The sequence below is a fragment of the Stegodyphus dumicola genome, chromosome 1 (genome assembly GCF_044657685.1).
Source record: "Stegodyphus dumicola isolate Sdum_Otavi_A_Nest chromosome 1, ASM4465768v1".
Classification (NCBI taxonomy): Eukaryota; Metazoa; Arthropoda; class Arachnida; order Araneae; family Eresidae; genus Stegodyphus; species Stegodyphus dumicola.
The window spans coordinates 207,090,463-207,629,183 of NC_140768.1; the positions used below are offsets into that span (position 1 = coordinate 207,090,463).

Consider the following 538,721-nt stretch of genomic DNA (forward strand, 5'->3'; position numbering starts at 1 on the left):
AAGTAGATGTCCACTTCCTGTACTTATGTTTAAAGATTGCTAATAATATAAAGCTTTTATGTAAACTTTGTACTTCATACGTAACTAATGTATAATGCTTCTGTGAAGAGACAAATCTTTGAAAATACACCAGTGGCCATTAAAATTGCAACACCAGGAAGGATTGATCTGACGAACGTCAAAATCACATGAAAGAATAAGAGGTTGAGATGTGCAAATGATTAGTATTTCAGCTCATTTAGATGACACAAGAGACAAAAACGACATCTGAAGCACTGCATAAAAAATTGTATACTGGATTTCTCACTCAGAAAGCGCTTTGTAAGGTCGGGGTTTGCTCAGAATATCGTATTATGCCTCGAATAAGAGGATAAATGCTTACCAAGAAGTGTCGGAATATGATAGAGGCAGGATCGTTGTCTATCAAGAGTGTGAATTATCGTCCCATTATATCGCCCTATGCACTGGTCAACATCCAACCACTGTCATACGAATATGGAATCAATGTGTTTTTGAGGGTTATACTGAACGGCGAACGGCATGCAGGATCTCAAAGCTCTCCCATGAATATCTCCTGACAGACATATTGTGAGGTCAGCCCTGCAAAACCGTACAGCCACATCACGGACCATTAGTCAGGAAATGGGCATATTTGCAGCAGGCCCAGTATCCGCTCGTACGGTGCGTCGACGTTTGAAGTAGCGTGGACTATCAGCACGACGACCATTATTTCGGCTTCCCTTGACAATGCAGCATAGAGAGAGATGGCGAGTCTTGTGCGCCGAATGACAGAGTTGGATAAAGGAGTGGCACAATGTCGTCTTTTCAGACGAGTCCCGGTTCTGCGTACAGTATCCTGATGGACGTATACATATCTGGAAGCTCCAAGGAGACCGCACTTCTCCTCCTTTTAGTCGAAATCAGCATAGGGTCACTGCACCTAGTGTGATGGTTTGAGTAGCCATTCGGTACACGACACGCACATCTCTAGTTCGGACCGACGGTAATTTGAACACAGATCGCTACATTTCTGACATTTCTTTCAGTGGTTGTGCCCTATCTTCGAGGCCTACCAAATTCCATCTTCCAACAAGAAAATGCCAGACCACATTCTGTACATAGTGTTCTGAATTTCCTCGATGCGCAGGGTATTCGATTGCTGCGCTGGCCTGAACGGTCTCCAGATCTGTCACCCATTATAAACATCTGATCATGGGTTGCTGATAGACTAGTTCGCCATTCTTCTCCAGCTAATGCGGTTAATGAAGTGTGACATAGACATGAAGCAGCATGGAATGAATTGCCCGCTTCTGTCATGTTGTCAAGCCACGTTCGACACCATGCCTAATCGGGTAAGGGCCGTTCTAGCTGCCATGAGTAGAAGCTGTTTCTGGTAATTTCGCATCCCTGTAAACCCTCCCAAACTGCTTACAAAATTAATCATTTTGTCTTCATGCTACATTGTTTAAGTACAATAAATATCTTTTTTCCATTTGCTTTCCTTCGTGGTGCTGCAGCTTTAATGGCCAGCAGTGTATAGTAATCTCTACATATAATAAAAGAAAGAGTCTGTCTGTGTGTCTTTCGTTCGAGCTGCGCGTAAGCTAATAGACCCACGGCTACGAAATTTGGTACACAGGTGCATCTAGACAAGAACCAGTGCACCTCGAAGCGATTTTTTCAAAATTCGAATTCGAATTTATTTTATTTTATGTTTTGTGACGAAATCGCGTCATTTTGAGACATAATGGGCTATAGGAAAGCGAGATTTTACTCTGCACACTCCATTTTCAAATCGTCATGAAACATAGGCACTTAGCTATTTTACGAACTTAAAATAAATTTCGTGTTTCAATACGTTTCAATAAATCGATTAAATACGAATTTATTTAACAAAGTGAGCTTAACACCTTTTCAACGGGATTTTTTCTAAAAAAGGTTATTTTTAAAAATAGTTTATTTTTCTTTGATTTTTGGACACGTTAAACTTTCATCCTTGCGACTGCTTTTACAAAAAGAATTGTGGGAAAATGATAATATTTTGTATTTTTAAAAAATGTTTTAAATGAAGCTTCCGAATACACTTCTCCCATCTCACATCTTTAAAAATGTGATTTTGGCAACAATTTTCCTTTCTTATTGTTGTTGATAGATTTTTGATGAAATCGCATCATTTTGAATAGTTTCATTCTTTTAGAAATATGCGTTTGGCAACAATTTTTCATCGTATTTCTTATGTCACTGTTTTTAAGAGATTGGCATATTTCATTGTCATTTTTATATATAGTATATAATACATTTTTATTGATATTTTTTTAATAAAGTTGTTCTGCAAAGTAAAATTCTGCGCCAAATTTTTTTTTTTTTTTTTTTTTTTTAGTTTCTTTCATGTTATTTTTTGCTTATTTCACTGTTTGTAAGATATTGAAAAGTTTTGCATGATTTTTTTTTCTTCAACGGAAAGTTGGTTAATTTTTTAATTAGGATAATTAATATTTGTATTAAGGGATGTAGCTTATTTCATTGTAATTTTTTTTCTCTTGAAAATATAAAATAAAATATTATTAATTATACTTTGATTTTCAGAATTTTTTGTGTTTTGTATTCTTTTATGTTATTTATTGCTGATTTCACTGTTTTTTAGATATTGAAAAGTTTTGAGTGATTTTTTTTAGAAAACAAAGTTCTTAACCTCCTTTATACCATTTGAGTTCTTAAGATTTTGCAAAGGGAAGTTGGTTAATTTATTTGTTAGGATAATTAATATTTGTATTAAGGGATATTGCTTATTTCATTGTAATTTCGTTATACGTAATAACTTTTTTTTTATGAAGTTGTTCTGCAGAGTAAAATTCTACGCAGCTTTTAAATTTAACGTTTGGTTTTCCCTTCAGCCATTTTTCCGGTACATTTAAAAACCAGACGAAGGCTGGCAGCGAAGCTGCTAGTTTATAATAAAAGTTAGTAATTTTCCTAATTTTAAATATTTATGTTTTGAGTAAAATTTAAGATAATTCTTAGAGGTATTTCACATATGTAAACATTTCTTTTTTAATTATTCCTTAAAATTTCAAATCAACATGTTAATAATAATCTAATTGGTATTTTTTACGTAATATACTTGAGCACAAATTTTGTCAGTTTATAATAAGTAAGTAGTACGGTTTAAAATTAGTAATAAGGATACTGAAAACAACTAGATTGACATCTTAAAGGTAAAAAATTTACACTTCACTGTTATTAATCTTAAGTCTAAGAACAGAATTTTTCTCTAAAATACTACCAACTTAATCTTTATTTAAAGCGAAGAGGTTTATCTTCTTTTTCTCAAATAATATTCCACATTCCTCATAAAACTGCTTACAAACCAACAAAGATCTTTTGACAAGTTCGATAAGGGTAGCCAAACTGCTGTCTAAGTTAAGAGCAATAAAAATGGTACTTAAAAGTCAGTCGAGAAAAAGCTTTGCGTTTTTAATATTTTTCCAAAATAAAATCTATCATCAAATCATGTCGCTCCTTTATAGGTCTAAAACATTTCTGTTAATAAACATACTCTCAACATAAATGTATGTTCTAATAAACATAGTCATTCGTAAGGCAATTTATAAAAGCCTCATTTCTGCCACTTTAACATAAGAACTTAACATTTTGAATGTATGGCTGATTATCCTCCAAACGCAATCAACATCCTTATTTAACAGACGTTTGTTCTCTTCAACATTAAGTACACTCATTAAGAAAATTTCAGTTCTTTTGCAGAGTCATTAGGTTATTTTTGAAACAAGAAGAATTGAAAACTGAGCAACGCCTTCGCCGGGAAATGAACCACGGACCTCTGGAATACGCGCACAGCGGGCAAACCACCACGCCACGAAGGCATGCTAAGAAGGCGGTGGTAATACCTTATACTTTCTAATCTAATTTTCATCCATAAACTCTGCTCACTCCTTTCCAAAATACTAACATTCTCGAAATCCTTAACCAGTCAACTAGCTGTAAGATAACATATTGTTGCCTGCGCACGGGTTTGTAATGGATTGAGTTCACACATAACCTATGATAGCTTGATAAAACTTATTTTACAAAAAGAAACATGTCACAGTTCTAGAACTTTCCGCAAAAGTACTCGTACAGCTCTTTAGCTCTTCACAGCCTCACAGAGTACAATCAGTAGTCTCACTTCAAACTTCTAAGAACGTTAAACACAAAGCAATACAAAGCTCATCTAAAGGGCGAAGTTCACACGGAGATATCTCAATATTCCAAACTCACGCTGAATTAAACTACTACTTCTCAGAAACTGATGCTCTTCCTGGTCTTCTCCCGACGGGATTGCTAGTGCCTTCCACTTCTCGAAATTACTGGAAAGCATATGAGGCTGGATCCGATTTCAGCTACATATCTAGATTAATTACACTTATTAAATTCCAATAGCAGTTACAAATATGCATGGACAGAACCAAAATGTCGTCAAATTTGGCGATATATCGTCATTTCTGGCAAAAACAATTAGTCGCCAAAAACGTCTTCAGCTTAGCGATTTCTTGGCGATTTTTCGCCGATTTAGCGAGATAGTGATTTACTCAATGTTAAATAGAATTTCCCTTGTATTCTTACTTTTTCCGGGAAAACTTCGGAGCATTGGTATTAAATCTGTATTAATATCATAAACTGATATGTTATGATCTCAATTTAGGGCTTAATGTTACTGATCCTAATTCAGGATTAAATTTTTGAGAAGAAATGCATTTTATTAATGAAGTTTGCCGATACTGGAACACCGTGTTAAGTAAAAGAGTTTATAGTTTCATGAACTGCGTTTTTTCAAAAACGTATATAGTTTAACATAGAATGAAATAGAATTTACAAAAACTTCGCAATAAATATATTCCATAACGATAACTGTATGTTTGAGTTGTCATCAGCGAGATCTACTACATTGAGTAATTTATTTCAGTCAAATATAACTAATTAATTATCTATTAAACCAGTAAATAAGAAGTGAATTTGTAACATTGTTTTTCCTAATATTGTTTTCGTTTTTTCGCCAGAAATGATTATGTAATTTTTTTTTTACTTCCAGCGACAGAAAAATCTAAAGCAAGATGTGTTTACACATTTTAAATGTGTAGAACAGTTTTTATCAAACATTTTCAGTGTTTATTCTTGTGGTTCTCGTTTTCCAATCTTTCCGAAAATTTTTAACATTTCACACGTCTGTTCTCTTTACAGACAAATCCAGGTTCACATTGGAGAGTGATTTAGATTGTCAGCTGATCTGGTGGGAACAGTGAACCAGATACAACCATTCCCACATTGTGAAAAGACACAGTTCCAGAGGTGGTTGAATAACGGTTTGGACCAGGATCTTACTCGGTGGTCACACTGACCTACATGTGTTCCGTGGAGGAACTCTGACCGGTGTGAGATAACGAGACGAGAACCTTGATAATAACATCCGACCATTTGATGCTGCTATTTGTCCTGCATTTCTTCTGATGGACGACAATGCGCGACCGCACCGAGCTCGGATTGCTTAAGAATATCTTGATGGTCACGGTATGGAGCGGATGAAATGGCCAGCTCAATCCCCAGACCTGAATCTGATACCTATGGGAGATAGGTTACTGATTTAAGTACTCCTCCAAGGTGGTTAGATGAGCTTGATCACAGGGGGCGAGGCGTTGTCATATATGTTCATTGTAAATTATCGTTTTGCTTATTCGCAACAGATAGAGCTCACGGTTACGAAATTGTTGTGGTCTCAGTGCAGCTTCCCAATTATGACGTACAAACTTCGCTGCAGTCTACAATCCCCCAGATAATAAACTTACCCCTAATGCTCTTTCCAGCATCATCCCAGGTGATGCTTCTTTTATTGTAGGAGGGGACTTCAACAGTAAGCACTCTGACTGGGGTTGCAGAAAGACAAACTACAATGGACTAATTATGCGAGATTTCCTAGAAAATCATCCAGTTGCCATTTTTGTACCGAATTCTCCTACGTATAGGCCTCTTATTACTGGCCATACTCCCGACATCCTGGACTTTATTATTTCGAATGTGGGCATCAGCATGACTATGGAGGTGCATGAAGCGCTCACTTCTGATCATCTTCCTATTGTGGCCACCTTAGGAATTTTTAATGAACCCACTGATAAGTTCATCCCCCATACTGAGTGGAGACTTTTTCATAATATAGTCAAGAAAAGACTCCCGATATTCAATCCACTAAAAAGCATTGCAGACATTGATATGGAAATTGATATGTTCACTACTTGTCTGAACGATGCATACCAAGAAGCCACAAAAGTAATCCTGCAGACTAACAATATTACAAGGCTTCCCAGAAATATTTGAGAGCTAATTAAACAGAGGAACAGGGTCCGAAAGTGCTGGAAACTCTCCTGCGACCCTGCAGTTAAAAATGAACTGAATCGCATCAGCAAGAATATTAAAAAAGCAATCCATGATTTTAAAAGAGAAAAATGGGATGATAAGATTGAGAAATTAGAGTCGCACAGTGACTCCTTTTGGAGCTTTACGAAAAATCTCAAAAAGATCCATGAATGTGCTAAGCCAATTACCCACAATGGTCTTGTTGCCTACTCTGATCCTGAAAAATGCAAAATCTTTGCGAATCATCTAGAAATGCAATTTTCACCCAATTCAAGCCCTGTGGATGTCAACTTTGTCTCCGTAGTGAAAACTAAGCTTATAGAATGCCTTAATGAACCAACTGCAGTTAATATCTTTAGTCTCTCCTCCCCAAAAGAAATTGTAAGCATTATCAAGAAGCTCAGGCTGAGAAAAGCTCCCGGTATAGATGAAGTCAGTAATTACATGCTTCGTAACTTGCCTCAGAATGCAGTCTCTAAACTTGCAGGAGTATTCAACGCTTGCTTTACTCAGTGCTACTTCCCGCAGCATTGGAAGATAGCAATGATTTTACTGCTTCCAAAACCAAGAAAGGACAATACCAAAGCTGAAAATTTTCATCCTATCAGCCTACTACCCACGCTAGGTAACATTTTTGAAAGAATCATCCTCGGCCGTATGAACACTTATATGCACCTTCTACCTGATTTCCAGTACGGGTTCAGGAAGGATCTTTCAACAACCAAGCAACTTCTTCGACTTATAGAATTCGCAGGGTCTGCCCTGCATCATAAATGTTGCACTGCCATCCTCATGTTGGACGTGGCGAAAGCCTTTGACTGCGTCTGGCATGAGGGACTTATCTACAAATTGATTCAATTAGAGTTTCAGAGGGAACTCATTCTGCTATTGAAATCTTACTTTACTAATAGACTGTTTACTGTGAACTGTGGTGAGAGCTACTCCACATATACTAGGATTAAGGCCGGTGTCCCACAAGGCTTCTGTTTGGGACCGGTGCTCTATTTGTTCTACACAGCGGACTTAGTAACAGTTAAGGCAAATCTTAGTAACAATATGATTCTGGCGTGGTATGCAGATGATATTGCAGTAGCTGTCAGATCAATCCAACCCAACAGAGCCATTAGCGTTCTTCAGGACTTTACTATTCAAATTGAAAACTAGTGTGCTAATCGGAAGATCTCCATCAATGCTGCGAAATCTCAACTCCTACTTATAGGGCGTAGAAGATTCCATAATACCTCAGTGCTACCTCTGTATCTTTTTGGACAACGTGTGCCAAGAGTTAATAACGCGAATTATCTGGGGGTTATACTCAATCAGAGGCTCACCTGGCATACTCATATTAGACATGTTGCTGGCAAAGCCTTAGCGGCTGCTAATCAGCTATATGTCCTGTTTTGTTTTGTTTTATACGGGCGCAGCCCTTCCGCCTGGTTTGTTGAACCTTATGAAGAAAAGCAGGCGCAACCCTTCCAACAACAAACGACACGAGCCGGCCGTGTCCAAAAAAAAAAAAAAAAAAAAAAAAAAAAAAAATCAATTTAGCAGCTTAACAGAAAGAAAAGAAAATTAGGTTAGTATACTAAAAAGAATAACACGGCACATAAAAACACAAAAACATTTAAGCTGTCCCTGGACCTTTGCATATAAAGTCTTTCTCTCCCTTTAAGGGTAGTTTCCATAAATTGAACGCTTTCAGTATGTTAGCTCGATCAATCAGAGATACCGATGACATGTTTATGAGAATTGATGACTTTCATAATGTCTTGTGCAAATTTTACTCCTTTTTTATAATTTTGAATCATTTCTCTTACACTTCCGATTCCATGTAAGGCTCTTACCCCCCTCCCGGTGAGTGTACAACTTTCAATAAAATGAATGCAGTCACCAGCAGTATCACATTTAAGGCATAAATTTACCCCCTGGAGGTGGAATCTCTGTAAGTACATAGGAAAGCGTACATGCTCTGTTACTAATTGATTATAGTCTTTATCGCAAAATATAGGCATATTCTTCTTAATTATTATATTTGACAAAGCCTCTGATCTTCTAGGAGACACATTCCATTGATCAGACCAGGTTTTATACATATGATCTTTCATTTTGCTAATTGTAACTTTTTTAGAATGTTGTAGATCACCTTCAGAGATCCCATCCCCCAGGGCAGCCTCCTTTGCCAGGGAATCCACCCTCTCATTTCCAATGATACCAATATGGGCCGTTAACCAATGAATATTGATTGACATTTTATATTTTAAATTCATATAATCATTTTTAATTTTATTCATGATATCATTTTTATGGTCCGGCCGAGAGAGGGCGACGAGTGCTGAATAGGCATCCGAGTATATATGAACTGTACATTTATAGATCAAATTGGATTTAATCCATTCCAAGGCTTTATAAATGGCGTATAGCTCTGATTGATAAACTGAATTATGTTTATCCAGTATGTATTTTTGATAATGGATCTCCAAACCATAAAAATATACGACAAACGCACATCCCACACCTCCCTCGAAACCGGACCCATCTGTATAGATTTCATAGTCGCTGGTAGGCAATACATTGCAATCAAATAAAATACCATGTCTCTGTCTTGGATGAATCGAATTATTGTCAATTTGGGCAAATGCGTTGCTTTCAACCTGGATTCCATCCAGAATAAGAGAACTTTCTATTGAATACTGTAATAGGAATTTATTGTAGAAAAATTTATAATGAATGGAGAGAGGGGGAACCCCGGCCAAAATACATGCGACTTCAGATGAAACTGTTCTAAAGCATCTAGTGATAATCAGAAGCCATCCTCTTTGTATTGAATCAAGCTTAGTTCTCAACCTGACAAGCACGCCTGCCCGGCGGCCCCAAGCTCCTATACCGTACATAATCTTAGGTATAATAACATTGTCATACAGATTTTTCAGAATATCACTCTTGACCTGTAAAGTATTAACGTTAAATTGAGTCCTGTAGAAATTTAAGATCTTGTCGGTTGCTCTATGGATATTCTTAAAATATTCTATAAAAGTCAGTTTTTCATCCAGTGTAACACCCAGATATTTAATTGTACTATAAAATTTGATGTTTTTGCCAAGAAATTTAAGTCTTGGATTCCTTACTTTTTTCCCTTCTTTTGGGAAAAAAATTCCACAAGTTTTATCCATGTTAAATATTTTCTTCTTTAGTCCAACTAATTAGAACGCGACCCAATTTCCTGAAATGGGACTCAATTTTATCCAAAGAAACATCATAGATCAAAAATAATAAGTCGTCTGCGTAACAATAATTGGAAATATTAGGTATATTTACATCCTTGAGCAAATTATTTACAATAAGACCCCAGAACAGGGGAGCGCTACAGGAGCCCTGGGGACAGCATTTATTCATGGCATATTTAATGTTGAATTCTCTAAGTTCTCCCTTGTAGACCAAATACTTGTCTCTGAAGTAATCCTTGACTGTGTCAAACATTTGACTTGAAACATCAAGTTTCTTTAATGTGTACAAAACAGAAGACCATTTTACTGTGTTGAATGCACCCTGGACATCAAACGAGACCAGGGCCACATTATAAAGTATTCCTTTACATCTTATTTCTTCAACTACTTTATAAAGCTCCAGATCTGCACTTCTGCCCTTACGAAAGCCATATTGAGAGTCTGAGATATAATTTTTGCTATAAATAACAAATTGAAGTCTATTAGTTATCAGTTTTTCAAGTAACTTACCCATAATATTCAGTAAACATATCGGTCTAAATTTATCATTTGTTTTTGGTATAAGAATCAGCTCTCCAGTTTTCCAAGCCTTAGGAAATATATTCAGATTCAGACATTTATCGTAAAGAAATAGCAATAAGGAAGGGCAGGATGAATATAATGTCTTAACAATAGTAACCCCGATCCCGTCCGGCCCAGGGGCAATTTTTTCATGAAAAGAGGCAATAGCAATATCAATTTCAGTGTATGTAAAGTCCTTTTCTTTATTAACCTGGTATTCATGTAGAATACTTTCAAACTCAGTGTCACTAAAGTTTTCATCCAAATTCAATATGTCTTTTACAAGTCCTGTACATGGTCTTCCAATGTGATATCTTCCTGTCTTTTATAGAGGATATTCTTGGCTTCGCAAAAATAATCTCTGCCTAAATTCGTACTTTGTCCTTTTTATGGTCTTTTTGTATAATGCCAAGTATTTTTTATAATTGACTTTTCGTGTTAATCTCAAGAAGTCAGACAGACCCGGAACCTGACTGCTTTTCCTAAAGGCTCTAACCTGACGTTTCAATTTCTGAAGAGTCGGAGTCCACCATGTAACATCATTGTCTTTTCTCCTGGTTTTCACAACTAGTCTTCTTGCCATCTCCCTCTGAATACGCAATTCCATATCAAAAATGATTTTATTCAACTCCTCAGCATCTTGACAGTTGTTAATATTATCCTCCAAATCCTGAAAAAATGGAAGTAGAACCTTTATGAACCTCCCAACTCTTCCTTTATATCTAGAGTAGATAACACGACTTTCTGTCGATTCATAATTACTATCCAAATTGACTGAAACATAGCGATGGTCACTCAAAGATTCACAGTCTAGAATCTCCATATTAATGTTTTCCATGCTCAAGTCAAATGAGCCCAGAACCAGGTCTGTCCAGCCTGTTCCAACAGGAGAAACGAAAGTAGGCGGTGAATCACTTTCATTAAAAAGAATTAACTCCAACTGTAAAATAAATTCCGTAGTTAAAACACCCCGTTTATCAACAATAGAGGCCCCCCAATTAAAATGTTTTGAGTTAAAATCACCAAGAATTAAAAAACTATTGTTAAAATCTCTCAACAAGTTCTCCAATTGAATTAAGTGTTCACTGATATTTTCCGCAGGAGAAAAGTAGACCGAGATAATAGAGAACATTTCCCCTTGTTTGACACAGGTAATACAAGTAATAATGTCAGAAACATAATTGACATAGAAATTTATATTCGTATTGGTAATAATAATAGCAGACCTGCCGTTTTTGACGTTCGCTGATCTCCATTCATTTTTCTGATATGCCAGGTTGTCCCCAATATAATAAGGCTCCTGCAAAGTCAGGATATCAGGCATGTATTGCATAATCTTTTCTAAGCATGTAAGCTGGGCAGATGCAACAGCACAATGATTGAGGTTAATGTTTAAGATCTTCATAGTAAAATCAATATAATTTAAGTTGATATAGATCAAAATAAAACAGTATACAATAAAATTCATTAGCTAATATGCAAATCTCTATATACAGTTAAAACTCCAATTCAAAATTAAAATTTCTATATACAAAAAAAAAAAAAAAAAACAGCTATATACAAAATGTAGTTACTCGCAACCGGGAGGGAATCAGAGCATTCAATCTTTCTAGAAAAATCTTGAGCAGGAACAGTATTCAGACAAAATAAACAAAAATAAAAAATTACAATATTTAAGTCCCCATCGCAATGCAACTGTTCAATAAAACAGAGATCAAATGTCAAGGTGATCTTTTAAAAATCTAACTTCTTCTTTATAAACCGGACAAGAGCGTGAAAAGGAATCGTGAGCACAATCATAGTTAGTATCGTATCTCTCGTTATACTCTAAACAATTACTGCAACCAAGATTGTCATTTTTACAGTCTTTTTTCTCATGGTTAAGAGAGCAAGTTGAACAACGTAATTCAAATTTGCAATTTTTTATAGTATGCCCAAAACGTAGGCATTTAGAGCATCTCTTAGGGTTCAGGTAGAGACGCGCGGCGTAAGATTTCCAACCGAGTGCCAGTCTCTCTTCTTCGAGAACTGTGCTTTGGCAATCTCAGAAAATAACATAAATACGGTGAGTAACACCTTTCTCCTCTGCAGGAATTCAAAACAGCGCTCTGGCACATTCTCCAGAACAATGATATTCTTCTTTCAATTTCTTCATAATATCTCCATCCTCAACATGATCTCCCACATTATATAAAATGATCTTAGGTTTAATAAATTTGTATTTTCTGGGGATTACAATAGTTTTCAATTTCTCTTCTTTTAGAATAGCCTTCTCCAGAATAGCAACCTCGTACTTAGCCTTTAATTTTACGATTACATCTCCGTTCTTTCGAGTAAACGAATTGACCACTCCAATACCCAATCTACCAGGATCCAGCTGATGGGTTATTTCTTCGTAAATATCAATCTGTTTATCAATTGGTCTAAGTAAAATTTCGTTATCTTTTCTTCTATCCCTTTTAATCTTTTTTGCCATATCTTTATTCTCTTTTTCTGCAATTACTCTTACTTCCTCCTCCTCCATCTTACACTCACCAGCTGCTCCATCAGCATTTCTTATTGAAATCAGGTCCTTAATCTCTCTAATCTCCTCTAAGACCTGGCTCATTCCTTCATCTCTCCTTCTGGAATTCTCAAAGTCAATTTCATTTGTAGAACATCTCTCTATCTATTTACCAATAAATGTCAGGCCAGAAGATAAATCATGTATGATATTCTTGGCATTTCGTTTATCTCTCATAGTTTCAATAGTGTTGAAAAGACCCTGAATTACTCCTAAAATATCGGACTTTCGAACATCTTGTTCAGGTTCTCTATAACTTTGACTAAGACTATCTTTTTTCGTTAATAGAGACATATTTTACACTTCTTAAATCTTGGTAAAGCACTACGATAAGGGGACTATATTATAAAATCAAAATTTCATGAATTCAATATCTTAAAACTGAATAAAATCTTTCTATAATACAAAACACTCAAACAGACAGTAAAATCCTACAGCATAAATGATAATATAATTTTTAAAGCAAAAAGTAGAGTTCCAGCGCAAGAATTCAAAAAGTTACCCAACGGGCAGGAAGGTTTAGATTTGTGTGCACCAAAATTGGTTCACCTCTTCTTCAGCGGGCGAAAAGTCTTCAGTTGATGGAGCACAAAATTTTTCTTTTTTTTTTAAATATAATTCAAATAACTTGCAATGAGACTTCTTAAAACAATTCCTCAATACTTCGAAACATCAAATGTTGGGCAGTTACTTCTAATAATAAGATAATTCAAAAATTTTGAATCACCTGGCAAAAGGTCTAAAATTACAAGAGCAAAACAAAAGATCCAAAAATATAAACACTTGGCAGCCACGCTAAGCCTATCTTCGAAACATGTAACTAAGAGTATCCAAAAGTTTTAAAATAGCAGCCAGAATTTAACATAAACTTGTACAAGCATAAAATCAAGCATTTAGATCAAAAGCACGGTAAAAAAATACCATTTGCACGGACTTTTAATACTAAACTGACCGAAAACAGCACTACCGTATGCAAATGAGCTGCTACGTGGACTTTAAATTTTAAACTTCTTCAAACCTTGTAGAAATCCAACATCATGCACAAAGTAGCACTTTTCTATAAACCGGAACTCGTAAGCAATCATATAAGAGCACTTTCACCAAGTAAAAATCAAAACACACTGTAAAATAAGCAATTTAAGAATCACACTTCAAAACACCAAACAACATGGCAGGCAACCTGCGCAAACTCCTATATATACTGTTAGGCAAAAACTCTGGACTTAGTCTTATTAGGAAACGTCATATTTACATTGCAATTCTGCGTCTCATCATGAGTTATTCATCGCTGGCTTGGGCCGCCGCTTCTCCTGCTAACATCAAGAAGCTTCAGATAGTGCAGAGCAAAATTTTGAGAATTATTACAGGGGCACACTTTTATATCAGAAATGCTCTACTTCACAATGATCTCAAGCTAGAGCCAATGGACGTCTACTTGCATAGACTCAATGATAAATTTTTCAAAAAAGGACTCCTCACTGACGCAGGAAACTTTAGTGCCACACTGAATTACTGCATAGATCCGAAGGACTTTACTATCCGTCCATTTACTGCGCACAGATTGCGCAACCATAATTTCGTGACCTGAGCTGTTTCATCTCTCATGCATAATTGGCATGCGTTCTTGAATACATGAGCTTGTATTTGTTTATTTGTAGTATATATTGTCTGTAACATATTCCTGTATATACTTTTTATGTATCTGTTCATACGTTACTGAGTTTTCTGACCGTTCTAGTATTTCACATTACACGTTTCCATCTTGACTGCCTCCCTCTCTAATTTACCTATTCCCATATGTCAGGTCTATTTGTAACTCCTTCAGGGACCATGGTCCGCTTTCCCCTTCTTTTTCTCCTTCATTGCATCCACCCATTGTGGGAATTCATATAATTGCTTCCATGTGAAGTGCCCTCAGGGCGTTACATCAGCAGAGCTTTCGACAGCCAAGCTTTCTTGGCTAGTAAAGCATAAGCATTCAGCATTAAAGCATTAGATGAGCTTGAACAAGGTTTACTCGGTGTCTGGTCGTTGCTTCCCATTTCGCTGACCGACAACTTAACTGACAGCTTGGAATATCGCGTTAAATGTGCAGAAAAGACGCATAAAATTTCTTACATCCTGCCATCGAAACATCATTTCTGAGCATTGAATAAAAGAAAATCGCTATATCTGCAGGGATTCCGAAACTGAGGTCAATCTGAAACATGGAAGCGAAAAAAAGAACCGACATCAGTCAAAAATATCTCAAAGGATCTTATTAAAAAATCAAAATAATGCTACTTATTTAAAACAGATTGTAACTTTATGTTATATTGTTTTTAACTTTGATATTCTAAAAGGCATTCATATTGAAATGTAACTTAAGAGAATGTAAGTATTTAGGTTAATTAACAAGTTACTTTATGTTTTGAAATTTACTATCACTTCTACATTACGTTAGCTTTCATCAAGATGTAAATGAGATATGTGTATATAAGAACATTTTTTGTAAAGTTAGAAAGCTTTGGCAAGCGGTACTCTTTGTTGTGTTATTTCCTTGCTGTTTCGCCGATCGCGTTACTCAAGCAATACATTAGAACTGAGCTAACACTTGTTACGCTGTGCATTTGTAAACATCCCGAGTTAATTACAATTCAGTTTTAAATTACCTTTTATTGTTACTTCGAAAAATATTAAGGTTAGATTTTTTGAAGTCTACAACTGCCTTTATTGACTTCCTGGAAGAAGCTCCGATTTCCAACAGGGCAAGTGGAAGAGAGGAAAGCAGAGCCACTAGGTCTGAATTTACCCCTGGCGGGAAAACAAATGTAAGTTTAGTAAGCACGTTTTCAACCTTTTTAACGAGGTCCCAGGGTACGTATGTAGTTACACATGAAATAGATGTTGGAGATAATCCCCGTGTAGAGAAAGTTTCTTGGCTATCCCTGTAGTTTTGTTAAAAGGACAATTTACCTTCCGCAGATTTCAAAAGCCTGGCGTTGCTTTATCGATTATAGGATATTAAACAGTATTATAAAATATCCCTTTCCCTCCTACCAGTAAGTGGATAAATTATGAGGAAAATAAAATAGGCGAAATACATGACAATTTCCAGATAAACATAAAACCAGAGAACGAGCCGAAAACTACACATATCGGGTAGATGCGTTTTTGAGAATGTCATTTGGCTTATGCGGTCTTCCTACATTCGAGAGAGCCATATATAAAATTTTAAGGTCCGTACTAGGTTGATCAGCATTTATATACTTAGACGACATAATGTTCCATAGTAACACAAATGCTGAGCACATTAAGCGTTTATATAATATATATATATATATGAAGATTTTTTTATACATGATTATGTATATATGAAGATTTTTTGCCCTTTTAAAGGAAACGAGTTTAAAAAATGAATGCGGTAAAGCGCAGGTTTGCAGTTAGAGAGCTTCAGTACCTGGAATAAGTGTGTGTGTGATTATGGCAAATCCTCGAGGGCTCTCTGCCTAAGAGGAGGGATGCCTTCGTGGAGGACTTTCTAAGGGAGACTGGTTCGTACACACGTTATACATAGAGAAAACCACGAAAACGCCCATGCAGCCATCCCGTTCGCGGGATTCGAACCTCGGACCGACTTACCCGTGTTCAGCGACTTTACCGCTCGTCCGCTGATGGGCTCAGTTACCTGGAACAAAAAATATACCAATGAGAAATTGAGACGGGAAAATCAAAAACTGCGGCTATTAAAATGTACCAGCCGCCGAATACTTCAGAAAATCAGCATCGTTTTTGGGGTTGTGTTTGCATTAGATCATTCATAAAGGATTCTGTTCACGTTGCAGAGCTTTTGGTAAAGTTTAAAAGGAAAACGACGCGTTTTAGTTGATAGGCAGAGGCAAATATAGTTTTTGAAAATTTTTAAGCTGCGTTGATTCAAGCTTCGGTTCTGAAATTTGGTCACCAATATAGCAAGCTAGAAATAGAGGCCTAGTACTATTTTAACTAAGTATGATGATGTTGATTGTTTACAAGTTAATCATAAAGACCAAAAATTCCGATTTTAACGTTTACCGGAAAGTTAAAGAAATGACAAGAACAGATTAGTACTTTTAGCTCCGCTTTTTATTTTTCATTCAAGGGACTTTGTTTTAAGGCCTAGTAGGGGAATTAAGCCGCTACCGAGAGAAACTCTATGTGTCCTTCTAGCGCTTCAGAAAGTTTATTTTGGCAAGCAGCCCGTAACTATATACACGGACAGGCAACAATGAAAGATCTGTACTCAGAACTTATTGCCAAGACTAATAAGACAGTCTCTCGTATTATAAGAATATAACTTAAAAATTAAACATGTCGCGGGGAAAGTAAATATTGTTGCTAATACCCTTTCAAAATGTCGAAGATTTTGGACTCTCGGGAGACGAAAATAGACAATAATACCCGCAAAACTACAGCTCAAAAACGTTTGCACATATTTATAAATTATTTACCGTCAAAATATATATGAACGCGTATTTTTCATTGTTTCCACACATTATTAAATACGCTAAGTTATGAAATAATTTTGATAAAATTCATTTGTGAAGCTATTATATTATAATTTTTATCATAAAATGTAGAGACATTATGTTATTTTGAAGCAGGAGATGTGAAAAATGAGCAATGCCCTCGCCGGGACTCGAATCACGGACCCCTCGAATACGCGCCGAGCTTACTTACCACTACACCACGAAGGCATGCTAAGAAGGCGGGAGAAATGACTTATATTACCCCTTTTAAAGGGCAACTGGGGTTTTTTTAGGGGATCCAATCGCCAAATCCTGTTGGCGGAAAATCATCATCCACTACCACTTTTAATTCGGGCGCCACTGTAGAGACATTAGATTATTTCGAAGCAGGAGATGTAAAAAATGTGCAATGTCCTCACTGGGACTCGAACCACGGCCCTCTCGAATACGCGTCGAGCGTGCTGACCACTACACCACGAAGGCATGCTAAGAAGGCGGGAGAAATACCTTATAAGTTGAAAGATTTCAACTTTTATTTTCCTTTTTGGTAGTGTTTGCCTTTATTGGATTACCTGAGATAGTGCTTCGAAAAATATGTTATTTTTAATTAGCGATATGATTAATGTTTTCTCAATGCTGTAAATAGGAAATCTATCCACATAGTTTCTAAAATTGCGTGAACATGTATTTTAATGGATTTTGAAGAAAGGTAACTCAAATTGAGTTTTAAATGACTTTCCCAGTGTTCCCATTTTAAGGTGTGCTCAAAACATCTTTTTGGCACTAAATAATAATAGTTGGAAAATAATACTTTAAAAAACATTGGAATGATGAAAAAAAGTGGTTTGATTCTTTATTGATAATTTCTTCTGTTGCAGTTTCTGTCATTTAAAACAAAGTTCCTTGAGTGAAAAATAAAAAGGGGAGCTAAAAGTACTAATCTGTTATTGTCATTTCTTTTAACTTTCCGGTAAACTTGCAATTGTTGATCTTTATGATTAACTTTTAAACAATCATCATCATCATACTTAGATATAAAAGGTCAGATTAGGTTGTTTGAATATGGCAAAGAACACCAGAGCTATCTCTCTAGGGGTATGGATGGCTTCGTAGTATACTTCCTAAAGGAAACTGGCTCGTATTCATGTTACACATGGGGAAAACCACGAAACCCAGTCATGCAGCCAGCCCGTTCGCATGATATCGAACCCATGTTGAACTCACAGTATTCAGGGGTATTACTCAGCCGTTGGTTTAAGCTGTAGTTTAAGTGAGAAGAACATGGTATTTAATAAATAAAGGTAACACACAAAACGTTAAAAAAAAACCGCTTTGGGCGTAATATAAAATCTGAAAGATTTAATTTTATTTTATTATTTATTTATTTTGTTAGTTTGTTTGTTTGTTTCTGTTTATTTTTCCTAACGATCTTCCATGGGACCCCGGTACTTCTAATTTTAGAAACGAAATCATGCCTTCAATTGGAGAAACAAGGCTATAAGACTGATTTTACGGCATGGAATTTTAACATAAAAATGAGTCGCAATCAACTGACACATACACTCTTCAAATGAATCGTAAAAAACAAAGCTAACAATCCTTATAAATAGATAATAGTCATCAACCAGGAAACATTAAAATAGTTGTCTCGACTTATATCCCATTAGTTATTCGTAAAATTCCGAAGCCCGCCAGCTCGATTTCAGTCAAATGAAAAAACGTTAATATCGATTAATTTTCAAAAACTAGATAAGAGTATATCGGCGAATCAACAAAGCTGCACTTCCTTCTTTTCTGACCAGGCACATGCTGCGCGGTTTCACTTCATGAAATCAGCCAAGCGTTAGTGGAGCACGATCCCCTAGAATGCGACATCACTCCAATTCTAAGCATTTCGCGCGAAGTTAAGTTCTTAGTCGATGGCCTTGCGGCAATGCCTACATCAAAGTCACATTCTGCGGTTTCAAAACATTGTACCACCAGTCCCCTCACAAATCTAGAATTAATATATTACTTGGGCACAAGGCGGAAATTGTGAAATGAATTTCTTCCTGCGATCATCCACATCAATCCGATTTAACAGTAATTCAAAATAAATTATTCAAGCATTGAAAAAACATAGTTGTTATCAGTTTTCGTAGATTATCGGCATTTAGTGCATGTCCTAATGGAATCTTGTATACCAGTGTTACGCTAAATAGAGACGTATAAATAAGTGATCTATGTTAGCAAAAAGAGATGTAAATGTACGCTAAATGAAGATTTAACTTCAGCATGTTGATATTTTTGGTATAATATTTAATACGGGATGCCACCTTGATAAAATTACCATAGGTAAATCACAGCTTAAACCTTCCAAACTTATATACTAAAGCACATTCGTGTTTACAGATGTCCCAATAGGATATTTGTAAATTTTACTGCATATCATTAAACCACTATTTATGGAATCTCAAACTGATGCTATTGTCATTTGTTTTTCAATATTTTACGTGTAACTAAACATAATTGCAAACATCAATACAGTCCATTTTTATGATGAAAAGGTGATAGATCTTAAGTTATTCGTTGTCTTTTCTGAATCTATTCTTGATTCTTTTCTGAATCTATTCCTGATTTAAGCTATTCGTTGTCTTTTCTGGATCAATTCTTGATTCTTTTCAGTATCTAAATTGATTTCTTTACGTTCTCTGCAAAAAGACAGTATTCTACAAAATGCTAACGAACCTTTCCACATCCCTAATAGAGAATATTTTAATTTAATAATCAATGTTATATGCAAATTATTCTTCCTTTCGCATCTGTAATTAATAAAAGAAATAAATGAAACATTCGGACAAAAATAAGTCTTTTCATTTAACCTTGGAAATATTAATCCTTAAATTTATTTATAAAACAGTAAACCGTTTAGATATCTCTGTTTCAAGTATTCTTCAAGCTCACGAAAGTACATAGTATGTCTAAAAGGTTTTAGAATTAATATTTAGCAAATTCCAGCAAATCTACCTAAGGGAAACTATAACTGTGTTTATTACTATGACATCTCAACTTGCTTTTCTAAAATCTCGTCTGCTTACAAACAGAAATTTCCATGTAGTCAATCGTTTACTCTAATCCAGTGAACATCTTGAATTCAAATGTTGGGCAAAGATCACGAAAATAGCTTTGCTGTAAATCGAGATAACTTGCAACGAAGACCTCTGAAATGTTGCTTAAGGTATATAGGGATCAACATAAACACTATTCAACGTTTATCATTGGCACGCACAAATCCATAGTGGATGAGAAGATACTGGCATGTAATCCAGGAGCGGTTCCCTTCGTTGCCTCGAAATGATAGGAACATCGAAAAAGTTCTACGATTATTCCACTTTTATTAATGAATCGTCATCTGCCTCTTCAATTGACAGCTCATGAGATTAACATTAGTGAAGTATTTCTCACAAAATTTTTGCGGAAGATTTCGAAAAAAGAAAATTTGTTCTGATTTTGTCCTTCATGGACTAGAAAGAAGATAAAATTCCTGCATGCCATGATTATACCGATATGGTATACATTTGTACAGTTAATTTTCGCAAATGAACTTTGATTGAAAATGAAAGTCGATGCTTTTCTTATGACCTACAAAACGGCAGTTATCTGCTTAGGTTGGGAACGATTCGTCACTGCTGCAAAAAATTTAGATGTCACGTAATAATACACTGAGTTTATACGGCTGAGTTTCCTAGACACAACCTTAACTGTTTGCAGAAGTTGAGGGCCACTGCTGTGTATATTGATAAGGACTATTATTATGAATATTTCCACATATATTCGCCAGCTTGAAATTAGCTTTTGAATATTTTACGATTTACGAGTCCCGCAAAATTTGGACACTTAAAAAATCATATAAAATTATTAAAAAGGAATATGATTATACTCAGGTTTTTTTTTTATACCTAAAGATTTATCACATAGATGGAAATATTTTTGGCATAAGAATAACATTTAATTCAATTCTTCGTCGATAAATGGCACTGTTAGCAGCAAACCTTTAAGTAGAATACGAAAAAATAAGATTGTATAGCATTTAGTTCCTTTACTTTATAGAGACATTAGGTTAATTTGGAAATGCCAAAGAGATGAAAAATATGCAACGCCTTCGCCGGGAATCGAACCACGGACTTCTAAAATACCGCTCAATGTGCTGACCACTACACCACGCAGGCACGCTAGGAAAGCTGGAGACATATTTTATATACTCTCCTTTTTAAAGGGCGACTGGAGTTTTTAGGTGACCTAGTCGCCAAATCCTGTGGAGATTCTTCATTCACGACCCTTTTAGTTCGGGCGCCACTTGTGGAAACAGTAGGTTTTTTTTTTTTTTTTTTTTTGGAAGCAAACAAGATGAAAAATTAACAAACGCCTTCGCCGTAATAAAAATTAAGATATAGTAATAAAAATTTTTAAGCTCTTGCCGTCTAAAAGGTCAGATGATTTGTTTACGTTTGTTTATCAGTAAATTAAATTCCTCATACTCGTATTAAAATGTCTGACTTATACATGAAATGCTAATGTGTAAAATTTTGTACAAATAATATAACTACGCAGGATAGGAAAATTAATATATTAGCATATGTATATATAATAATTAAGATATAATAATTAAATAATTAAATCAAAATTGGTGATTAACAATCTAACAGAAAGAACATACATCAAAAAAGGAACAAAAAAAGTGACTCAATAAAGTAACACAGTATAAATAATATAATAAAATAATGTAATAAAACAAATAGTTGATATTTTTGGGTCGCAAGAAATTTAAAATTATAAAAAAGAATTTAAAAGTGTTAGAACTCAGAATCCATTCATATGATTTTCATGGAATTAAAAGCAATAAGTTAAACCGATGTTCTCCTAAGTATGTACTTAAGAAACTTAAGAACTGAAGAAATGGCAGAACTATTAAACCTACTACAAAACAAAAACAATTAAGTTTTTAAAATGAAAATCTAAAGATACGAAAACTTGTTGAGAATGAAAAGCTACAGCTTAAAATGAGAAATATATCCGAAGGCCAAAGGCATAAAATTTAAAAAAAAAGAATAAATATAATAATAAATTAAATTACTTATATAATAAATTAAAAGGTAAGGGAAAAAGAAAATCAAAAACCAAAATCCAAGTTGTTCCTTGGTTACATTATGCATTATTCCATGTGACTGGAAAAAAACAAAACAAAGGAGGTTAGAATAAATGGAATAAGCTAAGCCTAACTCGCATGTCCCGTGCAATGAAAATGAAGCCATGAAACGTCACAGTATGATGTCACGACTTATCATGGCCGCTGCCATAAGCGGACTTCTGTTTGGTTTTGTTTGCATTCTAATCGGTTCAGTATTGTCTATACGTTAGTTATTCATCATAGAACGTTAACTCTCCCGTTCTACTTTAAATTCTTGAAGATTTTTTAATTAATCACCAGGATTGCAAATAACTGCCTAACTCGCACTGCATAACTTCAAATTTAATAAAATTTAGGTACATGAAAATGTGCAAATTAAAAACGAATTTATACATGGTAAAACCTGGAAGATACGTTTCAACGGTACTTTATGCAAATGGCATTTTATGCAAACTAAAAACACTTTTCTGAGCCTATGGACGTTAATATTTCTTCTCAAAGTCAGCGTAATTTTATTTAACAATATGTTTCGTAGTCTTATCTGCACGCTGTATGGTGGCGATGATAAGTCATGATGTCACGATGCTGGCATCTCCTTGGCTTCACTTTTGTAACGTCAGACTTACTCCATCTGTTCTAACCTCCTAGTGGAAAGTGTAAACGTAGTGATAAAATTAGTAAATTGAAATGGAAATTGAAAATAGTAAAACGTGAAATGTTTTAACTTTGTGAAAAATAAAAAATTAAACAAAACTAAATTTTAAATTCTTTAATAAATTTTAATGTAAGTACTGTAATTCTGTGAAAAAATGAAACTGGTCTCGAACTTAATAACTTAAAACTAAAAGTAATTTGAATGAAATATGGAATACAAAGTTATAAAAAGGAAAAATAGGGGTAACGGTAAAAAGGCTTCATATATTTGGCATATAATATGACTAAGAATAGAAATGGTCATGTGTTAGTGACAGATGTAGAAGGATTATTTACATGGATATTTACAAATGTTACGTATCCAGCTAATACCTCAAATTTTGGTTTAAGTATTTTCTAGCATAAATAACAAGAAAAATTAAAGTGGCCTAATATGTAATTTATGGCGAGTTAAGTTAATAAATTTGACGGGAATTTGATTAATTAACTAAAACATAAAGTAAAAGAGCTAATATTATATGAAGGATATCAAAGTTGCTGTACGAAATTTCACGTTCATAAAGCATTTACTTTTAAATATACTGAAATTTAAAATGTGTTATATTTTTGTCACAATTTTAACAGTTTAAAGTCACCTGACCACTAAAGTTTGTGTATTTCAAGATAAAAGACAACTCTTTGCGACTTTAGAATAGGTAATCATAGTTTGATAGCTTAATTATTGGGTTAACGGATATTACGTATAGTGATTGTCTGATTCAGAAAATTCACACCTAAGTTTTTAGTGCGCTTAACCGTTTAGGTGCGACCCCACTTCCTTCAGACGACCACCTCTATAAATGCCTAGGGTTTTTTAGTATTTAACGTTACCTTTTTAAAACTACCGCTTCCACAAAGGATCAGAATCATCTGGAAATACGAGAGGTCTTAAAAAGGGCTCATTGTATTTATTGTTTTGGATCATGATCTTTTTTTAAAATAAACTAGCTTTTTCGCAGAGACAATGTTTGTTATAATCCAAATCGTATAGACACAGAGAAATTAATGCAGTCACTGGAATGATTTAATTCTTTAATTCTTGACACGTTTTAAATTAACAGACTTGTTTAAATGAACAGAACATTCAGTGAGTACTGGTGAACACAAAATTGTAACTTTATAGGTAATAATAGAAATGCTCTGCAGCATTTTTCAATACCTCATATTTCCATTCTACTAACAGAGTAGTTTTGATCAATTATTGACAGGCGTTTGATGAAATACGCAATCGGGATATCGTTTTCTCGTGTGAAAAACCTTCGTCTATTCCATTGCGATTCCTGGTAATGAATACGAAGTAATGATCAAATTAAGTACATGGGAAAATTTGCACTAATCTTAATCACCGAAATGAGGATAGAATCTACTGACAGAATATTCCCTTCTGATAATTTACAGAAACTTTTTTTTTTCCCCGTTAAGGTATAAAAAACTACGAAATCTTGAAAAAATATTTAACAAACTTCTAGCAATAAGTGAGAAAACGAAAACTGTACCTTAAATTTCAAATGTCTTGAAAATATTTCAAATATTTCTGCGAGTCTCTGAGTGCAACAGTGCGAAGTTGGCAGCTAATTTTAAATTCATTCAAGGATTTATATCAATTACTTTGTATACTAGATAATTATTACCTATATGGAAGAGAGAATGAGGAAATTGATTATAGAATAAAAAAAGTAGAATCTTACTAAAATTACCTGAAAGGAGTATTTCTTAACAAGAGTTCTAAAAGAGAATTCTGGAAATCCCTCTCCCGCTCAAAAAAAAAAAAAAAAAAAACTGACCTGCGATCTCCGATCTGATAATAAAGAAATCCGTACTTATGTTGCTATTTAGAATTAAAGGATTGAAGAAGAATTAGAATTTATTTTCGAGTATGGCCGAACATCTAAGGGGGCTGCACGTAAAACACTATAAAAATAAAAGCAAATAAATTTTTCAATTTAAAACTTCAAAAAATAAATGTTCTTCTAATTACAAAAGAATATAATTTATACACTTTTTGCCTCAATACAAAATTTGGCCTATCAGCGGTAGAGCGGTAAAGTCGCTGAATACTGGTAGCTTGGTTCAAAGTTCAAATCTCAGCGAATGGGCTGGCTGCATGGGCGTGTTTCGTGGATTTCCCCCATGTGTAACTTGTATACGAGCCAGTTTCCCTTCGAGAGTCCTCCAAAAGTCATCCCTCTCTTAGGGCATGTACCCTCGCGTGCTTGTCCATAAATAAATAAGACAGTAAAAAATTTACTGCACTTTTAAAAATGTATAAAAACATAGACTGCGCATTTAAACAGTAACAAAACTTATCTCCAGGACTACAGCCGATAAGTAACATTTAAAAAATATTTGCATAAGTATAAACAAAATTCCAAAGTTAGTTTTAATAGCTATTTATAGAAAAGGGTATCCAAGCAAAATTTGTGAGCATTACACTGCTCTCTTTTTTATGTGTAATGGATGCTGTTCTTTTGCTTTGATTAGGTAATATGTAGATTATTTTCTTCCTAGATTTATTTTATTGTAAAATTTGCTTTCAAATCTTGTATTCCTAAAATGATACTGATTTTTTAAAAAAAATTTGTATAAAAGACATGATATAAGGTATTTTATTAGGTTATGCAGTTTGATCGCAGACACAATCGCAGCATTAGAAAATTAAATTAATTAAAACTTACAAAAGGAACCTCAGAAGTTCAAAATGTATCTAAATCAGCTTGAATACAAAATAAAATTGTGGAGGAAAGGTAATCCAAAAATGTTAAGAGAAAATTAACATGAGTTAAGAATGAGAAAATTAACATGAGTTAAGAATGAGAACTATGTTGCTACACTTTCAGGAAACAGTGCCATAGAAAGTAAATTTTGCTGCTTAAAACACGGAAGTTCGAGATATGTGCAGATTTAAATAAGCAGATGTAATGAGATAATTTCTCAACTCAGGCCTTCCTGACTTTAAGAACACTTTGCAAGATACGACTATTCTTTTTCATATTCCACAAAGACGAAATATTAATTATTTGTACATAACAAATGGTCCTTTTGCACATAACATATTACTTATTCCTAGAAAGTGCTTTATTAGCCTAAAGGGGCAATTTGCACAGAAGGGATATTAATTTCGTTTTGATATTTTGCGTCTTCACTATAAAACGGCGTTTCACTTTTCAGATTGTTGCCACCAAAATTTAGAGCCCTTCATGATATTTAAAGAAATTAAATAATGAAAATTGCATGAATACATGTATGTTTCTCGCATTCTGAAAAAACAACGGTACCTAGAGACATATTTTGATTAGCATAATCCTCCGTCAAATATAGGCATCTGGAAGCCCATATTTGAAATTTGGAATTTGTTTTATTATCGATTTCCTATTTTGTAAATCTTTAACGAATTTTTGATTAACAAACTCAAGGATTTCAAAGCTAGCAAATGGCAACGTTGTACAGAAAAAAACATTTTTATCTCCAGCGCGCGAGTCTCTGTATCGGAAATTCTAAAGATATGCTCATTTTAAAACTATTTTGCAATATTGCAGCTGAATTGAATTTTATGGTTTAAGGGCGAAGAACGTGATATTTAATAAATAAAGGTAACACACAAAATTTTAATAAAACGCCCCTTTGGACGTAATTTAAAATCTGAAACCTTTCAGATTTTTTTTTCTATTTTTGCTTAATCTTTCCCAGATCCAATAAAATTTAAGTCACATTTAATATTCTTGAAAACTTTTATTATTTAATATGATTATTGTTAACATAGCGAAGGCTTTTAGGGGGATTTTTACACTATGTGTATACTGGTTCTTGTTATTCCTTCAGAAAAAGCATGATTGTTCGAATGTATAGATATTTATCATCTAAACGTGCAGTCAAAAATCCATTGACAATTGGAAGTTAAGAACTGCACTGTCAGAAAAAAATTCCCATGTATTTCTTTATTTTTAAATATCGCAAAGTGCTGTCCTAATTAATGTCCTGAAATTGTCATAAACAGGCTTGTAAGTGTTATCCTAATAAATAGCGTTATTAATCATGCAGTTTTTATTTTTTTATAAATTAAATATCAATATAAAAATACTGTTTCACAAACAATGTAATTGCGTTCTCTAATTATGAAATTTTTCTCTAATTAATGGCAACTTATGTCATTATCAACTTACTTTCAATAGTTTTTGTTTAGGAAATTCTTAACTTGTTCTTAGCTATTCATTAATCATTAATAAATTGAATGCATGCTTTGATTCTGATTCATTGTTGTGGTGTGCTAAATGTTCTTTGATCCTCGTCTTTGTTCAGGATTCTTTTTAATAGATTTCTTAAGCAAATTCTAAATAAAAGATAAATTTGTCTTCAATACGAGACAGAGAAAGCCTTCTTTTGACGAAAAGTTAGATTTTAAAATATTAGAGCGCTTCTCAGTCAGTTGCTGTCTGCCTTTGAGGCCAGGGCTTAGTTCTCTTTGATACGTATTGTAGTTTCCCGCATTCTGCTCACTACATAAGTAAAGTTTAAAAGGCCAGTCTGCGCGTTTCTAGTCTTTGTAAAGTATCTGAGTTTAGTTCTTATTTAATTTATTTAGTTTTAGTTCTTATTTTTACGTTTCAGACCATAAGTACTGGTCTCTGTATCCCGAAGTGCGGAAACAGCTGTAAACTGGAAGAAATAAAGGATAATTAAACCCTTCCCATTTGTGTCGTATCTTCTACACTTGCAAGAACACCTGGTAAAGTAATTTAAGATTGCAATGTTTAATACATGTAATATCGAAAACATTATAGTTATTACGCCGTTAGTTATTTGGCAGTAAAATTCGTTGATAAAACGATAGAAATTATGAAATTTGTTACAAAATTTTTTTGTTGCAAAACTCTTAATGATTACCGTACCGAAGGGCCCGGTTCAAATCCCGAAGAAGGCATGGATGTTGTAAATGTATAGTGTCTTTGCGGCATGAGAGCACTTTAAATATATTCGAAGCCAAAAATCCTCCCGTGTGGATTGGTGGTAGGGGAAGAGGGGTGGGAGACCCTTGGACCCACCCTTTGGGGTGCCTTTCCTCAACACTAGGGTGAAACTGAGCAAAATTGTACTATCATCTATTGCCAACGACATGCGTAATATTGTAATCTTTTCGGTGAAGAATTTCGTGGGCTTGCTCAATGTCAGACAACTGAGATTAGTCACAACAACAGCAACAATTGACTATATTCATTTTTTTTACTTAAGATGATACTTACTCGTACTTCTAAATATAAATTTCTTACATTTGGGATGCGCATTTGTTTCCAACGAATAAAATGCAAACCTATTTTGATTTTGTACAAACTATAGACTCTTTATATTTTATTGTTAGAAATTAGGAATTTAAAATTCTTACTTAAATGAAAGTTATGATATTTTAAAATCTTAGCAACAGTTTCTTCTGAGCAACAACTAGATCTTCCAAGCTAATTGATTTCTAGATCATCTTTTAAACTTGGATTAGAACTTTTAAGCTGAGATTAGACGTTTTAAGCTTAGATTAGATCCTTTAATATTAGATTATATTTTATGCTAGTTGATTTGTGTGCTCTTAAGATCATAATTCCGAAGTGCATAAACTGAAGCTCGATTTGAAGAATATATATATATATATACTTTTGTAGATGTAAGAATTTTAAAACGAAGTTATTCTTCCAGGTATGTTTTAAATGTTAAATTTTCCAAGTCAAGAATATTTTAAATAATTTTCGAATTTGCATTCTGAATGCAGTAAAATTTTTCCTTAATTATATTTTAGTGCATTTTGTAGCGCACTTTTTTCATTCATCACCAAATCAAATTTTTTTTAAATGTTCTTACATAAGGATATTAATGTAACGTTTCCGAATAGAACAAAAAGAAAAGAAAAATTGTCGATTTTGTAGAATAGAACAGAGAAAATTTGTTATATTGTTGAGCTACCATAGCTTTTATATTAAGAATATTAGAATACAAAATGCATCATAAGAAGTTAAAGTCTTCTTTATAAAACTTGACCATCGAACTGCATTCGTTCCTATAAATGGCGACATTTTTAGTAGGTATGCCCCCCCTTTTTCTTTTAGAATGTATTTTATATAACATATACATATATATGCGTGTGTGTGTAATGAATAAGAGCACAGACAAATATTGGGAGCTGAATGTTCGTAAATATGTTATGCAGAACAAAGGATGTAGAATGAAAAGATTTTTTCCATTAGTTTATGATACATGCTTGAAAAGGTTTCATGTTTCCACCATTGGTTTGAGAGCGCAGATGCAAATATTCAAAGTTGCAAGCATCATATTGTAGATAACATTAGGTGCATTATATTTTGGTAACTGCATCAAATTTTGATAGTAATTTTAACCAGATGTCCTATATTTCGAACTTTGTTAGATTAAAATTAAATAAAAAAGAACCAAGCAAATGTATTTTGTTACCTTAGTAAATAAAATTCTTCTGTAAACGCATGTAGAAATAAAATAAGTTTGCTATATTTAATTATTGCAAAGCTCGCTAAGGCTATCTGCCTAAGGGAGGAATTCCTTCTTAGGGAACTGGTTCGTATCCAAGAAATAAAGCAAGTCGTTTACGGAATCAGTTAACTTGTATAGTTGCGCGCCTCCAACCTGCACGCAACAAAGTGGTGACTGCTGAAACTGGAAATTAGACAGAGTCTTGCGAAGGGTTTAAGTCCCTTTTTATTCAACTTAAGAAATTACAATTGCGTGCTCTTGACGCTCACAAACTACGCCGACCAGGCGGTAAAATAAAAATAAGAACCTGAAAAGAAATAATAAAAAGAGACTAACTACGAGGCTCTCTAAACGTAACTAACCTCACCACGTTTTGCAATACCGCTGCTAATTCAGCAAACTTTGAATATCACGTTGAACGATTAACAATTGGCCGAGACAAGCACACAGGCCGAAACGCGTGGTTCTTCAATTTCTGGCTAACTACCTCCGCGCTCGTGAAGTAAGAACAGCACACTTCGAACTCGTTTCCTTTCTATTTAACTCAGAATTCTTCCGCTGATAATTTGAATTCTTGCGCGTTCTACTAAAATTTACATACTCTGGCATTGGCAGTTCCAGGGGAAAGTAAGGCTTGACAGGAAAGATAGTTTAAACTTAAAATAAATGTTAGTTAAAATAAATATAAACCCTACAAACTAAATAGAATAATTTTCTGTATGAGAATTAAGTATTCTCAAAAAACAAAGGTGGTTTAAAAAGTCTTTAAAAATCTGTAAGCGGACTTAATGAACATGACTGAAACACATTTTTAAATCCCTTAGAAATTTTCACCAAGTAGAGAATTTTAAAAAAACACTTCCAACTTTTCCCAGTAGCTTGGACTCACCATTGCACTAGCAGCTGCGTAATAAATAAGACTGCAGTTTGAGACAAATAATTAATAAAGTGGCTTTTTAAATTAGAACTTCAGGCACCTTTATGCCAGAGCTCTCTTGCGAAGGCTTCTGTCTTTCTGAACAATAACCGATTTACAAAAAGGTGCCAACACCTTTATGATGGCACACCGTTGTAGAGTCATTAGGTTAATTTGAAGCAGGAAGACGTGAAAAATGAGCAATGCCCTCGCCGGAACTCGAACCACGGACCTCTCGAATACGCGTTAACTAAATAGAATAATATTCTGTATGAGAATTAAGTATTGTACAAATAGTATACGCGTCTGTATAATACTTAATTCTTGACGCGTATAGTATACGCGTCGAGAATTACGAACACTACGAAGACATGCTAAGAAGATGAGAAAAATACCTTATACACTCCCTCGTTTAAAGGGCGACTGGGTTTTAGGGGACCCAATCGCCGGATCCTGGTGGTGAAGAATCATCATTCAATCACCTTTTAGTTCAGGCGCCATTGTAGAGACATTAGGTTATTTTGAAGCAGGAGAGAGGAAAAATGAGCAAAGTCTTCGCCGGGACTCGAACCACGGGCCTCTCGAATACGCGCTGAGCGTGTTGACCACGACACCACGAAGGCATGCTAAGGTGGTGGAAGAAATACCTTATATACTCCCCCTTTAAGGGCAACTGGGGGATTAGGGGACCCACTCACCAAATCCCGGTGGTGGAGAATCATCATCCACACCATTTTTTAGTTCGGGCGCCACTGTAGAGTCATTAGGTTAATATGAAGTTGGAAGACGTGAAAAATGCCCTCGCCGGGACTCAAACCACAGACTTCTCGAATAGCGTCGAGCGTGCTGACCACTACACTATGAAGGCATGCTAAGAAGGTGGGAGAAATACCTTATACCATTACGAAGGCATGCCTACTGTTTGATACTCATGGGTTCTTGAGTTTAGGTGTCGATGATATGTGGTAAATAACAGTAATCAGAAATTATTGTTTGTTCAAAAAAACTTTGTTTAAATTACTTCAATAAGAGTTAGTATTCCTTAAAGTATGAATTCAGTTTCTAGTTACTACTGGAAATAGATTTAGTCGAATCTATTGAGCAATAAGAACTGACAGGTAGCTAAGGAATTAATCGGAATTTTAAGCAAATATTAATGCTTTAAATTAGTGTGAGTTGAATAACATCAAAACTCAACAGAATATACTGAAAAAACACAGCAGACTGTTATTTATTGCATCAGAGAAATATAATTATTTCTAGGCTCAAGTTCAGAAAATTCTTAAAATTCTGAACAAATTTAAATGAAGTAAACAAAAAAAAAAAAAAAATAGATATAAAATAATTTAAAAATTTGGGAGATAAAATTAGTAATTATTAATGTTGATTTTATTTAAATACTATTATAAGTTTGAATTTTATTCCAGTTTGAAAGCGAGAAATATTTAATCATAAAAACAGTGTATCTGTATGTCAATGCATTTATTATTTAGAAAAAGGCGAAATTAAGTCAAACAGAAATTATTAATTCAAAATTGCCAGATGCCCCGTATTTTATGAAAACGTCGCTTCCTTTAGTGCCATAATTTCCTTTAGTGCCAGAAAAATGTTTCGCATTTTTCAAATTGTCCAGAATTTTGGTGTGACATGAATTCTGTTAGTGTAACTCCGTGTGGCTCTGAAGATGTTTTGTGGGATCAGAAATATATTCAACAATGAAATAATCGTGCTTCCTAGATGTGCATTTTAGAGACCTTGTGGGGTCCCCAAATAGATAGTGAAATACGGCGTGAAAAATGTGAAATACTTCTGGTTTTCTATTGCATTTTCGCTCAGGGAAAATGGACCGTAACACTAAACCATCTAAAAATTTTTAAAAGGATTATTTTTTTTTTTAATGTTGTAGGATGTAAACTCGCGGAGAAAAACTTGACTTCCAAACGTAAATGCACTGATTAAACCTAATTATCTGATTATAATTATTCGATATTATAAATTATTCGATATTATAAATTATATTATAAATTATTCGATAAAATATTATTATATTATAAATTATTCGATAAAATATTGTATTTAAAAAAAGAAAGAAAGAAAAAGAGAAAGAAAGAACAAAAGGAAAAAAAAAGACATAAAACTTTATGCAGTTTTCCGAGTACAAAACTGAAACTGAGTGTTTAGTCTGATTTATTTGATTATTATGGCAAATCACTCGAGGGTTATCTGCCTAAGGAGAGGGAAGCTTTCGTAGAAGACTTTCGAAGGGAGACTGACTCGTATGCACGTTACATACGGGGAAAGAAAGGCATTTATTGCTTTTAAATTTCTTAGCTTTTTATTCAATAGCATAGAGATTAAATTTATAAGGATATGATATCAATACCAGACAGATTAAATTTTTAAGTTTTAATTTTCATTATAGGAATGTACTATATTAAGATTATTACATTGTTAAACTCAATTTAATTGCCTAGAATGCCCTTTCATTTCAAAGGTATAAATTTGATTCCTACAAAATAAAATTCCATGAACGAAGAAGTGTCATTCGTCTCGAAAGGAAGGCATCCTTCTTCTCAAGAAACGCTAATTACTCATCTTTTTTTAACGATTCATAAACAATCCTCCTCTAAAATTATTTGCTGGGGTTTGAAAACCAAGTCTGAAATGAAGCAAAATAATTTATCTATGAGAAACTGAAAGTAAAGAATTAGAATAAAATATGCAAGATTATCCATCGTGAAAAGAGAGTATGATAAGATGATAAACAATTTTTTAATTTGTAGTTTTGAAATATTGATTAATTCTAAATAAATTTTTAGTGTTTTCTAATAAAACACAATTCTCCATCTACTGCTTGGAATTCATTTGCGACGAACACAACTTCTTGAATGGATACCAATAAATAAAGCAAAAAAATCTGGAAGTTTTCAGATTTTATACTATGCCCAAAGGGGCGTTTTTTTCATTTACACGCACACGTTTCGAGAACATTTGAGCTAATGTCCCTTCGGGGTAAAAATATTTAAAAACAGCACACCTTTAAAATTTCCAATAGACAGTATCGCGCGCTAGAGATTAAAATATTCTTTTTCCGCACACTGTTGACATTGCTCGCTTTGAAATCGTTCAGTTTGTTAATCAAAAATACGTTTGCGTTTTACAAAATAGGAAATAGACAATAAAACAAATTCCATATTCCAAAGTGCTCATAATCGGGCGGATGACTACGTTATTCAAAATAATTTGATGACTGTATGTACCATTGTTTATTCACAATGCGAGAAACATGCGTACATTCATGCAGATTCTTTCTTATTTAATTTCTTCAAATATAATACAGGGCGATAACATTTGGTGACAACAGTTTGAAAAGTGACACAACTCTTTTAGTGATTCAACGCAAAATGTCGTTTCGTGACTAACAGCCCTTCTGGGATAACGTCCCTTTGTGCTAATAAATAAATAAAAGATATTTTTTCAATCCACTTCTTATATACAGCGTTGAGACGAAATAGCTTTATAATCAACGGTCAAACCTTTTAATTTTTTAGAGCGAATATCGTTTAAATGTGTTGCTTTCATTGCTTCTTTTTTTTTCTTCTTTTTTTAATCATTTGTAAACAATTTAAATAACCATGTATTTAAAACACTAATCTTTAATATAAATAATATTATGACCCAAAAAAATTTGTCAATTTTAATAATTAACATTATTAAATAAAAACTATGTGACTTTGTTGGGCTACTAAGATATTTTGCTACAAGTATAGCTGTTTTAAAGTATCTAACACCTTCACTGAATAATGAAATTAAGCGGGGGAAATGCTAATAAAATTAGATGCTATTTATGTGTCATACCACTGTATAAAAATGGAAACTGAATCTCGATGTATTAGGATAATGTGCTATGAAATGTTACCTTAAGTTTACAGGCTATGAAATACAGCAGATATAATTTATTTTAAAAAGTTAACACGTCACACGTTAAATATGATAATGATAATGTTAAACTGTAATATAAATGAAATGCAAGTTACTAAAGTAAAAATTTAAAGGATTTCATAAATTATTATATATAAATTTATACGTAATATTATTATTATTATTTTACTTATTACGTGCTCTGCCCTTAGGCACTACACGGAAAGGGAGGGGTTCCCCGTGGAGGTCTTTTGAAGGGAAACCGGATCGTATTCACGTTACACATGGGAAAAACCACGAAAACGCTCATACACCCAGCCCGTTCGCCGGAACTCGAACTCCGAACCGAACTACCAGTGTTCAGCGGCTTTAACCGCTCGGCCGCTGGTGGGCCTATACGTAATATTAGACAATAAATGTAAGACATGTAATAGTAACAAAGTATAAGTAATATAATGTAACTCTAATTTTTACTTCATTTACTTACGATACCCCTTTTCAACGATTTAATTTGCTGTTCCATTTCTTTTAGAGGCATTTTTCGGTAAATTAAAAATTGTTTTAAATCTCATCTGTGATCATTTATTGATAATAAATATGCATGTTTAAAATGTTAAAATTATTGCCGTGACTAGGATTCGAACTCGGGTTATTGGGGCCACAACGCATTAAACACTATGTTGTATTAAACTCTATACGATCACGATAATGTCAAATTTTACTGTAAATAATATAAGATCCATAAATCAAACTTCAGTTTAATAAATAAACTGAAAAGGTAACGAAACTGGAATGTATGTGAATTCGCCAATAGATGGCAGCACCAAATTTATTGTAAATGAACTGGAGCAGTATAGAAAAAGTTCAACGCAATAGAAATATTTGAATTTAAAAAAATATTTCAGTGCAATAGAAATATTCGAATTTAAAAAAATATTTCAGTGCAATAGAAATATTCGAATTCAAAAAAACTTTTCAATGCAATAGAAATATTCGAATCGCTGAAAAAAAAATTTATAGGAAAAAAAAGCACTGCTTGTTATATAATTTACGTGAAATAATTGATTCTGTTTTAAAATTCAAAACCAAAATTTTGATTACATGCCAAGATCGAAAGAAGGATTACTATACTTATTACCAAGATGAAATCTATTACCAATAATGCAACAATATCGATGCTACACGTTTCATCTATTAAATTTTAATATAGATTTCAGCACCAAAACATACAAGTAAGCTAGAGTTGGTTACAGCCGAAAACATTGCGGCAAAAACATCGCAGACGATAACGTCGCGGAAAAAACAAAGCAAGGCGAAAACGTCGTGGTACAAAACATCGCGGGAGAAAAGAAAGCAAAGAGAAGAGTTCTAAAACATTGTGGTACAAAATATCGTGATCGGTAAAAAAGCAGTTTAAAATCTTTCGCAGTTTAAAAACATCGTCGTCAGAAATATCATGGTAAAAAAAAAAATCATTGCATGACGATACATGCGTTTTTCGTCACGCACACATGCGTTTTCCAGATTTTAAAAGTTGTAAATGCATTTTTGCATAATGTTTTGGTAGCGCAAGAAGGAACGATGGTGAAAATGTTAATGACACTTTAAGGATAAACGGAAAGAAAACAAGATATAATTTTCACTAAAACAATAGCAGATTAACAAACGTGAAAGAAAGCAATTTGATAATTAACTAAGTAGTTTGTTTAGAGGTAACTGGATGCAGTTATTTAGCTTCGTTTTTCTAAACATTTTTAGACTATTTACAAAAAGTAAGAAGTTAAAAGTAAGAAGGTAATATAAAGTGCTGTAAGTTGCATTAATTTTCTTTTCATTTTCATTTTTCAAATCCTTAAATTTCCTTCTTACTTTTACAGCAAAAAGTTATCAATTAATTCAAAAATATATAGAAGTAAAAATATCCCTCTTTCCTTCTTGCGCTCCCAAATCATTATGCGAAAATGCCCTTACTTTTAAAACCTGAAAAACGCATGTGTGCGATGATGTGTAGGTACTTTATTTTTTACCACGATATTTTCGACGACGAAGTTTTTAAATTGCTTTTTATTTTCGACCACCATGTTTTAGAACCGCGATGTTTTCTCTTTGCTTTATTTTCCCCCGCGACGTTTTCGGCTTGCGTGCTTTGTCCGCGATGTTTTTGCCACGATGTTTTCGGCGGACACCAAACTATATGCAGTATTATACGCACTGATGGGTAAAAAGCGAAATTATCTTACTTCTGTATTTCTTATTATTCTGTATCATAGTCACTGTACACATCCAAGTTGTCATCCTCTTCATCAAAAGAAATAATTAAAGACTCGCATAAATCTTCCATTAAACCATCTTTTTTCCAGTAGTCATTTTTTACCTTTTCTACATGAGTGCAGTACTTCTTCCATTTTCAGTTGTTTCACTTTCAAGAGCTTCTTTGTAATTTTTAATAACTTATCCATTACCACGTCTCCAGTTGTGTTGCAGTTCCGTACAAATTGCTTTATTTCACTCCATACCAATTCAACTGCATTAATGTCGTACTGTTGCAGACGTAGAACCGTAAAATCACGTTTTTCGAGCATTGTATCAAATGTATGACTTTTATTTAAGATCATTTTGTTTCATAATCTCCAATAACTCTTCTTTCCATAAAATTAGAGAGTACTGTACATTTTTGTTAAGTAACCACTGCACAATTTTTCCTTTCGGCTTTTGCCATAGTTGGATATTTATTTAATTAGGCAGTGTGGTAGGACGCATTGCCTAAAATCACTGGTGAAAGATTCGGAATGAGTTTTTCAGAAGTCCACTTTTCAAAAACCTTTCAAGTTTTTTTTCCATTTTTCAAGAATTCATTTGCCCGTGATAGTCCCCGATGTGGTATTTGCTTTGTGTACTAGAGATGTATGAGATAAAAATTCCATATCGCACCCAACACATAAAAAACAATAATTCTTTTAGACGCATTGCCGCTCTGCAGAACTCCAAAAACTACTTCGGATTACCAACATTTTGAAAATGTCATGTTTCTGTCCACCCAGGTTTCTTCCAAGTAAACGAGAGGTCTTCTTTCATAATTAAATTCTCACTTTTCTAAGATGCTGCGTTCTTCTTAATACGATGTCACTTCTTTCAATTAAAACTTTTCTCTTCTTTTGGCTTTGTCTCCATACAAATCTAATACTATGCAGTACATTTCTTAATGTTTCTCTTTTCCATTTAAAATCTATCTTTTCTTGCAACACAGGAAGTAATTTTGAAAGGGACGGATTTTTTTTTTTTTTTTTTTTTTTTTTTTTTTTTTTTTTTTTTTATCCTTAATATAAATTCATGAACAGTTCTTCGAATTACATAGCATTTAAAACCATCTAAACCAATTCTACTTAATACTTCCTTTCTGGGCTTTTTTACAGGGATTTGAAAACTACCTCCTCCTCCCTTTCTGCCTGTCGGCAAATTTTCTTTGTCGTCGTCAGCAATGCTTCTGCAGTCTTGCTGGTTCTTTTCGTGGGCTGTGAGATGGAAATGCTAAGTTCTTCATTCTCAGCTTCCATGTCACAAAATGTGATGACATTATGTAGCAGATTCTTAGCGTCACTGCGAAAAGCCTTGTTTTTAAAAACTGAACTCATTTTAACGAAAAAAACAAGCTATCCCTAATGCTTACACAAAAGACCGTAATATTGATAACTGTCACGTTAAAATCAACTACGATATAGGTATATCCCCCGTAAAAATCTATTCTATTGACCGGTTTTCTTCCTTTACGACAAAAAGAATACATTCGCTAAAGAAAAATATAGTTTCGTGATTTTTAGTCACCTTATCTTTAAAAATAAGCGATGAAATATGCATTTTTCATTTAAAATTCATAAATTATGAGAAAAATTTCAACATTCTTGCGTTCCGGTTGCACAACCAATGCGAATCTTAGCATTTATTTCTGCAAATATTAAAAAAAAAAAAAAAAGAAAGAAAAGAAATAAAAGCGCGAAACAACAGCATCGCCCGTTTACATTGGGAATTTCCCTCCTTCAGTCAAATAAATTTCCTCTTTCCGTTGAAAACAGAACTTTCATGTGACCTCTCATCTCGCGGCATTTACCTAACGCTTCTTTTGGGCGATTCTATGTGTTTTGGCAGAATGACTATCACGGTTGTATTAAAGACGATCAAAATATGCTTGTCATGTTATTCTGTGCTCTTTTGTTTTTATTTGTATATATTTCTTGTGTGTATTGTATGTATTTGTTCACCACTTAAGACATATAGATTCAAAATTATCTTGATAACATAGATTCAGTTAGACAGCTTTGAGGCTTAAATTTATAGTGCGTGAAACTTTCCAAAATTTTAATTTAAAGAAAAACTTACTATATCTAGAATAACTTAATTTTTAAAATATTTCGGTTAAATAGTTAACTATTTAATGTTCCGTTCAGAAAAGATATATAAATAAGAGAGATATATCCGACATTTTAATTTAGAATGACTTGCATGCATTACTTTGAACAGTTTTATCATTGTGCCCGTTGCTTTATACAATTTTATCATCCTATATTTAATTTCTTAAAATTTTATTCAATATTTTAGTCAAATATTTCATTTTTGAAACCGCAAGAATCAAATATCATACAATTTTAAAAAATTAAATTAAAAATACTAAATTTTAGCAAAAATTTATTTTTTCTTCCAAATGGCTTGCTCTTTTTTTTTTTTTTTTTTTTTTCTTTTCTTTTCAGGCATTCTGCAAGTATATTAAAAAGTATCCAACTTTTCGAAAGAGCTTGATATTTCTAATATTAATTTTAAGTAAATTTATCGCCTTCCATTTCAAATGGGCCCACAAACGGCCGAGCGGTAAAGTCGCTGAATACTGTTAGTTCGCTCCGGGCTTCGAATCTCGGCGAACGGGCTGATTGCATGGGCATTTTCGTGGTTTTTCTCATGTGCAACGTGTATATGAGCTGGTTTCGCTTACAATGTTCTTCACGAAGTCATCCTTCCTTTAAGGCAGATAGCCCGGCTTTGCCGTAACTTAATAATCCAAATCCATCCATTTTTCATCAGTATTTGGTCAGAGCCTTTATCAGTGTTTCAGGCTAAGCATTTTGAAGGCATGAGATGAAAGGAAAGACTGGTTTCATCAAAAGGGAAAACTTCTTTAGCTGATATCTATATACGCCACTGGATAAATTCCGGAATCTTTAAATAATTCGACTGAGAGATCATGGGATGCTCCGTTTATGATACGATGTTCTATGAAGTAATTTAAATTTATACAACCTTATAGTGGAAAACCAGTCTCTCTTCACTTTAATCTGCAATGATATCGTTTTTGTCTTTTCCGTTAGCACAAACTCAGTTGCTGCTATTTGCTGGTGTACACGTCCTTTGAACACCCAACTTCCTTGAAGTAGATTCCGCTTTAAACTTTTGTTTCCCCCCCCCCGCTAATTTCTTTCTTTCCTTCTACATTTGCTTTCAGTGCTAACACAAGAAAATTAAGATTTTTAGATTGTTACACTTTCATAAATTTTGCATTCTTGTCAATTTTTTTAAAATAACAGTTGCATTAAATGCGTTTCAGCTGACGACAACTTCTAGACATTTTAACTATAAATGAAGTTTAAAGCAAAGTCCAAATGATAAATATTCGAATTAAAAGACTTTTGTTAAATGAGAAAGAAATAAACCACTCCAGCAGCGCTTATCCTGTACCACCGAGTAACCTAATTCTTATATCGGGTGCAAAAAATCTTAATCATATTATTTAGAGTTTTTAAGCCTAAAAATTTCTATGTTAAAAAGATGGTTTTTATGTAATCTGCAACACGAGAGAAAATTACTACTTAAAACATTCTTTCTAAGAGAATTACTATAAAACTCTATGCTTATATGTATGTTTTTTAAAGCTGGAACATAACCCAAAGTATCAAGGTCTTGTTAGCTTAAAAACATTGTGAAAAGAAGCATCAAACGAACTTTTCTCAGTTTTAGACAATTAAATTTAAATGAAGTTAAAGTAAGACGATAACACGGCGAAGGTAAAGATTTACTCTTACAAATATATATATATATATATATATATATATATATATATTAAAAAGAGGAAAAAAAGAAAGAAATTTAAGAAAAAGTTAAAAATTTGAGTAATATCATATATAATTTTTTAAAAAAATGCTTTTCATATAGTATTAATAAATATTTATTACGCATCATTGAGGGAAAAAATTTCATATAATTAATTCTCCGTAAAAATTTATTTGAAATTTAAATTAAAAAATTGCTGTGGCAATTCACTGTAACAAAATCCATAAAACACATTTGGCGTTATTATCGCTCAAAAAAGATGCCAAATTTCAAACCGCGCAAATATGTAAATTCGTGTATATGTTAGAAAATTTTGAATAAAAAAGTCTAATTTTTTGCAGGTACGCTTAGAAATACACCTACTTTAAGGTGATGGCAAAAATTTTATAGGTTATAATTCAAAAGTTTTTTCGAAAAATTTATAAAAATTGCTTAAAATTACAAATTTTTTAAATAAATAATAAAAAATGGGCGAATTTTATTTGGAATGAACCTAAATTTCGAATAATAAAAGATGAGATATTAATAAATATATACCAAATTCATATAACATTCAGGAGCTAAAATTTTGAGAGCTGATTTTTTAAAAACTACTCGTACGATTTTTACAAAACTTGGCAGTCTGGAATAATTTGAGTCATAAAATCGAAATATGAAAAAAAAAAAAAAAAAAAAGACATGTCGTGTCAGCAAAAGTCCGATTTTGTGTCAAAATACCTATGTTAGAATGATGCTATATATAAATCTAATACATATTTTAAGTCGCGCTTTCGAGACATGAAAAATGCAATTTGAATTTCGTCAATCGGCCCAGTAGAACGCGAGAATTATAACTGTCCCCTTTTTTTTTTTTTTTTTTTTTTTTTTTTTTTTTTTCCCCGCAGTGTGCTATGGCCATAGTAAGGAGCTAACCTGTCGTAATGAATGACTTTAGGCTTAGAGTTTGATGACTTACGGATTCGAACAGCGAAGTCGTTCAGCCTGTTTAGGACTATGTACGGACCATCCAAGGTGACAGTAGTTTCGAACAGAGTCCTTTCCGTCGAGTCGGATTACACAACCCCACCTTGTCTCTTTCATTGAATCTACGGCCAGTACCTCTGGTATCGTATCGGGTCATCATCTTCTACGTCGTCAATTTGACTTGCTCTCGTGCAAAACGGTGCATCAATTCAAACCGGGCATGGAAATCTTGGATGTATTCCTCAGGTAATGAAGGCGCATCCGGACGGCGACCAAACAAGAGGTCACAAAGCAGACTAAGGTCACGACCGAAGTACATCTAAGGTAGAGAATAGCCGGTAGTCTGCTGTTCCTTTTCGAGTATAATTTCGGCAATTTTCTGAGCAGGGTCTTTTAGACAAGACGTCGGCGTTTCTAGGTGAGAATCCCTTCCGATGATGTCTTCTGATGCAAAAAGCAGGTTGTTGTTTTTGAAGTCCAAGGAAAAATTGTATTTCATTAAAAAGTCCAATCGGAGTATACAAGGATCTGTAATATCTGCCACGTATGCCGGGTGATAGTAGACGGCACTCCCGAATGTGATGTTCACGTTTAACTTCCATTCTATGCCGATTTTATCACTAGACGCAGTCAAAAGAGTAACACAGGATGGCGTCCAAATGAATTTATCTTTGAATTGTTTGAGCTAAATCTTTCCTAATTATGGCAACATTAGCTACTGTGTCAATGATCATATTGCAAGGAACTTCATCGATATGCCTATTATGAAGAGCCCATTACTGTTGCCGTTACTTCAGAAATCTTGAGCGTTTTAAAATGGGTTTTCCACTATCGTCCAAACTCCTCTCCGCGATATGGTCATTAATTTGTTTCCTGCGTCGTTGCTGGGAAATGTTCTTATTTTCTGTGCCCTCAAATGTTCTGCAGTTCCTTCGTACGTGGCCTTCAGCCACGCAATTCCAACACTTTGGCTTCTTGTCACACCCTTTCCGTCTCATGGCATTTAATTTTCTGTTTAAATAGTCTCTCTTATTTTCCGTGCCCTGAGGTTTTCTGCAGTTAATTCGTATGTGGCCTTCAGTACCTCAGTTCGAGTACTTTATGGTCAGTTTCTTGTCGCCAGTATTCCGTCTCGAGGCTTTGATTTACCTGGTAAAATATTCCGTCTCAAGGCACTGACTCGTCGGATAAAATCATCTGTTTTATTTTCTGAATTGCCCTGAGGTGTTCTGAAATTCCGTCGTATGTAGTCTTCAGTAACACATTTTCAACACTTTAGAGCCAGTTTGTTTTCATTCCTACACCATATCAAAGCAGTGACTTGTCTGAATAAATCATCTAAACGAGCCATCACTTGATCCACTGCCTCGTAGACTTGCACAGCTCTGACTGGTTGGCAGTCTCTGCAATCATGGCGTACACTAGAGGGCTTTTCAAATCTTTCACGTTCGCTATTCGTAGAGCTTTCTGTATTTCAGGATCCAGGCTACCGTCGATAAAGTATTGCAGGGACAGGATTTCCTTGTTTCTGTCGGGACTGACTTCGAAAAGGCGAGGTGGGACAGCCTTTCAACATCCGTGGCAAGCTCCTGGATTTTTTCCGTTGGCTTTTCTGTTCACGAGATTTTAATGGGAGTCTTTTGAACACTTCTTCCCAAAGCGCAGTTCCAACGAGCCGGACAGAGCTTCAAAATCCAACCTTTTGTTTTCAGGAAGAGTTTGAAAATTATCTGATGCGTCTGCTCTCACGAAGCAGCGAGATAATAGGCCTTAGCTTGGGGATCCCCTCCATTCGCATTCGCCATTATAGAAAATTGTGTCTTATATACTTGCCAGGAGGTCTTACCATCATAAGGTAATAGCTTCAAAGTGAGAGGAGGTGGTACTGGTAAAAATTTAAATCCATCATGTTAACTTCCTTTTGTAGTTAAATTAATCACTCGTAAAATGGTTGTAAAAGACAAACATTTATTTGAAGATAAATCTTAATAACCTATACGTAACGTATTCGTAAACATACATAACATAACAAACTTACTGCATCGTACCGTTAAACATTTGAAGCGTACATTATCTGAAAGTATATTTTTTTATTATAAACAGAACGACATCCAGAAATTAGCTGTTGCCATTTTCTCAATAGATATTTTGTCTAATAACAATTAAATAATTTACAATCGTTCTTACATTCGACCATCCTGACTTTTCAATTGTCCTCAATTGAACCAAATCTTATCATTCATTAAAATGACAAATAAACAACAACAAAAATATAATAATAGGTAGGAAAAAAATGAAATATAATTTCAAAAAAAATTCTATAAGTCCTATACGAAGTCTCTATAGCGCAATGGTTTGCGCACTGTTCGCTTGGGCCTTTAAGTTCATCATCGTCTCCGTCATTATCGTCATCGTCTGTATTTCTGGAAATGATGGCCTCCGAAGATCTGGTTTTAGGACGTGAATCAGCTTGGTGGGGCTTTCAACAACCCATTTTTGATCTGTAAAGTGGCCAAGATCTAGATCCTTGACCGCGTGGCTGCTGTTCTTCGTCATTTGCTTCAGTATCTTTACTAGTTGCTTCTCCTTCCATTCTATTTTGACTGCATTCAGTGTCATTCCTATGATAGTGGGTTTTGCTATTAAAGCACCTTTGATAAAATCGTCTAGGATTCCAGTGATCGTCTCTTCCACCTCCTGAAACTCTTTCTTCGTTTTTTCTTTCCTTTTGTTCATCTTCACTTCCATCACGTCCAACGTTTCGTGGAAGTCCTATAGATAGATAACCACAATATTGCCTGAAGTAAGGATAACATAATTGCCTTCGTACGGGCCTTTGAGGTTGTAGTTGCTGCTTATCATCTACATTCTCTTGGCTCTGACTAAAGACAGAATCACTTTCGTCATTCTGTCTTTGCCTTAGCATGAAGTGATGTTTAGAGAACAGTTGACCACAGTGTCGATTTCTATTTGCAACATAAGGACTACTTTTCTCTAATTCATTTTCCTCGAGAGCTTTAAGGCAGACTCGATTTATTTTTTCATCAATTTGGAGGTTACTAAATAGTTCATTTTCCCTATACCCGAAGTGAAATCGTTTTCCTATTCTGACATAAGCGATGTGAGGTAGATCAAGCCATGTCCGTCCGATGATTAGATCAACTGGCTGTGCATTATCAGGTACAATGTATTTATTTATGCTTTGGACTTTTACATTATCAACTTCAATATCGGCTTTAATCATTCCTATGGAGGTCAATATGTCAATAAAATGTTCTTTTACTTCTGGAGACACTTTACGTTTTATCTGATCCGCTACAATAAGGTCGCTAAGTTTCTCAAAAATATCTACTTTAATTCCGCTTATCCATTCATTAAAAAAATTTCTTAAATCATACGCAAAATTCTTCCATGTGTTTCCTACACTCTTATTGTGCGTAAAGCAGTTTTGGCGAAATTTTTCAGGTGGCATCTTGTACCGTTTTAATAAGATCCTTTTTTAACTTCTTTATAATTGTTTGCAATCTCATCGGTTTCTCTGACGATTAACTGAGCAATATCATTCGGCTATAAGCCAGACAAATGAGTAACCCATGTATTTTCTGGTATTTCAACTTGTTTAGACAAACGTTCAAACATGATTAAATATAAACTGATATCATTCTCGTCAGGTTTAAATTTTTGCATCAAACGATGAAGCTCTAACTTTGGATTCATGTGCGTACCACTAGCATTTTCATTGGTGCCAGAATTTGTAGATCTACTTTCTGCTTCAGTACGTAGTTTTTGCAGTTCAAATTCCATTTCATACTTTCGTTTTCGTTCCTCATATTCTTCTTTTCGTCTACGTTCTTCAATTTCTTCTTGACGTTTTCGTTCTCAATTTCTTCTTTTTTCTTTCTTTCATTTATTATAATGTTTAACCATTCTTTGGCGCATTCTTCATCGTACTCTTTGCTAGCCAAAATTATCTTTTTCAAATCGCTCATTTTATGACTCTCATTTACATCTTCTCCCAATTCTTCAGCTAATATTCTTAAATCGCATTTCTTTGCCTTACCGAAAATAGACATTTTCGTACTCATTAAAATGCAAATTATATATATATGCTATTATTATTAACTTCCAATTAGACAACTTAGTAGAACACAGTTATTGGTATTTTATAAGTTTGTTTGACGTTCTAAATATATTTAAAAATTTAAAGAAATGAAAATAATAAACTCTCTTTCCAAAATGATAAAAAAATAAAAAAATTAAATTCTATTATGATTATGTTACATCAATTAATGCACATACCTTGAAATTCAAATTCTCTTCAATTTATTTACGTAATAGCAAATTCTTGTAGCTTTAGGCTTAGGTTTCAGAATAATCCCACTTCTGATTTATGTTAACTTCCTTTTGTAGTTAAATTAATCACTCGTAAAATGGTTGTAAAAGACAAACATTTATTTGAAGATAAATCTTAATAACCTATACGTAATGTATTCGTAAACGTACATAACATAACAAACGTACTTACTGCATCGTACCGTTAAACATTTGAAGCGTACATCATCTGAAAGTATATATTTTTTTTTATTATAAATAGAACGACATCCAGAAATTAACTGTTGCCATTTTCTCAATAGATATTTTGTCTAATAACAATTAAATAATTTACAATCGTTCTTACAATCAACATTGCTTCCTGCTGTCGCTATGCATTTCTTTAATATGACAACTTCTTCTTTGGCGACGTCAGCAGAAATCCTGTCTTCTATGCGTTGTTAGATTTGTTCTTGGACGGTAGAAACACTTTCTTCAATTAGTTGTTTCACAGCTGAAACTCTTTCTTGAACTTCTCCAACTTTTTCTTCAACTGTGTCTATTCTTCCTTCCATAGCCTCAAAATTGTTTTCTATTATGCAGGTAATTTGTTTTTTAATTTCCTCTTGACCTGCTTCAATCAATTATTGTATGCTTTCATCTCTGCTTTAACCGATTCCTTAACAACAATCATCTCCGCTTTAAAAGTTACTTGACCAGCTTCCATTTTTTCTTGAACTCTTTACTGGCCAGCTTTCATCACTGCTTTAAGAGATACTTGTCCCGCTTTAATCTCTGCTTTAAAGGATGCTTGACCAGTTTGCTTTTTTTCTTGGAATGCACCAAATTCAGTTATAAAATGGCTTAATTGTTCTTCCATCGCTCAGTTATTGGCATTCAATCCCACTTATTAGCGTCGTTATTGGCGTGCGTCGTCAAGGGGTCGCACAAAGGAATGAGCTAGCCCTTTTGTTTAACCTTGGCGTTAACGCTCATTTACGGTCAGTAGCAGCTTTATCATCAAAACACAAAAGCAGCGCAAAATCGTTAACCAAGAACGCTTTTATTGTTTGTTTATATCCATCATCAACAAGCGGTATAAGTAATTATATACTTCTCTCCAGAAAACATTCACACCAATTTCAAAGGAATTTATGCATTATTGAAGAAACATTTTTTGTAATAAACACTCAAGAAAGACACAAACTCCACAACGTTTTGAAATATTTTGTGGGATTTGGAAGACAAGTGCTAGGTTATACCCTAGGAGTCAATAATACATCATTGTTTCCAGGTGGCGCTTTTTCAAAACATTGTTGTCACTAATAATGCCTAGTTGTTTGACCTCTTGTAAGTGTTAAAAAAGATGGCGGATGCCTATGGGATTTTTTTGTGGTATAAGTGCTTGAAAAGGACATTAATTGCTATTTGTGCTTTGCTCTTATCACCAATTGAAGGTCAGTGTGAAATTGTGATCCGTGCGAATTCATTTAAGTAATCGACATAACGCCAGTGCCATCAAGATGATGAATGGATTTAAATTATTTCGAGTTTTGCATTTAACCTGTATTGTGTATTATTGTATTTTGTTTCATGCTTTGTGTACGGTTTGGGCATATACACTTTTAAAAGTATAAAAATTTATCGTAAAAAATAAAAAAGGAGAGCTGTGTGTGTGCGAAAGGCTTTAAAGAGATGCACTTATATTCTTAGTGATGAGCTTATAGCATTTTCGCTGTTAAGAAATATATTTGCGCTTTATTTGAAAAACGACAGACATTATTCATTATGAAATTTTGAAACCTACCATTCATTCATAAAATATTTCACTGCAGAAATATTTCTTATATGTTTTAAAGGTCTTTGTTGACAGGTGGAATGGAGTTAAACTATCATACAGATACACAGCGCAGATTCAATATTAAATGGAAATTGTTGCGAGAATTAACGTGATTCATGAAATTTATCTCTTATTTGAATCAGTGTGAATTTTTTCCAGTGTATTCAAGTTGTGTAATTTATATTTAGTTTCCGAAAATTATATGAAAAATTTTAATTTCATTAAATCTATTCTATGAAGCGATTTTCTTGAAATCTATGAGAATTCTATCTATTGAGATGATTCTATGATCTATTCTATCTATTGATTCTGAGATCTATTCTATTCTATGAAACAATAAAATATGCATTTGCTCAATACCAAACACGCAGACGTTTTATAATTAATATTTTTCTCCAGGAATAATACATTGGGTTCAAAAATTAGTATACAATCTATTTTGAGTGGAAAAGTCAAACCTGTATTATCATGTCAGATAAAAATAGAAACTGTTTTTTTCAAAATTTTCCCAATACTTTGTCATGTTACTATTTTTTAAAAATGATTCAAGGATTTCACTAGATTTTTTTATTATTTGTAATGTAATTTTTCTCCCCTCTCCTTGTCTTACTAATACAGTTGTTGCTGATGTCTGAAACAATTTGTTTTCATGACAGTTTCTGCCAAATTGTATAGATAGAATTTAAATCTTGGCAGTGAATTGGCTCATTACATCATCAATAAACATGAGATTACCATTTCAGGAGATGACTGACAAACTCATTGCCTAATTATGCTATTATAGACTAAGTTCTGTTTTTAAAATTGAGTCTCCTATCCCTAACCAGAAATGCTGAAGTAGCTTTCAGACAAAACGAAGCTTAACCAGTATTTAAAATTTTGGGGAAAGTTCAGAATCGCCCACTGCTTGGCACAATTTTAAGAATTGCACAAACTCAGTATCCATGTACACATCGACCTAGTTTCACTTAAAAAAAATCAGAGAATTGTGTACTCCCTGGACTTTGTCCATGTACACATCGATGTATTTTCACTTAAAAAGTCAAATGAAATTTACAAAAATTCAATTCTTCTTACTCTTGTAAAAAGTGCCAAACATAATGCACCAAAAAAACGGGCGATTCTGCACTTTACCCAAATTTTTATCTGAAGTAGTTTTTTTTTTTTTTTTTTTTTTTTTTTTTTTGTTGTTGTTGTTTTTGTTTCCTAGCAATTTAGATTGCTGCTTGAATTATTTTTAAATTAGAAAATATCCTATGTAACTAAATGTCTATTGAGATGTGGGAACACTTGATAATCTCTTATAATGTTAATTTCTTTTAAATTCTTTCTTACTGTGAATAATGGCTTATTGTATCAAAATTTGCTAAAATTGATAATCTCTTATAATGTTAATTTCTTTTAAATTCTTTCTTACTGTGAATAATGGCTTATTGTATCAAAATTTGCTGAAATTGATTTGAATAAATATTCTAGCGTATATATCTGTTTTCAAGAGGCCTGGTGACGCAGCAGCACCACAGGTCCGGGGTTCGAAGCCAGGGCTGGGTAAGGTCGATTCAGCCTTTCATTCCTCGATTTCCATCTCTTGGGTCGATAAAATGAGTACCAAGTTTGCTTGGGGACTAAACACTGGGGGTCCTGCGACAAGCTGACCATTTGTTCAGGGCCTATGCTTGTGCAGCTCGGGGCCCACGGTCAAGAAAGCAGATTTCGGGGCACTGCAAGCCTTGACCCATTAGGGCTCTTTGCACCACTGAGTTTTTTTTTTTTTTTTAGTTTATATCTGTTTTCAATGTAGTAAATTAAGAATTTTATCAAATTTTAATCGCATGCAGTCATAAAACAGACATGATAACAAAATATGGAAATAACATCCATTTCTTTGAAACTTTTACAAAAGAATTCAAGGAGACAATGTTATGAATATTCATGTGCTTTTAAAGATTGAAAATATAAATTTATATTTGAAGGGAAAATTTTTAGGTATAGATAAAGAATAGGTATATAATTTTTTTTTTTTTTTTTTTTTTTTTTTTTTTTTTTAGTAACTTTTTCTTAGGGAAAACTCTTTTCTGTTGCTCACTTTTTCATACCAGCATTTCAAGTTTCACGACTCCATATCATTCTGAAGTTTTTGGGTTTGTGAAATGAAAATCATCATCCATCAGTCAAGTATTCCACTAAACATAGTTTCTTTTGATTCTGTCAGATTGTACAGTTTTTAATTTTTATATTATTCTAAATTCAGTAAGGTTGTGCAGTACTTTATTTATTTTATTAGTTTTTATTGAATGCATTTTATGAGTAGCTGATGGTAGTAAGTTAAGGGTTAGTATATGGTAAGTTATTTTGTTTTGTGAAGATTTTAGCTAATCTCGTTAAAAGTTAAGATATAATATTCAAATGAATGTTTTTGTTTTAATAAAAATGATACTGAATTTTATTTTCTGGAGGAATTCACTTTTGTTTCAGAGTTAAATGATAATACTTTATTTTAAAATTGCTTTTTAAATTAATTATAAATCTTATGTGAAACAATATTATGTAATTTTGCTGGGATCCTAGCAGAGCCCACACCCTTGGTGTGAATGATTTTGGGAGGAAAGTGCAGAATCAGCCACTGCTTGGTGCATTTTTAAGAATTGCACATACTCAGTATCCATGCACACATCGGCCTATTTTCACTTAAAAAATATCCCAAAATTGCACAAAAATGGCAGTGCGCACTCACTCAACTTTATCCATGTATACATTGACCTATTTTCACTTAAAAAGTCAATGGAAATTGACAAAAATCCAATTCTTCGTACTCTTGTAAAAAGCGACAAACAAATAAGTGGGCGATTCTGCACTTTACCCGATTTGGGTTATGGCGCGTATCGATGTGTACATGGATAAAGTCAAGGGAGTGTGTGATTCTCTGATGTTTTTTTAAGTGAAAATAGGTTGATGTGTACATGGATACCGAGTTTGTGCAATTCTTAAACTTGTTATTTTCAAGTTGCCGATTTTGAGAAACGTGCGAAGCAGTGCGCACTTTCCTAGTTTATCGCCAAGGGTGTGGGCTCTCCTAGGATTTTACCATAATTTTTGATATTTTGAAGGTTTTGTTAGTAGCATATATGTTAATTAAAAACATTACAACAAAATTTTTATACCTGTTTAAAAAATGTTTTATTATTTAAGAATGGTTGATGCTTAGCTCTTTAAGGCATCATTATGTTTTCTTGAATCTGCTTATAATATAATACAGTTTTTTTTAGAATGTTGAAATTAATTAACATAATTTTGGAACTTGTTTTATCCTCCCCCCTCGGAAGTGTTATCATTGAATTATATAAATTTAGTTTCCTTTTTATTTATACTAGCATATACATTACTTTAATACCATGACCATGCGCAATATAATGTGCCTAATGATAAAAACTCTTATAAGTGTAAACACTTATATTTTTTGAACACATACATACAATCTTCTCGTGCGCCACAAAAGTAAATTAACTAAAGTATTAAATATTACATGGATAAATAAATTTAACAAAAACAATGAACAGCACCCCAGATTTCACACAAAAACTGATAAGTTAACTGGTCAAGTTGCGGCAAACTTTTTCAAATTGTTCTTCAAGCATAATCTAGGATATCAAAAGTAGAGCAGGAAAAGATTAAATGTATCACATCTTGTACTTTTGTGAACACTTACATAAATTATATGATCGTAGATTGAAATGAAACAGGTAACTTACAGATTTGCCATTACCAGATAAAAACTGAGATACTTTAATAAAGAGGAAAGACTTAAAATGCAGTCTATGCTAAGTAAAAGGGGGAAAAAATTTTTGTCCTGAGCATTACAAGATGAAATATATTCCTCATTCCACTTAGCTAACGGCTTATAATAAGCGGACTTCCAATAACTCTCTGAAATGCTGATATCTATGGGTAAATTTTTCATGTTCTCCTTCTCTCATTCTGTTCTCAGTTTTGAATGTTATCTTTTATCTTACATTTTAGCAGACAAAGTTCAGCATGATGGGCCTTGGTGATGTTTTTTTCACCAAGCAAGAAAGCCGCTAAAGGGATTAAACAAAGGGTGCACCTTTTTTTTTTATATGAATTCCTTCTAATATTATACTATTTAGGCATATTTGTAGAACTGTTTTACTAATCCCCTTGACACAGAAAAGCCTACACCAGGTTCAGAAGACCTTGCTGCACAAGTGAATCGCTGACATCATCCTGCTCAGCCGATAGCTGTCTCAGGGAAATGCCAAAACAGTTTAGTAGGTGAGCGGGAGAGGCAAGGAGGGAAGGTATTTCCCCCTTCCCCCAGGAGAAATGTTCCACGCCATGTTCATTTTATTTTTGTATTGGGAATGTATTTCAGGTGGGCCTTAAATCAGTGCAAGTGGAGGTAGGAAGATCACAACCATTCCTTGCAAGATCGTAAGCTATTTCATTCACCCCAACATGGAACAATATCCACTCGAGATATATTGATTTATGCTGTTCAAGCTCAAAAAGTTTAGATATGATATTCTGACTGGTCTTATCCATGATCTTAGGCCAGTTTTCAATGTAATGAATGGAGCTTCTACTGTATGTCAGAATCCATATACAGTCAAAAGTCGTTAATCCGGACTCGTCGGGACTTCGGCGATTCCGGATTATAGATCATCAGTTTAAATCTGGTAAAATGGCATGCAGAAATTATAAAATTAAAAATATGAAACCGTAATTTACGAAATAAAGAACAATTATGATCTAAAGGGTATCAAAATTTACAAAAAAAAAAAAAAAGCTTAATATTTATTTGTTTACTTTATTAAACATTTCTTTCAATGTAAGTTGTTTAAGTTGCTTCGTTTTTTATGTTATAATACATTCTCTTTAATTCTATAAACAGACATAATTTCTTGTTCAGTTACAAAGTTCCGCTGTTCAAGTCCTATAATTGTCGTGTCGAGAATGAGAATACCGACTAATTTGTCAATCGAAATTTTTTCGTTTTCAATAACCTCTGTTACTTTCTTCGCTATCGGAAGCGAAGGCATTTGATTTAAATCATATCAAAGACCAGATGAAATACTACATTGAGTAAGCAATTATAAGCCAAATAAAATAAAAACATCTGCTCTTAAGATAAGGATAGTGCTGACAGATCAACTTCCAATTCAATGCACGCCGCTGCGTTAAAGATAAACAAACGTTAAAGTTTAGGTAAACTTCATCCATTTTTTGCAGCAATTCCACTTTTTGTTTAATGGACTCCGAGAGATACTTTCGCTTTGTATATCCTTTACATATTAGTAAATATATATCGGAAATTCTATTTGACATAATCGAAAGTTCAAGCTTACTTTTATAAAATTGCTCTAACAGTCTGCAAAAAATAATAATCCGGATCCAATTCGAAGATTAAGGAACAACGCAATCTGCAACATTAACTGAAATAGATAATTGGATAATTTTAGCTTAGCTTATCTCGTCCGTTATACATTAAACGCGTATTCGTAAACGTATTTTGTGCACGCGCACACGCAAATTAGCAGCGGTAAAGGTCTTACGCATGCGCAGAAAGTTTGTAGCTTTGAGGTCCGGATTATAGATCATTCCGGATTATGGGTGTCTGAATTAACGACTTTTGACTGTAATGTCATTAGTTGAACAGAGAGCATAATCAAGTGCTTTGCTGATGGCTATAAGTTCTGATCAATGATTAGAGTTTCTGATGCTGTATCTGCTATCTCCTTCAGGGGTGTTGCTATAAATACCACTCCCTGCTCCATCTGTATATATCACAAAGGCCTGGGCAGGAATATCGTTTATATTTCAAGAGCCATCTATCTGAGGAGTTCTGGGTGATGGTTGCCCTTGACAATATTAGTCAACGATTCCTTTGTAAAACTTCTATGTAATTACATAGGACCCATCTTGTATAAGGTTCTATAATTCTGTTGCTATGTTCTTCCGAACATCTGAAATGTTTTCAGAATGATATCTTTCTGAAGTAAAACTAAAACTTCTTTGATTAATCATAATGTCTTTTTGATGTAATTTTGGTAACTTAACATCATATGTATTTTTGCATTGCAACGTTATATTTCTCTAATAAATCCTTTCAATTTATTGTTACATAAATAAGCAGGAGTATTTTAATGATTTTTAACTGAACCTGTATAATTTTCAGAACCTTGTATGAGTGGTATCTGTAGGTTTTGCCAAAAATATATGTTGTGGTCAGAAGTACTCAGACGTTTGGAGAACAGAGTTGTATTTCAAATACATACATGCATGTATAATAGGATTTATTATGGAGTTGGATTCATTTTTATTGCAGTTGCTGTGGCCTCTTTGTTAGGAAAATTTGGATAAGCTGTTGCTGAAATAGTTCATCAAAAAAAGCAGTAGTCACTTCTGCCAGCAATATTGAATATCATGGCCTGGCTCACAATACACATTCCAGTTTATCCCTTAAATACTCACTAAGCAGGGGTGGGCTAACTTTAGGGTAGTAGGAACTGTATGTTATCAGGAAATTTTGAGGACCACAGCTAAATTTTCTAGGAGTCGCAACTCCTTATTTACATCTTTTGAAAGTAGTGAAACAGACTTTCCTAAAAAGAAATTAAGCAAATCAATGAGAATTTTATGTTTAAAGTAATGTGATTTCATATACAATAAACCTTCGTTAATTGGCGGCTCAATATTTTGAGTATTTTTTTTCTGCACATTAACTATTTACACTGTATATAGGTACATGTGTACTGCAGTATATAATATATGTCATCATTAGAAAACACTACAGTGCTGCATAAACTCTAGACTATAACTTACAGATCATTTTGTGATGAAACATTTCTAACTTGGTTCTGGGCTTCGAAACACTTTTGTCTTGATAAATTCTGTTTGAAGCATTTAACTGATGAGATCAATATTTATTTTTATTTTTTTACTGTTATGAAATTGTAAAGCTTTCCATATTTTAATTTTTTGTGTACTACCTTTGGGTACGACTTTCATCAAGGTAAAAACTGGTTAGGACTGGCATCCAATACGGATTGCAAACTTGAATTTTAGCTAAAACCATTTTCTCTTCTTTTTAAAAAATTGCATTTTTTTTTTTTTTTTTTTTTTTTTTTGAGACTGCAGCAGTTTGCACAGATCGTCTATTAGTTTTCAACTTTGATTTTGAAATCTTCTTAGGATGCTTTGACTTGCGACTTTTGAGTTTTCAAAGTATATATGTTACCGGCAAAATATGAAATACCGACGTTCTATAGAATGCCTAGGCATTGTATATAATGTCGGACGTTTTTAGGCAAAGTATGAAATATGAGAATTATTACATACTTTTCCTAGGCATTCTATAGAATGACAAATGCTCTTTAGGCAAAGTATGAAAAAAGATTATGATAAGGCTGTTATTTAAAAGACATTCGTTCCTCAAAAATACAAATGTTATTTTGAAAATTAATGAAAGAGTTCCATTAAAAACTGTTATTCAAAATATGTAAAAAAATAGTGAGATGATCTTGATAGATATCCTGGTAGGTATCCTCCAAGGTACATAATAAATTTGTATTTTTTATCTGGCTGAGACTGGGAATCGGTAAGATTTACCCAACAACAGAAATTAAATTCGGAAACAGTCATAAGTTTCACAACAATGCCCTTTTTAATACCTTTTTGTTTTTTTCTGGCAGGGTTCACAAAGGTGGTTGTACAGTTTGATATCTTTACGTGTAACATTTTTGTATTTTGTTGAAAGTTCTTTCAAGAAGTACTCTAATGAGTTTTCCTGAAGTATGGGAAATAACTCGCTGTCCGTGACTTAATACTGTATAGTATTAACGCTTTCTTTCACAGAATAAATAAATGTACTTTTGGTTCCCACAAACATCACAACCTAGCGATTCAGCAGCCAATAATCCCATGGTTCCTTCTTAGCAGTCATTTTTGCCTTTTTATACCATTTATTAACTTCTGGTAAGTAGTTTCGTTTCTTTGAAACGAATCAGAAATGTATCATACTTTGTCATTTGGCATTCTATAGGATTTTTAGGAAATGTGTGAAATATGAATCATTTCATACATTGCTGGCTAGTTTTAGGCATTATATACAATGCCTAGGTTTTCTATAGAATGCAGGATTTCATACTTTGCCGGTGTATATGTAATAGATTCTGTAGTAGAACACAGGCGGTTGAATCCATAATGAACAGCGAGAATTTTGATGTCGTAGAATGCTGAAAATAAAAAATTTGGCAGTCAACATATACTTAATTCAACTTTTATTTCAGCAAACATGTTGCACCCACAATCAAGTTGGCACATTGATTGTGCCTATTTTACAAGAGGTTTACATTTTTGATAACTTTGCAGCAAGAAGGAAGCAGCAGACCAGATAGCAGTCCAGATAGGCCAAAGCGTTAAAAACAAGTACTTTATGTTCAGGGTGAAATCTTAATTCAGACTGAGTTAGTTTTGGTTCTCAATGCATTTCATTTAGATACTTGATTATGGCCGTAAAATTACTACAGTCAAAAATCGTTAATTCGGACACCCATGATCCAGAATGATCTATAATCCGGACCTTAAAGCTACAAACTTTCTGCGCATGCGTCAACGCATAATACGTTCATGCGTGCATGTAATACTTTTATGCATATGCGTGTGCGCATGCACATAATACGTTTACGCGTGCGCATTTAATGTATAAGGGATGGTATAAGCTAAGCTAAAATTATCTATTTCAGCTAATGTTGCAGATTGCGTTGTTCTTTAATATTCAAATTGGATCCGTCTTATTATTTTTTACAGACTGTTAGAGCAATTTTATAAAAGTAAACTTGAACTTTCGATTATGTCAAATAGAATTTCCGATGCTTGAGCTGCCAAAGGATCTACAAATTTTGATGTCCATCAAATTGCTGCAAAAAATGGATAAAGGCATATCCTTTGTTTCTCTAACCATTCCGAAATCTGTTTATCAATTTCATGCTGCTCTGCGGGGGGGGGGGATGTCGCGGCTCGTAATGAATTGGAAGTTGATCTGTCAGCACTATCCTTATCTTCAGGGCAGATGTTTTTATTTTATTTGGCTTGTAATTCTTTACTAAATGTAGTATTTCATCTCGATGTGCTCCGTCTTTGATATCATTTAAATCAAATTCCTCATCATTATAATTCGCTTCCGATAGTGAAGAAAGTGACACAGAGGTTAATTGAAAACGAAAAAATTTCGATTGACAAATTTGTCGGTATTCTCGACACAGCAATTATAGGACTTCAACAGCGGAACTTTGTAACTGATGAAGAAATTATGTCTGTGTATAGAATTAAAGAGAAAGTATTATCACATAAAATGAAGCAACTCAAACAACTTACATTAAAAGAAATGTTTAATAAAATAAACAAATAAGTATTAAGCTTTTTTTTTTTTTTTTTTTTGTAAATTTTGATACCCTTTAGATCATAATTGTTCTTTGTTTCATAAATTACTGTTTCATATTTTTAATTTTGTAATTTCTGCATGCTATCTTACCAGATTTAAACTATAATCCGGAATCGCTGTAGTCCCGACGAGTCCGGATTAAAGTCTTTTGACTGTATTGGCTGCGTGAGTTTTAATTCTATTTACATAACCAGAATTATGTAAGAGTCGTATGACATGGATTAATCTAGAAATGACGCAGTGCAGAGAGAGGTTACTGTTTTTAGAATTGAGAAGGGAAATTTATGTTACTAATTTAATCTTTTACATATTCTGTATTTTTCTTACATATATATATAGGATTTATTTCAAGGTAAATGGGGCCTTCATTTTTCAGAACTAGGAACCCTCTCTCAGAGGTTTCAGAAATATGAAACGCTTCTCCCTATCTCAGAGTGCACTAGAATTACCCAATTTAATTTGGTAATAATTTGTCAGACTGCAAGAGTAGTTAGAGTATTGTTTTTAGTCCTGGTAACTTGTTTTTTAATCAATGCTAATTGATATTCTTTCTTTGGTCAAAGATTGTTTTAAAATGAATATTTTCATTGCATAAAAAATAGAAGCTTTAATACTAGTTATGTATAATTTATTGATGAGTTGCCATTGTGTATGTTATAATTTAAAGAATAGGGGAATATATTAACAGTGAAAAATTGGTACTTATTATCCATAAGCAAAAAATCATATTTCTTCCCCAGGGAAAAAGTATATGGAGCGGCTTGTGAAAAAGTAGCTTACCTCCAAGGTACAGGAATTAAAGGTGGGCTGCTTTTTCAGGGCCAACCCTGTAATTTATATTTTATTTCTTTTTCGTATTAAATTATTATTTTTTTTATTTGATACCTTTTAAAATTAGACAAAATAGCAGCCTTTTTTTTTTTTTTTTTTTTCTTACTTAGATTTTGATTAAACTTTACTAAAAATCTATGCTAAAATAAGGTTGCTATTTTGCCTAATTTTACATTGCAATGTTTCTCTTCTAATTTAATTCCATGTACCTTTCAAATTTGATTGAATGGTTAATTCCTCCCCCCCTGTCTTCAAGAAATTCTTAAAATTATTGGCCTTCACTTTGCTAAATAGATTTTCATCAGAAAATTTGAATTATTTCCAGTCTTTTGAATTATTTCCAGTCTTTTATATGATGGAATAATTTTAATCACTTTCTGAGATAATATTTTACAGTTGGTATATTTCATATGATTTGAGGTGTTAAACATGTGTATTTACACTTTATTTTTGAAAAAAAAATAAAAAAATAAAAGCACCATGAAGGAAGTGGCTGTTTTTGATGAAATTAAATATGTGTATAGCTCATAAATAGATAATAAAATGATTAAAAAACCAAAGTTATAGTACCTGTTCACGTCTCACAATCACCCATTGAGTGTTCAAATTAGTAAATGGTCGAACAGCCCCTGGCGGCAATCCATGCTTCAATTTGTCGAGGCAAGGAGTGGTAGAGTTTCCTAATGTCATCCTGCGACACGTTCTGCCAGGCATTCATCAGTTGTCGCTCCAGATCTGCGATATTTTGTGGTGCCCGAATCTGGCATCCTACAATGTCCCAGACATGTTCGATTGGTGAAAGGTCTGGTGACCTTGCTGGCCAAGGAAGTATCAACCGCACAAAGACAGTCCACAGATATGCGAATGGTGCCTGCGTTATCGTGTTGGAAAATGGCCCCAGGATGATGTGCCATGAAGGGTAATGAAACTGGACGCAGGATGGTATCAACATATCTTTGAGCTGTTAAAGATGTATAGAGGATGACTAAAGATGACCTGCTGTCATAAGAAATAGTGCCCCACACCATCACACCAGGGGTTATGGCTGTATACCTTTATAAAACAAAGGTTGATAGGGGCCGCTGGCCCCGTCCTCTCCAGACACGAACACGGTGGTAATCTGTTTCAAGAGTGAAGCGGGATTCATCTCTGAACACTGTACCATGCCAGTCTGATGGCAGCTATAAGGATCGACTGTGACATCACTCCAGATGACTTTGCCAATGCTGTGGGGTCAAAGGCAAACGTCTTAAAGGCCTCTATGAACGTAACCCCGCCTCAGACAAGCGGCATGAAATGGTGGACGGTACCACAGGAGGTATAGACGTGGCTGCAGTGCGTTAAATATTCGACAGTGATACCATTGGGGGCGGTTTGGGTCTGGCGAACAATCATCCTATCTTGCCTCGCATTTGTGCTCCTTGGCCTTCCAGCACCTTCATTTTGTCGTCAATTTTTTTGTAGCAACCATTGCTGCCAACATCTTTGCACGGCAGTGTCTGTACGCTGCATGTGGCGGCATATTGCTCAGTACGATCACCCAGCTTCACGCAAACCTACAATGTGACCACGTTCGAAGTCGTTTAGTTGTCTGTAAGGTCGTCGATATCATCGTAATGGCATCTTTAGTTGCTTCTTTACGGAATTACAATAGCAGCAACAAAAAAGATAAATTTTCCACCTCTGTTACTGGTTTTATACTCTGCGAATTGTGCACTAGAAATGCGTGCATTGATTCCAATTCCTCTTCATTAGGCTTGAAATTTTGATCATTTGCATGTTCGATCAATTTGTTTTTGCATACCAAATTTTGTCATGATCGCAAAAGTCCTTCTTGGTGCTTCGATTTTTTTGCAAAAGAGTGTAGTTGATCTTGAATTTTATATTATTCCTAATTATAAAGAGGAAATCATTTATAATTAATGGAAAAGTTATTGTTCTACTGCATAAACTAAGTTGATCAAATATTCCAGATTATGCAGGACAGGCCTGTATTTCATTTGAGAATCCCACTTTAGCAGAAAATATCTTATTCCTAGATTTTTGTTCATATTCTTGATATTAATTTTTGTGCTTTCTAGATATTCCTATATAGAGAATACAAATCTAGGAATGGTTGTGAAAGAATTTCAGGATTTTCAGGAACTTGTAGTTGACCAGTAATAGACTTACCAGTATTTTAATAAAATTTTTATTTATAGTCTGAAGCATCTTTTCTGAAAATTGAAGAAATTGTGTGTTTATGATTTCATTAGTTTAATCCGTTCATAAATTTAAAGTAGCAGTCTAATGAGCTGACATAAATTTTGTTTAATCATGCAACCGTCTCGAGACGGCTTATTTTGTAATTACATTAGTTCGACCTCTTAAAGCTGGCAAATATTAATTTTGTTTTCAAGTGGCTAGTTATGTAAAATCGGCAGAAATGTTGAACGCGTTATAGTTACGTGTTGAGCCATTTAAAATATAACATAAAAAATAAGGATATTAGCAATTTTGCAATGAACTTCATACTGTCCCCTTGTAATTGTGACCTTGATCATCGAATTATGCCTTATAAAACTAAGCGGGAAAAAAAAAAAAAAAAAAATCATGGAAATTACCTACTAACACGCGTTTATTTTTCTTCTGCAACCATTGGCGACTTTATGACGGCTGAGAAAGCGTAAACGAAGAAGAGAGGTCAAAAATTAGGTCTCTTAATAACAGCTTTGTGTTAGATTACAGTGGATACTTTGTCTTCGAATCATAAATCTGTTCCTCGCTTGTTGGCGTCGTAGAATATTGCACCGATAGTTTAAAAGTCAGTGCATTAAAATACATGAAAGATTCTAATTGCTACTTAAAGATTAAAAAGCAGTATAATTTTTAACTATCCGTAAACTTTGAAGGAAATTAAAATGAATAGAGGAAGTAATCATATCTGTATTTCGAAATGGCGGTCGCATTTGCGGCGCCAACGTAGAATTAAGGCCCTCCCCTTTCTCGCTTAACTTTGTTTTTTCTCTTTTTCGAGCATCTTACAAGCAGTGGTAAAATGCCTCAGTTACATCTGCAATATTTCCTGAAGATGATAAATGTTGTCCCTCTTAACATTTCAGCGAAATGTGTATTACGCAATATGTCCATTGGAGAAAGAATTGAATTGATTTTAAAAATTGCGTCGATTTTTATTTTCCGTTGTTTCCATAAATACGTCCAGTTTCTGGATGAAATATATTTGTTCCTATTCTACTTTAAAGTTTAAAATAATGAAGAATTTGAATTATGTTATTAGCTAGAATCTCTTAATTCAGTTTCCAAAAAGAAAAAATGGTTGACCAGCAAAAAAATTTTCGAATGTTATTAAATCTTTCAAGAGTAAAATCAAATTACAAATAACTATTGTTTGAGAGCACATTTTGTGTCATTTGAAAGGAAAGTCTAAAGAAATTTTACAGAAATAAAACTGTAGTAAATAAAAAATATTTAATTTTTGTAACTATTAAAATGAAGTTTCGATTGATTTTAAAAGCATTAATTAAATGTTCAACTTGCAAATAAATTCATTTGAGCAGTAGTACTCAACTTTTTATACTCCATTCATCTTTGCTAGATGAACATTCTCCCTCGCCTTTCTTTTCTGAAACTTGAAAAATATACATACATTTATTTAAACTTAGATTATTTTTAATATGTGTTATAAATTAAAAAGAAAAGTACATAAAATGTTTATAAATACCATAATGTTGGTAAAAGTAGTTTTTTTGTATTCAATTAAACAAACTAAATGCTATCTGCTAAATAAAAGGCTGACCCTTCTTGAAACTACGAAATTCCCTCTTGTCTACAGTTTGATGACTCCTGACTTGGAGAGATCTCTATATGAGATATAAAGCATGTATTCTCTAGAAATGAATAAATAAAATAATATTTTGGAAAAAATTAAGTTTCATTGCAGAAGTATTTTGTAATCTTCAAAAAGAAGAGAAAATGGAAATAAACTTCTGTTATAAGACTCTGACTGTAATTAATCTGATGTATGACTTAAATTTTATCTCTTCATCTTTGGAACAGACCTTTAAATCTTAATTTTAATTACATAAATCCTTCTTCAAGACTCCATACTTCACCATGTTACATCACGCTTTTTCTGAAGTAACGGCAGTGTGAAATCTTCTACTCGCACTGCTCAGGATTAAAACAAAGACATTCTGACTTTATAAATATTACTGCAGTTATTATACATCATTCTTTTGCTGCTTCTGCTGGAGGGGGGAAATGTTGCAGTTGAGGAAGAAAAAACAGATAAATATGGAAATAAATAGGTGAAGCAAAGTTTAAACGAACATATTGTTATCTATTAATTAATTAATTAAAAGAGGGGAACTGAGGTATTAGAATTTTGATGGCATTAAAATGGAACTAGGTTGAAATTATTGTCATTAACTGAAGAGATAAATTTTTGTAAGCATGAAAGACATCAAAGAAATATAATTTACAGTTGGAGAATTTTCAAGGATAATTTTAACAGAATTAAAGTCAAACTTGTTGTTATGGGATCAACTAAATAGCTGTTAAAGATTTATTTATTTCTTCTTTTCATTTCCTTAATACAAAATTTTTAGTACTCTTTTAGAAAAACAAAATTATGAGAAAATAACCTATATGTTGAACTGATGGAAATTCTATATAATTTTTTAAGTAATAGAAGGGAAGAGTAGAATGACAAGTTACTGTGGCTATTTGTAATGGGAAAAGGAGTATCTTTAATTTATCATTTTTTAAAGGCTTTATTAATAGTTGTGGAGAAAAGCATGTATCAGTGGCATCAGATTTCAGATTATTGAGTTTCCGAGCATCAAAACATTGTGAAGAACAAACTTTGAGGGTGCAGTAAACTTTAAAAATATATATACGTATGTGTGTTTATTTTAACTTCCTTGTACAAACTAAAGGAAGTATTGTAATCATGAAAAATTGGTATAATATTTCAATGAAAATATCCATTTTGACCAGTATCAAATGCAGTTGAACAGTGTTTTTGCATGACATCTGTACGTAAAGACAGAATAAAAGACCCTTTTTCCCCAAAAAAAAATTTTAAACTGATTTAAAATGAAATCTGAAGAGAATTTTTTGTGACATCTCTGCGTACATGCATGTAAGCACAGAATAAAGGACTCTTTGTCCCAAACGTAGTATAAAATTGATTTCATTTCTCTTTAGTTGAAATCGGCCACACCAAAAGTATATACAGTACAAAGTCCGTAATCCAGACTTGGGACGTCGGCGGTTCCGGATTATAGATCATCAATTTAAATCTGGTAAGATGGCATGCAGAAATTATGCAATTAAAAATATGAAATCGTAATTTATGAAATAAAGAACAATTATGATTTAAAGGGTATCAAAATTTACAAAAAAAAAAAAAAAAAAGCTTAATATATATTTGTTTACTTTGTTAAACATTTCTTTCAATGTAAGTTGTTTAAGTTGCTTCATTTTTTGTGCTAATACTTTCTTTTTAATTCTATAAACAGACGTAATTTCTTGGTCAGTTACATCTTTCTTTTTAATTCTATAAACAGACGTAATTTCTTGTTCAGTTCTACTTTTCAAGTCCTGTAATTGCTGTGTCGAGAATTCCGACTAACTTCTCAATCGATATTTTTTCGTTTTCAATAACCTCTGTGTCACTTTCTTCACTATAGGAAGTGCGCATGAGTAAACGCTTTACACGCATGCGTAGCGGATGCGCGCATTGAAAGCGCATGCGTAAATGCATTACGCGAATGCATAAGTTTGTGGCTTTGAGGTCCGGATTATGGATCATTCTGGATAATGGACGTCCAGATTACGGACTTTGTACTGTATATACAATTACAAAACACTGTTTTTAAAAGCAAAATATAAACATGCCTAGTATTTCATGCATTAAGCTGCTGAAAAATTATCAGTAAAGACATAAAGTAAGAAATTTAGAACTCTTTTTTCACACAGACCAAAAATTGAAATTCATAATTAATAAATTTAAAATAATCATATAAATGTAATAAAGAATTTTAAAATGTTAAAACCAAAACTTAAACAAGCAATACACCAATTAAAAAAAATTAATGAAACTTAAAGAAAAATGATATCTGTTTCTCGGCTCAGTTTTTTTTTATTCCTGTATATTGGTAGATTCTGCAATTTTTGCTTTAAAAATGGTTGAATTATGTTGTTCTTAACTTCAGTTAAGGTTTTTATGCCTTTAGTTAATCTGCATGCAATAGTTGTAGAATTATCAACAATTTAATAGTTGTTTAAGTGCGACTAAGCCTAATTTTTCTTTTTACCATAGCAGGCACATTTGTTTACATTTGAAACTTGGCCAGAATAGTGAATTCAGTTTTTGCATCTTCCTTGTCTTTTTGCCGAGTTGGACCAAAAGTAAACTTTCAGTTTTGTGAAAAATCTGCCTTCTTATCTGCTGACCAAATTGCTTGCTCTTGCATTGAAATTCTATTTAATTATAATTTTTTTAAAATTTGTTTTAACTGTATTTGTTGTTTTACGATTTTCTATATTTTTCAATTTCTAATGAAGATATTTTGAGGTTTTATGCATTTTTGCTTTGCTGCGAAGTAAGAACTAAATTAATTTAATGAGAAATATATCTGTAATGAATTTCGAGGACACAAGTTTAAATGAAATGCAGCAAAAAAATGTATATAATTTAATATTTCGTATGAGGAAATCATTCATGTCTGCATCAGATTTTTTAGTAAACAGGATGATATAATTTAGTATGAGAAGGCAAGCAAGAAAAAGAGTAATGTTGAAGTTGAATTTAATAATTAGAAATTTTAGGAAAAGAGTTGTCAAATTCAGTTTCAAAAGGAAACTGAATAGCACTGTCAGAATTAAGTAAACACACTTACTAATGAGTTAAAATATTTGTTCAGTCTGTATTACGGTCAAAATGTGTGGAAGAGTTGTTAACACATACATGGTATTTTCCACTTTTTATGATAGGAAAGTTGAAAGTGATATGATAAATAAACAATCCATAGAAATAATGTAAGAAAAGTGTACATTCACTTTTTGGAATTCTCAGTTAGATGGCAAGCACTTTGAAAGATTAAAAGCTGGCAGAGCCAACATTATACTTTTTGCTACCCAGTGCAAACTCTGCAACCTGATTTTTTTTTTACTAAATTCTTAAAGTTTTGCCTCTCAGTATGACTGGCTCTGGCACTGGTGCTAAAATGTTTTACAGTAATGTTGTTGCATTAAAATGAGTCAGAAATTTAGTAGTGGGAGATGCAAAACCTGCAGTGTAAGAAAAGGGTGGCCAGCAATCATCTATTTAGCAATTCTCATTATTTGTATCCATCAAGTTGTTATGTTTACAATTTCAGTGTTTGTTTGAACCAGTGATAGAAGCTTATCTTTATTATGTGGTGTGCCTACTGTAAAATATTTGATATAAACTAGTGGGTTTCATTATTTAGACAGAGTTTTCTTACCATGTAATCCTCACAAGTAAACCAGACAGTCTGCAAAACTAGCCTTAAAATCAATACATGAAAAAACAATCTTATTTTTAACATTTCACCTTTTTTTATAAAAGCAAAAATACTTTTAACAGAATTCACATCCCTATTAAAGCAAGTTAGTGTAAAGCAGGCATTTAATAAAGAATGGGATATCTATATGTAATTGCATATCTCTTGTATAGATGTATAAAATAGTTTATATATATATATATATATATGCATATTACATTATATTTTTATAAGTGTATATTGTGTTTTGATTTCTTAAATTCACTGCATTTTGCTTTAAAATTTCTTGTTTTTCTTTCTCAGTATCTGCTTTAATTTGTTACTGTGCTGGTGAATGCCCTCCAAACCAGCCAAATGGTTCCTGTTTTGCTCGTCCAGATAGTCAGTGTTTTAGTGCAATAGAGGAAGTTTATAATCCTGAAACTGGTCTTCTAGAAAATGAAATAACATATGGGTGCTTGCCACCAGATTCAAATGGCTTCATGCAGGTATGAAGAATAGTGGTTTTTTTTTTTTTTTTTTTTTTTTTTTTTTTTTAAATTAAATATAAGCATTTAAAATCTATGCAAGTATGGATTCAATGTTTTTTATTCTTATATTTACAGCATATATTATTGTGTATTCAATTAAGAATTTTTGAAGAGAAGTAGTAATTTAATGTATTTATTTTCTTATATTTTTATAAACCATATTATTTATACTGAAGAAAGTTTCTGAAAACTATTTAAGGACACTGTATTGGGTACTGATTGTGTTGCTTGTTTCTTGCAAAGATTGACAATAAATGGTAATTGGTGTACAAAAATTATTTAAATTTTAATTAGACATCTAAATTTTTGTTTATCATTCCATTTCATAAACAAAAAATGATAATTGCTGGAATCCTTAGAGTAAGACAATATGAATGCCTTTCTTATAGCATCTCGAATTGGGGCAAGCGAAAAGAACACTGTTTCAAGTATACTCATATCATTTATGGAAATGAGGCAATACTGATACAGCTTTGTTTCTGCTGGGACAATTTTAAGGCCTATTATTTTATATAAAAAGGAGCGTGACCATTAAAAAGCTTGATTTCATATTTCATTTAGGTTTTGTGTGTTGGATACTGCTTTCTTGAAAATTATGCCATTGTTAAGGGATTAATAAACAAAATTCACATGATAATTAAAAATGTATAAATCTTCATAAACTCTGCAGCAGTTTGTACGTCTGTATCCATTTTGCAAACAAAGGAAGGCAAGTTGTAGTCTGGTCTGATTGGTGTAAACAATCTATCAGAGTACAGGTCCCTTCAGTCATTGACTTTTCCTTTACGGGTTCTTCACTCTTTGAAGTTCGTAAAGAAAGTTCAAGTATCAAAGAAACACCTGCTTTTATTTTCTAGTTTTTAGTAAAAAATTTTGTGGATGATGACTGCCCCTATCTAAATTATTCTGATCTTTATTTTGGCATAAAATTAGACCTTGAGTTTTTACCTTTTTCTCAGTGTGAAGGCACTTATTATTAAAAGCTTTTTTCGACTTATCAAAATTTTTACCATATTAGAAAATCCCCTCTTTTGATGATGACATTTTATTCTTCAGATGATGTAGAGGTAAAGGCATTTATGCCTAAGAACTCCGTAACATAAACTTTCTTGATCTTTGATGGGTCCCTTCACTCAGTTTGAGACGCTTGGATGATGGAGAAGTTTAAACCAGCCTTTAGCATCAGTTACAGATAAGTGTGAAATTGTAACACGCTTTTAACACCTGGCTTTTATTTGATGTAACCAGAATTGATTTTAAATTACTTTTTAACATATTTTAATTTAGAAACAAGGATATAAAATAGCTGTTATTACTTTATTTTTTCTTGCATTTTGGAAAAACAAAAAGTGAGCTCTAAGACTCATTTATAGAAGAAGACTCATGTAGAATCACATTTGTTACTACCTGTGGTTCATTTACAGCTGGTTGAAAGAATTAAGATCTGTCTGTTAAATGCGAAAAAAAAAAAAACAGCTGTATGCAGCCAACATAGTAGTAATAAATTAAAGAATGACCTGCGGGGAAATTCAAACTTAAGCATTTTGGAAAGGGTGTGTTATTAAAATTGTCGTAACAAAATAGTAGAGATTACCAAAAGTTTTTTATGAAGTCCAAAAATAAAACAAGTCATATATTTCCGTAGCAGTGGCTATTTGATTGATTGTGCTGAAAGACTGATGAAAGTTTTATTGTAAGAGTTTTGGATATAAGTGCAACTAAGAATTCTATGGGAACAATTAGCACAACCTTTCAGCATCACCACTAACTTTCATGGTTCGGTGGTAACCAACTCTCACTATTGGTGAGATGCCAATAAGTCTAAGAATGATAGTAAAAACTGGAAGTGTGGGACATAGCACCAATGAAAATTTACTCCATAGAACCAAAAGCTCTTCAGATTTTTACATATTTTATGATGATGTAGTTAGATAGGATGATGATTAGAGAAGGCTTACATTTTTGCAAAATTCATGCTTAAAACAAAAAACAAAAAAAAAAAACAAAAAAAAAAAAACTCTCACCTGCTCAGTTAAGGTTTATTATTATTATTATATTTTGGACACTTTATTCCTTCATATGAATATCAATGACCTTGTGAGAATTTCTTCATTCTTAGAATAATTTATGATGATGCTATAAATGTAGTAGTGTTGAAAACTAATTCTTAAACTGAGCAGTCATATCAATAATAATTCCTCATATTAATTCTCACGTAGAACATATCAGAACTCTACGATACAAAAGGAAATTTTTATGTTTTAATGTTGGTCATGCTGCAAGACATTCTCAAAGAAACTTAAAATTATTGCCTCTTTGTATAAAATACATGAATATTTATTGGATTATTGGAAGCAAACTGTATAAAATACACTACATTTGTCACTGTAGTGTTCCAGATGTTATTGATAAGTGTTCGTGTGTGTATATGCAATATTATGAGTTGTTTTGGAATATGTTTTTTGCAGACTTTATGAAAGCATAGTTTGGCAAGATGATTTTATGTAAGGTAATAAATTTATAAAAAATTTGATTTGTTACTTCATCAATAATCATTCATATATTTGATAGAGCATTTTAGTATTGCTGTATTCATGGCTGTAATTGGGTACTTGGTTTCTTCTTTTGTGTAACTTCCATGTGACTGTTCTTTCAGTTCAGTCAAGCACTTTTACTACAAAACATTATTTCTGAATGTTGCTTAAAATTTTTGTTGGATTAAAGCACCTGATATGCCTTCCAGATCACAAGAAATGGATTACTGAACTTTGTATTTATCTTATTTAGTGCAAACAAAAAGCTGCCATGGTTTAATGGTAGTGTAGTATGCTAGAACTGAATTAGCAACATCAAACATACACAAAAGAAAGGTGTAGCATAAGAAATGCATTGAGGATAATCACTGACTTACCTTGCAATTATTAGAATATCATAAAGCAAGAAATTGTGTTAGCAGAAGGTAAAGACTTAAGGCGAATTCGCACTAATGTGGTCACGCATTAGTAAACTAGGTCATGTAAACTGACAACTAGTTAGAAACAAGTTCAGAAATCGTATTTTCTGGATTGCCAGGCAGTCAGATTGAATAATCCTAATCTCTGTATTTTCTCTCCCATCAAAGTTACATGTGGGATTTTGCCCTCTATTTCTCGTGCCCATGATATTTCTGAGCTGGAGTGCCCAAAAGATTAAAAACCATCCATTTCTTAAGCTTGATTGCTGATTTTCTTCTGAAAGCTAAATTTTCTTGATTTCAAGTTTTTAAAAAAAATTAAAATTAAAAATGAATACATATTTTGTTCATACACTTATTTTTAAACAATTTTCTTGAATAAAAAAAGTTTTTTATGCTTGTTTTTTGAAAATTATGTGATTGTTAAGGGATTAATAAAAAAGTTCACATGATAATTAAAAGTATTATAGATACAATAATTGAATAAATTATTGTAAAGAAAATTCTGAAATTTATTAAAAACAATTAATCATAATTATTAACCATAAGTGAGATATGGTTGGTAATTTTTACATAACAACTTAAAGCAGTGGATTGTTGTGAGAAAATTATGATAGATTTCGAAATCCTAGCTTTTCAATTTTACTTAAAATCTATGCCAATTTAAGGTTGCTTTTATGACCTCCTGTTGTCTAATAGATGAAACTTAGCCTCCAGAGCCGAAAATCCTGGATTCAAGTCCCACAAGGGGTGGTATTATACCAGAATTGGTATTTAAAAAAAATTACTAACACAAAAGTTTATCACTAGAATTAAAGCAGCATATACTTATTCAGTTTGCTGAAGACAAAGATTAAAAATCAGTTTTCTGCTAACAATATCTTTGTGCTGAGGTAATGCGCTGATAACAAAATGCAGTGGTTACTGTATATTGTAGGTTTGTGCTGTGCTTTTTTCATCTTTGATAACCATATGAATTAACCAAATTTTTATCTTCCATGACTTTTTCTTTCTCTTTTTTTTTTGGGGGGGGGGGGAGAAGAGAAGACAAAAATAATATGCATTTATTTTTCTGGCAAAAGCAATTCGGACTGCAAAGAACGTTTTTTGGTGGAAAAATTTTGTTATAACCAGATATTAAAGTACTACGTACATCATGAAACAATTAATTATTCAACAAAATTCATAAATAAAATAAATGAGCTATGTACAATGATTCTTTTCTGGGATAGTCTGTTGAAAATTAGTATTCAAATTGATGATGTTTCTTGCTAAAAGTAATTAAGTAAAACTGTGTATGTCATTAAATCATATTTCATTAAAATTATTTGAATATCTTTGCTTGTAGTCATGTGTCACATATCAGTACAACCCATCAACTTCTGTTTCTTTTGGCATGTAAAGTAAGAAGTAAAATAAGTTTTGATATAGGAGAAATTGGATCCATTTTAATTAAAAAATGTAATCATAGGAAATCACAGTACCGCACAAAATTATTGGTGTGAATTGATGTACTTTTTTTTCACATTTCCGCTTTTTATGCCAACGGACGAGTGTGAACACAACTTTAAAGAAAAAAAAGCAAGTGTCTTGTTGCATTAATTAAATAAGAAGGGTGATTTCAGTTTTGATTAAAAAAATTTTTGTTGTAATAGAAATCTGAATTACTTTATATAATCCAAGTCAGCAAGTAACAAAGCCGAAGGGGTATATAGAACTTGTATTAAAAAATTCACATCTATCTAAAAAAACATAAATGAGAAAAGCTGCAGCTTTTCTTCACTTGAAAAAATATTCTTTAAATTTTTATGTATACATAAGATACTTTTTGTTATGAAAGTGTTACCTTATCTCTATTCATTTAAAAAATCTGAAGATTTTAATTCTCTTCCAAAATAATTATTTGAATTGATTAATATTATAATTCTATTCAAAATTTGAATTCAGTTTTCATTGTTCATTGCTTTTTAAAATCTGAAGCATTTATTTTCAGTGCAAAGGCCATCTAGTACCTCATCAAGTACCCAAGACTATTGCTTGTTGCTCGAACAGCGATATGTGTAATAAATATCTAGTACCAAAATTTGTTGCCAGACCTGCTACTCCAAGTCCAAGTAATATTTTTTTCCCTCATATATATATATATATTTGTTATTTAAGCATAAATTAATCTAACTCTTTCAGTGCATTTTTAAGGGGAAGAGGGAAATAAAATAGGATGACAAAACATGGAGTGTTGTCTTATGTAGTTGGTGAAACTATTTTTATATTAGGATAACATTTTTCAGTCTGGTAAATCTACCAATAGGTTTTATTTAATATAGCATTAATAAGTGCTTTCCTGAAAGTATAAAATTATCTTTATCCAAAAAGAAATCATTTTTAAGTATTCCATATCAAAACCTTGAATCTGGTACGTGGAAAGTGAACCGAACACTAAATTTCATTGTATAATAACTTGATGAAAAATTATAAAAAATTCGAAGCTTTTATCTTCTTGATAAATAAAAAAATTAATTTGATGTGTTCAGGATTTGCGAAAAGTGTTTCACATTTAAATATATCTTGAAAAATAGTCATAGGTCCAGGCCTCCAATTTAAGAACTGCATAAAGTAAGGTAGACTGAGATATTTTGGCCATGGCACCTTTAATTACATCTGGTTTATCATTTAACTTTGGTTGCAAAACAGCTTTTTTTTTTAACATTTCATTCATTACATTATTATCTTCAACAAACAGCTCAAAATTCATCTAATCTTTTGCTCCACCAGTGATTCCCCCCCATAAATAAGGCTCTTACCCTTCATACTTTTTGTTCCAGTAGGATTTCATCACCCTCAAAACTGATAAGAGTTTTATTTAAAATCTACACCAATCTAAGTTCTTTTCATTTTAATTTTAATGTTGACTTCAGGTTTGAATTCCTTGGGACTTTATAGCATGGTGAGACAGCATTAAAATTTTGTGTTGAAGAAAAAGAATCCTATGTCGGGGGGGGAGAGGAAATAAAATCTTCTATATCTAATCACTTAAGGTGCGTTCAGACGTGGGCGTAAAGCACATAGAGGCATAGTCATAAGGGCATAAAATACGGGAGACCCGTTCACACCTGCGAAAACGAGGTGTAAGCCATGGCCAATGAGAGAAGCTAAATTTGCGCTTGCGTGGAATGTCTACAACTTTCCCGCGCTGTTCTCCCGCTTGATTGATTTCCCGCGTTCGTTCTGCTTGTTTTTTTAGTTGTGTCATGGCTTTTTCAGCTCGCCACAAAGTTTTACTGTCTCAACAGAATGATCTTTTATCTGCCCTTCTCATTAGCCAAGAGGATGAAGGTAAAAAAAGAAAAATAACAAAATGGTCTAGATATATTTTTTTGAAAGAACAATACTTGGTTGGCACATATCTTTCTGTACAAAGCAGTATGGAATATTTCTGCATTGTACTGTAGTACTCTCTATACTATAAACATGCACATGCATATTTATATACTACATAAAACCTTCTTCAATTTTTATATATAATTTCTCTTAGGAGAAATACGATATTCTAAATATGCCTAATTTTAAAAAAAATCTTGAGGATAACTAACAGATAGCCTGTATATAATATTTTTCTATTTTGCAGGTGTGAAAGCAGTTAAGCTAAAAACAGTACTTACCATACATTATTATTTTCAATCAAATGCTTAGCACTCCTTATTCACTGTCCCTGTTGATCACTATAGTAGTTTGCTGCACTACCAGTATCAATTATCACTAGTACTAGTATCCCACAACTGGTCACAATGACCAGCAAACACAACTAGTACAATACTAGGAAACGTTCACCCAACAATGTATTTTATGCTCAATCATTAAATACATTTTGCTGTCTTGCCAGCTGTTTGTATACATCTATTTTTAATAATTTGCATGTATAAGCCACACCACTGAATTTAATTTCAAGATATGCTGTCATTTCTATTTACGACTAAATCTCAAAAGTAATTTCACATTGACAAATTTTAGGTACCCAAGGTCTTCAAGTACATCAAAATTATAAACATTCATACCTTATCCAGGAATTTCTACCAGAGAAATAGCATGAATTTAATGATCAAAACTCCATTCAAATGATAGTAATAAAGAGTGCATAATAATAACAAATACTATTCATTAAATTATAGTCCATGTTATGAATTATGTGTGGCATTTAGTTTCATTAAAAGTAAATTCCTTTCATGGAGAACGTAATTAAAAAACAGAACAGACAAAACTGGACTTTAACAGGAGACAAAACTGTTGACTGCTGTTTTAAGGATATTTCACTACATTTTTTCTTTCTTGGAATTCATAAGAGCATTTTTCTCAAAAGATTAATCTTTTATTACTTATACAAAGCTTACACCATTGAATTGACTATTGTGACTATTCTTAAATAAGTGAAAATATTTTTTTTTTAAGTAATATTTTTACTGTTAAAAAAAACACAGCAAATTCTTGATATTGATTTGATGTTTTAGTAAAATTAATTCATGAAGTTTGTTTAAAAAGAAAATCAGCATTTGAAGCAAATACCAATACAATATTTCCAGCTTTTTTAATAAATTTATTCTTAAATACAAAAATAATTAAACAGGAAAAAAATTACAGAAATAATTTTAAAAAAAATTATAGACAGAAAGAAAGTAATAATAATTTACACAGAAAAAATAAAATTTTTGCAAGCATGCTTTTTTTAAAGAATTTTCATAATAAAATGAAAAATATTGGAAGGGATCAATCATCTACAGGATCATACACAGCGTGCATAATCCTGAGCTTAACTTTCGCTTTACGAGTTTCATCCATATTTTTCAATATAAATTGAAAAACTCATTAAAAAATGCATGTCATCATCGTAGATTTCTTGCGAGATCAACTCTTTATTTCGTTCGGATATGATTACAACTCATTATTTTGTTCGGATACAATTACAACTCATTCGGATACGATGTGTTCCATATTAAAAAAAAGTCACCTTCGATGTGACTGCGAAATCGTCTTAAGAAAGCCGCTTCGTTTTAGCTTCGCTCTGATTGGTCGACGCTTATCCCAAACTCGGCGTAAAGTTGAAACCTTGGAACCTTGTGCCACGAGCCCTAAACCAGATTCTGTGACGTAGCAGTGACTGGTTGCCTTGGCAACGGAGCTCGGCTTTAACCACTTATGTCCTTTACGCCCTCGTCTGAACGGGCCCTTATGGTCCTGAATCCATTTCTGCAAAACTCCAGTTGATAATTTTTTTTTTTTTTTTTTTTTTTTTTTTTTCAAATCTGCTTATTCATAAGAATTTGCTAATTGTATTAATGATATTAATTCCAGTTTTGGATGTTTTTTAAAGGGTGTTTTGTCCTATAGAATGTATAATTTTTATTCAATTTCATTTCATCTGTTTAAAAAATTTTGCACTTCACAGCAAGATCACTCCTTAAAGAAGATGACTTTTTATTTATGCTCTTAAAACCTAATTTTCTATACAATCTATCAGTGTATTATAGATTTTGGCCTAATTTTCCAATTTAGATTGAACTTCTGTTTGATAGATACCTGTAAAAAATATATTTATTTGCGTATTCCCCACCCCTTTTATAAACTATTTTGTATGGAAATCAAGAGGAGAAAAATATGTGAATAATTTAATTCTGAAGGACACAGTTACTGTAAGAGCATAACAAATGAAAAGTATAGATAAATAAATTTTCAGTAGTTATCACAACATTAATTTGAAAGAAACCTACATTCCAATAAAATCACAAACCAGTCATTCCAATAGCATAGTAATATTAACAACATCTAATTAGATATTTTCATTTCTTCTGCCCTGTATCTTGAATCTTTCCAGCCTTATTGTTGTCCACTTCTACTTTCTAGGCCTCAAATCATTTAATGTTGCTCTTTGTGCCATCTGTTGCAGTGTGCAAGTCATCACTACAGTCACTCTTGTCAACATTTTAGTCACCATTCACTTGATCTTTCCACATTCAGTCTTCAGAACCATCATTGTATTAGATATCCCCGTTTTCCTGAAGATCATCATTATTATTGCTTCATCAATCAGAGTCCATGCACCCAAAATCTACATGCAAATCAGTTAGTAAGATTAAAACAGTCACTATGTAGATGAATTCATTTTAAAATTTAAAGCAGCTCTATTAATGTGAATGTCTTGAAGAAGTGGAAAATGATGTGAATAAATTTGTTATATCATAGCTGTCTTACTTTTTTCTGTATTGAAGCTTGGCAAATTTTCTTTCTGAATAAAAATGCTGTTGCTGTAAAAATTACTGATTTCCCCCCCCCCCCCAAGTATGTAAAATAAATGGGATTTTGTTAGGAAATCCATTATAGAAGCATATCATAGAATGTTTTGCTGTAATTATAGTCAACTGTAAAAACAGCAGAATTCACACTTTGGATTTCTAAATACAAATTGGTGGGTCTTACATATTTGACCTCTTGATGGAGGATTAGGTCAAGCACGTTCACCTTCAGAATCACTGATGCAGTCTCAAATACATTTTAAAACAGATGTATAGATTTATTTTTTTCTGCTAACATTATTTATTCCAAGCATGTGTTATGGTATAAATTTTTTTCATTGCGAGCCTAGCATTCTAGAGTTTCATTAAAAAAACTATAACTTTTCTCCAGAAATTCCAGAATATGATCCAGTATTTATGACCCAATTTTCTTTCCATATGAAACATGGAAAAATAAAATAAGAATATTTTGCTTATGTTTTTGTCCTTATATTTTTCAAGCAGTGGAATGTGGCAATTTTGGCCAGTTAGAAGCTCCACTAAAGATCATCAGATGATGCTTAATGAGTATCAGAGCCTTAAAATATTTCCCCCTCTCTTATACCCTTTTAGCTACTCATAATATGCCTAATATTTTGTTTTTGTTTTTTAGTATGTTGATATTAAAAATAGTCTGAACTGTTAAAAAAATTATGAAATAAGTGTTTTGAAGCCCAAACAATGAATATATTTTCATATTATATGTGACTGTATATTTTGTTTGGTATTTTTGCAAACTTTTTGCCTTTCCTTCGATAACAGAAAACCTTTATTATTATTATTATTATTGTTTTGTTTTGACTTTTAAAAGGAAATATTTGTTTAAACCTCCCTTTTTTTAGTGTATAATGGAGAGCTGATGGCATATACAGGTCCGTATCATTTGATTACATTCCTGGCTGCTGTTTCTGTTTGCTTAGTTATCTTCACAGTAGTCATCATCTGCATTGTAATAAGGTATGATTTATTTGCCTTTAAAATCATTTTACTTCCCATAGAGCCTTCTAAATGTAAATACCATTGACTGTAATGCTATGTTAGAAACATTAACAACCATTCAGTGTGATACAGTAGCCATTTAACGTAATTTGTTACTTTTCATTGCATTCTTTGTTTTTTAGTATTTTCTACCACTGCTTTTTGCTTGAGACTGAACTGTTATTTTAATTTATAATAATGAATTTAGATTATTTATCAGTATTTATCAAATCATTAAGATAGTTATCAGAAATTCCTATGGCTGAAAGCAAATTACTCATGATTGAAGTGCATATTCATTCACAGTTATAAGCATTTCATGAACTTAACTGTAAATCACTGAATTAATTTTTGCAATCTGTTATATGTATACACTATTCATGGAATTAAATTTCTACACTCTGAATGTGAAAATTTTGATAGCAGGATAAAAAAAAAATAACATTCAGCTGATTGCTTGAATGTTAGTTTGCATGATAAATAGAACAGTTATTCATATGCTGAAATTCATAGTATTACCAAAGGCATGTTTCCTATAAATATCATTCACAGATTTATTTTAAAAAGTGGGCACTTTCTTATTTAAAAAAAAAAAAAAAGAAAGAAAGAAAAAGAAAATGGTATATGAGTAGCTTCTTGTACAAATGCACAAGCTTTGATTACCCAAGTTAAAAGATTTTTTCATTTTTTTAATATTGATTATTTTAATGGTCTTGCTTGAATTGAATGAAATTGATAAATTTGTAGTTGTTTAAATGCCTTTATTTTTTACAGTAGAATTTTTTCCCAACATAATATTATATGTATTGGTCTTTAAAGAAAGTAATGGTAAAATTCCTTAATGCTGTCTTCTGAGGAGCCTACAGTTTGTTAAATTCCTCAACAGTATTGTTTGAAACTTCAAAACATAATATTAAGTTGCCTTTGAAATAATATGAAATTTGAAAAATACTATTACAAAGTTTGAAAATGTTTGGTGAGCAGAAACTGAAGTAACAGCAAATTGTTCTCTGTGGAAATCTGCCTTTAATTAATGTTTATTTTCATGTATGATTGCTACTAGAAATTGTAAAATATGGCTAGTTAAATGTATTATTAAAGTTTTTATTTCTATTGCACTTTTTAAAAATAGTGTTAAATGTTTATTTTCCATACAGTCAAAAGTCTTTAATACAGACTCGTCAGGACTTCGACGATTCCGGATTATCAGTTTTTCTGGATTATAGATCATCAGTTTAAATCTGGTAAGATGGCATGCAGAAGTTATAAAATTAAAAATATGAAACTGTAATTTATGAAATAAAGAGCAATTATGTGATCTAAAGGGTATCAAAATTTACAAAAAAAAAAAAAGAAAAGAAAAGAAAAAAAAAGAAAGAAAGAAAGAAAAAAACTAAAAAAAAGAAGCTTAATATTTATTTGTTTACTTTATTAAACATTTCTTTCAACGTGCGCATGCGTAAAGCATAGTCAAAATTAGAAAATTGCAACCAGAAAACTATTTGATTTGTATTCGTGATATTTATAATGACGAGGAATTTGATTTAAATCATATCAAAGACGGAGTACATTGAGATGAAATACTACATTTAGTAAGGAATTATAAGCCGAATAAAATAAAAACATCTGCCCTGAAGATAAGGATAATGCTGACAGATCAACTTCCAGTTCATTGTGCGCCGCGTCCCCCCCCCCCAGAGCAGTGTGAAATTGATAAACATATTTCGGAATGGTTAGAGAATGAAAGGCTATGCCTTTATCCATTTTTTGCAGCAATTCCACCTTTTGTTTGATGGACATCGAAACATGCTTTCGGTTTGTAGATCCTTTGGTAGCTCCAGAATCGGAAATTCTTTTTGACATAATCGAAAATTTAAGTTTACTTTTATAAAATTGCTCTAACAGTCTGCAAAAAATAATAAGCCAAATTCAATTAGAAGATTAAGGAACAACGCAATCTGCAACATTAACTGAACTAGACAATTAGATTATTTTAGCTTAGCTTATACTGTCCGTTATACATTAAACGCGCGTGTGTAAACGTATTATGCGCATGCATTAACGCATTATGCGTTGACGCATGCGCAGAAAGTTTGTAGCTTTGAGGTCCGGATTAAAGACTTTTGACTGTACAGTACTTCTCAAACAATTTAGAGACAGTTATGCCCTCTTTTTTTTTTTTTTTTTGTAGAAATTCCACTTTTTGCTTGATTGACATCAAAACCAGGATTCGTACAGTCCTTAAAAGTCCTTAGATTTTTTGGAATCGGTTTTTGGTCGTTAAAAGTCCTTAATTTTGGCGAAAATCATCAGAAGGTCCTTAATTTTAATCATCTGAAATTTCTGTCTGTTTTTATGACTGCCATTTTGAGTGTGAATTAGCATTTTGAGGAATATTTTTGGTGATTCACTGCTCTATATATGGTAATCTTTTGTATGGGTTCATGAGTTATAATTTGTTTCTATTTCTAATATAAATGATGGGATACTCGAGTTTCTAAGCAAGAAGTGAAACATAAGCATTTCAAAATTCATTTTTTCTAGTAAAGAGCTTTTAAACAGGTGTTCTCCAACTGCGCTGATGAAAATCCCCCTCTCATCCTGCTATAGTCCAACTGCGGCGATCAAAATTTCTTTCCCCCGTTGCCTACAGGGTTACAATTTTATTTTACGAAGCCAACTGTAGCCAAGAGGAAAATAAAAATAAAGAAATATAGGATTTGTTGCCAATCTAGAGAAACTATGCTTTGGCAAGAACAAAGATAATGCCTTCTTTTATTATTATTGCGAGTTAAGTCATGCTTAATCCTTTCTGGAATTTATTCCAGGAAATAAGTGTTTAAAATTTACTTTGTAATTAATACAGATATTTTGAGTTTTTATGTATTTTTGCCTTGTCGTGAAGTAAAAACTGAATTAATTGATGAGAAACACTGAATTGTCTGTGAAAAATCATTTCTTTTTTGTTTGTTTAATTTCTTTTATACATCACTTTAGATTTCCTTTTGTTAATTGCTCTGTAACACAAAAGAAATTTTCAGAGGACTTTCGTAATACTCTTGCAGGCATTAAATTCATCTTTGTAACAACTTGTGGGCTACAAGGCATTCTTCATGAGCACAACTATTGGCTCTGACCTTTTTCACCCCTACAACCGGAAGTCAGTGTATATTACTTAAATAGCTAAATTTTCAATCAGTTCCGAACGATTCTTTGACTATCTTGGTGAAAAATATATTTGCTGAGAAAAATATTTAGAAACAGGTTAGCATGATAAAGGATAAACTTAAAGAAAATGCTAAAGTATGAATAAAATAAATAAATAAGTATAAAATATTAAATCATGAAAACGATTTCTAGAGTAAATTTCTTAGGGTTTGAAATTTAAAAAATACAGTAGAAATGAGAAGAGAATTTAGATATCTTTCATATCATAAGTTAATTAAGTATTATATACCCTACACGGAGAACTCATTCCTTGAAACTGAAATATGGATATAGTGGCACAGAAAAATATTTTTTGAAAAGAACTATGTAGTAATGCATAAATGAAAGAAATTAAATAAAAACTATCAAAGAAAATATATAAGAATTATTACATCAAATACTCTCTTGACCGCAAGTGATAGGATTTTGTTTTCTCGTTTATCTTTCAGCAAAGCTTATACAATTAAATAATCATTTTCATTCGCGTAAAATTATAAACAAATGTAAATTATTATACAAAATGCATAAAGTTAAACACTACAGTGTGAAAGGAAAATTCTGGAATAAAAATGTTAAGAAAATTAGATGAGAAATAATCCATAATTTATTGATATCCATATGCTAAACTCTATGCTTTTGGAAAAAGTTAAACATAATTTGCACTGAGGTATCAATCACCGAAACCAAGTTAATTTCTTTCCTTACTTTTTCTTATCAGAGGGATTTGTAAAAAGATACGCTAAGGTGAAAAATTTTGCAATATTTTTAAAGAATAAATTTTAAAAGTATTTTTACTTCATGAACTGAAATTTTTACTATACATTTTTACACAGTAAATAAGTACAAAAAAAGAAAGAGCTAGGGGATCACTGGGACTAGAAACTCGAGTCGAACTACCAATGTTTAGTGACTTTTCTGCTTGATCATAAGACCTTTTGAAATTAGGCTGAACAATATATTAACCCCTTCCAGGCTCATTTTATTTCGGGATTACGGATCAAAAAATGTCAATTTTTTTTATGCTTATTTTCATACATACATATCTTTTTAAACATAATAGCATCATTCGCATGCAACATTTCCTAAAAATAAATGTAAAAATATCTATTTAAATAAATGAGTAATAAATGAGTATTTACCTGTAAAGTTGGCTTTCTGTATGGCAGAAATCATTATACTTTGGAGTTAATTCACACTAACTATAAATATAAAGCTTAGAATACCTAGCTTTAATCTTGAATTACAAATTTTATTTATATCCTGTGCATTTACATAAATTATTATGAAATTATTAATCAAAATTTGATCGTGTATGGTACATTCGAAAGCACGGTACTGCACAGAGTCTAACATCGCAATCTGGACAGTAGAATCTTGTTTCTCTTCTTACCTTCTTCCCTCTACTGTCTCTCTTTGAGCAGCAAATAATACACTATCTTGTTGGATTACTTTTTTTCTCCGTTGGTGGAATGTAATCAACAAAATGTCTTTCAGACAGACGTGATGGGGGGTGATCAGCAGAAGGACGTCCTTTTTTGGCAGAAAATTCTACCGAGTGGTACTTTTCAATAATCTTTTCTATTATCTTCGTCCTGTACTGAAGATGACTTCTTTTTCCACCAGATTTTGTGTACAACACATATGAATTCCATAGTGTTATATCCAATAAATGGAGAAATATCTTTTTGTAATATTTTTTTCCTCTTCTTTTAGTGACATTGTAACTGCTTAGTCTTTGGTCTACACGGTCGACCCCTCCCATAGTTCCATTGTAATCTACTACCACTTTTGGTTTCATTTTATTTTCCTTCCTGCGGGTAACTGCAACCATCTCTGTGTTGTGCACAGTGGAAAGCAGTGCTACATCCTTTTTGTCCTTCCATTTCAGGACCATGATTTTTCCCTTTTGAAATGCAGCAATTTCTCCCTTTTTCAACTTCCTTTTTTTTTAGATCAATAGGCATACCTTTCCTGTTCAAGCGAACTGTGCCATATATATCGGTTTTATACGCTATTAGCAATTCTGCCAGTTCTGGGGACGTATAAAAATTATCCGTCGTTACACAGTGCCCTTTCTTCAAAAGGGGATACAATAGTGTCATCACGACTTGTGATGACACAGGCAAATTTTTGAATTGCTCATTCAAAATGGTTCCTTTACCCGTGTAGATTATGCATGACCACATGTAACCAGATTCGGATTCGCATAACATGTAAAATTTTATGCCAAACCTAGCTCTTTTGAGTGGCATATATTGCACCCAACCAAGGCGTCCCTTATACAACATCAAACTTTCATCAATAGAAACGTTTTTACTTAGAGAATATGCGTTCATAAATTTCCCATTCAAACGCTCGAACAAAGGCCATATTTTACACAATTTTGGATTAGGGTGCGATTCGGGATCATAAACCTCATTGTCCACAAAATGTAAAAATTGCACCAAGAGTTTGTATCTTCTCTTTGAAAGAAGTTTCCCAAATATAGGTGTATGAAATATTTCTTTTTTACACCAATATAAATCTTCTTCAGGCTTTTTCGCGATGCCCTGTAAAGTGAAAACCACTAATAATATCATAATTTCATTTTTTGTAGTTGGATACCATTTTTGTGCCCTTGATTCCTTCTTCAATTCATTCTTTTTCAAGTACTGAGAAGCATAACGATTTGTTTCATTACATATAATTTGTAGAGTTCCATCATCAAAAAAATATTCAAAAAACTGCAAAATGTCGTCACTGTCAGGAAAAAAATTTAGTCCTGGGTGTCCTTGAAATATAAATTCTGGGGGAGCAGGATTTGGTGTATCCCTATTGAGTTCACACCACTGACGAGCATCACTCAAGCTTTCTGAATCAGAATCACTTTCTGTTTCAGAAGTACCGAAATCTGAACAATCAGATTCTGAAACATCTAAACGGTATTCACTTCCAAAATCATCTTCGGAATCGGATTCACTGGAATCAGAATCAATATACCGCGCACAAGCCATTTTGAAAAAAAAAACAGAACGTTAGTTAAAAAAGCACGTGATGCTTTACGACAAAAACATCTGAACTTGCATCAGAAATTGGCGCCTACTCTTATCTTAAATCTACATCTCAAAACACTGTATAGTGCTGCCATCTAGTAGCAACAATAGTAAATAAAAGCATCCGAAACCATAAAAGGGACATGTGTAATAATTCGGGAAAGACTGGTTGTGCAGTGTTAATTTTCACAGTGCCCGAGCTACACTCGGGATGAGCCAGAATGGTACATTTCGCTTGCCCGAGTCCAGCTCGGGAAAAGCCGGGAAGGGGTTAAAGAAAAAGATATAGCACACGTAAGAACAAAAGTGGGCTGAATTAGAGATTTACATGTTTAATGAATAAGTTAAACTTACCTGTATGCCATTATGAAATATTAGGAAGTAGCATAAAAGCATGAGTGAAGAAGGCAATGGCAATCTAAATCATTGTAATCTACTAAATGTATAACATTATCAGTATCTGCTATTAATTTCAATACTGCTGAAAAAATTATAAATGAATTATATTATAAATGGTATGAACTCGTTGCATTATAAATTACAACAGTTAGAAATATTATTAGCGTGATTTAGCGACCATCTTTGTTAACAAATAATTTCAAGTGACTAATTTTAAAAATCATTCAGCATGAAACTAGATTAGAAAATAAGCTACATGCTGAAGATTAAGCTTTGCCAAGGTGTTAGAAACATCTTCTGTTAACTAGAGTTATGAAGCAAGAATTTGTAAAAATTATCATTTAATTATAAATTGGCATAAATACAATACAAATTATATAAATTTTACATACATGAAAACTTGAGTACAGTGCAACAATATGTGAAAAAGGAATGGATTAAAAGGGGGAGACTGAAAATCCCAGGATATGAATATAAGGGAGTTTGATTTTTTTTTTTTTTTTTTTTTTTTTTGTTAATTATAAAAATTCTGATGACGCTCATAATTATCAATTTATTAATTAAATGTGTATTAAATTAAATGCATGCCAAAGTACATCAGGTGGAAAACAGAATAAATATTTAAATGTTTCTAGTATTAAAATATGGAATTTGTAACAAAGTTAAATAACCTTAAAATAACTTCAATGATTAAAAATGGAAAGCTTAATACGGGAATATATTGCAATAATATTAGTGTGAATTTAGAACGACTTAAGAAGTCCAATTTTTAGATTTAATAAAGATAATTTTTATAATTAAATTAGAACTGTTTACCTAAAATGGTAAATTTGAAAGTTAAAACCATTCTGCTATCTAAGAAGATTTGTTAATATTTATCTAGACAAGAAACTTATATAAGATGAGCTACAAATCCAATATTTGATACGCTGATTATGTATCAGTTTTTGTGTATGTCATTAATCTATCAATTTTACTATTCAAAACTAATATGTATATCAGCGACTAAAATCTACAATTTGGAAAGTTTTTAATTCTTACAGAGAATAAAAAAGATCTGGCTTATCATTCTTTTAAGCATCATAAAACTTTAAAATGAGTGTAAAAAAAATTTATTTTTTAGCACACACCAGACTTTAAATTAATATTTGTTTTACATGCACAATTTTTACAATATTGATAAGCGAAAATAAAGGCTTGCAGTCTTAATAGAATGTCCCATTAATGGCGATAAACGACTTTTTGTAGCACCCAATCTTCTTGGAAAGAAATGGGGGACAGGAAACGTCGCGCAGTTCGTGGATTAAAAAAGAGGGGGGACGGGGATTTTCGATCAAATTTGGCGCAGTTCATACCCTACCTTTTAAACAACTTTTTGCTTTTGGGAATGTGAATTCTTTTATTACACGGCTCTAAATTTGGCGACTTTTCAACATTTTGGCGATTTTAAGATTAGTTTCTATAGAAACTTTTTAATTCCAAAATCTGAGAAATTTTCGACGATTTTTTTTAAAACATTGTAACATTGATAAATTCTATTATCATAATGGTAATATATTGAAATTATATTTAAAAAATAACATTAAAATAAAACATTTTTATTTTTCGCTGTCATATTATAAAGTTTCATTTTGGCAACTTATACAATATTTTAAATCTGAAAAATAAACAAGGTATAATGCTTTAAAGCACAATTTACTAAACAGCTCTTAGCAAAAGCAAAGTTAATTTTTTAATTTTTTCACAGTAAGAGTTTTTTCCATGTAATTGTCTCAGAATATTCAAAATTCTGAGAATGTGCATCAGTTTTCTCTATAAAATTATTTTTATACTTTTTCCCTCCTACTTTTTTCCAAAATATTTCTGGCTTTTTTCTGATACAGAAATGGTAGGGTTAATTTTTCTTTAGGATTTTAGACATTGCAGTTTAGAAGGATTTGAAGGCAAGATTTATAGACCCACATTTCTAGAAGATTCAAGAAATATGTGACAAAATGAAAAATGTCTCCATGGTATCAACACATAGTGGATATATTAAGTTTGCAATGAATTTCTTAATTTTGGGAGAACATCTGGAAGAACAATGAAAACATAATATTTGAATGTATTACTTCTGATACTAGAATCTTAACATGTTTATCATCTCTTTATTTTCTTTACTTTTCACTAGACAGAAGCATGGAAAATATCAAAAATGCTTCTGATCTTATCACATGGGCAGGCATTATAGAAAGGGATTTTTTATTAATAAAGAAATTGAAAACTTAAATTTAAAAGATTCATCTAATATTTCTTAATGCATCATACACATAGCTGGCACTAGGCATTTTCCAACCTGATGCAATCTCTGTGGATCCTAAATTCTGCTGCCTAGTGCCTTTCTAAATTCTGCTTCCAATGCTTGCACTAAATTCTAAAAGTTTTGCCATTTCTAGATTTTGTTGTTTGGTGTGTTACTAAATTCTAGGAATTCTGTCACATCAGCTCTGTAACCATCCTTTACTATATATATTTCATATTGCTTCTGAATGTTCATATTGCTAAATAAATAAAATTAGCCGCTTTTTCTGTACATTTTAAATGCATTTAGTGTTTTTTAGAATAACGGAAATCCTTAATTAAATCCAAAATTTCTAAAATGAAAAGGAAACGTGTTGAAGAAAGAAAGTGAGTACATAAAGGAAATTATTCTTCAAAGATATGTGCAGTTATTATTATGTAAATTACTCAGTTGTTTATGATTTCAACCTTTACTATAATTTCCAGTTTCTATTTCGTCATATGATAGAGTTATTGAGCCAGATTAAATTACAATTAAATTGTATAATCTTTGACCACTAGTCCACATTATTAGTTTGAATTTGACTGTTCTTGTTTAATTACGTCACCTTGAGCTGTAATTGATTTTGTTAGCATCAGAACATGCTTTATGTTCTAAGTTCTTTTTAAATAAGAGGCTCATTTAAACCTTTGTCTGATATTGTAGTTAATTTCAGACATAGCTATAATATGCTTCACATCTGTCAGATGTTTTGGCCTATTTAACTTTTACCAGATCAATTAAACCCTCATAGGTACATTATGGAAAGTTTGGCAAGTTAGGAGATGAAGCATGCAGAAACTAGTGAGAGCACTGCTTTGCATATTGAGCAAATCTCTAATTGTTAGAAAAGATGTTTAAAAGAGAAGGAAATCGATATGACCAATTATCATAAGTGTAAAATATTTAATGCTACTTGATAAATTGCATAGTTTATTTTATTCTCAAACTTATTAACAATTATGTTAATTAATTCATGTTTAGTAATAATGCATACTACTTAGGGATCTATTTTATTTTTAGGATGGTATTACAAAAGTGAAATTCAGGCATAGATAATATCTTTAATTGAATTTATTCAATTCCCGTTTGCTCATAGGTCCTTAATTTTTTTCATTAATTGTCCTTAAAAGTACTTAATTTCCGTGTGCAAAAAAGTGTACGAACCCTGAAAACTTCTTTGCAGATCCTGCTACAGCTCCAGAACAAAAACTCTTTCTTTACATAATCTTTTTGATCTGACTGAAAATTAAAATATTAATTTTGGTATCTGTATTAATAATAGCCTGCAAAAATAATAAACTTAATCAAATTAAAAAGTTACAGAAGAAGGCATATTTTTTTGAGGAATTAAAAGTATCTGGAAGAATTTTATTTTTTTAAAAATATTGTAAATCCTCTAATGAGACTACAGTCAAAATAATTTCTGTTCTCTTAAATGAGAAAAAATAAATGAATGCATTATTTACAAAACGGGCAACAGTTACAATTTCTTTAAAATGTATTATTAGGCGATTTCCGGCATTACATTTTGTAAATACCTGCTCGAATTAATAATGCTACAGGAAGTGCTAGAATTTAAATTGTTAAAAAGGAAATTTCTTTGTTCTTTAGCCCCCTTTTTTCATTGTGTTTTCCTTTTTTAATATCAACAAAATCTTTATATGTGTCCCCCCTCCCAAGAATAAATTTACCATCAGTGTTGTAATATAAATGAACCAGCTGCAAAGTGCATTTAAGTTTGAAGGTTATATCTGAAATGTTGTGGATAAATAAATCCATCATGCATGCTATATAATTTTTAAACTGTGCATATAAATTCAGTCTTAACATTAAGAGTCAGCAAAATATACACCCCAAGATAGATATTAATCTAAAGCTGAAAATTTGCCAGAGTTTACTATCTGCATTTATTATAAAAAGGGAATTTTGATGAAAGTGCAGAAAAAGTTAAAAACTTCATTAATGAAATAAATTCTCTTCTCTACAGTATATTTTCATTAAAAAGCTTATTTTCATGTATGTATAAAAAGAATTGCTGTTAAATTTGCCATGCTGAAATTTCTGAAAAATTGAAATTTTGGTTGGTACATCCAAAACTGAACACAGGTTAAAGTACAGGTAGTTACAAAATAATATGAGGTGTTCAGACCCCTCTAGCGAGTAAAGTTTTAGACAGAACATTAATCAAATTTGATAGGCGTACATGGTGGACCATGATATTTCGATTTCAAAAAGAAAAAAAAAAAAAAAGAAAAAAGTTGTCACTGTTTACCAAATAAAATGCACCGATTTGCATCATGTTCTGTGGAATGCTGTTTGAGTTAAAAAGGAAAGGCGGGGAGAATTCTCATCATTCTGAGGCCAACTGCCTTTTGATTGCTCTTACTTTACGGGACTGTGCTTTGTTAGTGAAGCTATATTATTAGCAGAACGAGCATGCCAGTGTTGCCTTTTGTGAATTTCAGCAGTTAAAGAAGCTACGAAAATTACCGATAAGCATAACAAATTTAACGAAGCATGATTCAATGATTTGAAACTACAGGAACTCTAGCACAGTAACCAGGCTGGGGATGCAAAGCAGTTAGTAACAAATTGAAGAAATTGCAACTGCTATTGCCAAACAAGAGATGGCAAATGTACCGGGTACCAACAGTGCTTGGGCAGTATCCCGGGACACGCATATCCCATACTCAAAGGTGCAGAAATTCAAGAACTGCTCCCTGGTGATGCGCCACCCAATTTCATTTTTCATCGAGATTCTTAGTACACATGCAACATGATGGTACATGGCCATGACAAATTTTAAAGAGTGATGAAGCACACTTTCATTTGAACGCTGGTATTAACATATGCAACTGCTACATTTGGGCTTTGACTAATCCGCAAACTTATGTGCAGGAGTCTCTCCACTTGCCAAAAGTCACAGTGTGTCGATTTACAGTATTTCTTTTTTTTATCAGCGGTCTGTACTTTTGCAAGGAAAATCATGAAAGTGAACGAGTGACATATACCCTTACTCCTGAAAGGTATGCCGATATGCTAGAGAACTTCATGTTTCGACAACTGCAGCAATGAGGATGTCTCAATTCGACAATATTCATGCAGGATGGTGCACACCCCATATTGGACTGTGTGTATGTTTCTGCAACATTTCTCTGAAAGCAGAATCGTTACTTATACCCTACGGTATAGCCACTGAGGTTGGCCAATCTCAATCCTTTTGACTTTTGATTGTGGGGATTTCTGAAAGGTATTTTATATCGAGGGCATGCCTCTGATATCGCAACTTTGAAAGATTGAATAATGTTACAGGTAAGACAAATCAATTCTGATATGTTACAAGCTGCCATGGAAATTGTCATTCAGTGTGTGTACTTCTTGGGACATCACAATAGTGGTCATATTGAATCTAATTTGTAAGTAACAATTATTTGTTGTTAATAAAATTTGTTATTTGCTGTGTCGTTTGGCATTTAATCATTCATTATTTACACTGATAAATTTTTGCAATGCCAGAATTTTCCCTGGTGGCGGCTTTTAGTACTTTTTTTATTAATAAATTCCCATGTTCCACATTATATACCCATCAAATTGGGTTATGTTTTACTTGCTAGAGGGCTTCTAAACACCTTACATTATTTTACAACTACCCTGTAGTCGTAGATTAGGCAGTCAAGAATTTTCAAAATTCTACTCTAATGTATCATGCAAGCTGCAGTAAAAGATAAAACATGGTCTGAGCAAATTTAGCACAGTGTTTAATCATAATTACTTAGGAATAATATGGAATTAGCCTGTATAAGATAATTCTGTTATTAATAGAATACTCCTTTCTATTTATCTATCATTTGGTTGATCATGTATAATTGAACACTTTTTGTAATTTTTTAATATTTGTTTATATGTTCATAATAGAACTTAGTTGTGAATATGAACTGTAATTGATGATTTTTTGGTTGATTTCATTGTGCGGCATGGTATTTAAACATAGAAATGTTGCTTTAAATATTCATGGTTTAAGTACTCCCACTAAACCTTAAATTGTCAGTGATTAGTGCATAATGCTGAAAGGTTGAAATTCATTTTGTGATCTTTTATCACTCGCTGAATATTTTTCTACAGAATAAGAGTATTACAAATTAGAAATTTATAAAACTTTTTACTATTCTTTATATTAATGGAATATTTTTTTTTTTTTTTTTTCATACTTGAATACCTCTTACAGACTGCGAAACCAGAAAGAGAGTCGTAGAAGTTATATTGATGTTGAGAATTGTAAGAGTTATATTTGTGGTGATTCAATGCGTGATTTGATTGACAAGTCTGGAAATTCATCTGGAAGTGGATCAGGAATGGCTCTGTTGGTAAGCTGTTTGCTCATAAAATTATTAAAAAATAGTTTTTATCTTAATCATTTCTTCCTTCCTTTTTTTATCTTAATCCCAGTTTTCAGTTTTTTTAATTGTTTTTGTTTAGCATTTTGTGAAATTGATCATTAATGATGCTGTTTTAGAATTTTTAAATTTAAATATGTAAATGCAAATTTTTATTGAATTGTGACAATCCGTTATTATGTCTGAGTACATGGATTACTATACTTATGTTCTATTGAAAAATATCATCAGTTACATTTCTGCTATGCCTTTTTATTTTCTAAAGACTGAAGTATATAATGTAACTGGTGTTCTGTAATTTATCGCGTAAGTGGCACTGTGGAAATGGTAGCGTATCAGATTATGAGCAAAATATTGGTAATTTAATATTTTTTAGAATTTCAGAGATTAATATTTTCTTATATTTTACTTTGTGTCATGCAAAATGGTAGAAAATTATAATAAAAATTGTTATAAAATTCTCATATGGAAAGTGGGTTCATCATATTGGGTCATATAAAAAGTCTCCATGCTTTTTTGGTACATTTTTTGAACAAAAATTTTCTTTATTGAAAATCAGTTTTAATCAAGTACATATTGACCATTATTATCTATGACCTTTTGCCATTCTTCGGATAGCTTCATAATTCCATCGATGTAGAATTTCTGTGATTTATTGTCGAAAAACTTGGCCAAGGGATTTTTCAGTGGCGTTTCGGTCAGCCAAATTTTTTCCATCGAGAGTTTTGCAGAGATTGAAACAATTGGTAGTCAGATGGTGCAAAGTCCAGGCTATACAATGGGTGCATCAAAAGTTCCCAACCAAGTTCCGAGTCATAAAATATTCAGTTCAATTTGTTCCGAGTCATAAAAAATGTGCGTAGTTGCTCATTGTCATGATGGAACACAACTCCCTTTCTGTTGGCCTATTCTGGTCGCCCTTTCTAGACTGCTTTGTTCAAACAGTCAAGTTTTGCACAGTACAGGGTCAAATTGCTATTGTACCAGGTTGCAGCAGCCCATAATGGACAATTCCCTTCCAATGTCGAGATCGAAATTTCTGGAACGAAATCAAGCAAATCACTCCTGGGTCTTTTTTTCACTCATTCTCACCATACACTTCACAATTTTTTTGGCATGTTTTTACAGCATTCTTTTACAGAATTTCAACCTTTGTTATAGTAAAAAAAAAATTGCATAGCATATTTCTTCAGATATTTGACTCTCTGAAGTTGTTCTCTTGCTTCAAATCAATGTAAATTTTTACACGAGCAACAAATTAGAAAACTATCTTCACAAGCAGTGGAAGCTGAATGTCACCTTTTAAGCACATGTTTGTTTGAGACAATTGGGTGAGTGTTGCTGGATATATAGGCATCAATACTATCTAGTGGCAAAAAAGCACAGAAACTTTTTATGTGACCCAATATTTAAATTGATATCAAGTTTCTTAACAATATTTAAGAAACTTGAAGTTTTCTAGTAAGTTTTCAATTAAATATGCATATGCAACTATCCTTAAATTAGTATATACTGACTGCAAGCACTTAACATTATAGAATAATTTATTTTGCATTAATGTGAATTTTCTTGGTATGTTATAAATTTTTTATATGGGTAAAATTATTTTGTCTAAAATTTTCATTATTGCTACTAATTGTGGGGCCTTTTCTCTTCAGGTTCAACGGACAATTGGGAAGCAAATAGATATGGTTGAAAGTATTGGAAAAGGACATTTTGGAGAAGTCTGGAAGGCACGTTTACGTGATGAGTGTGTTGCAGTTAAAGTTTTCTTTACATCTGAGGAAGCTAGCTGGTCTAGAGAAACAGATATATATAAAACTGTCCTTCTTAGACATGAAAACATTTTAGGTATGAAAATCATGTTTATTTTACTTAGTGCTGGAGATAATTATCAAAATGTCAAATTCAGTTTAATAGTAATCATTCAGTTTTTAAGTTTACAAGTCAAATTGCAGTTTTTACATTAAATATTGTATGTTGTTTTAAATCATTTTGTTTTTGTAACAGTACTTTAACTCTACTTCATAAATTCATAATGATTATTATTGCATTTTTATATTCATTAAAACCAAAAAATATAGCATAAAGTAGAAAGCATAAATTATCATAAATTTTAGAAGAGTAGGGTGCACTTTATACATTAGGTCTGTTTCTGTGTGATTTGCTTCATGGTCATTTATGAGATTATCTCCACCCTCCATCAAAAAATTTGATTATATTCCATTAAATCTTCAAATCATTCTCTAGTAATTTTCAAATCATTTCTCTAGTAATTTAAGCATACTTGTGTAGTAATTGCTGTTTTTGTATGTAAAGAAAGTGCATCTTGTAATATAAATAATTATGTGTTTTTTTCTTCTTTTAATGCAGAAAAATCAATTTTTTTCATATATCTGTTTTTTTTTTATCTATTAAGCTGTATAAAATAACATATATTTCAGGATTCATTGCTGCTGATATTAGAGGTACAGGTTCGTGGACTCAGATGTTACTGATTACTGATTATCATGAGCTTGGCTCTTTGCACGATTATTTAAAAGTGTGCAAGCTAGATATACGTGCTATGTTAAAACTAGCCCATTCAGCCTCATGTGGCTTATCACATTTACATGTTGAAGTTTTAGGAAAACAAGGTAAGAACTTTATAATCAATATAATATCCCCCTCGCTATCAGTTTTCAATTTTTTTTTTTTTTTAATCACTCACACCTTTTTATGAGTACTAACATAACAGTAAGTAACACTTTTTGATTTTTTTTGTAAAAGAGTATATTAGTCACTGAGACAGTGTAACTAGAGTAACACTGTCTCAGTGACTAATATACTCTTTTACAAAAAAATCAAAGCACCATGAAGGAAATAGTTGTTTTTGATGAAATTGAATATGTGTATAGCTCATACACAGATAATAAAATAATTAAAAAATCAAGGTCGTAGTACCTGCTCACAGCTCACACTCAATGGGTATTGAGTGTTCAAATTAGTAGTTGGTCGAATTGCTCCTGGCGGCAATGCATGCTTGAATTTGTCGAGGCAAGGAGTGGTAGAGGTTCCTAATGTCATCCTGTAACACATTCTGCCAGGCATTTATCAGTCGTCGCTCCAGATCTGCGATATTTTGTGGTGCGGCCGACCATGTCCCAGACATACTTGATTGGTGAAAGGTCTGGTGACCGTGCTGGCCAAGGAAGAGTATCAACCACACAGAGACAGTCCAGAGATATGAGGCCTGGCATTATCTTATTGGAAAATGGCCCCAGGATGACATGCCGTGAAAGGTAATGTAACCGGCCGCGGCATGGTAGCAACAGATCGTTCAACTGTTAAAGATGTATAGAAGGTAACTAAAGATGGCTTGCTATTATAAGAAATAACACCCACACCATCACACCAGGGGTTACGGCTATATGCCTTTGTAAAACAAAGGCTGATTGGGACCGCTGGCTCCGTCCTCTTCAGACACAAACATGGTGGTCATCTGCTTCAAGTGTGAAGTGGGATTAATCACTGAACACTATAAGATGTCAGTCTGATGGCAGCCATGATGATCAGCTGCGACATCACTCCAGACAACTCCACTTATGTTGTGGGGTCAAAGGCAAACATCTTAAAGGCCTCTGTGAGCGTAACCCCGCCTCAGACAAGCACTGTAAGATGATGGACGGTACCACACAAGGTATAGACGTGGCTGTAGTGCGTTTAATAGTGGACAATGATACTGTTGGGGCGGTTTGGGCCTGGCGAACAATCATCCTATCTTGCCTCGCATTTGTGATCCTCGGCCTTCCAGAGCCTTCATTTTGTCCGCAATTTCCTTGTAGCAACCATTGCTGCCAGCATCTTTGCATAGCAGTGTCTGTATGCTGCAGGTGGGGCCTATTGCTCAGTATGACCACCCAGCTTCTCACAACCCTATGATGCTGCCACATTCAAAGTCATTTAGTTGTCTGTAAGGTCTTCGATATCATTATAATGGCATCTTTAGTTGTGTTGCAAAAATGGCTTATTTTAACCTCTTTTGCATAATGTCTCCTCCTTGAAATAATTCAAACTTTTGCATGAAGTTTTAATTTAAATGCATTATGAAGTATAATTACTCAATACATGAAATTTAGTTTATTACTTTAAGGGATATAGCAATTTTTTTTTCCTCTTTGAATTCGCCGCCACTGTGTATGTTACAAACAGACTGTTCCAGTCTTATTAATATGCAAAACCGAAACTCTAGATTACGTCATCTGGAAAGCAGTGTTGTGCTGATAGTTGATTGGCTGCTGTACTGTGACGTCATATCTACTACAGTCTGTCTATCATAAGAAAAGCTCTTGCCAGTTAGTCTGCAGCTGTCTTTTGCCGTAGAAACAAGCCTTGACCCATTTTCCGTAGGGGTGTCTTGAAGACAAATGATAAACCTTTTCCCCTCAGCCAACAGTTGCCAAAAACAAAATAACAATAAAGCAACTCTTGCTTTGCCCCTCTCTGAAATATACTAGCCTTGTTGCTATAGCGACTGGCGGGAGCTGTTCTTCCCGTAGGCAGACAGTACGTGTGTAAATATCTCGCATCACTCTAACTTTGTGCTTTTTGTTCTTTTTTCCATTTTCTTTGGGTGTTGTTCAAGTTCGCATTCGGAAACATTCTTGTGATGCATGTCTTCCAAGTTGAGTGGCTCATCAGTGCCGTGACTTTGTGCCATGTTTGTTTTAAAGGATTCGGCAAAGCGGTGATGTTTTTCAAGTTGTTGTTTCTCGTGAGCAACTGTGGTGGGTGGCATTTTTAAACACAAGTGTTTTCAAGGTCTAATTTTTCAGGTGCCTTCTTAGCCTAAAAGCATGACTTATTTAATCAAGTAAAATTCAAGTTAATCATTTTTTTTTTTTTTTTTTTTTTTTTTTTTCTGTGATATGTTTGTCACGAGTTTTTGAATGCCAGTATTCATGGAATGGGTAATGTGTTAGTTGTACTATTAATAGTGTAATATTCTTAAAGAAAACCCTTGGGGATTAATGAATAAGTGAAATTTAAGTGAAATTTTTTTTTCAATGATTTTGTTACAATCTTAACTTCAAGTTTCTTGTATTTATGAAATTTATTTTTATATATATTTTTGATAAATTGGTTAAGTTTAAAACTTTTGTCATCCATGTCTGCATAATACATAAACTTAAGGGTGTTACTAGTGTGATAGTTATTTCTGCTATTTTTTTTTTTTTTTAATGCTTTTTATAGCTTAGTACTTAAACTTTGTTTTTCGCGTCAAGTTGCTTTATGGAATTACAATGGCAGCAACAAAAAAGATAAATTTTCTGCCTCTGATACTGGTTTTATACTTTGTGAATTGTGCATTAGGAGTGCGCGCTTTGATCACAATTCCTGTTCATTTGCCTTGAAACTTTAATCATATGCATGTTCGATCAAGATGTTTTTGCATGCCAAATTATGTCACAATTGCAAAAGTCCTTTTTTGATGCTTAAATTTTTTTGCAAAAAAGTGTATATTCCAGAACTAAGTATAACAGCAAATATTATGCAAAATGGGTTATTCCTGTAACAAGTGCAAATGTGGTCAATTTTAAATAAAATGTTTTTGGAAGAAGGGTATTTGTTGATTTTACCAGCAGCCAATGATTAATCTCAAAGTTTGGTAGCATTTATCAGTGAACGTTTCGTGTGGCTGGCGTCGGTCCCTGGGGACTGGCAGTGAACTTTCCGTGTAGGGACCGGCACCGGAATTTTCATTTGGCTGGCGGCATCCCACGGGACCGACAGTATTAAAGTTAAAAAATAAATATAGTCTCAATGAAATGTGATCAAATTTAGTTTTAATGAAATGTATTGAAATATTCTAAACAAAAACGAAACGAAAAGGACAGCAAATTCGGCGCCGCACTCAACGTGTTAATTCACTATTCTACTAAGAATTTTCAAATGTAAACAAATGGCAGTTTCATTAGGCTTAGTGGCACTTAAACAACTTTTAAATTGTTGATAATTCTACAACTATTGCATTCATATTAACTAAAGGCATAAAAACCTTAACCAGAACATAAGAACAACATAATTCAATCAATCAAAACAAAAAAATGCTCAATTTACCAATGTATAAGAATAAAAACACTGTGCTCGCCAAGGCGGGTAATAGAATGAGTATGTACATATACACTTCGCAGCGTGCGCAAGGAATTGGAAGTTGATCTGTTAGCACTATCCTCATCTTCAGGGCAGCTGTTTTTAGTTTGTTCAGCTGATAATTCCTTATTAAATGTAGTATTTCATCTCGATGTACTTCGTCTTTGATATGATTTAAATCAAATTCCTTATCATTATAAATATCATGAATACACATCAAATAGTTTTCTGGTTGCAATTTTCTAATTTCGACTATACGTAATGTATGCTTTACGCATGCGCGCGTTGAAAGAAATGTTTAATAAAGTAAACAAATAAATATTAAGTTTTTTTTTTTTTTTTTTTTTGTAAATTTTGGTACCCTTTCGATCATAATTGCTCTTTATTTCATAAATTACGGTTTCATATTTTTAATTGTATAATTTCTTGCATGCCATCTTACCAGACTTAAATTGATGATCTATAATCCAGAAAAACCCCTAATCCGGAATCGCCAAAGTCCCAACGAGTCCGGATTATAGACTTTGTACTGTATATAAAATATATATGTGTTTGAAAGGCATGTCTTTTCACTTAAAACTCGTTAAAACTACATTGATGTCTATGCTTGCTGTTAAGAATCAATGTGCAGTGACATTGTGTAGCTTCTTGTTCAGATGAAGAGAAGGGTCAAAGCAGCAGATATCTCCTCAGAGAGATGGACTGGTCTTATGTTTTATATTCTTGGGTAGGTGACACTATTAAATATCTTTGAGTGTGACAAATTGATTTGCCACAAACTTCTAAATAAGCCTTAATAGTTGGTGAAATGGGGATAGAAAACATTTCTGTCATAAAGTGGAGCCAGTTTCAGAGGCAAAAAGATTACTTTTGGAGGAAGAAACAAGAAAACAAATATTTGAGGAGTTTTTTATGACAGTGAAGTAATTAATGTTAGTCTGTTAAAAAAAGTGGAGTAATAAAGTGGAAATCCCCAATAAAATTCTGCATTACTAAGCAAGATGTTATTCTCTTTAATCTGTATAACTTTTTCACCATATAAATATTCTTGCTCTGTGAGATTAATTGAAAATTGTATAATATATTTTTCTGTTTGTTTTTAGGAAAGCCAGCTATAGCTCACAGAGATATAAAAAGTCGAAACATCCTGGTAAAAAAGGATAGAACATGCGCAATTGCAGATTTTGGCTTGGCTGTTAAATATAAAAGGTGAGTATTATGCATGAAACTTAATAACTGAAATTTATCACATTCACAATTTATTTGTCAACTTGCAAGAATCACTTTTATATATAAAAGGGATGTATACTTTCAAGAAGTAAATAATTTGTTTTTTAAATTCTTTTATCTTAAATATAATTTAAAGCAGAGCATCAGTTGACTTTGTTTTTTTAGTTTTTATGCAGTGCTGTGTTCTCTTTTTCTTTTAAGTTTTATACTTTTGAATTAGTGTTGTATTACATCATATTAAATGTATGAAGAAGCTTTTCCCCCACACAGCTTGTTATCATGCCTAATTAAAGTTAAGTAAGATGAGATTAATTTATCTAAGCTAGATGGCATTTCATATGTAAAGTTGTAATGAAGTCATGTGGTTTAATTCATTATTTAAAAATAATATACCTTATTTTTGCTAAGTGAATAAATGTATTCATAAGCAATTTGCTATTAATTGCTGTTGTAGTATTAATTGTATAGCCATAATTTTGCAATTCTTTACCTTAGCCAATATGTCAACTAAATTTTTCCATTTATAGGGAGTTGCTTTGTGAAATGAATAGTTTTTCAGTTTCAGATGATAGCTTTACGAAGTCATATTTCCTTTAATTTTTACTTTATATTCCTTCATTTCCGAGATGCTTTCCTTTATTTCAGAATTGATAGTAGGGGGGAATAAAGATTTTGATTTGAAGCAAAAGAAATGAGATGTTAAGTTATACCTGGAAAATGTTTTTAAAGTAATTTATTAACAACAATATTATGTCTCTTTAAATTAATATTATTTTTTTAATGTAGTGATACAAATGAATTGGATATAGCATCTAATACAAGAGTAGGGACTAGAAGGTATATGCCACCAGAAGTTTTGGATGAAACACAAGACATCTCTCAGTTTAAATCTTTCATCATGGCAGATATGTACTCATTTGCTCTAGTTTTGTGGGAAATTGCAAGGTGCTGCATAATTAATGGTAAATATAAATGTGTGTGCCATGTGTGTAGCTTTCCTTTTATACATATTAAGTTGATTTAGTATTTTACAAGTATAAAGAAGTCATGTTCTGTTAACTACTCATACTGCTAGTTGCAAGTATTTTAATGACTTACGTTCTTTGTAGTAAGTACGTGTATATATGAAAGTATAAAATGTGAAAACAAACTTCTAAATTCAGATTAGGAATAGCCCCATAAGTTCTTGTATATGAAATATATTCTTACATATGTGCACACATATAGATGAAAGATCAACTATGCCCTCACTGGGATTCAAACTACAGATCTTATACTTGCTATCTGGACATGCTAATTACTCTCATCATGATTGCATACCAGGGAATGTGATCATTCCCACTTAAATCTGGCTGAGGAGAAGCACAAAATTGAGACGCCACTGCAGAGATTGTTAGATTTTTTGAAAGCACAGAAATATGAAAAGATAAATTTGTCCTCATTTAAATTCAAACCTTGAATCTTCTTAACTGCTTAGTTGGACTTATTAACCACTTATGCCACAAGGTTATATATACTCTTTTAGAATGTGATTATTCCTAACAGTATTGGTTTGCTGACTTTATCCCATTATGGTAATATAAAAAGTATAGTTACTTGACTGCTAATCTGTATTTGTGAAATTCCTTGAAGGTATTTATGATTATTTTCCTTTTATTTATTTATATAATTATTGATGAAATACATAAACATTTCAATTTAAAAATATTTAAATGTATCAGAAGTCATATACTATTAATGAATAGTTTTAATTAATTGTCTCTTGTAGTGCTGCAGCTTGTAACTGTTGCTCATAATAAGTTACTGAATGAATGTTATTAGTCAAGGACATTCACATTTTTTGTCTTTTAAGCAGATTTTATTCATATCTTATTATTGTTTTTTCTGTAAGTAAAAAGTTATTAGAAAAGTGACTTAAAAAGCATAATTTTAAATTTCCCCTTTTTTAAAATGAGAGAATATTTTAATTAAGAAGAAAAATTCTCAGAAAACTTCCATAAAATTATTTAAAAAATGTAATATACTTCATAAAGTGCTTTTCTCAAACAATGCTATGCTGGAAGTAATTTCATCTACAGTTATAAGTGTTTAAATTCTTATAACTGAAATCTGAATCTTTTGATGATTTTTTCCCCCTCATTTGTTTCTGATAATCTGAATTAATATTATAAGTGGTTTTGAAATGGTTTAGTTAAGTCTTGTAGCTTTTCTTATAAAATGTTAAAATTTTGAAAAAGTCTCAAAATATACATACCAATGATGATGATGATGATGTCGTGTCTATGACAAAGTGCAATTATATAGCTTCGAAGCTGTCGAAGACAGCTTTTGCAACCTCGGCAGCTCTATCAGTATACAGTAGGTCCATTGGGTCTTCAATGCCGATATTAAAGTCTGGCTTGGATTGCTGGGCAGCTAAAGATGTGATGGCGAGACAGTGGGATGTCATCTGGGCAGTGAGGACAAATGTTGGTGTAACTACGCTGTCCGTCTGCAGAAATCTTCATCCCTTTTAAGTGATTTGTCCTAAGTCTGGTTATGATAGTCGATATGGCTCTGTCAAAGTTCAATTCCGGGATGGAGTTTCCTTTAACTTGACCGATTAGTTTTTGGCTGGCAACTGCATTGGCATCAAGAGGGTTAGGCAGTTAGATGGCTGAGGAGAATCACGGGATGCCTTTGCAAGCTCATTGGCCTTCTCATTACCAAAAATATTTACATGAGCCGGTATCCATTGTAATATGCAGGATCTTTGGGCGGCAATGATTTTGTTTGTGAGCTCAGTGATCTGATGACTGAGTTTGACATTTGCCCTTCTGGATCGTTTGCAATGCTCATCTGCAGTCAGAGAAGATGATGATGCCCTTGGAACTCTGGTCTTCTTTAGAGAGAGAAATTTCCAGAGCACTTTTGATGGCGACGAGCTCGCATGTATAGTTGGAGGCGATTTTCCCAACAGGAATAATGTGGCATTTCTGCACTCTGTCTGGTCCGATGAAAAAGACTCCCACTCCTCCTCTGTTCAGATTAGAGTCGGAAGAGCCGTCTGTGTAGGCGATCGTCAGATCTTGAGTTAAGGTTGCGAGTTCCTCAATGGTATGGTCAGCCTTTTCTTTGATTATTGCGGTGGGATCTTTCTTGGTACAAGGCTGTAAGAGATTTAAATAAATTTTTGTTTGGGGGAGAAGGCACAGAATATTGTAAGGCTCTCTTTGGAAATTTTGAGAGTCTCATATTTGAGGTTGATATCATTTCTAATATCTTGGTCATGTTGGAGGGTCGAGGATCTCTTAAGCCTGCAATTGTCACTCCATGCCCTGAAGTTTCTACTTGAGATATGATGTTCAGCAAGGGTTTGTATTTTGTTGGTAAATTTAATTGTTATTAATTTTCTTCTGCTCTCCAAGGGGGCGAGGCCGCATTCCTTTTCAATTCTGATGTTATTCGTTGATGAAACAGCTCCAGTGATGATTTTAGAGGCCCTATATTGAACAGCGTCGATCTTTCATTTAACAGTAGGCCTTGCTGATGCCCATATGGGTGCTGCGTATTCTAGAACAGGGCTGATGATGGAAGTGTAAGTATTCTTGAGGGTTTTTGGTTTGATCCCCCAAGAGGCACCACAATGTCTTTTAAGGATGTTTAGCTTTTTCAGTGCTTTTATTGAAACATGTTCAAGGTGTTTAGAGAATCTCAACTCTGCATCTAGAGTCAGTCCAAGATACTTGGGATTAGAAATTTGTTTGATTTCAGAACTTAATAGCTTTCTAATAGGATGAAACAAGCTTCTATTTTTTTCTATCTGTTGAGAAGACGCAAAAGTTTGTTTTTTTCTGGATTAATTTTAAGATCTTTTGACCAGATTTCAATGCCTTTCATACAGATATTTAGAGCCTTTTGTGAGACTTCAAGATTTGAGTGGGTGTGCCAGACTGTAACATCATCGGCATAACAGGCAACTTTGATTTCTGTACTGATGTGGGGGGTCAATTGTATTCATGTATAGAAGAAAAAGAAGAGGGCTAAGAACGGAGCCCTGAGGAACTCCCGCCCGGGTATGGTGAGTGGTGGAGAAACTGCCATTAACCCTAACTTTAAAGCTTCTTTTTCTTAGAAAATCATTAATCCAGATTAGAGCATTAGATGCAATGCCTGTATCGTGTAACAAGTTGATCAGTATCTGCCTCCAGACTCTGTCAAAAGCAGCAGAAAGATCAAGAAGAACCATGGTGGTTTTCTTATGGGGTTTGTTTTGAAAGCCGTCAATAATCGATTGGCAAAGGTAGAAAAGCTGATCGATGGTGCTGTGATTGGCTCTATATGCAGTCTGATATGAGTACAAAATGTTGTTTTCTGTGATCCAATTCATCAGCCTAGAGTGAATAATGCGCTCCATAAGTTTGCACGGAATGCAGGTGAACGAGATAAGTTTGTAATTAGCGCAGTTACATGCAGATTTTCCAGGTTTTAGGATGGGAATAACTAGAGTTCTTCCAGGATTTAGGTAACTTACCAGAGCGCCATGAGATATACCAATAAAGGCTGTCATTTAATTAAAAATCAGAACAGAAGTAAAGTGGGTAATTGTATAGTAGCATTTTTAAAAGATCCATCATTTTTAAGAATATCGATATTTAATAATAGAAAATATTTTCCATTATTAGTATTATATGTATGAAATAAAATTTTAAAACTCTTAATAAATGGAAAATGGTTTTATAATTTGTCAAATTTAATCTTATGTTTTTAATTTTAAATTACGGATTATCTTTTAGGGAAGATTAAAGTTATTTTATATTATAATTTCTTGTTGTCTTTAAGTTAAAATTTGTAATACAATTTTTTTAAATCTTTGTTTTTCTCTCTTTGTGGCATAATTCGAAATAAATTTTTATATTGTATTAAATTATTTTTATAGGAATAGTTGAAGACTATCAGCTTCCATATTATGAGTGTGTACCTTCAAATCCCAGTTTTGAAGACATGAAGAAAGTAGTATGCATCGATCAGAGAAGACCCTCCATACCAAAACACTGGAGTCATAATGAAGTAAGTGGAGTTTAGAAAAATTCTTATGTTCAAAATGCAGTGTGGTTTCATTCATGTGCAAATTCTGTTTCTACTTTCTGATAAATGTAATGGAAAAAGCTTATAAACAAATTACATAGTCTGCAAATGTCCAAAAAGTCTAAAAATATTAAGTATGTTATGTCCATATAAAATATAAATACATGTTAATATATTTTTTTATTGATTATCATAAAGTAAATGCAGATCTGTTTTTTTTTTGGAGGGGGGGTTAGTTCTTATCATTCTTATTACATTATTGCTAATCTTAAATAACACAGTTTGCATATAATTTTCATCTAGTTGTACTGCCATCATTTAGAAAGGCAGAGAAAAGTCATGTCATTTGAAGTAAAAGTTGAATTAATTGATATGTACTATAGACTTTTCAAGCATTTCATTTGAGATGAAACTTTTTTCATTTTATTTTCCATAACATTTATAATGCTTCATAACTTACAGCTTATTATTAATCTTGGTACTACCAGGCATCATTGTGTGAATGAATTATCTAAGTAAGCTGTGTGAGTAAAGTGCACTATTATAAATGTATCGGGTTTTAACAAAAGTTTCCCGCCACCCCAAATATCGTGTGCACAGTTTGCGTTAGCCTATTTAATCATATTTTGTCAAACAATTTTTGGCATTTGAAAGAAAGAGACTTGCTTTATCATTAAGTATAAGGTATCTTAATTAGAACTATCACACTACCAGATTAGATTAGAACCATCATTTACTTCCAGTTCTGTTGCAAAAAGTCAGCTACAGAATGTCACAAAATCATGTGTATAGCTTTAGGTACTAATGTATGACACTGTGAATGTTTGGTACCGAAAGTCCAAAAACAAGGAGTATGACATTCAAGAAGCAGAGTGCTCTGGCTGGCTTACTGATGTTGACGAGGCTCACATGTGAGAACTTCTGGAAGGTCAGTATGCAACCACTCTAGAGTTTGCTAAGGAGTTAGATGCTAGTGTCATATCCATTTGTCGTGCTATGCATTGCATAAACTTGACATACAAGTTCTATCATTGGATGCTGCATGAGCTCGAGCAGATAAAGACAGACATGTTCGGGCTTGTACTAATTTGCTTGAATATCAACGCAAGGACAAAATTCTGGACTTTAATGTAACTTGTGATGAAAACTGGATTTACTTCAACAACACAGACTGAAAAGGGGGTTGTTCTGCCCCTGGTGACCTTGTCGACAGCGTCATAGAGTGCAGTTTGAATAACAAAGAGATCATGCTTTGTATGTGGTGGGATTGCCGTGCTATTAACCACAAAGAATTTCTTCAAAAGGTAAAACCCTCAACAGGACGGCCAAAATGGGGTTGATCTGTTTTTGGACTCGCAGCCACCAAGTTTCTTTGCCAAAGGCTTGAAAATCTACCAAACCTTTGGCAGAAAATCATAGATTTGGGTAGTGATTTCTAATCGCTTTAAAGGTACCGCTTTCGTATTCCCCCCCCCCCCCCGGTTTTTGGCACAGCATTTTCATTACAACCAGATATATATACATGTGTGTGTTATATGTAAAATATGAGACAAAATTATTAAACTTAATTAGAATAAACTGGAAATAGGCCTTTAAATTCATAAAATTTAATTAATTACATCTCCACTTCAAATATTTGCTTTGCGCCATTCTGCCGCATGTTATGTCACTCTTTCCCTGCGGTTTCTGCATATTGCTGTAAACTTTTGTCCATGCTTCGGATTAACACAAACACTTTATGACTACAAATATGACCCAAGTTAGTGCGCATTGCTTTTTTCTAACCCTCTGTTGCTTGAATAGACCATATCTCTTGCTTCACCTTCTTTCATTATTATCTGAAATGTAAAATTCCCCTATAGAAGTTGTGAGGCATGTTTAGGACCCCTATTGTTGTACCAATTTTAAGAAAATGCATGTCTGAATAATTGTGGAATTAAAAATGTTTTAATGTTGTGATTTTCACACCAGTCATCATCTGAGCAGTGGCTTTCTCGGCCATAATTAAATAGTGTTGGTTTCATCTTCCATAAAAACTACATCATTGCACACATATATATATATGTAGCTGCAACAAATCAGTTATATGTTAAAGCTATTGAAAGACACTATAAAATAGCCCTGCTACAAGAACTGTATGTTGTGGATAATAAATAACGTTTGGGGAATCCTGATGAAACTATGGATTTTCAGTGATGATAAAAATTATCCTCAAGCAGCAATTGTTCTGTTTCACAGAACTCCAGCAATGCTTTTGTACGCCTCTTTGAATATTGTTGCAATTAAAATGATAATTAATAATAAAAACACCGTCCTTATCTCAGTATATTGTCCTCCAAGCGATGACTTGAACAATTATTTGCATGGCATCAATAGCATTCTTGACTTGAATGAAGACTGAAATATCTGTGGGTATTTTAAAGCCAAGAATTCATCAAACCCCAGACACAAGGCCATTATTAAATTTTGTTCGATAAATAACTTGAATGTACTTACTAATCTTAATAGCCCGGCTAAGTTTTCATGTGCCAGAACTGAAAATTGGATAAATCTGACCATTGTGAAATCTTTATTTGGATTCTGAATTGGTCTGTTTCCATTGATATTTCATGTAGTGATCATCGCTATAATGAGCTCGATCATTTACATAACTCTCCTAGAGAGGAGCCTTGTGAACGATTTTATAGTTTGAATTTGAATTGGTTAGATTTCCATTCAGAATTAGTTTTATTAGGCAAGTTTGTGAACAAAATATGGAAAATATATCTCATTTAAATCTTTATATTAAAGAGCTAATAAATTCAATAGTGAATATGAAAAGCTCTCGATTAAAAATTGTGATTGTTGTTTATGGTATAAGAAATGCTAATTTAGACACCTGTTATTTAAGTGTTCCACTATGAAAAGTATTGTACAAAGATTTATCCCTAATATTGTTAAATTTAACCTTAAGTGATTTATGTAAAAATGTAGTGTCTAAATTAAGATTGTCAAATTTCATAAAATATGTGTCTGTAAACGAAATGGAATTGTATATTGAATGAGTTCAGGATATTCTGTCTTTTATTTAAAACTAAAATGTTCATATTTATATTGTTAATATATTCTTTTGTACATGTAAATAACATGTATTTTATTTTTTATTACAAAGTTTGTAATTTGAGTGTTATTTGTCGGAGTTGCTAGTAGATTTCACCACTCTTTAGAGAAGAAGATCTGTAGTAGTTTTTTTTTAAAGTAATTTTAAAGCAGTGTGGTTGCTGTTTGTGGGCCTGGACGGTCCCGTTTTAGTATTTAATGTCTTGTTTATAGCTCTACTAAGCACTATTAAGCCCCTAATGGTGGTACAAATAATTTTGAACAGACATATATACACTGAAGTGACAAAAGTCATGCAATATACAATATGCAAATATACAGATGGCAGTAGTTTCGCATAGAAAATGTGTAAATGCAAAGTGCTTTGGCAGGGCTTTCATTTGTGTTCAAGTTATTCATGTGAAGAGGCTTTGACGTTATTATGGCCGCACGACGAGAATTAACAGACTTTGAACTCGGAATGGTAGTTGAAGCTAGACGCATGGGTCATTCCATTTCGAATATCATTAGTAAATTCAACATTCCGAGATCCACGGTGTCAAGAGTATCTAATTTCAGGCATAACATCCCACCATGGACAGGGCAGTGGCCGACCACCTGCACTTAACGACCGAGACCAGCGTCGTCTGCATAGAGTTGTCAATGTTCACAGACTAGCAACACTGCGTCAAATAACCGCAGAAATCAATGTGGGACGTGTCCAGTAGGACAGTGCGGCGAAATTTGTCTTCCTTGGGCTATGCCAGCAGAAGACCGACTCGAGTGCCTTTACTGACAGCACGACATCGGCTGCAGCGGCTCTCGTGCAATTCAAACAATGATGGGATTTTTATGGATGACAATGCGCCATGTCACCGGGCCACAATTGTTCGCGATTGGTTAGAAAAACATTCTGGACAATTCCAGCGAATGATCTGGCCACCTAGATCGCCCGACATGAATCCCATTGAACATTTATGGGACATCATCGAGAGGTCAGTTCGTTCCCAAAACCCTGCACTGTCAACACTTTCACAATTATGGACGTCTATAGAGGCAGCATGGCTCAATATTCCTGCAACTTGTTGAGTCCATGCCACGTCGAGTTGCTGCACTTCGCCGGGCAAAAGGAAGACCGACAAAATATTAGGAGGTATCCCATGACTTTTGTCACTTCAGTGTATATATGTATGCATGTATGTTACACATACGCATGTAAAGGTGGTGACCTAACATCTATAGCATCTCTTTATGCAAATATGTTATAAACACTTTTCATTCTTTAAACTTAAATTGAGATAATTGAATGCAATTGTTATAAATGCTGCTACATAAAGTATCTGGCAAGTATTCCATATATATATATATATATATATATATATATATATATATACTTTTTTGTTGTTATTTTAGACAATGGAAGTAATCAGCAAAGTCATGCAAGAAAGCTGGAAACAAAATCCAGGAGCACGACTCACAGCTCTCAGAGTGAAAAAGACTCTTTCAAAATTAGAAAGTCAACATAAAAATGGAGAGCTTGTCTGAATTGCAATGAAGTTATTGTTTTGGAAAGTTTATCCAAATGATGAAGGATTTCAAAACTGTGAGTCAGATTAATGGCTAAACCTCCTTGTAGATAATATTGGTGCCTTTACTTCGAGAAAGTGATGAGAACTTAACCGGGTATGTCCTCAACTCATCACAGTATAGTTCTGTAAGAAAAGTATATCTGGTCCAGGTACAAAATGAGTTGAGGGCTGCTGCTCAATTGTGTTCTGTGTTTTCTTAAGTCCATAAGGCATTTATAAGAATTTTATTGTCTGTTTATAATGACATTCCCTTTCATAGTCTGGGTTTCAAATTCATTGAAATACTGAATTAAATTCACTGCATGAGTGATGTTAAGGGAAAAAGCTGACAATCTTTTATTTTTTTCATGAGCAGCTAGGTATTGTTTTAAGAATGCAGTTTTAGTTCAATAAATTTAAAACTATTTGTTTATTACTTAAAATTTAAATGAGCTGAAAGCAGATACGTACTTCTTTTAATAAGTATATAGCTATTAGATTTCATTGTTATATTTTTATGTAATTTCAAACTGGTGAAATTTGCCATACAAATGATCAAAATATAGATCTGTGTTTTTGTTATTAAAAAAAAAGGTAGTCTTAATTTACTTGCATAGATGCCTGCATTTCATTTGTAAGCATTAATCTAGTGCTTTAAAAGGTCTTAAGAATCTCTTGAATTTTATATTTTCTGTTTAAACTTATTGGAAATTGGGATCTTTAATAGGGAATATTTTAATTGATCTGATATAAAAAAAATAAATAATAATAATAATAATAATAACTTTATATTCTCTGGCTTCTGTAAAGCCGATTTCAAATTTCTTCTTTTTAGCAGTTCATTGAACTCTCAGAATGCATTTAATGAATTATTTAAGTATATTTTCAGAGAAGGAATTTAATAATATGTTTAGAAATATGAGAAACTGTTGGTGTAAGTAATTTTTACTAAAATGATGATTTTTAAGTATGTTTATTCTCTCTGTGCGTAAGTATGCACACAGCTACCATCCATTTTGCTAAAATTGGGAAATTTGTTAAGTTTTCAAACATTCGAATAAAAAAAAATTTCTTCTGTGCTTGGATTTTCATCAGTGTAATATTTTAAAAGAATAGAAAAGAAAATTACGAAATCAAATTATTTTAGCCTCAAAGTATAGTTTAATATTTAATTTTTATTGTAAATTTAAATTTTATAATGTTTCATGTTAAAATCATATTATAACTAGTTTAATAACCCGAATTATGCCTTTAGTTTTAAATCATGTTTGCCAGTTTGGAGAGTTGTTCTGATGTCCAGTTTTTTCAAAAACATCCCTGTTTTGCATTCTTCAAAGTTGGCTTTTGTCTATGTGTATGTTAATCACTTTATATATTTTTTACTCTTTGAGATGTACTTAATTTCCAAAATTCATTAACAATAGCTGTTTCTGAACTGAAATACAAAATTTAATGTATCAGTGCTGGAAAATTTATCTAACTGCAAAATTTATTATTAGTACAATCATTAGCACAAAATTATTGGACAGGTTTATTTGTAATCTGAAAAGCATCTGCACTTCATTTGATCTGAACTTCTAAGGGCACTACATTTTTAATAATTTAAAGAACTAGCACTGCTTTTTGGATGCAGCCGATAATAATTTTATTGTATTCCTGAAGTGGAAACTTCTTAGCATTTCAGAGATGCTACTGCTATCATTATGCATATTTTATCTTCTGGAAGATAGAAAGTATTAACATTTAACCATTTCTCAGGAAATATTTGTTGCAATTCTCATATAGTAGAAAACCATCAAGAGAAAAATGTGTTGCTTTAAGTTTTATTATTATTATTAAATAAGAGCAAAAGTCTGACTAGAAATTGCTTTATGATGGAATAATGTTGCACTTATTATTTTATTTTTATTTTTATTATTATTAAACAGATCACTTCAAGTAGATTTTATTCTGTAAACTTTATTTCTAAGGATTAATTCTTAAACTAGTAAGTATGTGGTAACTGTTTAACTAAGTTGTTAAATTGGAATTAAATATGAAAATTAGATTTCAGTATTTTATTTGTTTTAAAGTTTCAGAAATTTTGATGTTTCTCTTCTTTCACACAATCAGAAATTTTCAGATTGCTATTCCCCCATCTCTCTCTCGTTTTTAAGAATTTTATTTTTTTGTAAGATATTTCTTTGCATCTATGTTAACGTATTTTAAATTATGTGTTTTAAAGAAATGAACTGCAGGATAATATGCAAGTGTAATGACCTTTTCCTTTTGTTTAACTTCTTTATTATTGTAAGCTTATTGTTATGTAGAAGTTTAGAAAATTTTGATTAGAGTTATCAGTTTCATTCATTATTACCAGTGAATTTAACATGAAATATGAAACTTCTCATTGCCGTGCAATGTTATCACGTGCCAATTACAGCCATCACTCATGCCCCCTTTTTTCTTAGTAATGTGTTAAGAAAAAGAATAGTGGTTGTTGTGCGGGTAAAGTGCAGCTGTGCTGTACTGGGCAAAAAATAGTACCTATTCTTTTAAAATGTGTAATGTAAAATTCACCTGAAGGAAGTAGTGTAATGGCCCTTAACCTTTTTACAAATTGACTTATTTATTATAATTTTTAATACAAAAAATCTTAACAATGTATAGATTAGTACCAGTTAAATTCACTATAAAATAAACATAAATGCTGTTCTGTATTTATGTTTGCTACTATATATGCTATTGTGTGCATTTAATAAAAAGCTTAATATGTGATTTTTTGTAAGTTATGGCAATGGTAATAAATTAAAGTTTATATCTGCTGATTTTTTTAAAAAATATGTATATACAGTGAAAACTCAATTTCATAGATATTTTAAAAACATCAAATTCAGAAAATGTTTTTTCAAAGCTATAAATAAAAAGAAAATTATTCTGATATTTACATATTGGATGAACTGAGAAAGCTGAAACAAATCATTCCCTTACCCCCCCCCTTTTTTTTTTTTTTTTTCAAATTTTTTCAGTGAAAAATCAATTTAATAGATATCTTCAGAACTGCATTTTAAAAACATCAAATTCGGAATTTGTTTTTTCAAAGAGGTAAAATGAAAAGTTGGAAAAGTATTCTGTTATTTACATATTAAATGAAACTGAGAATGAGAAGTTCAAACAGTTCATTTGAATTTTTTTTTCCCCCAATGTCCTTAAAATAAACATGGTAATTTTTTGATATTTTTTCCTTCTTATCTTGAATACCAAACCTTGGAAAATTTTTCTTTAGTATGCTTTATTTTACAGAATGTTACAAGTACCATTATTGGATTTGTCATCTTTATAAATGTTTGTCTTTCTTCAAAAACTTAACCTCCCCCCTTTTTTAAGTTAGATCATACAACTGATTCTTGCAGTGTTTCAAGGAATCGGTGCTTCCTGGAATTTTGCTTAAATATCCAGTGATCTTTTCTTCCTTCTTTCTGATTGATTGCCATACCTTCAGCTTAACTATGCATGCAAATATTTTCCCTGTCATCATAAAAGACTTTAAACTAAAACCCTGCCATTCAAACTCATTCTAGAAGAATGCATTTCTAGAGAAATTGCCTTTTTGTTTCCCTTTCATTGACATGATACTGATACTATTTTTCAAGCTGCTAATGAAAATAAAATTTTCAAATCTGGAGATAATGTAAAACAAATAGTAATGAGACTACTTTAGAGTAGTAGGAATGAGATAGTAGTAAGAACAAACATTCTTACAAATAGTAGGAATGAGAGAACATGTCAGGGAAATTACATTCAGATTTGTATCTGAAAGTAATATTACATATCGTACCATGTTTCATCAGTATAGAAATTTCCTTTGGAGATATAGATCAGGTTTTGTGGTCATCATTTGCTCTTTAAACCATGAAAATGCTGTAATTGATTTAGTTTGCACTGGGAAGTTTGAAATTTAGTAAAGTAAAATAGGAAAATAAAATGCATTGCAAGAAACTTTAACCCCTTCATATCGAGTGTATCATATATGCATTAGCAGTTAATCATCTTACTCAATGGCATGCCGCTTAGCGCAACTCACCTTGAAGATGTTGTGTTGTTTAGTACTATCTCACAAGATGGGGTATTTCACGTCACTAAGCCTAACTTTTAAACAAAATTTATTATAAGTTTTTTTATCAATCATTTTGATATTTTCTTTAATTTAAAAAAATATATTTGTCTCATCATGATGAAATGTAAAAAACTTACTTAAATGTATATCTAAACATATGTAAAACATATTAAAGTATATGATTAAATATTATAGCATAAATGATTCAGAAAGGAGGTAGTGTGTGATAATCTAGTCGCTATCATTTCATTAGTTATGAAACACATTTTCAGGTCAAACTTTTTTATTATTCCCAGCAGAATAATATCCTTATTTAGGCAAACATACAGAATATGTTGATTTTGAATGGAGTGGCATTTTCTCTCATCTTTTGTGTATAGAAATTATTAGTTTCTTCAACCATTATGTTCATTAGATCATAAAAAAATGGTGAAAAAATCAATTTCATTCACACAACTTTGAATTACTTCTGCAATTTCTTTAAATTCATAAAGCTTCAATTATTTAACAGATTGAGATCATGATGAGTTATCTACTGGTGGTGTACTTTCTGATTCATTTAGATGATGGTGTGCTGGATTGTGAGGTGAAAGCAAAACAAAATTCCAATTCAGTCTCTGAAAAAATTTCACTATCCTCATTTAAATCTAAAGTCTTTGGTGTCAGATTAGTCAGTCATGGGCTCGTTTACAATTCGAATGTACTCATCTTCTGTTAAAAAGTTCTTTCTCTTCGATTTACAAGTTCTCTTAGACTTCACTATTAGCTCTCTTTACCGGTACAAAAAACCTATGTTTGTTGTCTAAAGGAGATGCAGACTGAATACATATGGGATTCCTTAAAATCCACAGCTTCACTCCCAGTCTTCCCATAGAAAAAAAGAAATATATTGAAGCACTTGAAACTGTTCAGTGTTTATATCATGGGAAGCCTCAACACCTGTCAGGTGAGTTCTTTTACTTTGTATCATCTGCTCATACATCTAAACGAATCACCAGAATCAGAAAGTAATTTATAGATGCAAGGTCAACTACGTATATGTTCAAATAAGCTAACTGTAGTGGACACGAAGCACCATCTAGTGATTTTAAAAAATTCTAAAAGAACATGTATGTTTGAAAGTGCATGTATGATACACCCATGTGGAAGATCAATGCAAGCAGCAATGCACCATTCGTCACCTGGCTGCTAATGACATATGGGATTGATGTATATCTGACACACCCATCTCTAGACTGTTTTCAATTTAGCAACATGCTATCATAAAGGGTTAAAAATGAATATAAACGGAGAATTTGTTATGCCCTTTCATGCACAACTATAGTAACTTCATTATTATTACATGAAATGTGGGAATAAATGAGATTTTACTATATTTCATAATTATTCATTTCATTTTTTATTATTAATTTTTTTCATTTCTTATAATGCTTGATTTCTGCATATAAATACTGACATTAAACTTAGTTATTGTTGTTGTCAAATGCATTCATGTTAGCAATTTTCGCACCACTATTATATTGTTGGTTCACTGTTGCTGTCATCTTCAGTGATCAAGTTCCTTTTATTTAGCACAAGAAGATAGTAATATTGTTAGGTTTCACCATTTTATGCTTCACAGCTCCTTCCCCCCCTCCGAAAAAGTGCTTTATTTTATTATGTGTTTAAGAGCATATCGTGTAATTTATTATGTCTTATGTTCATTACAAATTTAATAAAATATACATGTATAAATTCATCTTACCATTCAAACTGTCATTTATTATTATTATTAATTTTTTATATGAAAAGAAACTTTTAAAAAAATGCAACATTAAAAAGAGTAACAAAATACGTAATTTTCAGTTTAGAATTTTTTTAATTCATTTTAATGGTTAGGAGTCTTTTAAGTATTACATAATTTCTTAAAAGGTGCATGCTTTGTATATAATTGTTTGACAAATAGTGCAGAAGGTGTAATTTGCAATATATTGCAAGAATTGTAATATTGAAAATTTGCTTACGTAATGTGTAACAAAAGGTTAAGGGCCTTTTATTGTCTGTAGATTCAAGAAGGATTACACACTGCCAAGAAATTTTTTTTGCTTTATTTTATGCTGTTCTTAATTTAATATATAAGTTAGGATAAAAATTATAAGTGATTTATGTTTGAAATTATCCAGTCTCAGTAAAGGAAACAACTAAGGTCAGTTAGATGCTTCTGAATACTTGTTTATATACTTCATCATTTTTTGCTTTAAATGAGTTCACATTTAAACAAGTTAACATATTTACAAGTTTAAACTTTTAAATATGCTTTATTGATTTAGCTTTTCAGTCCAGGATATTTGATTATGTTTTCTGTATATCTTCAATACATGAACATTACATATCAAAGCCAAAATTAACATTGATGTAATCTTTCATTGCTGACACATACATATATTCATGTTAATGTGTAAAGTTTTGCTGTTTGAGAACTGCAAACTGACAGCTTTGAATTTGAAAGCTATTTAGAAGGCTTGTTATTGAACATTTCCTTAAAATGAAGTGTTTATTTCTTTCTATATGTCTTTATGTTGTTAAGATAATGTTGAAGAACTGATGAATGATACTTAATTTTTATGTGTCCAGAGAAAGAATTTTTTGATAAGTTTTTTAAAAATGTTTTGAAAAATATTAGTAATTTATTTATAATAGGCTGATATTTCATTTAATGTATAATTTTCTTTTGTTGACATACTTTGTATATGTATACAGTTTCATGTATGGTATTTCCATTACTGTCCTTCAAATGGCAAGAAGGAAATAATCTTTGTCTTGAGCAATACTTTGTGCCAAAAGAGCATAGATCACTGTCTGATTTTATAAAGTATTTGTTTTCAGTTATTTATGTAAAAGTATATTCACTTTCCACGCTACTTTAGTTGCAAATCTTGATTTCTGTTTTATATTAAGGTGTCTAAAGCAGTCTAATATATGATGCATACATATCTTATGATATAAATGAATCCCCTGATTGTATTTTAAAACTCAGAATACTAAAAATGGTATTGGAATTTAATATTTAATGCTATTACTTTTTATGGATAAACATGGGAATTCCTGTTGTGAAATATAAATTCTTTATTAGTCTATCCAAAAACAATGGGAATTTTTGTTCTTTTTTCATTTTGGAAGTTGTAAGCATAATTTTTATTTTGCATTTTAGAATGTTATCCCTTTCCAATACTTTCATATCCTTATATTCATTTTTTAAGTTTATGTTATTAGAGCGAAAACTTAGTCTCTTAAGTTTTTCAAATCTCAAAATAAAAAATGTCAAAATGGAATTTAAAAAAAATATTTTTAGGCATGTATGTGTATGTAAAGTAAAGGTATAAATGAAATATATGAGAAAACACTTGTTTTGAAAAGTGTCTTCTCATTATTAACATTGTTAATGTAGTTCTGCTAATTAATACTCAAAATATATAGACTTTTTAATTCTTATATCTATCATCTGATGAAATACAAGTCATCATTACACCTAACGTAAGTTTTTTTGCTTTTGTTAATTAATATGCTCAGATTAATTCATTTTCATCAACTGAGTATGACTTTTACAATAAGAAAAGCAGAAATTGTGTAATAGATCTGTATTGTGAAATTAGCTTTACAGAAATCTAAGTTTTGTCATAGAAGTAATGTCTGGAAGGCCTTTTAGGAGGGAAACTTTCTTGTATTCACATTATATACAGGAAAAAATATGGAACCAGCTCATGCATTAACCCCTTAACTGCCGCGGGCGTATATATACGCCTTGCTCAGCCGATGTGTTAACTGCCCCAGGCGTATATATACGTCCTTCCAAACAGCTATCATTTGCTTTGCGCTGCTACACCTAAAATTATTCGCAAAGTTAACGCATCGGCTGCGCATCTGGGGCAGTTAACGCATCGGCTGAGCAAGGCGTATATATACGCCCGCGGCAGTTAAGGGGTTAAGAATCAAATTTGAATCAAACTATTAGTGTTTGGCACTCTTATACACTCGGCCACTGGTGAGCTAATCGGGAAAGACTTACTGAAAATATAAATAAATGGAGGTAATAATATGTACACAAGTTAACATCTATATAAATAGCGTTTTAGAAAGTATGGTATGATGTGATATTTAAAAACAAATAGTTTTAATTACAAAGCATGTATCTGATTTTAATTCATGTATATCATCTCTGTTGCTGAAATAGGTTGTAGGTTGGGGGGAGGGGATTTTTCAAGGTGGGAACTAAATATGTTTGCAAGGATTTAGGCCAAATGGATATTTTTTTAACACATGCTCATATTCACTCTCTAATCCTGTGCAGTATTTTTTGCAGATGTTATTTTCTTTTTGAATAATTTTTTTTAAAAGCTTTCAAGTATTTAAAGTAGATGAAATTTATATACCTATTTAAAGGTAAAATGTATAGAATGTAAATTTAAGGAAGTTATTTAGTAGGGGTTTTTTTATTATTATTATTAAATAGCTGTTCAAAAAGCAAGGAAATTTTTTTAACATTCTCCAATTTGTTTATTCAGAGAAATTCTCTGATGCTGATTTCATGTATTGCTTCAGCAACAATTATGTGAATGAAATATATTTCCATTAATAATAGTAACAATATTTGTAATATTTCATCATTGTGATAGGGTATAAAAAGTAGTTTTAAAATTAATAATTATTGGTTATAATTGTAAATATTAATTATATTATAAAGTGCCTTTCTAATCTTAATTACAAAATTATTCTTTTCATTAAAAAATAGTTTTGATACTTATTTAAAGTTAAATGTTTCAAATACTTAATTTCATTTTTTTAAGTAAGTCATTATGCTTATATCAAAACCTCTGCAATTTTTTAATATATTATCGAATTAAGATTTGATAATAGAAGATTTGTAATTAACCTTTCGTATGAGCTGCTGGTTACTTTATAGCATGAAAGTATGTTTCTGTGATATAGTTTCATTTTGAGGTAGGTATTATATAAAGCAATAAGAGCTGTCTGCTTAAACATTTTGCAAAATTTTAGAAAATTCTGGTCTTTATTTCCTTTATAAATGAAGAAAATTATAAAAATGCAAATGAAGCTTCTTCAGCTGAATTTAGAAATGGGATCCTAGGTGTAATTACTAGTGCATAGTATTTTTAACTATTTAATCACTTTTAGGCTTCATTTTTGAATAATTATGTAAAATATCCCATGTTTATCTTTTTCAAAAAGTAACTTCAAGTTAAAAACATTACCATTCTTTTTTCCTGTTGCACATGAAATTCCGAATTTAAAATCTGAACAATCTTTTTTATCTCATATGTAATATTTTTTCCCTTTCCAATAATGGAAAAAATCAAGGGGAAATATATTTTGCAAAATATTATTTAAAAAATTCTATAATTATCAAAAGTATTAAGTCTGAAATATATAGAGATATATATCATTCTTGTGGATCATATCAAAAAAATGCACTTAGCTATATTTCATCTAATGCATAAAAATTCTGAACGTTGCACAAGGTGTTGCATATCTAAATTTTTTATTTAATATTTTCAAAGCTCCATCATATACTGTTTGTAATTGCTAAAGGCTGCTTTTGTTATTGTTCCTGGAAAATTATTTATAGATAATTTTATGTGCCATATATTATTTAGTACCTTATATATTTTCACCCTTTAATTTTTCACTCATAAATGAAATTTATTTGAATGTGTATATTAGTGTAGAATTTTGCTACTGTCGTTCAAGTGGTTATGAAATTATGTACTTCAATTAATTCTCTGTATGTAAGTTACTGTGGTTAATCAAAATGAATTAGAACTAAACATGCACATTAATACTTTGCTAGGTTTTGCAATACTGAAATGTCAAGGCTTGCTGATGTATAATTTTCAGCCTGTTTTCAGATTATTGTGTGTATAATATTTTTGCTTTTTCAAAGAATCACATGTTTTTAAAATTTGTGATTATTTTAGCTTTTCTATCACATATATTCAATGTATAGTTCCCGAGAGCTTTTATTTCTTTTATTGTATATAGAATGAATAGTCTGTTTCATAATCACTTGGTTCAGTATGATTGTAAATACGTATACACTCAAAAATCAATTTTATAGTTGTGGGCTTCCTTTGTAAAAAAAAGATGAAAAAAATTAAGGTTTTTAATTCATGTTGATTGTTGAATCAACATGAGAACTAATGTATAGTAAATAAGAGCAAAAGTTATATTTCTATAAAAAATAAAACAGGTCTTAATGCATCATTTCAGATGAATAAAAAGTCTTGATTTTATTCTATAATTTGGTTTGTTTATGTTGCATATATGATTGGGATTTCAGTTAAGTTATAAGAACACTTACAGATAGACACAAGGAACATTCATATATAAACAGGAATTGATTATTATTGGAGGAATAAGAATCAGCATAATTTTTGTACATTTCCTGGAGTTCGTTAACTTTATTTATCAATACAATGATACAGCATACTTTTTTATGATAAAAATCTGCCGCTGCAATACAACTATTCCACCTCCCAGAAAGCTTTTTAATTTCATAAAAATAAAAGTCTTTTTGACTTGTATGTTAACCCAGTTTCGCACAACATCAATAACCTGCTCGTTACACTTGTGGTTCATTTTCATATTTCACTTGGCCTTCTCTAAAGGACTTGCACTAGTCTAGATTAAGTGACACACACTACCAAACAGATTTAAGTCTTGAATAAATATGTGATAAAATAACATTTTTATTAATAAAAAAATAAAATGATGATTCACTCTGCAACACGTGTGAATAATTTGCTTTGACATTTTGATTTATAACTAACAAGAAAGATGAAAGGAAAATTAACATTACTATTGACATGTTCAAAAACATATGAATCATGAAATCTGTCAAAAATGCCAATAACTGAACGACAATATATAATAATTGACACTTTGAGATTATATGTATCTGATGATACAGACAAATTAGGACACTATTAAGTATTCCTTCAGTTTGATTTGTCACAAAGAACTTTTCCAAAGTTAATTTTCTGTTATCAATAGAAAATTTTAAATGATATTGAATACTTAGTTCGACTTCCCAGAATCTTCCAAAATTAGGTTGATCACCTCAGACAGATGTCTAATTTTATCATTTATGCAATTTTTTATTATGGCCTATAATAAAGGTTTTTGCATTGCCACTGAATAATATGCTACTTTTCCTCTTTTAAAAAGTCGCAAAAAAGTAACATAGCAATAAGAGATTTAGACAAATGAACACTGAACAACTCTAGCATTGTTACAAAGCAAATGTAAAACAACATAAATTTAATAATAAACTGCCTTATTAAAATTTTTGTCGTGATAAGAAAACAACCACAGAAGTCAATGCCTAGACAAATAGAATGGGTAATTCTAATTTTATTTACTCTATGAGGCGAGTTAGTTTCAAATTGATTTGTGATAGTTAGCTTAGTCTTTAAACACGTAACATAAAAGGCAGTGTTCTCAAACTGGCAGCCAACAAATACATTTCAGTTATATATTTGTTGCAAAGATTTCAAAATTTTACTTATTTGAAGTCCAAGTTACATTATTTTCATTAAAAAGGAACATAAGTAACGCACCAAAAAAAAAATCGATAAATCGAGGTAATTAATTTACTGTGTGATATAAATTTTATTCAAAGATTTTGAAGATGCAGATTTTATTAACTTTTAATCGTGCTTGTCAAAGCTCGGTTACGAATCTTTGCACTAAAAATAATCATTTTGTTTGGGAGTACATTAATATGTGAAAAGCTCTTTTTCACAGGTGAAAATTATTAAAGAAAGAACTCGATTGACCAATGAGTGTCTACAATCTGTAATGAAAATAATTTCTAGTGATTTCTCTCCACGGCTATGGACTTCATCATAATCGAAATGCCATCATGTGTCAAACTGTGGTGAGAGAGAAAAAATGCGCGTTTTTATTTATGCATCGAAGAAATATTTAACAGATAAGAGAAATTAACTAAATTGTCATTATTTATACTCAAATTTTGTTCCACTTGAAAATTTGTCATAATCTGTTTTAGTTTAAAGTATGTTATTTAAGGATTAATTAAACATGTTAAAATTATTGTAAATGACCGTCCAGTCTGAAAATTTAATATTTGCATGTCAATACACTTGAATTAAAAGAGTAACCAACAAAAATGTCTTTTAGGTACAAACTTGAGATTTCAAAGAGAAAATAAATATAAATTTGAATTTTTTCCATTTTCAATGTAATTATTATTGTTTATGTATGATTTGATAAATAGTTACTTAATGAATTTTTTTTTTTTTTTTTTTTTTTAGTAAAAAGTGTTTATTTTGTTTAAAAAATTTTTTGATCCTTCGGCTGTTTTTACGAGGTAACCAAAAAAGTTCTTGTCATTTCTGATGTGACATTGGAAAAGTGAACCAACCCCAACATAAAAGTAGTCTCCAAACCTGGTGATGACGTGCTTAGGAAGAAAGTCCGGACATTGACCAAGAGTATAAAAGCGTGTTGCATCGGTACTTCAAACATACATCGAAAATATCTGTAAAAAGCCAACCAGGCAATAGGCAGTATCTACGCATTCACAGGGAGAAATTCTAAACTTAGTCTTACTACAAAAAGAGTTATATATCTACAAGCTATCTGCCCAATTTTACTATATACTTCCCCAGCGTGGGCAGGAACTGCAAGAACTCACCGCAAAAATATACAAAGAATTCAAAACAAGGCTTTCCAAATAATTACAAATGCACCTTGGTTTGTACGAAATTAGCACTCTTCATAATGACTTAAAAATTAAACCCATGGACTCTGAAATTCTAAATAGTCGGTGGTAATGTATATATTTCGTTCTCTTCTTATTTAGCCAAGATTTTACTTCATTTTATTTACTTATCTTCACAAAGCGCTATGGACTTTCGTTCCTGCCAAAGCAGGTAGACTTTGTGTGTAAATAGTTTTTCATTGTACTGCAAATTGTGTTTTTCATCATTTTACTTCATGCCAATAATTGTTTATCAGAAGAATAAATTTTATGAAATTTTAAAAAATGCCTTACAATGCATCCTGCAAGAGATGGTGCCTCATTTTTTCAAAGTTCACTTAATCTACAGATAGTGGCACACGAGCCTCTCTCGCTAGTAATCTCTGAGTTCTAGCACAGTATGTGCACTAGTACTTTCCATTTTATTGGATACAAGTTACTCGATTCTTCACACAACACATTTAAAAGTCAAGTATAATATATTGGTAAAGGCCATTAATGGCCTATTGCCTCTTACTGAGTGATAAGATATAGACTTCAAGCATACCAACTGAGACAAATTCCTAGCCCAAGCTTCACATTGGTGCCCGTAGCCACTTGGCTGTCCTGAAATTCATGTACTCATTATCACGCTCTAACCAATGAACCTCCCTCCCTGGATTGGACCCTAAAAATCATGTAACTACTATATTCTCTCAGGATATTCCTGCCACAAAGTGTACTGTTCACGGTAGCTCATGGTTACCCCCTTCTCCTTTGTCACCACTTTGTCTCATGGATCACCATCGCCATAGATAGGCCAAAATCAAGTGCCGTTTGTGGCAGTAATTTCAACTGAGCTGGTAACATCGTGCCTTGTGTGATAATTCAGCAATAATTTAAAATTGGTACTGGTATTTCAAACATAACTCACACAGCAACTGATTGAAATGGATCATCAAAGGTGCTCATCGGATTTGTTTGCTGTATGATTTTAAAGTGGGCCTGACAGCAGCAGAATCAAGTCGCTGAATTTGCCATGCCTTTAATGAACGATGGTTCCAGAAGTTCAGGTTCAGGGGATATGTCTCTTATTGATGCGCCACAAGCACTGGACGATGGGGCGTAGAGAGTGACAGTAGCCAAACTTAGGGTGAGCTTACTGCGCACTTCCAGGTACAAGCTGAGCAAGTGGGCACCCCACTCACTGTCCCATGCAAACAAGCAACAGCGTATTGTTGCCTGTCTGTCATTGCTTACTCAGCAGCACAATGCATTTATTTGATCGAGTACTCACCAGCGATGAAAAGTGGGTCCAGTATGGCACACTCAAGCGTTCCAAACATTGGTTGTCACCAAGGGTCCCTGTGCCTCACTCTGCGAGACTTTCTCTCCAACCATGCAAGATCATCTGGTAGACAAGTCGCCAAGTAGTGCACTATGTGCTCCTGTCAGTGGGCCAACCATTACAACAGACCTGTACTCGCAGCAGTTGGAATGTGTGCCAGGCACTTGTGCATTAAGAGCCAGCATTTGTCAATCGTAAGGGTGTACTCCTGCTTGACAATGTGAGGCCACATGTGGCTCAGAAAGCCAGGGACAACATCCAGTGACTGGGCTGGTAGACACTACCCCATCCACCATACTCGCTAGACCTCGCGCCAACAGACTACAGTACAAAGTCCGAAATCCGGACGTCCATTATCCGGAATGATCTAAAATCCGGACCTCAAAGCCACAAACTTTTTTTTTTTTTTGTCGTTTTGGTACGTTTTATGCATGGGCATTTGATTTTTCCTTCCATAATAAAACGTGGAGATTTTCACTTAAAAAAATTCCGATTTTTAATTTTACTTAGACACTAAATAAAATACATCGTTATGAAAAAACAATCATATAAGCATACATTTGTGAGATTAATAATTTGGCTCCGCTGCTGAGTGTGCTTGGCATTGCATTTCAAACCGAAACATTCATCTATTTTATATCCCTGGCCGATCTGGCGAGTCATTATATATTATATTTTGCTTTCAACACCGCATGTTTATCAATACATGGCAGCTTCAGTAATAACTCATGCAGTGATGTCTAATTTTTTTTTTTTTTTTTTTTTTTTTTTTTATATTAGTAATTGAATAACAAGAGTAAGGCAACCTTTTCTGCTAACATTACGCTTGGCGATGTTAATAGATTTTACAAATGCTCTAAGAAATGTAGACGAGAAAAAATTCAACAAAAATTCTTTTCATATGCTAAAGATAGATTTTGTTAATGAAACTCATAGGCCAAAAGATTACATTTAGTGCTATTTTAATTAAGAATAACTCATATGTTTGCTATTCCCAGAAGCAGCGGCAGAGTTTAGGGAAGAGACAATTTTTGGAATATGGGGAAGCACCGAGCGGCAAAATTAAGGGATGAGAAGTTTTTTATAATTTAGAGAGGAAAGTACTGGGATCCAAAGTTTAGGCGCGGTGAAAATTTAGAACTTAGGAAGGCGCTTTGTAGCAGAATTTTAAGACTGCACTAGGCGGTATCTAGCGCCGGCCCTAGATAAAGCCTTAAATATATGTGGAAGTTTATTTATTCAGGACTCAGATAGTTTTAAGCTTGTGCAAGAAATAAACGTAGGTATAGTAAATAATTAATACAATTCAGTATGCAATAGGAGCAAGACAAAATTTAGCGGAACAACTTGGCTTTCGTCGGCAATCTTGTGACACACAGCCAATAATGGATAACGGATGCTATTAAGCTAGACTAAAATTATCTTAACTGATTCTAAGGCATTTTAGTTAATATAGCAAACTGCACTGCTCTTTAATCTTCTAATTTGATTCAGCTTATTATTTTTTGCAGACTGTTATTATTAAAGCAATTTTATAAAAATTAAGCTTGAACTTTCGATTATATCGAAAAGAGCTTCCAGTTCTGGAGCTGCCAAAGGATCTACGAAGCGAAACCATGTTTCGATGTTCATTAAAGAAAAGGTGGAATTACTGCAAAAAGTGGATAACGGCATGTCGGTCTCAAAATTATGCGAGGAGTATGGCACTAGAAAGTCAACTGTATGTGAGATAAGTAAAAGGAACTTTTTGAATTTTTTATAGAAGCAACTAACTTTTATAATTTTTATAATTTTTATAGAATTTTTTATAGAAGCAACTTAACTAAAAAAATGTTTAATAAAGCAAACAAATAAAGCTTTTTTTTGTAAATTTTGATACCCTTTAGATCATAATTGTTCTTTATTTCATAAATTACGATTTCATATTTTTAATTGTATAATTTCTGCATGCCATCTTATCAGATTTAAATTGATGATCTATTATCCGGAAAAATCCCAAATCCGGAGTCCGACGAGTCCGGATTTCGGACTTTGTACTGTACCAACTTTTTTATTCCCTGGGCAACCATCTTCGTAGAAAATCCTTCAACAACCGGCCAAAGCTCTAAAAGGCCCTCACGGACTTCTTTGCAAACAAGACTCCTGAGTTTTATCGCGATGACATCGCACAGTTAGCCACTCCGTGGCAAAAGGCACTGGATGCCGATGGTGATTACTTTGAACATTAGTGGTGATTATTATTTGCTTTACGACTTTTTCTTTCTGACTGTCCAAAACGGAAAGATATTTTTTGGTTACCTTATAGATCGTGCATTCAGCCCACAGGCAGTTTGAGGCAAATGATATGAAGTATGACAATAATGTTCGGCTGAATGTGTTCATAATCACAGGATTCAGGGAAAACGTTTTATATTCCCTCGTCTATCGTTTACAATGCCTTTTTGACAATAACTGTACAGTTCCTGAAAACTGGGCGAAGTCCTCATTAGGAATTACATGAAGGACCCATGTCACATGACTTTAAATGTCTGAAACATCACAAAATCATTCTCTTAGTGCTCTTCTCAAGTACAGAAACAGAAAAAAATCTACCAGAGGAAGGACAGGTGAGTATGGTAGGTGATCGAGGGCTACAACTCCATAGGAAAACATAAACTGTTTCTCAACAAAGGCCGAATCTGGTCGGACCTTCCAAGCGGCTATAGCCCCAAATTACTCCTAAATTTCCCTAAAGGACGATGAGTAAGAGTTATTTTCTGGATTAAAATTCCAAAATGATCCTCCTAATATGAACCTTGAGTCTTTTTTTCTTTTAATATATATGGTACTTTAATTTTCTGAACACATTTCTAGATGTATGATTGTAATTAAAAATATCAAGACTATTATTTTTGGACATTTTAGTATTTTGTTTATAACTGTTTTTGTTTTTATGTTTGTTTATAAACATTTAAAAATTCTGCTTTAAATACATACATTAATAGGAGAAAATTTTTGATATTCGGAATGTAAACTGTTATTGTTTTATCATAAATCCTCAAGATCAAATTATTTGTTATTGAAAGCATAATACGTAGATGATAGAATAAATTGTCTTGATATTTTGATTTCTATTAGTTTAAATTTGTTGTGAAATTTTAAGAGTTAAATTTTGCTTCTCACTTTTTTTTTAAGTTGTTAGATTATAATTAAACGTAATTTACATATGATGACATTCTGACAAAAAATCGGAAAAGAGGATCTTGAAACCTCGGCTAGAAATTCAGGTGAAAAGGTCGGACCTGAGCTTAGGGTAATGGATCTAAGACAGCTGATTTCGGGTAACCTACGAACAGGAATTTGTATGTGACAGAGAGCGACATCTGTAGTATATTGTAATGTTTGAGCACTAAGCTAAATGTATTACAGTAGGCGCTCCTCTTTGTGCTTTATTTTGCATTTCTCAACCTATGCTAGGGTGAGAAACCCTACGCTCGGTGGTACTGTCATGCCCGCCGACGGATTATCTCAGTTTGAAGGTATGGTTCCGACAAGTTTATCATTTGCCCTATTTATTTGTTAAAAATTTTTAAATGTAAAATATATACGCATTAAAAATATTGCTGCTGGACCCAGGTATATTTCCTATATCCTTGAGGAAGTGGTTACGAACCTAACAAATGTCAGCCACAGTTTCTAGACAGCAGCCCCGAGGCCAGGTCGACAGATCAGGCGGCAGAGCCGTGTCTAGCAGGGATGCAGCGCGTAAAAATACGCGGGCAGCAAAAATAACGGGCGGCCCTTCTCTTGTGATACCACGACTAAATATTTTAAATTCATTGTAAATACTTGTCATATGTACAAAGTACTTTTTATACAATTTATCATATATAAGTACTTTATTAATCATTTGGGCGGCAATCTTAGAAAAGTATGTGGGCAGCCAATAGCCTAGGGGGCGGCAATTCTAGGAAAGTACTCGGGCAGCTAATGGCCTAAGAACGGCCCTGTCAGGCGGCATTTATTAAATCAAATAAAACACAGATTAAAAAATCTCTGTAAAATGTAAATGACACCAAGAAATGCATGAATACTATGTAAGATGCACATATGCAGAATATGCATAAGCGTCCATGTGATGGTAAAGAGACATGTATAAAATTCATACTATATACAAATACTATATACAAATGCAGAAAAATGAATATACAAATACAGAAACAAATGTGGTTTGGGCAACAGTTTTTCATTCAGTTGTATACTGGACTCCTGATTGTTGAAAATCAGCATTGTTGCCACTTGGAAAAATGAGAGCGATAATTCTGTGCAGTTTTTAAATCTAATGTTTCTCTTGGATACTGGGCGTTTGTTGAGAGAAGGCAACAGTTAATTTATTTATTAGGATAATTAATATTTTTATTAAGGGGCACTGTTTATTTCATTGTAATTTTGTTATATTTTGTTAAATTTGTGGGTGAGGTTTATTATTATTATTTTAATGAAGTTGTTCTGCAGAGTAAAATTTTGCGCAGTTTTTAAATTTAACGTTTGGTGTTCCATTCAGGCATTGTTCCGGTACATTCATTTAAAAGCCAGATAAAGGCTGGCGGCGTAGCTGCTAGTTGATAATAAAATAAATTCCAAATTAGGGCTTCCAGATGTCCATATTCGGGTGGAGGATTGCATTATTCAAAATTTGATGGCTCTAGAAACCGTCGTTTTATCACAATGCCAGAAACATCTATGCAAATTCTTCATTATTTAGTTTCTTTAAATATAATGCAGGGCTCTACCATTTGGTGGCAACAATTTGAAAAGTGGTATGCCGTTTAGTGATTCGATGAAAAATGCCAAAACGGAATTAATAGCCTTTCTGGGCCTTTTGGGCTTAAATAAATAAATGAATTTAAAAAAAAAAAATTTTTTTTTAATCTGAAAGGTTTCAGATTTTAAAATTACGTCCAAAGAGGCTTTTTTAACGTTTTGGTGTGTCACCTTTATTTATTAAATATCATGTTCTTCGCACTTAAACCGTAAAATTCAGTTCAACAGCAATAACGCAAAATAATTTTAAAATGAACATATCCTTAGAATTTCCGATACATAGTTCCACGAGCTGGAAATAGAAAAGTCCTCCCCCATAGAGTGTTGCCATTAATCGCTTTTAAATCGTTGAGTTTGTTAATCACAAATTCGTTAAAGTGGTACAAAATATGAAATAGGTAATAAAACAAATTCCAAATTTGGGCTTCCAGATGGCCATATTCCGGTGGAAACGTACGTTATTCAAAATTGAATGGCTCTATGTACCGTTGTTTTATCACAACATACATTTATGCAGATTCTTCTTTAATTTCTTTAAATATAATAGAGGTCGATAATATTTGGTGGCAACAATTTGAAAAGGGAATCGGACATTTATAATGAACCAATGCAAAATGCCAAAACGAAAGTAATAGTACTTCAGGGCATATTGCCTCTTCGGACTAAAAAATATCTGAAAGCATTCAGATTTTACATTACGCCAAGAGGGGCGTTTTTTTTTATCGTTTTGTGGGTTGCATTTATTTACTTAAACCACAAAATTCAGTTCAGCAGCAATATCGCAAAATAATTTTAAAATGAGCATCTCTTTAGAACTTCGGATACATAGCCTCGCGCGCTAGAGATAATTTCCGCCCCACCCCCTCGCACGTTGTTGCCAATGCTCACTTGAAATTGTTAAGTCTGTTAATAAAAAATTAATAAAAGTTTTACAAAATATAAAATATGTAATACAAAACAAGTTACAAACTCCAAATTTGGGCTTCCAGAAGCCCATGTTCGGATGGAAACATACGTTATTCAAAATTTGATGGCTCTACGTACCGTCGTTTTATCATAATGCGAGAAATACATTTATGCAGATTCTTCATTATTTAATTTCTTTAAATATAATAGAGGGCTGATGGCAACAATTTAAAAAGTGATTCGCCGTTTATAGTGAATAAACGCAAAATGCTCAAACTAAATTAATAGCCTTTCATGGCAAATTTCATCAAAACATACATGAGCAACAATAAGAATGACGCAAATTAAAGAATTTCAACTTATATTTATTTTCGTTCGGAAAATTAAAGGTTGGTATCTACAAGAAATTTCTATTCGGTCACTTTGTAATTCAAATGTCATGACAGCTAATTATTACATTTTCAGACAGACATTTATTCAATTTTATTATTTGATTATTTATAATAATTCTTAATATTTTGAATAAACCACTAAAGAACTTTCTTAAATTAAAATTAAACAAATTATGATAACTTATCTAGTGACACAAATAAGTAATGGCAAGTAAAGAGAATCTATAATGAAGATTTTAATTTCTTTCTTTTGCTTACTAAATTTTTCTCAGGCGCATGCAGAAAAATACGCATTATTTGTACATAAATAATTATAAACTTCTTTACTTCTGACTACAAGTTTCAACTACTACATTTCACGGTGTTTCTATTTTGATACAGTACATGACTTTTGAGAAAATTACTAGAAACTATCGTCATTACGAGTTGCGGATGGTCATCGGTTAGTCTGGTCACTCGGTCTCTTATTAGACTTATTAATTTTCAACAACACAACAAAACTATTCACATATAAATCTATTCCCAAAGAAAGCGATTATTCTTAGTGCAAAAATTCGTAATTGAGGGCATTTTTTTTTAACAAGTCCGAAAAAAGTTAACCAAGTCTGGATCTTCAGCTCTCTGAATAAGATTAATATCATAGTATAAGTTAATTAGCTCCATTTGCAGATTTCCTGGGCCATTACTCACGTTTATTTTTAATGGTAATGAAAATATTGTAGAATTGGATTCCAGATCATTAAAATATTAAATCTTTCTTCAAATTCTTGTCATAATAGTGTTAATTTATTTACGGGAAATGTATTCTCGGGCTGCATAAATCTGCTATGGTGCCGCCAGTTTGAGACAGTTTGAGAAGTGGTAGTTTTTTCTTCTTCCAAGAGCTGCTCTTTATTATGTTTTTATCCGTTATGAAATGGCATGATATAAGAACATCCAGGAATAGACTTTTGCATTATTCGGCTGAATCCCAAAACAATTTTTTTTGACTACATGTAGTAAAAACATTGCTGGAAACTTAAGTGTTACCTAGATGTGTATGTTTTGCATTTGTGATAAATCGAGTTAGTATTTTTTAGATATTAAATGTAGAAATTTGTAAGTTAAAAAAAAATGTTAAAATTTGATGCTTTTTAACGCAATCATTGCAACGAAAAGTCAGCATCTAGATTCTAAATCCAATCGGGATTTTGCCAAACTTACTGTACTTTCTTTATCAGGCTACTTTTGGTGCTAAAATTACAAATAGTTATTTATTTCATTCGAATGCTTGTTAATCGTTGTACTTCATCAATAAAAAAATTGGATTTTTTTTTTTTTTTTTTTTTTTTTTTGTTTTGTTTTTGTTTTATAAGTAGAACGAGTATAAAAATATTAACTCTAGAAAGATATATGCGTCAAAGTTACCTATTTGCCACCGTTAAATTAAATGCCTTGTTCTGATCTCTTTAACAGTGTTCTTATTTTCAAAGTAGCTATTCTCAATAAAAAGTATTCCAAAGAGTGTTCGTTCTTTGTTTATTGAAATAACTAACCCAGAGAACAGTTTTTTTTTATTATTGTTTTTTGTTTTATTTTATTTTATTTATTATGTTTTGCAAACACTTTTATAACAGTCAAAATGAGCGGATGGCCAAAGTTTGTTATCTCTCCAGAAGCATCAAATTGGCGCATATGTCTGTCTGAAAAGAACTGTTTAACTCTTGTCCTGTAATATAGAAAATCTGTATTGTTAAATGTTATTTACGAATCATTGTTGTTAAATTTCGCAGGTCTGCCAGTTAATATCATCTAGAAAGAATTAATTTTCTTCTTCATCCTGGAATTTCATAATATACACAGAAAGGCAGGAAAGTATTCTATGAAACGCAAATAAGGCGCTTCAAGCAGTTAAAAGATTGTCGCTCCAAAAATAGACCAACGGCAACGCGCTGCTACATCATTACCTGCCCAGGTTCAAAAGGACGATCATCTGCTAATACATCATCGTTTTAAACACCCTCCTAGCGTAAGCAAGGCATGGCAAACATCAATTTTCGGATTTTTGCCATTCTTTTATGTAAGATTCCACAGAGCTGTTGAAATGATGAATGAAAGAAGAAGCGCTAGCGCCGGAAATATGATTCTGTTTGTTTTGTTAGCTGGAATATGAAAAATGTTCTTAGTTCAATAAAGTTTCTTCGTTATTCATAGCTACGGTATCTGCGAGTTTTCGCTTCTATCTTTACTCATCAGCAAGCTTAAATAAAGAATTGCTTTCAAACTTATGCATTAAGATCTTTCTGCCCTACTTCCATACTGCATTTGCATACTTTTCTGTTTTGTATAATAGATTCGAAACCCTTTTTTAATCATAAAAGAATGTAATAATTTTTTACCAAAAATCACTCGAGGATTTAAATCTTAATTCCCAACGTGGTCTTTATCGACTGTACATGTTAAATCATCATCACGTAAAATCTGGCAACACCAATAGGATTAAGAACCACAAGGCTGCAGAATATTTCAGTTTTTTCTAAAGATCAATGGCAACATCTTTAAATCAGCATATTTTATTTCGAAATATATTCTCCGATCATGGCCCCTTCCCCACATATGCCCCTCATATGCCACATATCTACGGAAGTCGTTACTAGCCCGAGGGACATTGAGAAGGCATTCTGGGATTATTTAGATTATGGCAAAACACTGAAGGGATATCTGTTTTAGGAAAGGAATACTTTCTTGGAAGGTTTTTCTTTCAAGGGAAACTAGTTTATATTCACATTACGTAAGAGGAAATTCACCAAAACCTTCCATGCAGCCAGCTCGTTCGCTAGGATTTGAACCTGCGTTGAACTACGTATTAATTTTTAGATATTTCCACTTAAATAGAAATATTTAAGAGAATGAATGAAATAGGAGATAGCTATGAAAGTTAATGAAAATTATTATTTCTGAAATTTGAAAATAATAATTAGAACACATTCAAGGTTTAATTTAATTTAAATGTTTGTATGTAATATTAAAAATTTCATAAAACCAATGGCCAGCGGGTTTACTGTTAGGCCTCTCAGTTGGACTGTCAGTAAATAGGAACATTATTGAAAACTTTGGTTGTCTGATTACTTTCGAAATAAACTTTTAAACATTCACTTGGTCATACAAAAATTCCAGTTCTTCGCATGAATCGTAATAAATTTTATCAGTCGTTCTTTTCCATAGGTTGGTCCAAGTTGCATGTGGGTTTATTTCTTTTATTCGAAGGCAGTAGAGCCATAATAAACTATCACTCTAATATTCGAAAAATATACCATACAGTGAAGATGTGCATGTAACATTAAATTTCAAATGATACAGCAACTGAAAACTGGAGGTTCGACTCCAGACGAACGGGCTGGCTATATTTTTGCGGTATTCCACATGTGTACCGCGAAACAAGCCAGTTTCTCTTAGAAAGTCCTCCACGTCAGGTCAGGTACAAGTGTGCGGTGCTCGAAAACAGAATCATAAACAAAATTGGTACTGGTTCGGCACACTAACCATCTCGTCCCTTTAGGGTCCTCCACCTGGCAGTTCATTTATAGTTTTAAAAGGTTTATAAGGTGTTTGTTATGAAATCTCTGAAGACACATTAAGAGAGTAGAGTTTATGAGTACACAGGTTGAGGATTTGTTGGTGTAGCTAATCGATTTAAGTCTGTTAAAATCTTTCGATGAAAACCAAGAATATTTTAAATTTGAAAGCACAGTTAATTGGGGGTCTAATGTGAAATCTCTCAGTTAGAGGACATATAAGTGGGTAATAATAAGGATCTCCTCTTTTCGCACATATGCACAGATCAGTGACTGATAAATTTCTATCAGTGAAATATGTGGATAAGGGGCCATGATCGGAAAATATATTTCGAATGATATATTTCAAAATAAAATATGCTGATATAAAGATGTTATCATTGATCTTTAGAAAAACTGAAATATTCTGCAGCCGTGGTTCTTAATCCTATTGGTGTAGCCAGTTTTTACGTGATGATAATTTTAAGTTTTGTTTTAATGCAGATCTTGGCTATGGGGTTTTTAGTTTATCTTCTAATTATTCAAGCACAGCTTGTTTTGTGAGAATATCTGCTCTTTCATTGCCTTCACAATTATTTGATCCTTTAGTCAATGCTATTTTAAAGTTTTTATTACTAATCATTGTGGAATTTTGAATCTGTGCTGTTAGCATAGTGTTATGCTGTTGATTTGTAATCGCAAGCACTGAAGCATGCTATCTGTTATGGCATAGATGTTATTGGTTCAGACTCTGCTTGATTGCTCTTAGTTCTCCTTAATGTACATTATTGTTGTTACGGAGGTGGTCTTACCAGGTGAACTCGTATCTTGTTTGAGAGATACTGTATATGCTGCTACGAATTTTTCCTTCAACGCTGGTGGACAGTTGCTAAGGACGGATCCCAAACGGCTATATAGCGCGTAAAAAAGCAAGTGAAGTTGGATGCCAAGTGAAATAAAATAATACCAGAATACTAGGACTTAAAGATAATTTATTGTGCTTTGAAATCCAGAAGGGTTTGGAAGTGTTCAAGTGGCAAAATGGGCATTATGTGTTGAGTACGTAAAAGTGAAAAAATGCAGTTACGATCCGCAGGCATTCTGGAGTAAGATGTCAATACGGGATGTGGTCACCATGGAGGGCGATACAAGATTCCACACGTCGTGTCATGCTTTGCGCAACATTTTTCAGCATATGTTGGGATAATATACTCCATTCCTCTATCAGTACACGAATGAGGGTGTCCTTGTTTATCGTCGACTAGAAAGACTCCTCCCCAAACATTTTCAGTGGGATTCAGATCTGGGTAACGTGCTTGACATACAAGGCATTGAATATCCTCGTTCTCTAGACACTCCTGCATAGCGACTGTTCGATGACATATTGCGTTGTCGTCCATGAAAACAAATTTGTTACCGACAGCACCACGGAACATGCGAACATGACGCAGCAGAACATCATTAATCTAGCGTTGGTCAGTTAGTCCCAGTTAGAAACACAAAGAGCGACGTACGGCCATTGATCATGATCCCAGCCCATACGATGACACTACATGTAGGATATGGGTTCCTTTTTTATATCTTTGCTGGACTGTATGCAGTTCCATTCTCACGCGACATCATTTGTTGTCCATGGTCAGACAAGAGAATGAATCTACTTTCTTCAACACTAGTACAGGTACAGGTGATGGAGGACGGGGACGCCTGGTGCTTAACATAGGTAAACAGGCGTATGTCCCGCGCCCTCCACTATCTAGAAACAACAACTCCCTGGAGCTCCAGGAGGCTGCACCGGGAGTTCATTTGGATCTTAAATAAATTTGTTACATAGCCATACAGGGGCTATAACTCATGTAAGACATTGTGTGGCAACGTAGTACATATGTTATATATATAAATTACAAACAGCAGTTACATAAAACACATTAATACACACATTAAAATTAATTAAAAATATGACATGGAACACATAAAACACAAATTATACAAAAAAGCAAACAAACACAAAGAGAGAAAAAATAAAACATATTATCACATATAAACAGAGACCATTAAAAATTCAATATACATAATGTGCTGTGCATAATGCAATACGAGGATGCTTTTAAGTGATATCTAACACGAGTACACAAGCCCAGTCGTCTTCATTCCAGCTGCAATGTTAATGACACTATTACAAACGGGCAGAAAGGTGACTTCTAGGCAATAGAATGCCCTCAACAGGACGGCGGACGTATAGTCCTTTTTAATGCAAACGTCTGGCTACAGTTTTACGGCACGTTCTCATGCCGTAGCAACCAAATAACTGATTTGTTACCTTAGTAGCTGTGCTAACCCACCTTTTTTTTTTTTTGTTGAAAGCACTACGTACCAATCCTCTGCAGGCGTCGTACTGCGAATAAGGTCTCCCTCGTGACATTTGCTACGCATTCCATTTTTTTAAATGATTTCCAAAGCCTTGAGCCCAGCAGCGGCCGAGCAGTAAAGTCGCTGAACACTGGTAGTTCGGTCCGAGGTTCGAATCCCGCGAACGGGCTAGCTGCATGGGTGTTTTCGTGGTTTTCCCCATGTGTAACGTGTATACGAGCCAGTCCTCCACGAAGGCATCCCTTCCCTTAGGCAGATAGCCCTAGTGTGCTTTGCCGTAATTAAATACGCCACCACCACATACCACCAAAGCCTTGAAACAACATTGTCGAACTCTCTAGCAACCAATATCTGTTATTTTTCGCTCTTCTTCAATATTGCCAATAATGCGGTCTTGCGTAAAATCATCTACGTTGGAAGACATACCGAAAATTGCAAGGTCCTCAAATGATTCCTACCCTTTAAACTTTGCTTTTGAACAACAACGGTCAATACGCGTCAGATCCTTCATATCTCTTATCAGCACTATCGCGTAACGAACAACTTCGGCAATCCAAAATTTGCATGCTTACAATTCGTCTTACTGTATCCCGCAATTATGTTGATTTCCACATTTTCCTGCCTTCCATTTTGTGGTTGCTGTCGCTGCTACTGTAATCCGTCCTCAGCAGTTGTCCACCAGTATGTTTCTTGGAGCCATCTGTGAAGGCTGTGAACTCTTATTGATGGTTGTTGATCTATAAATGCATTTGAGATTCTTTGGTAATATTGCTGACCGTTTTATATATTTCAGAAATTTGTCTTTATAGTTATTAGGCAGATATATTATTCCAGGATACTTTGTCGTCTTCTTGAAATGAAGGATTCTGGCTGTAGTTGCATCGATTTCAGCTTGCATAGCTAGTGGAGTATAACGCAGGTTTGGAGTGTATTTCAACTGAAGGCTCTAGTTATATTGATTAGGAATGGTCTTTGTATGGAATTTATAGTTTGAATTTTTCTTGCTGTTATTTGAGTTGTCCAATACTGCACACCCGTTTAAGATTATTTAATAGATTACTGTTAAAGAAGGATTTTGACTAAATGATAGCTAAGGCCTCAACAGTGCCTTCTCATCATTTTGAGGAATTTTGATATTTTATGTCTTTTTAATCTTTTGTCTTGAAGGTGAGGAATCCATGTGAATTTATGATCTGTTATGAGACCTAGATATTTAATAGTCTCGATGCATTTGATTTTTTATTGCTGCAGATTTTGAGAACTGGTATTCAGGTGACTTCATGGCCTGCTTTGTGGATAATAAGTATTTCTAATTTACTGTAGGAACTTTGTAGTTTGATGTTTTTAAAAAGGTATTTAAAGATATTCAGTGTATTCTTGCAACTTTTCTAAAGTTCTTCTGTTGTGGATCCGCTTAATGCGAACACAACATCGTATTAAAATGCGAATATTGCTGCGTAGAATAACCTGTGGTGATCAATAATGTTATTAAATCTGATGTTCCACAGGTTCGCATTCATACAAGATCCTTATAGACAACATTTGCCTTGTTGTCTAATGATGACTTCGTTATTATAAAGAATAAGGCTTTGTCTGTTGAGGAAATCGTTGGTAAGATTTTAGCGATTTAGAAGGCACTACTTACTTTTTAGGGCCTCTTAGTGGCTGTCTTATGGCAGGTCACTAGATAGAGTCAAATGCGTTTTGTAGGTCAATACATAGAATAACGGAATTTAGTTGATTTTGATTTATTCTCATGATTTTTTTCCAGTGCAGCATTTATGGTGTGAATGGCTGAGCTACTGGGTGTGAGGCCATACTGCCAAGACTGTTGTTATAAACATGAAATTTAATTCCTGGTTATTAAAGTTTTTTTTTAAATAAGAAGTTTTCCCAGAGCTTGTAATAAGTTTGTAGAAACATTAGATATTTTTTGGACGCAAGAGAGATTGAAAAATTAGCAACCGCCTTCGCCGGGAATCGAACCACGGACCTCTGGAATACCGGCCCAGCTTGCAGAACCACTACACCACGACGGCACGCTAGGAAGGTGAGAGAAATACCTTATATACTCCTCCTTATAAAGGGCGACTGGGTTTTTTTTTACGGGACCCAATCGCCAAACCCTGGGTGAGGAGAATCATCATCCAACACCCTTTTAGTTCGGGCGCCCCTGTAGAGACATTATTATTTTTTTTTTTGGAAGCAAGAGAGATTGAAAAATTAGCAACCACCTTCACAGGGAATCGAACCACGGACCTTTGTAATACCGGCACAGCGTGCAGAACTAATACACCACGAAGGCACGCCCTCTGGAGAATTTTGTATTTTGTTCTTCTTTTTGAAGAACATCATCTGGGCTATTTTAAAACAACCTAGATTTGCTTAATATAGCTTTAGAAGAAAGCTTTAAAGACGTTTTATGTTAAGCTATAGTGCTTAATAGGACATTCTGTTTGGTCTTGGTACTTTATAACCGTTGAGATTCTTTTTTCTTTTTTTTTTTGGGGGGGGGGAGAAGGTCTTAATTCAGTTATGGTGAATAGAATATCATCTGGAGTGAATTGAAATTTCGAAGACTTGTAGATTGTTCAATATCTTTATCGTTTGGAAAGACCCATTACTTAGAATATTATAGAGAGCATCAGGCGTTATTGCATCATTATTTTAATTGTGGTTTTGCATGTTGTTCGGAATATGCATCTGTGCGAGTTGAATATTTTTGACGTTGCCATTTTATATGGTAACGTCAATAAATATGTCAAGTTAAATATGTCAAGTTAAATATTGATTTCTAGTGCAGTAATTATTCCAGGACTTTAATTTTTTTTTTCTTTCTGTATATTGCTCTTTGTTTATTTTATTCCAACGCGTTTTTTTTTTTTTTTTTTTTTTTTTTTCTTTTGTGTTCGTTGCTTTCGATTTCATTCTTTGGGTACGAGATTTTTGTCGTGTGGTTCACAGACATTTTGTCCACCAACTGACGTTGAACTGATTTTTTGATTGTTTTGATTTTAAAACTTTTACTACTTGATTTATGATTCTGGTAGCATGTAAGTTAATTTCTTCTTTTCTATTGCTCGTAGCTTAAATAAGAATACAAATAAGGATGGTATTGTTTTTATGGAATTGATGAATTTTCTTTTTGAGTTTGTACTGACATTAGTTTTTTTTTTTTTTTTTTTTTTTGGGGGGGGGGAAGCAGGCAAGATGAAAAATAAACAACGCCTTCGCCGGGAATCGAACCACGGACCTCTCAATTACGCGCTGAGCGTGCAGACCACCAAGAAAGCGGCAGAACTTTATATACTCTCCCTTTCAAGGGCGACCGCGGTTTTTAGGGGACCCAATCTCCAAATCCTGGGTGAGGAGAATCATCATCCAACACCCTTATAGTTCGGGCGCCACTGTAGAGACATTAAGTATTTTTTGGAAGCAGGCAAGATGAAAAATATGCAACGCCTTCGCCGGGAATCGTACCACGGACCTCTCAATTACGCGCTAAGCGTGCAGACCACCACACCACAAAGGCATGCCAAAAAAAGCGGGAGCTTATAAGCTTTTGTTTATTTTGAAGCGTTTGGTGTGAATTAGAAGGTCCTAAAAGAAGGTATCCCTTTGCTTAGACAGACAGGTGACATGAAACTTTGCAATATTATATTAAGCTAAGATTTTAAGTGATACTAGTGCGAGTACCGGTACTTATTTTGCCAGGTGATTATCATAAATGTTTTGAAAAGTCTTCAATCGTTACCATTTTGTTTCCGTTATGTGTGAGGAGTTTTAGTTAAAAACTTGGTGAATTACAAGCGTATTAAGTAGTACTTGAAACGTTTTCATTGAAGACCTGAAACATGCATTCAAAAGACAACTAACAGATAATTTGTTGAAATGGTATAGGAGATTCTGAGTATAAACAACCTTGAAATTAAGATAGCGAAAATCCTCATGTAGTCAAATCATTCCTGGCTGAGAAAATTCGTTTAAAGAAAACCACTAGTAATCCATAGTTTTATTCATTCATTAACATTAGAGGTCTTTTTATATGGAATTGGTTTATATTTACTTTTTATCACTGGAAAAACGATGGAAGCATTCACACAATTAGATCATTCCACCAGAATTAGAGGTTCAGAAAGAAACTATTAGTACTCTGTTCCACACGAGTCACTGAGAAGCCTCAAGGCTTATCTGCTGTTTCTCACTTCCTTTTCATCCCCCTTCTCAGTTTCGTTTAGATTGTAAAATTTTTTATGGTAATTATGCTTACTTTTTGGCCAGACGTTTTACTCAGAGACTGCATCATTTGCACGCGGCTTTAACACATAGCATCAGAACAGATATGTGTTTAGAACGGTGATAATGGAAAATACTGCAATACAGAACTGAAATACAGAAAATAAAATTTCTCTCTCGCTTGTACCTTCTGCTTTTTTTATGATTGGACTGTAAAGAATTACGCAGCACTTAAATTCAGCCAGGACCGACCGGTCTTGGGTCTTGGGTCTCCCTCGCCTTTTCAGTTTTGGTTTCATTTAATTATGGCAAAGGACTCAAGGGTATCTGTCTAAGGAGAAGGGATGCCCTCGTGGAGGACTTTCCAAGGAAAATCGGTTCGTATACACGTTATTGCGAAAACCACGAAAACGACCATGCAGCCAGTCCGCTCGCTAGGATTCGAATCCGGACCGAACTACGAATGTTCAGCAACTTTATCGTTCGGCTCCGCTGCTTTTAAAGATATGCCGTTTTTAAATATTTTCAGTCCAAAGTGGCGCTAGCCCAAATGCTCTCGAAACATTTATATGCCTGTAAATGGAAGAAAACGCCCTTTTGGGCATAATATAAAATCTGAAAGCTTTCAGTTCCACCCCCTCCCTTTCCTCGAATTTCTTCATGTGTAAAGCAAACACGAGCCAGTCTTAGAAAGCTCTTCATAAAGACACCCCTTCCATTAGGCAGATTGCTCTCATGTGTTTTGCCATATCCAAATAACCTAACAAAAATCAGCGGAAGGGGAGGAAACAAAGACAATCCGTTTGAAAATGGAAACGGATGTATTTTATTGCAACAAATATATGCTTTGCATTCGTAAGTGTTCAATTATATTACAAATAAGCATTCAGATATTTCATCTAATATTAACCCAAGTTATGTGCATAAATTAACATATTTAAAGTTCAAGAATATCTCCGACAAAGGTCATCAGTTGAATTTGCTTCGAATAAACTATCACTAGAATTAATTTTTTAAATCGTAAGGTTATGACAATGATCTCTTTTGATGCACTTTTAACTGAATCATAAAAGGGTGGATCAGGAAAAGAACCCTATAAATCCTTAAAAATATTACTTTTTCCCTCCCTCTTTTTTATGCATGCTTGTAGAACTTAACCGAAATGAAATTTAGAAATATTACGGTTGAACTTGTAGTCGGTAACATAAACAAAATAACTAGTTGTCGGTAACATAATAATAAAATGTCGATAATATGCTTATGAGGGAAAAGTTAATAAGGTTTATTGATTAGTGAGAATACTGAAGTTAATTAAAATAAATTTTATTAATAAAAGTTTTGATTTTTGCAGTCAGGTCGACAGCTTTCCTCAAACTCTCGCCAGGTTAATTGAAAGGATACATCTCCTAAGTAACATTTTGATTCTTTCAAAAACTATTCCTCTAAATTAAAAGAAATAAGAATATTTAAAATATTTCCCTTATTTACAAGAGAAGTTAACATAAAATATTTTTTTTTACAGTAGAGCAGCAGTTCACATCTCATTGATACAGCATCAACCACGAACACGCGAAGCTTCGATTAGTACAGGATTTAAAGTATTATATTCTTGCAAAGCTTACCGAAGTGAGTAAAGCGGCTGTTTTAATCTGACTGAATATCATTCCAAATGAATTAAATGCATTAACCATCTGTCGGCGAAAGCTTGTTGGAATAGCACACCAACTGTTTCTGACTTAAAGAGAAGAACTACTGAAGGTCAAACATTTTGTTTGTTTCTCTTCTTGGGAAATTTTCGCTTGAATTGCCGTTGCGAAACAGCTATTTACGACGCTGTTTCACGTGAATTACTCATGCTTTCTATGTAAGGATTTTAAAAACTCCGTTTCTGAGTACAAATCTGTTGAAAACAATTCAGAACCTGAACTTACGTGTCAGCTGCGCCAAATGTACGTATATGACATTATTACATTTGCCATTATATTTATTTTGATTAATTTTTCCGTCATTTACCATATTTTAGCTGTTGGGATTTTATTTGAACCTGAATTATGGAAAAGTAAGGAAGACTATTTGTCTAAGGAAGGGGATGCTTTTGTCGAAGTCTTTTTAAGGGAAAATGGCTCTTACGTATTCAAGACTACTTACTTATTCAAGACACACATAAAGGAAAATAACAAAATATCCATGCAGCCAAAAGCTTGTTGGAGCAACAGATCAACTACAATTTTGCTTTTGGTTTGTATCAAATTGTGAAGAGTAGCCCCCTTTCTCAGAAGAATGTACTTAAGACCTGAATTATCGGAATATGAAACGATGTCATCTCGGATAACCAAAACTCAGATAAAACAGAAGGTCATATAACCATTTGGAATAAAAAAAATTATGCAATTAAAAAGGTTTATTTGATTATGGCAAAGTATACTCTAGGCTGTCTGCCGTAGAGCATGTCGTCTTTCTTCATGGGGGCCCACCAGCGGCCCAGCGGTAAAGTCGCTGAACACTGGTAGTTCGGTCCGAGGTTCGAATCCCGCGAACGGGCTGGCTGCATGGGCGTTTTCGTGGTTTTCCCCATGTGTAACGTGTATACGAGCCAGTTTCCCTTAGAAAGTCCTCCACGAAGGCATCCCTCCTCTTAGGCAGATAGCCCTCGAGGCTTTGCGATAATCACACGCACACTTTCTTCATGGAGACATTCTAAGGGATGCCTTCATGAAGGCATTTCTAAGGGAAACTAGCTCATTTAGACGTTGTACTTGAGGAAAACCCTGAAAACGCCAATGGAATCGAACCCCGGACTGAACTACCAGTGTCCAACGACTTCACTGTTAGGTCCCTGGTGGGCACTATATAAAAGTGTTGATATCGTTTAAGCTTCTGTCAATTTAATGCTGCATGAAAACAAAGATCCGTATTCATATTTAACCTTTGTGGATATTTAAACTGCAACAAATGTGTGCAATAGTTTGAAGAATGAAATTTAAAAATAAAATGGAGTACTTACGTATTTTCCCATCGACAATGAAATTGGCAGAAATTTTGCTAAACTTGCGCCAATCCTTGTGAAGTTTCAAGGAGCAAATCAATGTTCAATTAGTTAGGTAATCAACAGATACAAATCACGGATTTAACATAAAAAAATTACATAATTGTGAGCTTACGCCAATCATTCCGACAAAATTTTGGGATTAACTGATCCTCTTTCTTCAGTTAAGCAATCGAAAGATAAAGTGGCTCATCACGGGTCATGCCCATTGCTGGCTTTAAATTACATTGTTTGGCGACAGTTTTTGTTTGTCGAAAATGATTGACAGGAAATTACCTAAGTACACCGTATTTTATATTTGTTTATTTAGCTGATTATGGAAAAGTACACAAGGACTGTATCCTTAAGGGAAGATATATATTGGTTAGAGAAATGTTTAAGTCGAACCAGCTCGTATTTGAGTTACGTATGAGTAAACCACGCAGCTAACATATGCGCCGTAATTACCAGTATTCAGAGGTTTTTCCATTTGGCCCACTGAAGCGTGTAGTGACATTTTAATATGTGTGATTTTTTCCCCTGCTGTTGAAAATAAAACTTATTATTAGGTGATGTGCAAATCATTTTTCTACACCAGGGGTTACCAAATTTCATGATGATAGAATCTGCATGAAAGTTCGAGAGCCGCAACTGAATTTTCCGCAAATCCACATTTATATCGTTTCAAAAATAATGAGGCCGGTTTTGAATAGAAAGAAACTTCTGAAATAAATTAATGAGAATTTCACACTTTTTATGCAATTAATATGATTACATATAAATACAGATAAATTTATTTCTTCCGCTCTGTGTTTGGAAAACTGCAACAGAGCGTTTTCTTTCAGTAGAAAACGCAAGCATTACATATAATAGTTGTCCGATTTTGTAGAAGTAAACTGAAATCGGAAGAACATGCATTTATCTTTATGAATACAATGATGTAAATATTTTTCATTTGAGTAAAGAATAAATCACTAATTTTAAATGCAGATCGAGTGTTTTTCTTTATTTTTAACTCATATTGTGTCTTATAGAAATGATAAAATAAGTGACGGGCAGCGCACTGCTGCTTATTGAATAAAAGAGACTTATTCAATAAGCAGAAATGTGTTTAAACTATCAACGTTTTAGGATTTTTCTTAAATATTAGTAATTTTGTTTTCCCAAACAATTAACATGAGGACGAACATACTGAGATCAAATATAATTTTAAATAGTTTATTAGATGCCAACTGGATTATAATTTGCATTTCCCCCTAAGATTAGGACATTGGAATCTTCAAAGAGATACTAAATCCTAAATTTTGAAACTTAAATCCTTTATTTACATTCGAAGTTTCAGAATTCTAACCTAAAACATCATTAAATATTTCACTTTCAAAACTTTGGAATAATTGGCTAAACACCAATTTAGCTTAATTGATGCCCAGTATAAAAGAAATCATCAAAAAAAAAAAAAAAAAAGAAAGAAAGAAAGAAAGAAAGAAAAAGAAATTGACTGCAGTTTAAGCGGTATCTGGATCATCAGTATTACTCATAACGATCCTGAGTGGTATATTATTTCAGTGTGGCATCCAACGTAATCTGTCAGAATTTTTAAGCAATCAGTACAATGCGCGTCGGTGTCATTTTTCTAAACTATCTCTCGAATCGTCTCGATAATTCTGGACATTGATAATCCACTACTAATAAACGCAGAAACTCATGCTGCAGTACTTAAACCCTAAGTCGCATACATGTTCCAATTGTCCATTAGCCAAATTTTTCAGCCGTGGCTGTTGAATTTCGAGATTTTTCTCCAATACAGAGGTTAATTCAGAATTAATAGTACAAACAGAAAACATGCCTGTGATTATTGCGATGAATTTGTTTCTCAAATACAAATATAATATGAAAGTTTTACTCTCCAAATATATATGGACATGCAAAGTTGTTAGATGTGGAGGTCCGATGATGTGGCAGACATCTAAGCAATTCTTGCCCTGAGTTCTTGCTACAATAGTGAGCGTTGCACCGTATATATAGAAAAGAATTCTCGTAATAATAATTCCAACAATTTTGGAATACATTGCGGGAAATCTGTAATGAGCAGGCAATGGGATAGTAGTAAAACATTTAGTTCGATTACAAAGTTTTCGTGAAGGGCATGTCAGACGTTACAGGATGATCGAAGACTGGGAAGATCAAAACATTAACATATTAAAGAATAATGTTGTCGGCTCTATAGCCGAGGCGCCATAGAGCTGGGGAAGAATTAAAGTATAAAAAATTTAGAGATACTCTGCGGGGGGAAAATCAGCACCGTTTAGTGCAATAGTTGTGGCGGGCTAAAAAGAAAGATGTTCATCAAGCAATATGCGAGAAAATATCACAAGCTGAAATAGTATCAGTATGCAGTATTCTGACAAAAGCTTTGAAGAATAGAGATGTTTGTGTCAGTTGGCCTCTCACTGCTTGATGCAACGCATTAGAATGAAGAGTTGATGAGGAAGATAAAATATTTCTATCAAGGCAGTTCGCAAAATGTGAACTAAAAAAAAATTGACTAGGATTGTAATCGTTGAAATCATTGTAAGTCCAGCAGATAAGGCCATTTTCCTTGTGACCACAAAAATTTTAACACGTTCAAGCCATTGATGAAATAAATGATAATCTCTGCCTAGGATTACTCAGAAATTATCCCCAAAAATAGACTTCCATGTGGAAAACTTTTAGCAACATGAGTGGTTGCAAAAATTGTGAAGGAAGTTGCATAAAAGTGACCTGACTTGCATAGAGACTTGGAATTAATTACGAAGGACACAAACACGTGAGAATGTTGTGACATATCTCTAACCAAATACGAGCTCTTAACAAAGATCTCCAAGCGTATGGGGAGAAAAATTTATCTCAACAACCATAAAATCTCCAGATATAAAACACATGACAGAAATGTGTCACAAATTACATAAATGGCAGATTCTGAAATTAAGCTTTGGTTTATTTAATAATAGCAAAGCATTCGAGGGCTATCTGCTTAAGGGAATGGATGCCTTAGTGGAGGACTTTCTAAGGGAAACTGGCTCGTATACACGTTACACATAAAAGAAAGCCACGAAAACGCCCATACAGCCAGCCCATTTTCCGGGATTCGAATACTGGACAGAACTACCAGCTTTCAGCCGCTTGTGGGCCTACTGAAATTCAAATACGTATGCAAATTATAAGAAGTAAGTATATTGCTTTTAAATCTCTCGGCTAATTAACTGTTCTAATCTGAGACATACGTTAATGCATTAAAGTATATAAATACGTATATATAGACCTGCATGCAAATTTAGGGAAAAATTTCTGAGAAATGGTTGTTTATTAGGGCAACAAAAAAAGGGGGAAATGCTTGCCTACACACTTTTCTAGAGTCAAAAGAATAAAAAATTAACGTAAAACTGAGAATGATAAAATGCATTTCCTAAAAACCATTTCGCAATACATTTTATCAATCGCAGTTTTCTTAAAATGATCCTTTTTGCGGAGTTTTTATTACTATACTATTAGCATAGGAAGCTCCTTGCTTCTTTGCCTCACTCTTCCCCATTCGTCTCAGCATCAAAATATGAGTAGGTATTATTCTGCCTGCTGGGTTATTAAGCAGTAGAGCCCTGTCACTAACATTTAAACCCTTTCTTTAAAAAATCGTGTCTGGGCTTTAGGGCTTTCTGAGCGCTCAGTCGGCAGTGCTATCAAAATTATATGAAAAATAGTGTATTATGCTAATAGAATTAACTAGCGTAATGCATAACTCAGTCAGGCGAACTAATTTATTATTCACAGAAATCCGTGCGCTGTTGCACATGCCTATAACTAAAAAAAGCATTTTTCATATGATGGCGTATCCACTGCATATCAGCTTTATTTGCTGCCCTTATGAAAGTAATGTAGAATTCTTTTTTATCTTTTCGGTGTGATTTCTAGCCTAATAGTAATCCCCAGAATTCTCGAATAAGTGAGCCATGACTACAGTTTATGAAGCTTGATTCAAACACAACAATAAAACCATTTATATAAAAGACGAGCAGCACGGTGTTCTTGCCATCACAGGCCAGAATTTATTTTCACCCTGAACCAAAACATTTAATCCAACATTCTCTGCGCATAGCGCCATTTATATATAAAAATTCTCTATAAGCAATATTAGTCTCTATCGGAAAAGAAGTTCAATTACTCCATTTAAAAGTTATAAAATTTAAAATAACACTGGCATCATGTTTCCCAGCGTAAGATAGCTACTTTGTATCTGCTCCACTGATTGCTGAGAATAAAAAGTAATCTTAAACATTCATCACAGATACCGCCTTTTAGCAGAATATTTTGTGTCTTCCCTTTGAGTTGAGGAACAGTAACTTTCCTCGCTTCACGCATCATATTTATCCTTTGTATCCATCTCCATGTTATTTTGAATCATTAAGTATAATAATTGCAAAAAGTCTCCAGATGCAGTATAGTTCAGCTACTACAGATTGTTCAAAATTTGCAAGTGAACTCCTAAAATAAATGATATCATATCAGATCTTCTAATCTGTTATATTCTTCCCATAAATAACTACCTATCGAATTCCACAGGGGTTCTGCTCTGTTAAGCGAATCATTTTGTGATTCCCCGTTTGCACAAAGCATGAATAAATCATAATTTTTTTACAGTAACATAATTTTGTTATCTAATGAGGTTTCTAATAGTATTCAATATAAGTAGGTGCATACCTTTCGGACACTGGCAGCATATTAAATATTGTTTGTTGGAAGAGATTGTCTGAATGATCGATCGACGAAAGACAGATATCCAAGTACAAGCGATAAGGATTTAGATATGCAAAATGATTAACTTATTAATATAGTCAAACATCGATGGTACATCTCTTGGAACTGATTCAAAAGTAGTGAGGTGAGTTCTAAAGTAGAGCTGTGAAAGAGATAAAATTCTTCTTTAGCATTTTTCTTTTTATGAAATCAACAATTTAATCTAGAAAGAAGAAATATTTTGTTTCAGCTCCCCATCCAGTTCAATCAGTTCCTTTATGTCTGAAACTATAATTACTAGTTGTTTTTTTTACAGGTGAAGGTAAATCGATATTTACGTTTCCTCGTGGTAAGACGTAAAACACTAGGAGGACTAAGCACATGCTATAACGCCCATTGAGTTACGAAGTTTGCTGGCTGAATTACAACTCAATCCTACTGTGCCGAAAAGTAATTTCATCTAGTTACCTCACATGGTTATTGTTGTTGTCGTATCTCATTTATCTGACATATTCAGAACAAACCCACGAATATTATCTTGGCAAGAAGTGCATTTTTGCACATGTCATTTGGCATGAGCGAGCCTTGAGCACCATGCAGGTGATAGCACTTCTGCTCAATTCCGCCTCAATTTGAAGCGCCCCGAGAAATGAGTTCAAGAATCTCCCACCTCTCTGTTCCTATTACCAAACCATGGAGGTAGGAAGTAGGCTTTAGCTCCATGTACCAAACCACACGAGACTTTCAGCTCACTATACATTTCAGTGTTTCCATGCCGAAAATACACTATACATCCATGCCTTCTCCGAGATTCGAATTCGGGCTACTCGATACGGCAGTCATAATCATGAATCACTATCGCGTCTGGGTGGCTCTTTACGTAGTCTTTCTGGTATATTTACATAATCTAAGATGCTTTGTAGTTGGCCGATAATACAAAATAATAGCTCGGAAATTTTGAAAAGGCATCAAGGTTTTTTGTAGTTCTAGAACAAATGTTCAAAATGAATATAGTTACTGACCAGTGATAAAATGTCACTGTTACAATTACATTAGCTCACATACAATACAGATTCAGAAAATAGTTGCCATGGCAAGGATATGTGAAACCACATGTTAACGGATACTGGCACAGGATTTCGACATGCACCTGATTTATCAATGCATTGTTGTACGCAGGTTATTTAATGCTTAGTCGGCTGTACGAAAGAATGCAATTAAGAAATCTTACAGCGGCTGTCATAAAGATCTCAATTATTTAGCAAAATCATAATGTGAAAGCGGGCACAGGCAAGAATCATGCGAAGATATTAAAGGTTAAAAGCAAAATCAGGCTACAGATACACTTTGACGGATATTTAATTCCCTCCCGAATCTCAACTTTGAAATGAAATGTCTAGATGATGTTACATGGCAACAATTCCGACCATAGGATGCTCGCTGAGATGTGTTTTAACAAGGTCTGAAAAAATGGAATATATTGAAACACAAAAGGGTCCAAAAGCCCCAGTTTATGATGGAAATTTTTTTAGATTTAAACTCTGATATCGAAGTGGAAATAGGTAATAGGTCTGCAGATTTAACATTTGCAATTGAAATTTTCTGAGTACAGACGAGAACATCATTGACCAGAAAAGTCATGCATATATAAGATAGGAAACAAAAATTGAAATCACAAATATAAAACGAGTATTTTTAGAAGATATTGGGAAGGAATTAACAGGTGTTCTGACTATTAAGAAATCTTTGGCCTTGCTTTAGATAAATTTTTAGATTTCGTTACATTAAAACTTCGAATCTACAAAACCAGTAATGTATAAAAACAGCCACAAGGCTCTTGAATATTCAGATAACGTAGAAGACATCATTATTTCCAAGCAGATGGTTAGCTTATGTAAGAAATATAATGCCAAATGTATATGCATTTCTCACAGATAAAAAGGGAGAAACAACTGAGAGATTATTTTCTTTTATTGAGTATAAAAAATGTCTCAAAAAATGTAAATGCAATATTTCATACTATATTAGAATTTTGTTTCGTTGGGAATATACAAATACAGATCGACAGTAAAGAAACCCACAAGGTATGAAGCAAAAAAAGAAATCTAATAAGTGAAAAAGGTGCAAAAATTAAAAAAGGTCAGTAAAATAATAACTGAAGACATCCGCAAATAACAGAAATTTTCTCTTACGCGCCGTTTAATTGGAGGAAGGGCAACGCATTATGTACAATCAACTGTTACTAGTCATATTTCTGAGTGTACAACTTTATGTAATTTGGTCAAATTAAGATAAAAAGAGCCACCAATTTACAAATATCGATATAAGGTTAAAATCTCTGTATCTTACCTTTGTGTGACTTGTCAAAGATGCTAAACTGTAGCAAGTTGAACAAATGGGGATGCAAGCAGCATTTAAAAAATTATATATGAAAATATAATTATGAATACTCATAAATAATTATTTGTTTACAAATTCCCCCCCCCCAAAAAAAAAGCCAAAAATGTGCAGTAAAATTGTAAAAGCATAGAAGTAAAGTATAATAGACTCTCGATTAAGCGAGATAATATCCTAAACGACGTACATGTTAACCTAAAATACCAGTTAATCCGACAGAAGTTAAAAAAACACACTAAATAGACACATATTAATAATTAACCAAAATAAATGCTATTAGCAATTTAGCAATATTTTCAAGCAATTTAATCAGGAGAATAAGTTCATTTCGTCATATAAATTAAATCAGCATTCATAACAAAAAGAATATTCTTCAAAACATAAAGAACAAGGTTTTCGTTTACATTAATCTTATATTTTGGAGTCGTTGGGAAACAGAAAATTGAAGACTGTGTACTTAATTTATTTTTATGGTTTGTAATTTACTTTAATGGATGATATAAACATGTTTATATATTTCAGATAATGTAGAATTATATTACGTTCTATTAGTATGACTAATAAAAATTCAATGTACTGTGACATCATCTGCTGTTACCTCACGAGTTTTCTTCTCCTTTTTCCATTTCTGGGCAGATAAACATGGCGTACTTTGTCATAATCTACTGAACCAAACCAACCATTTTGGCTTTCTCGCAGAACTTTTTCTTTATTCAGATGTTTTGTGATGATAATGTTTCCACTGTGTGATAATAAACAAATTTAATCTTTTTTCATGCAAGGCAGGGTTAATATGTAACCCGGTTACGCCAGCATGGTTATCGAGAGTTTTCCATAACTTTGCTTTAGCACAACGAGTAATATATCATTACCTGAATAATCTTGCAGAGTGTCAAATAATTCTTACAATTAAAGAGAGAGAGAGAGAAATGTTATTGAATACAAATTGGGAACCTTATTACCTGAAAATATACATATATATAAATATATAAAATCAATAATTAAAGCATCGTATATCATCATACAGAGCGTTTCATATAGAATGGAACGACATGAATAGCACAGAACAAAATATGTAATTGATTTATTGAGCCGAAACGAATTAATGTACAAGTTTTATGTGGCAAAGCAAAAAAATCTTAAGGTTAAGATATAGCAGCTAGAGGCACTGTTGCACCATCCACGCAGGAGAAAGCTTACTGTGTTTTGGAATACGGCAAAACATTCTCGTTTATTGTCATTCAAAGACATTTTCACATAAAATTCGGTAAAGAACCACTGCATCATCAAAACATTGAATGGTGGGTAAAGCAGTTTTAGGACACGGGCTGCTTGTGTAAGAAAATCAGCCCAAGACGAACAGCAGCCAAAATTGCAGTGGTTGAAAAAATTCGTGAAACATTTTTACCAAGTCTCACAAAATCAATGCGTCGTGCAAATTCTGAGCTTCAGTTTGCCTAATGTAACGGTGTGGCGTGTGTTACGGAAACGTCTACAATTCCAACCATATATCTTTCAGATGGTGCAGGCGTTTAAACCTTCCGACAAACCATTACATAAAGCCCTCTGTGAGAATTTGCAAGATAAGCTGGAGGTAGATGGTTTAACGAACAAACTTGCGTTTACGGATAAAACCACTTTTCACATTTCTGGCAAAGTTAATCTTCATGGCAAAGTTCATTTACGATTTTGAGGTGCAGAAAATCCACATGATGTGATGGAACATTAGCGTGACTCTACAAAGAGGAACGTTTTCTGCCCCCATTTCCAACAGCTGTGTTTTTACCCTTTTTTCTTCGTGGAAAAACCGATTAACGAGTGCATTTACCAAGATATGCTATCACAGTGGTTGTTCCCTCAGTCTGCGAAGCGGTCCCGGATTCATTCTGTAGTAAGACTGTGCTCCACCACATTGACATAAAAACGTACATCAGCATCTGCATGATACCTCATCGAAGGATTGGCCGTGCTGGATTAAACGGTATGCCAAGCGGTTAGATGTAGGGATCTAACCCCTTGCAAGTTTTTCCTATGGGGTTTTGTCAAAGACAAGGTATTGATGCTTCCATTTCCTCAGGGCTTACGCAACTGAAGTGCTCGGATCATTAACAAAGGATATTTTATCACGAGTGTGGCAGAAACTGGAATACCGCCTAGTTATTTGCCGTATCACTGAAGGGGAACACATAGAAAGCTATGGAAACTTGCATAACTTTCGTTTCACTGTAGGTTTAATTTATAAAAATAAAATAATTGCAGCGTTCACAGATATGCATTCTTTTTGTCGCATTTAATATGAAACACACTGTATGTAAATCATATCTTACATTATTATATAAAATCAATCATCAAAAATTAAATATTATTATGTAAAATTCATATTAAAAACAATTAAACATATCGGGGGATGGTGTCACGTTATTTCCAACATAAAAATGGGTATTAAAACCAGATAACTGCAAAATTAGTATCTTTTTGACTAGTTTAAAACTAAGCTTGACTTTTTAACCTATTAAAAGAAGGATTATTAAGCATAGCTATTTTAAATACTATTTTTAAAACAAAATGATGTTATGTTTTGAAAAACTTAGCGATTATTTATATTTTTTCCTCGTACCAGATTATGAAGCCTTTGGTGGAAGCTTTATACACTGCATTTGGAAAAGTGATTGTATTTGGAAAAGTGACTAAGTATATCTTAACAGTTGGTCACAGGTTTCTGATTTTATTTTAAGAAATGAATAATATAATGAAAATACTGTGACCAATTTGGTTATGAGATATTTTTAAAGAAAAATAAAAAAAAAAATTAGTTTTTTGTACGAGTTCTCTGAATAAAAAATTCCAATAAATAAAAAATTCTTTATCTTATAAAAGATCTTTTTAAAATTTTTTTTTCATGATAGAAAATATTCAGTTTTGACTACTGCAAAAATTCAAACGGCTACAAGTTTTTAGAACTTTTTTTTTTGTCATTAAGATGAAATTTGAAGTATTGGATAATGTTTTTATTTTATTTCTTGCAGATGCGAATTTATAGATCAGTCTATTTCACATGTAAGTTTACACATCCTTCATTATATAATTCATTATATAATTCATTGTATATTCATTACATAGCCGATAATATTTGTGACGTAATCTATTACTTTAAATTTATTGAGTTTTTATAATCAGCAAATTAAAATCAATATATTTTTTCACAGCTTTTTTAGCAACTACTTCCTTTTTTTAACAAATGCAGATAAATGTAATATTAAATTAAACTTTCAATTTCATCCATTTATTACTTTTTTTCATTCATTGTTCATACAATCTTGTTTTTTCTTACTCCAGTTTGTCAAATTATTTTGATGCTCATTTTAAGACTAGAACTGTCAAATGAAATAACATCTGGTTGATCACGTGCGTAGCTCGTGTTGCGATATATGTGTGATATGCTTCTTACTAATTCAGCAGTGTTAAAGCAGGAGTCGGCAACCTTGTAGCTGTAGTGTGACATAACAATCTACCAATATAAATTCAAGATGCTGTACAGTACGAAATATTTGAAAAAATTCGATTCCCGTAGCAATGCATGCAAAGTTAGGGAATACAGGACAAGAATACAGATTTAGAGTTTTGTTATATATTAATTATACATCATTTAAAGATATTCATTAACATAAAACGTAACTATTCCTTCAACATAAATAAAAAATTAAAATTGTATATATCTTCTCTACATATAATAAAAGAAAGAATCTGTGTGTGTGTGTGTGTTTCGTTTGCGCTGCGCGTAAGCTAATAGACCCACGGCTACGAAATTTGGTACATAGATGCATCTAGACAAGAACCAGTGCACATCGCAGCGATTTTTTTCGAAATTCGATTTTTTTTTATTTTATGTTTTGTGACGAAATCGCGTCATTTTGAGATATTGTCATATTCTTGCCACTAGATGGCGGGCATCTCTTCCTTTACTTTTGCTGTAATTAAGTTTCGAGAACCAGTCGAGATTGGAACCGCTCTGAGGAGCGTAAAGACTCAGAATTAAAAATGTACTGTCTTAAAATAATTATCACCTACCTTGTAAATAGTGTATATTAGAGTTTTCTTTGAATAAATAATTAAAAGACAAGATGGCCTGCTAATTGTAATAGAAACTCTTACTGGAAAACGGGATTATTAGAAGTCTGGCGTCGAGAACACTGAAGATGCAGCAGGTAAGGAATTTTACATTAATTTTATTGTAAATAGAAGAACCTGATGCAACATTTTTGTGGCGCCCGAACAGGGACGCCAGGTTTTTTGAAAAGTTCTAATAAAGTGAATTCAAAAGCTGAATATTAAAATTGAAGATTTTAATACTTGTTCTTGAAGTATTCAGCAAAAGAATAATTTTGTTTTCTAAGTAAGAGTTAAATATTTGTTTTTCATGAGACGTATATTTTTTGTGTAAGTGTTTGAATCTAAGAAAGATAATGGCAGAAGTAGATAAATTAAAAAAGAAAAGAAGTATCTTAAGAACTGCCGTTACAAAACTATTTAAGAAAATCGAAGGTGAATTAAATAAATCTGAAGGTAGTATTAATGAGCTCGAAGAATTGTTAGAACAGCTTAATGCTAAAGCCGAAACACTAGCTAATGCCGATGTAGAAGTTGAACCAATTCTGAGTGTAGATGAATTCGAAAATGAATTCGAAATTACAGAACAATATCGTGAGAAGATAACGTTATGGAAATTTAGGCTTAAGAAACGGATTAAGGAACTTAATCATGACTTAAATGCACCGAACACACAGCAAAATATAAAAGACACACCTAATGTTAAATTACCAAAACTTTCGATTCCCGTATTTTATGGGAACAGTAGTCAATGGCTTACTTTTTGGAATAGTTTTGAGTCCTCAATACATAATAACGAATCATTGAACAAAGTAGACAAATTTAATTACCTGAAAGCATATTTAGGAGGAACAGCTGCTACCTGCGTTCAAGGACTTCCGTTATCGCCAAAACATTATGATTCAGCAATTCAAATCTTACACGACCGTTTTGGAAGGAGAGACATTCTTATTACTGCGCACATGAATAATTTGCTGAATATTGAATCATTAAAAAATGCGAATGACATAAAAACATTTCGTAACTTATATGATAAAGTACAAACGCAGATTAGATGTCTCGAAGCGTTAGATGTTGTATCGGAATCTTACAGCGCTTTGCTGTGTCCGATGATTTTGAAGTTATCGCCTTCAGAATTAACGCTTGAATTTCATAGAACACAAAATGTTGGCACCGATTATAACATAAAAGATTTAATGTCATTTTTACACGCAGAACTTTCATCCCGTGAACGCACGAGGTCAACGGTTTCGCAACAGCAAAAAGTATCCGATCGGCGACAGTCTTCTTCCCCCCTGCAACGAAAAGCGCATATGGTCTCTCAAATAGACATAATAAACCAAAGATTCCGACCGCTACAGATTTGTTTACAAAATCCGAATGCAGAGAGGAAAATATGAATTGCGTCTTCTGTAATCAATTCTACAAGATTTATGACTGTAGTTTCGTTTCCAGCTTATCATTACAAGAAAAAAGGGACATTTTAAAAAGAAAATGTGCTTGCTATAAATGCCTAAAATTACACCATTTGGCTCAAAACTGCAGAACAAAAATAACTTGTTCTATTTGTAAAAAACAACATGCAACTATTATGTGTAATAAACAAAATCCTTCTGTCGAGGTTTCGGAAATTAAAAAAGACGAACAGATAGAAAATAAAGTACTTTCAAATCAAGCAGGATGTTCAGAAGTATATTTGCAAACTTTAGTTGTTCGCATATATGGAAGAGGGAATAACCAATTTGTTCGAGCGATAATTGACACCGGAAGTCAAAACTCATACATAAGCAGGTATGCAGCAGAAAGGTTACAATTAAGAAGCTTAGGTGAACAAAGTGTAACCCACGGACTTTTCGGTGGCATAGAAGTTTCGGAAAAACATAAACGTTATAGAATAAAATTGGGTAGCGTAGATAAACGGTATAATTGCGAAATCAATGTATTGGATGAAAGAACAATATGTTCTTCGGTCCCTAAAATCAAAAATATACACTGGATTAGGGAACTTAGAAGAAGAGGAATTTACGTCAGTGATGTTTTTGAAAATTGCAGATTATTTCAGGAGAACCCCCAAGAGATTCATTTGTTGTTAGGGGCAGATGTTGCTGCAAATTTATTTACAGGTAAAATCGAAGTTCTTCCTTGGGGAAGATTAGTTGCTGTAAGTACAAGACTTGGGTGGACAGTCATGGGGAAAGCGAACACTGACAATTATGAAATAGAAAATTCCTTTTCCACGCTTTCGTTATCTTTACATATTTCTGATGCCACGCTGTCAGAACTGTGGAGGCTTGATGTTATCGGAATAACAGAAGATCCAGTTACAAAAAAGGCTAGAGAGGAAAAGGATTTGCAAGCAAAATTGCAATTCGAAAATTCTGTATCTCTAAACGAAGAAGGGCGTTATGAAGTCGCACTTCCGTGGGCGGAGAATCATGTACCACTCTCCACCCACAAGGATTTAGCGTTGAAACGTCTACAATCTACCACCCAGAAACTTTTATCTCAAAATTTATTTTCTTCATACAATGCAGTTTTTAATGACTGGTGTAACTTAGGAGTGATCGAAGAAGTTAAAGAAAATATTGCGGTTGACTATGGACATTATTTGCCACATAGACCGGTGATCAAAGAAAATAGCTCAACACCAATTCGACCGGTGTTTGATGCGTCTGCGAGGAAACAATCGTCTCCTTCTCTAAATCAGTGTTTGGAGTGTGGACCAAATTTGATAGAACTAATTCCATCTCTTTTGTTGAGATTTCGGGAAGGCAAGTTTGCTGCTATAGCAGACATTGAAAAGGCTTTCTTACAGATCAGTGTAAGGCCTCAAGATAGAGACTGGCTTCGGTTTTTCTGGTGGAATGATGTGGAAAAACGGAAAACGAAAATATTTCGTCATACTAGGGTAGTATTTGGGGTTAAGAGTAGTCCTTTCCTTTTGGCAGCTGTTATAGAATTCCATCTACAAAAGTACATGAAAAATTCTTCATATGATACGGAGATAATAGCTAAACTCTTGCGTAGCTTCTACGTAGATAACGTTGTTGCCAGTTTTGACAAAAAATCCGAGATGATCCAGTTCATCGAAAAATCTCGAGAAATAATGTATGAAGGAAAGTTTAATCTTCGAGATTGGTTACATAACGGAGATAACTTGAAACATGAAACTATTTCACCCGTATTGGGTGTGTTATGGAACTCTCAGAAAGATAATTTAACTTTGAATCTGAATTGGCTAGAAGATTTTGAAATGGGTATAATAACGAAGAGAACAATTCTCGCTGTAACACACAAAATATTTGATCCTATTGGTATTGTGAGTCCTGTTCTCTTGTATCCTAAAGTATTGTTGCAGAACCTATGGAAAACAGGAATTTCTTGGGATACTGAAGTCGACGAGAGTACAAAACAAAATTTTGTGAATTGGTATAAAAGCCTTTTTCTCTTAAAAGAAATATCCCTCCTACGTTGGATACATTCCAGCAAGGACAATAGGAAGTTCTGCAGCATTCACACATTCTGTGATGCCAGTAGTAATGCGTATGCTGCTGCAGTTTTCTTGAGAACTTTGACGAATTCTGGAATTGAAGTTCATCTGTTGGCATCGAAGTCTAGGGTAGCTCCCGTGAAATCTATTACGATCCCTCGTCTGGAATTGATAGCTGCCACGATAGGTGCCAGACTATGCTCTTCTGTTTTAAATGGTTTGCAATGGCAAAATGTGGAAACGCATTTTTGGACGGATTCTACAACAGTTTTGACATGGATTCAAAGGGAAGAGATTGTCTGGGCTGTCTTTGTGGAAAACAGAGTCAGGGAGATTAGGAAACTGACGGATCCAAAAACGTGGAAACATATTGCTGGAACGAAAAATCCAGCTGACCTCCCATCAAGAGGTTGCACCGCCAAACAACTTTTAGCAGTTAGATGGTGGGAGGGCCCCGACTGGCTGAAGAAAAATCAGGAAGAATGGCCTAGACAAAGGGAAATACCGGACATGGAAATAGTGAATTCAGAAAAAAGGAAATCAGTCATTTCTGCACTAAATACGCAAAGGGTAGAACATTTTTTTGAGAAATATTCATCTTACCATAAAATGTTAAGAATAACTGCTTGGATATGCAGATTTATCAACAACTGCAGAAGACCAGATTCTAAACAATCAGGAGAACTCACGGTCCCGGAAATAGAAACTGTAGAAAAGAAAATATGCAAGATAATACAAATAGAAGCATTTGGCAAAGAACTTAAAGTTAGCAACCTTTGTACCTTTTTTGACTCAGATGGCCTTATTCGGTTAAAGACCAAGATTACTAGAAGAGAGGAAGAAGAAAATTTTCTCTGTCCAATTGTATTGCCCTCAAATCATGACTTAGTTCATAGGTTAATTTTAGATTACCCACGCTGGTGTGCAGTTCGTACTAGCCAATATTCGACAGAAATTCTGGGTCCTGAGAGGAAGAAAAACAGTACGTAAAGTTCTTATGAAGTGTGTTCGCTGTAGAAGATATAGCGCAAAGAATATAGAGACTGTTCCAGCACCTCTTCCTGAAGATCGAGTTCGAGATGCTCTGGTGTTTGAGGTGACCGGAGTCGATGTAGCCGGTCCTCTTTATTTAAGAAAAGGAAAAAAGGCATGGATCTTGCTCTTTACTTGCGCGGTCTATCGCGCGATACATCTTGAACTGATAGAAAGTTTATCAACAAATGCGTTCATCTTGGGATAAAGGAGATTTATTGCCAGAAGAGGTCGTCCAAGTATTATTTACAGCGACAATGGCACTAATTTCGTTGGAACTGAAAATCTGTTAAGATCGATAGATTGGAAAGAAATAGAATGTCATTCAACTAGTATGAGAATACAGTGGAAGTTTAATCCCCCAACTGCTTCATGGTGGGGCGGTTGGTGGGAGAGGTTGGTACAAACAGTCAAGAAGATGTTGAGAAATGTTCTCGGAAAGTCCTGTGTCTCTTACGAGGAAATGTTGACTATACTTTGTGATATCGAATCAGTGATTAACTCAAGACCCCTTACGTACCTTTCAGAAGATCCAAATGATCTTACGGCACTAACTCCTTCAATGTTTCTACAAGATGTGCACGACGTCGGAGTGCCTGACTTAGACTACCTGGATACCATTAATCTGACAAAAAGATACAAGTTCTTGCAGAACTTAAGAGAACATTTTCGCAAAAGATTTCGTGATGAATATTTAGCTATCCTAGTGCAAAAACCATCTAAACGATCTACTCGGACTATCAACAAAAACGACTTGGTGTTTGTCGGCAGCGACAACAAGAAGAGAATATATTGGCCAATAGGTCGTGTTGTAGAACTATATCCTGGGAAAGACAACGAAGTACGTGTTGTCAAAGTGAAAACTGCAACGGGTGAACTCCTAAGACCTGTGAAACGTATTTATCCTCTCGAACTTGATAGACCTAACTTGTTTAGTGACTTCACCATGAACAGAAAAAACTCTGCCGATAAGTGTGACAGTGATATGAACTATCAAACTAGATATGGACGTAAAACTGTAAAACCTGTTACATATTTTTAAATTGCTATACTAATTTTTGTTTCTTTTCAGTATTTTAGAAATTTAATTGTCCTAACAGTAGTCAATTGGAACATGTTATCTGGATATGGTATGAATGTAATGCAGAAAATGTTTAGATGTGTAATCCTTCTTTGTAAGTATTAATTTTAGAGCATTAGTTACTTTTCATATTTGTGAAAGTTGTACTTGAATTTTTGTTTGATTATTGATAAATTTTGTTTTGATTTTCCCATCTTATCGAGGTAAAATCAAAAGGTGGGAGGATGTCACATTCTTGCCACTAGATGGCGGGCATCTCTTCCTTTACTTTTGCTGTAATTAAGTTTCGAGAACCAGTCGAGATTGGAACCGCTCTGAGGAGCGTAAAGACTCAGAATTAAAAATGTACTGTCTTAAAATAATTATCACCTACCTTGTAAATAGTGTATATTAGCGTTTTCTTTGAATAAATAATTAAAAGACAAGATGGCCTGCTAATTGTAATAGAAACTCTTACTGGAAAACGTGATTATTAGAAGCCTGGCGTAGAGAACACTGAAGATGCAGCAGGTAAGGAATTTTACATTAATTTTATTGTAAATATAGAAGAACCTGATGCAACAGATATAATGGGCTATAGGAAAGCGAGATTTTACTCTACACACTCGACTTTCACATCGTCATGAAACGTAGGCACTTAGCTATTTTACGAACTTAAAATAAATTTCGTGTTTCAATAAATCGATTAAATACGAACTTATTTAACAAAATGAGCTAAACGCCTTTTCAACGGGATTTTTTCTAAAAAAGTTTATCTTTAAAAATGTACAGTTTATTTTTCTTTGATTTTTGGACACGTTAAACTTTCATCCTTGCGACTGCTTTTACAAAAAGAATTTTGGAAAAATGATAATATTTTGAATTTTTAAAAAAATTTTTAAGTGAAGCTTCCGAGTACACTTCTCACATCTCACATTTTTAAAAATGTGATTTTGGCAACAATTTTTCTTCCTTATTGTTGTTGATAGATTTTTGATGAAATCGCCTCATTTTGAATAGTTTCATTCTTTTAGAAATATGCGTTTGGCAACAATTTTTCATCGTATTTCTTATGTCACTGTTTTTAAGAGATTGGCATATTTCATTGTCATTTTTATATATAGTATATAATACATTTTTATTGATATTCTTTTAATAAAGTTGTCCTGCAGAGTAAAATTCTGCGCGGAATTTTTTGTTTTTTGAGTTTCTTCCATGTTATTTTTTTGCTTATTTCACTATTTGTAAGATTTTAAAAAGTTTTGCATGATTTTTTTTTTTTCAACGGAATGTTGGTTAATTTTTATTAGGATAATTAATATTTGTATTAAGGGATATAGCTTATTTCATTATAATTTTTTTCTCTTGAAAATATAAGATAAAATATCATTAATTATAGTTTCAGAATTTTTTGATTTTTTATATTCTTTTATGTTATTTATTGCTCATTTCACTGTTTTTAAGATACTGAAAAGTTTTGAGTGATTTTTTTTAGGAAACAAAGTTTTTAATCTCCTTTTTATACCATTTGAGTTCTTAAGATTTTGCAAAGGGAAGTTGGTTAATTAATTTATTAGGATAATTAATATTCGTATTAAGGGATACTGCTTAGTTCATTGTATTTTTTTATATATGTAATACATTTTTATTGCTTTTTTTCTAATAAAGTTTTTCTGCAGAGTGAAATTCTGCGATGTAAGGACTTCTGGAAATGAAATAAATGAAGTTCACCAATATGAAATGGAAAGATATATCAGTAGCAATGAGGCTGTGTGGAGAATTCTGAACTTTCCGATTCACGAGCGTTATCCGACTGTTATTTATTTAAGTGTCCACCTTGAGAATGGACAACGTGTATAATTCACTTCTGCTAATGCAATTGAATGGGCTCAAGCTCCTCAAGAAACAACTTTGACCTCTTTCTTCCGCCTTTGTATTGAAGATGAGTTTGCACGTACGTTACCGTATCATTAAGTGCCAAAGTACTATACATGGAACAATGCAAACAAAGAAAGGGAACAGGCGTAAAATTGGACACAATGTACCTGATCATCCTGGAATCAAGTCGAATAACGCTCTCGGTCGAGTGTATACCGTACATCCAAACAACTCGGAATGTTTTCACCCAAGATTGTTGTTGCATGAATTTCAATGCCCCAAGTCACTTCAAGAATTGCGAACAGTGGAAGGAAGAGTATGCAAAACGTATAAAGAAGCTTGCCAAGTTAGAGGACTTTTGGAAAATGATGAACACTGGAATGCAACATTGGAAGAAGCTACTGTGACTTGGTCCCCAAGAATGCTATGAAATCTGTTTGTTGTTATGTTACAGACGTGTGCCATTTCAAATCCTCATCAGTTTTGGTCATATCGTAAGAATATCCTGTCTGAAGACTTACTGCATCAATCAAGACTTCAGCAGAATAATATGAATCTCGCTTTTAATGAAAAAATTTACAACAGAACTCTTATCATGATTGAGGACGCTTCTTAGGTGGACAAAACTTGCACTCATTCGGATTACCTGAACCAAAGCGAAATGTTGGAATCGGCCATTCACAGTGAAATTTGTCATGAAATGAGTTACAATTTGCAAGAACTTACAAAATGCTTAGAACATGAAAAAAAAAACTGGTTTTAGTTCAAAAGAAAGCATTTGAAACAATTATGACCGCAGTTTCTAATCAAGGTGGTGATATTTTTTTTTATTGATGCACCAGGTGGTACTGGGAAAACATTCCTCATTAATCTTGTGCTGGCAAAAGTACGAGTTAAGAAACACATTAAGCTGGCTGTTGCATCATCCGGAATTGCTGCTACATTGCTAATGGGAGGAAGAACAGCTCATTCAGCATTTAAATTGCCATTAAATCTGGAAAATACCGAAACACCAACTTTTAATATTTCAAGAAGTTCTGCCAAAGCAAAAGTTCTACAAGAGTGCAAGTTAATTGTGTGGGATGAATGTACAATGTCTTATAAAGCTGCGTTCCAAGCCCTTGATGTTATTTTGCAAGACCTGAGACATAACAACAGAAGAATGGGAGGCATTACACTGTTACTTGCCGGAGATTTTCGACAGACACTACCCGTTGTTCCACGGGGGATACGAGCTGAACAAATGCATGCATGCTTAAAATCATCATATATTTGGAATGAAATTCCCAGACTTCATCTTAGAACTAATATGAGAGTTCAGATTAATGGAGATACTACGGATCAAGAATTTGCTGACAATTTGCTGAAACTAGGAAATGGATTCTTCACCCCAGATAAAAAAGATAAATGCATATCACTGGAATGTATTGGAAACATCGTGAAAAGCCACCAAGACCTTTTACTTGCAATATTTCCTTACTTAAGACAGCACTTCACCGATCACAGCTGGCTATGTGAAAGATTCACTCTTGTACCAAAAAAATGATACAGTGAGAGCCATTAATAAACAACTTTTAGGACAGCTGCCAGGCAGTGTTAAAATTTACAAGTCAGTTGATACTATGAGTTCTATAGATGAGGCTGTAAATTACCTAACTGAACTTTTGAATTCTTTGGAACTGCCTGGAGTACCTTCGCATATACTGGAGTTGAAAGTTGGTGCACCCATAATGCTGTTGAGAAATGTGGATCCCCCTTCACTTTGCAATGGTACAAGATTATCTGTCAAGAATCTCATGAAAAATGTTATTGAAGCAACTATTTTAACTGGTCATGCAAAAGGAAAAGACGTGTTCATCCCAAGAATTCCCATTATACCATCTGATGTACCATTTCATTTTAAACGGCTTCAGTTCCCAATATCTTTAAGTTTTGCAATAAGTATAAACAAGGCGTAAGGACAGTCTTTATAATTTGTTCGGCTAAACCAACAAAGTCCATGTTTTTCACACGGCCAGTTGGTTATTCTAGAGTGGGAAGAAAGGATAATCTTTACATCTTTGCTCCCAATGGGAAAACATTTAATAATGGGTATCCAGAAGCCCTTCAAGAATAGCAATAAATTAACTCACTATAACACTTTACAACGCAAAGTATCACAAGATTTCAAAATTTCAGAAAAAGATTCATTCAATCTATCGAGTAAGAAACACTTTATAAAATGCTTGCTTAAAAAATCATCCTATGCCTGAAACGAAGCTCAAAAACTTTGCTGTACAAGTTAAATGGCTGCGATGTGATTGCTGACACATTTGCTCAGAGGATTCCTAAAGTATCATAATATTTCAATGTTTCAGAAAAAGAATCATTCAAACTATCGAGTAAGAAACTGTTTAAAAAATTTTAATTTTATTGTAGAATTTTTATATAATTTTTATGTAGTTATGGTGGTGGTTAAGAAGGGGGATATAAATTATGCTTTAACAAATGTTTACTGCACATCTCATGCAATCAATTTGCTAAAAATTCAAGATATATATGTTTTTCTGGATATACAGGGTGATCTTTTTTAAAGTGACAGTGTTTGGAGCGCCCTGTATCGCGATCTAATAGCCGAAATGGCACCAAACTTGGTATTTAGGCTAATCAAGACATGGGAAAAAGGATTCCCTGACAAAACATTTTAGTTCCAAAAATCGCCGCTAGGGCATTTTGTGGCGTTGTAGCTTACAATAACCAGAATTAGCATAAAACGCGGGTATCAAAGAAAAATGCAAATGTTATGCGATGACAGCGCCAGTAATAGGGCTATAAAAGCAAGTAGTAGTTAACTCCTCGAAATTCACCGACGATCTCCCTAGAATTCAGACGAGAAGAGTCTTGGTGGAACGAACTAAGCGCTCCCACCATCCCAGCACCACGCAGCCGTAGGGGGGCTGAATTTCCATTTTATTGGAAAACACTCATTTTCTGTGATTTTTCTCCAATCCAGGCATCTCAGAGCATTGTCTGCTCCGGTAAAATTGGTTCCGTTATGTGAATACACTGTCGCAGGACGGTCTCGTCTGGCAATGAACCGTCTCAGAGCTTGTAGAAACGTTTCGGTACTCAGAGAGGTGATAGGCTCCAGATGAATTGCCCGGTATACGGCACAGGTGAACAAGACGATCCAAGCTTTACTCTTTGGTCTCAGAAGTAAAGGTCCATAAAGATCGACTCCAGTTGTTTCAAAGACTGCCGAATCTCTTATTCTGTCAAGGGGTAAGTGGATCGGAGGGTAGATAAAGCCTTAGCAGTAAATCTCCTACATACTACACATCGACTTACGCAAGGTCTTATATTATGTTTCGACGAAATGATCCAGTATCGCTCTCTTAACTTAGCAGCTAATATCTGCACTCTCGCATGACAGTTCTTTTCATGATATTCTCTTATGAGGCATTCAGTTAAATAATGCTTGGACGGAAGCAACAGGGAATAAAGGAAGCAGAATTCATCATCACGTTCAATTATTTTAGTTTTAACTCTGAGGACTCCGTTGTTCTCTCACTACCAACAATCCATGGACGGAATCTCCTTTCTCTTGAAAGTGCTTCGTTTGCTCTAAACTCCACAAAAATGTTTCAGCCTTAGTTTTTTCTTCTATTGTTAAGGTATCCGAAGAATACGAGGGCTTCTTTAGGAGTTTATTAGTAAAGCGTAGAACCCAGCAGAATACTCGAACTATTTTAGAAAAACTCGAAAAACGTTTGTACCACTCAGAATCTTCTAATTTTATACTCAAATTGACAATTACTCCCTTCTTAATTTCTGCTGCAACAGAATTTTCGTCTGGAGTAAACTCAGTCTGTCCATTCTTTCAGAGAGCTTTTTAGAAATTCGGGGCCCTCCCACCAATTGCATTGCCGCAAATGTTCAGGCGTACACTCACGAGATGCCACATCTGCCGGATTTAATTTTCCAGGGATATGTCTCCAACATTCCTGTTTCGAGAGTTTACGAATCTCCTTTACTCTATTATTCACAAATACTCCCCAGTTTTTCTCTCGTTGTATCCAGCTAAGAGCCACAGTAGCGTCTGTCCAGTAATACACTGGTGTGCAAAAATTAAGGACAAGACGGTTTTTTCAATATAACTTTGTACAAAAGCTTTCCAAATCAGCACATTTAATACCGTAAGCTCCCCAATACGTAAGCACATGAGTAATGTAAGCAACACTTACTAAAAGAGAAATCAGAGGGATAAAAAGAAGCTTTATTGAAAAAGTATCATGGAGCGTAATGCGACTGAAGGTCGAAACATCCCTGTGATGGGTGTCCAGCAAGAAACATCCGGTCTTTAATAGGGGATATGATCTCCCCTGACTGCTAGGCAGGTTTCACAGCGTCTGCCCATGCTGAGAATGAGGGTGTTAATGAGTTGTTGAGGCATTGCTACCCATTCGTCTTGCAGCGCCAATCGAAGCTCCGGAATCGTTACTGGTGGTAAGGTACGAGCTGCCAAGCGTCTGCCTAGAAAATCCCATACATGCTCGATGGGATTGAGATCCGGAGATCGTGCCGGCCAATCCATACGTTCAATATCCTCACTCTCTAAGAGCTGTTCGGCAGCTACTGTGCGATGACATGGTGCATTGTCGTCCATGAAAAGGAACTGCGGGCCCATAGCGCCTCTAAAAAGACGCACATATGGAAGAAGAATCTCGTTACAATAACGGGTCCCGCTGACTGAACCTGCGTCGAAGATGTGAAGGTCTGTACGACTACCAAGCATGATGCCTCCCCAAACGAGAACACCGCCACCACCATACCTGTCCCTTTCAATGATGTTCGAGGGATGATTGCGGCTTCCCCGCTCTCTCCAGATGAGTATGCGATGAGAATCGCTACTCAGATTGAATCTGCTCTCATCTGTAAAGAGTACTCGTCCCCGTTCATTGTCTCTCCAATTCTGATGTTCCCGGCACCACAGAGAACGCCTTCTCCGATGGGCAGGCGTTAGAGGTACACACCGTACAGAGCGTCGTGCAAACAGACCACCACCGTGCAGTATTCTGGCCACGGTAAAACGCGATATCGGTCGTCCAGTCGCCTGTGTCGTGTGTCTGTCGCCTGTGTCGTTCTCCCGCTGTCTGCCGCCTGTTTCTTCTGGCCTGTAAGGCAATATACCAGTCATCTGCGGGTGTGGTTTCTCGTGGACGACCACTACTAAACCCCCGGATAGCTGTTCCTGTAGTTTGAAATTGTCTCCAAAGTCGTGAAGCGATGCTGTGAGCAATTCCGAACTCTGCAGCCACACTTGTCAAACTGCGGCCTTCCTCCAACTTCCCAATGATTCGACCTCGGGTAAAAGCATCCAGATGTCGTCTAACAGATTGATTATTCGCCATTTCTCGCTGAGGCAGCAACTCGGTGTGATTTTAACTGTTATACGGCGTGCAATCTCTTTGCCAGAAATACTGATCTTACACCGATAACATGCTTTATACTACTCAGACACTCCCCTATTACGTCTACCTGCATATCTGCGCATGTGCTACCGTCCATCACCTTACTTAATGTCCTGATTGGTCTTTCTGTCTATTCTGCCTCTTCGTTCAGCTGATATGCTAATTTTTCGACTTCGTCCTTAAATTTTGCACACCAGTGTATATTGGGACATCGACTAAGCACAGGGTTTCAACAGTATACCTTGCCAAGCGTGCACCTAGAACGCAGGCTAGCAACTCCAAACGCGGAATAGTTATTTTCTTTAAGGGCGATACGCGTGATTTTGCTATGATGAATTTCACGAAAACTTTGTCTTCTTCCTTACTTCGTAAGTAAATGACAGTTGCATAAGCGGCTTGACTGGCATCACAAAAGACGTGTAGAGTTCATGAATCCTTAATACCATGACCCATGCGACGAGGTAATTTAAGGCTGGAAAGTCTAAACAACCTTTCGTACCATCTCTCAAATCTTGTTTGAAGTTCATCTGGTAATGGCTTATCCCAGGTCGATTTTGTTGCCAAGCCTCTTGAAGAATTAATTTCTCAGGTAATATGACGGGCACAAAGAAACCTAGCGGGTCAAAAACATCATGGATTAGACACAATAGTCTCCTTTTTGATAAGTCTCTTTTAACGATTTCTCTTTGGACGGATATTGTCAGGCTGTCATCTCGTCGGTCCCACTGCGAGCCTAGAACTGAGGAGACTGGATCACTCACTATCTTCAGCTGCTAGCTCTTGATCACCATATTGATTAAAAGTCCACATTCGAAGATCCATTTTGGCTTCTGCCATAATAGTAATTGACTGGCTCATAAAAACCTTTAGCTCTTCGTTATCATCGACTGACGTGACACAATTGTCAACATAAAATGATTTGGCAAGTTTATTCGCAACAGAATTCAGGTGAATCGTGGGACAAATGAAATGAAATCACAGCTGCCAATAAATAGGGGCTACTAGTTAACCCAAAAACAACCCTCTTGTGACGAAACACTTCAATTCTATTATTTACCCACCACAAAAACTTTAAGTAATTTTGATCCTAACGCTCTACCTCAATCTGTAAACAGGCCCGCCTAATATCGGATGTTACACCAATTGCCTTTTCCCTAAACCGCATTAGAATGGCTGAGATTTCTTCTACAAGGTTTGGACCTTTTATCAAGCAATCATTTAGCGAAAGCGAACCAACGACTTTGCTCGACGTATCGAATACTGGCCTAATCTTGGTAGTGAGGCTACCTAATTTTATTACTGGATGGTGTGTTAAATAATGCCCTCTGTCATTCTTTACTGATTTTGGGACAATTTCTATGACATCTTCCGCTAGCCATTCGTTAAATACTGTACTATACTCATCAAATTTATTTAATTTTCTCAATTTTCTCGTAGTAGCAAAGAGCCTCCTTTGCTTCCATGACTGAGAGGACTGAGGGATTAGCCATGGGAAGCCCCCTCAGTCCCATCCTGCCTGATATCTACATGCATTATTATGAATCAAAATTGTTTGAAACTTTAAACTTCCCGGCATGGTTCCGCTACGTAGACGATACTTTTACTCTGTTTGAAGGTAATAAAGATGATTTAAATAAAGTTCTTTCAACAATGAATTCTATTGATCCTGCTATTCAGTTCACTTTTGAACTTGAGACTTGCAATTCTCTTCCGTTTCTCGACATTCTGGTCACACGTAACACATCCAACTTCAGTACTACGGTTTACCGTAAACCTTCATCGGTTTGCCTTCCACCACACTTTAAATCATGTCATCCGACTAAACAAAAGTTAGCTTCATTTTATTCCTATGTTTTCCGTGCTCTTCAAGTTTGCTCCTCCAAACTAGCCCTTGATGAAGAACTAAATTATTTAAAAGCAATAGCTATTGACAGGGGCTTTCCACCCAACATTATTAATCAAGCAGTTAAAAAATTCTCATCTCAACACACTAAAAGGCACACTCTTGTTTTAGGAGATTATAAAAATTCTGTTGTCATTCCCTTCTTTCCATCAATTAGCTATAAAGTTGCACATATTTTGCAGAAGTTTAACTTTCGGGTTGTTTATTCTCCCATCAATAAAATTCCGAGTTCCATAATCAAGGACCCCATTCCGGATATGAATTCCTGGGGTATTTACAGGATTCCTTGCCAGTGTGGTTTAATTTACATTGGCCAAACTAAGAGAGCCTTAAAATTTCGCGTCAAGGAACATGAGGCATATGTTAGAAAAAAGGAAACACAGAAGTCTTCTGTTGCTCAACATTGTTGGTCCGAAAACCACACTTTCAGTTTTTCTGCTGCCAAAATTATTCAAAAAACATCTTCCATTGGAGAACTGGATTTTCTAGAGGCATTTCACATTCATAAAAATCTTTCTGTTCTAGTTAACGATCCTAATTCCAATCCAAATTTGCCTTCGGCCTTTAAAGAAATTATGTTTTAGTTCTGGTTTCACCAACAGATGGCGCCACTTGCTTATTCTTGTCCAGGCTTTCTTATCTTATCTAATCATTATTTCCTATCTGGTTCATTTGCGGTTTTGCAGCTGAAGATGGTGGTTCGGTAAAACCATCGAAACTAGTCCTGTGAAAATTTGGTAAATATAACGCTGATTTTTGTTGTTTGACTTCTGAATTAGTATTTATTCGGCGTGTTATTGTGTCTTAATTTCCAACTTTCAGTTATTAAACAACTTCTTTGTGGACTCAAAATATTTTCATATGAAAAAAGACTTGTTCACATAGATATGTGGACCAAAAGCGGAAAGTGGAGCTCATGCAATTTTCTTCAAGCGATTAAATTTCTCCGGCATTGACCTGCAGCAATTTAAAATAGCTGTGGAATTATCTTTAGCGTTATTTCCCAGATTTTTTCCTAATTCCATAAATTTGGATTTCCATAATTATAAAGATATTTGTTCAATAAATTCCATTTCAAAATGAGCAATTTCCATCTACTCAAAAATTGACAAATAGGATGGGAATATTAATAGGTCTATTAAATCTGGTTTGATTAAAAAGAATATAGACAATATAATCTTCAAAGTCTGCATTTTTCGGAAAATTCCTCTATAAGTGCTTAAACCTAGATTTGAAGTTCATATTTGTCTAAGGTCCTTGTATTTATTTAAAAGCGTCTTACATATGGGAAGTATTTATGCCAAGTATTAGTAATAATATTACGGGAAAATATATTTAGCGAAACCTTTTCAGTATTCAAAACGTTCAAACACTGTTGGCCCTTTCCTTGCAATCCTTAATTTAGTGAGGTGCTTAGTTATATCAGTCGAAAACGTCAATTTGCATCAACATTCTTTATCGTTCAATTCGGGCAAATGTTCATTCTTCTCATTAAGAAAAATTTTAATGTGTCCCATGCATGACACAAACTTATTCAAGATATTACCTGAAATAAGCCAATAGAGATGGTTGTATAAGTGGACATCCATACATTCGGTTTCCGTTTCTTCTAAAAGAGGTTTAAATTCCCTGTGTACCAATGAAGAGCGAGGCACTATGAAATTAACTATTTTAACAACAGTCTTCATTCCAAAAATTAAGCGCTGTGACGAAATTTTGGCAAACAAACGTTCCCGGTGTACCACGCGTGCCACAGGTTGCCGACACCTGGTGTAAAGAAACTGTTTTCATAAAATTACCGCCAAGGATGCTGTATCTAAAACTCTTAATTTAATTTATAATATGCTATTTCATTAGCTCTTATGATTAATTGAATTACCATTTTAATTTTGACAAAAACTCAATATATATATATATATATATATATATATCTGAAAGGTTTCAGATTTTAAATTACGTCCAATGGGACTTTTTTTAACGTTCTGTGTGTTACCTTTATTTATTAAATATCATAGTCATCGCGCTTAAAACCATAAAATTCAGTTCAATAGAAATGTCGCAAAGTAATTTTAAAATTGAGCATATCTTTAGAATTTCCGATACACAGTTCCGCCCCCGCTAGAGATAAAAAGGTTTCCCCCCCGTAGAGTGTTGCCATTGCTCGCTTTGAAATGCTTGAGTTTGTTAATCAAAAATTCGTTAAAGTTTTACAAAATCTGAAATCGATAGTAAAACAAATTCCAAATTTCAGATTTGGTCTTCCACATGCCCATATTCGTAGGAAGATTACGTCATACAAAATTCGATAGCTCTATGTACCGTTGTTTTATCACAGTGCGAGAAATAGCATACATTTATGCAGATTTTTCATTATTTAATTTCTTCATATATAATGTAGGACTCATAACATTGGGTGGCAACAGTTTGAAAAGTGAAACGGACATTTATAGTGATTCAATGCAAAATCGCAAAACTAAGTATAAAAGTCAGTAAAGACTTTTTTTGTTCCAGATTCATATGTTTAAGTCTTTTAGGTTTGATATTATAAATTATAAGCGAGGAAGCTCATGAGTCCACCCAATTTTCTTAGGAATAATTTATGCACTTGTGAACTTATTTAATGAATTAAAGACTTAATATTCAATTCGCAGCTGTGCATTTATTTCTCTGGTTCACTTGCATGGGTGGTTTGTAAAACGTTCTTGTTGTAAATGGATTTTAAGTGTATGTTTCCAAAATTTGTAAGAATCTGGAGATATAGTGAGACGTGATTTCTAAAAACTTTTTTTTTTAATAAATCATTATTACCTTAAAATTACTCATTTATAAAAATAATTTTCAATTCAGTTATGAAATCATTCTTGTCATTAGTATCAGAAATTTGAAACTAACGAAAGTTCAGATTATATTACATTTTTCTGAACCTTGCTCGCGTGTAATTTAAATACTTTAAAGAGGTTATTTCCAGAATACAGATTTTGCATCTCTTCAAAATAAAAATTATTGCTATTGGGGAAAAAAAAAACTTTTTACAGAGCTCGCATATAAGTGGACCAGAGAAAAAAATGCACAGCTACGAATTGAATAATTAAGTCTTTAAGTCACTAAATAAGTTCACAAGTCTGAACATGATGTTAATACAATGAAACAGCATCATATTCATTTTTTACCCATTGTCTGGCTTTGCTATTTTGAACATAATTATTTTCTTTTTGTCAGCTCATTTTAAATATAAGATTTCATGTTCTATATTCTATAAAATGTTCTATGAAAATGTATAGTCTATAAAAAATATCATTAATCTATAAATATGTACTATATTCTATAAAAGTATTAATATTCTATAAAATTTAGATTCTATGGATTTAATTTCATGGAATTCAATTTTTTTTAGAAGTTTTATAAACTTAAAAATCTAACAGTAAACTATTCAGACTATCAGATTGATTATATAAAGCTTTCAGACTTTTCTTTTGAAAGAAATTGTTTGTCTTCTATTCTTTTCTGCTGCTATTTCCAGGAATACATCAATTTATGCAGAACACAAGACAGACGCCTACAGTATATAAATGTAGATCATGAACTAAAAATAAGATAGGCTACTAAAATGCTGGAGGTGTATTTTGTTAGGGCACATATTAAGAATGATAGCGATAAAACAACCTAGATTTGAGAACACATTGGGAAAATCTAAGAGAATTTTGGAAGAGGATAGGAATAATACTAAAGTGATATGAGAAACTAGGGTAGTGGCATTAAACCGCAAGAGGTCGAAGGTAAAAAGTTAAGTTCTGAAGCTGCTATCAGATTAGGTGATCAGTTCCTACAACACCATGTCGTACGTTAACATTTCCCGAATCTTTGTTCTGGAATAAGGTTATTGTAATGAATCGGAACTTGAGTCGGACGCTACAGAGAAATTATTTGTTGCATGTATAGCAGAAGATATTCCTAGCGGCCTTTCTGTGCCTTATATCTGACTGTGTAAGGTTTTTTTTTTTCTTTTTTAGTCCAAAGAGGCTTTGTCTCTGAAGGACTTTTGTTTTCGTTTTGCGATTTTGCGTTGATTCACTATAAATGTCCGTTTCACTTTTCAAACTGCTGCCACCAAATGTTAGAGTCCAGCATTATATTTGAAGAAATTAAATAATGAAAAATCTGAATAAATGTATGCTTATTTCTCGCACTGTCATAAAACAACGGTACATAGAGCCATCGAATTTTGAATGACGTAATGTTCCTTCGAATATGGGCATGTGGAAGACAAATTTGAAATTTGGAATTTGTTTTATGATCGATTTCATACTTTGTAAAACTTTAATGAATTTTTGATTAAAAAACTCAACGAGTACAAAGCGAGCAATGGCAACGTTGTACAGAAAAAACATTTTTATCTCCAGCGCGCGAGACTCTGATTCTAAAGATAAGCTCAATTTAAAACTATTTTGCGATATTGCTGTTGAATTGAATTTTATGGTTTAAGTGCGAAGAACATATATTTAATAAATAAAGATAACAGACAAAATATTGTTAAAACGCCCCTTTGGACGTAATTTAAAATCTGAAACCTTTCATATTTTCTTTTCTTACAAAAAAAAAAAAAAAAAGAGCCAGCATTTTAGGTTTTGAAGTAAAATATTTCCGCCTCCACCTTTCAAATGCTTTTTGGAGAACACGTTTCCAGGTAACTTGCTTGTTGCGTCTCGGATGTTTCAATTTTATGGCTGCTTTGTGTACCAGTTTGAGGTAAAATATGAAAGAATTTAGGCATCAGTTTTATTTTCGTTTCATTTAGCAGCTTACACAGTTTTCAAAATAATTGCCAGAAGTATCATGAAGCCCACTAGCGGCCGAGCAGTAAAAGCCGCTGAGCACTGGTAGTTTGGTCCGGGGCTCAAGTCCGGGCGAACGGGCTGACTGCATGGGCATTTTTGTGGTTTTCCCCATGCGTAACGTGGATACGAGCCAAGTTTTTCTTTAAAAGACCTCCACGAGGCATCTTTCCCTTTCCATGTGGTGGTTAAGGGCGGAGCACGTAATAAGTATTAAAAAAAAAGTAGCAACGAATATGTTGAAAAGGGTTTAAATTTTTGAAAGCAAAATATAATTAACCGGATTTCGACATTCTTCTTTTGAAAATAAAGATCATTTTGAACTTCCCAAATAGCTTATCAATGAATTATCTTTTGAAAGTAATACTTTTCAGTACTCATGTGTGGTTAATGTATTCTCATTATAGTAAAAATCTAGATGACATTTATTTATTTTGAAGTACATTTCATTGAGATTTATGGAACTTACAAAATAGTGAATCACGTTGTAAATTTAATTTCGTAAAAATGGTTATTTTTAAAAGTTTCCGTAGGAAACTAACACAAAAGCGAAATTATCGTTTTAGTATTATCTGCAAAAAATATAGCATCTGGTGGAAATTTATGAAAGTAAACTTTGTTTGGTACTTTTCCGTTTTGCCGGCGCAAGCGATAAAGTCGCCAATAATGGTACAACCGATGCCAAACGGAATATTCTCGCTGGTAACCTTTTACGCCTCATTTTCAAAACAAGTCGCAGCTTTTTCTTATCAGATTGGTTGTTTCTTTCAATAGTGGCATATAATTACATAGAATTTTTATCAGATAGTTCAGTTTTATGTCTAAGGCCATTTTCGGTAATTAAGTCAATCAGGATGCAATCACAGCACTTACCCGAAGCCGAAAATATAGAAAATGTAAGTCAAGGGTTAAATTCATCAATTCTAATGAGAATGCATTAGCGAAGTAAAGCACTGCAGCTTTACATAATTTCTGAGTAAGCTATTCGTACGAATTGAAATATTTCTTGCATTTAAACTTGTGTTCCAAATTAAGATTTAACTTGAAATTAATGTAGATAATTACTAGCATTAGATTTTTGTAGAGTAGTTTACGTGAGATGAGATCGCTTGGGGTCACGTGAGATGAACCGGCGAATCAGGATGTTGAACCATGAAAGCATAGTAAATTCTTAAATTAATGTCTTTTTACAAATTTACTGTCTTTATTTATTGGCTTTTTATAAAATTTTAAGCGATATTAAAATGTTTATGCCTTCAAAAAAAGAATTCTTAGAACTAACATTTCTTTAAATATTTTTTATGTGTATACTGTATGTTGTAATAAAGTCTGTAATAAAGTCTGCTTGGCGAGATTTGCGCCGGCCAAACGGAAAAGTACCCTTTGTTTTTATTTTAGAATCGTAGTGTTGAGAGATAGGATACAGGTAGTGATTCGATTGTTTTGATTTATTTGATTCTGAAAAAGCACGCAAGGGAATTATAGCAAAGCACACAACCTAAGGGAAGATATGCTTTCGTGGAGACTTCTCAAAAGAAACTGACTCGTCTCTAAAATACACACAAGTTAAAACCAAGAAATATGACCATGCAGCAGTCCGTTTACCTTGATTCGAAGCCGGTCGAACTACCGGTATTCAGGGACTTTACCGCCAAGCAAGCAGATAATGGTATGAATAAGTCCCAAATATTTTCCCCTTCTTTCAATTTTTCGCACATTCATTTATTACTATTATATTTTTTTAATTTTGTCGAGAAGATCAGTGTTAACACATTTAGTCCGCATTATTTGCAATAATAAAACCAGGAATAATATTATTTGCTGGTATTTCAATTTCAGAATGAAGAAATTTTAAAAAGAATCTTAAAAATACTCTTAATAAATGAAAATATAAATTTAAAAAATTTAAAGTTATGATTATTTCTTTTTGTCTGTTATCTTTTTTTCAAAGTTAACTACAGCAAAAATATTCAAAAGTTACCTTATCTAGAACTTTGCATAGAAATTTTCTAAGGAAAATTCTAATTTGCGTTATACATGCGTCAAACTGCATCAGCTGAACCATATAAATTTTAAAATCCACATGGAGGCTTCCACAGTTTTAGCAACTCTGCCACTGATAAGTTACTGTGTTATGTCTACTAATTAATCCAAATTCATAATTGAATTACTGTATAATTGTTGGATATTTATGTATACTTGGACATGCGAATACAAAATGAATAACACAATTAACACAATTAACACTGGTAGTTTTCTCGGATTTCTTTCCTAAAGCGTTCGCCAGTGGCTGAATGGTATAACCGTTGAATACTGGTAGTTCGACCTACTTCAGCTCTTGGGGAACGGGCTGGCTACATTGAGTTTTCATGGTATTCCCTGTACGTAAATGAATACGAACCAGTTTTTCTTAAAAAGGTCTTCCATGAAGGACTTAAAAAGGTCTTCCATGTCATCCTTTGCCTTAAACAACTTTCGTGGACTTTGTCGTAATCTAAATCACCTAACCTTACCTTTCCCAAAGATTGAACGGAGGGGATGAGAATTTTGCGATGTTTTTCTTGTATTAATACGAGCCGTGAAAACGACATCTTTGAAAATCTTCTCGACCTCCTTCCAAGACAGATAGTTCTGCAGAGCTATGCTGTTTTAATAAAATATGACAAACTTATAAGGACATTGCCATTTTTCAGTCAATCTCAAAATAATAATTGCCTTTGTGGGGACGTCTTAGGAAAACTGGAGAACTGGAGGAACTGGAGAGGTATTTGTACTTTACGCAGATAAAAACACCAGAAACCCCATGCAGTCACTCCATTCGTTGGGATCTGAACTGAGCCCAACTTGACACTTTGCTGGTTATTCTGGCATGCAGAGGGAGATGTTTGGTGTATTTAATTATGGCAAAGCACACGAGGGCTGTCTGCCTAAGGGGAGGGATCCTTCGTGGAGGACTTTCTAAGGGAAACTGGCTCGTATACACGTTACACATGGGGAAAACCACGAAAACACCCATGCAGTCAGCCCGTTCGCGGGATTCGAAACTCGGACCGAACTACCAGTGTTCAGCGACTTTACCGCTCGGCCGCTGGGCAGCGGGAGATGCATCTAACTATGAGTGTTCAGCCGTTTAAACCACTTGATCACTGGTGGGCGGTAAGTTAGAGAGCTTTTCCCAATAAATAAAGTGATTAGTATTTGTACTGTATATATAATTATAAAATACTTCTATTTTCAGTTTAATATTTTAATATTTTTGTGAAATATCCTTTTAGCCCTCTTCCCCCAAAGAATGGGTTAAATTAAAAAAGAAGGAATAACAGAAAGCATTACATATTCTAAGCCTCATTTCATAACAAAAAAAAAAAAAAAAAAAAAAAAAAAAAAAGAAGAAGAAGAATTTCCGTAATAAAATTTGCATTCTTGATTTTCAAATGTTCCTGCATTACTAAATTTTTAAAAACTGTTAGTAGTTGGATTAATAATATTCATTTAATTAAAAAAAAGTTTTAATTATTGAGTTCAGCCACTGTACCTAAGTTCAGCTACCGTAGCCTTTACTCAGCACACTAATATCAGAAGTTCTACTGAAGAAATAAGACCCTACCCTCCGGTGAAATGCGTAATAAATATTGCGTATAACTGTGAAGTGAAACGACGGTTTTCCTAACATCAAACAAATATAGCAATTTCCTATTTTTCTGTATTTGCATTCGTGAAAAACCACCATCCTGAATCATCAGTTTACGCGTACCCCTTTGTCACTTTATCACTACTTGGCAGTCGCCAAATATGCGAGTTATGCAATAAATTGGCACGATTTCCTCAATTTTGGCGATATCGAAATACTTACTGAGCTTTTCCGAGCGTAAACTTATTAGCCAGATGTATTATGGGATATGAAACTGACAGAAAACGTTATTTGAGTCATCGAATTGTGAAGGCGCCGAATTCTAAATAAATTTACTATTTTGGTGCAGACTCATCTTGGTGGTTGAAAAATGGCGGTTTAGTTATTAAAAATAATAGTTTTTTTAAGATGTTTTCCTTAATGTGATTTAAGGTTTTCTAGTGGGAGCAATAAGTAATAGCTTGTGGAAAAGCATTTTGACTGAGCATTAAAAGCATTTTGTTCATCTGAACTGATAGAATATTTAATGAGACAAATGAATGATTATATATATTCATCTATGCTTAGAATCAGATGAATATTTTTCAGATAAGGCAAAGACTATTGTTACTAATTAGTCATAAAAAGATAAGGTATGTTTTTTTAATTATATCATATTATTTTGCACGTGAAATAAGAATTTGATAAACTTCATAATCAATGTTTTTCAAATTATTTTTATATGAGTTTATTTTTAGTTAGTTGATGGATAATTAATTAACAGAATGTGGTATATGAATACATATATTTAAGATTTTTCTCATTTATATGTCAAAGCCTGTTTTCTTTATATGATAAGAATAACGTAATCAAACAATATACATAAATATAATTATATATCAGTCACATATATGTCTTGATATTTATTTTTCTTTAATTGTGTACTGCAGATCATGTAGACAAAAAGGGTCATACAGAAAAAGTAAATACTTTATTTAACTGGAGCATCGTGTTCCCTATAACACGAAATATAGAGCAATAAGCATTACTAAGGTATATGCTGATTCGCTGAACGCAAAGGCAAGAGATAGTAACTGCAATTTAAATTTAAATTAAAATCTGACTAGTTTTGAGGTCTGCCCCCAAGGGTATTATTATCATATTTAGATTATTTACAAACTTTCTCCAGGATTCGAACTCGGACCGTTCGGTACGGAGGTCAGTCACAAGCCACTATCTCGGTTGGGCGATTTCCCAATCTGTTAATGTCTAAACAGAGAAAAGGAAAAGTTAGCTGCTATGTTGCCTTCTGAAAAACTGAATTTAGAAGATTGTAAGATTACTTATTCATGAGAACATTGAAAAGTTAGTTATTAAATTAGATATGGATTTAAAACAGATTTTTTTTCCTTCAAAGTTTACTAGTCAACTGATGTTTCAAATTAAAGTTGCACTTAATGCGTCTATAATTTTTTTTTTAAATTGACAGAATTTTACTCATTGTTGCCAGTTATTAAATATGAAGCCAGCTGCACCCTTCTTTCAATTTTGAAAATGTTTGAAACTTAAGAATTATTTTTGTAATTTTTACTTCTAATGTATTGTAATTTATGTACTTAGATACTCCAAAGTTTGGAAATGAAATGTCAGACTTACCTATTAATTAGAAAATTTATAATAAACTGAAATATATTAACGAATTTTAGGAATATTTTCCTATGCGTCGATCAGTTTTTGTTATTTATATGATATTATTAGATTTTCTGATGCAAAACTAGACTTTTTTGTGCGTGTGTCTTAAGTTTGTAAAAGTACAAAATAATAGCTTAAAACTTTCAGACCTTGTTAGATTTTTGGCACAGCTTTAGTATAGCCCACCCGGAATTTTAAACAAAAAAAAAATATCGCCAAGAGCGGCGATAAATGATATGATCTGGTAACCCATACTATTCGCCAAACGCAATGTAAACAAGAGGATGGAATTACGGTTACAGCTAATTTAGTAGTCAGTTACATTTATTCAATTTCAATACAAATTACCGACATATCCGTTTACTCAAAGTTTAATGCACGTGCCCTGTATTCTTACTTTTCCGGTATAGATTTCTCTTAAAATTTGTCTCCTGCGTTGTAGGAGGAAATACATTTTAAATTAGAACTCTACTAAAATTAATATCTAAATACACAATTCGTAACACTGTTATTGGCGATTGTTTAACGCTCAGATACCGTGAATACTATTTTGTATATATATTTTTGGCTACTTGAGGTGATATTTTTGCGTTTAGTTATTGCTTGCTCTAAAACTGCTGTTAGTGATGTTGTAATTAAATATCAGGAGATTATAAAGGAAAATTTAAGGTGGGAGTTTTTAAACAAGCGTAAAATTTTGGGAACAGATATTTTATGTATGAATTAACAATAGTATGAACTTTTTAGAGGATTTTTGATGGATTGTCGATTATTGAAGGGTCACGTTTTCTGTGAAAAATGTAAGATACCATGCTGGTTAGTTAGTCAGAAAAAGTCATCGAATGGTAGTATTTGCAAGAAATGTACGGCTGAGAAATCAATTAGGCTAGGATCTTGATTCGCCTGTAGTAAACTCAATTTTTCTAGAAACTTTTTTTTTTTAACGCGAATCAATGGAGTTGCTTATGCACTGTCTGCAATTCTCCGATTTCTTTAAAGTGAAAGCAGATTTCTTAGTATATGAGCAATGCAGAGTTTATTCAATTTCTGATTTTTAAGTAAAAAGAGATCGCCATATACATGGACAAAGCCAATGCAGTGCGCAATGCCGAGGTTGTGCGCGGTGCCTAGTTTGTGCAATTCTAGGATGTTTTTTTAAGTGAGAATAGATCGATGTGTACATGGGCACAGCCAATGTAATGCGCAATGCCGAGGTTGTGCGCGGTGCCTAGTTTGCGCAATTCTAGGATGTTTTTTTAAGTGAAAATAGATCGATGTGTACATGGGCAGAGCCAATGTAGTGCGCTGTGCCGAGGTTGTGCGCGATGCCTAGTTTCTGCAAGTATAGGATGTTTTTTTAAGTGAAAATAGATCGATGTGTACATGGGCAAAGCCAATGTAGTGCGCGGTGCCTAGTTTGTGCAATTCTAGGATGTTTTTTTAAGTGAAAATAGATCGATGTGTACATGGGCAGAGCCAATGTAGTGCGCAATGCCGAGGTTGTGCAATTTTCTGATATTTTTAAGGTGGAAATAGATGGATGTGTACATGGACACCGAGCTTTGATGTTTTTCGGGCGAATACGGATCGTTGTGTACAAAGGAAAACGAGATAATGTGTGATGACGAGCTGTAATGTAACGTATTTTATATGCAATGTTTAACATATCGTTTGTGTATTTTAAATTTGTATTGTTGTTTTAATTGTGAATTATATTTAAGACATCATTTTTCATTTAAATTGTATTTTTAATTTTTTGGTTTTGATATGTTTATAATGCTTTCCGACTTACAATATATATCGATAGCCCGACGATCTACTCAACAGTAGCAAAACTGTAAACTTTGAACCTATAAGTAACTTTTACCTCATTATTATAATACGTAGTTTTTGCAATCGTAATCGCACTTGATAATATGAGTTCTTTGATAATAGTGTCTCACAAAAGTGATGGGACACTTGTGCTTTACAAAAGGAAACTGTAATAAAATAAATTAAAAAAACATGTAAAAATTTTTTGTGGGTGTGTTTCATACTTAAATTCAGTAACAATTATTACATCACATACATTTTCTCAAAATATTAATTTAATAAAAATTTAGAACGGAGCAAAAAATGGTTCACATAAGTGATGGGACACCATTAGATACTACTACGTACTATGCAACAAAAATCGTCTGAAGTAAGCAATAAAAATATTTTTTGGGGTTTTTATTTTTACTCCAATAATTTATCGCAATCGTCTGCAGTATTTCTCTCCAGTTTGTTTTGGAATTCTTGTGTTTTTTATCTTTGTGCGGCCATGAATGCTAAACGAAAAGAAACTTTGCCTGAAATTCGAAAATTAGTTATTAATTTGCATATTGAACGTGGAAATTCTATTAGAGAAACTGCTGAAACCGTTAACCTGAGTCATTCAACAGTTTTTAATATCATTAAACGATATAAAAAGAATCATATGATTCAGGATAAAAGACCTGGCCGACCATCAAACCTATCCAATGGACTAAAGCGAATTATCGTTCGAAATATTAAAAAAAATCCAAGAATGAGTGCTCCCAAAGTTGCTGCCTGATTTACAAGCATTATATGGAGTAATTGTTAATCCTGAGACTATTGGAAGAGTAATTCGATTGCTGGATATCACGGTAGAGCAGCCAGGAAAAAATTCTTCGTGAGTGAAAAGAATAGAAACCTCAGACTGGCTTTCGCAAAATCCAACATAAATAAGAATTCTGATTACTGGAATGAAGTTATATTTGCTGATGAGAGTAAATTTAATATATTTGATTTTGACGGTAGAATCTTGGTGTGGAGAAAACCCAGGGAAGAATTTCGCAAACACACCATTTCTTCAAAACAACAATTAAAATCGGTGCTTCAAGAAGAATGGGGTAAAATCACTCCAGAAATCGCAAAAAAATTAGTCGAATCCATCCCAAGAAGATTAAATCATGTTTTAAAAGTAAAAGGAAATCCAACAAAATATTAAAACCTTTTATAAAGTAAAATTTTTGGATAAATATTTGATGGAAAAGTAAGTGTCCCATCACTTACGTGAGCCATTTTTTGCGCCTTTCTAAACAATTGTATTTTTATTAAATTCATATTTTAATATTTTGAGAAAATGTATGTTATGTAATAATTGTTACTAAATTTAAGTATGAAACACACCCACAAAAAATTTTTACATGTTTTTTTTTTTCATTTATTTTACTACAGTTTCCTTTTGTAAAGCACAAGTGTCCCATCACTTTTGTGAGACACTGTATGTGTGTGTGTATGTGAAGCATTGCTTAGTGTTCCTAATTTGTAGTATTTATTTTCTTATAATATTTTCTTTCATTGCGAGAAATTAAATTTTTTATTTATTTATGTGTAGAATTCTAGTATGCCTGCCTACAGAGAATATAATGTGATTTAGAAATTTAAGAACCTGTTTTTCATTAATGTAAAGTTTAAAATTTTTAGAAAATAATGAAAATTGTCTACTTATTGGTATATAAGGGATTATGTTGTTACGTAGCAAAACGTTAATTTGTAAACATGATAAAATTGATATGTTCCAGAGTATTAATTAAAAAATCTGTTTTTATTTGTATAAATGCTAAAGCTTAAAAATCTTTGAAAATATGGAAGCTGTATGAAATACAAGTATGAGAGACTGCGACGTTCTTTATCGTTGTAATAACTGGTATAATTCGCTTACTGTATCATGATAATTTTAAATATAAACAATTTATTATACTTATTTTCAGTTACGCCTTAGCTCAGAAATGTAAATTTAAAGAATTTGATGTTAATTTACAATAAATAATTCATTATTTTTTTTAAAGAGAAAATACAAATTACGCGTAGCATGGAGAATACATTGTGACGTCACACCAAATTATTTATTAAAGGTGAAATAGCTAAAAATTTCCGGTATTGTTTTTAAAATTACATCCTTTTAACCTCAATCATTTTATTAATCATTTCTTAATATTTCTTTCTCTTAAAATCGTGTATAATAGTCGTAAACTTATTTCTATTATCCACGATTTCTGGTGAAATCAAGATGGCCGCCATTTTTTGAAACACGGAGTTTCGTCGAAAATCTGGATGGCAACCATTTTTCAAAACAACGTATTTCATGTGCTTTGGCGCCAAACCAAATTCGCCAAACTTTGAAGGTGGGCTATACTAAAGCTGTTCCAGATTTTTATATAATTAACTATCTGAAAAGAATTTCAGATGAAGCAAAATCAAAATTATAATTTTTTTCAATTTGAAAAACTTTGATGTCTTAAGTGCTGAATTAATATTGTGTAATAATATTATTATTCATTTAATGCGTATATTATATTAATTCTTATAGTATTTTATATTATATTAAATTTTCGATTTGTTAACTGAATGTGCATCGTCCAGTCTTTCTTTAATGCGATCTTGGTGAGTTTGCCCTTCAACAGAAATCAAAACATTTCAATTTTAGAATAAAGCAAACGAAACATTAAAACGTATAGCTAAAATTTATTACTAACCAATTTGAGGTTAATGAAGCATTAAATAAGTAATAACAGAAGGAAATAAAAAAAAAATTAAGACTTTCAGATTTTATATTACTCCAAAGGAAGTGTTTTTTTTTTTTTTTTTTTTTTTTTTTTTTTTTTTTTTAGCGTTTCGTGCGTTACTTTTAGTTATTAATTATCATGTTCTTCGCACTTAAATCACATAAATTTCAATTCAACAGCAATAGCACCCAATATTTAAAAACAGCACATGTTTAGAATTTTAGAATTTCCGATTTTTTTTTTTTTTTTTTACTTCCTTGTACAAGTAAAGGAAGTATTGTAATCACAAAAGATTCTGGGTACCATATTTGAACGAAAATATCCATTTTGACCGCTATCGAATGCATTTTAACGATGTTTTTGCTTCACATCTGTACGTAAAGACAGAATAAGAGACTCTTTTTTCTCCCAAACGAATTATAAAACCGATTTAAATTGGATTCAGAAGCGATTTTTTAGTGGCGTCTGTACGTGCGTATGTATATGTACGAGTGTATCTCGCATAATTCAAAAACGAGTAGTCTCAAAACGTTGAAACTTTGTATGTAGGACTGCTATAATATGTAGCTGTGCACCTCCCTTTTTGGCTGCAATCGGTAGCACCAGAAGTATATGAATATGTACATATACACACTCTGTTACTCGGCTCTGTGAGCTCAGGATTTTATATTCTTATATGTTAGTAAATTGCCCCTTTTTTGCTTTAAAAATCATTGAATTATGTTGTCCTTATCTTCCGGTTAAGGTTTTTATACCTTTAGGTAATCTGCACGCAATAATTGTAGAATAATCAACAATTTAAAAGTTGCTTAAGTGAGGTTAGGCCTAGTTTTTGTTTATCAGAGCAGCCATATTTGTTTACTCTTGAAAATGAATAGTGGATTTGTTGCCAGTCTAGAGAAATTAAGCTTCGCAACAACAAAGATAACATCTTCTTTTATTATTGCGAATTAAGTCACGCTTAATCCATTCTGGAATTATCATTTAAGATATTAAACTATCCCATATAGTGACTCAGCATAGCGTCCATAACAAGTTAAGTCAGTTTCTATGCCTTCAGTATCTTTTTGTCGAGTGAGACCAAAAGTAAACTTTCAGTTTTGTGCACCGAAAATATGCCTTCTTGCCCGCTGGCCGAATTGCTTGTTTTTGCGGAGAAATTGTAATTTTAATTATAAAAATTTTTTTAATTGTTTTAACTGTATTTGGTGTTTTATGTTTTTCTATATCTTTCAATTTTTGATATAGATAGGTATTTTTGACTTGTCGCGAAGTGAGAACTGAATTAATTGAATGAGAAATATATCTCTAATGAAATTCGAGGAAGTAAGTTTAAATGAAATTTCAGGAAAAAATGCGCATAATTCAATATTCCGTACAAGAAAGTCATGTGGTGTACACATCAGATTTTTTTTTTTTTTTCCTCCCCCGCACAGGGTTTGCCATTTACTCGCTTTGAAATCGTTGATTTTGTTAATCAGAAATTCGTCAGAGTTTTACAAAATATGAACTAGATAATAAAACAGATTCAAAATTCTGACTTCCAGGTGCCCACGTTCGGGTGAAGGATTACGTTATTCAAAATTTGATGGCTCTAGGTATCATCGTTTTTTCACAGTGCGAGAAACATACGTACATTCATGCAGGTTCTTCATTATTTAATTTCTTTAAATGTAATATTTGATGGCTAGAATTTAAAAAGTGATTTGCCATTTATAGTGAAACGCCACAAAATGTCGTTTTGAGACTAATAGTCCTTCTGAGTTACTGTCTTTTAGCCCAAAGGCTAAAAATAAAAATAAATTATATGAAGCTAAAATTTGCTGCAGAAGTTACAATACAACAGTAACTGTTAGCAATTAAATCATATAGCTGGTTTGGGATTATATGTCTCCTCTATCCAGTCTAACTTGAATACATTAAATTTACCTTACCGGTACTATTCGGTTTTGAGGGCCGTAAAAAAGTTTCAGCGAAAATGTATGCGCAAAAGCGCCAAATCTAGCAAACGCGCCCATTTAACAGCGCGCCAAATCTAGCGTACGCGTTGATTTCAGATTGCGTAAGTTCATATAGTTCTATATTTCTTAAGACGCCATTGACATACTAATTTAATTTTTAAATCCTTTTTTGATATTCTATGGATTTAACAATTTGGGAATTGCCCATGACGAAAAGTCGACAATAAAATTTTGGGTAAAGTGCAGAATCACCCACTGCTTGACGCGTTTTTAAGAATGCACATACTCGGTATCCATGTGCACATCGACCTATTTTCACTTAAAAAGTAAAAGAAAATTGACAAAATTCAATTGTTTTTACCCTTGTAAAAAGCGGCAAACAAATAAGTGAGCGATTCTGCACTTTACCGAAACTATTTTCAAAGAAAAGGCATCATTCATTATAGAAAATTACGTTTGAACAACCATCGAGATGAAATTATGCTTTAGCGATAAGTCGATAGCGAAATAGCGATGCAGGCATCCATTCAGTTACGTTTAGCAATTTTTATATAAATTATAATAATGATCTGAAATAGTTATTTACTCTTATGCTTCCATTCAGTCATGTTTAGCCTTTTTCATATAAATTATAATAATAAAAAAAGTATTATATGAAATTAACCTTTCATCTAAATTAAAACATCAATCTTGGATAGTTATTTACTATTATACTTCCTTTCTTGCCGCAATTATTAGGGTTGCCGCAATTATTTTTGGCAGCATTGGCATCAACAATAGTTTGGCGATTTTTTACGGCCCTCGAAACCGAATAGTATCAATTTACTTTTATTGTTAAATACACCACTATAGTATTGCTCGCTAAAATTTTGTATGAGTATTTTGTAAAGAGTAGTCAGCACCATGTCTGTAACGGTTTTTTAAATGCAAAACTGTTCTAGAAGTGAACAGCCAATAACAATTACATTTTAATGACATGCATATTTTTACTTGTAATCGCGAAAAGCTTCAGGCAGCATATTTCAACCAAAATATCCACTTTGACCGCTTTCGAATGCAATTTAACGATGTTTTTGCGTGATATCTGTACGTAAGGACAGAATAAAATACTCTTTTCCTCCAAAAAAAACTAAAAAGCTGCTTTAAAATGAATTCTGAAGAGAATTTTTCGTGGCTTCTGTACGAACGTATGTACGTACGTGCGTATCTCGCATAACTCAAAAACGAGTAGCCTCAGAACGTTGAAATTTTGTATATAAGACTACTATAACATGTAGATGTGCACCTCGTATTTTGGTTTCAATCGGCCGCGCCAAACGTATATAAATATATTTGTAAATATATCCACTCCGTTACACGGCTCAGTGATCTCAGTTTCTTTACTCTTATATGTTTGTAAATTGTACATTTTTTGCTTTAAAAATGATTAAATTATGTTGTTTTTATCTGCCGGTTAAGGGTTTTATGCCTTTAGTAAATCTGTATGCAATATTTTTAGAATTATCAACAATTTAAAAATTGTTTAAGTGCCGCTAAGCCTAATTTGATGGCGGCCATTGCTCTTGTTTACATTTGAAACAGTTGAGTTGCGGATTTGTTGCCAATCTAGAGAAACTTAGCTTCGCAACAACAAAGATAACGCCTTCATTTATTATTTAAATCATGTGTTCCGTCTTTTCGGTTAGGTGGCGCTCTTGATGCGCGCCGATGAAAAATATTGCACTTGACGCTTGAACTTGAAAGAATGACGCATGTCATACCTTTTTTTTGATGCTTGATTATGTTTTCATGGCCGCTATAGGCGGAAGTAATATACTATATCATTAAGTTTATCGTTAATAAATGTTATTTCTGTGTTCTGTGAAATCTTGAAGTTTTGATTTGAAATTCTAATGCTCTCCCAACCTGTTTCCTGAAAACGAAATCAACTTGACAAATTATGACTCATGAGACACATACACATCATGCTCAATCCTTTCTGGAGTTTTTTCGAGGAACTAAGTGTTTAAGATTTACTTCGTAATTTTTAATACAGATATTTTGAGTTTTTATGTATTTTCGTCTTGTCGCGAAGTGAAAACTGAATTAATTGAATGAGAAATACTCAATCGTCTGTGAAAAACTGTTTCTGTTTTGTTTGCTTAATTTCTTTTATACATAGTTCTAGCTTTATTATAGTATTTGAATAGAACATGTGGCAACGATTAGATAATTCTTTAAATGATATAAATTTTGTGCATTCTGAGTTATAATATGAACGAAATATAATACTGTTAAGTAAACCTAGCGCCAGAGTGTCGCTATGGTAAACAAAGTGAATTTTAAAGAATGCATTTATTCTATTGTGGTTTATGCGCTGTCGGCGAAGTAGGTTTAATTCAATCTAATAAGTTTAAATAAAATGCAAGAAAAAATGCGTATAATTTAATATTCCGTACAAGGAAGTCATGTGGTGTACACATCAGATTGTTTTTTTAAAGCGAAACCGCATTTGCAAGAGGAAACTGATGTTTCTCAAAATTGGTTGGATAACTTAGCTTAAAATCTTACCGTTACTGTTAGTAAATATAAGACTTACATACGTTTTATGAAAGTTGAATAACAATAATATTGATAATAACGCGCTTTCTTTCAAAATGACTTTACTTAAAATTGAATTGAAAAAAAAATATGGAAAATGTATGGCAAATTCTTCTTCGGATTTTGATACCCTTTAGACGTACTATTTTATAGCTCTTAGAATTACAGTTCGCTCTCTCTTTCGATATCGAGCATCTTAATTATTTCATTTAAGGCAAGAAATTTTAAAAGGTTAGTATCAAAGATTTTAAAGGACACAATAAAGAAGTGGAATGAATTTATTCTATAAGTTCATACAATTTGTTGGAATCTTTTTTTTTTTTCCTTCAACGAAATGTTACACGAAGATGAAACTTTTAAGTGAAGCTTTTCACATACTCTGGATTGTTTCTTGAGTTTATATCAATAATATTACTTCAATTCAAGTCTTCCTACTTGTCCCAAACTAACGGAAAGTCAAGTTTCATACTGATGTTCGTTGAAAAAGCTGTTTTAGTATGCGCATATGCGATGTTTGTGACTTCAGATTAGTTGGATATTTTGAAATAGTGAAATAATTTCCTCGTTCGCATCTTTGTTCTCAAAAAGGACAAAAGATTCGCACAGTTTTATTCGTGTCTAACTTGCTTCGTGACTTACAATGGTATATTTTCCTAATGTAAATGCATCATTATACTAATGTCATATGTTTGCCTGACCTTCACTTCTTAATCCACCTGATTACAAAGCACTGCAAATGATCTCGTGATGTGATTTCAAGAATTTCTCTGTGAGACATGAATGTAAAATGAGCTGTTCTCTTCCTAACGATTTCATTTTGGAGTCGTCTGCATATTGATTGCTGTGCTGCTGTAAAAATACTGATTAAATTTAAAACGTTTTCCCCTTTTCTGATGTATGTATTTTAAGTTATTTTGAGTAAAATAATCTTGATAAACATATTCGGCATTCCCATCCAAAGGAACTGTTGTCATAAGAGTAACTGCATTATCATTAGTTCGTCGAAGCAGAAAAATGCATAACTTATTGTATTTGATGTTTCAATACGTATTTTTAAACTGTGTTTGGAAAAAAAAGTAAAATGGGAACCAATATTACAGAACGTTTTGTTAAATGTTTGTTCAAAATGTGAGTACAGTAAGACCCCGCTTAACGCTGTTTCGGTTTAGCGCTCTTTTATTTCAACCCGGGGATTCCACGAAATCGCTCGCAGCATACGGGGATTCCCCGAAATATTATGCAGCGATAGGTTTCAAATACATAGCCGAAAGAGTGTACTTGTATTTCTTGTTTGGTGCGGTATTGTACAGACATATTTTGAAGGGGTAAATGTGGAAGATGTCGAAGAAATAATTCAAGAAGCAGCGGCTAGTCTTTCTAATGATGAGCTCAAGGAATTAACTGAACAAGAAGAAAACAAAAATGTTGACAGCAGTGATTCAGAAGAAGAGCAAAAAGAACTTTCGATGGCGTTTGTAAAAAGGACTTTGTCTACCATAACTGAAATAATGAATCAATTCATTGAAAATAATCCGAATTTTGACAGGAGCTCAAAAGTAAGGCGTGGTGTTAGAGATGCTCTATCCGTTTATGAAGAACTTTTAAGAGAACAACGCAAAAGAAAAAGGCAAACAACATTAGATGCTTTTGTCACAAAAAGGCAGAACACTGAAAACGCGGAAGGCTAACTAAATATGACTGACTTAGAATTTTATTTGTTTTTTTAAGAATATTCATTTTGTTATTTATATTTTGTTTTTATTTTTGCAAGAAATAATAATGTGGTATTAATTTGGGCTTTAAGAAATAAATGTTTGATTTTATTTTTATTAAAAAAATATACTTTTTAAATTTAATACCTAACCAATTTCCTAGCCATCTTCCCCTAACCCCAATATTTACATGTAAAGATAGCCTCGTTTAGCGCTGTTTCGCATTACGCTCTACTTTGATGGAACGTATCCCCCGCGTTAAGCGGGGTCTTACTGTACAAACAATTATTTTCACAAAGTTGAGAGATATAGAAATCTCACTTCCCAAATAATATTTAAAAATAACTACTTTCAAGCTCCTTTCTTGTAAACAAAACGACATTTCATGAAATAAAGAATAAAATTATGCATTCTTTTGGAACTAGATGGTTTCCGAAATTCTTGTATACAATTAAAGCATTTTTTCTATATGTAACGCACCATATATCCTTCAAGTAGTAGAGAAGCCTGTGAGTTCAACTTAGGATGCTCTCCAGCGTCCGAAGTAGCTAAACACTGGTAGTTTGGTCCGAGGTTCAAATCCCGGCGAACGGACTGGCAACATGGCCGTTTTCGTGGTTTTCCCCATGTGCAACGTGTGTACGAGCTAAGTTTCCCTTAGAAAATCTTCTACGAAGGCATCTCTTTCTTTAGGCTGATATCCTTCGAGTGCTTTGCCAGAATCAGTTAAACCAACCAAACCAGCCTTCCAGTGCTTTGCCATAATCAGTTAAACCAACCAAACCAATCAATTCCGGGCAATAACGCCATAAGTTTTGTTAGTAATTCTCGCTTCAGATCTGAGTACCAAATATGGAGATATGTGATGACGGGAAGAATATAGAGAATTTGAGTCCGAGTAAGGGCCTAATGAAATTTTCTGCAAAACTCGAAAGTCGTTCCAGACACTTCTCTTCTTCACACCGTTTAGTAATCAATCAGTCTCAGTTTTCTAGTATAGTTTAGCAGCTGAGACGTTTCTGTTAGGAACAGTGAGAGAAAACCAAACCGCAGAAAACAAATTATAGAACATAATTGTCTTTTTAACTCTTATTAAGCTTCAATAAGGTTATTAAGTAATTAATACAAATTTAAGCTTTGCTAAGCAAGATTAAAGCCTATAAGGTATTTTCGCCCTCCTTTCAACGCACGCCTTCGTGGTGTATGTGCAAACATACTCGACGCGTATTCGAAAGATCCAGGATTCTAGTCCTGGTGAGGACATTGCTCATTTTTCGTATCTCCTGCTTCAAAATAACCTAATGACTCTACAAGTGGCGCCCTAACTAAAAAGGTGGTGAACGATAATTCGTCACTACCAGATCTGTCAATTGGGTACCTCATCCCCAGTCGCCTTTTAAAAGGAGGATATCCTCCTTCCTTTCCGCATACCTTCGTGTTATAATTGGAAGCACACTCGACGCGTATTCGAGAGTCCAGGGTTCGAATCCTGGCGAGGGCAATGCTCATTTTTCATGTCTCCTGTTTGAAAACAACCTAATGACTACAAATTATTTGTTTATTTATGTCTCTCTAACTATATCATATCATATATATCAGAAACGCACACACGCACACACATATATATGTGTGTGTGTGTGAGAGATATAACGAAATACGAGAGCTGCTTTAAACAAATAATTGGCGAATTCCCACTTCATATATTCATCATAATTAACATAACTTCCCACTTCGCTTCTCTAAAATTCCTGGGTCATGATTTTAAGAAACCGATGTACATAGCAATTTATCATATTTCATTACAATTGAATCATAGAAATGTATCGGATTTCATTATGATTGGATAAATATCTACGGAGATGATATTATATGCGTGGAAATAAAGATTGGAAATTCTTCAAGTTCATGTTTTGTTATCTTCATTTGTGTAACCCTTCACCATAAGCCACGACGAGTGCAAGCTGATTCCTCTTCTATGCTTCAAAAACATTATATATATATATATATATATATATATATAATTGAAATAGAAATTGTAAAGCTAACTAGTAATGAGACGTAAGACCTATTTGGTCTCAAAAATTTTTGCGCATAATGCTGCAAAAAGGTACGAAATAATAGTAAGTAGAAACACTGCAGCGATCTTGCTAAAAAGTTACCACAAGCTGTAGCTCCACGAAATAGTTCAACGCTGTATAACTAAAATATGAACTAAGAAGAATTTTTTAAAAAATTTATCTGGAAAAACTGGAAAAAACTGTAAACACGCGAAAAAAAAACCGTTAAAATTAATGTTGGAAGACATGCGAATGCACGAAAAAATATCTGACCGTTGTGATATGTGAAAAGTTAATACATATAAAAAATAAAAAATAGATTGACGGAAAAAATATATATGAAAAGTTAATACACATAAAACATAGTTTGACGGAAAAAATATATACCAAAGCATAAAATGCAAAAATTATAATGAAAACATAAATTGCAAAAATACCAAAATACAATAATTACCAAAGCGGAAAATGGTAAATTAACCCACTCGTACCCTCCGCCAGGCTTTTGAAGAGGAAAATGACCGAGTGTCGAACTAGGCCAAATACCATTACGCGTTTCGCCGAAACAGACCATTGAAGCTCTTGTTTGATACGAAAAATTTTTTAATAAAAACATAAATAGTCCCGAATAAATCTTTTTTGGAGCTTCACTGCTCTGTTCCTTTTTCCCGACGCGTCCGCTGAGAAACACATTAGGGTGTAAAGAATGTAATTGCAACTCCGAGCAATGTAAAATTAAAATAAAAATAAAATAAATAGCTGTCTGCTATTAGTCAAAAAATTACAACAATGTACGGGCTGGTCCTGCACAGCTTAAAGAAGATAGAACTTTTATAAAGAGAATGGTGCTGTAATCAAATTAATATGCTATTAAATTAGCAAGAAATCAAACGTCGTTGAGTCTTATTAGGACCAAAAAAACACAGACAAAAGAAACGAAAAAACTGACCTGTAAGGTGCCGTCCTTTGCATCGTGAAAAAATTTTGAAAAGGGTGCAAATCCCCTCCGTGTCCTACCAACCTTCCTTCTCGTCGTGTGACGTAGGTGGGGGAAACAATTAAAACTGCATAGGCCAATGGGCCTATGCAGGCCAATGGGCCTGGGATAGTAGTTTTGGCGGGAACTCCTGTTCCTCCCTTTTTTTATAGAGGGTGTGACAGACGTGAAAAGACACGGAAAAAACTCAAAATGGCATCAGTCAACTTGTTCGAAGAACAAAACTGCTACAAATAAGTGAAAATGGCTAATTCAGCTAAAATTACTTATTTTTTGGCCACAAAAGAAAGAGTAAATTGGAAAAAAGTCATTTGTTATTAAAAGTCATCATTCTTCAAGCTAGAGGACGGTCAAGCTACTATGAAAAATGAAAAGGCCCGATTTGTTAATAAAAGTAGAATTTGGCCATCTAAGTAATTTAAAACTATTAAAACAATAGTATTAAAGTATAGTGCCAAAATCTTTGGAGGAAAGTAAATGTATTTACGAGAATAATCTGTATATTTATGCAATTTTTACATTAGATTATCTGAATCAGCCATCCACTTTATACCGTCCCATTGGGTTTTGAGCATAAAATTTCATTATCCAAAACAAATTATCTAAACATTGGTAAGACTAATGCCAGCTTTTTTAAGGTATTTTAAATTATTTTATGAGGAATTTGGTTATTTTTCAAAATTGTGACGAAGTGAAGGATTTCTTCTTGTAAGTGTTCTGTAGTATTACATATTCTTTTTATTCTAAGTAGCTGTGAAAAAATTGTGTTAATGATGATTCTTTTGGAAATATTAGAATTCCAGTTGGTTAACTTTAGTGTAGAAAAAGTGAATTCTCTCCTCTTGTCGTAGACTTTAATAAAATTGTAATCAATAATATTTAGGTCAAGGTGTACTACATTATTCTGCACCGTATTTGTATTATTTAGTTTTAAGCAAGTTGGGTAGATATGAGCAGTTCTATTTTGTTATGGTTGTTAAAGGCTATGATATCATCAATGTAACGATATATGTGTTGGTAAAATTTATGTTCTTCTTTATTTAGTGAACGGACAAAGGTCAATTCTTTTGTGAAAAGGAAAAATTCACAGACAGGGCTTGAAAAATTACCACCCATTGGGATCCCTTGAATTTGTTTGAAGATGCTATTGTTAAAGAGAATAAAATTATTGAAAAGCACGCTCGAAAGAAAAAGTTGCCATTTTTCGTAATCAATTATTGTCGAAATCGTGGAATTATATCTGGTAGAGCAAGTAAGCTGGTATAAATTTCTTCAAATGGTAAGGTAGTATAAAGGTTCTCGGAATCGTAGCATTGTATATGGTCTATTTGAAGCGAATTAATTGTCTTAATCACGAGCTCGTTACTTGAAATCATCCAGTTGCAATGCAGATCCTTAAAATCATAGTTATTAATCAAGTCACGTATTAAACGAACTTTTTTCGCAAAAAGATAATCTATTTCTTTAAGATATTTTTTGGTACTATTGGCTATAAACCTGAATTTAATAGGAGACTTATGAAATTTTGGAAGCGCATAGAGATTTGCAAATCTGTTATTATAGTTCCGGGGATGTATCTTAAGTCTTTTATGTAGTGCGTTAAATTTATTGATAAGAATTTTGGTGTTGGTAGTAATTTTTTGGTAAGGGCAATTACTATTTAGTTCTTTGTGCAGAAGGTCGAAGTAAAACTTTTTTCAAATAACACCAAAATTGTTGCTAGCTTTGTCAATTTTTGTAATGATAAAATTATCTTGTTGTTTTTTAATTAGATTATAGAGTTGTTTCTTATTGTGTAAAGAGTTGAAAGAAGGTGTCTTGAAAAGTAAATGTTGAAATTCTTTAATCAGTGCAGCTTTCCATTCAAGAAAAGTAGTTGTAGGTAAATTGGATTTACTACTAACTAAGATGATAAATTTATCAAGATCTTGATTGAATTGTTTGAGGCAAAAATGTTTATTGATACTGAAAGTAGGAAGAAATTTGGTTCCAAGTTGTAAAAGGGCTCGCAATTCTAAGTCTTCTATGATGTTAAGATCTCCGGTTATAACATGTTGGTGGAAAGGATCGACATATTTTTGGTAAAGAGGTAGTTGGCAATTACACTTGCTATTTTCTTGTACCTCGTGGTGGTTGATAACAAGTTGACCTAAGGTCTTTTCAAATTTAAAGCAGTGCTTAATTTGTAGTTGTTGGTCAGGAAGCAAGTGTTGATATTTTTTTTAAATGCTAGGTAATTTTAGTTGATCGTAAGAAGGGTGTTTGAACTGTACAGTACAAAACAGATTTTTGTGAAAAAAAATCTATTTTTTAGTTTAATATTGCAGAAGTCAATAATTAAGTCTTTAATGATATGTAAACATTGAAAATGTTGATCCATTACTTTAATCAGATTCCATAAAGTAGTATTCTTAAATGTATGTAGAAGTTTAATGGCATTCTTAGCAAATTCTTTATGTTCAAGGAAGGAATGAAGATTTTTAATTATTAATTTCAGATCTTGTGTAGAAAAAAAAAATTTTTGTGTTTGGAATCACCTCCTCTGGTTCCTCTGGTCGTTATATTGCTAAAAAATCTGAATTGTCCATCTATTGAGACTTCTGTCTGTCTATTGGTGGTATGACTTAGATATGCATTCAGTTCGTAAGGATAAAGTGACTTTTTTTTAAGTATGTAGATGGATTCCTTAAACAGTCTAAGTTTAGTGTTCGGTACAATATCAAGCACAGTAATTTCTATGTTATCAAAATTATGCATATTATAATGCTCTAGAATTGCAGTATGCTGACTATTTTTTGTGAGAGTATTGCTGTTATTTTTAAATTTTTTAATATGAGATGTATGGTTATTAATTCTGAGGTTGAGAGATTTTTTTTTGTTTGACCTATATATGTGAGAGAACATTCTTTACAGGTGATTTGGTAGATACAATTGTGAGTCTTTCATAGTGATTGTGTCTTATTAGTTTTAGTAGGAAGTGGAGTAGCATTAGCCTTACAGGTTTTTCAAAGCATGTTGCTTCATTTATTATCTCTATGTGATTGATCTGAGCCTGTGAATTGAAAGTAAAGAGGGAGCTAGCCTGATTTACAGTGTTTTTTGGAAGGAAGACTAACCTATCGTGAAAGTGGAACTGTAAACAATATCCAATAACTTAAAAGCTATAGCTTAAAAAAATGAAATTGAAATACACCTAAACTTATTGAAACTTTTAGCGCTTGAGGCTGCTAAAAAGAAAAATAATTGAAATAGAAATTGTAAAGCTAATTAGTAATGAGACGTAAGACCTATTTGGTCTCAAAAATTTTTGCGCATAAAGCTGCAAAAAGGTACGAAATAATAGTAGGTAGAAACATTGCAGCGATCTTGCTAAAAAGTTACCACAAGCTGTAGCTCCACGAAATAGTTCAACGCTGTATGACTAAAATATGAACTAAGAAGAATTTTTTAAAAAATTTATCTGGAAAAACTGGAAAAAAACTGTAAACACGCGAAAAAAAACCGTTAAAATTAATGTTGGAAGACATGCGAATGCACGAAAAAATACCTGACCGTTGTGATATGTGAAAAGTTAATACATATAAAAAATAAAAAATAGATTGACGGAAAAAATATATATGAAAAGTTAATACAAATAAAAAATAGTTTGACGGAAAAAATATATACCAAAACATAAAATGCAAAAATTATAATGAAAACATAAATTTCAAAAATACAAAAATACAATAATTACAAAGCGGAAAATGGTAAATTAACCCACTCGTACCCTCTGCCAGGCTTTTGAAGGGAAAAATGACAGTGTGTCGAACTAGGCCAAATACCATTACGCGTTTCGCAGAAACAGACCATTGAAGCTCTTGTTTGATGAGAAAAAAAATTTTTAATAAAAACATGAATAGTCCCGAATAAATCTTTTTTGGAGCTTCACTGCTCTGTTCCTTTTTCCCGACGCGTTCGCTGAAAAACACATTAGGGTGTAAAGAATGTAATTGCTACTCCGAGCAATGTAAAATTAAAATCAAAATAAAATAAATAGCTGTCTGCTATTAGTCAAAAAATTCCAACAACGTACGGGCTTGTCCTGCACAGCTTAAAGAAGATAGAACTTTTATAAAGAGAATGGTGCTGTAATCAAATTAATATGCTATTAAATTAGCAAGAAAACAAACGTCGTTGGGTCTTATTAGGACTAAAAAAAAAAAAAAAAAAAAAAAAAAAAAAAAAAAAAAAAACAGACGAAAGAAACGAAAAAACTGACCTGGAAGGTGCCGTCCTTTGCATCGTGAAAAAATTTTTTGAAAAGGGTGCAAATCCCCTCCGTGTCCTACCAACCTACCTTATCGTCGTGTGACGTAGGTGGGGGAAACAATTAAAACTGCATAGGCCAATGGGCTGAGATTGTAGTTTTGGCGGGAACTCCTGTTCTCCCCTTTTTTTATAGAGGGTGTGACAGACGTGAAAAGACACGGAAAGAACTCAAAATGATGTCAGTCAAGTTCTTCGAAGAACAAAACTGCTACAAATAAGTGAAAATGGCTAATTCAGCTAAAATTACTTATTTTTGGCCACAAAAGAGAAAAAAGTCATTTGTTATTAAAAGTCGTCATTCTTCAAGCTAGAGGACGGTCAAGCTACTATGAAAAATGAAAAGCCCCGATTTGTTAATAAAAGTAGAATTTGGCCATCTAAGTAATTTAAAACTAATAAAACAATAGTATTATAGTGCCAAAATCTTTGGAGGAAAGTAAATGTATTTACGAGAATAATCTGTACATTTATACAATTTTTACATTAGATTATCTGAATCAGCCATCTACTTTATACCGTCCCATTGGGCTTTGAGCATAAAATTTCATTATCCAAAACAAATTATCTAAAAATTGGTAAGGCTAATGCCAGCTTTTTTTAAGGTATTTTTAATTATTTTATGAGGAATTTGGTTATTTTTCAAAATTGTGACGAAGTAAAGAATTTCTTCATATATAAAAGATATAAAATATGTAACTTGAACATATAATTTAAATTAGCAATATCCCCGTAATTCTTCATTTTAATATGTGTTTCTTCTTTTTCTTTTCTTAAAGTAGAAACCGTTTATGTTAACTGTGTCTGGACTGTGTCTTTCTAAATTAATTCGCACCATGCCATCTTATGTAAGCGTAGCAATGCGGATATTTTCTCCAATCAGATCAAAGAATCTTATGGCCATTTTGAACCCACAACTTAACTCCATACTGTTATATTCTTTTTGGCTAGTTAATGAACTAATTAATGTCTTCGCAATTTTCAAACTGTTTTAGTAGGAGTAAGGTTCTAAGCCTAGGCACACTAGTGCCCAAGCACCGTTCCACCAAGCCTCACGCAGGAACCCGCTGTTTTTGACACGAAGAGTTCTTTTCAGAAGTGAAAAAATCTCATGTGTACACCACATGACTTCCTTGTACGGAATATTAAATTATACGCATTTTTTCTTGCATTTCATTTAAACTTATTGGATTGAATTAAATCTACTTCGCCGACAGCGCATAAACCACAATAGAATAAATGCATTCTTTATAATTCATTCTAGTATTTGTTTACCATAGCGACACTCTGGCGCTAGATTCACTTAACAGTATTATATTTCGTTCATATTATAACTCATAATGCACAAAATTTATATCATTTAAAGAATAGAAATATCTAATCGTTGCCACATGTTCTATTCAAATACTATAATAAAGCTAGAATGATGTATAAAAGAAATTAAGCAAACAAAACAAAAAAGAAACAGTTTTTCACAGACGATTGAGTATTTCTCATTTAATTAATTCAATTCTCACTTCGCGAGAAGGCAAAAATATATAAAAACTCAAAATATCTATATTAAAAATTACGAAGTAGATCTTAAACACTTATTTCCTCGAAAAAATTCCAGAAAGGATTAAGCATGATTTAATTGGCAATAATAAATGAAGGTGTTATCTTTGTTGTTGCGAAGCTAAGTTCCTCTAGATTGGCAACAAGTCCACTAGTCTGCTGTTTCAAATGTAAACAATCAATGGCCGCCATAAAAAAAAAGGCTTAGCTGCACCTAAACAACTTTAAAATTGTTGATAATGCTAAAAATATTGCATACAGATTTACTAAAGGCATAAAACTCTTAACTGGAAGATAAAAACAACATAATTCAATCATTTTTAAAGCAAAAAATGCACAATTTACGAACATATAAGTGTAAAGAAACTGAGATCACTGAGCCGGGTAACAGAGTAGATATATATATATAAATATATTTATATACGTTTGGTGCGGCCGATTGCAACCAAAATACGAGGTGCCCATCGACATGTTATAGCAGTCCTATATACAAAATTTCAACGTTCTGAGGCTACTCGTTTTTGAGTTATGCGAGATACGTACGTACGTACGTACATACGTTCGTACAGACGCCACGAAAAATTTTCTTCAGAATTAATTTTAAAGTAATTTTATAATTTTTTTGGAGGAAATGAGTCTTTTATTCTGTTCTTACGTACTGATATCACGCAAAAACATCGTTAAATTACATCGAAAGCGGTCAAAGTGGATATTTTCGTTGAAATATGCTCCCTAAAACTTTTCTCGATTACAATACTTCCTTTTTACTTCGTACAAGGAAGTAAAAATCCACTTAATCCGCTGCGCGCACTTCGGCAGAGAATAGTCATGTGACTTTCAGAAAACTCCACCTTGACGCCTTATTTAACATCTTTATTGAGAGTCAGTTTAAATGTATTTTTAAATACTATTATGCCAATTAATTGCATTGTCTTTAATTCTCGTCTACTGCGACGCTGAACTAATAGTATTTTTTTATAAATTTTATACTAAATCTTGCTCTAAACCTTGATTTCGCCATTTTTAGTTTGTCATCTTTTTTCGCCTAACGCCGGGGTGTTTCTGCAAATGCCTTAGGGCTAACCTAAATTTATTTGGCAATAGTTCTTATGTAACTCAGGCCAGTTTTGCAAAGAAACGATCCCAATTTTTTAGACAGACTCACAGGCAATGGAGTGTCTGACCTTTTGTGATGGTAAAAGGCTTGGCTGGAAGAGGAACATCCCTGAAGACGTGCTTCTTTCTGAAACCACTTGAAAGCTCTAAGCCTAACTACCCACATGCATGAGAAATGAGAATCGATGTCTTTACAATATTCACAACTGTATTTTGGGAATAAATTTCCGAGTCAGAGATTAAGATATAGCTCGATGTCTCCGAATATGAATTTGAATGAAGTATATAACATAACCTTCCACTTTTTTAAAATTATTATTTACCACCCCACGCTTTTCATACAGAACTATGTCAAATAAGCATTTTCTATGCTTAATCATAGTATGGTAAGATTTCATAAGAATCTTTTCAATATGATTGTTATTTGTTCTTCAGATGTATACATTGACATAAATCAGACGTAAAATGATTATAAGGGTGTCAACAAAATTGATGATCATACTCGATTCCTAATAACTGTGCCTCTAAATGTCAAGATTCGTATCTTTGAAAGTGATCAAATTGAACACAATAAGCGGTGTAAACATTTAACGGAATTGTCACTTTATACAAATATAAGTAATACATTAAAATTTAGTCAGATTTTGGAGTGGAAACAAAACAGGAGATATGAACTTATAATAAAAACAGTGTACAACAAATGTCCAGTGTACAGTTGGATTTTTACATGCTTGAAGAAATGAAAAGTATCTGAGAGACCTTTATCAATTTCTTGTCTTGTAATTGTACTGAATCTTCAAAAGTGTTACCTAGTGGTACAAGATTAACTTTTAAGAATAAGACAGCAAACTATTATTATTATTATTTTTCCTTTTCTCTTCATTCAACAAATGACGTATTACAGAAAGTATTATTTAAAATGATTAAGGATTTTATTCAGGTTAGTTAATTTTGCCTAATCCTGATTTATTGGCAGTCATTGTTTTGTTTGGTAACTCAATAGTAATCTTATAAATGAAAAATCTAAAAATATATTGAAAAATATATCTTCCTCCATCAATAACATAAAATAAGCAAGAAAATATCCTAGACAAGCAAAATAGATGCATGTGCAAGAATTACTAGCAGGGTAAATAAGCTGTTTTGTTTTCTTTGGTGAAAACTGTGCAATATTTTGCTTCTGAAGTTATTTCCTATAGTTTTAATTTTCGGCTAAAGATATTTTTGATATTTAAAGTATCTGCTTATTATAAATCAGAGCTTGCTTTAATTCTTTATGATCGAATTTCTGTAGCAACTATTGTTAAGACCAATGCAGTTTAATTTGTGATTTTGTATCTTTATAAAATTGTCGTAATCTTAGATCGTTGCTGGAAAATAAAGTTTCAATCAAATATCTGAATTTTCAACAAATTTATAAATCTCTCTGATGCTGTCTTTCGAATTCTGAGCTTCAGACTCTTTTTAAGGCGAAAGTACGATATATTGCCGTTACCTTTTCCTCTCAAAATCTAGCTGTGTACGCTAATGAAGATATTGCATATATTAAAGAAAATAGTTTTTATATGTGAATATAAATAATTATCGTCATTTTTCAGTATTTTGTGTAAACTTGCCTTTCAGGGATCCGAAAAATATTTTTTTAAGAAATTAGAAGGAAATAAGTTAAAAATGGGAGTTACCAAACTGCCTCATCCTTTTTATTTAGAGGGCCACCAGCGGCCGAGCGGTAAATTCGCTGAACACTGGTAGTCCGAGGTTCGAATCCCGCGAACGGGCTGACTGCATGGGTGTTTTCGTGGTTTTCCCCATGCGTAACGTGTATACGAGCCAGTTTCCCTTAGAAAGTCCTCCACGAAGGCATCCGTCCCCTTAGGCAGATAGCCCTCGAGGCTTTGCCGTAATTAAATAACCTAACCTAACCTAACCTTTCTATTTAGATCATTAATACTACGAGGAAGTAGTAATATATTACAGGTATTAAATGTATTGGAGTATAAATATATGATAATCATAAAATATTTATCACATATTTTATGATTATATGATGATTCTTACGAGCATAATCAGCCCACCGAGCCGAGCGGTAAAGTCATTATGTCTTATAATGGTCAGGCCGAGCGATAAAGTCGCTGAATACTGGTAGTTCGGTCCGAGGTTCGAATCCCGCGAACGGGGGGGCATGGGCGTTTCGTGGTTTTGCCCATGTGTAACGTGTATACGAGTCAGTTTACCTTAGAAAGTCCTCCACGAAGCCATCCCTCCCCCTTAGGCAGATTTAAATAAACCAAACTAAACTTACGAGGATAATTACATATATATTTCGTACATATAATCGTACGAATACTCTAGAGACGTTACTTAATATTCTTTGTTCTCCGCACAATGCAAAAATGTTTTTCCTCCTAACTGTACAAAAATGTTATGCGCTTTTTAAATTTATAACTGTTCATCTTAATTTTTGACAAATATTTATTTTATGTTTGCACAACTTTAAACAGTTTGTTTTTCTACCCAACCTTCAGTATCTTATAATGGTTAAACAGTTTAACATCATAAGATTTTTCTGGAAAATTTTAAAACTTAGGCCTTTCCTAATTCGTTTTAGAAATCAAATTATCTCGCGTTTTATGACGAAAACTCGTGAATAATTTGCGACGTACACTTTCAACGTGTACGCAAATTCTGAATCGTTACTTCATAAAGCAAAACTCTCTTGTCTGGAAAAGTTTAAGGAGTTTTATCGTTTCTGTTATATTAATGCCTAACGAAAAAAAAAAAAAAAAAAGATAATTGAGCAAAGACTAGAGAACATTTGTTCCAAGTGTTATGCTTGGATTAGTGCATGCGATTCACAAATTTTCATTTCTATACTAAGTAGTGTTTAAGTTTTTGCATGAACTGTAACGAAGCATTCGAAAATTGTAACTCGCTGACTTTTCTTACGATTATTACCCCGTATCTACTTGTTAATAAATGGTGTCTGGACTGATTTTAGATGTGATTTTCTGTCTTTTGATTTCTGCTAGTATCATTTTAATTTAATGTATTACTCAACCTTCTCTATCATTATAATCATAGATTGTATTTTAAATGCAATAAAAGACCGATAATTCGACAAGTTCGAGACTTCGGTAATGCTGAATAATCGTATATACCGGATTATCGGACTTACTCAGTTAATCCGATGAAAACAATTTGTAAAAGTAATTTAACTTAAGAACGCAATTTTACGAAGCTCTACACAGATTAGATATTTAATGATTAGAAGAAGCGAACTAGAAGACAAACTATAGAATATGCATAACTTATTATGGTATTCTTAAGTTATCAGATTCAGAAATGTATGTGCATATGCATGTAAGTTCTCATGTAATAAATTTATGTGAGCAATAATGTGTATAAATGTATATGTATATATTCTTACATATGTATATTCTTTACATATGTATTCTTTACATATGCACGTATGGGCGTATATGTGTGTGTGTACACACACACATATACGCCCATACGTGCATATACATATGCTTACATATATACATTTCTGAAGCCGGTACTGATAACAGAAGAGTACCTTTATTTATTCTTAATCAATTTATGTTACGGTAACTACAGCTCTTACATGAAGACTTTTCATATTTTGAAAATTCCTTTTTTTGTTAACTTCATTGAGGGAAATCTGAAGATTTATAATTTTTTCATTGCTTATCTTCGGGAGATAATTTCTTTTTCTTTTCACTTACCACTTCTTTTGACGTCAAGGTAATTTTTCAAAAATGGCTCAATTTTGGCTTTCTTAATCCATTCAATAAATTTTATAAAGTATAACTATATAATTCTTCAATGGAGCGTTTTATTTGAGTTAAGACGTTTAGAGTTGTTAATCATAAGACTATTCAATTTTTTGAGTTGATTTTTGAAGCAATTTGAACTTGCTATGTAACGTTCAATCATAATAAAGCAAATACCAAACTTTTCCGTTTTTTTTTTTTTCGCGTTCAAAACGTTGTCAGGCAGTAATCCTATCAAAAATACTCTTTCCTTATTCCTAATGTGACGGACCATTCAGTGTCGAATTAACGAACTTTTACTGTGTTTTTAAAAGTCAAACATTATACTGGCATGGGTTTCATAGAAAAGCTTTCTGCTTCTGTAATAGGAGTCATACTTCTTCAAGGAGCAACAGTATTCTGCAGCGTTCCGTTTCACCTGTCCTTCGAAATGCAAACAGTTTTCTTTCTTCGCTCTATAGCTGAGGTATTCAAAATTTCAGAATTCATATGCGTATATTTCTTCCATATTTTAGAACAAATTATTAGGAAACCAAGAGATGTAATTAAAAATGTGTTGAACTATGATTTTCCTAGTTTTGTTGCTCCATTTTTTCCCTTTTAAGATTTGAAAATTCAAATTTGTGTGTATTTCTTCCATCTTTATCGAATAAATCATAAAAATTTAAGCTCTGTATTTAAAAATGTGATAAAGCTCAACTTTCCTAGTTTTGCTTCTGCATTTTTTTCCTTTATCAAATTTTTAAGAAATTATTTAATTGTAAAAAAATATTGTAAAATTATTTAATTATAAAATAAGTATTTTCAAAATTTATTTTTTATTGTCCATTAATGGTAAATTCAAGTCTGTTTTGATTTCCAAATTACTTCAATTTTACGAAAGAATCGATATGACATTTTCTATTCTCGTGTCTTTTGCAAGCTTTACCTAAATTATTTAAATCATCAAAGCCATTCTTATTCCACATGCTAATTTCCTTTTAAAATAGTAGACAAAAGCAATTTTGGTATCTACAAATTTTGGTATTTGCTTATCTGCAATTTTGGTATTTGCTTATCTTCGGGAGATAATTTCTTTTTCTTTTCACTTACCACTTCTTTTGACGTCAAGGTAATTTTTCAAAAATGGCTCAATTTTGGCTTTCTTAATCCATTCAATAAATTTTATAAAGTATAACTATATAATTCTTCAATGGAGCGTTTTATTTGAGTTAAGACGTTTAGAGTTGTTAATCATAAGACTATTCAATTTTTTGAGTTGATTTTTGAAGCAATTTGAACTTGCTATGTAACGTTCAATCATAATAAAGCAAATACCAAACTTTTCCGTTTTTTTTTTTTCGCGTTCAAAACGTTGTCAGGCAGTAATCCTATCAAAAATACTCTTTCCTTATTCCTAATGTGACGGACCATTCAGTGTCGAATTAACGAACTTTTACTGTGTTTTTAAAAGTCAAACCTTATACTGGCATGGGTTTCATAGAAAAGCTTTCTGCTTCTGTAATAGGAGTCATACTTCTTCAAGGAGCAACAGTATTCTGCAGCGTTCCGTTTCACCTGTCCTTCGAAATGCAAACAGTTTTCTTTCTTCGCTCTATAGCTGAGGTATTCAAAATTTCAGAATTCATATGCGTATATTTCTTCCATATTTTAGAACAAATTATTAGGAAACCAAGAGATGTAATTAAAAATGTGTTGAACTATGATTTTCCTAGTTTTGTTGCTCCATTTTTTCCCTTTTAAGATTTGAAAATTCAAATTTGTGTGTATTTCTTCCATCTTTATCGAATAAATCATAAAAATTTAAGCTCTGTATTTAAAAATGTGATAAAGCTCAACTTTCCTAGTTTTGCTTCTGCATTTTTTTCCTTTATCAAATTTTTAAGAAATTATTTAATTGTAAAAAAATATTGTAAAATTATTTAATTATAAAATAAGTATTTTCAAAATTTATTTTTTATTGTCCATTAATGGTAAATTCAAGTCTGTTTTGATTTCCAAATTACTTCAATTTTACGAAAGAATCGATATGACATTTTCTATTCTCGTGTCTTTTGCAAGCTTTACCTAAATTATTTAAATCATCAAAGCCATTCTTATTCCACATGCTAATTTCCTTTTAAAATAGTAGACAAAAGCAATTTTGGTATCTACAAAGCCATTATTCTATCTTCATAAATTTCATCGGGAAAGTGTCGAACAAATTTTGTTTGTTGAAGTATAGTTTGTTTAATTTAAATTTTAGTCTTTCACTTTTAATAACTTTTTTCCCCCCACATTATAGGATGTTGAGCCAAAACCTTTCGTAAGCAAATTTTCAGTAGCACAGTTACATTCTGAATTGGTAAAAATAAAATTATGAAACTTACTTGCAAAAAATATTCTTCAATTCTATGGATATGAATGTATTTTGGAAAAAAATTTGATAAATTAATGTAGCTTTGTAAAGAAACGTACATAAAAATAGCATAAAATATTTATTTTTTAAATCTTAAAACAATTCCGGTTACTCAAGTAACTCACTACGAACGTCAGTGAAACGTCACACGATATTTTGCAGCAACCACGAGCTAAATCCCAGGTGGTTGGTACTTCCTAAAGCGCATACACGAATGTGTATAATCTGGCTACTTTACACAACGAAAATATTTATACTGTGGAAGCTGTCAAATATTTAACAATACAGCACTTTCATTGTGAATATGCATATTAACAAATCATCTCTACCTAGTGAGACACGGTCATAATATATATAATAACGTGAAACAGATTGTCAGGGCGGCCGTGACAGTCTGTGTCATGTTATCATATGGGGAACATCCTACGTACATTCTTTGTATCTTATATCTTATCTTCCTTTGCTTTTGTGTTTTCAAATAAACTATTTACAAATACAATGCATTACATTTCCTCCACAAGAACAACATAAATATTCTGATGAAAATAATTGCACATATGTATGTAGTTATGATTTATATTTTAGAAAATAGAAAGGAAGCATCGCTATCACAACTTCCATGCACTGCACGTACTGTAGTCAGGTAGTTTCTATTTAAAAGTATCAAGATGCAGTGTAAAAGTGAATATAATTTTTAAAAAGATGTGCTTTTTTGTAGTTTACAAGTCGCTTGAGCGGCCAGCCGCTTAAAACAATTAAAAAAAACTAATGCGGCCACCACATGACTTCCTTGAACGACCTATTAAATTATACGCATTTATTTGCTACATTTCATTTAAACTTATTTGCTCAAATTTCATTAGAGATATAATTCTCATTCAATGAATTCAGTTCTCACTCAAAAATATACATAATATAGAAAAACATAAAACACCAAATAGAGTTAAAATAATTTTAAAACAATTTTTACAATTAAAATCAGAGTTTCTAAACAAAAACAAGCAATTTGGCCAGCAGGCAGGAAGTCAGATTTTTCGGTGCACAAAAATTGAAAATTTACTTTTCAAAAAGGGCACTGAAAGGTGCAGAAACTAACTTAATTCACTATTTTGCTAAGTTTTAAATGTAAACAAATATGGCTGCTAAGTTAGGCTTATCCTCATTTAAACATCTTTTAAATTCTTGATAAATTTACAACTATTCCATGCAGATTATTTAAAAACATAGAAACCTTAGCCGGAACATAAGAACAACATAATTCAATCATTTTTAAAGCAAAAAATGCACAATTTACCAACATTTAAGAATAAAAATAGCTGAGCTCACCAAGCCGAGTAACAGAGTGAGTATGTATATATATATGGTATATTTTTACGTGATCCATCGGTTTATCCTCTAAGCCAGTCAGACTTCCAATATCGAAGTTCAAGAGTCTCTAGCGTTAAACAGCACGAGATTTCAGGAGGATATTCTTTTTTATAGGTTGAGCAATAAAGCTCTAAACAAGTATTTATTGCTTCATATTTACAAGGATTAGCTGTCCGCACAAATCCTGTATCTCACCATCTAGACTGAAGGTAAGACGCTGTTCCAGGACTCTCTGGACAAAGCCAAGTTGGGGCCGCTTAGGCGGTATAGTGGTTAGGGGAGTCTGACTGTGATACCAAAGAGCCTAGGTTCGAATCCAAGAGAAGGCATAGATGTATAATTGTCTGTCCCTTCACAAAAGATAACGGTGGCCGCCTATTAGGTGCCTCCACAATAAAATGACCATCATTTCTGGCCTCAGTAGTGGTCAATACTGTTATAGGCAAGTGCCCGCCATTGGGAAAAAAAAAAGCCAAGTTGGGTCTTTAAATACCAATGTCTAGACTGGTATTGCCTCCAAAAATTATCACTAGTTCTTATTAAATTTATAAATATCTGGCAAAAATTTATACACGGGTGGAGGACCGAAACAAGCAAACTTTGCAGCAGAATATCTGTACAAAAATGGTATGCTGAGGGCGCTGTTAATTTAAATAGGTAAATGCAGTCCGCTGGCGTATATCGTCATTTCCAAGCGGATTTAGAGCAATATGTGCTGCTAAACATGCGCGAAGTTTGCTGACAGGCATTTCACGGGCGGGGATGTTAGCAGAGACGAAGCAGCTGCTCAAAGGATGTGCAAAATGGCAGTGGCTCGTTTTCAGTTCTATAAAATAGAAATTTAAAGATATCCATGCCCGCGAAATCTAGCTAAAGGAAAGCTCTCGCAATCTCGATCAAAGTCGTATTAAAAGTAACTTCGCTTAAATTATACTGCAGAATTCAGCACCAGATCTTTGATTTTTCTGATGTGGGGCAAAAGCTAAAACTGCCGCCCTCACCCATCATCCTTTAAGTTTCTCTAACAAGTTTTAATTTGTTTAATAAATACAGAAATAGGTAGGGTTTGAAAAACTAAGCTCCATTTTATACTAAATTCCTGACGTCCCCCCCCCCTTTTTTTTTTTTTTTTTTTTTTTGTTATAAAGGAAAATACGTACCAAAGTGACATAATTAGAAAATCGTCCCCTCCTAGGAGAAGCCTTTCTGGTGAGTTTAATTTCGGATTCAATCCTAATCTTAATTCTAATTCTGAAGTACTTTTAACTCTCCAGTCCTCGAAACCATTCGTTTTTCCGCTCTAAAGGGAACGGGCATCTCCTAAGCTTCTCACTATTCCATGTTATTGCATACTGGTTAAATTACGTTAGGTTAGATTATATGAATATGGCAAAGACAGGAGGGATATCTGCGTAGAGGAGAAGGTGTTTTCGTAGAGGAATTTTTTAAAGGAAACTGGCTGGTATTCACGTTACACATGAGGAAATCCACGAAAACAAACCATGCAACCAGCCCGTTCGCCTGGGTTTGAACTCAGGCAAGGTCAAACTACCAGTATTCAGCGGTCTTAATCACTCGGTCACTGCTGAGGACATTTCTCTGATTATTTACTATGTGTTTCGCCATTAGGCACTGCATGGAAAAGGAGGAATGCATCGTGGAAAAAAATTTGTAATGGAAACTAGCTCTTATGTATGTTACACACGGAGAAAATCACGGAAATGCTCATATAGCCACATATACTTGACTCTCGGACCGATACTTGACTCTCGGACTGACTCTCGGATACTAGTGCTCAGCGGCTTTTATTGCTCAGCCACTAATGGGACCATTGCATACAAAATATGGGCTATTGCGGAAAAGAAAAATTCTTAAAAGATTATACAGAATATGGACTATCACTCTTAATATTTGTGCTTCCTGTCTTGTTTTTCATACTTCCTATTTCATAAGTAATTTTATGTTCTTACCTGCTTTAACGCTATTAAAATATCACGGAATCAGTAACGAAAATTAAAATTTCACTCTGTAAGCCTTTTGTTCTGCAAATAAGTGCGTGGAATCGTCATAATTTGATCTGCGGTTTGATTTTCGGTTGCCAGAATCGCGAGACTTGATAAACGCTCCTGGCTCACCGATGATCGTAGATATTTTTTAATATGTTTTAATTTGCTGAAACTTCTATCTGAACAGGTTGAAGTGTTCGTGATTCGTCCTCAAACAGTTCATCAGATTGCTTTTTGTGCTTTTGAATTTTTACTTTGTCAGAATAGACTCAACTGCAATTTTTTCGGCTACTGTTTTAGACTCTTGTATCCAATATTCCATAGGATTTTTCTCTCATTTTTTATAATTCCTCAGTTTTGGTTAGTTCTTTCGTTAACTACACAGAACGAGAAAGAGTAATTCCTTTTGAATTTGTATATTTACTCGATTGAATTCTGGAAAAATATTAGCTCAAATTTTCAGGTTGATAGTAAATTCAAAATTTTTCACAGCATGTACCAAATGTCCTACCTCAAGCTTTGATTCCGCATCAAGAGAAATATTTTAAATTTCTTTTAAATATTTTAATATTTCCGGTAAATTCATTGAAAGACTTTCACAGCCACATATTTTGCCGACCATCTTGTCTCGCTGCTTCCTTTTAAGTTGTATTTTGTACATTTTTTTTTTCATAATATACCATCGAGTGGTGCATCCGACACTGTAGTTGTAATCGGCTGCACTTAACTTTATTTTAACTCATGTTCCTTTAAAAGGGTTCTTAGTATTTAATTATAAATCTTCTTAAAAGGTTTTTTTTAACTTAACATCGTACTAAAATTAACATTAATTGTCTTAAAACTAGAGAGCTGTTTTAGCGAACAACATACCAAATACGATCCAGCGGTTATATTTGAATTTGCCGCCCATGACAGTTGCCGCCCGGGCCAAAATCCCCAGCTTTCCCCCCGCTAGATCCGGGACTGGCAGAACTGAATGAAAGGAAGTTGAATTAATAGTCTCAGCGCCAAAATTAATTCTTGCTGTTTTGGTAGGCAAAAGTAGCCCAATCAGATATTAATTATTGTAATGGTCTCTTGTTTAAATTTTTAGATCTTTATGGTTTAATAATTTTGCCTTTGCATTAATTTCAAGTATATATTTCCTATAAAGTTAAATTTATATTTTATCCCTCAATTTAAAAGTCTTCATATTTTCATGAATATCATTAATTGTAATAATTTTTAAATATATTGATATAATATCAAATAGTTTAATTTATAATTTATATTATAATTACAAGGAAAGGCTAATTAAGTACATTGGGGGAAGGGTTCTATTAATATTTATTCCTGTCAGCGCATTTCGAAACTTTGGTAAATTAAGAAAATACTGAAGAATTTTTATACATTTTTAATATGTCAGTGTTTGCAGTGATGGCTTGAAAAGACACGCAGACAGCCAAAGTGAAAATATATAAGTTTGTAACCGGTTAATGGCACAGTCAAGAATGATACCATACTCATTTCTTTGAAAACTGGTAAAAGAATTTTTATTAACTTAAAAGAAGCTTAGATAGTAATTTAATTTACTAATTCATAAACTAGCTCCAAACTTCTGTATTTTCATTGCCAATGATATTTTGGGTTCATTTACTTTTCTAAATCCATTACCATAATATATTGAATTACCATAATCCTGGTACCAGACCATAATATGTAACCAATACCATAAATGGCAAATCGTTATGAGTATTTATTGCTGCGTTTTAGTGCACATTACATGTGTCAGTGACTATGTCAGTATGTACGATATTAGCATAACAATAGCGAAATTCATCTGCAACTAGCATGCATTAGTCTCTGCACGTCCCGATAATACTACTTGTCAAATCTGATGATAAAACTACCGCTCACTTAATACATGAGCAGAAAGTTTCGTTTTCGCATGGTCGCCCATGCAGTTGGACACAAGGCGTCCAGAATAGGCGTTCCTGAGGTTACAATAAAACAGAAAATAAAACTGCCGACAAGGACATCTCTCCAGATTGTTTTAAAGTTGTAAAATAAAAATTGTTTTTACTTATCCTTGCTACGGCGAATGATCTGAAGGGAATAACGCTGAAGAATGCACCTTGAAGACAAGGAAACTTTTCCGAAAAGATATTTGTATTTATTATTTTTCTGATTACGATAAGAGTATAGTGACCGGTACTTTTCATACTATTATTTGAGATTACGATCTTTTGGAGATGTCCTTGCAATGAAAATTGGTTTTGAAGAAAACTATGGAGAGTTTTGTGTCCGTTTGGGCGATGGAGATGGGGAGGAATGAGATAAATAGAGCTTTTGTCTTCCGCAGTCATAGCATTTATTTCTTGAGACTGTTTCTTCTAGTCATTGGTTATCATTTTAAAAAATAAGAGCTCCAATATTTAAATAATAATATCTAAGGGTTCTTAAAAAAAGCATATCATTAATTACTATTCTGTCTACAAAAATGCATCTTAAGGAGTTTTTATTACCTTTTTATGAATTATAAAATATTTTAAAATAAGAATATATGTACTAAAAGATAAAAATTATTATTACCAAAGAATTTTGCTCAAAAATGTTCCTAGTGATGAATTCTCTAGAAAATGATCTTTCAGCTCATTTGTTGACATTTTCAATATTTATATCCCTATAGAAATTAAGATTATTGAAGCAATTCTTGCTAGATTACTTCTGGGATTTAAAAAATATCTATTTAACGATGTTCAATTGATACAGAGATAAATTTAACTATATTAAACTGAAATTTCAAAATCTACGTTATAAACTCAGTGTATCTAAGTTTCTTTATAAGATTATATCGACATCAGATAGCTACGTCACCATAGCTGAATAGCTAAGTTACGAAGCTATGGTAGATACGTCCTGAGTTCGATTCCTACTGTCAAAATTATCCCGGTGCCTATATTCGTGTTTTTTCATCCCCCCCCATTCAAAATGGAAACACATATTACTTTTGTTTAAAAAATTGATGAAAGCGTCATTTCCTGCAAGCCTAGAGAGACATTTACTTCTTTACTATAAAAGTGTATTCAGCACTTTAGAAATGCACTTGCACTTTTCGAGACGGTGTCTACTGAGATACACATCTAAAATCTATTACGCAAAGTAACGAAAAAAATAAAAACGCATTTGAAAGTTGTAGACATTATCACGATGCGGTTTTCATAGAAATACGCAAAAAGGCCATAGGACTCTCTTTTTTTTTTTTTTTTCTTTTTTTTTTTTAAAAAAAAGAATGAAAAATTTTAATGCCAGAATAATTTCATTTTTCACTGACGAATTTAATTTCAGTTGTGTCAGAAATTCGTAATGCGGCACAGCACATTTCGTAACTGTGCCGTAACACTGCTAGAATTAAAAATGTTTAAAGTGATAGCCGTCATTCACGACTATGGTCATCAGACTTGGCATCTCTCCGCACAGCATCTAAGAGTTTAGCTGTAAATTCTGTCAAATATGGCGAATAATTTCTTTCAGTAGGGTCAGTAACGTCGACCGACTTCTGCACATCTGTCATTTCAATGAAAATGTTACTAATCTCGCAATTAAGTTTTTCATTATTAAAAAAAATCCCGTATCTTTCCGTGAATTTCTATGAAAACTGCATCGCGCTACTGCCTACACTTATCGAATCAATGAATTTTTATTTTTTCTGTTATTTTTGATTCACACTATATTTTAAATAAATTATATGCTTTAATAAAAATCTAAATTTTTTAAAATTAAGCAAATTTTTTTGAAAAAAGAAATGGAAAAACTTTTTAATATTTATCTCTAAGGTTGTATAGAAATTCAGCCCAAATGTATTAGCATTTTCTCCTATTGTTTCTATTTGAGCCTTTTGTTTCAGTCCATCTTCCCGATTAAAAAGGCTGCTTTTAAAAATTTCCCAAATTTTTACTTCCTTGTACGAAGTAAAGGAACTATTGTAATCGCCAAAAATTTCGGGTATCATATTTCAACAAAAATATCCATTTCAACCGGTCTCGAAACCATTTGAACGATGATTTTGCGTGATATCTGTACGTATGGACAGAATAAAGGACTGTTTTTTTGCCAAAAAGGATTGTAAAATGGATTCAGAAGAGATTTTTTCTTGACATTAGTCTGTCTAATAGCTCTTAGACAGTGAAAATTCCTTTCTTTTTTTCTTAAATTCTTAATCATTGCGACACGACTATTAGCCAGAAATTAATTAATTTCCATTCACTAGTATTTTCAAAAAAATTTTAACAGACAGTTTCACTCAAATCAGAACTCCACATATTACATCCCTCAAGAATTCCGAGTCCCACCCACTACCATAAATTACTTCACCCAAATATTACCGACTGATATTATTCAAAGCCCCCACTGCCGCTAAGAATTTTTCGGACACCCTACACTTCTGAGTCAGACGCGAAGAGAACACTTTGCCGACTCTCCACTAGAAAGAATGTACTTTTTCTGGCCTTTATATCTTCATGTAAATTCACTGTTCTTATTATATTTTTTATTTTATATTATTTTTATATTATTTTTGTTTTGTTTTTACAAAGTTTGCATCATTATCTTATTTTGTAATCTTCTATGTTTATTTCAACTTTATACTTTGAATTCTATTTCATAATGACAATTTACAATGTTTAATTTTTACAAATAATATAGAACTCAAATGCATAAACACGGGGGTGTCGGGGACGGTTACTCGAGTTTTTTCGGATTTCTCTACAGAAATTACTTTTCACTCAAAATTGAATCGGCTAAAGTGCTTCATAAGTTCTTTCAGTATCAGCATTGGTTCATAATCCCTTCTATTCGCGAAAATATTTGGTCTGACTAGAATTGCCGGTTTGGCTTAACCTTATTACTCGAGTAAAGACGAAACAACTTCGTATTTACGTATTTATTTATTAATTATTGTTCATTGAACGGGAGTTGGTTTGTTCCCCTTGAAAAGTCAACTAATTTCCGATCAATGACAATGATTACATGCTTTTAATTTAATTTTTCCTTTTACAATTGAAATTTTGTTCTTCATGATGATTTAATTCCAGTCCCCATTAAAACATTATTAACATTTTACTTTCAAGTTACTTCAAAACATCTTTCAAAATATAACTTACCAGTATGGATTCAGTCTTTTAAAATAATTCTACTTTAATTAAACTTAGGAGATACAATATAATCAATTAATCAATATTGTTTAGGAAATAAATTATAATACGAATATATATATATATGTATATTCTCACTCTGTTACCTCGATCGGTGAGCTTATTTTTTTTTATTCATATATGTTGGTAAATTGTGCATTTTTTGCTTTAAAAGTGACTGAATTATGTGATTTTTTATGTTCCGGTTAAGGTTTTTATGCCTTTAATCAATCTGCATGAAATAGTTGTAAAATTATCGACAATTTAATAGTTTAAGTGGCAATTTAAGTGTAATGAGCCTCCATTTGTTTATATGTGAAACTTAGTAAAATAGTAATTAAGAATTATTAGAACAGTGAACATGCACTAAAATTTTTCGTGATATGTTATGGGCGACAGAGTAGTATATTTTCTGTACTAGTCTCTTGCTCGGCTTGCTGTCTAAAATAATAATTATAAAAACGAAAAAATATGTAATAATTTTAACGAATCCAGCTAATGGGCATTTCATAGAACTATTTAATATTTCTAATCAGACATCTCATGATTTAAATGCATTTTTATTTAAACAAATTAGGTTAAAAAGTAGAAATATATATTCTTATGTTAAGAACTACGTTTATTGCATTTATATCACTTGCTTTGATAATCAGTAACAGACAGACTGAATTTGAAAGTTAAATATCTTACACTTTACTGAATGGCAGTTCTGAGGCGCATGGAAGATAAAAGTATTGTATTCCGGGCAGTAGCAACACGTTGTTTGTAAATAGCCGAGTTTGTTGTTTAAAAAGAAAGATAAGTATCTTACTTAATAGTAACAGTCTGGCGTGCTGGAGATAAAAATATTTTATTTCGAGCAGTCTTGCCACTGCTCGCTTTTTAAATGAGTTTGTTAATCAAACATTTATATACATACCTAGAGAGTCTTCATATTTAATAGCAGAGTTTACCTCCACTCTTGATAGCCTCTCGTAATTAATTTACATTTATTCATAGCCCTACATTGGCAACACGATTTAGCTTTGTCATCGCCATGAAATTCGGTCGCTAGAACGTATTTGACCTATAAATGCTTTAATATTTATTTTTAACTAAATTATGATATAAGATATTATCATTAGATGCTTTTATATGGATATTTTAACTATTATATGTTTACGATTTGTATAAAGCAATTGAATTCATCAAAGTGATAATAAAACGAAAACTTGCAGCTGTTTTTCGACGCCATTTGATTAGCGACCATTAAACAAGTAGAGATGAATAAATAAAATGTCAGTTTATATCTGAAAAGTATTAAGTATTCTTAATCTTAAAATTCGCTTTTATTTAACAGAACCAACACCCTAGAAACAACATTTCAATATAAATCAAAGCCTTGTAATAAATTAATTACGCATGTTAAGAAAACAGTTTGCAATTATCTGTGCACGCCTTTTACGACAAATTTTCCTTTGTCACCCCACCTTCTTTAATAACGAACATTACCAGGAAACTCAAAACTCGGGAAGCTAATTGGCAGGATAATGTAAAACAAGAAAAATCTCTCAAAATCTGTTATTTTCCTAATTTCGGAAAAATAGACTCATAAGGCCATAAGCTTGGTTGGTTCCGCTTTCTAAAATTGTAGAAAAAGTCATACTCAACTACATTCAAATCACTATTCCACCACCTTCTTACTTCTGCCCGAGCGATTTGAATTTAACCCAAAAATAACAGTCGCGTCATAACACAACTAATGAAGACCTCAATAGCAAAATGCCTATAGGCGCTGCATTTCTTTATGTCGAAAAAGCGTTTGACCATATCTGGCACTAAGACCTTATTTTATAACTTAACAAAACTTAATTTTTCAGATAATCTAATTCGAATTAACACTGCTTTTAACCGTAAGAAATCAATCAGTGTCCGCATTGTAAGAGGCCGATTAGATAAAGTGTGACTCAAGGTTCAGTTTAAAGTCCTTTATTATATAATATGTATATGTTGCTGGCAAAGTATGAAACACCGGGATGGTATAGAATGCCTATTTAACAACAAACTTACTTTTAGACCTCATTTTGCCAAGTTCAGAAGTAAATTTAATATTTCCATATCAAACTTAAAACCCAGAAAATATAGCAGATTTTTCCTCCATAATAAAATGATATTCTATAAAAGAAATATCTGTCCAGCCTTACTTTACGCCTCCTCCATTTGTGATATGCTAAAAAAAATCTCTATAAAATTTCTGCAAAATAAAGTCCTTAGGAAAACAGCCAATGCTTGTTGATTTATAAGAAATAACACATTGCATACCGATTTAAGAATCGAAACCGTCGAAAACTGGCTTTCCGAAGCTGCTCATAATTTTTATTATAGTATTAAACATCATGAAAGTACTATTATTTTGATTCAAAATCACGACCACAAGGAAAACAGCCACACCTAACTAATACTCTGCTTCCTTGCCATCTTTCACACACACAAAAAAAAAATTAAATGTTTTTGACGATCTCATTGCTTATTATTACACCCGACTCTTGCTGGCGAAAAGGTGCTACACTTTACTGGATGTTGGATACTTTCGAAGATATGAAGATTTTTAAATTCAGCGTTGGTCAACCAGCTCATCTGCATATGAAAAAGTTTTCTTTCCTTTATATCTTTTTACATATTATGTGTAAATAACTTCTGATTGTATATTTAGAAACCTTGTTATTTACTCTAACTATATATGAAAAAGCACGGCTCTAGCTCTTTTGGTTTTAAAGAAATACGCGTTTTAAAACTTTGAGTGGTGTTGGATTTTAATGGATGTCGATTGTTGACAATTGAAAGCCTTGTATTTTGCACCTTCCGGTCAAGTCTTATTGCGAAGTGGAAAAATCTTTTGAAACTGTTTTTTATGTTTTCTAGGAGTAACTAATTGATAAACTGGTGCACCTGCGTTTGAAACTTTCGGCCCGTTGGTCAATTTTTCTATCTTTGTGTAGAACTCAATTTTAAGCATGTTTGAAGGTTTTTTTGGCCTGTTTCAAAAGTATTTTAGGCCATTTTTGAATATTTTATGGAATTTTATTGTGGGATTTTGTTTATTTGCTTATTGTGCTACTTTTATGTAATATTGATGTATTTAAATAGGAAATTTTGAATGTTGTAGTATTTTATTGATTTTTAGAGATTTTTAAATTTATCATAGCACGATTGTATAGCGTGCAGTGTGTAAACATATATTTTTTATTTGCTTTTATTAAGCTTTAAATGTAGTTGGATTTGAAATTAGGGCAAATTAGTATTCTGCTTATTTAGAATTTTGTAAATTCTTGTAGTGTTATAAATTTGTATATTATTATTTTCTTTTTAAACTGTCTGTATGTACTACAGAGTGTGCGGAATTTTGATACTTTTGATAAAAGATTGCAATTGAATGTTTTTAACTGTATTTATGTATTTTTAATACATTATATTTGGAACTCGGCCACTTAATATAATTTCATCATGCCTAATGCAGATGATAAAATAGAAGATGAGGTTAATACAACTGAAGATGAAGAAAAAGACATTGTGCAAATCGTTAATAGTTTACATAGAGTTGTCGATAAAATCAAAGCACAGCGTAAAATTGAATGTACTTTAACTGACAAATTGACTTATGGACTAAACATGATTTTGACTTGTGCTGGAGTTCTCGGAGAAAGGAAAAACTCTCAAGTTACCCGGTGTGTTAGATGTGAAAATTCTAATGAAGTAATTGCTTTGAGAGAAGAGATTGTGAAAATGAGAAGTGAAATGACCTCTGAATTTGAGAAACTGCACGGAGATGGATCTCCTACATATGCTAAAGTCACGGCTAAAGGATTAGATGAGATAGTAATTAAACCTGTGGTTCCAGATATTAACGCATATGATGAAATTTGCGATAAGTTTAAACCGGAAGAGATTGGGATTAATATTAAAAAGTCTTCATTCGGAGAACCAGATGAATTGAGATTGAAATTGGGAGATAGAGAGGAAGTTAAGAGGCTGGAAAGAGCGATTGCTGATGATGAAGGCCTACAAAAGAATTTGATTATTAGGAGGAAACGCTTTATCAAGCCTCGTGTGATTGTATACGATGTTGATAATAGTTTTACAAATGAGGAATTGGGAATTTTTTTAAAGAGAAATTGTTTGTGTTCCGGAGACTGCGTTATACCTCTTTTCAATTTACCAACAAGAAATCGGAATCATAGTCATAGAGTATTCTTAGTGAGTGCTTCTTGCCAGAAAGATCAATTACTGTCAAGAGGTATTAACCGAGGTTGGAGAAATTATGACCTAAAACTGTTTCTTAGACCTAGACAATGCACAAGGTGTTTTTCGTTTAGTCATTCCAAAAAGAATTGTCAACCTGAAATTTGCTGTTCCAAATGTACGGGGGCTCACTTGAGTAAAGAATGCAGTAGTAAAGAATTTAATTGCATTAATTGTACTTATTCTAATGAAAAATTTCAGACTAACTTTGATATGAAACATAATGCCATGGATAAAAATTGTCCATGTTACTTGAGTGAGTTAAATTTCCTGAAGGATCATCTAGATATTGATTGTGAGTTTTAGACTTTTTTAATTATTTGTGGTTGGGTTCCAGGTTTTTCTGTTTTATTGAATTTTATTCAATTTTATTGTAAAATTTTATTGTAATTTTATTGAATTTTTATAATATATTTGTTCTTTGGAGATTAATCATGAAAGAGTCTTGTATGAAAATTTTGAGTATAAACTTAAATCATTGCGCACTCGCCCAGGCCCAGCTCCAGGTACTTAAAGAGATTATCGGTTCCTCTCCTGAAATAATTTGTATGCAGGAGCCCTATGCGGTACAGAATGAATTGGCTTTTCAAAATCCTGAATGGAGATCCGCATATAATAGTTGAGGAAGAACGGGAATTATAGTAACTAAACCAGATGTTGATTTCACACGAGACTATGAAACTGATATTATTACAGCTATTTCTATTTATTTGTCTTCGGGCAGACTGGGCATCATTACAGTTTACTTCTCTGCGGCAGAACACATAGAGGAATATCTCTCTCAAATGGAATCTGTGATGAAAAATTATAATAAATTCATTGTTACCGGTGATTGTAACTCTAAACATCCAAGCTGGGGCGCAGGAGATATTGATGCAAGAGGGCGATTGGTATTTGACTTTATCGTCTCTAATAATATAATTTTACTAAATGATTTGAGTTTTCCTGCAACTTTCAAATTTACCATCGGTGAGGGATGGACTGATCTTGTTATGACCTCACCAGGTTTGTCTATCAATTTTGGAGCTCTGCAAGTTCTGATGGATGAGAGTCTTAGTGATCATCGTTATTTGCAGTTGAATTATGATGAAAATATTCATTGTGCTCCTAAGATTGTTTTAACAAGAGTTGTCCACCGGATTACAAGGTATTGTTATAAAATTGCTCCGATAATGCAGAAATTTAAATTAGATTTATTGAAGTGTGAGGACTCTAATACAATTGAAAATTGTATTGAAAAATTTTATGAGGATCTATCTGTCGATGTTAAAAAAAAGTTACAAACAAAACAAAAGAGAAGTAGGCAGATTTCATGGTGGACTCCACAACTCACTTGTATGCGACGCCGGATACGTGCTTGAGGAAAAGTTCGCAAATTTTGAATTTAGCGGACAATATACATAATGAAAGAAAAATTGCATATAAAAAAGAATTGGCAACTTATAAACGTCTAATTAGGAAGACAAAATTTGAAACTAAGAAGAAATTTTTTCTTAATATTCTTTATTATTATGATGGTTTTTATCGAATTGCCTCTAAAAAAGTGAGACGTGCTGTTGCTGTGTATAATCCTCAGCACGTTGACAATTTGATTGAACTCAATAGACAGAAGCTTTTGCAATCACTCAATTTGGGAGGACCTGGGGATATTTCATTAGATGAGGATAGACTTTCTGATTGCCCATTGGATGACGCTGTAATTACAAAGGTAGAGATCAGAAGTGCAGTTGCACAAATGAGGCATCGAAGCGCTCCGGGCCCGGACTGTTTTAATCCTATATTTGTTCAGATTTTGATTTTTACGTATCTGGATATTTTTATATTGCTTTTTAATTACTGTTTTAAATTTTATGTGTTTCCAAGAAATTGGAAAATCGGTCGAGTTGTTTTAATTCCAAAGCAGAATGACAGATATAGACCAATTGTACTTTTGAGTGTTTTTGGAAAAGTGTATGAAAGAATCTTGGTTGAGAGATTGAAGTTTTACCTGAATAGTAGAATGATACTCAGTCGGCGACAGCATGGTTTCACAGCTGCCTGTTCTACAGATGATGCATTATATGATACTATTGACTTTATTAGAAGCTATAAGAGTTCACATCACGTAGTGCTGTGTCCTTGGATGTTTCGTCTGCATTCGATTCAGTGTGCTGGAACTGTATTTTACAAACCATGATTAACCTTAAATTGCCAAGGAATTTGATTCAATGTTATAGGAGTTATTTTAACAATCGTAAAATCTTGTTTAATGCTTTTAAGGATGAGACTGCAGAGATAGAACTAGAGATTTTCATTGGTTGTTCGCAGGGTTCCTGCAGTGCTTCCCTGCTCTGGAATATCATATTAAACAAATTTCTTATTTTGGAATTCCCCAGTGATGTTAACTTTATTGCATATGCAGATGATCTTGCTGTTCTGATGTATGGTGCATCATTGGAAAAACTTGAGAAATCATTTGAGAATGTTATGTTAAAACTGAAGAATCGGCGAGGGTCTTGAATTCAACTTAGAAAAAACTTTTGCAATCATTTTCCCGCGGGCTGGGATCAAAGTGAGAGCTCCACGATTTAGATATCAAGGAAAAAGAATAAAGTTCGTTGATGTTATCAAATATTTGGGAGTCAAGATTCATTGCAAGCTGACCTTCGCAGATCATTTTAAAACAATTCGTCGGCTCTCAGATGATATGTTAATGTTTTACAGGAGATCTTTTTCTAGTGAGACACTTTGTAACAAATCATGCATTCTTAAAGATATTTTGAATAATGTAATTATCCCTAGAGTTTTCTATGGAATTGGTGCCTGGGGATCCAGAGCCGGGGATTTGGTCAGGTTGATGAACAAACTCGATGCGCTACAGAGGAGCTGGTGCTTAATGATTACAAGATGTTTCCGTACTGTCTCAACTGAGGTGCTCTGCGTTCTAGCCGGCACGCCGCCTCTTTCAATTTTATATAAATTATATTTTGAAAAATTTTTGTTCAGAACTGGTAGACTTGATTTTAAATTGTATAAAGATATTTTGATTACAAGGCATATGTTTGAAAGAATTAATAATATTTTGGTACATCCTTCTGATTTATGTGTTTTTGAATTTGATTGTAAACTCCCAATAATTGGAGAATTGGATATTTATACTGACGGATCCAGGCAAGATGATAAATTGGGTGCAGCATTTGTGATTTATCATTATGGAACTGAAATTGAAAATAAAAAATATAAGCTTAATAATTATAATTCTGTATTTCAATCGGAATGTTGTGCTTTACTTAAAGCCTTTCAATGGGTTAAGAAAAATTTGACTTGTGTTAATTCTATTCATATATATACTGATTGTATGTCTTTGCTTCAATCCTTGACCTCGGCTCGTCCTACTAATTTATTAATATTTGATATTAAATGTCTATTGAAATTTTTGATGCAGAATATGTGCATTCATTTACACTGGATAAAAACCCATGTTGGCTTTGTTGGAAATGAAAGGGTCGACGTGCTGGCTAAAGAAGCGACCACTAATGATGATTGTGAATATAAATAGAAATTTCTGGTTTGAGAAGTTATGCAATCAGAAACATAAAAAATTTTTATAATGATATTTGGAATACTAGATGGAATGAATCAGAGAGGTACGTGGGTCTTTTGAAGTCTATTAAAATTCAAAATGGTATGCGATCAATTAGTAATATTGATTTAAACCAGTTTTTAACTGGGCATGGAAGATTTCCCGCGTACCTCTCGAGATTTAATTTACAAAATTCAGACTTGTGTGGTCATTGCCATCAAGTTGGTAACGCAGATCACTTCTTGAATCATTGTTCGTTATTGGAAAATTTGAGAAAGAAATGTTTGGGAGATAAGTCATGGAACATGGAAATCTTAAAAACATATTCTAAATGTGCAATGAATTTGATTAATTCTAATAGAGTTGAATTTGGAATATTGTTTAGTATTGTGTATATTTATCTTTTGATTATATGTATTATATTCTCAGTTATGAGTATTTATAGGTTTACTACGAAAATTTTGAAATTTTTTTGTGTACTGTTTTATTTAATGCATTGTAGATGTTTTATACATATAATATTTCGAGGAAATACAGTTAATTGTTACATAGATATGGCCTTGCAAATGTTGAGAATCCTGATGGATTACCAGATTTAAATTATCGAAATTAATGGTGGTTTTGAGTTTTAGGATTTTGATTTTTTAATTTTAAATTTTATGGAATTTTTATATTTTTTCTTAAATTTTTAATTGTAATTTTTGATTTTAAAATGTTCTGAAATTTTAAAGTTTTAAAATTTTTCTTATATTCTGTTCTTAATGGAGTAATTACTAAAGTTTTAATATGATACATGGCAATCTTAAGTTTTTCCAGTTTTGGTTATTGGCAGTCCTGGAGCTTCTTTTCTATGATTATTAAAGATAATTAATACATTTGAATTCAGATAGTGGTAGGACTATTTTTTATTCTAATCCTAAATTTGCTAGTGTTATACAAAGTAAATTTTTATTTATGATGCTTAAAATTTCTGTTTTTCGAGTATTTTTATTTTAATCCGCGATATTATTTGCATACATATATTTACAGCAAATATGTCAGGAACTCTATTATCATACTGCTGTATTTGTTGTCATCAGTATAAAAATTGCGACATAATATCTTAAATAGCATTTGAAGTGCTGTAAACATAGTTATTTGTAGGCATTTGAAGGAAGTGAAAATCGTATAAGTGAATTTTCTGCTCATCTTACCACGCTTTTGTCCTCTGTTGTTGAATTTCGTCTTTTTATTGAGAAAAGTAAAATTACAGTAGATGCAGTCATGTGTGAAGTCGGAGAAGATTCTTTCTCTGCGAACAGATAATGAACTGCACTTATTTTCCCCCATTTTTTAGCCATTGCAAAATTCCCATTATTTTCGCTTCAGTCCACAACTGAATAAAGTACGACAGGGTTGCCATCCAGACCATGAAAATATGTCGCCCTAAAATACTCATCCTATTGCGAAAAATATTCTCATACTCATAAGCAGAATTTTAGTTATCTCAATAAGTCGCTAGAATCGTCATTCTTCTTTGCCCTGTCATAGCATCTCTATGAACGTCTCAGAGATTTGCTCGTTAGCTATTCATTAAAGAACTGTATCTCAGTTTTAGTATTTTCACTTAATTTTTCGAGTTAAAAAATGCTTTTAAATTTAAACTACTTTCATTGTGGTGATTTTTTAATTCATTAAAATGGAACTAGAAGCAAGCCCTTTTGCCCTGTTATTGAAATTAAAAAGCTGCATTAAATTATTCTCCTTTTTTTATTAAAGCGAAAAAATAATACTTTTGAAAAGTTAGTACTAAAACTTTTACAATTAATTTAAAAACTAATTAACGTCTTTAAGTACCTTCTTCCTCTTAGAAACTCAGCTGGTAAACTTCATTCATTTCATTTTCCTGTCTAGCTAACAAATATGGTGAAAAATTTTTAAATAATTCGTATGGTTGAATATATGGATCGATTAATAAAACTATAACTTTTGTGAACAATTTTCACTGTGTAATTAGTTAAATTATCCTCCGTATGATAGTGTGAAAAGCATATAGCAGAATAGGATGTAATTTTTAGCCCCAGATAATGATCTATATTAATGTAATAGAAGTGTCATCAAAAAGGCTTTGCTTATTCCTTAGGTCGTTGGAATGAAAAATGGAATAATTAGTATTTGTTTGATTTAAAGAGTTACTTCTTTACTTCATGCATTATATTTTTATTTATTTCTTTTTAATTGCGAATAACACGTTTGTTTATATACGTATATTTCAAGGCTCATTTATGTGATCTCTGAAAAACATGTATTTTATAACGCAATGCTTTTTTAATCTATGCATCGGCATTTTGGCCATTTTTCTCAAACACATTAATCTAGATCCTGACATGCTGAAATTTTAGCAAACAATCGTCCATTAGAACTGGTTCAAAAGGCTGAGAGGGAAATTATTTTGATTTTCTCCAGGAAAAAGAGATTTCTTGAAAGCTCTAGAAAATTTCAGAGATATAAGAGGTTGACGAGCGGGGGTTTTAAGGGTCTTCAAGGTCAATCGCTACTTTGGAGGGATTTATTAGAAAGGTTGTCGAAGGAATTCCTGACTTTTGATATTCAAGAGCGGAGAATGATCAATTGAGAAATGATCGATAAACTTAGGTAACCGAGAGGAACAAAATTTTGAATTATAAGAAGTATTTTCTACTATGAATCTCTGGTTATGAATAATCAGCTGTAGTAGTAGAGATAAATTTTTATAATTTTTGGCATGCCTATAGCAGGAAATTTATACACGTATGTAAGTTGTATTTAGGATCAATTAAAGTAGATTTTTATTTATTCCATTATTGCTCAAGGTTACTTAAAAATTACCAAAGTTATGAGGGACTGTAGGAGTTTTGCAAAATATGAAATCATAGAAAACTAGACTTAGACTTAAAGTAATTCTTTAAAATCGCTATTAGCTTTTTAACAAAAGAAAAGTTCCGTTTTAGTTATTTTTTATTTTAACTGACTGTAAGTCAGATTTGCTTAATAGTTCAATGATATATTTTTTTGTAGAAGTGCAGATGAATTTATGTTTCTGGAAATGAAACACCGCTTGTACTAGCATATTATACTTGTACTAGCATATTGTACTAGCATATTATACTTTGGCCCTTCTTTCTAAGCAATTTAGTATAAGTAATTATAGATAGAAAATTAGGATAATTTTGTATGATTTATAATTTAATCTGTTGCACAGTCCATATGTTTAACGCTTATCTCATTGGGCGACACAACAACAGCAATAATAATAATAGGCTATTTATTAACTGGCTAACATTGATTTTCTTTATATGTGGGTAGTTTCTTATTATGAAACAGTTTTTTTTATCGGAGTTGAAGTCTGGTCTTTTTTTTTTTAAGTCTTTGTTGCGCAGATTCTGGTCATTTTAGAACCAACAGGTACGCGTTCGACTGTGAATCGCAGGAGACACATATGTAATTAACTGTACGAGTATATGAGTTTGCAAACACCTTAGAATTATTATATAACACTGTAAGGATCTTAAGTTTTACTAACGTTTATTTTATTTTAAATCTTTACTATCACTTCTTATTTTCTACTTCCGGCCAGAATTATAAGCGTTAAGGATTTTATGCAAAGTTTGTCTGGCGAACGCCAAGTATTTAAGTGTGGCCTTTTCGCCAAGCAAAAGAGAGAGGAAGCAGTGAGTTCGAAGCAGGCCGCTTACCTTAGAAGTTACGCAGTTGCTATTTGCCTTCCAGGCCAGAGGTTTTAATCCTCTTGATAAATTAAACGTATTGTAGTGTTCACAGTCTCTGTGCTACATACGCTTCCTGTTATTATAAGGCCAATCTTCCACGTGTGTTATTCTAAAGTTAAATTAGAGTTTAGTTTTATTTTTATACCTTTTACGTTAGACCCCGAGTGGAGGGTCATTGTATTCCGAAGTACGGAGGTCATTGTATATAAAGAAAAATAAAGGGTTTTGTATACCCTTCGTCTGTATCCTGTCTACTTACTACAAGTAGTGAACATAGCTTTAGTAAGCTCTCTGTTCCTAGTCAGGTCATTGTATGTTTCCGAAGAAGGTTAGAAGAAACATTGAACCTGATAACACTACTACGCTTAACCTCTTACCTTCATTTTCAGAATGATTTGAAAAATCAGCGTCCGGAAGCTTATGTTTTTCTTCTGTCTGATGTCTTCACCATTATCTGGCTGAACTCAGCCGTCGCAAGATTAGAAAAATGGGTCTAATTCCGTTAATATGGAAATCACATGAAACTGAATGAAGAAGAACAAACCATTTAGAAACAGTCGAAGCAAAGACCTACATATGAAAAATGATATTGCATTTGCATAGTTCATTGTATTTCACATCGCGCAATCGTTTGAATGCTGCTCACACAAGACATCAGAACCATCCATCAAATTATAAGTCAAAAACTAATGGCATCTCTCTGTATAATAATTGAGACACGCGCAGCTTTTTCTGTTTCTTCAAAAAAGAGATCGAAATCTCATATGGTTTGAACAACCAAACCACCCTTCTAGAAATGACTAAGAAGCTATGATGAGTAGTTTTGCTCTACCCTTATGCAAACTTTGCATTAACAGACTGTTGTATTCTATGCAGCTTCAACCTGGAAGGGCAGATCTTAATCAATGAAGCCGAGATGAATGATAAACTGATACAGTGTTTCACCACAAAACCAGCTTAATTCTATAAAGTCAGAATTACTGATATTCTTGAACTTTATCAAGCGTTCATCACTGCGGATTGTTCTTAGACTTCTCAATTGCTGACACTTGATTTTGTAGAAAATAATAGTCATGGCATGCTCGTAAGTGGCCATAACTTTTCCCGCAGTCCAATATTAATACTAAATTGTAGCTGACTCGCAGCAGAATTTGAAAATTCAGAAGTCATAATAATAGTTAAAAGGAAGGGCAGAAAAGATAATACAAAATTGTTTGTAAACTTATAACAAAAATAAAACATATAACGCTTAAAACAAGCATACCTTGTCTGAAACAAAACTTACTGTGTTTTGTGTTGTGTTCTGTTCTTTTTCACTTTTATTTAGCATATAAGGAGAGAATAAAAAATCGTTTCAGACATTTAAATTTTTTAAAAATGTAATTTCATCATTCATGACTTGCACTGAGATATAACTGTTTTATGAAGGAAGAAAACCAACAAGTCAGTATCATGCAACTAAAAAGTATTTGCTTTTGTTGCTGTATTTTTGTAATTATAGAATACCGTTCTTTTGATTGCAATTTGATCATTATTACAGCTCTTAACATTCTAATATTATCAGTTCTTTGCATTCTAATATGATCTTTGAAATGCCAAGGGGGACTTGTGCTGGTAAAATGTCAGAAGGCTCCAATTTGAAGTAGTGTGCCCACGCCCCTTTTTCTCGCTCTCTTTTTTTATTTTATTTATTTAAGAATTTAAATGGTATTTTTGGCTAGAAGCGTACCAGCTGCCTAACAATAAATTTAAACTCTGATCAGTCGACTCAAATTCAAATCCCGGGGAACAAGCTGACTGCAGGAATGTTTTCGAGGTTTTTCTCATGTGCAACATGAAGAATTTTCTGCAGAATGTCCTTCACGAAGGCATACCTGCTATCGGACAGGTAGCCCTGGAGGGCTTTGCTGTAATTTAAATAATCGAATCTAATCAAACTTACGATTAGAAAAACTCATCATCATTAGTTTCTATGTCCATTATTAAGAGAGGTAGTTTCTATGCAATTTTCTGGACAATTTTTGCAAACAATCACATGCCGCCATATTTTTTCTGCATGGAGTTCTTTCTTATGATTATTTGGTAATTCCAAGCAAATATCGTCATTTACTCACGTATGGTTGCACATGTCAAAATTTACTCAAAAAAAAAAAAAAAAAAAAAAAAGACGATATTAGTGATTCAGATACCACTGAAATTGCAACAGTTGCGTTTTTTCCCCCATAATGAACACTTCTGCTCGGCTCCAATAAAATTAATCTTTGCAAAGTTTTGAGCTAAAACGTTTATTGATTTCTTAGTTTAGAATGTAAACGATCTGAATGGTTAAAAAAGATTGGAGTTTTAGAATTTCAGATATTTTTTGGGATGTGCGAATACAATTATGGAATCGTTAGGAAAAAAACAAAATGCATCTACTATTCCTGTTTGCCTCTAACGAATTAATTCGGGTTAGGTTTGATTTTCAACCTCTTCGTATCTGTGTGGAAGAATCCGTGTTTTTTTTTTATTTATTTATTTATTTTTATTCATGCAAAAGACTGAAAACGTTGACATTTTAAATTTTAAGATCTCAGATAGCATTTTTTTCTATAGCGCGTGCTGTTCCATGTCGTTTATGTCATTCTACCCAGGAAAGTATGTGATATAAATTAAAAATAAAGAAAAATTAATGTTTTAATTTCATTAAAATAAAAATTTTCTTCCTCATTATTAGTCTCTTAAAGCTTGTTACCTCTTCTCTCATTTTCAGTAACTTCTGTTAAACTGTTCAATAAATACGAATGTAGAGTAAATAGACAATAAATGAAAATGTTCGATTTTTCTGACTGAAAGATGAGTGTTTGTACTTGTAGCGTATTTTTGAATTTTCTGTACCGTTTCTATATCGCAGCATTTCCCAAACTTTTTTGACCGCTGCCCGATACGAGATTTTAAATTTTTTCGCGACCCACCTTATAAAAAAAAACATTTATTTACAAAAAATTTTTTTAATAAAAATCAAAATTCAAGTTATTTGTTTGTTTATTTCATACACAAAAATTACAAAATAATTATATAACAAAAACATAAGTAATTAAAAACAATCCATTATCTTAATTTAAAACTTAAAGTAAATTTTGTTTAACATATTTTGACTTTAGTGCGAAGGATGATGTTGTTTTTCATCGCATAGTAATTTCAAATTAGGACTTAATGATGTTAATTTTATTCTCAAATTAGGTTCGACATCCAATCTATTTCTATACTTATTTTTTAAGTACACCAAGGCTGAGAATGCAGTTTTACACGTATAAGTGGACACATTTTTAAGATCGGTGTCGCATGAAATTTTAATTGCATTACCAACTTCTTGTTCACTAAGATTAAGCATTTCTTCCTTTTCAATATGGATCTTTAATCCACATATTATGTAAAGGAATATCCGGAAAGTAGTCTTTAAAACTGTTAGAACTTTTCATAGGATAGAGGGCGCTGTTGCGCCAAAGGAATTCTTTTTTTTTTTTACATTATGTAACTGTGGTTCGCCATTGCGATGTATGTGTATTGCTGTGATATATTTTGGTGCTTTCATTAAATATAAATGAAAGATATCGTCATGAACTTTTTGTATCCAAATCAAGATCAAATTTACCACTGATGCATATTCGTCGAAACAAAATTAGCGTTCGAACAAGAATCGTCAAGTTATTACTAGCCTTTCGAACTACGCATTAGTATCGTTAATCGCTTCGTAACAAAAACTATTTATTAGCTCTGAAAGATGTTCTTGAATTGAAACTGATAGTGTTTCAAGATGTAAATCTTCTTTATCGTAGTTTGAATGGGTTTCAATAAAGTTATGTAATGTTTCAAAAGATTTAGTCATTGTTTCCACAGAGTCATTTTTATAATTATTGCAGCGACTTTTTCCGATACTTAGAAAATATTTAAACCAAAGCCTTGCAAATGTAAATTAAATTCATTGAATGTAGCAAATATGTCGCACAAATAAGCTACTTTTATTAACCACTCGAAATTGTAGAATCTATCCTTAAATGGAAAAATAGCATTTTTTTTTAGATGGTGAGTGTTCATTTAGAAATACCAAGGCTTCGTCTTTTAGCTCAAACAGACGTTTAAAACGTTTCCTTTTGAAAGCCATCGTGAATTACAATAGAAAAGGAGGTGTTTATGATCACTCCCCATTTGCTTGCATAATTCGATAAAAAGTCTGCTATTTAATGGACGAGACTTTATGTAGTTTACAAATTTGATACATTCTTCCAAAGTCATGTTTAAATTTAAATGCATCCGTTTTACCGCCAACGCTTGTTTATGGATACTACAGTGCACCCATACACAATTAATTGCTAATTCTTGAATTTGTTTAAACAAACCTTTATGACAGCCTGCCATTGCACGTGCTCCGTCGCCACTTAGCCCAACACACTTCATCCAATCAATATCGTGACTAGTGACAAAATCATTGTTAGCCTTAAAAATTTCATCTGAGGTCGTTCTTGTATGTAGCCTTTTACAAAACAAAAAATTTTCTTTTATGGTGTCTTCGTCAATATATCTATCTGATTAAACACATTAGATTTGCATTATCCTCGATATCTGTGCTTTCATCTACTTGCAAGGAAAAAAACTTGCTCTTTTTTACTTGAGCAACTAGTTTTTCTTCTAAATGTTTCGCGCAATCATCAGTTCTCCGTTTAACTGTATTAGTTGATAATGGTATCGCGGAAAATAAACACTTTTCTTTTATTCCTCATAAATTATTTGCGACAATATTCAAAGCGGAAAGTATTAATTCTTCTCCAGCACTATGAGGATACCCAAGTTTCAGCTATTAATTTGGAAATTTCAAAAAATGTCAAAGTGAGGTTTTTATTTGACTGGTGAGGTAAGAGTGTATTTTTCATTTTTTTAAACAGCAATCAATTCATTTTTCTTTTCAGTAAAAAAGTTAATTGTCTTATCATAGTACTCAGAATGGAGTGTGTTTAAATGCCGTTTCCGCTTTGACGGTTTCGTACTTTCATTTGAAAGTTGCTCGCATTGCAAATAACACACAGCGGCAAATTATTTTGACTGCCGCCGGAAATGAACCCAAAGCGTAACTATTCGTCACAATAGTTGCGAGTCGAAGTAGCTTTATGCTTGTTATTTTGACGATCGCAGTTTCTTCACGATCATGATATTCAGCTTTGCTCGTGCTTGGTTGATCATCATCATTTAAATCTGTGGTTTTCTTGATTAACCATTTATCCATTTTAAAAAAGGTTGAAAGCTTTAATAAAAAGAATTTGTTTATTTCTGGATATGAATTACTTATTTTTATTCATAAAATGAGAAATTTTCATTAATTTCAATTGACAACTGTTTCGCTATTTTTAAAATGATATAAATACGGACTTGCAATTTTTGCAAAACTTTGGTGCCGCTCTTGAAGTTTCTTGTAGTCTAACATGCGCCTCATGCTGTCATGAAGTTTGGCTCGTAGCGATCTTCCCCTCATTTATGCTCGTAATGTATATTATCACCAGGAATTAAAGGGTTTTAGCAAATTAGAGCATTTGAATTTTTTTCGATGCAGCAGTCATTTCCAGTTATGAGTCACATTTTGGGGGCAAGAATTGACCTTGAAGTGCATATTCTAAAGTAAAAGATTATAGGTGGAACATGCACAAAAAAAATGCGGTAATTTATTATAATGTAACCATGCAGGTAATTTATTATGACAAGGCATACTATTGCCATTGTTTTGGAAGACTCATTTTCTTGAATTGGGGGCTCACCAACGACCGAGCGGTAAAGTCGCTGAACACTGGTAATTCGATCTGAGGTTCGAATCCTGGCGAACGGGCTCGCTGCATGGGCGTTTTCGTGGTTTTCCCCATGTATAACGTGTATAAGAGCAAGTTTCCCTTATAAAGTCCATAAAGGCCTTCCTCCCGTTAGGCAGATAACCCTCGTGTGCTTTGCCGTAATTAAATAAATCATTCTCTTTCATACTACTAATAGCAGTTACTAGTTCGTAATTTCACCGAAATTAGGATAATAGCATCAGAATTTATTCTGAAATCATTCATCAGAATTCTACACTGTGTAATCAACATTGCCTTAAATTTCATTGGTTTCCATAAAATGCTTTTCGGCTTTTACATTTCAAATTTAATTTAAATTTTAGCTATATAAAAAATCACTATCTTAAAAAATCTGATGTGTACAACACATGACTTCCTTGTACGGAATATTAAATTATACGCATTTTTTCTTGCATTTTGTTTAAACTTATTGGATTTAATTATATCTACTTCGTCGACAGCGCATAAACCACAATAGAATAAGTGCATTCTTTAAAATTCACTCTATTTGTTTATCATAGCGATACTCTGGTGCTAGGTTCACTTAACAGTATTATATTTCGTTCATATTATAACTCAGAATGCACAAAATTTATATCATTTAAAGAATTATCTAATCGTTGCCACATGTTCTATTCAAGTACTATGATAAGGCTAGAACGAGGTATAAAAGAAATTAAGCAAACAAAACAAAAAAGAAACAGTTTTTCACAGACGGTTGAGTTTTTTTCATTCAATTAATTCAGTTCTCCCTTTGCGACAAGGCAAAAATACATAAAAACTCAAAATATCTCTACTAAAAATTACTAATTATTAAAAATTAAATTACTAATTATTAAAAATTAAGTAAATCTTAAACTCATCATTAAGCATGATTTATTTCCTCGAAAAAATTCCAGAAAGCATTAAGCATGATTTAAATCGCAATAATAAATGAAGGCGTTTATCTTTGTTGTTGCGAAGCTACGTTTCTCTAGATTGGCAACAAATTCACTACTCAGCTGTTTCAAATGTAAACAATCAATGGCCGCCATCAAAATAGGCTTAGCGGCACTTAAACAACTTCTAAATTGTTGATAATTCTAAAAATATTGCATAGAGATTTACTAAAGGCATAAAACCCTTAACCGGAAGATAAAACAACATAATTCAGTCATTTTTAAAGCAAAAAATGTACAATTTACAAACATATAAGAGTAAAGAAACTGAGATCATTGAGCCGGGTAACAGAGTGGATATATTTATAAATATATTTATATACCTTTGGCGCGGCCGATTGAAACCAAAATACGAGGTGCACATCTACATGTTATAGTAGTCCTATATACAAAATTTCAACGTTCTGAGGCTACTCATTTTTGAGTTATGTGAGATACGTACGAACGTTCGTACGCACGTACGTACATACGTTCGTACAGACGCCACGAAAAATTCTCTTAAGAATTCATTTTAAAGCAGTTTTTTAGTTTTTTTGGAGGAAAAGAGTCTTTTATTCTGTCCTTACGTACAGATATCACGCAAAAACATCGTTAAATTGCATTCGAACGCGGTCAAAGTGGATATTTTTGTTGAAATATGCTGCCTGAAGCTTTTCGCGATTACAATACTTCTTTTTTACTTCGTAGAAGGAAGTAAAAATATGTACATATTGTTGAAATATTTAAAGAATTTAAGATTTTTGTTGATATAGCCATAGAAAAAGATTTAGGAATTTATATTACTGAGTCGCCAAACATCGCCAAGAAATGATAGCAAATGTCACGGGTGACAGATAATAGAAATCGTTTAGTATTTCACCGGGTCACTGTGTCCCGGATACGACTTAGCTCTTTATGTGGCGCCACGTCTTGAAATGTCTTTTTCATGCTAGAATTGGTATTAAAATTTAGCCTATGAAATGGAAAGAAATGCCCTTCAATCATCCTCGAAACAAGTCAACTTTCTCCGAGCGATTGCCAGTTTTTCTCCCACACAAAATTTTTGTGATATTTTCTGTTCATCGTTTTCGAGGAAGAATATTACGAGCATTTCGCTTTGGAGTTAAACAATTTTACAGAAGAATTTCAACTTACTCTTGAGTGCATGCATCTGTTTGTGGAAAAAAGAAATTCTTGCTGGCTTCTGACTAATGCTGTTTCCGAATATTTAAAGTATTTCTGCATTCAGTCTACTTGGAAAGTGAATTTCGAATCGGCTTTTTTTTTTCAAGCGTTTGTTAGATTTTTCTTTGCTCCGATATTTCTAATTTATTTTCACTACGTGCCATAAATGATGTTATCATTAGAATGTGCTTAAAGTGAGACTCAGAACTTATAATGATTTACTTCTAAAGAACAGAGATCTGTCATTTGTCTCTCGAAACGTAATGAAAATTTTTTATTGAAGTTAATGATTAAACAGCGTGACATTTATCAGTAGTTGGTGTAATTTGTTGCAACCATTAAATTACTATGTAACTGTGTTAAAGACGACAACAAATGTTAAAGTTACGGTTTCAGATTTAATATTTAGAATTAAAAAATAAATATTCAGATTTGTGGTGGCTCAAATTTCGAATACACAAAGTAAACTTATAAATTAATATTACTTCAGTAATTAAGACACAATAACTCGCGCAACAAATACCAATTCAGAAGTCAAATAACAAACATTCAGAAGTCAACTCTTGTCTTAGGAGATTATAAAAATTCTGTTATCATTCCCCAGGAATTTAACTTTCGGGGCATTTATTCTCCCATCAATAAAATTCCGAGTTCCATACTCAAGGACCCCATTCCGGATATGAATTCCTGGGGTATTTATAGGATTCCTTGCCAGTGTGGTTTAACTTACATTGGCCAAACTAAAAGAGCCTTAAAATTTCGCTTCAAGGAACATGAGGCATATGTTAGAAAAAAGGAAACACAGAACTCTTCTGTTGCCCAATATTGTTGGTCCGAAAACAACACTTTCAGTTTTTCTACTGCCAAAATTATTCAAAAAACATCTTCCATTGGAGAACTGGATTTTCTAGAGGCATTTCACATTCATAAAAATCTTTCTGTTCTAGTTAACGATCCTAATTCCAATCCATCTTTGCCTTCGGCCTTTAAAGAAATTATGCTTTAGTTCTGGTTTCACCAACAGATAGCGCCTCTAGCTTATTTTCTATCCAGGCTTTCTTATCTTATCTGATCATTATATCCCATCTCATCCATTCGAGCTTTTGCAGCTGATAATGGTGGTTCGGTAAAACTATCGAAACTAGTCCTGTGAAAATTTGAAAATATAACGCTGATTTTTGTTGTTTGATTTCTGAATTAGTAATACTCCAGTAGTCCAAGTGAAGCTCCTCTGAAAGCAGTTCATTCTGATTCGCACCTGAAAACGCGAAGTGCTAAGCAAAATATGAAATGGCCGTGCTATGAACAAGAACAAGAAGGAACGATATGAGCTAGGAAATGGGAGTAAACTGGAGGTACTGCGAAATGCATTGGGAAATGCTGTATAAAAAGTTGCAGATCTAAGACAAGTGGGGCTCAACAGCGTACATCGACTTTGTAATGTACATTCTTAAAGAAATCAGTCAGTTTCCAGAAAACTTGGATCTAGATTTCCAAGAGTTGCAACCATGGGCAATCGCAGCTTGAATCAAAGTGCAGGAATTCTTAAGTTACAGATAGCTTGGCAGCTAGCTTTGAGCTTTTCTGCTTCCACAGAAAAACGATATCAAAAGTTTCACAGGCTAAACGGGGATAGATGTATGCAAAAAGACTTTTTATTTGTGTCTCTGTCATGCTTGTTATCATATGCGTGTTAAGTTGATCTCGGCGCGTAGCCATCGCACTTAAAGTCCAAATCAGCAAAAACTTCTTATCTAGCATCGAGATGAATTTCTTCATCCAGGCGTTCGCCCATTTTTCACTACAGGGATACAGTAACACTCATTATCTTTCCTTAATAAATGAATGATAATGCTTGTCCACACAGATTACGACTGGTCGAGAGATATCTATTATACAATTAAAGAGACACTATAATTCAGTCATTCAAATGTAATGTTTTACTAAATAGCCGTACTAAAATCCTATACAGCATGTACAGAATACGTTACGGATGCGTTTTACAAATTCTACTATTCTCCCCCATATTCCTTTTCAGCTTTAGACAGCTCTGCTGTAAGATGAATTGAGAAAATGAATTGTTACTTCAAAATTAGATCGGTACTTTTCAATCATGGAGTATGATTGCGAAGAAGCCAGCATTTTAGCTTAAGTTCATTATAAAAATATTATCCTTTTGCATTACAAAAATATTACCACCGAACATTTTAACTCTATTTTGGCCTATTAAAATGTGAAAAGTACAATTTGAACATCGTTTTTCAAAAATACTTTATTTTATCATGTCGTGCCTATTTTATTCATACAGATAGAGTATAGGTTTTAGGTTTTAGGACTAACATGGGAGGTCTTCCAATCTTGAACTCCCAATTTTTCTCAAAACCCATCTATGAATATACTTATTATGACATGCATATGAGTAAAAGAATGGATTGTTAAATGAACTTTCTATAGAAAATCCAAAATAAATTGTTAAATAAAAGGTTTTGATTTCTAATGGCTAATTTTCTAATTTCCTCACCAATAGCGAACTTTCCAACGAAAGTTAAAAATTTCATGAAACCTCCAAAAAGAACGGGGAATCTCTAGAGACAGTTAGATTTGTAAATTTTTCAATTTGTAATGGAAAATGTTTTGACCGATTTTTCATCACAAATAGCGAAAATCTCCAAAAGAACGTGGCATCGCCAAATATAGTTAGATTTATTTAATTTTCCATTCACACAGATTTAGAAAGTATTTTTTTTAAACTTTATTCATTTCTAAATGAGAAAATGCATTTGTAGCTATTTTTTATTGCTTTATTTTCAACAGTTTTAATTGCTTTTATATAAAAAGTTTCCTTAGTTTTTCGGTAAAATTTTTATCACAAATTACGGGAATTGAACTGGTTTGGAAAAACGAAAATAGTATATTTCATGCCTTCATATTTTGAAAGCTTAATTATGTCAAAGCACACTATCTGGCTAAGTGGTGCCTTCGTGGAGGGCTTTCTAAGGGAAACTGACACATATGTACGTTACACATGGGGAAACTAGCATTGAAAACACCCATTCAGCCAGCCTGTTCACCGGGACTTAAACCACGGACCGACCGAACCTTCAGTAAGAAAGCTATTGAATTAACAATAGCAGTTAAAAATTCTTATAGATAAATTAAGCAAATGGAAAGTTTTCAGTTACCAAAGGCAAATTTTCTTTAGAGATTTGCCCAGCTTTAAGAATTCTTTTCCTTCGTTAGCCTTGAAGACAATATTCGTAAATATTCACCCCAAGTTTCACAATGCGAACATTGCAGGCTGTCCTTTGAATTAAACTAAACTAAACTAAACTCAGGGGCACAACATTAGAGAGCCATGGCCGGCAGTACCCTGATATCTGCTTTCTGCACCATGGGCCATGAGGTGCGGGCATATGCCCCCGACAAGTTATCAGCTTGTCGCAGGACTCCCGGTGTTTAGTCCCCAAGCGAACTTGGTACTCATTTTATCGACCCACTGAAGGGAATGAAAGGTTGAATGAACCTTGCCCAGTCCGGGGATCGAACCCCGGACCTTTCACTTAAAGTCTTTAAAATTAAATCATAAGTTCTAATCAAACTAAGTGTAAATAATTAAATTCTTTACGCTTTACGTTTTATTTAAATTAAGTTATGATATATGTAAGATATAATAAAATTACTACGGCTACGCTATGAAATGATTGGCAACCTCAAAATTGACTATCCTAGCTTTTATGTTCTCCCCCTAAGTTTATCCTTTCTCCCAAATTCAAGATCTTTCCAAATTACTTAACACTGCTTGAAAAGAGAACTAAAAATTAACCAATCGCAGCTTAGGCTTTACATATGCACTTACGTAGTATAAATATTGCTTCGCGAACAATTACGCCTTCCTTTTCCTTTCTGCCATGCAAACATCTCCTCGCTGTTTATGCTTTCCTGTCTAAGATGCTTACGTCATACTTTTAAAACCCGCTGTACTAAAAATTATTGTATTTCAATTATGCTTGAAAGTAATTTGTCTGTCAAAGAGATGATTTGAAATATGTAAAAATAAAGATGGGGATTCTTAAAATTCAGTTTTCATAGCATCGTCTGTATGCCTTCACCCTCATTACGCAGTAAAATATCACATCATATACAGCTCCCAAAAGTGGTCGTACACTTATGGTTTTCTTTGAAATAGGCCTCTATCTATTAATTAAAAGTAAACTTTCTGAACGAGATTTTAATAATAAGATCTATAATCTATTCGTAACAAAATTACATGAAATATTTTTAAAATATAGCGAAACTTTATTTTTAAGAAATTAATAATCAAAAAATGACAAACATTTTATCTCACAAAAGTCTTCGCACACTGAAACATTTTTGGATAAAAATTAAAATATCGTTTGCCGCTTTTTACTTCCTTGTACGAAGTAAAAAGAAAGTATTGTAATCGCGAAATGTTTCAGGCAGCATATTTCAACAAAAAATATCCATTTTGACTGCTATCGAATAAAATTTAACGATGTTTTTGCGTAATATCTGTACGTAAGGACAGAATAAAAGACTCTTTTCCTTCAAAAAAATTATAAAACTGCTTTAAAATGAATTCTGAAGATAATTTTTCGTGGCGTCTGTACCAACGATGTACGTACGTACGTATTTCGCATAACTCAAAAACGAGTAGCCTCAGAACGTTGAAATTTTGTATATAGGACTGGTATAACATATAGATGTGCACCTCGTATTTTGATTGCAATCGGCCGCACCAAACGTATATAAATATATATAGCCACTCTGTTACCCGGCTCAGTGATCTCAGTTTCTTTACTCTTATATGTTTGTAAATTGAACATTGTTTGCTTTAAAAATGATTGAATTATGTTGTCTTCCGGTTAAGGTTTTTATGCCTTTGGTAAATCTATATGCAATATTTTTAGAATTATCAACGATTTAAAAGTTGTTTAAGTGCCGCTAAGCCTAATGATGTTTTTGATGGCGGCCATTGCTTGTTTACGTTTGAAACAGCAGAATAGTGGATATGTTGCCAATCTAGAGAAACTTAGCTTCGCAACAACAAAGATAACGCCTTCATTTATTATTGGGAATTAAATGATGCTTAATCCTTTCTGTAATTTTTCGAGGAAATAAGTGTTTAAGATTTACTTCGTAATTTTTAATACATATATTTTGAGATTTTATGTATTTTTGACTTGTCGCGAAGTGAGAACTGAATTAATTGAATGAGAAATACTCCATCGTCGGTGAAAAGCTGTTTCTTTTTTGTTTTGTTTGCTTAATTTCTTTCATACATCGTTCTAGCCTTATTATAGTATTCGAATAGAACATGTGGCAACGATTAGATAATTCCTTTAATGATATAAATTTTGTGCATTCTGAGTTATAATATGAACGAAATATAATACTGTTAAGTGAACCTAGCGCCAGAGTGTCGTTATGGTAAACAAATAGAGTGAATTTTAAAGAATGCATTTATTCTATTTTGGTTTATGCGCTGTCGGCGAAGTAGATTTAATTCAATCCAATAAGTTTAAATGAAATTCAAGAAAAAATGCGTATAATTTAATGTTCTGTACAAGGAAGTCATGTGGTGTACACATCAGATTTTTTTTTATTTTTGCATTGTGATGGCATTTAAAAAATCGTTTGCTTTAATTTTTTATTGTTTACTTCATAACATTCTATTTATTATTGAAAAATGGGTCGCAGTCGTAAAGCAATTACAAACAGCATTCGAAAATTCATAATTTTTCACCATAGTAGTGGTAAATCAATTCGAAATATCGCTTAATTTGTTAGTTTATCCCATTCTATAGTGCAGTTTGTGATAAGACGCTTTTAAGAAGAAAATTGGATTGAAAACAAGGTAAGAAAAGGTCAACCGAGAAAGTTAACTAAAAGTGATGAGAGATTTATTATTAGAAAATTCGTGTAAAACCCACGTTTGAGTGCTGTAAAAGTTTCTACAGAATTTAATGCAAAGTTTTTCTACTTCAATTTCACCTGAAATTATTCGGCGAGTTGTCAGAGAAGCTGGATTACATGGGCGTGTTCTGCCCGTCCAAAATTGTTTGTTAGCGAGAAAAACAGAAAGCTTAGGCTTTCATTCGCAAAATCAATAATAAATACACCCGAAACGTACTAGAATCATGTCCTATTTGCTGACGAAAGCAAATTTAACATTTTTGGTTCCGATAGTCGAATAACTGTATAGAGAAGAAAAAATGAGGAACTTCATTTTAAGAACTTAGTTGGAACAGTTAAGCATGGCGGTGGAGGTGTTCTTGTTTGGGAAGCATGGCAGCACACCAGGACTAGGTAATTTGGTATTTATTGATAGCATAATGAATCATTCTCTTTATTTAAATATTTTAAGAGCCAATTTAAAATTATCAGCCCAAAATTTGGGTATTGGAAATAACTTTATTTTTAATCATGATAACGATCCTAAGCATACGGCTCTCTACGTTCGCCTGTGGTGTCTATAATTGTCCAGAGATTTTGAAAACACCACCTCCGTCGCCAGATTTAAATCCTATAGAACACATTTGGAAAGATCTGGAGGTTAGAGTACGGAAACACGACATCAAAACGGAAAGCGAACTCAAAACAGTCATGATGGAAGAATGGATGAACATTGATGAAAATTAAGAGTCTGAATTATTTCTGAAATTAAGAGTCCAAGAAAAACTACAATGACGAAGAAATAGGAAAATAACCTCATTAGTTCTAAAAATAAATTGCATAATAAATCTGAAAGAGAATTCTCAGACATTTCTTCAAGTGATAAATCTAGGGAAAAGAAGCCTAAGATTATAAAATTATAAAGGAAAAAAGAGATTAAATTCTGCCATAATATATGACGAAGAAACGAAACAAGATATACACTGGTGTGCAAAAATTAAGGACGAGACTGTTTTTTCAATATAACTTTATACAAAAGCTTTCCAAATCAACACATTTAATACCGTAAGATCCCCAATACGTAAGGAGATGAGTAATGTAAGCAACACTTACTAAAAAAGAATTCAGAGGGATAAAAAGAAGCTTTATTGAAAACGTAGCATGGAGCGCAATGCGACTGAAGGCTGAAACATCCCTGTGATGGGTGTCCAGCAAGAAACATCCGATCTTTAATAGGAGATATGATCTCCCCTGACTGCTAGGCAGGTTTCACAGCGTCTGCCCATGCTGAGAATGAGGGTGTCAATGAGTTGTTGAGGCATTGCTGCCCATTCGTCTTGCAGCGCCAATCGAAGCTCCGGAATCGTTACTGGTGGTAAGGTACGAGCTGCCAAGCGTCTGCCGAGAAAATCCCATACATGCTTGATGGGATTGAGATCCGGAGATCGTGCCGGCCAATCCATACGTTCAATATCCTCACTCTCTAAGAGCTGTTCGGCAGTTACTGTGAGATGACATGGTGCATTGTCGTCCATGAAAAGGAACTGCGGGCCCATAGCGCCTCTAAAAAGACGCACATATGGAAGAAGAATCTCGTTACAATAACGGGTCCCGTTGACTGAACCTGCGTCGAAGATGTGAAGGTCTGTACGACTACCAAGCATGATGCCTCCCCAAACGAGAACACCGCCACCACCATACCTGTCCCTTTCAATGATGTTCGAGGGATGATTGCGGCTTCCCCGCTCTCTCCAGATGAGTATGCGATGAGAATCGCTACTCAGATTGAATCTGCTCTCATCTGTAAAGAGTACTCGTCCCCGTTCATTGTCTCTCCAATTCTGGTGTTCCCGGCACCACAGAGAACGCCTTCTCCGATGGGCAGGCGTTAGAGGTACACACCGTACAGAGCGTCGTGCAAACAGACCACCACCGTGCAGTATTCTGGCCACGGTAAAACGCGATATCGGTCGTCCAGTCGCCTGTGTCGTGTGTCTGTCGCCTGTGTCGTTCTCCCGCTGTCTGCCGCCTGTTTCTTCTGGCCTGTAAGGCAATATACCAGTCATCTGCGGGTGTGGTTTCTCGTGGACGACCACTACTAAACCCCCGGATAGCTGTTCCTGTAGTTTGAAATTGTCTCCAAAGTCGTGAAACGATGCTGTGAGCAATTCCGAACTCTGCAGCCACACTTGTCACACTGCGGCTTCCTCCAACTTCCCAATGATTCGACCTCGGGTAAAAGCATCCAGATGTCGTCTAACAGATTGATTATTCGCCATTTCTCGCTGAGGCAGCAACTCGGTGTGATTTTAACTGCTATACGGCGTGCAATCTCTTTGCCAGAAATACTGATCTTACACCGACAACATGCTTTATACTACTCAGACACTCCCCCATTACGTCTACCTGCATATCTGCGCATGTGCTACCGTCCATCACCTTACTTAATCTCCTGATTGGTCTTTCTGTCCACTCTGCCTCTTCGTTCAGCTGATATGCTAATTTTTCGACTTCGTCCTTAATTTTTGCACACCAGTGTAGCTTGCAATGAATCTAAAATAAGTTTAGGCATTTCAAAATTGTTATTATTGGAGGAAGAGCTCCAAAATATCGCAAAAAATATGTACCTTAAAAACACTTTTCAAAATTCAGACTTGCATTCACGTAACACATAGGGTAGCCTCGAAAAAAAATTTTAGGCAGTCTATTTACTATGATTTGAACCCATTTTGAACTTTGTGGTCAACGGTTTAACACTTGACAAGTAGCTTTGGACTTCTAAAACGTATAATTCGATTTATTTCGCTAATTACAGCTGCTGTAAAATGGATTCCTGCTTTATCATTATTTACTCCCATCTCATCTCTACTATATATTCAAGTTGCAATCAACATTCTTATTATCATGTAAACATGTGTTGCCGGTACTCCTTTAGGTGATAACTACAGTATGAGATATCTTGCGACAGCAAAATGATTTCCAAAATTTTTTGTTATCTGACTTAATTTTTCAAAACTTAAATTTTCGTAAGTTCTGTTTAACTTTTCATTTTAAATTACCGTGTACTGAAATCGAATTATAGGTCTTTCACGAATTATAGGTTCAAACACTGTTTTATAGTTTTGCTCCCTGACTGAGTCACCTTGGAGACTTTCCAAACTGAATTTTTGAAAATTTTAGATGTTTTCAAACAACACTGTATCGCCAAATTTATTTATATTTTACAATAGATCAGCTGTTTACCTATGGAATATTAGCAGCAAATTCTTTTACTATAGTGCAATTCTAGATGAGTAGATTCATTTATATTTTTTCTCAAAAAATCTGAAAGTTCAATTTTGGAAGACCTTCCAAGAGAGGTCTTACAGAATCGAAAGTTGAAGAAAATTATATGCTTATAGCTTAGTCTTCAATATATAAACCTTCTAAGTTTATAACTTGGAATGTTCGCTCATTTGCGTGATTTCTTGAAATAATTCATCTTTCGAAATACTACATTCTGTTTAGGATTACAGTCTAGTCTTATTCGTACTACAGTCTAGTCATCTGTGGTTAAGATTTTCTGAAACTTTCCAGTGTTCTTAAAATTATGCCCTTAAAGGTGAGAGAAGAGGATTAAGAAAACTTAATTATGACTTTAAAGGGTTTAAGAAAACAAAAAATTGTCATTAGATGCCAAGCCTAGAGAACGAAGGTTAATTGGGACACTTATGTTTTACAGAAGCTGTGCCACCAAGTTTCACTGCCAGTCTTATATTTTTTAAAGAAATTCAGGACTAATATCTGTTATATGAAAAAAATCACGTAAAAATTCATTCTCCGCTTTATTCTGCTATCAGCGTATGGGGGAAGAAAATTAGAAGTCTTTCTTTTTCAAAAATCTTCCATTTAAAGGGGATACTTATTACGTGCTCCGCGCTTATTCACTACACGCATAAAGGAGAGCTCCGTGGAGGTCTTTTTAGGCGAAACTAGCTCGTATCCACGTTGTACATGGGGAAAAACCACGAAAACGTCCATGCAGCCAGCCTGTTAGCCGGTACTTGAGCCCCGGACCGAACTACCAAAGTTCAGCGGCTTTTACTGCTCAGCCGCTGGAGGGCCATTTGAAGGGGATAGTAATGACATTTCAGTGACAAGTGATAGAGCTTTTTCTAAATTCTCATTCGTTCAAGATTGGGAAGGAAGACCACTCATGGATTCGTCACCAGCATCTTCGAGCTCATTAAGAAGTCGTCCGTAACGAAAAATACTGAATCATGTTAACGCTACATAGACTTTACACAATATTTCAAATGACTGTATTCCTTCTTCTTCCGATTTCCATCAAAACTTGATTACTTTTCGTTGCTAAACTTTGGAACCTATACATGACAGCATGGTGTTTGCTGGATCAGAGGATATTTAAGGAAAGCAAGTTCAGATATCATAGTAAGAAATGCTAGAAATTATCGCATGATACATTTGATGAAATTTGTTTAAAAAGAAATTAGTTCTAAAACTTTGTAGGTTTGTAATAACTCTGTAAATTTCATTCTAATATACGGTGTAGTTTAATTTTATTTACAATACCTCTTTTCTCCCTGCAAGTTTTTTAATAATAATATATTAGAAGGAATTCTTTAAATTTATCGGGAATCTTGAGGTGCATTGAAAATGCTGTAGGTATACTATTGCATTGTTTAAGGGGAATAATGTAATTATAAGAATGCATGTATTCTTTTAAATAAAATTATTTCTCAAGGAATTGCATTTTAAATAGTGCACAAAAGAACTCTAATGCAGTTAGTAAATTTCTCAGCCAATTAAACTGTAAATATTGAAATACGAGTAAAACAAAAACATTCTATATACAGGGTGCGGCAGGGAAACTTCCTTATTTGAAATGCGCGCTATCTAGCGACAATTATTCCGAGAAAGGTGGGGTGGCGCTCATTGAAAAGAGCGTTTTCTAAAGTTTTATGTCATGTTGGTTTAGTACAGAGAATTCAGTGGACGACAGAGGAGCGCACGTTCTCCGTGGAGTTGTACTTTTCAACGTACTGCATTTTCATCGATATAAATTGGCAGTGGTGCAAAAACTTAATCCACGCGATTTTCTTTCACTAAAAAATACACGCAAAGCCGTTCTTAACAATACGCCTCATGATACTTGTGTTCTTTAGCGATGAGGCTCATCTTTCCGGTTGCAGCATGCATTAAGCAAAACATGCGATAATGGAGTGGCACGAATCCCCGAGAATTTCATGGGCAGCCCCTCCATACAGAACGTGTGACTGTTTGGTGCGCATTGTCCAGAATAGGCATCATTGGACCATGATATTTTGGAGAACATTTCCCTGGGCGCCTTATCTCCTTACGAGGCGATTATCAGTAGCCAGCGCGCTCGCCTGATTTAGCCCCGTGCGATTTCTTTTTGTGGGGATATCTGAAATCTCTAACGTCCAAAGACTCTGGCTCAACTGAAGAACAATATTCAAGATGCGATCGACAACATACCAGTTGATATGCTGGTAAAAGTGGAAAGAAACTTCAAAACCCGACTATCTCATTGCATTGACCAGAACGGAGGCCACCTTAATGGTATTATTTTTAAACCGTAATGGAAAAAAAAAAAAAAAAAAAAAAAAAAACTTTAAGTGTCTTTCTATAACTTAGAAAAAAAAAATTAAACTGATATCGCTTATACTACTTGTGTTATTCATTTTTAAAATAAGGTAGTTTCCCTGCCGCACCCTGTATAATCAAATCAATAATTATTGGCCAAAATAGGCATCAGCCCAGAAGGGCTATTGGTCTCAAAATGGCATTTTGCATCAAATTACTTTAATGTCCGAATTACTTTTCAAATGGTTGTCATTAATTATTAACGCCTTAAAGAAACTAAATAATGAAGAATCTACATAAATGTATGTTTTTTGCATTTTGAAAAACAACGGCACCTACAATCTTGAAATTTTGAATAGCATGGTCCTCCACCCGAACATGGGCGTCTGGAAGACCGAACTTGGAAATTTTTTTAGTTATTTCACATTTTGTAAAACTTAACGAATTTTTTGTTAAAAAAAACTCAACAATTTCAAAGCAAGAACTGGCAAAAACTGTAGAGAATAAAATATTTTTATCTCTAGCACTCGAGATTGTCTATCGGAAATTCTAAATATATGCTGCTTTTAAATATTGTAGCATGCGTACGGGTTCGTAATAGATATAATGCACACAGGTCCGATGATAGATTAAAAAAAAATATTTTTATCAAAAGAATTGTTTCAGAGTTCTGGAAATTTCCACAGAAATATTCGCGCAAGTGTTCACAGTACCACACAGTGGAATTAGTAGTTACACTTCAAACTACTAAGAGCGTTAAACACAATGCAATACAAAGCCCATCTAAAGAGAAAGCTAACCCAATCTCATGCTGAATTAACATCTCGCAACAACTGACTAAGAGCAGATGCTTTCTTTCCGGCCTTATATAGTTTTCAACCGGCCGCCGAGATATTTCCAGTACTTTCTGCTTCTCGAAATTACTGGAAAGCATTACGAGGATGGAATTATGATTAACTTTAATATAGTAGTCAATTGTATTTATTCAATTTCAATGCATATTATGGTGATGCTGGGACCACGTTGAAATGTCGCCAAATGGTCGCAAGTTTGGCGTATGCTTACTTTTCCGGCATAGCTTCTCTCTTAAAAATTTTCGAGTTACATTTCACAAAAAAATACAACAATTCCACATATAACTGCATTGTAATCATGTATCTATATGCAAAATTTGTAACAATATTTTTAGCCCATAGGGGCGTTAGCCCAAAGGCTCTCGAAACGTGTATGAGTCTGTAAATGAAAAAACGCCCGTTTGGGCGTAATATAAATCTGAAAACTTTCAGATTTATTACTATTATCATTTTTATTTTTGGAATCTGTCAATCTGTTCTTTAATTTTCACTATTTTTTGATTATATTTAGACGAAAATTTTAATTTGGAGCCCAAGTTGCTTTCTTTTTATCACTCGGGCAGAGAATAATCGAAAATTAAATTTGAGTTACATATTGCTTTAAAATGAGATAATAATTTGGTGCTTTCATATAAATCAATATTAGGAAACAGAGCAACAGGATGTAACAGATTGCTGCGTGCATTTTTCTCAAAATAACATCTGCGGTCCAGTACGGTAAGAGCTTTTGTATCTTCCTTTCAACATCTCGATGTCTGTCATACAAAAATACGACGTCATACCGCCTCAATTGGCCATTACCTAATTCAAGATCCGAGAACTGTGAATGTCTGTCTGATACGTTGCTTTAATTTACACGGAGACAATCAAGAAGTCGCCCGATGCGACATCTTGTTCGCTAAAAAAAACAGAATCAAGGTCGCATGATGTCAGCTGTCTCATACTTAAAAGCAGAACGAACAAACCCGAGAAAGAACGAAGCTATGTTGAATAAATTGGCTTGGGAATTTCCACGTTTCGGCTCATTATCCACAATAGATAGGACAAAATAATGTTAATCTTTTTCTACCCTTTTAATAATGACGACACTGAGAGATTAGCTCCTCTTTCAACATCTACGGTTATTTTTTATGAAGCGTAATACAGCATATGACTATAATAATTTCTGGATAATCACTCAGATATGCCATAAAATTAGAGAACATACAACTTTTTAAAATTCCCTTTAATAATATTTAGTTGTGAGTTCTTGGAGTCAGGTATACAGAACAGAAGCAGAATTTTTCCAGCAAACTGGTCTTTAATGTAAAATTATTAAGAAAGAACCTACCAGAGGCCATTATTGATAGTTCACCATCAACTAAATATTGGTAGTTCACCTCGGGTTCAAATCCCGGCGAACGGGTTGACTGCATGGGAAAATTTCTCAGTGTGTGTCTTATAGAAAGTTTTCTGCGAAGTCATTCCCTCATAGGCAGACATAGGCAGGTTCTCGCTAGAATATTCCTGCAAAGCACGCAAATCGCCATTTGTTAATTTAATATATTCACATCTTAATTTGTTTTTTTAGCAAAGAAAACGAGAAACGATGGTGGTGGAAAATGGTGGTGCGAATAAATGTATTAAAATAGCATAAATAAAGTATCTGCTAATAAACCAGAATGGGAAGTCAGAATCAGTAGAAAAGTATTACAGCTATAATTCACATCATGTGATCTACAAAACGTAATTGAAGACAAATGATAGTTTGAAAAAGAAAAAATTTACATGGGTATGTCTGTGATCAGGCAGCAAGTGTTTGTAGCTTATAATGCGTGTGGGGTTATGCAACATGAAGAACACTCATTGAGCTGAGCACGAGCTAAAATAACTAAACTATTTTTATTATGAATTACTGAGATGGAATAAATGGAGAATAAAAGATGAAAATGACATATGATCGGCGATGAAGGAAATTAACATAAGAATTCGTAACCCCACAAAACAGTTCTTCCACGGTAAGCCTCTCATAGGACTTTCATTTACGAGGGCATAACTGGAAATCTTAAATCTTCTAACAGACCTCGCTATAAACCGGACAGGGCACGTCTTGCCTCAAGAGAATACGTCTATCCTCATTCATAGCTAGCTATAACCCTATGGCATAAATATGGGTATGCAAGGAATGCCGTTGCATAGGGGCCCGAAGGCTTAGGGGTCCCTGGGATACCCTGCTGAATTCCATTTATATGTTGAAATTTAAATGAAGACAGACTTTTTTAAAGTTTTTAAAGGCCTCCTATCTCCTTGTATGTGTATATGCGAGTACGATGCAGATAGAAGGCCCTTGCAAGCAGATAAAACGGCTAAATTCAGTGTTGCACTGAATACAATGCAATGAAGCTGTATGCTTTTGTTTTGATTCTCCTCCAGAGGAGAGCTTTGAAGTTATTATCTATAACCGGGGCCAGACTTTTGTGGAGGTTTATTGTGAGAATAAGTTCTGAATTTCTTGTGGCGATCACTTGACAAAGGCGGCAAAAATTAAGCTACAATCAGTCAGGCCAACTGAAGTTCATTGTAATTTTAGAATTTTAATTTCAGAAATTTTTGTTTTAGGAAACGATTTTTTATTGCAACCATATGTCAAACTTTCTCGTATACCAAAAGAGTGAGTTGGATGAGGCAAAAATTTCTACTTCATTTGGGCATTGTAGACTTCACTCTAGATCTTGTTTTAAAACTTGGTTATACAATTAATTTATTTACATCTGTATCTCACGATAATGGTTCATTTCGGAGGAAAATTAAAAAAGAATTAAAATCTCTTTTCTTTCTTTCTATTTAGGCTTCCTACTCTTACAGTTTCTTACATTTTTGTTTTCAGAAATCAGAAGTAAATAGTTTATAACTCTTCAGACTCACATTAATTTCAATATTGTTTTTTTGTTGTATACATAATTTTGAGAAAAAATATTTAAGCCTCTTTGCTTAGTTATTTTTTAATCTCATAAAGAAATCTTATTCGATATGACTTATAAGCTACTGATATTTGAAATTTTTCCATTGCATAGAAGAAAAGATGCGCTATAATGAATGACAGTTATTTTCGAAATTTGACCTAAAATACACTCTCAGCAACTATAGGCCTTTGACACTGGTCATTGTAATAGACCGGCCTTATAACAACCGTCGATCGTGTTAACATTTCTAGCATGTTTTCTTAGACTCTAATTATTTAGATATTCACTTTATAAATCAAAGGAAATATATAACAATCAGTTATTTGACAGAAACAATGAAGATTTTCCTGAAAAATGAAGAGACCCAATAGAAGCTTTTAATAATGATACAGGACAAATAAGAATGTTACCTAAAGTGAGTTATTTATAAAAGTTTCTTATAAAGTTTTTCTTTGAAATTTTCCTTAAATGTTTTTGTCTGAAGAACACCTTTTTGTACGTATTTTTATTACTTATGTTTTATGTATTGAGTACATCTAATTAGAAACGAGCCGAGGTTTAACCAAGTACTGAAGCTTAAAAAGTTTGCAACTAAATGTATGGAAAATTTCATTTAAATAATTAAAATAATTTATTAATAAGAAATTTGCCCCCCCCATAAAATACATATAAAAATTTAGTAGCATGTTTATTAGTTTTTCGCAGGGAAGGTGGTGAGGCTTGTGTAAATAATTTGCACAAAACTCCTCTATGTGGAAGCCGTTTTCATAATATTATGTAATTGATTTTATTGGCTATATATGTGCAGAATCAATATGCAGTAAAAGAAGCTTACAGAGACCATTTTCGAACATTCTGTGTTACAGTAAACGAATTAAAACATCTCATCTTTCCAAATTTTGTGAGAAAGCTCGTCAGTGAATTCGAAATAGATATTCAGGTTGCTTTCAGTACTGATAATTTTTACAAGAGGAATTTGAGCAAAGTTTTTTAAACAATTGGTTTTATTTCGGTTTCCTAATATAAAAATAAATATTCATTCGAGAATAAAACTCAGGATGTAATTAGGGATTTTCAGCAAGCTTACTTTCTCAGCAATTAGTTTTTGTGCTTCTAGGGGTACATAAAGTGTTTGAGCAAGAAAATGCATAAAACATTTAATTTTAATTCGTAATAATAAGTTTTCAATACACATGAAATGATTCATAAACCTCTATTACTTTAATAAAATAAAACCAAAACTACAAGAAATTGACATCATTAATGGTAGATTTTTATTTAAAAAAATCATATTAGTGATTTTGCTTCGCTAAAAGTAAGATTAATCAAACTATAGTTACACAGTAATTAAACTACAATTACAAGAATTAAATAACAAGATGCCTGAAAACAGGTAAAATATTTTTTTAGTATACGTGTGTTATTTTAATTTTATGTAACTATTTTGTATATTATTTCGTTTCTGTATATTTTGTTATTATGATCGAATAGTAAATAGGCATAGTTTTTAAGTATAAATCAAAGAAGTAACTTGACACGATTCTGGTACTTACTTTGAAATGAACTTTGCAAATAAAAAGAGAAGTCGTAATATGTTATTTGCAGTTCTCAATTTTCAAAACATATCATTATCAGCGTTTAATTTGTTCAGATATTTAATTTGTTTATCTTCTGCATTGCCGTTAAACCAAATCCAAAAAGAATTCCTAATATTAAACTGAAAATTAAATTTATCAACATCAGTGATTCTTACAATTTAATATAATACGTATTGCAATGATTCACTATAAACGATCCGACCTTTTTCAAATTGTTGCCACCAAATATTATCACCCTGTAGTATTTTTAAAGGAATTAAAGAAGGAAGATTTCGCATGTATGACTGTGCGTTTCTCGCATTTTGAAAAAAAGACGGTACCTAATTAAATTAAGGCATTAAATTTTGAATAACTTAGTCCTTCGCCCGAATATGTGTACCTGGAAGCCCGAGTTTTGAATTTCCAATTTGCCTTATTATTTATTTCCTATTTTAAAAATTTTAATGAATTTTTGATTAACAAATTTAACGCTATGAAAGCAGCCAGTGGTAATACTGTTCGAAATAACATTTTTATCTCAGCTCATGAGACTGTTGCCAATCGAAAAAATGTAAGTATTTATTTATCTTTCAATTTTAATTAACAAATTCGACCCTATGTAAGTAATGTGTTGCCGCATTGTAAGTAATTTTTTTATCTTCCACTTACCAGCGCGTTGCTCTTCAGTAAAGCCTAAACACTTTCATATTTAATCTGGAAGGTTACTGAATAATTAACTTGAGAATAATTTTTCTTACTTTTTAATGGGATTAATTTATATAAACATGTTTGAAAAGCATGACATGTTTAATTAGAACTATTCAATGCTTTTTTTAATTACATTAGTTGGACTCCTTAAAGTCGTTATATACATTTTCTTTTTTAAGATAACTATTAGGCGGCTGGCCGCATGAGAGGCTAGTTTTGAAAGAAAAGATATAGCGAATATAAAAGTAGGTATGGCAAACTCTATCTGGAATTCTAAAGATATGCTTTTTAAATATATTGTGATTTTGCTCTTGAACTGAATTTTATGTAAGCGAGATGAACGTGATACATCATTAATAAACTTAGCACATTAAAAAGTTAATAATTAAACGACTCATGCAAAAAAATGCCATCTTATTGAGAAAACTGAATATTGATATAATGAAATGAGAAAACTGAAACGAATATAAAAATGTAAACACTTAACGCTGCATTTGGAGTTCTAAACATTTTCCGTTATTCAGCTTTTAAAAATTTTGTGATTTTGATGTGGCGTAAATAGGAAGAAAACAATGCTTAATAATAAGGCTAAAAAAACGTCCAGTGGGACAACAGACTGGTAGACTGCGTGCTCACCGAGAGCATAAAAAATCTTAACAAACCCTTCTGGGTGGCAGTTAAAATCCTTTTTTTTTTTTTTTTTTTTTGGAGTATCTCAATTTGGGGATGGGGGGAGGCTTAAAAAACTTTTTGCATAAGGGCCCAAATGTTCTAGTTCACATCGTCATCTCGGCTTACAAGGAACTTGAGCCTCGAAGAAAACCGTCTGTTTCCTTACCAAGTCTTGGAGAATCCGCAAGCCGTCTGCTCGCCTCCGTTCCCTTCCACGTTTGACTTCCTCGACTAACTTCCTCCACTTCCTCGACTAACCCCGATTAAAGAATAAGTTTCATTAATCCGTATAAGGTGTCCACCAGTGGCCGAGCGGTAAAATCGCTGAACATTGTTAGTTCAGTCCGGAGTTCGGATCCTGAGAAACTTGACTGCATGACTGCAAAAAGCACAGTAATAAAGAGATAATGATAATATTAGTCATAATTCACTCGATTAGGGTAATTCTTCATATTATCAAAAATTAACTGTAAATATTTTCACAATCAATGTAAAATTTTAAAAAGCTGAAACTTCTGTTTTAAACAAGTAAAATCACAATTTTCAGCAAAGTCTCGTCAAATAATTTCCATCATGGATCTTGTAAGATCTAATTGTTCAAATTAATAATATCAGGTGGAGAGCATGTGAACTTTTGCTAGATCTGCGATTTCCGCGTGGTTTTTATATGATACGCATAAATATTTCTAGTAATGCGAATAATGGCATATGTTACCTTAATATATGCAATGCCCAACTGAAATTTATCGTGTAATCACTTTGACATAGCCAGTTTGTAATGCAACTTGTTTAAATCTACCACATTATTGTAACTGAGTAGCAATGCAGGAAATAAACGTGAAAAGTTGAAGCAAATATGACATTTGACGAGGAGATTTAGATTTCTAACGTCACTTTACGTTCCTTCAAGGCATGTACGCATTGTTTTATGATAATGATTGACGGAGGTAATTTATGAAAATAATGATTAGAAATATTTAAAATTTCAAATGATAATAACTTCTTACTTGATTACAGCATTGATTTTCCCTTCTAAATATAAATAGGTAACTCTCAAAATTTTCAGAATGGGAATCCAGTGTCGATATATCTAATTTATGAAGTATTTTATTATTTACTCTTATTTTATGAATATTTATTTTCATAAACGTTTATAGGAGTAATTTGAAATATATTTCCTTTTGGAAAAAAGAATTTTTTAAATAAGTGTTTATTAATATTATGTTATTTAATTAATATTTTATAGCCAAAATAAAATTCTCAAACCAGTAAAAATTACGTTTGTGTTCGGCTTTAGACGTTTGCCTTTAAGCAGTTGTTTCGAAATTCATTCAAAGTGTAATTTCCTCTTAGGTAAAATGATAAGCGTTGGTAAATGTTTTTCTGAAATGAAAGCTGTTTCCTTAACGAATTAGATAAGAACAGTTTGTCCCCCTTTTATTAGTTTCTTAATATTTTTTTAACAGGAAACACCGAATTTTGTTGAATTATTTGCTTAGTCAGAAATATTACTTACATTCAAGCCAGAAAAGTAACCTTTTGGAGAAAGGCTTTTGCTCTTTTTTGCTGTTGGATACGTTTTTAGTTTTTCATTTTTTTAACCCAAAGTCGCAATTTGCCTAGAACGGCTATTAATTTCGTTTTGGCATTTTGCGTCGTCCACTATAAAACGGCATTTCACTTTTCAAATTGTTGCCACCAAATATTAGAGCCCTGCAGTATTTTTCATTTTTTCAACCCAAAGGCGCAATTTGCCTAGAACGGCTATTAATTTCGTTTTGGCATTTTGCGTCGTCCACTATAAAACGGCATTTCACTTTTCAAATTGTTGCCACCAAATATTAGAGCCCTGCAGTATTTTTCATTTTTTCAACCCAAAGTCGCAATTTGCCTAGAACGGCTATTAATTTCGTTTTGGCATTTTGCGTCGTCCACTATAAAACGGCATTTCACTTTTCAAATTGTTGCCACCAAATATTAGAGCCCTGCAGTATTTTTCATTTTTTCAACCCAAAGTCGCAATTTGCCTAGAACGGCTATTAATTTCGTTTTGGCATTTTGCGTCGTCCACTATAAAACGGCATTTCACTTTTCAAATTGTTGCCACCAAATATTAGAGCCCTGCAGTATAGTTAAAGAAATTAAATAATGGAGAATCTGCATAAAATATATGTCTGGAAACCCAAATTTGGAATTTATTTTATTATCTATTTCATATTTTGTAAAAATTTAATGAATTTTTTATTTCAAAGCGAGCAATGGCAACACTGTACGAGCGTAAAAAAAGAACATTTTAATCTCCAGCGCGCTGTGTATCGGAAATTCTAAAGATATTATCTTTTTAAATTATTTTGTGATATTGCTGTTGAATTTTATGGTTTAAGTGCGAAGAACAAACATTATGTTTAATAATAAAAACAACACACAAAACTTTAAAAAAACGCCCCTTTGAGCTTAATATAAAATGATTAAGGCTCTTTTCTTTTATTTATTTATTTATTTATTTTTGCTAAATTTGATGCTTTACAAACCAGTCTGAATTATTTATTAATTTAGAATAGTTCAGAAAGTATTAAATTTGTGAACTATTCGAAATTTTCTTTATGAATTATATACTAATTTCGCTTATGAAAATTCTTATAGAAAGAGGCCTCACCTAAAATTGCTGCACGCGTTACGTTATTTTAGTAGACAGCCTAAATAAAAGTTCACAGATTTTTAAATAATATAATGAGGGCTTTTTAGTCCAAAGGGGCTTTGTCCCTGAAGGACTATTGTTTTCGTTTTGCGATTTTGCGTCGGACTCATACGGTTCACTTTTCAAACTGTTGCCACAAAATGTTAGAGTCCTGTATTATATTTGAAGAAATTAAATAATGAAAAATCTGCATAAATGATTGTCTATTTCTCGCATTGTGATAAAACAATGGTACATAGAGCCATCGAATTTTGAATGACGAAATCCTACTGCGAATATGGGCATCTGAAATCCCAAATTTGGAATTTGTTTTATTATAGATTTTATATTTTGTAAAACTTTAACGAATTTTTGATTTACAAACTCAATGCTTTAAAAGCGAGAAATGGCAACGTTATATAGAAAAAAAATACTTTTATCTCCAGCTCGCGAGACTGTGTATATCGGAAATTCTAAAGATATGCTTAATTTAACATTATTTTGCGATATTGCTCTTGAACTGAATTTTATGGTTTAAGTGCAAAGAACATGATATTTAATAAATAAAGGTAACACTCAAAACGTTAAAAAAACGCCCCTTTGGACGTAATTTAAAATCTGAAACATTTCAGATTTTTTTTTTTTTTTTTTTTCTTTAAGCTTACCAAATACTATTCCAATTCTCGTCTGCGCAAAACAAAACAAAAAAATTATTATCGTCTTTTTTTGCATTATTAAAAACCTTGAAGAGGGAAATGTTTTGTTTCAGATTTAACGTTAGTCTCAGCATTTTTGTTATAGATGAATAACGAAAAGAATATTAACGTATTCAGTCCAATAGTTCTTTTTATATTATATATTTTGATGTGGTAGTGTTAAATTATTATTCTCTACCTCAACGCAGCTTACAGGATTTGCATATTAAATATCTTATTAAGTATTTTAGTTTTATGTGGAATATATGTTATTTCATTTTAATGTATTATATTCTAGCACGGCAATCTTTACAAGAGCATATTTTCATTTTTAGTAAGTATATGAAATCTATTCCATCATTTACTTCCCAGTATAATTATTTCTTAATACCTCAGGATTACCACCTAAACAAAAACATAAAGTACAGTTTAATAGACACCATGTTTAAAGTTTTCTTTAAAATGTATTAAGAAACATAAATTCTCCTTTTAAATCTTGAAGGTATTTATAGAGTAACTGAAGACAATGAAAACACTTAGAGAATTTTCAAGCTGTTGACACTAAAGATCGCCATTCATATGAAGGAATGTTAAGCATTTGAAGGGGAAAAATGTGATTTTTCCAGGGATATGAGTATTCAAGTGTACAACGCAGCGAATAAGAAAGGAGAAAAAAAATAACTTTAAGTATAATATTGTAAATATAAATCCTAAAGGCACTTTTCTTTTTTGTGTTGTCCTTTATCTAAATTTAATAACAAAAGATGTATCAAAAATCAGGAAGAAATTTAGTATTACTAAGAATCAATATATCCAACTGAATACTTAAGTGACCGTGGTAAAGTTAAATTGGAACAATTCGACACTCACGAAATCATTTAGGAGAAATTTATGGTTCACCTGTGAAATTATATTTTTAAAAATGACCGGACACTTGCAACTGAATGCACATGTCAGGGATAGCCAAATCGGTCATTTAATAATCTCATGATACAGAGTTAATCAGTGGGCACCACGGGACGACTGATTTTTACATCAGCGTGAACGGAAAAGTCCAGTCCCCAACACTCCAAGGAAAGGATTCGAGGATTTTTTCTCTCTCTCGTGAAATTAAAAATTATGATAATTTTAATTAAAACTGTAGCATGAAGAAGAAACGTTTTGCATTAAAATATATTTTAAATGCATATTTTATCCATTAATTTGACATCATGTTCTTACGGCGAAAATATCATCAGTAAAAATTTCTAAGATGACTTCTAAAAGCCTTTTAGTGGAACAGAGAGCAGAATTCTATTGAATGTGCTTGAAACTGATGGAAGAAATAATAACAATGAAGATAACGGAAGAAGAATCAGAATTTAAGTCTGTAACTGAAATTCGCTGTTGAACGTGATAGATTCAACACAAACATAGTGACAAATCACCACAAATCTATATATAAAATCAGAATTAATATATTTTACATACTTAAATATACTACGTGCATTTAAATTGAAATCTTTGAACAACAAAAATTTTTAGTTTTCTGCCAGGAAATAAAAATGAAAATATTTTGAAAAATTGCAATTAAAAAGACTTATATAACATTGAAATTAAAGTAGAGATATATAGTTTAAAAATATAGCCTAATAAATTATACTTTATAACTTATCAATTTAATTTAAAATGTTTTTGATTTTATTTTTTGATGCTTCAAAAGAAGAATAATCATTTTCGAAACCAAATTTAAAGTTAAAAATAAAGTCATATGAAAGACAGTATCGTTGAAAAAGTCTGTAAAATCTTGCATAGCGAGCAAGTGAAAAAATACATGCATGTCGAATTAGGTATTTAAAAGAAATCCCACAAAACAGGTTATTGTTAAAGTACAATTTTAATGCTGCCTTCCTTGAATGTGGTAGCCTTTTCTCAGGCATCTCCAGAATCGGCATCTCCGATCAGGCATCTCCGTAATTTTCTCAGCCTTTTCTCCGGAATCGAAACTTGATTCCCCGTCACCCGTTACCACCACTGTAAACACGTAACCTACCATCGACAGTTGATAAAGCAGACACTTGAAGATATGTCGCCGGGACGAGCCTGTGCGATCAAACCAAAGTTATACAAAGTCACCACATAATACGGACAGGGGGTCCAATTGGTTTTGTTCTAATAAAAGCGCTCGTCCCCAGACGTCGGAGCTCTGCTGCGTGTATTGACTCTAAAATTGCTACAGTACAGTAAGGTACGATCTAAGGAACCATAACCGATTTAATAAGCTATTCACGGTTTCGCCTTAATACGGCATGTACTTAGACATAAGTGGCTTAATCTTTGAGACAAGCCTATAACTACAGGCAGGATCAACCAGGTATCTTTTTATTATGTTCATAGAACATTGGAGCTGCACGCAACTCGAATACGCCAGTGATTAGCGCACACCTTGAAAATGCACTGGGAGCGGCTATCCTACGACGCTATTTTATTTCATACGCACGGAATCTTATCACCTACTTTCAGTAGCGGTTCAAAACTCACTACGTCCTCCACGGCATCAGCGCTGGGAATGAGCCTTCATGGGCATCGAGAGGCTGTGTGTGATGCAAATACAAAAAAAACCCGTGTTTCAGTTTCTATTACATCTTAGTTCAGTTTTTATTATATATTAGGGCTCAGCAACGGCACAAGGGCTGAGCTGCTCGCAGATGTGCTGAGAAAGTCTTTGATTGCCAAACTCTCCTTGAGAAGATGAGGTAGGCCCTAATGACAAGCAAGCTGACACGTATGGTCCGCAGGAGAGTAACACACTCCTTCATCAGAAAAGAACTTCTCGACCTAGTCATGAACTTCTCGACCTACGTGTGAACCTAGTCAAAGATAAGTCCCGGCAAGCAGCGGTAGCCATTTCTCAACGCCGTTTGGCATCCCGTCCCTGCCCACAGGCCTAACGCTGTCAAGGAACGACGGGCTGCACATCGTTTGTAAAAGACAGAACATGATAGGAAACGAACGCACCTCTCCACTGCCACTGCCTCTCGTGAAGTTTTCCTTCTTAACAATACATATTCTTTGTCCTCTATGTCTGCAGTTCAGATCTTTCAATTTGCTGTCCTATGAGAAAAAAACTTGTTTGGGGGACGAGATGCTGGCCGGCAGTTGAGAGATGGCTACCGCTGCTGACCAGGACTTATCTTTGGCTAGTTTCACGCATACTCTGTCGCGAAGTTCTTTCGCGATGGGGTAGTATGTCACCCTCCTGCAGACCATGCGTGTTAGTTTGCTTGTCCTTAGGGCCTTCCTCGTTTTCTCAAGGCGACGTTGACAATCGAAGACTTCCTCAGCACATCTGCGAGCAGTTCGTCTCCTGTCCCACAAAAATGTAACAGATTATTGTTGAAGTATAATTTTACTGCTTCACTCCTCCCTGCCCCACAAATCTCTTACAATACGCAAAGAAAGTGGAAATTAAAAATTCTTCAAAGGCGGCATATTTGAATTCGCAAGCGGACACCAAAGCCCTTAGGGCCGGCCCTGATAATCGTACATCCATTTTTATATTAATAGTATTATTTCATGTTTTAAAGCGATATGTGAAACATGTATAACTCACCTCTAATCTGTGAAACGTTAACAAGATTGACTGTGAGTTATGGTTATAGAAATAAGGTCACATTTAATCCAGTTGTAAAATTTTTGTTTTCTTTTGTAAAATTTTAGTTTTACATCCAAAAGATCGTACATTTTCGTCATGCCCAACCAAGGGAATTTTTGAGATTACAAGTAAGAATTGCTCAGCGCAGTTGGTGCCATAATAAATCCAAACATCCAGCTGTGAGCAGCGCAGAACTTTTAGTAGTTGTTATTGACTGTTTTTTATTGTGGCAAATCTTTCATGTTATTTTTGTAGTTTTTCTTACATATATTTAAAATAAACCTTTATTTTCGATCCAACGGATCTTCGGAGTTATTTATCTTTTAAACAAAAGGAATAATATTTTAGAGTAAAACAGTTAGTAAATAATAACTAGAAATGCATCTTAGAAGAAAACAATTAAAGAATAACATCATGTGTAAAATAATCCTCATCTTTTATTCATTCATTATATTTTAGTGCAGAAAAAAGATAGCAGCTATTAGTATTGAGTGATAGCTAAGAATTTCTGAAATGCTACTGAACTGTGAAATTATTTCTTGAATAATTTGCTCACAGAAAAGGAATGTAGTAAAACTTTTAATATTTGCTTGTGATCTCAATGCAATAGTACCGATTTTTTTTTACATTATATGGGAGGTGAGTTGCCATTCTTCATATGGCATAGTAATAAAGCGCATATTTCATTGAAATGGGAATTGAGATGCTCATTTTTAAATCGTCTAGTTAGCCTTATTAATATTCTTCACTGGCTTCGCTTATTTTCTTACTATAATTTATTAATGAAGAATGTCAAATATGCTTATTTTAGACTTTAAAATGAAATTCCTAATATCCTTTCCCTATGTATATGATGATATGATATCATAAGATGGGTACTGTATCGTTAATCTGGATTAGATTTTAAATTGTGATTAAATTTATATTTTTCAAAACATTTCTAGCTTCATTGTTACCCATCATTGCTTATTGCTAAAATATTAATTTCTGCAAAGAAATTGTTTTAGAATTGGATCTTTAGGGAAAAAATAGTAATAATAAATTCACTCAGTCTAAAAAGCTTCTATTTTAATACAATCTGGTAAGGTCACTGTTTTCTTTTTGTTTTACAACAGGTGTTTTGTAAAAGCGATTCAACACGCAAACAGCTGCGATACTCATCGCACCTTTTACCTGCGTCAATACTGTTAGCACGTCACTTAATTCATATCAGGGGCATCTACAGTAAGTGCAGTGTTTTATGTTTACCGAATTCTGAATAATTTGAGCAGACATATTATTGTTAAACTCATGATTGCCATGTTTCACTTTCATGAAGGTCAGGTTCAAGGTGGCATATAATATTTCAACTGCCTTTTTTGCCGAATGTTTATTTGCTCACCTTGAATCTGCAGAAGCAAAATAACAAAGCATGATAAAATTCCAGTGATAAGAACTTCAGACACCTGTAACTGTAATTGTCGGAATTGCTTGAAGTTCTTTACAGGCCAAGTAAAATGAATTTCTATATCAGTATTGTTTATTAGTCTAAAGGGATTTGAGTCCCGAAGGACTATTACTTTCGTTTTGGCATTTTGCGTCAGACTCTTATAAATGTCGGTTCACATCGATTTCATATTTTGTAAAACATTAACGAGTTTTTGAGTAACAAACTCAACGATTTAAAAGCGAGCAATGGCAACTTTCTACAGAAAAAACATTTTTATCTCCAGCGCGTGAGACTGTGTAACACGTAAATGTTTAAAAAACGCCCCTTTAGACGTAGTTTAAAATCTGAAACCTTTCAGATATTTTTAAAATTTATTTATTTTTCCTTTTTGAATAAAATATACTAAAGGAAAAAATAAAATTCTCTCATTTGTATTCTGAAAAATTAGTACGAAAAAGACAAATTTTCTTAGTATTTCGAATATCCGGACGAGCAGTTATTCCAGTCCACCAAATATTTAAATTTTACTGCAATTTTCATTTAATATAGTAATTTTCCTAGACAACAATATATGGAAGTTTTGTGCTGTACAGATCTGAACTGTCACAATCACAGATCACTGTTAGTGAAATTAAATATAATTATTTTAAGCCCAACTTTACGTTTAATCGGTTTATTTTGTTTTATAGTTAACGCTATAAATTGAAATTTTAGTAAATGGATTGAAATTCGGCTGATCAGACATAACGTCTAGCAGAACATACACATACATAAAAAATTAAATGCTGAAAACCAAATTTTAACAAAGAAAGTTTCCGCCAGCAGTTTTCGAATTCCTGTTCATGTGAAGAGATTTTCAATACGCACAAGCCTCGCATGTGGGCCGTAGGCATCCCACGCAGAACCAAACAACATGCCGTACAATATTGCTTCAATGTTAATGTGGGAGCGGGTATTGTGGTGGTTTGTGTCGTCGGACAGTACCTTTTACCACCTCGACTGGACGGTCGCAAGTCTCTGATCTTCCTTCAGGAGATTCTTCCGGAATTGTCTGATTTTGTTCCTACACATGTTCGTCGCGGAATGGGGTTTTAACATGATGAAGGGCTATCATATTACGCCACATTCATACGTGACCGTTTGAATCGGACCTTAATAAGCCGTTGGATTGGGCGGTTTATCAGGTGATAAGGCAGATCACCTGATTTATTTCCTCTAGATTACTTTCGATAGGGGGATATGAAGACCATTCTTTATGACATGCCACTAACTTCTGAAATAGATCTGATAACATGAATCAACATCGCTAAAGCTACGATCCACGAAATGCCAGGTATCTTAGAAAATGTTCTCCAGTCCATGTCGCGTAGGTGTCATGCATGCAGCAATGCTAATGGGCATAATTTCAACCAATTTTTATCGTAATTAATTGTTACAATTTTTACTCCACTTTCTGTTATAACCCTTCCTGTGTCTTATACTCTATTTATCATAGCCCGCCTGGTTTTTCCGCCCATGCTTTTCTATATGATTATGATTTGTAACGATGCTCTCTACCTCCCCTCCAAGTATGTACACGAAGTTTTGAGACATCTTGTACATTCGAACTTGCATACTGCAGGTGTTGTCTAATGGTATGTTATTCAAATCTCATTTGATAAATGGTTAACTTTTTGCGCAGATTTTCCCAAGATATGTGTTTATGTTACCTTGAGACAGTAGGAGACGAAGTCTATTGACAATTGCTATCCGTTTTACGTACAGCTTCTTATGTATTTTTGCAAATGTTCGATTTTCATCATATTCGGTGTTAAGTTGACACTCCGACAGAACGCTGCAAAATAGTAGTAGCCTATCTTCAATCATTCCAGCTTTAATTGCTACATTTTAAGTTAAAATATTATGCGTGCTCCAATTAAATAATCAACTTAACCGCTTAATGACCGCGCCGAGATATCTCGGGAATAGATGCCGTTCCTGTTTTCCTTTAAACGAGTCAACTCGGGGGCTGAGAATTTTACGGATATTTAATGCCATCCTCCGTAATATCGCGTGGCAATCGACACTCTGACAAGCACATATTTTCTTAGCTGTGAGAGGGGTGCAAACCACTTTTGTGATTGGTTCGTCGACACTCTGCCATGCACATGTTTTCTTAGTTGTGGGAGGGGTCCAAGCGGCTTTTGTGATCATCCCCCTCTAAGTAATTACCCTCTACCTGTAATGGCGGTATTATTGTCCAGACTGTGGTGTGCCGTTATGTGTCACACCATGTTTCAGACTGTCAATGACATTTATAGATCGTAAAATGTATTTACTTTATTTTTACTTTAGCTCTTAATACCTATTATTACCTAGACTACAGTTCTGTATTACTTTTTACTAGATTGTGTTTTTTGGGGGGAAGGGCTGCTTTACTGAAGCCTGAGTTAACTCGTGTAATATCATGAACCATAATAAACATCTTGTTTTTTTCTGAAAAATTTTTTTCGCGTTGCAAAGCTACAACTAGTGAGCTATATCTGTAGATAATCAAAATGGTAAAAAAATCAGGGATTTTCGGCATAATTTTTAATATAAACTCGGTCATTAAGTGGTTAAAAGAAAAAATTTGAGAACTTCGTGTACTGTGAAGCCATTTAATGACGACTTAATTTTAGTTTTCTGTAAAAGTGGTCGTCTTAAAAAGATAGGGCAGGTGTAGATGTGTTTATTTATGTTCTCAGCAGTGCTGGCCACATACTTTAATGAGACGGACTCACAAGAAGATTCATTGTATATACAATTATACTGGATTACTTAATTATGACGAAGCTTATCAAGACCATTATCCTAAAGATCTGAAGATCTTTGTAGAGGACATTTCTAAGAAAAATCAATCCATACTTAATATTGCTCACGAGAAAACACTAAAAATCTATGTAGCCAACCCATTCACCCTTTGGATAGCGAACGACAGGCGAAGTATTTCGGTACTTTAATCATTCGGCTATCGGCGGATACTTAGCTAGATATATGAAATGACTTGCGTTTCCTGTTTTTAAGCTATTCAAAATCTCGTGTAATTTATCTGTGATTTCTATTTGTATTTATCACGTTAGGAAAAATAGAATGTTTATTTTTTAGTCATTCAGTCCAGATGAGTTATCATAACTTTCGCTTTCCCATAGAAGAATAAAGGAAATATTATATTCAAGTCCAGTACAAAGGAAGGAAGTGATATTTTTTTTTCATTTCATGATATCCTTGCATAAGGGAGAGGAAGTAATTTTGCGTAATATCCTTATGCTTTCACTTCCGAAGGAAATAAAATTTTTTTGGCGATCAGAGAGTAGAAATTTACATTGACTTCTTTTATATCATTAACCCGTATTAATTTCGTAATCCCCTCCTCTAATGGCCGAGTTGATAAAATCATGTAACACTGATTATTCATCTCAGGTCTTCCGAAAAGGCTGGTTACGTGTTGTTTACCTGATTTCTCCCATTTGCAAAATAGATGTGAGCTACCTTCCTTTGAATTGTCCTTTATAAAAGTATCCTTCTCTTTTAAAATTCAAGAGTTTTTCAATGGTTAATGAACTAACAAAATACTCCATCTTAAAAGCAATGAGATATACTGTAAAAGTTAACTCGCTGAATTTGCAGTCCAATATATTTTTTTTTAAATTTATTCTTAATATATTACGCTTGTAAATGTCAGATAAATTGTAGGATATATTATAATGCGAATATTCATATAATTTATTCTGTAATTATAAACATCCAGATGAAAAAAACTCTGTAAATTACTTACAGTGATATTTTTTTTAAATCTAGTGTGAAATACGGCCTGAAGCCAAAATTTTCAGCAAAACTGTTTAGCAAAAACTATTCAAACTGCTGCTGATAACATTGATTTACATTTGAAAACCCGATTTTAAAACATGCAAATTTAAATTAGCGAAAATGAAATAATTACATAAAATAAGCTACGTGTTTAAGAAGTAATGTACTTAATTTCAGTTTCTGCGATTCTATATTGCTCGAAATGCCAAATCTAGAAACGCAAAGACATATAGACGGCTTATCTCCCTGTCTTCCTTTTTAAGTACACTAAATGAAAACTCAAATGAAGGTTTAAAATAAACCTATTTACTAATACGTTAGCCTGACAGAATCAAACTAATACAAGTGCAGAAATTTAACTGCTGCTTCTTACAGGATATGTATAAGCAACTCAATGTAAATTGATTGATGTTTCAGAGTAAATTAAAGCTATAAATACAAAATAAAATGCATCTATATAAGCTTTGGCTCATGTCCTAGTATTCACAAAGCAAATGTGGCAATGAAATCTAAAGCCGATAAATAAATTCATTAACAAGGAGCTATAAATCAGCAGGTCAGTAAGGTTGCTCTCAAATTAAAAAAACCTGCATTTATATATGTTAACTAAATTTCATCTCAGTGAGAGCTGATAACAATAGAAGTGATATTAAAGACAAACTAAGAAGATAACTTCGGTTAACATAAAGTGCTAGAAGCATAAAAATTTGTCATTCGATACAAATCTACTGAACCAAGCTCATATACTGCTGGACACAAGCACTACCACGGCGAGAAGACGGCATGCAACGAGCATAAAATTTGCATGAAAGGCACTACATGCTCGGATATACAAATGTTCAGCCTTCCAGGCATGCGCAAAAAGAAGATATGAGAAACGCCATCTACATTGTGTATAAATGGGAGCTTGCGCAGCCGGTTTCTCATTTGCAAAACGTATATTAATTTGGAGGGGGGGCGGAGTGGAGCTAAAGGTAATCTTATGATTCCTATAAGAAGGGGAAACTCTTACAAGCACGTGCCGGAATATGACTGCGGTAGGATCATAGTTGGTCGAAATCTCATGACTTTCAGCCGAATATGTCTAATAACCGATGAATCCAGGAAGGCCGTACTGGAAACCACGCGGGATCTCAGTGGCCAAGGGCCACTAACCCCCCAAGAGGATAGGCATGTTATCCGCTCGGCCTTGCGAGATCGTACAACCATGTCACATACTCTGAGCCCCGAAGTAGGAACTTGGTTCGTGTCCATGAAAAGTGTCCTCACGAACGGGTACAGGTTAAAGCAAGACCAATACCTGTGCATCCATCTAGACATATTAAGTATCGCCGGACTTTGCTAACTGCTGAAGTTCCGCCTTGGATGGAATTCTCAGGAAGAACACCCCAGGTAGTGTCCAGAGGTCTCCAATTCCTCTTCCTTTAATATCATCCTCTTAAGGATAGGCTCAACGTGTATTTTGAGTGACCTCTTGCCGGGTAGACAATATACGCTTACAAACCTTCATGCTTTCCATGGGATTCGAGTTTGGGTCCTTCGATACGGCAACAGCGTCACTAACGGCTATCGAACGCAGAATGGGATGACGTCTGCAACGTCAAATACTGTCAGCAGGGCGATCAAGTTTCTCTTGAGGCTGCAGCAGAGAAAGCCATGCCCAGTGGTGCAACGAACGACGACACTGAACACATGAATGTCATTTTTTCAAGCGAATCTTCGTTAAGCGTGTAGTATCGTAAAGGACGTATCAGTGTGTGAAGGCACTGAAGAGAACCACTCGTTCGTCATCGTTCATATACTGCTGCTTCATACGTCTTATACTCGGGCCCAGTGCCTAAGGTGCTGATATGGCCTGCCATTGGATACACATTCAGGTCACATCTTGTTCTCATAGCCGCTGTTACATTACTGACGTATTTAAAGGTCCACGGTGTACCCTATCTTGGAGGCTTGCTTGACGCGATCTTTCAGTAAGATTATGCACGCCTTCATGTTGCCTGGCTGTTCTGGCCTTCCTTAATAATGAAGGCTGTTCGATTATTGCTCTGGCCAAAACGTTCTTAAGATCTCTCATCCACTGAGAATATCTGATTATGGTTTAATGAGAGATTGGCAAGCCGTATGGAAAATGAATTACGCGTATTATCCAAATTCAGTTCGACTTGATGCCCAGCCGGATTATTGCCGTTGCTGATGCTAGAGATGGCAGCTGGTATATCCTAAACCAAAAGCAAATTAAATCATAACTTCCTCTCATTACACTATATATGTACAATAAATAAAATACTCCTATTTGCTTTCCACCTTAGTGTAATAATTTTAATTTCCTGCCTTGTAGATATTTGTTTAAACTAGTTATTAATTCCCATAAATAGAAGCGAAATTAAGTTTAAAGTTATAAGGTATTTCTCCCACTTTCGTAGCGTGCCTTTGTCGTGTAGTGGTTCTGCACGCTGGGTCGGTATTCCAGAGGTCCGTGGTTCGATTCCCTGCGAAGACGATTGCTTATTTTTCATCTTGCCTGCTTTTAAGAAATCCTAATGTCTCTACAAAGTGTGCGAAGTTTAGTTGTCAGATATGACAACTAAACTTCGTTATGTTTATTCTTTTTCGCACTTCACATATTTTATTGTCTTCCGCCCCTCTTATTCTACATGAACATCCGCAATTCTGCTATTTAAAGAACTTTCTAGTAGCATTAGTTTTTGCTAGAAATCAGAGAATTCAAATAAATAAAAAGAGAAAACTACACTTAAAGAATTCAAGAAAATAGTTTACATTCAGAACACTGTTATAATTTTGTGCGGCTGGAATTTTTTCCATTGATGACTATAAGCTTTCAGAGTTGATCTAGATAAATACTGTTTCTAGTTTACGCTTTAGCAGCGTTTTCGTACATAATATAAGGCAGAAAAATATTTCGTCTCCGAAAAGCGGAACAACCACAGAAGTCTTATTTTCGAAATGATAAATTAGAATGTAGAAGATAAATGCGATTAACACAGTTCCGCTTTATGTTTGTTCCCCTACATGATTTGTTACATACGTTGCTGACACCAGTTGCGTCTCGTAGTGTGAAGTTTCATTCATGCCTCACTTTTTATTTCTTCTAAAATGATATATACTGGGTATTTGGTGCTATACTTTGTGATGATGGATTCTTCTACTCTTCGTACTACTTCATCTTGAGAATGACTCGTAATTTCATTTTTTGAAACGGAGCTTTAGTAATAACCTGATTATTTATCATACTGTTTTTTTATTCAAGGGATATTCTTTCGTTAATGGCGTTAAAGCAGAAATAGTATTTGCTTTAAAATATGTAATTTAAAAAAAATAAATACAACAAAACTGTTAAATATGGGGATAAATTATTAATCCGCTTCCTTTATTTTATTTTATTTTATTTATTTATTTATTTTTAATTAAAAAAAGTTTTTTTTTTTTTTTTTTTTTTTTTTTTTTTTTTTTTCTTCAGTGGACTTAGATGAAAATTTTAAAGTAACTTCTTAATAGTATGTATTTTAATTGGATTCTTTAGGTTTGTGATTAAAGGCTGGTGCAGTTAGATGATATTTTTATTGCTCATGCCTAAGGCCGTTCCTAGGCTATTGGCTGCCCACGTACTTTCCTAAAATTGCCGCCACAAAATTTAAGAAAAAAAGGCTCAATGATAATAAAAGTTTTATTTCATACTCACTAATAATTAACGAGAAACTTTTGGTCTTTAAGGCTGTGCCTAATTTGAAATCTAGAATTGAGGTTTTACAAACGCCGTCATTCTTGTTGTTTCTATGTCTGCCATAGAGGCAATAGCTCTTCAACACCGCTCTGAGCCTCCTCTTGTGTCAAAAATAAAACGAGATACCAGGGAACTAAATAGGAATGGTAAAACAATAGAATTTCAGTGGATACCATCCTATGTAAATATTGATAGTAATGAAAAGGCACATCTTGGGGCAAAGAGAAGTACGGAGTTATTTATTGAACAGAGTTCCATTCCTTTGGATTCCTTAGAAGAAGTATTCGTGAGAATCTTATGTCAGCTTACAAAACAGAACTATCAATTAAATCGAAGGATAAACTCTGACAGAATATCAGGAATGAATGGAATGAGTTCAGTCGCAGGCCACATACAGAGTCTATGGCTAATTCCAGACTTGGCACAGGGCACGACTGCTTAGCCGAACATCTCAGCAGAATAGGCGTACTGACTGATAGCCAGTGCCTTATTTGTTAAACAGACACTATGAATACTCGCTCGTCTACACACTTGCTCGTCTGTCTGGACCTTGACCCTAAATTACAACATAGTGGCGATATTCTCCAGCTGTATTTGATGACCAGGAATCGTATGCTGACACGCGTTTGAACGTATGTTGAAACATGGTTAAAACTACCTGAGCACACGGTTGTTTCGCCTCTAATCACTGAGGATTTTTTAAGATTTTAATTGTAAAATTTTATGTCTTAATTTTTTGGTACTGTAAAGACTTGAATTTTAGTGCTGTAATTTTTATGTGTTTTTAATATTTTCTTGATGTAGTTTTGAATTTAATGTTTTTTTTTTTTTTTTTTTTTTTTTTTTTTTTTTTTTTTTTTTGCGAGTGGTCCTATGTAAACGGATCGATTGCGAATAAAGCTATTAGAAACAACAACATTCAAATCACATTATAATAATGATTTCTTAGATACTTACCTGAGAATTTCCTCTAACTGTATATTATTAATTTAATTTTCTCAAGCCACAAGAGAAATCGGCAAAGAAATTATAAAATTGAGCGATTTCTGGAAAATGTATGATATTGGTCAATGTATCCAGAATAACTGAATTTCGTCAAAAGAACTCTAATGCACTTGAGGAATTTGGGAAAAAATTGCTGCCGCAGGAAACGCTGGAATATTATAATAAACAGGCTAGTTTAGAATAAATTGGTGAAGAAGTGGTTGAAATAGCACATAGGCGTTGATGATATGATTAATTTCTGTAATGAAATAGTTGTATAAGAAGGAAACAAAACGAGGAAGATGGCTCGGCTTCAGTTCTAAAAACAGAAGTTGTCCGTTTTAGCAAACAATTGAGGTTTGAGTGAAACTGCTTCAGTTGTTAAATTTATAACTGGGTCCTTGAAAATATTTATTATGAACATCTCTGCAAATTTTAAATGTAAAGATAAAGAGCACATTAATATTTTATTAATTAAAATAAATGCATATTTTACTAATATAATTTTGTTTCATGTGGACTTCACAAATTACGTTTCATTCGTACATAAATTGTCTTCTACAGTGTTCAAAGTGTATATAAAAAATCTTCCGTCTTATTTTAGGGAACTTTATAATAGGAAGTGTATATTTAAAGTCAATATTTAAGCACATAAAATATGTAGCCATTTTTTTTTCTAGGACCCTGCATAATATTTTATTTATTTATCTTTTCGGATCTTATATTTGCCAAGAACTTTGCATTTCTTTGCGTACAGCCTAATGATCTGATGACTTCATGTGAGTGGAATATGTAATAAAGAACACATTAAATAAAATATCTGGTTCTAATACATAGTTTTAGATTTTACTGCTTCTTCAGCTGATAAAAGCTAGACAGCTATGCAATGTAAAGATTGTGAATATGTATTGTCTAAAATAGCTTCTTTTATGGCATTGTCTTCACATTTTATGCATGTCTTGTATTTATGTCTAGCTGGTATGCAGTTATCTTGTAGAAATACATAGTCTACGGGGACTATAAAAATTTATGCAAAATTTTAACCAAATATACTGCTGCACTGATATATTTTTAGACTGATTTGTTGATTTATTTATAGGAAAAAATTTCTTTTTTAAAAAATTTTATAGACAAAGATAACTGCAGTTGTTCTCCAAAAAGTTTAGAAAATGGAATTATATTATTTTTATTCAAAAGTAGTTAAAAACGAATAAATCACATAAATCAGTTTCTTAGCATTAGCAGACTAATTTAAGCATTATTCAGTTATTTAACTAACTATAAACATTGAACATGGCTTATAGAGAATATTGCATACTGAGCAACATCAATGATTTTAAGACCAGAAATCAAAAAATAAAAATTCTGACTTCATCTGCTGTGGTTACCTTTTTTAAGAAATAATTTTCACATCATATCAATAATATTTATGATAAAGTCGAAAGCAGACAAAATTATATTTTGCTTTATACAGAAAATAAAAAAAATGCAAAGTTTTTGTTAACAAATCAAAACATTAACATTGAACTACTGACAGGATAACGAAAGTTTTTCCTTTTCTTATGACTAGTGGAGACAATTCTTATCTTATAATTAGACTGTACGTACCTATGATGAAATTTTTTGCTCAAATGCTTTTAAATTTTCTTTCTAGTCATGAAGTATCAATATACAATTAGTAGAATACAGTTTGGAGTAGAAGACTCCGCTGCGGTCAAATAATTAATTAAATGACTGTAATATAATATTCTGTAATATAATTCTCTGTAATAATTGTAATTTTTTAAAATAACTGTATAAGTGTTACTATTTTGGCTACGAGAAGAGTAATCGTGTCTTGATAAAACAGGAATTGTTACGATAGGTTAGATTAAGTTGTTTGATATAGCAAAGTACGTCAAAGCTATCTACTTAAAGGGAGGAATGCTTTCGTGAAGGGCATATTAAGAGAAACTGGAACATGTTTACGTTACACACAAGACACGCTCAAGCAGTCAACCACACTGCTAGCGATCACAGGCGTTCGGTCACTGGTGGAACCAAAAAAAAAAAGAGATGTTGCAAAACCAAGTGTTCATAATTTTTGATTTCAGAGTTTTTTTAGTTAATACATCATATGTATGCACATTTTGTGATGATTACCTCTCTAAGATGACTACCTTTAAAAGTGATCAATATTTCTGAGAGCATAAATATATAGTAATGTTGAACATCACCTCTCTGAGCCAATTACTTCTGCAAGAGACCAAAATCCTCTGGAACCATGGATGTTCGTCTTAGACAGACTGCATTTAATAAAAGAAACCGTATTTAATAATAATTTTACCTTAATTAATAATTTATTTAGTAGTAAACCGTTTCTCCTAATTAAAATAAATCAGTTTCAAATTTTTATTGCACATTTTAGATGACAGTTGCATGTTATGAAAGCTTTCAGATGATTAAGTTAGAATCAGAAAAATCAGAGTGCAGATTTATTTTTTAAATCTTCCCTACACAGCAGTAGCTTAATCCATGTGATACTTTTTTAATATATGCTGTATATTTTTATTACTGTATACTATAATATTTTCATAATTGTGCATTTTTCAATTTGCAGATAAGAATGTGAACGTAATTCAAGATTTCTCACGGACGCTAAAATTGTTTGGAGCATGCGAAAAGCTCTGACTATAGGGTTTATTGCAAAATACTCTTCGTGAAGATAACAGTGTTAAAACTTGGATATTTTCATTCAAAGTTAAAGTTTTTCATTAAAAGTTTTGCAATTAATTTGATCAGATATGCGAAAAGATATTTCTACGAAATATATTTAAAACTTTACGTAGAGGGCATCTTAGAAGATATTCGCAGAGGGAAGCTTATAATTATCTATTTAAAAATTCTTAGCCCGATAAAAATTACCATATTAATGTTTTACTGAAAAAACATTAAAAACATATCTATGAGAAAAATGTAACTTAGATTGCAAGAAATTGCATATACTTACTCAATATAAAAAATAAAATAATGTGTAAAAATGTGATATGAGCGCTCTGTAGAGTGAAACATGTGAACGAAAAAAAAAAAGTTAAACGATTTTAGCATTAAAAGTTTATAGGATTCAAGTTAATTTGTCACCAAGCATGGAAAATGTGAAGGAATGTAAAAAATGCATTTTCTACACAAGTATAGTACAAAATAATCCGAGCTTTTATCATGCAGTCTTGGAATGTACGCGCACGTTTTTCTTCTATCAGCATTCAGAAATAAATACAATAGGTACTATGAGTTACGTTGAATTTAATACATGCAAGTCACGCAAAGGCTGTGGAAAATAAAGATCACGAACGACTATTTTCTTTTGATTTCTTCCTCTCATGCATTAAATATGTAATCTCAATGCAAAACGGTTGGAAGGCTGAACTTTTATTCAACTTACAGTGGCTTGCAAAAGTGTTGGTACTATTTAAAAATTTTTAGAAAAAGCGCTGTAACCCGGAACTGAATTCGATTATAAAGCCCAATATTTTTTCATATCGTCTCCATGCGATTTTATAGAAAAGAAAACAGAGAAATAGAAAGCTAAATAATAAATAAATAAAAAATATAAAGCTTATTCTCTACTTCGTAAAATCAATGATAAAGAAGCCCTTGCATATGAGAGCAAATTTGACATTCTTGGTTCCGATGGACATATAAATACATGGAGAAGAAAAAATAAGAAACTTATTTCCAAGAACTTGGTTGAACTGTAAAGCATGGCGGTGAAGGTTATTTCTGTGTGGGACTGCACTACAGGATCAGGATTAAGTAATTTAACATTTATTGATGGCGTAATGAATCATTCTCTTTATTTAAATATTTTAAAAGATAATTTAAAATTATCCGTCCAAAATTTGGGTAATGGAAAAAAGGTTATTTTTTATCAGGATAACGATCCTAAGCGCACGGTCCTCAATGTTCGCCTTTGGTGTGTCTATAATTATCTACAAGTTCTAAAAAGACCACCTTAGTCACTATAGCATAAAATCCGACAGAACGCATTTGGAGAGAATTGTGTGTGTATTTAATTATAGCAAAGCACACTAGGACTATCTGCCTAAGGGGAGGGATGCCTTCGTGGAGGACTTTCTAAGGGAAACTGACTCGTATACACGTTACACATGGGGAAAACCACGAAAACGCCCATGCAGCCAGCCCGTTCGCGGGATTCGAACCTCGAACCGAACTACCAGTGTTCAGCGACTTTATCGCTCGGCCGCTGGTGGGCATTTGGAGAGAATTAAAGGGTAGAGAACGAAGTTACAACATAAAAACGAACTGAAACTGAAAACCTCGATAAAATTTTTTATGTTTGTAATAATTTTTATCTTGCATTTACATAGTATTAAATAAGGCGCCAAAAATTTCTAAATAGTTGTTAATATTTACAAATCTGAAAAATTCTTCCTGAATCTTTCCTTTCGACATGAAATTAGTGGTTGACTAGAAAAAAACTACTAAACCCAGTATTTACAAATCTGAAAATTTCTTCCTGAATTTTTTCTTTCGACATGAAATGAGTGGTTGACTAGAAAAAAACTACTAAACCCAGTATTTCATCAGCTTTCGTTCATTGAGAACAGACTGGCTGCAGAAAACTTTCGTTTTCGTCATGTGTGTATAATGTAAATATGAGACAGTTGCTTTCTAAAATCTTCCATAAAAGCATGAAGTCTTAATCAATTAATATTCAACACTAGCGGAAGACTCGATGCCGGTTAAGTTACATTGAGAGTAATGTGTCTAACAACAGAGAGAACAACACCGCTGTAATCCTTCTGTAATAACGATGCAAAAAATACGATTCATAATCATACATTTTTCAGTTTGATGCGATATGGAAGCTACATAAAAAATTTTGATAGAAAAATAAACTTATTCTCTCTTATTATAACAACAACAATGGCACGCAGTTTTTAATTATTTTCGTCTTTCTAATGAATTGATTTTAAAAGCTCAACTTCCATGCAGTATTTCACCTATATTCAATTTTAGTCGATTAAATGTGGAAAAATATTGATCATAATTGATCAGAAATCAATAACGCAAACAAAACAAACACACAAAAAGGCATTCTTTATATATATGTACAGATTTTGTAAAATGTACAAATTTTAGATTAAGAAACTTTGCGATTTAAAAGCGAGCGTTAGCAACACTTTTTGAAATAAAGCATTTTTATTTCCAACACGCAAAACTGCTGCCGCTCGGAAAAATGAGTGCAAAAATTTTTATTCTCAGAGTTTTTATTTAATAGCTCGGCTGATTAAAGTCGTATGAAGATGGGAACAGTCGAAATGTCTTCCCACGAATTTGGAATTGGCAATAAAGCATTTAATGTTTGGCAATGCTATTTTTATTTCATTGTGAAACTTTGTAATTTTTTATTAAAAAATTCTACGATTTGAAAGCGAGTAGTGGCAACACTTTTTGAAATAAAGCAGATTTTTATCTCCAACGTGTGAGACTGTTGCCACTCGAAAAAATGAGGGCAAAAATTAGCGTTTTCAGAGTTTTTAATTAATATCTCTGATTTTAGCTATATATATGTATATATGTATTTGGAAAAAAATGGACGTTCGCCTTTTATCGAGCCCAGAAAAGAATTGTAGAAAGTTTGGTGACGATACCTATAGTACTGACTGAGTTAATCGCGAACAACACACAGACATTCATCTTCATATATAGAGATAAGAGGGAATACCACTTCAGTTTTGTAAAATTACATTTTGTACCTGGACTCAATTTTTTAAGTATTACATTAGCAAGTTAAAAATCTGGAAATTGTAATATATTAGACGCCGCTTAATATGATCTCGGTTAATATCATCATTCGGGTATTATAGAATTGCCGCAGTCTGGCCCATTTGTATTCGAAAATGTGGAAAGTATATCGCTTATTGTGATCAATAATATGGTTAATGTTATCAGAATGTTGCAGAATGAATTTTTCAAACCGAAGTAAAATCTTCAAATTTTAAAATCTGCCAAATGACTGAAAAATGCCATTAAATAAGGAATTAAGTTAACAAACTGCTTGGTTTTTATTTTAGTGAACCATTTATAGCTAGACATAAAAGCAACCTTTTGTTTAGTTTGGAGCAGATTTTTGATAGCTCTGTGATTTCGAGAACGATCAGACTTAACTCTTTCTTCTTCCGACAGAAGATGATGACGGAAAATAATTGCTAAGAGATTTCTAAAACGTAAGGATGAAATCGGTAATTCCTTGTAAATATTGATATAAGAAACGCCGTCCGAGTATTAAGATTGAGGGTGCGACATCGATCAAATAATAGCTAGAAAAATTAGATACAGTTCATAACTGAACTTTTGAATAACGTTTGCAGACAGTTCACTGATATGATATTTCCTTAGTTAAACTGTCATATAAATATAATTTATTCATTTCTACTTATATTTATCTCAAATTAGTTAAATTCTATTCATCTTTTTATGTTGTCATTCGTTTAATGTTATCAAAATAGCCATGAATAAAGCGGTACCTACTGTAGCAGTAAATAGATAAGAGAATAAGAAACCTCTACACAGCCAAAATCTTTGAAAATGTTCTGTTCTGCAATATTTGATGAGAAAAATTCTTTTCTGAATAAGTTTATTTCTACTTACTCCCCCGTTCCCAAAATGAAAAAAATTAAAATTTTGAATGCTATAAATATTGTGCTCCTTTATTCAGTTATTCTTGTAACAAGGAGTATGTTAATAGATTATATTCTACAAGAGTTTCTTTTTCATTCATAGAAATTGCTACAGTTTGGAACAGAAAGTACAGTTAACTCTCTCAAAGGTGATTACACACAGTTTCAAATGGTTTTGGGTCTCTTGGGAAGGTGGGTGCGCCCCATCATTGTCTCCGTTCGCCGGGAGTGGTGATGCCGATATGCTGTAGGTATTAAAATTTGTTACAAACAGCTCGAAAAAAATCTATGTAAGAACAAGTGGAGAAGAATATACGATTTACTCCGAATCATCTCGGAAAAATCTCTTTTCTAAATGGCCTTGGTGAACTACAACTAGCTCAACTTCTTGCCATTAACATCGTCCTCAAGAAAATCTGCTTATAAACCCAGTATTTAAATGAAAATTTGGTTTTTTTTCACTATCTGCGTTTAGCGATATTATTTGGCGAGATTCTAGAGTTCCCTTTTTCCCCTCCCGGTTCCTTATTTTCCTGTGCCTTTTTTCCGTTTAATTTTTTCCGGGTGTTTTTTTTTTTTTTTTTTTTCCCACGCGGCAGGAAAATTAGTAGCACATATGCAGAAATATTTGATTGTATTCAAGAAGAAATATTTTGTTAATAATTTGTACACTTTCATTTACAATACTTGTAATAATTAGAACCATTAAGCTGAGGAGTTAACCGTCTTGCTTCAGACAAGAACCTTTCGAACTTTTACAATTATCCCTTTGAAAATGCAATAAAGTGTGCTTTGAAAATGCAATAAAGTGTGCTATTACGCGCTTTTTATATGTATCTGCACGATGATTACATCCAAGTAGTTACGATATTGCTTTTAACTATAGATGAATTCGTTGATACAGATGAATTCATTCGATCTGCTGACAGAGGCGAAATCAGACGACTGTTAAGTATTTCTTCAATCTGATTTATAAGAGTTAATTTTACGTTACCCACACCACACTTTAAATGGTACTTGAAAGACTTCACTACAGCTCCTTAAGCTACATTCAGACGACGGTATAAAGGGCATAAGTTGTTTAAGCAAAGCTGGCGTTGCCAGGCAACCACTCTGTGCTACGTCACAAAATCTGGTTTAGTGCTCTTGGCATAAAGTTCGAAGTTTTCAACTTTATGCCGACTTGGTATAAGCATCGACCAATCAGAGTGCACGTGCGAAACCTGAATGGGAAAACAGAGCGGGAAGGCTGTAGACACATCCAACGCATGCGCAAATTTAGCTTCTCTAAGTGGGTGCGGCTTAGATCCAGTGTCGCAGGTGTGAACGAAATTCCCGCATTTTATTCCTTGTAACTATACCTCTGTGACATTTACGCCGCCGTCTGAACGTAGCCTTACAATTCTCCATAAGTCGGTGGTCGGGTAGGGAATAAAGTACTGTTTAATAGCTTCCGTAACTTATTTTAAAGTTTCTTTATTTCATTTATTTCATTCATTGCTTTATCACTAAATTTTCTATTTTGATCATGTCTACCCCTCTGAGCTGTACGGGATTTTGGATCTGTCATGAAGGCCTATATTTAAACATTAATTAGCTAAATTTGTACAAATACTCATTTTAGTCTATATTTTCATAAATTTACTTTCATTGAGATGCCATTTACATTATTTAAGAAAGCAAAATACCTTAAATTATAAGCTAATATGTGTAAAGTGACAAAAAATCTTATGACCGGATAAAGTTGGTCATGCCACTCAGAGGGCTAGAAAAGAATCTTGTTGAGGTTGCAATAAAGGATTCAGTTGTAAAGTCTGTAAACATTAAAATATATGGCACGAGTTACGAAACAACTGAAAATGCAAATACACACTACTGGTTATCATAAATTAAGGAAAAATCACAAAAATCACGATTACTGAAAAAGTTACATGTAGAATTTAATGAAACTTACCCACAATATACAACACATAGTAAGGTATCAAATAACATAAAAAGAAATTACCAGACAAATATGGTAGTATAGAAATTAGCACATGTATAAAATGAACAAATCAAAGGTGTCAGTTTGCTACAGGAAAAATACCTTCAATATGGAATATGATCGCCTCTAAAAGCAATACAGCACATACAGCGACGTGTGATGCTTTCAATTATGCGGTCTATCAGTTCCATAGGAAGCGAGAGCCATTGCTCTTGCAAAGCAGTTGCAAGCGTGACAAGGGTTTGAGGGGGCGGATTGAGAGCAGCTAGACGTCTCCCTAAAGCATCCCAAACGTGCTCGATTGGATTCAAGTCCGAGGATGCTTCCTGCTCATAATTCTGTTCCTCCATGCGCATAATTGATTCCTGCTGAAGATAATCATCTACGATGTGAGCCCTGTGTGGTCTTGCGTTGTCGTAATGTAACAGGAAAGCATCCCCTATATCCCCGGCATATGGGCGCACATAAACATCAAGGATGTCATCTCTGCAAACTTCAGCATTCACGGTTCCCCTTGGAAAGACATGGAAATCTGGGCGTCCAGCCAAATAGATGCCACTCCAAACACAGACACTGCCTCTTCCGTATGCATCTCTTTCACGGATGTTTGACGGATGGTAACAGGTTCCAGATTCTCTCCATATCAAATAACGCTTACTATCGCTTTCTTGACTAAACATGGACTCATCCGTAAAGAGAACAGCCCTCCATTGATCAGGCGTCCAGTGGACATGTTGTCATGCCCACTGCAAACGGTCCCTCCTATGGCGTGACGTGAAAGGCACGCAAATGGCTGGTCGCCTCGCATGCAGACCACCTTCGTGAAGCCTTCTACGCTCAGTTGACGTTGACACCAACCTTCCGGTGACTGCAGCAAGGTAGGATCTAAGAAGAATCGGAGTTGCGGTTCTATTCCTGCGTGCACATAATGTCAAATATCGGTCATCGACGCTCGTCGTAGCAGTAGGCCGTTCTTGGCTGAACCTCCCCAGATACCGAACCTGTGGTTTGATATTGCCTCCGAAGTCTATGAAGAAACACTCACAGAAGGACTCACATTTAGCCATCTGACCACCTCTGTTTGACTTTGTCCTGCCTCTAGTCTCCCAATGGCTCTCCATCGTAGTTCTGCAGGCAAATGATGCCTGGAGGTCATTGTAACGAATTGGCTATCTCAGATTTCTAATGTCACTATCACAGTGAAATATGTGGGCTTGCTCTCAAACATGAACTTTTATGCTCCTCGCAGATGACGTATTCCAAGTGTAGTGCCACTAATTTGCATATTGCAGTTTTACTCAGCTACTCTTACTTGGTAACATATGCAAATTTTACACGGTTTGGCTTATTTTTGAGGGAGCTATCGCTATTTTTGTGATTTTTCCTTAATTTATGATAACCAGTGTAAATTTTATTTTAAGCATCCTTTTTTCTTTTTTTGCTTTTTGTATCTGATAAAGAAAGGACCAAAAAATAGTAATGCCTGTAGGTTTAAAAGCATAATTTTGATTCACTTGATCCCGAGATACGTTACCTAGAAGTTTACTTGCGCCATTGGTTTAGTCTTAAAATAAGATGCATAACGTTTGTTAACGATGCATACATTCATGCATAACTTTTTTTACAAAAGGATTTACCATTTAACAACCAAAAAGATTTGCCGAGGAAAAACGATCGAGCTCGAAAATGCAAATATTTCTTATGAAAATATGAAATACGTTTCGTTAGAACGTGCTTATGAGGTAAAACAGACGAATTCGTCTGGCAGAATTTTAGATTATCATTTTGTAATCTATCATCAACTCTCAAAGCACTATCATTATTTAAAAATGGGTACAAATTAAGAATAAGTGAATTTGTAGGTAATGATTTCCCAGCTTTAATACATTTAAACTCAGAAGCAAAACGTTTCGCTTGAACTTGTTAAATATAGCATGATATGCTGGTAGAAATCCCAAATTTCTTCTAAACAATGGCAGTTTGGCATTGTTGATAATTCTCGGGCAACACGCGATCACTTTTTGAAGTTTTACTAAAGGTGATATCTTTGAAATCACAGATAACTCTTTTATGGTTTATTCAGCACCACATGGAAAGTGTGAGCGATCTTCTTTCAATATTTCCTCACAATTTACAATTTTCTGGGAAAATCAAATTTCGCTTGACTTTAACCACTCTGGACCAGTCCACAAAAGTTTGAGAACTACCATATATTATTTTCATAATTAAATGCAGAAGTGTAAATGTTCTGAAATGCAGAAGCTTTGGCAGAGGTCTACTAAGAATTCGAATATTCAGCGTATCGCTGCAGGAAAAAAAGTAATTTTATTTTAATCATATATTTATCAGCTATACGCTAAGCTTAAACAAAAAATAACCTTTACTTATCGTTTAAGAGCTATAGCTTGGAACATTTATCTGTCATTCAACCAAAATAAATTAGCAAAATAAAATCTCTCACATTTCAACAATTTGAAGTTACAAGAATGGGAGGAGAAAAAAGAGCTGTGGGTTCGAGCAAGTTTTATCTTAATTAATTCCTTTTCAACTTTTTTTTTTTTTTTACTTAGAAGATTCTTGTTAATGAAGTGGTGAGTTCATTCAAATCTGCCTGTGAATAGGTTTATCCTTTACACCAGTAACTAACGAGAATAGACATGCAAGATCCGTACTCTCCGTATCCTTTTTAGTTGGCGTTTACTTTACGCGACTAATTGCTAGAGCTGGAGCAAACCACATGTATTCGTTACTGAGTAACGGGTACATCGGTTAACTCGAAGTACCGATTCGGTACTCACAAATTCATTTCGGGGGGTTACTCGCATCTGCCGTACGATGTGGTTTATTCGAGTCCGAATGATGCGGTTGCTGTTCGAATACGAATGATACGGTTGCGTCACAATGCGCTCATATTTTTCATAGATAATTTTGAATTGTTTGGGGAATCGGACAAACTCTTGTTTACATTATGTGTTTTAGTTGAAATACTATTTAGTTTTTGATATGTAAGAAGATGAGCAATTTTGATAGCGTGAAGCGTTATTTTGTATTTGCTTTTTACATTAAGATTTATGCTTGTAATTTGAAAATTTAGATGATTTTTTTTCCTTGAGCGTGCCATAGTGAGATTTTATTGATTTGAAATATTTACATACTGCACTTAGGTATTGTTTATATAAGAATATGTAGGTTAATATAGGTTCTTTACTTCTTTGTACCAAATAAAATGGTAGTAAGTATTGTAATCGAGAAAACTTTTGGGTATCATATTTTAACGGAAACATCCATTTTTGGCGATTACGGAATCCATGTGAATTATTTTTTGGGGTGACGTCTGTACGTACGAACACAATGAAGGAAAAAAAAAAAAAAAAGAAAGAAAGAAACTGTTAAATGTAATCCCATTTACTCTAAGCTGATACTTATGACTAATGATTATGACTCTAAGTTGATACTTGAAAGGGATTTTTTTCGTGATGTGTAAGTACGTATGTATGCATTTCGCATAACTCAAAAACGATTAGTTGTAGAACGTTGAAATTTTGTATATGGGTCCGCTATAACATCTAGATGTGCATCTCCCTGTTTATTGCAATCGGTAATACTACCAAACGTAAATATGTATATATATATATATATATATCAAATAAATTATAATTAAACGTAAAGTACATATATATATGTCCTTATAATTAAATGTAAAGTACACACACTCACATATATATATATATATATATATATAATAAAAGCCAAGTAAGGCGAAAAAGCTTTGGCTTTTATTTTATTTAATTATCACTAAATAAGTTACTTGACCTTTATTTTCGCAATTATCGGTTGTAGTCAGGACTTAATTTTTAAAATTAGAGGTGCTGGAGCTCTATGGAAGGCCATCAGGAAAGATGATTAAATAAATAAATAAAAATAAAAACTAAATAAAATAACTATTACAATAATAAAATAATTAGCAACTAGAATATTAAATGATTATTACTATAATTCAAAAAAAAAAATTAAAGACAAATGAAAATGTAATTAATTCTTAAATTAATGATGAATAACTAAGTAATGAAACAAAATACCAGACATCGTCTTGTTTGGAGCTGTGCCTGAAATTGCAATTTAAGAACTAAGCCGAGCATTAACTAAATTTAAGCTTTTGATGAGCAAATAATGTAGTGTTTACCAGAATATAGATAGAAATTTGGTTATGTAGCCCATTCTTCTAAAACGACGTTTCGTCGCTGCCTTCCACCACCAATTCCCTTTTTTTTCGGTTTCGGTTTATTTGGTTACGGCAAAGCACACTAGGGCTATTGCCTACGGGGAGGGAGGCGTTCATGGAGTATTTTTTAAAGGGAACTTACTCATGTTCAAGCTACACACGGGGAAAATCCCGAAAAGCCTGTGCAGCTAGCCGTTAGCCGGGAATTGAACCCCGGACCGAACTATTAGTGTTCAGCGACTTTACCGCTCGAGCTCTGGTGGGCTCCTTTTTCGTTTCATTCGCTGTTGGAAAAACAGGTGTTCACTTTACGATGAAGTAAGCACCTGTTTACTTCAATTAAAATGGGTTAGACGATATGACTCTTACTACTTTAATCTCAATTAGCTTTTGATTTCTAATATTGATTCAATATTTTCTGTACACAAAGTATTCTGATTAGAATAATGGATTTAAAACATGTTCAAAAGGTGTGTATCTGAATATAATTAGTTTTTTATAACATAGGGCCCATTTTATTAGTTTCACATAGTTCTAAAGCAACTGAACCACAGTATCGCTGTTTTGAAAGAAAGTAAAAATATGACAAATGTATAATGAATATTAACATCCGGGCTTTATTAAAAGTAGTCAGCCTTTTTAAACGTGACTGTCTATGCTTTTAGAATATTTTTGGAGCTCTGTGCATTTGCTCTGGCATCTTAAAAAAAGTGATGTTCAATACCAACGTATGTTTGTGTTCTCAAAAATGCAGGTTGCTTTCTGAAAGCGACCTCTTAGAAGTCGTCAATAAATGATTCAGTATAGTTATTTTCTAATAGACCATAGAATAAATTTATTTTAACGTCAATTTAAAAATGGCTGCTTCTACTAAGAGTTAACAGCAATAAGACTCTAATTTTTCTTTCGCAATTAGCTGTCATGCCAGCTGAATTGTTTTCTGCATAATCTTTATTGTGTATAATTGAAATATTTAGCTATACATTCGACAAATATACAACAAATGTAAGACAAATCATTAAAAAAATTAAAATTTGAAACATTAATAATAATTTTTCTGCTATACATAAAATATTATTAATGAATGATGAATTTATATCATATTATATATAATCAAAATTTAAACTCCTATTCCTTTATAATAAATTGAAGAAAAGCTATAAAGTGAATTAATTTTTAAAAACAAAACGAAAATTTAAAAAAAAAAAAAAAATTTTTGTCATATACCTAGAATCTAAAAATGACGAATACTGAACTTTACGACTCATATAATAATAAATGCATATTCATATTGCAAAAGAAATTTTGTTAGAAGTCTAGCATATGTATAGTTATTTGTGATTTTTTAAAACTGTCATAACATGATGCATATTTATCATTATCGTGAACCAAAACAGTATGTTTTACATCATTACAAATATACGTGATAGATTTTAATATTTATTTCTGCATATATTTACGTTTCCCAAAGACACGAAAGCAAGTTAAGCAGATTTTTGTTGTATTAAGCAGACTTAAGTTCTCTGTTAGCTAGTGTAACATAATTTCGGATTTTATGAGCCTTCCAGAATTATTAACAAAATAGTGGAAATGTCTTTACAAAGTGTTTTTGTAAGCAAACAGCAGATGTACACTGAGCAATGATCAACTGATATATTTCCTAAATGATTTGGTTTAGTTGATTATGACAAAACACATTGGGGCTATGTGCCTAAGAGGAAGAACGCCTTCGTAGAGCACTTTCTTAGGAAAGCTGGCTCGTATGGTACGTTGTAAGCTGGCTTGTAAGCTCGTACGGGAAAAAAACCACGAAAATGCCTATGAATTCAGCCCGTTCGCCTGAGATCGAACTCAGGTCGGAACTACCAGTGTTCAGCGATTTTAACGCTCGACCGCTGGTGGGCCATTTCTTAAATGAATAAAGGTATACTCTTAGCATTATGAAATAACAATGATTGAAATATTTAGTGCTTCACTATTATCTCTAATAAAGTAACATAAAAATTTCCTTACCTTTTATAGATTTCTAAATTTCTTTTAAGTTCTTTCTTAATTCGTACTTAACCTGTACATGTGCGAATGTTTTTATCGATCATATTGTTAAGTGTAAAAAGCAAGTTGACGTTTATAATATAGCATTCCTTGTCTCAACAAATAACAGTCTCAACAAGGAGTTTTTAGAAAGGAAATGAATCGGGGAAAATTCACCATTTCGTCATTAGCGGTTCTGATGAAGGGAATGGGGGAAGCAGCGAACAAAATAACGAATAACGGACAAATAACGAAATTTAATCTTTAATGCGGTCTCCCAGTTTCTGTATTTGTATTTGGGAAAGTTTTATGCTCATTATGAAAAAGTAAAAATTGATATGGATTCCGCGTGACTTTCTTCTATGAACCATTTAAATTATGCTTATTTTTGCTGCACTTCATTTAAACTTATTTCCTCGAATTATTCTAACTTAATTAAGCGATACCCGAAGGCAAGTTACAAATGGCATCAAACATTGCATATTTTGAAACTAAATTTCCCGGTCAATCTTTGTCCTACGGGACTCAAACTTCTTGTATTTTTATTTTTTCATAACGAGTATAAAACTTTGTCAGATATAAATATAGAAACCAGAAGACGACATTAAAAGTTAGATTTTATAATTTGTCCAAAATTAATTCTTTTTTAAATCTGACATTGACAAAATATGAATATTTTCGTCATTTAAAATACTTCTGTATTTTTATTGCACCATATTTAAACTTGCTTCCTCAAGTTATTGACATTAAATTACATTAATTCCATTATCTATTGGAAAATAATTATAGCTAATCATCTATTTGCGACATCTCTAAGAGGTCACTTCTTAAGAGATCTCTATTTTTGGGAACATAAACAAACATTGGTAGTGAACATCACTTTTTTAAGACCACCACATGTAAAATCCTCTAAAAGCATGAATGGTTGCATTTAAAGAGGACCCATTACTTTTAAAAAGGAATGTAACATTAATCTTATTTATACATGTTTTTGACGTGTGTGCCAAAATAGTGATACCGTACTTCTGTTGCTTTAGAAATGTGTGAAATTAAAAAAAAAAAAAAAAAATGGATACTGTATAACAAAAATGTTATTATATTCAGATACACACCTTTTGAACACGTCTGAAATTCATTATTCTGCTCAACATAATTTGTCTGCATAAAATATTAACTAGTGATTCAAAAGTCAAACAATAAAAATCAGCGTTAATTCACAAAATTTTCACAGGACTAGTTTCGATGGTTTTACCGAACCATCATCTTCAGCTGCAAAACCGCAATCATTTTGCGGTTTTGCAGCTGAAGATGATGGTTCGGTAAAACCATCGAAACTAGTCCTGTGAAAATTTTGTGAATTAACGCTGATTTTTGTTGTTTGACTTCTGAATCAGTATTTATTCGGCGTGTTATTGTGTCTTAATTATATTAACTAGTATTAAAAAATCAAAAGTCGAAGTAGAAACAGTCATCTCTTCTAAACCATTTTAATTGAAGTAAACAGACGTTCGCCTTATCGTAAAGTAAACACCTATTTTTCAAACAGCGGATGAAACGGGAAAGAGGGAATTGGTGGGGGAAGGCAGCAAACGAAATAACACTTTTTCGAGCTGGGGATGAAATCAGAAAGGACGAAACGATACTAAGCCAATATGACAAGATCTGGTATTTTACTTTATTACTTAATTAGTCATCATAAATTAAAAAATTATTTTAATTTTTATTTGTTTTTACATTTTTATTAAATTTTACTCATAAGTATTCTATATTTCAGTTGCTAATTATTATGTTACTTTAATTATTCATTATTTTAATCACTATTTTTTATTATTTTAATTAAGTATTTTAATAAGTAATTTTTTATTATTTTAATTACTAATTAATGTTATTATTTTAATATTTATTTCCTTTCTTTCTTTCCTTTTTATTTTATTTTTTCCTATTTTCTTGACGGCCTTCCGTAGGCGCTTCTGATTTTAGAAACTAAGCCCTGACAGCAATAGAAAATTTAATAATGAATCACATCCAGTGCACCAAAAAATAATAGCCAAAATAAAGTGAATTATTTCTACCCAAAAATACGACGCAAAACTCCCTATCGCAGCACTACTCAGTTTCCGCGGGGTAGAATAGCTCATGTGATTCAATGCGATGCGACGTTTCAAGGCCCTTTTTAGGGCCGTAGACCGATAAAATAGGCTCAGGATATGGATACCGATCGATTTTACCGAAAGTAACGAGTAACGATACGATAATAACGAGTTACTGGTTCACCGAGTAACGAATACATACGGGTACACAATTTCTCGTTACTTCTACAGCACTACTAATTGCACTCATAGAAAAAGAGTAAATCAGGAGTGCTCTGTAGACAAGATGGCTCCTACGAGAGTAAATTTTCCATCCAAACGCTGACAATGAACGGAAGTGTACTCGGCGGAGAAAGGAGTTAAGTTACGTGATGACAGCGATAGCCCTTCCTCGTACTAGAGGAGTGACCGTAGGGGGCAGGCAGGCCGGTAAGGACTTTCCTGCAGTTTATCTTCGCTGATAAATGTCAACTGAGTGATATTTCAACTGCGAAGTTAACACTTAATATCTTTCCACGGTCTTTTGTCTGTTACTGCCTCATAAAAATAAGAGCACACTAAAGTGGTAAGAATTTACATGAAAGAACTTCGATGGAGGGAAAGAAGTTTTGCAACGGAAAACCTCGCTTAATGCGAATACGAAATGCGCGATAATCAGTAGTGTGACTGAATGAAATGACATTAATTTTTCCTTCTTTACACGGATGATTAATCAATAAACATACCTCTTTTTATTTATTTTTACTTTATATATTTCTTTATCTTAAGTTATGTGAAATTTATCTTGCCAGTACGCAAGAAGGGATTCGTTTTAGATCCAGTAATATTATTAAAATACTGCATTGCTGAAGAAAATACCTATACAGGCATCGGCAATCATAAGTAGTATATGGTGATTTTTCAGTGACATGTTAAAACATCCTTTAATACTTAAACTACATAATAGTATTGCATCAAAGATTAATATATTCTTTTAGTAAGATTTATTCAATATGCATCATAATTAAAAGATAATAAAAAAAAAGAATTTCTATAAAAATGGGAGTCAACACCTACAATGCAGGTTCCCAGTTCGTCTAGTTTCAAATAGACTATATTGATGCAAATATGATATAAGATGCAAACAAAATATCTCAAAAGTAAATTTAAGAGCAAAAAATAATTTAAAATAAATTTAAATCATGGGTAGTTTTCTGGAAAATCTGCCTTAAATTTGTGAAATTGACAAATATGTATACAGAATGAATATATATATATTCTTGAAAATAGTCCTTAATGCTATTTTCTCAAATTGATTTACAGTTAAGATAACGTATTTGAAGGTTTCATTAAATTTACATGCACTCAATTTGGTAATTATTTACTTGGAGAAGAAATAGTTAAACCTTCATATAGAAGGAACAAAAATTTTCAATTTAGTTCTGACATTTCCTTTTTGATTTATAAATCTTCATATAGAAAAAAAAAATAGCTTTTCAATTTAGTTCCAACATTTCCTTTCTAATTTATATATATATATATATATATATATATTATATACGAAATGAATATAAAATTTTCTATCTTCTAACTTCGCTTGCATTTATCTGTTTGCCTTGTTATATACAATCAAAAATAGGGATCGAATGAAAAACATTTTAATAATAGAAATATTATTCCTGCAATATTAATTTCCTGATGCATTTACAGCATAAAGTAACGTGTAGCTAAATTACATAATTTTAAAAAACTAGTTTTGTAATCATGAGTAGAAATACATTGAAATTCAAGCATTCACATGTTATTCATATATATGCAGGAATCAAGGAAAAGAGCGAGGTATCTCGTTTTCTCAACATCTGGAGAAATAACATTTGCGTAAATACTATTATTACTTTTCATTTTTCTATTTTATGCCTTTTAATTTTCCCTTGCATGCTGTGCTTAATACATTTGCGTTTATTCATATGACCTCCCCTATTTTTTGGCGGCTAACATTCGTTTGATATTTCCCACTGTTGCCTCAATTTTCATATAGCATTGCAATAGGGAACTTAATTTAACTTTTAGAAAATTTGTTCACTTTCAACAAAATTTTCATAGCAAGCTAGACTAATACTGAAAATCACGTGTAAAAGATTTAGTCATGTAATTCACTGAAAAATAAGGTTACTAATAAGAAAGCTTTCATTTGTTGATATACATGTTAACAGTAATTTATATTTTCTAAACACAAACATTTTTTTAAAAAAACGTCTGAAAGTATTCATATTTTAGCATTGCATCGAAGGGTTTGTTAAGGGTTTTTATGCTCTCTCTGAGTTCGCAATCTACCAGTCTACTCTTGAACAAATTCCTACGAATACATTTTTTTTTTTTTTTTTTTTTTTTTTTTTTAAGTCCAAAGGCGCAATTTGCCCTGAAAGACTATTGTTTTCGTTTTACGTTGAAACCTTTAAAAGGCTGTATCACTTTTCAAATCGTTACCACCAAATATTATCGCCCTGTATTATATCTGAAGAAATTAAATAATAAAGAATCTGCATAAATTTATATATGTTTCTCGCATTGTGCTATAACAATGGTGTCTAGAGCCATCAAAGTTTGACTAACTTAAGCTTCCATAAAATATGGGGATGTGGAAGCCCTAATTTGAATTTGAAAATTGTTTTATTACCGATTTCATATTTTATAACACTTCAACGAATTTTTGATTAAAAAAACTAAACTATTTCAAAACGAGAAATGGCAACGTTGTACAGAAAAAACATTTTTATCTCCAGCGCGTGAGACTGCGTATCAGAAATTTTTAAGATATGCTCAATTTAAAATTATTTTGCGATATTGCTCTTGAACTGAATTTTATGGTTTTAAGTGCGAAGAACATGATATTTAATAAATAAAAGTAACCCACAAAATGTTAAAAAAAACGCCCCTTTGGACGTAATTTAAAACCTGAAACCTTTCAGATTTTTAGTCTAAAGGGGCTTTGTCAGTACCTCCTACATATTTAGTCCTACTTTTTACTACTACATACTTTTGTGGTGATGTAGGAGGTACTGGCTTTGTCCCTGATGGACTATTGTTTTCGTTTTGCAGTTTTGCGTTGAATCACTATACATGTCCGTTTCACTTTTCAAACTGTTGCCACAAATGTTAGAGTCCTACATTATATTTGAAGAAATTAAATAATGAAAAATCTGCATAAATGTATATATATTTCTCACACCCATCAAATTTTGAATGACGTCATCCTCCTACGAATATGGGCATGGGGAAGACCAAACTTGAAATTTGGAATTTGTTTTATTATCGACTTCACATTTTGTAAAACTTTAACGAATTTTTGATTAACAAATTCAACGATTTAAAAGCAAGCGATGGCAATACTCTACCGGGGGGGGGTCCTTTTTATCTCCAGCGTGGGGAACTGTGTATCGGAAATTCTAAAGATATGCTCATTTTAAAATTATTTTGCGACATTGCTATTGAACTGAATTTTATGGTTTAAGTGCAAAGAACATGATATTTAATAAATAAAGTTAACACACAAAACGTTTAAAAAAGTGCCCCTTTGAGCTTAATTTAATTTTTTTAAGCGCTTTAAACATCGCTTTCTTCTCAGTTATGCCACATGCAATTCAAGAGCAAAATCACAAGATTTTTAAAAGCAACGTAGCTGCCATAGGTTCCTTTATTTCCGTTCCTTATTTTCTAGTGTCCCCCTCTCCGTTCCTTATTATCCGGGTGCTTTCTTACCCTTTCCCTTTTTTCCCGGTGACTTTTTTTCCGCTCACCGTTTAGAATTCCTGATACAGTGTTAACTGCTGTTATGCATTTTTCTATTCTATTTAGTCTTTTATCAATTCATCATATCAATGTTCAGTTTACTTAGTAAAATGGCTTACATTAACTTTATTATTTATTATTAACTTTTGCGCGTTGAACGTTATTTAACAAATATCTCGTTCTTCGCACTTACGCCACATAAATGCAACAGAAAATCACAAAATAATTTTATAACGGCACATTCCGTTAGAATTCCCGGTACAGTGTTTAGTGTTGCCGTAATTTTTTTTTATATTCTCAATATTATTTTTTTAAAAACCTGTCCGAAAATTGTATGTAATGATTTGAATGAGTTCAGCTGTATACTTTCATAAATATATTTTATGATATCTTATATCTATTTAGATATCTTATAATTTTAATGCATTTCATTTAAATCAATCATATTAAGAAGTAGAAAAGATATTCTTAAGAATTGTGCTTATTGCTTTCAAATGGCTTAATCTGTTGCTCAAACCTTCCAGTTGAAATTTGAAAGTTAAGTACCTTACGCTTTACTGGATGGCAGCAACCGGGAACGTGGAAGATAAAAGTATTTTATTTCAGGCAGTGGTACTTTGTATACTTTGGTTTCAAATAACCGAATTTTCGGATTAAAACTGAAACGTTACATGTTTCCAAATGTCTGGTGCGTTGGAGATAAAAATGCTTTATTTCGAACAGTGTTGCCACTGCTCATTTTCAAATTACCAAGTTTCCAAATCCCAAATTCATTAAATTTACACAAAATATAAAATAAATATAAACAAATTCAAATTTTGGTCTTCAAGGTGCATCTGTTCAGATGGAGGATTACGTGTATTCAAAATTTGATGGCTCTAGCTGCCGTCTTTTTCCCACAACGCGAGGCATATATATATATACATGCATTCAATTTCTACATTATTTAATTTCTTCAAAAATAATACATGGCGATAACATTTGGTGGCAACAATTTGGAAAGTGATTAGGTCACAAAAAATACGGACAAGAAATGAGTTTCAAGAGTTCTCTGGCGCCAATTATATAAGTAAGATTTCTATGAAAGTTTCGGTTTTCAAATTTCATATAATATTTGCCAGACTTGTTTCTATTGTAGTTGTGAAAGAAATCATGGAATGGTCTGAAAGCTTTCAGCATCTGAGTTTAATTAATTCGGATAAAGCATCCGTAGTCTTTTTTTAATGCTTATGTCATTCTTTATGTTTTGATACATGTCCTAATGTTCATTAATGAAGAAATGGGTTGCTTGATTAAGCGTCTGAAAGGGAAAAGCATGAATGAATGGAAAAGGAAAAGAAAATAAAGATATCCCTAACTTCAATAGGTGAGTCACATTTATCTTGGGGTTCTAACTAACCGGTGTCTTTCCCCTTCTTCGAAGATAAAACTCCCCGGAAATGACTCCAGGAAACTGAAGGGGGGAATAGCATATGGAGTGAATCGTGTCACGTGGCAGTACGTCCCCAACTTCCGCGAGGAGGAGAACTCTTAAAAAAAGCCGTCGAATTTAATGTGAAGCTCTGCAGGAGTATCCTCATGGAGAAATCTTTTTTCCCCCTTTTTTCTTTTTCATTTTTTTATGGTATCGCTTGAGAAGATTGTTCCTTTGATGTTTTGAAAATTCAAGGACGTTTCTCCGATCCCCCTGAAATTCTTAAGGTGTTAATGCTATTTCGTCTCCTACTTTTCGTCCCCCCCCCTCCTTTTGGTTTGTCAGATGTAGTTCAAGTTTCGATGAGGAGGTCAAACTCATTAACCAAAGGTACCTCTGACAGTGTATGAAAGGAAAGGTTAAACATTTGTTCCTGATAACAATGGACATTATTGGAAATTTTTATTAGGAATATTTATTTGCATAATATATAATTGGTTATGGAGCTTGTAATTCCTTAGCAAAAAAATTGTGCGATATGATATCGAATCAGGTTTAAAAACTGCGTTTCTAAGAAATTTATCTAAATTTCCAGACCTTTGTGAATTGAGCTGTTTTATAAAAATAAATCTCTCAAAAATCAGAGCCATTGGAATGAAATAGTTATCAATATTTTGAATCTCTAAATAATCGCTCATTCATTTTTGAAATATGTACCCTAAATTATTAGGTTTACCGTGCACATATATTTTCTATTAAAAAATTCCTAAATAGCTTAAAATTGAGGAATTTGGCCATCTTTTAATAAACGATAACATCCTTTGTTTTCTTCAAAATGATTAAATGCCATCGTAGACAGAAGTGTTTGAAAAAAAAAATATTACTCCGATAAAAATATGTCGGTAAAATATATCCTCGAAAAATACCTTTCCAAGAAAAAACACCTCAGAAAAATTATCCTCGGTCTACGGAAAAACATTAATGCATCAAAGCATATTTAATTTTTGCGTAGGAAAAGTGCATTTAGATTTATTGATTTCTAGTATTAAATAAAACGTTGAATATACATTATTCTAGAAGACGTATTGATAAAATTAACCGTAAAACGGTAAAGAAACACGATTCCATTGAATAGATTATCCGATATAAGCTTGAGCTTCCTCTTAGAAATTACACGACATATGTGACAGGTGTCACGCTGGTTATTTTTTAAGCGTTCGTCGTAGAGCATCATATATCCAGTAATCCAGTTCGTAAAAATTTCCATTTCATATCAAGTGTAGATATTTCATGCATTATTTATTCTTCAGAGAGCTGTATGTATATACATTCAGTCCCCATATAAAACCGCGATAGCATTAACTTAATGCAACATAACGACCACAAAAAGCAGGAAGATTAAACTACAAACGTTAGCATGAAAATCTACAGCATCGTTGTAACGTCACCAGAAGCATCCGATTCCAGGAGAAACAATGCAATTATTATTAACATTGTATCCATCACCTCAAGAGCAGCACTGAGATCAACAGTCATGAGTTTAAAAGTGTGCAACAGCTAAGCTTTCAAAAGGATTTACCACTTATACAAGTATAAATTATTTCTGGAAAATTAGCAGACTTCTTTACTTTGTGGTAATTTACTCTACACTCATCAGTATCATTTGTTACGAACAAAAAAAATTTACTAAAATCTAACCCGATCTTCATAAGAAGCTTTACAAACGATAAAGAATTTCAAAGATAATATACATGTTTATTTTACATAGAAAATTCTCTTTAACAATCATGTTTATTAGTATGTTCCAGTAAACGATTATCAGTTCGACAATTATTCCAATAGATGATTGTCAGTTTGATTTTTTTTTTTTTTTTTTTTTACGTATGACACATAGGATGTTACCTATCGAAAGTAACAAAATGAGAAACAATAATGTAAATTTTTATGATTTTTCTTTGAAAACGTAACATTATAAAGTGACATAAATGACATTATGCCTTTAAAAATTTCATTATTTGCCCACCAGCGGCCGAGCGGTAAAATTGCTGAACACTGGTAGTTCGGTCCGAGGTTCGAATCCCGCGAACGGGCTGGCTGCATGGGTGTTTTCGTGGTTTTCCCCATGTGTAACGTGTATACGAGCCAGTTTCTCTTAGAAAGTGCTCCACGAAGGCATCCCTCCCCTTAGGCAGATAGCCCTAGTGTGCTTTGCCATTATTAAATACACCACACCATTATTATATTTATCTGCTCTATTTTATAATCATGAATGATCATTTTGGCTGTTTTTTACATCAATCTTTATCTTATTTTTCATGTTTTACGTAATATTGAAAGAGAGAAATGAATATGCGCAAATTATTGCATAAATATCCTAAACTGGTTGTTCCGAAGCCAAATGTTTGTCAAACGTTTAAATATGTTTTCTTCAAAGATAATTTTGTAAATTTATGAGTTTGGAGTGGAGATGATGCGACTTTTAAATTTTCCTCATTATCAGCTACTTGCAAATTTGTGGAAAATCAACTCCCTGAGATTCTTTTCTTTATCGCATTATTTCACTCGACAACAAATCGCTTTACAGTTATGTTACTAAGAGAGCAGTCTGTTAATGATAGCCCAGTGTGTTTCTCCCATTTGCGAATGAAAAAAAGGGTGTGATTACGTTTAAAGATAAGGCGTCAGACCTCGACAATTAGTTCTATTTCAGTAAGTCTCCTCTTCTCGGTTCCTTTGAACCCATCTTTGTATGGAGAAATGTACCGCTCACTTTCATCTTTTTCAAAGCATGTAAATACCGTAAAATTCATGAATGGAAACATTCGTCATTCTTACGCTAGCTGTCTGCTTTGTGAAATTTCCTGCTTTATAAAGGGTATTAGGGGGCATTAAAGGTCATACTATGTGGTAAAAGAGATATCGATAAGAGGGCCTTTTATGAATGTAATGATTCTGGGAAACAAAAATCGAACAAAATAAATAAGGGCAAGTAAAAAGAATTTGCTATATTTTAATTCCTTCTAGTACCATGTAATATTAGCATAAAAGTTTTTCTATCTTTTAAATAACTAAATATTGTATAGAACATAGTTGTTTACACAAATGGCAACGCATGTTGCAATAACTGACGTTGTGTATGAGTAACTTATGTAAATGTGAGTGCATATAATTAAAATAATTGGCGCAGAAAAAGAATAAAAATTTGGAATAGGTAAAATAATACGCAATTTAAATGTTAAGTGATACTGTTAATGTTAATGCCGTTAGCACTAAGTTATGATTCTCTTTCTTAGATGACCACTCACTGTTCTAGACGACTTTGATCTTTTGTGGAGTTCGCCTTACACAACATAACTTTAGAGAATGTTCTCCCATTATTTGATTGTGTTCTCAGAACTACTTGCGTTCTCAGAAGTGTTCAATGTGAGACGTTTTACTGCATTTCCAAATATGTGACGGTTAGTTTAGTGTTGTTAATGCACTTATTCAAGTCGGCAGTATCTTGGGACAACTGAATGCCATGCTTTAATTCTCTGTCACATACCTAATTAACTGATTAATTTTGATTTACCTTTGTTGTTTGTATTTATAATGCAATGAAATCTTCTTAAAATGGCCATCCATTATTTTCAGACGTTTTTGCTCATCTGGGGTTTCTTTAGATAATATGATTATTGAAGTCGTTTAATCCCGTCATTTTATTAATTATTAGGAACACAGATTGCTATCAGAAGTGGCGGTCATATAAGGACAACTTCGCCTCCTTGGCTATTAATATCATCATCCGAACTTTTTATTATTGTCCAAGCTATGATCTTATTTTTTAAGTTAAAATAGCACGCCAAATAACGATTAAATAACAATAACTTTTTGTTTTAACTTCTCCAATCTTATTTCTTTCTTGTTATTTTATGCGAAGGAATAAGTCGAGGAATAAAATTAACTCGAATGTTGATACTTATGAATAACAATGAAACCATAGAGAAGATAGTTATCCCAGATTTGGAAAAATTATGGTCTGATGGATATAGGACTTTGCAACAATAATTTGCGGCATGCTGCAATTTCAAAAAATTATAGTTGCATTATAGACGATGCATCAAATTCATCATTAATGGATAAAACCTAAGGATCGTTTCTTTTTCTTGCTGTGCCTGCGCAGTGGAGTTACGTAAAGAAATGAGTCGTATCACATAAGACTTCAGTATGCACAACATGATTTATTAGCTGTTTCGACAGCATTGACCACTCTTCTATAAGCACTCTTTTCAATTGATGAATACTGCATAGTGGATGTGAGGATGTGCCTAGACGTTTTCTATAGCTTTCCACACATGTTGTACAAAATTTAGATCTCTGAATCTTGCGGGCCATTCCTTAAAAGAAATATCATTATTTTCAAATATATAATTCATCCAGTAGGAAATCCGAGCCAGTGGCATTTTGAAAAAGATCCACGTAGGCAAGGATCATTTCACTATTTCACTTGAGTAGTTGTTTGCCACTTTAGAACCCTGATTCAAAACGTAAAGCTTAGTACGAGCTTAAAAAGTGTGTCTTCCCTACCATAACATCTACACTCCATCCAATATCTTTTTAGTAACGATTACTTGAAGGAACCTTCTTCTTTTCTCACTTCAGCTAGGCTAACATCCAGAATCTTTTGCAAGACTGAAGTCTTGCAAAAGATTAACACTCTCATCTGTAAAGAGCTCCGTACACCACTGCTTTGTGGTCCAGACTTGGTGGTCCTTACCTCATTGTACCCCCCGGGGGTCGACGTAGAGAATTCTGCGAAGCTACTGGTTAGGATCTGTACCTAGACAGTCTCGGCCACGGGGGTATAAAATTTATGAACTTGGTGGTTCTGAAGGCTCTGGGAAAGGTCACTTATTGGCCGGCCCCGGAGTCTGGCACGTCCTAGCGCGGCGTGGTACTAGTAACCCGGGGGTCTTCCCCGGGGTCGCTGGGTAATGTCCCGCTGCGACGGGCTCGCCCAAGCGACTGGTAGGAGCATTAGACGACCGGTGCTGCCTGGGGTACTTCCCCAGGTGGTGCGCTGCTCTCCTGGAGGGTAATAGTGGAGGTTGAACCACCACGATGTGCCCAGGGGGAGTGGACCCGGAATGAGATTGAGTTCTCGATACGGGGAATGCCCTAATCTTCTTCTTCTTACCTCATTGTAGTTGTGTTCCGAAGCTCAGGTTTTAAAGAAAATCAGCGCTCAGGCAGTTGGCAAGCGTACACCTTTATGCATATGTTTTGCCACTGGGACCCTGATTTTTAGCCCTTTGGCCATTTTCACTTACTCTGCATACTGTGTGCAGCGTAGTGTCAATCTCGCTTGGCTTGTATGAATATTTTATGTATGAATATCAGCTTTTTACGTTATTTTTCTTTGGCGCTCTCACCGATTGCTCAAAATTCTCTTCCTGTTGTTTTGAACCTTTCTCCAGTATATCATTGGTACGATTAAATGCAACGTCATCGAAATGTACTCCTGTAAACATTGTGTCAGTTCACTTGAACTACTTAGTACGCATGTATACTTACTTCCCTTTTCCTGTCTTTGATTAGAAAATCTGCTTTTATCCCATTTTATATTGTCACATGGCGTACAACATCACTTGTAAAAAATCTATATATTCATCTCCTTTCTGTCACTGAGCTTTAGCTTTGTTAAACCGTAACAAACTTTGTGTTTCATTTATTGCTTGTCATCGCATGAAATGCATTCTGCCCTGAAATTTTGCACACTAATGCACGTATCCTTGAATAGCAGAGAAATTCCCCACATGGAAAGTCTATGGCTAATCATAAAAGGAAATCTAAAAACAAAAGATGATATGTCAATAAATCTGTAATTTTCACTATTATCAGAATTTTGTTTCCTGATGATCAGATGAAACATTTGGATGAAAACTGATGAAATCAATGCCAAAACTTGTGGAACAAGTTTTCAAAGCCAAGATATTTAATAACGTGATAAAGTCAAAAGTCTTGAATAATTGCTTTTCAAAATTTAGTCAAAGAGCCATATTCGTATTCATTGCTTTAATTCGATATTGTAATCTATGTAACTAGTAAGTTGTGAGCATCTTTATTATCAAAGACAGTTTTATAACAATAACCCTAAAATAATAGTTATAATTTACTAAAATTAATAATAGTTATCTATTTTTATTTTTTAAGCATTTCCTCTTCCCTCAGCCACTAAGCAAAAGTTTAAGTGGAATTTAGCTATCGATTATTATTTAAAATATAAAATTATTAAAGAATGAAACTTAAGTAATAGCATTCGCAACATCTTGTAGACCACTCACAGCATTTTAGCAAGCATTTCGGAACAGTGCATGATATTTTTATATTCGATGAAACACAGTTTGATCTATATTTTGAATGCAAAAGTATAATAAAGCAAATCATTAATTTTTAGCATATCAGTTTCGAGAGAGCTACACAGTGAGATTAGAAAAGTGCTGTTTATTCTTATTCAAAGTTTGAAAGATATTCAGTATAATTCATTGGATTTAATTCTTGGATATTATTTTATGCTGTCTTCCTCGTTTTTTAACTAATTATCAGAATGTTACGTATACAGTGATATAATTAGACAATCAACTAATCTGAAAGTATCAATTAAATGCAAGCTGAAAGAGAGCGTATTATTTAATGTCTTCTTACGAATTACACTGCTATACCCCACAGATGGAATTCAATTTTAAGAAAATTGCTCTCCTGCTTGATCATAGCATTTTTATTTCCTATACTAGTTGAAATTCAAAAATTTACTTAGTGATATACTAGGATTATTGTTTTGCGATAAACATTTTTTTAATACAGTTGCAGGCATTTGCCTGTTTAGCAATGCCCACTCCTAAGGCCGGGAGTGGTGGTTGTTTTATTGTAAAGGTGCCTAATAGGATTGTACCATTGCCTGCTATGAAGGGACGGACAGTTACAACCATGCCTTCGGAATTCGAACCCGGGCCCTTCGATACCGCAGTAGGCTCCCATAACCATTATACCGTTTGAGGGGCTGTTTTGTAGTAAACTCTAAATGGTAATAGCAAATGATATTCTTAAAGGCCAATGACTGGTAACGAATGGCAGATTAGAAGTTGTCTTGAAACTATAAATTCTTCTTCTAAAAGACTGCTATCAAGGATGATAAAAATAGTATGTATCCTCACTGCCAAAAATGTCCTTGGCAATATTGTAATTATTTTTTTGTCTGGAACTTGTATTCATTTTTGATGAGCATTCCTTATTTGTAACAGCTCTGGGCAAACAGTTTATTTGTTAACTACTACAGACTTTCATAAAACAGCTATTCCAAGCTCCGAGTTTAATTAACCAAGATACTCATCCAAATTTATGTATCAATGCCCGCTTTATTATTCATGTACTGAAAAGAATGGGGTTAGTATCATCTTACTTCAAACGCTGTTCATTAGCATATCCCATAAAGTTATCTCTTTCATGCTTCCTGTGTGCTCTTCGCTAATAAGACACGCCGTGCTATTGATATTGTTTTGAAGTAAATATTTGCCGTTCCCTCTTTGTATAGTGATAATCGTGTTTCCTGTCTGTTGGCTTTTGTTGTTAATGCTGAGTATCTGTGCATGTTTGGGGGGATTTAGGATTTATGGTCAGCAAAATTTGTAGTGCCTTTAGAGCGACTTATTAGATTCATATAACAAAAAAAAAAAAAAAAAAAAAAAAAGAGCAAATTGCTAAAGATAGCTAGAACTTAATCCCATTATAAAGGTAAATGATGTATGTAATGTGAATAATGTTATCAAAATAAAATCAATTCCTTTTGATTTAGAATGCTCCGCTTGCCGTTTGTATTTAATTCACAAATACTGCAATAACAGTTATATCAGATAAAACTACTTGCGGCAAAATGTTGCTAATCTTTAGTGAGAAAAGGCTGTATAACAGAAGTTTGATTATCTGAAACAATCTGGTCCTGTTATCACAAAGTGCGCCACTGCACGCTTTTCAATCGCTAAGTTTGTTAATAAAATCATTAAATGCATACTACAAAATATAGTGCAATAAATAATAAACAGATTCAAAATTTACACTTCGGGCTTTGAGGTGCACCTATTCAAGTAGATGCTTAGGCGTGTTCAAAATTTCGTGGCTCTAAGTGCTACTGTTTCTCTACGATGCGATTAAATTCGAAAGACAAATATATTGCATCTTTCTCCGTTAGCATCACACTTCTTTTATATCGCTGAGATTTCATATTAAATTTGAGACATAAATATCTTACGCTTAGTGTCAACAAAAAGCTTTTAAATCGGTGAGTTTTAATTCGGACAAGATATGAAATATAGAAAAAACTAAATTCGAAATTCAAAATTTGGACTTCAATAGTGCTCATGTCACTAAAAGTAGAAAAGGAGATGGATGTATAACATATAAATATATATATTTTTTTTAATTTGCCTCGGACCTGCAAATTAAAATTTTATCCTCGGGCCGGATAGAACCTTCCGGCAGACCGGAGTTTGCTCATTCCCTGATTTAAAACAATGCGACTTGAAATTACTTCCACAGAATCCATTCTTAGTTGCTAAGGTCTGTTAGTGAAACATTTGCTGGCTGTCTGAGACCCGCAAACCGCAAATGAAATTAACCCCGCTCAAATAATTGTAACTGGAAGAAGAAAGCTACAGTTTCAGAAATGAATGAGTGGGCTAAAGACCTTATTGGCATCCCGCAGATTGAATCCAAAACAGAGACTGAATCTTTAAACAAGTGTGGCATGAGAAATTCACTTCATGAAAGTGATTTATTGCTTGAAAAAAGAGACAACTCAAATGTAGAAGAGTTTTGTAAGATAATTCGCTTGGCTTTGATGACAAGTTTAAAAATTTAATATACTGTAAGAAACCTTATATTTTTTTCTTTGATGGAAAATTGTTTTACACAAAAAAATTTATAAATTTGCAGTTGGTCAGTGCATAAAGTGTTATAATCACATTCAATGATGTATAATTTTTTTTTTTTTTCGTTTTCTCAATAGTGCTGCTATAAAATGCTCACGCTTCACGATGTAACAATGCTGTAATTCCGTTTTATAATTAATTTATTTCTGATTTCAATTAATTTCTATATGCTATTCCGTTCAGAATGAAATAAATAGCGTACTTCTTTACTCTTAGCCTAAGGTTTCTGTTTGACCTTCAGAGTAGGGCAGAAGATTCTCACATAACATTTTTGAAAATAGTGGTAGAGCGTGATATCCGCTCTATTACAATTTTTGTTTCGGCGGATGTAGGATGCCATGAAAACAACATTACCTTTGCATTTCGTTATCTCTGCTACGGATGCGCAGCAAATCGTTAAGTTGCTATGAGAGTTGCTTGAGAAACCATGTCATTCTGTCATCTGAATTTAACTTGAGAAAACTATGAGTGTTCAATGGGTTTTCAATCCCTTTGGTCATAGGCCATCCCATGTGATGAATAGCACTGTAATATAGAAAATTAGAATATTTCAGAAATAGTACATTTTACAGCATAGCTAAAAAGGGGTGAGGGCATACTTTGGAGTTAATAGTTGTGCATTCTTAAAAAAAAAAAAAAAAAAAAAAAAAAAAAAAAAAAAAAAAAAAAAAAAAAAGCCAAAAATTCAAATATTTTCTAAGTTAAAAGAGTTTTATAAAATTTCAGATATTCTATCTCTTTCAAAGAGACTCTGAATTACGAAGCACAAATTATGTGGCTTATATCCATGTGATTAGCTTATTACTACCTAATTTTCAAATGCTATTTGCATAAATTCCAAAAGTAATAACATAAAGAGTTGTGATTCATCTCACCAGTATAGAGAAGCATAAATATTAAAAGGAAAAATTACACACGTTATATATTGATGATGCAATTAATTATACTGTATAGTTTAAATAAAAAAAAGACTCCGAGTTTTAATGTATACGAAGGTTTTTTAAAGACAGATTTAGTAAAAGTTATTTTCTAAGGGTTAAAAATTGAATTCAGTTAGATAAATTAGTAGTTTGTAAAGATTAACCATTTATATGGAGAAAATATCCATAAGTTTTTTTTTTTTTAATTATTGATGAAAGAAATGAATATTTTTACTAAAGAGGAATGAATGTCTTAAAAAAAGTGTTTTTATACTTTAAAGAAACTGGAGAAATCTAAGTCTAATAATAATCTAAGTCTTCTAAGTCTGTATATTCTTCTTCTTCTTATATTTATCTAAGGCTTACCTGACAAAAGCCACTGGACGGAGCCTCATCCGAAAAAGAATCCACAGTTATGATTGACCTACACGATAAATATCGACAAGTATAAAAGGCTCACACAGATAAAAGTTTTATATTATTAAAGGCCAAAGTAATAAATGCCTACATTAATAAAAGCCGCTCTGATAAATGAATGCTCACCATGATAAAAACCTTAACGAAAAGAAGAGCATTTGATTGTTATCAACGTATATAATTTAATATCACGTCAAGTTTTGCAATAAATCATATAAAAGGCCAAAAATAATGCTAAGAAACTTATTTAGAGTATCTTCACTTTTTTAAAGTAACAATGTTGGCCATTTCGGCAAAAATTATATCAGAAAACATAAATGCTATCCGTTGCAAATACAAGTTGATAGAATTAAAGAATGCATTAGTTAATTAATCTTATTTTAAAGGCTAGTTCTTAACAATAATGCAATAGAAACAATATTTTCGAGCTAAGTAAAGAAGAACATTACATTTATTTAAGAGTTATTATTATTTTAAATCAAATTTGGTACCTCTGTCAAGAAATATATGCAAGATGTCATAGTATTCTTTCTTTGAAACTTTTTTTCCTTCTTTTAAAATAGCCCACCAGCGGCCGAGCGGTAAAGTCGCTGAACACTGGTAGTTCGATCCGAGGTTCGAATCCCGCGAACGGGCTGGCTGCATGGGTGGTTTCGTGGTTTTCCCCATGTGTAACGTGTATACGAGACAGTTTCCCTTAGAAAGTCCTCCACGAAGGCATCCCTTCCCTTAGGCAGATAGCCCTAGCGTGCTTTGCCATAATTAAATATACACACCTCCTTTTAAAATGAGGTTTTTCTTTTTTTCAGCGTATTTGTGTTTCATTTCTTAACGTGTCATTGTAACACTCAGACACTTGTGAGCTCTTTATAGATAGGAGAGATTCATCGATTGCGTTTTCACAGCTGACCGTTTAAGAAGTCGGCATTATTGAAATAAAGCGCACGAAAAGAAGAATATCTGTCAACCGAAAACTTGGCCAAAGTTACCATACGCGAAGTGAAATTCTCCATACTTGGTAAAGCGTGGATATCCACCGCCCGTGGAAGCATAGCTTTTTCGCCCAGTGACGTTTCACCCACAAATTCCTTCCTCCATTGATATTTCAACCTTCCTTTGATGATTCTCTCTCTGCTTCTGATACTCACTCCTTCACCTAAAATTTATTTGATACCTTCTTACCTATTTAAACATTTTAACGACTTCACTAAATAATAATAGGCTAGAGGATGCTTGTTTAACTCGTTTGTAAAAACTTAACATATTCTGTTATAGAGATGAATGTTTAAAAATGTGATGGCTTGTAGAACACTAGGATTTTTGGAAGCTGGCAAGATGAAAAATTAGCAGTCGACTTCGCCGGGAATGGAACCACGGACCTCAGAAATACCGGCTCAGTGTGTGACCATTACACCACGAAGGCACGCTAGGAGGAGGGAGAAATACCTTAAAGCCTGATTAATTTTCTGTTTGGTCTTGCTTTAAAGGTTAATCAATGAATAATACGTTTCAAAAGAGGCCCAGCAGCGTTTTTTTTTAAGCTTGGTATAATACCGTGATTATTATAGTTCCAACTACATCATTTATTAAATGATTCCAGATATTTTCATTAAAGAAATATAATGAAACTTAGAAATAAAATTATGCTTTATTTATAATATTCCTTCTTCTGAAATACTTTTGCTTTTTTGGACTAATTTTAATTAATTAAAGATGTTTCTAACACCATATATTATGTATCAGGGTACAGAATATTCATTTGCGCGATACCTAATAATATATTCTTAGCAATCTTTATGAAACACACAAAAATTATTCAAAAATTCATTTTAATTTGAGTTATTTTTAATGATAACTGAGAGAAAATTAGGGGATGTATGTCTGAAATTTGATGTTGAAATTAGGAGGACGCTGGGTAAAAGACATTCCGTGGCAAATGATAAGGGGGGGGAGGAAAACTGGGCGAAAAGCCATATAACTGGCCTGCACTGCAAAGGGGCCCCGAAGAACGCTTCTCTGACATCAACTACATCAGTTTTATTAATAATTATGTATATATATGTCTATATCTATCTACCTATATATAGGGTCCGTCAGAGTTTAAAAGTTCTTTTTATTTTCAATGGTAAACTTAAAAAAAAAAAATTTTTTTTTATTTCCAGTTCTTTAATTTATTTATTTATTTTATTTTTATAAGACAAACATTATACAGATGAACCAAAGCTCTGCGAACATATAACGTAAAAATCTGATGTGTACACCACATGACTTCCTTGTACGAAATATTAAATTATACACATTTTTTCTTACATTTCATTTAAACTTATTCGATTGAATTAAATCTACTTCGCCGAGAACGCATAAACCACAATAGAATAAATGCATTCTTTAAAATTCACTCTAGTATTTGTTTACCATAGCGACACTCTGGCGCTAGATTCACTTAACAGTATTAATAATTATATAACAGTTAATTTATATAATAATTATATAACGGAAACTAAGTTAACTGTTATATAATCCAATAATTATATAACAATTAACTTATATATTTCGTTCATATTATAACTCATAATGCACAAAATTTATATCATTTAAAGAATAGAATTATCTAATCGTTGCCACATGTTCTATTCAAATACTGTAATAAAGCTAGAATGATGTATAAAAGAAATTAAGCAAACAAAACAAAAAAGCAACAGTTTTTCACAGACGATTGAGTATTTCTCATTTAATTAATTCAGTTTTCACTTCGCGAGAAGGCAAAAATACATAAAAACTCAAAATATCTATATTAAAAATTACGAAGTAAATCTAAAACACTTATTTCCTCGAAAAAATTCCAGAAAGAATTAGGCATGATTTAATTGGCAATAATAAATGAATGCGTTATCTTTGTTGTTGCGAAACTAAGTTTCTCTAGATTGGCAACAAATCCATTAGTCTCCTGTTTCAAACGTAAACATCAATGGCTTGACTTGTACGCATCCCCCGATAGCCGAATGTGGCCGATCTCATGGTCTCAGTTTTCCAATCATAGTTTTCTACGATATATTGGTGCATGCACTTTGCTTTATTATTAATTATTACTTAATTCATATTGTTACGGATTTCATAGTTATTTATTTATTTATTTTTTTTATTTTTTATTTATTTATTTATTTATTTTTATTATTATTATTTTTTTTATTTAGAATTGTAATTAGATTTGCTTCATGTTGTCTTAGCAACGCAGACGAATTTTGAAAAGACAGCTGCGTTGGAAGGTTAAAAATAGAACAGCGCGTGCATTTAATACCTAATAAATAAATATCTCGTAATTGCTGTTGCCATCCACAAAAATCCAGATATTTATAGATGTTTCCAGTATATTCGAGAAATTAATTATAAAGCTTATAAAAGCCGAGAACAAACAACTCATCTCAGTAGTAGCTGTAGTTCTAGCGAACTGTTTGTTTACTTAATGCTATGATTGATTTGTAGCGATTTCGCTGTGAGATAGAATTAGTTTCTCTGTTTTGAATTGATTTTTGCTAAACGTTTGACATTTTTAGAATATTTTTTTAGAATATTCTTCAAAAATATTTTTAGAATATTTTTGAAGAAATATTTCAGCATTTTGATTTATCTCTTGTGGAAAGAATAAATTTTTGTTAACTTTTTAACGTTAATCGTGTTTATTCCAGCCCTTTGTATTCAGTATGTCTATATCAAAAAGTGGTAGTAAAATTAAACGAAAAATCGCTGACGAACATAGAATAATGGGAATTAGAATATTTTTGCTAAATTTGCTAATTAGAATATTCGCGACTAAATCAGTAACTCTTTTCGCATCTGTATTTCGGGACAATGAAATTGATTGAAAAGCCTTCACATTTCCAGGAGAAACAATTTCTCCAGCTTTCATTAGGCATTCCTTGATGAAATCACCGTCAGTAAAAGGCTTCGAATGTTTAGCTATCAACTCGGACAAGACGTAGCTTGCATGTACCGCCGCTTCACTTTCTTGCAATACTTTACTAAACATGGACTGTTGCTTTTTCACTCCTAACTTGAGCTCTTTCAACTTTTCTTCTCTCATTAATCCTTCGTAATTGTTATATTTCGATTTGTGTTGTTCGTAATGACGTTTAATATTATATAACTTTGGTACATTAATAGTATTATTACATATCGAGCAGATTATTTTATCTTTTATTTCACAGCAAAAATATTCTAATTCCCATTTTACTTGGACCATTTCAGGCAATTTAGACGTACCTTGTTGGGCGAGGGCAACAATTTCACTCAGGGGTGTTGGAATGTAAAGAAGCCATATATCGTTATGGAGAACTACATGATTTCTTGTCAAAAACGAATTTCTAAAAACAGAAGGAATTTTTCTGCTGTTTAGGAGTTCGGGTGAGAGCTCTAATTTTCGAATAGTCATTCCACTCAGTCCTGTTCTGATTGCGATCCGACCTCCAGATAAGAGCTCCTTTTTCCCTAAAGGAATTGGTAGGAAAAAGGTCTTCGTCAGGAAGAGAACATCTTTAAAAGGAAAACAGAAACAGTAGACTAGGTAAGTTACTTTACTTTTCTGTTTTTAACAAAGCGTCATTTATATATTTTCTGAAAGAAAGCGAATTTAAGATTAAAGTATAACTAAAGTAGAACCACGTTTATCCGAAATAATACAGTAGGGTAGGGGCAAATTATAGAGTGGTTAACATTTTAAAGTAACCGATGGGCAATAAAAGCTAAAAGCAATTAGTAACATTACTGTTAATTAAACGTGTATATTACAACATATGTACGTATCGATTTTAATGAAATAGTAATCAGCAAATTTTCTCAACTGACCTGTGCATTTATTTGTTTTTAAAGCTGTGTTTCGACCTTTAACATAATATACTGTCAATAGATGAAAACTGCGCTTTTTTGTGCATACTTTTTCAATATCAGTAGCAGGGGTTTGAATACATTTTGTATAAAAAATAATCGATATTTTTCTTTTACATCTTAATTACCATTCAAATACCATAAAAAATGTTAAGAACGATAATGAAAAACGGAAACTTTAAATTTAATTTCTGTTTCATTTATCAACTTTAAATTACTGAAATAAGCTGGAACAATTAACTTGATTAAAACTAAAAGTAACTAATAGTACTTGTGAGTATTTAAAAACTATGTCATTTTTAAATACATGAAACACATAACTTCGACTCTTAAATATTTCTGAATTCTAAATTGCGGCTGTTACTTACACAAAATTTGGCCATATCTGATATATGCTGTTAAGGTGAAAAATCTAAAATAGGTATCCCGAGCTACGTTAAGTACATTGAAATTAATACGATGGATTATAAACTCATTTCCCACCTCAGGAATTACTTCTCTGTTAGACATTAGCTAAAGCTACGCGACTCTGTCAATACGCTCTAGGTTGGAAAAAAAAAAAAAAAAAAAATCGTGCTTTCATCGAATGATTGACCATTTTAAAATTTTAAATAATAGTTTGAGTGTGAAATACTCTATCTTCAAGCTCCTTTTCTTCTTCAATCCCCTTTAAAAGTATTCGCTCTCGTATAATCATTTTTAAAATATGAATACTGGAAATAGTGGAATTATATTTTTTGTGTGTATACATACACGAAAGCTCTCTTGATCTTGTTGCTCGCTATATTCGTCACCAAGTTGTATACAATTTCAATAAAGGAATTAAAAGTTCTGCAGATTACTCAAGGAAAACCTTCTATAATATAAGATGGGATACGTAGCGAATTCTTAGGTAAGAGTGATAATAAAGGTCTATATAAATTAAATGTAGAACGGCCAAATGCACGCTGCCATATAAAAGCTTATTAATAGAAGTCCGAATAAAAATTAAAAAACAAATTAAATTAAGTAAAATATAATTAAATTTTAAGAAAATATTACGCAAAATTATTTTTGATGAATAAGTGATCGATTTTTTTTTCATTATATAATCAAGTCAAGATTTTAATGTTTCATGATACACAGTTTTCATTGAGGTTCCCCGTTTTATGTATGTGTCTGCGCTTAGGCCTTTGTACTCTGACAGCTGTTGCTAGACAGCAGTTGAAATGGGATTTCAAAGCTGAACGTACCTTTATATTTCGTCGAACTGTAAATGGTACAATTTGTTGTTATATAGGGAAATATCTGTAGTGAAAAGGCCAAGGAAACATCTTCAGACTTCAATATTTAAATTTTTAGACAATGAAAAGTGAATTACGATAATATGCATTAAAAAAAAATATTCTCAATAAAGACATTTGAATTTGTAAATTGCATTTTATTCGCTGCAAAACGGAAAGAAAAAAAATTTTGTTTGGAACCTATGATTACTTTTTGTTAGCATTTAGTTTTTCAGCTAGTCCGATGTCAAATAGTATGGTATAATAGTGGAACCGATTAGACAAGTTTTAGATGAATCTGTGGAAAAGATTTTGTTTTCCATTTAAGTTTAAATTACAGTTTATTTTTAATGAATCTGAAAATCCATATAAATTTTATTTCACTATTTCACTATTGTCGGGTAATTTCGTGCTTGAACTAGTACAGCAAAACTAAGGACTTTTTCTTTATTTTAATTTTAAACTGCAATTTATTTTAAAACATGATCAAATTCATATGAATTCTATGTTACCATTGTTCGACTGCTCTATCGAAGAAAAAGTGCTGTCCATTAATACGCTAAGTTTAGCAGTTTATCGCCAAATGTGAAATCAAACTAAGGAAATAAAGATATTCTGGGACAGTTTGTGTGTATGGGGTAAGTTGGAAAAAAGGAAAACTGTTAAACTCCTGGCCAAAGTTGCAAGATATCCGGTTACTTGCACTCGTTTCCTTAAGTGTGAGAATTTTCTTCTAAAAGTCTAATTTTCCTTTTCGGCTCAACTTCCACCGAACAAAAATGGACATCACCCATTCTATTACTCTATTTTCCAAGAGTAAGTACATAATACTTCAGTGACATTTGCTTTACAACACACAATATAGATAGACTCTGCCCATTGATACGATGCAATTTACCTTCTCTTTCTTTCCATAGTTTCGGAAGGGGATAAAACAATTAAAGAAGACTCTCTCTCTTCTATAATTTCCTCTTTCGCTCATTGACGGGAGAGCGAGAAATAAACTTGACTTGTGTCGAATACAAAGAGAGTGACAGCGCGCTTGCAATGATGAAACTGAACGGTTCAATCGCCTGTAGCAACCTAAACAATGAATAACCAGCGGCCATTAAGAGGCTTATGTGACAAAAACTCTTTGATAGAACCCCGCGTGACAAATGTTCACATATAGAAAAGCCCATAAAATAAAATTAGGAGACCTAAAAATGAATTAGTTCTGTTTTCGCGATTCCTCTTTCCCCGGGCCCACCAGCGGCCGAGCGGTAAAAGTCGCTGAACACTGGTAGTTCGGTCCGAGGTTCGAATCCCGCGAACGGGCTGGCTGCATGGGTGTTTTCGTGGTTTTCCCCATGTGTAACGTGTATACGAGCCAGTTTCCCTTAGAAAGTCCTCCACGAAGGCATCCCTCCCCTTAGGCAGATAGCCCTCGAGGCTTTGCCATAATCACACACACACACACACACCTCTTTCCCCGTTTTTCAAAAATCTTCCTGTTCCCGCGAAATCGGAGAGTACAGTCCCCCTACCACACCTCCTCAGGAGATGTCACGATGAATCATTTAGAGTTGGGCAGTTCCTTTGTGAATAAGTTAGTCTTTGTTAGATTGAAGACGCATTTTAGTTTAGACTCCTCTCGAAATCTTTAGTTTCATTCTATTTGTAATTCTGCTGCAATATTAGCTGCTATTTTCACATCTTATGTTAAACAATATGGATGTTTTAGACATTATTGAAACTAAAAGGGAAAAAAAACTTTAGCCTTTTATAAAGGTTATCAATACCGAATTCGGAACAGATTTGATGAAAATGTAGCTTATTGGATTTGCATAAATGAAAGAATTAAAAGCTGCAAAATTGCAATTGAGACCAAAGCAGAAGTCGTTTAAGAAGAAAAGTCATTTTAGAACTTCGTTTTAGAACGAATATTTATTTTGAAAGATTTTATTATAACTCACCTTTATGCAGAATTTTGGAAGCAATTTAGGAAACGATCTTTTAGTTCATTGCCGAAATCACAGCAGAGTTTGGACATCTCTCTCTCTCCTTTTAAATAACAGTATTAGCTTCATTCATACAAAGATCCGAGATCGTAAATATTTTCCGATTATTTCTTTTAAAAACTTTTTTTTTTTTTTTTTCTTAAGTCAAAATTTGGGAGAGACCAAGGTCCACTCGGCCCCTCATTATGTAACCCCTTTGAAAAGGGGATAATGAAGATTGATGATTTTGCGGAAACTGGAATGTTTTTGACAACCGCGGGAACAGGAAGACACCCTAAAAATTTCCAGATAATTATTATAATAATTATATCGCAGTGATGTTCAAATATGTAAAAGCATAATAGTTAAACTAAATTAATGGAATCCTTTTTATCAATTCACTATTATAACAGTATTTGTGATTGTACAAACAAATGTTTCCATAATCATTGGAGGATCACTTTCCTTCGTTAAAACAAATTTATTAATGTAGTAATAATTACCGTATTTGCAGGCATATTTTTCCCTCGAGTGATGTTATCTGTAGTTTTTTTAGCATGTGATACAGAAACTTCTGATTTAAACTATGCGAGTAAGTATGGTATTCTGTGTTCCTGACGTTTATTTAAATGAAATTTATACATTTCATAATTTTGTAGATCTTAGGGGAAGCGGTAAGAACAATCAGTTCGCTTGGCACTCTAGTCGTGCCTATTCAAGAATATTAACATTTTTTATATTACTGCGATAGAACCGAGCCCAGAGAAATTGTGTACAAGCACTGCACAGACAGAAGCTAAAGTACGTAGTTATCCAATATGGAAGCACCCGAAGAGGAAAAAGTTTTGGTTTGGGTTAAAAGTTTCAGTTTCCATTTATTACGTCATCAGCGCTGCACGGGCCATGCAGAATGGAATAATCTAGAAATGACGCAATCCAGAGAAGTTATTACAATTTTTAAAACAGAGAGGGGGAATTAAAGGTTTGTCGTTAGTTTAAATTATAATTTTCATTTACATATTTTTTTGCCTTATATATTTCTCCCCTTCAAAGAGAAAAAACCTTTTTAGAAGAAAGAATTACAGAAGTAGTAAAAGAAAGGATGGGGGGGATATAGAATTTTAATCTAAATACTTTTTTAAAATAACAAGATCTTGTAAATATCATTTTTAACGATAAATGCAAATTGAGAGTCTGCAATTTCATTTTTCTGTAAAATCACTGACGGAATGCCCTAATTTTTTCAAGAAAGACTGGGAAAGTTCACAGTTCTGTAAAATCTTTGCTTGATTATCATAATCATAATATTTTACAGTCTTTCGTAAAAATTGATGTTGCCAATATAAAAACCAAAATTTTCTTTTACAGATTCATGAAGTTTGAATTAATTACTTATAAAATAATCCACATTTTCTTAATTGTAAAGCAATGTAAAATGGAATTTAGAACTTATACATAGTAAGTAAAAAATTCAGTACAATAACAAAGTAAACTTTGATAAAAGTGGGCAAATCCTCTACAATGCAAATCAGCGTGACAGCTTGCTGATAGCTGTGAGCTGCTTAAATACAATTACACATAGAAGCCTCCTTTCCTTAATAAAGGTAACTGGCCTCTAGTATAGTATAATTATGAAAGTTTGAGTTTATAATTTATGGGCATAATAATCTTCAAACTAGTTAAATTAAAGGAAAAACAAATATACAAAAATTAAAGATATATTAAATTCTACACCACCCTACAATAATAATATGGATCATATAATTTTGTGTATATAAAATAAGAAAATTAACTTCATAATTATACCTGTTTAGGGAAGGTTTTAAAATTTCCATAAATAAAAAGTTCAAACACATCCATTAGCATAACAAAATCGCAAAAAATGTCAAAACATTATAATGTAATTAAATTTTCATTTGAAATAATTATCGAAATTTTAGCCATTCTGGTTATTTAGTTACGAAATTTATTTAGCACATTGCTTTTAATTACCCAATGTTTCATTCGTTTCTTACCCAGGTTTTTTTTTTTTTTTTTTTTTTTTTTTGTTTTTTTGTTTTTTGTTTTTTACTTCCTTATTCAAAGTAAAGGAAGTATTGTAATCCCGAAAAGTTTCGGGTATCATATTTCAAAGAAAATATCCATTTTGGCCGCTATTGAGCAATTTAACGATGTTTTTGTGTGACATCTGTACCTAAGAGTAGAATAAATGACTCTTTTTCCCAAAACGGATTAGAAAATTGATTCAAAATGGATTCAAAAGAGATTTTTTGTGACGTCTGTACGTACGTATGTATCTTGCATAACTAAAAAACGAGTAGCCTCAGAATGTTGAAATTTTGCATACAGGATTGCTATAACATGTAGTTGTGTTTCTCTCTTTTTGGTTCAAATCGGCCGCACAAAACGTTTATAGGTATATATACACTAGTTTTTAGAAATTAAGAAAAATCACAAAAATACCGAATACTCGTCCAAAAATAAGTATAAAATTTGAATATGTTGTCAAATAAGAGGTGATTAAAACTGTAGCATGCGGATTAGTGGCGCTGCAGTCAGAATGCGTCATCTGCGAGGAGCATAAAATTGCATGTTTGAGAGAAAGCCTATAAATTTCGCTGTGATACTGAGATAAGAAATCTGGAATAGGCAATTCATATAACAATGACCTCCAGGCATCATTTGCTCGAAGAACTGCGATGGAGCTATTGGGAGAGTAGAGGGAGGAGAAAGTCAGACAGAAGTAGCCAGATGACTAAATGTGAGTCCTTCTGTGGTTCGTAGACTTTGTGAACAATTTCTAACCAAAGATGTGGCATCCAAGAGGTTCAGCCGAGGATGGCCAATAGCTACAAAAGGGCGCCGATGACCAATATTGTTGTTTTGCGCACGAAGGAATAGAACCGCATTTCCAACTCAACTCAGATCCTTCCTTGCTGCAGCCACCAGAAAGTTAGTGTCAACCTCAGCTGTGCGTAGAAGGCTTAACGAAGGAGGTCTGTATGCGAAGCGACTAGCCGTTTGCGTGCCGCTCACGTTGCGTAGTAGAAGGGAACGTTTCAGTGGGCATGTCAACATGTCTTAATGGAGAGCTGATCAGTAGAGGGCTGTTTTCTTTACGGATGAGTCCAGGTTTAGCCTCCAAAGCGATAGTAGGCGGTATTTGATTTGGAGAGAACCTTGAGCCCGTAATCATCCATTAAACATCCGTGAAAGAAATGCATATGGAGGAAGCAGTGTCTGTTTTGGAGTGGTATCTCTTTCGGTGGAAGCACATACCTCCATGTCTTCTCACGTGGAATGCTCAGGCTTATAGAGATGACATCCTTGATGCTTATGTGCGCCCTTATGCCGGGCAATAGGTGATGATTTCTTGCTACAGGATGAGACAACGCTAGACCGCACAGAGCTCGCATCGTGGTTGATTAGCTTCAGCAGCAAAGAATTCAGCGCATGGAATGGCCAGCTCGATCACCAGACCTGAATTCTACAGAGCATGTTTGGGATGCTTTTGGAAGACGTATAACTGCACTCAGTTCTCCTGTTCATACCCTTGTCACGCATGCAAGTGCTTTGAAAGAGCAATGCCTTCATTTCCTATGGAAGTGATAGACCGTATGATTAACAGCATCACACATCACTGTACGTACTGTATTGCTTCTAGGGGAGATTAAACTCCATATTGAAGGTAATTTTCCTATACCAAACAGATACATCCGATTTGTTCATTTTATACATGTACTAATTTTTATAACACCATAATTTTCTGGTAATTTCTTTTCAGGTCATTTTATACCTTACTATGTGTTGTATACCATGGTTCAGTTTCATTAAATTCTACATATAACTTTTTGAGTAATCGTCATTGTTGTGATTTTTCCTTAAATAATGATAACCAATGTATATACCCACTTTGTTACTCGGCTAGGTGAGCTCAGCATGTTTTTATGCTATGTGGGACCAGTGGCGTAACTAGGGTGGGGCAAGGAGGGACAGCTGTCCCCGTGCCCAGCATCCAGGGGGCGCCAAATTGATGTTATGAAATTTTAGAATGAAATGTTTTCAACTCTTGGCACACAGAAAGGGGCGCAAAATCTTCAGTTGTCCCCGGGCGCTGAAAAGCCTAGCTACGCTTCTGTGTGAGACACTCACTGTGTTACTTGGCTGGTTGAGCTCAGTTTTCTTTACTTATATATGTTGGTAAATTCTGCATTTTTTGCTTTAAAAGTGATTGAATTGTGTTGTTCTTATGTTCCGGTTAAGGTTTTTATGCCTTTAGTTAATCTGAACGGAATGGTTGTAGAATTATCAACAATTTAAATGTCGTTTAAGTGCCACTATGCCTGCCATATTTGTTTACATTTTGAAACTCAAAGCTCAAACTAGTGAATTAAGTCAGTTTCTGCTCCTTTAGTGTCTTTTTGCCGAGTGGAACCAAGAGTAAATTTTCAGTTTTGTACACTGAAAAATTAGCCTTCTTGCACGCTGGATGAATTACTTCTTTTAGCGCAAAATCTCTAATTTTAATTGTAAAAATAATTTTCAACTGTTTTAATTGTATTTGGTGTTTTACGTTTTTCTATATTTTTCAATTTTTAATGAAGATATTTGAGTGTTTATGTATTTTTGCCTTGCCGAGAAAGAACTGAACTGATTGAATGAGAACTATAATGAATTTCGAGGAAATAAGTTTAAATAAAATGCAGCAAAAAATCTGTATAATTTAATAAGCCGTAGAAGAAAGTCATATTTTTTGTTTTTCTTATAATGTTTATTTTTAAAATATTTGTTTTAGGTTTACGTCGATTATATCAAGATAATTTATTAAATTAAAAACATATTTTTTTTAAATTTGCCTTGGTACACTTTTAAAGCACTTTGATTGCTTTAATTATATAATTTTAATTGCACTTAACCTTTTATTTTGAAATGTTTCAAAAATTCAGAATCATCTAGATATAATTCAGAAACGTGGCTCTGTCGAAGAAAACTTATGATGAAAAAGACGTAATAAATGTTGACGGCGTAGAACGTACATCCATAGTGAAGAGGAAGAATGCTGATTGCATAGAATACTAAAATGTTGAATCCGTAATCACTGGGAAACTTGGCAGTCGAGAAAGATTAAATATTCTTTTTTTTCAATGTGAATTGACATTTGTGGCCACAACTAATTTGGCTCTCTAATTGTGCCTATTTTCAGAACATTTACATTGATACTGTTGCGATAGAAAGAGAGCACAGCGAGAAAGCGTTATTACAGTAATAGAGGCGAAATCTAAAGTGCGCAATTATCCAAAATGGAAGTTCATCAATGGGAGCTTTTGGTTTGAGTTAGAAAGGTTACAATTCTCAAAATTTTGAGTTCATTTTCCGAATTAGCCACGTCATGAGCGTTACGCGAGCCATGTGACATAGATTAATCTAGAAATAGCACAGTCCAGGTAAGTTATTTTTTAGAAGAGAAAGGAAGTACCAAAATTAAAACTGAGGAATTGAGAGATTATTACTAAATTAAATTATAAAGCTGATTTACATATTTTTTACCTACCATGCACACATCATATATATATATATATATATATATATATATATATATATATATGCACTCTGTCACAAAAAATATATGCACCCAGAAGAAATTGAGCTACAATTACGAAGCTCAGCAGGAATTTAGTCTGGTAAGAGATATGCAAATGATTTAAATTTCGACGCCAGTGAAACAAGGGTAAGCTCAATATGTGCATATAAGATGCGCAGCTGGGAGATTTTAAAAGCATGATTGCTCGTGTAGGGCTATTCAAACGAATCTGTCGACTTGGATGGACATTATTGTGACTAGAGATACCTCTGAGACGTAACGGGTGGCACTACGAGCAGTTATCAGACTTTTGAGAAAAGGTGCATAGTAGGCCTCAGAGAAGCAGGTTGGTCGAATAAGCGTATCGGCTGCCACCTCGGTCGGAGCGATATCACAACTGCTGGGTGTTGGCGACAATGAATAACAGATGGGATAATCTACCGCCGCGGAGGATCAGAGCCTCCCAGGAACGCAAATGAGCACGAGGATTGCGCGATTATAAAAGCGACTACTTCCGCACTAGTAACGTCGCTAGCATGAATTCGATGCCATTTACCACCTTACAATCATCCTGTGGTATCAAGTGAAACCATTCGGAGACGACTGGCCGACGCTGGTATATTCTGCTGACGTCCATTAAGACCCCTATTATTGACTCCACACCTATAGGCAGTGTCGACTGCATTTTTGCCGAACTCGGGCAGGCTGGAGTGTGATCTTCAGCGATGAATCCCGATTCAGTCTCGGTGCTGATGACCAAAGCACACGCGTGTGGAGGGGGCCAGGCAATCGGTTCGATCCGGCATATGTTGTCGAGCGGCATAAGGCGATTACGGAAGGTGTGACAGTGTGGGGAGCGATCTGTTGGGACAAGCGATCACCTCTAGTCATCCTTCAAGGCACTATGGTGGCTTGCAGTTACGTGGACAATATTTTATTTTAAGGCAGGTTATACTGTCTATGCTATCAAATCCCCCAGGTGCCATTTATCAGTAAGACAACGCTCGTCCACATACTGCGCGACTCTTTCAGCAGTCTCTTCAAGGATATGACGTACTCTCGTGGCCTGCCAGGTCCCTAGACCTCTCGCCAATACAGCATGTTTGCGACATGCTTGGAAGACAACTGCACCCGTCCCGAATATTGATGAATTAACTGCCCAGTTGCAAAGATTGTGGCATAATCTTCCGCAGGGAGTCAAGGTGACCTACTTAATTTGATGCCACGCCTTGTTTCGGTCTGTGTAGCAGCCAGAGGTTACTAATTACTGATATGTAACGTTTTTTCATGCCATAACTAATTAATAAAACGATCTTTTGATCTGAATTTGTAATCATTTGTTATCTCCTCATAGACTACATTCTAAGTTTCGTATATCTATAATTTTCATATATATATTACAATTCTCCACCCCCAACTCGTTAGTTTAATACAATTCACATATTTTACTCCATATTTTCAATGCTTTGGCAGTTTTATTTTCTCTTGGTATGGTTTTTCCAACTGACTTTTTTTATTAATTATTTTAATTGTATAAGGTATTCCATGTAACTGCTTTAAAAATTTATATAAGAAATGTTTACTTTGATTCGAAATTAAGACAGTCTTCCGCTTATTTATGCATCCACTTAATTATGCTAATTGAAAATACGTATTTTCTATCCAGTAGCTTATGTCTTCATGAAAAAATTTTAAAAATTTCTTTTATGTATAATTTTTAAACTTAGTTTTATCTCAAAAAATCAAATTAGTTTTCAGTTTACTGTTTGTTATTATTCCTGTTGCAATTCTTCCAGATATGATTCAGAAAGCTCAAAGTTCCTTGACAAAAACAAAAGACTTATCAACTTTTGTTAATTGTTTTATGTCTGTTTTAATTTACATACATTTTCGGGATTTATTGCAAAATTTATGCTTCTTGTTGTTTGATTTGTGCATTCTTTAAATTAATTAGCTTTGTAGAGTTTATTAAATTAATCTAGTTTTCTTATTATTTTGCCTATACTATTACTTCTGTATTTTCGTTCATTACCACCAGGATGCAAATTAGTTGATATATTTAAGCACAGAAATATTGCGTTTGGAAAAGAGCCTTTAACACGTGGCAGTGTCATTTGCCAAGTAGCGCAAGGATGAGCCATCTCTCCGTCTATCGTTTTTCGACGGTCACTCCACCTTCACGAAGGCTATGCTTTGAGAATTGTCGCCGAGTAGTTCACACGACATTTCCACGCAAATCGAAAAGTGGGGATACTTCCGCATGAAACAGATATTCATTGCTCTTATAGCTTAGTGGCATTTCCCCACAAATCATATCTTGGTTATTTATTGATGACTTGCAATAGCGATTTTGATCACGAATTTTTTTATGAAATTCTAAGCCACTGGCCTACAAAAATATAGGTTTTAGCAAAATGGGAATACTATAATACTATGTTTAAAGAAATGATAAATACCTTAAGATACTTTTAAAGTGTCAAAATATCGCATAAATATAACAAACTTTAATGCTCAATTTCCTTATAACGTTATTTCTTTATAATTTAAGCGTGAAAATTTATATATTTCTTTCGGTGCCTTTGATAGTGTATTTGCTACTTCTATTTTATATTCTAAACATCAAAATGTATTAAATAAAATACATTTTTTGACATTCGTATATTACTGCAATACGCACATTTTAAAAATTTTTAGGAGAGAGGCATAATAGTTGCTCATTTTATTTTTATATAATTGAAAAATAATTACTTTGGATATATATATTACAAAATAAAATTACCTCTAAATTCTATATTCCTTATTAAAATTAATAAATATATGTAGATAGATATGCTAATAAGTTAACTTTTCCATCATTTGTAACCACATATTTATATAAAATTGTATACAGAAACATTTGCCAATTTAGCGGAAGTGCCAAAATGGTGTAACCATGTGCGATCATGGTGAAGTGACCATGTGAACGTGCAACATCATCATGACAGCTTATTCTGAATTTGAAAATTGGGTGATCCACGAAGGTGAAAACCTTTGTGTATTCGGTAGTAGGAGGTCCTGTCACGAATGGTCCACTTGCTAATTCCAGATGAGGATACAATGTTTCTTGTTTGACTTCTAAATTGATTCCAGATTGTTGAATGTTTCCCACGCAAGTCTTTTTCTCCCGGAAATTATAAGTTTATACTTAGTGCCTGACGTCCGCGGGTCTCATTCATAGCCAACGAATGGCTTACTGGAGTTTATTACAATATCTGCTAATTTTGCTCTCAGTTTCACAATTAAAAAATGCCGAAACGGTGGATTTTCGATAAACTCCTTCCTGGATTAAAGATTTCTCGCAGAAATTGAGAACCAGTAACAGTAAAGGAATTGAATACTGATATCGTGTATTCAACAGTATTCAGCATGGGAGTTTACTGTGCTTCTGGATGCATAAACAAACCTTCAGAATATATTGCAAGGGTAGAATGTCACAGGTAGGCATGGATAATATCTAATAAAAGGAGAAGAGATTGAGTATTGGTCTGCTAATTTTAAAATAGTTTCAAAACATGAAAAATCCCCGTCAGTGTTATTAATTGGTGTAGCAAAATATTTTGCATAATATTGTATTTTGGATTTCCTTGCAGTATGCAAATTTCAGGTAATGTGAATTTAGATCAGTTATTTCTACTGTTTCCAAAATAAAGCGTTGTTGGATGTAGAGTAAGGCAATTAGGATTACGATCGGATGACTTAGTCTTAACTATGTTAATTAAATAATATTAAGTTAAATTCATGTACAGTTATAAGATAAAAGTATCAATAAATACGACACTTGATGCAATACCAAAGAAATACAAATTAAGGATTATTTCAGATTTAATACCCTTTTTTCGAATAATGTAGTATGAAATATATTTGCTGGGTGGTCATGTCGGTCGCATCATGACAAATCAAACTCACTCACAAGATCTCATACAATACATATCAATTATTTGAAGTCTGAAAAAAAAAATCATTTAATAAATCATTGTGAGTTGATTTAGTTGAAAAAGATTCTGCCGCTGTCCATGGCAGTCAAACATGAAGTGCGTTTAATAGCCCAAAATAAGGTGTTGAATATTACATAAATAATTTTTCTGCTATACAAAATTTCAACAGCGCAACAGTTCTGAAAACTGATTTATTCGAATGAAAAATTAGATTGATATTAAGAAATAAATAATTTGAAAAGAAATAAAACTATTTATTTCCATGCAAAAATATTTTGTATATAACTTTATGTTTGCTTGGGATCGAACTTGGGTCCAACTCCTAGCATTCAGTGACCTTAACCACTAGATCGTGGGCCTGTAGCCTTTATAATAAATGAATATTACAAGATAAAAACATAATTGCTAAAAGAGTTATTTTTATGTAGGGTGTAGGGTGTATAGAAAAAGGTGGTGCAATGCATACTGAGTTTACTCTTCAAGGAAATGCTGTTAGAGATTGGAATAATATTTAACGTAGTTCTAAACCCATAGTATGCTAGATTTGTGCTTGTCAGTTTATTCTTCATTATCTTGCCAGTAAAAGAAGACAGTAAATAAGTTGTTTTTGTATCAGATCGGCAGATGTACCCTAGTTTCCTGTATTTGGCGAAATTCTTGGCGAAAGCGGAAGTACATCTTCTAGTAACCCTCCATTCCCGTTGATGATGGCACCAGGTGTCGAGAGGAGTGTCCAATAAGCCGCATTGTCGGGACTCGAGACCGTCACCGAAGAAAACGGCGCTGAATGTTTTTCTGTTTATCGGAAGCGTAAATCCAAACTGCGTTTTTTACTGCTAAACGAAAGAACGTTGAAACTGCCAGCATACGGAAATAATGATATATTAGCTGTAGATCTGAAATGCGTGGTTTTCCCCCTTTCCTAATGAGTGGCCGGTGTAAGCGTAAGTAAACTTTTGCATAATTTTATATTTTTTAAATTTATTTTCATAAACTTGATGCTCGGCTTTTACTAAAAGATCCCTTTCACGTGAAAAGAATCCCTGCTATAAAAACTGCATTGTTATGATTGTGATTTTTTTTTAAACTAAGAGAATCTCTAAATAATACAGACCAAGTAATTATCGTTTGAATTGTATTTTCCCATTTTCTGTTAATAACGAAAACTAGAGTTAGCTAGAAAATAGGCATATGTCACGGAAATTGCTAAGTTGTTTACTTTGACTCGTCGATGATAAGTATTTTCCCGAAATTCGTTGTTATAAGAATCCTAGTACCCGAATTGCAAATACTCTATTTTCTAGCTTATGCAATATGTGATTAATTGTAATAGTTTACTTTAAAAAAAAAATCGCTTTAGTTGCTTTTGGTTGGCTAGAAATAAGTTTATAATAATGAAAAGTATTTTCTTTATTTGGCTACACTAAATTGTCGAAATTGCAATGAGATTTTCTGTTTTATTTTATGGCCGTTATAAATAAAAAAATAATTTAATTTATTTTGATTTAAATTATTTGCTTAGGCAAATAAAAAAAGTATTGGTTATTTGTTTTGAAAAAGATTTTAGAAAGGTACTACTATTATTTATACTTAGTGTTTTATGCCCTTTAAAATAAAGATCGAAGGATATTGCCAATTGATTGGTTTCAGATTTTTCGTGTGTGATTCAAAATTTTTTTTTCCAAAGTTGATTATTTTATTTAGTTTATTTAAAAGTTGTTTAAAGCTGAAAATTTACAAATTAGATTAAAAAACTTAAATAATGAAAACAAAACGTATAGTAATGTGAAATGTGTTTTTTGTGCAATTAATTAACTTTAAGAAATAGTAAGTTTTTTAGTTATTTCATGAAACATTTTATATAATTTGCATTAGTGATACCAACTACATTAAAAATAATTAAAGGAGCAGGAGAGGTATAGCCACCAGTTTCGTAAATCGAACTCTACTACCGTATGGGCCTATTCTCATGCGAAATGACATTAATTTTTTCAGGAGCAGAGAAATATCTGCTTATATTATATTTTTGAAATATTTTATGATGATTCATTAATGATAGGTTAGGCTATCGCTGAATAATCATACCAATTATTTGTCTTGTTACTATAAGACAATTTAATCGAATCTGCTTTATTATCTGCGAAGTAAAGCATAGATGAATGTTTTTTTTGTTGATTATGACAAAACACACTAGAGCTATCTGCCTAAGGGTAGGGATGCCTTCATGGAGGACGTTTTAATGGAACTGGCTTGTGCACATGTTGCACATAGAGAAAGCCACGAAAATGCAAATATGGCCAGCCCGTTCACCTGGAACGGGCCCGAACTACCAGTGTCCAGTGATTTAACGGCTCGGCCGCTGGTGGGCCGCTGGTTGTCAGTTGGCAAAATTAAGTTATGTTTTATTTCATGGTAAAATCTCTGTTGTGTTAAAAAAATTCCTGACATTTTTCATAATGCATATTCTTATCTTTTGAAACGTAAAAATAATTAATTTAGCTATTTATTTCAACGAAATTTAACGATTCTATTTCAATGATTATTTTGTTAACTTAAGATACGATAAATGAAAATATTCAATTTCATCATTTACGTTTTAGTTAATTTGTATTTGACTTGCACTAAAAGAAAACACAGGTAATCCTATTTAAGACTACGTAACTGCAGTTCTGTTGTACTTGATTTATTACGCTTTTGCTGAATCATTTTCATTCCATGTAATTCATTTATTTGGCCCACCAGCGGCCGAGCCGTTAAATCACTGGACACTGGTAGTTCGGGCCCGTTCCAGGTGAACGGGCTGGCCATATTTGCATTTTCGTGGCTTTCTCTATGTGCAACATGTGCACAAGCCAGTTCCATTAAAACGTCCTCCATGAAGGCATCCCTACCCTTAGGCAGATAGCTGTAGTGTGTTTTGTCATAATCAACAAAAAAACATTCATCTATGCTTTACTTCGCAGATAATAAAGCAGATTCGATTAAATTGTCTTATAGTAACAAGACAAATAATTGGTATGATTATTCAGCGATAGCCTAACCTATCATTAATGAATCATCATAAAATATTTCAAAAATATAATATAAGCAGATATTTCTCTGCTCCTGAAAAAATTAATGTCATTTCGCATGAGAATAGGCCCATACGGTAGTAGAGTTCGATTTACGAAACTGGTGGCTATACCTCTCCTGCTCCTTTAATTATTTTTAATGTAGTTGGTATCACTAATGCAAATTATATATATACGTTTTGTTTTCATTATTTAAGTTTTTTATTTTGCGTTATAAACCCTTCCTCCCTTTTGGAAAAAACGGAATAAATAGGAAAACCTAAAATAGTCTTGCTGCTTTGTCTAAACCTTTATTCATTAAACAGCGAAAACACAAATAATCCAATTAAATTTTTTACGAATTTGGCATTCAAGTACATGATCTTGCCTACGACAATCAAAAGATACTCTGTTTGCATGGCATCATGAGATTCAAATGCCAAGGAGGAATTTTGCCTTGGGAGGATCAGCCTGTTATTTACCTGTTAGGTATTTAGATTAAATTTATGAATATAATAAACTACTTTTATTCTTTAAACTTCTAAAAATAATTTATATAAATGTCTATGCATTTTTCGAGTTTGGGAAAGAAGGGAGAGAAGAATGGTCGTCTAGTAATAGTTAAACGGATGGCACGGGGTAAAAAAGGTTCAAAACCACTGTCTTAGAAAATCCTCAATAACTGCGTCTTTCTTAAGGCCGGGGCCTTAAGATATCATTACCGGCTTTGCCATAATCAACTAATAAATATTATGGGTTATGCGTAATTTAAATTTTTACTATTACTCTAAATTAGAAAATTATTACAAACAGCGAGAAATACATTATGCTGCAGTGTTTAATTTATCGTATTAAATGAACTGCGGTAATCCACGTCTTATGGCTGTTAAGCAGAGACTTCTGAAAATGCCATTGTCGTCCATTAAATTGAGCGGAGACCCAAATACACTTCTGAAAAACCAAATATGGTTGGTTCTCTTTGATCTTTTCCTCATACTCCCAGCAGTCACACAACCTCTGTCAAGGACATAAAGTGTTATAGGATATTGGCTGTCCTGCAGCAGCAGAGAAATGCAACCCCAGCTGTCGTGCGTGCTGCTTGTGCTCTACGGCAGGGGTTCTCAACCGATGATACGCATTAGAAAATAGGTGGTACGCAAAGAAGTAAAGTATTTCTAACTATTAAATTTAAAAATTAAAACCCCAACATCCTGATTGATTTTTTTCTCTAAGACTTGTAAATTTATGCGATCTGAGCTTTGTTCAAGAGTGGTGGTGGTAGTAGTACTTTATAGTGGTGGTACATTTATTTTTTTAGTTTTTATTTTTAGGTTTTCAGTTATTTTTAGATGTCACGCGTTAGTTTGAATTTTTTCTCTAAGACTTGTAAATTTATGCGATCTGAGCTTTGTTCTAGAGTGGTGGTGGTAGTAGTACTTTGTAGTGATGGTACAGTTATTTTTTTAGTTTTTATTTTTAGGTTTTCAGTTATTTTTAGATGTCACGCGTTAGTCAAAAGGTTGAGAACCGCTGCTCTACGGCATCTTGCTCATAGTCACAGGAAGCGATCGTCTTCTATTGTGGCAATTTTCCAGCGTCCAGATACAGATCTTCTACAGGGGGTTTGGTCCCTCCGGTAACGAGGGGCCGAGCAGTAAAGCGACTGAACACTGGTAGTTCGGTCCGGGGTTTCAATCCCAGCGATCATGGTTAGCTGCATGGGCGTTTTCGTGGTTTTCCCCATGTGTAACGTGTATAAGAGCCAGTTTCCCTTAGAAAGTCTTCCACGGACGCATCCCTCTCCTTAAGCACATAGCCCTTGAGGCTTTGCCGTAACCACATGAAACCAAACCCTCCGGTAACGATTCGCCAACCTATTGATGACACTACGATGGACATTCAGCTCTTTCGCAACAGCGGATTTTCTTGCACCAGTCTGCAACGTCCCGATAGTCTTTCAACGCATTTAATCGTGCAAATGATGTCTTCGGCTCATGCTTTCCGCTTTAGCTATCTTGGATCACATAGAACTATCTCTGCTTGCGAACTGATGCATGATACTTTGTTGGTTATCCTGGTATGCAGCGGGAGATGCACTACTTCTGCTCTTTTCAGATTCCTGAATGAGTCCCCTTAGGGTCCTGACGTATTTAAAAGTCCAAAAATGAAGCTTCTCCAGTTGAGATAGCCTTATAAAAGAAAAAGAGAAGTGAAGCCCTGAGCTTCGGTGATCAGCAATCCATGTATGGGGCAGCTGCAGAAGGACAGGGAATTGGGGAAAGCTGGCAGGAACACATAAAGAGTTTTGTAGAATCCGAAAGTAGTGAGCTTTCAAATTAGTATGCATGTATATATGAAAAACAATACATGCATGCAGAAACATTAAAGAAAAATTCTATGTACAATACAAAATATCATCTGTTCTGACAAAACAGCAATTTGAAGTGATGAACTGATGCATAGGTCCAGCATGCCCCTTTTTATAAGGCATTGTGGTGCGACTGAGGGATTGCGTTTTATGCTAATTTTGGTTGCCTATTTCGGCGATGCAGCCTCTACTTCGCCCACCAGCGGCCGAGCGGTAAAGTCGCTGAACACTGGTAGTTCGGTCCGAGGTTCGAATCCTGCGAACGGGCTGGCTGCATGGGCGTTTTCGTGGTTTTCCCCATGTGTAACGTGTATACGAGCCAGTTTCCCTTAGAAAGCCTCCACGAAGGCATCCCTCCTCTTAGGCAGATAGCCCTCGAGGCTTTGCCATAATTACACACACACACACACGCAGCCTCTACTTCATGTGTAAATTGTATGTTTTAATTCCCTTTTTTTTACATTCGTACCTTTTCTTTTAGCGCTTGTTACTTATTTTTTTTAGCACAAATGAAGAAAAATAATGTTTGAACAATACAAATTTATGTAATAAGTTTATTTCAAATAGCGTAAATTAAATTTTTACATAATAACTAGTTCAAGTTAGTTTATGTAATAAATAAAAAATAACTGTTATGTAATCTTGCCAAAACACCGAAAAACAAAATTATGCAAATTTCCAAGGGGAAAAAGTAGTTGAACAACCAATGAAAAAGCTTGAAACTTGACTTCAAATACTGCTACAATTCCCCCCCCCCTTTTTTTTATTATAAATGTATTTTGAAATCTGTGGAAAGCAGAATGAGTTGATTTTAGTAATGCGTGATAGAATTGTAAATTTAAAAAAATAAGGGCTAATATCGTAAAATAGCAAAACTTTTCAGATTAAATTTATGAACTGTTTATTATGTAACAGGTAAATATAAATCAGCTGGGACTATGGAAGATAGAAAGAGGACAGGACGTCTAAAAGTTCATACAGCAAGAAAAAGCAGAATGACTGAAAAGTCAGTTAAAAGAAAGAAAAATATTAGTAGTATAGAAATATCTAATGAGCTTTCACCTTGTTCAAGTGTTTCTGTTATTCTTCAAACAGTAAGAAAATTCCTACATAAATTCGGATATAAAGCCTGGACTGCAAGAAAAAGAACCGTATATAAGTGTAACTAATTGTAAGGAAAAGTTTCATTTTGCAAAAGAATATATAAACAAGCCTTTAAAATCTTGGAAAAAACTATTTTCGCTGATCAAAGCAAATTTTACTTGTTTGGATACGATAGCAGCAAAATTGTTCTGAGAAAATATAATGAAAGGATTCAAAATCCTAAAATTCTATGCCCAACTGTAAAAGCATGTTGGTGGGAGTGTTATGATATGGGTTATTATGAGTTGGAATGGAATTGGTAATTTGACTAAAACTGAGAGAATTTTGAATGCGACAAAATACTACTTAGAGATATTGTGAGATAATTTGTTTCAAAGCGTGTCAGAATTGGGTATTAAAGATCATTTCTGGTTCCAACAAGACAATGACCCTAAACATACAGCTAGGCTTACAAAAAAATTCCTCTTATATAAAGTTTCCCAGAGACTGAATACTCCACCCCAATCCGACTGAAAATTTGTGAAATGTTTTGGATCAAGAAGCTAGAAAACATCATTTTCAAACGGAAATGAATTCAAAAATATTCGTTTGAAAACATGGAAAAATACGTCGTCAGGTCTAACCAAGAATTTAGCATAATCATTGCCAAGAAGACCACAGGCTGAATGAGTCCCCTTAGACAACAGACAACAATGGACATTTTACGAAATGTTAAATTTTATTTTTAGTATTGCTTTCATTGAATTTTAAATTATAATTATTCAGTTCAACTATTTTTCTTCCCTTGGATATTTGCATATCTTGATATTTGGATGTTATGGGTTACAACAAACGCTCTTTTTTTTTATTTATGCATGAGTTATGTGAACTATTTATTGTGTAAGAATTCAATTTGCACCATTTGCAATAAAATTATTGCATAAATTTGTATTATTCAAATACTTTTTTCCTTCACTATACATATAAACAAAAGTTTAGAAATTTCAAAAATAAAATTATAAATTATCATCAAAGTTGAACAGTATGCTGCGAAATTAATAAAATAATCCAGAAATAATAATTAAATCAAAATAAGGGTTAACAGTCTAACAGAAACTATATACATCAAAATTTAAATAAAAACAAAACAACTTAATAACATAATAAAAATAACATAACTGTTGATAATTCTTTGGTCTATTTCAAGGAGCACCCGAAGAATTTTCATCAGAACTACGTTTCTGATTTATATGTGGATGATTATAAATTCATAAAATAATTCAAAAGAAAGTGCCAAATAAAAAATAATTAAATAATTTTAAAATCATAATGAAAGGCCATTAAACAATTTTTACTGATAAAAATTGCAGTAAAATAAAGTATAAAATTAAACTTAAAAAAAAAAAAAAAAACTTAAATTTTTTTTTAAATAAAAGAACTCAGATCCTTGATGGTTAATTTAAACTTTTTTAAAAAATTTTGATCGGTTAAAGTTTTTACGATCAGTTGCTCTTTCAAAGGTACATTTTGCCTTATTTCTATTTTCTTTTTTTTTTTTGGGGGGGGGCTTTGATTTGAAGTACTTCACATTTATCAAAGTCTGTCTACTTTTTATAATTGATTTTAATTAGAATCCAGTTTTTCGAAAGTATTTAATAAGCTGATATCTTAACATTTTAACTTCTCTGTTTTCTTTCGTTACACGTCTCTAGAATTGTTACGTTCTAAATTGTTATGTAATATGAATTCGATATGTTCTCCTAGAAAGTTCTCGACGAAGATATCCTTTTACTTAGCAGATAGTCCTAGTGTACTTTGCCCTAACAACTAGTCCATTCTAATCGAATTGTGAATTGTTATTAATTTCATGTATTTTAATGACGAATGCAATTGAAATAATGCTGAATATTTTTTTGGTCTTTAAAGTGGGATCCATGTCAGTCTACTTTGATATGCAAAGAGATTTGCTAACCAACGCCAATTCAAGACTTGAACGTTGCTTAATTCAATAACAATTCTCCTTTATATTTAACTAGTGATGGCGAACAATTTAGTTGACGGTATTGTAATATCTTGTTATTTAATAAATAAATATAATTATTGTTGAAGTGGCAACACCATATTTGTATTAAAACCGTTATTCAGCAACGTGAGATATTGTTTTAAAAGATTAGATTCTGAAGATTTTAACAGCTAGGAGTAGTATGAAGATTTTGCCACTTAAGAAGTATAGAAAATTTGTCTATCACCGTGACTAGAAATAAAATTTATATTCTACTAAGAAGATTGTCTGTTTTGTAAATTACTGCAAAATACATTACAATCTTAATTAATTAAAGGTTCCACCGAGATGCAAATTAGGAGTGCAATTATCAAATTCGATGGTACTGGTCTTTTAATCCCAGAAATTTGCTGAATTTTTTAGAACAAGTTTGCTAATACCAATTGCCGAGTTTGTTTATTTCAAGGAGAAATGGATGTAAGAAGTCTGCCGTTTTAAAGCCAGATTTGAAGCAGATCATTCAAAGGTTATCTTCTGTGCTTCTATAACTTGCGTCCGAGCAAAAATCTGTCCAAACAGGATACTGCTGATCTCTGAAGATAAGATTAACTTTTGGTTTTCTTAAAAAAGCTTTTATTGGATATTAATACTTTATTTCAGAATTATAGTTTATCGTGTAAGATTTTGTTTAAAATAACTGACACTAAAAATATTCAGCTTAAATTTATAATTGATATTTGTGGTAAAGAACTATTTTAAAATTATTATTTATGCTTTCCTTTTATTTGCATTGAATTTTTATGTTGATAAATGATATGTGTAAGCCATCCCGGCATTTATAAAAAAAAAGAACTGCTAGCTGAGTTTTTGAATTTGTTGCCAAGCAGGCGCGTGAAAATAAGTAATAACGTCAAACTGACGTAGTGTGATTTGATTATACTGCTGAATTGGCAAAGATTTTTTTCCTTAGTTCTCGCCATCCAGGCGTGTGTAGATAGTAACGTCATCCCGACGTATTACAGATTGTATATTCTAAAAGTTGAATTGCCAAACTGGCAAAAATTGTTTTTGTTATCACCAACGAGGCGTGGAGATAGATAGTAAAATCGTCAAACTGACGTGCGTAATTGCCTAACTGGCAAAAGTGTTTATATAGTTATAGCTAACGAGGCTTGTGAATAGTGAGTTAAAACGTCAACCCGACGTAGTATTATAGCATTATAGTATTTTTGCCAACCTGGCAAAGTTGTTTAAATAATTCTCTCCAATTGGTTAGTGTGAATTTCGTATTTGAGAAATTAAGTCTCGCCAGAAATTATACATTTTTAGTACAAGTACGATCTTTTAGATTCAAATTCAAAAGGAAGCATAATAAAGGTAACTTGTGTCAACATGTCATTCTTAGCTAGGAGTAAAAAACAGGATTTAAAAGTACTAGCAGAAGAGTTAGGTTTAACCGTGAAACCTGAATTTAAGATTTCTCAATTGCATAAACTGATTACTGAAAGTCCCGATTATGAAGAGGAATTTACTCGGGAACTACTGGCTGCAATTAGAGAAGAAAGGGAAAGAAAAGAAGAACGCGAAAGAGAAGAAAGCGAAAAAGAACGCGAAAGAGAAGAAAGAGAAAAAGAACGCGAAAGAGAAGAAAGAGAAAAAGAACGCGAAAGAGAAGAAAGAGAAAGGGAACGCGAAAGAAAAGAAGAGCTTGAAATAGAAGAGCGAATTAGAGCCTTTGAGCTACAGAAACTTCAGCTGGAAGCAATGGCTGCCACAGCACAGCCTGTAGAAATTACGCAGTTACCTGAGCAGCCTTTAAAAATCAGAATTCACGATGTCATGCCACGTTTCAACCCTAAAGAAGATGAAATAAGTTTATTTCTGGTGTTATTTGAGCGTCAAGCTAAAATTATGAATATACCTGCTGAAAATCAAGCGACTCAACTTATTTCATTGCTGCCTCCTGACATTGTTCAGCTTATTGCTAGAGAACCAGAAGCGGACGCGAAAAAGTATGAATATGTAAAATCTTTACTGTTACAACGATTTAAATTGAGTGCGGAAAAATTTCGACAACTATTTAATAAACACCAAAAATCTACTGAAAGTACTTGGTATGATTTCTACTATGAATTAAAGAATTATTTAGAAGGATGGCTTAACGGATTAAACATTAAAACTTTTGAACAGCTAAAAGATCTCATGCTGGTTGATCAAATAAAAAAGCGTACTTCTCCTGATTTCAAAGAACATTTTATGGATCAATGGACAACCATCATTTAACCTACTGAAATGGTTAAGAAAATTGAAGATTTTGAAGATGTGAGAAAAACAATAAAACCGAAATTTTATGCCAATCAGACTGAGAGATTTAACAAAGGATCATTTAAACCTCGTTCCGATAATTTTGGGAAAACAATAGAGCATCTGCCTCATTTTAAGCATTCTGATAAATGGGATGATTCAAAATACCAGAAAGATCAACGACAAAAAAATCAATTTCAAAACAAGAACCAAGAAAATTTATATGACAAAAGATATCAACCACGTTGTTTCGAGTGTGGGTCATACGAACATTTTAAGCCTCAGTGCCCTCGCTTAAAACCAAATGAAAAGTTAAATTGCGTATTTTCGAATGATGATTTATTAAAGACGTATACAATTAACGGTTTAGTTTAATGGGTATGAAATGCCTATTTTTCAAGACACAGGAGCCACAGTAGATGTTATTTCTCGAAAATACGTAGATAAAGCAAAAATGATTGGAGAACATGTCTGGGTGCAATATCTCTTAAATGACCATTTAGTGTGTCTACCGTTAGCTGAAGTTGAAATTAATTGTGAACTTGGTCACATAAAAACAAAGGCAGCTGTTGTTACAAATGATCCTGGCAGATATGTATTGGGTAACAAAACTGCTCAGTTCAAAGATAAACAGTTCTTAAATTTAGAAAGGATAAATGCGGTTTTGACACGATCTCAAGTAAAACGATCTCGAGAAGGAGATCGAAGTAGAGACACCGAAATGGGGAAAAAAGAAGAACTGAACTTTATTGAAACTGAAGAAGATATTTTACCGCAAGCTGATGAGAAAGACAAGGAAATTAAGAAAATAATTAATGCTAATTCAAAGGAATTAATTGAATCTCACCATCAAAGCAGAGATCTAACCTCAATGCTTAGCGAAGCTAAAAGTGAAAATTTTGGAAATGATTTCAAAGTAAAGGAGAAAAAGAAATTAGATAGAAATGGAAATGAAAGGGAAGTAATTGTTATTCCTGAAAAATATAGGGATCAAATGCAGAACTACACAACTTTGATTCAGAACCAAACAAATAATAGTGCTAAAACTCAGGGTAATTTGGTCAATACTCACCCTCCTAAAAGTCAGGCTTCTGTCAATGCTTCACGGAAATCTGACAAACAATCTAAGCTTTCATCTCTTGATGAGAAAGCTGAAGTTATTTATATGGAAGTTGACTCACCTTATTTACCTGGTTATTCATCTTCCATGGATAATGTGTATGATTATTCCTCTACAAGTTCCCCAGTTCCTTCTTCTCCAAAAAGCAAAGATGCGTTTGACAGTTTGTTAACAGAAGATCAAAGAACTTCTGATAAAAGAACTCATGAAGGTGCTTCTAAAGCTAAGAAATTAAAAATACGTTCAGAATCTACGCACACGTTAGAAAACTTAGCAAAGAGGCACAAACATGATAAAGGATACTCAAAGTTGCCACATTCAATGAGAGTGCAAGCAGCAGATAAGAACAAAAGTTAATCTCGCAAAGAGAAAAAGCTATCTGACAAGAAAGAACTGACAAAATTAAACGATTCTCAGTTAAAAGCTCTAGATGAATTGCCAAGTTCTGGAGTTGAGATGCAAGTCAAAGAGAAGTTTTTAAAGAAACTAAACAGACAAGAGCGAGTTGTTGAAGAAGCAAAACTGCCACAAAAGCCTTTGTCGCACTCGCCTGATTTCAATAAGGAGTTTATTTTGCAAATTGATGTTTCAGACTCTGGTATGGGTGTCATTTTAGCTCAAAAAGATGAACGAGACAATGAACATCCAGTATTATACCTCAGTAAGAAATTTACAGAAACTGAAAAAAAGTACTCTACCACAGAAAAAGAATGCACCGCCATAATATTTGCTGTAAAGAAACTTCAATGTTATTTAGACGGGCATACTAAATTCCTCATCATGACCGATCATAATCCCTTAATTTGGCTCAAAAATAATGTGAGTCTAAATCCACGACTTATGAGATGGGCACTAGTACTACAACCCTACAATTATACGATCCTTCATCGAAGTGGTAAAAACCATAAAAATGTAGACGCATTAAGTCATACTCCCTGGCCTGATTAAATAATTTGTTTCTCTATATAGATACAAAAATGTTTTGTTCCTTCCTCTCTTCCTCAGTGTATGTTATTATGTTATATCTTGTATTTCAATTCTGTATTGTGCTGATATTGTTGTTTTGAAAAGAAAAAAAAAAGTAAACTTTAATTTATAAAAATATAAATTAAAGTTTATCTGGAGGGGGGAGAGGTTGTAATATTTTGTTATTTAATAAATAAATATAATTATTGTTGAAGTGGCAACGCCATATTTGTATTAAAACCGTTACTCAGCAACGTGAGATATTGTTTTAAAAGATTAGATTCTGAAGATTTTAACAGCTAGGAGTAGTATGAAGATTTTGCCACTTAAGAATTGTAGAAAATTTGTCTATCACCGTGACTAGAAATAAAATTTATATTTTACTAAGAAGATTGTCTGTTTTGTAAATTACTGCAAATACATTACAGTATAAACTTTAAAAAGCAAATTTATGATACCTACTTTTTCATTCACTTCAGCTTATATTTTTTCATGAGAACATTTAGCAGATGATGTTAAAATTCATTCCTTGGCAAACAATACAGTTCGCAGAATAGGGATCACCGTCATATGTCCTTGAAAGAGATAATAGCTTTTATGAGCATTAAACTGGGCTGTTCTTTAAGTCGATAAAATTGGCGCACCCGCATTCACTCACTATACGAGCTGTCTTGCGAGGACCCAAATTAGGTCAGGATTCGAGCTTACGGAACAACAGCAGTCGAAGTCTGTGAACTCGTTCGGCGGGGTAGTCGAGACGAAAAATTCAAAAAAATATTATGTATCAGAGTTTAAACTTTTGTTTCCGAGGTTATTTGCCGGTTTTATTTCCTGTTTTTGCAAAGAGGGAGGCATGTTTCTTAATTCAGAAAATTTTAAATGAGATTTTCTGTTTTATCAATTCATTTTGGTCAATCGCAGTTGATGTCTTTTAGTATTTTGTTTTCGATCTGTTATTTTTCTGATATCTGCTTTAATCATAATATTATTACATGTATTGAAAACGTAAGTGTGTATAATACAATTGTCGTGCAGAATATATCCATAATACTTCATTCTCGGGATTGGTTAAAAAGTAGCAAAGTGACTTCTGTAGTAAAGTTCAAGAAAGATTTTAATTGTTGTCTAAGATTTCCTCATCAAATTCAAAATTTTATTCTAAAGGGAAAAAAAATCACTGTGGTTAGTCTTATATTAAAATAGCTGACATAGTCTCTTTTATTATTAATAATATTTATTTTGTTATAAATTACATAGTATAACCATTCTTAGTCTAATTTTGTTATAAAATACCTGTTATAGTCTGATTTTGTTATATAAAATAGCTGTCATTTGAACTTCGGTTATATGTAGAGTCATATTCCTTCTCTCAGATATGTACAATATTATTATAAGTTCTAAATATAGCCGCACATTCTAAAATGGCTTTAAGTTGGTACCTCAGTGTTCCTAATTTACAGAGAGATATCACTGTTTCATATTTAATTTATTAAAAACTTAAAATTTAGTCAGCAGCAGGTACTGTGTTTAGAGGTCTTGAAATCAGCTGCATTCCGTATGCTACTTGCTGACTTAGCTTAAGAAATAAATGAAGCAAAGTATAAAATTTTTGCTTCTTTCTTTAAAGGAGCAGTGAATCTCTTAATCACTGCTCAAGACATCATGTTTGCACAGTTTAATCTTTTACCATTATGTATTCCCATGAGAAAATTTAATAGTCTAAACCAGGGGTTCTCAATCGGTGGTACGCAAGAGAAAAATAGATGGTACGCAAAGAAACAAAGTATTTTTAACTATTAAATTCAAAAATTAAAACCCCAACATCCTGACAGAGTTTTTTCTCTAACACTCGTAAATTTATGCGATCTGAGCTTTGTTCAAGAGTGGTGGTGGTACTAAAGGTTATCAATTTTTGTTTAGATGGTACGCGTTAGTCAAAAGTTTGAGAACCGCTGGTCTAACCAGTGTGTCGCGACACGCAAGTGATGTATTACGGTATTACGAAGACGTGTAAAGTTGGGTCAAGAAACTGCGTTTCATATCATTCCGAAAAGCTGTAGACAGAAACCTGTTATAGTATATATAACACGCTGTAACCATACAACTGTCAACATCTGCGCGACAATACTAAATTTACTATATCATAAATGTAGTATTCCCAGATTCCGGTATTTATTAATTAATCAAAATTCTCCATATGACGATAAATCAAATGATTGAGCTATCAAAAGTGGCTAAAAGGTTAACACAGCTGATGGCAGTTCGATAGAGTTTGAATCCTGGCGAACGGACTGCTACATTGGTATCTTGTGGTTTTTTTTTCTTATGTTTAATGTAAACTCGCGTTAGTTTCCTTTAAAAAGTTTTTCACGAAGGTATGTTTTCCTTTAAGCATATAGCCTTCTTATGGCTTTTCGTAAGGGCTTAAACAATCACCTACTTTCAAAACCAAAATTACTTGCCACGTCATTGTTGTGGTGTACATTATTATCATAGAGAGAATGATAAAAATTTTGCTTCCTTTTAACGGCATCGTTTAAGTTTAAATCAGAAGTTCTTACTGTGAAAATAATGACATCTTAGATGCACTTTCACGTTCGATACACGTTGGCTTTTAATCGTTAGACCACACCACGCCAAACTTTGTATATCTAACCGAACGCAGATTTTACATTATAAAGAAAGTATTAATGTTGTACTATTAATTAACGGCATTTAATACAATACTATTACTTAGTAATAATTAATATAATAAGTAATAATTAATATAATACTATTAATTACCTCCATGGTTTTTCGAGCGGGGCGCCAAAAAGATATCGTACCCTGAGCGCCAGTTATGCTCGCATCACCCACTGCACTTAATGGATGTAGTAGTTACTTGGTAGTCGATTAACGTATCTTTGTGTAATTGGTACTTTCTTTAATAATGGTAAGATCTGTTCTGTAAAATGATTAGAGCTATCAACCATGACTCAAAATTCATAAAACCCAAATGCTGCTTTCTTAAAATATGTTGTATGTTGATATTTTGTTATTGTTTCCCCTAGTTATAGAAGACTCTTAAGTTAAATAACGTGTATTGTGCATGAAGAATTTAAGCGTGATTTTTTTTCAAATCTTCACTGGAGAACGATAGTGATTTTATTATTCAGTGGAGTGAACGATTTTTAATACGAAAATATTTAAATTTCGAAGAAAATTTTCTTTTATTTTTATTTTTGTAAGTGTAAGTAACTTACTTCATTTAAGTCTTTTGGAGGGGAGAGGATGCGGGTTTAGTATTTTTTTATTTCCTGTGACATACATTTAATTTAGAGTTTAAGAAATATACAAGGGGAAAATAAAGGAAGATTTTCTCTTAAGTGGGTCATAGTATAACTAGATGTTATGGAAATTTTCCTGTTTGCACTAAGAAATAAATTGTGGCATTGCTAAATTTTCATAACAGCTTATTTATAATGGAAATATTTAATATGTGCATTCTCTCGTCCAGTTGGTTTCAGGCTTGGAGATTTACATTTCTATCGCGTGTATTTGCGTTCGTTTTCATTGAGTATTTTGCCTGCAAGTTGTTTGTGGGTTAAATTAAATGAAGCGCTGTGAAAATATTGATATTTAATTTATGTTATATTTTATTAAATTAATGAGCAAGTTAATCGTTGTGATATATGTTGAAATAAAAGAAACTGAAGTTATTTTATTGCAATTTTAGGCTGAAAACATCAACCCCCTGCTTTATTTGCAATGAAAGTCTTAAAAATTTATATTGAAAAATACACATTGAGTCTACTGATTTAGAATGTTGATGCTGATTACCTTTGGAAGTTAGTTGCTGAAACGATGTAGATTGCCAGGGGCCTAACTATCACATAGTCTTAAGCCTTAAACCTAAAGCCTCAGGTTTCAGGAAGCCTCAAAATCATTTTATGATTCCTCAGATTTGATACTGTATTTTCGATTCGTAACAAGGAATCAATTCTGAACAGAACGGGCTAACTTCCTTAGGCGTTTTCGAGGATTTTTTTCCAACTGTAATGTCAATGGGAATTTTGTAGTAACTGCACGACGTTATAAGAAAACTTTCTAAAGATGAGCGCCTGTGTTTTACTGTAATTATCTAGTTATTTAATAAAATTAGCTTCTAAAATGTATGCTATGGTTGGGCCAACTATTCGATGTGAGCGGCAAAAACTTCTGTAGTGCATCCCAGTCTCGCTTGCAAGAAATTTGCAGCTTTTGAAGGATGGGGATGCACAGAAAAACTCTAAAAGCAGCCGTGCAGTTAATCAGCCGCCGAGTCAAACAACGGTCTCGTTGTTTGACATGTTCTCGGAATAAGAATCTATCAACGTTTCACGGGTTTTAAAGTTGGATCACTCATCATCACTCTCAACAATGAGGAAATTTTCTTAAAAGAAACTGTATATCTTTCTTTTATACTTAACTTTGATTACGTCGTCTTCTGCCTCTTTATTACTTTGATCTTAAGTGTTTTTTGTTTATGTAATTACGGCAAAGCCTCGAGAAATATCTGATTAAAGGGAGGGATGCCTTCTTTGAGGACTTTCTAAGCCAAACTGGCTCGTATACATGTTACACACTAGGAAAACCACGAAGACGCCCATGCATTCGCGGGATTCGAACTCGGTTCGAACTACCAGTGTTCAGCGCCTTTACCGCTTGGCCTCTTGTGGACGCTAGATCTTACGGTGCGGTCATATTTTTCTAAATTATAACTGTTGTTTCAGCTTCGTAATTCATTATCAAATATGAGGGATGTAAAACGGAGTCGGTAAGTGAATGTCAGAATGATATATAAAAAAAAGAAACATCGAGAATTTGCTTAGCAGGTACAGGTAGAAGCTAGGCCAGCACCTCCGTAGTACTACAGGTAATTGAGGTATTGCTGAACCTAGCTAACTGTTAAACTTTCCACCTCAATTTTGAGGTAGAACACCCCGGGTGTGGTCCGAGGATCTCCTGCCCCTCTTTTTTTACCATCAACCCCTTGAGAGGACTTTCCGAGATAACTGATTTCTGATGTTAATAGTGTACACAAATCATACTGAGAAAAGACTGTCCTTGAAAAGTTCAACAACTGATCCTTCCAAAAGTCTAAATGTGTTAACAAATGTCCTTTCTAAGGCGCAAGGTATAATAAGCAAGTCTTTGGAGATCCTGTCCATCAGCATTGCGTAGAAAAATGAAATTATTGGAACAATAAATTTAAAAAAATTAATATATTTTAGTAATATATGGAGATGAATAAGCATTGGATAGGACAAATATCCAGTCCGAGTCTTTGGATATGTATAAGAACGTATCTGATTTTGGCCCTAAGTTGTCTGTTCTTAAATGGTATTACATTATTGTTAGGCTTAATCAAATGTTTACCGTCTGTTAGATTATAGTAAAAAAGGTAATGATCAGGGTAACCCCTTTCGCGACATATGCAGAGATCCGTGGGGCACATGCCTCTGTCATGGAAGTAGGTGCGGAAAGGACCGTGCCCTGTGATATACTGATTCAGAACATGATCATAGGGCAGTGCCTCTTTGTCAGTTATTGGGAAAAAATAGGGGACTCTTCTGCTTTGGAATGCAGAATCCCATTCTTCTTGCCACCTTGAGTCGACAATTGCATTCAGTGTAATTTTATATGGGACTTGGGCCACGAGACATGAATCACCTCACTGTTGATGTTAGTCGAATTTTCCTAGAAATATTCTTATGTAAATCGAAATGAGAAATTTTAAATATTTATTCGTATATTGTACTTGATGGGATAATGCCCACCAATGGCCGAGCGGTAAAGTCGCTGAACACTGGTAGTTCGCGCCGAGATTCGAATCCCGCGAACGGGCTGGCTGCGTGGGCATTTTCGTGATTTTTCTTCATGTGTAACGTGTATACGAAATGACATGAGCCAAATCAAACAAAACCATTCGTTGGATAATAGTGGTTTGCACTTAAAATTATTTTTAATCAGACACTTAAAATCAGGCAAAAATTTTTGGAAAGTATATATAGTCGGCATCATGCAAAAAACACGTACCTGTACTGTTTGTTTTCGCTTCCTAGTTTCCTTTTCAGTGCTTTACATTACATTACGAAATGTTCCTAGTTCGCATGAATTCCTAGTTTCCTCAGTGCTTTACATTACATTACGAAAAAAGAGATGTATGTAAAAAAATTACTGAAGTCATGAATATTTTTCAAAGTGTCAAACGCATATCAAAACTTTAAACACTTTTTGCTCGGCTCAGCAGTTTAAGCTTCATATCTTTGGAGTCGGTAATTCGGACGAGGTGTAAAAGGGATAGGGGGTAGAGCTAATCACATTAGATGTAGAATAAATCTTGTTCGTCACAAACGTGTGAAGAAAATTTTAACGCTATATGAATATTGTTACGAATTTAGTATTTAAAAAGCTAATGTTAGTTTAATTATAAATTAAATTGTTTTATTTCCCGCGCAGTGCAGCGCGTGGCGAATATTAAAAGAAAACTAAGCCGGAAAATTGAAAACACAAGAGCGCGTGCATTAAACATTTAATAAATATCTCTTTTTGATTTCGAGAAAGTACTCAAAACTTCTCGCGCGCGATTTTAAAATCTTATAAAAAGGAACCTCTCAATTCTAGTATAAACCTCTCAATTCGAGTAGTTACTTAGTTTGTTGTTGTTTAGGAAACTGCTCTTGTTGATTGTAGCGAATTCGCGGATTAGCTTTCCTTAGCTGTTTTGAATTAAGTTCTCTTGAACGTTTGAGTAGTTAAACGATAACTACTGTGAGATATTAAAAAACTGCACGAATATTTTAGGAAATTTAAGCATATTTGTTGTGATAATAATAAATTTTCGTTCATTTTTTCATCGGACTTGTGCATTCATTTCGTAACGAACCCGTACGCACGCAACAATTTTTGGTGTCAGAAGTGGGATTTGAATGCCAATCTCAAGAGCGATGGAAGAGCAATTAAGACAGTTGATATCAGCCTTTGCTGCATTTAAAGAGGAAATGAAAATGGGCCAGCAAGAGATGAAAGCGGGACAGGAATCCGTTCAGGAAAAGTTGAAAGTTGTACAAGTAAAGATTGAAGAAGGTCAAGACGAAATGAAAAGAGAAATTGCATGCATAATAGAAACCAAATTTGAGGCTATGGAGAGCTGAATTGACACTGTTGAAACTAAAGTTGGACAAATAAAAGAAAGAGTTTCTTCGGTAAAAGAACAATTAGAAGAAAGAATTTCTTCTGTAAAAGAACATATAGAAGAAAGAGTTTATGCCGTCGAACAACAAACTGATGATAGGGTTTCTGCTGCCGTCGCCAAAGAAGTTGACACTTTAAAGAAGAGCATAGCGACAGAAGGAAGCAATTCTGAGGGTTTTAATTCTTACCTATGCCTGCTCGTCCATTTCTGAAGCTATCCACATATGATGGGAAGACATCCTGGCAAGTGTATAAAACCCAATTTTCTATAGTTGCGGATGCGAATGGATGGGATTCCTAAGCTAAGGCCTGTCATCTCGCCGCTTCTCTGAGAGCAGACGCAGCGGATATCCCGCAGACGCTTCCCGAAAATCAAAGGCTAGATTTCGAAGCTCTATCCGGCGCTTCGGCGAGAAATGTTTAAAATACTACAGCAGGCTCCAATTAAAATTCCGTCAACAGAAGCCCACCGAAACACTTCAGGAGCTCGCCACGTATGTTGAAAGGCTGCCACATCACGCCTTTTCGGAGTGCCGGACAGAAACAAGGGAAATCCTGTCCCTGCAATATTTCATCGATGGCATCCGGGACCCTGAAATACAGAAATCACTGCGAATGGCGGATGTTAAAGATTTGAAAAGCGCTTTAGTGTACGCCATGAAATTTGAGGCAGCCCAGAAGCCACCCGTCGAGACCGCCATGCAGTCAGAGCTGCTCAAGTCTAGGAGCCAGGGGATCAAGTCACTGCTCGTCTAGACGATTTAACTAGATAATTGAACGCCTTGAGACGGAATATTGGTGACAAGAAACCGACCGTAAAGTGCTGGAACTGCGGTGCTGAAGGACACATACGACGAAACTGAAGAACACCCCAGGGCATGGATGTTAAGACCGCTCCTAACAAACAGCAGGGAAACTAATTAGTGGCCATCTCGCGGGGCGGAGGTTGCCAGATAATGAAAAGCCCCAGTTTAAGGAGCTTCAGATTTCTGCAGTGAGAGGCTGCAGTAATGGAGTTTTCATAATAGGACATATTAATGGAGTTCCCTGCAGGTGACAGGTGACGGAGGACGGGGACGCCTGAAGTTTAACAGAGGTTAACAGGCATATGTCCTGCGTCCTCCCCTGGAGTTCATTTAATAGTTATAAGTGTGGATACATGGCCATACAGGGGCAACTGTTTAACATCTGGCATTTGAAGTACATTTGAATTAACATACAGGCACGGTTAAAAAAAAGCACTTAATAGGTTATAACAAAAGAAGAAAATTAAACACCTAGGAATGGTGTTCAATTTTCTTCTGCTCCCTATGCAGTCAGAGATTAGATGGTAGAGCATTAGAGTGCATATGTCAGTGCAAGTAATGCATGTAAGCCCTATTACTCCGGTTGACAGAGGTCCTGGCCATATGCTGCAATGGTGGTTATTATTTTGCAGATTTTATTTATGGCCGCTCTGTTTTTGGCTAGGAACTTGTGAAATGCTGAGATATTGGCTGGTATAATGGTCCGGTGACCCCTCACCCCCGCAAACACAGCGATCCGTGGTTGAAATGGTGCGGCGGTAGAAGTAATCCGAGAAGGGACCATGACCAGTAATGAAGTTGGTAAGGGGAGCAATTGCCATAAGGCGCTCCGTGGTTACTTTTGGCAAGAAGCTATGCTCTCTCCTTCCCGTGTCGCCCTGATTCCATTCTCTTTGCCACCACTGGATAGCGGCATTTCGCAGTTGACTTTTGAGGAAAGATGGTGGTGCTGATACTGATATCGGTCTGGCATTTTGGTTCGAAGCAGCCTCTTTAGCGAGTTCATCCGCTGTCTCATTACCCATGTTACCTACATGGGCTTTAATCCATACTAGGTCAACATGTGCGTGCCGATTATCTTTTAGGATATGCTGCAGTCGTATGATCAGCGGGGAGGCGTGACTATGTTTGTCAAGAGCAAGCAGTGTCGACATACTGTCTGTATAAAGCTGCACATGTGTGATGTTGTTGAGCGCCACGTATTCAATGGCAGCTGTTATGGCAACTACTTCTGCTTGAAAAATGCTATTATTTGGATTGAGGTACCCTTTCCAGTGGTGTGCAGCATGGCCTTGCCTGTAGTATATAAAGGCACTACCTACACCCTCAGCAGTTTTCGAGCCATCTGTGTAGAACGCGTGCATATTAGGGTTTCCTTCTGGTTGACTTCGTGACGGTTTGAGGATAGTGTGAATGCCAAGTCCCTTGTGTGAGTGCGTGTGGAGAGGAGTACATGGATGTTCGTAATTTGCAGGGCTATGTAAGGTGCCTGCAAAGGTTGCGTCTTTCTGTAGATGTATTATTTTAGTATATGTGGCCTCTAGCTCCGCTTGGATATGAAGTGGTATGATGCCTGCCAAGGTGAGTGCTGCATAAGTTGCAGTGGTGCGGTAGGCTCTGCATAAGCCTATGGCGAATGGGCGCTGTAGTGATAGGAGTTGCTTAACCTTGCGTGCGGTCATGGGTTGTGCCCATATAGCTGCCGCATAGAGTGCCACCTTCTCAGCTACAGTTTTATAAAGTACCTTTTGAATGTGGGGATTCCGTCCCCAGTTCCGGCCTTGGAATTGTCGTGATCTCCTGGCAATTGCAGATGTTTTAATCTTTTGTGCCTGGATATGCGGAAGCCAAGTCAGACCTGGGTCCCATATTACCCCAAGGTATCTTAAAGTTTTTACGACCTTAATATTCCGGTCTTGTAGTTTGATACATGGGCTACGTGTTGGATTTGTACCCTTTCTTGGAAAGATGATAGCAGTGGACTTTGTGGTGGATATTTTGAGTTTTAGCTCTTCGCAGAGGTTGGTAAAGATAGTGCATGACTCACTGCCATGGGCTTCAAGCTCAGCGCGTGTGCGGCCTCTGACCAGTAATGCTGCGTCGTCCGCGTATGAAACTAACACAGTATGTTGTGGCCACCTTGCCTCTAAGACATTAAAGGTGAGGTTCCATAGCAGAGGCCCTGCACAGGACCCCTGTGTACATCCTCTCACTTGTGTTATTGAAACAGTACTACTGTTGTTAGAGATCATCAGTTTCCGGTCTGCCAGATAGTTGTCCAGAACTTGATAGATATTTCTTGGGCATCTTGCCTATGGCAGGCCACCAGAGGGTATCGAACGCACTTTGCAAATCTATCGATATAAAAGCCGTCTTGTAGCCCTTCGATTTGTTCTGAATTATGAATTCATGGATTCGCTGCAGGGCATGAATGGTAGAACTGCCTTGTTTGAAGCCAAATTGTCTTGAGCTAATGCTTTGGTATTGATGTAGATGAAATTTTAGCCTGTTGACGATGAGCTTCTCGTAAATCTTTCCCAACGCCGACAGAAGGCAAATTGGCCTAAAGGAACTCGATACTAGGGGATCTTTATCCTTTTTTAAAAATAATATTACATTGCCTTTTTTGAAAGCTGTGGGGAATATTTTATAATGCAGAAGCTGGTTGTAGTATTTATGGAAGTAGGATGGTCGTGCCTGATATGCAACTTTGATAATTGCGTAATCGAGTCCGTCTGGACCCAGGGCCTTTTTTAGTGGCAGATACCGGAAGATATTACCGAAAGATAGCATTTAAAAGTTCCTTGGCGGTGGAGGCAGCTACGTCCATAGTATGTGGTGCTGTTGGTTGAACTGGTACTTGCGCTGGTTGGAAGATCTTCTGCGTTGCCAATTTGTGTAAAATTCCATATGGATTACTGTTACTGGTGCAGAAAGATCTCCAGCTGTTAATTTTAGCTTCAAGAATTGCTTTCTTGTAGGCGGCCCTTTCTTGCCGAAAGGCCGTATGGATTTTGGAAGCTACAATTTCGTTGGTAGCAGATCTGAGGCGGCGGCGCAGAGCTCTGCACCTCTGTTTCATCTCTCTCAGTCTTCCCGTCCACCAGGATATGCCTTGGAGTTTTTTGGCGGTCCTTGTAGGGAGGATCGGCTGACGTATTTGTCTGAGTAATGACAGAATGTGGTCTGTGTAATCATCCAGTTCTTGGAGGTTGGTAAGCTCTTCTAGTATGTCTTCTTCTCTGATGAGCAGCTCCTGAAAGGCATTCTTCAGTCGTCGTATCTTTCCGCCCGGTAGTTTGAATCTCTGGAGGATATTAATGCTGTCTTCAAGTGTTAGTGTGAAGTGGATGTATCGATGATCTGAGTTACTCTCATCATCTAGAACATCCCATGAGCTAAAGTTGTTGGCAAAATTAGCAGTTGAGAGTGTAAAATCAGGCCATCCTTTATGATATGTATTGTCATAGGTTGGTTGTGCCCCTTGACTATTATGTAAATGTAGATCGTGACAGGCAAAATGACGATAGATACAGGAGCCAACGTTACCATCATCCGAAAAGATTTGGCTCAACAACTGGGAAACAAACTTATCTGGACGCCGCCCTGCGTTACCCTCCAGACTGTGTCCGGTGAGAAGATCGACATCGATGGAAAAGTAAATGTTAACATCACGTTTGGAAGTGCCGCTTACCATCACACGGCATATGTAGCAGAGATCACTGATTCTTGCATATTCGGATTGGACTTTCTAAGGAAATACAATTTTTCCTTGGACTTTAAAAATAACGAATTGCATTCTACATCTGAGGACATAGCGTTATTTGGAGTTAATGACGAAGAAGTTAAATCTGTCCATAGCACAAGACAATATCACAATACCGGCAACAACAGAAATTTTACTTCTTGGATCCATAGCCGAAAACAGAAATTTCCGCTACGGTATCATAGAATATCTCAATAACTGTAACAGCCCAAAAGGAGTACTAGTAGCCTCAACACTCGTCGACCTATTCAGAACGGTTATCCCGGTGAGAGTCGCCAATGTAACTGAGAAGGGGAGAATTATTAAGAAAGGTGAAGTGGTTGCAGCATGTACTCCAGTAACCAGCGTTGAAAGAAAGAGTAACATCCAAGAATCCGTGTCCTCAGAGAGCATTACATCGGAGTTATTGCAGAATGTGAAATTAAACGAAAAAGAGAGGAATGCTGCCGATCGCGTCATTAAAGATCTTCAAGTTGTTTTCTCCCGCTCGTCTTCTGACGTGGGTCGAACTAGTTTGACACAACATAGAATAGATACCGGCGATCATCCCCCGATCAAGCAACATCCAAGACGTCTACCGTTTGCTAAACAGGAAGAGGTGCAAACACTGTGAAAAGACATGGAAGAAGGCGATGTCATCGAGCCTTCAGTAAGTCCATGGGCATCTCCCATCGTCCTAGACAGAAAGAAAGATGGCTCAACAAGATTTTGCGTCGACTATCGCCAGTTGAATGAGGTTACGAAGAAAGACAGTTACCCTCTTCCTAGAATTGACGACATTCTAGACACTCTTTCTGGAAGAAGTGGTTCTCAACACTTGATTTAAAGAGTGGGTATTGGCAGGTAGAAATACAGCCTGAAGACCGAGAAAAGACGGCATTTACTACGGGACAAGGGCTTTGGCAATTCAAGGTGATGCCGTTTGGACTGTGTAATGCGCCGGCAACATTCGAACGTTTTATGGAGACTGTTTTGAAAGGCCTTTCCTACGATACCTGCCTGATATACCTGGACGACATCATCATCGTCGGAAAGAGTTTTGAAGAACATTTAGAAAATATTAGGAAGGTGCTTCAGAAACTGAAAGAAGCCAATCTGAAGCTGAGTCCCGCTAAATGCAAATTGTTCCGAAAGGAAGTGACTTACCTGGGACATGTCATCTCTGCACACGGTGTGCGCACGGATCCTTAAAAGGTATCAGCGGTTAAATCCTGGAAACGTCCTGAAAATGTCCATCAGCTGAGAAGCTTCCTAGGGCTTTGCTACTATAGGAGATTCGTAAAGGACTTTTCCTTCCATCGCAAGACCCCTTCACAAGCTGACAGAGAGCAAGCAAAGGTTCTTGTGGAAAAAGGAATGCGAGGATCCATTTAACCACTTAAAGGAAGCTTTAACATCTGCTCCAATCCTGGCGTATCCTCAGCTCGACAGACCCTTTATTCTCGAAACGGACGTGAGCAATGAAAGTGTCGGTGCTGTTTTGTCCCAAGAAATAGACGGCCAAGAACATGTAGTGGCGTACTGGAGCAAGTGCCTGTCTAAACCGGAGAGGAATTATTGTGTCACCAGGAAAGAGTTGCTCGCCATAGTCAAAGCTGTAGAACATTTCCATCACTATCTATACGGCAGAATATTCCTGCTCCGAACCCATCATGGATCATTGACCTGGCTTTTAAATTTCAAGAATCCTGAGGGTCAAATAGCCGGGTGGATACAGAGACTCCAGGAATATGACATCACTATTCGTCATCGTAAGGGATCATCACAGGGAAACGCCGACACCCTGTCTAGAAGACCTTGCCAAGAAAGCTGCCGATATTGTTCCAGGGTCGAAGCGAAATACGAGCTGCTGACTCCGATCGCAAGGCAAATTACATTAACATCGGCTGATCGAGACCCGTGGAGTGATGATGAAGTCAGGAAAGACCAGCTGGAAGACCGCGACATTAAACCCATAATTGATTTAATGGAGTCATCAAACAGAAAACCTACCTGACAGGACATTTCTATCTGTAGTCCTACAACAAAAGAATACTCGGCACTCTGGGATTCACTTCACATTCGAAACGGCGTCCTATACCGGAAATTCGAATCGGATGATGGGAAGACGTTCCGATGGCAACTGATACTTCCAAGATCCCGGATTCCTGATGTCCTTAAAGAACTACATAACAGCCCTACAGGAGGTCACTTTTGAATAATGAAGACCTTGCAGAGAGTTCGTGAGCGTTTTTACTGGAATAATGCAAAGGATGACGTGCAAAAGTGGTGCTGATCTTGCGATGCCTGTGCAGGTCGGAAAGGACCGAAGAGACGCAGCCGAGGCAAGCTGCAACGTTATAACGTAGGGGCGCCTTTTGAACGTATCGCCTTTGACATCCTGGGACCTCTGCCACGAACTGCTGATGGCAACAAATACATACTCGTTGTCATTGATTACTTCACCAAGTGGCCTGAAGCGTATCACATTCCTGGTCAAGAGGCTGTCACAATAGCTGAGGTGATGGTACAGCACAGGATTTCCAGGTTCGGGGTGCCTCTTCAGTTACATTCCGATCAGGAAAGGAATTTTACGTCGGCAGTAATCAAAGAACTCTGCAAACTACTCGGCATTGACAAAACCAAAACGACGTCATTACATCCCCACTCGGACGGCATGGTAGAGAGGTTCAATCGAACCATCCTTAATAACCTCTCATTAGTGGTTTCCAGAAACCAACAGGATTGGGACAAGAAATTACCACTGTTTTTACTGGCTTACCGCAGTGCTGTCCACGAGACTACCGGCTATTCGCCATCACCAGATGCTCTTCTGTCGTGACCTTCGTCTGCCTTGTGATCTCTTGTTCGGTCGCCCTCCGGATGCTCCTTCATCGCCTGAGGAATATACTCAAGATCTCCAGGCCCGGTTTGAAGTGATGCACAACTTTGCACGAGAGCGAGTCAACTTGGCGACGGAGAAGATGAAGACCCGATACAACACAAGAGCTATTGAACATCAATTCCACGAAGGAGACAAGGTGTGGTTGTGGAATCCGACTCGACGGAACGGACTCTGTTTGAAATTACAGTCACCTTGGGATGGTCCGTACACAGTCCTAAACAGGCTGAATGACATCGTGGTTCGGATCCGTAAGTCTTCGAACTCTAAACCTAAAGTAGTTCATTACGACAGGTTAGCTCATTACTATGGCCATAGTACGTAATATAAATAATTGTAAATAGTATAAGACTATGGTCCTTTTTGTTTCAAAATGTGTATTTAGTATTTGATTTGTATTTTGCATTTGATTTGTATTTTGCATTTGATTTGTATTTTGCATTTGATTTGTATTTTGCATTTGATTTGTATTTTGCATTTGATTTGTATTTTGCATTTGATTTGTATTTTGCATTTGATTTGTATTTTGTATTTGATTTGTATTTGATAGCATTTGATTTGTATTTGATAGCATTTGATTTGTTTTATTTATTGCATTTATTGTTCATGTTGTTTATTATTGTAATGTAATGCTTATTATTGTATTCATGCCTTAGTTGTAAGTTTGGCTTCCTGTCCAGGGATTGTACTGCCCTTGACGTGCAGGTGACAGGTGGCAGGTGAGAGCAGGTCCGGACACCCGGACGGCTTACATAGACAAGTCGGGTATCGTCCGGAACCCGCAACTATCTGAAACTACACTCCGAAAACAATACAAGGGCAAAGTACATGGCCATACAAGGCAAAATATAGATTTTTCTGCATGCGAAATTAAACATTTTTCTGGCTACATCGCATGTTAACACATTGCTACATATACTCGCTACAATATACATTTCATAATATGCATTGCGTTGATCATTACACTGTACTTAAGGCACATTTACAACTCAATTCTACAGTTAATACACTATACTTTGCAACATATTACGCTGAACATTATTCTTGACAATTCAACATAGATTCTGAACAATGTAATTGTTTAAATAAGACACAACTGGATTATATAGTACATAACTTCCTTATATAAAGCAGACTTAAATAAATAACTTGATACAACAGATAAATAAAGTAAAAGCTCTTAAATAAAGAGCAAAATTGCACATTACAAACAGATTACACATTTTGCACACAGAAATCCTCTTTGTTTACTTTGTGTTGTACTTATAATATACAAAATACAGATTTAAGGACATAGTACAGCCCATATTACTTTTGATTAAATAACATGTTAAAAGTTAACTGTGGCATATATTTTGCTGTATTCTTAAAACATACCAAAAATAACTTTGTAATTAAACATTCTACTGGTTACATTGCACCTTAACATACTGCTGTATATAAAACACCCAATACACTAAAATTTTTATAATACATATTACATTGAACACTGCACTATATTTAGGACACCTTACAAAACTCATTTCTACACTTAATGCACTGTGTGTATTGGCTACATATTACATTGAACATTACTCTTGATTAAATAATATAGGCAGTGGTAGTAACTCTTTGTTATATACAACATAATTCTTAATGCAAAAAGCTTATAAAAACACTGTTAGAAATACACATTGAGGGAAAATATTACAGATTAAATTAATTGCAGTTAAAAAATTACATGTGCTAGATACATTAAATACCGTATTTACCATGCGCTATACATTTCATAATATGCACGTTAACACACTACTATTGTAAGGATCTTAAGTTTTACTAACGTTTATTTTATTTTAAATCTTTACTATCACTTCTTATTTTCTACTTCCGGCCAGAATTAAAAGCGTTAACTTATTTATGCAAAATTTGTCTGGCGAACGCCAAGTACTTAAGTTGTGGCTTTTTGCCAAGCGAGAGAGAGGAAGGAGTTAGTCGAAGCAGGCCGCTTACCTTAGAAGTTTTACTCAGTTGCTAGTTGCCTTCCAGGCCAGAGGTTTAATCCTCGTGATAATTTTAAACGTATTGTAGTGTTAACAGTTCTCTGTACTACATACGGCTTCCTGTTAATATAAGGCCAATCTTCCACGTTTATTATTCCAAATTTAAGTTAGAGTTTAGTTATATTTTTATATTCTTAGGTTCAGACCACAAGTAGTTGGTCTCTGTATTCCGAAGTACGGAAATTATGGTAAAGAGTGAAAAATAAAGGGTTTTGTATACCCTTCCTGTGTATCTTGTCTACTTCCCACAGTTATTGAACATAGCTTTAGTAAGCTCCCTGTTCCGAGTCAGGTCCTTGCATATTCCCAAAGAAAGTAAGGCGGAACATTGAACCTGATACTATATATAAATCACTCAATGCACTAAAATTTACAGAATGAAATAATATTTACATACATATAACTTCTATAATAATTACCACTATAATATTTACATTCTGTACTCTTGAATACATTAAGTTGTAGTACTACAGTTATAATTATTATGCTTCCTTCGGCTCAAAGCATAGCTCTGCATGCTACGAGCACTTACACATTTTACCAAGGTACTATACACAGTGTGCTGTACAATACATTATTCACAATACGCTGCACAATATTCTATTTATAAAATGCACATGCTTACAATATTGCACCCATGCATTAATATGCTCATTACAAATATGCATAATTAAACTATTTACATTTGGATAATATTAAATCATATTTACATTTGTTTTTCGTGTTCCCAGCCTAATGTTACTCTGCGTACTGACTCAAGATGGGCTTCTTGCAGAGGCGACTGGAAACCAGTGTGCTTCGAATCTCTGCGACATTTAAGTCTGTTATTGTAGGCTGCATAATTCTAGTCCTAGTGCTTCAAGTTTGTTCATAATGCTTTTGAGCTTCTTGATATAGGCTGGCTGCTAAATGAAGAAGCGTTTATAAGCAATGTCAGTATCAGGAAGCCTCATGTGCCATTCTTCCGTGAGAGGGCAAGACGTAACGTAATGATCAGGTGTACCTACTTCATTACAGACACAATGATCAGTTGTTGATATTCCCCTTTGATAGAAATATTGGGGAAATGGTCCGTGGCCTGTAATGAAACGGGAAAAAAAGGGACTGAGATGAGTCGATCTTGGGAAACTCTATGGATAAAGTCATGGGTTCTACGGCCTTGTGATATAGAGTCCCATTCCTCTTGCCATTGTTGCTGCGATTTAATGCGACAGACTCGCTTCAGATAAGATTTGGGAAGCGGGATCTGGACATCTTGCGCACCGATATTCTTTGCAGCTTTCTTTGCAAGAGTGTCTGCATCCTCATTGCCCCTGTGGCCCACGTGCGCTTTAATCCATAAAATCTGGATGTTGCAGTCATGCGCATTTTCTTTGAGCAGGCATTGTATATCTGCTATGATCGGTGATGGATGGAATGGATCACGAAGAGCAAAGATTTCCGACTGGCTATCTGAGAAAATATAAACTTCTTGGTCAACAAACTTCATAGCTTCTGTTATAGCCTGGCGCAATGCTACTGCTTCAGCTTGGAATACCGATCTATTAAGTCCAAGGTATCCTTTCCATGTTTCTAAGACTTTATGATGATAATGAGAAATAAAAGCGCAGCCTGCCTCTTCTTTGATTTTTGAGCCATCAGTGAATATGCTGATGGTATTTGCACCGCCTGTGTCTCTTACCCGTAAATCTGAGACATAGAGGTATGGGCACGAATGACCAACCCATAACTAGCGGGATGAACTTTGAGCTGAGAATTTTTGTTCTCAAAGTCTGATGGTACAAATGTAGTTCCCCTAAATGAGGCTGACTTCCTAAGAAGCATGACAGTAAAGACAGTTGCCTCTTGTAGTGCGGCTATTGGCAGAGGAGTAAGTCCAGCTAAAACCGCTGCCGCTGCTGTGGCCGTTGTCCTGTATGTTTTCGTGATAGCAAGGACGAAAGGTCGTTGGATGCTTTTAAGTAAATTCAATTTTCTCGCAGTCATGGGTAGGGCCCAAATAGCTTCCCCATACAAAATTATTTTTTCCACCACCGTCTTGTAAATAGTCTTGAGGATGTGGGGTCGTAATCCCCAATCTTTGCCCTGCATATTTTTAATTCTAGTCGCTATTCTTGTGGCTTTGACCCTTTGGGCTTACAAGTGAGAAATCCAAGTGAGGTTTTCATCCAAAATGAGGCCAAGGAGTTTTAACTTCTTGACCCTCTTGACCGTCACTCCTCTTAGCTTGATGCACGGGTTCCTTATGATAGTTTGTTTAGGCTTGTGAAATATAATGTATTTTGATTTATCCTGTGATATTTTTAAGTGTTTTTCAGTGCAGAGGTTGTCAAAGAGCGAGATAACCTCGTTGCAGTTTTTCTCCAATTCGTCCCTGCTGTGGCCTCGAACGAAGAAGGTGGCATCATCTGCAAAGGCTACTGTCTTTGTATGCGACGGCCAACGCGCATTTAGTATGGAGTTAAATGTGAGATTCCAGAGATCTGGTCCAGCGCATGACCCCTGTGGACAGCCTCGTATTTGCTTTTTATTTACTATGCCGCCATTATAGACCACGGTAAAAGTGCGGTCGCTGAGATAGCTTTTAATTACTTGTAACAGATTATTAGGCACGCTTGCCGCATGTAAAGCTTCAATGATGGCAGGCCACCACAGGGAGTCAAACGCACTCTGTAAGTCAAGGCTGAGGACGGCCGCATGCTGGTTATCTTCTTTGATCTATTGAACTTCATCTTTAACAATGTCAAGAGCGTTAAGAGTGGAACGGTTCTCCCTGAAGCCAAACTGCGCCTCTGAGATGTGGCCAGACAAAGTTAAATGATGCTTGATCCTGAGTATTGTCAGCTTTTCATAAATTTTGCCTAAAGCCGAAAGAAGACAGATGGGGCGAAAGGAAGAAGGATCTTCTTTGTCTCTTCCGGATTTCTGAAATAGGACCACTTGCCCGATCTTAAAGGACTTAATATTGCAGAGAGAGGAGCTTATTGAAGTAGGTGACAAGAAATTTCGGATTCGCTCTGTGCACCGCTCTAATGATATCGTAATCTAAAGAATCGGGACCTGGAGCTTTCTTCTTCGGCAGATTTCGCATAATTGCATTTACTTCTGAATCGGTATAAGGTACATCATTTGGAGTGCCTGATATAAGTGAGAACGCCGGATGCAATTGCAAGTCTGATGTGTCATCCTCATCTGATGGAAAAACCGCATCTAGGATTCTTCTTATGGTTGCTTCCATAATACCTGACTCCCCATAGGCATGACCATGAAAAGTGTGATGTAGAGTCGGTTTAAAAACTTTTTCGCTGGCTATTTGGTGCAGAATCCCATAGGTATCTCTATGATCAGTGCAGAATTTTTTCCAGCTTTCAAGTTTGGCCCGTAATATGGCCTTTTTATACTTGGCTTGCGCTTTATTATATTCTATGGATAGTAATTGTCTAGCATCCTGATCTCTTTCTGCTTTCATGCGCCTGCGCATAGCTCTGGTACGGCTACGCTGTGTTCTGAGGTCCTTGGTCCACCAGTTTGCAGCGTGTAGCATTTTGGGGGTTTTCAGCGCAAAGGTGCTGTCACAGATAATTTGGAGGTCACTGATCAAATTATTGGTCAATTCTTCCGCGTCTTTGACTGTTATGGTGTTTGGCAGCTCCATTATTAATCTATTTAGGATTGGACGTGCTTTCCTGGAAAATTGAGTAGTTTTACTTCTGGTAAGTTTATAGCGCTTCATTACTAGCCTTTCATGCTGTTGGTTTATACTGTAGGTAATGTACCTATGTTCTGAGTTGGTAATGGAATCCTCAACTGTCCAATTTTTTATGTTGTGGGTCAGGGCTGAAGATGAGAGCGTTAAATCCGGCCACCCTTTGCCATTAACGGTTTCAAACGTAGGCAGGCATTCAGGCTCATTATGAATGGATAGATCATTACTTGCCACAAAGTCTTCTACTGCACGTCCTCTCAGATCCGTATGTGGATATCCCCAGGTTTCAGAATGCGCATTAAAGTCCCCCGCAAGAAGGTGCTGTTCGTTGGGGTAATCAGCCAGAATTCTTTGTTGTAGATCTAGTGATTCAGAAATGTCTGCCGTGGGAGGGATGTAAATGTTAGTAACTAGTATTTTAAGATTTTTTGCCTCAATCGCCATTGTTACTGCATCTCTGGTAGCTTTGATGATAGTGGGTGCCCATTTTTTGATTACAGCAAATAGTAGCTACTCTCGGGCCTTCTCCATAATGTAACTGGATGATGGTCCACATTAGAGGGAGGCCAGCTACATTGTTTGCTTGCAGGTACGGCTCCTGAGCAAGAATAAAGTCTACTTCCGTTTCCATCGCTTGTTGCACCAGCTGGGCCGTTGTGGCTCTGGCTCTTTCTAAATTTATCTGGAGTATCTTAATCTCATCATGCTCGAAGATGTTAGTATTTATTGGCATAAAAGGAAAATTGCTTTCGTGAGTTATGGAAGATGTGGGTTCCTGAGATATACGTTCAGGATTCTTATCGGATGCTCTGTTGCCTGAGTACGTGTCAGTCTTCTGGATTGCTAAGGAATTGAGCTCTGTGACAACTGTTCGTTTCCCCGTTACTGCCTTAGTACTATGTAATGCTGCGGACGTAACGAATGCTTCGCTGGAATTCAGGGCAACTTGGATGATATGCTGGGTGCCTGTAGTCGTGATGGGTGCCGTATTTGTGATTGGCCTCTCCACAGTTGATACATTCTGCACTATTGGCCATGCACTCTCTTGTTGCATGATTTCCCCCGCAGTATTCACAGTAATTTCTTTTACTCTGGCAGACTTCCTGGGTGTGGCCATATAGCTGGCACCTGAAACACCGCACGATACCGAGGTATTCTTTAATACCATGCGCTGTCCATACCGTGTATACTTTTTGTACTCTGAGTGCTGCTGCGAAGCTGACGCAGTCACATTCAATGACCCACTTGACTCGGCTATTCCTCCTTTCCTTGAGGCGGAAAAAGGGCTTATAGGAGCTTCTCGGCATTCTTGTAATTGCACAGAGTTCATCAATGATTTCTTCTGGCTTAGTGCATTCCGCGACATCATGGATGACGCAGCGTGGTTTCCGCCTTGCTGGTTTCTTGATGTCAGCTGAAACTTTGGCTTGCTGAAGTCGCTCTTCAAGTCTGAGAACATCTTCCGCTGTTTTGCAGTGTACCTCTATTCCGCCCCTTCTAGTGGATGTTATTTTATCCACTGCCACACCTAGCTGCGCTATTGGAAACGTTGAATTAAGTTGGTTTCTTAGCTCTTCTGCAGAGACTTCACCACGAGGCTGAATGACTAAACTTGGTTTCTTTGGTCGCCGTAATACGTCCGCAAAGGATTTGGGCATGTGCTCTGGTGGCAGATTGTTTGTGGTAGCTGTTTCAGACGTCGGATAAAGTACAAAATCTGTATTTACAGCTGCTTCAATTCATGGTGGCGATGTTCTATATGCGGAGCCTTGCAAAGCGAGGGTTTGAAGAGCAGCAGGAGCCTTAACTATATGCTCACGATCTTCCGTTCGTAGAAGAAACTTATTCCTCTTTTTTGATGTTACAATATTTGTGCACTCTTTAAAGATTAAATGCACTTTCTCCTCATGGGTGGTTGAATTTGACGAAATAAGTGTTGCCAAGTCTAGGCAACTTTCAGATCTTTCAGTGCATGTATCTTTCATTTTTCATCAGATAAAACTAGCTGATCAGTAAGTGAGTCAGTACGCACAACTACAGTGTGTAAGATGAAAATGGTTGATAATTATAATAATAGAATTAAATAACTGCAGAGCTAAGATTTCTGAGCCGCGAGAATTATTCCGAAGTCTTAAAATAGATTAACTAAAAGGGACCAAGATTAAGGGGGGTCAGAGAAAATTAAATTAATTCAGTGGGAAGGTATTACTAAAAGAAAGTTTGTTTGGAGTCTCTACATTAATTAGAAGAGAAGAACAGGATAATTTAAACCACGGTAAATATGAGGGTGAAAAGAAGGGGAGTCAGAGAGAGTTGAGTGTGAAGTCAGAAGAAAGTTTAAATTGAAAGAAGTTAAAGGGAGTTTCTTGGAAGGCTTATAGTTCGAAAAAAAATTAAAAAGGGGTTAGCTGACAGAGGTTATTTGGGGTCGAGTGTGGTTCTAGATGAAAGATATTATAAGGCGATAGATGGAGGTTTCTAGATTGCTCTAGGTTAATAAGAAGAGGAGATATGAGAGAAATAAAAATGAATTATAAGGTGATGCAAAATACGAGGTGTTTGAAGGAGATGGGATGAGTGATAGGAAAAAAGTGAGAATTAAATAAAATTGGATGGAGTTTATTAAGAAACTTTAGGTTGATATGAAGGCAAGCTATCAGAAAAGTAAATTGTATTAAAGGCTGTTAAAAGTGATTAAAAGGGGGGAGATCAGAGGCTTGAATTAGTGTTAACAATATGTTGGCTGTCTACGGACAGAAAAAAAAAAAAAAAAAAAAAAACTAATGGGAAGTCTAAAAAATGTGGTTAGTGGGCGCCAAAACTGATAGAGAGAAATAAGAAATTGAGTGAAAATAAATGTAATGAAAACAAATTAAAATGCTTAAAGCGTAGAAACAATTAGTGACGGGACGCTGAAGTTTAATAGAATAGAAGATAAAGAGGATCAATTAAGATGCTTGCGTATAGTATAGTGTATGGAGACTTTTTTCTTTTATAAGATTTGTAATATATATAATAAAAAAATAATGAAAATAAAATAAATATGAAGAATATAAAAAAGTCAAATATTAAAAATCTTTAAAAAAAAATTAAGAACTTTTTTGGAAGGAAATTTTTTTAAATTAAAAAAAAAAAAAAAAAAATAGAGGGCTTAGGGTAATTTTGCTAAAATTAGTTTTTAAGCACTAACTTAGAAAATATCTTCCATGTCGTAAGATGGGACATCAAAATTTTTCTCATAACGAAAAATACAATAGCATGCATATATGTTTTTTATACATATATGCATAAAAAACATAGTTATGTTCAATAATATATAAAAATACTGACATCATAGTAAGTTATGTGGAAGTAACACACAGAGAATGAATAAAAAATGTTAATAGCAATTACATTATTTCACATATTGGTTTAAAACCTACACATACAGCATGAATATATATATAAAAAAATGCAGATATATACATTTATATAGCTAATACGTGTGTGTGTATTTAATTATGGCAAAGCACACGAGGGCTATCTGCCTAAGGGGAGGAATGCCTTCGTGGAGGACTTTCTAAGGGAAACTGGCTCGTATACACGTTACACATGGGGAAAACCACGAAAACGCCCAGGCAGCCAGCCCGTTCGCGGGATTCGAACCTCGGACCGAACTACCAGTGTTCAGCGACTTTTACCGCTCGGCCGCTGGTGGGCCTTTTATAGCTAATACGCTACTGTAATAGAAATAGATAGGTTAACACTGTTTGCAGAAAATCTAACTGCCGAACTATAAAAACAGTTGCGCGATTTTAAAAGCTTATAAAAAGGAGAAAAACCTCTCAATTCGAGTAGCTACTTAGTTTGTTGTTGTTTAGGAAACTGCTCTTGTTGTTTGTAGTGAATTCGCGGATCAGCTTTCTTTAGCTGTTTTGAATTAAGTTCTCTTGAACGTTTGAGTAGTTAAACGATAACTACTGTGAGATATTGTAAAACTGCACGAATATTTTAGGAAATTTAAGCATATTTGTTGTGATAATAATAAATTTTTGTTCATTTTTTTTCATCGGACTTGTGCATTCATTTCCTAACGAACCCGTACGCACGCAACAATATTATTATTTCTGGCTGGCGTCTTGGTGCGTTTATCTGAGTTTGCAGTTGTGATATCTTGCAGTTTATTCCGTTTCCTAATCAGCCAGATATTTCGCTTCGTTTTATTGCGGATGAGATAAGAAAGTCTTGCAGAACTTATGTGAGGGGTTATGCGTTTAACTGTTGTAGACTTACCTAGCTTAGATTAACTTCAGTTTTAGGTCAGTCGTTTTGTTTCATCAGCTTTTTCAGAATACAATGCAAAGTCCGAAATCAGGATTCGACGGGACTTCGGCGATTCTGGATTTGGGATATTTCCGGATATTGGATCGTCAACTTAAATCTGGAACGTGTAGAAATTATAAAATTAAAAATCTGAAATATTATGTAATAATGAACTATTTATGATCTTAAGAGAATCAAAATTTACATAAAAAGCTCAGTGTTTATTTATTTGCTTTATTAAGCATTTCTTTCAGTGTAAGTTGTTTAAACTGTTCCGTTTTTATGGTAATGCTTTCTGTTTAGTTTTATAGATAGACATAATTTCTTGTTCATTTACAAAGTTCAAGTCCTCTAACTGCCGTACCCAGGTTATCGGCCAAACTGTCAATCGAGATTTTCGTTCTCAGCAACCTCTCTGCCGTTTTCTTCGCTATCGGTAGCACTGTTTTCTGGATTTAGAATCATACTGTATATCATATCATATTTGCCGTTCGTTAGTTGACCCACCAGCGGCCGAGCGGTAAAGTCGCTGAACTGGGGCTGGCTGCATGGGCGTTTTCGTGGTTTTCCCCGTGTGTAACGTGTATGCGAGCCAGTTTCCCTTAGAAAATCCTTCACGAAGCCATCCCTCCCCTTAGGCAGATAGCCCTAGTGTGCTTTGCCATAATTAAGTAAACCAAACCAAACCAAACCATTCGTTAGTTGCTTGATGACAGGGGCATTGTCATCGCAATGAAAACCTGTTATGTTATCTTCATTTATTACTTCTTCTCCACATTTCTTCAAAAATTCCATTAATTGGAAAAATTCGTGTTTTGTTTGCGATATTTGAAAATCTTCAAATTCGCGGCTATCATCATAAAACTCAATTATTGTTCGCTATACACTGTTGGCGATGTATCATAAGATTGGCGACTAAAGCTGAGTCAGTGTTCTCTTTATACACTGTTGGTGATGAATCATAAGATTGGCGACTAAAGATATGTTGTTCCGCTAAATTTTTTTTTCTTCTGTCTTCCGTTGACAAAGTTAAGCCTGAATTATATTAGTTTAGTTATTTATTATACTAACGCCAATTTTCCGCGCATACTTAAGGTTTAACTCAGTCTCGAATAAATAAATTCCCAGATATGCATAAAGGCTTATCCAGAACCGGCATTAGACATTTTGCGGCCTGGCGCAGTCTCTGCGTGCTAAATTCTACTGCCAAGTGCCTCTCTAGATTCTAAATATTTTGCCAATTTTGTTCCCCAGTTCTTTTCTAAAATTTTAAAAATTTTCCCTCCTTTAAACTCTGGCGTCCTGTTCGGCCGAACCAGCTTTGGCACCTTTACTGGGCTTAATAACAAATCAGTTATTTTCAATTCAAACAGCACTAAATTTTACTCTGTTGCCCTATGAGAATCCTTTACAGAAGCAATTTTTCGCGCATGGAATGAAATTTCTATTAAATTTCTTTTTGTCAACTCTTAACACTTCTCAGCGGAGTTAGCTGTAGTCTGTCATCATCGCCAAGTGCAATGTCAGCTTAAACGTTTACCATGCTCTTTGGTACGGAATTACTAACATTTAAACATAGTAAAAAAAGTTTAAAAAAGTCTGAAATGTTTCAGATTTTAAATTACGTTCAAATAGGCGTTTTTTTAACGTTTTGTGTGTTACCTTTATTTACTAAATATTATGATGTTCTTTGCACTTAAACCATAAAATTCAGTTCAACAGCAATGTCGCAAAATAATTTTGAGCATATCTTTAGAATTTCTAATACACAGTCTCACGCGCTGGAGAAAAAAATGTTTTTTCTGTACAACGTTGACATTGCTTTGAAATCGTTGAGTTTGTTAATCAAAAATTCGTTAAAGTTTTACAAAATATGAAATCGATAATAAAAAAATTTTCCAAATTTAAAATTTGGGCTTTCAGACGCCATATTCGCAGTGGGATTACATCATTCAGAATTGGGTGGCTCTAGGTACCGTAATTTTATCACAATGCGAGAAACATAGATACATTTATGCAGATTCTTCATGATTTAATTTCTTCAAATATAATACAGGGGGATAGTATTTGTTGGCAACGATTTGAAAAGTGATACAGCCTTTTAAAAGTTTTCAACGCAAAATCGCAAAACGAAAACAATATAGTCCTTCAGAGACAAAGCCCCTTTGGACTAATAATCGCTGCTTGAATCATTTCTGAAGTTGCAGTGTGTTCATAATGATGCACTGATGAAAGGAAAAAATAATGAATGATTCGCCAGGCGTCAATGCCGAAGTAAATCGGGATTCTTCATATGTTTTATTATGAAAAAATTATCAAAGGCGTAAACGTAAAACATAAATTTCTTAAAAAAAAAAAAAAAAAAAAAAAAAAAAAAAGTGCTGTTCATCCGTAGTTTCTGATTTTAGATCATTCCGGATTTCGGACTTTGTACTGTGTTGTAATCGGTGGTCTTTGTCAGTTAGAACATTTCATTAGTAAGGAAGTGATTTCGTATTCTTATTTTATTGTGTAATTTGCGACCAGTTTGATACATATGATGCTGTGTTGGAAAATTTGTGGGTTTTGTATTTCCAAGGAGATGTATTGTTCTCAAACGCGTGAAAACTGTTCTGGCAAAGTAATCGATAGATATCGTTGTGTCTCGGTAATTGACAGAGGTAAGGAATGGTAAGAATGTAGAGGCAGCCATTGGGTTGGTGCTGCTGCGAGAAACTAAAAGACTGACATTATCTTCAGTGGCAGAGCAGGGAGAAGGATGTGGCACTTGTCTTGGGTGAAGAGCTAGAAGGAGTGCCAACTTAGTGAAATTTTAGAAATACTTTTAAAAAATAAATTATAACTAATTTTCAATTTCAAACATATTGAGAAGCACCGTTTCAAGATATTTAAATCGGTAAAAGTGGACGTTATGTTTTTGAGTATTTGCTTAACTCTTGTAATTAAGTAACTCTTTAATCATTTAAGTAAATCACATCAAAAACTTAATTAATTATTGACGATTTGATATTTAAAAATGGGACATAAAGTCATTTTCGTCTTATTACTTTATATTTATGTAAGGTTTTAACTTGTATATGGCATCAAATGATAAATCATTACAATGGATTGAACGTAATAACCTCTAAGAAAATAAGATTAAAATTTTATGTATGCCTTCCTGGAACTTAGTAGTGCAAGAAAACGAAAGGTGAATTAAACCTTGCAATCCAAAACTTAATATATACGTCAAATTGCACGCTTAACAGAAGGACTAGTTTAATATCGAACGCCAGCGAATGGTTTGACTGCATAGGTGCTTTCGTTATTTTCCTCAGGCTAAACGTAAATATGAGCCTGTTTCCGTTACAAAATCCTTTACATAGGCATCCTTCTCCTAGGCAAGTAACTCTCGTACGTTTCTCAACTATTGAGAGACATACAAACAAATATGCAAGAAGGACTGTTCCTTTCTTTACGGAAAATGAGAGAAAATATTTTTGAGAAATATGAAAATTTTAGCTTTAGAAATGATTATATCAACAAAATATGACGAGAAGTTAAAAAGAATGGTTAATAAATCCGACTGTCAAAAATCAATTGAAAAAAGAACTAACATTAAAAACAAATTTATAATACAAATGAAAAAAGAATATATATTTTAATCTCACGCACTTAAAATGAAGATATCACAAATTATACGAGATGGCTTCGATTTCCAGTTTCAATAACTGATGAACAATTAATATAATTGAATTTAGGTATTTTAAATGTTAGGTTTGACTTTAGCAAAGCACCTGAGGACTAAGGGGGACATGAGGATGTGATGTTGAGGTATTTTAAAAAGGATCAGCTTCTAACTTAGCCAAATGATATAAATAGATATATTCAAATCATATAAATTGTCCAGATATTCTATAAAAATATCTAGCTTTAGAACTTACGCTACTTCAATAATTCTAATCGCTAAACCAGCGGTTCTCAACCCGTTGACTAACGCGTACCATCTAAACAGAAATTGAAAACCTTTAGTACCACTACTACAAAGTACTACTTTCACTACCACTCTTGAACAAAGCTCAGATCCCATAAATTTACGAGTGTTAGAAAAACAATTCAATCAGGATGTTGGGGTTTTAATTTTTGAATTTAATAGTTAAAAATATTTTGCTTCTTTGCGTACCACCTATTTTTCTCTTGCGTACCACCGGTTGAAAAACCTTGTGCTAAACCAAAGTCAAATCCTTTATATATAGTTCAAGAATACAGTTTAATCGCGGAAAGTGTGTTCAAAGTATTTTTAACATTCGCAGTTATGATTGTAAAGGTGAAAAAAAGTTTCAGAAAGTGTACAATAATTTTAAAATGCAAAATCTTCTTTTGGTCTAACAAAATTTCCAAATATTAGTATTTTCACTGTAGAATATAAATTAACTAATTAAGTAGATTTTCAAAATTACTTTTGATTTTACTTTGTTAAAAACAAGGAAAATTAAATTACAGAAAAGCTTAATATTAAAGCAATACGTTCTATAGTATTTCCTTGTTGTTATTAGCTATTTATCAGAAAGAAATTTTTTAATGTTTTTATTTACAAATTATTACATATTATTATTACGTATTAATTTTCTATATACATAGTTATAATTACAAATATTCTAAACGTTATGGTATGTTTTAATGTTTGTTGAATATAAAACTAACTATTTTAAATACAAAGGTATAGAAATACAGTTAATTTAAGTGCATTATCTAAAGGCGCGTATTTGCCTCTGTATGTTGAGTTCTGAAACAGCCTGTATAACTCTACGTATTTGCTTCAGGGGAAAAGGGAGACCCATGGTCTTTCTTTACCTTTCAGATTTACACGGTCTACTAACAACCTGGGCAATTTAAGAGCAGTAAACGCATTTAATAATTAAAATCTTTGTTATATTTTAATAATATGTCTAATTAATATAGATTAAAATTAATTTAATTTGCGATATATCCACTTGGTAATTTTTTATGAACACCCGCAGTTGTGTTTTAATTACAAAAAGATGTTTCTAATGCAAGTTCAGAATATTATTTTCATAACTCGGAACATTTTTCTTAGTATTGACGTTTGAAACATCTTTTATGAAGTTTTCCCAAAAATTTTGGCTTGTTATATCATGTCATGTTATGCTACCATGCATATGACATCCGTTCGGTTTGGCAAACGTTGCCATTGCGCGAGACATAAAGTCTTTAATTTACCTTTACGTTGTTTCTTCAAGCCAGACTTCAGAAAGTTGTCTTCGGTCAAACATCTGTAAATTATCTTTTAAATTTAATTGTTGCGAGTTTACGGATTCGCAATAGATTGAATGCACACAGAATTGACCGTAGCTTGATAAAATTAATTTTTACCAAAAGAAACACTTTACTGTTCTGAAACTTTCCCGCACACCCAAAAAAGAAAAAGAAAAAAAAAAAAAAAAAAATGCTCATATAGCTCTTCTCATCACAGAGCACAATAATATGTAGTTACACTTCAAACTACTAAAAACGTTAAACAGAGCGCGTCTAAACAGCTAAGCTAGCCTGAAGGTCTCAGTATTCCGAAGAAATGCTGAGAAACGCTGAGAAATCTCTAGTACCTTCCATTTCTCAAATTACTGGAAGGCATATAAGGTTAAAGTTACATCTAAGGGCTGGATACGGCTACAATTACATATAGGGGTCAATTAGCAGTTATTCAGTTACAGTACTAATTGCAATTATAGAGGGACCTGACCAAGATGTCGCCAAATGGTCGCCACATTTGGCGATTTCTCGCGTAATTTGAGGACAGAACTAAGTCGCTAAAACTATCCCCAGGTTTATGCTATCTCGCCAATTTAGCGAGATAGCCATTTACCTCAATGTTAAATAGCCTTATTTTACCGGCAAAGCTTCGTCTCTTCAGATTTTAAAAAGAAAAAATCTGATGTGTATTCCACATGACTTCCTTGTATTGGAATATTAAATTATACGCATTTTTTCTTGCATTTCATTTAAACTTATTGGATTGAATTAAATCTACTTCGCCGACGGCGCATAAACCACAATAGAATAAATGCATTCTTTAAAATTCACTCTAGTATTTGTTTACCATAGTGACACTCTGGCGGTAGATTCACTTAACAGTATTAATAATTATATAACAGTTAACTTATATAATAATTTTATAACGGATACTAAGTTAACTGTTATATAATCCAGTAATTATATAACAGTTAACTTATATATTTCGTTCATATTATAACTCTTAATGCACAAAATTTATATCATTTAAAGAATAGAATTATCTAATCGTTGCCACATGTTCTATTCAAATACTATAATAAAGCTAGAATGATGTATAAAAGAAATTAAGCAAACAAAACAAAAAAGAAACAGTTTTTCACAGACGATTGAGTATTTCTCATTTAATTAATTCAGTTCTCACTTCGCGAGAAGTCAAAAATACATAAAAACTCAAAATATCTATATTAAAAATTACGAAGTAAATCTTAAACGCTTATTTCCTCAAAAAAATTCCAGAAAAGATTTAACATGATTTAATTGGCAATAATAAATGAAGGCGTTATCTTTGTTGTTGCGAAGCTAAGTTTCTCTAGATTGGCAACAAATCCACTAGTCTCCTGTTTCAAATCTAAACATCAATGGCCGCCATTAAAAAAGGCTTAGCGGTAATTAAACAACTTTAAAATTGCTGATAATTCTAAAAATACTGCACACAGATTTACTAAAGGCATAAAATCCTTAACCAGAAGATAAAAACAACATAATTCAATCAATTTTAAAGCAAAAAATGTACAATTTACCAACATATAAGAGTAAAGAAACTGAGATCATTGATCCGGGTAACAGAGTGTATATATATATAAATATATTTATATACGTTTGGTGCGGCCGATTGCAACCAAAATACGAGGTGCACATCTACATATTATAGCAGTCCTATACAAAATTTCAACGTTCTGAGGCTACTCGTTTTTGAGTTATGCGAGATACGTACGCACGTACGTACATACGTTCGTACAGACGCCACGAAAAATTCTCTTCAGAATTAGTTTTAAAGCAGTTTTATAATTTTTTTGAAGGAAAAGAGTGTTTTATTCTGTCCTTACGTACAGATATCACGCAAAAACATCGTTAAATTGCATTCGATATCGGTCGAAATGGATATTTTCGTTGAAATATGCTGCCTGAAACTTTTCGCGATTACAATACTTCCTTTTTACTTCGTACAAAGAAGTAAAAATGATGGTTCAAGTAAAATAATTATGCTTACGATGAAGAGGTTTGTTCCTCATTTTTGACATTTTCTGTTGTTTTATGGAGAAGTTATCTAACGTCGCTTGCTTTTCCTGTTCGTTCAACAAGTAGTTATTCACACCAAGAAATCGCATCAATGGCGCTTCATGCCTTTGAACTGCTATCAAAATTTAAAATCATTTTGTATAAACCGAACCATAATTTTCGTTATAGTGTCTAAACCTTTTTTTTTTTTTTTTTTAGAAAATCCGTTGAAAGTTCCTATTGCATCTCATCTTCAGAAATGGTAATTTTGTCATCTTCGTGCACTTGTTTTATTGATTCTTTAAGATCGTCTTTGGGAAGATTTTCACCAGTCGTAACTTACATAATTCTTTAAAATTCTTCGGATTTATATTATGCAACTCTGTATCATTCGCTACCTTCACAGTTACGTCGACATCAACAATGAATTCGCTTGCATCAACATTCTTTGCTGAACTCCAGCTATACATTCTCGAATACTTCTTTCAAACATTTCTCGGTCACCACATTCCAGGAAAGATTGATCTTGTCTACAATATATCCAACAAATTGTGATTTTTCATCATTTTTATCAATCAGCTGTCGGAATACCCGGACAAACTAACCAAGGAATACCGTATCACGTGCGATTTCGAAGAACCCCAGTACTACCAAGTAATACTGAAACAGGGTTAAGCGGGGTCTTTCCATGTATTTCATTGATGCAAAATAAAATATTCTGAAGATATATCGAACTGATAGTTTTTATAAACATTCGCACTTTTATTTTAATTAATAAAAGATGATTCTAATGCCATATATTACATGCATAGCACAAAACCATATAGTTTTCTTTGATTTGTTTGAAATTTTTAATGGGACATTCTTTTTTGAAATATCAGACTGCAGCTTTTTTTTTAAAAAAAAATATTTATCTGTTTTTATCCCGAATGTGTGCACATTCTTATTTTTGTTTTATTTGTCTTTACATGTTATTTTTACTTTTTGGCGGGCTGTTTTCCAACAGCAGTTATAACACTTCCATTAACTTAATGAATTATGTGGATTATGCAGGGCAATGGGGCGCTATCTGCCTAAAAGTAGGAATGCCTTTGCTGAGAAGGCCCACCAATAGGAGAGCGGTAAAAGCATTGAACACTGGTGGTAGTTTTACTGAGTTCGATTCTATGCGAACGGGCTAGCTGTATGAGTATTTCCAAGGTTTGTCTCATGTGTAAAGTGGATATGAGCCAATTTTTAAGTTCTTCACGAAGGCATCCTATGCTTTAAGCAGATAGTTACTGCGTGGTTTATCATAGTCACATTACACATTGCATTACTGCCATATTCACATTACACATTGCAGTCACCTCGTTCGTCGGGATTTGATAGCGGGTGGATCTACTAGTATTTAGGTATTGGATTGGATTCCTCTGCCACTTGTGAGCTTATTAATTTACTGATGTGATGTATAATAAACCAAAGGTATATATATATTATCACTTTTAAAGGAGTAAAAATTTGTTTTAAACGTTATCTAACAGCAGCATTAAAGAAATTTTAATGCTTACATTGCATAAAATAAAAAATTTCTCATACTTTGGATTGATTAGTGAAATTATAAAACTGAACGTAGTATAGTTCTGTAGGTACTTGTAATATTTTTGCTTTAATTATTCTAAAAATCTAAAAGTCTGAATCCCATTGTAAAATGAATTAGACGTTCCTTTCATTATATATGCATGTTGAAAAATTGGAAATTGCAAAAAGTGCCTTTGCTGTATTTCAGTAGATAGATTTGTAAACGGAAGCTGACTAGTTGGATTTTATTTAGATTTACTCGCATTCAAACTAATAATATCATGTGATCATTCACGTTTTGCCAAAAAAAATTTAAAAAAAGAAACCAAGACGCTGATTTTAAATTTTCTGTAGAATAATGGTACATATCTGCTCTGTTAACCTCGTGAAATAAATACCCCCAAAAATGACTACACCTTTTTGGCAATTTAATCATTTTTCTTCTCGAGTGGTGCTTTGTCAGATACTACCGGAAGAGTACACCGTCAACCGTTAAATAATTTAATTGGAATGTTTTTAATATCCTGCTTGTTAAGATAGCTCTTTTCATTTTCGCCTTGCATCGTTACTCGAAATTGTTCAAAGGGCATAAAAGAAAACTTCCCGTTTTCGTCGTTCTTTCTTCACACAGAGCTTTTAGCAGCATTTTGCGTGGAAGGTCGGATATTTTTACCGCTTCGTTTTGGCATAATAGTTGGAAGTCTGTTTCATCGTTGCCGCGTCTTAACGAGGAACGATTGGCCTGGAAATGAGACGACGCTTCTTATTTTTGTTCAAGAGTAAGTTTAGGCTCAACCACCAATCCCTTTTTGTGACATTTTTTGGGTTCAATTGATTTAAATTTCTAAGAGTTTGTTAAATTTTTTATTTTAGATATAAAAAGTGATTGCTATCTTTTACTAATTGAATTAACCATTTTTTAAGAATTCAATTACCATGCTCATTTTGTGTATAATATATTTGAGAAATCTCCCTTTTTATTGTGATGTCTTGCGGAAAAGACATTTTGATATTGCTTTAGGAATATTAAACATGTTCAAATAGTACTTTTATTGCTTCTAATTTTTTAATTTTATGTTGTCTCTTTTATGTACAGATCCATTGTGTTATTTTGGAGAAGTTCCGTAATAATATTTCTTATTTATCAATATGAAATAAATTTCACATGGGAAAAATTTAACCTAAATTCATGTTCATAGGCTTAATTTATTTATAGTTATATTTTTCATGATTTTCTTTATGTATACTGATTTCATGTAAATTTTGCTATTCAGAAGAGGCATATTTTTTTTTTTTTTCAAGGATGAGGGATCTTTTTAAAAGAAATGATTATAGCTGAAACGAGCCCACCAGCTGCTGAGCGGTAAAGTCACTGAATACTGGTAGTTTCGACCTCCGTTCGATTCCAAGTTAACGGGCTGGCTACATGGTTTTCGTATTTTTTCCCGTGTGTAACCTGTATCAGAGCCAGTTTCCCTTAGAACGTCTCTCCACAAAGGCATCCATTTCTTAAGCAGATAGCTCTCACGTGCTTTACCATAATTAGGTAACCAAACCATACCATAACTAAAAATAACCTTTATATAAGAAATAATTGTATTTCTAAAGCTTATAAGTTTGCATTCGTGCTGTCTTTGAGGTATTTAATTTTTTTCAAGGGGAAATTTTATCATAATCATGCACTGAATGAAAACTAGGAATTTATTAAATAGTATCAAATTAGTAGTTGTCTCTGTATATTTAGAATATTTAGCAACTCTCTTTTCTGTTCACTATGATTTATTAGAAAAGATTTTGTAACTATTGTTTATTTAAATACTCTCCGAAATGAATTTATTCTTATTTAAAGAAATAAATTAAATAAAGGTAACACTCAAAACGTTAACTAGCAAAAAAAAAAAAAAAAAAAAAAATAAATAAATAAATAAATAAATAAAATAAAAATAAAAAAATCTGAGAGCCTTTCATATTCATACAAAATAATCTGGAAGTATGCTTAAATAATTTATTAGTTGCGTTGGATAGCATGTGTAGAGTCAATAGATTTAAATTCTTCTCTGCTATTGTCATCAACATCGTTCTGCGCTAATCAGCTTCTGTTTTCGCGTTTGTCAAATTACATTCTGTTTTATCGACAAAATAACCATCACTTTGCGGTTCAAGAGAATCTTTAAACAATTTCGTTTCGCCAATTTTGGTTCAAAAACGTCCATAAGCAGTATTTCTCAATTAACTATAAATACGAAAATTATGTATCTTTAATTATCGTCATCGTACGAGATATAAGATCTTAATCTTCCACATGCATCTTTGCACCTTGAAAAATTGTCAGTTTTCATATAGCTCTGCCATTCAACTTGATAAAGGATGTTTAAAAGTAATAAGCGTCCTCCTTAAAAATGTAAATTTTTATTAGTATTATTTTTATGATTTTTAATAACTCGGATTTTTTTAAATGACTGATCATTTTATTAAGAAAATTAAAGTATTATGAAGTTATATGTTCTTTGTTAATATCTTTTCTAATAGCAGAAAGAGATGGGCAGCATACAAAAATAAATTTGTCAACTTAACGTAAATCAGGGAAAACAAATATTTTCAAGTATTTTCTGAAGAAAGGAAGTGTGTATAACACGTGACTGATGTTGTTATCAATCCACTTGTCTGCCAAAGGTCAGCATGAGCCCACAGTATTCATCGTGGCAAAGAATCAAATGCGCCTGTCGTTGGCAAGACCCTTGGGCACCGTGTAAGTAACAGTCCGGCTTTAGCTCATTTCAGCCCCCCCCCCCATTTTGAGAGAGAGCACCTCCGAAGGATGGGTCTGAGGATCTCCCACCTCTCTTTCCTTACCGCCAGCCTTTCGAGAGGACTTTCGATTCGACGCATATTTGTAGTGCCCCCATACCGCACAGACACTATATATTTACAAACATCTATTCTTTCTCTAGGATTCGAACCCGGGTCTTCCAGTACGGCAGTCAGCGTCGCTAACCGCTATTCCGATTGAACGGCATTGATGCCGTAATTCAAGTATTTTACATTTCAAAAAGGAAATAAAAAAAAAGTAATATTATATGTATGAATGCTATTCCAAAAGCACGAATCCTCATTTATTGTTGCTATTTTACTTTGAGTGAGTTTTTCGATTTATATATATATATTACATTTTAAATGAGTTTTTTTCGATGATCTTTTAGCCTAATTTAAATTGAGAAAAAATACGTATTCTCTGTGATGCAAGCGAAAGAATTAGTATATGATAATTGTTAAGCCATAACTCGAATTTCCCAAAGTATCAAATCGTCTTCCAAGTACTCGAAACAAGGCTTAGTACCGAGGGTATATTTTGTCACATTTCACATTTAACTGCTACTCTTTTCTTGGGAGCAGATTACCTCATCAGCATTATTTCTTTTTCAGAATAATATGTTCTCTAAATTGAAATTTTTTTTTTCAAGGTTGACTGTTTAATTGATTGTAACGAAATACATGAGCGCTGAGGAATGCATACGAACGATGTTTTCAGGAGGGAATTTCTAAAGATTTAATTTAGTTTTGTTAGTTAATTTAGACAAAGCGTATAGGGGGATGTCTGTTTCATAAGATATCTTTTCCTGGAGAATTAAAAGAGACAAGTTGTATTTCATTAAACCATAAAAATAAAGGGCAACCAGGCCGCTTGTTGAGAATTGAAACTGAGTTTAACTACCCGTGTTCAGCGATCTTACACACTTGGCCACTGGTGAGCCTTTCATAACTAAGAGACATAAAAATTATTTTAAACTAAATTTTTAAATATTTTCAACTTTTACATTGCGAGTTTTTAGAGTTTCGTAACCATTCTTTGATAAATTTCAGAAATAACTAACGTCAAAGGAAAGATTCAAAGCATTCTGCATTTGCGATAGGGTTTTAGTTTTCATAGTTAATATTTCTATGTTTAAAATGACGCGAAATACATATTTTTTATGCTTTCCGTCCTTAGAAAGTCTTGAGCAATAGCATTCATTGTTTTTTGGCAGGTAGATCACAAACTTCTCTTGCCATTATAATTTTACTAACTTTATTCAAATGATACAGTCAGAATATCATCTATGTTTATTGACATTGGCCAGAGCTTCTCAGTTTTTTACCTTTACGGCGGAAACCCTTATAATAATTATTATGCCTCACGGAATTGAGTATATAAATATAGCCACGGAATTGAGTATATAAATATAGCATATGATTAGCTTATTCATCATGGTTTTTCATGGAAAATCTTAATCATTGTGCGTGAAATATTAGCTTTCCTGGAAATTCCTGTCGGGAAACATCGATATAGAGTGATTAATATTTATTGTTGACTCGGAAACACAATGAAGTTCAGCTATAAAATTATCTGACTCGAGTGTATTGTGCCCGTTTATTCTTTACGGCGCGTGCGTACTCTGTCTCTTTTCAAACGTCATGTCCTTTAATGACGTATAATAAGAGTAACGATCCCTTTCAGGCTAAAGATCAACGTAAGGATTACATCCCAACTTAATGATGCGTAATAGAATTGGCGCCTTATTCGAGCAGTGAGGACATCGTTTATTTCAGTAGTAGATTATGGAATAAGCTTTGTCAGCTTACGGGTCACCAATTTTCAAACAGGATGTACTGTTCTGAAATGACAGCCATTATTGGATGTAGTTGATCAGAACTAAGGATCATGTAGTCTATTTCAAAAATAGTTTTGGTCCTTTATCTTTCTTCTCTAAAATGTAAAATTTGTTTTCTGTTTTATGACTCAAAATATGTGCGTTTTGATTTTTTTAACATCGTTTCGGATAAAATTATGAGAAAAAAATATATGAGCCAAATCTGTACCTGATATATGATTTTAAATACGTATGTTTCCTCGATAAAACGTACAACGTTCACGTAATTTGCCATGATAGATTAAAAAAGCTAACTCATTTTTGAGCTGGGTTGTAGAATCAGAGTTCAGTCATATTATCTAAAAGTCAATCGTCAATGGAAAAGATCGAATATTTACGTAATATGAGAATAAAATTAGTTCCATTTATACTGTGAAAACTCGATTCACAAATTCAATTCGTTTATGAAGGCAGTTCATGAACCGAAAAGTTTTACACCGAAACAAACTTTTTCGTGAGAATTAATGTGGATGGCGGATTAGGTGGGATTGTTTATTATTGGATCATAGACGATTGTTTATTTAAACTTAACAACAGCACTTCGTGCTCAGGCTCATAAGCCAAAACCAAAGGAAATCATTTCGTGCAAAACAAAAAACTTGAAAACAATATTAAATGAATAAAATAGACGAAAACTTAATTTAATTTTACTGTATCTATATGAAGGCGAATGAATGGACGGCATAAGTGGACTACGATTAGGAAGATGTTATCGTTTGGATGAAGTAATCCCTTTCGTAAAAAGCAATAGATAAATTGTCTTTTTTAGGGGTCATCTTCTTTCATCTTTTCTTCGCTTTTACCACTATTCGACTCTCTCTGGGATTCACTCAACTTCCGTTTCATTCAAAATTTGTCCAGTGTGATTAATTATTGCCTACGTTTTAAAATGTTTCCAAAGTGATACATATGGCATTGCCAATGAAATTGCTTATGCTGTAGGTTGCTTAATCAGAGGGATCAGTTAAGTGCTTTGCATCGTATCCCATTTTGCATAAATTTCGCACATTAGAGAACTAGGATCAGAATTTTCTTTCTTCTTCAATTGCTTTGAATTGCTGCAGTTCTTTCAGAGCTGATTTTTATGGCCCACTGATAACTTCTCCACATCTTCCTAGCTTAGAGCTTCCTGGTTTTGCTTAGAGACACAATATCAGGGATAACAAAAGAAGTCCTTTGTATCCAAGTGCTCAAAGTCTCTGCCTGCATGACCTGCCCTGCCTGAATTTATGATCAGACAGTCCATTCCAGTCTGGTCATAAATTTCTTTAGGCTAAATTCATGGTTCTGTAAGTTGTTTGCTGCTAGACTGTGTTTCTGAAAGTTAAGTAATGGAAATTATTGAAATGATGTTTCCAGAAACCCCTGAGGGTTATTATGTGACGCAGGTTACCTTAAAACCCTTTTAAGAATCATATGTTGTAGATTTCAGTGTCCATAACTCGAAATACCTTTCATTATCCAGTGAGTTTTTTGTTCCGCTGATTTGCTCATGCAGTGAGTCACTGCGTTCGTCATCCACTGTACATAAAAGAGAATTTCCAAAATGAATTTTATGTTTTTCAATCAATGAATTATGAAAATAAAAAGTAGTGCTCAAAATTATTAGCAAAAATTAAGTACAAGAAAATAAATGCGTAGGGAATATACACGGTAACTCAAAGGAGTGTGCTCATTTTTGAATGAACATTGCCTAGCTAATTTAACACGAGACGTTACGACTTTTGTGTTATAGATTTTCCATCAATTTGAATAGGTGTGAGAAGTAATGCCTATTGTGTTACCTAGAAAAATCGCATCTGGAAGGTGATATCCATCCGTAAAGAAAAATTTCTCCGTCGGCTGTAATCTGTTGCGAGTAATGTATACTCTCTTATACAGATTGAATTTAAGATCGATTTTCAAATTTTCATAACCAATTCCCATCTCAAACATAAGGCTAATGAATCGCGCCAAACCAAATATCGAGGAATACGGAGAAATGCTACTCTCGCTCACTAACATATTCTCTGATGTTCTTATCTTAAGTTCAATATCTAGTATCTTTTTGGAGTTATAGCTCCTGTGGTTCAAAGTGTTTAACGTATCTGAATGATAGATTTACATGTTACAGTTGTTCCATGCCGTCTTATATTGAAGTGCCGATGGAATAACATTTGAGGTGCAACGACTGATACGCCGTTTCTAACAAAGAAATCACGTGAATACGCCATATTTCTCCGACCACGACTTCCATGGTAACTAAAAAAAATTAAAGGAAATGGCGTTAGTTCACATACATTTCGCAGCAGAAATAATACAATTTGGTGTTATATTAACTGTGCAGTTTTTTTTAATTTGATTTTTTTTAAATTGAGTACACTTGCCTGTGTCGTTTGTATGTGCAAATCAAATTATGTATGCATCGCGTCATGTATGTCAAATTCACATTGGATGTTCACAGTGCGTCTGTAAAGTTTTAGGGCTGATTATTTTAACAAATTCCGTAAATCTTCTGAAGATAATTGACAGCATTTATTTTTGTTACATCTCAACTTGTTAGGTCAGAAGGGCTATTAATTTCGTTTTGGCATTTTGCGTTGATTCGCTATAAACGACGAATCACATTTCAAATTGTTGCCACCAAATATTAGAGTCCTGTATTATATTTCAAGAAATTAAATAATGAAGAATCTGCATAAATATAGGTATGTTTCTCGTATTGTGATAAAACAGTGGTACCTAGAGCCATCCAATTTTGAATTTTTGAATTTACACCCGAATATGGGCATCTGGAAGCCCAAAATTGGAATTTGTTTTATTATCTATTTCATATTTTGTAAAATTTTTACGAATTTTTGATTAACAAACTCAACGATTTAAAAACAAGCAATGGCAATCCTGTACAGAAAAATATTTTTAATCTCCAGCGCGCAAGATTGTGTATCGGAAATTCTAAAGATATGCTCTTTTAAATATTTTGTGATATTGCTGTTGAATTGAATTTTATGGCTTAAGCGCGAAGAACATAATATTTAATAAATAAAGTAACGTACGAAACTTTAAAAAAAGACACTTTGGGCGAAATATAAAATCTGAAAGCTTTCAGATTTTCAGATTTTTTTTTTTTTTTTTTTTTTTTTTTAAATCTTATGTGCTTACGAACAAAATTCCTATGTAGTTAGTAAATTATTTGCATTGATCTAGTGACCATCTGCTGCCATGGACTCGAAAGCTGAGAACAGAACAGCAATAAAATTTTGCTGTAAAGAGGGAACCAATCCCGATTATTTTTCCATAAAAATTGTAACTGGAAATGAAACTTAGTACTTTGTTTATGATCCTGAGACAAAACGACAGAAATGTGCTTGAGTTGAAAGACGTTCATTATAGTCACTGGAATATGGTTTTAGAAATGTAGAATAAAGCCCATGTTGGTGATCTTAAGGCATAATTCACAAGGAATTCCCTCCTGGGAGATAAACAGTGAATTTTATATTTACGAAGACCGGACAGATTTCTGATTTTTGAACGCATATAGCTCTTCAGTCGGACATGGGCACCCAGAAACGCAACATTTTGGTTGTTTCTTCATTTATTTTTTGTGCGAACTTACATAATTTTGATAAACAATGTGTAAGAGCGTAAGATATTTATGTTTCAAATTTAATCAAAAGCTGAGCGATTTAAAAGAAGTGTGTTGCCACCGAATATTTTTATTTTCCACGCGTCATTGTGTTGCATTAGCAAAGGGTAAAATATTGAATTATTCTTTCAAATTTATTCTGGGCGTTATTTATTAACAAAATAAGCGACTTTATATCTGTCATAATTAATTGCAAGTTGGACCTGTGGAATAACACTAGTTGGATTCATTAAAATATATTTTTTCTGTTTTATAATAACTGGTACCGGAGACTGGCCGCTTAAGCGGCTGGTATTTAGAATAAGAACTTTTAAAAAGCTAGTGTTTGCTTAAGCTAGAGCTGCAACTCAAAATTTATTCTGCTTTGCATTTTGCTGTGCAAAAATGTATGCTTATTTATTTGAATAATTGTGTGAAATTTTATGATTGTTTTGTTCCTAAGATATTAAATATTTTTGTAATGGATATTCAGCGGTTGTCCGTAAATTTTTCATTGACTTGCTTACTGCACATTCTGACAACAAAATTGCAAATTTTTAAAGATAAATATTTAATTTATTTATGTATATTTTTTAACTTATCAGTCTCAGATATCTAAGTTAGAGTAAAAAAATGGAAAAAAATCTATAAATTTTCTAAATGAAGAAAGGAACAAGAATAACATCTTTCGCTAGAAGTTATTTCTGTCAGAATGCTTAATCTGTGTTGTGACTGGTGCATATGTTGATTACATTCGGAAACACTCTGCAATTTTTACGCAAAACAGTCCTTTACTTTTTTAAAAAGCTGCTCAGATTAAAGACAGTGTTTCGTCTTCCCATGCAAGAGCACTTCCGCTATTTGCGTTGGCCGTAAACCCAGGTTGTGGTTTTGGGCATAAGAATATTTCGTAAAAGAAATATTATTGTTGCGAAGGTTTGCGAATCGTACCAGAGAAAGTAGGTGAATACATTTTGTGATTTTTCGCTCCTACAGCAGGAGCCTGTGTTCCGCGCTCAAACTATGAGTGGGTGGAGATTGTGTAGGTTACCGTCTGGAAGGTTTACAAATGTCAGCTGACTCCAAGGCTATATTTTTTTTATCCCTTTATGATTGTGCCGATTTCTATACCACACCGATCCTCAAATAAACAGGTCTACTTTCCAATGGCTGGATATTGATGTAGGCGTACATTACGGCTATAGCACGTTTTCCTGCAAGCTGCTTGTGAAATAAATACTTTAGTTTTAGAAACCGTTTTGATAATAAAAAAATCATCGTGCAATGAAATCCAATATATTGACATATTAATGACCTTCGAGAAAACGTTACACGCACTAAGACGCATAGTTGCTCTTTTGAATGTGGTTGTATATTTATGTATATGCATTTTCATTAAGCAAGAAGGCGGTGTTTATACAGGAGTGGTGTGTACACGAATAAGCACGCACTGTATTTGAGCGCAATAATCAAACAGTAGAGTGAGTTTTCAGTATCTTCCGGATACATAAGAGATGAAATGTAAGCATTCAAGTACCATCATTTCAGAATTTGTTATACTAGTTTCTAAACGCTTTAACATGGCAAAATATGCTTACCAAGTATAATATGAGAGGGTTTCCCAGATATTTAGCTGTGTAGATAAATAATATCTTGGAAAGTGTCTTGCTTTCGACAGAGTCTTGGAATCATAATTTTGCTTTAACAAGAGCTCGAACCTTACCTGCGGCCCCTTTATCCCCTGACGACGTGTTACGAAACATCCGCTGTAAGGTGATAAAATGCTATACAAACTATTGTAAAGCATGTGCCTGACACGTGGTCCCCCGAGGAAGGGTTGGGGTGTTTGAACCTCAACAAATCATATACGCGCTGTCTGCGAGCGTACGCGAGATCTGCCCAACACTTTTTCCAGCTGTGCTTACAGAAGTTATCTTTGACTTTTTTATGTATTTTCTTAGCTTCCTGTCATGCGGTATCCGGTCGGCGATAGCCCTCACTATTCGCCTCTTTTGCTGTCGCTTTCAATGCTGTGCAGGCCGTTATTAAAGTTTATTGTACAGCTCGTTTTTATTTAATGAGGAGAGCTGATTTTTTTCCTATTCTTAAAGAGGAAGGAGGATCCGCCGCAAAAGCTCCCAATGTGTGGTAATGGTTATGCTTGTCTTAACAGCTAGGGTTTTATTAGTGAAGAGGTTAAAATGCTAAAAAAATTTTAATTTGACAATTGTACGATGCTTTATTTTCAGCTTGAGGCATATTCGAGTGCGATTTTTATTTAAATACAGCAGACCTCTTGATATTTGGAGTCTCATTTATTCAAATAGCTTTTTCAAATAAAATTTAATTTTTTACTAATTTATGTGCTTTTAATTTTTGCAGTGGTTTCAAATACCATTTTCACTAAAATCATAAATTTATTAAAAACTATAAACTTTAATATATCATAATTAAATAAATTATAATTCGATTCAGCTGAACAGAAATAAGTGTGTATTCTGTTTTTACTCATAAAAAAGTAATTTGAGTAATTTTAGAGTGATTAAAAAATAAGATTATGTATTTAACTTTAAGGTTAACAAATAGAAATTTATTTATTAATGATATTTGTATGAAATATAAATAGAGTTATAGGTTTCGATTAAAAAAATGTGGTTTCATCGTTTTAGTTGAAATAGGAAAATGTTACTTATATAGACAAATAAAAAGTAGTTTCACTGTTTGATTTAGTCGGTTGATGTGTTTTGTGAAAGCAAAAATGTTCTTTAACATATAATTTTTATTGAAATGAAATGCGATATAAAAGAGGGAAAAATAAAATTCCGTCATTTGCGTTGCAGTTAAAAACTTATTTTGTCTGCAGTAAAGGGAGAAATATTTTTTTCTAATATTCGATGAGACTGTAGTCTCAGCTGTTGTTTCAAATATCTAATAAATTTAATTTTGAATGAATACATTCTTGTCATGGATTATACTAAATAAGCTGTGGAATTAAAACTGATGTACCTAATGACATTAAGGTGCATTTTTAAAATTTTTAAATGCATGTCTTATTCCTATGATTATTGATTTTAAAGTTTTCTAGAGTGTGTTATCTAAATTCATACTCATAAAGTGCATATTTATTACAGCGTAATCATAATTTTCATTGATATTTGTTATGAAAAAATTGGAAATGAAATATTTCTACTAGTAATGAATGATCAGTATAGCAATTTCAGATTAAAAAATCGGGCAAAATTAAATAGAAAATCTGTATACTGCTCGTTGGGAGATCGACCTGAGATTCTCTGAATTTTTTCTGTTTTTTTTTAATGAATTAAAGTTTTGAATTAACATTATAATTAACTAAAGTTGCTTTAGTGAATATTAAATGCATTGATAATTGTCTCTAAATCTTTCTCAAAAGCGAATTTTTCGAGGAACCCTTTTTTTTTTTTTAAATTATGCATTGTGAAAGTACGATATATTATAAAAAATTTGTAGTTTCATAACTATTTTTTCGTCATATTAATTAATCTTTTGAACTTTTTGCAACTTTAAATTTATCTGCTTTATTAACACAGAACGCTTTTGTCTACCATGCATATTTAAATTTTTTATTTGCATTAAATATGCTTTGAGTTAAAAGCGATTTGCGTGTACAACTATCCTTTGCGGTTATGAAGAATTGCTGACAGTAGCAGCTGTTCTGAAATTTACTGACAGAACAGGTGTTGAGAGATTCGCTTTTGCGAATATTTATGCTCCTGGCACTTCTTCCATCTTTTTTCCAAACCTGAAATTCATTTTTATTACGAACTGCATTTCTTCTTCAAAAGAATGTTTGAAATTTCTTAGTAAAAGAGTATAGAATGTATAGCAAATTATTCAAACTTAAATTTCCAAGTTAGTAATTTCCCTTTGAGGCATTAGATTTACGTATGCTTTATTTTCCTGTTATTTAAATAATATAAACATATAACCAATATGGCATGTATTTCTAGATGTTAAAAATTAATTTAGCTGCGATATGTGATATATTTGTTGTAAGTTAATCATTGTGTCATACACATCCATCGTATTTAATTAATTAGCATGTCGCTGCCTGTTTCTTTGCGTGTTCGGCTTAAATGAAGCTTCCAGGCAAGTCACTCTGAACACTGGCACTTGATCCAAGGTCGAATAGTTGCAAAATGTGTGGCTGCAAGTGTATTTTCATGGTTGTTCCCACGTGTAACGTAACTTAAATACTAGTTAGTTCTTCTAAGAGAATCTTCCATGAAGACATGTTTACTTGCGTTACAAAGGACGTGTGTTACAAAGAAATGAGCAGTGTGAGAACGAAATAAATTGATACAAATAATTACAAATTAAAACATAATTTTATGGACATATAAATGTGTTTGGGGATTTATTTAATGCAAAAATATGATAAATGCGCGTATTATCCAAATAATTTGCTTTCCTGAGGTGGATTCTTTGCCTTAGTTCTTATTTGCTTTTTCACTACAAATACCTAAAGTGTGTTTACCTTCAAACGGTAATTAAAGGAATGTTTAAATCAATGAAATCAATGAAAAATCCTAGAATGCCTCCTTTTTTCCTTAAAACTTCTTTCTTTGTTTTTCCCCCCTTATAACTCTTCTTTCAATACTGCAAGATATAATTCTTCCTCATACTTTCAGGCAAGAATTTTATCTTTTTATTATTTAGGAGAAAACTAATGCTTTGTATCGCATTCTTCGTCTCAGTTTAAAGAGAGAACGTTGCCTTTTCTTTAATGTATTGCTGAAAATTGTGATTGTTCTTACATATTAAAAATTCAAGGATTAAATGGGTCATAACCGCTCGTAACCAATTTTCTTGAAAAATACAAGCTGATTGTTTGATAAGTCATTCATAATTTGATAATTGTTTAATTGTTTGATATTTAATAATAATGATTATTAAATATCAAATGATTATTAAATATCAAACAATTAAACAATTATTGATAATTTGATGATGTTTGAATTTGATAATTGTTTGATATTTGCTTGATAATTTGATGATGTTTGAATTTGATAATTGTTTTGATAAATTAATATTAAATATCAAAACAGTTTAGATAATAGTTTTGATATTAATTAATGATTCTTATTTCGAAATAGCAGTAAGGAAAATATTTTGCTTGTGATGTCTAGGTATTCTGTGTGAACTTCTGAACGCCAGAGATTTAAAGTGGAGCATCAATATTACTATTTTGATATTATGATTATCAGAATTTATGTATTTTTGTTCATTGTTATACTGGCATTTCAAAAAAGTTGTACCTTTTTGTATAATTATAAAGCCTAAGATTACTTACTATTTGAATCAGATAGTGTTTAATAATTCGTCAATTTATTTAATCTTAAATAATCATTTTTTAAATAAGCAGATTTCTTGTATTCACTTTCAGAGATAAAACTTTAATTTATTTATTTTTAAAGATAAAATAGGCCTCAGAGTTATTTAAAATTCAATAAATAAAATTTTTCAAAGATTTTCAAAAGGTTTTCATTTTATTTTTATAATTCACTAGCCTGGAATTAAACATTAGTTTTTTGCTGCATATCTGGACATGTTTGCATGTATGTATATTAGATGCAGATCCAGAGAGAAGCACAGAGAAACAAATCAACACTGTCACGATTTCATTGTTAAAGAAGGAAACATTTGTAATATGCATGGGAAATTTTTCAGGACTTGTTAGCAGTGAATTCAACACCGCATAGAGCACTGACGAAACTGATCTTTGTAGATTTTTAGCTCTATTTTTCGAGGTAGATGTACAGCTTCAAAAATATGCTCAAATTATCAGTGATTAGGCATAGAAATAAGATAATAAACGAGATTTCTGAAAATGTAACAGCTACTTTCATATTACTTTGATTTCTTGTAGGGGGCACAGAATTTTTTAACTCCGTAATGCAGTAAATAGAGTGTTTGGAAATGATAGCGACAGCTTTACTTCGTTAAACGTTGGATAGTACTTCTATTTATAATATCTTAAAATAAGCTAATAAATTCTATGAAAACAGTTTCAATATGCTTATCAGAGAGGTCAAAATAAAATGTAACTTTTTATGTAAAAATAAGATAAAAATTTTCGAATTAATAAGATTCTGATTATAATTTAGTTAGATAAAGGCAAAAAATTCCATCCCTTTCCATGTAATAATTCGGCATCTACCCTTAGGCAGATAGTCCTCAAATGTTTTGCCAGAATTAAATAAACCAAATCAAACCAAATGTTATTTTACTCAAAATGCAATGATTAATCTCCAAAACAAGTAACTTTCGTTTTGCAGACTATCCCTAAATTTATTTTTAAAGATCTTGAAGTACCTATTTAACAAACATGGAAAAATTACTTAAGGGAGTAATATCGTTTTTAAATATCTCCCCGAATGTTGCATCTAATAATGGAACTTTTCTTTTACTCTTTGAAATATAGCACATATTTTCAAGTGTTTTACTTTTTATATGTACATAAGATGCAAGTGTTTATAAATTATATACTCGAAGAATATGCAGTTGTTTAATACATATAGATAGGATATGTATTAACATAATCTTTTATTAAGATAAAAAGTGTGTGACTGCAAAAAGCATTTCTGTACTTAATGAGTTAGCTTCTCCCGTACTGAAAAATGCGTTTCAAATAAATGAAGTTAAAAATTTCCAGAGCGGTGACCGTTATTTTATTCAATCGCTGAGCAATTTTAAGCTTTCCTTACATCAGAAAAATCTAAACATATATTTATCCACGTTTAGATTTTTGGAATCACATCTTAGGAAATTTCTGTGGACAGAAATCGCTGAAAGCTCCTGGAAGTAAGTAAACTATTTGTTAATCATTACGTAAATTTATTCTGACTGATAGTCGTTTCAAGGCCTCTGTTGTTTCCATTTGGAGTGAAGAATTTGACATAAGCAAGAATGAATCTTCAATGACCTTTTTATAAGGTTACAACTTTACCCAAGAATGCATTTGGTTTCATCTTCTGTTTTCTTGAGAAAATTCATAACATCAGAGCTTAATTTCTAAAATTAGAAATGCCGGAGCCCTATAGAAAGCCTCAGAAAAGGCAAATGAATAATTAATATAAAATAAAATGCAAAGAGGTTAAAAAATAATTACATTAAATTAGTGTCTTATAGTTAAATAATAAGTAAAATTACAGAAACTCACTTTATTTGTGTCTGCAACTTGAAATATGATTTCAGTCAAAAACTGTGAAATGCCGGAACTGGTCTCAGTGGATTCCCGCTGAGTGTATGTCCTGCATAACATGTTTATAAAGGGTGATTCTGAATTGTTTTTACAGATTAAGTGGGGGTGATAGTACTCATCCAGATGATCAATAATTACCATAGAACATATGGCCGCATTCCACTCTGAGAGGCAGAAAAGTGGAATATTAGAACTCCAACCTGAACTTGAACAGTGTTGGGAGAGCGAATGAACGAGATCAAAAGTTGCGCAATCAGTTTAGGGTAAAACTCACAGAGAGTGAACAAAACGGATCAAACCGAAAAATTGGCTTATGAGTGTGAATTCGAGCTCAGACTTTGATGGCAAACACTCAAATGCGCATCTTTGGTTCGCAAAGTCTCAACCTCGCAAACGATGCAACAACTTAATTATCTAATCAAGGGCTGAATATTATCAACTAACTCCAATTCAAGGTAGGTTTGATACCATTTCAAGTTAGCAGTTTTTACCCTTTAACATCTTCTGTCCTGTCCTCCTGGACTTACTGTGCTGCGCTCATTCTACTTGAAGCGCCCTTCTATAGGACACGAAGTTCTGATAGCCGGAACACAGCATGAACTTTCCATTCTAATCTCAGCATGCAGCGGAAGTTAGAGTTAGTTGATAATATTCAGCCCTTGATTAGATAATTAACTTGTTGCAATCGTTTGCGAGGTTCAGATCTTGCGAACCAAGGATGTACATTTGAGTGTTTGCCATCAAAGTCTGAGCTCGAATTAAGACTCGAATGCCAAATTTACGGTTTTATCCGTTTTGTGCCCTTTCTCCGAGTTTTTCACTAAACTGATTGCACAAATTTTGGTCTTGTTCATTCGTGTTGTTGTAAGTTCAGGTTGGAATTCTAATATGCCTCTTTTTAGTCTACCAGAGTGGAATACGACCCTATATTCTATGGTAATTATTGCTCATCTGGATGGGTACTGTCACACCTCTTAATTTGTAAAAACAATTTAGAATCACTCTGTATATATAGATATATATATCTTTTTTTTTTAAATTGTGTATGTCGCATAATATGAAGTATAACTATTTAGATATTAAATATATGATTACCAATATTTACGTCTCGTCTTTTGGCATTAAATCTAATTATGAATTTCTGTGTACCAATAAAAAGAACCATTTTACAATATCAAATTAAATCTGTTGTTCTTAAACCTTGAATATTGGTACAAACCTACCTACAAATACTTACAAATGGTAGTCTTAAATTGTCTTGGGACATGCATTTCCAAACGATAGCCACGATAATACAAGTTTATACTGGATTTAGCTAGAAATCTTTTTCTTCAAAGTATTCCCATAAAAACGAGTCTTGCAGTGTATAACCTAACATAGAGATAAAGGAAGGAGAATAATCAAGGAAATGGTAGTCGATTCAGTCCTTACATTTTGTAGCATGTCTTCACTAGGTCTTTTGATTTAACCTTATGCGATTTCTTCCTCTGGACTACTATATTGCCAACACCATCTAGATAGTTTACCAACACTTTCTAGATAGACGACTTTTAAATTGTTTTTGAGACGGAGTGGGTATTACCACACAGCTAGTAATTGGAGTAGGGCTAAGGGAAAAGAAGCAACGTTGCTTAGATGACAATTGAGCAAGGGGGTTACACTGCAAATGATATATACGGAACTGAAATAAGGAAAACTATGATGAGTTTCTTTGATGTGTCAGTTATTGTTGTATATGTAATACTTTCAAAAATACTCTGATTTGAAATCCTCTGAATCATTTTTAATAACCATGTATTACGTTTGTTTATTGTCATAAATTTTTTAGAGGATTTAAGTGGTACTAAAACTTTTTTTCTCCTTAGCTTGTTTGACATCTGCATCAGTATGAGAAGTTTGAAAGACTCACTGAGAAACTTGACCTTCTCATTTTGTTTATTTTGCCCTTCTTTTATCTTTCCTAATCCATTCAAATGTTTTTCCTTCAAGAAAAGATTAAAGAAATAGCTAGGCACTTTTTGGATCAGATGACCCATTTCCGGGCTTCATATTTTTTTCCCCTTTTGTCCTTTTAAACGGAAAGGGTAATTTAATCAGCGAGGCGCTATTCGTAGTATTCGCATCAATCTTTGAATTCAGTGAGACTGATTTTATGTTTTATTTTAGTTTTTAAGAGTAGAAATTATTATTAAACAAATACAATAGTGTTATTAATAAAATTAGCTTTTCAATTTCGTGTCTTTAAATAAACTTATTTCCTTCGCAGTGAAGGAAGTTCATTTGAAGAAATACGACGATTAAGGTCGAGAGCAATTAAATGCATGATTATCGAATTCAAGCAAGTTAAAACATAAATATTAAAAAAAAATCTATGTGTTTAAATATTTAAAAAATATTTAAATAAACTGTTATGTATCTAAAACGTAAAATTAGAAGAGGAATGGGGAAAAAAAGAAAGAAACTTAGTAAATTCATTATTAGGTGGCATACAAAAAACTGTTTTGTACTCGAGGTACGTAATGCGGCTTTAGAAACACAATTTATTAATTGCAATAATAATGCAAGTCTTTGTAAAACTATCAGTTACATATTATCTCAATGCCTGTTATGTATTATGTCTGTAAATTACCCTTTTATCACTTATAAATTGTTTCAAAATATTATAAAATGCGATTTTGTTAGATATAAATTACACTAAATCTTTTTACTGTAGATTATATTTTCAGTGATATATTATTAAAAAGTAAAATATATAAATTATTAAGTTGGACGTATTTTGCACTCAGATTGTTCAACGAATTGAAAAATGTGCTGCTTTAATTTGAAAGAGTTTCTTAAGTAAATGAAGTGGCAGCATTTGTAAGAATGTCAATATACCATGCATGGATACTAACTATGCATCATGGGCAGAGCCGCCTCGCTAAGAGTTGGTAGTTGGCAAGTTCACGTAGTTAATTAATTCGTTGAATCGTAAAGTAATGTAACGAAACGTGACTTTCCCAAAATGGAAAGCCTAGAATAACATTTCTGAAACTTTTGCCAAGTGGGAACCACATTTAAATAGAATATTCTGCAGACCACCCCATTCTTGTTCTCTTCAAAAGCAATTTCTTTAGCATATGCTACTGCCAGTATACTTATATTTTAAAGTACAATTAATTAAAATTAATTTAATTTCATACTGCCATTAATTCAGTTAACAGAAGGAAAGTTATATTTGTTTTTAATAATTCAAGGCTGTTAGAATTTGGATAATCTTATTAACTAAAAATTAAATAAATGTTGGTACTCACAATTATTGACACTGATGAGCCTGCCGATTCTTGTACAGCTATTCTATGTGTATATTGGTAAGCTAAAGTCGAAAATCGGCACTTACATCAAGTCAATTTTAATGCTTTGTTTTTATTTGAGTTGATGACAAAAATCCTTTATTACACAGATACGTAGAAGCAATCTGAAGTACAGTTTTTTAAACATCCTTATACAGTTCACAATATTCCGTTTTTATAGGTAATGAGGTCCAGAAATTAACCGTGCTTTCTGCTTTGAATTTCATTTTAAGTCTGGAGTCATTAGAGAATTTAATTAACTGTTTTCTTTCATTCAGTGATAGTTTTTTTTTCTTTTTTTCAAAATCGCTATGAAAGGTATTAAGAGTCCATGAAAATTCGTTACATTTAGCACTTAAAAATAAGTTTCAGTTTGGGACCTCAGAGTTTCGAGATGTGAATATATGTCATTGCATAATTATTTTCCAATAACGATACAGTTTTCTACTAAAATGATTCTGAGGTTGGAAATGCATAAATATTTCTCCATTTTACACATTTAATCTCAAACTTTCCTCTCAAACTAACTTCTAACGAGCATTGAAAACAATCAAAGAATTACCCTGTAGATAGTGATTTAGTTCATTTTTTTAATAATATATCTGAAAGATAGGTCTGTGTACTTGCGTTATTTCATCAGCAAGAAATGATGAAAAACTTTGTTAATTTTGCTTACGAATAACAGGATAACAGGATATTTTGCAAATCTAGGGGGGCAATCTAGGGACGACAAGGGCTGACTTCGAGGACCACTTATGCTGGAGTACAGATATTCAGAATGTCGAAACTAGAGCTTATAACCAAATATTTTTATTTATTAGGGCAATCCTTTCAGATATTTGGAAAAAAAAGTTGAATACTTGTGTTATTTTTACTCTATGGATCATGTGAGGATGTTGCTACTGAAATACCCGTTGAATGACGTCAGTTTTCTATCGGCTTCGGAAGAAAAAAGCGTTAGGGTATATGCAAATTGTGTGTGCCATGTAATAACGTCACACATGGGTATGCAATCATAGTTTCTGTTTCATTTCTGTTCAACAAGCATTAAATATTGAATGCTACCAATATCAAGTCATTCATAGAATCCAGTTAATTAAGTTTTCTATGACGATCAACTTATGACAGTTGGTTTGCAAAATCTCACTCAGAAGATTTGAGGCTACAAAATGAACCCGTGGCTATCGTCCTTCCTGAGTTGAAGAACTGATTCAGTCGAATCAGATCCATGCCAAACTGTATGAGAGGTCACCCAAACACTACACGCATGTACATTTTTTAAACTGTCTCACATGAGCTGGTAATAACAAGATAAGTAGGAATACTCGATAAGGGGATGCTTCAAGAATTTACTGATGCACAGCGGTTTTCTTTTATAAGAAAAGCTTCCTGCAACAAACTGTGTTTGTGGATGAGAAGCGAATATTTATGACAATCGTACTTGTTCGTCGTACTTATTGGGAGTGAAAGACGCTCCACGAAGAACTTCAAAAGCATCTTTCCGTACAAAATGCATGGTTTTTACTGTCTACTGGATATTCATATCTCATTTCTTCTGTAAGGTGAAAACGATAAATGCAGCTCGATATTGTACAGATATACTTTAAATGCACAGCAAACTGTGTCGCAAGTCCAGTTCTTGTGGACAAGGAGCCTTATTGCTTCTAATGTCCTGACAGTATGACAGTGTCAACCATCTAATGCAGGGCAGAAACCGTTCAACCTATTATTTTAGTTGTTCAGTTTATGAATATCAAAAACTACTTTTCTTCAAGTTCTGGTTTTATCAACATTTTCTATGTTCTTTGTTGTTTAATTTATAAAACATTTAAAAAATCCAAATAAATGCATATGTACTTTTCAGTGATGTCCCAAAATAGCCTTATTACAAAAGAGCCTTGATCATTTTATTCTCGATTTATACGGAACAGGAAATAGCGTTTGACCATCATTCCCCATATTAGACTTCGTTTTCCATATTAGACTTCGTTCCTCGTATAAACGTAAAGGAGGATAAATCACTCTCCTTCACTCTGCTTTCATTATACCAAAGATCTTACGTGATTCGCATTAGCTTGTCTTTACATTTGACCTTTCATAAAGATCATTTCTAGTATCAGTTTTTTCTGTCTTCTTTTCTCTTTAGCTAGTCTGTCGCACTACATTGATTACATTGGAGCTCTTTTAACAGGGTCTTAGAAAAATGAAATATATTGAAACTCAAAAGGCCCCAGAAGCCCTAGTTTATGATGGACTTTACATGCCCTATTTTGTGAGAGTCTCTGACACTAAAATATATATACAAAAGTGGGAATAGGATTGGGTTTGCCAATCTAATAATTGTAATATACGTAATCTAATAATTGCAAACGAGAAAGCCATTGATTAGAAGAGTTATATATGCATAAAGCAAAAATTAAAGTACAGGAACATGAAGTGAGCTGTTTTAGGAGAAGTCTGAACGAATTAACAGCCATCCCCAGATTTACGTTTCATTAAAATGACGGGACCGTGTACGAGTAAAATGAGGTTAAAAGATTCCATTAATATCATTCAAAACTAAAACCGAAAGTATTTATTCAATATTGTTTTCGTGTATAATCATATCTCAACAAGATAAATCACGATAAAAGAGTGTTATGCCCTTGAAAGCAGTAATTTTACTTTTTCTTATTTTTAGAGCAGGGTGTACAAACATAGATTGTGTTACAATTGAAATGAGGGGAATTTCCCGATCAGCCTCAGCTGGAAATAAAATTACGGAATCCTCCTCTCTAAGGTAAAAAAAAAAAAAAAAAAAACTGGTGAGACTGTTTTGCAAGCGGTCTCAATCGGCAGTAAGCCATATTTTTCGAGTTTTGGAAAGCAGGGAAGGGGGGCATCTCCTAGTAATGGCAAAAGGCTGCATGGAGCAAAACAAGTTGAGAACCACTGGTCTAACCGATCAACAATTAGGAATAAGAAAACTGTGCCTCCGTAATCTTCTGACATGTCTTAAAGGAATTACCATTTTTTCCAACACCTGAGCCATTTCTATTTCATCCAAGAAATACTTCAGTTTATCGGACATTGAATGGCTTCATCACTTTCAAAGACTCTGATTTTACATACATAGTATAAATGATCAACGGTGCATTGATGCTGCAGAACGTTACTTTGATTAAAGAGTGTTCTTTTTTATTCTTATTTTTCTGTTGTCTTAAAAATAGACTATTCCATTTGCAGCAATCCAATATTTAAGGTAATGCAAGCGAGAGAATTTGATGTCTTTATTTATTGCTTTAAAAAAAAAGTGTTTTGCTTTAAGGAAGTTTTTATGCTACTTAAAGTATACGGTATGTTTCATTCCTGTAAAACAAATTAAAAACACAAATTTTCTGCTTAAGCACACGATCTATTTGTATTTTAGTTGAAAGATAGAGAGAAATTAATTTTTATTCATGTAAACCTTTCAAAGTCAATACATAATTTTGGTTTTTTTTTTAATTGCAATATGTCACTAAAATTTAGAGGAAATTATTTTTTATTTACACCAAAAAACTCTAAAATGTTTCCAACCAAAATTAGAAGAATAAAGCATCATTTTTATTACACTTAATATTTACAATCATTAAGCAATGAATCGCGTAATGAAACAAAGAACAGTGCCCTGTGCAATGCGTATTTGCTTTTCTATTAATATGTATAGATAACATATTTGACAAATATTACATATTATACACATTATCTAAATTAACAGCTTCGTAGAACTATATAATTTACTGTATTATTTTTATGTTATTAGAGTCAGTGGTAATAGTAAAAACTCATTAATTAACCAACAAATATAATTAACGTCAGACTGTTTCCTGAACTTCTTGCCAGAATTAAAGAATAATGGCAGAAGTAAAACTGAAATGTTAAAGAAATTTAATAGCAAAACTGATAATTACAAGTGAGCTGATTTTTATCGCTAATTAATGTCTTTAATATTTGCTCTTCGGCACGTTCGTTTTGCTACAATTTAACTGATAGTTACTGAGAGATAATAAAATGCAGTTTGTGCAAAGGCATTATTTAATACAAATTACCATGTTTGTTAGCTGATTAATTTAAATGAATTTCAAAATTCATTGAATTACTTTCATTGAATTCAAATCAAATTTGTGGAAATTTAAAAATGAAAGGAACATGTTCTCTTTTGCATCATATCTTTAGAAAGGTGTATTGTCATGTATGACAGATATGCAAACCTCTTATCCTTATTATTATTATTATCTTATCCTTATTAAACTGCTGATCGAATCTTGTGAAATTGCACACCACTCTTATGAAAGCTCACTTTTCGAATCCTAGAGGATCCGAGGAGGCATTTTGTGTGCTGCAATTTTGCGGCCTGACGCATCTCATACAGGCTCTATTGGGTTCAATTCTGATGAGTAAGCAGGCCAATCCATTGGAAAGATATTTTCTGTTTCCAAACAACATTATCCAGAAAACTATGACCGGTTACTCCATTACAAGTTTTAATTCTGTGCGATCATTTTTCACCTCAATCCATGAAACTGCTCCGTGGAAATGGGATCTTTTATGAATAAGGGAAGGTAAGTTGTGCATTTCTCCCACCCTCTAGATCAAAACATATTTAGAATCACAGTTCAGGTTTAATACGGACCAAAGCTTAAACTGAGCCGGAACCCAGCTCCGGTACTTCTAAGTTTTTGGGACATATTCTAATTGTAGCTGGAGCGCACCAGAGCCTTAAATAAGAAGGCTCCGACACTTCTTTTATGCAACTTAACAATTATGTTACTAGAAATTTGATCTTGAAAATTTTTTTTAGCAATAAAATTATATTAAAAATTGTCTATTAAATTTTAATTTATCTCTTTACATTTTATTTAATTTTAATCATTTAATTATTTTAATAAATAATAAGAAAGTAATTATGAATTAATTAAATAATAATTATATAATAAATATTAATTATTAATATAAATTAAATAATAATTAATTTGATACTCACTAACTATTTAATTTTTAAATTATTAATGATTTTAATAGTCATTTTATTTATTTATTCACTCTTTTTCCGCTTTCCTGACGGTCTTCCATAGGGCTCCGGCACTTTTCTTTTAGAAATAAAGACCTGATTCGGACTCGTCAATAAACAGCGATTGATCCCATTTCCGTGAATATAACGGAAACACTAGTTTAAAAGGACCTCTCTGAAAGAAAAAGTGAGTGGGAAACAAACCAATGACTTTCTTGCGGGAAGTCCAATTTCGTGAAGCCTTCGTGCGGCAGTGCAAGAGCTGATTCGAATTCCTGTGACACCTTCAAGGTTTTAAATCAACTCTCTTTTAGTCGCTTCACTGTTTCTTGGAGCTGACAATGACAGAAAATGTTTTCTGATTGCAGTTGTTGCTCTAGCCATCCTTGACCAGGCTGTCTACTATGCGATACTGCTTAAAATGTGGTTCCAGGGTCTTGATATGACACTTTGAGGTATATTCAGATCTAATTCGACTCCATGTGTGTCTGCCTCATTTGCCCTTTACTTAAATAATGCTTTTGAATCATAATTGATGAATACTGATCAATCTCAGAAACCACATTAATTTTAAACTACATTGCACACTCGAATTCCAACATGCGCCCATTGCGCAACAATCATTTCATTTCCAAATTTCATGTGCTAACCAATGCACAAAAGTCCAGTTTTGCATTCAGTTAAAGTTAATCAATATAATAATAGTACAGTTACACATTGGTTGAAAATTTCAATCGGTGAGCAGATACTTTCAGGTTATCCTTTAATTTTGACTAGCAATGTACTTGGCTTTGAAAGACACTAGAGTTCCATTACGCTTAAAAAACATATAAAGTAAAGAAAATTACTCGAAAGATTGTTCTGTATTTTTTCTTATGTACCTGCTTTTTTGGCTATATGATTTTGTTTCATCTTCATCTTATAATTTTGAAAAAGATCAACTTTTATAGATGAAAAAACGTTTTAATGTAGTAGAGACCAAAGTTTCCTATAATAAATTGCATGTACGATCCTAATATTACTCTGCAGTTGCTCAAATGCTTCTACTTATCTTGCATGCAGTTATCTGCAAGACCGGCACTTTTTATTTTTCAGGAATAAATGAGATACTTTTCCCTACCTTCACTTTTGAGGGGCCTGTGAATTCTCTTACAGTGTTTAAAAAATGCAATTTTTTTTTTAATTCAAGGTTTTGAAAATATGAAATTAGAACCCATTAGAAGGAACGATTTTTTTTTCTATGTTTGAAAGAAACTTAATTTTTTAATTCTACACTGTATTCATGTACTTGATTATTGAACTGAAGAACATTTCAACTACATTAAATTGATCGTATTTTTATAACTTAACGTTTATAGTAAAATCAATAATAATTCTTTAGGTTATTTCTTTTGTGTTCCTGTCAGAAAATGCAAAGTTCTCGTTTAAAGTATTCAAGTTTATATTTTATTCAACGCATTCTAATTTGAAACCATGAAAAAGTACAAAAGAGCGTAATTTACCTATTTCTGAACGAAATGTACAAAGGTTGAAATTTATTTTTATGTTTAAATGAAATATAGTATTAACTTGAAAAATAGTATTAACTTGCTAAGTTCTTTCTCGAAATACGTTATGTAATGTATTTTGTATGAAATGGAATTTGCATCGGTGGTATCTATTAGGTTGAAAAAAATTAGATGGTTCTCCGTAATAGTAGTAGGTTTTGTTCCAGTCTCAGGTTTTGTTAATTGGACCCTACGTAGAACACCCTACCAAACGAAACATTCACGATAATCGAAGTAATACCTATACCGAAATAATATCTTTTTTGGAAGGGGACGCGGGAATTTTAAAGTTGTTATTTTAATTGGATTGGGGGGGGAAGATACGATCCACTAAATGAAACGATGTAATTACGCATGCAGTTTTTTCACAGTGTAATTAAAAAAATTACTGGAAACAGTGTTAATGACTCTTAAAGTCACTGAAGTTTGGTTAAAGTGCGCAAGCAGAGATGTCATATCATAGTTTAAAACCTTGGCATAACAACTGGAAGAAATTGTAATACTGAGAGACCGGGAGGCGCATACGTTAAAATAAGTAGATAAAAGTGATATAAGGGGAAGAGACAGATCATCAATGATTTTCAATGAATGTATGCAAATATTAGTAATATATTATTAATATAGTGTAAACAATGAGTTTTAAAAAGTTTATTTTACGTTTTACTTAAAATTTCCCTTTCTCTTGAAGTTAAGGATTTTTTAACTTGTACTTTTTCTCAGGTTAGCCGAACAGCTGCTAACTACGCGTTTAATATTTTGTGTATTATGAAGCTTGAACGTAGGATATTTGGTTAATGTCTAATTTATTTTTGATTTATAGATTCTAAGCAGAAGCCCATGGCTCCACCTGATGTGACATTCATTTTCGCCGAAGATGTTGTTGAATGGGATGCTTACTTGACTCGTCAATTCGAAGGGAGTGGCACGATAATCCAGCACGAACAGGTGGAAAAAATGACTTTTCCTTTGCCCTGCTTAAAAGCGCCAGTGTTTAGTGATGCTCGTGTTGTCCTAGTCATCCTTTCTCCAGCCTTTTTACATTTCCTCGATAATCATGCGACGGAGAGTTTCCAGTTTACAAAGTTGCTGAAACCAAGTAAAACCATAGCTATGTTGTGCGGCGTTTCGTCCTCTAGCATTGCCGACGTGAAAGTAAGCAAAATTTCAATAGAATATAAATTTCTTGCCTCTTGGAAGAATATCTTTCTTGACATGCACGGTGCATTTATAAGGTATTAGGACCCAGTTCAATAAAATATCGGGACATACGCACCGATTATTCATTGTTAGTCTTTTACAAACATTCCTTCTGGTACTATATCAGGGTGTCCAGCAAAGGAATCCCTGATAGCTGCAACATACCTCCTGTATAGCTGCAATGGATTAGCGATGATTCTTTGCCCTCATGATTGCTTAAAGAGGCTTTATTACGGAGATGGAATGATGGACTGACATAGAGACGTGGCAGAATTCAATATAGTTTTATGTCATAATAAAGTATGCTCAATGAGCATAAATAGGCTCACATATCGTCGTTATAGGTATGATATGCACCCATACTTTTATACAGCTTACATCGCTTTAGACCAGGGGTTCTCATGGTGGTAAGCAAAGAAGCAAAGTATTTTTAACCATTAATTTCAAAAATTAAAACCCCAACTTCCTAATTGAGTTTTTTCTCTAATACTCATAAATTTATGCGATCGGAGCTTTGTTTAAGAATGGTGGTGGTATTAGTACTTTGTAGTGGTGGTACTAAAAGTTTTCAATTTTTGTTTAGATGGTACGCTTTAGTCAAACGGTTAAGAACCGCTGCTTTAGACAAAGAACAAGGCAGGGCAGCAAAGCGAAGCAGGAAAAAAGGGTACGCATCCCCAAGCAAAGCGCGAGATAATGTAGTAAAACGTTGCTTTAATCTGATTGGATGAGAGCCGTCCGCATTGCAGCATGATTACGTAAGAAAGCATGAAACGGATTAATTTGGAAAGATGCAGTCCAGAAAGTTATTATAAACAATATTATAAATAATTTCTAATTTTACAACAGAAAGGAGAGATAGCCAAATTAAAATGAGGAATGAAAAAAAAAAATAAAGTTAAATTGCTAAATTAAAGTTAACAGTTTTCTTTTATATTTTATATATCATTGGGTTAGAACGAAAACAAAGCCGCAAAAAATTAGCGAAGCATTGATTAGATTTTAAAAAATATTAAAATTTTCATTTTATTTTGTACATTTGTACATTTATTTTATTTTGTATTATTTATTTGTATTACTGTCAAAGATAAAAATTTTCGTTGGTACCTAAAAGTTTTAATTTTGAATCATTAGCAAGTAAATAAATAAATAAAGTGCCCTTAAAAGTAGATGTGTTTGGTTGCCTGGTATATGATGTAACATGTTATAGTGAATATGTACCAGATTTTTCAGTTTGGAATCTTTTTAGTTGGTAATTATGAAAATAGTGTTTTTCCTCCCAATCCCCATGTTACGATTGGGTATATGATACGTTAATATGTCAAGTATATGTTTTTTAGTCCATAGGGGCAAATTGCCCAGAAGGACTATTAATTTCGTTTTGGCATTTTGCGTCGATTCACGATAAGCGTTTTTTCACTTTTCAAATTGTTGCCATTAAATATTAGAGTCCTGTACTATATTTAAAGAAATTAAATAATAAAGAATCTGCATAAATATATGTGCGTTTCCCGCATTGGGATAAAACAATGGTACCTAGAGCCATCAAAATTTGGATAACGTAATCTTCCGTAGAATGTGGGCATCTGGAAGCCCTAATTTGAATTTGAAATTGGTTGGTTTCATTATCGATTTCATGTTTCGTAACACTTCAACGAATTTTTGATTAACAAACTAAACGATTTCAAAGCGAGCAATGGCAATACTGTACGAAAGAAAAAAAAAAAAAAAAAAAAAAAAAGACAATCTGAAATGTTTCAGATTTTAAATTACGTCCAATAGCGCGTCTTTTTAACATTTTGTCTGTTACCTTTATTTATTAAATATCACGTTCTTCGCACTAATTCGCACTAAAAAATTCAGTTCAAGAGCTATATCGCAAAATAGTTTTAAATTGAACATATCTTTAGAATTTCCGATATGCGCTGGAGATTAAAAAAAAAAAAAAAAAAAAATCTTTTGTACAACGTTACCATTGCTCACTTTCAAATCCTTGAGTTTGTTTATCAAAAATTCGTTAAAGTTTTACAAAATATGAAATCTATCATAAAACAAATTCCAAATTTCAAATTTGGGCTTCCACATGCCCATATTGGCAGTAGGATTATGTCATTCAAAATTCGATGGCTCTATGTACCATTGTTTAATCACAATGCGAGAAATATACATACATTTATGCAGATTTTTCATTATTTATTTCTTCAAATATAATGCAGGACTCTAACATTTGGTGGCAACAGTTTGAAAAGTGAAACGGACATTTATAGTGAACCAATGAAAAATCGCAAAACAAAAACAATAGTCTTTCAGGGACAAAGCCCATTTTGGACTAAAAATATGAAAATTATAACATTAAAAAAAAACTTGCACTCTGAATTTAGTATGCAGACTTTCAGTTCAAAGCATGAAGCAATTTTAAGCAGAAAAATCACAACTGACCTTCCAGTTTAAGAATTATTATCCAAAAATTAAAGATATAGAAAGCAAAAATCTTATATTTGATATGAACTGTTCCAAAGCGCAAAGCCATATGCTGCTGTGCTATAATTGTATCATAAATTAACGCTACACAGACATTTTCTCACTTATCTAATTAAAAAAAAAATCTGATGTGTACACCACATGACTTCCTTGTATTGGAATATTAAATTATACGCATTTTTTCTTGCATTTCATTTAAACTTATTGGATTGAATTAAATCTACTTCGCCGACAGCGCATAAACCACAATAGAATAAATGCATTCTTTAAAATTCACTCTAGTATTTGTTTACCATAGTGACACTCTGGCGCTAGATTCACATAACGGTATTAATAATTATATAACAGTTAACTTATATAATAATTATATAACGGAAATTAAGTTAACTGTTATATAATCCAATAATTATATAACAGTTAACTTATATATTTCGTTCATATTATAACTCATAATGCACAAAATTTATATCATTTAACAGTTTTTCACAGACGATTGAGTATTTTTAATTTAATTAATTCAGTTCTCACTTCGGAGAAGGCAAAAATACATAAAAACTCAAAATATCTATTAAAAATTACAAAGTAAATCTCAAACACTTATTTCCTGGAAAAAATTCCAGAAAGAATTAAGCGTGATATTATTGGCAATAATAAATGAATGCGTTATCTTTGTTGTTGGGAAGCTAAGTTTCTCAAGATTGGCAACAAATCCACTAGTCTCCTGTTTCAAATGTAAACATCAATGGCCGCCATTAAAAAAGGCCTTAGCGGCAATTAAACAACTTTAAAATTGCTGATAATTCTAAAAATATTGCACACATATTTACTAAAGGCATAAAATCCTTAACCGGAAGATAAAAACAACATAATTCAATCATTTTTAAAGCAAAAAATGTACAATTTACAAACATATAACAGTAAAGAAACTGAGATCACTGAGCCGGGTAACAGAGTGGATATATATATAAATATATTTATATACGTTTGGTGCGGCCGATTGCAACCAAAATACGAGGTGCACATCTACATGTTACAGCAGTCCTATATACAAAATTTCAACGTTCTGAGGCTACTCGTTTTTGAGTTATGCGAGATACGTACGTACGCACATATGTTCGTACAGACGCCACGACAAATTCTCTTCAGAATTAATTTTAAAGCAGTTTTATAATTTTTTTGAAGGAAAAGAGTATTTTATTCTGTCCTTACGTACAGATATCACGCAAAAACATCGTTAAATTGCATTCGATAGCCGTAAAAATGGATATTTTCGTTGAAATATGCTGCCTGAAACTTTTCGCGATTACAATACTTCCTTTTTACTTTGTACAAGGAAGTAAAAAAGAGTTATTTATGAAATAGCTATACATTTGTTTTACTGGATGACTTGTGTTAGAGGGTTGCAACAATCCATGTAAAGGTAATAATTTCGATTTTGGCCGGCATCAAATTCCCAGACTGAAAAAATAAGTAAATAAATGATTAAAAAACTGATAACTTTCAGATTTTACATTACGCTCGAAGGCTTTTGTTTACGCTTTTGATGAATAAACTCAAGGATTTCAAAGCGAGCAATGGCAACGTTGCACAGAAAAAAACATTTTTATCTCCAACGCGCGAGACTCTGTACCGGAAATTCTAAAGATATGCTTATTTAAAAATTATTTTGCGATATTGCTGTTGAACTGAATTTTATGGTTTGAGTACGTAGAACATGATATTTTTTAATAAATAAAGGTAGCATGCAAAACGTTAAAAAGAACGACCGTTTGGGCGTAATTTAAAATCTGAAACCTTTCAATTTTTTTTTTTTTTTTTTTTTTAAACCCTATGGATGGCGTGGCCAGAAGTCGGTGGTCATTTTATTATGAAAGCACCTAACAGATGGGCCTTCTTTGCCTATGATGTAAACCATGCTTTCTCTCTCATTGGAACCTGAGACCTTTGGGATCCAATTATGCATGTAACTGATACCGTATTTTATGAAGCTCAGTGTAGAAGAACCTGAAGATGTATAATTTTACTGTTTGTACTCAGGATGCATTATCTTTTCTATGTACTTTTCAGTAGCGTTTTTAATAGCGTATAGAAAGTAAATGCTTTAACATATAGCGGAAGCAGCTAGTTCTAATAATGCAAATACATGATCTGAAAAATTGAGATCTAAAATGCATGATTTTTGTGCATAACTAAACTTATAATAACATAACTTGTTTATTAAGTAGTTAATAGCATAACTTGTTTTATTAAGTAGTGGGATTATAATATATGAAAACTGAATAACAGTTTTATATACATTATTACGTATTTATATACATTATTACGTATTTGTAAAAATGTATATAAGCTATAATTTACATATCTGTATAATGTGTAACCAGTGTTCATAAACTGTAAATCTAAAAACTTCAATACTTATATTGTTACGTTTTTTAAACTTTAGAATGTGCTTGTGTCTTATAATGACTGGCGCCATCTAGAGGCAAAAGATAAAGATATTAATATGGTCCGTGATGTTATTGAATTAATTCAAGAGATACTTCTCAAATCCAAGGAAAATGAAAGGATTAATAAACCAAAATTCAAACTTGTCCCCAGGAAGGTGCAAGAAGTGAGTAAACAGTGTTCATGTGTCTTTTCTTTTATGATATGTATGAATATAATTAAGAGAAAGTAGTTAGAAAAAACTGTAACTGTATACCATTCCAAAATTTGCAACTTCATGTCAATTGTGATATGTTCATAATTTATTTTGCAACCTCTTCTTCTTCTTCTTCTTCTTTTTTTTTTTTTTTTTTTTTTTAAGAAATCTCCCATTTTGGTTTTGTGAATTTCTAACTTTATTAGTGTCACTGAATAATGTTCGTGGAAAACCACTGTAAGTTGTATAAATATATATGGTTAATGTATGCAGTTTGGTTACTGAGAATTTTTGTTTTACTACATACTTTGTTTTTAATTATTTATTGACTTATTTAGTACAAGTCAAACATCCAGACATCCCATATTCAGACCTCCGGCCACCAGCAAAATATATGTTATTATTATTATTATTGCAAAATCTAGGAATGGAGAATGTAATATTCAAGGAAAAGCAGCTATATCCTAAGAAATGTTTTTTTTTTACCAAAAAATTTAGATTCCTACATGTTATTTGCTGGCTAACGAATCCTATCATAGCCAATGGTAGTACTCTGATTGACATTAGTTGCAACCACTTTTGTTTTGGGTTGGGTCTTGAAGGGCTGTGCAAGTGTGTGGGGGATTAATAATTTTCTGTCTGACATAGAATATGTGAAGCCCAAGACACAGTATATGCTTACATAGTCTCACCTTTGTTTACTTTTCACCTTCTGATTTATGGTAACAAAGTAAAATGTATGCACAAATAGGAAAGTACTTTGTGTTAAGTAAAAAGAATATTATTGAAATTTTTAAGTCCTTTGAAATACATAGTATAATAATATTATTGTGTCTTTATGTGTGCTTTTAAATGTTCTATGTTTATCATTTAAGACATCTCTTCAGAAATAATATGCAATCTGTTTGGATGTTAAAATTTAAATTATTCGTTGGTTAAATAAATGACTTAGTCCAGGCTGAACAAACAAATTTATTGAGAATATTTGGTTACATGGAAACGAGCAACTACAGTAATGCACACCAGTTAAGGACAACACTACTGTTGTTGCCAACTAACATTAAGTAAATATTGTGATTAGCACACATATCTTATTTTTTTTACCACACCCCCTTGCCAATCACACTATGTGCAAGATATTTACATACTTCCATAAAAAATTAATCACACTGTGGTTGTACACATTTACAGAAAAACAATGTAGCTGCTATTAAATGCTTAAACACTATTGACCTCTACTTATGAATTGTATCATTAAATGAACACATATTAAGTTATACTAGGAAACACAATGTTTACATAGAAATAATTAAGAAAAATTAGTATCTAGGCTTCTTTCTGGAGTTTTTAAGTCCAGTATCTACACCTTTACAACCATAGTGGTTTATGTTCAGTCACAAACTTTGAAGGAGATAATTTTTCCATACAAGGCCTGGCGTTGCGGCGCGCAATGAACTGGAAGTTGATTTGTCAGCACTATCGTTATCTTCAGGACAGATGTTTTTATTTTATTCGGCTTATAATTCCTTACTAAATGTAGTATTTCATCTCGATGTACTCCGTCTTTGATATGATTTAAATCAAATTCCTCGTCATTATAAATATCACGAATATAAATCAAATAGTTTTCTGGTTGCAATTTTCTAATTTCGGCTATGCGTAATGTATGCTTTACGCATGGGCGCGTTGAAAGAAATGTTTAATAAAGTAAACAAATAAATATTAAGCTTCTTTTTTTGTAAATTTTGATATCCTTTAATCCTTATAATTGCTCATTATTTTATAAATTACGGTTTCATATTTTTAATTTTATAATTTCTGCATGCTATCTTACCAGATTTAAACTGATGATCTATAATCCGGAAAAATCGATAACCCGGAATCGCTGAAGTCCCGACGAGTCCGGATTAAAGACTTTTGACTGTACAAAGTCTGAAATCCAAACTTGCAATATCTGGAATGAACTAATTTTCAGACCTCTGTATCACCAATAAGCAATTTTTTAGAAATTTTTATATACTTTACACTTCCACATTTGAGGTTTTTTCATAATAAAACATGCGAAGAGGCTAGGTTCTTAATTCATTTCGTCACTGATTCCAAACTGGTGAAGCATAATTTATTGTTTTTTTTTCTTTCATCACCGCATGTCCGTCAACACACTGCAGTTTGAGAAATGACTCACACACTGATGTTTTAAGCAATATTTTTTAATATTAGTAATTGCACAAATTACAGTTAAAAAATACAATTAAAATTAGAATTTCTATGCAAAAACAAGCAATTTGGCCAGAGAGCAAGAAGGCAAATTTTTCAGTGCACAAAACTGAAAGTTTATCTTTGGTCCCACTCAGCAAAAAGACCCTGAAGGGGCAGAAACTGGCTTCAGTCACTATTCTTCTAAAGATTTTCAAATGTAAACAAATGGCAGCTACGTTAGACTTAGTAGCACTTAGACAACTTTTAAATTGTTAAAAGTAGTCTAAGTGCTACAACTATTGCATGCAGATTAACTAAAGGCATAAAACCTTGATTGGAACATAAGAACAACATAATTCATTTGTTGTGTCTAGCGGTGTGGGTTCAGTGACGTGCATGACGCAACCAAAACGGACTAGTTCACGGTACAAACATTTATTTCTAACTAACTCATAAAACAGCAGCGATATGCTATTTACGCAGTTACATTACATTCTACCCTACTCTCGCTCACAGAGGTTCTTGGGTATAAGAGTACTGATACTCTCGAAATCAGATGCTACATCCCTCCCCACTTATTTAGAGATTTAATCTCTATGGAGCTTTGTGGATGCACGAAGATCGTCTAAGTCCTGGCTGAGGTTGCTGCAACTCTTTATCAGGATCCACTGGAATGACTGGCTCAGTTTTCCTTGGAACTGACATGTTTCAAGTCCGGCTAAAGTTTGCACAGCTTCACTTCTTTGTTCAATGACCTTGTCCGGAGCCTGTGGCTTCACGTTGCCATCTGAAGTAGCAGTCATACGAGGTTCATAGATTAGCGGTGCAGACGGAACCTCGCTCCCTACTGATCTGATCTGATCGACGTACCGGCGCAGTAGAGTTCCTTGAACGTCAATGGTATAATGTAATGCTTTATCCTTATTTGTCACTCTACCAATTTTCCATCGGGAATTTCCCGATCTATAATCCTGAATGGCAACCTTTTCTCCGATTTCAAACTTTCTGTCTTTGAAATCATAAGTATTCCTTCGGATGCATTCTTCCACTCTTCGTTTAAGATTCGGAACAACTAAATCAATTCAAGTTCTAATTTCTCCTTGCTCTTTGCATTTTTTAAAAAACATTTCCAATGCTTTTAAATGAAACTGATCATCCGGTCCTGTCACTCGAGCATCATCCATAAAAATTTTAGTTCCTTCAATCCCCTGAAATAATCGCTCAACATAGCGCTGCCAAATAGCTGGGGCAGCATTTAATTCATATATTAAGTGTTTACAAATATACAACCCCTTATGCGTGTTTATTGTTAATAATCGTTGGCTCTCCGGATGCACCTTCATTTGTAGATAAGCATGACTGAAATCAAGTTTTGAAAAATTTTTACCTCCATTAAGGCATGAAAATATTTCTTCAAGTTTTGGTAATGGATGCTGTGGCACTTCCAAATTAGGATTCAGAGTCACAGAATAATCAGCACAAAGCCTAACGGAACCATCAGATTTAACAATTGGCACAACTGGTGTTGCCCATTCTGAAGTCTCAACCCTCTCAATGATACCTTCTTTCTCAAGCTGATCAATTCCCTTCCAAAAGACGTAGGATCTGGCGATTGCCTTCATTTTAACGGTTCCTAAATGTCCTTGGTGTAACTCTTCGAGAATTTTAACTCAGAGTTTTTTCGGAACAACTACCCTCTGACCACTCATTATACAGTCATCTTGTAAGGTGTACTCTGCTTCAGGATTCAGAGTCACAGAATAATCAGCACAAAGCCTAATGGAACCATCAGATTTAACAATTGGCACAACTGGTGTTGCCCATTCTGAAGTCTCAACCCTCTCAATGATACCTTCTTTCTCAAGCTGATCAATTCCCTTCCAAAAGACGTAGGATCTGGCGATTGCCTTCATTTTAATGGTTCCTAAATGTCCTTGGTGTAACTCTTCGAGAATTTTAACTCAGAGATTTTTCGGAACAACTACCCTCTGACCACTCATTATACAGTCATCTTGTAAGGTGTACTCTGCTCCAGGATTCAGAGTCACAGAATAATCAGCACAAAGCCTAATGGAACCATCAGATTTAACAATTGGCACAACTGGTGTTGCCCATTCTGAAGTCTCAACCCTCTCAATGATACCTTCTTTCTCAAGTCGATCAATTTCTGATTCAACTCTATTTTTTAATGCGAAAGGTACCGGTCGTGACCTACAAAATATTGGTTGAGTATTAGGTTTCAAATTTAGTTTTACTTCGTGATTGTTAATTTCACCTAATTTACCGTCAAAAATTTCCTTATACTCCTCAAGCAATTTTTTTAAATTCAACTCACTAGAAGTTTTCAATGCTTTGATGGCATTCCAATTGAGATTGATTTTATACAGCCATTCTCAGCCGAAGATTGTGTCCAAATTTTCCTCCACAATGTATAGATTTAAAACCAATTTTTGACCTTGGTATTCAACTTTAACAGGAACATATCCGAAAGGTACCACCTTATCACCCCTGTAAGTTTCAAAAACTAAATTTGTAGGCTGAATCTTTTTATTGGAAATTTTTCTAAATTTATTTATAGACATTACCGAAACTGTTCCCTCAGTATCAAGTTCCATGCTAACTGGTTTGTTTTCAATTTTAACTTGAACCATTATTGGCGGTCTTTTCGGCTCTTCCTCTCTGAACATGTGCGTTCTGGAGTTAAATCCATAGATGGGGACCTCATTTTTCAAATCATAATCATTATTTGCCTCAACTTTCTTTTATTTAACCTGTTGGTTTTTTCTAGACAAATAACACGCCTTTTCAATATGTCCAATTTTTTTACAAAAGCGGCATTCACTTGTTGCAAATCTACAGTTGTTTTTATTGTGATTTGCTCTTAAGCAACGCAAACAAGTTTCATTTTTACCCTTATTATTCTTAGCAACAAAGTTTTGTTTCCGCAGTTTGGACTCATTTTTCTTGGTTTTAAGTACCTTCAGTTCTACGGGATTTCCTATAATCTCATTTGCACCCTTAACCGCCTTTTTCATCACCAAGGCTATCTTTAATGTTTTCTCTAAATCGATATCATCTTCCTGAAATAATTGATCTAAGATATTACGATCTCGTAGACCGCTAACGAAAACATCCCTTAACATGGTATTTAGCATATCCTCTTTATATTCACAAGGAATCGCTAACGAGCGTAATTCAGTGACATAACGACTAATTCATTCCCCCTCATGATGTTTTATATTAATAAACATGTGTCGACTAGGTATTATTAAAGCTTTAGGATCTAAATGATCCTTAAGAACCTTTTTTAGTTTGGTAAAATTTTTATCTGAAGGATTATCCGGAGAGAGTAAATTTTCCAACAAATTATACAATTTCGCATTCAAGCTTGAGATCAGAACTTTCCCACGTTTTGCCTCTGGAACATTTTTTATGTCCAAAAAAGCCTCAAATCGTTCTATGAATGAATCAAAATTTTCTACCGTTTCATCGAACTTATCAAAGGAAACAGAAATTTTGTCTTGTTTATGTTCCAATTTCTCTTGCAATGCGACCATTAAAGCTTCATTCTGCTTTATCAATTCTTCAATTAACTTCTCCATCCTTTCAAAATAAAAATCAAATAACTTTCCTAGCTTTTGCAATTTTTGGGGAATCCCCTAAATCCAAGTTTCGGTTTTGCTACTACTTTACGCATGTAACCAAGTACGCTGAGTCGGGAACGATTTTCTTCTCACACAGCCTCATCGCCAACTTGTTGTGTCTAGCGGTGTGGGTTCAGTGACGTGCATTACGCAACCAAAATGGACTAGTTCACAGCACAAACATTTATTTCTAACTAATTCATAAGACAGCAGCGATGCGCTATTTATGCAGTTACATTACATTCTACTCTACTCTCGCTCACAAAGTTCTCGGGTATAAGAGTACTGATACTCTCAAAATCAGATGCCACATCAATCACTTTTAAAGCTAAAAAAAAAAAAAATGCTCAATTTACCAACATACAAGAATAGAAAATCTAAGCTCACAGAGCTGGGTAGTAGAGTGGGTATATATGTATATATATGTATATTTATTCACTTTTAGCACGACTGATTGCAACCAAAAAGAGAGGTATTGAGCTACATGTTATAGCAGTCCCATATACAAAATTTCAGCCTTCTGGGGACTACTCATTTTTGAGTTATGCGAGGTACGAATGTCGGGGGAAAAATCTGTTCTAAATCCATTTTGCAATTAGTTTTAGGAAAAAGAGTCCTTTATTACTTACGTACAGGTGTCATGCAAAAACATTTCTCAAATGGATTCAGTAATGGTCAAAATTGATATTTTCGTAGAAATATGATACCCAAAATTTTTTGTGATTACAGTACTTTTCTTTACTTCGTACAAAGAAGAAAAAAAAATGCCCAGTGTCATTTTATTTTTATTTCATTATTAATAATAACTACATGTGAGTGTGGGATTTAAAATTTGTCTTAAATTAATTATTATTTGCGTGTTTATGTATCTGTGTAAATTTTGATTTAATTGTGTATTTCTTTTATTCTTAGGGTAACGGTAAAGTTTATGTTATGTTAGCCCGTCCTCTGGATGAAAATACTTATGTACGAATAACTTTGGAATCTAACGGTGCTCGGGAAGTTCCAGTGAAGAAAAGAAATCCATATACCCTTGTGTTTGTTATTCCAGGTACTTGCCAATTTTAAGTTCCTTGTGTTTGTTATTCAAGGTACTTGCCAATTTTAAATTATAAGTGTTATTTTTTTTTTAAACTGATGTTTTGATTTTAGTTTCTCAGAGTTATTTTCATTATATGAATTCTAATAATATTACTGTAAAATGTTACAGCAAAAAGTCATAGTAAAATGCGTGAAAAAACATGGAGTTTAGGAGAAGGTACGAGCATTACAGTGTCTAGAGAGCAGTACCTGCCTTAGTTAGGGGAGTTTGAACTTATTGCACTGCCTTAGCACAATCTGAGGTTGGATATGCAGCAAATTCTTACCGTTTCGCTTGTGCAATACTTATGATCTGAACTAGTGGAGTTTTAAGGACAGAGGAAAAATAAAATTCCCTCAGATACGCCGTTTCGGCAGATAAACCACAGACCTAAATTTTCAACTTTTAAGCATGTATGAGCTGTGGCTTATCTATCCAAAATTATGGTACCTATTTGTAATTTTATTTGCAAGTTTTTTTGCTACTTACGAAAAATCCTGCTGACCACAAGAGATGGTGCAATTCGCGCCAGCGAAACCCAGTGTGTTTGCGGAAGACTTTTCTCTTTTTGGTGAAAAATCATGTAGTTTGGCATCTCTTCTTTAATAGGCAAAAATCGTCGACCAGTACGGTATTTACGGTCGATTTTCCGTAAGTACCATTTTTTCATTTAAAGTATCGGCATGTATCTTTTGAGAGAAAGTTGTTTGGCATATGTGGCTGTAACATGGAAAAGATTCATATTATATAAAGTATTTATCCTCACTGTATGTTAAAGTTATATTTGTGAATACGATTGTAAAAATTATTTAATAGATATTTGAGCAGAAGCATTTTATTGTTTTTATTGCACTGATCAAACCATGTATGAAATTATGTTTAAAGATGTAGCTTGTTATGTTTTAAGATGTAGCTTGTTATGTTTATTAAAGCACATGCAAAATATATCTTTATAGAATTACATGTACAATTTTGATATTGGATTTTACAGATGATTTTATGCAAGCACAAACCATGGTAAATGTCCATGTTTGGCTTGGAGAAGATTTATTGGGTGTCAGTCCTGTGAAATGTGTGTCAAAAATGGTTGAATTGTACAGCCTGCTTATGTCTGTGGTGTCTCCATATGAATTTTTGTGCAGTACATTAGGAGTGGCTACTTTGCACGATGCTGATACTTTGTTAGCCAAATTGTTTAAGAAAAACTTGCCAAAAGCAGGTTTTGAACTATTAGAGCATGATGTTAAACATGACAGAATAAAAGGTGAGTTCTTTTTTATAATTTCTATATTTTGTGCATTGAATAAAAATATAAAAGTTTATTATTAAATTTATAATACATATAATTTTTTAGTGGTTATTCTAAAATTTTAGAATTAAAATTAAGAAAATTATTATTGCATTCAAATATGCATCTTATGTCTTCAAAATAAATAAGATCATAAAAAACTGTTATCTTGACATTTTTAAAATAAAAAAAAATGATTTGCAGTATTTAAAAAGACTACTAGATTAAATATCTGTTGAATGATTGATTTTGCATCCACAATGTCTGTTTAATAAAGGATTCAAATAAGATGGGCTTTCAAACTGTGATAATTTTGGTCGGGGGATGGCTTTTAGTAAAAATGCACAAAGCAGTTAAGTTTTATATGAACCTTCCAGATAAAAAAGTATGTCTTAGGATGGAAATATAGCTAAATTAATCCAATAAAATATTTTTTACCCATATTAAATCAACTTAATTGAGATATTATTAAACAAAAATTTTGGGAACCATATTAAAATAGTTGTAGGGGCTGTGTAATAAGTTTTCTAATCCAAATTTCTGAAAGATAACTTTTAGAAAATATCAGCTCAGTAGCCATTTAAAATTACTATAGTATAAAGTCTTTAATCGGGACGTCCATAATCCGGACCTCAAAGCTACAAACTTTCTGCGCATGCGTAAACGCATAATGCATTTACACATGCGTATAATATGTTTACGTATGCACGTATGCGTTTACGCATGCGCGTTTCGGATGGTATAAGCTAGGCTAAAATTATCTAATTATCTATTTCAGTTAATGTTGCAGATTGCATTTTTCCTTAATCTTTTAATTGAACCTGGTTTTTATTTTTTGCAGACTGTTAGAGCAATTTTATAAAATGTAAGCTTGAACTTTCGATTATGTGTGATTTATAACTAATTCTTGTGCTGCCAAGAGATCTATAAAGCGAAAGCATGTTTCAATGTCCATTAAACAAAAAGTGGAATTGCTTCAAAAAATGGACAAAGGCAGGAAGAAAGTGACAGAGAGGTGATTTGTTTCTCTAACCATTCCGAAATCTGTTTATTAATTTTAAGTTGCTCTGCGGGGGGGGGGGGCATCGCAGCGCACAATGAACTGGAAGTTCATCTGTCAGCACTATCCTCATCTTCAGGGCAGATGTTTTTATTTTATTCAGCTTATAATTCCTTACTAAATGTAGTGTTTCATCTCGATGTACTCTGATATGATTTAAATTAATTTTCTTGTCATTATAAATATCACAAATAAACATTAAATAGTTTTCTGGTTGTAATTTTCTAATTTCGACTAAGTGTAATGTATGCTTTACGCATGCGCGTGTTGAAAGAAATGTTTAATAAAGTAAACAAATAAATATTAAGCTTTTTTATTTGTAAATTTTGATACCCTTTAGATCATAAATGCTCTTTATTCCATAAATTATGGTTTCATTTTTTAATTGTATAATTTCTGCATGCCATCTTACCAGATTTAAATTGATGATCTATAATCGAGAAAATCTCCTAATCCGGAATCATCGAAGTCCCAACGAGTCCAGATTAAAGATTTTGTACTGTATAGATATTTATAGAAAGGCTAATAAAAATTTTAAAAATTATGTAATTAAATCCCTGTATTTTTATTACATGTGATTGTTATTAAATGTGATTTGAGTTATAAAATTACTGACAATATTTTTTGGAGGAATTCATTAATTAGAAAATTTCTTTGTGGTGAAGCCTATAAGCCATATAGAAAAATTTACCACAATGAATGAGCCACATTATGTATCAAAATTTTTGGATGGAAAATATTATGAAAGCATATTTTATTTAATTCATTTCTTTAACATGATCTATGGCTCTAGTAGCTAACCATTATATGACCTTTTTGGAACACCTTGTATTTTATTATGCATAAGTTCTATTGATGAATAAATGTTAAAAAAATTATGTGAATGTAGCCATAAAATAATTTGTTTTTAGCTAAGGAAGAATTCCCCTCATTATTACATTTTGCTGCTTGCCATGGTTTATATGAGTTAGTTAAAGAATTACTTGCATGCCCTGGTTCTCAAACAGCCTCAAATATGAAGAATGCAAGAGGTTTAACTCCAGCTCAGTTGGCTAATCATGCAGGTCATAATGATGTTGCTGCTGTTATTGATGAATTTTTGGTATGTACGTTTTTTAAAATTTTGTGCTTTTATTAGAATCTGCATAAGCAAAAACGCGTTTCATTATATGCATATACACATTGAAGAGTCAAAACATTATGACCACCTACTCAAAAACACGTTGCATGACTTTTGGCCTGCAAAACAGCTGCAACTCGTCTTGCCATGGAAGTCACAAGTTCTTGGTAGATGACTGGAGACAGGTTGTACCAAATGTCTAAGCATCGTTCAAGCAGAGTCAAAATATTCAGACATGGTGATGTTTGAAGTCTGAGCTTCCACTCCATGACATCCTAAATATACTTTATCAGGGTAAGATCCGGCGAGTTAAGTGGCCAGGACATTAACTGGAATTCATCCTTATGCTCCTCGAACAACTTCAACACAATTCGAACCTTGTAACATAGGACAATGTCCTACTAGAAGATTCCATTTCCAGTTGGGAAGCATGTAATGATGTACCTGATCTGCAAGTATGTTGAGATAGTCTGCAGCTTTCATGGTCTGTTCTACCACAACTAAGGTAAGAGCCACCTATAAGGAATGTTCCTTAAAGCATAATATAATACTGCCACCATCAGCCTGCGTATGGTCTGCTGTACCGTTGAGGAGCAACTTTTCGCCTGGAAGACAGCGTATCCTGACACGACCATTGATATGATATATGAGAAATCAGAATTCATCTAACCAAGCAACTGTCTTCTACTTATCTGTGGTCCAGTCTCAGTGTTTCTGGGCTCACTAAAGGCATAGTTGACAATGTTGCTTGGTCACAAGAGGCACATGAGTGGGACATCTGTTGCACAGTTCCATATCCAACAGTGTCTGCTGAATTGTGTGTTCTGAATGCACTTGGACCTGCTCTGTACTGTGCTGTCAGCTGAGCCACTCTCTGGCACCAGTTTTGCTATACCAAGTGGGACAGTTTCCGATTTCCTTTTTCTTTGATGATGTGAGGATGGCCTTGGCATCTACTGCAGTGCTTAAATTGAGCCAGAGTCCGGCTCCGGCTCTTCTGAATTTTTAAGATAAATTACAATTCTAGCTGGAGCGCACCGGAGCCCTAAATAAGATGAGCTCTGGTACTTCTTTTTATAAAACTGAACCACATTTCAAGAAAAAAAAAATAATAGAATTCCTAACGTTTTAGTTTAACAATAAGCAGATCTTGCAATATACTTCCCTAGAAATGCGAGCTCATGAGAACATGAGACGTTCAAGTAAAGTCCCCTCACTCACATGCAGAAATTTTTCCCTTTAAGAAGTGCAATAAATTTGGGGAGTTTGTTTAGGAACAGGTACATTTCTCTCCATGCCATCGTATCTAGTGTATTGTTATTGTTGGTTACAGTTAGTAATTCTCGCAGGAAGGAAAATTTGTGTTCTTAAATGTGCATTAAGTGACAGCGAGTAAAGTTAGTAAGAATGAAATAATGAGATAAACTGCTCAAGCACATCCTATACATCATGTTCCCAGAATATCTGCTAATGTAACCAAATACCGGGGGGGGGTGAAAAGCGTAACCAGCAACTTTGCATTCATCCTTAGATTCAGAACTCATTTTACCCCTGACACACATCCGCTTGATGGCTATAATTATATCAGCAAAAAGCCGCGGAACATTCTCTCTCACCAAGATTCCCCTCATTTTTTGGTTTCCATCCACTCATACCCTCATGCCCTCATTTAGTTTCGCCCTCTTTTTAGCATTATCTGAATTTTCATCAGCTATATTTTAAGTATGTTTAATTTTTGTGATGATAAAAGACATTTTTTCCCCTATGATCAGAGCTTAAATTGCGCTGGAGCCCACTGAATGCCGGCTCTGATGCTTCTTAGTTTTTGTAATAAATCATAATTCTAGTCGGAGCACACCGGAGCCCTAAATAAGAAGGTTGCTTCACTTCTTTTATGTAATTGAAACAATTTCAGTAAAAATTTTATCTCAAATATTTTATTTTTAGCAATAAAATTACATTAAAATCGCTTATTAAATTTTAATTTCTCTCTTTACATTTAATTTTAATTATTTAACTATATAATAATTATTGATTAAATAACAAATTTGTAAACGTTAATTAAATAGCTATTAATTAATTTGATAATAAATAACTATTTAGTTTTAAAATTATTAATAAGTTTAATAGTCATTTTATTTATTTATTTATTTACTCTTGTTCCTCTTTGCTGACAGTCTTCAATAGGGCTCTAGCACTTCTAATTTTAGAAATTAAGCCCTGGCTGGCTTTACCATCATTTAATTCACTTTGCATGAATACTAACAATGACAGATTGTGCACAACCTACCAGTCATGCAGTTTTGGAGATATTCATTCTGATTCTTCCAGTCATTACAATCTGTCCTCCATTAAATTCACTTAGAACAGCAGCCTTCTCCATCATTCACAGAAGTAAATGGAAAAAGGATTCCTTACTTTCTCCAGCATGAGTTGAATACTATACTTACTAATCACGTGCCCTTCATGTCATCCAGACAAGTTCATTGAAAAATATGGGGATGGTCATAATGTTTTGTCTCACGAGTGTAGATTTGGTTATATGTATATGAAAAATGTATGAATTTTGAAATAATAACTACCGTATTTTGCCAGCATATAAGACACACCTCTCTTTTTATACACATTTTTGAAGGATAAAACTGTATTACTGATCATTATAATGAATTTACAGTATTTTAAATATAAAGTTATGCAAATCCAATGTTATACTTTCTTCAAATACCCAATCTATCTGGGAAAGAACACCATTTAATCTTCTTCATCAAAACCCAGACACTCATCTCCAGAGCTAAATGAAAAGTCACTTGAATCCTCTTCTAAATCAGCATCTGAGTCCTCATACAACAAATTGTCCTCTTTATCATTCAGTGTGATCGACGATGTCAGCACATGCGCATTCACTGAACTCTGTGTAATTGTAATATTCCCACACTCTGAAAGGAAACAATAAAAAAATCACATAACTCCGAATAAAGGAAATTTCCAGAAATGAAGGTAAACAAAAACTGAGTATCGACTTATAAGACGCACCCTGTTTTTCAGACTTATTTTCAAAGAAAAAAGGTGCGTCTTATACTCCGGCAAATATGGTATATAATTCAGTAGTATAAGCATTCTAGATTCATGCGTCTTTAACTCTATATTATCAAGGTCAGAATTATATATATCATTAACCAGTTGAAAGTATTTATAACAACAAAGATTCCAAAATGTCTCTCGCCCCATTCAAAGAGACGAAGGCTTGGCAATAAAAAAAAAAAAAGCCTTTTTTTAGAGAAAATAAAGCATTAGAAAATGAAGAGCAATGATGAAATTTAGAAAATATAAATCATTAAGTTTGGAAATAATTCTTAAGTAATTGCAGAATATAAATTTTGAGTATTATATTTGAAAAAATTAATGGAATTCTTAGGATTCTATTCAAATTTCAGGCCTCAATTCAGTTTGAAGAAGTTCTTGTTTTTGCAAAATCCAAATAATTAGTAGGATTACTTGGAGACAAACATTTTTTGCAGAATATCAAAAGCATAAAAATTTTATATAATCATTACTTATTTTGGTACATTACAATAAATAATAAAATATACAGCATTCTAATTTTCTTATTTGTGATCTGCCTTTTAACATCAAAACTATTGTAATTATTTGGCTAAAATTATGATTTCTCATTTATTCTTCACTTGAATTCTTTATTTTCTGTGAAATGAAGGCACTATAATTCTCTAAAAAGAGATTTCTTTATCTTAAAACTGGATATATCCTTAACCGGCTGGTGGTGTTATTCTACTAGTGGTTAAAAAATACTTGAGTAGTTGCTTGAAAAGGCCTCAGTTTTTTTATGTTATGTAACTGCTCTTTGACAACTGCATTCAGATTTCCTTAATAAAAACTAAAAGGTAAAAAATAATAATTCATAAAAATAAATTTATTCTAAAAAATGGTAACTCTCAACTTTTCTTGTATAAAGCTGCCTCCACATAAGTCTGTTAATGCAAAAAATAGAAATATGGGGAAAAGATGCTTTCGACAAGTGTCAATTCACACCAGGCCAGAAACTTCCACTTTAAAAGTTTTTATACACACGTTGACTGCTCTTCATATCGGAAAACTGAAATCGGGTATTTTTGGGTGGTGGTTTGGCTTCCTGCAATTATATTTGTCAATTAGAATAGGCTGAATTTTTGCTATATCAACAAAACAAATAGAAGGGGATGGGTTATATTAATATGTGAAAAACAAGCAATGAGAATATGCAAGAGCAGCAAGAAGGTTTGTATAGTTTCAATAACTCAGTTATTGACTAAATCTGTGCCAAACACAGGGTTGTTGCTTTGCTAATTTTATGTTTCACTTACTGAATTTCTCTTCTGTTTTGACTTTATATTGTATTTAAAGAGTTATCTTTAAGCATTTATAGTATATCATGTATGATTAAAGTGATTAGTATAAACCTAAATCTACAAGTATGGATTTTTGATAACTTATTAATATGCATTTGTTGAAATTACTACTAAACATGAAATAAATATTGAAAATCAGCTAATAGTGAATCCGCCTGTTCGTGTTATTTATCAATGGGTTTTATTTGCAGAAACCTGCGCACTGTGAAGAAAAATTGAATTTTGAAATACCTGTGAGCCATAATCAGAATGTAATTGGTGAGTTTGTGCACTATTTATGCATATTAGCTTCTCTGAATGAGTGAATACTCTAATACTGTGAGTTTGAGGAAAACTTTTCTAATGCTGCGTGTGGAAAAAACAATGTTTATACAGTAAAATTCTGGTAATCCATGAATACCTGTTATCTGCATATTTTGGATATAAACAAATGAAATGAAAATTCAGTATGGTGGCAAATTTAAACAAAGAAATGAAAATTCAATGTGGTGGTAAATTTTATTAGCAACTTTTATTATATATATGTGTGCATGTAAATACATCTTTTAATAATAGTACTCTACATTAACAACACATTTTGGCTGAAAAAGTAAATTTTATTGATGAAGTTATTAGCCTTTTTTGCATGTGGAGTAAGGCTTTTATTATTACTGTTATTATTATGCACAGATCGTATAGTGAATCTCTGCAAATATTTCATTTTAGATAAATCACTACATTTTGGTATATATTCTGTGATATCTTTCAAAATAAACTTTGTATATGTATGGCAAATATGTATTATGAATTTGCCCCTTCTTTTTCAGATCTTCAGTTAACTTTAAATGTATTATTGCTAAGCCTGTAATAGCTAGTATGTTAACAGTTTGCAAAAATTGAATCGAAATAATTGCTTAAAAATGGCATTTCGTGAAATTTCCCTGTCTTGTGAAACAGAAAAGCTTCTAAGAAAAAGAGAATGAAGAATTGAAGAATAAAGAATTTTTTTAATAATTCTAAAATTTCAATTTTAGCACTTAAATTGCTAATGGCACATATGTGATGAATAAGCAATGACAGAAATAGTGTACGGATTAGGGGAAACCTAAGATGGAGTTTTTGAATTAAAGTTTGTTTTCATTTAAGAGCATAAAATTTATTTCAAAAGTAATTCCTCTGTACATGATTTTATTTGTATGAAATGCTTTAATGCATTTTTATAAAAGAGTTCTTTCAGTCTTCTGAAAAATTACCTATAATTTATTCTGTGGTGATAGTGATAAAGAACACACTTTATGCCCACAATGCTGCAGATGTATGTCAAGCCTAAGGTGAAGTTTTTGTAGAAGTGTAGAGAAAGCAGATACTGTCTGTTAAATAAACTGATATCATATGAAAAAGGAAGTCAAAAAATAAGAAACGTATCTTTTCACATTTTTTATTGAAACTTAACAACACGTGCACAACATTCCAACGGCATCCATAGCTCGCACACAGAGAGAGAACTTGGTGTTGCCAATATGGTAAATATAAATGTACCAAACTAACACGCCTCCTTACATTTATATTTACTAATTACAAATAAACATAGATATAAGCAACCTTTTCAGCTTTACCATTTACAATTAAGCATAGATATAAACAATAACATTCAACACTTAACACAAATTATTTTTAAAAAACTTTCTTTCATTAACTTAAATATTAAAATCAAAGTTAAACACAATTTAGTTTACATAAGGACATTACCAAAATCTATTTCATTTCAAGCAAAAATATTTAAATAAACTTCACTTAAATAAACAGTATACAAAATTTATTTCAACTTCAAACCTTCTCTGAATTTCATAAATTTAATCTTTCCTAAAGACTTAGTAAAGATATCTGCAATATTTGATTCTGAATCAATCTTTACAATTTCAATTACTCCATTTTGAACATTTTCGTGAACATAATGATATTGAACTTCTATGTGTTTTGAATTTTTAGTGAAGTTCCCATAATTAGCAATGGCCAAAGCTCCTGAATTATCTTCATAAATTTTAATGGGGTGAGTTATATCAGCAAAAACATCATTCACAACATTTTTTAAGAAATTAATTTCTGTCACAGCCTCAGATAGAGCAATATATTCGTCAAAAGTGGAAGATTTTGTCACACAACTTTGCTTTTTGGATTTCCAGTAAATTGGATTACCAAATAATTCAATAACAGACCCAGTAGTTGACTTCCTGTCAACAACATCACCTGCCCAATCAGCATCAACATAACAGTTCATACTATCAGTTTTAAGATTTTTACTATAGGTTAATTTTAGATGTTTTGTTAAGTACAAATACTTTAAAACTCTCAAAGCATATTTGAAATGTTTCTCATCATAACAATTTTGAAATCTACTTAAATAATTTACGCTGAAAGATACGAGGGCCATCCAGGAAGTAGATTACGTTTCCGTCTGTGTCCGCTAGGGGCGGGGCTAGCGCGGCCATCTTGGGGTCAGAGCAGTGGCGTAGCGAGAGGGGGGCATGGGGGTGCATGATGCACGAGCGGCGCCAAATGGTCTCCAAACAAGATTTTCCGGAAAATTTCAGTTATTATTTTGATCGATTTCTGGAAAATATATTTAAACTTAATAACTATTGTAATTATTTATATATAATTAATTATTTATTTTCTTGATTTGTTTGATAAAATGTGTAACAAAATGTTTGCTGTACATCAACCAAAACGTTCTTCCTGACCACTTTATTTCTCCAAAGTAGAGATATATTTATATTTTTTTTAAACGAAATGCACGTATATGTTCTGCTTTTATTTTAAAACGATTTCTCAAACATATCCAGTTTCTAAAACCCGATTCCATAATCTGGAAATGACATTTTGGGACAATCCTAACGCTTCCCCTACAATGGATTGCGTTTGACTCTCCTGTAAACGACTGATGTCCTTCCTGGCTACCGATTCAACTATGTCATCTTGCTGAGACATCGTATATTCACTGCTACGAAGCATTCAACGCATGTGAATTGTTTTTAATCTCCTATTACAAAAGGAATACTGCAGGTCGCTCCTCACTCCTTATCTAAAACGCATAGTTTTTGACGTCACAGACTAAATTTGCATATTCCCAACTTTGTAAACGTTACAATTTTTCTTTATAATCTCTTCTATTTCCTTTTGTTCAAAAAGGTTGTTGATTATATGGTTATTTCATACCGAACCCACAATATCCCCTAATTGTTTTGAGCAGTGAATGTGACTGTATGACGTTACTCCGCAGTAGAAAAGAAACGGAACCTAAAACTCCATTACAGATCTATAGATAAAATGTTTTTCCAAACTTAAGTGTCGCACTTCAAATACTACTTACTATTTCATTATCAAATGCTAATTATGAACGTTCGTTCAGCATATTAAATAAATTTTCACATATTTACGATCAACGATGTGACAAGATCCCTTAAGTCATCTAGCATTTTTAAGTGTGGAAAGAGAAAAATTTGAAAGGGTCGACTTTGGTGAAGTAAATAATAAATTTGCTTCATACAAGGTAAGAAAAATGTATACATAGTAGTTAATTGTATTCATGTATTATATTATTATTAATAAATATAAGTGCTCGACCAAGTCGAGGTGCACATGATTGAAGGGAGATGAGGGCAAATTAAAATTTTAAAGTTGTCTGGTTGTGTGTCTAACAATTTTAGATCTTTGGCACTCCAAGCACGAACGTGTCTAGTTGGCTATGTCCTTTTGCATGCTAGGCCATACGAAACGTTGGTGTATCATTTTTTTTGAAGCCTTGATGCCAGGATGTGACAGACGATGTAACTGACTAAAAATGGCATGGTGAAATCCGGAGGGAACAAAGGTCGAAATCTTGAATCCTGAACATCACAATTAAGTGATTTTCCAGGTGACACTTGCATCGGCTGCAAGTTGAGATTGGTGGAAGATTTGCTTTTCAAGAGGTTTTGTAGTTCTGAATCCTGGTGTTATTCATCGGCAAGGGCAGCAAACTTTATTGGCGAAGGAACGGCTAGTTCTTCAATACGAGACAAGGTGTCTGCAACAATATTCTGCGAACCCTCAATATAACGGATAGCTGTTGAAAACTGCCCTATGAAGTCTAGGTGTCTCATTTGACGAGGAGAAGTTTTATCCTGTTGAAAAGCATAAAGCATAAGCCTTTTTAAAGGGCGACTGATGTTTTCAGGGAACCCCATCGCCAAATCCTGGGTGTGGAGAATCCTCATCCTTTTAGTTCGAGCGCCATTGTAGAGTTGAAAAATTAGCAACCGCCTTCGCCGGAAATCGAACCGCGGACCTCTGGAGTATCGGCCCAGCGTGCAGAATCACCAGACCACACCACACCACGAAGGCACACTAGGAAAGCGGGAGAAATACCTTATAAACGTAGAGTGATAATGGTTTAGATGCGGAAGGATACTGCAAATTTGTTGACAAAATTAAATCATTTTTGCATTTTTGGAACGCTTCGCAAGATTCTGTGGTCCAGGTTATAACGCGTTTATCGTTTTTCTTGCTTCCAACCAAAAAAGAATTTAGAGGTGCTTGTATGGTTACTGCATGAGGTAAGAAACGTAAAATTGAGCATAGCAAGAAATCTTAAGTTCGTCACTGTAGATGGTTCGGGCATATCGCGGATAGCGGTGACTCTGGAAGGGGTTGAACGCCATCAGCGGAAATTTCATGACCAAGAAAGAATACTCTTGGTTGACCAAAAACGCATTTGGAAGGATTAAGACTTAACACCGTACCTTTGAAAATGTTCAAAAACTGTTCTCAAATGTGATAGGTGTTCTTGCTCTGTAGAGGAGGCGATTAAGACGTCATCAAAATAAAGTACACGAAAGTCGAGGCCGATTAACACCTGATTCATGAAGAGTTGGCATGTTTGAGCAGCACTGCATAAGTCGAAAATCATGACCGGAAACTCAAATAGTCCAAAAGGCGTAATAACCGCAATTTCAGCTGGGTTAACAGCTGGGACTATCAGCTGGGTTAACGGGCATTTGGTGATACGCCCGCTCAAGATCAAGGGTTTTGAAAATAGCTTTTCCCTCTAAAACTTGCATACAGTCTTGAATGCGCGGGATTGGGTAACGATGAGAAATTGTAGCTGCATTTAACCGGCGATAATCACCACTTACCATTTTGTTTCCGAACTAGATGGAGCGGACTGGCCCATGAACTTTTTGAAAGACGGCAAATTCCCTTTTCCATCATGTATTAAAATTCCTCTTTGGCGGCTTTAAGCTTGTCCGGAGGTAAGCGTCTAGGTTTAGCGGCAATTGGAGGTCCGTTAGTTTCAGTATAATATAGTACATCGTTCTTGGGTTCGGAAATACCCATAACTGTGTGCGTGATTGTAGGGAATTCTCTGAGAAGTTGATGTCATGGGGAGTTACCCGAAATCAGTTTAATGCTCAAATCTTCACTATTGCAAATTACTCCATGATAAGTTAAGTTGGTTATGGAATCTATCAAAAGGCGATTTTTAATATCGATAAGCAAAGAAAATTTATGTAATAAGTCAGCGTCAATAATAGGGCAGTAGCAATAATAAATTGTCATTGGAAATTGCGGCGCAATCTTAAATCAACATATATCAGGCGTTCACCAGAAGTTTGAATAGGAGTTCCATTTGCTATATAAAGTTGTAACTTAATAAAGCGCTTTTGTTCGTGAAAATGTGGTGGAACTACAGAAACATCAGCCCGGTGTCTACAAGAAACCTTAAGCCCGAATTCTTTTCGATGACGAAAAGGCGTGCAAAATTCTGGCCGCTGTCATTCATGACTTCGACCAACGGCCCTTCTCGTTTCCCTGGTCACGGTGGGTGGCATTTGTTGCCACGGTGGGTCCCACGGAGGGTGGCATTTGTTTGCCTTGTTTCCAAATTTGTGGTGGTACAAAACAAATACCCGGAGGAGGGCTTTCATAACGTTTCCTCAGTGGGTTAGGACGTGTATTTCGACTACGTGATGTGGAGAGGTTGCGGTGAAAAGGTTCAGCTTGGATGGCTACTAACTGAGCAACCTGTTTGGACAAATCATCAATTTGAGCCTGTAACGCCACAATACCTGGACCAGGAGCCTGCACTGCGTGTATTTGCGCAGGAATGGCCAGTTCGTGAATTTTATTAGCGATTTCGGGAAGATTGTTAAGTGGCTCGCTACTGGCCGCTAAAATGGTTTGCATGTTAGATGGGAGTCTATTCGTCCATAATGTTTTAAGAATGTTATCCGTTAGGTTACCGGCGGCTAAGTCTGACATTTTAGATAGCAACTAAGAAGGCCTTATATCACTCAACTGTAAATCGTGCAACAGCTGCTTGATTTTAACTATCTCGGATTCTTCATAAACGGAAATTAATCTTTTTTAAAGATTTGTATTTGTCCGTCGCCGGTGGATTCAAAATTATTTCACGAGCTGATTGCAGTACCTCTGATTCTAACGCGGCGATCGCTGTATAAAATAGAGTTTCGTCGACAGTAATGTAACTCAATTTAAACTGCGCATCCAACTGAATGAACCATAACGATGGGTCTCGGCGACAAAAAGGCGGTGGCTTAACTGCCACTCACGCCAATTGTGAAGCAGCATCGTTGTCAACCACTTTAGATCAATCAAATATGCACAGTAATAATATGTATAGAAAAATAATCAATATGTATATAGTGACACAGTTTCTTGGTACTTGAAATCAGAGAATTTGGTGGCTCAAATGCAGCAAATTATGACAGAAATACACTCATGTCCATAAATTAAGGATAATTCGGAGTCACGCGGAAATCGGAATCTAAAATAAATATATCACCTGTAAAATCACTACACACGTCTTCAAGAATCATATGCAAATTTCAGGAAGTAACCAGATGACACCGATGGTACGTCACAATGACGAGAGTGTAAGAGAGTGATATATAAGGAATACAGGCAAAGAAGTAAAATTGTTCGCAGGCGCTTTATAAGCATTTCAGTGCAATAACCGAATAGTTATGACACAAAGGACGCATTTAGATGATTTTTTACATGGTAGAATTATCGGCCGTCTGGAATGTGGGCCTACCCAACTAGAAGTATCAGACGAACTTGGAATTGCCCAAAGTGTCATCTCCAGGCTTTGGCAATGATTCCAAGATGACGGTAATGTGAGTAGACGTTACAGCACAGGTCGCCCCAGAGTTACAATGATGCCGAATGAGGACCGGTATTTGGCAGTTACTGCCAAAAGAAACAGGCGGAGCACAGCCTCAGACCTGTCTCGTCAGCTCTCTTCAGCCACTGGTACGACAATTTCAAGGCAGACCGTGTACAGACGCTTAGGTCACATTGGTCTATATGCTCGTAGACCTGTCAGATGCGTTCCACTTACTGCAACTCACTGTCGCCTCCGGTTATCCTGGAGTAGAGAACATGCATTGTGGACACCGCAACAGTGGGCTTGTGTGATGTTTTACGACGAGTCCAGGTTTAGCTTGCAGTCTGATTCTCACCGGACTTTCATATGGAAAGCTCCAGGTACCCGTTACCACCAAGAAAACATCATTGAACGACACCGTTACGGTGGTGCCGGAGTGCTCGTTTGGGGTGGAATTATTCTGGGTTCCAGAACTGACCTGCATGTTCAAATTGGAACCATGACAAGCCAAATCTATCGGGACGTTATTCTGGAACAACATGTACATCTCTTTCGGGGCACCATGGACGTACGATTTGTGTTTATGGATGACAACGCCCGTCCTCACCATGCAAACATCGTAAGTGAATGCCTTCAATGGAAGGATATCACCCGTATGGACTGGCCAGCATTCTCACCGGACTTGAATCCAGTAGAGCACGTGTGTGACATGCTTGGCCGACAAGTTGCAGCCCGTCAACCTCTTCCTACATGTCTACCGGAACTTCGGAGAGCATTGCTTTTTGAGTGGTGTAATATCCCCCAAGATCAGATCGATAATTTGATACTCAGCATGCCTAGGCATTGTACGGACTGTATTGCATCATCTGGGAGACATACAATGTATTAAAAAATCATACCAACCATGTAATATTGTTTTTTTTTTTTTTTTTTGTAATTTGCTCTAGGGAGAAAAAATCGCTATTTTTTTTTAATAATATTAAACATATAGCATCTTTTATTGCTCTTTACCTTTTGTTTAATAAATAAGCTTTACAAATAAGTCAAATTTGTTTTGCTTCTAAGTCTTCCTTTGCCTGATTTTGCATTATCCTTAATTTATGGACATGAGTGTATATTGACTCATCGGAATGCGGCACAACGCTTGAAATCACAGGTGAAATGTCTTACTTGCATCTCATCACACTGGATAACTTACTGGTGCTCAGAATTTTGACATATAAACTCCATATTCGTGCAATATTGAAGATTGCTACTCGTAATAAATACGGGTCACCAATTATGGTAGTACAATTTACAATTTTTTTAGACAGATCGTTAAATAATTATAACAATTGAATAGAATAAATATTATTTTGTTTTTGGTTGATATGGGTTACCAGACTGGCAGAGTTGAGTTGTAGTAGGCAAGTTGCCACATATCTATTTATCTGTAATGTATCGTTACTTTTAATTGTTTAAAAATTGTACTTTTTAAAAACACTTGTATAAATATGTAAAATAAATAACAGCTTTTTATCTAATTCTAGATCATCGTATGTCTGATTTTTTTCGCCGACACAGATGCATTTCCGAACCCAAGGCTAGTGACTATTCTTAATATATTTTTGAGTATTTTATGGCAGATTTAGCATTTTATTATTATTTGAATTATTTTCCTATTACGAATATATTCTATACATTATATACTGAAAGTGTTTTTTTTGGGGGGGGGCGCCAAAAAGGTATTTTGCCCCGGGCGCCAGTTATGCTTGCTACGCCACTGGGTCAGAGCGTTGCGCAGCTCAGTCTGCATCTAGCCGTGCTAGTGAGAGGTTCGTGCTGTGCTCCGTTCAGATACTGTGACGGTTTGAAATGTCTGCGTTAATTGAAAATCCCGCGAGCTGCGAGGTGCGCTCAGTAATAAGGTTTCTGACTGCAAAAACCTGTAAACCGATAGAAATCTATCGGCAGCTTCGTGAAGTGTATGGGGACAACATTATGACTGAAGGTGGAGTGCGTCAGTGGGTCATAAGATTTCAAAATGGCCGAACCAATGTTCACGACGAAGATCGAAGTGGGAGACCCAGCATAGTGACCGCCGAACTTCTCGAAAAAGTCGATGCTAAAGTCCGTGAAAATCGAAATTTCACAATAACGGAACTTTCTTTGAGTTTTCCACAAATTTCGCGAAGTTTGTTGCACGAAATCATCAGCGAAAAGCTTGGTTACCACAAGTTTTGTGCAAGATGGAAGGCAAGAAGAGGTAACGAAGTGGTTGAAGGCGCAGGCGGCCGAATTTTTCGACGAAGGAATTTCCAAGCTCGTACATCGCTACGATAAATGCCTTAATTTGTATGGTGACTATGTAGAAAAGTAGTATTTGAGTGTGGCTTTCATCTGTATATAATAAAATTTGTTTCCTATACTTTGTTTATTTTTTTATTCCAAAACGTAATCTACTTTCTGGATAGCCCTCGTATGTCTGGTCTAGTACCATGACTAATATACAAGAGTGCTCCTATTAGATTTCTATATTTGACATTTTGATTTAAATTAGATTGGCTTAGTTTAAGATTAATCTTCATAGGTGTATCATAAAGCTTTGAATTTTCAATACCATACAGTTTAGCTAAAGATTCAATATAATTATCCTGACTCAGTGTTAAGATATTACTTTTCTCATTATCATATTCAATATCAATTCCAATGTAGCCTTTTACTTTATTTAAATCCTTCATTTTAAATTTATTATGTAGTTGTTCCTTAATATCATTAATTACCTGAGTATCTTTGTAACATATCAACAAATAAAAGAATATATACAAATACATCATTTTCAGATTTTACATAAAGACAATAATCATATTTACTTCTACGAAATCCTAGACTCTCAATATACTCATTAAAACACTCATACCAAGCATGAGGGCTTTCTTTCAACCCATATAGTGCTTTCTTTAATTTATACACTCTATCCGAATTATCATTATAGCCTTGTGGTTGTTTAACATAAATCTCAGACACAACATAACCATTTAAAAAGGCCATTTCAACATCCATTTGATGAATATTTAAATTATACTTACAAGAATATGAAAGTAACAATATTAAGGTTTGCATCTTAATGACAGGGGAGTAAGTATCCTCAATACTATCTTTTTACTGGAAACCTCGAACCACTAATCTAGCTTTAAAAAAATTACCTGGTTTTCTTTTGAATACCCACTTCACATCTAGAATTGCTTTATCCTCTGGTTTAGTCACTAGTGTCCAAGTGTTATTTTTAACAAGACTGTTCATTTCACTGTCCATTGCCTCTTTCCAATGTCCAGCCTCACTGCATGTTGTCGCCTCCTCAAAGTTACCTGGAACTGTAGCATCACAAAAATTTGCACTAACATAGTAGTACCCAAATTCTTCATGAAATCGAACTGGTGGTTTGATTTGCCTTCTTGGTCTCATTCCACTTTTTGTTTCATCTTCATTTATCACACTGTCCTTGGAGTTATCATTACTCGATTCACACGGCACTTCTTGAGGTTCATTCTTCTTATTTGTATCATCATTCTTATCTTCATCATCACAACCTACACACATTGCGTCTTCTTCAATAATGTCAACTTGCCTGGCAACTATTATTCTGTTATTCATCAAAACTCTATATCCAACTTCTGTATACCCAAGTAAAATTCCAAATTCAGCCTTTTTATCCCACTTAGACTTTCTCTTTTCTTCTGGTATTCTTACATACAGTCTACTTCCGTATAATTTCAATTCATTAGCAGCTGGTTTCCTATTGAAAAATATTTCATACAGTGTCTTCTTTACAACAGTATTTGTTAATGTCCTGTTTTAATATAAATAAGCAGCAGCTTTAATTACTTCAGGCCAGTAACGTCTGTCAACTTTTGCTTCGGCTAAAAGACATCTTGCCATATCCATTATACAGTCAAAAGTCGTTAACTCGGACACCCATAATCCGGACCTAAAAGCTACAAACTTTCTGTGCATGCGTCGCATTGATGCATGTGCGTAAGACCTTTACGGCTGCAAATATGCGTGTGCGCGTGCGCAAAATACGTTTACAAATGCACGTTTAATGTATAACGGATGGTATAAGCTAAGCTAAAATTATCTAATTCAGTTAATGTTGCAGATTGCGTTGTTCCTTAATCTTCGAATTGGATTCGGCTTATTATTTTTTGCAGACTGTTAGAGCAATTTTATAAAAGTAAGCTTGAACTTTCGATTATGTCAAATAGAATTTCTGATATATATTTACTAATATGTAAAGGATCTACAAAGCGAAAGTATGTTTCGAAGTCCATTAAACAAAAAGTGGAATTGCTGCAAAAAATGGATAAAGAAATATCCTTTGTTTATCTAAACTTTAACGTTTGTTTATCTAAACTTTGTTTATCTTTAACACTGTGGCACGCAATGAATTGGAAGTTAATCTGTCAGCACTATCCTTATCTTCAGGACAGATGTTTTTATTTTATTTGGCTTATAATTCCTAACTAAATGTAGTATTTCATCTCTATGTACTCCGTCTTTGATATGATTTAAATCAAATTCCTCGTCATTATAATTCGCTTTCGATAGCGAAGAAAGTGACAGAGGTTATTGAAAACGAAAAAATTTCAATTGACAAATTAGTCGGTATTCTCGACACAGCAATTATAGGACTTGAACAGCGGAACTTTGTAACTGAACAAGAAATTATGTCTGTTTATAGAATTAAAGAGAATGTATTATCACATAAAAAACGAAGCAACTTAAACGACTTACATTGAAAGAAATGTTTAATAAAGTAAACAAATAAATATTAAGCTTTTTTTTTTTTTTTTTGTATGTAAATTTTGATACCCTTTAGATCATAATTGTTCTTTATTTCATAAATTATGGTTTCATATTTTAAATTTTATAATTTCTGCATGCCATCTTATGAGATTTAAACTGATGATCTATAATCCGGAAAAATCGATAATCCGAAATCGCCGAAGTCCCGACGAGTCCGGATTAACGACTTTTGACTGTAGTTCTGTTGTAACGCTTAGCAGTACCATTTAATTCATGTACATATGGTGGGCATGACTTTATCTTGAAACCTTTTTCTCTTGCAAATTTGTATACCTTGATATTCATATATTCACTACCATTATCACATCTTACTTCTTTGATAGTCTTCCCTATTAAGTTTTGAATTTCATTTACATATTCAATTAAACAATCAGAGACTTGATCCTTAGATTTGATACAATAAATTTTTGCCAACTTGCTATAATCATCAATAAAACTCACAAAGTATTTCTCACCATTACATCCACTTGTCCTGTGAGGTCCATTTACCATCTGTATGTATAATCTCCAGAATATCTTCTGCTTTTCTTCTATTATTCTTGAATGGTAAATTGTGCATTTTATTTTCAATACATATGGCACACTTCATATATTCGGTTTCTATTTCTTTAGGGATTCCTTCTAATAGCTGATCTTTGCACATAATATCCAGATATTTAAAATTTACATGTCCGAATGAATGGTGCAATTTTTCTTTTAACGTTAACTTACTGTTGGTCAAATTTGCAAATATTTTACTATTTTTAATGTAACTCTTTACTTTATATAATCTTTCTTCTTTCTTTGCTATTGCTACTAATGAAGCATTGACATCATATATTTTAGAGAACTTTTCTTTTGAAACTATTTTATGATTATCAGTAATCTTCGAATAACTTAATAAATTTGCTTTCATTTCTTTTACATAAAATACATTCTTCAATGTTACGATAGATTCAGAGTTATATACAGGAAAAGAAACAATTATATTGCCAACCTTTTTAGCTTTCAAAATCCTTCCGTCACCGACTTTCACTTGAATAGGATCCTTCAAAATGACTTGCTCTTTGAAATATTCATCACTGTTTATAGTGTGGTCTGTGCATCTGCTATCCAGTAACCAATTGATTTCATTTTTATTCATCACAGTATTTGCACTGGAACTTGTCATGTTACTTTCGATAACAGTGGTGGGAAAACTATTGCCTTGATGACTGTTTATTCTATGGTTAGAGTATGCTCCACGTTCACGATGTCCACTAAAAGCACGACTACGTCCTCGATTGTTTGAAGAACTTTGACCATGATAATTAGTGGAGCCATTACCATGATAGTTCCTTTGATGGACATGCCAACAATTCTTTTTAATGTGACCAGGTTTTCTACAATTATAACAGACATTCTCTTGTGGACCCGATTTGCTTGTTTCAATTTTGAATGCATTTGATTTTTCTGCTGGCGCACAATCTTCATAATCATTTTTCTCTTCAAGTAATTTTGATTTGATTTTGCTCTTTAGGTAATGGACTGTTCTAGCCTTCTCTGGTAATACATCTATTAAGTCACCAATGTGACTGTAATTTGAAGGTTCAATTTTTCTTGTCCCGTTACGGTGGTGCCAGCATGTTTCAGTTCGTTCACATACTTCTCAAAATCATCAAAAAATATATTTACATCAGGATAATTTTTCAGTTTCACACATTCCTAGTTATTTCGACAAACAATTTGTAGAGATGTTGAAGTTTTTAAATACATTGCATCAAATTTTGTAATTATATCAAATGCAGTCTCACACTCATGAATATATTCCAATTGCTTATTTGTTATGGCGCCGTAAATGTAATTTGTAGCTTGGATATCCTTTTCTTCCCAATTTTCCATGTCATCGTTTTCACTGACTTTTCGCTGAACCACATCTTTAGACTTTTTAAATTGAAGAAATTTCATCATACGCACTTTCCAATTAAAATAGTCTGAACCATCAAATAGCGGTATGCCGATATCGCTGCTTCTTGTACATGCCATTTTTACGCTAGTATCGGTAACTTTTAAAATAAATTATAACTACTAAATTCTTCATTCATATTCACGAACCACGAGAACTGCTACCATGTTAAATAAACTGATGTCATATGAAAAGGGAAGTTGAAAAATAAGAAACGTCTCTTTTCACATTTTTTATTGAAACTTAACAACACGTGCACAACATTCCAATGGCATCCATAGCTCGCATGCAGAGAGAGAACTTGGTGTTGCTAATATGGTAAATATAAATGTACCAAACTAACACTGTCTTTGAGTGGTGTGCATTTGAAGCAGCGAAATAAAGAATAAGTTTTAATATGTATTATGACTAATTAAAGTTTTTGCTGAATGCAGTGAGAATATTTAATGTGTTATGGACAACAAGGATATATATCCTTCTATAATCACTTTCTCTCTACTTTGTTCACCCCTTGTATTCTCATTGCTTTCATTTTGGATTTGAATTCCATGGTAGCTCCATACATCACTGAAATAAATGTAAATACATGCGTTTGTTAATTTTTTTCACTTTGTTTTCTGCCGTTAATAAGTATCGTATTCATCAGTATTTTGAGAAAAAAAAAAAAAAAAGGTTTACATGACCACTAGTTTTGTGGCAACTGGCATTTTAAGACAAACTGAATGTAACATTGCATATTTTTCAGGTTTTGTGCTATCACATGCAAAAGTAGCAGAAAGAAATTATTTCTGTGTATTAAACCCCGGAGATGAAAATTCATGCACTGAGTCTCAAAATGGAGAAAAGTTACTTTTGATGGGAGTTTAGTATTAGGAAAATACACAGAAAGAATCTGGTTTCAGATAGAAAATATATAACTGGAAGCACTCTTAGCATGTTACATTTTCTTAACTATCGTCAGAATATTAGTTTGATTCTTTCCAAAGTCAGATTATTTTAAACAGACATGAAAGAATTTCTAGTGATATTGCACACAATGGCATAAGCAAACTTTATTGCATAAAATGTAGAAAGTGATTTAGAAATTCTTTTATATGCGTGCATAAGGTACTACTTTAGTTCTTAGCATCATCGTCTACATGTACTTAATAACTGAAGTAATCTGCTTTTTAAATTTCTTGGAAATTTTGTAGATGTTACATTCCTGTGGTGACATAAATAATCTTATATCCAACTTTACTCATATCCATTGCTTATTATATTATTTTGATAATAGCTATATGTATTTAAAAATGTATAGTAAAAAGATTAATATTGTAACATTTTTGTCTACTGTAAATGTCAACAATATTTTATATTCAATATTACGATTCTGTAGGTACAGAAGTCAGCAATCCTTTAGATTATTATGACATACCAGCTCATCCTGTTCCTGTACTCCATCTTCCATCTGCTAGCACTACTGGAAATGCAACTGACAAAGAACCTGAATACATGAAGATGAAAGGTTCCCAAAAAGGTTAATTTTAATAAGCATTTTCTTAAGCTAAATAAGCACAAGGCAGGCCAAAATTCGGGGTAGGATTTGAAAGGCAAATAGTCTTTTGGTACTTGTTCAGATTTTTGGTTACAGAAGAATCTTAGAGAACTACATCATGGTACATCATGGTCATTCACCTTGAGACTTAGTGGTGTGAGATATATACAGGTATATATTACTGGTGTGAGGTTTTTTTTTTTTTTTCTTAAATCTTCTGCAGTGTAAATGATTCTCAGATCTGCTTTTAAGAGGGTGTGGCTACTACTTGTATGGTCACAGCAGGACATCCTGAGCACCAAATAATTTCTTTTTCAGCTAGCAGATAATTTCAAGATATTCCCAAATATACCCCTTTCAGTTTCTGATTACTTCTCGTTGGCATGTCATAAGTGAGTAGATATGCCACAAACCACATGTACAAACAAAATAGAATATTATAGAAAGAGGAAATCCATACAGAAATTTGAGCATGAAAGGCTTAAATATTAATTAATGTTATGAAAAGTGCTATCATAAATGAACTTGTCTTTATAAGGCAGTGGAGCAAGCACTTAAGATGATTAATGGAAGGCATTTATAGCAAAGAATATCTTCCATATTTAAATGCATCTCCATATGTTAAGCATTCATTGTATCTGTCATTTATTTTGATTCAGTTATAGAAAAATTACTAACTATTACTCAAACATTGTTGTGAATTTTATATTGCTATGTTTAAACAAGATTTTATTAAACAAAAACCTTTCATTTGATTTATATGTTGTTTATTCATGCAATTATACTTAAACTCATGTGCAAGATATTAAGTTTAAAGATAGCATATAGGAATATTTGACATTAGTTATCTTTAACATTTTCAAAACTTTGGCTTGTTATTTTATGTTTGATTATGTGCCTGACACTTATCATCAGTGCTACCAAATAAATGTTACCAGTACATGAGATATAAAATCTGATAATCATGTAGTATATAATTTACCTCTTACATCTTTTAGATATTTATGTTTTAGGTAAGGGCATTAAAATTGGTTGTTATTGTAATAATTTTTCCCCATCATTTTATTGCATGTTTGCATTTAAAATAGCATTTTAACAACACCATCTAAGCAATAAATAAATAAATGAAAGTGGTAGATCAGATACTACACGTTTACCTAAAATCTTGCAACCTATCTAGTAAGTATTATCTAGAATGTTGCCATTTAACATGTCATAAAATCTTTAATTTATCTTTTAAATTATTATTATTATATCTACTTGATATATTTAAAAATATAATTAAATTTTAATTTATCCAATGTAGAATTTTCTTGCACATTTACAGCATTTATTGTAAGTTATAAGAAATGTTTCTAATTTCACATATTGTACACCTGGTACAGAAACATCCACTTAAATTCATATTTTTATGTGCAAGAGGAAAAATATTGTGGAATTAAGTGGTATCTAAATATATACTTTTTTTATTTCCATCTATTTTCTTTTATGAATAAATGATTTCAATAAAACTTTTTTGTAGAAAATGTCATGCCAAATCAGAATTTTTTATGGGAAAATAATGCTCTAAAGGACCATGAAGATGTTATACATGTGCCAGTATGTAATGCAGGTAAATAAAATTCAAACTTGCCATTTCATTAGTCAACTTAAAAAACCTGATTCGCATATTGAAACTGCTAGTAAGTGCTGCGAGGCTGAATTTAATGACAGAAATTCTACAATCACAGCAGCAGCAATCTCAAAGTTTCTTTGGTATTTCCTTTATTTTTCTTTTTTAGTAACTGTAGTGTTGGACAATTAGAATCTTGGTTTCCTGTAAACTGGTTACTGGTCATAAAAAAATCCATGCCAAGCAAGTAATATTGAAGTAACATGTAGAAAAAAAAAGATGAATTATTAAAAATCTAAGTTTTTAAACTTTTTTTTATTTAAGGAATGATTATACAAAAACTCGCACTCACGATTTTTCCATTCTTATTTATCATTATTAACCTCATTTAATTAATAAGTTTTATTGCATTCTATTAGAAATATTGTGGAATTAAATAGTGATATTTTTGCCGGAGTAATAGAATCATCAGTTATGTTGGTATGCTGTTCTTCTGTCCAATGAAGTACAAGTAACATAGAACTCAATGTTTTAAAAGAGAAGTAAATTTTACATTTATATGTTTAACTACATAGTTTTAGATATAGGATTTGAAAGAAAATCTATATAGATTCCTTTAATTTCAGAATGAATTGTTGTAGACCATAAGTGGCCAAATTTCATGAGCGACATATTGAAATTCAGGAAATTTCAAGAATTGCAACTTTGTCTGTGTTGTTTAAAAAATAATGGTTCAAATTTTGAATGGAAAAAAATGTTTGGAGCAAATTAATGAGAAATTTTCACATTTGGAACTATTATACTTGTATTATGCTACTGGACATTCTTAATTCAGATTTAAAAGGTGCAGTGCTTTTTCCTCCCAAGCCTATTTAATACTGTAATGGCTGGATTCTAGATTTGAGGTACTGCTACAAATGATAGATGCATTTACAATAAAAAGTCTTGTATTAATCCCTGATAGCCCAGAACATTGAGCAGTTGTATACATTTTTATTATTTGCAGCTGAAAACTAAAGGCTTTACAAATCATTTGTGGAATTTTCGGTAGTCTAGGTTACTATGAACATATAAATGAAAGATCATACTTTATAATAATTTTATATAGAATTTCACAGTGCAGATGATCAGGAAGTGGGTTGTAGTACATTCCTCTGTTTAGCTAGCAATTTCATGAAGACATCTTGCTTACAAAATGACTGGATACCAGAAAAACCTAAAACATCACAAATGAAGTAAATCTGAAACTTGAGGTAATTTAGAAAGAACGACCCCCCCCCCAAAAAAAAATCATTGAACAACATGCAAGGAAATAGCACAAGCTACAGCAATTTCATCTGCATCAGTATACCATATTTTGGCAGATGCTTTGTAGAAAGAAATGTTTAATGGGCCCTTCACTGCTTGATTGATGAACCAAAATATCTAGATATTTCAAAGCTATTGAAATGGAAGATTTGATAATGAAAGTAAGATTCCTAATTTGAATAATTGCCACTGAGGAAATTCAAATTAGAGACTTTGAACCAGACTTGAAATCATTGTCTATCCAGTTGAAAAGTACATTCATCCCATCACTCCAAATTTTTTGACAAGCACAATTTGAAACAAAGTAAATAATGATTTTTGTCCCATCATACCTAGAAGTCATCATGAACGGTAAAATTTCCATGAGGAAAAGTGATTGTAACATATTACTGTGAGTGGTACAGTAATATACAGAAGAATGCATAAAAATTAACTTCTTTTTTGGGAATGAACAATTTATTTTGAATGCTAATGCACATCCATGCATAGTAAGATTACAAGAGTTCTGCTAATCAAGTGTGGTTGCAAAGTTTTACATCATCTACCATAAAGTATAAACATCAGTCCATTAGATTTCAGATTGGCCCTCAACTGAAAAAACTGAAAAAGTCCCAGTATGAATAGTGTTTCTCCTCTCTAAAAGGTTTCTTCAATGGTTACCTAAGCCAAGTGAGAACTGAATAAAAATAGAACCTTATCAGGAACAGCAAATCTTCTGACTTTGGATTATTATAGATATTATGAAGCATGGGGATTGCTTATCAAGGCTGCAAGGAGAAACTGCCTGAAATATAATCTACTAGTAATAAATGACTTTTGTTATTTTACTTTTGTGCTGCTTTTTGGCTAAAAATGGTACAACTATGGTAGAAATCCACAAAAAATAGAATTATTTGCCAGTTTGTTATTTGGATGAATGTTTGTTACATACAAGACAAATAATTTAAAATCTATTAAAAACCAATAAACACATAATGCAATCACGTTTGTAAGACCAAAGAACTGCATGTGGTTCAAGAACCGCAGTAAAGGTTCAGAAAGCCCCATGCTACGTACAAACTGCATATGGTCTGTCTGTTATAGGTGTTAGAGCTGTCTCTAATAGAATTGCAGTATCTTATCAAATGAACAGGATTATAGTACATTTAAAGAAAATTCAAAAAGTTTTTAAGTATAATTGCAACAGAGTGCAAAAGAAGAAAGTAATTAGTTCTAAAATTGTACTTCATCATTTGGTTACTATGCATCACACCCAAAGGACTGACTATCACTAAAATATTGTTACAATCATTTTGGTAAGATAATCAGATTTGTATTAGTTATATAATTCTTTGCTTTGTCATAAGTGTAATTATTAATGAATTTTTGTCATATGTGATGAATTATGATCAAAATTTCCACATTCCTGACATATTAATTCACTTATTACCCTCATTGCCTGCATTCAAACTTGGAATGTCAAAGGTTTGTCTCAAGACAGAGTCATTGCTGTGAGATGCTACTCTGGTTACATGCAAACAGCAAAATTAAATCCATCATAGTTTGCCATTTCAAACAGACAAGCATCACATCATTATGCCTTCAATATGATAAACCTACACAATAAGATATTTTAATAGTGCTCGAGGTTGTGGCTTAATTGATTTCATCATTTCAGGTTATGATTATTTGGGCAATAAGCTAGACTTGCATTCCAAGGAGACATATTATAGATAAGCAGGGTATTTTTCACATATGTTTGATAGAAATGTCAACAGATATGACAGAAATAAGTCTTCAAATGCATTCAACGTAGTGCAGACTGCAGTTAGTTTATATTCACTGGCATATAACCAGTAACTGTTATTCATTAGTGTTTCTCTAGATGCTGATGGTTAATTAGATGATGCTGTGCAGTTTTGTAATTAGTCTTTTCTAATATCTGACTTCACAGCAAAATTAGATTTGATAACTCATTAAAATTTGCCTAGGGACAAGTACAATAACTTTTATTCAGTCAGCCATGTGCAATTTAGTAGAGACAGGTCTAATGTGTACATCCTAGAACTGTTCATTCCAAAATAAAAGCATTTCATGCAGACTTTCTGTTGCACTCTGCATGCTTATGGAACAGTTATGCACAATGTCATACACACTAACAGCTTTCAGTGTATAATTTTTCAGAATTTTGTTCAGTACGTATTCAAACAGAGAGTTCAGGTGCCAGTTTTTGTTCAGTGGCATTTCAAACTATTCACTAAACTTTTATTCTTCTTATAGTGTAATGCAGTTTGCAGTGTACTACAGTACAAAGTCCGAGATCTGGAATGATGTAAAATCCGGAGCTCAAAGCCTCCAACAACCACTTTTTTCAAGGATTTTTTTTTTGGGGGGAGGGTAAGTTCATTTGATTTCCCCCCTCATAATAAAACATGTGGAGAGTTCTGATTCTTAATCTCGCTTAGGCACTAAATAAAATACCTCATTATTGAAGAAATAATCATTTTAGCATAAATTTATGTGATCAATAAATTTACTCCATAGCTGCGTATCTGCTTGGCATACATTTCAAACCGAAACATTCTACATAGAAACATTGTTGATTTTACACAAACTAATATTTTATATCTTTGACACCAACCTGGCAAATCATTATTTATTATATTTTTCTTTCATCATGGCATGTTTATCAACACATGACAACTTGAGTTATGATGCAGTGATGCCTAAACAATTTTTTGATAATAGTAATTGAATAACAAAGATTATGGTAACCTTTTCTGTTGACATTACATTGGCACTGATTACAGATTTAAGTTAAATGTGCTAAGAAATGTTTAAGAGGAAAGATTTAACAAAAATTTCTTGCCATATGCTAAAAATAGATTTTGTTGATCGTACTTATAGGTCAAAAGATTTTTTATTTTCATAAAGCCAGAAATGGCGGCTGCAAAATTCACATAAAGCTGATTTGTTATTCACGTGAAGCCAAAAATGGCGGCTGCAGAATTTAGGGGAAAAGAAGAGTTAACAGAAGTTTTTCATTGAGAGGACACTGCCCCAATCATCAATCAATTAATGGGCAGCAAAATCTATTGTATGGTTCTAGATCCAGAAAATACCACTGCCGATAGTGAAGAAATTGACAGAGAGGTTATTGAAAATGAAAAAATTTCAATTGACAAGTTAGTTGGAATTCTCAACACAGCAGTTACAGGACTTGAACAATGGAACTTAGTAACTGAACAAGAAATTATATCTGTCTATAGAATTAAAGGGAAAGTATTAGCACAAAAAATAAGGCAACTTTAATAACTTACATTGAAAGAAATGTTTAATAAAGTAAACATATAAATATTAAGCTCTTTATATATATAAATTTTGATAACCCTATAATTTCTGCATGCCATTTTACTAGATTTAAACTGATGATCTAATACCTGGGATCACCGAAGTCCTGACAAGTCCAGATCTTGGACTTAATTTACTGTAATATTTTTGCATTATATTAAAAGCTATTATTTTTTGCACATTTAATGAAAATTCAATTGCTATTGTTTGGGTAAATGGATTAAAATTTATGAGATAATATATGGAATTGATCTTAAAATTACTATAAAAATGTGACCAATGATTATCATCTTTCAGAAAGAGCAAAATTAAGTCTTCTGGAAAGTCAGGCTAAATTAATTGAAATAATGGAAGCTTATAAAAAAGGTGCATCTCTTATAGAAGTTGAAAAGTTGCATAATGAATGGAAAACATTTTATCAAGTTTCAGATGCTGATGCTAAGGTAATGTATGATTAGTTAGCCCTAAAGATTTTCACATTTGATCACCATTTTATTTTTGCATATTCATTCTAAAATGTATGTAAACTGTAAAAATTAATAATTTTTTTTTAAAAAATAATTTTGTTATATAACTAAGCGATGCAATTTTGTCATTTGACTGAGACATCATATGGATGGATTCGATTTATTAGATTATGGCAAAGTGCATTACAGCTATCTGTCTAAGGGAAGGGATAATTTTGCTAAGATACTTCTAAGAGAAATTAATTTATAGTCATATTAAATATGTAAAAACCATGAAAATGCCCTTGGAGTCAGCTTGTTTCCTAGGATTTTAACTCGAGCTGAACTATGAGTGTTTCATAGTCTTTTTTACTTAGCAGTTGAATGTGTGTCCTGAATAAATGGAATGACTGGAAAGTGAAAAAAATTATATATGTGAAGAGAATGCCAATATTTAGAGTAATCATCCTCCCAGCTGCAATGCAGTACTTTTTCTTTAGCATTTTGAAAGCTGTTTTATCCTTTTTTTAAAGAAGGTATTTTATTAGCTGTATATCAGACTGAACCTTTCAGAGGACTCTGGATCTAAGACTGAATGATAATGAGTATATGGCAGAATGCCTCAAACACAAGTGAAATGTTATTCTCCATAGCATCTACAAACTTGGCCAACATTTGGAATACTGGTATCTCTTTTTCCACTAAAAACTTAACAAAATTCCTTTGTTTCATGACCATTACACTTCTTGCTTTATTTGTAACTTTTACAAATTCAATGTGAGTTTCCAGTGTAAGGCAAATAACAGGTGGTGTTGGGATCAGATAATATGTTACAGAAATCACTGTGTAAAAAGTCAAAAATTCGAGTTATATATGAATGTTATTTTAATAAAAGTCTGGTTATGTAATGAAAATATAAATTATTTTTGCCATTATTTTAAATCTTAGACCAGAAAATATATTTCACAGATTCTTAGTACCTTTTCATGCATGATTGTTCATCAGTGGCATGAGTTTCCACCCCCAGCGTACTACTAAAAGGGAGGGAATAGGTGATAAAATGCACCTGGATTTTTTATTAAAGGTGTTTATTACAGTAACAAGTGATTTCAGTCAGTTTTTGAAATTAAGTAACATCTGTTAAATAATATCAACAGACATTTTATGACCCTATTCATTGTAACAATTCTAAGTTCCTTCAGAGATTTGAGGTTAGTTAGCATTTTGAAGTATGCCTTGAGTAAAAAATTACAGAGGTTTAGATCATCAGAATTCAATGCATATATGATTTCTTCAGTAGCTAATCGGGTCCAACTGTGGTTGAGTAAAGTCACTGAATACTGGTAGTTCTATGCAAGGTTTGATTCCTACGAACAGGCTAAGTGCATGGGTGTTTTTGTGGTTTTCTCCATGTGTAATGTGTATATGAGCCAGTTTCCCTTAGAAAGTTCTCCACAAAGGTATCCCTTCCCTTAGGAAGATGGCCCTCGAGGCTTTGCCGTAATCATATAAACTTAAACCTAAACCTTTAGTAGCTAATCTTAGTTTGGTAATGTTTTTTAACTTACACTAGTTATCATAAATTAAGGAAAAATCATAATTACTGAAAAAGTTACATGTAGAATTTTATGAAACTTACCCTCAATATACAACACATAGTAAGGTATCAAATAACATAAAAATAAATTACCAGACAATTACGGTAGTATAGAAATTAGCACATGTATAAAATGAACAAATCAAACGTGTCAGTTTGCTATAGGAAAAGTACCTTCAATAGGGAATATGGTTGCCTCTAGAAGCAATACAGCACATACAGTGATGCATGATGCTTTCTATTATGCGGTCTATCAGTTCCATAGGAAGCGAGAGCCATTGCTCCTGCAAAGCTGTTGCAAGCACGGCAAGGGTCTGAGGGGGCAGACTGAGAGCAGCTAGACGTCTCTCTAAATCATCCTGAACGTGCTTGATAGGATTCAAGTCCGGGGATCGAGCTGGCCACTCCATGCGCATAATTGTTTCCTGCTGAAGATAATCATCTACGATGCGAGCCCTGTGTGGTCTTGAGTTATCGTCCTGTAACAGGAAAGCATCACCAATTGTCCCGGCGCATATAAACATCATGGATGTCATTTCTATAAACCGGAGCATTCACAGTTTCTGTTGGAAAGACATGAAGGTCTGTGCGTCCACCCAAAGAGATGCCACCCCAAACACAGACACTGCCTTTTCTGTATGCATCTCATTAACAGATGTTTCACAGATGATAACCGGTTCCTGGTTTTCTCCATGTCAAATAACGCCTACTATCGCTTTCTAGACTAAACCTGGACTCATCCATAAAGAGAACATCTCTCCACTGATCAGGCGTCCAGTGGACATGTTGTCGTGCCTACTGCGAACAGTCCCTCCTATGGCCTGACGTGAGCGGCACACAAATGGCTGGTCATCTCGCATACAGACCACCTTCGTGAAGCCTTCTACGCTCAGTTGACGTTGACACCAATCTTCCAGTGGCTGCAGCGAGGAAGGATCTAAGAAGAGTCGGAGTAGCGGTTCTATTCCTGCGTGCACATAATGTCAAATATCGGTCATCGGTGCTCGTCGTAGCAGTTAGCCGTCCTTGGCTAAACCTCCTAGAGGCCAAATCTGTGGTTTGAAATCGCCTCCAAAGTCTATGAACCACAGAAGGACTCACATTTAGCCATCTGGCCACATCTGTTTGACTTTATCCTGCCTCTAGTCTCCCAATGGCTCTCCATCGTAGTTCTGCAGACAAATGATGCCTGGAGGTCATTGTTACGAATTGGCTATCTCAGTTTTCTGATGTCACTATCCCAGTGAAATATGTATGCTTGCTCTCAAACATTAACTTTTTCTCTCCTCGCAGATGACGTATTCCGAGTGCAGCACCACTAATTTGCATATTGCAGGTTTACTCAGCTACTCTTATTTGGCAACATATTCAAATTTTATTTTGGCTTATTTTTGAGGGAGTTATTGCTATTTTTGTGATTTTTCTTTAATTTATGATAACCAGTGTAGTTGTGTAAGTATGCTTAAAACTCTTGGAAGCTGCCATGGGTTATATAAAATCTTTCCATGTTTCATATCAACCACGAATCATATCTTACTTTAAGTCCTATGCTGTGTAAAAAACATCTCCACAAGGTATATTATAATTTTAAAGAGGGTTGACACATACTATTAAACCAGAATATATGGCAATTTTTGCAAAACATGAAAAACTGATCAATGAAAATACTTTTAATGCAAATATAAATAGAATTCATACAAAAAGTTTTGCTTTTGTCTTGTTTCTAATAATATCAGAATTAAGGATGAAAATAAATGTAATATCTTACCTTTTTTTAATGCTAAAGTAACTTTATTTTTATATATTATATAGAGCACTTTAGATGGTCTTAGAAATCTCTATGCAAAAGCTCAGAAAGCAAAATTAAGTAAGAAGCATTCCTCTAGTTTCTCAGAATTACGCCAGTTTTTAAATTCTAAACTTAGAAGAAAGGAAAGTATTGGATCAAAGGTAAAATTTATGATTCTGTGTTTGTCATATATTAATAAAATCAAAAATATGTTTTCTTATGTTTGTTGATTTATTTGGGGACACACTGAAAAGGCTGAAAGAGATAACAGAGCCATAAATTCTTTTCATGCACTTCCCTTTTGTATAAAACTCAGATATTTTGAAAACATTATATCTTTCCCATTTCCCTATAGAAACAACTTTCTTCTGAAAATATTTTCAGACTACATTTAGTATAGTCTAATTTCTATTGCTATATGTAAATAAATTATTAAACATATAGAAGATTAAACATTGTAATAACATAATTAATTTAAAATATCAAATATAATAATGTCGTATTTGCACATGTCTAGTGTGGTTACATTTTACATATGCATGTATAGTATGGGTCACAATTTTTATTCCTAAGTTTTTGAGAAAAATCAAAGTTTGGTTTATATTAAAAATTATTAAACAATTTTGAAGTGATTTAGTATAATTGATTATTTATACATAGCTGTAGGCTAGAAAAACTGTAATCTGTGTCTTTATTTGAAACTGACAAATTTTTAATTTCTTCACTTGAAACTTCATTGTCAATATCAGAATCATTTGTGTTTTCATTCTCAGATGATGCAAAATTTACTGCATCATCTTTTGATTCATTTGTCATAAATGAATTGGATGTGGCTTAATTTTTGAATATCCTTTCTTCTGATATTATTTCCACAATCCGTTAACACGTTTGAGACAGAAATATTTTACTTAGACACTCAGTTGGCATCATCTCTCCGGCATAAATTATCACAAAGAAATCTTAAGAGAGCAACTGATGAATAAATCAAGTGGTTGCAATATTTCATTCTTGTCTGTAGGTATCACAACCATGTCATTTTTTTCCTACCTCATTTTCTTTTTCATATTTTTGGTCAGATAACTGAAAACTATGATCAACCAATATGAAATACCAATGTAATAAGCGGATGTCACAACTGCTTAACCAATGAATGTTTCACTTTTTTATCATTTGGCCTTGATCTTGAACTTGTACTAATAGTCTTGGCAGTACTCCTTTTGGTAGGATTCATTTCATGCTTAAAAAAGATGTAAAGTGGGAGTTTGTTTCTGTCAGCAGTAATGGACATCATTATGATACAGTGTTGTTTTTCTTTGTTAAGGAAGTCACATCAGCATTGAGTATGCACTCAGCAATAAGCATTAATCATTACATTATCCCTTTATTTGGAATTTTTGTCTCAATTTTTTTTAACATTACATGAAGGTGTAATTTAATACATGAATATACAGTAATTTGCTTGAGTAAAGCAAGTGATATCAGTTGCTTAAAATCAATTTTGAAACGGTGATTTTATCTAAGTATATCTATTTCCATGTTAGCATATTATTTTTCAAATTAGTGAATCTGTTCATTGAATATACTGGTTTATATTCTTTTATTTCTTTGTGTAAATATGATTACATTTTCTTATTAATATACATATTATTACAAATTTTGTACATAGGTAGATGGTTTTAGTGCAACCATATGTGAAATTGTATTTTGCCACGTAATGTAGCATGAAAAATCTAGAGAGATAAGCTATAGCTATGCTGAAAAAGTAAGAATACAGGAGCAAGTCCATTTAACATTAAGTAAAGGGGTATCTCAGGAATTTGGCGAGATATCGCCAAGCTGACAACAGTTTTGGCAACATATTTTGTCACCATGTTTGGCAATAATTCTCCAAAAGGCAACAAACTTGGCAACCATTTGGCAACATTTTGGTCCTGTTCCTGTTTCACTGCAATAGATATTGTAATTGAATAAATGTAATTGACCACTATATTAGCTGTAACCATATTTCGCTCGTATTACCTTTCAGTAATTTTGAGAAGCAGAAAGTACTAGAAATATATTGGCTGCTGGGTGAAAACTATATAAGGCTATAGAGAAAGCATCTGCTGTCAGTTGTTTAGTTATTGCTGTTATGAGTTGTTAGTTCAGCATGAACTGAGCTATCTCTGGTTTAGCTTTATGCTCTTTACATTATGTTGTGTTTAACATTCTTAGTAGTTTGAAGTGTAACTACCAATTGTACTCTGTGATGCCGTGAAACCCATACAAAAATTTCTGTGGAAAATTCCAGAACTTTGAAGTGTTCGTTTTGATAAAAAAAAAGAAATTGAATTTTAACCCATCATTGGAACTGTGTGCATTTCATTTATTACAAACCCATATGCGTACAACAAAATTTTTTCATTGTTGTTTCTTATTTGATTAATTCATACTATATCTCTTGTTTGTTCAGAAATTTCCTGCACTGATAATTTTGCTATTCTTTGAGCTTGTATGACAACAAAAATTCTGGTTTTTGAGTGCCAATATTAAAAAAAAAAAATTATTTGAGTAATGAAAAAGCTTTTCATTGCACTATGTCATATCTATTCTTTTTGTATCCCTTTTTATTTAATAATGTTTTCATAATTTATAAATTTAGTAAATGCACTAAATTTGGAAATCGAACTAACTATGCTTGTATTACAGTATGAAAATAAATTAAATAAGATTTAACAAAGTGTGTGTTAAAATAAAATATTTTACTGCTTGATTTTAGGGCAGTTTGAGTCGAAAACAATCAAAGGATATGAATTCAATGGAAAAACTTTGTGCTGATTCTGATGCTATAAGACCAATGAGCACATTAAGTGTGTTATCAAATACAAGTAGCTCTAGTAAGTAGTACATTGGATAATCAATATACAAAATATTCAATCAAACAGTTCTTTTTCAAATTTTTTTATTGTTACATATTTTTATTATTTTATAATTTGCAACTTACTTTGCGATTTACCTTTTATTATTTTATAAAATAAACTGAGATTTTTTAGTTTATTTAAAGGTTTCTTTAAATATATCTTTTTTAATATATAGGTGGATCTTCTTTTGATAGATTAAGTACTGCTAGTGCTGGATCAGATAGTGGTCACCATTCTGATTTTTCTGATGAACGCACCAATAAATTAAGAGTAAGGAATTAGTTATTTATATTCTTATTTAAGAAGATATAATACAAAAGTAACTCATGAAAAACAGAGCTGGTTTAATAATGTCACCACTTTATGATTTAGTAATGATTTTAGAAACGATAATTTTTTATTCAGATTAATAACATCTAATTTTGAGCTTAAATAACTAAGTGCCAAACTTTAAAGCAGTTTGCAATATTATAGCTTATTAGCTTATAAAAACCATATTGTTAAAAAAAGAGTTGGATATTTAAAAATTTTTTAGTCATGATATTACATATTATTTTTTTAATAAACTGCTGTCAAGCACTAATGACTGTAAAGGAAAAAAATATTTTTAATTGTCTCATTGCTGTTGATTTAAAAAATTTTGGGGGTATTATTTAAGATATCTTTTCATGGCTCACATTCTTGAGGAACACATATATAGATTATAGTAAAAATAAAAATAATTAATACATAATATATTTTTAAACTGATTTATAGACTACACTTTTGTGTCTAATTGTTGCTGTTAATAAAAGCTGAGACAAAACAGTCTTTTAAAATGTGTAATATAAAATGTGTTTTTAAAATATGTAAATATGGCTGTTTTTTTACACCCTAAGTGATCAGTGCAGTTGTTGCACCAATCATCAGGGGTTGATTGGGTGAGAATATTGAATATTGGTAGTTCATTCTAGATGCTTCCTTCAATGACTGAATGGACTGGTTGTTTGAGCTTTTTGTGTTTACCCTTATAATGTAGTGTGAATATAAACTATTTTCATTAAAAATCCTTCATAATGGCATTTCCTCCAGAGAAGATAGTTTTCAAATATTTACCAAATAATTAACCTTACTGAACTCAGCCTAGCTGTACAAAGAACCTGCTGTGCTTCCATAAAAGAAATCTAATACGATGGAAACAAGATCTCTGTACACATGTAGATGTTACTCTGGTTGAGAGTATTGGGAATGATTCATTTAAAATATACTTGTGCAAGAAATTGCTTGTAAAGTTTTTGTCTGGACTTATATGTCATCATCAGCATCTGGCAACAATCCATATTTTATTTTGTCAAATAAATTGATTTCTAATGATAAAATTTTTGCTATGGTGATTTTCCAAAATAGCAAATGTCATCGAGCAAAGAACATGCATTATATTTTGTATTTGCAATGATATTTTTAATACAAAAATATTTGAAATGAAGTTTGAGGGGTTTAAGGAATGCAAAGAATGTGTTGAAGATGAATCAAGATCTGACAATGCATTCACATCAGTTAACAAGTACATATTGTTCAGTTCAAGGTCTGGTGCATCAACCTTTAATGTTTAGTTATATTACTGAACAACTTCCTGTATTGGCATGAGAAAAAATGAAATGCCAAGTAAAACTAAATGTAAAAACAACACCACCGACTGACATTGATTTTATTCTATTTGAAGTAATTCTAGTGATTTAACATTATTGCCCTTTTCAGATGCAACTAAATGAAAAATAAATACCACAAGTCTTTTAAATGTCAAATTTTGTATATTTCTGAGTGTGAATTTCTGAGGCTTTTGAATTTTGTCAAGAACTTTGGAAGGTCATTTGAGCTTGCAATGCACCAGTTCTTTAGTTGTTCCAAAAAGTTTGAATTTGTTTTCTAAAATAATAAAATGTTTAGGTGAACCAGAATATGTTGTCTGAAGGTTGCACATTATTGCTGATGATGAAACAGGGATGCACATTTTTAATCTAGAAATAGTTTAACAATTAAGATAATACTCAATAGATGAGGCTAGACTAAAAAGACTCATATGAAAGCCAATGAACGTCAAAGCAATGTTGATAGTTTTCTTTGATTGTTGTTGTTTTGTGCATGAATTTCTGCCAACTAGCCAGACTAATAGCAATAAATATCATTTGAAGTTTTATGTCATATGCCTGAAACAGTTTGTGGAAAATGGCCTGATTTGTGGAAAGATAACTAACTCATGAAACAAATAGTCAGCTACAGTGCTTTTTGTTGTTAAGGAGTTTTTTGCTAAACATTTAACAAATGAGATTGTGCAAGCTCCATATTTGTATTTTGCCATATATAGCCACTTTTTATTTCCACCATTTTGAATCAACTGACATAATTAAAGAGGATTTGTTGCAAATCTTGAAAAAGTTCCATAAAAAAAATTATTGCAAAAATGCATTGCAACTGGAGAGTAAAGGGACTATAATAAATAATGATGAAAAATTAAAATCTGTTTTCTGCAATTATTCATGATTTTTTTTTTTTTTTTTTTTTTGTGCTTGTACGAAGTAAAGGAAGTATTGTAATCGTGAAAACTTTTGGGTGTCATATTTCACTGAAATTAATCCATTTTGACCACTATCCAATGCAATTTAATGATTTTTTTGCATGACATCTGTATGTAAGGACAGAATAAAGGACTCCCGTCCCCCAAAATGGGTTGCAAAAAGGGTTTAAAATGGATTCAGAAGAGATTTTTTTCATGACATCTGTATGTATGTATTTATCTCGCATAACTCTAAAAGAAGTAGTCTCAGAACCATAAAATTTGTATATAGGACTGCCATAACATGTAGTTGTGCACCTCCTTTTTTGGTTGCAATCGGCTGTACCGGGAGTATGTAAATATCTATCTATCTATATATATATATATACCTGTTCTGTTACTCGGCTCCATGAGCTCATTTTTTTTAAATTCGTATATGCTGGTAAATTGTACATTTGTTTTCTCTAAAAATCATTGAATTATGCTGTTTATATCTCCCAGTTTTTATACCTTAAGTTAATCCGCATGTAATAATTGTAGAATTATCAACAATTTAAAAGTTGTTTAAGTGTGACTGAGCCTATTTTTTTTAACATAGCAGCCATATTGGTTTACATTTGAAACTTAGGAGAATAGTGAATTAAGTCAGTTTCTGCACCTTTGGTGCCTTTTTGCTGAGTGGGACCAAAAGTAAACTTTCAGTTTTGTGCACCGAAAAATATGCTTTCTTGCCCGCTGACCGAATTGCTTGTTTCCACAAGGAAATTCTAATTTTAATCGTAAAAATTCTTGTTTTGATTGTTTTAACTGTATTTAGTGTTTTATATTTTTCAGTTTTTAATGAAGATGTTTTAAGGTTTTTATGTATTTTTGCCTTGTTGCGAACTGAGAACTGAATTAATTGACTGGGAAACATACCTCTAATTTAATTCAAGGAAATAAGCTTAAATGCAGGAAAAGGAGTGTATAATTTATTATTCTGTACAAGGAAGTACGCATCATATTTTTTTTATCAAAACATATACTATACATGAGCAGACTATGGCAGCAAAAATACAGGCTAAAATCTGCATTATACTGGTACACGATGAATTTGAATGCAACTGATTTCAGTAATTGCTAATGGCAAATTGTAGAGAACTGATTTTCAGTGTTAGAGCTTTAATGCATGCTGAGTTTGATTTGAGAAACTGATATGTTAAGTGAATCATTTTGCATGTAATACAAAACATTGCACATTCTTAAACATTATTTTGCTGCATGAGCAATGTTTGGCAGCAAAAATACAAACTGATATCTCTTTATACTGATCCACAAGGAATTTGAATGCAACTAATTTCAGTTATTGCTTATGTCAAATTGTAGGCAACTGGTTTTCAGTATTAGAGCATTAAAGCATGCTAAATTGCAGTTGAGACATCACTATGTGTAGATGAATCATTATGCCATGTGATACAAAACAAGGCATATTCTTAAACATTATTTTGTTTTTGTAGGTCATTATTTTGAATAATTTGCAGCAATATTTTGAAATAGTTACAGTTTTGCATCTTTATTATATGTGGCTTAAGTGTCTGTTTGTTGCCAATAGTTTATTGGTTGCTTGGCATTTAACTATATTTACATATGAATTACCTAGAAACTTGCAAATGTTGAGAAATTAAAGGACACGAAGCCAACTAACGAGTTGTGCATAGTACATCTCATCAGGTAGGCTTACCCAAACTCTTATGCTAAATATCCTTTCGTGAAAAGAGTTTAAAATTTTGCCCGATTTTATTCCGACATTGTATTTTAAATAAAATTTTCAGCTGAATGCAAATTGAGCATGTCAGGGGGAACGTGAACATTTGTTTGCATTAGCAATCATCTGTTTTTGAAATGGTTTACAACTGAACGCAAATTGAGCATGTCAGGGGGAAGGTGAACGTTTGTTTGCATTAGCAATCATCTGTTTTTAAAACAATTTAAGACTGAACATAAATTGAGCGTGCCAGGGGAAACGTGAACATTTGTTTGCATTAGCAATCATCTGTTTTACATAAAAACTATGTCTTAACCTAATTTCTTTTAAGAATACCTCCTAGAAAATACAGCACTGAAGAGGAGAGAAAAGGAACAAAAGCTGCACAAAAACGACTTTCTCGACAAAAGGAAACCACTGAGCAGAGAAAGACAAGGCTTCCTTTAGTCGCAGAGCAAATGCGTCTTTCTTGGCAAAATGAGGCTGATGAGCGTAGAGAAACAAGGCTTGCCTAAGATGCAAGGCAAAAAAGCCTGTCTCGACAAAATGAGTCCCTTGAACAAAGGCAGGAGAGAAATGCAAAAAAAAAGACAGAGTAATGCTGACCGAAATGCAAAAAGGATTAAAATAGTTTCAAACGGAGAAACTTTAATTTTTGAGCATTTCTGTGGTGTGACATGAATATTAAATGTGAACACTATCAGTCCTTAAACTTCAAGTTCGAAACTAATCAATTTGACTGTTGCAAGAAAGGATTTTCTCAATGTTGCGAGTACGGAAACATTGTAGTTCCACTAAATGATAATTATCCAGCATTCTTATAATATCTAGAACTGCGGTCATTTCGTATGACCACCAGGCTTTCTTGCATAAACATAAGCTGCCCAAACCCAGATTAATGTGAAAAAAATTTCATGATTTGTAAATGCATTTTGAAAAATGTTACTTCATTGAGAACTGTAACACAAGGTTCCAAAGAGAAAAAGGAAGAATATATTGCATTCTTTCTGTGAATGTTTACTAATAGTAATTTATGTAATTGCTTTTTTATAAATCTGTTTTTAGGGAAGTTGGATTTCATGCCACACTCAATGTATAAAATCTGCATGCACATTTCTTCCACCTTCAATATAATGGAACAACTTGATTTACATGGTTGTTATATTTATTAACATGTCTGATAAAGTGATTGCAAGTAAGAGACTAATTATTGTTTTTACTTAATTATACATATAAAAGTGGTTTATAAAATTTATATTTTTATTATAGCTGCCATTTTGGTTCAATTTATACCTGTTATTATCATCTGTAGCATATATACATAAACTGAAAAACCAAGCTTTTAGTTGTGTTAAATACTTCTATATTATACCATAAATTTATTATTTTCTTGCTCATGATATCATATATCAGCATTTTTCAGTGCTTTCTGTGGTTCTTGGACCACCAGGGCCCTCTATGCTTAACTTTGTGGTCCTTCTACATTTCCAAAAAAGACATGTAAAATTTAAATTAACTGCATATGCCACACTATTGCTAAAAATCTTAGAATGTGGAAATTAAATATGGCTAGCTAATAAGATAAAGATTACTCAAATTGTAGCTTGAATTATTAAAAACAAGTATAAATTTCTTTTTAATTAATTCTATTTTAAAAATGTACACTGGTAACAACATAGGCCCAAAGAATTGTTTTCAAAAGATTTAAGTTAAGCATGTTCCACAGAACATTCAAATTTGTGAAAGTGGTCTCCACTTACAAAAAGTTTGGGAAATCCTGCTATAAGTTATTCAAGAATATGCTGAACATGAATTATGTTTTTCTTTGCTATTCTATGAATAGGATTTTGAAAATAATATTGTTGCATTTTTAAAGTTTTACAATGGTCTTTTTTCAGGAAAAATTTGAATCTCGTTACCATCAGCAGCACAGGAAAATAAATGGTTCAAGCCATAATATAAGCGGTTTTCAAAAAAATATGCAAAGTCTGACACTTAATAGTAGGCCTCCTGCTCCACCTCCTCGGCCAACTAAGACTGTTTCTCGATATGGTAGCCTTGAAGATTGCAAAGTTTCTGAAAGTCCTCAGTATTCTGTAGCAAAAAAATCAAGTATCACTACATTTGAAGATGCTTTAAATTTTTTTGATTTCATTCAGACTGATTCAAGAAGTTCTTCTCTTTGTAACGAATTCAGATCTACAACAATGAAACCTAAGTTATTAACAGGTTTGTTGAATTTTATATCTTTTTCACGTTAATCAATATAAGCTAAACTTACTCAGAATTAAATTAATCTTAATGTGCTATTAAATTAATGTTAATGTTAATGTGCTAAATCTTTTATGTTATATATTGCTAGTAAATATTATGTTATATATATAAAAATTTTCAAATAATTTTTATACATGATATATTTATGATGTTATCTGTTATACCTTAAACAGCAATCATTATTTACAGTAAATGTTTCTCCTTTTTTTGTTTACTACTGCTTGGAAATATACATTACTAAAATAAGTGCAGGTACAGTACTAAAATGAACAAAAAGTGGTTCAGTGTAAAAATTATCTCAACTAAAGATGAAAAATATCCTGACTACAATTTCATTGAGACTAGTCTAACATTATGAAAGTTTTGTTGTTAATATAAATACAGTAGGAGTTTTAATGCTTCATCTGCAAGTTAGAATGCTAGGTAAAGATATAATGGGTGGTTATAATTAATGTTACCTTATTTATACCTATATGGAACCCATTCTGGTAGATCTATTTTGTTAAAACTTGGCAAATGTGTTTGATAGAACTTGGGGGAAAAGAAATCTGCAATAAAAAGCAACAGATCAAATTTTGAATGACAGATGGTGTTTTTCATGCATTGTAGAAAGGACATAATAAAGATTTGGAGTATTTAGTCAATGCTGTAAAATCATTATAGAGAAGAAAGATTGAGCTTTATTCCTCAAATTGTTTTATTAGAAAGGCGGTAATTTTTCAACTACACTGCGAGAATATTGATACTTGAAAGCTTTAAGAAAAGAGCCTTTGTTGAAGCAGGATTTGAAAAAGATTGCTAAATTTGAAGAGACTGGGGAGTTGTGAGTGCTGCGAGGAAGAGGATGGAAATGGATTTCAAATGAAACTGTGGAAGAAGTTACTCTTGCTGTCGTGAAAGAGCATATGGTTTTCAGTATTATATTCTTCAAGTGTTTGAGCAGTGTCATGTGATTTGTCTCTCCCTTGACCAACACTATGAAAGGTTCTGTGATCCATTGTAAAGTAGTTCCCATATAAAATCTGAGTTCTGCAGAAGCTGCATCCTGCAGACCTAGACACACTGATTTTGCTAGCCTTCTTTTGGACAGACTAGCTGTTGACAGTGCATGGCTTTGAACAGTTTGTGGTTGGATGAATTGCATTTTACCCTAGATGAAGCAGTTAATATTCAAAACTGTTGCATATGGGGTACTGCAAGTCCTAATGATATGTATGAACAGTTTCTGCATCCTGATTATATTACTGTATAGTATGACTTTTCTGCTGATTTCATTCATGACCCCTTTTTCTTTTGGGGAGAAATCTTCTCAGAGCTTTCAAAGGTGCCTTCCATTATGAGTGCCAGTTACTGCAAAGTTCTTCAGCAGTGAGTCATTCCTGCCTTACAAGAATGAGAATGTTTAGAGATTAAAATCCTCATGGAAAATGGTGTACCAGCTCACATTTCTGGACCAGTGAAGGCATTGTTTTGTGTCCAACTTTGGAGAGAATTGGGTAATTTTGAAAAGTTTTCTGACTGTCTGGCCTTTGTTTTCCAGACTAGAATCCCTGTGACTTCTGGTAGTGGGGATTCTTGATTGTGTCTGTGGAGGAAACATGCAAACTGCTTGAATTGAATACAAGCATAACATGTCATGTTGCTCTAACTGATCAAGAAAACCTTTGCGCTATGTTTGAGCATGTTGTAGCATTTTTCAACAGTGTGATTGATACAAATGGAATGCACACTGAACAAAAGCTGTAAATAAAATTTTGTGTTTTTTGTTCTTCATGTGGGCCTTTCTCACATGGTGGTTGAAATCTGAACAGTTATTTTTTTATTGCAGCTTTCTTTTGCCCATGTTTCATATAACATGTATACCAAGTTTCAATGTCTACCAAAACTGGCTCTAAATAAGTCTAAATTGGGTAACTTTAATTATAACTACCTTGCATGGATTATTAACCTTTTGAAGACAGGATGGCCATTATAGTGGCCATAGAGTCCTCTCTTTGAAAAGACGGGGTTGTCCACTTTAGTGGTCATGTCTTTTCCCCCCATTTTCCAGGCTGAAAAGTGGGGTGAAATGTCAAATTTGACATCCCTGGGGTTAACCACTTATCTCTTTCAAAGGTCTTCCTTTTGCGATATAGATGCACCCCTCTGAGAATCCATTAAACTACACACAAGAATCTTTGTTGCAAATAGGAGGTGATTTCTTAAAGGGGGAAAAGCATTCGGTTCAAGATTTCCCGTCCTTTGGTAGCTTTTACTGCTACCAAAGCCCTGGCCTCAAAAGGTTCATGAGATTATTCTACCCTGATTTAACTTCAGTTAGAAAAGTGATGTTCAATACCTATGCCTATATTTATATTCCACAAAATACTGTCACTTTCAAAAATGGTTATTTTAGGGCAGTGAATAATTGACCTCGATCTTATTAGCTGTATTTTAGAAGTTTTAATAACGAGTCAATTCAGGTTTCTTTTTAAGTTTAGAAATCTGCTACTTTATTCAAAATGTTTGCATAAATTGCTTATAGAGTAATTCTGTTTGAAATACAAAAATAATCCTTAACCCTTAGCGGCTCAGTGTTTCACTACATGGAACACCCAAATTGAATCGCTTCTGAAACCTTTAAATTCAACCGTAAATATATTAAAATGCCTTTATAATATACTTTGAAATTTTCTTTTTAAACAGTAGATAGCAGCATATCACAAGGAGACACAGAATTTTCATTTATGATGTGTTATTAAAATCCACTTTTTTCAAGTAATTTTCTCTATTTTTTAATGATATAAAAAATTTTATTTGGAAAAAAAAATTACGCATAAATTTGCTGGCTGTACTCCAAATTATTTCTTCTATATTTTTTTAAATCTTTTGTACAAAAACCATACACAGAATCATTGAATAAAACTGGGTGTTCCATTAGCAGGAACACTGCGCCTTTAGCGAAACATCTGTGCTTAGGCGAGAACATCTGTTGTTTACGTTTTCTGTTTCCCCCTTGTTTGGGGGGGATGAATTCAAACAAAGCAGTATTAGGGGTAAGGTGTGTTTTGCATTATGAAAGCCTTAATATTGGAATCTGGAATTTTTTGGGAGTAGTTTCTAGGCAGGAATTTTATTAGTAGCTTGACTCATCTTTACTTAGACCTGCGCGAATTTTTTACTGTTGCTTTTTAGTCTCATTCCCGTTTATTTTCAATAATTGTGTAGATATTTTTTGTGTATGTATATATTATAGGCTTATTTTTCTTTATTGTTAATATTAATCATAGTTAATTATTTTAATTGTAGTTGGTTTGTGCTTCCATCAAAAAGGTGCGACTTGCTTTTAAAGCTAAAAATAGGAAAATTTGTAAATATTTTTGTATATAGGACTTGTGTATATAGATATTTATCTCATTTATCCATATATATTCAAGAATATTGTGTATATCCAGGAAACCATGTATATAGCCATAATACAGAGTTTTTTCATTCTTATACAAACGCTTCTACTCATTTTCATGCTTCACTGTAATGCTCGGTTAGTCACACATTTAAAAGCTCTGGCGGCGCAGTGTTCCACCTCATGGAACACCCATAGAGTTAAAACAGTAAGTGCAATTTTTACAAAATTTTACCTGTATACTCCTTTAGGACTAAATAGACTGCTACAACTTTTTTTGTTGAAATTCCGACGTTAATCTATAGTGTGCCGCAAAGGGTTAAAAACATTCATCCTAACACATACACTTTTCCAGCACTTCTAACATTCCTGCATTTCTGAAATCATTAACAGAATGTATTTTTTGTCTGACCATCACATCTTGAATTATCAGAAAATGTTAATCCAATAGAAACTTGTTGAATCCAAAGGTGAGTAGCAATGGCGTAGTGACAGGGGGGATGTATGCAGAGGGGCACCAAATTGTCTCCAAACAAGATTTTCCGGAAAATTTCAGTTTTATTTTGATCGATTTCTGGAAAATGTATTGATGTGTCTGATAAAATGTGTATTAAATGTTTGTGCTTGCAGTACATCAATCAAATATCTTCATATACAAAACGTTAGTGGTCTTTCTGACGTTAAAATGTTAGTGGTCTTTCTGACCACTTTATTCTTCTAAAATAGAGATATGTTTTTATTTTTTAAACAAAATGCATGTATAGCTCCCACTTTTTATTTGAAAACGATAACAAACAGTACAGTCTCATAGTATAACCCTTCAACCTTGAACTATTATTTATTTGGAGGCTGAAACTAAAGCTATAGAAATCTTTGATATGCATTTTACTTTTTAACATCAACTGGATGATTCCATTATTCATTGAACAGTGCAATGCGTCTGAAATTGTTATGTGATAACCACTTTCCGCCAAAGTTCCATGCTTGTTTTTTCTCACCAGCTGCACAGTCGATGTATACTTCACCAGAGCAAATCAATCATGTGGTGGCAAAACCGCGGTTTTGCAGCTGAGGATGGTGGTTCGGTAAAACCATCGAAACTAGTCCTGTGAAAATTTTGAAAATTAACGCTGATTTTTGTTGTTTGACTTCGGAATTACTTTAAAATTGTTAAAAGATTTTTAAAACTATTTCAATATGTATTATTTCATTTTTTCCCCTCCTTGTTTAGTGGATCATACAGAAGATTTTTTGCATTCTTTATATTATAAAGTAAAAATTTTCTCAATTGTGCTAAAAATAACTCTTATTATATTTCCAAATATAGAAAAAAATTATGAGATCCTAATGTTAATCATATAATTGGAATGTGCAGTTGTATATAAAATTGTGTATTTATGAAATTCTTAGCCTTATTTTTGTATTAATTTTTCATAGTAAATTATTTTAGTAAGAAATATTTTATAATGTGTGTAATTATTGTAATCTTTAAGTAATTTTTTAACTGCAAACTTTTTCCCCAATAGAATCTCTGTCTTTTGAAGATCCTAATGCAAATTATGACTGTCCCCCACCACCAAGACCCAGTGTTAAACCAGTTGCTAAGGACTTTACTAAGACTCTTAAATCTAATTTTATACTTAATGATCCTAAGACAGATTATGATTTGGTACCACCACCACTGCCTGTTTCTTCACCTCCACGAAAGCAAGATACTGCAGTGTGTGACCGAGACCAATCATATGACATTCCAAATCCATCAGTTATGCTTCATCCATTCCAGCGCTCAAATAGTATATCGTCAAATTATGATTTTCCCAAAACTACTCTGATGGACAATACAGATATTCAACCTGCTTGTACTTGTCAAGTATCAGTTAATAAAAACAGTTTCTGTTCAGTCAAAAGTTGTTGTATAGGTAATAAACTGTCATCACTGAAGCAAGTGAATAGTTTACCATCTGTGCCAAATACTGACATTGTAACATCTGTAGAGAAAGAAAAACAACTGAGAAACTTAAATGAGAGTCGTGTACAAATAAAGAACCTGAATGAAAATCGTTCAGTACATAATCAGTACTATAATGTATGTTTAAGGCCCCCAAGAGATACAACAAATGAACAGCGAGATAGTATACCAGAAGAAATGGCTCCACCACCACCTGTAATAGAAAAAGAAAGTCCTGAAGAACATTACAAGATGGTTGGAACTCCAGTTCCTGTGCCTTCAGCTCATTAGGTATATATCAGTAATGTATAACTACTGGTAACATGAAAGTCTGCTTTTTACCAAAGATGTAGAGCTTAAGATACAAATCTAGAATTTGTGTATTTAATGTCTTCATTTAAATTGACTGTTTTTTCAACAAAACTTAAATTCAAATGAGAAATAATTCATATAAACACTACAAAAGAACCTGCCAAATAAATTAAATACTGTAAACAACAACAATTAGCAACAGGAGTTGGTGTAACATGCAATACTGTTATTTTGAAGTTCAAACAAAACCTTTTTTAAATGTAAAAATGAAATCAAAAGCACATAAATATATGTTTCATTTCATCTTATTTTTACTTCACAAGCTGAAAAAGAAAAAAAAAAAAAAAAAATTATGTTTTACCTACAAAAACTATGCTATACATTTACTTCATTATGCCTTGTTAATTTTAGTTTCCATATCATTGAGCCTTTGGCTGTTTATTAATTATTTTTTTCTTCATTTGTTTGAACAGTATTAAATGAGGAATTTTTGTATTTTTTCATAGATGTCGTTTTTATATGTATTTAAAGACTATGTATTTGATCATAAAGCTTGTGTGTAAGAGTAAAACGCTATGCATCCTAAGATTTTATTGCAATTTCATGGTCCTCCAGTAATACTTACTCTTCAACTATTATTTTTTGATAAAGTATAACAGGAAATGTACAGATTTTAATATAAAGTTACTTGCAAATATAGAATTCATTTGTAATAAATGCCTTTTTTTCTTAAATTTATTTTAAATATTTTCTTTTCTTAAATTCAGTACTCAAAATTGATATTGTTGAATTTTATAAGAGTATTAGAATTACCTTATTTGCTAGAAAAATCTGTGTAACGTTTAGACTTTATAGTTAGTTCAGAAAATGGAATAGTTGTTCTAAAAACATTTAAGTACATTAAGTGAGTATACTTATGGTTGTATATAATTTACATATGTAATGACTTTTAATGTTACTCAAGTTAATTGTCTATTCAGAAAATTACTTTTATAAATGTTGTTTGTAAGTTAACTCAAATATTCATATGTCAATTAATGTTTAAATAATATTCAGTAAATCTAGAACAATTACATTATTGTGCTATTAGATATTAAAATTTTGTTATTCTATGTGCTATTAGATATTAAAATTTGTTTTGTAGATATTAAAATTTTGTTATTGAACGTGGCTTTCTGTACACTGTCAGAAAGCTGATGGCTATTTGAAGCTTAAATGGCATCAAGTTAAAGTATAGCAGCACTTTTAATGTTTAAAGAAATTATCATTAATTTCTGTCTCTGCAAATGAAGTGTGATTTTTTTTTTTTTTTCGGGGGGGGGGGTTTGTTTGTTCAGGATTTGGTGTAATATTATTTCATGTAAAAGTGATACAAACAGAAAAGTTACTAAATATTTTTAGGGAAAGCAAGTTGAGTGTGCATGTGTTTGCATATATCACATTTCATATTTTTCATCTTTTCATCTTCAGAAAATATTTAATGAGTATTTTATCTCCCTTGTATTGAAAATATTCATTTTTTGAGAATTCTTCTAATTATTAGTTGCAAATAGATTTAGCTCAGTCTCGATATTTTATTAATTTATATATATATATATATATATATATATATATATAATAAAAGAATGAGATAATATATGTAGAATATGTATCTACCAAAAATGTGCATATAAATAAATATATTAGTCATTTGTATTGAATTATCATGTTAACTCTGTTATATAATGCTAAAGAAAATAAAAATTTAATTTGAAAATTTCATCATATATTGTTAATGTATCTCAAGTAATAAAATTTCTAAGAAAAGAGAAACTTAATTTTGGAAAATGTGCTATATGTATTTTGTATTTTGAAAGCATTTTTCCTTTTACAATAAAATTTCATTGCACTTTAATCTTTTCGTCCACAAGCTAAGTTAATGCAGAAATTTGTGACTTCTAGTGACCAAAAAATTATCGAAGCTTTTACAGCTCTGAGAATTTTTGCCTTATAATCTCATTTACAGAAAGAAAGTTTTTGTAACTATTCCTATATTTTTAGAGCTTTATTTTTCATTTTTCTGGAAGTAAATATTACAAAATATAACTTATGAGTGGCTTGTTCTTTCCCATGTTCCATGTTTCATTTTGTATTATATGTTAACTAAAATTAATAAAAGTACTCTAGATATGTTTTTGTGTATAAAATCAGAGTATGTTTAATCAGAAGTAAAGTGATTTGATAGGAAAAACTATTCTCATATGCATTCTTGAACATATTTGTAATATAATAACTCATAATTACAATTGAATACAAATTTTTCATGAAAAGATAAAGGATATACTTTCAAGCACAATAAGGAAAGCTTAAATTGAGGAAAGTATTATTGAATAATCTTATAGATGTGCGGCCTAAGTGTTTGTTGCTGACAGTTTATTGGTTGCTTGCCTAATTGTAAATTGTTTTATTCCCTGTGCAGTGCAGCGCGTGACGAATATTATGAGAAAGCTAAGCCGGAAAAATTAAAAATACAAGAGCACGTGCATTTAACATTTAATAAATAAATTTAACATCTATATATAATAGAATTCAGAAATATGCAACCGGCAAAAACCGGCAACGATGAAAAAACAAAATGAAATAAATAGTTATCTTTATTATATTATATGCGGCTTAAGTGTCTGTTTGTCACCGATAGTTTATTGGTTGCTTGCGTAACTGTAGTAGCCAATTGGGTGAAGTTGCCACAGCAAAGGATTGCCGTTTTAATTGAGACATAGTCAATTTCCTGTAAAACTTGCCTTTGCTATGACCATCAATAAGTCTCAGGCCAAACGCTTAAGCGTGTTGGCATTTTTTTACCTGAGCCTGCATTTGGACACGGTCAACTTTATGTTCTCTGTTTAAGAGTTTGTGAAAAAACGGACGTAATATTAAAAATAATTGATGGTCCTCTACAAGGCGAGCTTAAAAATGATGGAAAAATCTACACGAGAAATTTTGTGTACAAAGATATCTTTAACATGTGAATTAACATTTTATTATTTAAATCACCTTTATTTATTGAGCTAGCGGTGGCTCTTAAGAAAGGTACCGCCAGTGGGTTCCTTCATTGCACTCTATTTTAAGCAATTAAGCAAGTAAAAGGGGGAAACCCCGTGGGGCAGTAAGCAAAGGGACGTCCTTGTCGCCTGCCCTGGGTAATTCAGTTTGAATCAGCAGACATCTTTTCACAAATCATTTTAATTACAATTTATAATATCTAGAACAGCAGTCATTTCGAATGACCGCCGGGCTTTCTAGTATACTATATCGTCAATTACCAAAAATAGTTATTCTAAAAAACAAAAAAAATAGGTCATGGTTTTAGTAAGTAGTCCATTTAGTGTAATTTTGTAGGCTCCAGCTAATATAATTTCATAAAAAGATTTAATGGTAGAATTCTAGACTTTAGATGCAAAAGAAATTTATAATGGGCAATTATTTATTACTTTGAAAAGGCTTGAAGAAAAGTATTTTAAAGCATTTTATTTTTCATTGCAGAAAAGCAGTTTATTGTTCAACAATTAAATACGAAATATGAAATATGGATCAGCTTATTTCTTTCTCTCAGACCTTCCCAAATACACTGCTGGCCATTAAAATTGCTACACCATGAAGATGGCATGCAACAAATGTCAGATTTGCATGAAAAGTATTATGGGCTGGAATATGCAAACGATATTAGCATTCCAAAGCATGTGCACAGTGCAGCTATGAGCAACATATTCTACACTATGTATAAATGGAAAGATCGCACCATGGGTTTCTTTTTTAAAACCTGCATTTAAACATTGTTTTTTTTTTTTTTTTTTGGGTAGAAGTATGCCTCATGTAAGAAGGAGAAACTTCTACCATAACGTGTCAGAATTCGGCCGCAAAGGACCATGTCTGTCCACAAAGAGACACACCTGCGGTGCAGGCGTTGAGGCGAAGGTAAGTGCGCATGATAAGCAATTGACGTGTCGTGTATAAAAAATTCCTTAGCTCACAGAATTTGAGAGTCTCTCATGTGTTGCATTAACAAAATAGAAGTAGATAACATAAAATGACAGTAAACATAAATGCATGTACAGGTAGACATATACAAACATCAGCAGCTGACCTGACCAGAAAAGCAATACAGTAATGTTTGTTGAAGTATGCTGTATGAAATGAATGGACGTTATGCAAAGTGAGCTACAACATCATCGAATTCCCCTCAGCAACTACACACGATTGTCTTTGATGTTAAACCTCTGAATTTAAGATGATATTGGTTCATAAGTGATATAAGAGGCACATATGTGGGAGTCAATGTTGCGCGTGCTGGTGTAGAGTTTCTTCGACCATCTAGAAGCAGCTAGTGCGTTACTATTTTAAAATATGGTTGTAGAGACATTAGGCATTTTCGGAAGCAGGCAAGATGAAAAATTAGCAAACCGCCTTCGCCGGGAATCGAACCACGGACCTCTGGATTACCGGTCTAGCTTGCAGAGCCACTACACCACGAAGGCATGCTAGGAAGGCGGGAGAAATACCTTATATACTCCCCCTTATAAAGGGCGACTGGGGTTTTTAGGGGACCCAATCGCCAAATCCTGGGTGAGGAGAAATCATCATCCAACACCCTTTTAGTTCGGGCGCCACTGTAAGGACATTAGGTATCGTTGGAAGTAGGCAAGATGAAAAATTAGCAAACCGCCTTCGCCGGGAATCGGACCTCTGGAATACTGGTCCAGCGTGCAGAGTCACTACACCACGAAGGCACGCTAGGAAGGCGGGAGAAATACCTTATATGGTAATAAAATTTTCAAATATACAGCTACTTTCCGTAGTTGAAGAAGGCGATAATGTTAAACTACCGAAAGCGCTTCTACTAAACGTTATTTCTGTTACACTCGGATATATATAGCTGAATTTATAAGCGATTTTGTATTCGGCTTATAGACGGGATTTGAGTTTGGGCTAAAATTTTGTATCAAAATCTTACTTCTTGTCTTATATACGGATCGGCTTACATTCGAAAATATATAACATATCGATTTTTTTTTTTTTTTTTTTTTTTTTTTTTTTTTTTTTTTTGTGTGTGTGTGTGTGTGTAAGACGTGAAAAATGAGCAGTGCCCTCGCCGGGACTCGAATCTTGGACTTGTCGAATAGGCATCGAGTATGCTTCCAGTTACATCACAAAGGCACGCGGAAAGGAGGGAAATATGCCTAATATACTCCTCCTTTTAAAGGGCCACTGGGGATTAAAGGACTCAATCGTCAAATCCTGATGGAGACAAATTACCGTCCACCAGGTTTTAGTTCGAGCACCACTGTAGAGCCATTAGGACTTTTTTGAAAAAGGAAACTTGAAAAATATGCAGTGCCCTCGCTGGGATTCGAACCCTTGATCTCTCGAATACGCGTCGAGTATGCTCCCAATTACACTACGAACGCATGCGGAAACGAGGGAGAAAATATCTTATACAGTGTCCTATCAGTGATTTAAGTAAAGAAGTAAAGAAAGCTATAATGCTGCTTTGTTCATTATTTGGATACAAATATCATTTTCCCACAGAAACTTATCTTCGTCGCTAACATTATTCCCATGTTTACTGTTTGGGTAATACAAGTAGCAACCAAACCGCGCAGGGAAAGACTACAGATTTTTCAAACCAAACTTCGAAAAAAAAAAAAAAAAAACTTCGCTTAATTCTTAATACCTTATAGTTTGTTAATATCAGCAGATTGATGATCTAAAACTTGAAACACTGGATACCTGCATCTTGAGTACTCCACATCATTTCCGTCAATGGGCAAATCCCATCATGAGCCAATACGCAAACCTAAGTAATTATGACTCTGTTAAGAATTATAGATACAAAAGACCAAGGACAATATTAACAAAGAAGCATCGCAAATGCTAGCCACCCTGAAATTTCAGAAGCACATTGGGCAAATTTAACAAGCGCATTAGGCAACTTTAAAACAACGTTTTTGCTAGGGAAAATTAATTATAAAGAAGCAGCAGCAAAAGCAGTATCGGCAGCACAAGAATAGGAGCTCAAAATCAATGACCAGTTGAAGAAAGTCATGAAAGTCAACCAATTGTTGAAATTTTCAGAAATATCAAACAAAAGTTTTAGAAAACGTAAGCATACGCATGTTCGTATACATTAATTACATAAATGTACAAATGTGCATGATATAGTCTTGATTTACATAAGCATGCGTACTCCCATTACGGGCGAATGTATACACTTTTGATGCAAGGTAAAGTAATTTGTATTTTTTAAAACCTTTTGCGTTCGTTCCTTTTTTTTTTATTATTATTATTAATTTTTTTTATTAATTAAATAGTATCCGACGCATTTCTGGAGATTTTTTACAGAACCTAAGAAATCCATTTTATTATCATGCCATCATAGTTCTGTAAGGAAATATATTTTTAACATTAAAGGTATAGGAACAAAGTTAAAATTTGATATTCAATGTTATCGTTATTTTTTCCATTATACACAAAGCAGTTACTCTTGTATTAGTGATGAAAGTGACATTGGGATCATAATATTAAATTTGGGTTGTAAAGTTTAGTACAAGAAAAAAGTGGGTCATTTATTTAGATATTTTTATTTTTCCTGCTTATAATTTTCGGATTCGGAACTATGATTGTTCAACTCCCTGTCCAATGGGACGAATTTAAAATAAAGATACCAGTCATCGAGTTTTTGTCGAAGAAAAGACTACATTTCGTCATAGATGATGTAAAAAGAGACTTTTTAAAGCAGCTGAATCACATCGTCCCAAAGGAATCATTATTTTCTGCTCCGTTGCCTTTATGACAGTCGGATGGATTTAAGGGGTTTTAAAATAACCGACAGGCCATTTAATAATACTGCAGATGGATTTCTTACTGCCTGCTTTATACTAAATTGCCAGCTGTAGGTAGGCAATTCCTTTTTAAGGAAGTAAAATGTCTGGGATGAAAGTTTTACAAAGACGGGATTAAAAACTTCCTTTGATTTTCTGTCAGAATTGTTTTAATTCTAAAAAAAGGGGGAAAAAGAATCGAATAATTAAAGGTAGTTCTTTATCTAATTTTAGAACGGTAACCAATCCTGCAATATCTTTATACAATATTAAAATTCGTTTCGAAAGATAAGGAATTTTCAGCAAGCGGAGTAGCCTATACATTATCATTCATAAAAGTCTTCATTGTATGAAAAATATCGAATAACTTTCCTTGATCCGAGCAAATTTCGTAAGTAATAATAATAATAACAAAGAAAAAAAAGAAAAATGTAAATAAATAATACAAAAATTAATAAAAAAATCTGAAAGGTTTTAGATTTTAAATTACGTCTAAAGGGGCGTTTTTTTAAATACTTCGAGTGTTACCTTTATTTATTAAATATTAGCAGCTACGTGGCCAGCCTTCGTCTGGCTTTTAAATGTACCGGGAAAATGCCTGAAGGGAATATCAAACGTTAAATTTAAAAACTGCGCAGAATTTTATTCTGCAGAACAACTTTAAAAAAAAAAATTATTACATATAATAAAATTACAATGAAATAAGCAATATCCCTTAATACAAGTATTAATTATCCTAATAAATAAGTTAACCGACTTCCCGTTGCCTTCACTCAAAAAACGTCCAGTATCTAAGACAAACATTAAATTTAAAAAAAAAAAAAAAAAAATCTGAAAAGTTTCAAATTTTAAATTACGTCCAAAGGAGCGTTTTTTTTAACGTTTTGTGTGTTACCTTTATTTATTAAATATTATGTTCTTCGCACTTAAAATTCAGTTCAATAGCAATGTCGCAAAATAATTTTAAAATGAGCCATCTTTAGAATTTCCGATACACAGTTCCGCGCGCTGGAGATAAAAAGGTTTTTCCCGCCACCTCATAGATTGTTGCGTTTGCTCGCTTTCAAATCGTTGAGTTGTTACTCAAAAATTCGTTAAAGTTTTACAAAATATGAAATTGATAATAAAACAAATTTCAAATTTGGGCTTCCCTATGCCCATATTCGCAGTAGGATTACGTCATTCAAAATTGGATGTCTCTAGGTATCGTTGTTTTATCACAACGCGTAAAACATACATACATTTATGCAGATTCTTCATCATTTAATTTCTTCAAATATAATGCAGGACTCTAACATTTGGTGGCAACAGTTTGAAAAGTGAAACAGATATTTCTAGTGATACAACACAAAATCGCAAAACGAAAACAATAGTCCATTAGGGACAAAGCCCCTTTGGACTAAAAACTGCACAGAATTATCGCCCTCATTTTTCCAAGTGGCAACAGTCAACAGTCAGCAGTCCAATATACAATTGCAAGAGAAACTGTTGCCCAAACCACATTTGTAAAAGAATGAAACTATTCAAAATGATGCGATAAAATCGAAAAGATATATTAAAAAAAATCGGATTCGAATTTTGAAAAAATTGCTTCGAGGTGCACAGGCTCTTGTCTAGATGCACTTATATACCAAATTTCGTAGCCCTGGGTCTATTAGCTTACGCGCAGCACGAACGAAAGACACACAGACACTTTTATTATATGCAAAGATAATGTTCTTCGAGCTTAAACCATAAAATTCATTTCAAGAGCAATATCGCAAATTAAATTGAGCATATCATTAGAATTTCCGATAAACATCTCACGCGCTGGAGATAAGAATACTTTTTCTGTACAACGTTACCATTGCTCACTTTAAAATCCTTGAATTTGTTAATGAAAAATTCGTTAAAGTTTTACATAATATGAAATCGATAAGAAAACAAATTCCAAATTTCGGCTTCCAGATGCCCATAATCGCAGTAGGATTACGTCATTCAAAATTGGATGGCTCTATGTACCGTTGTTTTATCACAATGCGAGAAACATACATATATTTATGAAGATTCTTCATTATTTAATTTCTTCAAATATGATACAGGGCGATAATATTTTGTGGCAACAGTTTGAAAAGTGAAACGGACATTCAGAGTGATTCGACGCAAAATCGCAAAATGAAAACAATAGTCCCTCAGGCACAAAGCCCCTTTGGACTAAAAATTAAACTAATAATAACGTCAAATGGCATAAATGTTTATATCTTCAACAGCTCAAAACTATCTACTGTAATAAAGGATTAAATACGAAAATGGTCAACGTTTTCATCATCTTTTACTGATTATTTTCAATATAGGTCTGAAAGGGCGAGATTCACTCAAAGGAAGTGAAAATTCACGCAGTGATAATTTTCTTAACCAATGACGAATTTCTGAAGTGTGTGCGGGTGGGGAGGGGCTCATCTTAAAATACAATGTGCATTTAACTAGCTTTTTAAAAATTATTAATACTTTAGTGGCCTCTCGAGATCACGAATTGGTTGAACCTATAAATCTGCTTTTGTTTCTAACACATCACTTTTGAAGTGTATTTACAAAAGCATAAATAGCCATAGATATTGATTGAACATAACCCTTTAAAAAAACTAAAACCTTACGGAAGTATGAATTATTATTGATCAACAAATATGGTGAACAAATAGCTAGCGTGCGGTGTAATTGGTACTACTGGTTGGCAAGGTCTGCCAATCATCGTTCGTGAAGCCATATGATTGTCCAGACGTACAGTTTGTCCGTAGCGTTGTGAAAGTAAGGTGTAATGCAGCGACGCTCTTTCGCGCGAAATGGAGTGATGTACGAACGTCAAGAAATTGTCACGACATGCCACGCTAGGTATTGGGACACTGTTCACATTAGACACAATTGCTACATCCAATTTTTGTAACTCTTAAGGTAATCTTTATTTCCTAGAGTTAATTAAAAATATTCTTTTTTTAATAGCAGGGGTAATCATTGAATATAAATGAGCAAAGTTCACTTCACTAAACATAACTTAGAGGAAGAGAAAGAAGTTTAAAGGAAGAGAAAGTTAATGAGCTTCACTAAACATAGCTTAAAGGAAGAGAAAGAAGCAAGAGTAAAGCTTTTCTGAAAAAAATCCCTACACGAACAAATTTTTTAAAAAGGTAAAGCACTTTCTATCAAAATTACACTGCACAAGCAACACGAATAAGGAAAAGGAGAAAATCAACTACAGTATGATAATGCCGAATAATCAGACAGAAGATACAAGAAAAATAGAGCGAAAGAAGATACACAAGCGCAGTAACAGAAGGAGCAGGAGCATTAAATCATACAACAGCCACGGCCAGAAGAACATCAGGAAAAGAGAAAATTTAGATGAAGATGAAGCTAATAGTATGCTGACAGTTAATTGTGATGATTGTGTATTAGGGGAAAATTAAGCGAAAATAAAAGTTCCATATATAATTAAGAACATATCTAGCATAGATGTATATATTTTTATAAACTGACTTACTGCATCAAAAAATGGTCTACAAATCCAATCTCAGAGAAGATATTCTAAGGAAACTATGTTTTATTGACATTTAACGAACGAAACGCAACAAATACGAAACTGGTTTTTATATTCAAATTCTTCAAGAAAAGCTTATTGCATTTCTGCAAACTATTTAGTAGTGTGATTAATCGATTTAGTACAGGGTTCAACGAATTAACACAGTGAAAACTTTTCGGAGCATAAAAGAAAAGAAAACAGCCGTATACTTGTCTACAGACCTCCAGAGAAATGTGAATATTTCAATATTATTTAGCTATAAAATATAAATAAATAAACACTAATTACTGGCAGAATATTTTAGAGCAGATTGCTAAAGTAATGAAATTTTCAGATTCATGGGCTTGGCTTTTAAAAGAGGCAGCCAAGTTATTGATAATGAACACAATGGAAGTTATTTAGGATGAATATATCTTTTACAAAATTTAAGCCCATCGTACTACTACATATAATTAATATTGCAAATAAAGCTAGTGGGCATGTCTGTCATTTATCAGCGAATATTTGCGCACAGTGCATCGAAATATTGTGTAGCAACGTTAGAAGCTTTATTATATCGGAATTAAAGGAAGCAGTGTATTATTCTATTATAGCAGATTCGACGTCCTATTTTTGTCACATGGATCACATAACTACTATGGATAACTACGCCAATAAAAATGGAGCCCTTTTCAAGAAATTAAAAAAAAAAAAAATTAGAAAATACTAGCCATAAGAGTGTGGAAACGGAAGACTGTATTTTAAATTTATTAACTGCCTTAGATATTAACTTGCAAGCTTGTAGAGTATGATAATGCCTATAATATGTCGGGTATATACACTCCTCAAATCTGAAAACAATCTTTTCATTTACCTCTCTTGCGCTGCATATTCTTTAAATTTAAATGGCGAATCAGAGACGAAATGCTAAAAAAAATATTTTTATTTATACAAAATCTATGCAATTTCTTTGCCGCGTCAGCATAAAGATGAGAAATTTTGAATGACAGACTAGCACCAAAAAACAAAGTTCCCACAAAATTAAACAACACTCGTTGTTCAGCAAGAGCTGATTCAATAAATCAGTGATTTCCAGTTATGAAAATTTTAAAGATGCTTTGAATAAAACTCATTAAGAGAATTTTCAAAATCCTTCAACAAAACTTGAAGGTACAGGGTTGATGAATGAATTAAACTCACTGGAAACTACTCTTACAATAGCGTTTTACAACGAAATATTAGAAATCGCACATAGAATTAATATATTACTTATAAATAATATATAAAGTAGATACCACAATTGAAAGTATTATTACATTATACGCTTCTTCAGAAAATCTTTTACATTCGAAACGAAATACAGAATCTTTAAAAATCTGAAGCTATAAAATTGTGCAGATACGATTAGTACAAACGATTACGCAAAATAAAAAATCTGATGTGTACACCAAATGACTTCTTTGTACGGAATATTGAATTATACGCAATTTTCCTTGCATTTCATTTAAATTTATTGGATTGAATTAAATCTACTTCGCCGACAGCGCATAAACCACAATAGAATAAATGCATTCTAAAAATTCACTCTATTTGTTTACCACAGCGACACTCTGGCGCTAGGTTCACTTAACAGTATTAGATTTCGTTCATATTATAACTCAGAATGCACAAAATTTATATAATTTAAAGAATTATCTAATCGTTGCCACATATTCTATTGAAATACTATAAAAAAGCTACAACGATGTATGAAAGAAATTAAGCAAACAAAACAAAAAAGAAAAAGTTTTTCACAGACAATCGAGTATTTCTCATTCAATTAATTCAGTCCTCATTTCGCGACAAGGCAAAAATACATAAAAACTCAAAATATCTGTATTAAAAATTACGAAGTAAATCTTAAACACTTATTTCCTCGAAAAAATTATAGAAAGGATTAAGCATGGTTTAATTCGCAATAATAAATGAAGGCGTTATCTTTGTTGTTGCGCAGCTAAGTTTCTCTAGATTGGCAACAAATCCACTATCCTGCTGTTTCAAATGTAAAAAAGCAATCGCCGCCATCAAAAAAATTATTAGGCTTAGCGGCACTTTAAAATTGTTGATAATTCTAAAAATATTACATATAGATTTACTAAAGGCATAAAAACCTTAACCGGAAGATAAGAACAATATAATTCAATATATATATATATATATGTTTGGGGCGGATGATTGCAACCAAAATACGAGGTGCACATCTACATGTTATAGCACACCTTTATACAAAATTTCAACGTTCTGAGACTACTCGTTTTTGAGTTATGCGAGATACGTACGTACGTTCGTACGTACATACATTCGTACAGACGCCACAAAAATTATCTTCAGAATTCATTTTAAAGCAATTTTGTAATTTTTTTGGAGGAAAAGAGTATTTTATTCTGTCCTTACGTAGAGATATCGCGCAAAAACATCGTCAAATTGCATTCGATAGCGGTCAAAATGGATATTTTCGTTGAAATATGCTGCCTGAAACTTCCCGCGATTACAATACTTCCTTTTTACTTCGTACAAGGAAGTAAAAAATAAAGAAATCATCACCACTGAAAATACGTCGAAAGTAGTGGACTTTGATGTTAATAATGAATTCTGCTTAAATACATGTTATGCTATTATTGATAAACTGTTAACAGAAGTATAAAATGTAAAGTGAGCCTGTGATGACATTTACTCAAAATTTAACTTTCTGGTCAATCTAAAGAATTTAAAGGAAGACACAACTAGGAAGAATGCTGCAAAGTTATGCAATGTAAAAGGTATATAGACGATTTAGAAAATAATTCTGTTGGAGAATGTCTTCATTTTAAACTTTTATAGTTATTTCAAAATAAAAAAAATATATCTGTTTTGGAACTTACTTTAAGGACAATAACTGATTCAAAAATTGAGTCTACCTTTCCCAACGTGGCCACAGCAATGCGCATTCTTTTGTTTTGCCGCTACGAATTGCAACGTTGAGAGATCGTTTTCAGCAGTGAAAAGAATAAAATATTTTTTACGGTCTTCTCTGGGAGAGCAAACTGAATGATTCGAGTATTTTATATTATATTTATTAGCGAGTTACTAATAACTTAATAGTGTTATTATTATTACAATCGTGTGCAAAAGTTTAAGATCATGGAAAGATCAGATTTATTGGAATTCCGCAACAAAAACAAATGTTATAAGGGAAAAAATAGACTTACAAGGTTATTGAAGTATAGTCTTCTTCAATAACCTTCGGACTTTTTTTATTTTTTATCACAGGTGCAATCCTTTTCGGCATGCTGTGAACAAGAGACTGGCAGTAAGCTTGAGAAATCTCTGTACACCACACATCCTTTATTGCTTCAACAAGTCCTGTAGCATTGGATGGTAGCTTCTCCGCTACTTTATTTTTCACAATAGACTACAAATTCTCTATGGGATTCAAATCTCTATGGGATTCAAATCACGGCTGTTACCTGCCCAATCAAGCACTTGGATTTGAGTAGCCCTCAGATAGTCCTTAACATTCCTTGCCCTGTGACACGGAGCCTCATCATGCATGAAATTGAACATCTATGAACATCCAAATGAAACTTCAACTTGTCACGTAACAAATTAAGGTACTGATTGCCGTCCATCGTGGTTTTAGGTGACAGAAAATATACAACAGCAGTACCAGACGCAGACATTGTACCCCATATCATCTGGCTTGGAGAGTGTTTCACTGTCGGAATCATATATCTGTCATCATATCTTTTTCCAAATGGGAGGCGAATACATTTAGCACTTGCAGAAAATTGCTGCACACTTGACTCATCGGAAAATAACACTGTACTCTACTGTTGTTCGGTCTAGTTCTGATATTGTCTGGCGAAAGTCAGTTGTTCCTTTTTCACACTTTGAGTAAGTCGAGGTTTCCTTAACTATAACCTTAGTCAAACGTCTTGAAATAGTACTCGAACTGACGTTGGTACCCTTTGCAGTCAGAGCAGCTCTAATTTTATCTCAGAAGGTTGTTGGACATAGAGTGATCATCCTTCTTTCTTATCACACGTTCATCACGTGCACAAGTTTTTCTTGGGCAGCCGCTTCCGTTAAGATCCGTATAATTTCCCGAAATTTTGAATTTACTGATAGGTTGATGCACACCTGTCTTGCTGACATTTGCCTTCAAACTTATTTTACGGTCAGAAAAGCCAACGTCATGCAGGGACACTATTTTTGCCCATTTTTCAACAGCAAGTGAAGATTTTTTTACCCATTACAAGAATTATACAACAGCTCTATGTATGCAAAATCCAATAACGAGCTACTGATAAACGAGACCACATTGTATTTATGGCAATAGAAACGTTTGATGCAATCAACCCATGAGATAAGGCAATCACGACCGAAAATGGTGCAATCTGTTACAATACAGGAAAACGGTTACTGGTCATAAACTTCTTCACATGACTGTACTAATTTTCCCAAGAAAAAGCTAAGAAAGTAAGTATAAAAGTTACATTTGTTTTTAGCCCCAAGGAGCATAAGCTCAGATGGGCTATTAGTCTCGAAACGAAATTTTGCGTTGAATCAGTGTAAAAGGCTGAATCACTTTTCAAATTGTTGCCAACAAATATTATCTCCCTGTATTATTTAAAAGAAATTAAATAAAGGAGAATGTGCATGAATTCTGTGTTTCTCGCACTGTTAGAAAACGACGTTACCTAGAGCCATCAAATTTTGAATAACGTAATCCTCCACCCGAACATGGGCACTTTGAAGCCCGAATTTTGAATTTCGAATTTGTTTTATTATCTATTTAATATTTTATAAAACCTTAACGAATATTTGAGTAAGAGACACAAGAATTTCAATACGAGCAGTGGCAACACACTGCACAGAAAAGAACATTTTTAATCTCCAGCGCGCGAGACTGTCTATCGGAAATTCTAAGGATATGCTGTTTTTTAAATATTTTGTGATATTGCTCTTGAATTGAATTAAGAACATAATATTTAATAAATAAAGGTAGCACACAAAACGTTAAAAAACTCCCCTTTGGGCGTAATATAAATTTTTTTAAAATTTTTATTTATTTATTTATTTATTTATTTTTTAGATTTTTAGCATCAGAGGTGCTAGTAGTATTAGTCTAGAAGCTCATTTTTTATCCGTATCACTTTTGTGTCTGAATCACTTTTCAAATTGAATTAGCTTTACTGTATGTTATCCCCGTGTATTATTAAAAAAAGTTAAATAATGAAAAATCTGTATGTATGTTTCTCGTATTGTGAAAGAAAGACGGTACTTACAACTTCCTAATTTTTCATACACGTAGTCTTCCAACGAACATGTGCACTTCGAAGACCGAATTTAAAATTTCTGATTTGTTTTTTATTATTTTATATTTAATACAAATTTAATAAATTTCTGGTTTACAAACTCAGCGATTTTAAAACGAAATTGGCTACAATGTTCGAAACAAAGCATTTTTATCGCCAGTGCTCCAGATTGTTGCCATTCGACAAAATGTAAGATACTGATCTTTCCTTTTAATGAAAATACTCGAGTATTTTTGGAATCAATGTAGTGCCACTGTCGGAAATAAAATGTTTTTACTTTCTACCCCCAGTCTTTTTTCATTTAGCAAAGTAAATTCAGTCATATTTTATTTTCAGATTTAATCTGGAATGTTACTGAGTAAAGACCTAAGCGATTCAAACAAAATAAAAATACTCCTCAAGACTACTTTTCTACTTTTTAAAACGATTGATTTGAATAAAAATGCTTTAAAACCATAAGATATCTAATCAGAAATTTTAAATATTTTTATGACATTAAACTAGCTGGACTCATTAAAATCATTATATACCCTTTTTCTTTTACTATGAGAACTATATTGCATTATACTATACTTTTACTTGTGATAGCTGTTTTCAGTGGCTGGCTGCGGCAGTAGCTAGTTTTTAAAGAAATAATATGGCTAATATAAAAAATGTTGCGATAATCTCTAACACTTCTAAATATGCGAATTCTAAATATGCGTGGTTTTTAAATGTTTTGAGATTTCGCTGTTGAGTCTTATGTGGCGTAAGCACGAAAAACACGATATTTAATAAATAAAGCTAAACACAAAAAATTGTGAGGTTCTTTTAATTTGAATAACCAGTTATTTTATGTTTCGAATCTGTACTTTAACATTTGTCTTTCTGTTTTCCCGTCAGAATGCCAAATAATTCGCGTGTACTTAAGGACGATTTCGAGATTGTTAAGACAGAACGTGTTCTGCCTCTTGAGGCCACATTACTTAGTTTACTAGGTGATAAGAGCTTTGCTTTTAAGTTTCTTGCCATAAGGGCTGACGGTGCTGTAAGCACCAGGAGTGTCTTCTGCTCAACTTATTTAGCTTTAAAAGAATTGTCTTTTACACCCTTCTCAGTTTCTGATAAGTCGGTTAACGTTGGATGATATCCAATAAAGCTAAACATCCCTAAATTAATAATAAAAAGATAAGAAATAGTTTTGTGAAGATTAAATTAATAATAAAAAACAAGACAAGAAGTATTCTTAGTCAGAAAACTGAACCTTGATATGATAAGCTGATTAAAAACTGAAAAAAAAAATGTATGCTAACACTTAATACTGTATCGGAAATTTTAAATACATGTTGCTATGTCTCTTTTAAAAGTTTCGGGGGGTTCTCTGTTGAATTGTATGTGGCGTAAGCTCGAAAAAAACTTAATAATAAAGCTAAGAAGCGAACAAAAAGTGTGTTAGCACGAGTGAATCCAGGAGCAGACTGGTAACTTGCGATGCTCAGCAGGAGTATAAAAACACCTTAACAAACCCTCTGGTGCGAAGTTAAAATTTCAGTCCTTTATGATTTTTAAAATTTTATATGAATTTTATGTTTTTATTTTGTGTAGTGGTAATAAATAGACTTTTTCTAATTCCCAAATTTTTATAAAACGCTACTTTTCACCCTGTTTTGGCTCTCCTGTCCTGTGTATGTTGTTTTGTAGAGGGATACATTATTGTTAGTAGGCCACAAGCGGTGAATATCTTTGGACGGTTCTTAGAAGATGGCGTGCGCAGTCTTTGACAAGCATTTAGCAACAAAAACAACAACAACAACAAAAAAAAAAAAAAAAAAAAAAAAAAAAAAAACCTTGATATATATATATATATATATTGTGAAATGCACTTATATTTTTAAGCATATTTTGTATTTTTCTTTGTTTCAGTTCAATTTAATTAGTTCTGCAAACAAGCTTTGTCCTTTTGTTTCTAGAAATGTCTTCCATTTTAACCGAAACAGTAAACATTTACAAATTCATGCCTAATAATTCTGAGTAAAACACTATCATTGGACGAAACGTTAACGACGTTAACATACAGACGGTATGCTTATTTTTCATAAATAACACTTCATGTCATTTCTTTAGGAAAGACAGCAAATAGACTAATCAACAACAGGGAGGGCATTTAGGTAGACTTTTCTGTCCTTAAAAATAGTTTAGAAGATTTTTTAAGACCATTCAAAGACTAAAAAGAGGTAATTTTTTATATAAAACCATTTCACAATCATCAGTTTCACCAGAAGTAGCTTTTCCTTGGGATTTTACGGATTTGACTTTAAACAGGTATGTTTATTGTAACATCTTATAGATTTTGAATTTGCGGAGAATTAAACTCATTTACTCCGTTTTGATATGTTATTTGTAAGCTTATGTTGTTCGTCTTGAAGTCATTATATCAACAATTACTTGGCTAGTAAACTTTTACAATTTTTGACTTTCTTAGTCCATTCTTCCGTATTTTATTCATTCCTATTTCAAACCTTTAGATGATGTAAATGATTTAAACTTTACCATATTTAAATGATTTAACCTTACTTCTTACACCTGCGAGTACCAGTTCTTCCACTTATGAATTAGTGTTAGGCTTTCAGCTCCACTTAAAGTTTGACATTACTGGAAGAAGTAGGCTGGACGTTAAAACTTCGCCAATGACTTTACAGGTATTGTGTGCCACACTTACTATACACTTCCGTCCCAGTGTTGAGAGTTTCCACTTCTATTTCCGTAACACCAAACCGATCTGGAGGACTTTCAGCTAGCAAATATTTAAATTGCTGTCTTGGCAAAAAATAGGACGAAGCAATGACAGCTGGATAGTCCTTTTTTGTATCTCTGGTTGAGAGCATATATGTGTGATTGATATATTGCAGGGCTTGGGTTTGAGAGAAAGTGTGATTATGCTTTATGTTATATCGGTAATATTGTAGAGTCATTAGACATTTGTCACAGCGCGAAACACGAAAAATCAATAATGCCTTAGCCGGATCCAAACTCCGAACATCCGGATTGCCAAACGGACTTCTAATTATACCATGAAGGCACGTGAGAAGGAAGGAAAAAATTTCTTGCATTCTTTCCCACTTAAAGAGCGACTGAAGAGGTGTATACTCCCCCGTCAAATTCAGGTGGTGACGAATCATTGGCGCCACTGTAAGGACACTAGTTTTATTTTGATGCAGGAAAGGTGAGAAGATCAGCAGTGCTCTCGCAAAGATTCCAACTCCGGAGCTCCCGATTACCAGCTGGAAATGCTTCTAATTACACCATGAAGGCACGTGGGAAGTAAGGAGAAAATATCTTAATTCTCTCAAGAGACTGGGGAGGTAGGAACACAGTCATCAAATTGATGGTGTGACGAATCATCGGCACTAAGTCCCCAGGAGAGAAGATCAGCAATGCTCTCAGAGAGTTGCGAACTCCATATCTCCCAATTTGCCAGCCAGATGTGCTTTCAATTACACTACAAAGGCACTCGGGAACGAGGAACAAAAGCAAGGTGATAATTATGTTTGATTTGGGTGCAATATAATTGAAGTTTAATTGCCGTTGGTCATGCATATGCCATATGACAAGTATTAATATTGCTCCCACCAGAATTAATTGCCGTTGGTCATGCATATGCAAAGTATTAATATTGTTCCTACCAGAATTAATTTCACTATTAAAGCTTTTTTTACAAATCTGTTAGCTTGTAAGTAAAGATAAATTGAATAGCTATTTTTGTTTAATTGGATACTTATACATCTTCACGGATACAAAAAAGGGAAAAAAATCAAATTCTAAGTAAAACGAATTTAATTCAAAGGGAAATGTTTTAAAATAAATTTCAAACAAATTGAAAACTGTATTTTCAGCTCATGTAACTTTTAAGGAATTAGTGGCATATATCTTCGGCGTGCTTTTGAGCTGTAGTGATTAGCTGGGAATAAAATACAAGCCGCGTTTCGATTCCTAGCTAGGTACGTAGTTTACTTTTCACGCTTCTCGCTATTAAAAAAAACTCTTACATTCTCCACAAATTGTCAAATATAACGGAAATTCACTTAGCCAGTAAAGAAATCAGAGCAAAACAAAAATGTATCTATATTCAATTGTTGAGATGATTTCAGGTCAAATTAAGCTGCGTAAATAATATGCTTTTACTAATTATAATTCGTGGCAAATCCTCCTCCTTAAGATTGTAAGCGACTTATTGCTATGTTCAAGATGAAAACAGAAACGCACGAAGGTTGTAAAAGAACCCTTTTAGTTTAAACTCAGTAAGGTGAACACACCGCACATCTGGTGTTTACAAATCAGCCAGCAGTTATGGCAAGAACTTTTAAGTAGAATTTTAAATTTCAAACTAAATCTAAGTGTCTCTTAGCCAAAGGCTACGCAGAGAAATTTAAACGCGAATGTTGGGTTTTAAGCTTATATTGGCGTGGAAGCACTATCGGTAAGAATAAAGCAACGCCGAAGACTCTTATCTGAAAATAGCATTGGCCCCTCCAGCGGCTGAGCGGTGAAGTCGCTAAACACTGATAGTTCGGTCCAGGTTCAAATCTCGTGAACGCGTTGGCTGCATGGGCGTTTTCGTAGTTTTACCCATCTGTAACGTATATACGAGCCAGTTTCCCTTAGAAAGTCCTCCATGAAGACGTCCCTCCCCTTGGGTAGATAGCCCGACTGTTTTCCATAATCACATAAAAACAAAAACAAAAAAAAATCTCAGAATAGCAGACTAGTAACGTGGCCTTCAGCAGGCACGATACGCTCTATCTAAAAATTCTGAAACCCCCATTTAAATACGCGAGAGCTGATTTGCATTCTGGGAGGAAAATGGAAAATGAGAAGTAGCAGTACAAATTCGGAGCATAAAATAATTAATTAGCATAAATAAATTCTACAGATGTTAAAATTATATCTGATATTATTACCATTAAAGTTTGTGTGTTTAATTTAATAAGATAAAACTTAAATTCTCAAGAGAGAAATTTCGAATGCAAGGAAATAAGAATTGTACGTCACTGGTGAAAAAATCAATGTACCACAGGAGAAAATATTCCTTCCTCCCAGGTATGATTCGCTTGCCACTTTGCTAATTTTCTCTCTAATCTTCTAATTTTCTTCTAGTGTGTAAAGAAGTATCGCATTCTTCCATGTGTTTATTCTATTGTGATGTAAGAGACCGGCACATTCGGCTAGCTGTTAGAAGATCCATGGTTCGAATCCCAGCGAGTGTACATTATGTTTGAAATTTCACGTTTCCTGGTCTATACGGTGACGTCCAGGACTGAGATGAGGTGAATGATAACTTTTCAGTCCCTGGATCCATTAGCTGAATGTGGGAATGGGCTCTCACTTTTACATGCATTTCATGGTTTATGTGATTACGGCAAAGCCTCGAGGGCTATCTGCCTAAGGGGAGGGATGCCTTTGTGGAAGACTCTCTAAGGAAAACTGGCTCTTATACACGTTAAACATGAGGAAAACCACGAAATCGCCCATGCAGCCAACCCGTTCGCGGGTTTCGAATTTCGGACCGAACTACCAGTGTTCAGGACCTCTCAGCCGCTGGTGGGTCCACAACTTTACATAAGGAAAATGTAAAGAATATCGCATTTCTCCGTGTCTGATCTCACAGTATAAATGAATAATATGTGCAAATGTGGAGTTGAAATTCCGGTGAGGATGCAATTAATTTTTAACGGGTCGTCTTCCAAAAACCTAAGAATCTCTACAATTTTCTCGTAATGGAAGTTGCTGGCTTATTTATGTGGCTACGTATACCATGAAAAACAGTTCTAAGCTGTGTAGAGACAATAGGTAAGTTTGAGGTCGAAGAGATGAGAAATGAGCAATCGCCTTCGCCCGCAATCGAACCACGGATCTCTGGAATACCGGACAAGCGTGCAGAACCATTACAGTACGAAGGCACGCAAGGAAGGCGGGAGAAATACCTTATAGCTGTACTGATGAAATGTCCATAAATATTATGCATGCAAGGAAAACGCTTTTAAAGGATTTACAATAACGGCATCATTAATCATGTTCATTTGAGCCTGTTTTAATAAACAAACACATTACCTTTTAATTCAGTTTCCAGTGAAATAACATAGAATGAACTCTTCGCAATTTGCGGCAAGAGGCTTTGGAAAACAACTTTCATTAAAATCCGAAACTTAATCCTCAGCTTCAAATCTCTGCGATGAGCATCGCTAGTTCCACCACTGAAGTTCATTTCCATTTACCTAAATGTAATGACATAACACAAATAACCAATGACCTGATTAATGAAATTGTTCATAATCTTGGCGATGTACAGGATTATGGCACCAAGAGATTATAATTATTCTTGGCGCCGTAAGCTCGCCAAATGAGGAGAAACAACGCTTGTCCGGTAAGGTTAATCCCTAGCCATCTATATTATTGTCGTAGATCGATTGTAGGCGTCGAAACAGGGCAAGCTGTAATGCAGTTAGGGTCGGGTTAAGATTATCAAATGAAATTACTGGGGGTGATATAGTAATTAAAATAGTTAATGGTAGATCTACCGTATATAAGCATATTTCTTGATAACAGATTTAATGGATAGTTTTGCTAGGATTTCCAAGCTTATTAAAATATAATCCGTTTCCAGAAAGAGATTTTCTTCAAGATACTGCAGATTAAGGTCCATGGCACGCTATAACATGAATATTGCAATAATACAAGTCATGCGAAATTTTTGTTTCTTAGTTGCTATAAATTTAAGCTTCATTGGACATTTTGTACTCTATAAGAAATATCTTTTTGGCTTTTGAGCCACCAGTAACAAAGCGGATAAAATCGCTGAATACTGATAGTTTGACCTAAGTAATATAATACCAACGAAGAGGCCGTCCGCACCCTATATGTATCTTACATTGGGCTGGTAAAATAAAATAAATAAATTCTTTCGTTTTTTTTCCGACATCGTGTATTCGTTGGAATTATAGACATTAATTTTTTTCCCAAGAATTTTTGCTTTATATTCAAAAGTTCAAAACTCTCTCATGTCTCACTCACGTTAGAGTGTCAGTTTTCAGTCTGTATCAGCGTTCGACATGTCTTTTATTTTAAACTTAACCATTTTCAGCTTTTGTTTATAACGAGAAAAGGGGAATTATTCCTTTCATTTTCGGTAATTGAGAGATTATTAATTTCAATATAATATTAAAAAAATTTAAACGATTGCCTTTTTGAAAATTTAAAAATTTAAAACAATATTAGTGACAGAAGGTAGATTATTTCAAGACTATAATTCGGTCCAATTTCACCATAAAGTGTCCGAAATATAGGGAGAATTAGATAATAGAGACACAGAAATGCACAAAAATTATGTGATTTCTTGCTCCGTTGCATGCCTACCATAGGCTTTCAATTGTTGAAAAATACTTTAATATTTGAAATAATCTTTATATATATAAGCGGCTAAAGTGTGTGTCGCCGATAGTTTATTGTTGCCACTCGGAAAAATGAGCGCGGAAATTAACGTTTCCGCAGTTTTTAATTAATATCTCGGCCGATTAAAGTCATACGAAGATGAGAACGGTATCGATGGATTCGGAGAATTTTTTGGGAACCGAGGATACGCGTCTCGAATTTCAGCTTGGCGCCGTTCCGTAGATATTCGAGAAAAAAGAATTTGGCACGTAGCCAAATCCGTGTAATAGGGAAAATCCAAGAAAGAAAGTGGAAAATGTAGGGAAAACGTAAGGGAAACTTAGTTTTTAATTAATATCTCGGCTAATTAAAGTCCCAAGAAGACGCGAATGGTCAAAATGGCATACAACGGATCTGCGGAATCCAACGGTGTGCTTTGCTAAGCCCGGGAGCCAGCCGTTTCGGAGCGATGATGTTACTTCATCCCATATATATATGCGGTTTAAGTATCTGTTTGTCGCCGATAGTTTATTGGTTGCTTGCGTAACTGTACTAGCCAATGGGGTGAAGTTGCCACGGCACAGGATTGTCGTTTCAATCGAGACGTAGACAATTTCCTGTAAAACTTGCCTTTGCTATGACCATCAATAAGTCTCAGGGCCAAACGCTTAAGCGTGTTGGCATTTTTTTACCCGAGCCTGCAATTGGACACGGTCAAATGTATGTTGCCTGTTCAAGTGTTCGTGAAAAAACGGACTAAAATTAAAAATAATGGATGGTCCTCTGCAAGGCGAAGCTTAAAAATGATGGAAAGATCTACACAAAAAATATTGTGTACAAAGAGATCTTTGACATGTGAATTAACATCTCATTATTTAAATCACCTTTATTGATTGAGCTAGCGGTGGGCTTTTAAGAAATGTACCTCCAGTGGTTTCCTTCATTGCACTTTACTTTAAGCAATTAAGCAAGTAGAAGGGGGAAACCCCGTGGGGCAGTAAGCAAAGGGGCGTCCTTGCCGCCTGCCCTAGATAATTCAGTTTAAATTAGCAGACACCTTTGCAAAAATCATTTTAACTACAATTTATAATATCTATAACAGCGGTTATTTCGTATGACCGCCGGGCTTTCTTGTTATTTAATAAACGCTGTTTGACGCAAAATTTTGGGAGTGTTCTTCTTTTTATATTTTAGTCGGTCACGTAGGCAGAAATTCAAACACGATTGTAAAAATATCGATATCATGTAATTCATTTTTGATTTCTTCGTCGATTTAATTTTTCCGGTTTCAAACGTAAAAAAGAAACCGATATTCACTTAATCACCCGAGCTTGTAAGTTTTACAACCTTCTTTAGAAGGAAATTGAGATTTCGAATCTAATGTGTATTTTTTCCCTTTATAAATCAGTTTTTGGATAAAATCAGAAGTCTTTCAAAATTTTTCCGTAGTTGCTTTGAACAAGTTACAAAACTTAAAATTTCTGAATAAATGTCTTATTTCATCGCCTTAAAAAGATGTTACAATAAAAACTATGCCTTCTACATAAAGATGCACTCACTGTACTAAAAACGAAGACTTCCTTTTGAAAAAATCGAATATTTCTATGGTATACTTGAAACATCATCAGAGTCTGTATTTCAAAATGAACTTCAAAAATTATTTCTACGTTGCATTGCATACGGTGCTTTCTATCCGAAATATTTCTTGTCTATATAATGAAAGGCATATTAATCAAAATTATTATTTGTCTGAATTTTATTTATGGAACTTGTGAATTTGATAGGGTAGTTGATAAGATTGGTGGACTAATCAATAATCTTAAGGTGTTTAAAAAACGAAAGAATTTATTTATTTTGTTTCATCAACCGAATATAAGGTTCATACAGGGTGCGGACAGCCTCTTCGTCGGGATTATCTTACTTGAGTCAAACTATTAATATTCAGCGGTTTTATCCGCTCTGTTACTGACGGATTGAAAGCCAAAAAAATAGTGCTTAGAGAATAAACAATTTGCCATGCAAGCTTAACTTTTATGGCAACTAAGACACAAAAATTTCATATGAATTGTTTTATTGCGCATTCATATTATAGAGTGATATAGATTTAAGTCTGCAGTATCTTGAACAAAGTCTTTTTCTAGAAATAGAGCAGATTTTTATAAGATTTGTAAGCCTATAAAAATCATCCGTTACATCTGTTATCAACAAATATGCTTATGTATAGCAGATCTATCATTAGTTAATTTTAATTACTATATCACTCCCAGTAATTTCATTTGATAATCTTAGGTGGACAAACCTCTGCTGTTGGACGTATAATCTCTGGTATAATAGAAGTCTCATGTAAAATATATATTAAGGCACAGCCTTGTGGCCCAAAAGAACTGAAAAAGATTATATATTGAAGTTTCGATAAAATAGTTTTTCTGAGTTTTCTTTTTAGAGAGGATATATTTAAATTTAGTAGCTATGAATTTTCTTTTTTGTAATACGGAATGTTATAATAACATACGCATTAACAAATATATAAATCACATAATACTTAAGATTGTTACAATTAATGACAAAAAGAAGTTAACACAGAAAAGAAAAAAGGATAATAATTATTTTAGGAAATTAAGGTTATAGAGTTTGAGGTTCTTTAGTAGCATAAACTAAGTTCAAACCGCTAACAGAATTATAGCTGCATCTGAAAAGAACTAAAAAGATTTGAAAAGGTTAAAAAGTAGCCTTTTTATTAAATCAGAACTTTAAGCATAATTTGAACTTGTCATGCCCACATAAGCAACGATAACTCCATTCAGTATAACTAAATTAATTAGTCAAATTCTAACTTAGCAGACTATACAATTGATTTAGCGCGAAGTTGGCTCAAAATTTCTCATCGGACTAACAATTTAAATATTGGCAGCTGGCCAAAGCCGAAGAATTACAATCTAATCAAAGCTAGGGAAACCTAGTAACGTTTACTAGGTTTGAGGGGCGAAAACACGCTCTGTCTTACAATCTAAAAACCTCAGTTTAAATATTCTCAAACCGCATTTTGCATTTTGGTAGGGAAACGAAAAGGAAAAGTGACAGTAAAGATCTAAATCGTAAAATAACTCGTCATGTAAAATAATAATAACCCTACAAGGTTCAAATGCTTAGAAGCCCAGAACCTAACTGAAAATAAGTTAAAAATAGAAAATTACTATTCTGTTATTTAAAAATTGCATCGGCATCTTCAAATATAGTAATAAAATGTATGAAAAATTAGTGTCAGTTTATGATTGAAGTCGAACACCTAATGTTTGCTGTTTAGACAGAACTACTGTAAACGTAACAAATTCTTATTGTAGCCATTAATAACATAAAAAAAATTCGTTTTCAGAAACAACGAAGTAGAATATACGAATCCTAGTGTAACTCTTATAGCTTACAGAGTGTCACTTTCTTTGGTAACATAAACTAACGAGCTCTAGAAAGACTGTAGAGGAGTTATCCTTTGGTCTTATGATATAGAAGTCTGAAGCAGGGTGTGAGTGACCCTTTATTGGATCCCAAAGAGTTCTCAGATGACCTCATTTGGGTTTATATAAAGCCTGCACCTCTGGATTAACTTAAACAAGTAATATTGAACTTAAAATAAAATGCAATTAAAGTAGCCTAACGGCTCCTAGGATAATTTAAACTCGCAGGAAAGCTCTGGCTCGCAGAAGCCGGAGGAACAAGCTTAATGACTGGAGAGCTCTCAACTCTACAGAATTAAATCGCTATTAAATCAAGATAACAACGTGGCCTTCAAGCTGGCATAACACGCGCTAAAACCATCTTCTGAAACCTTCACTTAGCTAACACTTATTTCTCCCTTAGTTTGAACAAACGCGCGCTATATAATTTACATTCTTGGTGAAAAGGCTTGGTTGAAAAGGAAAGCGACAGGGCAGTTGCTTTAATTAAAACTTATCTGTTATTCAATATAAATAAATAAATCCTCACAAGCTATTAACTGATCTTGACAATTTTGAGTCTTCGGGAAAGAAAATAAAAATATGAAAAAGGAGAAAATTTTCAAATGTAAATAAAGATACAGCATTTAAATTTCGTGTTAAATAACCAAAACAATCGAATATAAATTTAATTTTAGCTGTAGAGTCTTGTTGTATTGAAGCTGTGTTGTGTACTTAATAATTATATTAATCAACATCGAATTAACACTTATTATTTTTCTTTAATTTCTAGCTTCTTTCCTGTGCTCAAAATGAACACAAGCTCAAAAAATTATTTTTTCATAATTTCCTTCATTCTAGCAATTAAAATTAGTTTCATGGAAATAGTAATATGATCACGGTTAAAGGTAACTGATTTTTAATTAGAAAGTTTACCAAGTCTTGATATATTTTTCAAACGGGAAAAAAGGTTTTAGCTATACGAATTCATTAGTTTCACATTACATCTGCATTCACAGTAAAAATTCCATTTTTAACGCCGATTAAAGGGAAAATGTGATTATATACATATAATGAGTAACTAACAAATCACATCAAATCGTAAAATAATTCTATTAAACTTTAGACATTTCATAAAAATTACTTTAAGAACGGAAAATAAATAAATATAATCCGGCAAATTTGAATATGATCTGCTTAGAAAACTGGCATTGAAAAGCCGAATTCATTTAGAAGTTTTACAGTTATTAGTTAACTTAATTTTTGTATATTTCTCAGAAATCCGGATAAGATATCCCTTATAGACATGATTATAGAAAACAGACTTTAGAAAAGTTTAAATAAGATGCATTCCTTTTATTTTTATAACTGAAAATTTTGACTTTAACAATTAAGTACCAGTCTTTCCAATAGAGACCATTTTAATATGAGGTTACTTTTAAAATTTTCAAACTTAGCGCAGGAGCTGTGGGGTCTCTCTACATTCAGCATTCTTATAACCATCTGAGAACCACAAAGTTGTATAATTTATTTTATTTTTTCTGAATTAGTAACTTCGTCTTAGAGTCTGAGTTCTAGTAACTTAAATGTGATTTTCTAAGAAATATTATGCAGTAGATTCTGAACTTTCGAAATTCGAAGATTATAGAAGGATTCCAAAAATGTGTCTCTTCTTCTTTAGCCACCAATTGATTTATAAAGTAATTTGCTATCAAGATCACATTGCAATACTCTATATGATAATGTATGTAATTAAAAATTAATTATATTTATTTATTTTTGTCTTTTGCCTTAGGTTTTTAACATCTTTCAACTTGGGAAGCAGTTGATCAATTATATTAATAACAATTTTGGCTAGTTTCAGCAAACAAATCCTATTTATGGTATTTAAAAAAATACAATTTGAGACGAAATGCATAAAACTAACATTAGGTGTGATATTTTTGTAATATTTTTAAAAAATTGTGCGCATAATAATTTCTAAGCAACCTAACTATAAAACTGCGTAGACTATTTATGAATTAATTTGTACCCAGAAAAATATTAAGTTTAGGACAATTCAATGTAGTAAGAATAAAATAAATTTGGAGGAACAGTGTTCAGTTTTAAACTGGTTATTCAGCAAATCAAGCACCAGTTCCATGTAAAGCCAATGCGCGCCTGTATATGTGGTTTCTTCGCTGCAACAGTATTAATGCAGTGAAACAAGCATTTTTTTCTTTCTCCGAATGGCTACTATGTAATAAATGCTGTTATGTAACGAATTAATTCTTAAATTGTACTTATTATAATTTTTTAAAATTTGAATAAATTAAAACTACTGCTAGATTCAGGTGAGGCATTGGATCTGAAATATACGAATATAAAAGTCTTTATAAGAATCTATTTTCTCATTTTGTGTTACTAAAACACAAATTGGTTTAATTTGGTTTAGTTTTAAAGGTCATATTTTTATATTACTATACCTTTTCCAAAAGCACAAACAAAAGATTTTAAATTTTATAATCTCCCTATGCTTTTAACATATTTTTTCTGAGGTATGAATTTTTAATATATTTTTCTCTAAAACCTAAATATGATGAAGAAATGAAAGTGCACTGGTTTATGACTTTCTAAGATGCATGCATGACTCTGGACTTGAAAATTTATCTATTAAGTAGTTATGAGATGCTTATTAAGGTATTTTATTTTATCAATAAAGATCAATTTTGAAAACAGATTATAATTACTAACTGGAAGTTCTTTGAAAGAAATTTAAGCATTTATTATGTTATAAAATGTCTTTGTTTGAAATCTAGAGTTTTGAATAAACAGAGATTACTCATATAATTTAAGGAAATACTTATTCTTTCAGAGCCCAAATGAATATGGAAGAGTTATTTTCAACCTTTGTTTCTACGAATAACAATATTATTTGCTCATAAATGATAAATGAGATTAATAATTTAAATCAGAAGCTCACAAACATATTTACACCATCATGTGTAAACATTAGGAAATCAGTATTCATAATTTAAATTTTTCATTATTTCGAAGTCAGGAGCTGAAATGTTAGAATAAAAGATTGAAGGCCATCTTATATATATTTTTTAAATAATAGTGAGTTTTCTGTTTCAAAATTTCGTTTTTGAGTATCTTTGAGCATTAATTTCTTTTCCTTTATTTTCTGATAATCAAACCAAATAATTACCTTGAATATTTTATTAGTCAATTAAATAAATATTGTCATAAAGGGCCTCAGATTTAATTAACTGTAAAAATAAGAAAGTCGTATAAATGTTGCACGATAAAAACAAGTTCTCATACTGATATCTTTCAAACATCTTCATTTTCTATTTTGCAAAACATTTGTCCTACATTTAGAAATTCTTAAACGATAATTTATTTAATTTCAACAATTACTTCGGAAAACGAAGCAACTGACGTGCTTAAAAAGCGAGACTATATGAGACGAAATTATATCACCGTATTTAATTTAGATAAAATATATTAAAAAGTCAATACAGCAAATTTTAATTTGAGGTACTATTACGCAGATCTTAAGTTTCAAAAATCATAAATTACACACATTGCATAGTTAGAGCAAAAAATAAAGCAATTTTGTTTGGAGAATGTAAGATAATAAAATGAAACATTATTTTTGGTAAACGTCTTTCCAAACTTAAAGAACTTTTTTATATTAATATTCTTTGCTTTAACAGACTAAAATCCAAACAACCTATCTTCATTAACAATATTAACTAAAGTTCATTTCACCTTAAGCGCTAAAACGGATTAAAGAATCTAAGTACCTTGCAATTAAACGCAATTCAAAGCCTATTTACTCCATCAAGTTATCTAATTTACCTCAAAATGTGCCAGAACATCTCAGATACTTCACACATAGCAGCCAGCATCAGTGAAATACAGTTTCGCTTCCATTAGCGCTCTCATCTTCCTGCGATCATAGGCGGAGCTGTGCGGTTGACCTCCTATTACTGACAACCAATTACATCCCAAGAATCTGATGACGTCATGCAAAGATGAATGCAAGATCCACCTCCTCGCAAAGAGATCCTCTGGATGGTGGAAAATCGCGTCACAATTGAAAGTGCTTTTTGAACGCAGCATCAAAGACTGTTTCAATTTTTTTAATATCATACATTTATTTGAAAGTTTATTTTTGTTTCACATTCCCAGACTTTTTCTTTAAAAGACAAAAGCTCTTAAAAGTGTTCAGTAGAATATTGTCTCTCTCAGATGTTCCATGACTATTGAAATTCTCCAAGGAAGAGAAGTAAATTTGTTCTGTGAAAGGTAAATATTTTAATTATATTATTACCACAAATATATAATATAGCATAAGTCGAATTTTAAATAGTATAGGAAAACTGAATAAAGTTTATATTTTATCACAATTTTTTCCCATTTTTCTGCGACCCTATTTTCGCTTTTAAAACAGGTTAACATGCATTTAAAGATTTTAAATAAACATATTTAAAGGAAAGACAATTAACGAATAAAATACTTTCAAATATCTAGGGAAAGAAAAATATTTAAAAAATTTATTTTAAAACCTATATTACACGTTAATATGTAAAATATCAACAATATAGAAAATGTAATTATTGTTTAGATATGTGCTATTAAAATGTGCACTAATACGTAGTATAGTCAATGAAATAGAATTCTTTGGAAAATTATCTAAACTTTTTATCACGTTGCATTCTTATTATAATACTATGAAAGCACTTAAGTATTTCTTACATTCTATTGCAAAATAAATGTGACTTAAAAGATTATTAAATTAGGTTAATATTTATAGGATTATTAATTTAAAAAGATTATTAAATTATGTTATTTGTTTGTATGGTTCTTATTCCTGTCTATTTTAATTTATTTTTTATTTGAAATGCCGTTAAATTTATTTGATAATTATATTTAATGTTCATAATAAAATGGCCAATCTAAAATTTGTCAACACATGTCTTGATTAAACGCGAGGACTAACAGTCAGATTTGTAGTTCTAATTTTGATACTGGTTAAAAGAGAAAAAACAAATTCGTTGACGTCCAGCCAGCGAGCTATAGCACCAAATTTTGTTTTCTTAGATGGCAAACTATAGCATCAGATTACATTATTGTTTTGTAAGATAAATCTATGCGCTTCAACATAACATATCCAAACAAATTAAATAATTAATTCTTATTTCTTTAAAAATTATGATAGCTAAAGAGTTCATTATTGTAAACAATCTTGCTTCAGTTTTTTTTAAATAGATACACAAATTTCTTGTTTCTCTGAAACGGTATTCGTTACTTTTAACGTTTTTACTTAAAAATGTGGAGACATTATTTAAAACATATATATTTTAATAATAATGATTAAAATATTCTTGAAGATATGCCTTGTGTTTCAGTGCTCGTAAGCTTTCATATTGTAGCTAAAATGGAAATTTCTAAACACTATAATTTTCTCTACAGTTCCATTTTGTTATATTATTGATAGTTTATTTAATTTAAAGCAGAAGAAAAAGGTAATTGGTGAACTTCAAAAATATTCATCAATACAGAATTATTAAATTTCTACTGTTTCTGTTAGATTGTTAATAAATAATGAACATAAATTTTAAAATTTTAAGTATTTCTTTCATGCATTTGTAAATTATTAAGCATTTTGTAATTTTTAGAATAATATTTTATGCACATTTTCTTAAAATATACGTAGTCATTGTAGAATAACTATTAACTACTCCTAGACTAAAAACTCCTAGAAATTGTAGATTATACTCAACTTGAATGTTAAGACCTAGATAAAATTTTACAAAATAATACTTCCTGTGCACTTTTTAATGAATAAACTCGAATATTAAATTCCACAAGTACTAAAAGCTTGATCTATAATATGTTATTTCGTATCATTACATTTTTTTCCCTTTGTTTGCGAATATTAACGTAAAACTGCAAACTCCTTAACTATATTCCGTCAAAATTCACCCGGGTATTTAAAACATGAGGGTAATTGATTCTTTAAGGATCTACTGTAATGCAAGTGAATGGATTTAATTTTTTCGGTAATCATAAGTTTTTTTAACAGATTTTATAGTTAAAAGAATTATTTCAAACATATTTAATTACCTTTTTCCTTTTCTTAAAATAAAGGCATATTTTTCAATAAAATTAAACAATAAAATTTTAATTCTCCTAAATCAACAACCTACTTCTATTTCAACCAATGAACTTAATTTCTTTGTATGTAAACCTTAATATTAAAAATATAATTGTCCCAAAGGAGCGTTTAGTCTCAAAACGAGATTTTGCGTTGAATCACTATAAAAGTCTAAATCACTTTTTAAATTCCTGCCGCCAAATATATCAGCCCTGTATTATATTTAAAGAAATTAAATAAGGAAAAATTTGCATGTATCTGTGCATGTTTCCCGCATTGTGAAAAAACGACGCTGCCTAAAGGCATTAAATTTTGTGTAACTTAGTCCTCCACCCGAATATGGACACCTGCATGCCCGAATTTTTAATTTCGAATTTGTTTTATTGTGTGTTTCATATTTTGTAAAACTTTAACGAATATTTGATTAACAAACTCAACGATTTCAAAGGGAACAATAGCAACACTGTACTAGAAAAAACATTTTTATCTCCAGCACGAGAGACTGTCAAACGGAGAAATTCTAAAGACAGGCTGTTTTTAAATATCTTAGCCCATAGGAGTGTTAGCCCAAATGCACTCAAAACGTGTATATCTATGTAAATACAAAAACCGGCCCTTTGGGAGAAAGATAATAATCTGAGAGCTTTCAGATTTTTTCTCTTTTTTATTTTTACTATATTAAAAATAAATATATGATACCCTCCCTAAAACTATCATCTATGATACCGAATGATTTCGGTCTCCTGCGGAGGTAGTAGGCTTAGAGAGCTCATGTTCTTTACCGCTGAAATTCTAAGAAATTTGCGTCATTATCAAAAATGGTCTTTCTGGGATGAGAAGGTTCACTGTAATATTCCTTTCCGTTTATCTCTGCAGGCTGTATAGCTGCCGAATACTGCAAACAAATTAACATGTTGCACACATTAATTTAAATTAATCAAACTTTTATTTCAAAAACCAATAATATTACTTTATTATATTTTCATATTATTTGAGTCAGTGAATGCAATAATGGAAAAACCTATAAATAAATTAACAATAAACTTAATTTCACTTGGCTTAATTTCCATATAAGTGTAATTCTTTTGAATGCTGAGTCCCAGTTTTTTAATTTAATAATTTTTTTGAATTTAATGAATTAAATCTTCCCATGAATTTCAGAAATTTACATAACCAAATTTCTTAAATTTGGCTTTTGATGAAATATTTCTATTTCATTAAAAATGCATAAATACTCCTCAGTTCAAAATCGCTTACTTTTACTTACAGTTTAAAAAATATTGTTTAAACACTGCTAATATAAAGTTGTGAAACTTTTTCTCTTATACTAATATTTAATTAAAACTATTAGATGCTTTCTTTAAATGACATTTATGACACTACTTCTGTTAAATATTTCACATACTGCGATAACTTGCCAGCATGTTCTTTTCAGTCTACTACATGCGTTTCAGTGACTTAAGAATTATGAGACCGCCCAAACGGGATATTGGTTAGCAACGCAGACTCTAGTACCAAAGCGGCCGGATTCGAATCTCGCAAAAGTCATAGTTGTTAGTGAATGTATAGTGTCTGTGCAGCATGGGAGCATGCGGCGAGTCTAAAGTCCTTTTGAGAGACTCATGGTAGGGGAAGATATGCAGGTGACACTCGAACCCGTCTCACCGGGTATCTTGTATTTATCAATCTTGTATTTATCAAATTTACAATCTTAAATTCCTAGTCAGATATTAGCGTTAGTAGACACTGTAAGAGAGTGTGTATGTTCGTTTGAAAATCTAGGATTCAAAGTGGAGCAATTCGCGGATACTATTTTAATGTTAATAGTACAGTTTAAATTGGATTCTTCGACGAGAGGATGGTGGGAAAGAACATTAAAGAGTGAGGAAATACCAACACTTAATAATCTGCTAGAGTTCTTGAAATCTCATGCCAGAACCTTGCAAGCATATAAACCGCAAGGTGTTAAAAAACAAGTTACAAAAGACAAATTAACTTCATTGGCTTCAGAGATTCGCGCGCAGTGTACGTATTGTAAAGCCGGTCATTCAGTTTTTAAATGTAATAAGTTTTTAAATTTGAATGTTCAGGAACGCGTTAATTTTGTCAAGAGAAATAATGTTTGTTTTAATTGTTTTAATTGCTCTCCATCAGAATTGGGGGCAGAGCTGAGCAAAGTCGTGCTGTCACCTGTATAGTGCTCAAGGCTTTTGCCAACGACATGCGCAATCTTTCACTCCTTATCATGATGAATTTCGTAGGCTTGTTCTGATATTACCGTCTGTTCGATGTTATGCAAATTGTATTTCTTTCTTTGTACCGAGGAGCGGCGCAGACGCAAATTTGTTAGGTTTTTAAAGCTCGCGGTTAGAGCTTCGAGGTTGCTGTGAATTACTGGAGTCTCAACTAAGCGGAGGTTCTTCTGAGTTTGTGTTGGTAAGCCGCTACTGAGTTCGGAGTTGGCAGTATGGTCTTCGCCGTTCCTCAACTAACTTACTATTTGAAAGTCAATAAAGAAGTTTCGGTCAACGTTAGGAGTCTGAGGTTTTTTGAGTTCTATACTGAAGTAATATCAAGTTAATTTACAGTCCACTACGAGTATTTTTAAACAACGGAACGTACATGTTTTATGGTCCGTCGAGCCGGAGTCACAGTAAATTTGGTGAGTCAGTGTTTTTTTTTTTATCTTTCTTATTAGATAATGGAATTTACAACGCTTAAGACTAAAAAGCGTGTAGCTAAAGCTAAGTTAAGTAAACTGAAAGAGAAAATTGCAGTGACTTACGATTCTGCTGATGTTGATCAGTTGGAACTTTTTAAATCTAGATTAAATGACTTACTGATCGAACTTTCGGATATTTTTAGTAACATATTTGTAGTGTGTGAAGAAAAAGATATTGATGTATTTATAGAAGAACAACAGGTCATGCAAGATACTGTTGATGAGTTAATTTTAATGCTAACCAGAGTTAAGAATGTTAAAGACATTAGTGTGGAAACTAAATCTTGTGAAATAGCGAGTATACGCTTACCTAAGCTAACTCTTCCTGTATTTAGTGGCAGTACTGAAGAATGGTTATCATTTTTTGATTTATTTAAAACGGCGATAGTGGATAATGACCCTTTATCAGGTGCACAAAAGCTACAGTATTTAAAGGGTTCTTTAAAAGGAGATGCTTTGCGGATTGTTCAAGCTTTAACTATTTGTGACAGGAATTTCGAAATAGCGTGGCATTTATTGTGTCAAAGATTTTCACATAAGAGAGAATTACTTTCATCGTTATTAAAGAAAATCTTGTATTTATCAAATTTACAATCTTAAATTCCTAGTCAGATATTAGCGTTAGTAGACACTGTAAGAGAGTGTGTATGTTCGTTTGAAAATCTAGGATTCAAAGTGGAGCAATTCGCGGATACTATTTTAATGTTAATAGTACAGTTTAAATTGGATTCTTCGACGAGAGGATGGTGGGAAAGAACATTAAAGAGTGAGGAAATACCAACACTTAATAATCTGCTAGAGTTCTTGAAATCTCATGCCAGAACCTTGCAAGCATATAAACCGCAAGGTGTTAAAAAACAAGTTACAAAAGACAAATTAACTTCATTGGCTTCAGAGATTCGCGCGCAGTGTACGTATTGTAAAGCCGGTCATTCAGTTTTTAAATGTAATAAGTTTTTAAATTTGAATGTTCAGGAACGCGTTAATTTTGTCAAGAGAAATAATGTTTGTTTTAATTGTTTGGTTTCAAACCATAAAGCTTTCGAGTGTAGAAGTACACATAAATGTAAAAAGTACTTTAAAAATCATCACACACTACTGCACTTCGAAAGAGTTCAAAATGAACCAAAGGCACGTAAAGGAGTTACAAACAGTTCGAATGAATTATCAGTGACGGCTAAGCCATTTTTCCCTGGGCCAGAACCTCGCGCTCAATCGGCTGGGTCAAGGGAGAATATCGCAAGTTCTAGTCCAGTAATTAAATCTTGTGTTTCAGACTTTAATTTTCAGAGTGAAGTTTTATTATGTACGGCTGTTATTAAAGTGTTAGATTCATCGGGTGAATACCAATTGTGTAGAGCCCTCCTTGACCCTGGCAGTCAAGCAAGCCTGATTTCTGAAGATTGTGTACAAAGGCTAGGGTTAGCAAGAAGAAATGCCAAAGTTTTTATTTCATGTTTAGGGTCTTTGGATACGAAAACTAATGGGATTACGGAAATAAACTTCGTTCCGCATTTTCCGGCGAAAGTGTCATTTAAAACACCAGTATTTATCATCAATATAATTATTGGAACTTTGCCGCATTTTACATTGGATAAGAAGTACGTTGAGGAATATAATGATTTAATGTTAGCAGATCCAACGTTTTACAAAAGTGGGCCTGTTGATATACTTTCAGGCGTAGATATTTCCTTACCTCTTTTAAAGGGAAAAATAATTAAATGCGAAGAAGGTAAACCGGTAGCTTCTCGTTCTGAACTAGGATGGATTATTTCAGGTAGTGTGAATAATTCAACAGAAATTAATCCTACTATTTATGTTAATAATATACAAGTGGAAACTGGTCAGATGCTGTCTGACTTTTGGAAATTGGATGCTGTACCTACGTTTGACATGCTTACTAAATCGGAGAGAGCATGTGAAGATTATTTCAAATCTACATATACGAGAGAGGAAAGTGGGCTATATACTGTGAAATTACCGTTTCACGCTCCGCCTTCTCAGCTTGGAGATTCCAGACAATTAGCTATGCGTAGATTCCAATCTTTAGAAAATTCACTTCTAAAAAGGCCTCAGATATATGAACAGTATAAGGATTTCATGAGGGAATACCTTGAGCTGAGACATATGGAGGGAGTGCCTGAGGGAGAGATTCTTATTGACTTTACGTATTACATGCCTCATCATGCCGTATTAAAGGAATCAAGTACTACGACTAAACTGAGAGTTGTTTTCGATGCTTCAGCTAAAACGACATCAGGTCTTTCATTGAATGATATTTTGATGGTTGGGCCAAGAGTTCAGCAAGAGCTGTTTCCAATTCTTCTACGGTTTAGAACTCACAAAATTGCAGTATGTGCCGATGTAGAGAAGATGTTCAGACAAATTCGTGTCCACCCAGAAGATACAAGTTGGCAACGAATGTTTTGGAGGGATAGTCCTAGTGAGCCCTTGAGTACATTTAGATTAGTGACAGTTACATATGGGACTGCCTGTGCGCCATATTTGTCTACTAGAGTAATGAAACAACTTGCATTAGATGAGCAAGTGAGATTTCCTTTAGCATCAAAAATTGCCCTTCGTGATTTTTATGTTGATGATTTGCTTTCAGGGGCACAAAGTGAAGAGGAAGCGAATGTTCTAGTTCAGCAGTTGAATGAAATGATGAAAAGGGGTGGATTTCGCTTAAGGAAGTCGATTTCAAACAATTCAGCTATTTTAGAGAATATTCCCCGAGTGCTTACGAGAATCCAATATTTCTCTTGAAATAAACAGTGACAAGAAAGTAAAAGTATTGGGAATTAATTGGAACAACTCTAGTGATACGTTTCACTTTTCGGTGTGCATAAGTGATAAAGAGTTTACTAAGAGGACTATTTTATCAGAAGTAGCCAAAATTTTTGATCCAATGGGATGGTTAGCGCCAACAATAATATACGCGAAAATATTATTACAAGAGTTATGGAACTTACAGCTGGGTTGGGATGAACTCGTTGATAAGAGAATAAGTAGGAAATGGAAGCGTTTCTATCTAGAATTGCCCTTACTTTCAAGCTTACAATTTCCGAGGTATGTCTTGAGTCCGAAGGCAGTAGTGATTGATATCCATGCTTTCTGCGACGCTTCAGAAAAGGCTTATTGTGCAGTCATCTATCTCCGAACAATGGATCTTGATTCGTCAGTCAAAGTCAGCCTTCTGACATCGAAAACCAGAGTAGCGCCCTTAAGAACCCAGTCTCTTCCGAGACTAGAGTTGTGTGCTGCGTTACTTTTAGTCAACCTCTTACATGCGGTATTATTGTGCATAGAACTGCCTATTAACAATATTTACGCATGGACCGACTCGCGGGTTACATTGGCATGGCCTCGCCGTTGGCTACCTTTTGTGGCAAATCGAGTTGCAAAAATCCAGGAAGCTGTTCCAGGTATTCAATGGAATTATGTTGCTGGGAAGAAAATCCTGCAGACTGTGGGACCAGAGGTTTTATTCCATCAGAATTCCTACAATGTGAGTTATGGATGAAGGGACCGCAGTGGTAAAACGAATCCGTACTTCATGTACAGCAAAATTCAAGTGTAGAATTAGAGGGTGAAGTTATGTTGAAGGAATTGAAAAAGAGTTTCAGTTCACATATTTCCAAATTTGAAGAGCCTAGTGTGTTTTTAAGATTTTCATCATGGTTAAAGTTATGTCGAGTGTTAGCGTGGTGTTTAAGATTTAGAAATAATTGTAGTAAGTTACCTACAGAGCGTATAAAGGGTTATTTATCTACTGAAGAATTCTGTGAAGTTACTTCTATGATTATTAGGATTGTGCAAAGAGCCGAATTTCCAGAAGAATTATTCTGTTTAGAATCTGGTAAACCCTTGAAGACATCAAGTAAATTACTGTCTTTAAGTCCTTTCTTGGATTCCGCGGGAGTAATGCGTGTAGGCGGAAGGCTCAGAAACTCTGCAGTTTCAAATAATCAGAAACATCCTATGATTTTACCTAAGAATCACAATGTTACGCGTTTAATTATTAAGCATTATCATGACACGTATCTTCACGCAGGTACGCAGCTACTCACTTCTGTCATACGACATAGATTTTGGATTGTGAATGCTAGAGATATTATAAGAAAGTGTATAAACCAATGTGTTATCTGCCGTAGAGTTAGAGCGCAAACTGCAACTCAGCTAATGGCAGATTTACCCGCTTCAAGAGTTACTCAAAGTAGAGCTTTTTCTCGTGTAGGGATTGATTTAGCAGGACCATTTAACGTAAAATATCGTCCGGGTAGAGGAGTCAAAATCTTTAAGTGTTACGTATGTCTATTTATTTGTTTTACTACAAGAGCAATACACTTAGAATTAGTTGGAGATCTTTCAACAAAATCATTCCTCGCGACACTTAAGCGGTTTATAGCTCGTAGAGGCAAACCGTGTGAAATTCAGTGATTGTGCAACGAATTTTATAGGAGCTAATAAAGAATTAAGGAAAGCCTTTCCTATTGTTCAACGTGATGAACAGCTACAGGGTTATATTTCTTCAGAAAATATTAAATGGTTATTTAATCCTCCCTCTGCCCCTCATTTTGGAGGGCTTTGGGAAGCGGGTATCAAGTCTATGAAACATCACTTAAAAAGATGTTTAGGAACACTTATTTTAACATACGAGGAATTTTTGACATTAATAACCCAAATTGAATCCTGTCTTAATTCTATTCCTTTAGTACCAGCTTCAAGTGATTGTAGCGACTTGGAGGCGATAACACCAGGACACTTTTTAACCGGAGCGGCTTTAAGCGCTATTCCAGAATCTAACCAAATTCAAGAAACCATGAGCTGCAGTGACCGTTGGAGGAACGTGCAAAGGTTATTTCAACATTTCTGGAATCGTTGGAGCAGTGAGTATTTATCTAGATTGCAGCAGAGACTCAAGTGGTGCAAGGTACAACAAGACCTGAAGATTGGTGATATGGTTCTTATTAAGAACGAAAATCTACCTCCGCTACGTTGGAAATTAGGTAGAATTATTAAAGTGTATCCTGGTCTGGATGAGAAAGTTCGAGTGGTGAGTTTACGCACGGCTAATGGTGAAATAAAACGACCTATAGCAAAGCTATGCGCTTTGCCATTTAATTCTTGATTTAGAGACTTTAATTTTTTTTTCAGGTTTATGCAGTTCAACAGTTTAAATTTATTGTTTGAACCCCCTTGGGACTTCAAGGCTGGGGGTATGTTCGATGTTATGCAAATTGTATTTCTTTCTTTGTACCGAGTAGTGGCGCAGATGCAAATTTGTTAGGTTTTTAAAGCTCGCGGTTAGAGCTTCGAGGTTGCTGTGAATTACTGGAGTTTCAACTAAGCGGAGGTTCTTCTGAGTTTGTGTTGGTAAGCCGCTACTGAGTTCGGAGTTGGCAGTATGGTCTTCGCCGTTCCTCAACTAACTTACTATTTGAAAGTCAATAAAGAAGTTTCGGTCAACGTTAGGAGTCTGAGGTTTTTTGAGTTCTATACTGAAGTAATATCAAGTTAATTTACAGTCCACTACCACTATTTTTAAACAACGGAACGTACACCGTCAGACAAGTGAGATAAATCATAACAACAACAGAACTGCGAGTGATGTGCTGTAAATGAAAATGCTACAAATGTTTATGTAACGGTTGTTAGAAAATACTTTTTTACTTTTTTCACGGAAGCAATTTATACAGTGTTTCTTTCTTCTGATGAAGAGGTTTGTAGCATTCTGTGTTCCTAACTTTCAAATCTTGTTCACACAACTGGGAAACAATGCGTGAATGACTATTTTAATAAATAATTAAATAAAGGGGTTTTGTCACGTCCCGTTAGTTTTATAGAAAATGAGGTAAATTTACATTAACAAATGGGGAAGTCTTATGAAACATTAACGGGTATATTTATTGCCAAAAAAGAAAAAAAAAGATTTTATCAGTAGGTGAATTAGGTAGTAAAACTCATTTGAGTAAAATTTTATTTCAACTCTTTGTTCCTATATTTTTTATTAATTTTGAAGGAACTCAGTACACAAAAAATCAGTTAAGTCTTAAACAAAGTGTGACTTTCGTGGCCTCAAGTGTAAGCAAATTTTAAGCAAATTTCAAAGAAAAATTTTCAAGGAATGTATTGAAGGATTCATGAAAATTTGAAAGAATTTAAGAAGCTTACAAATGAACTGCATAAACTGGCAATATCAAGACAACATAACATGATAAGTATTCGACCACTTATTATTGATTACTAGAAAATAAACACAAATCTTAGCAAAAACTGTTTCTGATCTTATGATCGTGATACAAATAGCACCTAAAATATTTCTGTCATGCGACAATAACAGGACTTTTTAGGTAAAGACTAACACCTTTCATCTTACAAACAAAGCATGTAAACTTAAAAATCAGTAAAAGCACTTCAATACTGTATTTTCTCTCCATTATAATTTTCTTAAAGTCTTTTCTTTAACTACCTTTTTAAGAATGTAATACATTAAACCTATTTTGAGACTGGCACTTACTGTGGCAGTTGATTCTGGTCTTTTATGATGGGGATTATATTATAGTATGGATATTTAAGACTAAAGGTTATTTAATGCTCTCAGAAATAATGGGAAATTTTAGATACATCTCTACAACAGGGTTCATTGTATATTAAAAAAGGGGCATAATACAGTGAATCCTCTCAAAGATGACCATAATTTGTCTGTAGAGGATTTTGGTCTTCTATAGAGATAGTCGTTTTATCGTTTTCGATACCGATGTTTATGCACTTTCTAAGACAAAATGGTCGTTTCAGAGTTAGTCGTCTAATCTATAGAGACTAATCAGAATTTTTTTCTGAAATTAAATTTTAAAATATGCGCTTATAAGCCTATAACAAGAGTACAAGAGAAATAGAGTAAGATTTCTGCAAAACAGTAGTGTTTTGCCATAAAATCGCTGAATATTTGGTTTGGTTTATGTGATTACGACAAAGCCTCGAGGGTTATATGCCTATGGGTAGGGATACCTTCGTGGAAGACTTTCTAAGAAAAACTGGCTGGTATATGCGTTACGCATGGGGGAAACCACGGAAAACCGCGAACGGGCTGGCCCATGAAGCCAGGAACTCGGACCGAACTACCCAGTGTTCAGCAACTTTACTCCTCGGCCGCTGATGGGCCAAGATCGCTAAAGGAAACAATGATTGAATCTATTGCTTAAAGCGATCTTCGCAAAATTTCCAGCTGAACAGAAACAGGTTCAGGTTTATTGATTGATGTTTCAAGATAAATGCCTAATTATGACGTAAAATTACGTATGTAAAAATATATATGCGAGTAATATATAATTTAACCCACTAAGTCACCTTTTCTTTTTCGTATGAAAAACTACAAAACTGAACCAATATGGTTGCACTAATACATAAATACATAAATATTAATGAAAATGCTTGAAGTACTGCAATAATTAATAATCTGTCCATTCCTATTGAAATATTGCAATACTCTAAAAAAAGAGAAATAAAAGGAACAGAAAATGTTGACAATAAGCAAATTAAATAAAAACTTCATTTCTCCTTAACTGTTAGAATTGTAATTTAACTGAACTTTGTGCGAGTTAAAGTGGTAGGAATAATTGAAAGATGCTTAAATACACTACCAGTCGAAGAACCTTATGCCACTAAACTTCGGAAGTGAGCCAACATTAGCTAGTCGCAGCACTTTTCTGTAGCTCGTGTGAGAAATGTTTTCTTTTAATATAATATTAAAAATAATAAATACATCTTTACGTAATGAGTTCAAAATGTTAATTTATAAACTCTATAGTGAGTAAAATTGTAATAATTATTTCAAAACTAAAATTACTTATCTCTGTGAAAAACTGTTAAAGAATCGAATTTGATAATTATACTATTGTACGATTGAAAATTTTGAAAAAGGGTGACTTTTCAACAAACATAGAAATTAAATACGATTTATCGAAAAATAAATACCATTTAAAAGCATTCGAAAGGTACTGATACAAAATTCGCTCTAACTGTGTCTGGAGGGTAGACAGTGTAGGAAAGAGAAACTATTCATTAAAAAATGTTAGTTAATGATTCGCATTTCTAGACTATTTATTATTATAATGCATGTTATTATACTATATAAATCGTTAATTGATAACTCAAGCACATATTTTCTATTTTATTTGAGATATAATATTCTGACTTATTTGGCACTTATAAATTAAGCATTTGTATATGCTAAAATCCTAATTAATTATAATAATATGTAAACTCATAAAAATGCTTTAAACCGATAAGAATTTTAGAAAATAACATAATAGATGCCTTTTGAGCTCTTGTGATAATATTTAAAAAAAGTATCCGATGGCTATTAATTGTGATGATTCCAATTAGAAGACAATTTGAATTTTGAGAAAATTATCAGAATGGGGTAGAGAAGCACGATTCGAACAATGCAACTCTCGGAATAACGTCGATAGACTGGCGGGTTACAGGATTGCCATATATTTCATGTACATAAAAAAAAGAGTGTCATCTAAAAAAGGAACTTCTAACAAAGTGCGCCAAAACGAGACATGCCATTCATTGTAGAAAAGTTTCGACTAACAAACAGGTGTAAAACAGAACATAATAAATAAAAATTTAAATTAACAAGCAATTAAAAATAACATAAAAATAATAACAAACTTGAGCTTCACATTTCAAATTTTAAGTAAAATATAATCAGTATAGTAAACATTCTTCAGTATGATGGAAACATAACATCGAAATGCATTGTAAGATTTTTTTTTATGTTAATCTAACCCGTTATTTCTATTTATATCTTTACTTTACTATTTATATCTTTACTTTACTATTTATATCTTTACTTTACTATTTATATCTTTACTTTATATCTTTACTTTATATCTTTATTTCTTTCCGTTTCCCTACCAGAATGCAAATTAGTTTGAAAGTATTTAAAGTGAGGTTTCTGGATTTTAAGAGAGAGAGTGTATTTTTGTCTCTGTAGACCACGTTTCTAGATTTCTGTTAGCTCAGATCAGATCAGATTACCTTCTTCGGCTTTGCATTATAGCTGTCGAAATTTAAATTATAGTACCAGTGAGAAGTCTGAGCCAACATCGCAATAAAGGGTGCTTACGTATTATCGCAACCACCTTAATAGAAATCGCCAAAACTTCAGAATCCACCAGACTTTGGTAACCAATCACTCTGACAACCATGCTCATGATAAGTATGCAGTTTCCAGCATCGTCATTTTCTTGTGTATTCTTTTTGTTATATTTCAAGTTTTAATGGCTTCTATAGAAAAATTATGACTTTTTTTTTTTTTTTTTTTTTTGTCTTGAAATCGATTTTAAATTTGTGCTTGTAGGATTTTCCCATAATAGAACAAAGAGAGAGAGGCGAAATAATGACTCAGGAATATACTTTGCTACAAAATCGCTAAAGGAACAATGCTTCGAATTCTTTCTCTAAGCATGGCGCGCTATAATCATCTTTGGTTTTGCGCCATAATCTCTCACTCACTCACTTTCTCTAAGCAAACGCGGCGAAATTTGCACCACAACAAAAACAAAGACCCATTTGTAACTAAGTTTAACTAATTATGTTTTCGAATAAATACATAGTTGAAACGTAGAATATGTACTATGTGTGTAATATGTATGTAATATATAATTTTTATAATAAAAGTAATTGTTCTTTTACTTCCATAAATTTCGCCAAACTGCGTCAAGGTGGTTGGGATAATGCGAAATTACCCAATAAAGCAATATATCTTTTCGCTACTAGTCTTATTTTAATTCTTGAAATTTACTGTTATTTTAAGTTATCCTGCCACAAGTGGTTGCCTGACTTCTTAAGCACGAGACGTGGATTTTATATTCAACGTTCTGTTTTAACAAAATAGTTATTTTGTAACCTTCTCAAGTCTTTGCCGTTCTCCTCAGACGAGCTATAATTTGCTCCAAGTCTCTTAGGAGTTTGGATACCAGTTAATGCTCCCAAAGAACACCAAGCTCTATAATATAAAATGTCTTAACAGTTCTTCACAATCTTGTCGCAATATTTCTTCACAATATTCGCATAAAAAATTAGCGTCTTTACAGGTTTTCACAATATTATCTTCTTATGTATAGTATCTGAGGCAACAGATAGTATTTATAAGAAGAAAACTGCGATTCTCCGTAAATATTCAAAATATAACAATAACTCTAAAATTTAAAAATTATAGATACTTAAAAACGTATATGACATTTCAGTGTAATTAATCTATCATAACTACCGTATAATTAATTTAATTAAAGTACAATAAGTTAAATTTACTTCTTTAAACCGAAATAATCCTGTTCATGAAATTTATTTTGAAACTGTGATCGAATTTTTAGTCTTATTTATAAATAAATAAACGAATAAAAAGTAGGCTATTACGTGTAATAAGTCATATTTTTAACGCTACTGTTTTCGAAGTTTCCGAAACTCGTCACTTTTTCTTCCGCCTCTTCCTATCTCCGCCTTTTAAAAAAGACCTTTTGACGTTTCTGCTCTGATTTATGGCCTTAAAACTCCCCCCCCCAACTCTAAGTCGGAAATATATCATGTAGACCAATACTCCAATCATTAGAGGCTTGTAGAAGGTTCAGAGGTTGACTACAATAAGGGGAGAAAATACAATAACACCCCCTTAAAAAGACATATTGTTTGCATAAAGCTTGTAGAATACTCATTGGAAGAGGAATAATTACGAATCAAGTTACAAATCGCGCTGAAAATGAGTTTGGGAAAAATAGTGGGGTGTCTGATGCATGGCATGTGGGTTTATTGGAACAGATCGCGTGATAGGCTCCCCTATCACGTGACTGAACGGCTCCCCTATTTCACGATGTCACGTATGGTGCGTAATGAAGTAGAAGCAATTGCTCTTGTAGTGGGTGTTCCCCCCCCCCAGTTACGAAATTAGTAGCTTTCCATTTCAGCTTTGTAAAAAGGAACGTTTTTGATTATAGTCTTAAGAGAAAATTAAAAGAGTAAAGTAAGTGTCTTTGTGTGCTCTAATTATAAGCAGTTGCATTATTTTCTAATTCAAGAAGTGAAAATATGTATTGCCTGTAATAATCAGTAGAATTTCGAGCAAACTAAGCATTCTTTTTCAGTTGTACAGCGATTTAAGTTATTCTACCTATATTATTATGATTAGTCAAGAGTAATAACGAATGTATAGTATGCTAATTTTAAAATAATTTTGAAGTTTTTAAATGATATTAATGGTAAATAGAGAGAGAATTCGATGATCATTAAATTATGTAGAACTTAAAAGATGTGATCGAGTTATATGACATATAGCAATTCGCATGTCCTTTTGTGATGCAATGATAATTCGATGTATCTGATTACAATAAAACTGTACACCAACGGCCGAACGTTAAAACAGCTGAACACTGGTAATTCGACCTGGAGTCGTTTACAGGCGAACGGGCTGACTGCATGGGCGTTTTCGTGTTTTATCCCATGTGTAACGTGTAGAAGAGGCAAACGAAACCAAGTCCTCTTCTGAAGTCCCTATCACATACGCTTCAGATACGCTGGAGTGGACGTCGAAAGGGCCATATCTCAGAATCCGCACATTTCCAGGAAACCCACTTAGCTAGGTTACCATTTTCACTTACTACAAAGATTTGAATGCAAAATAATAATCGATTATCGCCCAGACTGGGATCTTGTGATCCTCCAGAAGCAGAACTTTCGTCTGATTGGTTGATCTTTAAGCGGGACAGAACTGCAGACGATACATTTTCGGCGAAGTTTCAAAATATTCAGCGTAGCCGGGACATGGTTTCAGTAGCTAGGCGGGACTTCGATTCCAGCGGAGCTTTTTCTTCTAGAAATCCTCTTGTTTAAACCAATGCTACCAGAATTTCGTTTCTCGGAAAAGTCCCGTCTAGCAGGGACCGTCGCTAGATGTGATAACTCCTTTAGACAGACAGCCCTTAGATATCCGTCCACTTAGATAGATAGCTTTCGAGTGCTTTGCCATAATCAAACAAACAAAAATACTAAAGTAATTCTTGAGTAAGCAAAGGGTTCTTTTTTTCAAGGGTGAATAGCTTTGTTTTTCTACAGTAGCATAGCCCACTTGGCGATGTAGTACATCAAGGCAATAACATATTAAGAACAAGATCAAAGACGTAGCAGTAACACTTCATTAGCCTTTCAGTCACTCGGTTACAGGCGAAAACATTTTCGAATAATGCAAAAAAATAATGCAAGAAAATAATGAAAAGCGAAAACGTCGTCATACAAAACATCGCAGTTCTAAAACATCGTGGTACAAAATATCGTCATCGAAAATAAAGCGATTCAAAAACTTTGCAGTTTAAAAATATCGTCGTCGAAAATATCGTGATAAAAAATAAAGCATCTACAAATCATCGCATGAAGGTAACATCGTAGACATGCGTTTGTCAGGATTTAAAAGCTGTAAATGCATATTCACATAATTATTTGTAAACGCAAGAAGGAATGAGGAATATTTATTCTTTTATATTTCATATTTTTTAATTAAATAATAAATTTTTGCTGAAGAATTAAGAAGGATACTTAAACATTTAGAAACTGAAAACGAGTAGAAAACTAATGCTATTTATAGTAGCTAACAGAATTTTATAATTTGATAATTAATTAAACAATTTTAATAGAGATAACCACGTGCAGTTATTCATCTTCCTTTTTCTAACCTTTTTAGACTATATTTTACATGAAAAGTTACCAATAATTCTTACGAGCATAATTAGCCCACAAGCTGCCGAGCGGTAAAGTCGCTGAACACTGGTAGTTCGGTCCGAGGACTGAATCGCGCTAACAGTTTGGCCTTATAGGAACTTTTTTGGTTTTCCCCATGTATAACGATTATACGAATCATTTTCTCTAAGAAAGTCTTCCACGAAGGCTATCTGCGTCCTCCAGGATTTGCCATAATCACATAAACGAAAGCAAATCTATTAATCCTGTCAGAAATTGCATTTTTGCGAAATATTAAGATTTCGATCCGGATTAGAATACCAACATTGTATTTTTTTTTACCCTGCCTAGCCATTTCGTGACTTCCCGCCTACGGCACAACGGTACAATTGCGGAACTCTGGTAGTTCAGCAATTATAATCCTTTCCTTCAGCCTGAATTTGAACCCGACCGGGGTTCAAATTCATTCTAAGGGGCTGATTGCATGAGCGTTTTCGGGGTTTTTCCCGAGTACGGTGTATATGAGGCAGTTTCGAATAGAAAATCTCCACGTAGGTATCCCTTCCTGTTAAACAGATATTCCTGGTGTGATTTGCCGTAATGAACTAAAACAAACCAAACCATTGGGGACTTCTTCGTTATTGTACTGACTGCGGATAACTTCCTGTTCTAATGCATTCATATCTATTTGATTCTCTATTTCACTATATAAAACTATTAATTAATTAACTTTTTTCTAATTCGTTAGTAAGATCATATAATTTCTCATATTTTATACTCAGCGAACATATCCAAGGCTGACTTCCAACTTACTTCTATTTTTGAAATTAACTTAAATTGTTAACTGCTCATTTCTGCTTAACTCATTCCACAGCAAGATCTTTTTCAGTCTACACTGTAATTTTCTGTCAGCTATGAAGCAGTCTAACCTTAACGATTTTTCAAAATATGTGCTTTAAGTCTGAACTAATTCGACAGCAATGCCTTCCACTTGTAAAAGTAAAGACTTGGCTACTCTCCCACTACTTAAACGCTTACCACAACGCATTTTACGTCCAAGTCACCAATGCTGTAATGACAATTCGACGTATCTGACTCTTGGGTAAAAGAAGAATTTTTTATTTTCTAGGATGAATAGCTTTGATCTTCTACAGCAACACTGTCCACTTGGCGATGCAAATAAAGGGCTTAACGTGTAAAGTGAGGAACAGAATCAAAGCAGCAAAATTTTAGTAGCCTTTCAGCCACTCAGTAGCCAGTAGCAAGTACAAGAATGTTAATCATTCTAAAAGTCTTTAAATCATTCTCTAGCTGTGCCAAGCTGGCAGCGATACTTGCTTAAATATTCTGTTACAAAGTAGTTCCATTGTTTTGAATTATTTTTGCCTCAACTAGACTTCAGGCCCTCTGAGTTATCTTTCGTGAAAGGAAAAGGAAACTGACATGTCTCAGTTTTCCCAATATTTCCAAGAAGATAGATACACATCCATATTGGACATTACCTAGGAGCCGCGTCTGTCGTTTCAATCATTTCATTATGAGAAAGCTCACCAACTTCAAAGCTGTTACGTCACACGAAACTTATGGTAACTCGACGAATTTATGACAACTATTGATATTTTGATTGGAATGCATTTATGGGAAAATACATGTAGCATTTGTCGTTTTCTACATTCACAGCCATATAAGACTCAAGTCTCCCGATTATTTAAAGCTGCAAGCAAAAAGCAATAACAGTCAAATATTTCCAATTTTCATAACACAGCCCATCAGCAGCCGAGCGGTAGAGCCGCTAAACACTGCTAGTTCGACCTGAGGTGAAATTCCGACGAAATGGCTGGCTGCGTCGTTGGTTTTCGGGGTTTTTCCCATATGCAACGTGGATACAAGACAGTTTTACTTAAAAGGATCTCCACCAAGGCTAATTTGGTTTGGTTTATTAGGTTATGGCAAAGCACTCAAGAGCTATCTGCCTGAGGGAAAGGAGGCTTTCGTGGAGAACTTTCTGAGAGAAACTGACTCACATACACATTACACATGAAGAAAAACAAGAAATTCCTATGCAGACAGTCCGTTAGCTGGGATTTGAAGCCCCGGACCGAACTACCAGTGTTCAGTGACTTTATATTGCTTGACGTCGGTGGGAATTCTCCGCAAAGGCATCCCTTCCCATACGCAAATAGCCCTCGAGTTGCTTTGCCTTAATCAGTTAAACTAACCGCAATACAACTTATGTTTGAATGACAGATATTTATCATGAAGATTAACAATGTGCCTTAAATTATAATACACTTTTATAACACGTAATAAATCTAATTTCGTAAATTATGTAATATGTATTGCTAGATTTAATGCATTATACATTCAAAATAGAAAATTACACTTTACATTACATTGTTTATTAACAGAAAGCCCTATCAAATAAAATTAATACAAAATATCTAATTACTGTGCAATAGAAGATGTCAGCCGATTTAGGGACTTTTAAGTTCACTACAAAATAATAAACAGTAAAGCAGAAATTCTAGTTAGTAAACAAAAAGATCAACATGGATGTTTGTCTTATTACCATATAAATATTATGTTTATGCTACGCATACTGTAGGTTATAAAACGAAAAGGATTTTATCTCATTGTTGTAACTATACTGTGATCGGTAATGATTCTAGCAACCGACATTATCCATGAACTTATAATACGATACTATTTGTGGCTTTTTTAATTTTTATCTCAGCATCGCAGCATATAATTTTAAATGCAAAATCATACTTATTAAGCATGGTAAGAATTCGTCCGTTTCCTCTGAAGGGTTAGTGAATGATTTTATTGGAACGGAATGCTATAATTTTTATTGTCTTAAAATAAAGTTTTCTTATTTTTGGAGAATTTTTTCCCTCTAATAGTTCTTGTTAAAGAAAAAATGTTTTAAATATTTCTTCAGAAAATGGAGGATTAGAGTGATATCGGTCTATATGGAGATGATATACTTCAGAATTCGAGATTTTTTTAAATAAATTATCATACAGCTATAAAACTGTTCTTGCACTAAGAGGAACAAATAAAAACTTCAATGCAATAAATCCAAAATATTAAAATGTTGAATACACATATCAGAATGCCGGAAATCTGTCGAAACATTACTTATTCGTACTATTTATTTAGTTGATTTAGTAGCTTGTGGCATTGAATCTTCCCTTAAAAGATGCAACAGTTTCCCAATCAGACTTTAAATCAAGGCAATCTATTAGGTCTTTAATTTTTGAATACCTTAACTTTGAATTGTTACTCATTACTTTGATTTGAATTAATAATACAAATATTAAAGACTATCCTTCACCTTGGGCCCAATCTATTAGGTCTTTAATTTTTGAATACCTTAACTTTGAATTGTTACTCATTACTTTGATTTGAATTAATAATACAAATATTAAAGACTATCCTTCACCTTGGGCCCAATCTATTAGGTCTTTAATTTTTGAATACCTTAACTTTGAATTGTTACTCATTACTTTGATTTGAATTAATAATACAAATATTAAAGACTATCCTTCACCTTGGGCCCAATCTATTAGGTCTTTAATTTTTGAATACCTTAACTTTGAATTGTTACTCATTACTTTGATTTGAATTAATAATACAAATATTAAAGACTATCCTTCACCTTGGGCCCAATCTATTAGGTCTTTAATTTTTGAATACCTTAACTTTGAATTGTTACTCATTACTTTGATTTGAATTAATAATACAAATATTAAAGACTATCCTTCAGCTTGGGCCCAATCTATTAGGTCTTTAATTTTTGAATACCTTAACTTTGAATTGTTACTCATTACTTTGATTTGAATTAATAATACAAATATTAAAGACTATCCTTCACCTTGGGCCCAATCTATTAGGTCTTTAATTTTTGAATACCTTAACTTTGAATTGTTACTCATTACTTTGATTTGAATTAATAATACAAATATTAAAGACTATCCTTCACCTTGGGCCCAATCTATTAGGTCTTTAATTTTTGTATACCTTAACTTTGAATTGTTACTCATTACTTTGATTTGAATTAATAATACAAATATTAAAGACTATCCTTCACCTTGGGCCCAATCTATTAGGTCTTTAATTTTTGAATACCTTAACTTTGAATTGTTACTCATTACTTTGATTTGAATTAATAATACAAATATTAAAGACTATCCTTCACCTTGGGCCCAATCTATTAGGTCTTTAATTTTTGAATACCTTAACTTTGAATTGTTACTCATTACTTTGATTTGAATTAATAATACAAATATTAAAGACTATCCTTCACCTTGGGCCCAATCTATTAGGTCTTTAATTTTTGAATACCTTAACTTTGAATTGTTACTCATTACTTTGATTTGAATTAATAATACAAATATTAAAGACTATCCTTCACCTTGGGCCCAATCTATTAGGTCTTTAATTTTTGAATACCTTAACTTTGAATTGTTACTCATTACTTTGATTTGAATTAATAATACAAATATTAAAGACTATCCTTCACCTTGGGCCCAATCTATTAGGTCTTTAATTTTTGAATACCTTAACTTTGAATTGTTACTCATTACTTTGATTTGAATTAATAATACAAATATTAAAGACTATCCTTCACCTTGGGCCCAATCTATTAGGTCTTTAATTTTTGAATACCTTAACTTTGAATTGTTACTCATTACTTTGATTTGAATTAATAATACAAATATTAAAGACTATCCTTCACCTTGGGCCCAATCTATTAGGTCTTTAATTTTTGAATACCTTAACTTTGAATTGTTACTCATTACTTTGATTTGAATTAATAATACAAATATTAAAGACTATCCTTCACCTTGGGCCCAATCTATTAGGTCTTTGATTTTTGAATACCTTAACTTTGAATTGTTACTCATTACTTTGATTTGAATTAATAATACAAATATTAAAGACTATCCTTCAGCTTGGGCCCAATCTATTAGGTCTTTAATTTTTGAATACCTTAACTTTGAATTGTTACTCATTACTTTGATTTGAATTAATAATACAAATATTAAAGACTATCCTTCACCTTGGGCCCAATCTATTAGGTCTTTAATTTTTGAATACCTTAACTTTGAATTGTTACTCATTACTTTGATTTGAATTAATAATACAAATATTAAAGACTATCCTTCACCTTGGGCCCACCAGCGGTATACCGAAAGGCATAATTGCTGAACATTGCTAGTTCCGACCTGAGTTCGAATATTGCTTGTAGATATTCATAAGTGCGATGACCTTGGTTTTAGAACTACTATATTAGACGATAAAGTAAAAGTGATTAAGATACATCATATTGTAGAATAATCATTTTTAAACGCAGTTCTTATAAACAATAAGAAACGAATGGATAAGAAAGGGACATAAATGGAAATATCTCCGTAAAAAGCACTCTGAAAACAAAATAATCTACAAAACATTCCAGTGACATTTTAAATTTTGGAGATTTCTTTCTTCAGTTCATGCACATCAGCTCACTTTCTTTTTAGGCACGACAACCCAGAGTGGGCTAAGGTCTACCCTAGAACCTTCGTTTTAGTCAGATTATTCCTACTGGTAATTTTAATAATGTTATATCCAGGATCGATGATACCCAGCTATCAAAGTATGGGCCTTCCTCTGACTTGTTTACCCACTGGTTTAAATTTAAAGAATTTAAATGGTAAGAAAGAATTCTTTCGACAGATGTGACTAGCAGATTTCGAATAGTTTATTTTAATGCATTTAATAATATTAATCTCTTTATGCGATTTATATAATTCGTTGCTATGTTTATGTCGCGACAAACGTTCACTGTTTAACAGCACGAAAGATTTTGATTAAGACTTTAATTTCAAAAATGGCTAGATAAATTTCGGCAAATCGAATTCGCGCAAGCATTTAATAAATACTGAATTAAGTTCATCTGAAATAGAGCCTATGAATCTGAATAAACGCTGTTGTGATAATTATAGTAGTCATCTTCAGGCAAAAATGTGTCTAAAGCAAATAATGAGACGTAATCTCTGCATTTACTTTCAACTTCACCTTCCAAGAAATTAATAATCTCTGTAAATACGCGTCTAAGAGTAGAGCTCGAAACATTACATTTATAGGCTGACCTTCGTATCATAAGTATATCAGAAATAATTTTAGAATAATTGTATAATTTAATAACAACAGTTGCCACCCACTTAATCACGGAAGCTATTCAATAAGCCCTTGAATATGCTCGGAAGGAAATACGTGTAAATGCTGGGAAATGAGAAAAAAAAAGTGAAATTGCCTCCTTCCTTTCTACGTGAGTTTTTCTGACATCTAATTGACATAATGTGATTATGCTATGGCGAGGGTCACGAAACTCTTCCGGAATGAACGATGAGATGATGTAGTTTGCGTTCTAGGTCACGTCTCTGGCACTAGTTTTGACATCCGAAGTTGGTGCTGCGCAATTAAAAGGCTCTTTAATGTTGAGATTTGTTTAACTACAACTTAAAATGACGTGATATGTTGTGACTGAGTTAAGAGAAGTGACACGATATGCTTCAAATAAATTGCTTGAACTGATGGGATATGTTTGAAAATAAATTGCTTTAGATCACATGTTATATCATTTGGATTATATGATAGGTTGATAAGAGTTGCGCGATGAATGTAAGAGTATCATAACAATCTTTTATTAAACATGCAGGACTAGCAGCTTGATTCAATGCCGTAAACGTAAAGTACGCGCTGCCTGTCTTATTTCATCTTCAGAACATATCGAGTGTATATCAATATATATAAAATGTAAAGCTGAACAATGTTACAAATTTAGAGAATGGTAAAATGAAAGGATATGCCTAAAATAAATTATTTCACATGGTATAATAACTTTTGTCAATGTTAATATTTTAAGTTTTAAACTGCTTTTAAATTGCATAAAATAATGAATACATTCACAGATTTTAATTGCTTCTATACAGTCATTTTCCGATTTCTATTGTTTAACTACATAATGTGCAGTGTGTTTCATATTTCACGAGACGAAAGGAATAGTATACACAAATTCCGTAATTAGTTTATTAAGCCTAAACAAATTAATTCTGAAAGTAGAATTATACAAGTTTTATCTGGCAACAGCTAAAAATCTTCCGGTTATGAAATCGCCGCTAGAGACACTGTTAATCAAAATGGCGCCATCTATAAGGGAGAAAGCGTACTGTGTCGTAGAATACTACTAAACATCATTGTGTATTGCCGTTCAAAGATGTTTCCGCACGAAATTTGGAAAAAAAAAAAAAAACTCGACATCGTCACATCGAATAGTGGGTCAAGCACTTTCAGAGCACGAACTACGGCTGTAGCAGTCAAAACCGAAGCAATTGAAAAAAAAATCGTCAAACCTTTATATAAAGCCGCACAAGATCAACGCGTTGTGCGAGAAATCAGTATGCCTCGTGTAATGGTGTGGCGTGTGTTACGGAAATATCTATGATTCCGGCTATACAACTTTCAGATTGTGCAAGCGTTAAAACCTTCCGGGAAACCGTTAAGTAAAGTTTCCGTAAGAATTTGAAAAATAAGCTGGTGATAGATGGCTTCGCGAACAGACATGTATTTACGCATGAAGCCACTTTTTACGTTTCTGGCAAAGTTAATCGCCATAATTTACAGTTCTGGGCCACAGAAAATCATCCACGTGGTGTAATAGAACATGAGCGTGATTCTCCAAATGTGAAGGTTTTCTGCGTCATTTTTAAAAGTTGTGTTTTTGGTCCTTTATCCTCTATGTAAAATCGCGTAACGGGTGCGTTTACCAAAAATATGCCATCAAAGTGGTTGTTCCCATTTGCATAAAATCGTACGTCAGTATCTGAAATATAGTCTATCCGATCACTGGAATGGCCGTGCTGCATCAAACGATATGCCATTGTTTTGTTGGCCACCGGGATCCCCAGATGACAAAGTATTCGTGCCTGCATATTCTCAAGACGTACAGAAACTGAAACAGCGGATAACTGAAGTGCTCGAATCAATAACGAAGGATATTCTGTCACGAGGGAGACAGGGACTAGAATACCACATAGATGTTTGCAGTGTCACTAGAGACACACATAGAACATCTATAGAAACTATAGTGCCATTGTAAATTTCATTTATCAAAATAAAGTAATTACAGCGTTTATAGGTATGCTTTCTTTTTGCCCCATTTAGTATGAAACACCCTGTATAAAACATAACAATTTAATAATTTATATTCATTTTATTTCGTGCTAGTTAATTAGAGCGTTGCTTGACATTTCTGTGAATGAATGAAAGAGTCTTCGTTTATAATTATTCCCTAGAAGGATTGAAAATAATTTAACTGAGATCGTAGCATGGATGAATAACAAGAACAGGAAAAATTAAATTAACAAGAACTGATTTTATCTAACTAATTAATCATGATGACTAAAATTAATAACAAAGCTGTAATGAAGAAGAGTAAAACAATAAAAATGTCCTCATGGATTATGATGATATTGATTATACCTAAGTAATGATACCTTACCTTAATAATGATTATACCTTAATAATGATATTGATATACCTAAGTAGGATTGATAATTAGGGTGATAATTAACATGACAGTGATCATGCAATAATGGGTTTGTCTAAAACTAAAATTGATAATGATGCCTAAAAAACGAAGTTTATATCCATCCTTTTATTTTTATAGATAATCATACATTTCTATGTTTTTTTTTTTTAATTTGACGTTGAGAATTATACATCATAAAGAACACCAATCATATCAAACATGTATAAAGACTATCATCAGTGACTCATTTCCGAGAAATAATAGTTTCGAAACTTATAAACTGAATCCGATACCAGTTATATGCTTCGGTAGCTCTAAGTAAATTTCCTTCTTATTAAATAATTAAATATATTTATCTTTTGTAATGGTAAAAATATTTATAATTCGAATGGAAAACAATGCGTAATTTAAGAATGCCTAAATACATATATCTGTTAAATTTTTAAGGTTAATTATTCAATGTTCAATGTTCTTTATTTTGAACAATGAAGTTAAAAGCATTCTAATAAATTTGTTTACTTTTATATGACAGATGTAGAATAACCTTTCCATGCTACAAATTTTGACACGTAAAAACACTTTAAAAATTAATTAAAATTTTTATTCTGAAATAAAAAAACAAAATTTTTTTCCAAAAATTCGAAATGTGAAAAAAATTTTATAAGCAAATTTCTAAACTTATTTAAATAAGTATTTTTGAATATATGCGATTGATTATTTTTCAGTAGCAGGAACTAATAGAACTTTTTAATATTAAAATTATCTCAGATATTGAATGAATGATTTTTCCAAATTTATGTGTTAGGAATAAATGCAGAAATTACGAAGTCCATAAAAGTTTTGTCTTTTCAAAATGTAGTATTCTGATTGAAACGTGAATGTAAGTGCATGATAAAAATCATTTTTATTTAAGAAAACAATGTTCTATCTCAGCTTCCCAAATTCTCGGAATAGATTGTTTTACAATTTTTTAAAACTGAAATTCCACTCAGTAAATTTTTATGATAAAAGTTACTATTTTTAGGGTATATTAAATCATTCGCTGACATTACTTTATTTATAATACTGTTATAAAATTTAAATATTGATTACTATTAATAGACCATTTTTCACACAATATTTTGTAGAGTTTTACCAGGAGTTAAATGACCTTTATGCTTCGACATACAGAGGTGTTTGATTTGAAACAGTTATTAATAAATTCTTCAAAAACCACCATGTCCTATATATAAATTTGAAGAACTGAAACAATATTTTCAGTGCTTGCTGAAAACACTTAACGTTACGTGTAAGGCAATAAAAAGGTCTTATTTTATTCTAAATAAGTATTAAGCGCCTTTTTAGAAATTATACTAGACAATCTGAAATTTTCTGAACTACAATTAGTCACTTCACAGGATACGTTATCACTGGATGTAAAAGTGCATGATCATTCCATTATTTTGTACTTTTTATGAAAATCAGATTTAAACACAGACGTAGCTAAATTTAGGATATAATATCAGAAATTAGTTTAATAAGACCAAGATTGATTTGGTACATTACGACAAAACACACTAGGGCTGCTTGCTTAAATGGAGGAATGCCCAGCATGCAGACCACCACACCACAAAGGCGGGATAAATACCTTATATCTTATTCGTGAACTTACAAACGTTACCTGCCTTAAATTGCTACGAAGAATGCTGTCAAAAATAATACTATAATGGATTTTGAAAGGGCTTTAAAGCTGTTATGTTTGATAAACATCTTTTCAAATTAAATCTATCATAAAATCATGCTTCTTTTCTATAGTTCTATAAAGTATTAATGTTTGAAAAGTAATGAGTATTTTATTTTAATGTTTGATCTGGTAGCCTTTTCTTCTGGACTCATCGTGATTTCCATGATAGAAGGGCTTTTCATAAAACTTCCAGGAACATTCCAGGTAAAATATATAGGATAGGTAATATATTGAAAAGGTATATATGCAATAGGTGTATCATTCTACATTTTTTCGAGAAAGGAATGCAGTGATACTTTTCGGAGTATGAGTTGTTGCTTTGTCTTCATTTTTGAAAGTTATTGGAATAAAGAAATGGAATTTCTTCTGTAAATATAGAGCAAAAAACATTATCTTGATAGTATGTTGAGTTAATTTTAACAGTTTTTCCCCAGCCTTTCCCTCGTTTTGTTCGTGAATTTTACACTGAAATAAAATCCTACAACAATCATTAACCGCTATTTTTTTTTTCTTCTCCGTTTTCGATATTAAATATATCTTTTTGTTTTGCAGTCATATAGGTAAACCCATGCTCCATCAAGGGTCCCAATGTATTTCCATTTATCTCCCTCTAAACAGTTTTCATACAGGGTTCTACAAACTGTTCTGCGTTGAGTCACACGCCTTGTGATGACAAGCTGACAAAATGACAAGCCTTGACAAGCTGAGGGACATTATATGTTTTAGCTCTTTTAAGTTATAAATCTTAATTTATTAATTTTTTTGTTACTATAGATGTATTTAAAAACTTTTCTATCGACTTTTCCTTTGGCAGATCTTTCTCTCCTTACTAATGATTTAACTTATTAGAAATATTAGAGACAGTACGTATCTTTCGAGTATTCGTTTGGAGTCTTCTTTCCATGTAGATATAATTATTGACGTTTTCCCCTTTCCAATTAATAATACTGCTTGTTTTTCACTTCGAATTTTAAAACCATACATTTCAGAAAGTGTTTGAATTATAGAATAGGAATATTTCTCTTCGGAATGTGCAAAAACATATCCTTCAAGCCATAGCTTGTTTACATACATTTGATAGAAGAATAAGTCTGAAAGTAGCAGACGATATTTCTCATTTCAAATAATAAGATGTTGCGAAAAATGTTTATTATAAAGCATTTGCTTTTTAAAACTTTTTAAATTCGTTCTAAAAATTTGTAAACATCATATGTAACGACTTTACGTGGAAACCCATACGCGTTAAATACTTTAAATGGAAAAAAAATGTAATTTATCTCTGAAGACGAACTCAGCAAAAGTACTGAAATTCACTGTACTTCACATGAGTATTTTCCGGAAAATTTTTCTATCTCTTTGTCACGGCATGCTTGTTCTGCTCATTCTGTGCAAACAGAATAGTACTGCCATTTGCACCTGGTTTCATCAAACAATTCAATTATAATTAACTTTCTCCACTTTAGCAAAACAACTTTTTTTTCCAATGGCTGATTGTGAACAATTACAAATGTAACCCAGTCCATTAATCTATACAAGGCTGGATGTGGTGGTTCCTTTATTATGGAGGCACCTAATAGGTGGGCCACCATCGCCTTTCCTATGAAGGGACGGACAGTTACAACCATGCCTTCTCCGGAATTCGAACTCAGGCCCTTCGACATCGCCGTCAGCTTCCGTGACCACTATACCGACTGGGAGGCTTAGCAAAACAACTTAATATTGTAAAATTCATTGTTGCATCTCGTGATTACAGCATCAGTATTGCAAATAAGAAATTTTCTAGACATTCGTTTTCCGTCAACCTTAAGTTGCTTAACTAAGGGCATATAATATCTATTCACTTGTTACTCTTAAAATTAGCACATTCCTTTTAAAAAGCTTTCAGACCACATGGTTTTCTTGAATCCTTTAAACCTGTCAATAAAGTGCAATTCTTAAGTTATATCTCAGATTACATGCTTTTCCTTCATATGGTATGTACAAAATTCCTTAAACTGCTGTTTTGAATATACAGGGTAAAACCATAAATCTTTAGAATTCAAGTAAATATGTACATTTAAATAGGAAAGTAGTGAAAAAGTCCTCTGTACCATATTCCGTTGTTGAAAGTCATAGATTTTAATTTTGAAGTGTAACATTATTGCTCACATTAATTTGTCCTCTTGTAAAACCTGGTTATCTTGGCTACCATAAATTTAACGTGATTTTACGAGAAAACCTGGCGATTTCTCGCATAGGCGTGAATAATACAAGCACAGACTGAAGGGTAAAATAAACCCTTTATTATTGGTCAAACTCTTAACACAAATGCACATACTTCGTTCACAGAATAATACCGACGACTTGCGGTGGAAGTTAATAATTTAACAATAAATTCAAAGATAAATAATAGTGCTGGACTAACAATTTAGTTTAAGGCTAATTAGGTTGACTCAACAATATACTCGGCTATATACTTAATTTGCATCCAGGAGAGGAAATACGAGAGGAAAATGAGAGATTCAGGAAAGATACACAACTTAAAATAATTTGTTACGCAAACTAAGCTTAACACTTAAAATTTTTTAAAGCATCTTAAATTCTACTGTATAGGAATCTCGTGAGTAACATAGTTTCTAAGCTGTTTACGTCGAAGGCATGCAAAAGTCTACTTCGAGCTCCACCTCTTTTAGTTAAATCAAGCACTCCAACTTTCATGAGTAACACTGTAATTTTTTACCATAAGTCTTGGCAGTAATAACACTTGCTTTGATAAAGTTGGTCTTAGTTATAATAAATACTTAGTTATAATAAAACTGCAGTCAAGAACCATTTTTTATACTTATTTGGGTTAACGTTTACTTCAAACGTCTTTTTTTTTTTTTTTTTTTTTTTGGTATGTATATATATATATTGTTGTTTTGTTTATTAGAAGTAGTTTAAATTCTTGAAACTTTAATAATAAAGAAAACATTCAAGTTAATGCCTAAATTCGTCTACGCTAAGATATGATTTAGTTTTCTGGTTTCCAAGCCTAATGAAATAAAGAATTATTAAAACTATTTCACAAAATTTTAAATAAAACTGCAAAGATTATTTTTAATTCCATGATTATCACTGAATAAGGGCAATATTTTTTTAGAGTTATTGAAAACTGTTTTAAAGGTAAAACGTTCTTAAAACATCATAGGGAAAATGTTGTTTTATATAGAAATCAACAATTATTTTCTGCGTATTGTGTAACTTTATAATATTCTATGTGATCATTAATAAGGGAAAGAACAGAGAACTCTTGACATCGGTATGATATGAATTATTTTCTCCATATTACTGTTAAACGAAATAAATACGCAAAATTAAAAATAAACGTATATCAACGAAAACATATATTTTTAAAATTTAAGCTTGTCTTAAAATTACAAAACAAAGAAGTAGTTTTCTTTCATAATACTTTTATATGCACTATTAAATATGCCATATTCGTTATTTATGTTCCAATAATACTTCACAAGTGTATTTTTTTCAGGTGACCCAATTCACTATGTTTTGCTACTGCCCGTTAACCATCAATTCTCCTGGAGTTACCCCTCGACCTCAAAATATACCCTTCTCACTCTACTCTGCGGCTTCTTCTCAATGTAAGTTTCACAACTGTAGAAGAGCTAACTTTATTAAATTTTTAGCTATATAATTATGCGATAAATGCCATAAATTTAACAATTACGGTTTGGATCTATTGGTTTAATATCATAATTATATTCAAAAACTTTTCTGTTATTTGTTTTTGAAAATTCCTGTGGTTGAAAGTTTCTGTGTTATGGTTTTAGAAGATACAAAACAAAACGTTCAGTTTCAACAAAGATGTTCCCCATTTATCAAAAGATATTTGGAAAGAAATAATAATTCTAATAAGTAAATTTCAGTATACATATTGTTAGTTTAAATATTGATGTTATTTAGCTTTTTCAGATTAAAGAGTGATCTCTTAAGAGAAAACTAGTGGTCTTTATGAAAATGAACACTTTTATGTTTAACTACGAGCAGAATACATACCAATCGTAACACAATGTCTCAATTAAAATATAACTTATTTAAAACCACTACGGAAAAATTAAATTATTTGTTCTGAAAAAAGCGAAAGCTGAGCATCATTGATTTCATTAAAAATTGACTCATTTTGGAAAGAAATATTCGAATTTCAAAGCACATCAAAATTAATTTTTGATAATGTCTTAATGAGGGAATTTTAACTTAAAGAACGTTTAAATAGTCTATGAAAAAGCAATTAAATAGTTATTCTATTTTTAGTTACAGTGATTATTTATATTTAAGACTCTTTTATTGTATTTACATGTTATTACTATTACACTAAAATACGAACTCTTTAAAGCTGAATAAAATAAAACAAAAAGGCTTAGGAATCCACAGAATTCTTTTCAGACTAATGAGCCATGATAAGTGCGATTATAAAACGAAATTAATTGATTCATAGTTAAAATTTTGTTCTTTTATAACTACATAGCTGCGTTTTCTATCTATTAATCTAACCAGAACTTAAATTGCGCCGGAGCCCATGGAGCCTGGCTCCGGTGCTTCTTAGTTTTTGAGATAAATCCCAATTCTAGTCGGAGCGCACCGGAACTCTGAAAAAGAAGGCTTCTGCACTTCTTTAATGTGACTCAACAGCAATTTCAGCAGAAATCGGATCTCGAAAATTTTATTTTTAATAATAAAATTATATCAAAAATTGATTCTAACTTCTAAATACATACTTCTCTTTACTTGGGAAATAAACCCTTGGATGGAGCTCGAGACTTTTACAGAAAGAAAAGCCCCCATCCACATGTCAAATTCTTATTCTCCAGGAAGTACAATGAATTTATGATAGCGGGTAGATTTTTCGTTCCAGCGAAAGTGTCTTCCTTTAAAACGAGTACCTGCAATTCAGCCAAGACAACAAAGGACACACAATTCAACCAAAACCACAATTCAACCAAAGACCACAATTCAACAGTACCACAATTCAACACAATGCACCACAATTCAACCAAAGACGGGGAATGAAAATTTTCACTTGTTAATTATTTTCAGCTAACTCTCGGATTCTGTTAACATTTGTTCCCCTGACATATTCTGCTTGACAGCTAGAATTACATTGAAAGGAGATTGTGATCAGAAATTGTTAGACTTTTCTCTTTTCATCTTCATACCTATAGATCATCTGTTAAAATTTTCTTTATATTCTCGTACTGCGTATAGCATTCTCTTTATTTTCATTAGTGACGCTTTAACCATTTTAACATTTTTCATGGGTGTACTGGAAAGAGTATCTATCATATCTTGAAGTAGTAAATTATATTCAGAGCTTAAAAATTAAATCGGAGACCGGTTGAGCTATTCCCGATTTTTTGCGTGAAAGTATAATTCTAGCCGAAATTCCAAATAAGTCAGTTTCCAAAACTATTGACCTGCCATACGCTCAGTATATGAACCCATAAGGCTAAGTGCATATGGCTACTCGCACTCGATTGGAAATTTGGTTAGCCTCATCAACGGGACCTACTGGTCCTTTTTTAAGCATGCAAAGTAATACAAAGAGTAAGTAAGGAAGTAAGGCGTAACTAAGGAAAACATATACAAGATTACACAGACGGAAAGACAACTTCATATAATTTTCTCTTCCTCTTGCTCTCTTACCGTTTACAATTAAATTACCATTTACAATCTTACCGTTTAAATTAAGACTTGTCTTGTCTATACAGGACAAGTCTTAATTTTTACTTGTTCTTAAATAATTGCTAATTCACAAATATAATATTATAATTTATTTTTCAGCACGATGGCTTCGTTTTTAACAATATTTCATAATTTATCGAAGTGCTAACACACGCTTAATATTGTAGAATAAACCTGAAATTTTTGTTTCAAATTCTGATAAGTGCTTTGCTCTAATAAACGAATGTAATTAACATTGCTAAATGTAACGTTTAGCATCTTCTAGATGTACTGGTGTTTCCCACTCAAGTTTTATATTAATTCTTAAAAACTGCTGGAAATAAGAAGGAAACCATGATTTGTTGCTAATTGATTAAAACAAAACTTGTTGTTATTGATTTAAACGACACTTATGGGAAGTATTCATGAGTTAATTCATGAGTTAATCAAGATAATAATCTGTATCTGCTCATCCTATCTTCTTTGCCATTTTAAGAGAAAGAGTTTAGAAATTTTATTCCAGCCGAAATTCCAAATAAGTCAGTTTCCAAAACTATTGATCTGCCATTCGCTCTAAGTCTTGAAATAGAAGACGGATATCCTTCAATTTAATGTGACTTCCTTAACTGATGCATTAGCAACTTCATTTCCTGTTGCATATTCTCGTATCCAGTTTAGGGTAACGAATTTTTATTTCTTGACGAACTTGAATACGTAAAGATGTTTTCCCGTAGAATATAACGCCTTTAAAACGCTTTGGCTGTCTGTATGAATTTTCGCATATTGTGACTTATTATTTTTTAGAAAGGCATTTAGCCATAAAAAGGCTTCCTTCGAAGCTTTTACTTCGGCTTGGTAAAATGTGCTTCAACCATTTAGTCTAAATTTTGACATATTAGAACTTGCTTATCTTAATAAGCTATAAATGCAGCTCCAACATTATCTTATATCTTTGTTCCATCTGTAAAAATTTCAGTTTCCTTTTGTTTTAGGATATTCATATGCCCCACGACTGATGTGAATTAGGCTGGATGTTTGCTCAGTTTGGGGGCTTCTACTTCCAGTACAGAATTTCTTTATGGTATACAATGAAGTACTCTTGACAGTGAAAGAAATGGAATAAGTTTGAATTTCTTTTCTGTTTTAATGTTTAGTGGAAACACAGCCACTAAAGTTTGAGGAGCATTTGTTGATGCAGTACAAAACGCTTTAGTTATATATAATTATATATAGTAATACTCTTCGTTGAATATATAGCAACTTATTGGTTGCTCTTACTGAGCCGCTGTAATGCCACCATGCCGGGCAACCGCATAACATTAATCTTTCAACTGCTCTTCAATCCAGTTCTTTCTATAGTTTCCCTCCAAGTCCCCGATCTGTGCATCATAAGACGATTTGTATAATTTGCAATTGCTTGTATTCATGCATTTATATAATTTGCAATTGCTCGCATTTCAGAAAGGTGTGGAATACAGGTTCATTTTTTATCAACCCTAGATGCGCAAAATGGAATCAAAATTATTAATTTCAAAGATGGTATTTGAATGTATATGCAAAGAGGTTCACATTTCTGAAACTGAAAAAAAAATAAGTATAGGTTAAAATTAGAGTGCAAAAATTTGTTTTCACAGGAATTCTGTTTATTTGTTGTAGTTATAAGAAAGAGCAGAACTAAGGAAATTCTTCCAGTTATTTTCAATTAAAACTGTAAGCACTTCAGGAAAAGGCTTTGGCTGTAGTAGTAGAATGTTGTAAATTCCTTTCAAAGGAAGTATTGTATACAAATTTTCAAAATTGTAGCCACAGGTTTCTTTAATCTCAAGATTTTTAAGAGCAGTTATAATAAAGTTGCTATTAGTTATCCAGCTGAAGCTATGATCTTTTTTTAGCTGAAGTAAATATAATTGAACAAGCTTTCTTAAACAAAACTGTAGTCTGTACATTTTTTATAATTTTTTTTATCAGCTATAAACCTGAATATAACTATCAGCTATAAACCTGAATTTTAGAGGTGTTTTCTGGAACTTTGGAAAAGCATACTTGTTAAAAATATATGTATGTATATATGTATGCGTGTATGTACGCAGGTATGCATGCATTCGCCCCAGAAAAAGTAGATTACATATACGGAAATTAAAAACTGTACTTTATTATAGAAATGAGCATATTTCTGTCAATTCTGAATGTGTATGAGTTGTAAAGGTATTCAAAAGCATGGTTGCCTCTCACAATAGTTTAGAAACTCCATCGACTGAACTACTCAGGCTTAGATATGTTTATTTTTCAGAGGACCAGCTGTCCAATCGACAGTAAAAGGAAAAAATAAAATAAAATAAAAGGATTCAAACTTTTAAGCAAGTATAATAATACATTACAAACTTTCAGTCTGTGACATAAACTTATTATCTGTGATCAATAATTATGACACTAAGTTGCACAAAGTAGTTAATAAGTGAACAAAAGTATTCTGTCTTTGCCATTTTTTGTTAATTATCGATTTTCTTTGATTTATAACTTTTTTTTTTATTTTTCAATATTCTAATGATACTTTTCAACAATGAGAATCAATCTAATTTCAAAATGAGTTTTACACCAATAAATCATAAACTGGGATATTTATACGTTGGCTTTGGTATGACCACATTTGCACTTTCACACATAGCATCTTGATTTGCTATGAGTGAAACACATTTACAATCATTATGTATCAAACTGTGTATCATTGCATACTACATTTACATATAAGTAGCTTGATTTGCTACTATTATGTATTGCTAAGCATTACGAAATAAAATGCACTTACATCTACAAAGTTTTAGGGATAATCTTTTAAAAAATTCTGGCAAATCTGCCAAATGATAATAGATAGCATTTATTACTATTGTCTATCTGTTAACAAAGTATTCTATACAGTTAATCATTTGTTTTGATCCAGTAAACATCTGCTGGCATATTTTTGAAAACAGTGAAAGCGTTAAAATGTTGTAAAGCAAATAAAACACCTGACGAGAGGTTTTGCAAAACATATCTAAATTAAGCACTGAACCAATCCAATGTTTTCCCTTTATTGATGGATGTGAAGATATTGATGATTAGCACAGGAGTAGAAGTCCTTTGTAGCTTTGAACTATTAACAACATCGAAAACATTCGATAATTGTTGCTGAAAATCGACATCGATCTCTTGGAATGCTACCTGATGAGCTTAACATCAGTAGGAATACTGCCCACACAACTTTCACTAGATCGTGAAAAATCTGTTCTCGTTTTATCGCTGCTTCACGACAATCTGCCTTTACGCGTTTCCTTTCTTTTCAGTCAAAATCAAAGCAAAGGGAAGTGTCGTGTTTTTACTCATCTTTCTTATTCCCCAGATTTGATGCCTGTAGATTACCTTTTCTTCCCTAGAGGAAAGTCTCCCCTCAAAGTTTATTACTGAAGAGATTCAGAAACTATATGAAGGTACCAAATATTGTAAAAAATTAGAAGAATTGTACAAATGAAAAGTATACAAATTTAATCCCCAAACTTTGTAGACATACTTTACAGTCCTCTGCATCATCTTTCTTAATTATATATCTCTCCTGCAACTAGCATCAACCATTGCAGAGTAATGTATTTCGATACATATTTCGTTGCTGTAAAAAGTTTTTACTTTAAATCTACGTTTCGCTTTGCATAGAAAACCTATTCAGCAGACTTAAAGGCACTCAAACAAGAAATAAAATGAAACACAGAAACTAAATTTAAACACACCCTTGACACCAACAAAACGTTTTCTTGCATGCATAAGTTATACTTTTATCTTGTTTTCGGAGAAGCTAGCTTTCTGATCCTTCTGTTTTGAAATAAAGTGGAATTCATACATTACCTTACGCACTTCCATTTCGAAAGTCTTGTGGAGTAAAACTCATTTCTGTTCAAACAATGTTTATTGAACCTACATTTCGCGTAAAGTGTCAGTACCTGGAACTCTATTTACTCCTGGACCGAGAACATTTTCTTTGCTTTTATCGGAGTACTTATTTCTTTAAGTATCAACAACCATACCACGTTTCCTATAAAGAGGATTTTAGTATGCAGATGTCATTGGGAAACCCACCTCCTATTGAGGTTAGTGCGAACACAACATGCAAATAAAACTTTAGCTCGAAATCGGACACTTGCTACAGAAGCTTGAAATCTTTTTTGCGTTTTAGGTTTCTTTTTCGGCGAATGGAGCGATTCACTTTCGTCTGGGAAAAATTTCCGCCTTTTCATCGTTTGTTTGCTTTTTGAGTGATAGAGTGGGCTCCCATTTTTTGGCTCCTTTTCCTGAAACGTTGTCCGTAATTGGTCTAAATTGGATCAAATCCTAACGCCCGTAAACGCATCAAACTCTTCGCTACCCTTGGGAAAACCCCAGGATGAAATAAAAAGCAATGGAGTTGGAAAAGAATTGCCACATTTGGCTCTTCATCGCTCCCTGGAGACTTTATTTTCACACATTTGGTCCTAGATTAATCTGAGAACTGCGGCAGGGAAAAAAAGCTCCTTTTATTAATCAAAAACACCCAGTTTATGTAAAGAAACTGAATATATATACATGTATTTTCTTAAAAAGTGTTTTTCTTAAAAAGTGTTCTTTGTTTCTGTGAACTGAACCAAGATTAAAGGCCATCTAGTTCCACGTGAAGTCATCAAGAATACAGGTCTCATTCAACACCAATAAAATACAATGAAATGGGATGTTTAATAATAATTATGAAGCTAAGTTTACGTGTTCCTTTCATATATTAATACTATGACGTAATAAAATATAATTATCTTGTTTATGAAAGTTTATCTGGTTTATCTTGTTTAATATCTTGTTATGAAAGAGTTATCCATTTGGAACAAAATTCTTGCTGCATGAAAGTTTTTAATCCAAAGGGGCAATTTGCAAAGAAGGGCTATTAATTTCCTTTTGGCATTTTGCGTTGATTCATTGCAAGCGTTGTTTCACTTTTGAAATTGTTTTGAAATTAGCTAACTTCGAAATCGATTGAGTGTTTTAATATATATACGCTAAATACAACGTTGTTATTGCGATTTTGTTTGTGGTCTCTTACGTTTTATTAGAATTTTAATTAATTATTACACGAAATACAGCATTATCAAGAATATAAAAGTTTCTAACATGATCCTGCATTTCTGAAGGTGCTTTGCAAGAGACAAGAATTATGTAAAAGATGGCATTACGTATAGGGTGTTTCAAAACTAACGGAATAAATTTTAAGGAATGGTCGAATATACCATGGTCATATGTTAAGTGGTTAAGTGGTATGCCGCTTTTTGTCTTCCGACTTTTATCGTGTTTTGCAATAAGACCTCTTTCTCTTCACAACGTGACGTTACTCATGAGTCTGTTGATTTAGTCGCGAATATCGGAAGGAGAGAAAAGTGTGCGAGTTAGTGAAAAATAAAGCTGCTGAGAGAATGATGATTAATGTAAAATTTTGATTAATTAATGTAGCTGAGGATAGTTCCAGGCTGAAGCTGAGTATTGTTCCAGACGGGTAAGAGACTAATGAAAAAGTACTCAAATGTTTTGAGAGAATTCCAGAACCAAAAAATGTCGAATATAAAAATCAGTTTAGAAGGAAAGCCATAACAAAATGATGGAGTACATACAATCAAACATGGGAGGAAAAATACAAAATACAAATACACAAACAAAATGAATAATGACGATACATTCGAAAACCCAGCTGTTTTATACATGCACCTAAAACGTCTTATCTCTGTTCAGTTGCGAAAAACAGCATAGTGAGGAAAAGGAAAGCTCTGTCCAACTCTTATAAAGCATTTAATGTGCGACCATACATTCTACAAAGAAAAGTGTTTATTTCGATATCTTCTGTGACCCAGGACAAACAGCAGCCAAAACAAACAGAAGCCAACTCAGGACAAACGGCAGCCGAAACCTAAATGGTTGAAAAAAATCGTGAAATTTTATGAAGTCCCTCCAAATAAACGGATCGTCCGAGTTCTGAACTCAATGTGCTCTCGTTACAATGTGCCGTGTGTTACGGAAACGTCTAGAATACCGGCCATAGATCTTTCAGATGGTACAGGTGTTAAAAACTTCCGACAAATCGTTATGTAAAACTTTCCGTGAGAATTTGGAAGATAAGCTGGATTTAGATGGTTTCGCTAGCAAACTTGTGCTTGAAGTTGAAGCCACTTTTCTCATTTCTGGCAAACTTAATCGCCGTAATTTACGATTTTCAGACATGGAAAATCCACATCATATAATGGAACATGAGCGTGGTTCTCCAAAAGGAGAACGTTTTCTGCGCCATTTCCAACAGTTGTGTTTTTGGTCCTTTATTCTTCGTGGAAACATCGATTAACGGCTGCATTTGCTAAGATACGCTATCAAAGTGGTTGTTTCTTCAGATGGAGGAAGCGGTTCCCGGTTATATTCTGTAGCAACACGGTGCTCCACCACTTTGTTATAAAAAGTACGCCAGTACCTGAACGATAGTCTACCCCATCGCTGGATGTCCGAGCTGGGTCAAACGGCATGTCATTGCTTTGTTGGCCACCGAGATACACAGATCTAACCTCTTGTGATTTATTCCTGTGTGACTTTGTTAAAGACAATGTGTTCGTGCCACCATTTAAGAGCAGTTAAAGTAGCAAATAACTGAAGTGCTAATATCATTAACAAAGGATATTCTAACACACATGTGGCAGGAACTGGAATCCCGCAATCACATTTGTCTTCCTGTTCTATACGTGGTTTGCTCTATAATTGCACAGTTGATTTAGTATGGTTTTTTCTGATGCAGCTAGACTAAAGAACCGTCACTGTTGTCTTATTCGTTGTCAAGAGTGTAATATAAACATATAAAATGAAATATTGCTTTTCTTTCTTTAGCTGTTTTATTGCTTATAATGAATGAAACAAGAAAATAAAGCAGGTTAAGAATTTTGAAATTATGTGGAAGCTTTTAAACAAGCTTTTATGGCTTATTCTAATATAACTGATACTATAAAAAAAAAGATGTGGATTTAAAAATTTTAAAAAATTTTAAAAACTGAAACTGAACTATCAAAGTGAAGTAGACTAGAGGAATCAAACATATTTGTTGATCCGAATAAAGATTAGTTTGCAATCACTTATTATATTTTCGAAATTTAATGCACTGAACACCCACGAGTTAGCTGATGAGGCGGGGTGAAAGAAAGGAGAAAGAACGAAGCATAATTAAATCTTATTAATTTCAAAATTGTACTCGCATAAGTAGGATGAGAATGATTACCTTTAAAACTATCACCTAGTTGCTATTCAGTAGCTATATTTAAACCAGAATTAATTGGCTTTTAAAGCTCTGCTCAAGCTTAATTGTGTCTTTCCTACAACAAAAATTCATTCTACTGATAAAACGTGTACCAATATTAAAGACTGCTTCATTGATTATTCTTGCATAGTAAAGCATACGAGGCCTATCTGCTGCAGAAGCAATGTTTAAACTGTCTCGTATGCCCAACCTAACGCGAACATTAACGGAAAAGCCAGATTAGTTTGGAATAGCAAAGCTCACTAAGGTTATCTGCCTAAGGGACGTGATGCCATTGTGGAGAACATAGGGGAAGCTGGAATGGAGAAATAAACATGGAACGTTTAACAAGTGGAAAAAAAACCACGAAAATAAACATGTATCAGCTCGTTCACCTAGGATCAACCCGGGTCGAAATCCCAATATTCAGCTGTCTTAACCACTTTGCTACTTGTGTAGCCAGAAAAAGCAAGAGCGTAGGATTTGTTTTTTAAACACTAATAAGAAGAATTTTCGTTCTCAGGAATATCTCTTTAAATGAAGGATTTGTTTGCTTACTGAAAGGGATACCTTGCTCATTTCTGTTAAAGATGAAGCAAAGAAAAAGAAGCCACATAATTTATTCAGTTTAATAAAATCTAAACCAGCAATGGAAACGCATTAGAAAAATTTTAAGAAAAGTCAAGCAGTTTTAGCACGAAAATCATGTTCTTTTTACTTCAGTGTTACATTATACGTACGATTATTCATGTAAGTAAAGAAGTGTCAGGGAATTTGAGACGTTAATAAATTAATTGTGACATTAAATTATTGCAAATTTTATATAACGAAAGCATAAGTCATATTAAAATATGGGATACTTTCAACTATAAGACAATATTCTGCAAACAATTTTCTATAGAATATATTTGTAGACGCCTTTAAATTAAATGTGTTATTTTCATAACAGTATTCTTGTTTTCAAGGTAAGAAACAAATACATGCACGTCTTGATGCTCGTGGGGTATCAAGACTCAAAGCTGTTAAAAATTGTTTTTACTAAACGATGTGAAATCGAATAATGAATCACTGTAGTGGGGTGAAAAAAATAGCATTTTGAAGCAAACCCATTTTAAACTGTTATGTGTATTACTGGCGTGGTATAAAATTCTGCTAAAAATAAAAACTGAATAAATCCATAAGGTATTTTCCCCTTCCTTACTTCGTGTCTTTGAAGTGCAACTGGATTACCACTCCGGCTAGCATCAGGAAGTCCGGTGTTATAATTCCTGCGAAAGCATTGCACAGTTCCCATGTTCCTGATCGAAATAACTTAATTAGTTACTCTATATATCCTTACAATAAAAAAATATATATAACTATCTACGAAGTCGCCTGCTTAACACGTTCACTGCCACTCAAGTTTGTAAGAAAATCTTCCTAAAGCTCCGAGGGCTTCTATACCATGCTTCAGTTGCTTCCGATCGTAGGAGAAAAGAACGTTTAGAATAAATATTTTGGGACATTCATTCAGTTTAAAATCTTTCATCAGTAACGAAGTATCTAAGATAGAATGGGAGATTTGAAAATTATTTCTTCTTCCCCAACTCTTTTTTCTGTAGTGACAAAGGGTCGAATTTTTTTTTTTGTGTCGAAATTATTGCCGTAGTTTTGTGCAATGTCTAAAAGAAGAATGAGAGTAATTTTTAAAATGATCATACAGTAGTGGAGAAGAGACCTGTTGCGAGGCTTAAAATCGAATAGTAGCGATAAGGAGCAGTCGAAATTTTTCAGAAAGATAAATTTAAACAAAATTAAACCTTTGGATTCTGATTCAAATACTGATAAATGCAGTGATAATAAATGTCATGTAGATACTCCTGATCATATTTTACCAGAAATGGTTGTTTAGGAAAAAAGAGAAGTTGATACCGAAAAAAAAAAAATATTATTCAGTTTTGTGAACGGAATGAATTTAGCTGTCGGCAACAATTATTGTCATTTCTTTCTTTCAGCAATAAGCACTCATTTTTTTAAATATCTACTTTACCTCACAAAGTACTCAAAGAACTATCACCCGAATACGGATGATGCGGCGGGATCAGAATTTTTGCCATTATCCGAATACGGATGCCGTGGCAGTCAAAGTGTTAATATAAATAGTATGTCTTCCTTACAGTACTGAGAGAATATGTTTCTGAATGTATTCTTGAGAAATATAAAAGTTTAGCTTTAGAATGAATATATTATCAGAGTTTAAACAGAAACTAGGAAAAAGAGTTAATAAAAAATTGTCACCCGAATACGGGTTGGAATACGATCAAATAAGAATATTCCCGAATACAGTCAACTATGAATTCATAGGAAAACTAATTATTTAGAAAAATGTATGTTAATTTTGTAAATTAAATAAATGTTAGATGTTTAATGTCCCCCCCCCGAAAAAAAATGGAACTAACAAAAATTAAACAAAATACCTTCCAATTTTAATTTAGAACTGACGAAAAATTAATATCTTTGGATTTCTGTATCTTACAGCAGTATCTTATAACTTAGCACTTAAATATCCGATTGACTCAAACGCTGCAGAAATTCAGTTAAAAATATTTACTTTTAAAACTTTGCTGTTTCTACATTTCTGGAAACTAAAGCAGCTACAAAACTTGCAACATTTAAAATTAATTCACGAATGTAATTTAGTTTAACAGGATCAGAGTAAGAAAGCAGTATTAAGAATATTTTTAGGGTTGTCGGTTGATGTTTCTAGAAGGAAAAGAAGATGCAGCAAACTTAGAGTAATAACAAAACTGAATAAGATCTCCACTTGGTCAAGGAAAACTTTCAAACATGGCCATTTTATAAACATGTTTCCAATCATCGACATTCTGTTTGAACATGGCTGTTCTTTCAAACGTAGATATTTTATTTCAAGCATGGTTCTTCTTCGGAGAAGTAAGTGATCAAGTAGATTTTCAACAAACTGTTGACGATTTTGCTTCGTCAAAAGCAAGAAAAATTAAATTATCAAAAATGCTTTAAAAAATAAGTGCAATGCTTTTTATCGTTAGTTACAATAAATACTATTTATACTATTTTGGATATTACTTGCCATTTAACAGTGAGGAATTTTTAAAGCTTTTCATTTTCTGAAATTTTTTTAACTAATTAATAATTAATCATGTAATGATTAATAAAGTTAATTATAAATAGTAATAAAATAAAAATATCAATTTTTATGATTATCATAATAATATTAATAAAATTAATAGTATTAATTATCAATGCTAGAGTTGTGGTACGTCGGCCACTCTGAAATTTTTTAGATACGCGCAGACGATAAGTGGTCGAAAAAAATTATTGGTTAGATTTGAAAATATGAACTCCTTTAGCCTAGAAGAGGATTTTTTGTTGGCCAATTTCAAATAGTTTAGCACATAATATATTTTAGGCAAAAGGAAAAGGGAAGTTGACGCTAGAGATTTGTCGCACTGTGATTTTCTATGATTTTAAAGTGGAATTATACCAAGAAGAATGCATTCAACGTTTACAGTCAGCATTTGAAAAACGAAAGTCCATCTCGTGCTAGTGTATTCAGCTGCTTTACAGAATTTCACAGAGGTCGCAACTGTCTTCAGGATGAAGAACACACAGAAGACCGTTGTCAACAGTAAACCCGGATTATGTGTCTGCAATATGAAAAATGATAATCGATGATAATCGCTGCACCTTCCAAATGATACAGAAGGAACTTAACATTGGATCCGCCACCATATATAAATTATTCATGAATAATTCATATGAAAAGACTATTTGCCGTTGGGTTCCCCATAATTTAACTGAGCGCCAAAAAGAGGAGCGCATAAGAACCATCTAAGCTCATAATTGGTGATGAAACGTATATACCAATTTTTGACTTTCCAACACGTTGAAAAAGTAAAGTATAGATCTTTGAAGATGATTCCTTGCCCACAATGGTGGAAAGACAACGTGCTATGAAAAAAATTATGCATTACATATTCTTTAGAAGTACAGGACTGATCAAAGCCATCATGCTGGTGCGACAGAAAACAGTTACAAATAACTGGTACACCACAAAATGTCTTTCAGAAGTTCTTCAAGAAGTGAATCTTCTAGGACTCATGTTCCACCATGACAAAGCATCTTCTCATTCAGCAAGATTGACGGTTGAGTTTCTTAGATAAAAACATATCAAACTGATAGAATAACCTCCATATTCAGCAGACCTAGTTATGTGTGACTTTTAGTTATTTTTTAATCTAAAAAATTTTTTTATCTAAAAAATAACTTACGTGGACATCATTTTCCTTCCAAAGATGAGATTGGTGAGGCTAAAAATGCTTTTTCTTTCGATGATTCCAAGTAATGAGTGGCTTCATTTAATCTTTAGGAAAAGCGCCTAAACAAGTGCATTGATGCTGGAGAAGTCTACTTTGAACACTCCTAAAATTTTGTAAGTATAATTTTAAAACCCTATGTGTATGCCAAACATTAAAGAGTGACCCCGTGCATTATGATCTGAAATATAATAATGAATGAACCATGCGTAAAAATGTTTACTGATATAGTATGTAACATGTACTCCGCATTTCATTATGTGTTATATACCTATATTTATACTCGTGTGTGTGTGCGCGGTCTTTTTCCGTCAGGTGAAAAAATATGTAGGCTCAGCTCTACTTGTTTGACTTTTATTTTGATATTGTAAATTCCAAAGATGGATATTAAATGGATGGATATTAAATAAAGCAATTTTCAAGTGCATTATTACTTTAGGATAAATTAGCATGTTTGGCGTCGTGCACAGTTTTTCAGTAAATTTGGTAAGGAAATTTTGATTAAACCGAGTATGAACATAATTCCTGCAATCCCAGTGGAAAAGCTACATAGTATTGCTAGGAATATGTGAGATATGCAGATAAATGGTATATAAATAAAGGGATGCTTAAAATTAGAGAAGCACCTCTTATACAGAAGAATAAATTTCTTATACAGAAAAATAAATTTTTTTATTTTATTCAAATTTTTGAAAATCTAAGTTTTGCGCATTTACTGTTTCCATGATGAGTTCACATTTAAACAGAATACTTTGTGTGTGTGCATATATGTGTGACAGCAGGGTGAACTATTTAAGCTTGTATGTTTAAAAAACTAAAACAGCCCAATTTAACGTTACATTTTTAGCGCTTACTAACAATCCAAATGAATAATGCTATAGAAAACTTGGAATTCATTCCATTTTCCATCACTGAATGGTCTGGTTGCATAAACGCTTCGTGCATTCTTCATTATTTTGGTGTATCAATGCCGGTCAAATCCATGCAGACCTACCAGTTTTCAGCGACTTTACCGCTCGGCCATTGTTGAGCGAGTTTCTTTATCTATAATATATCTGCTAATCAGTTTCTTTCAAAACTTCCTACTTGATGATATTTCTTCCTGAGACAGACAACACAAGAATGCTTTGCTATGATGAATAACTAAAGTAACATAAGGTGACTTTTTTATTAAAATTGATTTGGATATTGAAATCAGTTAATGGATAAATCAAACCAAAATTTCTAATGCTCAAATCGAGAGTTAAAAATGCGTGAATTCAGTGAATTAACGATTTGATTGTTAAATGAAAAAGATCTAAATGTGAAATGAGTAAAATAAGTGCCAATTTTATATTGCATCAGACTGCGTAATTCGTATTATACAAAGCGTAAAACTTGGCGACAGACCACTTTTCAAATTCTAGCAACCCTTTTCCATACCCTTAACATTAATGGGTTTTAGAAGCGCGTGGGGGATGGGAAAGGCATAGGGACTCGAAAAGCCAGTGTTTCTCTTGTGCCCTGCAGTGTCTTCTCAGGAAAAATATCACACTTCCATCGGACTGGCTAATCTTGTCGGAGCTATGCATTGCAGAAATCATAATCTTTTTAAGTCAATTGGAATATTTGCGCGATGGCTCTGAACGTTTTTCCGGCCCAAAAATCTCATTATGCAAAGTGGAAAATGAGCTTTGCGAAGAGAGGCGCAGGCCTTCTCAGTTTCGCCTTCAAGGCGTTACAGGCCCTGAAGTGATTTCAGAATTTGAAGGCTTTTGAAAGGCATTTTCTTCCATTTTCGAATTCGCCGGGTACGGATAGATGTATCGATGCATAAACTTATAAAATTTCCCGCAATGTGTTATATATATCTATCTGGATTTTATTTCTTAGATTTATACTCTCACAACAAAAACAAAATATGAATTCAGCTGTTTGTGAATTTCTCTGTGTACTGAAATTTAAAACTAGGGTTTAGTTTCAGGTAGTTTCCAGCTCAGTATCTTAACTTTTTTAAAGAAAGAATGTCATATTACAAACTTGAACATCGACTGTAACCTTCTTTACGCTATTGTTGTATGTGAACGGAACACTGCAGATGCAAATTCCAGTCATGTATGATGGCCTTAAAAACCATTTCCAACCGTAAATGATGGTTTCTAAGACCACGGTTCGAGATAATTCTTATCTCCAGTGAAAGGTGATTAAAGATATTACTGAAATCTTCTGTAAAAGATGATTGATTAAAGGATATTTAGAGATACTATCTTCAGTTCCAGCATTTATTTATGTTCTAAGAAATAATGAAAATTTTCAGTAGTGGTAGTCTTAGAGAAGAGGTCACCTTGTTGGTTAGATTGGATTATTCAATTGGATTTCTTGCTTTGATCCAAATAAAATAAATGTGATTGCATAGAGTAATGCCGCAACTTAGAATCGCAGTCACTTTCTTCTGGTCTTCCAAAATAACAGTTCTTAGTATATACCATGCATCTTGATCTTATTATTAGGGAAATTTAAGCATTAAAATTTTCATTTGAATTTGTATTATCATGATATTGCATGGAGATTTGTCATCTTATCTCTAATTCTAAGAATTATTGGTAGTTTTCGAGTTTCGCATTTCTTTGTCAAATTTCGTCTTAATTAGTACGGCAAAAATCAAATGGTTAATTTTTTTATTCACCTTTGTCCTATAAAAAAGTCAAATGTGTATTTATAGATAATATGCTCTCGAATTTCTACAATTTTTTTTTTTAAATATAGAATGATGTTTTAAAATTAAAAAAGTCAGGGGAACTATTTACTTTTTGCAATCTTTTCGTAACAATGCGAAATTAAATTTTTTGTTCGCTGAAAAGATCTTGATTAATTCACCCTTAAATATTGCAAAGATCTGTTTTTAAAAAACACATTTCATTGCAAAGATCTTGACTGACCCTTATTATCCCTAAAGTGCTGCGTAAAAGAAGTCAGTTGTCAACAGTCTTTTAAAAATTCTATTCCATTCTAATATTATTGGACAAGAAGCAGTAGATGAGCAGGACTAGGAGCTGTTTCTGTGGGTGTGTCATGATTATGTTACCGTGAAAGACCGAAATTGGAGAATGTCATGTCGACATTGATCGGTGTAAGTCAGAAATAAGAGTATTTGGAAAATGTTTCGGACATACACCAAGAGACTATGTGAATGTTGACATTCACTGGTGAAAGTCGACATTCTCCAGATTTCGGTGTTTCACCGTAACAATTATATATGATATAAATGAAACATTCAACTTATAAGATGTCGTCTACTAGTGGCCGAGCGGTAAATTCACTGGTATTTAAATCTAGGTTCGAATCCAGACAAACGGGCTGGCTACATAGGCGTTTTAGTGGTTTTCCTCATGTACGACGTGGTTACCCCGCACGTTTCCTTGGAAAGTCCTCCACGAAGGTGTTCCTCCTCTTAAGCAGATAGCTCTTGTATGCTTTGTCATACTCAAATAAAACCAAAAACCAAACTCTCAAAATGTTCAAAGTATTTGCTACACTAATAAGCCACTTTATAATGATCTGACATTCAGCTACTTGAATGCAGAACCTTAGCATCTGTTACAAGTTAAGAGTAATACGATGCTACTAGCAGCAAAATAAAAACTGAGAACTAATTTATTTTACAAGAACCCAAGCTACAAAGCAAACGACAATTGAAACCACAAGAATAATAATAAAACATAAGTGACCGTTTCATATTTAGAATTTATTCTATCGTTGTCCATCTTGATGAAGGCAATCCTTTACTTTATTTTAAAAATAAGCAGTGTAATGATCTCCAACAGTACCCGCAAATGAAGTAAATTATTCCAAGTAAGATGTATTGTCTCTGTGAATATGGTAGCCAGTCTCTTTTTAATTAGATGAATTTCCTATCTTTCTGATGCTTCACAAAGTTTAAATTTATCTATGTGTGTTAAAATTGGCGTAATTCTATTTTTCGGTAGGTAAATTATGTGCTAAAATAAATAAATAAAATCCGTAGAAGAAAAGTCATGGAATCAGATTTCAACTTTCTGAAATATATATCGAAGCTTTTGACAAATTTGCCGTTATAAGTTTTATGTCATTTACAAAGTTGTATTGTGTGTAACTGGAGCCATCATTACTACAAACCTTTCACAGTATACAGGTACAGGTACTTTCACAGTATACAGTATACAGATCTGGGTTGATAATGGCTACATCATTAGTTCACAGTAGAGGAAACGGAATGTGATGATACCCTATTCTGCTGAAAACAGCAGATCGGTCAGGTTTAATGTTCTTTCTCTATGAAGTGTTCTTCTAACATTTATTAATAGTTCTTTGCATTAAATTTAAATTTATAGACAACACATTTGTAACCAAGGCTTTTCATATCATCACTATATCTCCATCTAACAGACGTTTTGTTGTGAAGTTCTCTTCTGTCCTCAGATAATACCAATAATATGACGTACTACTTGGCCATCCAGGTTAAATTCTTCTCATCATTACGCATGATTTTGTCCATCGGTCTGCAAAATTTATATAATTATGTTCCAGCTGTATACAAAAGAATCTACTTACTTTTAGTGTAAATTATGTTTTCAGTGGATTTGGTTTGGTTATCATAGTTTAACATATCATTTCCATGCCTCGTGTCATACACATGTTACACCTTAAACCCCTTATGATCTGCGAATATGTGACTGTTGCAAGAATTGGGATATTTTATTTATTTTAAAAGCAATTACTTCCCCATTTTTACAGCTGACTACATAATATAGCTGCTTTAGAAACTAGTAACTAGATAGTTTGTGTTGCCACAAATATTTTTGTAATGTAATCCGCTTTGTGACAAAATATTTCGTCACGTTTCCACTTTGCGCGCATGATATTTTAAAAATGGCTAACGGTACGTACTTGAAATTTCATGGAATTCTTTAGATAGGCACTATTTTCTAAGTGAACCAAAAATTTGATGAATATTTTAGTATTAAAAAAATTTATGCACAAAAACATTACAGAGTTTTTTTAATAGAATACATTTTATAAACTCAACTCCAAATAAAATAAAAATTTAACACGACATTCTTAGAATTTTAGGTTCACAGTATTTTCCAAATGTTATAAAAGCTATATATTAAATAAGGAATTAAATTATGCAACAGAATGTTTTAAACTGTGCGCGCAAGGTGGAAACTTGACGAAAAATGTTGTCACAAAGCGGATTAAATTATAAAAATATTTGTGGCAACACAAACTTTCTGATTACTATTTCACAAAGCTATATTATGTAGTCAGCTGTAAAAAGTTGAAAGTAATATCTTTTAAAATAAATAAGTTATCCCGATTCTTGCAACAGTCACATATTTGAAGAACTTATGAATTTTAAGGTGTATGAGTCCCCTTAATACAACTGGTTTGGAACATAAAATACTAAGACAAAAGCCCATGATTTCATATTTGTAATTGTTTCCTTACCGATACGCCATTAGTCCCGAAAAGTAATGCTTAGTTTAAATTTGAACTTCTTTTAAGGGCTATTATTTCAGGAATGACAAAGAGTGATCTTTGTTCTATCAACTAAATAATCCACTTTTCAGAAACTGTAAAAAGTTTCATTACAGCTTCTTTCGCATGTACTTAGCACTTTTACCACGGATCATTAAGATTTAGTGATTATTGCAACAAAAACATTGCACATGGTAGAGTAGTGGTTTCAGACTCAAATTGCGAGCAGGTCAAATTTACGCTCTGAAGTAGCTGACAAGCCACAATTAAAAAAAGGAAATAAAGGGGGAAAATGGGTTTTTTTTTTTTTTTTTTTTTTTTTTTTTTTTTTTTTTTTTGTTTTAACAAAGCAAATTTGTTAACAAAATTTAAAAAAAAATTTACTATGTATTTTTTTCAAAACATGCATACAAAAAAGATGGGAAAAAATTAATTAATACTTATTTTGTGCCTGAAATGTAAAAGCTGGTATCTGCCAGAAAATTTTATTGGTTACAGTTTGTAATTCAAGCGTAATGACAGCTAAATATAAATATTTTACGATTGACATTTATTCAAATAATTGAAATATATTGTAGTAACTGTTAAATAACGTGTTTTTAACTTAAACTATAAAGAAATATGTGAAAATCACCCAAGAGAGATAAAACTTGCGAATAAATAATGACAACCTATTCTCTTTCTTTTCTTTATTAGATTTTCCTCTGAAACTTACAGAAAAATACATATTTATATGTAAATGACTATAAGCTTCTTTATTTCTTACCACAACACCTCCTGGCATTTCGATTTTCATAAAATTTGTAATCTTGGAAGAAAACTACCAGGAAATGTCTTCATCACATATATATATTTATCGGTTGTCTGGTACTTTTCGTATATTTATTTATTTTCAACTGCGGAAACAACTGTTCACATGTAAATGTATTCCCAAACAAAGCGGTTACTCTTATTTAAAAAAGACCTAATTGATGATATTTATCTTTTGACAAGGAATAATAAAAGCTAATCCAATTTGTATCAGTAGTGGGTAAAGGCCGATTCTGGAACAATAGAAGCTCCGCAACTTCTCCACCCTCCCCTCCCCCTCCTTCCTCATTCCAAGCGCTCCTCTTCCCCACCCCCTACTCCTCATTCTCATCCCACACCCCACCCTCTCCCTTTCAAGTGTTCTGCTTCTTCTCCCTTCCCACCTTCATGTCTACTACGGTCAGAGGGAAAGGCTTGTCAAAGCGGTTTTGCCCGAATGTTGATGAAAGGGACATTAGTTATTATTTCACTTAATTACAATAAATTAACTGAGTTTTATCAACAAGATAGTTTTAACGAAAATTTGCGTTACATCATTATACCGTGTTAATTAATATATATATATATTTTGCTTTTTATCTTCACAGATAAAGTTTCTTCCATTTACTTTCATAATTGTAAATTAGAGTTGTAATAAAGATATCACATTTTTTTAAAAATTTTATTTTATTTTTGAGAACTGAACTTAATTACCAATAAAAAAAAAGTCAATGTGCAAAAACATTAATTTCCTATGATTTATTACTGGGTTATTTAGATAGGTGTCAAAAGATTGTAACCTATTCGCAGAGATACATATTTTTTCATTTTGCCACTAGAGGGCAGTTCTGTATTTCACATTCGTATATCGACCAATTAGAACCCCACTACTTTCTGATTGGTTAGAATTCTTTCTTTTCTTCTCAGAAAACCCTAGCATATTTTGCCTCACTTTTGTTGAATCTGCGACTCCATTATGCCCAACAGAAATTGGTTTTAAAATTTTAGTTTTTTCACTTAAATAATTTTGGCATGAAGAGAACTTCGGAAAACGGTAATACTACTACTAAGAAGAAAGTTCGTTTCGCTGATGAAGCTAGAAAGGATAATCAAATTGCTATAGATCCTCTACCACCTTATCATTTTCATTTGGGAAATGAAAAGTACGCCGTTGTTTCGGACTTTGGTGATGTGATCCGCATTCATCTTAGACAGTACAGATCTCTTGGCAATGGAAATTTAGTGCCTGCTAAGAAAGGAATCACACTGAAGCCTTTCGTCTGGCAATCTCTGGACTTTGATTCATCTAACATATTTTCTCGCTATGGTCAAATGGTCATATGAGATGCATTGATGCTTTCAACTGTAGCCATTGAAGAGAAGCTTCATATCTCAATGCAGTGTTATTTTCAACACAAGGATTTCACATGGCAGTTTTCACCATCCGTATTCTTGCTTACTGAAAGTGAGTGGGACAGACTAAAGAACTTACGCAATGAAATCACTTCTAACGTTATTACACTCAAATTTGGAAGAATTTTTCCAAACTTAATCTTAAAGGAAGCTGCAAAACAAGCACCTTGTGCTAGTGATCAATTCATATGATAATGTTTGAACTCAAAAGAAGACTTTTTATATGTACCGTTGAGCGCGTCATTATCCACGAAAGCAAGAACTAATCGTTTAGGCATTTGACCTGCGAAGATATTATCTTGTACAAAAGACATATTACCTTGAGGAATGGAATACATTTTACACAACACTCTGTTAATTGGGTATTTCGCACTTGTTTTCTTAAGGCTTTTGGCGTGAGCCAGCGTCACTGCTGGATTCACACAAACCTTTCTCACAAAAAGGGAAGCATGCTGGATAAGAATCTTGCAACTGTTTTCGCCCATTAAGCAGAACTCCGGTTTACTTCTTATAAGTTTCAATTTTAAATCTACCAGATTGAGCACCAGTCTTTCTTGATGGAATAGATCAACGTGAAGTCTTCCAATCATATCAACTGTTTCACTCTTTTTGATAAAATCAGCTCGTTTAGTAAACCCTTCTTTAGGATTCGGGTCACTAGGGTCAAATACGTTCATTTTTCCAGCTTACATAATGGCATTCATTTTTCCAGCTTACCAGAACATAATGGCTTTTCCAGTGTCTTTGAAAAAGAGCTCAGCAGAAAGCTGTGAAGTCTTCTCATCATAGTTATGATTAAGCAGTTTTTCAAGGATTGCGCGGTAAGGGTAAGTATTGTTGCTTGAAGAAATCAGTCTTTCGTTTAAAGTCACGTCCACCTGAGAGAATAAAGAATACATGAAAAGATTTACTGGCCCCACTTTTTCTCCTTATTTCAATAAGGATCCATCACTCATAACAACTTTCACTTTGAGAAAAAGCTGTGTTTGGGAAAGATCTAAATAATCTTCTCCAGTGCCAGACACATGAAATTCAATTGGACCTCCATCGGAAGCATTTGAAAGCGGATGAAACTGTACCCATTGTCCTCTTTCTATGACTGTTTGCGTAGGGAGTAAAGTGAATAAATTTAGTTCCGATTTAGCACATTCAGGTGAATCTTTCAATAAAAATGCCATCGTTACAAATCAAAAACGTCACGTCTTTTCTTTGCTCTGGCTTTTGAAGGAATGAAATGTTTCATTTGCGTCCTCTTTCTTTTATTTATTTTACCATGCCCCAGCATGCCATCTGCTTTTTTAATAGCTTTTCTTGCTAAATTCTTGCCCGCTTCTTTGGCTCTTTCTTCAGCAGATGTCGATAATTTTTTACTGGCTAAAACGTCACTAGCAATCATTGTTCCAGTTCGCAATACTTCTTTTCCAATTGCTTTGGCACCTTTCATTACAAAAGGCAGTGCAGTTCGAAACGCTTTACGAAACCATCCACCAATCCCATAACCTTTCTGAAACGAAACTCCTTTATAATAAGGAGCACCACTGCCAATTTGATTGATGTAATGATCTTCGAACTTTTTTGGACAACAGGTATATGGAACGAGCATGATGCTTCTTCAAATATATCCTGTTAACAAATGACTTTGGGGTATAAATGCAATATATTTTATAATATTTTTCGCATTCTAAAATGAAAAACGACTATGACTCTCCCTCTTTTAAAAGGAACTAGATCTCTCGAGTGCAACCTGAGAGCTAATTCAATAGTCTGAAAATCTTGTCGAATAACTGGCATATAATGAGGGCGAACATAATGGGCATTTACTACCTCTCCATCTTTGCCTTCTACTTTTACGATTTTCAGGAGGGGGGCTTGTATATCTCCTACAATTTGTCGCTCAACCAAATCACAATAAATATACATGAGTGGAAAGGATGATGAAGGATCAGCGACAAAAGGGCTTTCTGTAATGCCTTTGTATTCGCCGGGTTCGAAGCCTAGTAATTCAGAAATTCCTTTGTATAGGATAACTTTAGCTTTATTTTCTGTTTTGATTTTGACTCTCTTTGTCACTGGATGGTACTGAAACTCAATTTTATTTTTGTGAGATGCTAAAGTCATGGCTTTCAGAAGTTCGGCCATAGTTTCATAACATCCTGGAGGAACATGCCTACCCAAGAGTTTACCATTTCCCAAGTCAAAGCCGAATAAATTGCTACCTTTCCTAACATTATACGAAGAATGCGGGTATAATAAATCCACTAGCGCCAGTTCCAATTCTCCAGTGGCTAAATGTACTGGAGAAGGTAGCTGAGTTGTAAAATGTGAAATTTTATTTTCGGGAAAGAATTGCTTAGAGCTATCACTCACTAGCGTCACATAGAAAGACATCTTAGAGAATGATATTGAAAACTGATTTTGCGACACTTATATGAATTTGACGTCGGTGACCCAAGCATTAAATTTATCTGCATAATCTTGAAATTTCAAAAAATATTCCATTTTCCCATTTCTTTTCCTCTTTTGTAAAACGTTTTCTACGGGATAATATCCTGAGTCAGTAATTTTTTGAATTTCTTGTTTATAAAATGTGCCTTTGATCACTTCTTCTGCTAAATCTTTCAATTTATAAACCACAGGATCTCTGAGAACAATCTGATGTATAGTAAAAATTTCTCTTGTAAAAGTTTTTTCACACCCTTTTTCAAACATCAACTTTTCCTTGCTGATACGAACAGTATCTCCAACTTTAAACTCTGAATCTAATATTTTCCTTACTGTTAGATTTCCGTAGAGATTATTCCATACTTGTTTTTGATTTGCACCATTTACGCAAGCTGGTTCCATTATGATACTGTGATGCCAAGTGTTATTATAGCTATGCACTAGTTTGCAGATAACATCAATGTATCTGTTAGTATTCATTTCAGTAAAATATTTCCACATTTTCGTTTTTAAGGTTCTGTTAAACTGTTCAACAACTGACGCTTTTGTATTGTTACGTGTGGTAAAAAAATGTACTTTCTTTCTCTTTAAATAATCCTGGAAAAGTTTATTTGTAAACTCTTTTCCAGCATCAGTTTGAAGCTTCTTTGGAGTTCGCTCAGAAAATATTTTTTTGAAAGCTGACACAATTGTTTGGGCTTTCTTATCTTTCAACGGTATGGCCCAGGCATATTTTGATAAAATATCAATGCACGTTAACAGATACCTGTAGCCGTCGTTATATTGAGCTAAAGTTTGCATATCTACCAAGTCTGACTGAAATTGTTTGTTTATACCACTAACGATCACTCTGTTTCTTTGAAACTTCCGTTTCAAAAGTTTGTGCAAGGTATAAGAATCTTTCGTTTTTAGCCAGTTCTTTATATCTTTAAAACTATAACATCCTTCTAATGCACGATGCAAAGCATTAATTCCACCGAAACTGGAAGGATGTTCTGGATATCTATATGTATTTTGCAAACTCATGACAACCCAGTGTATTTATTTATTTACTCATTTAAATATTCTGTTTAAGGTAGCTCTCATTTGTTTATTACATGCAATCAGATTATGACAAAAAATCAACTTCTCACGTGAAGCAAAAATTACAAAATGACATATAATGGGAAAATAAAAAACATTTATTTAAGCAATTCTTTCTTACAAACGCCAAGGATTAGGATCCGAGGCTACATACAACTCTTTAGCATTTTTTAACAGTACGTCAAAGTCCAGATTTTTTACAACAGATTCATTAATATAATTGGATATGTGAATATTTTGTTGCACAAAATCAGCAGCTACAGTTTTTAAGTCCATTCGACATAAAGCTAGTTCTGCATATCGAAGCATTCTTAAATCATACGTTAAGGTGACACAGTTAGACCGAGCTGATTTTCATATCCTTCAGCACAGCCATCACATTCAAAAACTTCTTCAATCATTTCAGCTAAGCAGTTTTTGAGTAGTTCGATCATAGAAGTTGTTAACAGAATTTCAACATCATCAACGGTTAGATCACTAGCACAAGGTGCTTGCTTTGCAGCTTCCTTTAAGATTAATTTTGGAAACATTCTTCCAAATTTGAGTGTAATAACGTTAGAAGTGATTTCATTGCGTAAGTTCTTTAGTCTGTCCCACTCATTTTCAGTAAGCAAGCATACGGATGGTGAAAACTGCCGTGTGAAATCCTTGCGTTGAAAATAACACTGCATTGAGATATGGAGTTTCACTTCAATGACTACAGTTTGAAAGCATCTATGCATCTCGTATGACCATTTGAACATAGCGAGAAAATATGTTAGATGAATCAAAGTCCAGAGATTGCCAGACGAAAGGCTTCAGTGTGATTCCTTTCTTAGCAGGCACTAAATTTCCATTGCCAAGAGATCTGTACTAAGATGAATGCGGCTCACATCACCAAAGTCCGAAACAACGGCGTACTTTTCATTTCCCAAATGAAAATGATAAGGTGGTAGAGGATCTATAGCAATTTGATTATCCTTTCCAGCTTCATCAGCGAAACGAACTTTCTTCTTAGTAGTAGTATTACCGTTTTCCGAAGTTCGCTTCATGCCAAAATTATTTAAGTGCAAAAACTAAAATTTTAAACCAATTTCTGTTGGGCATAATGGAGTCGCAGATTCAACAAAAGTGAGGCAAAATATGCTAGGGTTTTCTGAGAAGAAAAGAAAGAATTC

At 33.3% G+C, this 538,721-nt stretch overlaps 2 protein-coding genes across 9 annotated transcripts; both read left to right on the plus strand.

Annotated features, from left to right (window-relative positions):
• The first annotated feature begins 47,122 nt into the window (after positions 1 to 47,122).
• On the plus strand, positions 47,123 to 117,049 carry tkv (serine/threonine receptor kinase thickveins). Its single transcript, XM_085825019.1, has 11 exons — positions 47,123 to 47,241; positions 65,751 to 65,935; positions 70,924 to 71,044; positions 76,093 to 76,207; positions 89,415 to 89,553; positions 91,242 to 91,434; positions 92,028 to 92,219; positions 96,819 to 96,924; positions 97,732 to 97,907; positions 101,864 to 101,994; positions 106,504 to 117,049. Exons 1-11 carry the CDS (start codon positions 47,151 to 47,153, stop codon positions 106,633 to 106,635), a joined length of 1,581 nt encoding a protein of 526 aa, XP_085681145.1. The 5' UTR covers positions 47,123 to 47,150; the 3' UTR covers positions 106,636 to 117,049.
• Positions 117,050 to 174,946: 57,897 nt separating this feature from the next.
• stumps (DBB domain-containing protein stumps) lies at positions 174,947 to 452,704 on the plus strand. Of its 8 annotated transcripts, XM_085825040.1 has the most exons (16): positions 174,947 to 175,307; positions 303,461 to 303,776; positions 389,614 to 389,945; positions 394,915 to 395,082; positions 401,868 to 402,006; positions 403,028 to 403,300; positions 405,296 to 405,486; positions 410,099 to 410,165; positions 425,202 to 425,342; positions 426,883 to 426,972; positions 431,908 to 432,053; positions 435,466 to 435,603; positions 438,201 to 438,318; positions 438,518 to 438,612; positions 444,518 to 444,848; positions 449,802 to 452,704. In XM_085825040.1, exons 3-16 carry the CDS (start codon positions 389,631 to 389,633, stop codon positions 450,512 to 450,514), a joined length of 2,925 nt encoding a protein of 974 aa, XP_085681166.1. In that variant the 5' UTR covers positions 174,947 to 175,307; positions 303,461 to 303,776; positions 389,614 to 389,630; the 3' UTR covers positions 450,515 to 452,704. The 8 variants fall into 8 exon arrangements, with proteins under 8 accessions (XP_085681166.1, XP_085681171.1, XP_085681162.1 ...); XM_085825045.1 differs by lacking the exon at positions 303,461 to 303,776; XM_085825036.1 differs by lacking the exons at positions 174,947 to 175,307; positions 303,461 to 303,776 and adding an exon at positions 317,608 to 317,836.
• Positions 452,705 to 538,721: the final 86,017 nt, after the last annotated feature.

Excerpts from the sequence above, each read along its gene's own strand:
- tkv (XM_085825019.1), top strand. The coding sequence starts at position 47,151 with ATGGCGGATGCCTATGGGATTTTTTTGTGGTATAAGTGCTTGAAAAGG. Across the intron at positions 65,936-70,923 it reads ATTCAAATGGCTTCATGCAG|TGCAAAGGCCATCTAGTACC; the intron begins GTATGAAGAATA and ends ATTTATTTTCAG. Across the intron at positions 89,554-91,241 it reads GATCAGGAATGGCTCTGTTG|GTTCAACGGACAATTGGGAA; the intron begins GTAAGCTGTTTG and ends TTTTCTCTTCAG.
- stumps (XM_085825035.1), top strand. The coding sequence starts at position 320,368 with ATGAGATTCAAATGCCAAGGAGGAATTTTGCCTTGGGAGGATCAGCCT. Across the intron at positions 395,083-401,867 it reads TCCCCAGGAAGGTGCAAGAA|GGTAACGGTAAAGTTTATGT; the intron begins GTGAGTAAACAG and ends TTTTATTCTTAG. Across the intron at positions 402,007-403,027 it reads CCTTGTGTTTGTTATTCCAG|ATGATTTTATGCAAGCACAA; the intron begins GTACTTGCCAAT and ends TGGATTTTACAG.